We start from the raw sequence: 518761 nt of genomic DNA, 5'->3' as shown, positions 1-518761 counted from the left end.
TTTCCATTTTTGATAAACCATACATATGCCATCAGCAATGCCTCATTATCTCGCACAGTTGTCTCATCCAATTGTATCCCAAATTCTGTTTTTAATAGTCCTGTGCATAGTTGATACTCAATGTCTTTACCCACTTTGTCAATACGACGACCTACAGAGTTATTACTCAGAGGAATTGATTTTTAAATACTAGTATCCATGTTGAGAACAGTGGCGAGTGCTCCTGATACAGCAGGCATTATTAATCTTTCAACAATTGTATGATATTTTCAACATTTTGCTATCATTTTGGAAATGTAAGTAGCAATGAGATCATATTTAGCTTTCTTGGCAAATGACTCAAGTGTGCAACACTTTTCAAATGTTTCTTTCATCTTCTCTAACTGAGTATTACCAGAAGTAGCCTTTTTGGGGAGTTTTTTATGGAAGTACTGTATTCCTGCAATCTTGAAGGTTTCATGACAGTATGGTATTACAGCTAAGACACATGGGGCATTGCTGATCTGATGGGAACTGAATAAAACCATACTCCAGGTATGTAACATTGTATTGGCACACTTTCTGTTTCTTAGCAGGATTAGAATTCAAGGCTTCACCACTTTCAGACACATAGAGATGGCACTGTACATATTTATCCATTATGGGGTCAAATTAAAATAAAAAATTAACTCAAATTGGGAATGCCTATTGGATTTCGATGATGGCTGTGAGTTAACATGGTTGGTCAGGTCTTGTGCCTCAAGTTAGGGTGCCACTTACTGCCCTCCCTTCCCCTTGACAACTTCTATTTCCCTATTGCCCCCTTAGGACATGTAACCGCCCCCTTGGGGCTAGAATATTTCTAGCGCTTGAGCAGTGTGCCTGAAGTGTAGACCATCCACAAAATGCCCAGGCTACTCTGACAGCACCTTTCAAATATGTGACCTCTACCAGGCAAAGGACAAGCTCCTCCTCCATTTGCCTCCATATTGCACAAAATCCTCCTTTAGAAATTCATCATCAGTATTTTATCCTTACTAGATCTAAATCCTGGAACTGGGTGCTCAAAGGCACTGTGGAAGTATCTTCACTGGAGGGAATACAGTGGTTCCAGAAGGTATCTCACTATCCCCCTTCTCAAGGGTAACCAAGAACGTGTAATAAATCCTGGCCTTGTTGACAATACTCAAATTCTGGAAAATAAATAAATATTTATGTTAATGAGTTAAAACATGATTTAGCAATATATCAGACTTATAAGAAATTTAAGTTTATTTCTCTCCTGAAGTCCAGATGGTGTGCAGCTTGTAAGGGAAGTCCCAAGGTGGTGGTTTTGCCATGAACTTGCTGCACTTGTCCTTTTTGATAGTCATGGCCTTGGGAGGTCCTGTCTGTGTAGTCTAGATGTGTATCTATGGTGCATTTTGTAAATAGTACACACGACAGTCACTGTGGCTGTAAATCAACATAGTTGATGGATGCCACTTAAGCAGTCTGATTTGTCCTGAATGGTGGTGAGTTCATTAAGGGTTGCTGGAGTTACACTCATCCAGGCAAATGGAGATTATTCCATCAACAGTCTCACGCACAATGTGGAAAGTCTTTGGCCTCCCATGATATGGGTTACTTGCTGCAAGATTCCTAGATTTTGACCATGAATCTATATGGGTGGCTCAGCTGAGTTTCTGGCCGGTGGTGATCCCATGGATGTTGCTTGTGGAAGGCACTTAATGATATTACTATCACCAGGAATGGGTGCTTGGACTGTCTTTTATCTAGAGAAGGTCATTGCCTGGTATTAATGTGCTGCAGATGTTACTTGCTGCTTACAAGTCCATGCTAGAGTGTTTTAAAACCTTGCCACTCTTTTTCATTTGTTAAGGAACTTCGAATGAAATTGAATGCTGTAATATCAATAAACCTCAGTCCAACTGAAGCCAATGAGCACTAAGAGGAAAACTCTCCAGATGATCATTGGCAATGGATGATCAAGGATTGGTGATAGAGTTCCAACTCACGGAGCATCTTGACTTGCGAATATATCCCAGTCCTGTGTCTTAGCTGGGTATAAATCTGGAATTACCTATATATATGGAATTCAGTTCCAGAAGGATTAATGTGGTTCAGAGAAATGGCTCATCATCACTTTATCAAGCAATTAGGGATGGGCAATAAATGCTAGATATGCTTTCTAGATGTGGGCACTACCATGGCTTTCCGGAGCTTGGGGTTCAATTTTGGCGCTATCTGTAAGGAATTTGTATGTTCTCTTTGTGAACTGTTTGGATTTCCTCCCACAGTCCAAAGATGTACCAGTTGGTTAAATGGTCATTGTAAATTATCTTGTGATTGGGCTAGTTTTATGTCCCCCCTGATTTGCTTTGCCATTTTATTTCTTGCTACTGGATCTTGTTGCTTACCTGTTAAGTTTTCAGCTGTTGTTGATTACTGATTATTATGTTGTTAAGCAATTAACCTTTGACATCAGGTTGACCATTTTTTATATCATTTGTACATTTCATTTAGTTACAATTAGGTAGAAGCACTTTGCTAGGATTCAAAGGAATTTTAATCAATATGTCAATCTATCTTTCATGAGAATGCTTAAAGGTAATGTCCTTTTATTTAGCATCCTGCGTACTGTAACACACTGATGAACTATAAAACCCCCTTGAAACTGCAACTATGTTGGGAATGGAGTCTACCTATCTGTCTAGCTTGAGGAATCGGGGAAACCCTTGAACAAGGGCAGAATAGCTAGTGTTAAGTAGGTATTTGTTGGGTAGTGCAGCTTGTTGGGCTGAAAGGGCCTATTCTGCACTGAACCTCTAAATAAATAGATGATAGATGGATATGCCCATATTGTAAAACTATATAAACAAAAACAATAGACAATTGTTAATGAACATCTGCAGTTCTGTCATTGTTATGGAGGCAGCAAGTGAAGATGATTGAGCCTTAGACTTTTGCCCTGAGGAACACCTAAAATGATGTTCTGAAGCTGAGATGACTGACCTCAAAAAAAAAACACAACAACCGTTTAATAAAAACACAAAATGCTGGCAGAACTCAGCAGACCAGACAGCATCTATGGGAGGAGGTAGTGATGACGTTTCGGGCCGAAACCCTTCATCAGGAGTGACAACCGTTTAACTTTGTGTGACAGATGACTCTACGCTTTGTAGTGTCGTCCGTTTGCAGCTCACAAGGCTCCCTGACACCACACCACGTCAAGCTCTGCCTTGATGTCAAGAATGATCACTTGTACATCACCTCTCGGATTTGGCTCTTTGGTTTATATTTGGACCAAGGACGTCATGAGATCCAGAATCAAATGAACCCTGTGAAATCTGATGTGAGCTTCAGCAAACAAACAGCATTTGGTAATGTCGGCAATACAACCTTTCATCATTTCGCTGACAATGGAAAAAAAAATTACTGGATGGTAATTAGTCAGATGAGAGTTGTCCTGCTTTTTATGAGCAGGAAGTTCTCGGGCAAATTTTTACATTGACAGGAAGACACCAATATTTAATTGTACTGGAACATCTTTGCTGAAGGCATGCATTTTTATAGAGCACAAACATTCAGTACTGCAGCTGGATGTCTTGTGATGCCAAAGCTTTTATTGTATTCAGTTCTGTCAGGCAGCCTTTACTATCATGGGGAGTGAATTAAATTGGCTGAAGGATAACTTCTGTGATGGTGGCGATCCCAAGAGGAGGCTGAGATGAATGATCAGTTTTGAATTTCTGAATAAACATGGCTGCAAATGCTTTGAAGTTGTCTTTAGCACTCATACGCTTGGCCCCATTAACAACGAGAATAGGGATGTTCTCAGAACCTCCTCCTCCCAATAGTTCTTCGCTGCCATTCACAAGTGGGTGTGGGACTGCAGAGCTTCAATCTGACCCGTTGGTTGAGATCACTTTGCTTTTTTTCCCGCTGCATGTTGTCTTGCTTTCGGCAAGTTTGTAATCTGCTGTTGCACCTCACCATTCTCGCAACATGCCCTTTGGAATTTCCCATTGAAGTAAGATTGGTCTCGTCAACTGACAGACACGGTAGAGCAAGGAGGATGAAGTTAAAAATCGTATATTTTTGCCGGGGGTGATGGCCGAGAGCACATCGAGAAATGCTCAATATGAATAACTTGATTAGTCTGAGTCTGTCTCAACACTCTTCCCACAGCCTTCTTAATCCAAGACCTCTCCCACCCCAAGTGACCTCTCTTGTTCCCCCACTCTCACTTTTCCATTAGGTACATGATACAAAAGCTTGAGAATATGTACCACCTGGCTCCAGTCTGCTGTTGTAAGACTCTTGAATGGACCAATTTTCTGGAAAAGATGGACTGCTGATCTCTCAACCTATTGTATCATTGACCTTGCTCCTTATTTGTCTACCTGCATAGAACTTTCTCTCTAACTGTAACACTGTATTCTGTACCCTATACAATTTCCCTTTAGTTACTTATGTATTTATTTATCTGCTTATTTATTTGTTTGCTTGTTTGTTTGGCTGTTTATTTATTCATTCATTTAATTTAGAGATACAGCATAGAATAGGCCCTTCTGCTCGTTCGAGCTGCACCACCCACAACCCACTGAATTAATCTTAGCCTAATCACAGGATAATTTACATTGACCAATTTACCTACAAACAAGTACACTTTTGCACTGTGGGAGGAATCGAAACACCCAGAGGAAACCACACATTCCACAAGGAGGACGTGCAAACTCTTTACAGGGGATGCTGGGATTGAACTCTGAACTCCAATGCCCTGAGCTGTAATAGTGCTATCCACTACGCTACCATGGTACCCTTGCTGTACTACCTTGCTTTACCTAGGTTTGAAATAATGTGTCTGCATGGTACACATTGTATCTCTGTACATCTAACAATAATAAACCAATTACAAAAATACTTTCTCATGTGAATTATGTACAATCCTGAATGTGGCTTCCTCAACCACTTCCTCAGGCAGCTCATTCCATATCCATCTGGGTGATCCCTTCCCTAAGGGAGTTTAAAATAAAGTTTCTCTATTGGGAAGCTTGTACCCAATAAGAACAGGTTTGTCCAGTGTGAGTGACTGAGGGTCGCACTGTGAGGAATGTCAGCCTTGGAGAGGACTCTGATATTGGTTCACTAACCTCTTCAGTAAATTTGAAGGATGCATGGCAACAGCGTTGTTGGAATGTTTTCAGTGCCTTGAGATGTCTGCTGTAGGTAGCCCAGGTCTCACAAGTGTACGGAGAGCAAGGATCACAGGAAGACTGTAAGTTTTGTTGCTAGCTCTCAGGGATTCAGACTGTGGTGAACTATGTGCCTGTCTGGACACGCCCCCTGCTGATTGCTCCTGTGGCTCCTCCCACAGGCCCCTGTATAAAGGCGATCTGAGGCCTGACGCTCGGCCTCAGTCTCCAGGACATAGTATGATGGACACTCACTCCTGGTTCCTTCTTCCAGTCAATAAAAGCCGATATCTCGCCTTACGTCTCAGTGTGAGTTATTGATGGTGCATCACAGACTGTATCAGGTCTATTATCATTGGTATATGATGTGAAATTTGTTGTTTTGTGGCAGCAATGCAAAGCCAGAAAAATATATGAAAATCATTCAGAAGGAGCACATTGTTAGAGGATCTTTATCCTTTAACTTTAGAAGATTTTACTCTGGGTGCTTTTTCCTTATTGTTTTGAACTATACAATTGATATGTTTATTTTGCACTGTATTAATCTTCATTTTGCTGTTGGGTTTTTGCTTGTAGTGGTTGTAGAAATGTATTAAAAATCAATAATAAAAAAGAGGATCTTTATCTTAGGTTGATGTTGAGATATTGCGAATAAAGCTTATGCTCTCATTTTACTTCAGTGAACAAGTTGGTAATGTCTAGGAGTTTGCAAAAGCAAGCATTCTCTGCAAACTGTACCTTCCTCTGCAACCTGTACCTCGACTACTGAATTTCAGGTAACCTTGGGTCTGGTGTGTAGTGTCAAAGAATAGGACCATTTCCCATTAGTTCTGAAGATTAGATCCACACCCATGGGAAGCTTATTGCAGTAAGGTATGAAACTGTAATGAGAAAACCCTTTTTGACACTCATTTTGACTGAGATTAGTTTTGAACCTAGTCCCACTAGATGATTTTTACAGCTTGAAGGCTTGAGGTGACCATGAAATCGAGAAAGCTTTCTGTGTTCAACCAGATTTGAGGAAGATATTCAACAGTCCCTCCCAATTGATGGAAACAAAGGCTTTAGCGGCCAGTGTTGCTTCTTACGTTTCCCACGGAGCTGTCATGTGGTGAAGGTCATGTCTACAATGCTTGTTGATGATTAGTATTGTGCAAGATATATTTAAATACAATAAAAACACTATCTTTCTTTTGCCATCAATGCATTGTACTTCCTTGGGTTGGCGAGCATATCATGTGCCTCGCCTCTGACACTGCTAACTCAGCCATGAGCTGCATGTTAAACCCATGCCCCAGAATAAATTTCCTCCACAACCTGAATCTACCTTCTTATACATTCCTTACATTTCACGGACTGGAGAACAGTGTTGAACCAGTCAAGAACTTAAACACTTAACACAAACAAGCGAAAACCCGCAGATGCTGGAAACCCAAAGCAACACACACAGGAGGAACAGCAGGAGGAACTCAGCAGGCCAGGCAGCACCTCTGGAAAAGAGTATAGTTGATGTTTCAGGTCAAAGGCTTTTTATCAGGATTGGAAAGGAAGAGGAGAAGTCAGTTACTCTCCTCTCCTCTTGTTTTCCAGTCCCGATGAAGGGTCTCAGCACAAAACACTGACTGTTCACTCTTTTCCATAGATACTGCCTAGCTTGCTGAATTCCTCCTGCATTTTGTGTGTGTTGCTTTAAACATTTAACATATAACTTCCTCTGTTTAACTATGAAGAAGTTTCATTTACCTATCATTCTGCCTCAGCAAAATCAGCCAAACTCAATGACAGATTCTTTCCACTCTGGTTTGTTGATTAATTCATCACCAATGCAAAAGGTGGATTAATGAACTTGAAGATGACAAACCTTCAGAGTTGTTGGCACAGGATAATTGAACCTTAGCATGATACACACATAAGTCATTCAACACTTTGCCTGAAATGTGATCTTCCCTGTTTATTACCCTGCCTAACAACAGTCTGCTAATAAATCTACCCATGGACTCACTTCGAACAAGCTGCCAATACATTTTATTCAAAAAAAGCTGTGAAAAGATCCCATTAGCTATGTACCCAAGGCATTTTGGAATGGCTAAAAGCACAATCATAATGAGCCAAAGTTGCAAGATAAAATGTGAAAGTAATGTAAATTTTAAAGATGTGATTGCACTGGAGAGATTGCAGAGAAGATTTACAAGGATATTATCAGGATTAAAAAATTAGTCACGAGGAAAGATTAGATAGAGTTGAAATTGCTTTTTTTGAAGTAGAGGAGGCAGAGGGGAAGTTTCATTGAGAAGAAGAAAATTATAAGGGGTTAAAATAAAGTAATTAAAGAGCAAGAGGGGCCAAGGTTGTCAGACATAATACATAGATGAAATAATCCTTCTATGCCATAAATTTTCTGTGACTCTAAAATGTAGTTTAAAAGAGAATTCTAAAATGGGGTTGGATTTCTACAACAAATTATAATACATTTCTTTCCAATTTTATGCTTTCATTTATAAACTAACAATGGACACTTAATTTTGCAAATGTGGTACTTTATTCCTTCACTCAAATTATAATAAATACAGTGAATAGTTGAGCTCTTGCACAAAACAATTTTGGGACCCAATATTCACATCTCATCAATTAAAGTACTTGTTCATTGTCTCTGCACCTGCCTCAGCCAATTTTCTCATAAGGCTCCAAATTTGTCCTGAATTCTACAAGCTTCAACTTTAGGTAATAGTCTTTTAAGAGGGAATTGAACCGGGCAATCCATACAAGTAAAGAGACATTTCCCTATCTGTTACTGAGCTCAAACAGGGTTATCAAGTATGATTGACCTTTAACGAATCCATCCTGGTTCTCTGAACAGTGTCTGAATGTGTTGAAAGTTTTCAGCCACTGTTGTGAATTGTAAAGAACTCTTTAGCTTGCTGGACAACAATGCAAGGAATTGGCATCGGGTCAATAAGAAACCTAAGTTATTTGGAAGGGAATGTCAATCTTATTAATTGCCCAGGTCCTTATGGTGAGTTCTCCTCTTTGAATATCTTGAATATCAACTCTTTCTTCACCCACCACTTCAATGAAATGTGCTAAAAGCTTTAATTTCTTGGAGTCATAGAGTTAGAGAATCACATTGCTTGAAGACAAGCTCGTCTGCTTACCTGGCCCAAGCCAAACAAGATTCCCATATAATCTTGTCAGGAAATGTAAAGGGACAACTGAGTGAGGTTAGCTGGTTCAATGAGTGGACAAGGGTTGTGGATCAGAGCTGGGCTTAAATAGGCTACAGGTGATGAGTTGGAAATGATTCCTGTTAGCTGGGTGGAGACTGGGAGATGCCTGCCTATGCAGGCTTAACAAATATAGCCCTATTTGCCTGTATTTGGCTCATATCAATCTAAACCTTTCCTATCCATATACCTAACCAAGTACCTTTTAAACGTACTTAGGGTATCTGCTTCAACACTTTCTCTGACAGATCATCCCATAGACTAATCACCTTCTGGCTGACAAAGTTGCCCCTCAGGTTTCTATTAAATCTCTCCCCTTTCACCATAAAGCTATCACTCTATTTCTTGAGATTGTGTCCACTGATGATATCTACGTCCCACAGGATTTTAGATACCTCAATGAGATTGGCTCACGTTTGTCACTGAGTAAGCAATCAACATATTCTTGTGCCTGGACAAAGATCCTGAATGTGGCATCTCACATACTTCAACGTCCAAATCGCAACCTGTATAGTCCTGTTCCATAACTCAGTCCTATGAAAACAGCACCATACCTGCAATTCTACTATGCACTCTGCCCAGTTAAATGACATCTTTCCTATAGTAGTGTGACTAAAATTGAACCCATTTCTCAAACTGTGCCCTCACCAATGTCTTGTTTAACTCCAACATAACACTCCAACTTCTGTGCTCAATATTTTGATGGCTGAAAGCCAGCACGCTAAAGCCTTTCTTCACCATCTCGTCTTCTGTGATGCCACTTTCAGGGACCGTGTATTTGTGTGCCAGGTCCCCCTGTTCCACAGCACTCCCCGTTTACTATGAAAGTTCTACCTTCCCTATGCCTGCATATCCAATTGTCATTGCTGAGTAACACTGACTGGAGCACATCATAATAATGCCCTTGTACTCATTAATAGGTATCAACTGGTGAACACCTCCGACTGTTCTGCCACCATAATATGCTGATTGCTTTCTTGATGACAAATCCACTATTCATATGGTTTCTGATGAGCAAGCGTATGAAAGGTTACAGAGAGAAAGCCGCAGAATGCTGTGCATTAGCCAATGGTGGAGTAGACCTGATGGGACACATTGCCTAATTCTGCCTCTATCTCTTATGTTCTTATAGAACTAGGCCACTCCTGGATTTTAATGATGAAATATCAATAGATCCAAAGATTCGGAAGGTAGAGCACTGCAGAACAGAAACTTATATAAAACTGGTCTGGTGTCAAATGCTGATGGAATAAAAGAGAAATCAGAAAAAACTGGAAAAACCCAGCAGGTCGGGCAGCATCTGCTGAGAGAGAAGCAGAATCAATGTTTCAGGTCAAAGACAACTGGGAAAGGAGGGGGAAGAAATGATAGCTTTAAATTTCAGGGAAGTGTGGAATGTGGAATCAAGTGTGGGACAGGGTGAGGCCAGGGTTGCTATTGGTACGAGTAGTTAATGCATGAGTTCTGTGTGACAAGAAGGGTGATGTACTGCAAGAGGCAGGTCAAGACGTGTTAATGGGGGGGGGGGGCAGGGAATGAACTAATTTCACAGAAACATGATGTTACAACATAACTGGCTGGTCTTGGCTTGGCATAGACAGGGAGAGCGAGATATCAGAAGATGGAGACTTCTGTACCGAATCTTGAAGTCCACGACGTGCCCAGTTGGACGATGAGGTGCCCTTCTTCAAGGTATAATAGTGCAAGAGGACTCAACCTGAGTGGTCCTGGTGATGAAATGACCTGCTTGGGGTAAACAAAAAATCCTGGTTGCTGTGGTCCTGCTTTGCATTGCTGCAGATGGTCGGTTATTGTTACCCGAGGCAGGTGGAGATACAGGCGCTGAGTGTTTGTTCATTCCAGGCATCTCCTCCACAAGCGCCTGGAAGAAATAGTTAACTAGAATATAAAAACTATCATCTAATGTTGAGCCTTTGTAAGGCACTGGTGAGGCCTCACTTGGAGTATTGTGAGCAGTTTTGGGCCCCTTATCTAAGAAAGGATGGAGAGGGTTCAGAAGAGGTTCATGAGAATCCTTCCAGGATTGGAAAGCTTACTATATGAGGTGCGTTTGATGGCTCTGGGCCTTTACTCACTGGAATTCAGAAGAATGTTGGGGGAATGGGGTATCTCATTGAAACAGCGAATGTTGAAAGGCCTCTTTAGAGTGGCCGTGAAGAGGATGATTCCTATGGCGAAGGAGCCTAAAACCAGAGGACGCAGCCTCAAATAGAGGAGCATCCATTTAGAATGGAGATGGGGAGGAATTTCTTTAGCTAGAGAGCAGTGAATCTGTGGAATTCTTTGCCACAGGTGGCTGTGGAGGCTGTCACAGGATACATTTAAGGAAGAGGTTGATAGATTCTTGATTAGTCAGGACATGAAGGGATATGGGGAAATACAGGAGATTGAGGTTGAGAGGGAAAATGGATCGGCCATGATGAAATGGTGGAGCAGACCTGATAGGCCAAATGGCCTAATTCTGCTCCTATGTCTTATGGTCTCATCAGATCGGAGGTTAGAACGTGCCTTGTGGATTTAAGTGGATCTGTTTGGGACATCCTGGACATGTAACTGATAGCTTCAAGAAACAGATGGAAACAAGAATAACTGGGGGAGGGGGTAACTTACTTTCAGGGTCACCTGCAGCAATGGAAACAGATCTTACAAATGGAATCTGCGGGTAAATTCGCCCAGCTAAGATGAGAATACTAATTTCAAATGAGTCGAGCTTCCATCTTTACGTGATGTCTGTAATTCCAGAGCCTCTCTCTTTTACTTCTCTCCCTGCTGATTAGCATCGGTCTCTGCACTACAAACCCATGGTGGATTCTTTGCTCTACAGACTTAAAGTGCTCTGCTGTTGTGTTGGCCGCTTCCAAACTCAGCCGCTCAATGCACGGCAGCTCAGTGACCTTCATCTCAGTGGGAATTTAGAAAGCAGCTGGGATCACTTAATTGATAACATCCGTAAACAAGAACTTTCCATTCATGAATGAGGCACGATGAGTGACTTTTTTTCTTATTGTCTACAAGGTGCAAGTGAGGAGAGTGATGCAACAGCCTCCAATTGGTTGGATTATCTTTATTCATCACATGTACATCGAAATGTAGAGAGAAATGCATTGTTTGTGTCAAGTGTGTCACCCTCACTGCAAGGATTGTGCTGGGCAGTGCAAAGGTCTCACCACACTTCTGGTGCCAACATAACATGCCCACAGCTCACTAACCCTAACTGTACATCTTCGGAATGTGAGAGGAAACTGGAGCACCCGGAAGAAACCCGTACGATCACCGAGAGAATGTACACTCTCCTTACAGGCAACAACAGGAATTGAATCTGATTTTACGCATGGTGCTGTAAAGCGCTGCAGTAACCACCATGTCAAATAGTGTAAGCTGAATCATCTGCAGCTCAGCATCATGGGAGATGGTGATGAACTTTAGGAAGATTAAGCCTGCACTGCTCCCTGTTACTATTGGTGAGGACATGGATGTGGTGAGGACCAACAAGTACCTGGAGGGGGGGGGGGGGCACCTGGTTGAGTGGAGCACCAACACAGAGGCTGAGTAGAAGAAGGGCTGGAGTCACCTCTACTTCCTGCGGGTACTGAGGTCCTTCGGAGTATGCAGGCCTCTCTTTCACATGTTCTACCAGTCTGTTGTCGCCTGTACAATCTTCTATGCGGTGGTGTGCTGGGGCAATGGCATCAACACGGGTGATGCCAACAAGCTCAATAAACTGTTTAGAAAGGCTGGCTCTGTTATAGGAGTCAAACTGGACACACTAGAGGCTGTGGTGGAACAAAGGACCCTACGGAAAATCCTGGCAATCCTGGACAATGTTTCTCAGTCTCTGCATTCCACCTTGGCTGAACAGAGGAGCACTTTTAGTAAAAGACTAAGACAACTGCGCTGCTCCAACGAGTGGTATATGAGGTCATTCTTACCCTCGACCATTAGGCTCTGTAATGAGTCACCCTATAGGCGGGGAAGTGATTACCCCCCTCCAGCTAGACTGTTTGAGGTAACTTATTCTTTCTTTCTTCTCTTCCAATATTTGTATATCTGTGCACTTGAAATGCTGCTTTGATACTGTAATTTCCTTTGGGATCGATAAAGTATCTATCTATGCTACCATGCAAAGTAATATACTATCAAGAAGTTCAACTCTTTGAATGTCATAGCCACCCTAAAATTAATTCCTTCCATCAGTGACTGAAGTGTGTATACCCTCTGCCTCCACAAGCCCACCAAAATCAATCAGACAGGACCGGAGTACCGGTACACAATGGGGAAAGTCAGCCACAGTGGGCTTACCGGTTCTTACTGGGAAAATTCAATGTATTAAAAATAGCTCTTTATTTTTCAGAAGATTAGAAAGGTATTTTGGGTCTCAGCTTTCCTGATTCATTTGTAAGCTGACTGACAACAGAACAACTTGCAAATGAATTTCGAGCGATGGACTTTACTTTTTCTGATATGTTCATGGAGTGTCGTGGATATCACAGGTACTGCCTACATTTGCTGTATGTCATACTGGGATTGTTTATACAGAACACATCTGAGGCTGAGGGACAACTGGTTAGAAGTTTACAAAACGGTGTAAGACAGTCAGAATCTTTCTATCAGGATGGGGATGTCAAATACCTGAGGGCATAGGTTTAACGTGAGAAGGGGAAGTTTAAGGGAGATGTGTGGAGTACAGTTTTATAACAGAGAATGTGGCAGGTACCTGGCACATGCTGCCAGGGAAATGATAAAGCATATATTACAGAAACATTTAAGGGGCATTTAGGCAGAGACAAGAACAGATAGGGAGGAGATCATGCACAGGTGGGATTAGTTAAAGTGGCATCACGGTTGGTTCAGACACAGTGAACTGAAGGTGAAGGGCCTGTTCCTGTGCTGTACTGCTCTGTGTTCCAGTTGTCACTAAACTGAGGAAACAGGAAGCAACCACATCATTGGGCCTGTAATCGTGTCCAGATCAGACCATGTAAGAAGAATGGATTTCCTCATTTGAAGGATGTTAGACTTAAAGAATTTTTAATGACAATTGTACCTTTCAAAAAAAAGACAAAATGTGAGGAACACTGATCAAGTCTGGTAGCATCGGTGGAAAGAATCACCACCACCGTTATCGTCAGTATGTGCTGTGTCATAGAATGTAGGTGATCACGGTCTCGTGACCATGATTGTTCTTGGAAAATTTTTCTGCAGAAATGGTTTGCCATTGCCTTCTTCTGGGCAAGATGAGTGACCCCAGACATTATCAATAATCTTCAGAGATTGTCTGCCTGGGGTCAGTGGACATATAACCAGAACTTGTGATATGCACCAGCTGCTCATGCGACCATCCACCACCTGCTCCCGTGGCTTCACTTGACCCTGATCGGGGGCTAAATAGATGTGGTGGCTACACCTTGCCCAAGGGTCAGAGTGCCTTACACCTCCTTTGATTTAAACATATCTACACCCCCACCCAGAGGAAAGGGTAGCAGAGTTAAATTGTTGGGTAGTGACTTAAAATCAGAAATGAATAAGTGAGAAAGCAAGTTGTACTGCAAAGAGGGCAAGGCTGGGTTGGACTGGACAAAAGGATTGTCTCTGATAGGGTGAGAGCACAGGTACCATAGTGATACGTATTTATGAAGCCTCCATTGACCCTGCCTTACCTGCTGAGTGTTTCGAACATTTTCTGTTAATATTGTAGCCTCCTAAGTTTTAATTCTTTTTCAAAAGAATTGAGTTTCAGTTGAAGTGTTGTTGTAGAATTTCTATTAGCATGCGTGAATCCATGATCTAAAACTGGCTGTTGGTTCAGCAACAATGGCCTTTGTTGTTTCAGTTTAAAATGCATACTGAGCTAGTTGGTGGTGGAAAGAATTCCCACATTGTTCTGATCTCTAATTTGATAGGCAAGGCAGATGCAGAAATCAAAATCAGGATCAGAATCAGGTTTAATATCACCAGCATAAGCTGTGAAATTTGTTAACTTCGTAGGAGCATTAAATGATAAATAAACAAAAAAAGAAAAAATATATAAAATAGTTAAATTAAGATAAGTAGTGCAAAAATAACAGACCTTTAAAAAAATATAGTGAGATACTGTTCATGGGTTCAATGTCCATTTAGAAATTGGATGGCAGAAAGGAAGAAGCTATTTCTGAATTCCTGAGTATGTGCCGTCTGCCTTCTGCAGGGAAGAAGGCATGTATGTCCTGGCTGGTGGGGGTCTCTCCATGGCACCTAATAAATGTTTTAATCCCCACTTTAGCTTCACAGTCACATGTTCATGTCCTAGTTGCTTTTCGAGGTTTGGAATGGGAGGAGATTTATGAATTTTTCTGATAATTCATACTGCAGCACTATTGACTGATGTCCATCTTACACACTTTGAATTGTAGGCCTAATGGTATAATTACATTTGCAGTTAGTCCGTGCCTTGGGAAGATGTGATGGCTATTCTCAACGATTGGGTTGGAACTAAAGCTGAAAGTAACAAAATAATGAACTGCTGTTAGGTGTCCCATTGCTCATTGGCTACAAATGTGATTTTGGTTTACATGTGTAGCGTGATGCAAGGCCAGATCCTGAACAATTGTACTGAAGCTGAACTAGACCCTTCTCACCTTGGACAGCAAGTGCCCGGGGACCGTTCCGATGCCAGCAATGCAAACAGCTATAGTGACTCCATGGAGAGCAATAGAGAGAGCAAAGGAAAGACAAGAGACTGCAGATGCTGGGATCTAGAATAAAGAAACAGGCTGCTGGAGTAACTCAGTGGGTCAAGCAGTGTCTATGGAGGGAAATGGACAGATGATATTTCAAGTCGAAACACTTGGGAGCAGAAGTTGTGAATGACAGGCTATAGGAAATACTTCATAATATATAGCAAGATCGACAGATGAAATGGCTGTTTAGAAATAGTTGCTGAGGATCATTTATGAAACAATAGTGAAATTAATGTCAGGTTGATTGCATTTTGGAAGGGTTGCAACAAATGGAAGAAATGCCACCCATTTCCAATATTACCTTGTGCAATTGGATTTAAAATGGGAGCATTCTGTGGTTTCAATCTGATTGGTTGCTATGGAAATATGAACATAAGAGTTTCTTCCTTTTTAATTGCCTTTTACAGTCTCAAGAGATTATAACGCTCAATGAAAATACCTAGAATTTTATCAATTACACCAACATTAACATTTCTAAATTTACTCCAATCTTGCTAGTGGCAAGTTATACAGAAATTGAAATTTCCTATTAAAGTCATTTGTCAGATTGTAAAAATCAGTGTAGAAAGAACACAAATTCAGTACCACACTTGGGGTCTATAGAAATGTGAAAAAAAATGCTTTATTGCATCTTCAGGTCCATTTTTATCACCGCGAATGACATTAATAGCACGTTTCAAACCAGTGCATGTAATAGAATAGAATGTATTGCTGCAGTCCCATTTATTAAATAAATCAAAATTTCTCAGGCTTCTGCAAAAATTTTCAAGATAATACAAGCTTGAATCTACTTGCTTTAGTTGAGTTTCAGCTCAGTGGAGACATAGTTTACCTATACATTTGTTATGAGTCGATATTTATTCAGAAATGCTATTCTTTTAATTTTAACTGTGAAATCAAGTTTTTGTAATCATGCATTCAGAATTTTCACAAACATAATTCAGGAGTGGTGTACTTTAAAATGCTTTGTGAACGATAAATTATTGATGTAGAATAACCTGTCATCAATTACACAGAAATTATCCTGAGAAATAGTAGTATAAAGTAGCTCTTCAAGACTAAAAATGAGAGAATTCACACCATATTTCAATATACAATGTACCACCGGAGGGCAGCAAATCATCACCAAACACCAGGTTTTAAAATTCACAAAGATGCCCAGTCTATCATTTTCACTCATTTCTTGGGCAGTCTCTTGAGATTAAGGATGACTTCCTTCCACTTTTGTGAGTTCTGAGGTGGTTAGTGAGGTCAACATTGGAACTGCAGATTCTTCCACAGAAAGGCATGTCATTAACGATAGGGTGGGCAAGTATTATGTGCCCCCTTTTGCCTCATTAGTTCCATGTGCTCTTGATACATTGATTCAAAGTTCTCAATGCCATTCCAAAAGCTTCTTCTCCATTTTGAACCATCATGGCCCAGAGATTCCCAGGAATCAACGGAGAATTCGAGCAAATTCTTGAATCTTTTTCTGTCCTCTTCCAAGTGACAGAACTGACTGGTGGATGGTGTTGGGCACATGAATGACATGGCCTACCCAACCTAGTTACACAATGTTATTAGATCGGAATGTGGCCCAGGTAGAGAACAACCTTATTTTTCATGTCAGCAGATCTAAAGAGTTGGTTATTGTTCTAAGAAATTGGAGAAGGGTGGTGTGCGTTTGAGGTGTTTGGTGAACAAAACCCTGTCTTCCTCTATGGAGTTGCTGTAAAGGTGGCTGACAATTTCAAATTCTTTGGCATCCATAACACCAACAACTTTTCCTTATCCTTTCACACAGATGATGCGATCAAGAAAGCGGATCAATGTATTTACTTTCTCAGGCATCTGAGAAAATTCAGTATGCTCATGAGGGTTCTGTCGATCATCCACAGATGTTGCCATGGAAAGGATGCTGATGAGTTGAATCTAGGCCTGGTATAGTAACTGGTCTGCTCTGGACTGATGAAAGTGGTAAACGTTGCCCACTCTAACTTCACCGTGTGTTGCTTCAGAAGAGTTAATTGTATTGTCAAGAATGCCTGCCTCCCTCTTCTATGTTTTGGGAGAAGATCAGGAATTTGTAAACCCCAAAGACTAGACTCAAGAACAGCTTCCTCACACTGCTATCAGACTTCTGAACCAATCACGTCTTTCACTTCTCCTTTCCAGTGACGTGGTCAGATGCTCAGAATCTTAATTCCACCTCTGTCAGTTATTTTATTATTATCACTTTAGTATTTCATTTTGCACTTCTTCAGAATGCATTATGATCTTTGCAACCTTCTGCTATTCTGTCTTATTGTTGTATTTATTACCAGGCACACTGTTAACACCATGATCAATGAATTTAATTGCACCCTAACTAATCTAATTGAACTGATATTGGTCTTCTTGCCCTTCCAGTGAATTTGAAGAATTTAGAGGAGATAATGTTGGTGGAATTCTTTCAGAATCTTGACATCCCTTCTGCTGGGAATCTAGGTCCTAAAAGTACACAGATGGTAAGGGATCACTGCTACCCTGTATACCAGGAGATTTGTGCCAGCTCTGAGGTCTTGATCTTCCAACAAACTTTTTCTCAAATCAACCAAAGGCCACTTCAATGTGCTGAAGGCAATGAGAAACTCACATGTTTGCAGTTTCTCACCTGTGAGCCCTCTGACAGAGGGCAGTGTGGTGCAGCAGTCAGGATCTTTGTCTTGGAGGCTTGTCCACTCGTGAATTTCAGTAAAAATGTTGACAATGGTTTGGAGCTTAGAATCTGGACCAGCGCAAACACATTCTCATCTGCAAACAGTAGATATAGCTTAATATGTCATTTAGTTTGGTGCAAACATTGTGGGTTGTAGGGTTTCTTCCTGTTCTCTACTTTTCTATGTTCTATGTTGTAGATGCCGAGATTTGAGTAATCTTGGTTCTAGAATGTAGTTGCTATAAGTTCAACAGTTTTCCATTAGCTTTGAAGACTTGCTCCAGTACCACCACAAGGTTTGTTGGAGCTGAGCTACAACATTTAACCACAAAGATGGAGAGATGTGTTGGGGCCACAATAAAGCCTTGTCTGATGCCAGTCTGTGAATGATTCTGAGGTAGACCTATTAATAGCACAACCTGCATGTATCAGAGGGCAGTGAATAACCACAAACAGGTTTACTTTAAATTCACATATTGACTGACTTATAAAGCAAAGAAGACTGTCAATAGGCTCTGGAAATGATTGATAGTGGACAGTGATACCATTATTAATGGACACTGTCATTGACTAATTTCTGTGGAAGAACATAACTTATTCTGTGGGATGAATATTCAGTCCCATATCCTATCATTGCACCAGATCATGGCATGTTGCTCTTGTGGGAATTGAACTGGTGTCACAGGACTGATTACTCCCCCTTGAGCAGGACACTTTCAGTCGCACTCACTAAACAGTCTTCACCCTCGAGATGGTTCATCTTAGCATCTCTGTTTCTGGACAGAAGAGACACTTTCTCGGGTTGGATCATCCAATTGGATTGTGAGTAGTACCAGATCTTAAAAAATCAAATGGGGCCTGTTGGGACTTGCTGCTGAGTTTGAGATTGATTGACTTATTAGGCAATTGTCAAGGGCCAATAAAAAGAAGTTAGGTTTAAGCAGAATGACTATTGTGGGAGCAGAGTGGGAGTGGGCAACTGAAGCTTTGACTCAAGAAAATTTGGATCGTGAGGCTTCAGCAAGGAGGTGTGGATGAGTAGCAGGTAAGAACAGGATTTTTAAAAATATATATGTAGCAGTTAACTAAAAATTATGACTAATCAAATAAAGTGAAGGGGGGGGGGTGCAAGATCAGGTTATGTGGGAGCTGGTGGACCTCATTGTGGTAACCGGTGACCACATCTGCAGCAAGTGTTAGTTGCTCCATGAACTCAGACTCAAATTTGCTGACTTGGAATCTGAGTTTCAGACACGGAGATGCAACAGGGAGTTTGTGGGGGGAGGTGCGGTTGGTGGTGGGAGAAGTTACCTGAACACTGTGTTTCAACAGGCGGTCACACCCGTTAGATTAACTACTTCGAATCTGGTCTGTGGCCGCAAGTGAGGCAGGTAGGGTAGGAGAATCCAAGAGGGAGCTAAGAAGGAACCTCAGCCTTTGAGAATGCCTAACAGGTCCAAATTGTTGCTCCCAGTATGATGAGAGTGGAACTGTAGGAGGGATGAGCAATTGAACTGTGGCACAATGTTTAGGGAGCCACTCAAGAGGGGTAAGAGAATAGAAACATTCATAGTTATATTTGGGATAGGGTGGTAGAGTCAGGGGCAGAGGTACAGTTTTCTGTTGGAAAGATCAAGAGTTTCAAAGGGTCCGATGTCTTTCCGATGCCCGGATTCGGAATATTTCATCTGATCTGCAGAGGACTTTGGAGTGGAACATGGACGATCCAGTTGTCGTGGCTCAAGTGGGTATCGATGATGTTGGAAGAAGAATCTGCTGAGGGAATTTAAGCAGCTAGGGACTAAATTAAAGCAAAAAGATCATGTTCTCTGGATTGTTACCTGAGCGATGTTCAGATTGCGACAGGGGTAATAAGATCAAAGAACTAAATGTGTGCCTCAAAGTTTGAGAGAGCTGAGTTTTAGTTTGGGGGACATTGGCAACAGTATTGGGGAAGGAGGAAGCTGTCCTGCTGTGGATAAGGCTTTAAGCTAAATACTAGGGGGATGAGTTCAACAGCTTGGAAAATATGGATAAAATAAAAGGGAAGGAGAGTACGGGAGGGGTTACTGAAGTCTTCAGGATAAAGAATAAGAAGTCTAGAAAGGACTAAAAATTTCACTCCAGGCAACATGGAATCAAAATTGAAAAGAAAGGGGCTGAATACAGGACTGAAGGTGTTTTACTTGAATGCATAGAGTATAATAAGGTAGATTATCTTGTACTACAGTTAGAAATTGGCAGGTATGGCACTCTAGGCATCAGTGAGTCATGGCTGAAAGAAGGTTGTAGTTGGGTGTCTAACATCCAAGGAGACACATTGTGTCAGAAGGACAGACAAGTGGGCAGAAGGGGTGGGGCAGCTCTGTTGGTTAAAAAAACCCCCAAAATCAAATCCTTAGAACAAGGGGACATGGGACTGGACAATGAAGAATCCTTGTGGGTGTACTGAGAACTTGCAAGGGTAAAAAGACCCTGATGGAGCTATATACAAGCCTTCAAACAACAGCCAGGATGTGGAGTACAAATTACAAATGGAGATGGAAAAGGCTTGTAAAAAGGGCAATATTATGACAGTCATGGGGGATTTTAATTTGCTGGTAGATAGGGAAAATCAGGTCAATGCTGGTTCCCAATAGAAAGAATTTGTAGAGTGCCTAGAAGATGGCTTTTTAGAGCAGCTTGTGGTCAATCCCACTAGGGAAAAGACAATTTTGTATTGGGTGTTGTGTAATGAACCTGATATGATTAGGGAGCTTAAGACAAAAGAACTTTTAGGAGACAGAATTCAGCCTGCAGTTTGAGAGGGAGAAGCTAAAATCATATATACCAGTATTACAGTTGAGTAAAAGTAACCATAAAGGCGTGAGAGAGGAGCTGGCCAAAGTTGATCGGAAGGCGACCCTAGCGGCATTGATGGCAGAGCAGCAATGGCTGGAGTTTCTGGGAGTAATTCAGAAAACGCAAGATCAGTTCATCTTTAAGAAGCATGTTTTAAAAGGAGGATGCAGCAACCGTGGCAGACAAGTGAAGTCAAAGACAGCATAAAAGCCAAAGAGAGGGCATACAATCTCACAAAAATTACTGATAAGCAAGAGCATTGGGAAGCTTTTGCAAACCAACAGAAGGCAAATTTTAAAAATTCGGAGAGAAAAAGGGACATATGAAAGTAAGCTTAGTCAAAAGTATCAAAAGGATGTCAAAAGTTATTACAGATACATAGAGAGGCAAGAACGGATACCCCACTGCTGGGAAGTAACTTGGGAGTCCCAGAGCATGATTCGCCAAATGTCATTTTGGAGTCTGAGTCAAATGAAATGTTAGCACTTGTTTTGAGAGGACTAGAGTCTAAAAGCAAGGATTTAATGCTAATACTTTATAAGTCATTTGTTAAACAACTTGGAATATGGTCAGCAGTTTTGGGCCCCATATCTAAGAAAGGATGTGCCTTGGAGAGTGTCCAGGGCAGGTTCATGAGAAACATCCAAGACTGAAAGGGTTAACAAACGAGGTGTGTTTGACGGCTCTGGGCCTGTACTTGCTGGAGTTTAGAGGAACGAGGAGGGATCTCATTGAAACCTGTTGAATTCTGAAAGGTGTAGATAGAGTGGACATACAGAAGATGTTTCTAACAGTGAAAGAGTCTAGAACCAGAGGCACAGCCTCGGAGCAGAAGGAGATCCCTTTAGAACAGAGATGCAGAGGAATTTATTTAGCTAGAGAGTGGAGGATCTGTGGAATCCATTGCCATAGATGATTGTGGAGGCCAAGTGATTTGGTATATTTAAAGTGGAAGTTGGTAAGTTCTTGATCTGTCGGATCAATGGTTACAGGGAGAACCAGGAGAATGGGATTGAGAGAGATAATAAATCAGCCATGATGGAATGGTGGAACAGACTCAATGGGCCGAATGGCCTAATTCTGCTCCTCTATCTTATGATCACTCACTGACTGTGCCCGCAAATCACCCCACTTCATGTGCAAAAACGGACCTGGTGAATTCCTTCCTAATAGAAATGGGGATCAGATAAATTAGATGCTGGAATCTGAACCAAAAACAGAAATGCTGAGAGAACTGAGCCCATCAAACAGCATATCTGAAAAGAGAGATTAGTGTGAGTTCTGTCTCTTCCTTAGAACTGGGTTAAAAAAGGAAGGGTGTCACAATGCAAAGCAGAGCTGGGGACAGAAGTGTTAGCAGACGCTGGAACCTGAAGCAAAAACCAAGCTGCCAGACAGGAACTCGGCTGTGAAGGAAAATGTACTGTCGATGTTGTAGTCGGGACCCTTTACCTGGACAATATGGAGAGTAGTTAAAACAGCTCAGGTGATAACAAGCATGAACATTGACTATTGGCAAAGCATTTGAAAGAAAACGGGTGCGAAAGGGACAGAAGCAAGACGATGGTAAATGACACGAGAGCAGTTAACTTGAAGCTGGAAAATTCATTGCTCATTCTAAAAGGTTGTAAAGTGTTAGGACGGAAGATGAGATGTTATTCTGCTTCATAGGGAGTACTGGAAGGTGACAACTGTCAGACAGATCAGATCGGAGTGAGACTGAGAGTTAATATGTTAGGTAACACAAAGCTCAGGATTACCCAATTAGATTGAGCGAGCTGCTGTGCAAAGCGATCACCTAATTTGCATTTGTTTTTGCCAATGTAGGGGAAGCCGCATTATGAACGTCCTAGACTCAGGCCCTCAGAAAGGGAAAAGAGCAATGCTGCTTCATCTGAAATAATTGTTTGGGTGCCTGGATGGGAGGAAGTGAAGAGGTAAATCAATGGGTGCTGTTTCTCTTCCAGCTGTAGATGAAGATGTTGTGGGCGTTGAGTTCTGTTCATTTGGGCCATGTAGGCATTTAGTTGGCAGGTGCACTTGCCCTGTTATGGGCATGCATGAGGGAGGAAAGGGGAGATTGTGGGTTTAACAATGGTGGCCCTCATATATTGAACTTGGATGGAGAAAGTAAAGTTGCTTAAAGGGAAGAAAAACTTGAGGGGACGTCACGTGATGACGTAGGATCGAGACGCTGGAACCCAGCTCTCCCGTAAAAAATCAATAAATTAATGTTTAAGTGAAGAAAAGTAAGTCAGTACTTTCTAAAAGTTCTTTATAAACTACTCCGGATTGTTTCAAGTTATGCCTCACAAACAGAAGCTGAAGAAAACTACTACCTTGAAGACAAAGCAAGTTGGAACAGAATCAAGGCCCACTTCTGCCAAAGAACCGCGGGCTCAGGTACATTATACCACTGACGATACAGAACAGGAAACTGCGGCAACATCGACTATTTCTAAAGAAAAAGACCAACGAGAACTGCGCAAACGTGAAGGAAGGAGCATGCGCAAACGAGAGCCACCAGAACTACAAATCCCAGTTACGACTGAAACCGAAAATGAAAGTGAATCTGAGAGAGAGTCAGATTCTCTGGAAAAATCAGACGAAGATGGAGGTAAAAGTTTTTCTGGAAATATAGAAAAGACTTTGATGCAAGTAATGCGTAAATTAGAAAAATTAAACGCATTAGAAGTAATAAAAAAGTGATAAATATGGAGATTATATTTGATAAAATGACAAAAAGACAGGAAAAAATGGAAAAGAGAATTATAGATTTGGAAACTACAACGGAAGACATGGTTGAAAGAATGAATAAAATGGAAGAGGATATTACTGCCTGGACATCAGAAAGAAAACAATTTATGGAAAAAATTGATAAGCTTGAATATTTTAGTAGATGAAACAATATTAAAATTGTTGGACTTAAAGAAGATATAGAAGGAGAAGATCCAATAAATTTTTTTCAAAAATGGATCCCTGAAAAATTGGAAATGGAAATGGAAGGAGAAACTCTAATTGAGATTGGAAGGGCTCATAGAGCCTTAAGGTCAAGACCTCAAGCTGATCAAAATCCACGATCAATTTTGATAAAATGCTTAAGATACCAAGATAAAGAAAAGATCCTGACGGATCCTGAAAGCGAAACGGGCCATTGATGATAGCAGGGAAGGCAGTTCTTTTTTATCCTGATATAAGTTATAACCTTTTGAAGAGAAAGAAGGAATTTAACCCAGCGAAAAAAGTATTATGGGAAAAGGGTTATAAATTTATAATGCGTCACCCAGCAACACTGATTAATTTTTTTGGAAGAGGGAAAAAGAAGATTTTTTACCGATTATTGAGAAGTGGAGGAGTTCGCACAAAAACTTCCATCTACTCACTAATTACACATAGAGATTTCCAAGCGTAATGGATTAAAGCTGAAGATAGAGACAGTGAACGGAAGTGATGGACATTTAAGGATGATACAGGGGAGAAAAGCAAAATTGCAGAAATATTAATTGAGAATAGTGTTTTTTTTCTTCTTATATATGTACTTTATGTTGGATCGGTTACTACGGGATTCACGTGTGTAATCATGGCGATTGCCATGACCTGTACAACAGAGGGGGGTAATGTTGTGTTCTTTTTTTCCCACAACATTAGTAGGGGGGTATTTTGTTTTTTTCTTTATACTCTATTTTTTTGTTGCCTGGATGATCGGTGGGGACACACAGAGCAACATGGAGAATTTTAAAAAGATTTCCCAAGATACCACGAAAGTTGAAAGATTAGGTATTATTATAGATTGGAGTAACATAGTTAAAAATAATGACTAATTTACTGAATTTTAAAAGTTTTAATGTTAATGGGCTTAATGGACCGGTGAAAAGAAAAAGAATTTTAACATACCTTAAAAAAATGAAAACAGATATAGCTTTTTCACAAGAAACACATTGAGCATCAGAAATTAAAAAGAGACTGGGTTGGAAATGTTATTGCAGCTTCATTTAATTCAAAGGCGAGAGGAGTTGCAATTTTGGTTATTAAAAATTTACCAATTAAAATACAAAATGTATTAATTGATTCGGCGGGGAGATATCTAATTATACATTGTCAAATTTTTTCAGAACTATGGACTCTTATGAATATTTATGCACCAAATGAAAATGATGTAAAATTTATACAAGAGGTCTTTTTGAATTTGGCCATCGCACATGACAAAGTATTAATAGGTGGAGATTTTAACTTTTGTCTAGATCCAGTTTTAGATAGATCAACAAAGGTTGTCACAAAATCAAAAGTAGTAAAATTAACTTTATCATTGGTGAAAGACTTAAATTTGATTGATATATGGAGAAGAATTAATCCAAAAGAAAGAGATTATTCATTTTATTCAAATAGACATAAAACATATTCAAGGATAGATTTTTTCCTCTTATCAATGAATATTCAAGATAGAGTGAAAAATATGGAATATAAAGTGAGAATATTGTCTGATCATTCTCCTTTGATAATGGCAATGATAATGATAGATAAAGAGGAATCAATTTATAGATGATTTAATTCAATATTACTAAAACGTCAAGATTTTTGTGATTTTATGAAAAAGCAGATTCAGTTCTTTTTAGATACAAATTCACATTCAGTTGATGATAAAGTTATATTATGGGAAGCAATGAAGGCATATTTGAGAGGTCAGATAGTAAGTTATACTTCTAAAATTAAGAAGGAATATATGATAGAAATAGATCAATTGGAAAAAGAGATTACAAAATTTCAAAAAGAATCTCAAAGAAATATGACAGAAGAAAAACGAAGTCAACTTATTAATAAGAAGTTACAATATAATACACTTCAGACATATTGAACAGAAAAAGCAATTATGAGAACTAAACAGAGATATTATGAACTAGGTGAAAGATCACATAAGGTCCTTGCATGGCAATTAAAAACAGACCAGACTTCTAAAACAATAAATGCAATTCAAACAAGAGTAAATAAAATTACTTATAAACCTTTAGAAATTAATGAAATTTTTAAGAATTTTTATTCTGAGTTGAATAAATCAGATTCACAAAATGATAATGTCAAGACAGAAAGGTTTTTATCACAAATAACTCTTCCAAAATTAAATACGGAAGAACAGAAGGGATGAGATATGCCTTCTACATTGAAAGAGGTCGAAGAAGCCCTAGGATCACTTCAAAGTAATAAATCTCCAGGAGAAGATGGTTTTCCGCCTGAATTTTATAAAAAGTTTAAAGATTTATTAATTCCTCCTTTTATGGAATTAATACATCAAGCGGAAAGAACACATAAACTTCCAGAATCTTTTTTGATAGCTATTTTAATAGTATTGCCAAAAAAAGATATAGATCTTTGAAAGCCAGCATCATATAGACCTATTTCTTTATTAAGCACTGATTATAACAAAATAGCAAAAATCTTATCTAACAGATTATCTAAATACTTACCAAAATTAGTACATATGGATAAAACAGGATTTATTAAAAATAGTCAATCGGCAGATAATGTAACTCGGTTATTTAGTATAATTCATTTGGTGCAAAAGAGGGAGGAAATGAGTGTGGCAGTTGCTTTAGATGCAGAAAAAGCATTTGATAGATTGGAATGGGAATTTTTATTTAAGGTATTGGAAAAATATGGACTAGGAACGTCATTTATAAAATGGATTAAAACCTTAAATACTAATCCCAAAGCTCAAGTAGTGACAAATGGTCAAATTTCAACACCATTTCAGTTAACAAGGTCAACTCGGCAAGGTTGTCCATTATCACCTGCTTTATTTGTGTTGGCAATAGAACCATTAGCTGAATTAATTAGAATGGACTCAGATATTAAGGGTTTCAGAGTTAATCAGGAAGAATACAAGATTAACTTGATGTTCTGCTTTATTTAACAAACCCATTATCCTATAGATTAGAAGAATATGGGAAAATATCAGGTTATAAAATAAATTGGGATAAAAGTGAAATTTTACCTCTTACTAAAGGAGATTATAGTCAATGTTGATTAATAACTCAATTTAGATGGCCGGCAAATGGTATAAAATATTTAGGTATAAGAGTTGATAATGATATAAAGAGCTTATATAAATTAAATTACTTACCCTTATTGGAAAAATTCAAGAAGATCTTGATAAATGGATGGTGTTACCAATAACATTAGTAGGTAGAGTAAATACCATAAAAATGAATATATTCCCTAGACTACAATACTTATTTCAATCACTACCAATACAACTACCCCAGAAGTTTTTTCAAGAGTTAAATAAATATGTGAGGAAGTTTCTTTGGAAAGGTAAGATGTCAAGAATATCGTTGGAAAAATTGATATGGAAATTTGATCTAGGAGGGTTACAACTTCCAAATTTTAAGAATTATTATAAAGCAAATCAACTTAGATTTATTGCATCTTTTTTTGAGAGAGATAGACCGGCATGGATTAGAATAGAACTAGATAAAATAGGAGAAAATACACCAGAAGATATTATATATAAATGGGAATCTAAATGGATATGGGAAAAGAAAGAATCTCCTATATTAAAACATTTGATTGACTTATGGAATAAGATAAATGTTGATGATGAGACAAAGAAATCTTTATTAGCAAAGAGATCTTTAATTCAAAATAGACTTATTCTTACAATGGATAACCAACTTTTATATAATTGGTTTCAAAAAGGGATTAGATATATAGGAGATTGTTTTGAAGGAGGTATATTAATGTCATTTGATCAATTAAAGAATAAATATAAAGTATCAAACAACACTTTTTTGTTACTTCCAATTAAGGGCTTATTTAAGAGAAAAATTAGGTCAAACAAAGGTATTGCTGGAATCTAATGAAATAGAAACTTTAATTCAAAAAGGAAAGACTAAAAAATTTATTTCTTGTATGTATAGCTTGATTCAAAAACAGGCAATTAAACAAGGAGTCCATAAGTCAAGACAAAAATGGGAAAGTGACTTGAATATTAAAATTGAAGAAACAAATTGGTCAAGACTATGTCTTGACAGTATGACAAATACAATAAATGTCCGGTTAAGATTAGTGCAATATAATTTTTTACATCAATTATATATTACACCACAAAAACTAAATAAATTAAACCCAAATTTATCCGATCAGTGTTTCCGATGTAACCAAGAAATTGGTACTTTTTTACATTCTACTTGGTCTTGTTCTAAAATTCAACCTTTTTGGACAAATTTAAGAGTTTTATTGGAACAAATTATTGGAACACAACTTCCACATAATCCAATATTATTTTTATTAGGTGATATTGAAGGGATAAAATCAAAACCCAAATTGAATGAATATCAGAAAGAATTTATAAAAATTGCACTGGCAGTAGCCAAAAAGACTATTGCAGTTACTTGGAAATTAGATGCATGCTTAAGTATAGATTGTTGGAAGAATGAAATTTATAGCTGTATTCCACTTGAAAAAATTACTTATAATTTAAGAGATAAATATGAAACATTTTTGAAAATTTGGCACCCTTATTTACAAAAGACAGGATTAAATATATAGGTGCTCTGAAGATAAAATTATTGGTTATTTGGGGAAAGAAATAAATATATATACTAAAGCTATTATGAACTCCATGGAGCATGTGGGGATCTTCTGATATCCAGGCATTCTTTCTTTTTTTCTTACTTTCTTTCTTTCTTTTTTTTCTATAGGGATGTTAGCGGGGAGGGGTTAAGTGGAGGGGGGAAGGGTATATGTTTTTTTACATATTTTCTTTTCCTTTCTGTAATTATTTGAAAACTCAATAAAAAAAGTTTTTAAAAAAAGGGAAGAAAAACTTGTCTTTGTTGTCTGAGCATTAACAGTGGTGGCAGAGGATGGTTCCTAATTATAGGATCCCACCTGCACTCGGCAAGAGCAGGCCTTATGAAAACTGGAAAAGAGAAACTGGAATATGGATTTGTGTTATGGAGCTCAAGAAGGAGAAGCAGGCCCTTCCAGTTGTGCCGTCACTTTTCGGAACAGCTAGAGAGACCACAATAAGAATTTTGGTGGAAGAATTGAATAAAGATGACGGTATGAATATGCTAATAAATGCATGACCCAATTTTTTTTAAGGAAGAAAAGGATCAGATTTATGAGGCATATTCAAACTTCAACAACATTTCTGAGACAGTTCTAGAAATATGGCTTATTATATTATTGATTTTGATCTAAAGTATATTTGCATTTATAAATACAAAATGGAACTTCCTGACACACTATTGGGTTTTAAATTGTAGAATACTGCATGTCTAGACATAAAGGACAGTGTTAACTGCATGTAGAGAACCTACATTTGCATCTATGAAATCAGCACTGAAGAGGATTTTTGGAGGAAAGGCCACCAAGCCAACAGTCAGAACTGGTTTGAGTCAGGAAACGGCATACATCACTGAGCAAAAACAAGAGTATAGCAAGCATAGATCCCAGAGTAACCAGACATTGGTACCATTACCCGGCACAAATCCACTAAACAAGTTCAGCAGGAGATCGAAATGTGCGGTTTGTCAAATTATTTATCATTGGGCAAGAAACTGTCCTCACAGAACCAAACAAGTTGGGCAAATTGAAGTAAATGACAAATCTGAAGATGTAGAGGAGTGCCATATCATATTGTTTACAAAGGAATCACTTACTAATGCAGAGACATCTGAGGCAGAGACTTTGATGGCAGAATCTCTGGGATCTGCTGCTATTGATACTGCATGCATGCATGCAGTGTGTGGAGAAAAATGGCTTGAAAGCCATGTAAGAGAACTAAACCAGAATGAAGTGAACCAGATCTGGTGAACATAGATACACCCAGATACAAAGCATTCAGATTTGAAGATGGAAAGACTGGGCATTCTACCAAAAGCATGAAGATTACTGCAAAAATAGGGCAGACAAAATGTTACATCAAAACGGAGGTGGAACCATTGAACATTCCTTTATTCTTGAGTAAATTTTCCCTAAAGAAAACTGGGTCAGTATTGGACATGGAGAATGACTAAGTAAAGATGTTTCAGCAGCCAGCGACTTTTGAGCTCACCAGCTCTGGTCATTACTTTAGTAAACATTCTAGATAAAGGCATTTCTAAGAGTGAACATGAGAATGAAGTACTAACTGTAACAGAGAACATGACCACAGATGACAAACACAAAGTGTTGCTTAACCTTCACAAGCAGTTTGGACACACTTCAATTGATAGACTTCAGAAATTGCTCAGGAGTTCATGAAACAAAGATGCCAACTGTTTTTCCATTCTAAAGCAGATAATTGATAGTTGTGAGACATGACAAAAGAATGCAAGCCTAATCCCAAGCCTGCAGTTGGTCTGCCACTAACATCTGAATACAATGAAACAGCAGCCGTAAACCCACATGAACTGGAGCAAGGAGTGTGGTATCTCCACATCATTGAGTTCACACGTTTCAGTGTTGGTAGCATTGTAAATACAAAGAGACCCTCAGAGATAGTTAAAAAAACTTCACCCACTCCGGATAAGCTTCCACAGCCCACCTCGGAAAGTATTCAGTGATAATTGTGGTGAATTTAATAATGATGAATTCAGATTTACGGCAGATAAATTTAACATTGAAATAAGGACAACAGCAGCAAGTAGTCCTTGGAGTAATGGACTTCTGGAGTGACCCAATCAAATGCTTATTGAAATAATGCTGAGGTAAAGCAAAGCCGTGGCTATAATGAAGACAGTCCTGGACTGTACCCCTATGATGAAGAATACCATGCACAATGTACACGGCTATATCCTGTAACAACCGGTGGTCAGCCAGAATCCAAACCTTACTTCCGAACTGGATGACAGACCACCTGCTCTGGAGGGCAGTACGAAGAGTGAATGGCTTGTGAAACATACTTCAGCATTGCATGCATCGGGGAGGGCTTTCTCTGAAGTAGAGTGTTCAGAGAGAATTTGAAGAGCACTGAGGGCACAGCTCCATCCTACAGTTGAGCAGTATGAGATAAGGGACAAAGTCTATTACAAAAGAGCAGACTGTACGGAATGGACAGGTCCTGGAGTTATTATTGGTCAGGATGGAGCTGTGGTATTCGTGAGACGTGGTTGTACATATGTGAGAATGCTTCATTCCAGCCTACGTTAAGCACAAACTGAAGACCATCAGAACTCCTTTGAGGATTGCACAAGAAATGAAAAGCACTTACCTGGCACATGGTTACATAACACAGACAGAGATAAGAGTGCAGCTAAGGGCCCTCCAGTGGCACAGACAGTGCTAAAGAGAGTGCAGTTAGGGACTCAACAAACTTACTTGAACAGAAATCATCACTAGTGCAAAGACAACATGGAAGTTTCAGTCTTAAACATGATAAACTGAGACTAGTAGACCAAAACACTGGTATCTCATACAAAACTGAATTCTTAGGATGAGCAGGCAAAGATACAAAAGTTGCTTTTGGTGTAATTCCTATTGGGGTTTCATTCAAGGTGAACCATCTTGTAGACACTGTCTTTTGACCAATGTCTCGGGTTTCCTCAAGCCCTCCATTATTTTTTTTTTTTTTTTTTTTTAATAATTTTTTATTGCATTTTTAAATGATTACAAAGTATGAAAAAACAATGTATATAACCCATACCCCCTCCCCTTAACCCCTCCCCCCTAACTGCCCCTTAGAAAAAAAAGAAAGAAAGAAAGAAAGAATGCCTGGTGGTTGGAAGATCTCCACATGCTCCATGGAGTTCGTAATAATTTTAATATGTATATTTATTTCTTTCCCCTAATAACCAATTGTTTCATCTTAAAAGCATCTATATATTTAATCCTGTCTTTTGTAAATAAGGGCTCCAAATTTTCAAAAATGTTTCATATTTATCTCTTAAATTATAAGTAATTTTTTCTAATGGAATACAACCATAGATTTCTTTCTTCCAAGAATCTATACTTAAATGTGAATCCGATTTCCAAGTAACTGCAATAGCCCTCCATTATTATTTCTCCAACTACTGATTTCACCCTGTTTTGCAGATTTCAATGCCGCCCCCTTAGTTACTAAGTAAGACATCTTCATCTTAGTGTTTCTCAGATGGTCCAGCCTGATCTATACGTGGTTCAATATGAAGTCTGTTTCCATGTGACATGTCAACTGACCCTGCAGCTTCAACGACTGTGGCTGGTTCTAGGTCATTCAAATTGTACCAACTTTATCCGCCGGTTCTTGATGTATGCTTGAAGTTGGTTGAGACCTTCCCTTTCAATATCTGGGGCTTTCTTCCACTGTTTCCTCAGCTGTCTCCTTTCACGACCCAGCTGCTGCCTCCTGGACTTTATTGGTGGTGATGGTGTTTTTCCACTCTTCCTTGCACTGACTCCAAATTGCTCTTCCCTGTAGCAGTAGATGATGTCTCCCATTGCATACAACTCTTTTTCTGCTGTTCCCTTAATAATTTCATACAATAATTTCATCAAGTTGCTGTTGATGGCTTCCCACTCTTTCTTATCAGCAGTTTTGGGGCACTTCACAAGTGGTCTGTGCCCTTTGATCTTTCTCTCCTTAGGAGGTGTTGGTGGTTGGTGGGTCCACCAGCTGGGATTTCTGTGCTAACCTCCTCAGTGACAAAGTGCCAATGTTCTGCAAATTTTGGTTTGTGTCCAGTTGCTGTACTTCACTCAACTCAGGGTGATTGACCAGTACTACTTGCGAAATCAATGTGAGGCCCCAGTCCCTGCTCCCTCGAGCACCCTTTCCTGCCTTGATGGATCTTGAACCCTTCTTCTGATGTTACTTTCCCCCACCTACAGATGCATAACCGATGCAAGATTTTGTTTTGGTGGTTTCTTGAGCAGTGCTCTCTTTATTCATAGCAGATCCCATTCCTAGGTCCGTAGCCATGTTATCAGTCATTCAGCCATCTTGCATCCCTGCTCGCACAGGCTCTAGGGGTATCTTCCTTTGTTGCCTTTTCATAGCATTCTGAAACAGCGTTGAGGACTGCCACTGGATCTGCATAGCGTAGTCTCTTGCGCTCATATGCTGCAGCCACTGAATCCTCCCACAGGACTGAGTTCCGTGATATAGATGATCTGTAATGAATTGGACCAGAGAACCGAGTCTAGCCTAAGGTTGGCGGAAGCAATTTCCTGTGAAAGGTGAATTGTTTATTGACATCCACCAGCATTTTCCTGTCATGTGCTGTATCAACATCAAGGATTAGAACTAATTCCCATATCCAAAAGAACATTTGAATTGTCTTTTTTAAAAATTATAATATCCATAAAAAAGAATTGGAGATGCTTGAGTTCTGTTCATTTGGGCTATGTAAGCGTTTAGTTGACAAGCAATCTTTCCCTGTAATGGGGATGCATGTGAGGGGGAAGGGAGGATAGTGGGTATAAAGATGGTGGCCCTCATGTAGTGAACCCAGACAGAGAAAGTAAAGTTGTTCAAATGAAAGAAACACTTCTCTTTGTTGTTGGTGTGTTAACAGTGGGATCTTGCTCCATCTATCTGTTTGTGGTTTCCTGCTCTGTTATACTATACAAACTTGACGAAAGCACCTCCGGGCAAGTTGCAGGCTTCTGGATGAAGTATCATATTTTACAAATTCAAGGAACTTATTAACTCTGTTGGTATAAGTGTAGATGCTTTTCTTGTAAGTCATCCAACTGTGATAGTCTCTCAGTTTTTGTTTCTCCATTAAAAGGGCATGCTCCATTGAGCATTTTCTATAACATCACATTTCACACCCATGCTCATTCTTCTGTCTATGTTCTCACTCTCTAAATGCCTCATCTTAGAGCTCTTGTTCCATTATATTAAACCATAAGACAAATGAGCTGACTTAGGCCATTCAGCCCATCAAGTCTGCTCTGCTATTCCAAAATGATGATTTATTATCCTTCTCAACCCCATTTTCCTTCCTTCTCTTGTGGTGTATTTAATAATTCAGTAATATTTCAGTAACATTGTAAACATATTGTTTGATTAAGCATTCTTTATTGTTTACACAATTAATTACGAGTTATATGTATGAAGTACGTGAATGGTATACATTACACCACCAGGTGTGCGCACCTCGCTTAAAATAAAACAAAATTAAGCACACACATCTCCCGACTCTGTGTTTTCTTTCAATTACTTTTAAGGTTTAGAGTTAACAAACATAACAGTGATGATGAGGGGGTTTGAAACAGACCTGAGATGACTACCTACCTGTTGAAGAGCAACAAGACATTCAAGTTTTAAAGCAACTGTAACACATTTGTTTCCTTGCAAGGGGTAAAAAAAGATGGGGATTTCAAAAAAGGGCAGAAAATCGAAGAATTTGTTGGTTTATAAACAGTGAGTACTGGGTGATAATAATCATTAATTTAAAAAAGAACAGATATGGCTGGCTATCTCAGAAAAATATTGCACAAAATATTGCACAATATTGCTCGATTGCATAAAAGATAACTGGATAATGTATGCTGAGCAAATTGAGCAATATTTTGAAGTAACTGAAAAGTGAGTTGCAGTTTTGTTGAGTGTAGTAAAGCGTACAGTTTGGTTAGAATTTTAACTGCTCCAAACAAACCAGCTGAAATAAGCTTTGCTGATATTGTAAAAGTAATGTGGGAATAGTCGGAAGCAAAACCATTATTGATTACATATTGCTTTAGGTTTCATAAGTGTAATCACAAGGAAGGGGAGTCCACTTCAGCATAAGTGGCTGAATTGAAGTAGTTGTCTGAGCATTGTCAGTTCAGTGATGGTTTTAATGATGCACTGAGAGATAATTTAGTTTGTGGAATCTTACAAGAAAGCATTCAAAAATGGATCTTAACTGAAGTACAACTTACACTGAAAAGAGCAGTTGAAATTGCTGTATCTATGGAAGTAGCAGATGGAGATGCAATTGAGTTACAATCAGAAAGGAAAGTGAATGTGATCAAAATTGTAACACCAAAATAGAAACATGCCTGGTCGAACAAATTGTGTTACCGTTGTTAGAGTGATTTTTGGGTTTAGGACATATACATTATCAATTAACTTTGGCTACCAGTTTTCACATCTTAAAATGAAATCAAAGTAAGCATTGTCCATACACTGTAAATATGGAGTTGTCCTTTGATGTTTGGCACATAAAATATTGAGCCCCATGTTGGGTCAGCAATACCTATCAACTAAAAGCATCTCCGTATGATGCCTGCTGTATCTTGTTTTGTCGAATAAAGAAGCTGCTTTGCATCTACCGGTAATTTTCTCTGGTGACTTCATTTACGTAACAACAACCATTTTGGCAGGAGCTCACATACACCAGACCATTGCAGGTTTAAATGCAAAAGTAGCAGAAAATGCAACAGACCTGAACATGTACAAAGATTATGCTGGGTAGACAAAAATACATGGACTATGCAAGGAAGAGAAAAACATAAAAAGTCAAGGATCCCCTGGGAAAAGCCAGTGGTCCCAGTAGCCAAGAAGGTGAGTCTGTGGTGATTTTAAGATCACCATCGAACCAGCACTGAACGTAGATAAACACCCTCTGCCCAGGATAGGGGATATCCTTGCAAACCTTTCTGGAGGAAAACATTTCAGCAAAGTGGACTTAGCTGAAGCCTACTTACAGATGGAAATGGAAGAAGAGTCCAAAGTGTTTCTCATCATAAACACTCACAGAAGCTTTATTGATATAACAGGCTTATTTTTGGAGTAACAGTTACACCTTTCTGGCAGAAAGCTATGGACCAGGTGCTGCAATGCTGCCCTGGCACACTGTGTTTCCTAGATGACATCACTGTTACCAGTAATGATGACATCTCCAGAATATCAAGACAGTGTTAAAATGTTTAGAAGGTTATGGGTTCAGAGCATGACGCAACAAGTATGAATTCTTTAAACCAAGTGTAACTTACTGTGGTTACATCATTGATGCTTAAGAATTATACAAATGTGTCGAGAAAATTCAAGCAGTGGTGGATGCACCAAGGCCAAGGTACATGTCACAGATGTAGTTCTTCGTAGGAATTCACAGTTACTATCACACGTTCCTGCTAAACCAGGCTATTGTGTTCCACCATTTGAATTCATGACTACAGATCAGGAAGAAAATGGCAATGGACAAAGCAGTATGAGGTGACTTTCAAAAGAGTAAAGAAAATGTTGACTTCAGACACTGTACTTACACATTATGACCCATAGCGCCCAGTGAAGATTGCCTGTGATACCTCATTTCACAGTATCAATTCATTTTCACATGAAGCTTTCTGTTCCAGGACATCTCAAATGTCCTCTTTCTTTAAGAATCGTGGTTTCCCTTCTGCCGTCATCAATGATGCCCTCATCTGTATCTCCTCCATTTCCTGCACTTCAGCCCTCACCCCATCCTCCCGTAACCACCACAGGGACCGTGTTCCCCTCGTCCTCACCTACCACCCCACCAGCCTCCAGATCCAGCATATTATCCTCTGCAACTTCCGCCACCTTCAGTAGGACCCCACCACTAAGCCCATCTTTCCCTCTCTACCCTTCTCTGCTTTTTGCAGGGATCATTCCCTCCGTGATTGTCTGGTCCACTCGTCCCTCCCCACAGATCTCCCACCTGGTACTTATCCATGCAAGCATAATTTCTACACCTGTCCCTACGCCTCCTCTCTTACCACCATTCAGGGCCCCAAACAGTCCTCCCAGGTGAGGCAACACTTCACTTGTGAGTCTGTTGGGGTCATCTATTGCATCCGGTGCTCCCGGTGCGGCCTCCTCTACATCGGCGGGACCTGACACAGATTGGGGGACCACTTTGTCGAGCACCTCTGCTCCGTCTGCCACAACAGACAGGATCTCCCGGTTGCCACCCACTTCAACTCTGCTTCACATTTCCATTTGGATATGTCCATACATGGTCTCCTCTACTGCCATGATGAGGCCAAACTAAGGTTAGAGGAGCAACACCTCATATACTGTCTGGGTAGTTTCCAGCCCCTTGGTATGAACATCGAATTCTCCAACTTCTGGTAATTCCCTCCCTCTCCCTTCCCCCATCCCACTTTCACTCTGCCTCCTCTTCCAGCTGCCTATCACCTCTCTCATGATTCTGTCTTCTTCTACTACCCATAGTGCTTTCCCTTTACATTCCTTCTTCACCTTTCCTGTCTATCCCCTCCCTACTTCCCCTCCCCCACCCCTTGATCTTTCCTCTGATTGGTTTTTTTCCTGGCACCCACCAGCCTTCTCCTTCCCACCCTCCCCCACCTTCTTTATAGGGCCCCTGCTGCTCCTTCTTCAGTCCTGACGAAGGGTCTCAGCCCAAAACGTTGTCTGCTCATTTCCACGGATGCTGCCCGTCTTGCTGAGTTCCTCCAGCTTGTTTGTACGTGTTGATTTGACCACTGCATCTGCAGTGTACTTTGTGTTCACATTTTCACATTTTTTTGTGATAGAAGTGAACACCTATAGCCTTTGCATCAAATTCCCTAACTGCTGCAGAGAAAATTATCCACAGGTAGAGAGGCCTTGACTTTGGCTTGGGGTGTAAACTATTTCAACCTGTTCTTGTATGAAAGACAACTTACCCTCATTACTGATCATCCACCATTGGCGTCCATTTTCAATCCTCAGAAGTGTGTTCCATTAACAGCATCATAAACGAGCTCTGTTTCTTGGACATAATTACAAGATTGAATAAGAGAATGAGTAATTGTGGATTTGTTGATGGATTGTCCCGGTTACCCTTGGGAAAGGAAGTAACTGAAAAATTTACAAAAGAGGTCACTCCTCTTGATGTACTCTCCCTGATGCAAATTGAAAATCTCCGTATTACAGCAGAGATGATCCAAGGGAAACCAGAAAAGACCTCACATTGTCTCAGGTCTACAGGACAACACAAATTGGCTGGAGTCTGCAGCAGAAATCCCAGTTCTCCCATTTTTACAAGCATCGGGATGCACTTGCCCTTGATGGAAGTTACTTTATACAGGGAATGAGAGCTGTACCATCCAATCAGAGAGCTGAAGTGTTGGTGGAGCTACATGCCAGTCATCTCGGCGTGGTCAAAATGAAACTGTTGGCTCTAAGCTTTGTCTGGTGGCCTGGGGTAAATCAGCATATCGACCAGCTTGCCATGCACTGTTCAGGATACCAAGATGACCAGATGCCAAGAGCAGTGCCTCTCCATTCCTGGGAATGGCCTGCGTTGTCCTACCAAAGGATTCATGTGGATTCTTCCAGAGCACTTATGGAGTCAGATTTGTTGGTAGCAGTTTATGCAGCTACAGAGTGCCCAGAAGTGTTTCCAATAGTGTCCACTACAGCCTCGCACATTGTTGATGTACTGAGAAGTCTCTTCTCAAGGACTGGCATTTCAGAACACATAGTCAGTGACAATGGACAACAGTCTGGAGCATAACAGTTTCAGTCATTTCTGAAAATGAATGGAATAAGACATATTACATCTGCACTGTAGCAACACTTACAAATGGCTTGCTGGGAAGCTGAAAAAATGGCGAACTGGGTCAGGTCACAGATCTGTCAGTGGGTGAGCACCTGGGGGACAGTGACCACCGCTCCCTGGCCTTTAGCATTATCATGGAAAAGGATAGAATCAGAGAGGATAGGAAAATTTTTAGTTGGGGAAGGGCAAATTATGAGGCTATAAGGCTAGAACTTGCGGGTGTGAATTGGGATAATGTTTTTGCAGGGAAATGCACTATGGATATGTGGTCAATGTTTAAGGATCTCTTGCAGGATGTTAGGGATAAATTTGTCCCAGTGAGGAAGATTAAGAATGGTAGGGTGAAGGAACCATGGGTGACAAGTGAAGTGGAAAATCTAGTCAGGTGGAAGAAGGCAGCATACATGAGGTTTAGGAAGCAAGGATCAGATGGGTCTATTGAGGAATATAGGGTAGCAAGAAAGGAGCTTAAGAAGGGGCCGAGAAGAGCAGGAAGGGGGCATGAGAAGGTCTTGGCGAGTAGGGTAAAGGAAAACCCCAAGGGATTCTTCAGTTATGTGAAGAACAAAAGGATGACAGGAGTGAAGGTAGGACCGATTAGAGATAAAAGTGGGAAGATGTGCCTGGAGGCTGTGGAAGTGAGTGAGATCCTCAATGAATACTTCTCTTCGGTATTCACCACTGAGAGGGAACTTGATGACAGTGAGGACAATATAAGTGAAGCTGATGTTCTGGAGCATGTTGATATTAAGAGAGAGGAGGTGTTGGAGTTGTTAAAATACATTAGGATGGATAAGTCCCTGGGCCTTGACGGAATATTCCCCAGGCTGCTCCATGAGGCAAGGGAAGAGATTGCTGAACCTCTGGCTAGGATCTTTATGTCCTCGTTGTCTGCGGGAATGGTACCGGAGGATTGGAGGGAGGCGAATGTTGTCCCCTTGTTCAAAAAAGGTGGTAGGGATAGTCCAGGTAATTATAGACCAGTGAGCCTTACGTCTGTGGTGGGAAAGCTGTTGGAAAAGATTCTTAGAGATAGGATCTATGGGCATTTAGAGAATCATGGTCTGATCAGGGACAGTCAGCATGGCTTTGTGAAGGGCAGATCATGCCTAACAAGCCTGATAGAGTTCTTTGAGGAGGTGACCAGGCATATAGATGAGGGTAGTGCAGTGGATGTGATCTACATGGATTTTAGTAAGGCATTTGACAAGGTTCCACACAGTAGGCTTATTCAGAAAGTCAGAAGGCATGGGATCCAGGGAAGTTTGGCCTGCAGAAGGCAGAGGGTCATGGTGGAGGGAGTACATTCGGATAGGAGGGTTGTGACTAGTGGTGTCCCACAACGATCGGTTCTGGGACCTCTACTTTTTGTGATTTTTATTAACAACCTGGATGTGGGGGTAGAAGTGTGGGTTGGCAAGTTTGCAGACGACACAAAGGTTGGTGGTGTTGTAGATAGTGTAGAGGATTGTCGAAGGTTGCAGAGAGACATTGATAGGATGCAGAAGTGGGCTGAGAAGTGGCAGATGGAGTTCAACCTGCGGAAGTGTGAGGTGGTACACTTTGGAAGGACAAACTCCAAGGCAGAGTATAAAGTAAATGGCAGGATACTTGGTAGTGTGGAGGAGCAGAGGGATCTGGGGATACATGTCCACAGACCTCTGAAAGTTGCCTCATAGGTAGATAGGGTAGTTAAGAAAGCTCATGGGGTGTTAGCTTTCATAAGTCGAGGGACAGAGGTTAAAAGTCCCAGGTTAATGATGCAGCTCTATAAAACTCTGGTTAGGCCAGAGTACTGTGTCCAGTTCTGGTCGCCTCAGTATAGGAAGGATGTGGAAGCATTGGAAAAGGTACAGAGGAGATTTACCAGGATGCTGCCTGGTTTAGAGAGTATGGATTATGATCAGAGATTAAGGGAGCTAGGGCTTTACTCTTTGGAGAGAAGGAGGATGAGAGGAGACATGATAGAGGTGTACAAGATATTAAGAGGATTAGACAGAGTGGACAGCCAGTGCCTCTTCCCCAGGGCACCACTGCTCAGTACAAGAGGACATGGCTTTAAGGTAAGGGGAGGGAAGTTCAAGGGGGATACTAGAGGAAGGTTTTTCACTCAGAGAGTGGTTGGTGCGTGGAATGCACTGCCTGAGTCAGTGGTGGAGGCAGATACACTAGTGAAATGTAAGAGACTACTAGACAGGTATATGGAGGAATTTAAGGTGGGGAGTTATATGGGAGGCAGGGTTTGAGGGTCGGCACAACATTGTGGGCCAAACGGCCTGTAATGTGCTCTACTATTCTATGTTCTATGAAAGGTTTGTCCGGAGTCTAAAGAACACACTGCAAGCAATGTGAGTGGAGCACAAAACACTGGCACAGAATCAGAAGCTTGCTAATTTCCTCATTGCATATCGCAGGCACTCATGCCAGAATCTCCTCAAATCAATCTTAGAAGGAGTATTCTGGACAAACAACTAAGACAAAATGAGGTTTCCTCAAAGGAGCAGTTTTGATATTTCATTCCTGGACAAGCAGTCCTGGTGAGGGACTACAGAGGTGATCAAAAGTGGGTACTTGGAAAGTACATTTCAGGCCGAGACCCTTTGCCAGGACTAACTGAAAGAAAAGATAGCGAGAAATTTGAAAGTAGGAGGGGGAGTGGGAAATCTGAAATGGTAGAAGACAGGAGGGGGTGGGATGAAGCTAAGAGCTGGAAAGGTGATTGGTAAAAGTGATACACAGCTGGAGAAGGGAAAGGATCATGGGATGGGAGGCCTAGGGAGAAAGAAAGGAGGAGGGGAGCACCAGAAGGAGATGGAGAACAGGCAAGGAGTTATTGTGAGAGGGGCAGAGAGAGAAAAAAAAGGAAGAGAGAAAAAAAGGGGAGGAAATAAACAAATACATAAGGGATAGGGTAAGGAGGGGCATTAACAGAAATTAGAGAAATCAATGTTCATGCCATCAGGGTGGAGGCTACCCAGACAGAATATAAGGTGTTGTTCCTCCAACCTGAGTGTGTCTTCATCTTGACAGCGAAGAAGGCCATGGATAGACATATCAGAATGGGACGTGGAATTAAAATGTGTGGCCACTGGGAGATCCTGCTTTCTCTGGCGGAATGAGCGTAAGTGTTCAGCAACACGGTCTCCCAGTCTGCGTCAGGTCTCACCAATAGATAAAAGGCCTCACCGGGAGCACCGGACACAGTATACCACACCAGCTGACTCACAGGTGAAGTGTCGCCTCACCTGGGAGGACTGTCTAGGGCCCTGAATGGTGGTGAGGGAGGAAGTGTAAGGGCAGGTGTAGCGCTTGCTCCGCTTACAAGGATAAGTGTCGGGAGGGAGATCAGTGGGAAGGACGCGGGGGTCGAATGGACAAGGGAGTCACGTAGGGAGCGATCCCTGTGGAAATCAGAAAGAGGGTGTTGTGCTGTGTTGTGTGTTTGATGTTTTAATAACTTTTGAGTAATGTAAATACGTTGCTTGATTCAGTATTCTTCATTGTTTACTAATTCATTATGGGATGTCTGTATGAAGTATGTACTGTCATACGCTATTCTACCACATCACACATGCGCTCCTCACTTAAAGTAAAAAAAAACTAAGCACACGCATCTCCTGGCGATGGGTTTTCTTTCAATTATCTTTAGGCTTTGGAGCTACCAAACATGAAATATAGCCTTTAACACTCTAATCAAGAACCTACTTTAAATATACTCAATGACTTGGACTCCACAGCATCCATAGCAATGAATTCCACAGACACACCACCCCTTGGCTAAAGAACTTCCTCCTCATCTCTGTGCTAAATAGATGTCCCTCTTCTGAGGCCGTGTCCTCTGGAACTAGATTCACCCACAATAGGAAACATCCTCCCCACATCCACTGTATCAGGACTTTCAATATTCACTAGGTTTTCATGAGGTTCCCCTCTTATTCTTCTAAGCTCCAGCAGAACCATCAAATGCTCCTCCCACATTAACCCTTTCATGCTTGGAATAATTCTCGTGAACCTGCTCTGGATCCCTCTCCAAGATCAGCACATTGTTTTTTAGATAAGGGGCACAAAACATTTCACAGTACTCGAAGTGTGATCTCACCAATGCCTTATAAATCCTCAGCATCACATCATTGCTATCATGTTCCTGTCCTCATCTTGAAAAGAATGCTAACGCTGCATTTGCCTTCCTTACCTCTGACTCAACCTGCAAGTTAACATTTTGCGAATCTCGCACAAGGACTCCCAAGTCCCTTTGCATCTCTGATTCTTTAAAACCTTCAGAGACAGCCAAAACTTTAAGAAATTTTATTTCTTTAACTGCTGCCCATTAACCATTAACCATTAACCTCAGCACCTTTTACCAGAATGCTGCTTGGATTAGAGAGCATGTTTTATGAGGAGAGGTTGAGTGACTTAAGGCTTTTCCCTTTGGAGTGAAGGAGAATGAGAGGTGACTTGTTAGAGGTTTGTAAGATGAGTGGGTGTATGAGGAGTCCAGTGAGGGTTAGCAGCTCTGGTGAAGCGATTTGTCATGTCCATTCAGGGCAGCCTACTCACCATTGAGGCCGCACCAATCATAGAGCTCTCACCTGTGACTTGAAGTAGCTCTTTGGATGCAACAACTTTGACTGCTTCAATAGGCAGGCTAAACCAGGTGAGGACAGCCAGCGGGCTTCATACCCCAGTGCAATGGGGACATGTCTGTCTTAGCATGTGAAGTCAGCTCTGGCAGACTGGGAGGGTGAGATCAACAGTGAGATCCAATGGCCAGAAGGGCGTCGCTGCAACGCAGAGTGAAGGGCATTGACGAAGTCAAGGTCATCCACTGCAACCACGGACGACCCCAGTTGCGACAACTACTCGTACCACTGGAGCCAGATTTTCAAGGTTGAGAGAGTGGAACTGCCCCAATGCAATGTCCTTTCCATTAAAAACCGTCCTGCACGTGTCTCCTGTCAGTGTTGGATACGACGCACTACCAACAGAAGATGAAAAAGGTATAGACAGAGTGGTCACCCTGTGACTTTGTCTCAGGGTGGGAATGGCTAATATGTGGGGTCATCATTGCAAGGTGATTGGAGGAAAGTACAGGAGGGAGGTCAGAGGTAGGTCTTTGTAGACAGAGAATGGTGGGTGTGTGGAATGTATTGCCAGGGGTGGAGGTAGAGGCTGATAGATTAGGGGGATTTAAGAGACTCATAGATAGACACATGGTTGAAAGAATAATGGAAGGCTATGTGGGAGGGAAGCGTTAGATTGATTTTGTTGTAGGTTAAAAGGTCAGCACAACATCATGGACCAAAGGACCGTTTTATTTATCCCCAAGGCACTTAGATCTTACTCTGTCAGAAAAATGAGGTACTTGCAGAGTATAAACAATGCAAGGGAACACTTAAGATGTAAATCAGGAAGGCTAAAAGAAGGCATGAGTTTGCTCTAGCAGTCTAGGTGAAGGAGAATTCCAAGGGCTTCTACTTTTACTGTATATTACAAGTAAAATGATAGCAAGGGACTAAATTAGTCCTCTTGAAGAACAGTGTGGTCGTCTATGTATTGGGCAGAAAGAGATAGGGGACGCTTTAAGTAGTTTTTTTTGCATTTGCATTTACTCAGGAAATGGACACAGTGTCTATAGGCATGAGGCAAAACAGCAGGGAGATCATGGACCCTTTACAGATTGCAGAAGAGAAGGTGCTTGCTCTCTTTTTTTAAACTTTTTTTATTGCATTTTTAAATGGTTACAAAGTATGAAAAAACAATGTATATAACCCTTACCCCCTCCCCTTAACCCCTCCCCCCTAACTGACCTATATGCTCTCTTGAGCCAAATTAGAGGGGATAAGTCCCCAGGACCTGACGCGGTGTTCCCTTGGACTGTGTGGGAGACTAGCACAGAAATTGCAGGGGCCCTAGCAGAGATAATTAAAATGTCCTTAGCCAATGGGTAAGGTCGCGGTGAACTGTTAGATAGGTAATGTTGTTCCATTGTTTAAGAAAGGATCTAAGGAAAAGCTTGGAAATTATGGGCCAGTGAGCCTGATGACTAGTGGGTAAATTATTGGGAAGTGTTCTAAGGGACTAGGTATATAAGTATTTGGATAGACCTGGATCCAATTAGTGATAGTCAAAATGACTTTGTGTGTGGTAACTCATATCTAACAAATCTTATACTTGGCATTCAGGATGGGGTAGTAAGTTGGATTTGACTTTGAATCCATGGGAAAAGCCAAAGAGTGGTAGCAGATAGTTTCATCTCTGACTGGAGGCCTGTGACTTGAGGTGTGCTACAGGGATCGGTGCCGGACCTGTTGTTGTTTGTCATCTATATTAACAATCTGGATGATAATGTGATAAACCAGATCAGCATCTTTGAGGATGATACAAAATTTGAGGGCATAGTGGATAGCGAGAAAGTCTGTCAAAGCTTGCAGCAGGATCTGGACCAGTTGGAAATTTGGGCTGCAAAATGGCAGATGTAATTTAATGCAGACAAGTGTATGGTGTTGCACTTTGGGAGGACAAACCAGGGTAGATTGTACACAGTGAATGGTGGGGCACTGAGGAGCACAGTCGACAGAGGGATCTGAGAATACAGACCCATAATTCCTTGAAAGTGGTGTCACAAGTAAACAGGGTCATAAAGAAAGCTTTTGGCACATTGGACTTCATAAATCGAAGTATTGAGTACAGGGGTTAGGATGTTATGTTGAAGTTGTATAAGACATTGGTGAGGCCTAATTTGGAGAATTAAGTGCAGTACTGGTCACCTACCTGCAGGAAAGATATCAAAAGGATTGAAAGAGTACAGAGAAAATTTACAAGGACGTTGCTAAGACTTGAGCATCTGAATTATAGGGAAAGGTTGAATAGGTTAGGACTTTATTCTCTGGAGTGTAGGAGATCGAGGGGATATTTGATAGCAATACATGCAGTAAAATTATGAGTGGTATAAATGGGGAAATGTAAGCAGGCTTTTTCTACCTAGGTTGGGTGAGATTAGATCTAGAGGTCAAGAGTTAAGGTGAAATGCTTAAGGGGAGTATGAGGAGAATCTTCTTCACTCAGAGGGTGGTGAGAGTGTAGAATGAGCTGCCAGCAGAAGTGGTAGTTGCAGGTTTGATTTCAACATTTAAGGTAAGTTTGAATAAATACACGGATAGTTGGGATATGGAGGGCTTTGATCCAGGTGCAGGTCGATGTAGGGAGCAAGAATAATATTTTGGCAAGTACTGGATGGGCAGAAAGTCTTGTTTCAATGCTTTATGACTTTGTAGCCCTGTACTCCCTTTGCCTATCCATCCCTCTGCCACCTTCTCTGCAATTTAAAACTAGTCTGTTTTCTATTTTCTTCAATTCGGCCAGAGGCTCTTTGACCTGCTTGTCTTTCCATGGATGCTGACTGACCTGCTGAGTGCTGCAGCACTTTTTACTTTTATTGCAGATTTCTGGAAACTGCAAATTTTTAATTCTCCTTGGAGACATTTTATCGGCTGTGCCATTTTGTTGCGATGCATGATGACCTGAAACCCATTCCCCATTCAAGATTGGATTCAACTGAGAAATGTCACTGGGGTTTCTGTGAGAAATCTTTAGGAAGATGTGATTTGAAACTTGTATACATTTAATTGTAGCTAGATTTTGTGTTAGTTTAATTACTTTCCCAAATAATTGAGCCAGGGATCAGCTCTGAAAATGAGTGAGCAGTTTTAGAAGGAATTCAGTCCAACAAGTCGTCTCCCACTGTTACCTCCCACCCAGAAACAAAGTAAGAACCAGTGGATCTTTCTGTGTCAAAGTCTAGTGAGATATGACATCTTTTAACCAGCAAACGGCTTTTCTTTGGGTGACGGGAAGTTAAGGACCTCACAAAATAAAGATGTCAGTGGAGTATTTGTGATGTATTACTGGCATCTACAGGTCTAGTAGAATATTGCAAGCAAAGAATAATGGCAGTCAGCTCAATTGATTTCTTGGATGTTCTTGGGAAATTCATCCAGCACCAAACAAGTACAAGAGCTTTAGTGGAGGAATTTTCAACATTTGTTTGAATCAGAACAAGATTTCCTAACTCTGATGCTGAAGGCTACCGTTACCTCATCAGGTAACTGAAGAGAGTACCTCAGTGTATGATGCAAGCAAGTGTGGTGAAATTTGTTGATTTGAGGCAGCTTTGAGTCTTAATTCAATGGTGGGTAAATTATTGCTGGAAGATTCTTAGAGACAGGATTTGTGAGCATTTGAAAAAGTAGGAAGTCAGAATGGCTTTGTGAGGGGCGGGTCATGCCTCAAGAGCCTGATTGAATCCTTTGAGGATCTGACAATGCCCATTGATGAAGACAGCAGTGAGGAAGAGCTGAGATGAACCAGCTTGCTTTGTTTTTCAATGTAGAGTGCATGAAGAAAAGTGAGGTGTGGTGTTGTTGAAATTGGCAGGACTGTTAAAATGTGTTGCCTGGGATTCTTCCTGGGATGAGGGTTTATGTTTATTCTGAAGGACCAGCTGAAGAAGAGGATAGGAGTGCGTTTTCAGGAAATCTTCATGCGGGTGCCATCTTGCTCCTTTATTATTATTGGTTTGGCATGCTTTGGCAAATTAAGCAATAGAAATTGAGGTAGAATGCGGCAGGGGACAGATCTCTTATGATCAAACTCTTCCTGTACGGTAGACTGTTTTCTGTACTGCAGTAAGGATATCTTGCTACAGTTCGACAAGGCTTTGGTGAAACTACATCTGGAAAATTGTGTGTGGTTTTGATATCCATAGGTAAGAATGGGTATATGAGCCATAGAGTGAGTACATGCGGACTGAGGGTGGCAGTACTGCTGTAACAGAGGGTGAGGGCCTTCTGGAGAGGCCCTCTTTTTTCCCCCCACTTCAGCAGGGTCTTTGTAGATCCAGTCCAAGGGCTCAAGGTTCTCAGCTCCTTCCTATATACTCTTTCTCCACGTTGTCAGATGAAGTATCACTGTGCAGGTATCAACAGACTGACTGGTGCTGGACCTTATAAAACTTAGACTACAGAAGTAGTTGCCTGATTAGCTCCCTTTGAGCAGGAGACCTTTCTCTTTCTAAGAACAGGCATTCCCCAGGGCATGGAAGGGTTGCACATACTGTCCATAAGCCTAAATTTCTGTAAAGTTGGAGACACTGTTGGCTAAGGGTGCGATAGTTGGAGTGGTTGGGTAATTGGCTACAGATTAGTACAGATCAGTGATTCCCAATGGGGACAGTCATGTGTTCTTAGGGGGTGTTAGAGGAAACAAAAGTTGTCGGAGGGTGGTGAGCAGCACCCTAACTTGAGGCACAAGACCTGACTGACCGATGGTAGAGCAGGTACTTCCAAAGAAAGGATGAGGCATTGGATCACAGGAGGGACCTCAGCTCTGCAGGAGGTGAGCACTCATCGTCACAACGCACGTGAAACTCAGCAGTCTCATCTGACCTTATCAACTAAATTAGCGACCAGGGTGGCCAGCAGTTCCCCTTGACTCGTGGAATGGAACAGGTTCGTGCAAGTTAACGACTGGTAAGTCAAGTCCACCCCCCTCAACTTTCTCTACAGATCTACGGAAAACAGGTCGTGTAATGATACAACGCTGGCCAATAGAAACAGAGCCAATCAGCAGACCTGCTGACCCCAGAGACTCCTCTTGAGGTGTTCAAAGTGACCTCAGTTGGTCAAGAACCTTATTTGACCAACCTTACATGATTGGTTAATCGCCATATCTGGAAGAGTATAAAGGTAGCTTGCCCAATGCCAACTCTATCCTGACTAATATTCAGATTCCTAATCTGAATCCTTGTCAATATAATTTTCGCTATTGTGTTCGTCTTCGTCTTTGCTTCGCTGTTCCTTTGTGTGCCACTACCGTAGTTCCATCTGTGTCAATCACTGCTGTTGTCAGGATCCCAGAGGCATTTGCAGTTTGTGTTAATTTTTAATTTTAATTTAACTCCATTAATGATGGATAAGTATGTAGATCACTGTGAGCCTGAGGTCAGTGAGTCTTGAATTTTAATCCTGCTAAGAAACAGAAACTACAGGAATTATGTCAATACAATGTTACATACCTGGAGTATGGTTTTATTTCGTTCCTGACTGATTAGCGACGCCCGATGAATCAGAATCAGGTTTATTATCACCGGCATGCATGGTAAAATTTATTAACTTAGCAGCAGCAGTTCAATGCAATATCAAATACAGAAGAAAGAAAATGGAAAAGTAAATCAATTATGGTATACGTATATTGAACAGATTAAAAATTATGCAAAAAACAAAAATAATATATATTTAAAAAATGATACTTTTATATAGCCCTTAACTTAGCAGTGTCGTTATCTGGGCACCGTCATGACAGTGTTTCTGGAGCAAGCTATTCTTGTTTTTACCAGGCCGAGTTGCTAGCTCGATGCTCAACCCGACTTGGATTCAAACTTGGGAACCTTCACTCCGGAGTCTGGCGCTGATATTATTGCACCACCAAGTGGGACAATTTAAAAAGTGAGCTAGTGTTCAAAGGTTTAATGTCCAGTTAGGAATTGGATGGCAGAAGGGTAGAAGCTGTTCCTGAATCGCTGAGTGTGTGCCTTCAGGCTTCTGTACCTCCTACCTGATGGTAACAGTGAGAAATGGGCATATCCTGGGTGCTGGAGGTCCTTAATAATGGATGCTGCCTTTCTGAGACACTGCTCCCTAAATACATCCTGGGTACTTTGTAGGCTAGTACCCAAGATAGAGCTGACTGGATTTACAACCTTCTGCAGCTTCTTTGTGTCTTGTGCAGTAGCCTCTCTTCCCATTCCAGACAGTGATGCAGCCTGTCAGAATGCTCTCCACGGTACATCTATAGAAGTCTTTGAGTGTATTTGTAGACATACCAAATCTCTTCAAACTCCTAATGAAGTATAGTCGCTGTCTTGCCTTCTTTATAGTTGCATCGATGTGTTGGGACCAGGTTAGATTCTCAGAGATATTGACACCCAGGAACTTGAAGCTGCTCACTCTCTGCACTTCTGATCCCTCTATGAGGATTGGTATGTGTTCCTTCATCTTACCCTTCCTGAAGTCCACAATCAGCTCTTTCATCTTACTGATGTTGAGTGCCAGGTTGTTGCTGCGACACCACTCAACTAGTTGGCATATCTTGCTGCTGTATGCCCTCTCGTCACCATCTGAGAATCTACCAACAATGTTGTATCATCAGCAAACTTATAGATGGTATTCAAGCTATGCCAAGCCACACAGTCATGGGTATAGAGAGAGTGGAGCAGAGGGCTAAGCACACACCCCTGAGGTGCACCAGTGCTGATCATCAGTGAGGAGGAGATGTTATCTGCAATCTGCACAGATTGTGGTTTTTCGGTTAGGAAGTCAAGGATCCAATTGCAGAGGGAGGTACAAAGGCCCAGGTTCTGCAACTTCTCAATCAGGATTGTGGGAATGATGGTGTTAAATGCTGAACTATAGTCAATGAACAGCATCATGCCATGGGTGTCTGTGTTGTCCAGGTGGTCTAAAGCTGTGTGAAGAGCCATTGAGAATGCATCTGCCATTGACCTATTGTGGCGATAGGCAAATTGCAGTGGGTCCGTGTCCTTGTTCAGGCAGGAATTCAGTCTAGTCATGGCCAACCTCTCAAAGCATTTCATCACTGTAGATGAGAGTGCTACCGGGCGATAGTCATTAAGGCAGCTCACATTATTTTTCTTAGGCACTGGTATGATTGTTGCCTTTTTGAGGCAAGTGGGAACTTTCACCTGTAGCAGTGAGAAGTTGAAAATGTCCTTGAATACTCCTGCCAGTTGGTTGTCTCAAGTTTTCAGAGTGTAACCAGGTACTCCATTGGGACCTTCTGCCTTGTGAGGGTTCGCTCTCTTTAAAGACAGTCTAACATCAGCTTGTGAGATGGAGATCACAGGGTCATCAGGTACAGCAGGGATCTTCACAGCTGTAGTTGTGTTCTCCCTTTCAAAGTGGGCATAGAAGGTGTTGAATTCATCTGGTAGTGAAGCATCGCTGCCATTCATGCTATTGGGTTTCGCTTTGTAGGAAGTAATATCTTGCAATCCCTGCCAGAGTTATTGTACATCCAATGTCGCCTCCAACCTCCTCCAAAATTGTCTCCTCACACTTGAAATAGCTCTCTGCAAATTATACCTGTTTTTCTGGTACAGGCCTGGGTCACCAGACTTGAATGCCACAGATCTAGCCTTCAGTAGACCAGTAGACGACGTACCTCCTGGTTCATCCATGGCTTTTGGTTTGGGAATGTACAGTAAGTCTTTGTGGGCACACACTCACCCACACAGGTTTTAATGAAGTCGGTAACAACTGCAGCATACTCATCCAGGTTTGAAGATGAATTCCTGAATACAGTCCAGTCCACCGATTCAAAGCAGTTCTGTAAGTGCTCCTGTGCTTCCATTGTCCATACCTTCTTGGTCCTCACTACTGGTTCTGCAGTCTTCAGTCTCTGCCTATACTCACCCAGTAGAAGTACAGCCAGGTGATCAGATTACCTGAAATGAGGGCGTGGAATATCATGGTAGGCATTCTTCATGGTGGTGTAACAATGGTCCAGTGTGTTGTTTCCTCTGGTATTGGAAGTGATGTGTTGATGGTAATTGCTTAGTGATATTTTCAAACTGGCCTGGTGAAGGCATTAGGATGCGCTGTTTCGTGCACATTGATCCCATTGCTCAGATCATCTAAAGCTTAATTGACATTGGCCTGTGGTGGAATGTATACCGCTACCAAAATGATCCCTGAGATCTCCCACGGTGGATATAAAGGATGGCACTTCACTGCTAAATATTCCAGGTCTGGTGAGCAGAATTAGGACAGCGCTGATATATTTGTGCACCAAGAAGAGTTGATCATGAGGCGTACTCCACCACCTCTGCTTTTGAGAGACTCTATAGATCAATCCTGACGGTGTATAGTAAACCCGTCAATCTGAATCACTGCATCTGGTACGTAAGGGGTTAACTAGGATTGCCTGAAACAAATGACACACGCGGTCCTAATGTCCCTCTGATTCAGCACCCTGGCTCTGAGATCATCGATCTAATTCACCAGAGACTGCATGTTTTCCAGCAAGATAGTTGGGATTCGGAGTTTAAAACCCCTTTTCCTTAAATGCACTTGTATTCCTGATCTGCAGCCACGCTTCCTGTGTGGAATCCTATGAGGACACATCCATCCACAATATATAGGTTCCTTCATTTTTAAGCAGTGATAATTCGTTTAAACAGATTAAGACATCTTTGTTGACTGTACTCACCTTAGAAGCAGTTGTGCTTTTTAGCTATATCACTGTGAAAGGAGAATATTTAATTGTATCCTTTGAGAGTTCTGCTGCTACACGAATCGCCCCTAGGCACCCCAGAGGTAATGTGTCTTATTTGTAATACTACTGTCTTAATGAAGCCATCAAGATTGTAGGAACACTTCTGTAAAAGACACCCTGAAAAAGCTACTTATGGAAATGTTTATGAAGAGATTCTTTTCTGTAAAAAGTTAAAAACAAATTATCAACAGAGAATCATTTACATCAAGCTCAGAATGTATATTGAGGATTAAAGTATTCCAATTAAGAACATGATTTCTTGTGCAGCAGATGGAGCACCATATATGACAGGTCGTCATGCTGGTTTAGTTGCATTTATGAAAAAAAAATCCAAGTCTGTTTGTAATCCATTGCAACATCTCGCAGTCAAAAACCCGAGCCTGTGACTTTTTTCAAGCATGACTCTTTCAGTATCTACTATTGACAAAATTAAAGCTTATCTATTAAATAGCAGAATATTTTGCCAGCTATGCCAAGATAACAATGAAGAGTTTAAACACTTGCTTCTACACACTGAAGTGCATTGGCTGCCAAAAGGCTGCTGCTTAAAATGTTTCTCTGACCTTTTTGAAACTTCTTGTCAATCAGAACTTGGGAAACAAGATTCACCTTCTATGTGGAGATGAGGCATACTTAGCCTATCTATATGACAAAATCAACATTCTAAATCTGAAACTGTAGGATGAGAATTTCAATTAATCCAGGCAAACAGTGCAGTGTCCACTTTTATCAGAAAATTGGAGATACATAAGCAAAACTTTGGGAGAAGTATGTTCTCATAGTTTCCCTGTGTGGGAAGTATGGCACTTTCACAGATGGTGTTTTGTGAGAATACTGCTTACACCTGCAGTCACTGAAGAAGGATTTTCAGAATCGATTTAAGGATTTGGATGATTTGGAAATTCCAGACTTGCAAGGTTGAAGAACAGGAAGAGACCTTGCAAGGAATTATCAAAATTCAGAATGATGCAGAAGCAAAAATGTTTTTCAAAAATGTCGACTTTTGCATTATGTGGTTTCACTGTCATACGAAGTTTCCTGATCTTTGGAGAAGAGCCAATCTACTCTTCATTACATTCCTATCCCCCTATCTTGTTGGAGGAGGCTTCGGTGCAGTGAACCACACACTCACAGAAAACAGAGACCATATTGATATTGTTACGCATGGCGATTCAAGGCTTTTGCTGTCACAGCTGGAACTAAGTATTTCAACTCTTGCTAAAAACCATCAAGCTCAACAGTCACATTGATATCAAAGCTGCTCTACAGCTCACAGGTACTGTGTAAGCTATATTTAAATACAAATAAAAATTTAAAGCAGGATCATCCTCCTTATGCTAGCATACGGTAGAAATATGTTTTAAACTATGGGGGTGGCAGGAAGTATATTGTGCGCAAGAAGGGAGTTGGCAAGTATGAAAATGCTTGGGGGGGGGGGTGTTGGGCTAAAAAAAAGTTAGAAAACACTGGTATAGACCCTGAGGACTTCTGGAAACTGAGTGGTGGTTTCTCTCGAACTTAGAGTCTTTTAACATCTTTGGACTATTTTTACTGTGCCCACGGTCTGTTTTTTTTAAATCAATTATGCTATTGTTTGCACTGTTGTAACTATATGTTGTAATTATGTGGTTTTGTGCAGGTCTTGTAGCTTTAGTTTTTGGTCTTGTTTGTCTGGTGGGATTGGAACTTCTTTCCGGGGAACGCGCTAAGACGGTAGCGCGATATTAATACGCAGCAGCCTCTCTGGACTCTGGCTTGGGGATTGCCAAACGTTATGTGGATTTTCTGGTGTAATCTGTTTTGTCATATGCTTTTGTGATATCATTCTGGAGGAACGTCATCTCATTTTTAAAAACTGCATTGTATTTGTGGTTTCCAAATAACAATAAACTGAATCTGAATCTGAGTTAATATTGATCTTACTTAGCATTAATCATTTAGTGTAAATCGCTACCACAGTTTCGGAACACAATGAACCATAGAATGGCAGACCAGCGAGGTTTAACCTGTACTCAACTGGCGGGAAGAATGTAAGTGATATGCTGCCAAGGAATTCATATCCACCAGAAGTGATCTGTTATCTCAGGAGAAATTGTTAAGTAATGAGTGATATTGACATTTTTACTGCACTAATCAAAAGACAAGCTTATCGTCATATGAACTTGTATACATATACACAGGTGCATTGATAAACTTACTTGTACATAGCATCAAATAAGTAACATTCAAAAGAAAAAGATGGATTACGCACAATGTTTAAAAGAAAGAACACAATTAGAACAGAAAAACAAAGTGGTCATAGTATTGCTAAACTGTAGTAATTAGGGTTTTGCCATTTGGTCCAAGAAACAGAACTGAGAAGCTTGGGTAAGACACAAAAGTTAGGGAAGGCTACTGTCACTGCAAGCTGTGATTTTTACCTTACTTTATATGCTTCTCTGGATCTGCGTCAGAGTTTATTGCTCATCACCAACTGCCGCAGAGAAACTGGTGGCGACCCACCTACTTCAACAACTGCAGTCCTTCCAGTGGAGAAAAGAGCTGCTGAATTTAGACTCAGTGACAAAGAAGGGCAGTGGTAGATTTTCAAATCAGGATGAACGTTAACTTGATGGGAACATGGCAAATATTGACCTTGATGCTGGTACAGTCATGTGTTTCACAGGTGCTTGCTAGCAGGCTAACCTAGGTCAGTAACGACATTGCATTTTATAGATAGGTCACGATGTGATACTATCTATAAAAGGTGAAAGGTGGGGTAGTCAATAGAGTTACTTTTACCGGGATGATATCAAAAGTTCTGGAGATGCATTCAACCAATAAAAGGAGAGTATTCCTTTATTCTCCTAAGTTGTGCCCTAAAGATGGTGGAAAGGCCTTGAGGCATGAAGAAATGAGTCATTTGTGAAAGGAGACTCAGCCTCTGACCTGTATGTATGTGAATGCTCCAACAAGAGAGTTTGTTCAATATGATCAGTGGCATTTTGATTCAACTGCATTGTGGCAGTGGAAAACACAGGCAATAGTAATGTCATTGGTGAATGAGCATTTTCTATTCCCAACTGGAAGGAAGTTACATTTGGTTTGATAGGACTATCTTAGAAAAAGAAACACTTATCTATTTCTTTTTACCCACTGGGTTCAATTAAAAGGATTGTGGCAATTCCTTCATCTGCCCTGTGTGGGATTAATATATTGAGGTACCCGCACTCACCCTCCCCTCCCCACCGTACGTCTCCCCTTCCCTCCCCTGCCCTCAAGTCATGCTGTTGCTCTTGCGGCCATCGGATGGCACTGCGGTCCGCGATTTTCCGGTTGACCACACGGCGGCGCTGCGGGCCGCGATTCCGCGACTGCCCAGCTGGCGGCGCTGCGGCCGCGTTGCTGGGGTAACGGTTGCATGGAGCCGCCGCCGTCTACGGGTGAGTATCCGCGGGCGTAGAGGTTTGAGCGCCGGTCTCGAAAACAGCCCCAAACCGTGTGGCAGCTTCAGGTTTGCGGCCGTGAGTTGGCTCAGAGCTGGACTTAAATGGTGGCCGGCGATTAAGCTCAGGAGCTGGAATTCTCCGGCCCGGTGACTGAGAGCCCAGGCCAAGACACACGACGTTAGCCTAAGACGTCAGGCAGAGTGACAGCCCCCTCCCCGGCACCGCCGATCAACCCCATCCACCGATATTCAAACTACTCGGGCACCGGCAATCCGCTATTCTCACGACCCTAAACTTGACCCTTGCGGACCCCAACACCCAAGACCCCTCGGGACCACTTCCGGATAACCCGACCCCTCCCCATACATCCCTCTGATCCCACTGACCCTGAATACCCTTTCTGAACCTGAGACCTCTTCGACCCCTCTCCCCTTTCCGGGCCCATTGACGGCCATTCCATTCCAAACCGTGACACCTCCCCTCCGAACCCGTCTCCCCCCCTGAAGCCGACTCCCCCGAACCCATTTCACCTCTCGAGCTGTCCCGACTCTGATTACCCCCCTTCCCCGAATCTTCTCAACCTGGGCACATTGGGTTCAGAGACTGGTGGTTTGTCGGCCAGCAGAGGACATGGGTGGGAGTCGGGGTAGGCTACCCCCACCCCGTGGTACTGAGGTGAACGATGGGGAGGGGTTTGTTGCCTACCGGGATAATCTGGTCACTTCGGGTGAGATTTGGGGCTTTGCTTCATTTCTGGTGTTAATTTAAGTTTATGTTGACATATGCATTGTCTTTCCCATGTTGCAAAAAGCTAATTTTCATTGCATGGGCTATGACAGTAATAAACTTTAAGAACTTAACCATTGAATAATAGAATTTTAATCTGTTCTTTCTCTTACACGTCACAGTTGCAAGTACCACCTGTGTTTACTAAGGAAAGTCACTTTCATAGCTCTTTTGCTTGTCCTATTGCATGAAGTCAACACTAAATCTGCAGAAGGAATATGAATAATCTTATTTGTAATGTGTATGATCTTTCAGTCAAGCAAACTGGAATCAAAATTATGGGGGGAGGTTACAGACAAGAGGAGAGGACACAGGGGGGCAAGAGACAATACTGGCATATTGCTGCAAATTCACGTGACATGCTGGCAGGAGGTGCTGGCAAGAGTTGTGGAGAATGAAGGAAGTCCCAGAGAAGGAAGAATACACGCAGCTGAACCAGGGGTGACAGATGCTCGGGAATGTTATGAGCTGCAGGGGGTTCCTGTAGGGGCAGAGGAGGCATTGCGGCAAAAGTGGAGCACGGATGCAGGGAGAGAAACTAGATCACTGTGTCATTCCAGAATCTTCTCTGTTTGAACAGACAGAAGACCCCAAATAAACAACTGAGAGATGATCACTGGGCTGATTTTGGGAGAAGTCTTGGAAATGTAGCAATGGGTGCGAGCTGTGAGAGAGACTCTGCAGATAGTTTCCTTGAAATATAAGAGATTTTCCAGTGAATGAATAACTGATGAAAACCCAGAGGACCTACTTGCAAATAAGCCTTTCCTTGTGAATTTGTCTAATCTAGATTCCTTAGCAGGCAGTTACCAGTGATTCCACAAGAAACTACAGAATAGTTATGCCTTGTAACCCACTGCAAGGAATTGCTCCTGGTGAATACCTGAGAGAAATAATGCAGAACAGGCGGGCCTTGTCCATTAAATTAGGAGGGGATATGTTTCTGAATGAAAGCCTCCAATCACTGGAGATCTTGCGTTTCCTGGCAACATTTCCAAGTGACATACAATAGAAAACAAACTCTTTGTTACTGCCTAGAAACTATAGCAGTAAGAAGTTGCTCCTGCTAAAACTTAGTTATAACATAGTGTTACTCTTGAGCAATGTAATGAATCATTTTTGCTGAAGAAAAACAGTATAAAATCAATCTGTTATTAGGTACCCATATACTGATTTCAGGGTCTATTACAGAACTCCTTATTGGCAACTAGACCCTGTATCCATGTCCTCTGGAAGATGGCAGCTTCAGACTCCCTCTGAATCACTTGCTGGCACAAGTAGTAAGGTAAGACTTTCTTGCTCCTTTAGCAGTTCTTGTAGTGCATCTGTTGCCATTGTAATATAGCAAGGCTTTAGAATATTGATTAAAGTTAGAGAAAGCCAGGATGGGTGGGGCACTTTCAAGTGTTGTAAGTAGTTTTAATATCCTTTTTCAAAAACTTTTTTTATTAAGTTTTCAGATGATTACAGAAAGAAAAAAAATAATACCCTTCCCCCCCCCTCCCCTTAGACCCTCCCCCCTAACATCCCTATAGAAAAAAAAAGAAAGAAAGAAGGAAAGAAAGAAAGAGTGCCTGGATATCAGAAGATCCCCACATGCTCCACGGAGTTCATAATAACTTTAGTATATATATTTATTTCTTTCCCCAAATAACCAATTATTTTATCTTCAGAGCACCTATATATTTAATCCTGTCTTTTGTAAATAAGGTCGCCAAATTTTCAAAAATGTTTCGTATTTATCTCTTAAATTATAAGTAATTTTTTCAAGTGGAATACAGCTGGAAATTTCATTCTTCCAACGATCTATACTTAAATATGTATCCGATTTCCAAGTAACTGCAATAGTCTTTTTGGCTACTGCCAGTGCAATTTTTATAAATTCTTTCTGATATTTATTCAATTTGGGTTTCCATTTTATCCCTTCAATTTCGCCTAATAAAAATAATATTGGATTATGTGCAAGTTGTGTTCCAATAATTTGTCCCAATAAAACTCTTAAATTTGTCCAAAAAGGTTGAATTTTAGAACAAGACTAAGTAGAATGTAAAAAAGTACCAATTTCTTGGTTACATCAGAAACACTGATCAGATAAATTTGGATTTAATTAATTTATTTTTTGTGGTGTAATATATAACTGATCTAAAAAATTATATTGCACTAATCTTAACCGGACATTTATTGTATTTGTCATACAATCAAGACATAGTCTTGACCAATTTGTTTCTTCAATTTTAATATTCAAGTCACTTTCCCATATTTGTCTTGACTTATGGACTCCTTGTTCAGTTGCCTGTTTTTGAATCAAGCTATACATACAAGAAACAAATTTTTTAGTTTTTCCTTTTTGAATTAAAGTTTCTATTTCACTAGATTTCGGCAATAACATTGTTTGACCTAATTTTTCTCTTAAATAAGCCCTTAATTGGAAGTAACAAAAGAGAGTGTTGTTTGATACTTTATATTTATTCTTTAATTGATCAAATGACATTAATATTCCTCCTTCAAAACAATCTCCTATATATCTAATCCCTTTTTGAAACCAGTTGTATAAAAGTTGGTTATCCATTGTAAAAGGAATAAATTTATTTTGAAATGAAGATCTCTTTGCTAATAAAGATTTCTTTATCTCATCATCAATATTTATATTATTCCAAAAATCAATCAAGTGTTTTAATATTGGAGATTCTTTCTTTTCCCGTATCCATTTAGATTCCCACTTATATACAAAATCTTCTGGTATATTTTCTCCTACTTTATCTAGTTCTATTCTAATCCATGCCTGTTTATCTTCATCAAAAAAGATGCAATAAATCTAAGTGGATTTGCTTTATAATAATTTTTAAAGTTTTAATATCCTCATGTTTATGCACATACTCCTCCTTTGCTAAGATGCCCTTCTCCTTGAGATGTTTCCAATTCAAGGTTTCTGTACTTGTCACGTTCTGGCCTAACCAATGGCTTTACCATTGACAACCTTCTCTTGGTTCTCAGGCTGAGACATTTGCCCACACTTTCTTGCCTATTGTTAAAGTTCTTGTAAAATCTTCTTAAACCAGGCGGCTAGTTATCAGACCTAAATGTGTATGTGGCTCAATTGAAGTTGGAAACCTATTTCTGTGTTGATGGTTCAAATAAATGCAAGTTATAGTCATTGTGATGGAATGCAATGAGTAATACAGATCAGATAGTCTAATATCCAACTCATTGTCCATAGGCCCTGGGCCATTTCTATCCAACCTATTGTCTGCTATAGCTAATCTCAGTATCTCATGGTTAGTTTCGGCAAAAGCCAGTTAGTTTCTGTTAATTGACTTTAATATGTGGATACCAATTAAATAAAGTGAAGAAGCAGTGTGAACAACTTGGCCCTTTGCATCTGCTTCACCATTCATTAACATCTTTACCTCAGCCACTTTCCTATGCTTTGTCCAATGACAAACTTAATGTCCAGAAATTCAGCCAGTTCTGTTCTGAGTACAGCCATTTTGTTTAAAGAATTTCAAAAGCTGGGTGAAGAAGTTTCTTCACATTTGTATCTGGGCAGCTGGCAGAGTGAACATCCATCAAATAGCTAAACTTGTTCTTGCCAAGACTATATAACTTCAAGAGTACTCTTGTATTTTACCCTCCTATAGTCGAGGCCAACCTACCATTATTTCTCCAATGATTTCCAGTAGCTGCATGTTACCTTTTGTGATTCAACCAAGTATGGTTATAAGATGGTACGTCAGAATGCTGCAGGAATGCTTCCTTAATACAGCCCCTCCTGGGAATAGTACTGAGTCTAATGAGTCTAATAACACAAAGTCTAATGGGCAACAAGTAAGTGTATGGATGTGCACAGTTAGTGATAGACCGGTGTGAGTGTGCACAATTATCAGTCATGGGTGGACCTCTGTACTGCAGGTCCCAGTGTGATTTGGTGTCACTGCTGTGTTCTTAGTTCCTTGTGTTCGTGTTAAGCTTCTGATTGATTTTATTCAGAGTTTAATTGTCTCAGTTTATCAGATCAAACTAAGTAGTACAAACAGTTGAAAATTATTACCACCTAAAATGTGTTGACATTATTGTTCTGCAAATGTTGGATATTCTCCAATTTTCCCAACTCTATTCTACTCCACTCACTTTCTGCCTGACCCTCTGTGGCATCGGTTGGATGTGTTCTGATGTTCAGGCATTTGATAGTTTAGAAGCACCTTCAATACTTCATTTTCTTTTGTATTTCAGGATGAGACTTTTGCAGCTGTTCTGTACTTGTTGGGGTATACTACAGAAAACATGATAAAATGTCTGCAACTCCAGATGGGTTCCGCTTTAAATAGCAGGCAATAATTAAATAGTATTTTAGAACTGAAGATTACTTTGATTCTTTTGGCAGAGCTCTTAATTATCTGTTTCAATGTGTCCCTCAAAATACTGTGTCTGTAGCTTCTATATCATTTGTTGGTAAGTATTGTATTAGATGGTGCTGTTTCATTTCGGGAACTTGAGTTTGGATCTGCTCCAGGTTGGTAGGCTGAAGTTCTAGTTAACTGTGAGAAGAATGGGATTGTTTCAGTTTAGTTGTTGGTGTAAGAAGAGAAAATGCTGTAAACACTTAGCAGATAAGGCAGCATCAATGGAATGCAAAATAGAGTTAATATTTCAGTTTAGGATCACTGGAGCTTAGAATGTTAGGAAACAAATGAGTTTTATGTTGCGGAGAAGTGGGTGGCAGAGGAATAGACAGGACAAAATGAATAGCTCTGATCGGGTGAGGTCAGGTTTGCCCGGGTATTAGGTTTACAAAGCTATCTAGTTCATAAATAAGTGTGGCAATTAGGGAGAGGAAAGGCAAAGGGGCATGGAAAAGCCGTGGAATGCAGGGCTTTGCCGAAAGGTAAAAGGATATAGAAATACGCAGTACACTGTGTTGTGTCTTGAGGAGAGTGTCTGGTGGTCTGGCTGATTTTTGATATAAACAGAAACCAGGTTATCTGAAATAGTTGAATTTGCTATAAACTTCTGAAGATTGCAACATGCAGTGATACGAAACTGGAAAATTTCATTACTTTTGCTGTCCATTTTAGTAAAATCTATGGTAATGTCTGTGATTCAAGTACCATATCTATGGTTGAATTGGGAAGGATGTTTTTAGCCACACACTTAAATTGTGTCCCAGTTACTTGTGCATTCAGTAAATATTGCAGTAATTATCTATTGTAATATTTTCATATCTTCATGCACATTGTTTGTTATTCTCAATGGATTTGTTCCTACTTGCACTGCAATGTATTATTCATTGGTGTGGGACTGAATAGAAGTTTAATATATATATGTGTGTGTGTGTGTGTGTGTGTATATGTATCAGACTGTGAAACTTGTTCTTTGGAATTCACTGATTACTAGATAACATGAGTATTCATGGATTACTGTTGGCTATCCCAAATAACTTAGCCTCTGAATCATTGTATAATTTGGGACCATATGTCACAGTGCATCATGGGTGAAGAGGTCCCAACAGAAGGAAATACTAAAAGGAAGGATGAACTGGAGTGTAAAATTATAGTGTTATAGATTTCTGATCATTTAGAATCAGAGGGGTCAGGGCAAAACTGATTGAGATCAGAGAGGAAGTACAAGGCAGGGAATAATCAGTAAGGAAGAATAAATGGGGAAGTGGGGTGGTAATTTGTAACTATTAAGATGTAGAATGTTGGAAGTAAACACAGACATATGATCTTTGGTTTGATCGAGGGACTACTGCGTTGAGCTGCAGCTCCTTAGGGACTAGGTTAGGGAACTGGAGCTGCAGGTCGATGACCTTCGTCTGGTCAGGGAAAGTAAGGAGGTGATAGAGAGGAGCTATAGGCAAGTAGTCACATCGTGGCCTTTGGAGACAGGTAAGTGGGTAACAATCAGGAGAAGGAAGGGCAAGAGTCAGATACTAGAGAGCACCCCTCTGGCTGTCCCCCTTAACAGTAAGTACTCCTGTTTGAGTACTGTTGGGGGGGTGGATGACCTACCTGGGGAAGCAAATGTGGTTGCACATCTGGCACAGAGTCTGGCCCTGTGGCTCAGAAGGGTAGGGAAAGGATGAAGGCAGCAGTAATAGGGGACTCTATAGTTAGGGGGTCAAACAGGCGATTATGTGGGCGCAGGAAAGAAATGCAGATGGTAGTTTGCCTCCCAGGTGCCAAGGTCTGGGATGTTTGTGATCACGTTCACGATATCTGAAGTGAAAAGATGAACAGCCAGAAGCTGTGGTACATATTGGTACCAACAACATAGGTAGGAAAAGGGAGGAGGTCCAGAAAACAAACTGAGGGGAGTTAGGAAGGAAGTTGTATAACAGAACCTCAAAGATAGTCATCTCAGGTTTGCAGCCTGTGCCATGCGACAGTGAGTAGAGGAGTAGAGCGAGGTGGAGGATAAATGAATGGCTGAGGGATTGGAGCAGGGGACAGGGATTCAGATTTCTGGATTATTAGGATCTCTTTTGGGGCAGGCGTGACCTGTACAAAAAGGATGAGTTGCACTTGAACCCCGGGGGACCAATATTCTGGCAGAGAGGTTTGCTAAGACTATTGAGGAGAGCTTAAACTAAAATCCCCGAAGGGTGGGAACTGAACTGAAGAGACTGAGGAAGGGGTGGTTTGCTCACAAATAGAAAAAGCATGGAGACAGTGTGAAAGGGAGGATAGGCAGGTGATAGAGAAAGAATGCGTTCAAACCAATGGCTTGAGATGTGTCTATTTTACTGCAAGAAACATCGTGAACAAAGTGGATGAGCTTAGAGTGTAGATCTGTAATGGGAGATATGATACTGTGGCCATTACAGAGACTTGGATGGCTCGGGGGCAGGAATGGTTACTTTGAGTGCCAGGATTTAGATGTTTCAGAAATGGCAGGGAGAGTGGCAAAGAGGTGGGGGTGTGGCACTGTTGATCAGAGAAAGTGTCACAGCTGCAGAAAAGGAGGAAGTCATGGAGGGATTCTCTACTGAATCTCTGTGGGTGGAAGTTAGGAACAGGAATGGGTCAATAACTCTACTGGGTGTTCTTTATAGACCACCCAATAGTAATAGGGACATCGAGGAGCAGTTAAGGAGACAGATTCTGAAAAGATATAATAATAACATGGTTGTAGTGGTGGGAGATTTTAAATTCCCAAATATTGATTAGCATCTCTCTAGAGCAGGGGTGTCAAACTCATTTTAGGTCACGGGCTGGATTGAGCAAAATGCAGCTTCATGCGGGCCAGATCAGTCGGACGCGTGCAAATGCAGCTTTCGTTGCCTCCGTTTTTTGAGCCTGCTCTCATGTGTCTCAGTCTTTGCTATAACTACAAAGTGTTTCACTTTACAAATTCCGTTTCTTATGAAGAAGACTGCCGAATAAACACTAAAAACCCTGAAAACCTGGTACCTGAATAAACTCAGCATTAGCCATATCATACGCCATAGGCGCTTCGATTACTGGGGCCAGCTTTAATAGTAATTAGATATTATCTTGCGGGCCAAAGATAATTCCACCGCGGGCCGGATTTGGCCCGCGGGCCTTGAGTTTGACATATATGCCCTAGAGCAAGGGACTTAGGTGAGGTGGAGTTTATTAGGTGTCTTCAAGAAGGTTTCCTGACACAATATGTAGATAACCCTACAAGAGGAGAGGCTGTACTTGATCTGGTATTGGGAAATGAACCTGGTCAGGTGTCAGATCTCTCATTGGGAGAGCATTTTGGAAATAGTGATCACAGTTCTATCTCATTTACCATAAAATTGGAGAGGGAAGGGAACAGACGAGTTAGGAAAGCCTTTAATTGGAGTAAGGGGAAATATGAAGCTATCGGACAGGAACTTGGAAGCATTAATTGGGAACAGATGTTCTCAGGGAAATGTGGCAAATGTTCAGGGGATATTTGCGTGGGATTATGCATAGGTGTGTTCCAATGAGACAGGGAAAGGGTGGTAGGGTACAGGAACCGTGGTGTCTAGTCAAGAAAAGAAAAGCTTATGAAAGGTTCAAAAAACTAGATAATGATAGAGATCTAGAAGATTATAAGGCTAGTAGGAAGGAGCTTAAGAATGAAATTAAGAGAGCCAGAAGGGAACATGAGAAAGCCTTGGCGAGCAGGATTAAGGAAAACCCCAAGGCATTCTACAGGTATGTTAATGGTAAGAGTATAAGATGTGAGAGAATAGGACCAATAAAGTGTGACAGTGGAAAAGTATGTATGGAACCAGAGGAGATAGCAGAAGTACTTAATGAATACTTTGCTCCAGTATTCACAATGGAAAAGGATCTTGGCAATTGTAGGGATGACATACAGCAGATTGAAAAGCTTGAGCATTTAGACATTAAGAAACAGGATGCGCTGAAACTATTGGAAAGCATCAAGTTGGTTAGGTCTCTGGGACTGGACGAGATGTACCCCAGATAACTGTGGGAGGCGAGGGAGGAGATTGCTGAGCCTCTGGCATCATCAATGAGGACAGGAGTAGTTCCAGAGGGTTGGAGGGTTGCAGATGTTGTTCCCTTATTCAAGAAAGGGAGTAGAGATAGCCCAGGAAATTATAGATCAGTGAGTCTTACTTCAGTGGATGGTAAATTGATGGAGAAGATCCTGAGAGGCAGGTTTTATGAACATCTGGAGAGGCATAATATGATTAGGAATATTCAGCATGGCTTTGTCAAAGTCACGTTGTACCTTATGAGTCTGATTGAATTTTCTGATGATGTGACTAAACACATTGATGAAGGTAGACCAATAGATGTAGTGTATATGGATTTCAGTAAGGCATTTGATAAGTTACCCCATGCAAGGCTTATTGAGAAAGTAAGGAGCCATGGGATCCAAGGGGAAATTGCTTTGAGGATCCAGAACTGGCTTTCCCACAGAAGGCAAAGAGTGGTTGTAGACGGGTCATATTCTGCATGGAGTTTGGTCACCAGTGGTGTTCCTCAAGGATCTGTTCTGGGACTCCTTCTCTTTGTGATTTTTATAAATGACCTGGATGAGGAGATAGAGGGATGGGTTAGTAAATTTGCTGATGACACAAAGGTTGGTGGTGTTGTGGAGGGACATCAATAGGATGCAAAACTGGGCTGTGAAATGGCAGATGGAGTTCAACCCTGCTAAGTGTGAGGTGGTTCATTTTAGTAGGTCAAATATGATGGCAGAATATAGTAGCAATGGTAAGATTCTTAGCAGTGTGGAGGATCAGAGAGATGTTTGGATCTGAGTCCATAGGAACCTCAAAGATGCTGCACAGGTTGACTGTGCAGATAAGAAGGCATACAGTGCATTGGTCTTCATAAACAGTGGGATTGAGTTTAAGAGCTGTGAAGTAATGTTGCAGCTTTATAGGACTCTGGTCAGACCCCACTTGGAGGACTGTGCTCAGTTCTGGTCACCTCACTACAGGAAGGATGTGGAAACTATAGAAAAGGTGCAGAGCAGATTTACAAGGATGTTGGCTTGATTGGGGAGTATGCCTTCTGAGAACAGGTTGAGTGAACTCGGCCTTTTCTCTTGGAGTGGCAGAGGATGAGAAGTAACCTGATAGAGGTGCGTAAGATGATGAGAGGCATTGATCATCAGAGGCTTTTGACTATCCACAAAGTGGTTGAGGACCCTCCCAGGTCAGCAAGTTGTCGATGGGTTCTGGAGTTGGAATGTTGTGTGGACAGGAGGAATGAGTTCTGCTGTTCCCTAGGTTTGCAAATCAGTGATACTAGAGTTTGAAGCCTAGTGTTTGGGGTCTGGTAATCATTGAGTCTGGAGTTTGAAGCCTGGTGTTCAGTGATTGGCATGTCCTAGGTTCGACGCCAGGGATTGAGGCCTGAGCGTTGATTCAGAAGTCTGGAAGTCCAGGCTCATTGGTTGGAGCTGAAATGGTGAAACTGTGCGATTCTTCTGCTGGAGAAGTTGAAGTTCAGTGTACGCAAATCTGAGTCCGCTAGAGGTCTGGCGTGGGATGAAGGAAGGGGTCTTGTTTTACTATTGTTGCTTGTTCTGCTGAGCATCATGGGCATACTATGCTGTCGCTAAAATATGTTGCGGCACTTGCAGGATGCCCCCAGCCTTGGGTGTATTAGTTGTTAATATAAATGATACATTTCACTGTACGTTTTGATATGCATGTGAAAAATAAACTTGATTCTTGACTTATGAGGGTCAGTAATTTCAAATTTCTTGGTGTTAACATATCTGAGTATCATCACAAAAAAATTATAACAGCACCTCTACTTTCTTTGAAGTTTGCATAGATTTGGCATGTCACGAAAAACTTTGATTAACTTCTATAAATGTAGAGTACTTCTTCTGGTTGTGTCACTGCCTGGTGTAGAAATGCTATGCCCAGAACAGAAAAGCCTACAGAGAGTGGTGGACACAGCCTAGCAGATTGCTGGCAAAATGCTTCCCACCATTGAATACATTGATTTAAAGCACAGCTACAGGGAAGTAGCATCCATCGTCAAATACCTTCACCACCCAGGCCATGCCTTCTTTGCTACTACCATTGGGTAGACAGAGGGTACAGAAGCTTTAGGACCACCAGTTTCAGGAACAGTTATTACTCTACAACCATCAGGCTCCTGAATCAGTGGGAATAACTACAATCACCACTACTCTGAGCTGATTCTACTCACTTTTAACAACATGTTCCCAGTATTATAATTTTATTTGCAATTTTTATGCAGAGAGTGGTGAGAGCATGGAATGGGCTGCCGGTGACGGTGGTGGAGGCGGATATGATAGGGTCTTTTAAGAGACTCCTGGATGGGAGCTTAGAAAATAGAGGGCTGTGGGTAACCCTAGGTAATTTCTAAAGTAAGTACATGTTTGGCACAGCATCGTGGGCCAAAGGGCCTCTATTGTGCTGTAGGTTTTCAATGTTCCTATTTTGCGGATTAGTTGTTTGTCATTCTTTGTTTATATATAGTTTTTCATAAACTATAATGTATTTTCCCCTTGTAAATGCCTACAAGGAAATGAATCTCAAGGTACTATATGATTACATATACATACTTAGATAATAAATTTACTTTGAGATTTAGATTAAGACATGCAAAAAGCCCTGGAAATGTGTAGAGAAAGTTATGATTATAATGGATGATAAGTGGAGTTTCTGGTGCAGCAAATGGTCCATTAATAATAAAACTTGTACAACCAAGGCTGAAGTAATTTATTGAGCAAGATTACAACATGTATTGATTTAATGGTGTTATACTATAGCAGATTACACAGAATATGAATGACGCATAAATAGTCATAACAAATGACTCCCAAGCCCAATGTCCAATGGTCTGGGGAATTTGAGCTTTCAAAGGGAGAGATAAAACTGTATAGATGTTACTGTTTGACAGCCTTGAACTACAAGCACTCACTTCCTGTTCTTGTTTTATCTAACAATGAGGCTCTGATTTTTCAGACAATGGTTGCCTCATTCTTTATCTTGACTGGGACCAGTCTGTACCTCTCAGGAATGCAAATGACTGATACCAAAATGCCAGTTGTAAGTGAGATGAGCTGCTGATAGTGAATCTCTTATTAACTGACTTTGGTAAAAGCAACCTCGTGTCCAGGGATTTGGAGTTGAAGGGACTTTCTGATGCACCATCAATAACTCACACTGAGACGTAAGGCGAGATATCGGCTTTTATTGACTGGAAGAAGGAACCAGGAGTGAGTGTCTATCATACAAGGTCTTGGAGACTGAGGCCGAGCGTCAGGCCGCAGATCTCCTTTATACAGGGGCCTGTGGGAGGAGTCACAGGAGCAGTCAGCAGGGGCGTGTCCCGACAGGCACATAGTTCACCACACTTTCATTATTGCCCATCTTTGATCTTCATTTTGGAATAAGCACTATGAACAAGTTCAATCAGCATTGTCTTGCCCCACCTTCATCTTTGGCCAAAATGTTAATATGAAACCCACAGGATCACTTGAACATTTTAGTCAGTAAAATATTACGATTTTCCCTTCTTTTGAACTTTTTAAAGTTTTAATTTTGTATTTGCCTTAGATTATTTTGATTTGATTAATATTAGATTTACATAATTCAGTTTAAAAATATTTTATATTTCTAATCTGTACAGAATAAATTTTTTACTTTTATTTCATCTTTCTTTTGCATTAAGTACAAATTTAGGAAATCATAGTTACTTTGTAAGGAAAGCTACAGTACCATGTCTTCATAGTCTTTAAGATTTTTCAGGTCTTTTTGCTGTCGTGTAACATCACATGTTTGAGTCTTAAACACAAAGTACAATGCAGATGCTGTGGTCAAATCAAGACGTATAAAAAAGCTGGATGAACTCAGCAGGTCGGGCAGCGTCCGTTGAAAGAAGCAGTCAACGTTTTGGGCTGAGACCCTTTGTCAGGACTAAAGAAGGAAGGGGCAGGGGCCTTATAAAGAAAGTGGGGGGAGGGTGGAATGTGCCAGGTGAAAAACCAATTAGAAGAAAGATCAAGGGGTGGGGGAGTGGAAGCAGGGAGGGGATAGGCCAGAGAGGTGAAGAAGGAATCTAAGGGGAAAGCACTATGGGTAGTAGAAGAAGGCAGAATCGTGAGAGAGGTGATAGGCAGCTGGAAGAGGAGGCAGAGTGAAAGTGGGATGGGGGAAGTGAGAGGGAGGGAATTACCGGAAGTTGGGGAATTCGATGTTCATACCAAGGGGCTGGAGACTACCAAGACGGTATATGAGGTGTTGTTCCTCCAACATGTTTGAGTCTGTTTCATATTTTTTACCAGGCTTTTATAATGCAGGTTTCCCCCACTATCTGAAGGTATAGCGTTCCTATGAAACCGTTTGTAAGCCAAAATGTCGTAAAGCGAAGAAGTGATTACAATTAATTTATAAGGGAAACATTTTTGAGCATTCCCACCCAAAAAATAACCTACCAAATCATACCAAATAACACATAAAACCTAAAATAACATGAACATATAGTAAAGGCAGGAATGATATGATAAATACACAGCTTATATAAATAGAAATAGTGTATTTACGTTGTAGTTTCACTAATCAGAATCAGGAAGACAGTGAGCCAGAATCGAGTTGGAGAAAAAAATTGGCACGTACACGCATGCGCACATACACGTGTGCGCACAACTGCCTGCAGGACCCTGGCGAAGGGTCTCGGCCTGAAACGTCGACAGCGCTTCTTCCTATAGATGCTGCCTGGCCTGCTGTGTTCCACCTGCATTTTGTGTGTGTTGCTTACATCTCTTAGCAGCCAGCTCAAGTGTCCTTTTAACTTCAAACAAATCACTGCCTGAAATTTCCATTAGGAATTAAAGACTGGTTCTTTTCTACAAGAAGTTAACAAGGAAAATTTGTTAGAAGTTTAACTTTATCATGAACAGTGTTGCTCTAGCTGTTTGAAAAGATCTTGCTGCTGTAGTAGAAAGTTGATGTTAGCAATAAGTCTCTTGGGGCCTGGGAAGTGAAAGTACAAGTGTGAGCTGGTTATATAAACTGGATTGGAAAATATTTGAGAGTTATGAGAGAGATCAGGACATAAGTGACGGGCTAAAAATAATGAACAAATTGGCAACTTAGTGAGTTGCAAAGATGGAATTTTAGGAAGGTTAGTGATCAAGGTGGTTTAAAGGATGAAGATGAACTGAAAATATAGATTGATAATAAGAGCAATCTGGTGATGGCACAAGGAAGGGTGTGTGTGGAAAAGATTGCAGTTTTGTGGTATTATTGTGTCTTGCCAGCTACTCAGTGTCAACAAGAATTTTCTGATGAAATACCACCACTCATACAATTGGAGAAACTTGAAACTTAAATGTTTAAAGCACTGCAAGAATTTCTTTCCACATATATTGAATGTCAATCTAAGAAGGGTTTTGATCAAATTTGTTTTGAGTGTTGGCTCAAAGCATTAGCTTGATTGCTGGAATCTTTATATTGAGTGCACTCTAATTTGCATTTTTACTTTTTTCTGTATAAACATTAATCTAGCGTTGCATCAGTGAGTAGGAACAAAAATCCTGCAAAATCCACTGGGAGATTGTTGTACATACCACAATGAGTGAGGAATACTGCAGTGCACAAGTGACTGTGTATCAGGAGTTTAATTTTATCAATGAGGCCTTCAGGAGAGGTAAGATTTTTTTAACTTGGGAGTTGAATACATGAGCAGGACTACATTATTAATAGAGTCAGTGAGGCAAATGTCCTCTGTCACCTTGATAGGAACTGCCAGAAATAAGCACCTTGCAGAGAAGGGATTATTAATAGGATCTGGTTTCTGAAGGAGGCCCTGATGTGCCTAATCCCTGCCATACTGATCACAGTCCTGCAATCCTCTGGGAATGTTAGCCCTGCTGTGGCAGCTGCTGACAGTGTGACAAGAATGCTAACTCCTATTAGTCTAATTATCCCACATACATGAGCTGTTTGCCAATTCCAACTGTGAATCACCAGTTTCTTTGTGGTCTACAGGACGTCCCTAAAATTAATTTCACTGATTGTACCTTTGCCTGCTGGGTGCATGCTGTCTTTTCAGGATAGTGCCTTTATTTATACCAAGCAAATCAGAAGAGTGATGGCACACTTTCATGGTGTTTTGCTTGCAAAGAAACCTTTCTCCTCCACCTACTTCCTGCACTCTTTATCCCAATTCTGCTCTAGATCTTGAAGGTAACAGTCGAGATTATTTTTAGTTTTACATATCAGTCCTACATGAGACAATATAATGTGTCAATGAAGATTTGATTTTGTTTCTCCAAAATAAGATCATGTTTTAACTGTGGGAACTACCATTTAGATGTGGATTCTGATAGAACTGCTAGAACCTGATGGTGTTTCGTTCAGATTTTTGACTGTTTAGACACCCAATAAACCATTGCAAAATAGTTGTGATTTGACTGATAATACTTTGGAGAAAAAGTAAGGTTTGAAAGAAAAGATAGATAAAAGTGCAAAAGTGATCGACAATTAAAGGGTTTTTACAGTTAGGGGATAAAAGAACTTTATAATTCTATGCAGCTTAATGCTGAAGTAGACATCAAAAGAGCATGTCCAGGCTGGAGTCCTGGATTTTTAGTCTGGAATATTAATTCCTGAATCCAGAAGTTCGCAGAGGTTAGATGTCTCCAGAATTAGATGTTAGATGTTTCCCTATTCTTCGTCTGGTCAGGGAAAGTGAGGAGGTGACGGAGGGGAGCTAAAGGCAAGTAGTCACACTGGAGCCTTGACAGACAGATAAGTGGGTAACAGCCAGCAGAGGGAAGGGGAGGAGTCAGATACTAGAGACTATCCCTGTGGCTGTCCCCCTTAGCAATAAATACGTCTGTTTGAGTACTGTTGGGGGGACAGCCTACCTAGGGGAAGCAACAGTGGCTGCACCTCTGGCTCACAAGGGTAGGGGAAGTAAGAAGGCAGCAATAATAGGGGACTCTATAGTTAGGGGGTCAGACAGGCGATTCTGTGGACGCAGGAAAGAAATGTGGATGGTAGTTTGCGTCCCAGGTGTCAGGGTTTGGGATGTTTCTGATCGCATCCACAATATCCTGAAGTGGGAAGGTGAACAGCCAGAGGTTGTGGTACATATTGGTACCAATGACATAGTTAGAAAAAGGGAGGAGCCCTGAAAACAGACAAAGGGAGTTAGGAAAGAAGTTGAGAAGCAGGACCTCAAAGGTAGTAATCTCAAGATTACTGCCTGTGCCACACAACAGTAGTGAGTATTGGAATAGAATAAGGTGGAGGATAAATGCGTGGCTGAGGGATTGGAGCATGGGGCAGGGATTCAAATTTCTGGATCATTGGGACCTCTTTTGGGGCAGGCTTGACCTGTACAAAAAGGACAGATTGCACTTGAAATGAGGGGAACCGATATCCTGGCAGCGAGGTTTGCTAAGGTTTAAACTAGAATTGTTGGGGTGGGGTGGGAACCGAACTGAAGAGACAGAGGAAGGGGTGGTTGGCTCACAAATAGAGAAAGCTTGGAGACAGTGCGAGAGGGAGGATAGAGAAGGGATACGCTCAGACCGATGGTTTGAGATATGTCTATTTTGATGCAAGAAGCATCATGAACAAAGCAAATGAACTTAGAGCATGGATCAGTACTTGGAGCTGTGATGTTGTGGACATTACAGAGACTTGGATGGCTCAGGGGCAGGAATGGCTACTTAGAATGCCAGGTTTTAGATGTTTCAGAAAGGACAGGGAGGGAGGCAAAAGAGGTGGGGGCATGGCACTGCTTATCAGAGATAATGTCATGGCTGCAGAAAAGGAGTAAGTCATGGAAGGATCGTCTACTGAATATCTGTGGGTGGAAGTTAGGAACAGGAAGGGGTCACCCAGTAGTAACAGGGACATTGAGGAACAGATAGGGAGACAGATTCTGGAAAGGTATAATAATAACAGGGTTGTTGTGTTGGGAGATTTTAAATTTCCAAATATTTATTGGCATCTCCCTAGAACAAGGAGTTTAGATGGGGTGGAATTTGTTAAGTGTGTTCAGGAAGATTTTCTGACACAATATGTTGATAACCCTACAAGAGGAGAGGCTGCACTTGATCTGGTATTGGGAAATGAACTTGGTCAGGTGTCAGATCTCTCAGTGGGAGAGCATTTTGGAAATAGTGATCACTGTTCTATCTCCTTTACCATAACATTGGAGAGGGAAGGGAACAGACGAGTCAGGAAAGCCTTTAATTGGAGTAAAGGGATATATGAAGCTATCGGGCTGGAAGCATTAATTGGGAATGGATGTTCTCAGGGAAATGCATGGCAGAAATGTGGCAAATGTTCCGGGGATATCTGGGTGGCGTTCTGCATAGCCACATTCTAACGAGACAGGGAAAGGATGGTAGGGTACAGGAACTGTGGTGTACAGAGGCTGTTGAAAATCTAGTCAGGAAGAAAAGAAGGGCTTAGGAAAGGTTCAAAAATCTAGGTACTGATAGAGATCTAAAAGATTATAAGGCTAGCAGGAAGGAGCTTAAGAATGAAATTAGGAGAGCTAGAAAGGGCCATGAGAAGGCCTTAGCGAGCAGGATTAAAGAAAACCCCAAAAACATTCTACAAGTATGTGAAGAGCAAGGGGATCAGACGTGACAGAATAGGACCAATCAAGTGTGACAGTGGAAAAGTGTGTACACTGGAGGAGATAGCTGAGGTACTTAATGAATACTTTGCTTCAGTATTCACTACGGAAAAGGATCTTGGCGATTGTAGGGATGACTTACAGTGGATTGAAAAGCTTCAGTATATAGACATTAAGAAAGAGGATATGCTGGAGCTTTTGGAAAGCATCAAGTTGGATACTGGATGAGATGTACCCCAGGCTACTGTGGGAGGCAAGAGAGGAGATTGCTGAGCCTCTGGCAATGATCTTTGCATCATCAATGGGGATGGGGGAGGTTCCAAGGGTTGGGGGGCTGCAGATGTTGTTCTCTTATTCAAGAAAGGTGTAGAAATAGCCCAGGATAGACCAATGAGTCTTACTTCAGTGGTTGGTAAGTTCATGGAAATGATCCTGAGAGGCAGGATTTATGAATATTTGGAGAGACACAGTATGATTAGGAATAGTCAGCATGGCTTTGTCAAAGGCAGGTCATGCCTTACGAGCCTGATTGAATTTTTTTAAGGATGTGATTAAACATGTTGATGAAGGAAGAGCAGTAGATGTAGTGCATATGGATTTCAGCAAGGCATTTGATAAGGTACCCCATGCAAGACTTATTGAGACAGTAAGGAGGCATAGGATCCAAGGGGACTTTGCTTTGTGGATCCAGAATTGGCTTGCCCACAGAAGGCAAAGAGTGGTTGTAAACGGGTCATATTTTGCATGAAGGTTGGTCACCAGTGGTGTGCCTCAGGGATCTGTTCTGGGAGCCTCCTCTCTTCATGATTTTTATAAATGACCTGGATAAGTAAATGGAGGGATGGGTTAGTAAATTTGCTGATGACACAAAGTTTGTGGATGTTGTGGATAATGTGGAGGACTGTCAGAGGTTACAGCGGGTCATTGAAAGGATACAAAACTGGGCTGAGAAGTGGCAGATGGAGTTCAATCCAGATAAGTGTGAGGTGGTTCATTTTGGTAGGTCAAATATGATGGCAGAATGTAATATTAATTGGTAAGACTCTTGGCAGTGTGGAAGATCAGACGGATCTTGGAGTCTGAGTCCATAGGACACTCAAAGCTGCCGCACAGGCTGACAGTGTGGTTAAGAAAGAAGATGCTGCATTGGCCTTCATCAACCATGAACTTGGAGTGCTGTGCTCAGTTCTGGTCACCTTACTACAGGAAGAATGTGGAAGCTATAGAAAGAATGCAGAGGAAATTTACAAGGATGTTGCCTGGATTGGGGAGCATGCCTTATGAGAACAGGTTGAGTGAAATTGGCCTCTTCTCCTTGGAGTGATGGAGGATGAGAGGTGACCTGATAGAGGTGTGATGAGAGGAATTGATTGTGTGGATAGTCAGGCTTTTTCCCAGGGCAGAGATGGCTATCACAAGAGGGCACAGTTTTAAGGTGCTTGGAAATAGGTACAGAAGAGATGTCAGGGTTCAGTTTTTTATGCATAGTGGTGAGTGTGTGTAATGGGCTGATGGTGATGGAGGCAAATACGATAGGGTCTCTTAAGAGACTTCTGGATAGGCAGATGGAGCTTAGAAAAGTAGAGGGCTATGGGTAACGCTAGGTAATTTTTAAAATACGTATATATTCGGCACAGCATTGTGGGCGGAAGGGCCTGTATTGTGCTGTATTTTTTCTATGTTTCTATGATTCTGATGCTTTGATGTCTCCTGATAAAATATAAACTGGGTTTTGATAGTAAACCAAATTTTCCAGTTAAAACAACAGATGGAAAGAATTACATTTAAGTGGCATCTTTCATATCCTGCAGAGACCCCTGAAGTAAATGTATCTGCGACTACCTTCCTGTTGTTCTGATCCATCATCTTCTCATTCTTCCGTATGAGCCGAAAGTCATTGAGCTGCAGCTTGATGATCTTCAGCTCATATGGGAGAATGATGAGGAGATACGTAGGAGTGACAGGGAGGCATTCACTCTTAAGTTGCAGGAGGCAGGTTCCTGGGTGACTGTCAGGAGAGGGAAAGGGAATAGGTAGCCAGTGCAGAGTACCCCTGTGGCCATTCCTCTTATGAATATAGTTTTGAATATAGTTGGGCAGAAGGCCAACCTACTAAGGAGAAGCCACGGTGAACTGGTCTCTGGCAGTGAGTCGGACTCTGTGGCTCAGAAGAAGTGGAGGGGAAGAGGTGTGCAGTAGTGATAAGGGGATTCTATTATTAGAGGAGCCGACAGGAGATTCTGTGGATGTGAAAAAGAAACCCTGATCGTATTTTGCCTCCCAGTTGCCAGGGTCAGGGATGTCTCAGATTGGGTCCATAGCATTCTAAAGAAGGAGGGTGAGCAGCCAGAAATCATAATACATATTGGTACCAATGAGATACGGAAGAAAAGGGATGAGGTTCTGAAGAGAAGAATGTAGGGAGTTTGGTAGAAAGTGGAAAAGCAGGGCCTCCAGGGTAGGAATCTCTGGAGTATTGCTTCTGCTATGTGCCAGAGAGGGCAAGCATAGGATGATTTGGCAGATGAATGTGTGTCTGAGAAATTGCTGCCACAGGTTTTTACATTTCTAGGTCATTGGGATCTCTTCTGGGTAAGAAATGGCTGTACAAAAAGAATGGCTTGCACGTGAACCCGAGGAGGAGCAATATCCTTGAGGGCAGGTTTGTTAGAGCTGTGGAGGAGGGTTTAAATTAATTTGCTAAGTGGATGAGAACTGGAATGATAGGACTGAGAATGGGGCAGTTGGTATAGAAGTAGATAGAGTGTGTAGTGAGACTATAAGAAAGGATAGGCAGATGATAGGGCAAAATTGTAATAAGTGGCATGAATTAAAAGTGTAACATAAGGCATCATTAAAAAGTGTCATTAGTACAGAACTGAAGTTTTCAAATATGTTAGGGATAAAATAGAGGCAAGAGTAGATATCAAACCACTGAAAAATGATGCTGGAGAGGTAGTAATGGGGATAAAGAAATGGCAGACAAACTTAAGAATTTTGCAATGGTCTTCACTGTGGAAGACATTAGCAGTATGCCAGAAATTCGAAAGTTTCAGTGGGCATAAGTGAGCACGGTTGCTAATGCTTAGGAGACGGAACCGGCTTGTGATATGAAAGTAGGTAAGTCACCTGGATAAGGTGGACTTCACGTAAGAGTTTTAAAAGAGGTAACTCAAAAGATTGTGGAGGCGTTAGTAATGATCCTTAAAGAATTATTAGATTCTGGAATGGTTCTGGAGGACTGGAAAATGACAAGTGTCTCTACACACTAAGAAAGGGGGGTGGGGGCAGAAGAAGGGAAATTATAGGCCACTTAGTCTGACTTCAATGGTTGGGAATTTGTTGAAGTCCATTAATAAGGATGAGGCTTTGGGGTTCTTGGTGGCGCGTAATGAAGTAGGCCAAAGTCAACATGATTTCCTTAAGGGGAGATATGCCTGACAAATATATTGCAATTCTTTGAGGAACAGGCAAAACAGACAAAGGAGAGTCAGTGGATGTTGTTTACTCAGATTTTCAGAAGGGCTTCACAAGGTGCCACACATGAGGTTCTTTTTGTGTACTCATGACTGCATGGCTAAACACAGCTCACATGTAATTTATAAATTTGCAGACGACATAGTTCGTAAAATCTCAGATGGAAATAAGGAGGTGTACAGGACTGAGGTATATTAGCTGGCTGAGTATTGTCATAACAACAGCCTCACAATCAGCATCAGCAAGGCAAAAGAATTAATTGCGGACTTAAGGAAAGGGAAGTCAGGAGAACACTTGCCAGTCCTTATTAAGGGTCAGCAGTGAAAAATGTGAGCACCTCTAAGTTCCTGGGTGTCAACATCTCTAAGGATTTGCCCTGGGTTCAACACATTGATGCAATCATGAAGAAGGCATGCAAGTGCCTCTAATAAATTACAATTTTGAGGAGATTTGGTATTTCACCGAAGACTCATACTATAGGTATGGTAGACAGTATTCCAACATGCTGCATCACAGCCTTGTATGGAGACTTCAATTCACTTGATTGTAAGAGCAGCATTAAGTAGTAGACTCAATTAGGTCCACTACGTGCATAGCCTTCCCCACCATTGAGGAGTCTTAAAGAGGCAGTGCCTCAAGAAAGCAGCATCCATCATAAGGACCCTCGTTATTCATGATATGCCCTCTTTTTACTGCCATTGGGGAGGAAGGTTTCCCCCGCTATTCGAAGGTAGAGCATTCCTATGAAATGGTTCATAAGCGGGAATATCGTAAAGTGAAGAAGCAATTGCCATTTATTTATCTGGGAAAAATTTGTGAGTGTTCGCAGACCCAAAAAGTAACCTACCAAATCATGCCAAATAACACATAAAACCTAAAATAACAGTAACATATAGTAAAAGCAGGAATGATTTGATAAATACACAGCCTATATAATGTAGGAATACTTTTCTGCAATTATTGCAGCACTGTCCACCGTAGCGAAAATCTCACACAAGCACTCGCGGCAAAAACACATGGCGCAAGCACTCCCGGCAGAGACATATGGTGCAAGCGCTCTTGGCAGAAACACTCTTTCCAGTAACCTTTAAGCTATGAAGCTACCAAATAACATAAAAATACACAGCATATATAAAGTAGAAATAATGTACATCCAGTGTAGTGTCACTTACCGGAATCGGGAAGACAGTGAGCACACTGATGATGGTGTGTTAGGCTGAGTCATCGGAGGTTGGGGTGGTGGGAGGTAGAGGAGACTGGGGTGTCATCTCATCATCATCTGTTTGCATCAGGGCAGACAGGTCACCTTCTTCTATGTCTGCCTGCCTCAATGTCGAAGGTTGAGTTTCGTTGGCTAATGTAGAAGGCTTGAAAAACGACAGTGTACTTGACTGCTTAGCCTCGCGCATCTTTCTATCATACAGTTCTTTGTAAGCACTCAAACCATCCTGCAAATGTGCCCTAATCTTACGTACCCTTTCAAAATTAAAATCATGCTTTTCTGCAATCATTGCAGCATTGTCAATTGCAGCGAAAATCTCACAGTTGCTTCACGTTCAGTTGCTGGACATCTTCACTTTTGGGCTGTTTGCTACTGTGTTTGGCTTCCATTGTTATCCTTTCCTCTTCATCAGCTCTTCATCTCTCAGTTCTTGGTCATGGGATGCCAAAACCTCTTCAACATCATCTTTGTCAACTTCCACAAACCCTTAGCCAAACTCACTATGTCCTTACTTTGTTCACCACAATCGCAATGCTTAATTATGCCTAGTTTTACGTGTAGTGTATACGCTCCTTTAGGCTTTTCCGATACATTAGAACTCATCTTGCTAACGGATGCACAAAATAAATCGACATAAAGCACAGATGCTCACAGGCACATGCTTAAGCAATGCTGGCTAGAATGCAGTTCCGGGGGAGGAACGTGGCTGCTCGGCACACGTGCTGCCTTTTTTCGTAACAGTGAAAACACCTGTTAGCGAAAACAGGTAACTAATGTAGGTCTTTCTTAACAGCAAGTTGACGTAAAGCGAACGTTTGACAGGGGACCTGAAGCTCCCCACTCAGTGATTCAGGAACAATTTCTTCTCCTCCATAGATTTCTGAATGGTTGGTGAACTCATAAATTTGACCTCATTATTCCTTGTTTCCACTTTTTTTAATCTTCTGATTTATAATGTTTTTATGTCTTTACACTGTACTACTGCTACAAAACAAATTTCATATCATTTAAGACAGTGATAATATTACTGATTCTGATAAAGAAGTATTCTGGCAAAGAAGTAGTTGATGGAAACTAAACCCAAGCAATGCAATTCGAGTGTACTATTAAGGCAGGGCTATACCCATGTTCGTACTTAGGAAAAAAGGGAACAGAGGGCAGCACCACAATTAGGTAAGTAGTTAAGGTATTCAAAATATTTGCCTTCATGAGTCATGGCATAAAATTAATATAAGAGCACGGTGATTAGTGTGCAATTGTTAAGCTACAGCTGGAGTACTGTATGTACTTCTGGTTACCACATTACCGGAGGGACATGATTGCATTGGAGAGGGTGCAGAGAAATATATCAGGATGTTGCCTGTGATGAATTATTTCAGTTTTGGAGAGACTGAATAGTCAGGGTTTGTTTTCCTTGGGGCAGAGAGGCAGATGGGTGACTGAATCGAGATATGCAACATTATGTGGGGAACAGGTAGGGTAGGTATTGAAAAATTACCTTATCAGAAATGCCCTTAATCAGAAAGTGTGGGATACTGTTAAGGGGTAGGGAATTTGCAGCTTTCCTTTTTCATCTGGAGTGCACTGCCTACGGGAGTAGAGTAGGAAGATATTTTTATAATATCTACGATGACTTGTAGCACCATGGTATAGAAACCTACTGGTTGAGTGCCTCTGCACCCTTGATTTTTGAATTTTCTCTCCACTTACAAAATAGTCCATGTTTTACTCCTTCAACCAATGTGCATGACTATGGACTTTCCTACATTATATTCCACCTTCCACTTATTTGCCCATTTCCCCCATTCTGCCTAAGTCCTCTGCTTCCTCAACACTAGTTTCCCTTCAACAAATCTCCGCATTGTCCACAAATTTGGGCACAAAGCCATCAATTCCTTCGTCCAATTCATTTACATACAATGTGAAAAGAATTGGTCTCAACACTGATCCCAGTAGCACACCACTGGTCATTAGGAGCCAACCAGAAAAGGTGCCCTTTATTCCCATTCTTTGCCTCCTGCCAGTTAGCTAAACTTCTATCCATTCTTGTACCTTTATCATAATACCATTGGCTTTTATTTTGTTAACTGGCCTTATGTGGCACCTTGTCAAAGGCCTTTTGAAAATCTAAATAAAAACATCCACTGACTCTCCTTTGTCTATCCTACCTGTTATTTGCTCAAATAATTTTAGCAGATTTGTTAGGCAAGATTTACCCTTTAGAAAACAATGCTGACTCTGGCCTATTTTATCACATGCATCTAAGTACCCCAAAATCTCATCTTTAATAATAGTCTGTAATACCTTTCCAACCACTGAAGTCAGGCTAACTGGCTTATATATCTGCTTCCCTCCTTTCTTAAAGAGTGGAAATCATTTGTAATTTTCCAGTCCTCAGGAGCCATTCCAGAATCTAATGATTCTTGACAGATCATTGTTAATGCCTCCACAGACTCTTCAGCTACCTCATTCAGAACTCTGGGATGTAGTCCATCTGGTCCAGGTGACTTATTTACCTTCAGAATTTATGGCTTCCAAAGCACCTTCTCCTTCGGGATATCAATGACACTCACTTCGGCCCCCTGACATGCTCACATTTCTAGCATTCTGTTATAATCTTCTACAGTGAAGACTAACACAAAATGCTTACTAAGTTCCTCTGTCTTTTCTTTCTCCCCCATTATTATCTCTCCAGTGTCATTTTTCAGAGTTCCAATAATCCACTCTTGTCTCTCTTATTCCTAATTTTCTTGGAAAAAATGTAGTAGCTCTTTTACATTATTGGCTATCGTACCTGCATATTTCTTGTTTTTTCTCTTAATGGCTTTTTAGATACCTTCTGTTGGTTTTAAAAGCTTCTCAATCATTTACCTTCCCACTATTTTTTTTGCTAAATTATATGTCCTCTATTTTGCTTTTATGTTGTCTTTGACTTGTCAGTCACGTTTACCTCATCCTCTCTTAGAATACTTTTCCCATCTTTGGTATGTATGTTTTCTGCACCTCCTGAATTTCCTACAGAAACAGTGGTCATTGCTGTTCTGCTGTCATCCCTGATAGCGTCCTTTTCCAATCATCTTTAGCCACCTCCTCTCTTGTGTCTCTGTAATTCCGTTTACTCCACTCGAATACTGATGCATCCAATTTTAGCTACTTTTCAAACTGTAGAGTGAATTCTATTATATTATGATCATTGCTTCCTAAGGGTTCCTTTACCTTAAGCTTTCTAACCAAATCTGGGTTGTTGTATAACACCCAGTCCAGAATTGCCATTCCCCTAGTGGGCTCAAACACAAGCTGCTCTAAGAAGCCATAGGCATTTTATAAATTTCGTCTTTTGGGATCCAGTACCAACCGGAATTTCCCAATCTACCTGAATTTTGAGATATCCCATGATTATTGCAACATTGCCCTTTTTACTTGCCCTTCCTATCTCTCATTGTAACTTCTGTCACATCCAGGCTATTTTTCGGAGACTTGGATACAGCTCCCTTCTGGGTCTTTTAACCTTGCGGTTTCTAATCTCTATCCACAGGGGTCCTACATCTTCTGATCCTATGTCACCTCTTTGTAAGGATTTGATTTCATTTTTACCAATAAATTCACCCTACCCTCTTTACTTTCCTGCGTGTCCTTTTGTTGCAATGTGCGTCGATGGATGTTAAGCTCCCAACTGTAATCTTTCTTCAGCCACAACTCAGAGATGCCCACGAGATGATACGTACCAATTTCTAACTACGCTACAAGATCATCTACCTTATTCTGTATACTGGGTGCATTCAAGTATAACACTTTCAGTCCTGTGTTCATCACTATTTTTGACTTTAGCCTCCTGTTACACTTAACTCACCTAACTGACTGCAATTTTGCCCCATTATCTGCCTGTGCTACCTCATGGTCTCACTTTGCAATACATCTGCTTGTATTCTAATTGCCCCATCCTCAGCCCTTTCATTCTGGTTCCGATCCCCTTGACAAATTAGTTTAAACCCTCCTCAACAGCTCCAGCAACCCTGCCTGCAAGAATATTGCTCCCCCTCAGGTTCAGATATATTATCCTTTTGTATAGGTCATACCTTTCCCACAAGAGATCTCAGTGATCCAGAAATCTGAAACCTTGCCACCTGCACCAACTCTTCAGCCACATATTCACCTGCCAGATGATCCTATTGTTGCCTTCACTGGTATGTGACACAGGCATCAATCCAGAGATCACTACCCTGGAGGTCCTGCTTTTCAGCTTTCTACCTAACTTCCTGTAATCTGTCTTCAGGACCTGTTCCCTTTTTTTTTACCAATAAATACCATGGCTTCTGGCTGTTCATCATCCCTCTTGAGAATGCTGTGGACTTGATCCAAGGCATCCTTGACCCTGGCAACTGGGAGGCAACATACCATCTGGGTGTCTTTCACATCCACTGGATCTGCTTTCTGCTTGTCTAAATAAGAAATCTCCTTTCATTTCTGCACTCCTCTTCTCCTCCCCTTCCCTTCTGAGCCAGAGATTTGGGCGCTGCTGCTTCTTGATCCCCCAGCAGTATCCAAAGTGGTATACTTATTATTGAAGAGAACAGCCACAAGTTTGTTCTCACAGTAGCCTGTTGAGCCAAAGTCACTCTAACAGTGCCCCACTCCAACAACGGCCCCTCTGCTTCTACTTCCATTCTTTTCATTAGTTCTGCACTGATTGCTGCCTGTCAAGAAAAAAGCTGAAAGCACCTGAGCTCTCATTAAACCTTGCGCTTATTAACCGTAGAATGCCCACAGCTTATTAACCCTAACGTGGGACGAATCCAAAGTACCTGGAGGAAATCCACAATGACACGGGAGAAATACAGACTCCTTACAGATAGTGGTGGAAATTGAACCCCCAAGCTTCTGATAACTGGCGCTGTAACAAGTTTGTGCTAACTGCTGTGGAACCCTAGTGTAGTGCCACATCTCCATTAGCAGAAACCCCAGATGGACCACATTTGCAGGTTGGAGCTGTACCAACTGGAGCTCTGGGCCAGGCCATTGCTGGACTGTGGAGCTTGGAATGGACAGAACTGTATAACTGCAACCCCAGGACAGACCCCTATAAATCCATGGAACCCTTGTTTCAGAAGCCACTGGTGTGAGCCCCAGGGCTGATTGCTTTTCAGCTGGCTAGCTTCTCAGGGCAGCTGCTCACTATCCCCAAAGGGACACTGAATTGCAGTGCAACACTGCCCTGGTCAGCTATCATTTACTTGCAGAATCTTTGCTGCAGTGGAGATTAATTTGTGTCTGACTGAAGGTTTCATCGGATACAGCGAAGAATGGGGAATGCACTTGGATACCATTTTTCAAACATAGGTCTATAAAAACAAGTTACATTTATCAGTGTTTTTGATAGGGTCAATGGGCAAGTGACTGAAATAACAAGCTACTCAAAACAGGGAAAAGAATCTTTGGAGCCCCTGCACTCTTCCATCTGGCCATAATGGCTACTGGATGAATAGCTTGTATGTTTCAGCTTGTCAAAACAAGCAATGCTTTGCTTCTGATTTACTGCATCCTCACAGGGAGGAGATTGCCTAGCTTATGATTTCTTTTCTTATTATCCATGGCAGATGGTATCCCCTGTGACAGTGAAGGGTTTTCTGTATCCTTAATTTTATTTTTACATAACAAAGGCTCCTTTAGCAACCTAACTTCCTCTGACAAAGAGTAGTAGAAGCGTCTCACAAAAAGAGGAAATCTGCAGATGTTGGAAATTCAAGCAACACACACAAACTGCTGAAGGAACTCAACAGACCAAGTCGTCGACATTTTGGGTCGAAATGTTGCTATTATTAGATGCCTAGCTACTGAACCACTAAGTTGAGAACATTTGTAATGCACTAACAACAAATGATGTAGTACTGTTATGTGTTAGATGCCTTTTCCATTTTTCATGGAAACTCTGCTCATCATTACATTGGAGAATTGAGGGTTGATTGCATTGGTAATTTTAAAAGTTCTAGATTTAATGTTTCTTTTTTATTCATTTTGCCTAATCTTCTTTGACTTTTTTTTAACCTATCTATCTGAGCTGCCTGTGAAGATTCCCACCTAAACTTCTGTTACTGAATATACCTTTTGTTTAATGTGAATAATTAGAATGATATCCTGTTGACCTAAGATATCTTACTTCTCTCAGCTGGTTGACATCAGCTGTCAATTTTGTTAATATGTGCACAAAGTGAAATTATCTGATTATCATTTAGTTGATAGTGTGTTTGACTGTCATATTTCTTGTCATGCAACAGTGCTTGCATTTTTATATTCAATTGGCTGAAACCCCCTTTGGAATGATCTGAGGCAAAGAAAGATGTTCTGTAAAGTGCAAGTGTTCATTTATTTTCACCAAGTTAAAGGTAATTCAGAGAGAGGAGAAAACCATTGAAATCACTTAACATGATGAACAAGAAGGGAAATCATGTAGTCAACAATGTAGGGAAAATAGAGATGGAAGAATGGGATGTGGGTCCAATGAACAAGATGACATCGGAGAGGATATCCGGGCCAAAGATTGCTCTTCCAAGAAGATAATGGTAGATTTGAAGGTTAGAAGAAAGGGAAAACTAACTGTAAAGAAAACAATTAAAATCTGTTGGCATATGACCAGGTGGTCACCAAGTTAAGGAGAATGAGACCCAGACTAGGGTCTGCTGGGTAAGATTAGTCAGAGTGTGCTAGAGAAAGAAAAAACTGGCAATTGGGTCTAAAGCTTGGAGGGGACCCTAAATTTTCCTCGGTTGGTCAAAGAAAGAAACGATAGGGCTAGCTGATCATATAGTCTTGATCATATAAAGAAACCTGAAGATTCTTCGAGTTGTTTGAAGTAAAGATTGAAAAGGCAGAGAGGATTTATCACAGAGAGAAGGAGCACTTGTGTGTTCATTTCAGAAGGAACCTGGATTGTGTGAAATTTTAGCATATAGAAAAACATTTTTTAAAATTGTCCACGTGAATGTGGAAGTGCTATTAGTCATTGATATTCAGGCTTGTACATTGCCTATAAAATGTACTCACCCCCCCCCCCCACCCTGGAAGTTTTCATGTTTTTTTTGTTTTGCAACATTGAATCACAATGGATTTAATTTGGCTTTATTGACGCTGATCAACAGCAAAAGACTCTTGTGTAAAAGAGAAAACAGATCTCTACAAAGTGATCTAAATTAATGACAAATATAAAACAAAATAATTGATTGCATAAGTGTTCACCCCCTTCAACTTAATATTTTGTAGATGCACCCTTGGCAACAATTACAGCCTTGAGTTTTGTGGATAGGTCTCGCTCAGCTTTGCACATCTAGACATTGCAGTTTTTCTCCATTCTTTACAAAACTACTCAAGCTCTGTCAGATTGCATGGGGATCATGAGTGAACAGCCATTTTCCAGTTCAGCCACAAATTTTCTATTGGATTGAAGTCTGGACTCTGACTTGGTCAGTCCAGGACATTAACGTTGTTTTTAAGCCATTCCTGTGTAGCTTTGGCTTAATGCTTGGGGTGATTGTCTTGCTGGAAAACACATCTTCAAGTCACAGTTCTCTTGCAAAGGTTTTCATCCAGAATTTCCCTGTATTTTGATGTATTCATTTTACCCTCTACCTTCACAAGCCTTAGGGCCTGCTGTAGTGATCATCCCCACAGCATGATATAGCCACCAATATGCTCCATGGTAGGGATGGTGTGTCTTTGATGATGTGTAGTGGTTGGCTTTCGCTGAACATAGCTTTTACTCTGATGGCCTAAAAGCTCAATTTTGGTTTCATCAGACGATAGAACCTTCTTCCAACTGACTTCAGTCTCCCACATATCTTCTGGCAAACCCTAGCCGAGATTTTATGAGTTCTTTTCAACAGTAATTTTTTCTTTGCCACTCTCCTATAAAGCTGTGACTGGTGAAGCACTCAGGTAACAGTTGTTATATGTGCAGTCTCTCCCACCTCAGTCACTAAAACATGTAACTCCTCTAGAGGTGTCTTAGGTCTCTTGGTGGCCTCCCTCACTAGTCCCCATCTTTCATAGTCACTCAGTTTTTGAGGATGGCCTGCTCCAGGCAGATTTACAGCTGTGCCATTTTCTTTCCATTTCTTGTTGATTGATTTAACTGTATTTTAAAGGATATTCAGTGACTTGGAAATTTTCTTGTATCCGTCTCCTGACTTGTACTTTTTATTGAAATATAACCTCTTTGCAAAGTTGCTTGGAGTATTCTTTTGTCTTCATGGTGTAGTGTTTGCTAGGATACTGACGCACCAGCAGTTGGACCTCCCAGATACAGATGTAGTTGTACTACAATAAATTGAAACATCTTGACTGCACATGGTGATCTCCATTTTACCAATTACGTGACTTCTAAAAAGAAATGGCTTTGGTAATGATTTGGTGTGTCATATTAAAGGTGGTGAATGCTTATGCAATCAATAATTTTGTGTTCTATATTTGTAATTAACTGAGATCACTTTGTAGAGATTTATTTTCACTTTGACACAAAAGAATTTTTTTAATCAAAAAAGCCAAATTAAATCCACTGTGATTAAATGTTGTAAATCAATAAAACATGAAAACTTCCAAAGGACGTGAATACTTTTTATAGGCATTGTATTCTTGGCTTAAAAAGAGTAGAGATCCTTTGAGTGAACTGTGATTGAGATTTTCACTGATTACCCCACTCCAGAACTGGCCATGACAATGGTATCTATCACTTGTCCTATCCCATAGAACCTATGTAAATCTTCAGAAAGCCACAATACTAAACATCACTAGAGTAGTCTGGAAGTTCCCGTCAATTGACAAATGAGTGTGTTTGGCTATGCCCATACTTCATGTCTTACAGCTTGAGCTGAGAAACAATAAAAATACAATAATTACTTATTTATAGAGCACTTTCGATACAAATGACTAGTTAAATACTGCTTTCCTGCAACATTGATGAATGCTGCTTTCCTGCAACATTGTTTCATGTAGATGTGCTCAATGGTGGGGAGGGCTTAACCCCTGATGGACTGGGCCATATCCACTACTACTTGTAATGCTACTGAGTGCTTATTTACCTAAGGTACAAATGGATTTGGAAAATCATACTAGGACTGATTAAGGATAGTCAGCAAGGCTTTGAGCATGGAAAATCATGTCTCACAATTCTGTTAGTTTTATTGAAGAGGTAACCTGGAGGAATAATAAGGGCAGGACAGTAGATGTTAACTCTGTGGGTAGAGCAAGGCCTTTGACAAGGGCCCACATGGAAGACTAGCCTGGAAGTTTGGATTGCATGAGATCCAGGAAGGATCAGTAAAGTGGATGCATAATTGGCTTGATGGTAGAAGGCAGAATGGGTGGAAAGTTGCATTTCTCTCTGAAGGCCTATGACTAATTATGTGCCACAGGAATCTGTGCTGGGCACGTTGTTGTTTCCATTTATATAAACAATGTGTTAAACAATTTGGATGAAAATGTACAAGGCATGGTTAGTAAGTTTGGTATTTTAAATAGTAAAGTAGGTTATCAAAGATACAGGTATATCTTAATCAACTGGACAATTGGGCTGAGGAATAGCAAATGACATCGAATTCATATAAAGTGTGAGATATTACAGTCTGGTAAGGCAAATGGAATAGGATTTTCACAGTAGAACTCTGAAGAATGTTGTAAAACAGAGGGATCCAGGAGTACAAGTACATACCTACTGTACCTAATAAAGTGATACTGGGTGTATGTTCATAGTCTTCTGCTGTGGTAGCCTATCCACGTCAAGGGTCAAAGGGTTGTTTGATCAGAAATGCTCTTTTGCACACCACTTTTTTAAGCATGGTTATTTGATTTACTGTAGCATTCCTGTCAGCCTGGACCAGTCTGGCCTTTCTCCTCTGACTTCTCTCATTAAAAAGGTGTTTTCGCCCACAGAACTTCTGCTCATTGGATATCTTTTTTTTTGCACCATCTCTATAAACTCTAGAGACCATTCTGCATGAAAGTCCCAGAAGATCAGCAGTTACTAAATTATTTAAACCACCTTGTCTGCCACCAATAATCATTCCATGGCCAAAGTCACTTAGATCACATTTTCTCCCCTATTTTTGACCATGTCTGCAGGCTTTTATACATTGAGTTGTCACCACATGATTTGCTGAATAGATATTTGCAATAATGGGTAGGTGTACAGGAGTATCTAATCAAGTGGCCACTGAGTGTAGTTCCCTGAAAGTGATATAGACCAAGTGTTGAAAAAGGTTTGGTATGCTAGTGTTCATGAGTCAGGGCATTACGTAAAGGAGTTGAGACATTATGATGTTGTTGTGCAACACATTAGTAAAACCACACCTTGAGTATTGTTTTCAGCTTTAAGGAAATTGAATTGAATTGACTTTTATTATTTATATCCTTCACATACACGAGGAGTAAAAACCTTTGCACATTTAGACAGAGACGTAATGTGCAATTTATAGTCATTTGTAATAAATAGTATGTAGAACAGGACAGTCAACATAGAACTAGCATAGAAATACAATTGTATCAGTGTGAATTAATCAGTCTGATAGCCTGGTGGAAGAAGCTATCCCCAAACCTGTTGGTCTTGGCTTTTATGCTATAGTGCCGTTTCAGGGATGGTAACAGCTGGAACAGTTTGTGGTTGGGGTGACGCAGGTCCCCAAAGATCCTATGGGCCCTTTTTAAACACCTGTCTTTGTAAAGGTCCTGAATAGTGGGAAGTTCACACCTATAGATGAGCTGGGCTGTCCGCACCACTGTCTGCGGACTCCTGTGATTGAGGGAGTACAGTTCTCATACCAGGCAGTGATGCAGCCAGTCAGAATGCTTGCAATTGTGCCCCTGTAGAAGGTTCTTAGGATTTGGGGGCCCATACCAAACTTCTTCAACCATCTGAGGTGAAAGAGGTACTGTTGTACTTTTTTCACCACTCAGCCAATATGTACAGACCATATGAGATCCTCGGTGCTGTGTATGACGAGGAACTTAAAGCAGTTTACCCTCTCAATCCCAGATCCATTGGTCAATGGGGGTTAGCCTGTCTCCATTCCTTCTGTAGTCCCTAACCAGCTCCTTTGTTTTTGCAACATTGAGGGAGAGGTTGTTTTCTGGACACCACTGTGTCGGGTGTTGACTTCTTCTCTGTAGGATGTGTTACTATTTGAGATGAGGGCAATCAATGTAGTATTGTCATGGGCAAATTTAGACTCTTAGATGAGAAGATTGGCTGGCATGAACAAATTGGATTGAAGGGTTTTTTTCCTGTGCTTAATTACTCTGTGATGTATGATTCATTTAAGTGACTCTTATACATTTTAACACAAGGTACTTTTTTTAAATAAAAGAAGAAGTAATGGGAAGTAGGAAGGAAAACGAAAGATTTTATTATTCAAAATCCTATACCTTGAAAGATAAAAGCAGTAAGTAAAGCAAATAGAGTTAGATCTCACTTAGAGCACAATTGAATTTGAAGTGAAGGCATTCTCTTTCGTCCTTGTACATGACCATGTTCATGCCTCACTTATAGCATTCTGATATTCTACTCTTATTTAGCAGAAGCTTTGGAAGACATGAGAACAATCTTTCCTTTATGAAGCATTGTGGTAATCTGGATGGAAAGGTTGAAATTGTATTTTAGGAATGCTTGAAATTATATCTTAGGAAAGCAGATTCAGATGTAATGTGATTGAATTTTATGAGATAGTAAATAGAATGGTTTGTGTTGTAATTGGTAGTTACAGTGGTTTAGGCAGGACTGAGAATCACAGTTGGAAGCTGTACAGGACCAGATGTAGATTAAATGTCTTTCAGTGTTTCTCCTCTGGAGAGTTGCAGACCTCTGGAATAGACTATCAAATGTACAATAGTTTGCTGAATTCTACAATCCATCAAACATAAGTTTGATAATAAAACCAGAAATGCTGGAAACACTCAGCTGGCAAATAGAACAGAGTTAACATTACAGGTCAAAGCTCCTTAATTCTAACTGAATGGTCTGATGAAAGGTTTTCAGTTTGAAATGCTAGCTTTGTTTTACTATTGCCTGACTTGTGGAGTGCCTCTGGCATTTTCTGTTTTAATTTTAGATCTCTTAACATTTGGACTTCTAAAATTTAAAAATTTTCAATTTGCACTTGATATTTTCTGATTATGCCAGATATCTCCTGTAATGAAAGAAGCTCTTTTTGGATCTGGAGCTGTATAATGGATACTTATAGCTTATTTGGAAACAAGCTTCTTTGCTTTTTAGTGATAATTTGATTTTTAGGGATAGTGACTGATTTATGGGACATAACTGTATGAGAAGATGAACTCTTGATCTCACAATCTACCTTATTATATGCCCTTGCATCTTATTGTCTTCCTGTGCTGCATTTTCTCTGGAACTGTAACACTTTATTCTTCATTGAATTATTGTTTTTCCTTGTACTACTTCAGTGTTCTGTTGTAATGAAATGATCTAATGGATAGCACACAAAAACAAAGATTTAGATTGTACCTTAGAACATGTGACAATAATAAACCAACTTACTATATGAAGATTTATCTTGTTTGGGTCTAACTAAAGTTCGTTGCAGCAGCAGCATGGCCTTGCAAAATATAATTCTTTGCATTTTAGATGGCTGAAAACCTTGGACAGCTGGCAAGGGTAGATGACCAAGATTTGCCAGATGGCAGAGTTGTCAAGAATGTTGAATATTTTGAATCATCTATGAATTTCCTTAACAACCAAAAGCCTTACTTTTGGCCTTGTTGGTGTTGTTATTATCAGAGAATATGATAAAATAAAGGGAGATATTGAATAGAATAAGGAAAATGAAGAATAGTTATGAGCTCAGATCTTAATTCTTTGTGAAAAAGTTTAATGTACTGTATAAGTATTGAAAGAGAAGTGCTAAAATAAGATGAGATCCTAGAGATACAGTGGATCAGTGAAGAGCAGGTCATTCGTTGGGGTATTTATACAGTGCATTGGATCAGTAGCTTTCAAAGAGAAAGACAATGAAATAGATAATAGATTGGCAACATTTACGTGCCATTGGGGCAATTGGGGCACTGCTCCACCCTCAGTCTTCGACATGCCGTGCTCCCTTTTCGCTGTTAATAAAAGCCTATCGTTCACTTCCAGTCTCTTAGAGTTATTAATGGTGCATCAATTTTATTAACAGCAAAAAGGGAGCACGACATGTCGAAGACTGCGGGTGGAGCAGTGCCCCAATCGCTTTTATACAGGGGTCTGTGGAAGGAGCCACAGAAGCAGTCAGCAGAGGGGTATGTCCAGACAGGTATACATAGTTTACCACATTCACCCCTCCTTTGTTTTAAAAGAGAGTCCCCACAGGGCGAAGTCTCTGACAAGTATATTTACAGGTCAAGTCTTATCAGGCAGTCGAGTCCATCGCTGCGCTGTACATAGCACCGGTGGTGATTGCACCAGTGCCGGAGGTGATTGCACCGGTGACGGTGGTTGTGCTATCTCCAGCCTGACTTGAGGTGCCAGCCCGTTAGGCTTCAGTCACCCCTCATGTGTGTGCATGGCACCCAGTATGGGAATGTCGTGAGGAGTCTGTGTAGGGCTTGGCGTGCGTGGTGTCTTGTGGGTACATACATGGGTGGGTACGGGGTTCATAGTCACCGTGGAGTGTTCGGGGTAGGGGTCTGGTGCTCCTGCGGGCGCCAGGTTGCGGATGGAGACTGTGTCCTCCCGCCCATCAGGTAAGACCATATAGGCATACTAAGGGTTCGCATGAAGGAGGTGAATTCTCTCGACCATCAGGGAGTATTTATTGCTCCTTGCATGTTTCCGGAGCAGCACTGGCCCTGGGGATGTCAGCTAAGCCGGTAGCGTGGTCCCAGTGGCAGACTTCCTGGGAAAAGACAGGAGTCGCTCATGAGGGGTTGCATTGGTGGACGTGCATAATAGGGAGCGGATGGAGTGGAGTGCCTCGGGGAGGACCTCCTGCCAGCGAGAGACTGGCAATCCCTTTGACCTAAGGGCTAAGAGTGTGGCCTTCCACACCGTGGCAAAGCTGGAGTTGTCACCGATTAAATGGACTCCAAAAACTTGCTCTTGTTCTTCAATCATTCTTTATTTACTTGTGCACAGAGGGAAGTTTGGACCCTGTTACCACACTGTTCTGAAGTCTGACTGAAAAAGTGTCATTTTATGCAGAATTGAATAGTAGTTATGGATATTGACAATTTGGTAAATTGTATATTTAAATGCCTTCCACAATCAAATTGCCATTCACAGTACAGGTGTTAGAGTCAATAGAAGCTACAAGCTAGCAACAGACAATACTTTGACGTTAGTAAAGCAATTGTCCTTTAGTTGGTGTGTGTTCCTTGAATCTTTCTGTTACATTTTCATCTCCATATGCAAATAGCCCCAATCTCTTGTGCAGAGGGAAGCTATGCTCTCAAAAGACCTTTCTTGCCTTGGATGACTGCACAGTATTTGCATTCTGTGCTCACTTGGACATGATCTGGACTTCCACACTGAAGCTGGAGACATTTGTTGAAGAAAAAAATGTGGTTATGGATGGTCCGACTCTTATCAAAGGTAAGAAAAGAAATTGAAACCATTGAAGATAAATGTAAGGAAGAGACTGATGGAAAAAATGAAGCAGTAGTTTGCATTTGCTTGGAAGCAAATTGAATGGTGTGATAATCTGTGAAAAATAAGACGCAGCAATTAAATCTAAAGGAAAATGCAGTATCTCCCATGACTTGATGGGATATTAGAATCAGAATCAGGTTTATTATCACCAGCATGTGACATGGAATTTGTTAACTTAGCAGCAGCAGTTCAATGCAATACATAATCTAGCAGAGAGAGAGTAAAAAATAATAAATAAAATAAAATAAAACATAATACATAAACAAATAGATCAAATATGTATATTGAATAATTTTTTTTAAAATGTGCAAGAACAGAAGTACTGTATATTAAAAAAAGTGAGGTAGTGTCGAAAGCTTCAATGTCCATTTAGGAATCGGATAGTTAAGGGGAAGAAGCTGTTCCTGAATCGCTGAGTGTGTGCCTTCAGGCTTCTGTATTTCCTACTGGATGGTAGCAGTGAGAAAAGGGCATGCCCTGGGTGCTGGAGGTCCTTAATAATGGATGCTGCCTTTCTGAGACACTGCTTGTTGAAGATGTCTTGGGTGCTTTGTATGCTAGTGCCATAGGCTGACTAGATTTACAACCTTCTGCAGCTTCTTTCAATCTTGTGTGGTAGCCCCTCCATACCAGACAGTGATGCAGCCTGCCAGAATGTTCTCCATGGTACAAATATAGAAGCTTTTGAGTGTATTTGTTGACATGCCATATTTCTTCAAACTCCTAATAAAGTATTGCTGCTGTCTTTATGACTACATCAATATATTGGGACCACGTTAGATCCTCAGATATCTTGACACCCAGGAGCTTGTAGCTGCTCACTCGCTCCACTTCTGATCCCTCTATGAGGATTGGTATGTGTTCCTTTGTCTTACCCTTCCTGAAGTCCACAATCAGCTCTTTCATCTTACTGATGTACAGTGCCAGGTTGTTGTTGCGGCACCATTCCATGAGTTGGCATATTTCACTCCTGTACGCCCCTCTCGTCACCACCTGAGATTCTACCAACAATGGTTGTATCGTCAGCAAATTTGTAGATGGTATTTGAGCTATTTCTAGCTACACAGTCCTGTGCATACAGAGAGTAGAGCAGTGGGCTAAGCACACACCCCGAAGTGTGCCAGTATTGATTGTCAGCGAGGAGGATATGTTATCACCAAACCGCATAGACTGTGGTCTTCTGGTTAGGAAGTCGAGGATCCAATTACAGAAGGAGGTATAGAGGTCCAAGTTCTACAACTTCTCAATCAAGATTGTTGGAATGATAGCATTAAATGCTGAACTATAGTCAATGAACAGCATTATGATGTAGGTGTTTGTGTTGTCTGGGTGGTCTAAATCCATGTGGAGAGCCATTGTAGTTGCATGTGCCATTGAACTATTGTGGCGATAGGCAAATTGTAGTGGGTCCAGGTCCTTGATGAGGCAGGAGTTCAATCTAGTCATAATCAACCTCTCAAAGCATTTCATCACTGTCGATGTGACTGCTACCGGGCGATAGTCATTAAGGCAGCCCACATTATTCTTCTTTGGTACTGGTATAATTGTTGCCTTTTTGAAGCAAGTGGGAACTTCTGCCCGTAGCAGTGAGAGGTTGAATATTTCCATGAATACTCCCACTAGTTGGTTGGCACAAGTTTTCAGAGCCTCACCAGGTTCTCCATCGGGACCTTCTGCCTTATGAGGGTTCAATCTCTTTAAAGACAGTCTAAATCAGCCTCTGAGACAGAGATCACAGAGTCATCATGTGCAGCAGGGACCTTCACAGCCATAGTTGCGTTCTTCCTTTCAAAACATGCATAGAAGGCATTGAGTTCATTTGGTAGTGAAGCACCGCTGCCATTCATACTATTGGGTTTTGCTTTGTAGGAAGTAATGTCTTGCATTCCCTGCCAGAGTTGCTGTGCATCTGATGTCGCCTCCAACCTAATTCGAAATTTTCCCTTCGCCCTCGAAATAGCCCTCTGCAAATCATTCCTGTTTTTTTGGTACAGGCCTGGGTAGCCAGACTTGAATGCCACAGATCTAGCCTTCAGTAGACGATGTACCTCCTGGTTCATCCATGGCTTTTGGTTTGGGAATTGCAGTAAGTCTTTGTAGGCACACACTCATCCACACAGGTTTTAATGAAATCAGTAACAACTGCAGCATACTCATCCAAATTCAGAGATGAATCCCTGAATACAGTCCAGTACACTGATTCAATCCTGTAGACGCTCCTGTGCTTCCCTTGTCCAAACTTTGTTGGTTCTCACTACTGGTGCTGCAGTCTTCAGTCTCTGCCTATACTCAGGGAGTAGAAGTACAGCCAGGTGATCAGACTTCCCGAAGTGAGGGCGTGGAATAGCATGGTAGGCATTCTTCATGGTGGTGTAACAATGGTCCAGTGTGTTGTTTCCTCTGGTATTGGAAGTGATGTGTTGATGGTAATTGCTTAGTGATATTTTCAGACTGGCCTTGTTAAAATCTCCCAAAATGATGGATATGTGCAAGAAATCGATCAAAAATGAAAGAGGAGGAAGTGGCACTGGAATTATAACATAGCTTTTGATTTGAATTAAGATGCATGCTAAAGAATTGGAATTGAATTAAGTTGACTTTATTCCTTACATCCTTCACATACATCAGGAGTAAAAATCTTTATGTTACATCTCCATCTAAATGTGCAATGTGCAATCACAGTAATTTATAATAAATAGAACAGTCAATGTAATATAGGGTACACTCAAATCAGTGTGAGTTCATCAGTCTGATGGCCGGGTGGAAGAAGCTGTCCTGGAGCCTGTTGGTACTGACTTTATGCTGCGGTACTGCTTCCCGGATGGTATCAGCTGGAATAGATTGTGGTTGGGATGGCTTGGATCCCTAGTGATCCTACGGGCCCTTTTTATACATTTGTCCTTATAAATGTCCTGAGTTATGGGAAGTTCACAACTACAGATGCACTGGGCTGTCCAGTCCGCTCTCTGCAGAGTCCAGTGATTAAGGGAGGTACAATTCCTGTACCAGTCAGGATGCTCTCAATTGTGCCCTTGTAGAAAGTTCTTATGATTTGGGGGCCCATACCAAACTTCCTCAACTGATTGAGGTGAAAGAGGCGATGTTGTGCCTTTTTCACCACACAGCTGGTATGCACAGACCACGTGATGTCCTTGGTTATGTGGATGCTGAGGAATTTAAAACTGTTTACTCTCTCAACCCCGGATCCATTGATGTCAATAGGGGCTAGCCCTTCTTCATTCCTCCTGTAATCCACAACCGGCTCCTTTGTTTTTGCGACATTGAGGGAGAGGTTGTTTTCTTGACACCACTGTGTCAGAGAGATGACTTCTTCCCTGTAGGCCACCTCGTTATTGTTTGAGATAAGGCCAATCAATGCAGTGTCATTGACAAATTTACAGTCATGCGTATACAGGGAGTAAAGGAGGGGACTCAGTGTGCAGCCGTGAGAGGCTCCTGTATTTAGAGTGAGAGGGTTGGAGGTTGTTGGCGATCTGACAGGAAGTCCAGGATCTAGCTGCACAAGGCCGGGTCAAGGCTGAGGTCTCTGAGCTTCTTGTCAAGTCTGGATGGAACTATGGTGTTGAATGCTGAACAAGAACAGCATTCTCACATAAGCATCCTTCTTTTCCAGATGTGTAAGAACTGTATGTAGAGCAATGGCTATTGCAACATCCGTTGATCGTTTGTGTCGGTAGGCGAATTGTAGGGGGTCACGATTGGGTGGTAGTAAGCTGCAGATGTAATCCTTGACCAGCCTCTCAATGCACTTCTTTATTATTGAGGTGAGCGCGACAGAATGCCAGTCATTCAGGCATGTTACCTTGGTCTTTTTTGGCATAGGGACAAGGTGGATAATTTGAAGCAGGAGGGCACTCTACACTGGGAGAGGGAGAAATTAAAAATGTCTGTAAACGTATCTGCCAGTTGTGCTGTGCACATTTTGAGTACTCGCCCTGGGATGCTGTCTGGTCCCACAGCCTTGCGACTGTTCACACGTTGAAAACATCTGTGTACCTCAGCCTCAGAGATGACGAGGTTGTAGCAGTGGCTTTCCTCGGAGGCTCGGAGTTAGTGACATTGAACTGAGCGTAAAAGCATTTGAGCTCATCTCGGAGAGAGGCGGCAATGTTGGCAGCACCCCAATGTTTGGCTTTGAAGTCTGTGATGGTATGCAGCCCTCGCCACAAGTCATGTGTGCTATTCGTTGTAAATCTTTACTCAATCTTGTCCCTGCATTGTTGTTTTGCAGCATTGATAGCTTTGTGCAGATCATACCTGGTTTTCTTGAGCTTCAGTTGATAGCCAGCGATGTAAGCTCTATGTCGCACAGTAATTGCTGCTCATACAGAACTATTGCTCTAGGGTTTCTGGTTCAGGAAGACCCTGACCGACTTCTGGGGGACAACATCATCGATGCACTTCCAAATGAAGCACATGACTCCATTAGTGAACTCGGAGACATCCTCATCAGGGCGGACATTCCAGTCGACATCATTGAAACAGTTCTGCAGCATGGAGGCTGATTGGTCTGACCAACTGTGGATGGTTTTAAACATGGCCGCCTCTGCCTTCAACTAGGACCACGTGTATTTACGTAGCAATAAGTTTAACATTGGTGGTTTGGAACATGATGAAATTAAAAGTAACTGGTTAATGCTTAGCCAGATTTTTAGAGCCTTTTTCTGAAAGAGCCTTGAGTTTTGTAGTGGCATACCACCAGAGAATTGCATGTATTCCTGTCCCTTGGTGGTGCCTGTGTGGAGTTTGCAAGTTCTGTGGAGATATGGGTTTCCTCTCATATCGCAAAGACTTTAGGGGTTGGTTGATTAATTAGCCAGTTTAACTTTTCTGTAATTACGTAATACGTAATGACTCCTCCAGGGTCATAGACTCTGGAGGAAGTTGATGGGAATGTGGGGGAGAATAAAACTAGAATTAATGTAGGATTAGTATAAGAGGTTGGTTTATGTTTGGCATGAACTCAGTAGGCAAAAGGGCCTGTTCCAGAGCTTTGTGACTTTATGACTCCTACAATCCACACAGTGACTGTGGATTTCTGGTTTATACCTCTCAATATCACTTGACTACATCCCTGCCCCAGTTTAAGTAATGCTGAAATCTCCATGGTACCTTTGCTGTCCTTTATTTTGATAATCACAGTGTATTCTTGGCTAGACTCCTGGTTTCTGTGAACTATAAGTTACCTAACCATATGCTAACCATCCCCTAAAATTTGCTCCACATTCCACCACCTCTTTGCTTTCAGAGCTACAGTGCTTCCTAGGAAGAGACATATCATTTTTTAAATCCTCATCTTGTATTTAAGACTCTCCTTTGCCTAGCTCTGCCTCCTAAACATAGAAAATTACAGTCGGCTCTCCTTAGCCATGGGGGATTGGTTTCAGGAGGACCTCCCACGGATATCAAAAAACGCGACTGCTCAAGTCAGTGGACTTTAGGACCTGGCAGAGCTTCAGAGCTTATTTAACCTGTCTCAATGCGGTGGACTTTAGGACCCAGCGGAGCACTGGCGCTTATTTAACCTGTCTCAATGTGGAGCTTGAGACCTGCCATCCGCAGTGTATCATCTCCAGATTACTTACAATACCTAATACAATATAGATGCTATGTAAATAGTTATTATACTGTATTGTTTAGGGAAAAATAACGAAAAACAAGTCTGTACATGCTCAAACAACAAGTGCTGGAGAGAGAACTTCTGGGTTTTCCCAATTCGCGGTTGGTTGAATCCGCACATGCGGAACCCACGGATAAGGAGGGCCAACTGTACTTCAGTCCTATAACCTTTGCACTACTGTTTTTGCTGCCTTGATCATTCTTGAATCAAATTGCTCTGCTTTCTACTGTCAAGTCCTCAAATATTGAAATTATCATTCCCAAAATAAGTCTGTGTGTGGTAATGCTACTGGCCGCATGATGTATATCTACAGGTGTTCCCCATTTTTTGAATGTTCGCCTTACGACACCTCACTGTTACAAAAGATCTACATTAGTTTACTGTTTTCGCTAACAGAAGGTGTTTTCACTGTTATGAATAAAGGCAGCGCACGCCCCGAGCAGCCAATCTCCTCCCCCGGAACTGCATTCTAGCCGGCATTGCTTAAACATGTGCCTGTGAGCATCTGTGCTTTATCTCAATTTATTTTGTGCATCCATTAGCAAGATGAGCTCTAAGGTATTGGAAAAGCCTAAAAGAACGCGTAAGGGCGTTACACTTAGCGCAAAACTAGACATAATAAAGCATTTTGATCATGGTGAACGAAGTAAGGATATAGGGAGTTTGGCTAAGGGTTTGTGGAAGTTGACGAAGAGGTGCTGGCATGTGATGACCAAGAGCTGACAGATGAAGAGCTGATGATGAGGAAAGGATAACAACTGAAGCCGAATGCAGTAGCGAACAGTAGTAGAAAGTGAAGACGTCCAGGAGCTGAACGTGAACCAATTGCGTGAGATTTTTGCTGCAACTGACAACGCTGCAATGATTGCAGAAAAGTATGATTTTAATTTTGATAGGGTATTTAGGTTCAGGGCATATTTGCAGGATGGTCTGAGTGCTTACAAAGAACTGTATGATAGAAAAATGCGTGAGGCTAAATAGTCAAGCATACTGTCGTTTTTCAAGCCTTCCACATCAGCCACAGCAGACGCTGAAACTCAATCTTCGACATCGAGGCAGGCAGACATAGAAGAAGGTGACCTTCCTGCCCTGATGGAAACAGACAACGATGAGATGACACCCCAGTGTCCCACCACCCCAACCTCCGACGACTCAGCCTAACACATCATCATCAGTGTGCTCGCTGTCTTCCCGATTCCGGTAAGTGACACTACATTGGACATACATTATTTCTACATTATATAGGCTGTGTATTTTTATGTGTTGTTTGGTATGATTTGGAAGCTTCATAGCCTAAAGGTTACTGGAAAGTGTGCTTCTGCTAAGAGCACTTGCGCCGAGTGTTTTTGCCGAGAGCACTTGGGTGATATTTTTGCTACGGTGGACAGTGCTGCAAAGTATTCCTATTTTATATAGGCTGTGTATTTATCAGATCATTCCTGCTTTTACTATATGTTACTGTTATTTTAGGTTTTATGTGTTATTTGGCATGATTAGGTAGGTTACTTTTTGGGTCTGTGAACGCTCACAAATTTTTCCCAGATAAATAAATGGCAATTGTTTCTTCACTTCACAACATTCTGGCTTACGAACCATTTCATAGGAACATTCTACCTTCAAATAGCAAGGGAAACCTGTATATCAAACTGAGAGCCTGTGCAATGTAGATTTTACAGAGTTTGCAAAAAGAAAATGTATGTTCATAGTACTGGAAGAACTTGAGAAATAATAAAAATCATTAACAACAAATACAATATGGAAGTCAAGAAAACATTGTAGGAATTCTCAACATTTATGTAAATATTGTTATGAATGTACCACAGCTCTGAGGGGCCGAAGGGGCAGGAGCAGCCCCCTCCTTCCGGAGAATAGCAAGAGCACTATTAATTCGGGTCTCGGACCCAGGCAAATGAGAGACAATGTAACGGTTTTGGCCATTGCTCTTAGAGACACCTGTGCTCAGGGCATGACCCTGCTACGTGACAGCTACCACGGATATGGACACCCTTGGGCAATGTGGGGGTGGGGATTGCATCACTCTACTTTGATGGACATCTACAACTCTACAAGTCAAGATAAAAGGGGACTGCAGAAGGCGGTACCCCAGAGAGAAGCACCAGAAGGACTCGATCACTCAACGCTCCCGTGATAGCTGGAAGCCAGTCAAAAGCCACGTGCGCTCCGTAACTTCTCTGCCTGGGGAGCGGGTGGCTGATAATACCGAGAAGGACTTCGAACTAATAACAGGGAAACAACGCTCCCCTGATTCAACGGTGTTGCTTCGTCAAAGACCCGGGCAAGTTTTGTCGTTTCTCCTCACTCTCTCTGAAACACTTGAAACCCAGCGATTCCCCAAAAAGACTGAAGCCTGCAGACTTCTGAGTGACTTTTATATTTCCAACGGACAATATATTATCCCCTAGACAACAGTCGAGATTATTTCTTAATGATGATTATTGCTATACCCGCGCTTTAGATTGAGTTTTGCCGATGTATATGTTCTGAATGTTTGGTTTAACCTTAATTTTGTGCCCCCTTTATGAATAAAACGTTCGAAAATAGTGCCATCAGACTCCAATGGACCTCTCTATCTTTGCTGGTGAGTTATCCAGTTATGGGATACGTAATAACTTGTTAAGAAACTGATGATAGAAAACAATGTGGCTCCATTGATGACAGAGGAAAAATCCAAAGAATTTTCAATTTAGATGAAATCAAAATATTAGCACTTTTAAGAACTAAAAAATAAGTAAGGAAGAGGGGAAAAGGAGAACTATTGGGATACTTGTGTTTTTCTATCTTGTATTGCTATCATAATCTATTTCCTATTGCTATTGTTAAGAACTGTCAATGGAATTGTAGGTGTGAAAACAAAGCTTTATAATGTTCTGTATATTATAGAATTATAGCTTGGGATTGCAAAATTTACTATTTTCCACTTAAAAAGGAATGGAAAGTGAAACTGTGTAGCTATGAAGTTCTCAGATTAACTTTGATTGTAAAGTAATTCCTGGAATTCAACATCAGAGCCTGTCAATGAAAGAGCTGTGGTTTTGGGATGTTAAAGAAAAGCAATTTCAGGTGTAAAATAGGTGGCTGATAAGAAGTTGCCCATTTTTCATAACTATGAAAGGAATGTATATCTGAAAATATATCAGCGTTGATGGTAATCAAATGGTGAGAGATAATTGGCATCCAAAATGGAGACAGAAGTGACCGTGTAAAGGTAAGAATGATTTGAGGTATGTACAGTCGTCCCTCCTTATCCGCAGGTTCTGCATGCGCCGATTCAACCAACTGCGGATCGGGAAAACCCAAAAATTCTCTCTCCAGCATTTGTTATTTGAGCATGTACAGACTATTTTTTCTTGTCATTATTCCTTAAACAATACAGTATAAAAACTATTTATATACAATTACATTGTATTAGGTACTCTAAGTAATCTAGAGATGATTTAAGAGTGTAGGCAATCCCCGGGTTATGAATGAGTTCCGTTCCTGAGTCCGTCTTTAAGTCAGATTTGAAGTTGGAACAGGTACATCTGATATTATATAGCGTCAGTTAGTCAAACGTTTTTCTTAGTGTATAGTATATATTTTACCTATCTATGCATATAAAACACAAGAAAAGTATGTATTTCAATAATTAAACCACTGCGTTACTTAGTAATAATTGTAGCTTTCATCAGGGCAGGGCCTTTCACATGCTCCATTAAAATTGTTCCGATCATTGACCGACTGTAGTCTAACGCTTTTCCAATGACTGATGGCGTTTTACCTCTTTCTGATCATTTTATTACTTCCATTTTATTTACAATCGTGATCGTGATTATTTTCGTGAACAGAAACACTGCGGATTCAGAGCTGCACCTGCTCTTAAAGTCTACCACGCCGAGACAGGTTAAATAAGGTCCGGGGTTCCGCTGGGTCCTAAAGACCACGGCACTGGTCAGGCTAAATAAGCAACTTGAGCATCCGTGTTTTTTGGTATCCGCGGCGGGGGGGTCCTGGAACTAATCCCCTGCAGATAAGGAGGGCCGACTGTATACTCACTCTGTTTGATCAGAATTGAAGAATGTTGTTATGATGAAAAATAAACGAGAAATGTACAAGAGATAGAAGAGTTGACTAAATCCAATTTGCACTGGTTTAGTTTACTGATGATAATAAACCTGATTCTGATTCTGAATCACTCCATTAGAGCTTTATCTAATTTGGCCATGTGTATCTTCTTCAATAAATCATTGACAAATATTGTCTACCTTTTTTAACAATGAAGATGACTTATAGATTTTAAATATTGAAAATTCATACATTGGAGGCAGTGTAGTTAAGCAACTGTGGTCAATGAATGAAGCAGGGAAGTACTTTTACTAACATAAGGAGACAAGTAAATGTAGAGGACTGGGAAATCCTTTCGGACTTGCCAGATGCTACTTGTTATCCCTCAGTTTTGTTCAGAGTGTGTGAAGTGTGTTAGGCATACGTGTTCCTGATATTTATCTTGTGTTATCAGGGGTGGAGCAGTTTCATCTTAACAGAACATTTTTTTGGATTAGTAATGGAAGTTTAACTGGAATGATACCAGAATTGAGAACTTACATAACTCTGAGTACATAAATATCCCAACTATTGATAGGTCAGCTATTTGCTTTGCTAAATGATAATATCAGTCTGGTCTGCAAGCATCTATGAACTTGAAAGCAATGATGGCAAATAATTTAGCCATGTTGCTTGGTTTGATGCAAACCAATTAGCATAACCTCACTATCCTACTCCTGGTTGATGCATATGAGAATGTATTTCACTTTGCAAGCCATATCAAGATGGCGGTGCGACGCAGCTTGCAGCGGCCACTCCAGAACTGATTGTCTGTTATTTGTGAAGTGGGGTGCCATGCACAATTGTAATCAATTGAAAACGGACGTGGGAGCACGGAGGAACATCGGGAAAATTCCAGGAAGACCTTCTTTGTTGCTGCTGCTGTGAGATCCGGGTCTCTGCTGGGAAGAACAGGCCCCCAGTCCTTGGGGTCGCGTTGCCAATGGCTGTTGGCGGGACCGTCTTAATATGCTCAGCAGAGGATGGTGCTTAGAGAAGCTGTGCCGGAGGGGATGGTTGTCAGCTTGGAGATTCGACGGACTCAGAGTCCGCTGCAGTCAGTTCGCTTTCGATATGTTCTACGTCTGCGAGGCTGGGTTCGACGGAGCTTTCATTGTGTGCTGTGTCTGCGAGGCTGAGTCAGGCGGCACCTTGGAAGTCCATAGCGGAAGTATTCCCTTCTGCCGCCAGCGTGGGATGGCGAGTCTGTCGGGATCCTGGGGACTTGTGGAAACTGTGTGGTGATTTCTTTTGAACTTATAGTCCTTTTAACATCTTTGGATTATTTTTACTGTGCCCATGGTCTGTTTTTTTTATCAATTATGTAATTGTTTGCACTGTTGTAACTATATGTTGTAATTATGTGGTTTTGTGCAGGTCTTGTAGCTTTAGTTTTTGCTCTGGTTTGTCTGGTGGATTTGGAGCTCCTTTCCGGGGAACGCGCTAAGACGGTAGCGTGATATTAATACGCAGCAGCCTCTCCGGACTCTGGATTGGGGATTGCCAAACGTTATGTGGATTTTCTGGTGTAGTTTGTTTTGTCATATGCTTTTGTGATATCATTCTGGGGGAAAGTTGTCTCATTTTTTAACTGCATTGCATTTGTGGTTTCTAAATGACAATAATGTGAATCTGAATATTTCCTACCAGTCAGACCTCTGATGTGGACAGTCTGTGTTCCACAACACTGTTGTTTATTTGCAAAGGTGTGCTTTTAATTTTAAATTTACTACTTACAATTTACAATTCACAGTAAGAAATGAAGCTTGGTTCTAGTTAGAATTAATATCTGCTATATTCACATAATTCCAGAATATACTCTTAACAGTTGATATAGAAATTTCCACTTGCCATGTGACCCAACTGAAGGCCAGAAGGTTAGTGCATAGAATGATTGAGACAAATAGCATAGACACAACTCAAGCAAAAATTGTTAAGTAGAAGAGAAAGAAGTGGATAGGTGAATATTTTAATGCAGTTTGATGACATGGCAGAAAGAGGCACGTATTCAGCATGGACCAGTTGAATAATATATGTTTTAGATAAGGTAACAATATGAAATCCCTGAACAGCATTTCTGTATGGTACAGAGTGCGAAAATGATTGTTGCAGGAGTTGTGTATTGATGTTAAAGCAATGATTTGGTTGTCTCCATTATATTGAGCAGACACTCGTATCATGAAGGGAAATGGATCACTTTAGTGTGCTACTTTACTGCATTTAGGGAGAGTTTTATCCAGTAGAAAAAGCAATTTTCAAAGCAGAATTATTTTTGGAGTAGCTTTAATCATAACATGTCATCACAAATACAACTTGAACATACTGTTCTTTCACATCTGGAGAAGAAGGATGCTTATGTGAGAAGGCTTTTCTTGGACTACAGTTCAGTGTTCAACACAATAGTTCCATCCAGGCTTGACAAGAAGCTTAGAGACCTCAGCCTTCACCCTTTCTTGTGCAGTTGGACTTCCTGTCAGATTGCCAGCAGGTTGTAAGAGTGGGTTCCCTCACCTCCAACCCTCTGACTTTCAATACAGGAGCCCTTTAGGGCTGTGTACTGAGTCCCCACCTTTACTCACTGTATACCCATGACAATATCGCCACCCACAGCTCTAATTTGCTAATTAAATTTGCTGACAACGCTACGTTGATTGGCCTTCTCTCAAACAATAAAGAGGTGGCCTACAGGGAAGAAGTCATCTCTCTGACACAGTGGTACCAAGAAAACAACCTCTCCCTCAATGTCGCAAAAACCAAGGAACTGGTTGTGGATTACAGGAGGAATGAAGATGGGCTAGCCCCTATTGACATCAATGGATCTGGGGTTGAGAGAGTAAACAGTTTTAAATTCCTCAGCATCCACATAACCAAGGACAACACATGCTCTGTGCACACTGGCTGTATGGCGAAAAAGGCACAACAGCGCCTCTTTCACCTCAATCAGTTGAGGAAGTTTTGTATGGGCCCCCAAATCATAAGAACTTTCTACAGGGGCACAGTTGAGAGCATCCTGACTGGTACGGGAACTGTACCTCCCTTAATCGCAGGACTGCAGGGAGTGGTGTGGACAGCCCAGTGCATCTGCAGTTGTGAAGTTCCCATGATTCAGGACATTTGCAAGGACAGGTGTGTAAAAAGAACCTGTAGGATCATTGGAGACCTGAGTCACCCCAACCACAATCTATTCCAGCTGCTGCCATATAGGAAACAGTACCGCAGAATAAAAGCCAGGACCAACAGGGGACAGCTACTTCCATGGCCATTAGACTGACGAACTCACACTGATTTGTGTGTACTCTATATTATATTGACTGTTCTATATATTATAAATTATTATAATTTACTATGATTGCACATTTAACATTTAAAGATGTAATATAAAAATTTTTACTCATGTATGTGAAGGATGTAAGGAATAAAGTCAGTTCAATTCAATTAAAGCTGTCATATATGGCTTTTGTACAGAACGTACCATGCTTTATCTATAAATGGAAATACTTGATGATGTCCCAGTGTTTGTTAGCACTACTTGCACACAAACTTTACAGTTTCAGAAAAAGTTGACTCACTGAAGACTTTTGGTATGTTAGTTTATGTTTAACTAGATTGTAACGAGATGTTCACGAGATATCTTCTGAACTAACCACCCAGTGCAGGAAAAAGGAAATGCTGCATGTAGACCTTCCACTTATTTAACTCTATCAACATGTCTTTTCAGTTTTTTCTCTCTCTCATGAGTCTTCTGATCTTTTACTTTATCATGAAACTACTGTGTTAATTTTAGTGAGATTTTTGTCTTTCCATCCTATTTAGGTTCATTTGCACTTTCCTTCCCCCTTCCATTGAAACAACTACTCCTTTTTCTGTAGCCCTTTCCAGTCCAGTCCCCTCCAAAACCTCATTACTCCTGGATTTATGATTCTTGTCTGTCCCTGGCACCAGTTACCCCAGCACTGATTGCATTCATCTGACTGTGCACTAAGCTCTCATTTACCTACCTTAAAGCACTTTATCTACCTATATGTTAAAATGCTCCCTATATCAACAAAGCAACATTTAAAATGAAAAAACAAACAAACAGTTGATCCTGGAAATAATAGAAAATGCTGAAAATATCCTGCCTGTCAGCAGATATGGTGAAGCCCTATCAGACATTAATGAAACCACATCTGGATACTGCATACATTCTAGTCATCACACCATGTGATTGCATTGGAAAACGTGCAGAGCACATGCAGTGACTAGTATGTTGCCTGAAATGGTGTGTTTCAGCAATGAAGATAAACTGGATTATTTTTCTTGGAACAGAGAAAGCTGAAAACTGACATTATTCTTGTATGTAAAATAATGAGACCATAGAGCACAGCATGTGTACTTTCATTAGTGGAGACGTTGAGTACGAGAGTTAGTAAGTCAAGTTGCACTGAGATAAAAGCTTGATTATTGCATGCATTTCCGTTGGTCACACTATAGGAAGAATTGTCAACATTTTGGTGAAGATGCAGAAGAGGTTTACTAAGATGTTGCCAGGATTGGAGTGTATCAGCTATAAGAAGAGTCGTAGAGTCATACAGCATGAAAACAGGCCCACAAGGTTGGACAAATTTGGATCACTTTCTCTGGAGTGTTAGAGGCTGAGGGGTGAAGTAATAAAAGTTTATACAATTTGGAGAGACGTATGTACATAGATAGTGTAGATATTCATAATCGTTTACCCAGGATGGAAATGTCAAATCCTTTATGATTTTCAATGAGGAGGAGAGCTTAAAGAAGAATTTTAGAATTGGCTTATTTATACTGTTTTTATTGAAGAAATTATTCAATGCACACATGTGGTTGTCACTGGACAAAAATTGCGCAGCACAAGATTTTTGCACAGGCTGGTCATTACAAGTTAGTGGGAACATTAGTGTGGAGAAATGGGTTAGCGGGTGGAGCGGTTGATCAGCCTTACTGCTTGGGGAAAGTAACTGTTTTTGAGTCTGGTTGTCTTGGCATGGATTCTACTTAGCATCTTCCCTGATGAGAGTGGGACAGACAGTCCATGGATTGGGTGGGTGGGATAGTTCATGATGTTAGTAGCACGATTCTGACACATTTCTGGTTATATTTAATTGTATCTCAGTGATACTGAGAACATTAACTGAAATTCCTCCTCTGTGCAAGCATTCCTTGCAATGTGGATATTTTTAAATTTGTGATGCATGGAATTTTCAACAAAGCCCCATTTATGTAGAAAATATTCCAAAGTGCTTCTTAGAAATTTATCAAATAGAGTTTCATATCAAGTCATATCAGAAGTTAAAGAGATACACTTCGAGGAATATGTGAAAGGTACAAAATGAGGCAGTGAGGCTGAGAGATTGATAGAGAAATTGTACAGTTTAATGTTTGTATGACTATCAAATGTGGAGTCAATAGAACTTCTTCAAGAGCCCAGAATGAAAAGAATGGAGATATTGAAGGGCTCAGGACATGGCAGAGTGCAATGCCATGGAACAATTTGAAACCGCTTTACCTTGCATAACTTGGTGAACACAGAACTAAGTAATTTTCCCTGAATTAAGACTGGGTAGCAGAATTTTGAAAGCTGTCAGTAATATAGGGTACATCAGTGGTGATCTTTGTGAAAAGTGTCAGGAATGTACACTCGAATTGAGTTCTAGTATTGTATACCATTGCTCCACTTCTCATTTGCTGAATCTCTTTGTATCATATGAAAGAGGAACATGAGCAGCAACAACCTTTCTAATTATAAAAAAAGCTAATCATGAAACTGCTTAAAGTTGTGTTGTACAAAACAAAACAATTCATTTGGCATTAGCATTTATCACACTTATAGCATGTCGATTACATAATTAGCAATGGTGTATCTTTGAGCAAACAATTGAGGTTGTTGATTTAATTTCTCAGTAACAGTGGATAGTACTTTGAATTTCTATTCCCCCAATGTGTATACACTACATGGTTAAGGATGAATAACCTTCAAGATATAGATACATAGTATATATAGATAAAGGAAATCCAGAGGTATATAGTAGTGGCAACATGATTTTCTCAGAACTCCTTACGTATCAGAAGGATCAGGACTGCTACTTTAGCCCTTCAAGTACCATTTTGTAATCACATCTGCAAACTGCTGGATCATGTTCACTATTTCCTCCAAGCTGTGCAGGTGCGCAGGCAAACTGTAACTGAAATGCTCCCGCCATGTATATAGCCTTTGTTGCCATACAGCTGGAATTTTCTCTCATAATGTTATATAATTTTGAAATTATGCAAATATAATTTTGAAATGTATTCTAGTCTAAATGTAAAATATTGTGTAACTGTTATTGAATATAAATCTATAATTTTTCTAAATAATAAATGTACCACAACCTTTGAAACATTTTAGAGCTTCAGCGTATTTATGTTGTCGGTATTTCAAGTTAAAAAACAAATTGTAACAATAAGCACAGAATGGAAGTCAATAGCTCTTTGTTAATAAACTGCTGGCCTGCTGAACACTGCTGTCTAGTTTTACTTTTGCCATTGTGCATGTCAGTTGTTTTGACTGTCTGACATAATTTACTTATGTTGTGAATTGTGATTTGTGTTTGATTTGCATATTACAGAAGAAAACAGTTAAAGTGTTGACCAGTTTTCAGGCCGTGGGGGGATAAACTCTTGTTCAGAGCAATGGTTGGTTCACACAGTTTAAAAAAAAAAGTACAGGGAACATTGATTATACAGACTAGTATTCCATCTCAATCCCTGATGTCTGCTTCCCATACTCCCATGAATTATCCACTTCTAAGACCACCACTCAGTTCCGTGCACATGCTGTTACATTCACTCCCTTGTTCCTTCACACTCTGCTAGTTGTTGCCACAGGCTTTCTAATATCCTCCATTGAAGCAAGCCAGTCTGTCAGACAAGATTTCCAGAGTATTCCTTCTCCCGCACTCTCTTTCTCCCTTTCTTCATGTGACTGTCAGGTTCTTTAAAAGCCAAAAGGCCATAAGACAAAAAAAAGGCTTGTAGCTTTAAGTACTACTCTTGCTTTTATATAATACACATTACATGGCAGAATAATCATTCTAGAATAATATACAGTACCTTCTGATTTATTGTGAGAAACACTATAGAAGATTTACTCTTTTATATAAAATGGGGATGATTTGAAGTATGTTGCATTGGATATAAATATATAGTTTTGTAGTTCATATAACTCGTAGAGCACAGAAAACAGGCCCTCTGGACCACCATGTCCATGAAAACCATTAATTGTCAATCTTTATTAAATCCCTCTTACCCATTATGTTCGATGCCTTGGCAATTCAAGTACTCAAGCAGATACTTAAGTATTGTAGGAGTACCTTACTGCCACCATACTTCACAGTATATTCCAGTTTATTCCTCACATATTCCAGTGAGGAGGTGGAGTGCTCTGATCCCCTAAGACCCTCTTATTTCTCATTTTAAACCGATGCTCTCTGGTTTTGTACATCTCTGTCCTAGTATCTGCCTAACCTATTTCCTTCATAATTTTGAACAGCTTTAATTAGGTTTCCCCTCAGTTATCTCCACTCCAAGATCAACGAAAGTTTAAAAATCTTCTACAGGTTCCCAGCCATCATCTTTATCTCTCCCATATACCAAAATCTGATCAAGCTCTACGGATTTATACATTTTAACTGTGTTGAGACATCTAATACCATCTTTTTAATGATATGATCTAGCACATCCCTATCCTTCCTTTCTGAAATTTCAAACTACCTTGTTTTCCTCCTCAGAGAATGCATATGATAAACACTACTTTTGGACCTGACAGATATCCTCCATGCACAGATTGGAGCATTAGGTCCTGAATGAGCCCTGCTATTTCCCTTGTTACTTTCTTGCTCTTACATACTCTTAAGATGCCTTGGGATTTTCTTTAATCTTGTCTGTGTGTGATATTGCATGACCCCTCTTTGCCTTCTTGAATTCTTTTGATGATATGGTGAGAAGGCAGGTGTATGGGGTTGAGAGGGATCTGGGATAGCCATGATGGAATGCAGGAGCAGACTTGATGAGCTGAATGTCCTAATGCCTTGTGGTCTTATGATGTATTAACCTTAATAGTTCTGTTTAGCCTCAATATATATGGTGTTCATAGTGTTCATTATGTATATTAAAGCAACATTTGGGAGCTTCCTATTCAAACAAAAGGAAGCACCATAAGATCTAAACAAAAGTACCTCTCTACTCACTGCTTTTATAATGAAGGCTTGCCTTCCCTATAAAAATGCAGGTTTAATTTGCAAACTTTTCAGACGTGATCTGGGTGGCAGTTTTTCACACACAATGTACTGTGAGCTAAGTGATCACGTTTCACTCATGTGAATAGGGTACATCTTGTGAGAAGAGTTGGTGAGTTTATACCTATGTCTGCTACTTTCTAATTTGTTCTCTTTTAAGCTTCTGTTTTGAGGTAGCTTGTTTATAACACTTTTCAAGCAAAAAGAATCATCTTGTGAAGAAGGATTATACTTTACCATTGAAAGTATCTGGTATTGTATAATATTTGTAGGAGACATATCATATTGGTACTTTATCATGAGGCCATAGGAAAGATGACCAAATTGATGACAGTAGTTTCTGCATTGGCAATTTAAGTTGAAAGAGCGAAGAGGAGTTATTTGTGATAGGGAAGAGTGTAGCTGACGGTTTGATGCTGTTCTGATGGTATCAGTGTGAGCTCAGAAGACCGTGTTGCCTACCGGGGCACAGATTAAGGACATATCCTTAGGGTTGGAGAAGAATGTGGAAGTGATCCACAAGGGAACTAACGATATAAATGAGACTAAAGTTCTCAATAGCTACCTGAACACTGTGCAAGTTTACATCAGATCGCTGAATGTCAGATTTAAGTGCATGGCTCAAAGATAGGGTTTCAACTGGTATTGATAATGGGGTAAGAGGAAACTTTTCAGCTAGGATGAGTTTTGCTGCCTAGTACTTGGCTGTTGTTCTAGTAAATTGAAGAGGGCTATAAAAAGGCTTTAGAGTAAATAGTGGCATTTGGAGTTGTCAAATGGTGCTGGTAATGTAGGACATTGTGTCAAATCAAAAAATTAGAGAGGACTTAATTTACATACAGACAGGCAAACCAAATTAGCAGTAATGGTTTGGGGGACAAATCCATAGGACCAGGATAGCCCCCCCCCCCCATTTTGGAATGACTGTGGTGAATGCTATGGGTGGCCTGGAAACAGTAGAGAGGACAAACAAGGGGCATTCAAGTTTGGGGAATAAAATTAAATGTAGTGTTGTAAGGGGACAGCATACAGTAGTTGTGTGTTTTCTGTAGCCTTGAGCATGATTCCCATGAGGAACCAACTTAGAACATTTTTGATCCAGAATTCCAGAGTTGTGTGTGAAAGAGTTAAACTGATCATTTGGTATATAAGGGGCTTTTAAGGAAGATCTGTTATGAAGTGCCAGATTTTATATCAAGACTGAAAGCTATTTAGTTCAGTTAAGAACCAAGGACTTGCTTTTTATTAGAGCAAACTATAGAGAGATTCAAGAAGGCGACTTGCTACTTACTCAAGGGCATTTCAGGGTGAATAATAGATAATGATCATACTAGCGTAGCCTGGGTTCTGAAAAATGGATGGATTAATATAACTATATAAAACTTGAGTTGGCTTTGGTAGATTGAAAAATTGCATTAAAAAGATATGATAGGAGATGAAAAATAGCTAATGTTTAAAGAATCAACACATGATTTACAAAGATATACATATATCTTTTAAGGCAATGTTAATGAGAAGAGTTAAAGATGGCTTTAAAGAAAATAATATTAACAGGGAGAGCAGTGAGTTTGAGGATGGCAATGTTTTGCCTTTAAGTAAAGGAAGACTAGGACATTGATAAGGAAATGAAAAATGAGAACAAAAACGAAGCTTCTGTAGATATATGAAAAGGAAAAATTATCATAAATTATTATGGGTCCCTTATTGGCTGAGATTGAAGAAATCATTGGAAAAAAATACATAAAGATTAAACAAATAATTTGTATTTTTTTACAGAAGCAATGAGAAAATTGTAGAACAATAGGTCTGTAGATAATAAGATTTTTAAAAAATGGAAAAGTTAATGGGATTGAAAGCTGCTCAATACTCTTGATATCCTGCATTCCAAAGATTTAAAATCGTTAGCTATGGAGGTAGTATATCACAGGTTGTTACTAATAAACATGAGAAAAGCTGCAGATGTTTGAAATCCAAGCAACACACACTGAATGCTGGAGGAACTCAGCAGGTCAGGCAGCATCTGTGGAAATGAATAAACAGTCAAAGTTTTGTGCTGAGATCCTTCTTCAGGACTGGAAAAGCAGATATTAGAATAAAAAGGTGGGGTGGGGAAGGGAGAGGAGGATAGCTAAAAGGTGATGGGTGAAGCCAGTTGGGTAGGAAAGGTAATGAGTTGAAGAGGAATGAATCTGATAGGAGAGGGAAGTGGACCATAGAGAAAAGGAAGAAGCTGAGGACCTAGGGGAAGTAATGGACAGGTAAGAAGAGGTAAGGAGCCACAGTGGGGAATAGGAGAAGAGAGGAGTGGGAGGTTTTTTTTTTCCCTTTAAACTAGAAAGAGAAATTGATATTTATGCCATCAGATTGGAGGCTACCCAGACGGAACATAAGATGTTGCTTCTCCACCCTGAGAACGGCCTCATCATGACACGAGGCCATGGACTGACATAACAGAAAAGGAATGGAAATTGGAATGAAAATGTTTGACCGTTGTTAAGTTCTGCTTTTGACGGATGGAGTGGAGGTGTCCATGAAGCAACCCTCCAGTTTACGATAGGTTTCGCCAATGTAGAGGAAGCTGCTTTGGGAGCACTGGACATAATAGATGACCCCAGTAGATTCACAGGTGAAGTGTTTCTTCATCTGAAAGGACTCTTCGGGCTCTAAATAGAGGTGAGGGAAGAGGGGAATGGGCTCGTGGAGAACTTGGCCACTTCCAGGGATAAGTGCCAGGAAAAAGATTATTGGTGTGGGACGAATAGGCAAGGAAACCATAGCAAGTACAATCCCTGCAGACGATGGAAAGGTGAGGAGGTGAAGATGTGTTTGGTGGTTATATCCCTTCGAAGATGGTGCAAGTTGCAGAGAATGATCTGTTGAATGCAGAGACTCATGGTGTGGTTGGTAAGGACAAGGAGAACTCCATCACTGCAGGAAGATTGGGTGAGTGCAGTTGTTCAGAAAACGGTGGAGATGTGGGTGAAGGCAGTATCAATGGGGGAAGAAGGGAAACCCAGTCCTTTGAAGAAAGAGAACATCTCTGATTCATCAAGAAAGGAAAGCCTCATTCTAGGAACAGATGTGGTGGAGACAAAGGAACTTAGAGGAGACTGGGTGGGAAGAAATGGACACAAATCGAGAAAGTGGAGGGAAGTGTCAGAAATGGAGCAAATGGATTTCAGGGCAGGGTGGAAGTTGGAGGTAAAGTTGATGAAATTGACAAGCTCAACATGGGTGCATGAAGCAACACCAATGCAGTCATCAGTGTTGTAGAGGAAGAGTTGGGAAGCATTACTAGAGAAGGCTTGGAACATGGATTGTTCTATGTAGCCAACAAAAAGGCAGACATAGCTGGTGCCCATGGCTACCCCTTGAGTTTGGAGAAAGTGGGAGGAGCCGAAGGAAAATGGTTGCGACTGAGGACCAGTCTGCCCGACCAGTTCCAGTTGTCACTTCATAAATTCTGGATCACTTCGGATTGAAAAGAAATGCAGTGTAGAAGAAAGGAAGCAGAGAAAACAAGAAACTACAAACTAATTAATTTAACATCAGTAATAGAAAAATAGTAGATTCCATTATTAAGAAATCACCAAGAGCACTTGGAAAATATAAATGGGATTGCACAATGTCAATATGGAGATTATGAAAGTTTGCCAGATTAGTATTAAATGCAGAGGAATGAGAAATAAACTGTTGAAGCTGACACAATACTTGCAGGATTTGAGTACATAGGTAGATCCAAAGATGATGTTTCTCTTGGCAGGTCTAACTAGAACCAAGAGTGACAGTTGCAAAATTGGTGGTCTAGCATTCAAGGATGAGTTGAGAAATAGTATCTTTGATGTTGGTTAATCTGTGGAAATCTCAATTTAAGAGAGCAGTGAGTGGGAGCATTATTCACTCACTGTATTTAAGAGAATAATAGATTAAAAAAATTGAGTGAATGGAGAGATAATGGCCTCACACAGGAAAGCGATGCTGAGATAAATGATTAGCCAAGATCATCTTGAATAGTGGAATGGGTGATGGATAAGTGGCCTACTCATGATTCTATCTTTTATGCTCTTACCTGAGAAAGCAATTTCTTAGAAATCTCTGCTACAATTTGGCATTGGAAGTTACCAATAGCAATGTACAGATGCTTGTTAATAAAAATGTATGCTGCAATTCTACAATATGCATAACCAAGAGATACATGTGTAGCACTGGGTTAAAGGTGATATATAAACACAGATTTTCATTATTGTAATGGTAAAATACTACATAAAATTAATGCAGCCAATACATCATATTGAAATGTCTCTGTAGATTGATTACTTGGCCAGAATTCAATACTATATATATTTCATTAAATATTTATCTTGTCTCATTACAAGAAATTCCTTTGCGGCTGCTGTTTAAGTATAAATATCGTTTTCTACTCAGAACAAATTATAATGCTACATATTGAGTTGTCACAGTACATGGGGGTTATGCAACATGGTATGTATTGCCTTATTGGAATCAGATACATGGTAAATAAACAGCTTGGCCACTGTGTTACACTGAAACAATTTCACACTTGGTTACAGTCATTTACTGACTTCATTTCATGGAATAATCAGCTTATTTTTTCCACTCTACTGCTCACTTGTAATAACAAATAACTCCCTTTAGTTACAGCAGTTTTCTGGCTCAATTAATGGTTTCATTAGCCTTCTGCTTTTAAAAACTCTAATGAACAATTTGTTCCAAAAAGCTGCTTTGATGCTAAATTAAAGAGTTTAAAATGTAACAGTAACAAAAATGTCTTCACCTTGTAATATATGAACAAATAAATCAGTTCTTTCACTGTCAATGGACAGTCCTCTTTAAGAAATACCTCGTGGTCTACTGTAGCAATTGCATTTTATATATTATTGAAACAATTGCAAAATTTCTGCTGTACACTAGCTAGCTATTCATCTTGTATTATAATCTTTTCACTTGACCCTGTATTCTAATAGTTAACTAGTAATTTTAATTTTTAATTATATTTGTGACCTGAAGTGCAGAGCAATGCTGCGACTCCATCTGGAATTCAAATTCCTGCATATTTTCATTAGAGAACATTATATTTTGAAAAGGGGCTGGAAGGGAAAAATGTGATTATATTTTAGAGGCGTTAAATGTGTTTTAATATAAGTACTGGAGGCAAAGGTTTTGAGTTATTTTTGGGGTGATTGAAGCAGAAGAAAAACTGTGGCAGCAGAGACATGCATAGTGTTAAAATACGAACAAATTTAACACCCTATGTCTTGGGTATTTGGGTAGTTTTGTTTTGGCTTTTTTTAAAATCTAAGTGCTGAGTTATATAGCTATCTCCTTCCTGTGCACTGTATGGTAGATATTTGGAATAATCCCATAATTGACTATAATAGGATACACTGCATTTTATATGAACAAAAAATAGTTTGTTCTAGAGACTGTATTCCCATTTTTCAGGTGGACAATGGTAATCCCACATGATGGCAGTACAGGTTGCTCAGTTTTATAGAACATAAAACAGTACAGCAAAGTACAGACCCTTCAGCCCTTGATTTACAGTCACTTGTGCAATACCAGAGGCACGAAGTGCAAATGGCATGCAGTTCAGAGGATTACAGACTACAAGTCTACCCTGCAAGCCAGTAACCAGGATGCTTCACCCCCGAGAGGCTGAATGTCTTTTGCACCTGGTTTGATGTACAAAACAAAATGCTTGTGAGGAAGATTGCTGATATCAATGGATCTGGGGTTGAGAGGGTAAACAGCTTCAAGTTCCTCAGCATCCACATCATTGAGGACCTCGCGTGGTCTGTACACACCAGCTGTGTGGTGATAAAGGCACAACAGCACCTCTTTTGCCTCAGATGGTTGAAGAAGTTTGGTATGGGCCTCCAAATCCTAAGAACTTCCTACAGTGCACAGTTGAGAGCATCCTGTCTGGCTGCATCACTGCCTGGTATGGGAACTGTACCTCCCTCAATCGCAGGACTCTGCAGAGAGTGCTGTGGACACTCCAGCACATCTGTAGGTGTGAACTACCCATGATTTGGCAAATTTACAAAGACAGGTGTGAAAAAAGGGCTGGAAGGATGATTGGGGTCCTGAATCACCCCAACCACAATCTATTCCAGCTGCTACCATCTGGGAAATGGCACTGCCTCATAAAAGGCAGGACCAATAGGCTCCGGGACAGCTTCTTCCACCAGACCATCAGACTGATTAACTCTCACTGATTTGAGAGTATTTCTATGTTACATTGACTGTTGTATTTATTATAAATTATTATTATTTACTACGATTGCACAATGAACGTTTAGTCGGAGACATAACATAAAGAGTTTCACTCCCTGTTGTATGTGATGTAAGAAATAAAGTCAATTCAATTCCATTCAATTCACCCATCCACCCAGGGGAGCAGACACTCCATCTGTCTGAAGCTGAGGTGCAGAAGACTCTGGGCAGAATCAACCCACGCAAAGCTGCGGGGCCCAATAATATACCAGGTAGCGTTCTGAAAGACATCACAGCCCAGCTGACACAAGTGCTGACAGATACAGTGTACTCAACATCTCCCTGGAGCAATCCATTGTTCCTTCAGCTTTCAAGGTGGCAATCATCATTCCAGTGCCATCATAGGTGACAGTAACCTCCCTGTATGACTATTGTTCATTGGTATTAACGTCAACCATAATGAAATGCTTTGAGCAGCTGGTCAATGAGCACATTAAAGCCTTTTTCCCCAGCTACACTGGACCCTTTCCAGTTCATTTATCACTCAAATCGATCCATTAATGATGCAGTACCCTCTGCCCCTCACTCTGGTCCCACCTGAAAATGGTGTCTCATGTTCCAGACTGTTGTTTATAAACTTCAGTTCAGCATTCAACACAGTCATACCCCAGAAACTGGCAGGGAAACTGTCCTTGCTGGGTCTCAGCACCTCCCTCTGCAGTTGGATACTGGACTTCTTAACAATAAGGCTATAGTCAGTCGATGTGGACAAAAACAACTCTTGTCCCATTACACTGAGCTCTGGCGCTCTCAAAGGCTGTATGTTCAGCTCACTGCTGATGCATGACTATGTCACAGGGTTCAGCTCAAACTGTGTCATCAAGTTTGTGGATGACTCAACAGTGGTTGGCCTTATCAAGAAAATTTGAGAAAACAGAGTTTAGAGAGTAAGTGAAGTGGCTGGTGGATTGGTGTGAGAAGAACAACCTAAACCTGAATGTGGAGAAGACAGGAAATCATTATGGACTTAAGAAGGTGCAGACAAACTATCTCCTGCTATGAATACATGGCTCCTCCGTAGAGAGAGCTAACTGCACCGTTCCTGGGAGTTCACATCATGGATGACCTCATCTGGCCCCTTAATATCATCTGCATGTACAAGAAGGCACAGCAGCACCTCACACGCTAAGAAGATTGAGGCAAGCAAGGCTCTCACCTCCCATCTTAACTGTATAGGAGCACCATTGAGAGCGTCCTGACAAGTTGTATCTCCATCTGGTATGGGAGCAGTTGAACGTCAAACCAGAAGTCCCTACGAAGGACTGTGAGATCAGCTGAGAGAATCGTAGGAGTCTTCCTACCATCCATTGGGGACATTCATCAGGAGTGCTGCATATGCAGGGCCCTTAGTATTATTAAGGATACCACCCATCCATCCATAAAAACAATATCAGCCAAGATGAGAAACGGTTTTCTTCGCTCAGGCCAATAGGCTTCTGAACTCCTGGCCGCATCATATTCGAAGTTTCACTGGTTAATCTGTTACATATCTTACAATATTTAATATTAATTCACTTTAATTTGTTATTTATGTGTGATTCATCTGTAGATTTTATCCTTAGCTTCATAGTTATCATGTATTACAGTATATGTGTTGTGTGCTTTACACAGTGGTTTGAAGTAATGTCTCACTTTTATATACATTATATGGTTATATATATTATATACATGTATGTAGTTGAATGACAATAAACTTCACTTAACGTGATGTTGTGCTGACCTAATCTATTTTGAGATCAATCTAACCCTTCTCTCCAATTTTGTTTTCGTCCATGTGCCCATCTAAGACTCTGTTGTATGTCTCTAATGTATCTGCCTGCACCTCCACCCATGACAGTGCATGACATACGAAATAACTCCCAACAGTGATTTGCCACGGGGTGCCTTTCTTCAGTGAACTGCCCCACCCAGACAAAGGGTAAACACACACGTGGTATTCACAAAGGTTTCCCCTCATCAGAGAACCCACTCCTGTGAATTAACTATGTGACAATCATACTTTTGTATTCGCATGGAATCAAACTCACCCTTACGGGCTACTTAGAGAGAGAGTCCAAACAGTGTTCTCTTTGTTGCTAGGTTTCTTCTGTTTCAAACCTTCCTCTCCCCTCTTCTCTGCAAACTTCTTCTAGTTGCTGCAAACTTGTGAGAGCCATTTATCAATACTCTGGATTGATCTAAACTCGCCCTTTTTGGGCTACTGTAAGTTTAAACCAGCAACTGACTCACTGGTGTCTTCCATTGACCGAATCCATCTTGACTGTAACTGTGTGTGTCTGTGTGTCCTTGTAAAAAGTAAACAAGCTGCAGAGAAACCATAACATTTGTTTGTCCATCAAATAACTCCACCTCTCTCCACCATAGTAACCAAGCAACTCTGCCGTCAGCAGAAATCCAACAGTGTCTATAAGTCAGTCTTATTCACTCGGCGTTTTAAAGTGATAGTCCACAGAAAAAAATGAACCCTAGGGTTATATAACCCCTCCCCCCAAGAAAGCAAAATTTTGATCAAGGAGAATTGCTTTTTAAACTGCAGATTAGAGTATAAAGCAGTACATCTGTGATTATCATGTAGCACATTACAGAAGCATATACAAATGCTAGTTTCTATTTAATTTTTAAACTTGAGCATCCAAACAATCAATCTACCATGTTATTGTCTTTACCTTTTACACGCTTTATTATAAAATCAAATTCCTGCAAAACCAGATCATGTTGTATTCAAAATGGTGTTTTGGTCAACCACTTTCCCTTTTCCACTTCACCCCAGAACAATTAACCATCACGTGATCAACTTGCTTACCAGCTCACATAGGGTCTTCACAGACTGCCTGAACTTTACCCTGCATAGGTGCCAACTCATCACCAATGTTTTCCTTGTAAAAAGTTCCAAACAAGTTATTTGGTCCAATTCCACAACCTTTAGTTGTTTACCTTTAAATTCCAAAATATAGTTAAACAAATCAACAGGCACTGTCTTAGCAGACCACTGTTCCTTCAGCAAGGTCAAAGGTCTTGAAACCAATCCAGACTTCAATATCACCTTATTCAAAGGTTCAGAAACAACATCTTTCCCAATACCTTCAGTAAAATTTCCCCACCAGTTTTCATCTCATCACCAGATTTCAGCGCACTGTCCAATATATGTGACTGAGAATCCTCAATTTCCACTGGTACTGGGGATAACCCTTCATTCACTGACACCAATCCATCTGACACAAAAGGACTGTGTGTGTTTGTGTGTCCTTGTAAAAAGTAAACAAGCTGCAGAGAAACCATAACATTCATTTGTCCATCAAATAACTCCACCATTGTAACCAAGCAACTCTGCAGTCACCAGAAATCCAACAGTGCCTAAAAGTCAATCTCATTCTCTCGGCATTTTAAAGTGACAGTCCACAGAAAAAATGAACTTTAGGGGTATATAACAAGAACGACTCAATGGATAAGATCTTTGGTGACTGTTATTTCGTTTTCCCAGCATGGAACCTGTGGAATTCTTCATGATTGCCTTCTCTCTACATTTTAACGTGGCTTTACAAATCTCTTCCCTCATTTATTCTGTGGATTACTGAACTTTTCTAGTTTGCCATCCCTGATGTTCCAAAATGAACCATAGTAGCCTCACATGATGTAGATGTCAGTGATGCCAAACCTATAAAGCAACATCTGTATCCCTTGAATATTGAAAATTGTAGACCTGCTGAACAAGAGATTGAGTATATGTTAGAAAATGGTATTATTAGGCATTGTATTTCAGATTGGAGCTCAGCTTGTGTTATGGTACCTAAGCCAGATGGTAGTATCAGGTTTTGTACTGATTACAGAAAGGTGAATGCTATAACAAAAACAGATGCTTATCCCATCCCTAGGGTGGATAATTGTGTAGACAGCTAAGTTTCTTACAAAGATTAATCTGTTAAAAGGGTATTGGTTTGTTCCATTAACGGATAGAGGTAGAGAAATTTCTGCATTCGTTACACCTTCTGGGTTGTATGAATACAATGTTCTGCCATTTGGGATGAAAAATGCTCCAGGAACATTCCAGAGAATGATTAATTCTGTAATTCAAGGGTTAGAATACACAGATGCCTATATTGATGATTTGGTCACAGGGAATGACACATGGGAAGCCCATATCTCTGCAGTGGAAAAGCTGTTTGACAGGCTCTCAAAGGCCAGTCTTACAGTTAACCTAGCTAAGAGTGAATTTAGCCATGCTACATATCTTGGTTATGTTGTAAGTCAAGGCAGGTTGGCTCCTGTTCAGGCAAAAGTTCAGGCAATTTCTGAGGTTCCCATTCCAACTGGTAAAAAGCTCTTAGGAAATTCCTGGGAATGGTCAGATATTATCACAAGTTCTGTAAGAATTTTGCTGATGTTGCTGTACCATTGACTAACCTCCTGAAGAAGGGTGAAAAGTTTGTTTGGACAAAGCCTTGTCAGGAGGCATTTGATAAATTGAAAGCCATCTGATGTCATCAACCTGTGCTCAAGTCACCTGACTTTGCAAAGCCTTTTTCCATAGCTGTGGATGCCAGTGATGAAGCTGCAGGAGCAGTGTTACTACAAAGGGATGATTATGATGATGCTGACCATCCTGTGGCTTACTTTTCAAAGAAATTCAATGAGCATCAAAGAAATTATTCCACCATAGAGAAGGAATTATCATTTTGTTTGGCTTCACAGCATTTTGATGTTTATGTTTGCCCAGCTCAGAAATCACTTGTGGTTTATACAGATCATGATCTGTTGGTGTTCTTGAGTAAAATGAAAAACAAAAATAGAAGATTTTTGAATTGGAGTTTGATTTTGCAGGAGTATGATCTCATGATAACTCACATTAAAGGCAAGGATAGTATAACTGCCGATTGTCTTTCCAGATGTTAAGCTTGCAATGCATTCTTTTTTAACAGTGGAGTGGAATTTACTATTTGTATACACTTCTGCAGTATGTTGTATTAGTCTATAGTATGCTATATGATAACAGTAAATGTATTGTCTCACATATTGTAGTTTGCAGTTAAAATTTTGCTTTTGCAGATCAAAACTTTCCCTTTTTGGGGGAGGTGACCACAGTCCTGTTTACTGTGGGTGTCTCTTTAAAACACCTGGATGAGGCAGGACTATGATGTCAGTATAATAAGTTGTGACAGACCGCTGGGGCTTTCAGTAGAGCAGAGAGAGTGTGGAAGTTTTGGATCACAAGCTGTCAGCAGGGGCTTGCTGTGTGTAAAAAAAAAACACACACAAAGTGAGTAAAGTCTGATACTTTCCCATGCCCAAAGGATTGGGTTGATTAATGGCACACCGTGCACATTGGATGTGTGAATATCACTTCATATGATCCATATGTGGATTTTTGTTGGAGTATCCTGCAGCAACCACTTCTGTTAACCCTTAGCTGGATTCGGGTGTGCTATGTGGTAACTACTTGTGCAAAGGGATATTCCGTGACTGTCAACTTTGGGATATTTCTACATGGATTTCGGAATGACTAGATGGATAAGATCTTTGGTGACTGTTACTTCGTTTTCCCAGCATGGAACCTGTGGAATTTTTCATGATCGCCTTCTCTCTACATTGGATTTACAAATCACTCTCCTCATTTATTCTGTGGACTTTTCCTAGTTTGCCATCTTAAGACTTTAAGAACTATTCCTGTGCTTAACAGTTTGGGAGCCACACACTCATAACACAGTTAACTTCTGTTTATTTTGTTTAATTCTGTATATTTTGAGTAGATACTAATAAAGGTAGTGGTTTAACATTAAAACCTGACTCAAATTGTGGTCTATTGTTGCTGGTACATAACACTAGAATGGGATTGAATGTTTCATTCAAGAGAGACTGGATTTGTTTTCCTTGAATCAGTGGAGGCTGAGGGGGAACTTGATAGATTTGTTCAAAATTATATTAGAGATATAGATAAGGGAAGTAGTATGAATCTTTTTCCATGGGAGATATGTTTAAGACCAGAGGGCATCGATTTAAAATGTATAGTAGGAGGTTTAGAGGGGATAGAGTGACCTGCATAGAGAAGGTATGAGGAAGATGTTTCCATTCATAGGAGAATGTAGGATCTGAAGGCACAGCCTTAGAATAAAAAAACACTCTTTAGTACTGAGATGAAGAGGAATTTCTTCAGCCAGAGGGCAGTGAAACTATATAGTTCATTGCCACAGAGGATTGTGGAGGCCTAGTCATTGGATGTATTTAAGAGAGAGATTGATAGATTTTTGAGTAATAAATTACGTTAAGGGTGACAGGGAGAATGAGGTTGAAGGAAAAAAATCATCCAATTGAATAGCAGAGCAGACCTTAATGAGTTAAATGGCCTAATTCTTCTCCCATATCTTATGATCTTTTGGGTTTTGAGAAAGAATATTTTTCACCTGGAGGCTCTGTGCAATCTAGACTTAATTGCCTGAAGTAGTGGTAGAGAAAGATGCTTTCACAATTAGAAGTATCAGGACAAACATATGAACTGTCAAGGTGTGGTAGATAGTGCTATTAAACGGGATTACAAGATGGTTATTTGGTGGTCAACATGGACATGCAGGACCAAAGGGTGTATTTCTATGCTCGTTGTTTCCTTCCTTCTGTGTCACTGGGGAAACAAAAAGTTAAGCCTATTAATGAATGTTTTAGTGATGCAGATTCAGAATGAGGGGAAAACATTTTATATAGTACTGTATTTGGTTATGAACTGGAATGGTTGTGACAGTGGCAAAAAAGTGTCAACTGGGATTTTCAAAGGGGAACTATGTAGCCAAAAGAGAAAATAATGCATGGAAAGGATAAGGCAATGGAATTGATTGGATTGTTCTGCAAGGAGTCAATAAGGACACAAGGAACTGACTATTTGCATCCTTTGCCAATGATTTTATAATTAATTCATTTCAATTATCATCTTTCTGTGGATAAGATTGAGTTAGCAGTTGCATTTTATTATACCTGTACTAGAATAGCAGAAGCATCTAAAGTGCTATTAATAGCAGTTAATTCTTAAAATAGTTGCTCTCCTCAATTGAATGTTCTTCATGTTGAATACTTCAGCCTCTGTTGATCATGTTGATTGTCACTGCTGCATGTGAGTGCACTCTTACTAGATCTTCGGAATCAGCTTTAGTTCAACCTGTCCTGCTTCAGTGTTTTCCATGGACGTATAGATTAACTTGTTGAGGAACATTTTCCTCATACCTCATGTGCTTTATTTGCTGAATGCATGAAATTTAACCTGCCTTTGCTTTTCTGTTTGTTTGCACATTTTTGTCCTGATTTATGGGCATGGTAATTTGGACTCATCGGAGATTGTGAATTCAAATTTAATTCAGTAAGTATATTACCTTATTGTCCTGGACCAGAAACTGCCATCATAAACACGATCGGGAAATTATTTAAAAATCCCACATTCACATAAGTTCTTCAAGTAAGGAAGCGTGGAAGCATACCATCTCACTCAGCTTATGAATTCAGTCCTATGTGAGAGTCTTCAAGAAAACTATCCACAGGCAATAAATACTACTTTGTTAAACCAAAAGCAATTGGAGCAATTCTATTACAAATATAAAGAGAAAAGGAAGAGTTTGTTGGTGTAAGTTGGAGGCAGTGAGAAATTGTAAATGCATTGGGGAGAGAGGCTCTATTAGTCTAACTGGAGAGAGAGGGAGTGTGATAAGATCATTCTAGAAAGAAAGGGAGTGCTGATTTAGTAGTGAAAGAGGTGACCGAGTTAATGGACAAGGGAAAGGAGAAAAAGTTAAAACTGCTGTTCTTTCCATATCTTCGGCAATACTTCAGGTTTGAGGATGACTTGCTCTACTTCACTTTGTGAGTTCTGAGGTTACACATGAGGCTACAGGTAGACAAAAGGTTCAATGGGAACTACCATTTTCACTGGGTTTTTGTTTATTCCCAATGAAGCAGCTCCAGGTTCTCAGTGCCATCCCATATGTTGTCATGACTCATGAGTTCCCATGAAAGTACTGCAATTTTAAGATGAAGGGTCTCAATCCAAAATATCAACTGCCTATTTCCTTCTACAGATGTGACCTGTAGCTCTTCTTTTTTTGCATTTTTCAGGGCAGCCTTGAGAACAGTGTTAAATTTCTTCCTTTGTTTACCTGGTAATTTCTTCCCAAAATGGGCAATGTTTTCAAAAGTCTGGTCTTTGGCATATGCACAAAGCAATCTGCCCTTTGAAGCCAATTTAGAACCTCAATGCTGTGATATTAGTCTAGCACAGGGGTCGGCAACCTTTACCACTGAAAGAGCCATATGGACCCGTTTCCCACAGAAAAGAAAACACTGGGAGCCACAAAACCCGTTTGACATTTAAAATGAAATAACACTGCATACAACGTTTTTTTTTGCCTTTGTGCTATGTATAAACAAACTATAATGTGTTGCATTTATGAAATCAATGAACTCCTGCACAGAAAACGAAATTACATTTCTGCATGCAACAAAAACATTTTGAACTCCGAAAAAAAGACGTTGGATTGAAGGTTACTTTTAAGTAAAATACTCAATGTCTATTTGAGTCCTTCTTGTATTTATGAAAAACGATAACTTAAATTGTCCGCCAGCAGCAAACCAAAAATGTCAGCCAGCTGTCAACCTGAAAAATAAAAGGACTATTTCACTGTACCATGAAAAAATATGAATATACATAAATAATAGGCAATTAAAATATTTATCATACTTGGTTAATGGGATTTCTGCTCTTGGACCTCAGCGCAGAGCGTCTGCACATCAGGGCTGTATGACATCACCTTCATCTTTACACAGGATCGCAGGCTGTCATCTGTGAGGCGTGCGCGATGTTTGTTTTTAATAAAGTTCATGTTGGAGAACACCTGCTCACATACATATGTGGATCCAAAGATCGACAGGACTCCAAGCGCATACTTTTTAATGTTTACATAAATGTCGGGGATAGCATTCCATGTTTCGAACACAAGTTTGTCCGTTTGGGGAGGTTTTCAACATCACTCCATCTGAGCAAGAACGGCCTTCTGACGGGCAACATCTTCAAGGTCTGCTGTCAAGCGTCTAAACTTGGACACCCATATGTCTTTGTCGGCTGTGTCCAGTTCCATGTCAAGATCAGGTTGACTCACACCTGCCAATGCAGTCGTATTGAGTAGGGATGGATCGATGCTTAGGGGAGTGGCGGGTGTCAGGCATTGGCAGTGGTGACATATTAATAGCGATAAAAAACACGTAGCGGTGTGCTACACGCAGCGCTAAAATAACGACACGGAGTCGGTAAACAGTCAAAGATAACTTTATTCGAACTAAACAGCCTTGCTTTTAAGTCTCCCTCAACCCTCCCCCCCCCCCCCCCCCCGTGGGCACGGATGCTCCAAAAGACACGTACTCACAAACCCCCGTAGGCTATCTCCCTTAGCTGGAACGTTGGCTAATTGTGAGCTGGTTCGGATGTGCCAGGAAATGGGTCGACACAAAGTTTTATTTAGATTGTACAAGATCACCATAATCTTCAAATTTAGAATTACATTTCAAAAAGTAACAAACTAACATAAAATACATTTTAATTAAATACTCATCATTTATTTTCCAAAGCCACAGGAAGCCGCAGCACAGAGATGAAAGAGCCGCGGGTTGCCGACCCCTGATCTAGCAGGATACAGTGATGTTGATTGGCTTATTCTGCCAATGTTTGGAAATATTTTGTAGTTGTAGCATTGGTAGTATATCTCCAGTAAGGTTAGATGCTCACTGGAGGTAGTATGGAATACAGGAATTGGGGATTACTACTGCTGTGTGATAGTTTTCTCTGTGTTGAGTTTGATTTCTTGATCTTTGAGTGCACTTCCTCAACAAGTTCACCGGAAGGAGAAAGTGACCTGTACTTTCCAAGATCTTGTATTGGATAATTTTTGGCGGGGGTTGTGTCATACTCTGTTATGTAGCTTAATAGCTAAGATTGGTGTATCTGTGTTCTGGAGTGGGGGTATTGGTGAACAGTTTGCCATAGGTCTTGTAGTTTAGTTCCATCCCAATAGGATTTTTTTTTGAAGATGTGGTGGAATATTGTGACAAGGTGCATAGAGAAAAGTTCTGGAGCAATGATATATTGCTACTGTTACGTATCCTGTAACTGGAGAACTTACCAGCAAAGATAGAGAGATCCGTTGAAGTCTGATGTCACTATTTTTCAAACGTTTTTATTGATAAAGGGACACAAAAGTAGGGTTAATACAAACATTCAGATAGTGCACATCGTCAACACTCAATCTAAAGCGCGGGTATAGTAATAATCATCATTAAGAAGTGAGCTCTGCTGGTGTCTAGGGGTTAATAGATTGTCCGTTGGAAATATAAAAGTCACTCAAAGTCTGCAGGCCTCAGCCCTTTGAAAATCGCTGGGTTTTTCCGTGGGGCGACCGAGAGAGAGAGATTGGGGGAGAAGAGAAAAAACTTGCCGAGTCTCGATGAATCTTCCGTGAAATCGGGGGAGCGTTGGTTTCCTCTCCCTGATGTTAGTTAAAAGCGGATTTCTGTGATTCCAGCCACAGATTCCAATCCCGGAATCTGACGCACGTGGCTTCCTTCAGAATGGCTTCCCGCTGCTGCAGGAACACTCCCTCGTGTCTTCTTGGTGCACCTGAGGGGCTGTCCCCCTGAGACTCTCCTTTATACTTCCTCACAGGGTTGCAGGTGTCAATCAGGTTGGGATGATGCAATCTCTCTCTCAACCAGCCCACCTTGCCCAAGGGCTTTTCACGTGGTCTCCATGAGACAATAGTCGCTGTTGTCTTTATTCTGTATCCCTGGCTTAGGACCTGCAATTTGGCACGTTTCTCTCTCTCTCTCCTACTGGGTCTACTGACCCCCCCCTTTCGACGGGTGCTCTTGTGATTCTCACAAAGGAGGGGGCTGGGATCATAACACTACTTAACTCCAGGATTCATTGGTTTGGTTCTTTGGTAAATCATGTTGGACTTGCATGAAGTATATCCTGTGCAGAAAAGTGATGGATTTCAAAGGGCAGCCATGATTTGGCCGAAAGGTCTCAGCCCAATAGGTTGAAGCCCTCGCTTTATCCATCGATGCCGCCTGGCCTGAGTTCCTCCAGCATTGTGGGTTTTTTTAATACATTTTATTGTATTTTATAGATTTTATTACTATGTATTGCAAAACAGCAAATTTCATGATGTATGCAAGTGATATTAAACCTGATTCTAATTTTACTAAGTGAAATAGTGCTGCCTATTGAGTTGTTTTTCTCTGGAACAAAAAGTTGATTTAGTGTGCTTGGGAGGATCCTTTTTGAATATATTTCTGATGGCCAATGACGGAATGCATTTAGATTTCTAAGGTCTTTTAGCATTGGTTTATTATTATCACAATGACTGGGATACAGAGAAAAACTTAAATACAAGAGATTCTGCAGATGCTGGAAATCCAGAGTAACACACTTAAAATACTGGAGGAACTCAGCAGGTCAAGCAGCATCTATAGAAAGGAATAAGGAGTCAATGTTTTGGGCTGAGGCCCTTCATCAGGACTAGAAAAGAAGGGGGAAGAAGCCACAATAAGAAGGCTCAAGTTCACAGTTCAAGGTTCAAGTGGGGGAGCAGAAGGAGTACAAGTTGGAAGGTGATTGGTAAAGCCAGGTAAGGGAGATGAGGATAAAGTGAGAAACTGAGAGATGAGAGATGTGAGGTAGAAAAGGTAATGGCTGAAGAAGGAATCTGATACAAGAGGAGCGTGGACCATTGGAGAAAGGAGAGGAGGAAGGACACCAGAAGGAATCGATAGGCAGGTGAGGAGAAGAGGGTAGTTAGTGGGGAAATTAAAAAGGTGAGGGAAGGGGAGAAATTACCAGAAGTTTTGATGCTTGTGAAGGCTACTCAGATAGAATACGAGGTGTTGCTCTTCCAACCTGATCGTGGCATTAGAGGAGGTCATGGACCAACATGTCGGAATGGGAATAGGGATTGAAATTAAATTGGTTGGCCACTAGGAAATCTTGCTTATTGCAGACAGAGTGAAGGTGCTCAACAATTCCATCCCCCAATCCGTCAGTTCTCACCCATGTAGATGACAGGTGAACCGTGGCCTCACCTGGAACGACTGCTTGAGGCTCTGAATGGTGTTGAAGGAGGAGATGAATTGGCAGGAGTAGCTCTTGTTTTGTTTGCTGGGACAAGTGCAGGAGAGAGATTAGTGGGGAGGGATGAATGGACAAGGCAGTCACAAAGAGAGCGATTCCTGTGGAAAATGAAGAATGGGGATAGGGGAGGTAGATATGTGCTTGGTGGTAGGATCCCATTGAAGATAGTGAAAGTTGCAGAGAATGATGTGCTAGATGTGGTGGCTGATGGGGTGGTATGAGGAACTCTATCCCCATTAATAAGGCAGAGGGAAAATGGGCTGAAATAGGAAATGGAGGAGATGTGGGTGAGAGCAACATCAATGGTATAGGAAAGGAAATCCAGTTATTTGAAGAAGGAGCTTGTACACCTCCCCTCCCCCCCCCCCCCCCCATCCTCCTATTCTGGCTTCTTTCCCCTTCTTTTTCAGTCCTGATGACAGGTTTTGGCCCAAAATGTTGACTCTTTATTCCTTTCCATAGATACTGCCTGACATGCTGAGTTCCTCCATCATTTTGTGAGTGTTGCAGTGAAAATCTTCTGCTTGCATGCTATCCATACTGACCATATTATGCATAAGTACAACAAATTAGTAAAAATAAAATAAAATGCACAATATTCTGTAGTAGGTACAGATGAAGTACAATGCAGATAAGTAAAGTACAAGATTTATGATGAGGTAGATTGGAATTTCAAGAATTCATCCCTAGTATCAAAAAGTTCAATTTAGGAAACTGATAAATAGCTGTCTTTGAGGCTGGTGGAACTTGCTTTCAAGCTTTGGTGTTTCCTGCCCAAAGGTGGGGGGAGAAGAGTGAATGAATCAGGTGGGATGGATCCTTGATTATATTGGCTGCTTTCCCATAGCAGTAGGAAGTGCAGACAGCATCAGTGGAGGGGGAGGCTGGTTTATGCAATGTAGTTGGCAGTGTTCTTAACTCTGAATGAAGTCTCTTACGGTCTTGGGCAAAGCAGTTACCTGTCCTCAGTGTTGATTGGCTTGTTGGATTTAAGAAGGAGGGAAAGAATGAACAGCATCCTTTGGCTGGAGAAGCTGAGAGTATTAATGTAATGTAATTAGTGTAAATGAACATGGGGCTCCAGAATGGGATGGAGGAAAAAGAATAAAAGTGTGAGAATAGACCAAATGAAGGAAATGGATGGTGGATTATTATTCATTTGTATTAACAGTTCAAAATACATTTAATATCCAAGTATATGTGTTATATACGACCTTGAGATGCATCTTTTTATGGGCAGCCCCAAAACAAGAAACCCTATAGAACCCATTAAACAAGAAGACTATCATATACTCAGTGTGCAAAAAAACAAACTGTGCTAACAATAAAAAGTTAGCACATAACGTTCAGAGCTAAAATTCAACATTCAGAACTAAAAGTGTCCTTAATGACTGTTTATGGTAAAATACATCCCTTTGTCAACATTTTTGTCCAATAAGAGATAACTGCAATACATTGTTTGCTTTGTACTGCACATAATGCAACTTTGAGGAGATTACTATGTGAAAGAAGGCGCATTGTTTCATATTATCAGTAATAGAGCACCAGTTGTCCAATACATAGCTATGGATTTGGTGCTAATAGTTTTATTTTAAACAGTACATGCCACATAATCTATGTGTGAATAGAATTCAAAAAATACTGGAGAGCAGCCAAGTCACTGCATGCAGTCCCGGAACATTATGCTCTTGTTCTTTGTAATATTTTGGTCTGCTTAGCCACTAAAGAGCAAGCAGATCATAGATTATACAGCAGATAGATTTAGACTCCTCTGTTCTTGCAGCATATTTTAAAGAATCTTGACTCGGAAATTGTTGGAGCTGCTTTGTCAGTGCTAGTTGGCAGGTAGTGGATGGAACCCTGCTTTAGCACGTAAGCATGCTTTGTGCTAGATGTACACACAAAAAAAATTACAGGCTATTTGGGTTTCATTTTTACAATGTGTCAGTTTTGTCTATTAAGTTGGAAAATATATAATAATCACTCAATGTGGTGTTACGAATGTGCCACAGCTCTGAGGGGCCGAAGGGTGCGGGGTAGCCCCCTCCTTTTTGAGAATCGCAAGATCACTATTGAGTCAGTTCAGGAGACCCAGGAAATGAGAGAAAGACATGCAGAATCCACACAGAATTTGGAATGTGTCTTGGCCTCCGAAAGGCGGAACCATTGATACCGGCTATTGTCTCTTGGAGACGGAATTGTGTATTGAATCCTGTACGATGCATCGAAGCCCCAGGCAATGAACCGAGGGGGGAGGTTGATGGAGGGATTGCATCATCTCAACCGGATTGACATCTGAGACCCTGTGAGTCAGGATAAAAGAGGGTCTGTGGGAACAGCCCCTCAGACGCACCAGAAGAAACGCTAGCGATCCCGTAATAGCAAAAGCTGGTGGAAAGGCCACGTGCGTCCGTTTCCATTTGCCCCAGAATCGGTGGGCCTTTACCACAGAAGAACGGTTTTTAGCTAACAATGGGGAAATCAACTCCCAATGACTCTCGAAGGATTGACATCATAAAAGGAATGGGCAAGTTTTAACCCGTCTTTCTCTCCAACCAAAAAGCTGCAGCTTGAATGAACTAAAGTGACTTTTATATTTCCATCAGACAATACATTACCCCCTAGACAACAATAGAGCTATTCCTTATCGATTATTATTATACCCGCACTTTTAGATTTAGTATTGATGACGTATATTACCTGTATGTTTGCATTGATATTATTTTTGTGTATTTTTATCAATAAATACTGTTAAAAATAGTACCATCAGACTTCAACGGACCTCTCCATCTTTGCTGGTCAGTGACCCAGTTACGGGGTACGTAACAGTGGTATCTATACTGCTGTGGTATTGTAATGAATGGCTTCAAAAGCACATTAAGACTGATCAGTAAACACAATTACCAAACGTGGGAAGAGAGAGGAAGCTAGCTGTTTCATTTGTAGGGACACATGTATGTACGTACATCAGAATTTTGAATTTAATTTTATTATGGGAGCTTGTTTGTATGTAGAGGTTCTATAAGTTGGGCACTACTGCACTCCAGGGGCAGTATGTACTGGAGAAGGAGAACTTCCGAAGATTTTTCTGGATGTTCTTGTGAAATCCGAGAAGTGAGCTGTGGCAATTTAATGACATGTTTTAAATTAATTCACATTGAAGAACTACATACATTTTATTTTTTTTTGTTCAGGACACAAACACTGCTGGATGGTTAGTGTTTATTGCCTATTCCTGATTGCTCTTGAGTCACTGGTGGCAAGCCACCTACGTGAACTGCAGCAGTCTTTCTGGCCTTCTGGTGAAGGTGCTGTCATGCACTAGGCATCTGGAAGGAGAAACAGAGTTAACATTTTAGGTTAAAGGCCAAATGCCAGAAAAGAGAAGACAAGTTCGGATTGAGCTGCAGAGATGGCAAAGAAGATCTGGATAGGGTAACGATGTAGCTGTGAAAGTGAATTTTGGTCAAAGTTACTGAAGAAAAGAGGCAAAACAGAAACCACTGAGGAAATCCTGTTGGAGAGAAGAGCAGAGCTTTTATTAAATTTAGCATTCCCGGGAAAGAAGTGCAAGTTCAAAGTTCAAAAGCTTGAAGTACATTTATTATCAAAGTATCTACATTACATACAATCTTTAGATTTGTCTCCTTTCAGGCAGTCACACAACAAAGAAACCCAGTAGAACCGATCTTTTTTTAAAAAAAAGAGAAAAAGAAAAAGCAAATCATGCAAAAACAAAAGTAAGTAGCATTCAGAATTGAATTTCATGAAATTGAGTCCACAACTACAAAGCCAGTCATCACAGCAGTGATCCAGGAGCCCATTAGTTTGCAGGCCACACCCTCAGTTCAGTGCAGAGACGAGTTAACCTCACTGAGCAAGTAGCTGTACAACGGCCTGTCCCTCTCCTCTGGCCCCAACACCCTGACCCAGTTTGACTCAGCTCATACCCAATCTTTCCAATTTGGCCCTGCACTAAAATCAGCTATACAGCAGCTGGTTCCTTGCTCTCGGGGCAAGGGCCTTGTTTCGTCCTAGTTCTGCCACTTTGAATCACCTCCAAGTCTGCTCTAGTGATGGCCAAACATTGGCTCATTCTACACTTGAACATGGGCTCTACCGCTTCAATTTGGCCACCATGTTTCAACCGTCCTGCACCTTCGATTCTTCAGTTCGTACAGGCAGTTCAAAGGCCCAACTCCGAAAGGGAAGCTACTGGCTATTGATGGCAATGAAAGCTTCCAAGACAAAGTGTGATTACCAAAGTAGTAAATAGCTTTGTTGCCAGTTGATGACTGACTGCTTCACCAGTGCCACCTTAAACTGGAAGTGAGTTCAGAATCAGAATCAGGTTTAATATCACTGGCATATGTCGTGAAATTAAACCTGAAGTTAAACTTAAAATTAAAAGAACTGCAAATTCTAGAGGTCCCAAATAATCTTTCCATCAGAAGTGAAGTTCTCTTTCATTTCCTCCAATCTAATATCCATCTTTTAAGTCTCACAGTTTGGTTTCCAGCACATAGGTGAAACAAATGCAAATTGGGTCTTGACCTAAAATGTTGACTGATTATTTCCCTGCATAAAAACAGATTAGTATTCGGCAGGAGAGTATTGAGGGAAGAATGAATAGGGAATACCTCTGATCGAGTAAGTACAATTGAGTTAATAGAGGTGGTTAAAAGAACATTGTGCTTTATTCTCTGTAACTGTTAACTGTAGGACATACACAGCGAGCCAGAACATGAACTGAGTAAGAAAAACTGAGCCAAAATGATGAATGGCATGAATGATCAGTTGTGATACAAAAAGGGAATAAGAGTGAGTTATTTAAAGGTGGGAAAACTTGATTGAGATATACGATACAGCAGATGGTATAATCTGGAGCAAAAAGCAAATAGACTGCTAGAGGGATTCAGTGGGTCAAGCAGGAATAGTGGATAATCAACACTTCAGCTTAATACCCTGAATCATGACTGAGAGTTGAGAGGGTAAATGGCCTGTATAAAAAGGTGAGACAGAGGGCTGGCATGTGAAAAGTGGAACCATGTGATGATGGCAGATGGAGCCAGATGGGGAAAGGGAGGGCTGGATTTGGGAGACAGTTGCTAGAAGGTGATAGGTGAAACATGAGAGACTGCAAATGCATGAAGCTGATAAGTAAGGAAGGTGCTTGATGGAACCATATGAGGGAGGGATGCTGGACAGGTGGAATCAGCTTGGAGAAAGGATGGGAGACCCAGTAGGTATAGTGCTTTCATTCTCCTCTCTAGGAGGTGAATGAATCAGGGTGATGGGGATTGGGGAATCAAGAGAGTAAAAAGAGCATGGGGGAATGTGTGTTGTCTGAACTTGGAAAATTAAGTGTTTATATCATAGGATTGTAGATTGTCATGTAGAATGTAAGCTGCTGTTCTTCTAGTTTGTCTCTGGCCCCATTTTGGCAGTGGGGAAAGCCCAGGATGACAAGGTGATTGTGAGAATACAAATGAGAATTGAAATGCCATGCAACTGGCAAGTCATAATGGTCATTGTAAACAGAGCACAAGTGGTCTGTAAGACCATATTGGCTAGTTTACATTTGGTCACTATTTTAGTGGAAGCCACATTGAGAGCACTGAATGTAGTAGACAACTTGGAGGAGGTGAATCTTTGTCTGATCTGGAAGAGCTGTTTGGATCTTGGGATGGTGATGAACAAAGAAGTATCATACCTCCTATGATTGCAGTGGACAGGGAGGGGTGGGTAGGGACGAGGGAACCAGTGAGTCACTAAATGAATGGTCCATGTAGAAACCAGAAAGGGATGGGGAGGGGAAGATATGATTAGTGGTGGGATCCCATTGCAGCTGCTGAATGTGAAGGCTAGGTGAGTGAAAGATGAGGACCAAGAGGACTATATTTTCGTGGTACTAGGATGTCGATGGCGGTGGGGCATTTGGTGCAATGACCAGAAGTCTGAGAAAAGGTGAAAAGGCAAATGCAGAGTCCATCAATCACTACAGAAGGGAACCAACATTTCCTGAAAGAGGTCTTTTGAGATTTCCTGGAGTGGAAAGTTTTATCTTGAGAACAGATATGGTGGGAATGGAGGAACTGAGAAAATGCAATATTATCCTTGCAAGAGACAGTGTAGAAGAAGGTATGGTGAGGTAGCTGTGGAAGTCAGTGGGTTTATTGCAAATGTCAATAGATAGTTTGTCTCATGAGATGGAGATCGAGAGATCCAAATAAGGAAAGAGGTGTCAAGAAGTCGTCCAAGTGACATTGAGTTTGGGGTGAAAATTCAAACTAATGCTAATAAATTGTTGAGTTTCACATGAGTGCAGTAGGCAGCATCGTTGTAGTTGTTAGTGTTTTGGAGAAAGAGTTGGGAGTATGCCAGAGTAGGTTGGGAACTTGACTATTTCACGTAGCCAACAAAAACACAGATGGGGTTCAGAGAAGCAAATGATGTTCAAGTGGTGTAGATATGTGTGATGGCCTTGTTATAAGTTGGATGGAACTGGACCATTCATTTAATCAATTTTGCACCTCCTTATCTGTATATTCCTCTTTGGCTCTACACCCTATCAGTTTTCTGGGTTCTCACATCCATAATGTCGAAGCTTATTAGCTCCACCATTAATAGTGGTGCCTTAGAACTCAAACTATTTAGAAATCTATTTAGTAATAAAATTGAAATATGACCTAAACCCAACTCAACTGCAGGAGACAAAAGAGGTTGAAGATGTTGTAGCATCTTCAACAGCAAACATGTTGTTCGGTTGAACAGCAGAGTCAGTGGCGTGTCAACATCTAGAATTTTCCTGATGGAGTGATGGAGGGTTTCAACCAAAATGTTGAAAATTTCAACCCCCCCCCCCCACAGTAGTTTGTGAAGGGCTGCTTGTTTTGACGTGAATCTGAGGACTAATTCTTTTCATGTTCGATCCAAACTAATCATAACACACTGTTTGGAACCAAATTCAAGTTATTCAAGTTCAAATACAATTGTTATTGTAGGCATTCATACACAGGGTTTTGCATCAGTAGTCCAATAGGCTGCATAACAAGATCAAACAAGTTGACGTCAAATTAAATTAACATCAATTATATATAACTTAAATGTGCGCAAAATAAACATAACAACACCAGTGCTGGATATAGAGAGAGAAGATAGTCCCACCATCAGGATCGGATCTAACAGCCAAGCTCTGGAACTCACTACTTAAATCTCTCCTGCTTCACTTTCCACTTACAGGAAGTTTTATAAAACATACTTCTTTGACCAAGATTTGGCTATTGTTCTAACATTGAAGGTGAATTGGTATCAATCCATTGTATGACATGTCACCTGTGAGGAGTTCTGAACATTGTGTTAAAGCACGTTATACTGTAATGTGCTTTTTTGATAGTGCTAGTGGCAATTGGGAACAGAAGGAGATTGAGGAATATGAAGAAAATGCAAAGAAACATGATTGAATGGATAGAATGCCATGGCTAACAAATGGCAACATAATGGCCTAATTCTGCTCTGATGTCTTATGGTCTTATAACAAATCGACTCATCATTTAATTTAGTTAATGAAGCTTACTTGCATTCCATTTTGAAAACCTCTGACAAAGCCAAATAGATGAATTGGTACTTTATATTTAATCTTTTTGGACCAGGAGAGCTATTTTGCAATTAAAGCCATAAATTCTCAAGTAATTTCTCGTATCTTCATGTATGTTTCATCTGCCCTTCACTATCATTTCTTCTCCTTTGGGAATTTCTATAGCCTGCTTGGTTGATTGGGAGTTAACAGATGAGTGGCTTTCTTCATTGACTGTCAGCAATGCCTGTCTTTAATTGATAGAAGTCATCTTCAAAAAATTTACCTGAGTTTGGCACCACATCCTGCCCTCACTGCATAAAAGTAATTGGAACAGATTAGAAAGTTGGATTTGTATCCTCCTGCTGATGATATCATTTGTGATATATGTTTGTGCCTAAGGTTGACAATGAAGGCTAAAGTTCATGGATGCCTTTGCTGGATATGATCAGCAGCTCAATACTTCCTGTTCATGGTGTGGTTTAGTAGCCTATTTAATAATGTTCAGCATGTCAATACATTACATGGTCTTCAAGGTTCAGTGGCCCATTTATTTCTGGGTTTGAACCTTTCAACCTTGATTTACTCAGTCCAGCTTCTTTTTCTGGATGTGAATAACATGCTCATTATGATATAGGCAATTTAATTTCCCCGAGTGCTTCTTAAGGAACTCTTTATATTTAAAAATGTAAGTGACTGGGCTTCCATTTGTTGAGGTACACTGCCTTGAAAAAATGTTCAGCGCCCAACCCTTTGTTCACATAAATGCACATAAATGAGTATTGTAACCAGTAATGTTGGCCAATTTAATTGAGAATTTTTATTTTTTAATCACATGCTTCTTTTTTCATGAGCCCAAAAAAGGCAGGGAAAATTGTAAAGTGTGAAAAGCTAAAAATTCATAAATGAAATAGCAGCAGTTTAAAAGTATTCATCTCCCTTTGCTCAGTACATAGATGAACCACCTCTTGCAGCTATTATAACCAGTAATCTTTGTATAAATCTCTATTAATTTTGCAGAATGTGATGGATGCCTATAAGGACTTTGTATGTTCTCCCCATGACTGCATGAGTTTACTCCCACAGTCCAGAGATATACCAGTTGGCAGGCTAATTGGTCTTGTAAATTGTCCTGTGATTGCTAGACGGTATGGCTTGAAGTAGCGGAAGGGCGTACTCTACACTGAATCTCAATAAATAAATATATCTTTACAGTATCTTCTAAGTGACGTTTTTCAAAGTTTTATGGGCAAGGATATGCTTTCTTTTTAGTGATATGTGTGGCATAAATTCAATACTGTGTATCAGCTGAGTAACCACCATCCCTACCGTATGTGTATCCTCTCCAAAAGCTTCCCAACCACTGATGTGAGACTCACTGGTCTGTGGTTTTCAGTATTATCCATATTTCCATGTTTAAATAATGGAACAAGACTAGTTAGTTGCCAGTCCTCTGGGGCTTTGCCTGTGGCTAGAGAGTACATAAAGGTATTGGTTGAGACTCCAGCAATCTCATCCCTTGTCTGTCTCAATAAACTGGAATAGATCCCATCAGGTCCTGGGGCTTATCCAACTTAATGCTCTTTAAAAGTCCCAATACTACCTCCTTATTTTATCAAAATGCCTCAGAATATTAGCATTCTCCATGCTGAGCTCACTGTCTCCATGTCCTGCTTGGTAAATGCCAATGCAAATAACTTATTTAGGACCTTGCCCATGCCCTCCATCTCCAAGCCCATGTTGCCTCCTTTATCTTTGAGTGGTATTACCTTCACCCAAGTTAATCTATTGCTCTTGATGTAGGTATAGCTTGCCTTTGGGGTCCTAGAAATCATCAGACTGAGATCTGGATGAAGGAGAGCTCAATAAAGAGAATAAAACTGCATTATGAATTCTGTGTCATAATACTTCATGGTAAAAACTAATAGGTGCCAAAGTCCTAGTGTTTAAGTTTATAGTGTGTGGAAGACTGCTTAAGACAAATAATTTATTACTGATGTTAACCCAAGTTTTAAAATATTAATGTGCCTTTTAAAACCTTTTCATTTTTTTAAAAAAGAGTTGATATTGCAAGTTAAAATCAAATGTGCACTTACCTTGATAAATTACAATTATATGATGGGGAATTAAGAAAACAAAAATGAGATCCATGTGTTAATTTTACTGTAATTTGTGGTGAGCAGCTCCACCGTTATTCAGTCCACTATCTGTATTGAAGTTAGTTAATAACTTTGGACTCAAAGTATGAAATTGAAAAACCAAGTTGTGAGTTTATGGTTAAAGATAGAAGAAGATTCTTCTCAGGATAGAATTACTTTTGCTGTACCATAGCTTGGAGGCAACAAATGTACTGTTATGAGCAAGCTATGGGGTTCAATTCCTGTTGCTGCCTGTAAGGAGTTAAATGTTCTCCCTGTTACTTTGTGAGTTTTCCCTGGGTGCTCTGGTTTCCTCCCACAGTCCAAAGATGTACCAGTTAGTAAGTTCATTGGTCAATGTAAATTGTCTCATGATTAGGCTAGGGTTAAATCAGAGGTTGCTGGACAGCATAGCTAAAATAAATAGAATTAGTATAGGTTTGACCTGAGTGGCACAGAGACTTTGAGCTGAAGGGTGTGCTTCCATGCTGTATGACTGTAGTTATTATTCTCAGTGCTTCACTTTCCTTTGCTGATGAGTGTTAATATTTTAGAAGATGCTTTGTCATTAATGTTCATGCACATTTTGGCATCATCGTTTCTGAGTTGTTGTACATCAGTGTGGCATGTCGCTCTTTGGTTATCCATCTTTATACTGCCCATAAGTGTGATTGCAATTAATTACTGATTAATCCCATAAGTGATAGGATCTGGCCTGCTCAAAGAAATAAACAAAAGGCATTTGGCTCATTAAGTTTGTTTCTTTCATCATGACTTGTATCAGAATAGATTTTCATCTCATCAGTTTGGGCTAGTTTTAAACCCAATAATTTATATTTTCTTTGTGTCTTTCATGTAATTAAACACAATTAAACACAAAGAAGTCTTCAGTGTCCTGCCTAAATGACTACTGTCCTGTTGCACTCACATCCATCATCATGAAGTGTTTCGAGAGGCTCGTCATGAGGCATATCAAGACCCTGCTGCCCCCCTCACTGGACCCCCTGCAGTTTGCGTACCATCCCAACTGCTCAACAGATGACGCCATTGCCACTACTCTCCACCTGGCCCTAACCCACCTGGACAAAAAAGACACATATGTTCGGATGCTGTTCATAGACTTCAGTTCAGTATTCAACACAATCATCTCTCAGAAACGATTGAAAAGCTGAGCCTATTGGGCTTGAACACCTCCCTCTGCAACTGGATCCTAGACTTCCTGACTGGGAGACCTCAGACAGTCCGGATCGGGAGCAGCATCTCCAACACCATCACACTGAGCACGGGGGCTCCCCAGGGTTGCCTGCTCAGTCCACTGCTGTTCACTGTGCTGCAACACACAGCTCAAACCATATCATCAAGTTTGTCGATGACACGACCGTGGTGGGTCTCATCAGCAAGAATGACAAGTCAGCTTACAGAGAGGAGGTGCAGCGGCTAATGGACTGTGCAGAGCCAACAACCTGTCTCTCAATGTGAACAAAACAAAAGAGATGGTTGTTGACTTCAGGAGGGCACGGAGCAACCACTCCCCGCTAAACATCAACAGCTCCTCACTAGAGATCATAAAGAGCACCAAGTTTCTTGGTGTTCACCTGACGGAGAATCTCATCTGGTCCCTTAACACCAGCTCCGTAGCAAAGAAAGCCCAGCAGCGTCTCTACTTTTTGCGAAGGCGGAGGAAAGTCCATCTCCCACACCCCCATCCTCATCACATTCTACAGGGATTATATTGAGGGTATCCTGAGCAGCTGCATCACTGCCTGGTTCGGAAATTGCACCATCTCAGATCGCAAGACCCTGCAGCTGATAGTGAAGTCAGCTGAGAAGGTCATTGGGGTCTCTCTTCCCACCATCACAGACATTTACACTACACGCTGCATGCGCAAAGGAAACAGCATTATGAAGGACCCCATGCACCCCTCATATAATCTCTTCTCCCTCCTGCCATCTGGGAAAAGGCTCCGAAGCATTCGGGCTCTCACGACTAAACTATATAGCAGTTTCTTCCCCCAAGCTATCAGACTCCTCAATACCTGAAGCCTGGACTGACACCTTACCCTACTGTCCTGTTTATTATTTATTGTAATGCCTGCACTGTTTTTGTGTACTTTATGCAGTCCAGTGTAGGTCTGTAGTCTAGTATAGCTTTCTCTGTGTTTTTTTTTATTACGTAGTTCCGTCTAGTTTTTGTACTGTGTCATGTAACACCATGGTCCTGAAAAACGTTGTCTCATTTTTACTATGCATTGTACCAGCAGTTATGGTTGAAATGACAATAAAAGCTGACTTGACTTGACTTGAATACAGCCGCAGGAGAGCTGAGACATGGCTATCGGGTGTCTTAGGGGAAGGGCATAGATTGAAAAATATCAGTTCTATTTAGCGTACCATGGCTGAAAACAATTTGGCTCAGCCTGAGTGGGGGAGCCAGTGAGGAACGATGTAGAGAATGGATTTTGTTTGGGAGGCTATTGACAAAGACATTGGAGCTTCAGTCTTCGCAGTGCTTAATTGCAGGAAATTTATATAAAAGAGAGGATGGCATTTATAATGTTTAGTTAGTTGCATTTCATTACATTCCATGAGTTGAAAGAAACATACAGAAAGATTAATGATGTAGCATTGTAATGATTTGAAGTCTTTTTGAGAAGGGATTGATGATGGAGATGTGAAAGAGCTAGATAATCATATAAACTGTAGCTAATTCTGAGAGCATGACATGAATTTCATGGTTAGCAGTTTATTGGGAACCTTGGAAGACAATGGAACTGAATATTTGTATCTGCTCTGTGTGTTCGAGAAATGAAAGTAAGACCATAAGATATAGGAGCCATTCGGCCCATGGAGTCTGCTCCGCCATTCAATCATGGGCTGATTCAGTTCTTTCAGTCATTCCCATTTCCCTGCCTGCTCTCCATACCCTTTGATGCCCTGGCTAATCAAGAACCGATCTATCTCTGCCTTAAATACACCCAATGGCTCGGCCTCCACAGCCACAGATTTACCACCCCCTGACTGAAGTAATTTCTCTGCATCTCTGTTCTAAATGGACGTCCTTCAATCCTGAAGTCATGCCCTCATGGCCTAGTCTCCCCTACCATGGGAAATAACCTTGCCATATCTAATCTGTTCAGGCCTTTTAATATTTGCATTGTTTCTATGAGATCCTCCCTCCTTCTCCTGAACCAGGGACTACAGCCCAGGAGTTGCCAGATATTCCTCATACCTGGAATCATTCTCGTGAATCTTCCCTGAACCCTCTCTAATGTCAATGTATCCTTTCTAAAATAAGGAGCCCAAAACTGCACACAGTACTCCAAGTGTGGTCTCACAAGTGCCTTATAGAGCCTCAGCATCACATCCCTGCTGTTATATTCTATACCTCTAGAAATGAATGCCAGCATTGCATTCGCCTTCTTCACCACCAACTCAACCTGGAGGTTAACCTTTAGGACATCCTGCACAAGAATTCCCAAGTCCCTTTGCACTTGTGCATTTTGAATTCTCTCCCTATCTAAATAATAGTCTGCCCGTTTATTTCTTCCACCAGAGAGCATGACATACACTTTCCAACTTTGTATTTCATTTGTCACTTCTGATGAAAGTGTTTTGTGCAGGAAAATGAAGAAGAGGTGTTGAACATTTAAATGAGCTTGTGTAAGGGATTAGTATGAGAGAGTAAAGCAAATTGAGATCTTTCTGAAAGAGGCATTGATGGAATGGAATAGTTAAGATAGAAAGGGTAAATATAGTGTGATCAGTTGACAGACTTTCAGTGTAAATGTGATGATTATATATCATAGTTAATTGAAATAGCTGAAGCTGATGAACAAAAGAATTATTCTCAGGAATTCTTGGGGCTGGGGTGATTGACTTTCAACTCTACAACTGTCCTCTAAGATAAAAGGCATGCTTCTAGCCTGTGGAATGTTTTTCCATTTACTTCATTTTTACAAGGCTTCTTGATGTCATACTTTGTTAGATGCTACATTGAATATTTGGCACAGTTGCTATTGGCTCAGCACTGGAATTCAGCTTTTTGCCCAAATCTCTGATGATAACTGGAACCAAGTGGTTTTAGTAGACAAAATCTAGACATTACTGTGCAAGTTATTGTCAAGTAAGGACTACTTGTTTTCACTGTTGGCATTGACACTTTCCATTGCTTTACTGATGCTTGAGACTTAAGATGAGCTACGTTGGATTATTTTTCCTAATTTACTGAAAAGATTGACTTGCAATGATTACCTGCAATGCAGCTAGATAGCACTTCATTAACTTTTGTTACACATCTCTATTTCTCAATAACTGTGTATCTAATATCTAAAAGTACTGGCTGAAAAAGTCATTTTCATAATGGAAATATTAAATTCATCACCTTACTTCTCTTTTTAATGCTCCATTAAACCTGTACTTCTGAATGCCCTCTGGCTTCAAAAGACCATTCACTGGATTTTTTTCTTACCACAGGTAAAGACAACAATTCAATCAAAATCTCACAGTTACTACTCTACAACCTATTGAGTATTTCTGTGAAGGTTAGACACTGTATTTGTTTAGGGAATACAGCAGCTAGTTTATGCACTACGTCTTGTAAATCCCAATGAGATATTGAGCCATTGTGCTCTTTGACATAGATCTAGGCAATCTTTAATATCCATCTGACAGGGCATACAGAATCATTGTTTAATATCTAATTTAAAAATTGATACCCTGACAAGACAGCTCTCTTTCAGAAGAATGTCATTCTGCATTTTATGTTTAAGTTGCTGGAATGGAATCTTTGGACACGCAATTGATTTACCCAGATTAGAATGTAATCACTGAGAAGCCTAGTACAGTCATAATAATTTTTCTGAACCTCCAGCACGAAGACAGGAAATAGTAGATTTTGCAAATAGAAGTATGCCATATTTGATTGTTGGTTGTTAGTCATATCCAACAATGATAGGAGACATGTAAGCAAGAGGTTTTAAGTGGAGCAGCCGTTGCACAGAGGCAGTTCCATTGTCTCGATCTTGGAAGTCTAGGTTCAGTGGTACAATTAATCATCGCAAACTGGGGTTTTCCTTGGTTGTAGCAGATGACCATGACATCTTCTGTGCCTTGTTGTGCCATTCAATCTCCATGAAGCATTGCAGAACTGCCTTCCTGGTCATAGATCTCACTATTGATCATATCCACCTTTTTCCATCAGATCACATGTGAGGACAGGTAAACCTATCTACCCAGGGTTTGAGGCCCTCACATTTTTTAGTTTGCCTGGTGAAGCGATGTACCAGGGTGTGGCCGCTGTTACATACGAACAACTACTAGGAGACACAGATGACGACTGAGTGTTTGGTGGAGCCCAAATGTGAGTGAGCTTCCTCAGAATGGACATGACAAGCCTTTTCATCAGAGGTGCTGCCCCTCCCTGCCCTGGACACCCCATACATGCCATATTTGGTTAATAGTTGCTTAACCATGAACAATTGCACTTCTTTCACAACCATCACAATATGATCAAATTCACTTTTTAAAATTTTAAAGGAGAACATGTTACTTCTCCTTTACGATTTTAACAGTGAATTTGGACTAAAATTTAGACAGGAATGCGTTGCCACACTGGAATTATTTAATATCTATAGTGAAATGATTCTCAGAGAAATAGAAGACCTAGATGGGATAAAAATTGGAGGTTTTATCAACAATAAATCAACAATGTAAGATATGCAGACAATACCACCCTAATAACAAATGCTGCAGAAGACCTACAAATTCTCAAGACAAAGTAGTACAAATAAGTGCAGATTTTGGTCTAACCAACAACTGTAAAAAAAAAACAACCCAAAAGTATGGTAATATCAAAACAGCAGGAAACTCCCAACTGCCAATTGTACATCAGTAACCAAGAGATTGAACAAAAGACCAGCTTTAATTACCTTAGTAGCTTTATATCACAAGATGCTAGAAGTAAAGTAGAAATAAGAAGAATTACCATTGCCAAAACCAACTTCCAAAAAATGAGCAAACATGAGGAAATCTGCAGATGCTGGGAATTCAAACAACAACACACACAAAATGCTGATGGAACACAGCAGGCCAGGCAGCATCTATAGGGAGAAGCCAAAAAATGAAATCCATTTTTACCAATAGACACATTTCTATGACAACAAGGCTTAGGCTACTAAAATGTTACATCTGGTCAATCTTGCTGTATGCTTCCGAAACATGGACTATAACACCAGAACTCCAAAGAAGCAACAAAAATGTGGTTTCTTAGAAGAATGCTGAAAATATCATATAGAGATAGGGTAACTAATGAGACAGTACTCCAACGTGCTCATACAAAAAGATCTTTAATGAGAACATTAAATGAGAGGAAACTTAATTTCCTGGGCCATGTCATCAGAAAGGGAGAATTAGAATTCCTTACATTACAAGGCCGTATGCCTGGGAAATGCTGAAGAAGGCAAAGAAAAAAATATATGGACACCGAAAAAACTAACAAATCTAAATGTGCGAGATACCATTGACGCTGCGAGGGATTGTTCGATGTGGAGAGCCATGATCGCCTAAGTGTGTAACATGCAAGGCACATGAGGAAGAAGAAGATATGCCTCTAATGGGGTTGGGGACTTTAGTTGATAAATAAAGCAAACATGGCTGACAGAGAATTGAGAGAACATAGAATTAAAGGCAAGTTCAAGGACTAGTTTTGATGTGTGGATTTGAAGGGATATCAGAGTTGCAAAAAGCGAGTATAAAAGAAACTAAAATAGATGGCAAAATTATCTCACACTTTGTATAGTAATGTTACAATAAAAAGATACCATGACGGTTTAAAAAAACAAATATGATATGGGAAAACTAATGAATAAATACTTTGTGTTACTATTTGTACTAGAAAAATTTGATACAATCTTGATATTCCTAGTAACTAAGAATGAATCAAGGACTAAGTTTAAGGAAACTGCATTAGATAATGTACTAAATCTTGCGGATCTAATGGTTTCCATCACAGCATTTCAAAGAAAACTAAAGAAATTGTAGATACTTCAACTATAATATTGGGACTACAGAAATGTCCCTTTTAATTCACAATTTCAAACATAATATGTTTAAGACAGATGAAAGAGAGAAGTCAAAAAATTATAGACAGTCTTGATGAACATACATTCAGTGGCCACTTTATTAGGTACATCCGTACACCTGCTTGACACAAGTATCCAATCAGCCAATTATGTGGCAGTAACGCAATGCATAAAAACATGCAGACACAGTAAAGAAGTTCAGCTGTTGTTCAGACCAATTATGAGAATGGGCAATAAATGTGATTGTGACTTTGACTGGGGAATGATTGTTGGTGCTCGATGGGGTGGTTTGAGTATCTTGGAAACTATTGATCTTCTGGGTTTTTCTTGCACAAGTGTCTCTAGATTTTTGAGAGAATGGTGCGAAAAACAAAAAAAAAAACAACCAGTGACTGTCAGTTCTGTGTGTGAAAACGTTTTTTTAATGAAGAGTCAGAAGAGAATGGCCAGATTGTTCCTTCCTGAAAGGAAGGTGACAGTAACTCAGATAACCATGCAATACAACAGTATTTTGCGGATCTTCTCTGAATGCACAACACATCGAACCTTTCAGTGGATAAGCTACAGCAGCAGAAGACCATGACTATGCACTCAGCTGCAGGAGGTCCCTAATAAAGTGGCCACTGAGCGTATGTTGTGAGGACTTTTTTTGGAATCTTTAATCAAAGACAATAACTAAGCACTTGCAAAAATTTGAGCTGATTAGAGAAAGAGCAACATAGATTTATAATAATGTCATTTCTGAAAATCCAAACTGATTTTTCTTTAGAAAATAAATAAATATATGAAAATCATTGTGGATAGTACATAAAATGTCCAGAAGGTATTCAGTAAAGACTGCTTGCTAAATCGTGAATTTCAAAACAAATTAATGACATCATGAAATTAATTAGTAGGTAGACAGCAAAAAGTGGAAATAATAGGAGTGTACTTTAAATGGAAGGAAGCCAGTGGTGCTGACGTGCTGGTATTAAGCTATTCATTATTTTTAATGATTTGGTTAAGTTTAAAAAAAGAAAGGTGGTTGCAGCTGTTGGAGATGGTCATCTCTGATTCAGGATATTATTGCAGGAGTTTCTCAGGTTGGAGTCCTGAGCTGGACTATCTTCAGCTGTTTAATCAATGATTTCCACTCCATCATGGGGCCAAATATGAGGTTATTTGCTGATAATTGCACAATGTTCATTTCCATTTACAGCTTCTCAGCAAATGAACCATTCCAGGCCTGCATACAACAAGAACTAGACAAGATGCAGCCATAGTAAGTAACATTGGCACAGCAAAAATGCTAGGTCCTGACCATCTCTAAGAGAGAGTCAAGCTACTTTCCATTGATATTCAACAAATCTTCCATCATTAAAGAGAAACTCAACCAGATTGGCTACATAAAGTACATAGAGGCAGGGTGAGTGATTCACATCCTGACACCCCAAAACTTTTCCCATTATCTACAAGGTGCACACAATGGAATATTCTCCGCTTTCCTGGAGTGCAATGCGAACAACTCGCAAGAAGCTCAGTGCCGTCCAGGACAAAATAAACCACTTGATTGTTACATTGCTAACCACCCTAAATATTCATTGCCTTCACTGTCACAATGGCTGAAGTCTTAAGCATCTTCAGAATGCACTGGCATTTATTGCCTGGGTCACTCCGACAAACACTTCCCAAACATATGACTTGAAGCAGAGAAAGACGTGGATAGCAGATGCAGGGCACTCCGTCATCAGCCATTGCCCTTGCAAGTTGCACAGTATTTTATTTGGGTATATTTTGCCAGTGTTTCTTTGGCATTGAGAACTTCCAACACATCAGCATTGTACAGGTACTTTTACCAGAAGAATAGCAGTTCAAGAATTCAAAATGAACTTGATAAACAGATTTACTAAAGTAACAAAATTTCTCAAGACCCTCACTAAAAAGATATAACCTACTACCTATATCTCTTATTTGAACTATAGAATGTACGGCATTATAAAGAAATAAAAACATGAACTACTAATGTTTGTGGCTATTTCATGATTGTTTGGTACATGGAAGGCTCCAGAGATTAGGACAACAGAGTTAGGGTTGTTTCGTGTCGGTGGATTGTACTATATTGTACTATGTTTGAGGGCTGATTTGTGGATCTGAACAAATACACCACAGTTGTCACAGACTTTATAAAAACAGTCATAGTCACTACGAAGTCATTCAGCGTCTTCCTCAACCAAAAGCATTGGATGAACCATGAGATCTGCAATCTGCTGAGGACCAGATCAGAAGCCTTCATATCTGGCGACCAAGAAAGTTACAAGATGTCGTAATGCAATCTCTGGAGTGGCAATTCTGGCCTAAACTTGAATCAATGAAGGATGCTTGGCAGCTGTGGGAGGGCTTGAATGCTATTGCCTCTTACCAAGTGAACTCAAATGACATTGGTGACAACAGGGCTTCACCCAGATGAGCTCAATGCTTTCTGTGCTCACTTTGACTGCCAAAATGTGGAAGAAGCATCCTGAACTCCCACAGCCCCTGATGACCCTGTAATTTCAGTCTCTGATCTTGATGTGAGAGCATGCTTCAAGAAGGTCAATCCATGGAAAACATCCAGCCCAGATGGGGTACATGATGGAGTACTACAGATTTGTGTTGATCAACTGGCTGGAGTGGTATCTGAGATCTTTAGTCTCTTGCTGTGGCAGTCTGAGGTACCCAAATATTTCAAGCAGGCTTCAATTACACTGTTGCCTAAGAAGAACATGGTAACTTGCCTCAATGACTATTGTCCAATAGAACTTATATCCATAGTGATGAAGTGTTTTGAGACATGGGTGGTTAACCATATCAACTCCCTGAGAAGTCTCTTGGATCCGCCTACCAACACAACTGGTCCACAGCAGATACCATTTCATTGGCTCTTAACTCAACCATAGAACATCTAGACAGCAAAGGTGCATACATCAGGATGCTCTTTATCAACTACTGCTCCACATTCAATGCCAACATCACCTCAAAAATATTCAGTAAGCTTCAGGTCTCAATACCTCCTTGTGAAATTGAATCCTTTATCTCCTCACTTGCTGACCCCAGCCCGGTTGGTAACAACATCTCCTCCACAGTCTCCATTAGCACAGGTGCTCCACAAGGCAGTGTGTTTACCTCCCTGCTCTACTCACTTTACAGTTAGGACTTTGTGGTTAAGCACAACTCCAGTGCCATATTCAGGATTGCTGATGACTCCACTGTCATAGGCGAATCAAAGGTGATGACAAATCAGCACGTAGGAGGGAAATTGAAAATCTGGCTGAGTGGTTCTAGAACAACAACCTCTTATTCGATGTCAGCAAGACCAAGGAGCTAATTATTGACTTTAGGAGGAAGAAACCAGAGGTCCATGTGCCTGTACTCATCGGGGGATCAGAGGTGGAGAGGATCAGCAACTTAAAATTCTTTCGTGTTACCACTACAGAGGCCCAGCATGTGAGTAATTAATTCCTTAGACGTTTACGAAGATTCAGCATGACACCTAAAATATTCTGTTGGTATATGGTGGAGAGTATATTGACTGGCTTCATCACAGGCTGGTTCAGGAACACCAATGCCCTTGAACAGAATATCTTTAAAAAATAATGGATTCAGACCAGTCCATCATGAGTAAAGCCCTCTCCACTAATGGGTACAATTACACGGAGTGTTGCAGCAGGAAAGTAGCATTCATCATCAGGGACGCCCCATTGCCCAGGATGTGCTTCCTGCTCATTGCTGCCATCAGGAAGAAGGTCCAGGAGCCTCAGGACTTTTACCACCAGGTTCAGGAGCAGTTATTACCCTATCAGGCTCTTGAACAAAAGGGGATAACTTCACTTGCCCCATCATTGAACTGTTCCCACAACCTCTGGACTCACTTTCAAGGACTCTCTATCTCATGTTCGTGATATTTATTCCTTATTTATTAATTATTATTATTCCTTATATTTGCACAGTTTGTTCTCTGCATGCTAGTTGTCTGCTCTGTTGGCTGTGGTCTTTCATTGACTCTACTATGGTTATTAGATTTATCAAATATGCCTGCAGGAAAACGTACCTCAGGGTTGCATATGATGACATACGTGTACTTGAACTTTGAAGTTGTTGAAAAGAAGTTAATTAGGCCAAAAATATACACCTGGATATTCTGAAATGGAGTTGAAAGCTGAGGGATCGGAATGTTCTATAGAACCTTGGTTAAACCACACATGGAATACAGGGAAAGTTCTGCACTCAGAGAGATATTAGCACATGAATTTTGCTACCATATGGTGTACTTAACTTTTCGTGAAGGATATTCTCATTTAAGTAAATAAAAGATTGAGGAATAGTATGATATGCAGATAAAGTTAGCCAAAGCATAGATAATTTGAGACATGTGTCTTGCAGTGAACCTTATGTACTAGAGATTTTGTGATTTAGAAGGGGTGCTGAGAGTTTTCATTGGACATCATTTAAAGATTGTGTTATGCTTGTTATCTTCTTAGTGGAACAGGCACACTTGAAGTATTCTTTCTCTTAGTCCACTATTCTCCTTTCATTGCTGGAGAATTGAGACAGAGCTGGAGCAGCAGCTCAGTGATTGTAGTTCATTGTGTTGATAGCTGCCTGTGGATAAAGCTGCCAACTAAACAGTAGAGAATTTACAGCTGCTGTTACTCAGAACTGAATCAGTTCTATCATATAATGTTAACTTAGGACAGTGATGTAGGAAGAAAAGTGTTTAATTGATAATAACTGTTAGATCATTTAAACCAAATTCTGATCCTATAGCTTAAGTTAATTTTCTTTCTGTGTAGAAGAGGAGTCCCAGCAGTGCAGACCACTGTGGCCGCATTGACGTCTATCTATGCACAGCCTGTAGGACAACTGATAAGTTTCCTATGTTTACTGCAGGCTGTCACTATTTCTCTTCAGAGATTGAAATTGTTTACACATACCCATTTTAGGACTGCAGTTGGAAGCTGTGCTATTCTTTAGGATCTCAGCAGGAGAGATTGCTGTGACTGGGATCATTCCTGAAGTGTTCCAAGGACTGTATTTCTGTATTGCAGTGCGCCTACTCTCTAATCAATAGCAAACACAGCATTCTAATACTGTAACTAGGGCAACGGGACACATTGTCTGCTGATAGGCCAGAATCTGAGAGGAACGCAGGATTGGTGGATTGCAGAAGGTGGCCATAGAGTGTTGGGTTTTAATGTTGATTTGTTCCAAATAGGGGAACAGTAGGAAAGCAGGTACATCTCTGGCACTGCACTGCAGCTTGGGTTAGCTGTTCTCTGTGACTGAAGAGAGAGCAGCGTGTCTAATGATGGATTGGAGGTTGCTGAATAAATAGGCAGATGTGATGCACATTGGCTGCCTGTAAGAAACCTGCTGTTGTGGAGACAATCAAAAACACAGTCCACTGCAGAGACACACTCTCTTACTATAGAAATTGCAGATTACCATCTTTTGTGCTGCTGACCGGAAAGAAATCTGGAGTTGCGTGCTTGATGTGCGACAAATTTCTGTTGATGATGGGATCAGTAGAAGCCGGCAGCTGATGCAGGAACTGTAAGTAGCAGACCTCGAAATGGAAACACGGACAGAAGAGGAGAGCCAGGCATCATCACAGGATCTCTTTGTCACTGTTCAAGGGACACCAGCATATCATTCGTGTGATAAAATTAATGAATGTGAAATGGACGCTTTGCAGCAGGTAAGAGCTGTGTATCACAGATGTATCTGAGAGACAGCTCTACGTCACCTCGTTTAATGTAGATTGAACTGACAGTGACTGACTGTCCCAGCTGCAGCGGACTGCGCAAAGCCCATTTGAGGCAGGCAGGCGTTCAGGTTTTGGAGGTGTAAATTCAGCTCAAGTGATTGCTTACTTTTTTAATGCCTCACCCAGCAGGAGATAATACCCACTATTGGGAAACATTAAGAGTGTTTTTTTACTTCATAATTTTAATATTTTTAAAGTGCATTGGTTTCTTCACAAAATATGGCTGTTTATAACTCTAGTATTCCACAAGTACCACAAAATAATCTTTGTCAAATTATTTTATTTACAGTCAAATTGTAGGCTACCGTACAGAACTCAGTGAAGTATGTACTAATGCTGCAGTATGTCAGTGAAGGCAAGCCATCATCTTAAGAGTTGGCATGAGATGTATACAAACTCAAGATATTTAATGTACTGATATTTACCTTTCATGTTCAGTAGCTTTGCATGTGGTTTTAAATTCTTTCTTTTATTTCTGACATGTTAATCACCAGTTCTACTTAACTAGTGACATTTCTTAATATGAATATATTTTATGCAGCAATTTTGGAGCCTGTGATAATCGAACAATATGGTTTCTGATGTCATAATACTCTTAATTGTAAAATGTAATCATGAAATTATAACAACCATTGCAGTCCAAAATTGATGATGGTGAGCTGTGAAGATAACCCTTTTACTGTCAAACATTGGCCCTGAAAAAATGACTAGTGAGTAACACTGCGCAACATGTTAACCAATTGATTAGCTGCATATCACAATGTCCAATTTCAAAACAGTGTTACCAAGATAACTGGGAAATCTTGGAGAATGATGTCAATATAAGCTAAATGATACATCTTTGTACAATTTTGATAATTAACACCTGATTAAATTTGGTAGTCTCCTCATGGCTATATATGCAATATAATCTTGTGTGGAGTTTATCAAGCACAGTTAGAATATCATTTGGTATCGATATATTCCTATTTTTGTTAATTAAAGGACTAAGGAAATAAAGGTCAATGATATTTATCCAGACATAGAACATACTGTACATCAGCCATGATCTTGTTGAATGATGAAATCGATATTTGAAATAACATTTCCTAGTGTAATTGCTTTGTTTCTAATTCTGTTTTTACACATATGTTTGACATAGCAATGTTCACAAAAATGAATTGAACAAAAATACTCCCCAATAACCTCTTCGTATTTGTTAGACTTCCTATAATACATTGGGGTTTCACTGCAGCGTTTCAAGATGGTATATGAATTCCTTAATTACAATGTCAAGATAATCTACATTTTACTGACACTATACTTGAACATGATTATATTTAGATATATTTTTACTGTGTATCCCTAGGGCTATCTGTTCATTCTTTTTGCTTTAGTCTTGCATTTATATGTGTCCTTAAATTTAATCTAAGCTGTTGGTCAGAATTATGAGACTCATTCAAGGCTAGAGACTTAGAGACAAAAAATAAGACTTCTAGTTGTCAAATAGGAACTTAAATGTTTTATTCCAGTTTTAACAGACATTTGTGATTGCAAAACTCCATGCCACTAATGTGGCATCATAATTTTCATTCCCATAGTGTCCATCAAGTCACATCAGCATTCTTTTGTCATATCTTGCAGTCTTCTGTCCTTACAGTGCACTGCAGTCATGTGCTTTATTACATACATTATGCAGCTTTTTAAACAAGGCAATGCCAATGAATTTATGAGTGGTGATGAGTCTTCTCCATGTGTCTGGTTAGAGCACTCCCTGGGGGAGTGTTTATACTCTATCTGTAGCTGCTGAATGAAATGAGGTAAATCGAACTGACTTAATAGTGCTCCAAGGAAGCATTATGATATAGTTATTAGTCTGAAGGTCTTATTGCTTTTGAAGAGAATATGCATGTGCGTATATGTTTGTGTTTGTGGTGTTTATATATTGCCTGAAGCATTGATGATGTCAAGGTTCACACAGAATTCTTAAGTATGTGGTTCATAGCTAATTATGTCTATATCTGTATCACAGAAATAATTTCAGAACTATCCACTTAAAAGTATCCAGTTCCTCTTCTTCCATACTCTCTCCACCCCTCCAACTCTAACTATGTGAGTCCTTATTCTACACTCAATGAAGGGGAGTTGAAACTAATCTGATATAAAGTTTTAGTGAAATACTGGATAATGAAAAAGTATTACAATCCCTGCACAGTACATTGTTTATCTGTTTACATTGTTATGGATGTAACTTTGTGCTCTGGTTCCATTCTTTAATGTGCATTGGATTAGGAGGCAAAGGTAATTTCCTCTAAGTAATGGAGGTGATGTCATATTTATGTATAAAACCTTGCATTTGCAATCATTTTCAGTTTTTATTTCCCTTAAATAAGGCCATTTTTACTCTTATTGTGTACCCTGACAGTGTAAATGGCTCCTTGTATTGTATTTTGGCACTGGTGGAGCTGTTGCAGTTTGTTTGCTAATAGAAAAATATAATAGCTAAGCAAGTTTACTTAATGCAAAAAATCAGCCTGTTTAGTCTGATACTGTTTCTCTTCCAGTAAAGTCACTACCCATCCGACTTCATCTAACAATACTGCTTAAAATTTATGATATACTTTAGTTTTTGAGATAGTGGTAATAAACATCTTTTGAACACAGTACAACACTCACTCAAGCCTGTGTTACCTTTAGACTTTCCTATTGCACTCTGGATAGCATTGAATATTCTATTCTTCGTGAGATTGAGATCATATAATATTTTTCCACTCGTGTCATTCTGTCCTCAAGTCTTGTCCACCTGCCACTCTGCACTGATTCCCAGTTGAACATGTCATAGCTTTTAAAATTCTGCAATACTTCATTCCATATCCTTTCATTTCCCTACATCTTGAATTCCCTATAATGCTTTGACCCTCTGATAGATCCATTTTCTTCAAATTTTAACTTTGTATATTGGAGGCAAGCTTTCATCTTCATCATCTTAATCTTTGGAATACTTTTCCATAATAACTACATCTTTCTATCTTTCCTTCTTTCACATACTTCTTAAAGCATACCTTTTTGATGAAACTAGATCATTTACACAAATCCTCTTTTGGTCATGTGGTGTAAATTTTATTTAAGGACTCTCCTGAGATTTAAAATCTGAGTGTTTTATATATACAGTTTGTTCCTATTCTACAATACAGAGGCCAATGGTGGGTTCAATGTTCATTCAATTCACAAGAATGACCTCAGGCTTCCAATTGCCTGTCACTTCAATTTGCCATCCCATTTGGATTTTGCCCTCTCTGTCCTTAGCTTCCTACATTTTTCCAATGAAGCTTAATTTGAGTTTAAGCAGCATTATCTCATCTGATTAGTCAGACACTTTGCAGTCTTCAGACTTAATATTTAATTTAAAAAAATTAGTTTGGCTTTACACACCTGCAACTCCTCTAGGCCTATCTTTTGTTTCTTTTTTTTCATTTTATTAATCTTTTTTTCCCTTGATAATCACCAACCATCACTCACATTATTGATTTTAGTCATTTGATCTTTCCTGCATTTCTTTCCTTCCTCTACTACATCTTAAAACTTACTTATTTTGGACTTTTGCTGTTTCTCATTATAGATCATAACTCTTTAAACACAAAGTATGCTGCAGAGGCTGTGGTCAAATCAAGACGTACAAAAAAGCTGGATGAACTCAGCAGGTTGGGCAGCATCCGTTGAAAGGAGCAGTCAATGTTTCGGGTTGAGACCCTTCATCAGGACTAAAGAAGGAGGGGGCAGGGGCCCTATAAAGAAGGTGGGAGGGTGGAAAACCAATCAGAAGAAAGATCAAGGGATGGGGAGGGGAAGCAGGGAGGGTATAGGCAGGAGAGGTGAAGAAAGACTACCACTGCCCCCTCCTCCTTTAGTCCTGACGAAGGGTCTCGACCCGAAACGTTGACTGCTCCTTTCAACTGATGCTGCCCGACCTGCTGAGTTCATCAGGCTTTTTTGTAGATCATAACTCTGGTTTTCTCCTGTTGATCATTCTAGAATTTTCTGCTTTTCACCCTCATCCACACTGTTTTGCTTTAAAATTGTTATTTTTCTACTGTCCAAGTAGCACACTTATTTCATTGGTGAAAGCAGCCAGTTAGCACTGTCCTATTTAAGCAGCTGTAGTAAATGTACCAGGTCCATTAGAAAAAGTTATATGTATAACTCAGTTACTAAGCTAATTAAGCTTCTATCAGCCTTCATTACAATTGCATCATATGTGATATATAGCACAAGTAATCAGTATTGTCAAACAGTTGGATAGTGCATGTTCATTGTGACGTGTATTGTGATGCAAGGAGCAGTTCTGATTCTGTTTAATATTTTTTAAAGTACATTGCCATACCAGAAGTGATAAATTATTGTAGTTCAGACATAAAATTGAAGCAAATACTGATATTCAGAAACAATTGAAGTTTGCTTTAAAAATTAAAATTAAAATATTTAGTTTTCCAATAATGTATATTAAAACATTATTAAAATGCTTATGACTGTTTATCATCATTACAAAATAGAGGACATAGAAAATAAGTAATTGAACTCGTATTTCAAAACAAACAGAAGCAGGTGAAAGCTGTTTGCCTACCATTACAAATAGAAGATATAGAAAATAAGTAACTGAACTCATATTTCAAAACAGAAGCAGGTGAAAGCCATTTGCCCACCACAATCCTCCCCCCCCCCCCACCAAAACTTTGCATGCGCTACCATTTGATAAAATCATGGCAGATCTTTCATCATGCTACTTTCTGGCACTAATCCTCAATCCCTTGATTCTTTTAATATCTAAACATCTTTCAATATCCCTTTCATTGACAAAATCTCTTCAGCCCTCTTGTGAAATGTATTTCAAAAAGTAACCATCTTCAAATTGAAGAAATTTATTCTCTTCTCAGTGCAATCCGAAATGGCAGATCCATTATTTTGAAATTGTGAGCCACTGGTTTAGACACAGTGCCAGAGAAAACTTTTAACCTGCTAGGTTTCTGAAGTCTATTGGAGATAATCAGTAAACCAGTTTCTATTCTTCTAAACCAAAGAGTATCTGCTTAATCTGGCCTCATATGATAAACTCACCCTCAGAAATTAATCTTTACCACAGTTATTCTATTGTATGCAACACAGTATTTTAGATCCTACATCAAATCTGGTAGTCCTATCCTTTTCCAGTGCAGAATCCAAATATTGAGCTTTTAAAACATGACTCCAGGGTTAATAGCTGGTCAGATTATCATTTTTCAAAGTTTAGTATATTCTGAAGTTGTAGATAACTGGTATTCTGGAGTGGAGGATTGATCCCACTCAATAAGAAAGGAGGGGGAGAGAAAATGAGAACTACTGACATGTTGGTCTCCTAGCATTAGAATGGAAAAATGCTGGCATCTATAACATGCGTGTAATAACTGAACTTCTTGAAAAGAATGTTCGGACTGAGTAGAGTCAGTACGAATGTGCATTAGCAAAATCACGTTTAACGGATACGCTGGAGATTTTAGAGGGTGTGACAAATGGGATAAATAAGGGTGAATTAGTGGACGTGGTGTATTTGGCTTTATTGGAGGCTTTGATTAGGTTGCACTCAGAAGATTTGGTCACACTCAGGAGATTGGTTAGCAAGGTTAGAGTACGTAAAACAGAGAGGGGAGGGAAAACACTAATCAGACTCAGAATTGCTTATTGGGCAATAAACAAAAGAGTGAGAATGAAGATTTCCTTCGTAGATTGTCAGGCAAGGATTAATGCCTTTCTCTTGCTATTCATAGTTCACAGCAATGATTCAGCTAAAGGGATAAAATAGCATATTTCTAATTCTAAACTAAATTAGATTGTGAGATTATTAAGAGATTTCTTGAAGATATTAACAAGCTGATTGAGTAGATAGGAATGTTTCAACTGGAATATAGTGTAGAATTCTGTGAAGTATTCTTTCAGTGTACAGGACAAAAATGAGTATTTTCAAATGCTGTCAGATGATATAGGTTGATGTTTAGAGGTATGCTTTGTTACGAACCCCGTAACTGGGTGACTTACCAGCAAAGATAGAGAGGTCCGTTGAAGTCTGATGGTACTATTTTTAACAGTATTTATTAGTAAAAATACACAAAAATAATCTCAATGCAACCATACAGATAATATACGTTGTCAATACTAAATCTAAAAGTGCGGGTATAATAATAATAAATAAGAAATAAGTGCTATCGTTGTCTAGGGGATAAATGTATTGTCCGATGGAAATATAAAAGTCACTCAGTTCATTCAGGCTGCAGCCTTTTGGTTGTCGCTGTGTTGCACTTTGTTGGAGAGAGAGAGAAATAGGAATAGAATGGGAACAGGTACCGCTACGGGTTTTTCAACCTTTATGATTTTGATCCTTAGGGAGTCCTGTTGGTGTGGCCGTTCACTTGTGGCCTCTCCTTTACCTAAAGCCGCTCTTCCGTGGTGAGGCTGCCAATCCCAGGCAAAGGGAAAGGACGCACGCGAGCCCCCCACTGGCTGTCGCTATTAAACGCTGTCACGGGATTTCTAGCGTTTCTCCTGGTGCATCTAAAGGGGTTGTTCCCCAGACCCTCTTTTATCCTTACTCACGGGGTCTTAGATGTCAATCAGGTTGGGATGATGCAATCCCTCAACCAGACCACTCTGGTTGTCCCCCGAGGGGCTTCACTGAATAGTACAGTGCTCAATACACGATTCCGTCTCCAAGAGACAATAGCCATTATCAGGGGTTTTGTTTTTACTGAGGCCAGGACACATTCCAAAGCCTTGTGGATTCTCTCTCATTTCCAGGGTCCCAGACCCGAATTAATAGTGATCTTGTGATTCTCAAAAAGGAGGGGGCGACTTTGTACTCTTCGGCCCCTCAGAATTGTGGCACATTCGTAACAGCTTATAGATGTGTCAGTGAAAGAAAACATGCAGGTACAATAAATGATTTGATATAGTAGTAGTAAATTAACTTTATTAGAAGATGATTATAGAAGTAAGGAAATCTCACTTCTCAATCTCTCAAATCACTTAAGTTCCCTGCCCCCGATTGCCTCACTTTCACTATGGATGTTCAGTCTCAATGCACTTCTATCCTTTATCAGGAAGCTCTTAAAGCTTTCCACTTCTTTCTAGACAATAGACCTAATCAGTTACTCTCCACCACCACCCTTCTCCGTCTGGTGGACCTTGCCCTCACCTTAACAATTTCTCATTTTGCTCTTCCCACTTTGCCCAAATCCATGGGCACCTATGTGGACCCAGCTATGCTTGCCTTTTCATTAGCTATGTGGAACAGCCCCATGTTCCAAGCCTACACCGGGAATGCTCACCAACTCACTGCGCTATATTGACAACTGCATTGATGCTGCTTCCTGCACCTGTGTTGAGCTCCTCAATTTCGTCAATTTTATCTGCAACTTCCACTCCTGCCCTCAAATTTAATTGGCTATCTCAGGCTCCTCTGTCCCATTCTTCAATCTCTGTATCTCCATCTCCGAAGACAGACTGTCTACTGATATCTTTTATAAACATACTGACTCTCCCAATTATCTTGACTATACTTCTTTCCACCCTGTCACTTGTATAAATACTATTCCATTCTCCCAGTTCCTCCATCTCTGTCACATTAGTTCTCATGGTGAGGCTTTCCATTTCAGAACATCTGATGTATCCTCCTTTTTCAAAGAACAAAGTTTCCCTTCCTGTACCAACTATGCTGCACCCACCTGCATTTCCTTCAATTCTCAGACATCTGCCCTCACTCTATCTTCCTGCCACCATAACAGGGTTAGAATTCCCCTTGTCTTTGCCTTCCCCATCAAACTTCTACATCCAACAAGCAAATCATTCTCCATAACTTCTGCCATCTTAAATGGGGATCCTAATAGTAAATACATATTTCCCTCCAGTACAACACGCTGGAGAAACTCAGCTGGTCGGGCAGCATCCGTGGAAATGAGCAGTCGACACTTCGGGCTGAGACCCTTCGTCAGTACTGAAGAGGGAGGGGGCAGGGACCCTCTAAAGAAAGTGGGGGGAGGGTGGGAATGGGAAGTCTGGTAGGTGCCAGGTGAAAAACCAGTAAGGAGAAAGATCAAGGGGTGGGGGAGGGGATAGGCGGGAAAGGTGAAGAAGGAATGTAAGGGGAAAGAAAGCACGATGGGTAGTAGAAGAAGGTGGAACCATGAGGGAGGTGAGAGGCAGCTGGAGGAGGAGGTAGAGTGAAACTGGGATGGGGGAAAGGAGGGGAAGGGAATTACTGGAAGTTGGAGAATTCAATGTTCATGCAAAGGGGCTGGAGACTACCCGGACGGTATATGAGGTGTTGCTCCTCCAACCTGAGTTTGGCTTCATCATGGCAGTAGAGGAGGCCATGAATGGACATATCCGAATGGAAATGTGAAGCAGAGTTGAAGTGGGTGGCAACTGGGAGATCCTGTCTGTTGTGATGGACGGAGCGGAGGTGCTCAACGAAGCGGTTCCCCAATCTGCGTCGGGTCTCGTCGATGTAGAGGAGGCTGCACCGGATGCAATAGATGACTTCAACAGACTCACAGGTGAAGTGTTGCCTCACCTGGAAGGACTGTTTGGGGCCCTGAATGGTGGTAAGAGAGGAGGTGTAGGGACAGGTGTAGCATTTACACTTGCAGGGATAAGTGCCAGGTGGGAGACCTGTGGGGAGGGACGTGTGGACCAGGGAGTCATGGAGGGAACGATCCCTCCGGAAAGTGGAGAGGGGTAGAGAGGGAAAGATGTGTTTAGTGGTGGGGTCCTGTTGAAGATGGTGGAAGTTGCAGAGGATAATGTGTTGGATCCAGAGGCTGGTAGGGTGGTAGATGAGGACAAGGGGAACTCGATCCCTGTTGTGGTGATGGGAGGATGGAGTGAGGGCCGAAGTGTGGGAAATGGAGGAGATGCGGGTGAGGGTATCATTGCTGATGGCAGAAGGGAAACCTCGGTCCTTAAAGAAAGCGGACATTTGAGATATCCTGGAATGGAAAGCCTCATCCTGGGAGCTGATGCAGCCGAGATGGAGGAAGTGGGAATAGGGAATAGCATTTTTGCATGTGGCAGGGTGGGAAGAGGTATAGTTGAGGTAGCTATGAGAGTCAGTCCTGGTTGCCACCCACTTCAGCTCTGCTTCACATTCCCATTCGGATATATCCATACATGGCCTCCTCTACTGCCATGATGAGGCCAAACTCAGGATGCAGGAGCAACACCTCATATACCGTCTGGGTAGTCTCCCTCCCCTTGGCATGAAAATTGAATTCTCCAACTTCTGGTAATTCCCTCCCCCTCCCCTCCTCCATCCCAGTTTCACTCTGCCTCCTCCTTCAGCTGCCTACCACCTCATGGTTCTGCCTTCTTCTACTACCCATCGTGCTTTCCCCTTACATTCCTTCTTCACCTTTCCTGCCTATCCCCTCCCCCACCTCTTGATTTTTCTCCTTACTGGTTTTTCACCTGGCACCTACCAGCCTTCTCCTTCCCACCCTCCCCCCACCTTCTTTATAGGGCCCCTACCCCTCCCTCTTCAGTTCTGATGAAGGGTCTCGGCCCTAACGTTGACTACTTGTTTCCACGGATGCTGCCCAACTTGCTGGGTTCCTCCAGCATGTTGTGCGTGTTGCTTTGACCCCAGCATCTGCAGAGTATCTTGTGTTTACATATTTCGCTCCCTCCCCTTCCACTTCCTGCAGGTATTGCTCTCTATATGACTCCCTTGTTGACTCATCCCTCCCGGCACTTACCCCTGCAAGTGGGACAAGTGCACACCTGCCTCTACACCACCTCCCTTACCACCATTCACAGCTTCAAAACAGTCCTTCCACATGAAGCAACACCTCACCTGAGAGTCTGTTGGGATCATCTACTTTTTTTGGTGCTCCCAGTGTGGCCTCAACATCAGGGAGACCCAACATAGATTGGGGTTTTGTTGGGCACCTGCATTCCATCTGCCACAAAAGGCAGCCTTTCTCAGTGGCTTTCCCACCCATTTTAATTCAACTTCCCATTACCAGTCCAACATGTCGGCCCGTGGTCTCTTCCACATCCATGATGAAGCTGCTCTCAGGTTGGAAGAACAACACCTTGTATCCTGTCTAAGTATTCGTGTACCCTCCAACCTGACAGCATGAATATTGATTTTTCTAATTTCTGGTAATTTCTCTCCCACCCCATTTCTCCCTTTTTCCATTCACTATTCTGACTGTTCTCTTATCCCTTCTCTTCTTCTCACATGCCTATCACCTTCCTCTGATGCCCCTCCTCCTTTCCTTTTTCCCATGTTCCACTGTCCTTTCCTGTTAGATTCCTTCTACTTTAGCCTTTTACCTCTTACACTTATCAACTCCCCAGCTTCCTCACTTCATTCCCCTTCTCACATCTATCTGCTTTCTCCTTCACGTGTTTCACGTATTACTTCCCAGCTTGTCCTCCCTCCGTTCCCCCACCTTCTAATTCTGGCTACTTCACCCTCCATAGATGCTGCCTGACTTGCTGAATTACTCCAACATACTGTGTTTGTAAATTTAGCTTCATTTGTTTAGGTCTTCATGTACACCTCACCTAAAGTATTGTGTGCAGTTTTTGGACATCTGACCTGTAAGATGTGGTTGCCAAAGGGGAAGGGTGGTAAAGAATCTTTAAACTAGTTTCAAAGATTTAAGTTTGCCATATGAGGAAAGATTTGAAGATACTAGACTTCTATTGCTAATACTTTGTCATTGAAGCATAGCAAATTCATACAGAGAATGACAAGCTAGAGAAGCTTGTTTTCTCCAAGCTGAGGAGTTTAGAACAAGAGGTCTGAGAATTTATAAAAAGCCATTAATGGTGAAATTGGGAGAATATTTTTTCTCCGCAGAAGGTGGTAAGTGTTTGGAATTCTTTACTCTGGTGTGCTATGGAGGGCCAGTAAATTAATTTAAGATAGATTTCTGTGTACTAAGAGAATCATGGGGTAAGAGGGTAGTATTTGAAAATCATCCAATAGTAAAAGACTAAGAAGGCCTACTCCTATATTAATTAGAGAACAATACTAGATACCAAAAATCAACTCAGGCAAAAGACAAAGCATATAGACATTAGGATTTCATAGTACATTGAACAATGCAGCACAGGAATGGGCCTTATAGTTCACAAAGTTGCGCTGAACTAATTAAGCTAGTACTTAAAAGTCTAACTAAACTAATGCCATCTGCCTTCACAACATTCATATCCCTCCAGTCACGGCATGTTCACCATAAGACATCCTCCTCAACCTGGATCAACACGTTGATATCGTGTGGAGGCTTACGTGCTTCAAAGACTCCATCAGGCGATGCCAGCTCAGGACCACCCATGCTGGAACAGTTGTGGACAAGATGCCAGACGAAGACTGATTGAATGCCGGCTCCCGAATGGATAGACTTGTGTCTGTCCCTCCCAGGCCACACTTCATGCCATATGAAACAACACCAGCCATAAGACATAGGAACAGAATTGAGCCAATCAGCCAAATGTATCTGTACCGTAATTCCACTCATTATCCCTCCCATTGTCCTGCCTTCTTCCCATAATCTTTGATCCCCTTACTAATTTTGTAGCCTGGGGAAAAATACACTCGCAGGACAGCTGTTTTCAGGTCTTTAATTCCTTTATCTGTTTTAGATGTTTTAATGCAGAAAGAGGATAGTGAAATAAAGTGACAAAATAGATTTTTTAAAAAGTTCCCACTGTTACAGTGTCAGCTTAATTTTGGACCACACCCACGTTACTTATGAAGTATGAAAATAACTAAAACAAAATATACAAAACCAATACAATAGTGCTAATTCTAAAAAAAATACAAACAACATTCAAATCCCACTATTCCTGTACCTTGTACACATCAAAAATATGAATAAATACATCTCATCTTAACTAAGAGATATACTCACATTTGGCACACGTGTGCTTAACTTCCAAACACATATAGGCTAGACCCTGAAACTAGTTCTTCTCGCCCACGCTATGTGAACAGAGATTAACACATTCACATGTTACATTCTGTTACATTTACATTCAGTTATGAAACAATAAAGAAAGACTAAAATAAACTTTTTCAAGAACTTTTACAGTATATTGCCTCATTGTTGAATTACTAAAAAGACTAACTTACTAGGTCAATAAGGGAAGTCACCCAATCATGCAGTCTAGCACTGATTATTTTACTCACGGAAATCTAAAGCATCCACATGTAAAACATATCTGGTTACTGTTATCCTAGATTTACAAACAAGTTTAAACAAATTTACATGGATATTATCAAATATTATTCACCTTTCCTCACCAAACCTGAGAAAAGAACTCAAATGTCACTCTAGAACATGTCAACTCTTCTTTCTGCTCCACATGTGCAAAATGACATCACCATTTTCTCTTAAAGGCACAGGCATTACCAAGGAGAATACATAAGTGCACTTTAACAATAGAAAATGATGCTCAGCAGTCACCTGGTTACACTAATCAAGAGCTTATAAACTTCTGCTTTAAATATACCCAGTGACTTGGCCTCTATAGCCATTTGTGGCTTTGAATTCCTTAGATTCAACACCCCTAGCTAAAGAATTTCCTCCTCAGCTCTGTTCTAAATGGGATGACCTTATATTCTGAGGCAGTACCTTTTCATTCTAGATTCTCCTCTGTTGAAAATGTCCTTTCCACGTTGACTCTGTCTTGACCTTTCAATATTCAATAGATTTCAGAATCAGGTGTATAAATCATGCAAAAATAGACGAGAAAAAACTGGGGTATTGCAGATGTGTTCATTGTCTGTTCAGAAAACTGATTGGGAAGAAAATGTTTCCAAAATGTTGGGTGTTTGTCTTCAAGTACCTCAGAGGTTCCCTATTGTTGTTATGCCGTGGACCCTTATCATTAACCAACGGGTCCATTGTCTCCAGGTTGGGAACCCCTGCTTTACCTCCTCCTTGATAGTACCAATAAGGAGCTCAAGAATGAAATTAGGAGAGCTAGAAGGGGCAATGAGAAGGCTTTGGCAAGCAGGGTTAAGGAAAACCCCCCAGGCTTTCTACAAGTATGTGAAGAGCAAGAGCATTCAGAAAGTAATGAGGCATGGGATTTAAGGAGACCTTGCTTTGCGGATTCAGAATTGGTTTGCCCACAGAAGGCAAAGGGTGGTTGTAGATGGTTCGTATGCTGTATGGAGGACAGTGACCAGTGATGTTCCGCAGGGATCTGTGCTGGGACCCCTCTTCTTTGTGATTTTTTATAAATTACCTGGATGAGGAAGTAGAAGAGTGGGTTAGTAAGTTTGCTGATGACACAAAGGTTGGGGGTGTTGTGGATATTCTGGAGGGTTGTCAGAGGTTACAGTGCAATGTCGATAGAATGCAGAACTGGGCTGAGAAGTTGCAGATGGAGTTCAACCCAGGTGTGTGAAGGGTTCATTTTGGTAGGTCATAATTTGAAGACAGGATATCATATTAATGGTAAGATTCTTGGCAGTGTGGAGGATCTGAGAGATCTTGAGATCCGTGTCCGTAGGACACTCAAAGCTGCTGTGCAAGTTGGCAGTGTTGTTAAGAAGGTGTATGGTATGTTGGCCTTCATCAATCGTGAGATTGAGTTCAAGAGCTGTGAGGTAATGTTACAGCTATATAGGACCGTAGTAGACCCCACTTGGAGTACGGTGCTCAGTTTTGGTCATCTCACTACAGGAAGGATGTGGATACTATTGAGAGTGTAGAAAAGATTTACAAGGACGTTGCATGGATTGGAGAGCGTGCTTTATGAGAATAAGTTGAGTGAACTTGGCCTTATCTCCTTGGAGCGACGGAGAATGAGAGGTGACTTAGAGGTGTATAAGATGATGAGACGCATTGATCATGTGGATAGCCAGAGGCTTTTTCACAGGGCTGAATTGGCTAACCCGAGGGGTCATTGTTTTAAGCTGCTTGGAAGTAGGTACAAGGGGAAGTTGGAAGTAAGTTTTTCCACACAGAGAGCAATCTCATACAAATTCCTTCCCTTGGGAAGCAGCATAAACCTGATTTTCCCAATCTAACTGCATATTGAAGTCCCCAATTATTATTGTAACATTGCCCTTTTTAATGCCTTTTCTATCTCCCATTGTTATTTGTACCCACATCGTGGTATTGTTTGCAAGCTTATATATAATTCTCATCAGAGTTTCTTTTGTTCCCTTGTAATTTCTGAACTCTACTTCTGATCCTATGATACTTCTTTCAAAATATTTAATTTCATTTTATTACATCCAGATCCACCTCGCCCCCTCTACCCACCTGCCTCTCTTTTCATTACAATGATATCCTTGAATGTTAGACTTCCAATTACAATCTTAACAGTAATGCCCACAATATCATACTTGCCATTTTTTAACTGTGCTGCATGCATTCAAATATAACACTTTCAAATCTACATTGTTTACTTTTCAGTTTTGTCCCCATGTTACCAAGTGTTAAATTCATATCACTTTCTAAACTTTTTGTCTTTTTAATTATTCTGGAGAATTGTAAACTCTTCTGCACTCTCCTTTTATTTTATCCTCACTTCTCTTACCTGTTGAACCCTCACCTCTATTTAGTTCAAAGCCCTATCCGTAGTCCTCATTATGTGCTTTTTCCAGGACCTGGTACCACCATGGTATGGGGAGCCAATCCCCTTGGAGCAGTTCTCTCCTCTTCCAATATTAGTATCAATGTCCCACAAATTCAAATCCACTTCACCCACACCAACCTTTGAGCCACATATTTAGCTTTCTGATTCTGATTCTACTAACCAAGTGCCAATCTGTACATTGCATAGGTAACAATCTAGGGATTATTACCTTTCTGATTCTGCATTTTAACTTATTTTAAAAGTGCCACTCTTTGAGGTCTGTGCTCTCTCTTACCTTAAATGCATGTTCTCTAGTATTATATATTTTGACCCTGGAAAAGAAATACCATTTATACCATCTATGCCTCTCATAATCTTACAAACCTTTATTGTATCTCCTTTCAGCCTCTGGCACTCCAAAGAAAACAATCCCAAATTCGTTTAACCTCTCCTGATAGCATTTGCCTTCTAATCCAGGCAGCATCTTGGTAAACCTGTTATGTACAAGTGCTAAAATTAGGTGACCATAATTAATACAATACTCTAGATGTGGCCTTTCTAAAGTTTTAATAAGCTGTAACATAAGTATCTGACTCTTGAACTTAATGCCTTGAGTAATAAAGGCAAGTGTACCATACTGCTGCCTTTGCTACCCTTTTCACCTCTGAAGCAAGACTTAGCAAGCTGTGGACTTGGACCCCAACATTCTTCTGTACATCAACACCTTTAAGGGTCTTGCTGTGAGCAGTGTGTTGTGCCTTTCCATTTGATTTTCCAGTACTAAAAATAATATTCATTCCTGTCTTTAGGTGTGAAGAACATGGCTGTGATGAAGTGAAAATGTTCTGAAAGTACACTGTAAGCAAACATAGGGCACCGGAAGTATTCTGTACTGTACGTGTTACGAATCACAGATGAAATGGGCCTAGTTTTGGGCATTTGGTAGGAATTACCCAATTTACAAAAAAATAAATATTTACTGGGAAAACTTAAGACATTTTGATTCCTGCCATTTTAGATCCAGAGTGTTTCCCAGATGGGAAGAAGTGTTTCTGCAGAAGCCCAAGTCATGAAGAGAATTTTGCTTTGAATAATTAAGATGCAAGTGAGGCCAGGTATTGTAGAAATGTGGAGTTGAATTACAAGAATATGAATGTAACTAGATGTTGTGGAGTAGTATAACAAAGCTAATGGTGTACACAGGTGATGCAGAGATGAGCACCAGAATCATGATGGTTACTAGATATTGTAGATTTGAAGGCTAGAAAGGCATAGTCTGATCAAATGAGTCAGATGTGGGTAATGGGCAGAATTCTAAAACTGATGGTTGATATAGTAAGGTTGCTAGGTTATAATCTTGCTGAACTCAATTGGCTCTTTATTATTCTTCACTTTGATCACTCCCCATTGTTTATCATTAAGTTCTTAAATGGAATGTATTGTGTTGATGGAGTTTATGAAACTTTTGATTTATTGAGTCTTGAAATTGCTGTTGATTTTTCTGCTTTGGTTTGGATTTATGGTCTGGGGCTCACATTAACTATCTATGCAGCTTTCATTTTCATTTTAATGTGAGTTGACAATGGATGAGTTCCAAGGACAATTTACACTGTATCATAAAGGGTCCTGATGAAGAGTCTCTGCCCAAAATGTTGTCCGTTTTTTGTTTTCATAGATGTTGCCCTAGCCTGCTGTGTTCCTCCAGTGTTTTGCTTTGGATTTCCAGCATTTGCAGATCTTCTCATGTTTGTGTTACTCTGTTTCATATTGCAAAAGGGACACAGATTACTTTGAAAATAATCCTGATATCTTGTTCTGAATGTAGCAAAAATAAAACTACTATATATGTTTGGAACACTCTGTTCTGAAGACAATTTGTTAAAATATTCTGCTGAACCTTCAGTCCCCAATACACTAGCTGCTTATTTAGTTTATTCAATTTTCTTGAAAGTAATTTGTCAGTGATTTGAGCTGCTTTGATCTCATAATGTTCACTGAGTTTCTTTTATTCCCTGCTGTGGGCCTGAAATACATTGAACAAGCTAACCTGTTGCAACATATGGAGGCAGTAGTGTGAGGATGTGGCACAGTTCCACTGGAGGTTGTTACATTACACAAGACTGGGGGGAGGGGGTTTAAATGTGCCAGGGTTGTATATTCACACAAAGCAGTGACTGAACACTACAACAGGTGAGGTGACAGCAGGTTTTGTGCTGCACAGTAAGAATTCTATTCTTGGGATCACATTCGTTATCCATGCTTTGTTTATTCGATAATCCTTCCTACAGGCACAAGGTATAATTTAAATACTTATGTTTCACACCTTGCCTGTGATAAATTTCATCAGATAGGTGAGAGACTTTACAGTCTGTATCTACTCCCACAACTCAGCTATTTTCTGTTAGTTCATTATTTCTAATATTTTCATGATGGTCAACAATTTTTTTATGCTGCTTGTGACTGTCTACTAGATTGATATTGCACATTTTTAGCACATGCTCAAATCTGGCTCAACTTTCAGTTCTGTGGGATGCTGCTAAATTGGGCGTTTACAATGCATATTGCACTCAATACACACAATAAAGCTAGAGCAGGAGTAGGGCAGATGGCCTCTCAAACCTGCCCTATCAGTATGATCTTGGCTGATGTACTCCAGGCCTCATCTGTGCTTTTTCCACATAGACCTCACCTTCCAGATCTTTCAGATATTTATTTACCCCCGTCTTTAACCACCTCCACTAGTCCAACCTCTACAATCCTCTACGGTAGAGATTTCCAGGGATTCATTGTCATCTATGTCAAGAAACTCCAAATCATTTGGATTTAAATTACTGCCTTCTTTATAAATTAAAATATATTTGGTCAGTATATCCCTATGATATAACGTGTAAAATCAAGAACTTGCATTGGCATGAATTGAACATGAATTGGCATCTTTTTTGGTCTCTAGACTTCCCAAAGTTTTTTAGACCTTAAGACCATAATACATTGGAGCAGAATTAGGCCATTTCGCTCACTGAGTCTCCTCTGCTATTCCATCATGGCTGATTTATTATCACTCTCAATTCCATTTTCCTGCTGAATCTTTATGCCTCAACAATCAGCATTCACTTTCAATATATTCAATGAGTTGGCATCCACAGCTGCCTGTGGCAATTAATTCCGCAGATTCACCACCCTCTGGCCAAATGTATATTTACTCAGTGTTAGCAAGGCCAAGGAGCTGATTATTGACTTCCTGGAGAAGAAAACCAGAGGTCCATGAGCCAGTCCTCTTTAGAGGATCAGCCGTGGACAGGGTCAGGATCTTAAAATTTCTCAGAGTTATGATTTCAGAGCTCCTGTCTTGGATTCTACACATAAGTGCAATTACAAAGAAAGTGCAGCAGTGCTTTTACTTACTTAGGAATTTGCGAAAATTCAGCATGAGATCTAAATCTTTGACAAACTTTTGTTGGTGTGTAGTGGAGAGTATATGGACTGGCTGCATCACAGCCTGGTATGGAAATGCCAATGCTCTTAAATGGAAAATTCTACAAGAAGTATTGGATACAGCCCAGTCCATCACAGGTAAAGCCTTCGCCACCATTGAGCACAGGTACATGAAATGTTGTCACAGGAAAGTAGCATCCATCATCAGGGACCCCCACTACCCTGTCATGTTCTCTTCTTGCTGCTGCCGTCAGGAAGAAGGTATAGGAGCCTCAGGACTCACACCGCCAGGCTCAGGAATAGTCATTAACCCTCAACCATTAGGCTCTTGAACCAAAGGTAATGACTTAAGTCACCTCAACATTGAATTGTTCCCACAACCTATGGACTCACTTCCAAGGATTCTTCATCTGATGTTCTCGATATTTATTGCTTATTTATTTATTATTGTCATTCATTCCTTTTTGCACTTGCATGGTTTAAGGTTTGCACACTGGTTGAACACCCAAAGTGGTGTAGTCATTCATTGATTCTATTATGGTTTTAATTCTATTATGGATTTATTGAGTATGCCCACAAGAAAATTAATCTCAGGGTTTTATATGATGACATATATGTATCTTACTTTGAACTTCTATATCATGCATCTCCCAGAGAGAAAAGGTACCATACCTAGATGACATGCAGCATTTTGACAGTATTAGAATGAAGTTTGTGATGAATATAATGCACTATGATTACTGGACAATTTTACAGGTATATGAAACTGAAGTTTATTGTAAATAGTAATGTAGTCCTTTAATGACAAAAGCAGGATATAGGTTATTAAATTATGAGTATTTATATTTTGATTAAAATATCTGAAATAGCAAAAATAAATCTAAGTAAAGGCATTGAGCTAACCAAATTGCTGTAAGTGTGTAAAGAAAAAGAAGTGATTAAAGAACAACAGATCTCCAAAATGAGATGTCTTTTGGAGCAAGGTAGAAAAAGAAATAGGAACAGCATTAGTCTGCAATTGCCAAACTTTTGTCAGTTTAGAAATTGTCAACATGACTTGGAACATGACAATTTTAAAATCCAAATCTGAATCAGGTTTATTATCTGTCTTATATTGTAAAACTGATAATAAACCTAGTTTTTATTCTATATTAAATTATATTTGATATAAAACGTATTCTTCATAAATTATTTTCTTTTATAAATGAAATCAGTGTGAGGCTGCATGGATTCATAGCGGTAACAAAAGTCTAACAACATTAACATTTTTGAAATAAAGAAGTCGTTAATAAATTAGTATCTGTGAGTGTTCCTTATATGGATAAAAGGAACAAAATTTCATCATTCTTATCTTGCTTTTCACATATTTTGACCATCATAAAGTGCTTCACAACTGAAATTAAGTTTTGGAGTATGGTCAGTCTAAAAGATCTAGTAAACAAGGTTGTTGATTTGCATTTAGCATGTAAATTGTTCCTCCACATATCTTCAAAATGGCATCATCGGTTCGTTTATGTGCACATTAGTGAACAAATAATTTATTTTCTCATCTGAAAATCAGTGTGTCTAAGAGTATGGATTATCCCTTAGTACTCCAGTGAATGTCAATCTTCTACGGAATTTTAAACTCCCAGGCTTTGGATCTAGAGGCACCAGTGCTACTAAATGGGGCATATGTGATACGAGAATTTCCTGGTATATAGGTGTTATACAAAGTAGACCGCTATCAGAGTCAGTCTTGCTTACATTATGAATTGGTTAGGATCAAGGTACCATGTTTATGTAATAAAATCAGTCACTGCAGGGATGTATAGTGGGTCATCATTTATAAATAACAGATGAAGTAAAAAAGAGCCATATATGTAATTTTGTTAACAGCTCTAATTTAGGTGATACGGTAAGTTGTGTGAATTTGTAAAGACGCTATGATAAATGATGCTACAAATAGAAAAGTGGTTACTACAGAGAGGGAGGATCTTAAATGAAATAAAGGACTTGATAAACTAATGTGACAAAAGACTGATTCAGAGATCCTGATTCTCTGTATTCAAGACCAGTAGTACAGATAATATGGATGATTGGTAGTGATCTGTCAAAACTCCAAGTTTCTGGAAAGGGGCCGTAGCATTTGGTATTGGGGAAATGCTTTGTCAAATATTTCAGGAGTAGAAGAGAATGTTAAGGAGATCAGAAAAAAAATGATAAGGAATATCAACATAGATTTACAAAAGAGAAAATATGTTTGACAAATTTATTAGAGGTCTTTGACAATGTAATTTGCTGGATTGCTAAAGGGGGGAACAAAATATTCTGGTACATTGTGATTTCCAAAAGGCATTTGATGAGGTGGCACATAATTGGTGAAACTATGAGTTGAGGGTTCATGCTTTTGAGGAAAATATATTAAAATAATTGGTGATTTGGAAAACTGATGGAAGAAGATTGAGAATGAGAGCCATTTTCAGATTGTCATTTGTCACTATGATGTTCTGTGGTGATTACTGCTAAGGCCTTAACTATTTACAACTTATAATAATGACTTGTATTAAAGAACAGTGAACAATACAATACAGGAACAGGCCTTTGTGCCAAATATGATGTCAAATTAAACTAAATAATTTCTGTCTGTACATAATCAGTATCCCGCCATCCCTATATATTCAGGTGCTTTTTAAAAAGCATCTTCAAGACTATTATCATATCTACTTTCCACTGTTACCCCAGGCAGTCTGTTCCAGGCATCTGCCTCTCTGTGCATAATAAAAATTAAACTTGCCCTGCACATTTTCTTTAAGCCTTCTCTCTCTTACCCCTAACTGCATTTAACAATGTGTAACATTTCTACACTGGGAAAAAGATTTGGATTGTTCAGCTATGTCACTGATTCCCAAAGGGGGCAGTACCACCCCCCATAAGGGACGGTTACATGTCCTAAGAGGTGTGAGGGGAAATAGAAGTCGTCAGGGGGTATTCAAGGTTCTTGTTGGAAGGGGGTGGGTGGTAAGCAGCACCCTAACTTGAGGCACAAGACCTGCTGACTGTCAACTTGCTGTTGCAGTGAACATCTAATAGGTATTCCCAGTTTGGGTAAGTTTTTTAACATTTTAATTTAGCCCTATTAATGATGAATAAATATGTACAGCATGATCTCTAGGAGTCTGAAGGCGGTGAAGCCTTGAAATCTAATCCTGCTAAGAAACAAACTACAGAAAGTGCATCAATATGATGTTACATACTTGGAGTATTATTTTATTCCATTCCAGTCAGATTAGTGATGCCTTATGTGTCTTATCTGTTATCTGTACTGTCCAATGAAGTCATGAAACTATTAAGATTGCAGCAATACTTCTGTGAGACACCTTGAAAGGCTAGTTCTGGCATTACTCGGTTCCAGAAGATGAAAGAAGCATTTTAAAAGAGTTGCACACTTGAGTCATATAGCAAGAAACCTGAAAATGAACTTGATAGTGCTCTCATTGCTTTTTGTAACATTTCCAAAATGATAGCTAAGTGTTGATAATCTCATACAATTGATGAAGGATTAATAATGCCTGCTGTATCAGAAGTGTTCACCACTGTACTCAAAATGGATACCGTTATTTTTAAATAACTTCCATTGAGTAATAGCTCTGCAGCTGGTTATATTGATGAAATGAGTGAAGGCATTGAATATTAACTATGGACAGAGCTACAAAAAACAGAATTTGGGATACAATTGGATGAGTCAACTGTACAAGACAATGAGGCTTATCTAATGGCAGAGAACTTGGATGAAGAAATTATTGAAATTCAGAGTGATGAAGAAGCAAAACTGTTTTTCATAAATGTTGGCTTTTGTGGTATGTGGCTAAACAGTCATATGAAGTTTCCTGGTTTTTTGATAAGAGCCAAACTGCTCCCTTGCATTTCCATCCACGAACTTTGTTGAAAGAGGCTTCAGTACAGTGAACCACATACTTTAAAAAAACAGCAACCTTGATTATTGTTATGCAAGGGGACTTAAGACTTTGCTGCCATAACTTGAACCAAATATTTCAACTCTTGCTAAAAAGCCTTCAAGCTCAAGGATCACATTTATCTTGTGTAAGCTAGATTGAAAGACAAATACAAATTTAAAGCAGAATCATTTTTCTCATGTTAGCATGTGGTACACATGTTTTTACACTGTGGGGGTGGCAGGAAGTATAGTGTGCCTAAGAGGATCTGTGGCAAGTATGATAGTGCTTTAGGGAGACATTGGCAAATATGAAAGTGCTTTGGGGGGGGGGGCATTGGTCTAAAAAAAGATCGGGAAACTCTAATCTATGTCTTTCATAATTTCATAGATTTATTCTGATACTCCAGAGAAAACAAACCAAGTTTGACTAACTTGTCCATATGGTGCATACTCTCTAATATAGGTAGCAGCTCTTGTGCACCCTTTCCAAAGCTTCCATTCTTCATGCAATGGGGCAACTAGAAATGCACACAATACTTCAAGTGCAGTCTAACCAAAGTTTTACATTGTTGTAACGTGACTTATTCATACTCAGCGCACAGACCAGGATGTGCAAGTATGCTATATGCCTTCTTTTCCATCTTATGTACTTGTGAGCCATCTTCAGGAAGCTATGGACTTGGATCTGAAGAGCCCTCTGCACATTAATGCCGTTATGAGTCCTGCCATTTACTTCCTACCTTCACCTTGGATTTGATTTCCCAAAGTGCGGCACCTCCCACTTGGTCAGAGTAAATTCCATCTGCCATTTCTTTACCTATACCTGTAATTGATATATATCCTCCTGTATGTATTGATAGTCCTGTACACTTTCCACAATTTTACCTAACTTTCTGTGGTCTGCAATTTTACTAACCTACTCATTTCCATTTTCATCTATTTATGTATGAAATGTATATCATAAGCAACAGAGGCCTGAGTACCAAACCTTGTAGAGCACCACTGGTCCCGATCGATCTCTAGTTAGAAAGATATCCTATCACCAGTACCCTTTTATCTTCTCTGGGTAAGCCAAATCTGAATCCACACTGCCAAGTTACCTTGTATCCCATGCACCTTTATTTTATAATCAGTATACCATGAGGTACTTTGTCACATATGGTCCATGTGGACAATATGCACTGCCCTACCTTCATCAATCATCTTTATCAGCTCTTCAAAAGAACACAATCAAGTTTGTAAGACATGATCTCACTCAGAAAGCATTGCTAACGGTCATTAATCACACTGGTTTTCAGAATTGAGTTGGATTGTGCATGGGTATTGTACGTGACTTTTCCTTCAAGGTTGCATTAATTTTTTGCAGTTATTCTGGATCTGTTACACTGGGGGCCTCCTTGGAAAGTGGAATAGTCCTTGAATAGTAACAAAGCATTGGAATTTGCCTCAACTGCAGAAGCACCCTAATGGTCTATTTACTTGCTGCTGACAGATGCATTTTGCATGTTTTTTTAATGGACTTAAAAATTATGTTAACTAAAATCAAAGGATTCAAAGTGCATTTATTATCAAAGTAGCTATGCAGTCTACAACCTGACATTCATCTTCAGCATAGACAGACATGAAGCAAAGAAAGCCATGGAACCCATTCAAAGAAGAACATGAACCCTCTCCACCATATGCAAAAAATAAATCGCACAAAGGGTAACATAAAGATAATGAGTGAAAGCACAGAATATATAAAAAAATGAATAAGCCAGTATTCAGTTCAGCTCAGTATTCATTATATGCAGGCTGCTCTGATTCAAAGTCGTCCAAAGTCACTGCTCGTCTCCCAGAACCCTCAAAGACAACAAAGTGCTAGATTGTTCAAATGACTCAAAAACATACCATCAAACTGTAGATCACAGACTCCAACAGTACCAGAACATGTTTGAAAGAAAAAAAGACATAAAAGAAGCGAAAGAGCTGTTTTGTGGATCATCTTGAGAATGTTGCCTACTGTTGTTTGCTGGTGCCACTTTCTAGAATTGTTGCATAAGTAAATTTTATTAAACATACATAGAACTCCTGTCACTTCATTAAGTGCATATTTATAAAAAAAAACAGGAAGCTTCATTTAAATATATCTTTTTACTGAAGTTTGGTGACCCTATGCAACTGAATGTTTTCAGCCAACCTCTCAGCTCTGCACACTGAGGAATAAACCAGGAGGCATGTTCTCATCAGAATTAAAAGGGTTGCCTTTTTATGACTGAGTTGAGAAATTTGTAGCCAAATTGCATTGAAGAGGTAGTGCACTTTGAGCATTTCTGCCCCAAAGAACTCATAAACATGAGACATTTAGTATACTCAAGCTTGAGAAAGCTTTTGACTGTTGGGAAATTAATAGTTATAAGGATCAGTCAAGACAGTGGAGCTGAGACCAAAGATTCAGCCATTTTCTTACTGATTGTGAAGCAGGTTGGAGGGCTCTGTTCATGCTCTTTTAAGGGGATAAAAATAGAACCGAAAACTGTTGATGCTCAAAATCTGAAATGCAAACAGAAAATGCCAGAAGCACTCAGCAAGTTAAATACGTTTGCATTGGAGCAGATAAATTCACATTTGTAATATCTGGGGTAGAAGAGTGAATCTAAGAGGACAGTTTGCAGTAATTTAGTATGATTCCCCTTAATCAAGGATTGAATTAATTGGAAGTTTAAGATGATCATGGATTTAATAGGGCAGCTGGAGATTATGTTCTCAGAATTAGAATCAGGTTTATTATCACCAGCATGTGACATGAAATTTGTTAACCTCGCAGCAGCAGTTCAATGCAATACATAATCTAGCAGAGAGAGGAAAAAATGATAAATAAAATAAAACATCATAATAAATAAACAAGTAAAATGTGCAAAAACAGAAAGACTGTATATTTAAAAAAAATATGAGGTAGTGTCATAAGCTTCAATGCCCATTTAGGAATCAGACGGCAGAGGGGAAGAAGCTGTTCCTGAGTCACTGAGTGTGTGCCTTCAGGCTCCTGTACGTCCTACCTGAAGGTAACAGTGAGAAAAGGGCATGCTCTGGGTGCTGGAGGTCCTTAATAATGGATGCCGCCTTTCTGAGATACAGCTCCCTAAAGATGTCCAGGGTACTTTGTAGGCTAGTGCCCAAGATGGAGCTGACTAAATTTACAACCTTCTGCAGCTTCTTTTGGTTCTTTGCAGTAGCCCATCCATACCAGACAGTGATGCAGCCTGTCAGAATGCTCTCCACGGTACAACTATAGAAGTTTTTGAGTGTATTTGTTGACATGCTAAAACACCGTAATTAAGAGATTTTGGTAAAATGGAACATAAAATGTGTTTTTACTATGCAATAATAATTTTAGAAAGCAATTTACTTGCAGAAAACATTTGTGATCAGGGTCCTGCTGGTGAGGTTAGGTTTGTTAAAGATTAATGCACTTCTGTTTGATAAGTGGGAATAGTGGTTAAAGAAACAAGGTGAGATGATGGAATTAGGTAAGGAATCAACATTGAACTAACTGGATGACATTAGAGGCTCTATGGACTAATTTGCCATCTTTTTGAGGGAGTAAAATTTCCTGGGACCTGGGCAAGTAGAGAGTGGGAGTTATCACTTGCTATTGTGTGTTGAGTTGGTTATGAATGGAGTTTGTTGCGAGTAGAATCGCAAGCAATAATCAAAGCTCAGGTACAATGGGCCAAACATTTTTTTTAACCATAGACATTGTATGAAATGATGGCAAGTAAGTGAAAGAGGAAAAAGGAAATAATAGATATTATGCTTCCATTACTGAAATAAATATCATTATTAAAACAAACTTTATTTCTTTTATTTTCGCTCGACTAAATCCAGTGTCATTGTTTATAACATTATGTAAGTTTGCCATTTATGTTAATTTAAGTCTTGTTAACATGTGTTTGTCATGCTTATAATGTTCTTTGCTGCTGCTGCAAAAAGCTAATCTTCATGGCATTTGTACCCAGAGAATATATGCCTATGACAATGAAAGAAACATAAAATTTACACTTGAACAATAGCTGTGGAGGCTACCTAAACTGAAGTTAAACAAAGCAGACTGGAACAGGTTTGGGGCAGTGTTACAAGGGGAGGGTGAGAGTGTGAAATGTGGATGGCAGGTAGGGTGACCTTTTTTTTATATATAATGTCAAGGTGAGATTTATAACATCAAAAAGTCCTATCCTATACCTTGTGCATGAATATCGATTTCTCCTTCCAGTAAAAATGTTTCTCTTTCCTACCCCCTTTTTCTCTTCCCCACTTGACCTCTTACCTCTTCTCACCTGCCCAAATTCACCCTTTGCCCCCCTTTCCGTTTCTCCTATGGTCTACTCCCTCTCCTATCAGATTCCTTCCTCTCTAGCCCTTTACCTTTTTTACCCATTCACCTAGCTTCATCTGTTAGCTTCTAGCTATCCTCCTTTCCCTCCTCTCACCTTTTCATTCTGGCATTTTTTCCCTTCCTCTCCAGTCCTGAAGAAGGGTCTCAGTCCTTAACATTGACTATATTCATTTCCATTGATGCTGCCTGACCTGCTTAGTTCCTCCAGCATTTTGTGTGTATTCCTTTGTATTTCCAGCATCTGCAGAATTTCCCTTGTTTCTAACTTAGATGGCTTTTGTGATTAGGTCTTATTTTATGGAATACAAGGCCCTTTTACTACAAGGAAATGAGGTGGCACCTTATTATAAACTCCAGTTTAGGCAGCACTACCTTATGTTTGTTATTTTCCTACTACTTTTGGTAGCAACTTATGAACAGGTACTCATGATGCAAGATGATATGTGGGCTTTAAGTGATCTCTGTCCTGTGCCACCCTGTCAGGGTCCAGTTTTAAATGATTCCTGACTGTGTGGCTATAATGTTATTTCAGAAAATAACATACCAACTTTCTCCAGTCGGAATCACAGTAAGTAGGTGAGCTCTTAACTGCCTCTTCAGTTCTGAACAGATTGGGATAGGAGCCAGATGAACTATTACACGAAGGAAAGTGGACTAAGATATTTGAAATAGCCAGTGTTAGCTCACATGGATTAAATTTACCAATACAATTTTTACTTGGCTGGACTTCCTTTTCATCTAACTGTAGAAGAAAGTGAGCTATGAAATGCAATAACAGGAATGTATTTTGCTGTGTTCATTAATTAACAAAAATGAAATTCAAATTCTTCAGGAGAACTGAGAGGCTGTACCCTGGTCTGACTTATGCTGCTGTTTCCTTAAGCAGCAGGTTCCTGCAAGAGCACTAAAAAAGCTGCTGACAGTAATAGCTGATAATAGTCAAAGGCAGCCAACATGCGTGTGAAAAAAAGTAATTCAACTTTAAAATAAAAAATGATATTAGAAGAATGAGCTGTTCTATATATAAATTACTTCCTCCTATCCAGGCATTACCATAATTCCATAAGACATAGGAGTAGAATTAAGCTATTTGGCCTGTTGAGTCTGCTCCGCCATTCAATTATGCTGATCCTTATTTCCTCTTCTTAACCCCACTCTCTGGCCTTCTCCCCATAATCTTTGATGCTGTGTTCAATCAAGAACCTATCATTCTCTGCCTTAAATACACTCATCAACCTGGCCTCCACAGCTGCCTGTGGTAACAAATCCCACAAATTCACCACCCTCTGGGTAAAGAAATTTACATAATTTCACCACCCTCTGGCTAAAGAAATTTCTCTACATTTCTGTTTTAAATGGATGCCACTCTATCCTGAGACTGTGCCCTCTTGTCCTAGACTCCTTTCCACATCTACTCCGTCTAGGCCTTCCTACATTCAAAAGATTTCAATGAGATCCCCCATTATCCTTCTAAATTCCAGTGAGTAGAAACCCAGGGCCATCAAGAGTTCCTCATATGATAACACTTCAATTCCCAGAATCATCCTTGTATACCTCCTCTGAACCTTTTCCAATGCCAGCATATCTTTTCTTTGATAAGGAGCCCAAAACTGTTCACAATACTCAAGGTGAGTTCTCACCAGTGCCTTATAAACCCTCAGCATCACATCCCTGCTCTCGTATTATAGACCACATGTAATCAATGTAATAACCTTCTTCACCACCGACTCAACTTGGAAGTTAACCTTTAGGCTGTGCTGTACAAGGACTCTCAAGTCCCTTTGCATAGCAGGTTTTTAGATTTTCTCCCCGTTTAGAAATTAGTCTGCACATTTATTTCTACTACCAAAGTGCATGACATGCATTTTCTAATATTGTATTTCATTTGCCATTTTCTTGCCCATTCTTCTAATCTTTCTAAGCAGCCTACCTGTTTCCTCAACACTACCTACCCCTCCACCAATCTTCATATTATCTGAAAAATTGACAACAAAGTAATCTATTCCATCATCTAAATCATTGATATACAGCATTAAAAAAAGCAGTCTTAACACCGACCCCTGCAGGACACCACAATTCACTGGCAGCCAATCAGAAAAGGGTCCATTTTTTTTCTCACTTGCTGCCTCCTACCAATCAGCCAATGCTCTAACCATACCAGTGACTTTCATGTAATACCATGGGCTCTTAACTTGGTAAGCAGCCTTATGTGTCCCACCTTGTCAAAGGCCTTCTGAAATTCCAAATATACAATGCCCACTGCATTCCTTTTAACTATCGTACTTGTAATCTCCTCAAAGAAATTCAAAAGGTTCGTCAGGCAAGATGTTCCCTTGAAGAAACATAGAAACATAGAAAATCTACAGCACAATACAGGCCTTTCTGCCCTCAAAATTGTGCCAAACATGTCCCTGCCCTAGAAATTACTAGGCTTATCCATAGCCCTCTATTTCTCCATGTACCTACCAAAGGTCTCTTAAAAGACCCTATCGTATCCACCTCCTCCACCGTTGCCGGCAGCCCATTCCATGCATTCACCACTCTCTGAGTAAAAAACTTACCCCTGATATTTCCTCTGTACCTACTCCTCAGCGCCTTAAACCTATGCCCTCTTGTGGCAACCATTTCAGCCCTGGGAAAAAGCCTCTGACTATCCACACAATCAATACCTCTGATCGTCTTATACACCTCTATCAGGTCACCTCTCATCCTCCATCGCTCCAAGGAGAAAAGGCCGAGTTCACTCAACCTGTTTTCATAAGGCATGCTCCCTAATCAAAACAACATCCTTGTAAATCTCCTCTGCACCGTTTCTATGGCTTCCACATCCTTCCTGTAGTGAGACAACCAGAACTGAGCACATTACTCCAAGTGGGGTCTGACCAGGGTCCTATATAGCTGCAACATTAACTCTCGGCTCCTAAATTCAATTCCACGATTGATGAAGGCCAATACACCGTAAGCCTTATTAACCACAGAGTCAACCTGCGCAGCTGCTTTGAGCATCCTGTGGACTCAGACCCTAAGATCCCTCTGATCCTCCACACTGCCAACAGTCTTACCTTTAATACTATATTCTGCCATCATATCTGACCTACCAAAACAAACCACTTTGCACTTATCTGGGTTGAATGCCATCTGCCACTTCTCAGCCCAGTTTTGTATCCTATCAATGTCCCGCTGTTACTCCTGACAGCCCTCAAAACACTACCCACAACACCTCCAGCCTTTATGCCATCAGCAAACTTACTAACCCATCCCTCCACTTCCTCATCCAGGTCATTTATAAAAATCATGAGGAGAACAGATCCCTGATGCATGGTGATCTGACTGGTGACCACTGGTGACTGACATCCATGCAGAATATGACCTGTCTACAACCATTCTTTGCCTTCTGTGGGCAAGCCAGTTCTGGATCCACAAAGCAATGTCCCCTTGGATTCCATGCCTACTTACTTTCTCAATAAGCCTTGCATGGGGTACCTTATTAAATGCCTTGCTGAAATCCATATACACTACATCTACTGCTCTGTCTTCATCAATGTGTTTAGTCACATCCTCAAAAAATTCAATCAGGTTCGTAAGGCATGACCAGCCCTTGACGAAGCCATGATGACTATCCCTAATCATATTATTCCTCTCCAAATGTTGATAAATCCTGCCTCTGAGGATCTTCTCCATCAACTTCCCAACCACTGAGTTAAGACTCACTAGTCTATAATTTCCTGGTCAATCTCTACTCTCTTTCTTGAATAAAGGGATGACATCTGCAACCCTCCAATCCTCGGGAATCTCTCCCGTCCCCATTGATGATGCAAAGATCATCGCCAGAGACTCAGCAATGTCCTCCCTCGCCTCCCACAGTAGTCTAGGGTACATCTCATCCAGTCCTGATGACTTATTCAACTTGCTGATTTCCCAAAGCTTCAGCACATCCTCTCTCTTAATATCTACATGCTCAAGCTTTTCAGTCTGCTGCAAGTCATTACTACTATCACCAAGATCCTTTTCCATAGTGAATACTGAAGCAAAGTATTCATTAAGCACCTCTGCTATTTCCTCCGGTTCCGTACACACTTTCCCACTGTCACACTTGATAGGTCCTATTCTTTCACGTCTTATCCTCTTGCTCTTCACATGAATACTTGTTAGAATGCCTTGGTGTTTTCCTTAATCCTGCCCGCCAAGGCCTTCTCATGGCCCCTTCTGGCTCTCCTAATTTCCTTCTTAAGCTCCTTCCTGTTAGCCTTATAATCTTCTAGATCTCTAACATTACCTAGCTCTCTGAACCTTTTGTAAGCTTTTCTTTTCTTCTTGGAACGTACCTATGCAGAAATATCCCCTGAACATTTGCCACATTTCTTCCATACTTTCCCTGAGAACATCTGTTTCCAATTTAAGCTTACAATTTCCTGCCTGATTGCCTCATAATTCCCCTTACTGTAATTAAACGCTTTTCTAACTTGTCTGTTCCTATCTCTCTCCAATGCTGTTGTAAAGGAGATAGAATTATGATCACTGTCTCCAAAATGCTGGCCCACTGAGAGATCTGACACCTGACCAGGTTCATTTCCCAATACCAAATCAAGTACAGCCTCTTCTCTTGTAGGTTGACATTGCTGACTTTGTCCTATATTGTCCTGTGTCACCAAGTACTCCATAACATCATCCTTAATAATTGACTCCAAGTTCTCCCCAACCACTGAGGTCAGGCCATATGGTCTATAATTTACTTTTTGGTACCTTCCTCCTTTCTTGAAGAATGGAGTGACATTTGTAATTTTCCAGTCCTCTGGCACCAAGCCAGAGTCCAGTAACTTTTGAAAGATCATTACTAATGCTTCCATAATCTCTATAATGCTGATAATTATAATGCTCATAATGCTGCCTTTTTCAGAACCCTAGGGTGCGGTTCATCTGGCCCGGGTGACTTGTGTATCCTCATGTCTTTAAGCTTCTTGAACACCTTCTCCCTTGTAATATTAACTGCACTCATTTTGCTTCCCACACATTTCAATATCTGGCACATTGCTAGTGTCTTCCACAGTGAAGACGAATGCAAAATACTCATTTATTTCATCTGCCATCTCCTAATCACTCTGTTTCTCACTCCCTGCAAATTTGTTCATACCCTCCCCAACTGCTCTGACAAATCTGTCCACGAAAATATTTGTCACCTTTGGGTTCAACTGCAACCTGTCACTTTTGTTCAGGTTGTACTTCTTCCAGAAGAGATCCAAATGATCCAGGAACCCGAAGCCCTGCCCCCTGTAACAGCTTCTTAGCCACACATTAATCTGCCAAATCATCCTGTTTGTACCCTCAGTGACACGTGGCAAAGGCAGCAGTCCAAAAATTATTACCCTGTAGGTCCTGCTTCTTAGCTTTCTGTTGAGCTCTCTAAGTTCTCTCTTTAGGACCGCTTTGCTTTTCCTTCCTATGTCATTGTTACCAATATGCACCAAGATGCAATCCGAAATGTCCCTGACCTTGGCACCTGGGAGGCAACATACCATTCAGTGTCCTGTTCATGTCCACAGAATCTCCTGTCTGTTCCTCTTACTATTGAGTCCCCTATCACTACCACTTCCCTCTTCTCCCTCTTTCCCTTCTGTATCATGGATTTGCGCTCAATGCCAATAACCTGGTCTTGGTGGCATTCCCCTGGGAGGTCATCCCCCACAACATTCTCCAAAAAGGTATACTTATTATTGAGGGGAAAGGCCACAGAGGTGCTCTGTGCTAACTGCCTATTCACATTTCCATTTTTCCTGACAGTCACCCAGCTTCTCGCTTCCTGCAACTTAGGGTGACTACTTCCCTGTAACTCTGATCGATTAACTCCACACTCTCCCATACAAGCCAAAGGTCATCCAGCTGCTGCTCCAGATTCCTAACATGGTCTTCAAGGAGCTGCAGCTGATTGCAAGTCACACAGATGTAGTTCTCTGGGAGACTCTGGGTACTCTAGGATTCCAACATCCATCATCGCACAGTGGCCATTTACTACATTAGGTACAGTAAGAGAAAGAAAAAGTAACCTTAACAGAAATTCACCTTTCAAGCCAAAGCCTAGCACTCCTAATCTCTCTACTGACCTACTCCCCTATTAAGGCATTTGGCTGGTAAAGTGTGGCATTATAATTCCATTTTAGAAGGAGGAGATTCAGCTGAATTAAAAGTGGTCTTAAGCTTGCATTACATTTATTGAAAATTTGTCTTTTGATCCCCACCCCCGGAGTGGTAATGAGGTTTGCAAAGTACTGGTGTTCTGTGACTGCTAACAGGATAATCATAGAATCAATACCAGTTGCATGTGACAGTATTATGCATAGTGGATTGAATTTCATTGCTTGGTCAAAGACACTCTGAGATGCTGTTTGCAATCTTTTCATCAGTCCAGCTGGCAGGTTAAGACTAAGGCAAAATGGTGAGTCTCCAGAGAGGGAAGATAACAGATAAATCAATGTCATCTCTTAAACATGCCAGATATAAACTGGCATTCTTCATTGCTGGGTTATTTTACACAAATGTGAATTCAGGGAACAATAAAGACTGCACGGTGGCAATTACTTTCAAGTAATTTTGAGTACTGCAACATCTTTTCATTATCAGTCCATTAGCGTTCTCTGGGGTTCTTTGTGAGTTTGGAATTAGACTTGGCAACCACAGTGTGTTGGTAAAGATGCAAAACAAGATCAGCTGCAACATTAACCAGGCTGTTCCATTATTGTTACAAGGGATTTTACCTGATTAAATGAAAAATTTATTTTTGACAATAAACATGCAACAAAGATGATTTACAAAGAACACAGAACAGTACAGCATGAACTCTTCAGCCTACAATGTTGTGCCCTCCTTTTGACTTACTTCAAGATTAATCCAACCCTTCCGCTTCATTTTCATTCTTCATGTACCTATCTTAAGAGTCTCTTAAATGTCTCTAATGTGTCTGTCTCTACCATCACTCCTGGCAGCACATTCCATACGCTTATCATGCTTTGTTTTTTTTTAAAAAAAGGAACCTACTTCTGACAATTCCCTCTATACTTTTCTCCAGTCACCTTAAGGCAATGTCATATCTTATGAGCAATTGCTGCCCTGGGAAAAAGGCAGTAGCTCTCCACCTTATCTATGCCCTTTATCAATTAATACACTATGTTTGCTCCAAAGGGAAAAGCTTTCGGTTGCTCAACCTTTCCTCATAATACATAATTAAATCCCATTTTATTATTCCCAGGATAATCTCTGTAATGTTTCTTGAATAAAGCAATGAAATTTGTCATCCTCCAATCTTCTGGCACTTTCCTGTGGGCAGTGAGGAGACAAGGATTTTCGCCAACAGTGCAGGAGTCTCTTCCACACTTGCCATAGTAACCTGGGTACACACCCTCTGTCCCCAGGGACTTATCTATCGTAATGTTTTTCAAAAGTTACAGTGTACCCTCTTTCTTAACTTTGACATGTCCAGCATATTAGCCTGTTCTATGCTGATCTCACATTCATCAAGGTTTTTCTCACTGATGAATACTGAAGTATCATCAAGGTTGTCTCCAACTTCCCTCATTTACAGGTACATGTTTCTTTTTATCCTTGCGCAGGCCTACCCTGACTTGAGCTATCCTCCTTTTCTTCAAGTCTGTGTAGAACTTTTTAGGCTTTTCCTTAATCCTACTCTCCAATGTCTTCTCATGTCCTCTTCTAGCTCTCCTAAGTCCTTTTTTTAAGCTCCTTCCAGGCAGTTGTAGATAAATTATTGGGAAGTATTTTATGATATATGTCAATTATTTGGACTATGGTATTAATGGATCTGTGGCTAAATTTGCTGATGATACAAAGATAGGTGGAGGAGCGGGTAGTGTTGAGGAAACCGAGAGTTTGCAGAGAAACTTAGATAGTTTAGGGGAATGGGCAAAGAAGTGGCAAATGAAATACAATGTTGGGAAGTGTATGGTCATGCACTTTGGTGGAAAAAATAAACGGGCAGACTATTATTTAGATGGGGAGAGAATTCAAAATGCAGAGATGCAAAGGGACTTGGGGGTCCTTGTGACAGATACCCTAAAGGTTAAACTCTAGGTTGAGTCAGTTGTGAAGAAGGCAAATGCAATGTTGGCATTCATTTCTAGAGGTATAGAATATAATATAAGAATATAAGATGTGCTGTTGAGGCTGTATAAAGCACTTGTGAACCACAGTTGGAGTATTGTGTGCATTTCTGGGCTCCTCATTTTAGAAAGGATATACTGACATTGAAGAGGGTTAGAGAAAATTCAGGAGAATGATTCCAGGAATGAAAGTGTTACCGTATGAGGAACATCTGGCAGCTTTCAGACTGTATTCCCTGGAGTTCAGGAGAATGAGGGGGGAATCTCATAGAAGCATTCTGAATGTTAAAAGGCCTGAACAGTTTAGATATGGCAAAGTTATTTACCGTGGTAGGGGATTCTAGGACAAGAGGGCATGACTTCAGGATTAAAGGACATCCTTTTAGAACTGAGATGCGGAGAAATTACTTTAGTCAGAGGGTGGTAAATCTGTGGAATTTGTTGCCACAAGCAGCTGTGGAGGCCAAGTCATTGGGTGTATTTAAGGTAGAGATGGATAGGTTCTTGATTAGCCAGGGCATCAAAGGGTATGGGGTTAAAGCAGAGGAGTAGGGATGACTGGCAGAATTGGATCAGCCCAAATTTGAATGGTGGAGCAGACATAATGGGCTCAATGGCCTACTTCTGCTGCTTTATCTTATGATCTTATAAGAGATGGGATTTTCAATCGAAGCAAGAGGCTGAGAGTGAAAGACTGAAGCATCGCGGAGGGAAGGTCATTTTTCTTTTCTTTAACTGATCGGGGAAAAGAGGCTTTACTGCACAGGCGCGTGATGTAGCGTGCCAAGGTTTAAAAGGGAGACCACCATATACAGCAGCCATCGTTGTAGTGGCCATCATTGGAGTGGGACGGCTTTGGCTCAATAAGGCTTCGGCAAGAAACAGGCAGAGGCTAGGGTAGGTTCCTGTAAGTTTCTGTTTTTCTTCTTTTTTTTTTGTTCAGACTAGAGAATATGCCAGGCAGGATGTTGGAATGCTCCTCTTGCAGGATGTGGGAAGTCAGGGAGACCTCCGGTGTCCTTGACAATGATACCTGCAAGAAGTGCATCCAGCTGCAGCTCCTAATAAACCGCGTTAGGGAACTGGAGCTGGAGCTGGATGACCTCCGGATCATTCAGGAGACTGAGCAGTTTACAGATAGTAGCTTCCAGGAGGTAGTTACACCTCAGGTACAGGGCATAGGTAATTGCGTTACCATCAGGCAAGGGAAGGAGAAAGGGCAGGTAGTGCAGGGCTCCCCTGTGGCCATTCCCCTCCAGAACAGGTATACCGATTTGGATACTGTTGGGTGGGGGGGGGGGGGAACGGCTTACCTGGGACAAGTTGTGGCAGCCGGATCTCTGGCACTGAGTCTGGTTCTGCAGTGCAGAAGGGAGGGAAGAAGAGGCGAGTGGTAGTGATAGGGGACTCCATAGTCGGGTACAGACAGGAGATTCTGTGGTCGTGACAGAGACTCCCAGATGGTTTGTTGCCTCCTGGGTGCCAGGGTCAGGGATGTCCCTGATCGCATGCACAGCATTCTGAAGTGGGAGGGTGATCAGCCAGATGTTGTGGTACACATTGGTACCAATGAAATAGGTAGAAAGAGTCAAGAAGTCCTGAAGAGTGAGTACAGAGAGCTTGGTAGGAAATTGAAAAACAGGACCTCAAGGGTAGTAATCTCCGGATTGCTGCCTGTGCCACGTGCCAGTGAGGGTAACAATTGGATGCTCTGGCAGATGAACATGTGGCTAAGAAACTGGTATAGGGGACAGTGTTTCAGATTTCTAGATCATTGGGACCTTTTCTGGGGCAGGTGGGACCTGTACAAAAGAGACGTGTTACGCCTGAACTACAAGGGGACCAATATACTTGCAGGGAGGTTTGCTAGTGTTATTGGGGAGGGTTTAAACTAGATTTGCAGGGGGATTGGAACCAGAGTGCCAGAGTAGATAGTGGAACAGGGGTAAAAATAAATGATGTTTAGTAGTTCATGTAAAATCATAAATAGTAAGGTTGTGTGTGGTGGTAACAATCTTCTGAGGTGTGTGTATTTCAATGTGAGGAGTATTGTGGGAAAGGCAGATGAGCTGAGGGCCTGGATTGACACGTGGAATTATGACATCATAGCCATTACTGAAACTTGTCTACAGGAGGGGCAGGACTGGCAGCTCAATGTTCCAGGGTTCCGATGTTTCAGATGTGATAGAGGCAGAGGTATGAAGGGTGGGGGTGGGTGGGATGTTGGCTTTGCTAGTCAGGGAAAATATTACAGCAGTGCTTCGGCAGGAAAGATTAAAGGGCTTGTCTACTGAGGCCATATGGGTGGAGCTGAGAACCAGGAAAGGTATAATCACATTAATAGGGTTGTATTATAGACCACCCAAAAGTCAGCGAGAATTGGAAGAGCAAATCTGCACAGAGATAACAGACAACTGCAGGAGACAGAAAGTTGTGATTGTAGGGGATTTTAATTTTCCACATATTGATTGGGACTCCCATACTGTTAAAGGTCTAGATGGGTTAGAGTTTGTGAAATGTGTTCAGGAAAGTTTTCTAAGTCAATATATAGATGTACCAACTAGGGAGGATGCAATATTAGATCTCCTATTAGGAAATGAGTTAGGGCAGGTGACGGAAGTGTGAGAGGGGAACACTTTAGTTCCAGTGATAATAATGTCATTAGTTTCAACTTGATCATGGATAAAGATATATCTGGTTGAGGTTCTAAACTGGAAAAAGGCCAATTTTGAAGAATGAGGAAGGATCTAAAGTGTAGATTGGGACAGGTTGTTCTCTGGCAAGGATGTGATTGGTAAGTGGGAGGCCTTCAAAGGAGAAATTCTGAGAGTGCAGAGTTTGTCTGTTCCTGTCAGGGTTAAAGGCAAAATGAATAAGAATAAGGAACCTTGGTTCTCGAGGGATATTGGAACTCTGATAAAGAAGAAGAGAGAGATGTATAACATGTATAGGCAACAGGGAGGAAATAAGATGCTTGAGGAGTATAAAAAGAGTAAGAAAATACTTAAAGAAATCAGGAGGGCTAAAAGAAGACTTGAGGTTGCTTTGGCAGTCAGGGTGAAGGATAATCCTGAGAGCTTCTACAGGTATGTTAAGAGCAAAAGGATAGTAAGGGATAAAATTGGACCTCTTGAAGATCAGAGTGGTCGGCTATGTCTGGAACCAAAAGAAATGGGAGAGCTATTAAATGGGCTTTTTTGCATCTGTATTTACTAAGGAAACTGGAATGGAGTCTATGGAAACAAGGCAAACAAATAGGGAGGTCATGAAACTTATACAGATTAAAGAGGAGGAAGTGCTTGCTGTCTTCAGGCAAATCAGAGTAGATAATTCCCCAGGACCTGACAGGGTATTCCCTTGGACCTTGAGGGAGACTAGTGTTGAAATTGCAGGGACCCTGGGAGAAATATTTAAAATGTCGATATCCATAGGTCAGGTGCCGGAGGATTGGAGGATAGCTCATATAGTTCTGTTGTTTAAAAAAGGCTCAAAAAGTAAGCTGGGAAATTATAGGCCGGTAAGTTTGACATTGGTATTAGGTAAATTTTTGGAAGGGATACTAAGAGATAGGATCTACAAGTATTTGGATAGACAGGGACTTATTAGAAACAGTTAGCATGTCTTTGTGAGTAGTAGGTCATATTTAACCGATCTTTTAGAGTTTTTCGAGGAAGTTACCAGGAAAGTGGATGAAGGGGTGTTGTATACATGGACTTCAGTAAGGCCTTTGACAAGGTCCCGCATGGGAGGTTAGTTAGGAAGATTCAGTTGCTAGGTATACATGGTGAGGTAGTAAATTGGATTTGACATTGGCTCAATGGAAGAAGCCAGCGAGTGGTAGTGGACGATTGCTACTCTGAGTGGAGGCCTGTGACTAGTGGTGTGCCACAGTGATCAATGCTGGGTCCATTGTTATTTGTCATCTATATCAATGATCTGGATGATAATGTGGCAAATTGGATCAGCAAACTTGCTGATAATACAAAGATTGGAGATGTAGTGGACAGTGAGGAAAGTTTTCAAAGCTTGCAGAGGGATTTGGACCAATTGGAGGAATGGGCAGAAAAATGGCAGATGGAGTTTAATGCGGACAAGTGTGAGGTATTGCACTTTGGAAGGTCAAACCAAGGTAGAACACACAAGGTAAATAGTAGGACACTGAGGAGTGTAGTAGAACAGAGGGATCTGGGAGTACAGATACATAATTCCCTAAAAGTGGCGTCACAAGTAGATAGGGTTATAAAGAGAGTTTTTGGTACATTGGCCTTTATAAATCAAAGTATTGAGTATAAGAGTTGGAACGTAATGGTGAGGTTGTATCAGACATTGATGAGACTGAATTTGGAGTATTGTGTGCAGTTTTGGTAACCTAATTACAGCAAGGATATTAATAAGGTTGAAAGAGTGCAGAGAAGGTTTACAAGGATGTTGCTGGGACTTGAGAAACTGAGTTACAGAGAAAGGTTGAATATTAGTGAACTACTTTATAGATACACATTTATAATTATATATAAACATAATTGTATATAGAACATGGAACAGCACAGCACTGTATGGGTCCTTTAGCCCACTATGTTATGCTGACCTGTATAACCTTCTCAGAGATCAACCTTACAATTCCTCCAACATAGCCTGAGACCCTCAATTTTCCCAACATCTATTTGCAATTCTAAGAGTCTCTTAAGTGTTTCATATTGTATTAGCCTTGATCTCCGCCCCAGGCGGTACATTCCAGGTGCCTACCACTCTGACATTTCCCATTAACTATCCTCCACTTATCTTAAACTGATGTACTCTGGTATCGTCCATTGCTGCGGTGGCTGTACAATCAATAAATGGCTATTATTATTTTATACACCGCTGTCAAGTTGTCTATCATCCTCTGAATTGAATTAACTTTATTTCTTACATCTTTCACATACAGGAGGAGTAAAAGTCTTTACGTTATGTCTCCATCTAAATGTGCAATGTGCAATCATAGTAATTTATAATAAATAGAACAGTCAATGTAATATAGAGTACACTCAAAGCAGCTTTGCTGTAGTATTTGCACACTAATGCTATTATTCTCCTTGTAATTATTTATATAAGTGAATGATAGATTTTCCTGTTGTGGATATTTTATTTTCCTCATCTTCTTTGGAAAGATGTATTTACAGACTCTGTCTTTATTCACTTGACCTTTGGGTTCATAGGTCAAGGAAGGTGAAAAAAAATCAGATTTTTGACTACTGATTGCTGTCCAGTGCCTTTAGGTTCTGCTGTTATTCTCATGATAGCACAGGCTAAAATGAAGGGATTGGAGTCAATGAGAAGGGTAAGAAAGAAATCAAAGTTAAATTGCGACCTCAGGAAATACTTAAGGACATGAATTCATTAGTTTTGTGTTTTGCTTGGTGTCTTTCACGTAGAGAAATATCCAATCTTTTTAAATTTTAGGATATTCCTCCCACTAATTGAGCATGTTGAAAAAGTATGCCATACCTTAAAGTTGGTTTTAGCTCATCTTCTGTGTTCTCTGCCTGATTACTCCAAGTACTGACATAGGCAGAGTTTATATGATGCTTTATTACCTTCTGTTTCCTTGCAGTCCTATTTTTAATTTGATATTTGCTTTATTCTAACTCATGTAAAAATAGTCCCTGTAGTGATAAATGTTTTGTCCCTTGTACCCATTGGAGCTTTAGCAGTTTCACTTGAAATCTTCTAATTTTATACTTCTGTCCTACTTTCTTGCTTTTGCGATCCAATACCCAGTGGATATTTTTTTTAGATTTTTCTGGGCGTGGTTGAGATGAATAGGGCTGAGAGATCTTTCGTCTCTCTGCTTATATGTCATTGGCCCTTCATAATATCTTTGATTTTTATTGAGATGTAGTGTCACTGATAATGTTGGCCATGAAAGGATTAAAATATAGAAGAAAACATCTAATTCAATGAGTCAAGGACAGTGGAAGTCAACAAACCAATTGTCTTTGTTGTTGCCATGCGATTGAAAGAATGGAGGATGCTATTTTGTGATTTGCTATTTCATTTGCTAGAAAGTCGGCGGACGAGCATCAATGCTCTTCCTCCCCCTCCCGCTGGCATTTGTCCGGGAAGGTGAGGGTCAGCCACATTGGGTGGCTAGGCGGGGCACGTGGTTGGAAGATGGTGGCAGACTTAGGCCAGAGACTCTGCTTCCCAATTGAAACTGCGGAAACCAACCTCAGACCAGACCTTGTGCTATGGTCAACCTCACTCCATTTCGTTTACACCATCAAACTTACAGTGTCCTGGGAGGATGCAGTGGAGGAGACCTATGAGCACAGGAAGCTGAGGTACGCTGAGCTTGCAGCTGATGTGCAGCAACATGGCTGGAAAGCAAGGGTGCGACCGGTCGAAGTAGGCTGCAGAGGATTTGTAGCCACATCAACATCAAGGCTACTCCGGGAGTTGGGAGTGCGAGGGAAGACACACCGACAAGCAGTCAAAGACCTCTCCAGAGCTGCTGAAAAGGGTAATCAGTGACTCTGGATGAAGTGAAAGGATTCCATCTGGGCCCCCAAGTGAGTGAATGGCATCTAGGGGATGAGGCCAGGATGCCGGGATTCACTGCCGAACCCTCTGGAGGTGTCATGGGCCTATCAGCGAAACACTGAGGAAAGAGGGCACCTACTTGATAACCCAGAAGATGCCACCACTCACTTGGCCACCCTGCAGAGTCTAGGCAGCATGTCTCAGAAGGGCAAAAACGGGATATTAACATCTAGTCCTACATAACATACCTGTCTTGTGAACTGGTTTTGATCATGAATAGGTGTAGGAAAGTACTTTAAAGTGGACACAAGGATGCTCCTGATAATCTACTGAACTAGAAATAATTTCCAAATAAGAAGTTGTTTGTGAGGTGTCCTTTGGTATGATAGAGCATGCAGTTTAACGAGTAGGGGAGCCTGTGTCTGATCTGAGTAATGCGAGTCTAGTAACTGGCTGGGCTGCTCTGATTCATAACAAAGATATAATAATTACAAGTCGTTATTTCTGAAAAGGGAAATGAGTTATGCTGGCTTGGACCAGAGCCAATGGGATGGTGACATACATTAGCCAGATAGAGCAGAGCCAAAGAGATCAAAACACAACATTTGAAATGAGTCGTAAGGAAAGAGTAATAAGAATGAGGGGCTTCTAGTGCAAAATGGCGAGAACTCTGGAAGCTAACTATTGCAAGGAAACCCCCATGCCAGGAACTGGGAGAAGAAGGATCAATTGTTTGGCCAATGGTAGATCCTTAGTTCAGTGTTATAAATGGGAGAAGTGGTCTGAGTGAGTATTGGCACAGAGGGAACAGCAGAATTCATGTTTTAAGTTGTTTAATTAATTTAATTAGTTGATTAATTTAAAACTGTGTGATGAATTGCATTGATCAGTTGATGATAGGTCAACTTATTGCCCATGAATGGTTCACGAATGTTTGTTGGTGAATCACCTTTTCAAAACTGTTGCAATCTTTCTCACAGAATGGGGAGTTCTCAGCATTAAAAGCTAGCTACAATGAAGAAAAGGTAATATACTGCTAAGCCAGGATGATATGTGACTCAGAAATCTGCCTGCAAATGTGATTATCCCAACTGCCTGTTATCTTTAAGGCTACTGAAATTATTTTTGTTAATGTAGTGGAATTCTTGTGAATATTCAAAGTTACATTGAATTGAAAGTTGAATGGAAAGGGGATGAAGGAATGCACGAACAGAGTGTATAAATGTGAATAATAAGATATGATAACATGTACCCAGACTAGACTGACCAGTGTGTTCCACTGTTGTAACATACTGTAGATTTGATGTACCACACACAAAGTGCTGGCTGTATAGGAGGAAGCTGGAGACTCTGATTGAAGGGGAAACGATGGTCAGAGGGAGCTTGAAAAACCAGGGTTGGGTAGGGAGCAGTGTTTGCGAAAGAGGAGCAGTGTAATCGGAGTGCTGTGAGAGTGTATTGGTTTTAATTTTTTAAATTCTTATTGAAATAATGCCTTATTAAAATAGAAAATGCATATGGAAGTGCGAAGAGCCAGTGATAAACTTTCAGAAAGTAATGATGATGTCAAAGTTATTTAATTTAATGATGTGATGACATAATTTTTTTGAGCTTTTTAAAAATATGGAGAGTTGCTGGGGTTGGGAAGGATAGGGATTTGGAGTAGTGCATTCCAATTAGTTATTTAAAATGATGGATGGATTTGAAAGTACTGTAAGTAAAGGGGGTTATTTCCATGATCAATAAAAGGAAGTAAGGAGAATAGCCTCATCATTATTACCAGAAGTGTAAAGGTACAAATTAGGTTTTTTTCCCTACACAAGGACTGTTTCACAATATATAAGGTATATAAGGTATGACAATATATGACTGTTATATTTATATACAAGAAAACAATTACACAGTCGTGAAAAAATATATTGAGGTGTCAGGTAACAAGAAATTGGATTTGAGTGAGTAACTTAAATATGGAACTAGCATTGCCTTAACGATCTGTTTCTGTGCTCATACATTTATTTGGCTGCATCTGAAATACGTTTCAAAGGTTCATTTTACTATCAGAGTATACAACTGAAATTCTTCAGTGCTCCAGGTAGCCATAAAACCGAGAAAGAAAAGAAAGGCAGCATGATCAACAATGCCCCCCCATCCCGCCTCCCCGCAAAAAAAACCCTGACAAAAATGGAATAGGCTCATCACCACCAAATCCCACCTCTTGCACAAAAAAAACCACAAGATGGATCAGGCACATCAACCCCTAATCCCACCTCTTGCACAGAAAGACCCTGAGAAGATTGGACAAAAAAACACAATATAAAAGATATAAAAATGAGAAAAAAACTTATAGTCCAAGTCCACATCAAAAATGCAGACAACCTGGGCAACACTCTCCACAATAGCAGGCTTTCCTCTCTCTGGTAGCGTAGTAGAACGATCAAAAGATGGGCAACCGGTGCTCACTCAGCCTGCCTGCTATGAGGTTTGCGCACACTGCCTCTGCATTTTAAAATCATCTTAGAGACTGCAGAGTGCTTGAACACCCAAACAACCGCACTGCCTTGATGTTTCAATTGCCCTCGTCGCTTTAATCGCTGAACAATGAAAACTAGAATATAGTATTTAATGTAGTATAGTTTAATATACTATAATTTAAAGTTTAATATAGTATTTCTTACTCTAGCTATTCAATTTATGAGCAGTTCATTGTGGAGTCACTGAGTAATGTGCAATGAATTTTTGTACAGCAATCTAGGGCTAACATGGGGTTATAAACTGCAGTCATGCCTGACCCAGGATATTGTTTCTGTTTGCAGAATATTTTCCAGTTTACAGCTGTTTTTATCTCTTGCTGTTCAAAATTGCTTCTTCAGTCCATAGTTATGCCTGAAACATACTTTCAGTATTCTATGTGTGTATAAGTGATTTGCTGGTCATTTAGTATGCAATGGAACAGAGTGCTACTTAAGGATGAAAAGATGTAAGAGTAAATTCTCTGTTTTGCCCCTGGCATATTCAACCTCTTTTGTTCATTTAGTATATACAGATTTGTGACTTTACTCCATTTGATGAATAATTTCCATACTGCAGCATGTGCAAGTTTCATATGATGTAACCTTGTAATTGGGAACAGGGGTTGTCTCCGAGGTATTGTTTTCAGATTTAAAAATAACTTTGTGTCAGTAGGGTGTTTAAAAACTTATATAGCGTAACAGCAGAAGAAATAAAAGTAAGAATAGGTCATGTGTTACTTCACGTTTGTTCCATCATGCGTCAAGAGCACTATTGATCTACTAAAGTGATTTTTTTCATGCCCTGCCTCCAATTTCCTTCATTCCTTTATTGTCTCTATTTTGAATGAATTCAGTGACTGAAATTCCATATTCATGCAAGGTAGAGAATTAAATAACTTCACCACCATCTGAATGAAGAAATTTCTCCTCAAATCAAACTGACCTGCCTTTTATTCTGAGGCTGAAGACACAAATTCAAGATCTGCCAAACAAGAGAAGGATCCTCCTTACAACTAGCCTATCAAACCTCACAGGAATTTTGTAAATTTCACTAAAATCCTCTTTCATTATTTGAAAAAGAATGTAGGCTTAGTTTACTTAAACTTTCCTTTCTTTATACAATAATGTGCCATCTTGAGGTGAAACCTTATGCACTTCCCTCTAGGGAAGTGCATGTATTTTAGGCAATGAGACCAAAACTTTGTAAGGCACTTAAAATGTCAAATCATCAAGGTCCAATTAATTAAACTAAGACACTTGTGTTTTCTATTTCTTTCCATTAAAGGGTGAGTACCCAAATGGACGTATTGCAGCATTAAAGGCTGCATTGTGTCCACTTGGACATGTTGCTTCTTCAGACAATTTAAAACTGATTATAAGAATATCAAGTTGTAGAGCTATAGCTATTTATCAGACAGAATGAGGTAGAATGACTGAATGTGTTGCTACTAACTGAAGAATATGTCTCCCCCCGTATTCCCTTTTCTAGATCTTAGTCCTGTAGCATTGCAGGTTGCAGCATATCAAGTGCATATTCAACTACTTATTCAGTTCAATAAGGATTTCTACTTCCTTTAGACCCTACTACCTCTGGTTGAAAATATTCCTGCACTCCTCTAATTCATCATTCAATTATTTTAAATATTTGACCCCTGTTTTTGATTTCTTTGCTAAGGAAAATTGGTCTTTCTTACCTCCTCTTTTTGGAACTTTAATAATTTAATGTACCTCAATTTAAGTCTTCTCTTTGTTCTTGTATTTCATTTCCTTATAAACTTGAGAACATATCCCAATTCTGAAGCAGAGTGGTGAAATAGACAGAGTTGTGTTTCATTTGGTGAATTATGTCCAGATCTGGTTGTCACATTACAGGTAGCACCTGGAGGTTTTGGAAAAGGTGCAGAAGTAGTTCAGCGGGATGTTGCCTGGATTAGAGAACTGTAAGAAAGGGCTGGGCAAACTTGGATTGTTTCTCTGGAGTACGGAAAGTTGAGGGGCAACCTGGTAGCTCTCTATCGAGTGATGAGAGGTTTAGGTAAGGTAGACAATCAAAGTCTTTCCTTGGATGAAAATGTTAAGTTACACAGAGCATTAACTACTTGGAATATGCTGCCAAGGGATGTATTGCATGCAGTAGCAGTGTTTAAGATGCATATAAGCAGCTCCATAAATAGATATAAAATGGAGGGATATACACTATGTGCAGGCAGATGGAATCAGATTTGATTTCATCACGTCACACATACATCATGGACTAAAGGGTTTGAAACGTGCAGGACTGTTCCATGTTGTCTTCTGACAAAACTGCTAGAAATAAAATTATATCTATGAGGGATACAATCTAAGAGATGCACAATAAGCACTCAGTAAACTGGTTCGATGCAGTGATGCATAAAACTTGTATACAGTAAAAGGGTTCATAGTAGCTTAGGTTTATGAATACTTTTCTGCGGTATCCTACACTGATGTGCAGTATGATGATGCAAATGACTAGTATAGCGTTCAGAAGTAAATTGTTGTATAATTAATCTGATGATTCACTGGTTCTATGTCTCAGACTTCAGAATCCTACTTTCACACTTAGCACTGCCTTCATAGTTGGATTTTGAGGGAACAAGGACTGTAGCTTCTCTCCTTAGCCTCTGAGTTATTCCTACAGTTCAACACTCTAGCTGACTACTGTTACAATGAACACCAGAGAACCAACAGGAATGTCCGAATGTCAGATCCACACTCCCTGGCAAGTTGAAGCTCTGGAGTATGCAATTCGGGCTCCTTCCAGGCCTCATGTGGCCACTAACCCTGTATGAAGTTCCAATCTCAAAGGTGGAAAAGCTGGAGTAACTAATCAGCTCATTCGTAAGGAAGTGGCTTGGTCTTCCCAGGTGCCTCAGCAGTTTAGGGCTGTATGGCAAAGGAGTCCTAGAGCTACCCATTTCCAGTCTTTCAGAGGAGTACAAGTGCAGCAAAGTAAGACTGGAGATGATGTTAACAGAGGTGACTGATCTATTTGTAGCACAAGCTGCCCTCATCCTAGATACTGGGAGTAAATGGACCCATCAGAAGCGACCATGCAAGCAAAGGCAGCACTCAAGCACAGGGACATTGTGGGCCAAGTGCAGCAAGGGAGAAGTGGTCTTGGCCTTGGGGACAGTACACCAGCCTGGAACAAGGCTGCTCCGTCTCAGAGGCGCAGGAGATACGTTGGTAGGAGGAGGCGGCAAGATACGCAAAGGCCGTCCCTCAGGCAAGGCAAGGGCAATGGATGAGATGGGAGGGAGTGAAGAAAGAAAGATGATCTGGAAAGAGCTGTGGGAGATGGAGACATTCAGAGTGAGTTTTACCATTAGGGCTGCCTACAGTGCCTTGCCGTCTCCCATGAATCTCAGCGAATGGTATGGAGAGGACCCCTCATACTCCCTCTGCCCGACTTCAGCAACACTAAAACACATTCTGGTGGGCTGCAAGACCAGCCTCACTCAAGGCCAATACACCTGGCAGCACAACCAGGTGTTACGGTGTCTTGCAGCAGTGCTGGAAAGTTGGCTGACAAGCATCAACACTCTCCCTCCCCCTTCATCCCACTGGCTGTTAACAGCATCTGTCCAGGAAGGTGAGGGTCAAGCCAGATTTGACACATTAAGACCAGACACCGGGCGGCTAGGTGGGGCACGTGATTGGAAGACAGTGGCAGACTTAGGCCAGAGCTCTGCTTCCCAACTGAAATCGCGGAAACCAACCTCAGACCAGACCTTGTGCTATGGTCAGCCTCACTCCATCTTGTTTACATCTTTTAGCTTACGGTGCCCTGGGAGGATGCAGTGGAGGAAGCCTACAAGCTGAGGTACACTGAGTTCGCAGCCGATGTCCAGCATTGTGGCTGGAAAGCAAGCGTCCAACTGGTCGAAGTAGGCTGCAGAGGATTTGTAGCCACATCAACATCAAGGCTACTCCGGGAGTTGGGTGTGCGAGGGAAGACACACCGACAAGCAGTCAAAAACCTCTCCAGAGCTGCTGAAAAGTGTAATCAATGGCTTTGGACGAAGAGAAAGGATTCCATCTGGGTCCCCAAGTGAGTGAATGGCATCTAGGGGGGTGAGCCCGGGACACCGGGATTCACTGCTAACCCTCTGGAGGTGTCATGGACCTATCAGTGAAACACTAAGAAAAGAGGGCACCCATTTGATAACCCAGAAGATGCCACCACTCACTTTGCTACCCTGCAGAGTCTAGGCAGCATGTCTCAGGAGTGCAAAAAAGGGATATTAAGATCTACTCCTACATAACATACCTATTATGTGTACCACTTCAGAGGACTTCTCCCGTATTTGCCAAAATGTATTTCATATTGTTGTATCGGTACAGTCAAATGAGCAGGAGAGCTGAGCGCATGCCTGAAGCTTTCCAGCATGAGTAGAGAAGCAACATGTGCAGTTGCAACCATAACAAAGGAAGTGGCAAATGGATAGCTATGTAGGAAAGAAGACTCTCTCAAAGTTACTTCAGTGTTTACAGATTTCATAGCCAGTCATGCATACCAACCGATGTGGAACTAATAGGTAGTATATTATATATAGGTAGTATAACTAATAGGTAGTATATATGGTTATCTCATCATTATGTAGTTAAGAACAGAGCAAATGTACAGCCTGGTATGATCACTCCTCCCCCTTCAACTACAAAGAACTTTTCAAGCAGAAAATATTGTATTCTTTTCTGGTGAGGTCTTCAGAAGAAAGCATGAGGCTAGAAAAGAATGTGCAGAGCTTCTACTGACATGTGGCATCACTGCACAGTTCAGAAAACATAGTGTGAATAGCTATGGAACCAAACCAAGCAGGACCAATCATTTGCATTGATATGTTGGTACTTGTAATTTGTATTACTTTGTGAATGTCAGTAAGATAGGTCATGAGAACTGTTTTGAGTTGAAGCTTGAAGTACAATTGACTTTCCCTGGAATAGCTAACTGCTCAGGTATTTAATTTGACATCACTTATGATGTCTGATTCAATCACTGGATTGAACTGCAAACTGAAAATTTGATACCTAGTTACAATTTTATATTTCTAAAAAGGCATTATGATACACTTCTCATTTGATACCTCAGCTTTAGGTCAACCATGGCTGTTATATCTAGTCTAGCAACCCTCATTCAAACTGGTAGCAAATGTTTCAATTAAGAATTATGAGGAAAAGGCTGGTAGGTGGAGATGAGTCCATGGCCAAATCGGCCATGATCTTATTGAATGGTGGAGCAGGCTCGACAGGGTAGATGTCCTACTCCTGCTCCTATTTCGTATGTTCTTATGTTTAGTTTTCTATAACATTTACAGGAAATCAATGACCGGAGCATGGTGACTCTTGCAAGCTGCTCTCTCCTGATCTACTCATTACTTCTTTTACAATTGTTCTACTCTTTTAAATCTAAATTCTGTTACTCTAAGATGGCCTTTCACATTTCATCATCCACAGTCTGTTGTCTCTCCTAGGAGGTAACTTTGGTAGGAAAGACATTAGAATGGATATCATGCCCTCAATGTCACAGAAACAAACGAGCTGGTTGCGGACTGCAGGAGGAATGGAGACTGGCTAACCCTTATAGACGTCAATGGATCTGGGGTTGAGAGAGTGAACAGCTTTAGGTTCTTCGGCATACATATCACCGAGGATCTCACGTGATCTGTACATACCAGCTATGTGGTGAAAAAGGCACAGCAGCACCTCTTTCACATCAGACGGTTGAAGAAGTTTGATATGGCCCCCCAAATTCTAAGAACTTTCTATAGGGGCACGACTGAGAGCATCCTGACTTGGCAGCATCACTGCCTGGTATGGGAACTGTACTTCCCTCAATCGCAGGACTCTGCAGAGAGTGGTGCAGACAGCCCAGTATATCTGTAGATATGAACTTCCCACTGTTCAGGACATTTACAAAGACAGGTGTGTAAAAAGGATCATTGGAGACCCAAGTCATGCCAACCACAAACCGTTTCAGCTGCTACCATCCAAGGAATAGCATTGCAGCATAAAAATCAGGACCAACAGGCTCTGGTACAGCTTCTTCTACCAGGCAATCAGACTGCTTAATTTATGCTGACACAACTGTATTTCTATGTTATATTGACTATCCTGTTGTACACTATTTATTATAAATTACTGTAGTTGCACATTGCACATTCAGACAGAGATGTAACGTAAAGATTTTTACTCATGTATATGAGGAAGTAAGTAAGTAATAAAGTCAGTTCAGGTCAATTCAATTCAATTCAAATCACAATCAATCCACTTTTTTAGCATGAAAAGAATGTGAAGGTCTTTGAAAAATCTGGCAGAAATTGTCGACAAACAAGGCTATGGGGTTCAATATCTGTGATGACAATTCTCTGTCATTAGTTTCAATGTGATTCAGCATCAATACTGCAGAGTCAGGATGAATGAGAGTAACTATGTATTTCTTGAGAATGGTGTCAGGAAACTTGATCCTTGAAACATTGAGAGATGAATGTGCATCCCCCTATCAGAAAATGTCTGCCTCTTTAAACCTGGAGCAATAGGTTCTGTTTGACAGAGGGAAGCAGAAGTTTGTCTTAGCTGCTTATTCATCAAGCTTTAACTTGTCTTAAGTGTCTCTGTGAAGGACAGAGGCTATGTATAAGTGATGGCATAACAGAAATTCTCATGAGCTACAATGTCTTGCTGTTTGAGTGATTGAGAGAAGGTGGAAGTTTCATGAATGAATAAGAAATGTTTTTATGTGTAACAAACATATTAGTGTTTAATTATCATCATGATCTTCCTGCTGGAATTTTAGTTACAAGTGACACAAAGTTCCCTTTGGCTGGTGCCAGACTGCTGAAAGACCAGTCTCTTTAATTTCTACAGACTCTTTCATTTGTGCAGGCTGGGGTCAGAGGTGAAAACACTTCCGAGAACTTGTGGTGGGAGGAGAAATATTGACATCCTGTTGGAGGAGTGGTACATTGCCAGCCTAATTCTCTCAGTACCCGGCAGGCCTCAAAGTGGCTGTTTACTGTGAACAAAGTTCACAATTGCCATTAAAGCCTCGAGATCTGTGCCATCCCTAAAAGCTACTTCCCATAATAAAGTTGCTTGCTCTTCAGGGACTATTGTTTTCTCTTGGTAGAAAGTTTTCTGTATGTATTGAGCAGCAATCTCCTATTAACAGAGACCAATTTATGCTTGGGTGGCATCTTTTTGACATTGGATCAGAATGATCTGCTTCTAGGTAACTTCAGAATTCTGATGGGATCAGCCAATGACATGTAATGACACAAAGAGATTGAATGCTGATTTGTCAATACGAAATTATCCCAAAGTACAGATTTTTTCCAGTAAGAATCCAGCCTAACTTCTGTGCAAGGTTGAGATGGACTACTTGATGATTGTGATCTATCAGAAAGTCCTAACAGTATTTCAAGCATTTTGCAATCTAGTAGTGCAATTTCAATAAAGATCAGTCCAAATATGCAGATGTTGGGAATCTGAAAGGCCACAAGTTATTTGCAAGATTCAGGGCTTGCTCAGTTGTTCCAATACACTTCAGTTGGAGATCCTTTCCTCCAGCATAGATGAATTCAGAAGCTGAGAGGATTTTTCTTCTTTTTTCTGGGCTCATTAATGGTTTGTTGAAAAGATAAAGTGGAAGCTTTATAAAGTGGTGCGTTAACCTGCATTTCTGGCTACATGTCTCTGAGAATGGATATGTGTGTTTCTCTCATATAATCATCCACAAAGCCATTACATTCTTAAACTAGGATAACAATCTAAGATCACGATCTCACTGCATGTGAGGTGCATGGCAATGGGCTAATGTTGCAAATATTGAACTAATTAGAATTTGATGCATACTTAGCTTCTATTTCAGGCTAGTAATTTACATTGCTGTATTGCATATAAGTAATTTATACTTCTACATTATAGAGAAGCTTTTTGTGTTCTGCTCTACAATGGTAATTTTTAACTTTATTGTAGTACTAGAAAATATGCAAAACCTGTTCATAATATAAAGGCATGTTAAAAATGTAAAAGTATAAATGACCTGGCTTGCAAGAATTTGACAGTAATATCGTGTTATTGAAATAATGATTCTCCAGTCTTCTTCTTACATCCTGTTATGGAACCTGACCATGAAGAAGTGGTTTTGTATGAAAGTATTTTTCTTACATTTTGAGGTTTAATTCATAGTACAGTAACTGAGCTAAGAATAAATATTACTTTCACACAATTAACCCAAATATTAAATTGCAGAAAGTAGAATTTTGCTGCAGGATATTTTTAGAATTCAAATTGATACATTATGAAAAGTTCACAAACCTTAGGTTATACATTATAGGGATTCCAGTGACAGTAATACATTTTGTTACAGCTATGACTACATTTTAGTTACACTTTGTCATTCCTGAATTGACTACTTTCAATTTTTTCTTTCTGAGAGCCCCCAATCAATCTGGTTGAGCACCAGGTCTATTTTAGCCCTCCCACCTTCAAGGACGTATATAAAGAAAGATGTCGAAAAAGGGCCAGTAACATCATGAACAATCTCACGGACATGCTACATAATATCCATGCTATGACCATCAGACTCATAAAACCCTTGCTGCTTTTTCTCAAGCAGTAAGGCTGATCAACACCTCCACCCACCAACTTATGCCTCTATACCCCCCCACCACTATTTTATCACCTGTCAGAGTTAGCTTTTATACAGAAACTCCTGTGCCTGATGTCAGTTTGTGGATATACAATCTATGTATATAGACTAACTTAGGTATTGATATTTATTGTTATTTTTAAATTTTTGTGTTCTTTATTCTTACTGTTTTTTTGTCTGTTGCATCAGATCTGAAGTAACAATGATTTTGTTTTCCTTTAGGCTTGAGTACTGGAAGAGACTAAGTGGCACTTAGAGTGACATACTGATTAGAAATACATCTAAGAATGCATAGAGGAATATTTCAGAAATTTTGTTAGTATTTAAATGTGTAATGTTTCTGCAAACCTCAACATGGCACTTCATTGAAAAGCATCCTTATCGTTTATGGTTGATAGTTTATTCAGCTTGACCAGTCAGATTTAGCCTTTGGATTAGTTGCTTTAATGCACTTCATCTAATACAGTGTGTTCTGAATCTTAACATCATTGTGTGTGTGTCCTTGAATGCTGTAATGTGCCCTGACTCTTAGGTTATTAAATGCCTTGATTCTATTTTATTATTTTCTACTGGCTCAGATGTGACTTGTGTTGTAAATTTTTATCAGTCCAGATTCTCTGACACACTCATTACTGTTTACAAGCTGATTTGCAGCATAAAATCAGTAGCTAAAATAAGATCTAGCAAAACTTGAAAGAAATCTGTTGATCAGGTATTGGGTATTCTGTCTGTGTCTTTTGTATACTTCAGCCACTATACTTCAGAGGAAACTAAAGTATTCTGATCTTTAACTTCTCCAGCTCTGTTGGAGAAGTACTCTTTCTCAATCTTAGTAGTTTTTCTTCCATCTCTTGCATGATCACATGTAAGGAAAATACTTTGGAGCCCTGGCTTTGTAACCAGAATTGTTGCTGATTTTTCATGGAGACTTTTATTTGGAATTCTGTTTGGTTAAACTTTGCTGCAGCTGATTTCAATCTAAACATAGTTGCTTTCCAGCTATAGCCCCCTGAGCATCGAGGAAAAGTACTGGAGTGAGATATAGGAGCAGGTTGAGCAGTGTCGCAGTAACGGTGGTTCAATTTAATATCAGAAAATGTACATAGTATATACCTGAAATCCTTACTCATTGCAGACATCCATGAAGCGGGGAACAATACCCAAAGAATGAATGACAGAAAACTGTTAGAATCCCAAACCGCTCTCCCCGTCCCATACACAAGTGGCAGCAAAAGCAACAGCCCCTCTCCCCACATACTTCAACAGCATCAACCCACCCCCACCATGCTGTAGCAAGCTCCCAGAGAGCATGATTAAGAATCCATCAAAAGCTATTGCCCATCCTAACACTTTGACATGTTAACCCATTCCCACTCCTACTCCCCTACTCCCACTCCTGCTCCCCCCCTCAACTCAAGTGTCGAGGCCTCTGACAGCCACGCCTACTGTCTCAATGTTTTGGTCTCCCTCAATGCTTCAGTTGGCAACATTAGTGAGGAAGTGCATTGCCCTCAAGGCCAAACCCTGAAGGTGCACATCTTCCAAATTGCTCAGTGAGTTTCGAAGAGTGAGAGCCCACCATCCGTCAAGAATGTACTTTGAGCGCAGCTGTAGATCATGGACTCCAACAGGACCCCAGCCATCTTGAAAAGGAAGAAGAAACATGAGAACAGGAAATTTAAACTGTTTTACAGATGAACTGGAAGAAGTCACCCAGCTTTGCAAAAACCTCTGACACCATCTTTAGCTCCTCCCATTCAAGATATTCATTGTCAGTAAGACCATTGCATTGATTGTGGTCTTCAGGAAGGGGAAGTGAGAGAACACACAAGTTCTCACTGAGAAATCGGTAATGGAAAGGGTGAACAGTGTCTGAGTGTCAACATCTCCAAGGATGTATCCTGGACCTAACATATTGATGCAATTACAAAGAAGGAATGACAGCGGCTATGTTTCATTCAGAGTTTGCGGAGAATTAGTACATCCCCAAAACCACTAAAATTTCGACAGATGTATTATGGACAGCATTCTAGCAGGTTGCATCACCATCTCAAAGATTAAAAGGTTCATTTATTATCATTATCATTTATTATCATTCATTTATTCATTTATTAGTATGTATGTAATATACAGCTTTGAGATTTGTCTTCTCTAAATAATCACGAAACCAAGAAGACCATGGAGGTCATTAAAAAAAAATCAATCCCTCCCAGCACAAAAACATTTACAAATCACCTCAAATTTAAATCACAACAGCAATAAGAGCACCAAACCTCCCCTGGCAGAAAAACAAATCAGATGAACTGTGAGAACATTAAACCCTATATTATAAGTTTTTGTTATGTATTGCTGCCACAAAACAACACATTTCATGACACATGCCAATGCTTCTGATTCTGATTTTGATTTCAGTTAACTTGTTACACAGAAATTAACTGCTGGATTACGTTAACCAAAATAGAAAACCATAATTCACTTGTAATTTTTTCCCTGTACCCATATACACTTCCAAATGAAAGGACAACAATAAAATGCAGAATTTTATGGTTCATTTCTGATGAGAAGCCACAGTCTAATCATTGTGTCATTGTCAACTTTATTTCTTGGATGTATCTATTATTTGTTGTTGAATCCACGACTGTGTAGAGAGAGCTAGTCGTTACCTGACATAGTACAGGGCAGGCATGAAGTACAGTATACTGCAGGCATGATGCATGCTGCTTCATTTGAGACGACTCAAGATCTCTTGTGAAGCATTCAACATTGATTAATCACTCGAGCAATGCAATAGTTAATAATGTTAAATAAATTCTGATCTTGTCTGCCTTTAAATGCAAACTGTAGTTATGGACATAATTTAATAGCAGAAAGATAACTGGAGCAGAAAATTAATGAACTAGGTTAAGTTTTCTGATCATATATAATTATATTCAACCTGGAGACTATTCAGACTGTTAGCTGTAAAAGGCAGTTCCTACTGGGGTCAGATACTGGTAAAAAAAAAATCCAACCTGTCAATTTCCAGGTTCTGAGGGTAAAACCTGTCTAAAAAATGTACAATATCATTCAGCCGTTTTCCCCACAGTGACTTCTGTGGATATATTTAAACAAGGAACTGTAATTATAAGGATCCCTTCAGAAAGATGTCAACTGACATCAGTGAGAAGTGGGTTTGGAAGTTGATTAGAATGAATGGTGCCAACTTGACATCTTGGAAAACTATCTCCAAACCCTAGCATTGGTTTGCATTGAAAAGCATCACATTTCAGACGTGACTGATATTGACAAGGCCAGTTTAATCACCCATCCTTGAGAATATTCCACAGAAATCTTCATGCTAGTACTGAGAGAGTAGCCATGATAAACAACACAGTTAGATTTCCTTAATAAGCCAGATGCAATTTTACTAGCAGAAAAAGATCTTGGTTTTCATTTGATGAGGTGCTTAGAATTACAATTGAAAGTAACAATTAAAATTCACATCTGCCAAGGTGAAATTTGAACTGGTAACTTCTGAAAATTAGTCTGTCCGCATGGATTAATCAGGTAACACACCACTATTCCCTTAATTTCACCCTTATCACTGTCTCCACCATCTGCAGATATTTAATGTTTGAGTCATCAGGTGAATATTAAAATGTCTTTACTAGACCTATCACGGTAGAGTGCTTGAGTTGACATATAGTAGACATTAGCATTACGACAGTGTGTCCTCAAAGTGAGTGACATTCTCTGAAGAGGTGTATTCATCTTGGGGCACATATTGCAGGATGGCTGAATGTCCTGTGGGAGGCTAAATATGAGTCATAATATTAGGGAAGATAATTACATGCTAATTGTACTGTGTTCAGATCCATATGAGTGTACATAGTGGCTAAATGAGATTTGAATTCTGTCATCACGTAGATGTGAGGACTCCATCTGGCCTTTAGGTTACTTGTATGGTTACAATATGGTTAGAGACTGCTGCTCCATACTGCATCCCCCTGAGTTTTTGTGCTCTCCCTGGAAAGAGTAAAAGAAGAGTTCTGTGAGGGGAATATTTTTGTTGAAACAATGGACGAGGAGCAGTTATCAACAGTTGTGCACGAGAGGCATTTCATTGCATCAAAGTGAAGATTACTGACCGTAGCGGCTGCACAAACAGGGAGGCATGAATGAGGTAGAGTGGAGATTCGTGTACTGGATTAAATTTAAGCAGAGAGATTGGGAGGATTGGAGTGAAAAGCACAACAAGATGTAGCTTACCTTTACTGAAAGATAAAGCAATTAAACTACAGCTCCATGAATTCTAGAGTGTGCAACCATGTTTCTGCTTGTCAGTAATGTAACTTGCTCTTTCATTTCCTCTTAGTTTCTTCTACTTGGCAAGGGATTTGATGATGGTCCAGCAGATCATTATAGCTCCTTTTGGCACTAATGACAGGGTCACTAGATTTAAAGACAATCTTAGTTCATTTGTACCTGTTTCTACATGCACCCAGCTCCATTATCTATCAGATGTGATGTTTGCTAATCCTTCAAGACAAAAGCATACAGTGTAACATATAAATTGAGTGAAGAGAGTGAATTTACTGCACATAGTCAGTGATCAGTTGGAAAATACTGTAATATCATTAAAAAGCTACCACTAAAACTTTGAAACTTCCAGGGTGTCCCATAAGTTACCATCCTGGCTGCTCGAACCTTTCATGAAAGCTTAAATTCAGTCTGAAACGTCTAAAGACTAGGCTATCCATTTGTGTTTGCTTATCCATTGAATAAATTTAATACCAAAATCTGCAAGTTAAAGAAAATAAAAGAAGTTGGTTATAGAGGCAGATATATAAAGGATCCTGGGGCAGTTGTAAGTCCAATATATTCAGTATATCAAGCAGTATTCATTGAAGAAAACTCCCATTGATTCTGCCTGACATGAGTGTTTCCTGCATTTTTTGTTTACATTTCTGTCAATGCAGATCTTCTGACTTACAACTTAAGTTCATGTAGTTTCATTATCACTTTGGTAATATTATGGAGCAAGAATCTACGTGTTGCTCTATTAGACTGGATGCTGCAGTGCATGATGGCTGCAGCTGTTCCAATTCTTTCACCTGTGAAAACCTATATTTAGTTTTAAGCAAATTGCCTCCTGAGCAGCTTTAACCTAGTTTTTCTCATCCATTACTAACTGGTTCTCTTCCTTTACACTCTGTGCCAGTTACATGCTTACTGTGGAGTACATTATGGCTTCCTACTGGTCAGAATCAAGTTATGGAATTAATCCATTTTGTAACTCTGGTTTTCATGAAACAATTTGGGGATTTCTTATTAAAGGCATCACAAGATAAATATGTATTGTATACCTTAGCAGAAGGAGGATTAGTCATCTGAATTAATAGTTTAAAGAGTACTTTTAAAATTACTGCCTCGGTGAGATTTGGCAGCTTATTTGAGGATTTGTGATTACTCTATTTGCTCTGAAGCATGTTATCAACATTTCCTTAACTTTAATCCTTCAAGATAAAAAGCATACAGTCTAACAGTACTCTTCTTAAACAGTCTGATTCAACTAAATTACCAGGGTAAATTTAAAAAAATTTAGAGGCTGAAATGTGAAACAATGTTGGAAAACATGCATCATTTTGTGTTGTGTTTCAACTTAAAAGGAATTTTCTTCATCTCTGTCCATACACTGAAGATACATATTACCTTCTCTCATGGTGAATATATTCCAATGTATGATACTGTGGACAAAGAGGATCAGTTAGCACTACATGGTGAAGACTTGTTTAGGCTTTCTTCAAATTCCAGGGTGAGAGAGAGATTTCAAGCAGATATTTAAGATTTGTTTACTGTCCTATAGAAGTTCATATCGTATTTAGTATTTGTTTACTTTAAGCTCATTGTAATTAACTATGTAATTAATTGGAAAGTGGCACTATGATCTTAAGATATCCATGCTTGCCTTAATAGATCAAGAGCAAAGTGACCTAACTTGCTGTGGATGTGATCCAACAATGAAATAAGTAAACTTCATTTTATATCAAATAAATGATGGCAGATATAGTACATGAAGCAGTATTGACATTAACTCTTAAGCACACATGTGTGGTCAACTTGAATCACACTGACAGATAATAACCTATTTCTACTTAGCTGAAATAAGTGAAAGTACAGGAAATATGTGTAAAGGTTTAGAGTACTTTTAAATAAGTGACATTATTGCTGGATGAAAAACACAGTTATACTTTCTGAAATTAATCTCAAATTCAGCAGTTTAGTTTTGAAGCATTTCCTTTAGGATGTTGTTCTCCTTTCCAAAACTGCTGCATGAAGATCTGTGAAGCTGTTACTGACTTCTATTAACTATGTGCTCTTGTGAACTAATGCATAAATATATTCCTCAGACATAATTATCAATGTATTGTTGTTCCATGTATGACTAAATTTTCATCCATGATGTCCCTATGTGGATCACTCATGTTTCAGTGATTTCCCCATGTACTTTGAGGTATTTGTGATTATTCATTATCACTGACTACTTGTGTACCTTTATCTCCATGATTCACTAATAGACTTCCACACATTGATTATAATTTTGTATGCCATATGTTTCAACAATTTCCCATGTGATTCCCTCATTATGATTATATGCCTGCATCCGCATCACATTGATAATATGTGTAGTCCTTGTGCCAATGGCAATGTATGTATATCCCTCTCAGCTACTTCTTGTCTACCCTTCAAAAACATGTATATTGCCAGAATCTTTTGGATTTAAGATTTGCCAGCATCTTTTTAGCATGAAGAATGAGAGGAGTATAATAAGTGGGTTAAAAATGTGTCTGTCATTAGTGTGAAGTTTGGCCTTCAGGTGATGGGATTGGTAAGAAACAAAGGGAAATTTACACACTATTCAATGCATTCTATGTTTTACCACCCTGTATCATGCATTCACAGTGCAGGTATTTTCGATTAGATGAGTTTTTCTTAATATTATATCAAGCCTTCTATGTTTCCTCCTAAAAAAAAATTGAGTCCAATGGCATTAATTACTATTGAAGATAGCAACCATTTTATATAGTGCAGTAAAAGCCATTGTATGGCCATGTTATTAGTATGTTATTAACTGGAAAGCATGATTTGGTTAAATCAATATAATACTGAACTCATTGAGAGTAATGCAGCCAGATTCTGAAGGATATGGATATTTTAAAATATAAGCCCAAGTAAATAGCTTGGGAGCAATAACCAAGAAAGGAATCCTGCTTAACGTTGGACAGTCTGACAGGACATTGATCAGAAAAGAAACTCATGTTAAATGTTTCTTAAATAGAAAATAACTGTGGAATAACCCAGAGGCAGTAAAATGAAGGGAGTCTCTTCAAAAGGAAAAACATGTACATGAATATTGTGAATATGGGAAAAATAATAAACAGCTTGTTGCTGTGGAGAGGAAGTTGATTATTTAATCAAACTTGTAAAGTTGGAAATTCATGCGCTAAAGGTGCAGGAAAGGAGAGGAGAAAGTTCTGTAGAAGTTGAGATTTAATTACAAAATGCTTGGTGAGACAGGGCACAAATGTATGGTAATCAGACAAGTACAGGATTAAAAAATGTAAATAGAAAATCATTATCGAACTTACTGATTACAGGACAAGAGTGAGTCAGTAAACTAGGAACTTGTCAATAGAGAACAATCAGACAGTACCAGTATGTATTTCTATACTTTCTTTGTGCATCTGGCACTATAAAATTGAATCAAAAGTTTTTTCCCACAAGGTACTGAACTGATACACATCATATATGACTCTTCACTTTTTATTCTAAACATAGGTTGTCACAGTAGCGAAGTGGCTAACACGATGCTATTACAGCTTGGGGTGCCAGAGTTCGGAGTTCAATTCTGTTGTCCTCTAAAAACAAATTTCCTTTCAGTGTTTGTGTAGGTTTCCTCCAGATGTGCTGGATTCCTCCCACAGTTGAAAGACGTACCAGTTGGTAGGTTTATTGGTCAGTCTAAATTGTGCTATAACTAGGCAATTGGTAGGTTGCTGGGTGGTGCAGCTTGAAGGTCCAGAAGGGCCTGTTTTATGCTGTATCTCTAAATAAATAGCTGTTGCAACTAACATACTTTAGGTGCATTCGTCTGAATGCAGTTGGTAATTTGTATAGAAAAGGCAATTGAGGCTAAGGTTATCTTGATGAATTTAAGATGGAGTGTCCAAACCTGTGCTGGTTTTTGCATTGTTAAAATCAAATAAGTTCAGGCAGATGCCGAAGAATAGTGATGGATGAGGAATAGTTTATCCTCGATTTAAGAAGTAAGTGATGACTTCACAGGCACCTCTTATGGTGGATGGATGTGTTTAAAATTGGACATCATTAATGAAGATGAGGCACTTAAGACCAGGAATGTAGAAATCATTGATTTGGTTAAGAGCATTGAATTACAGATATCTTAAGAGTCTGGACAAGGAGAGAAAAAGTAAAATCAGTAATCAAAGAAAAGTCCTGTGGCCTGTAATCAATTTCAGTTATTCTACAAAAGTTTTTCTTTGAAAGATCTGTGCTCTGTAGGATTGAAGAAAATATGAGGTTGCAGGTCATAGAGGGAAGTCATTCAGAAGTCAATGGCAGTCTGGTAAATGTGGGTTTGACGTTCAGTATCAGAGACCTCAAATCTACCTTTCATGTAGTAGAAATCAGTTTGTGCCATCCTTTTTAACAGGATAGGTAGCACTATTCTGGATAATAGATAGCTGCAAGTTGGGACCAAGGTAGATTAGGGAGAGAAGAGTAGTAAAAGGTGGTTGTCATGCCAGCAGTACACAATGAAAATATTCCAAAAAAATTAATACATTAAAATGAAAACTGCCAACCGGAATTGTTTCAGCTGCTAAGTCTACAGTCTCTTGTCTTCAAAAGGAAATCATATTGGGAAAAATATGAATTTGTTTTGTTGGTATTTTTGGAAGAGAAATGGCAACATTGACCAACAATGCAAGGCTTTCTACTGAGTTGACATGCATAGTCTATTCAATTTAATAGCCAAGATCCTGGTTTTAATAGCCAAGGAACAAAATACAAATTTGAAAATACAGTTTTGTTTTCACCTGGAGATCTGGAGCAAAATCATTGGAACAAAGACGCTTCTAGGTTGCTTCTGAATATTAAACATACAAATAATAATGATTTTGGAGTTATCATTTGTTCTGCTTGGGAGAGAGGATCCTTCACAATGGCCTGAATAAATGTTTTTGCTTTTATAAACGTAACAGAATTAATCCAGAAATGTGCATTTGGAGATATTATTTACAAATATGGAATGGGTTGAAGTATTTAATAGAATGGGTAAAGGAAATATAATAAATTGGTTTTAAAAGGATATTTAAATAATTGAGGTGGCTTCCGTAGATACTTTAGTTTCTAAGAAAAAAAGGTGTACAAATGTGAAGAGAAAGAAAGAAAATTTTGCTGATAAAAGGGTTAAGTATAGGAGGAACAGGCTTTGCAGATTGTTTTAAGGGTTCTAAGCTATAGAATCAGTATCAAAAGGATAGGAAATATTTAAGATGAAAACAGAAGATGCTGGGAGTATACAGTATGTCAGGTTACATCTGTAGGAAGATAAATAAATTTTATATTTCAGTTCAAAGTTCCTTCATCGCTGTCTTGATGAAGGGTCTTCACCCTGAAACATTAACTCTTTTTATCCCACAGATGCAGCCTGACCTATTTTCAGGATTTTCTGTTTTTATTTTAGATTTCCAGCATCTGCAGGTTTTTTTTTTGATTTTCAAAGCATAACCCAAGTTGAGCTATCATGGCAAAACATTTCTAAATTAAAGATAAGGGATTGACTGTCCTTTTGTTCATTTGCAAGAAGTTCTAATGATATACATTTGCAGTTCTAGTTCTGGATGAGAATTTGATCACTATTATTGCTTTGATCTTCCAAGTTAGTCAGTTCACCTTTAGCCTCCTAAGAAACTGTTTCTCCAAAACTAAATTAATTTTGTGTGTTTTTTTTTCCACCAGAATGGCAGTAGTTATGGATCACTGATGAGACGCAACACAGAACTGTTGAAAGCTGTTCAAGAATTAGAGCGCACATGCATAACACTCAGAGAGGAGAACACTTTACTGGTAAGGGCAAACAATTATTTGAAATCTTTTTTGTTATCCCTTGTGTATCTCTGGAAACTATTCAAAATCTTCATTCAGTATTTTTGCTCCACCCTGTCTTTTCCTTTGCCACTTAATCATTCTCTCCCCACTCATTCCCTCATTTCTTATCTATGTTCTTTAAGTTTTTACCTCAATGTCTTTACCTATATTGGCATTCTCACTCTTTATTCTTAGTACTTAACCTTATGACTGATAGCCCTATTAATATTATAGTTCAATATGGTGTCATTTTCACTTAGCCTGTACATTAGGAATAAATGAGAGTTAAAGTGATAATTGACTTATTATTGTCACAGGTAACAAAATATAGTGAAAAGCTTAATATTTAATGACATATTATTCCAAAGATAATTACATCAATGCAGTGCAAAGGGAGGAAAGAAAACACAATGCAGAATTTAACATTACTTTCAAAGTGCAATGCAGGAAGACAAAGTACAAGGACTATCATGATGTAGACTGATAGGTCAAGAGTTTATCTTTAATATACAAGTGAGTCTGTTTAAGAATTTTGTAGCAGCAGGGTAGGAGCTGTCCTTTTGTCTGGTGGTGCACATTCTCAAGCTTATTTTATCTTCTCTCTTATGGGAGCAAGGAATGGTGACAATGATTGAGGTTGGACAGATCCTTCCTTATGTTCGCTACTTTACCAAGACAGTAAGAAGTGGAGATAGAGTTATTACAGAGGAGACTGGATTTCATGATGGACTGGGCCGTGTTCACAGTTCTTTGCAATTTCTTACAGCCTTTGGTAGGGTAGCTGCTTTACCAAGCTTGGAGCATCCAGTTGCTGAAGGAGAAGTTCTGTTTTGTTTAGCTTGTACTAGTGGCTGGGAGGATATCGAGGTAGAGAGCAATTGTTCTAAAGTGTGTTTTGCTTGTTCAGCGGAAAAGCAGCTGTCCAGAAACGGAAGAAAAAGTAAAGAGACTGAAAAGGAAGAATGCTGAACTGGCAAACATTGCCCGGCGCTTGGAGGAGAGAGCCCGTAAACTGCAAGAAGCAAATCTTAGAGTGGTGAGTCTCTCAGCAGCAACTGATGAGTTTGTACTGGCTCCTCAGTAATGCTGTACATCAAAATTAATAGATTACTTCCATAGCATCCTTTTTCTGCTACCAAAATTTGATATTTTGAAGTACAACATACTGCACCCTAAAAGCAACATAGTTTTTACAACTTAATTTCTGCAGCCTTGCACACATTCAGTTTACAGGTTATCTCAGCAATAAAAGATCTCAGTGCAAATATAAAAATTATATGTAATTATACATTTATATAATTATATGTAGAGTCAAAGAGCTGTGCAGAACAGAAACGGGCCTTTCAGATCACCATGACCATCTACATCTCATTTGGCCAAATTAGTTTTGTATCCTTTTATGCCTCCATCTTCTCATAATAAACCTCTTGTCTTTGATAAAAATACTATCAAATCTGTCTATGCCCTTTACAATACCTCCATCAGGTCAACCATCAGTCGCCTTATCTCCAGGAAAAGCAAACTCAGCCAGTCCATACTCTTTATAACTAAGTCCTCCAAATCAGGCAACATCCTGGAGCATCTCCACATTCCTTCCATAGTGTGGCGATCAAACCTGCACAAAAAACTCTTCAAGTGTGGGCTAACCAGTGTTCTGTAAAATTGAGGCATATCATCTCCTGACCTTCGTCATCACCCTTTTACCCTGTGTTGATAGTTTCAAAGAGCTATGGAACAGGTCCCTGCTATGACTCTATAATTAATGAAAGAACAGAGACTTTGGGGTCCCTGTGGAATGCTGCAAGTCATGAATAGCTGTCTTTTTATAATTATGTGTTGCTTTCCCTTGTTCTTTAGTGAGAGAAACAAAGAGGAATGTATTTCAATGAGAATCAATCTTATTGCCTTTGTACCACTTTGTGAAGCTGGTTCTGTTCTAATGACATCACAATTGAGAAACTGTTTTCACTAAAAATAATAAACAAATAGAAATAGTAGCAGGACTCAATGTCAGGAATGAAAAAAGTTCTTTCAGATCTGTGGTACTTGACCAACATGTAATTTAATTTTGCTCTTCTTTACACTGTTCCTTTGCATTTTTGGAAGAGTAACCCAGAGGTTCACCAGATGTGTTTAAGTACCAGTACCATGTACAGTTCAATGGTTTCATGCTTCCATTCATTTTTCAGTCTAGTTACCCGAAGTCACTCAATCAGAATGATTTAAATAATGCCTTAGCTAGACCAGCTGCTTCAGCAGGAATAGAGCAACACACTTAACTTTCAGAACAGAGTGCACTGAGCACATCTGTTTGATATTAATAGGATTGTGCTCACATGAATGGTTTTCCTGTTCACCACACAATTGAAGAGGTTACCATTCAATCAGTGATATGGTCTTTTTATTTTGACAGCTCATACTGGTAGCTGCTTCTTTAAACCTCTTCAAATCATTTCCCTTTCATTCTCAATCTCAAAATCCATCGTTTGGACCAATATTTTATTAGCTCTTGTTTCTACACGTTTTCCATGCAAGGTGTGGTGATCTGTATAAAATGTAGTTAAAAATACAACTAGTGGTCTACACCTGAAAGCTATATATCTGGGATACTTCTTAACTCTTCAATTTTTGATATCTACCAGTTTGTAATACAGTGTACTGAACTCAACAATTATTTGATCCACCTGAGAATCTTCATCACCATTTTTTTAAACTTCAGTTGCTTGAAATTTGGAGGCAGAGATCAATTTGCTGATGTTATTACAGAGTACCACTAATACATTTCTAGGCTAATGTATAAGTCAGGCTGGTTGGAAGAACCATGCTAATTTGGTTGAGAAGAACTACAATGTGAAAAAATGTAGAAGAGCTTTAAATATGTCATGCTATGGGACAGGCTTTTTTTTAAACCTGTAATCAACAAAGATGCTCCAAATACATGACTTTAAATACTAAGCATAATTGAATATTAAAAGCAACTGTTACAATTTGTGCAGGAAACAGGAAAGGATTCTCAGAGAGAAATAAAGCAAGGAAACAGGCCATTTTGCTCACTGAGTTCACGCCAAGCAGTAGACAACATCCATATCAATCCCATTTTCTACAATTTGTCCTACCGCCTTCTGTGCCTAGGTGATTCAAGTGCTCATCTACACATTTAAGTATATTGGTTAAGGCAGCATCAAAGGTTTCAATAGCCTTGTATAAGAAATACATTCAGTATTTCTTGAAGTGTGATCTTTCAAGGAACCATGAAAGATGTGATAAAATAGTTGATAAATACAGTACTGTGGCGACCCATTTCCTGGCACATCCGAACCGACTCACAATTAGATAGCCTACGGGGGTTTGCGAGCACAGAGCTTTGGAGCCTCTGCGCCATGGGGGGCAGGTTGAGGGAGGCTTAAAAGTGAGGCTGAAGATTTCAAATAAAGTTTTTTTCCTTCGACTGCAGTTACCGACTCCGTGTCGTAATTTTAGCGCTGTGTGTAGCACACCGCTACAGTATACTAAATTTCTGAATGGGCCATTTCAGGAATTGTAAATGCAATTACCCAAAATTAAAATGTTAAAGTCAAACAAGGGAATGTGTGTTTAAGTTAATAAAAGGCAAGATGAGATCCAAAAGCTGTAAGTTAATCACTGTAGGAAAATATTAGCTCATGGAATGGACTTGAGCATTAAAAACACTGGATTTACTGAAAAAAAGAGGATGCTGAAAAAAAATCATGGTGATTTTGTGAATTGGGAATGGAAAAGGTTACTTAGTGTTGAAAGAGTGAGTAACCTCCAATGTAAAAGAGATCTTAAAAGACTCACTTACTGGTGACATTTGTGTGGTGAATGTAAGCAAAGATGGTGTTGGAAGTATGGTGTTAGATGATGTTTTACTGACAGGCAGAGTGCTGTGATTTCTCACATTGGTCCAAATATGCACTGAAAGAGGATCTATCGAATATTAACAGGAAAGGGGTTCAAAGTACTACTCAGTCAGAAGTATGCATGCGACAGAGCACACATACTGCTGGAGTCTGACTTGGAGAATAAAATAATAAAACATTTGAGTGTGTGTGTCTCTATATATATATATATAGAGCAACTTGACCTCGTTTTTAAAAAAACAGTTAAATGCTATGGAAACAACAAAAATACCATACATATAGTTCCTTTCCGCACCTTGTATATACAGTATTACAGTATATATCTATTGTATGCATGTGTGTGTATATCTGTACAGGCACACACTCACATTCAAAGCCTTGACCTGTATGGCATGGACTAGGTACCTGAGGATGGCATGAAAAATTACAGAGGACATTAATATTAATTGAGCAATGTTTTTTTCTTTCAATGATTGCTTTAATTTGTTACTAAAAATAGAGAATGTTAATCATGTATGAGATGTTAAAAGAGCACAATGTAGTTATTCTGAATGGTCCACTCCTTCAAAATTATAAATGGAATTTCTGAATGAATAGTTAATTAAATTGTAAGTATAACCCAAGTTGATGCATGCCCAAATAAGCCAAATGCTATTAAGATTTCCAGAATCCATAGGTGTTTCCTTTTGCATTTATGTGGTGTCTTTATGTTCCTTCTGTTAATTCTATGTAGATTGAGCTTAATTTTATACAACTCAATTAAATTTCCTCTTGCTTTATCAATCTTTCTTCATAACTTCTAAATTTTGCATCCTCTGAAAACTTCTCATTGTTATCTATATTTGAGCCTAAACCAGGTACAGTTGGCCCTCCTTATCCGCAACGGATTGGTTCTGGAACCCCTCGTGCATACCAAAATTCACGGATGCTCAAGTCCCTATTTCAACCTGTTTGAATGAGGTGGATCTTAGGACCCAGCAGGACCCCAGAACTTATTTAACATGTCTCAGTGCGGTGGACATTAGAACCTGGCGGTAGAACTCTGAATCCGCAGTGTTTCTGTTCACGAAAATAATCACGATCACGATTGAAAATAAAGTGGAAGTAATAAAGTGATCGGAAAGAGGTGAAACACTATCAGTCATTGGAAAAGCGTTAGGCTATGTTGGTCAATGATCGGAACAATTTTAAAGGATAAAGTGAGAAAGGCTCTGCCCCAATGTAAGCTACAATTATTACTAAGCAACGCAGCAGTTTAATTTTGGGGTTTTGGGTTTTTGATCCTCCACATCAACTTGGCATGGTGGAGAGCGCACTCAGAAGTGGTCTATCACTGGATCGAACTGGGAAACTTCCTGAGCCCAGCGCTGAAACATACGTTCTCAAGTGTTTTATATGCATAGAAAGATAAAATATATACTATATACTAAGAGAAACGTTTGACTAACTGACGCTAAATAATATCGGATGTACCTGTTCCGACTTACATAGTAAGAGAACTTACATTTTTTTTTCAATCCCGATCCACGATAACCCACACACATCCTCCCGTATACTTTAAATCATCTCTAGATTACTTATAATACCTAATACAACGTAAATGCTATGTAAAATAGTTGTTATACTGCATTGTTTAGGGAATAATGACAAGAAAAAAAAGTCTGTACATGCTCAAATAAGAAGTGCTGGAAGAGCACTTACGGGTTTTCGCGATTTGTGGTTGGTTGAATTCACGCATGCAGAATTTGCAGATAAGGAGGGCCAACTGTATATATTACACAAAGCAACAGACAGAGTAAAGAACTTTATGGAACCTCAAGCCTCACTAATCTAAGCTTTACAGTCTGTACTTCATACTGTACTTCACTTTGCCTCCAAATTAATTTCAGATTTAAATTGACACTTTCTTGATTGGCCTGCTATGTCAGATCTTGTCAAAAGCTTTGCTGAAATCCATGTAGGCTGAATTAATTAGCATTACCCATGTCAACCTGTATTACCCCTCAAAAATCAGTTTAATTGGACAGGGCATACCCTAACAATTTCTCTTTCTTTCTTAGCATTGTATCTTCATAATTTCTATTATAAATGTTTTCAATGAGGGATTACACTAATTTCCAATTGATGGCAAATCTGCTTGTAATCAGCATTATGGATTAGATTGGTTTCAATTTTCTTATTTCAGGATCATGAATTTGCTAAATACTATCCACATTAATAAGCGTTCAATGGAATGAACTCTCGAGGCTTTTGTGATAATGGAACAGACGGTGGGCAATACGGCCGTGGATTTTGAGTTGGCATTGACTGTCGGTAATAAGGGCGTGGATATGGACTGCGCATTGACTGTGGGTAATACGGTGTTAGATTTGGAGTGCGAATTCACTGCAGACAACCAGATTCCAATTCATCAATGTGCACAATATGCAGCATGTAGCATTTAATTTTATTTTAAAGTTGTTCACTTTTTGGGACATGGGTATTTTTGGTCCTTCCTATTTGTTTTATTTTTCTGTATAGGGATGGTGTATAGCTTGGAAGGAAACCTGCAGGTGGCAGTATTCTTTTGTGCCTGCTACTCACTCTTGGTGATGGGAGTTGCAGGATAGGGATCTACTATTGAAGTAGTCAGGGCAAGTAAATGCAGTGTGTTTTGTAAACAGCAAATCAGACAGCAGAAAGAGTTTGGTGGTAGAGGCCACAACAACATAAAATGGTATATGGGGGTGTTGCTTTGACCAGATATCACTGAGCTTCTAGACATCACTGGGCTTGCACTTATGCAGGCACAATGATGTGCTGGAAGGTGGCAGATTTTGTCCCCACAAGGATTGCATGATGCTCAGTTCAGTTGCTACCACAGTCAATGAGAATAAGGTGAAGTAGGCTTATCCCTTCTGTTAGTTCCCTCACTTTTTTCTGTCACAGCTATGTCCTTTGGGATGAAGGTAGTTTATTGAGTGTTCCCTTCAGATTTGTGATACCATCGGTGTCTTTGAAAGGACAATTCTGCTTCATGTTAAATTAATTTGAAGCTGAGCAGCAGCAGATTGAAGGGCACCTGGTTCTTTGGAAGGCCAGCCTTCAACTTTTAAAGCATTAATGAATGAAGGAGAGGTGTATACAATGTTGAATGGAGAGACTGTAAAGCTTAGATTAATGAGGCTTGAGGTTCCATAAAGTTCTTTACTCTGTCTGTTGCTTTGTGTAATATATACAGTTGGCCCTCCTTATCTGCAAATTCTGCATGCGTGAATTCAACCAACCACAAATCGCGAAAACCCGTAAGTGCTCTTCCAGCACTTCTTATTTGAGCATGTACAGACTTTTTTTTCTTGTCATTATTCCCTAAACAATGCAGTATAACAACTATTTTACATAGCATTTACGTTGTATTAGGTATTATAAGTAATCTAGAGATGATTTAAAGTATACGGGAGGATGTGTATGGGAAGTAATTGTTTGCCAGTGTTTATGTTGATCTTTGTTGCAGTGCAGTGTTGCACATTAATAAGCAGGCTGAACAATTTCCCATCTTTCTTGTAAATTAACTTTTTTCCAACAGAAAAATTGTGAGTTAAATGCAATAGTTTATGAATGAGGTAATGACACAGCCCTAAATGACAGCAGTGTGCATTGAAATTTGGTCTTTGAGAGGCCATCAATTAAGATTGTGGATTGCAGCTGTAAAATGGATAATTTCTCTGGATTGCCAAATTGATGATACTACATAGCCCCTAACTCTGGAGTCAAAGGCTTTTCTATGATTAAAAAAAAGTATTGCATAATAAAACCAGAATCAATAGATTTTTGGCATATTAGTGGAATCAAAATATTGAGGCAGAACAGGAGAATGATACTAAGATGGAAGACCAACCATAATGTCAGAGCAGGCACAGAGTGCTGTTTGGCTTATTCCTCCTCCTGTTTGTTTTCTATTATGCTTACTGGTGGAAATATATTACATCAACATGCATTTTTCTTGTGGCATCTCTTGTGTTGCTATTATTGATTTGGAGCCACATCAGTGGAAGTTATAATGTGAATGGTGACATGTGAGATTAAGTGTTTGGCACGGACTAGGAGGACCGAGATGGCCTGTTTCCGTGCTGTGATTGTTATGTGGTTATATGTTATATGGATGATACAGATATCCTTGTGATCTTCCAATGAGGTGATTATGCAGTCAAAAAGCGCCTGTGCTTGTAAAGGGGTGTTTTCATGAGGCCCTCTTTCCGTCCTTCTAGCAAAACAAAGAGTTGATTACTGCCAGTCCATAATCAGCTCATTATTCTAGAGGTGAACTGCTAAAAGTGGCTATGCCTGCCTTTTCTTGCCAGTCTCTCCATGTCAAAGGACTATACTATTCCCGACCCTGGCATTGAAGTTACTGGAGGATCAGTTTGTCTCCCAAGGCTACGTTTTCATGGTCAGAGGAGAAGTCCTCTTTGACCCTTTCTGTAACTTTCAGGGTCAGGAGTAAATGTAAATCTCTTGACCCTTGACAACAGCAAAGGCAGTATATGTTGTACCTAACTTACAAATAAATCAGACTTACATACAGGTCCAGATAGATCTACAGTCTGACTGTTGAAACTATAATCAGAGTCAAAATTTAGTGTACCTACTCTTATCGATTAGCAAATAAATCTGACTGAGGTGTCATGATGATTGTTGTTGTTCTGTATGGTGTTACGAATTCCTGTAACTGGATCACTTACCAGCAAAGATAGAGAGGTCCGTTGAAGTCTGATGGTACTATTTTTAAAAGTACTTATTGATAAAGAGCACAAAAAGATTAATGCAAACATACAGATAATATACGTTGTCAATACTAAATCTAAGCGCGGGTATAATAATAACCGATAAGAAATAACTATCATTGTCTAGGGGTTACTGTATTGTCCGATGGAAAGATAAGTCACTATCAGTTCGTTCAAGCTGCAGCGTTGTTGGGTTTAAAAGTGATGCGGTTTAAACTTGCCCAAGTCTTTTATGATGTCAATCTGTTGAGTCAGGGGAGCAGGTTTCCCCGTTGTTAGCTAAAAAGCCGTTTTCTGTGGTTCCAGCCACCGATTCCAGCCACAGAATCGAACGCACATGGCTTCCTTCAGATGACTTCCTGCTGTTACGTGGACGCTTAACGTTTCTTCTGGTGCGTCTGAGGGGCTGTTCCCCAGACCCTCTTTTATCCTGACTCGCAGGGTCTCAGATGTCAATCAGGTTGAGATGATGCAATCTCTCCACCAACCTCCCCCTTGGTTCATTGCCTGGGGCTTCGATGCATCGCACAGGATGCAATACACAAGGCCTGCTCCAAGAGACAATAGCTGGTATCAATGGGTCCGCCTCTCGGAGGCCAGGACACTTTCCACTCTTTGTGAATTCTGCATGTCTTTCTCTCATTTCCTGGGTCTCCTGAAAGGGCTCAATAGTGATATTGCGATTCTCACAAAGGAGGGGGCTACCCCGCACCCTTCGGCCCCTCAGAGCTGTGGTACATTCATAACAATGGCAAGGGCTGGGAGTGGCAGACGCAAGTCTGTTCGGACCCACTGGAGTTGGACATGACGATAAATAGCACCAGAAGATAAATGTTTCAGCGATGGGCTTTTTTTTATAACAGGTTTAGTGTATTTTTGTGAAGTATTAATACTGCTTCCTAGCATCATGCTGGCTCATGTACATTTAAATTAACTCAACTGTGTATTATTGTGTTGCAGAGAAGCTGCAATTTTAATATTTATTTGGATTTAATCACTACTCAGTATCTCTGGCACATGGATTACAGTGTGCCCTTTACATCATAGCAGCTCCCAGTGTTGAAGTCCCAAGATGTGTCATTCAGTCACCAGCTTTGTCTTGATCTATTTTGGGTAGTGCTCAGCTTGTGTAATTTTTTTCTCTAAGAAGCACAAGTCTACTTTTGATTTTTTTTCCAAGCAATGCGCATAAGGTTAAATGAGTATGTGTATGGCAATAATACAAGCCATATCATTAAAAGGCTAAAGGTGTAGTGACTAAATACACCTCTTGTACAGGATATAGGTTTGTAACGTATCTTTATGTTGGTTCAGAGTAAATGATCTTCTGAACTTTGTTTAGGAAGTACAAATGTCCTTAGTAACTCAAGTCAAGAGAAGATGAAATCAACTAGTGCCTCTTCTGATCCAATATCCATTTCTGAAAGTTATTGATTCTGACCATTTAGATAACATTATCATAAAAATAATCAGATTGTTTGGTAACTCAAGAGGTGATACTTTATTGCCTTCTTACTAGTTCTCTGGAGATACTGGAGTCTTGTACAGTGCCTGGAAAAAATATTCAGCCTCCACAACTATTTTCACATTTTACTGTTTCATTTTCTAAATTTAAAACAGGATTTTGAGCTAATCTACAAAACATGGTGCATCATATCAAATCAAAAGAAAAATTCCAAAACCTGTCAACAATTCACTAAAAATTAAAAAATCTAAATTGTGAGGCTGAAAAATGGATTCATCCCTTTGTAATTGTGCTAACTTTTTCCAGTGGCAGTATATTAACTGACCAGCCCACCCAATTTGTTGATGTAGATTATTGCAGGTTCACCTGTTTTCAATGAATTCATAAGAAAACTGTAAATATTCCCTCTGTATAAGGTCCAACAGTATGGTAGATTTTCAGCAGACAAAACCAAAATGAAGATAAAAGAGCATTCAAGGCAAGTCAGGGAAACGATAATAGAGAAACACAAATCTGGGCAAGGGTGCAAGACCATTTCAAAGGCACAGAACACACCTTGGAGCTCAGTGCAGTCCATCGTGAAAAAGTGGAAAAGATATGAAACCACAGCCACACTGCCTTGGTCAGCCCTCCTCTCTAACTTAGTCACCGGAGAGAAATAGTAAGAGAGGCTACTATGACAGTCACAATCACTCTGATTGAGCTGCAGAAGTCAGCAGCTGCAAATGGAGCTGAAGTTCATGGCTCCACCATCTCTAAAACCTTGCACAAAATGAGTATTTATGGAAGGGTGGCAAGGAAGAACCCCGGCTAAAAAAAGTATATCCTTGCCCATAAAGACTTTGCAAAGCGTCACTTAGAAGATAATGTAAAGATGTGGAAGAAGGTCTTGTAGTTGGATGAGACTAAAGTGGAACTTCCTGACCTCAACATTAAGCAGTACATGTGGTGTAAATCAGCCATTTAACACCATTCTAACTGTAAAGTATAGAGGAGATAGTCTCGTGCTATGGGGCTGCTTTTAGCAGTTGGGGTTGGAAATATGGTCAGGATTGATAGGAAGATGAATGTTGTTAAACACAAAGTGTTTCTGGGTAAAAACCTCCTACTCTCTGCCAAAAAGCTTAAACTGGGGAGGATGTTAGTATTTCAGCAGGATAACGACCCAAAGCACACTGGCAGAGCAACCATGGAGTAGCTTCAAATGAAGAAAATTGATGTCCCTGAGTGGCCCAGTCAGAGTCCTGACTTTAACCTGATCAAACATAGAAAAACTACAGCACAATACAGGCCCTTCGGCCCACAATGCTATGCTGAACATGTACTTACTTTAGAAATTACCAAGGGTTACCCATAGCCCTCTATTTTTCTAAGCTCCATGTACCCATCCAGGAGTCTCTTAAAATACCCTATCGTATCCGCCTCCACCACCGTTGCTGGCAACCCATTCCACGCACTCACCACTCTCTGTGTAAAAAAACTTAACCCTGACATCTCCTCCATACCTACTCCCAAGCACCTTAAGACTGTGCCCTCTCGTGTTAGCCATTTCAGCCCTGGGAAAAAGCCTCTGACTGTCCACACGATCAATGCCTCTCATCATCTTATATACCTCAATCAGGTCATCTCTTACCCTGCATTGCCCCAAGGAAAAAAGGCCAAGTTCACTCAACCTATTCTCATAAGGCATGCTCCACAATCCAGGCAATGTCCTTGTAATTCTCCTCTGCACCTTTTCTATAGTTTCCACATCCTTCCTGCAGTGAGGTGACCAGAACTGAGTTTCAGTACTCCAAGTGGGGTCTGACCAGAGTCCTAAAAAGCTGTAACAATACCTCTCGGCTCTTAAACTCAATCCCATGGTTGATGAAGGCCAATGCATCGTATGCCTTCTTAACCACACAGTCAACCTACGCAGCAGTTTTAAGTTTCCTATGGGCTCAGACCCTGATCCTCCACACTGCCAAGAGTCTTACCATTAATACTATATTCTACCATCATATTTGTTCATCCAAATGTTCATAAATCTTAAATTAGTAACTTACCAAAGTAAGTAAAACTCACTGGTCTATAATTTCCTGGACTATCTCTACTTCCTTGAATAAGAAAACAACATCTGCAACATTCCAATCTTCTGGAACCTCTCCTGTCCCCATTAATGATGCAAAGATCACTGCCAGAGGCTCAGCAATCTCCTCCCTCGTCTCCCACAGTAGCCTGGGGTACATCCTGTCCCGTCCTGTCCTAGAGACTTATCCAACTAATGCTTTCCAAAAGCTCCAGCACATCCTCTTTCTTAATGTCTATATGCTCAAGCTTTTCAATCTGCTGTAAGTCATCCCTACAATCGCCAAGATCCTTTTCCGTAGTGAGTACTGAAGCAAAGTATTCATTAAGTACCTCAGCTATCTCCTCTTGTTCCATACACACTTTTCCACTGTCACACTTGATTGGTCCTATTATCTCATGTCTTATCCTCTTGCTCTTCACATGTAGAATGCCCTGGGGTTTTCTTTCATCCTGCTCGCCAAGGCTTTCTCATGGTCTCTTCTGGATCTCCTAATTTAATTCTTAAGCTCCTTCCTGCTAGCCTTATAATCTTCTAGATTTCTATCATTACTTAGTTTTTTGAACCTTTCATAAGCTTTTCTTTTTGACTAGATTTTCAACAGCTTCTGTACACCACAATTCTTGCACTATACTATCCTTTCCCTATCTCATTGGAACGTACCTATGCAGAACGCCACGCAAATATCCCCTGAACATTTGCCAGATTTCTGTCATACACTTCCCTGAGAACATCTGTTCCAAATATATGCTTCCAAATTCCTTCTTGATAGCTTCATTATTTCCCCTTACTCCAGTTAAAGGCTTTCCTAACTTGTCTCTTCCTATCCCTCTCCAATGCTATGGTAAAGGAGATAGAACTGTGATCACTATCTTCAAAGTGCTCTCCCACTGAGAGACCTGACACCCGACCAGGTTCATATCCAAATACCAGATCAAGTACAGACTCTGCTTTTGTAGGCTTATCCACATATTGTGTCAGGAAACCTTCCTGAATACACCTAACAAACTCCACCCCATCTAAACCCCTTGCTCTAGGCAGATGCCAATCAATATTTGGGAAATTAAAATCTCCCACCATGAGAACCCTGTTATTATTACACCTTTATAGAATCTGTCTCCCTATCTGCTCCTTAATGTCCCTGTTACTATTGGGTGATCTATAAAAAACACCCAGTAGAGTTATTGACCCCTTCCTGTTTCTAACTTCCACCCACAGAGAATCAGTAGATAATCTCTCCATGTCTTCCTCTTTTTCTGCAGCCGTGACACTATCTCTGATCAGCAGTGTCACACACCCACCTCTTTTGCCTCCCTCCTTGTCCTTTCTGAAAAATCTAAAGCCTGGCACTAGAAGTAACCATTCCTGCCCCTGAGCCATCCAAGTCTCTGTAATGGCCACAACATTGTAGCTCCAAGTACTGATCCACGCTCTGAGCTCATCCGCTTTGTTCATGATGCTTCTTGCATTAAAATAGACACATCTCAAACCATCGGTCTGAGCGTATCCCTTCTCTATCCTCCCTCTCGCACTGTCTCCAAGCTTTCTCTATTTGTGAGCCAACCACCCTTACCTCCATCTCTTCAGGTCGTTTCCCACCCACCAACAATTCTATTTAAACTCTTCCCCAATAGTCAGGATATTGGTCCCCCTCGGATTCAAGTGCATTCCTTCCTTTTTGTAGGACCCAGAACGTCTGTCCAAAAGAGGTCCCAATGATCCAGAATGTACCAATGTGTACCACGACCTCTAGCTGTTCACTTTCCCACTGCAGGATATCATGGACACGATCAGAAACATCCCAGGCCCTGGCACCTGGGAGGCAAACTACCATCTGTGTTTCTTTCCTGCGTCCACAAAATTTCCTGCCTGACCCCCTAACTATAGAGTCCCCTATTACTGCTGTCTTTTTCCTTTCCCTATCCTTTTGAGCCACAGGGCCAGACACTGTGCCAGAGGCGTGGCCATTGTTGCTTCCCCCGGGTAGGCTGTCACCCCCCCCAATAGTACTCAAACAGGAGTACTTACTGTTAAGGGAGACAGCCAGAGGGGTACTCTCCAGTATCTGACTCCTGCCCTTCCTTCTCCTGATTGTTACCCATTTATCTGTCTCCTGAGGCCCAGGTGTGACTACTTGCCTATAGCTCCTGTAGCTCCTATAGCTTGCCTATATATCGAGCTGCATTTCCAGTTCCCTAACTTGGCCCCTGAGGAGCTGCAGCTAGACACACTTGGTGCAGATGTGGTCATCTGGGAGGCTGAGAGTCTCTTGGACTTCCCACATCTGACACCCAGGACAGAACACCGGCCTCACAGACATTCTTCCTCTTTCTATTCCTCACAAGTTACTTACCTCACCTCAACCCGTTATCGCTGATTCCTGAATGAGCTAAAACCCTACCACTCTGCCTCAGATCACTCCAATTGATGACCGTTCCGCTAGGTGTGTCATCCTTTTGTGCTTGAACCTTCCTGCTGTTTAACTCATGATTGGTGCTCTGGTTATGGCCATTGATAGGCCACGTACAATGGACAAATACTCTTGAAGCTTGCTTTTAAATAACTGTCACCAGCCTGCGAGAAATCCCTCTTGGTAAAGCTCTGTTGACACTACTGATAGGCCATGAACATTTTTGGCAAGACCTCAAGATTGCTGTTCACTGTCATTTACTAACTAACCTGGCACAGCTTGAGCAATTTTGCAAGAAGGGGGGGGGGGCAAATCTTGCTCCATCATGTCATGCAAAGCTAATACAGACTTGCCCCAAAAGACTACTGGTTGTAATAGCTGTGAGAGGTGGTTCACTTAAGTATCAAACAAAGGGGGATGAATACTTTTGAAATGCTGATATTTCACTTTTTGAATTTTTAGATTCTCATGCTGAACTTTTTTCGGTTTTTTGGCCTCTACTGTGGAAAAGGAGCATGTGATTCACAAATAAAAATTCTCAGTTAAATTCATTAAAATCTCTAGTTGTAGTACTCATTTATGTGAACAAAGGGTTGGGGACTGAATACTTTTTTAATGCACTGTATTTTAGTGTGCACCAGTTTTTTAGAGTACAGTCAGACCTCTTTATCCGTGGGTTCCACATGCGCAGATTCAACCAACCGCGTATTGGCAAAACCTGGAAGTTCTCTCTCCAGCACGTTGTTTGAGCATGTACAGACTTTTTTTCTTGTCATTATTCCCTAAACAATGCAGTATAACAACTATTTACAATGCATTTACATTGTATTAGGTATTATAAGTAATCTAGAGATGATTTAAAGTATACGTGAGGATGAATGAAGATTACAATAGCTCAGGATCCAAAATAAAATGGATGTTCTCTTACTAAGTAAGTCAGATTTATGAACATTTGGAACTTACCAAAGTTCCATGTAAGTACAAAAATCTTGCTAATGATATCATTTAGCGTCAGTTAGTCAGACGTTTGTCTTACAAACACACACACACACACACACACACACACACACATATATATTTTACCTTTCTATGCATATAGAACACTTAAGAAATGTATGTATTTCAATAATTAAACCACTGCGTTGCTCAGTAATAATTGTAGCTTTCATTGGGGCAGGGCCTTTCAAATGCTCCATTATTCTCACTTTATCCTTTAAATTGTTCCAATCATTGACCGATGTAGCCCAACGCTTTTCCAATGACCCATGGCATTTCACCTCTTTCCGGTCGCTTTATTATTTCCACTTTATCTTCAATTGTGATCGTGAACAGAAACACTGCAGATTTTGAGCCCTGCTGGATCCTAAAGTCCACCGCACTGTGACAGGTTAAATAAGGGACTTGAGCATCATTGTTTTTTGGTATCCACGGTGGGGGGGGGGGGGGGGGGCGGTCCTAAAACCAATCCCATGTGGATAAGGAGGGCCGACTGTAATTTCTTCCAGTTTCTACTGAGGTATATTCATTTGAGAATTCTAGTAATAAATTGGTTGTAGAAATAGATGTTGCACAGAGATGCAAAGATCTGAACCAAAACATTAAGGAGTGAGCACAAGGGATTCTGCAGATGTTGGAAATCCACAGCAACACAAAACGCTAAGTAAATCAGCAGGCGACGCAGTATCTGTGAAGAGTTTTGGGTTGAGACTCTTCATCAGTCATGTTAAAGAAGAATCTGAAGACAGTGAGCAGGACTGTGTGAAATGAGATGTCACAAGCAAACAGATCAGAGGAATGCAGATGCTGGGAGTTTCTGGCACTGGCAAAAGTTACATTAATTGGGAGGATCCACATGGTAGGAGAACTTGGCAAGAAGAACAAGTGTTTAAAACATGAGAATTTAGTTAACTATGAGTGAACACAGGCAATGGAGTATTGCTGTTACAGGTATTGATGTGTATAAAATCAGGTACCATGAAATTTGTTAAGTTTAAATTTATAAAAGATGAAAGATGTGAGGCTGTCCAAAAGAATGCTGGAGTAATTGGGTCTTTAAATGATATTGTGATGAGTTTCACCGCCAAAGAGAATGAGCAGAAATTGGTGCAGTCATTGTTATGCAGGTTATTTTGTTTTAGTGACAAGATTGAATGAGACACTGATTGTGCAAAGAGCCTAGTTCAGAATGAAACAATTCTTCAAAAGGTAGTAGAATTATTAGCATTTGTAGTATAGATGAACTGTTATGGTTTAATTCTTCGCATAATGTATTTAGAGAGGGTAATGATACATCAAAAGTTTGAGATTAGAAAGCTGATTGTCTGATTGTTGCAAATTAAAGTAGAAAATTGCAGGAGAGATTGGGAGTATTTAGAATGGCAGTGGTGGAGAGAGTAGTCTGGTCTGATAGCCTGTTGACTACATAGGTTTATATATTCTCAGCTGGAGAACATGGCAGCTTCTGGTGACTCTAGAAGCAACAAGTCTGCATGGTGCACCCACAAACCAAATTTCAATTAAAATCAGACTGATAAATGCATTCAATTATGAAATTTGTGCCAGTGACGCAAATCATTTAATACTTACCTATCTTCATTATGCAACCAATTCCACCATGGTACATGGAGCTTAGAAAAATAGGGGGCTATGGGTAACCCTAGGTAATTTCTAAAGTATGGCACAGAATTGTGGGCCAAAGGGCCTGTATTGTGCTGTAGGTTTTCTAGTTTCTATTTCAGTGTCTTTTAACTATAGTATTTATCTCTATATTCAGGTAAACTCTCCTGTCCTGGCCAAGGGCTCCAGTTTGGAACACTACAAGAAAGCCTTTGCCAGGCAGCGTGCCAAAGATCTCTCTGAACATGCTGATGTCATCCTTGCCAAAGATAAGGAGATAGAAGAGTTAAGGCAAGAATGTTGTGACCTTCATGCAAAACTGGGACCATCAAAGGTAAACAGAAATCTTTTTGTTTTGGAATGTCACTTATTCATGATAAAAACTTTTCAGCTGCATTGAAGGCGAAATCATCTTCAGTCATATTTTTAATAAACAAGCGACAAATGCCAGGTACATTAGTTATTTTTGAAAAAGAAGAACATGATTCACCTCTTTGCTTTAAAAGTATAATAAACACAATGATGGTATTCAATGTTGAAGGAAAGACAATATGAAACATTTTAACCAAACAGTAAAGTGCTGAAGCATTTCGGGTGAAAAAAAATTGATATTTCAATCTCATTTTATTATTATTTGATGTGGAGAAAATAGGGATTTAGGAATAATGTCCCAATACCATGTGCACAGAAGAAAGTCGCAAGGATATATCGTGTAAGTTAAAAATAACAGAAAATTAAAATTAAAATTTTGAAGTTTTGATAGCTTTTAAAGTTTCTGAGTTTTTCTTGAAATTGTATGCTGTCCTGTTCTTTCTGGGTTTTTTTTTCAAGCAGCCGCATCTTTCCTTTGAAAAAGTATACTGCAGGAGGAACTTACCAGGTCTGATAGCATCTGTGGAGGCAAAGAGATAATCAGTGTGTCAGGTTGAGACTTTAGCTGAGGGCTTAGTGAGGACTGCCAGTACAAAGAGATGAGATGGTTGGAGGAGATGGGAGTTGGTACATAATCGATGGAATCTGGTGGGGCTGAAGATGATGGACAGATGCAGCCAAATTGGGGAGGGAATTTTAAGGGTAGCCTGAGAGAGAAAAAAACTCATGTGGGTAGTTTGATGGGCAGATAGAGTATGGTGGGGAGGATGGTACGTCCTGGTGGAGATGCAAAACATGAATAAAGGGAGAGAGACCCTGGATGAATTGGTGGGAATAGGAAAGGACCATGGGGTGTGGGTTATCTGAAATTGGAAAATTCAGTGTTTGTGTCAATGGACTAAGCTTGTAAGAACAATAGTACAATAGGCGGATTGTACCTCTGGGCACATCATGGGAAGAAACAGCTCCCTGGAAAAGGATATCTTGCTCAACAAGGTGGAAGGACAACAGAAAAGAGGAAAGATGCCAATCAGATGAATGGACACAATAAGGGTAGCTATGAAAGCAGTGTTATCAACAATGCGTCGCCTTTGCAAGGATCGAAACTCATTTGGGGCAACTATCCATAGGCTGACCATGAGTCACCGATGACTCAATGGCACTTAACAACAACAGCAGCAGCTTATCTCATATTCCTTTTGGGTAGTCTGCTACCCAACGGTATGAACATTAACATGCAGAATTTCTGTAAATCCAGTGGAAATCACACTCTGCTGTTCACACTCCTGTAGTCTGTCTCGAAGTTTTCTCACTTTGTTCACCTTTATCATTTCCGTGGATCCTTTCCCCCATCCTTACCTAAATTAGTTTCTTGCCTCATCTGACCCACTGACTTCCTCTAGCAGTTTGTTTAAAGCTCCAAATCCCAGCATCTAGTGTCTATTGTCAACATAATTTCTTCATGTTTTCCACAGTGTAATGATCAGTGTTTATAAATTGCCCTCTGCTGGGCAGTGGCATTATTGCAGAAAGGCACTCAAAGGGCACAAAGTAATGACGTACAATTTGTTAAATAGTTAAGTGCTTGCGTTCCACCAGCATTTTCGCCTATCTCACTTTATTTTACACTACTAGAATATTCTTATTTGTTCAACATGTATCTACTGAAACACTCAATAAATGCCATTTGCCTCAAATGTTGCAAAAATAAATTGTCACATTCAAATCATTGCAAATCTAGAAGTTTTTCCTGAATTCTGTATCAGATTATTGAATTCCATATTTCTGAATTTTATATTAGCTGGTCCTGTACATCAGCAACACCGATGTCTATTTGACAAAGTGGAAAAATGCCCAAATATGTCCTGTTAATAAAAAGGACAAATTCAATCTAGCTAGACCAAAAGACGTGGGAGTAGAATTGAGGCCATTTGGCCCAACGAGTCGGCTCCACCATTTAATCATGGCTGATCCTTTTCTTTCCTCTCTCAGCCTCACTCCCCACCTTCTCCCCATAAGTTTTGATGCCGTGTCCAATCAGGAATTGATCAAGCTCTGGCTTAAGTCACCCAACGACCTGACCTCCACAGCTGCCTGTGCAAATAAATTTCACAAATTCGCCACGCTCTGGCTAAAGAAATTTCTCTGCATCTCTGTTTTGAATGGATGCCCCTTTGTCCTAAGGCTGTGCCCTCTTGTCCTAGGCTCCCCCACCATGAAAAACATCCTCTCCACATCTACTCTGTCTAGGCCTTTCAACATTTGAAAGATTTCAATGAGATCTCCCCTCTTCTTTTTAAATTCCAGCGAGTGTAGATCCAGAGCCGTCAAGCAGTCCTCATATGATAACCTTTCATTCCCAGAATCATCCTTGTGAACCTCCTCTGAACCCACTCCAATGCCAGCACATCTTTTCTTAGATGTGGAACCCAAAACTGTTCATAATACTCAAGGTGAGGCCTCACCAGTGTCTTATAAGGCCTTAGCATCACTTCCCTGCTCTTGTAATGTAACCCTCTTGAAATGAATGCTAACATTGAATTTTCCTTCCTCACCTTTGACTCTACTGCAACATAACCTTTAGGGTGTTCTGCACAAGGACTCCCAAGTCCCTTTGCATCTCAGACTTTTGGATTTTCTCCCCATCTAGAAAATGGTCTGCACATTTATTTCTACTACTGAAGAGCATGACCATGCATTTCTAACATTGTATTTCATTTATCACTTTCTTGCCCATTCTCTGAGTCTGTCTAAGCCCTTCTGCAGCCTACCTGTTTCCTCCACACTGCCTGTTCCTCCACCAATCTTCGTATCATCTACAAAATTAGCAAAAAAGCCATTTATTCCATCACCTACATTATTGACATACAGCATAAAAATAGCAGTCCCACCACCGACTCCTACGGAATACCACTAGTCACTGGCAGCCAACCAGAAAAGGATCGTTTTATTCCCACTTGCTGCCTCCTGCCAATCAGCCAATAGCTTTCCTGAAATACCATGGATTCTTAACCTGCTATGGAACCTCTTGTGTGCTATTATGTTAAAGTCCTTCTGAAAGTCCAAGTATATAACATCTACTGTGTCCCCTTTATCTATCCTACTTGTAATCTCCTCAAATAATTCCAACAGGTTCATCAGGCATGATTTTCCCGTAAGGAAAAGTTGCTGACTTTGCCCTATCTTGCCCTGTTTCAGCACGTACTCCATAACCTCATTCTTAACAATTAACTCCAAGATCTTCCTAGCCACTGAGGTCAGGCTGATTAGTTTGTAATTCCTTTCTGCTGCCTTCCTCCTTTCCTAAAGAGTGGAGTGACATTTGCAATTTTCCAGTCCTCTGGCAACATGTCAGAGTCCAATGATTTTTGAAAGATCATTCCTAATGCCTCCACATTCTCTACTATTACCTCTTTCATAACCCTAGGGTGCAGTTCATCTGGTCTGAGTGACTTATGTACCCTTAGGTCTGTCAACTTTTTGAGCACCTTGTAACTGCATTTCTCTTCCCTTGCACCTTTCAACATCTGGCACATTGCTTCATGCAGCGTATTCCACAGTGAAGACTGATACAAAATACTCATTTAGTTCATCTGCCATCTCCTTGTCCCTTGTTAATATTTCTCCGGCCTCATTTTCTAGCGGTCCTATATCCACTCTCATTCTCTTTTATTTTTTACATACTTGAAAAAGCTTTTACTATTCACCTTGATATTGTTTGTTAGCTTCTTTTCATATTTCATCTTTTCCCTCCTAATGCTTCTTTTGGTTGCTCTTTGAAGGTTTATAAATGCTTCACAATCCTGTCTTGCCAATAATTTTTGTGTTGTATGCCCTTTCTTTTGTTTTTATATTATCTTTGACTTCCTTTGTCAGTCACGGTTGTACTATTTTGCCATTTGAATATTTCTTTGTTTCTGGAATACATCTATCCTGCATCTTCCTCATTTTTCCTGAAACTCACACCATTGCTACTCCGTTGTCATCCCTGACAGCAGCTCCTTCCAATTTACTTTGGCTATTTCCTCTCTCATACCACTGTAATTTCCTTTACTCCACTGAAATACTGTTACATCAGACTTTATGTTCTCCCTATCAAATTTCAAGTTGAACTCAATCATATTGTGATCACTGCCTCCTAAGGGTTCTTTTACCTTAAGCTCCCTAATCACCTCTGGTTCATTCCGTAACATGCAATCCAATATAGTTGATCCCCAAACAGGCTCAACAACAAACTGCTCTAAAAAGCCACCTTGTAGGCATTCAACAAACTCACTCTCTTGAGATCTATTACCAACCTTATTTTTCCAGTTAGCCTGCATATTGAAATCTCCCATCACTATCATAACATTGCTCTTTTGATACACTTCTTCTATTTCCCATTGTAATCTGTGGTCCACATCCCAGCTGCTGTTGGAAGGCTTGTACTGTCTATAACTGCCATCATGGTCCTTTTACCTTTGTAGTGTCTTAATTCAACCCACAAGGATTCAACATCTTCCAATCCTATGTCACATCTTTCTACAGATTTCATACCATTCTTAACCAGAAGAGGCAGACCACCCCCTCTGCCTACCTTCCTATACCTTTGATACAATGTGCGACCATGGACATTGAGCTCCCAACTACAACCATCCTTCAGCCACAGTTCAGTTATGACTGCAACATCATGCCTGACAATCTGTACCAGTGCAATAAGAACATCCATCTTATTTCTTATACTCTGTGTATTGAGATATAACACTTTGAGTACTGTATTTGCTATCATTTTTGATTCTGCATCCCTAATGCACTGATATTCACCCTGCTAGCTGCAATTTTGTCCTATCCCCTGCCTGCCCTTCCTGACAGTCTGACTGCATGCTATCTTTTTTTAACCATCCATCCTATTCCAAGTCCCTTCACTCGTTTTCCCTCTCCCCTGCCAAGTTCGTTTAAACTCTCCCCAACAGCTCTAACAACCAGCCCTCGAGAATATTGGACCCTATTGGGTTCAGGTTCAACCTGTCAACTTTTGAATCTGTCATACCTCCCCAGAAGAAGTTCCCCATCACTCCCACTTCCCTCTTCCTCCTCTTGCACAACATCCAAGAATACACAACATCCATTTACCACTCTAGGTACAAAAAAGAGAGAGGGTAAAAATAGGGAGTCTTAACAGAAGCTTACCCAGAGCCAGAGCCTCTTTCACCTGAATCCTCCTTTGACCCAAAGCCTGACACTCATACTCTCGCCACTGGCCTACTCCCAACAATGGCTGCTCCGCTTGTCCCTTCTGTACTTCTAATCAAGCATCGCTGATCTGCAAAAGAACCTCATCACTGTGGCCTGCTCCTGCCACTGATTGGACTACTGGAATAAGCCTGAACGCCCATGAAGCTCTCCTTTTAAACAAGCACCACTGACCTGCGAGAAACCTCGTCACTGTGGCCTGCACCTGCTGCTGATTGGGCCGCTAGCTAATTACCATCCAGCCTGTCTGCTCTGTCATCAACGACGTAACAGAGGCTGTTATTGTCAATAATGTTAAAGGGCATTCACCTTCCATAATCTACTCACAGATCTCCAGTTTACATTTTCCTGGGTTTAAATGGCTCCTGACCTTTTTAAAATCTTCTTTATCATGTAGAAGGACATGGGCTGTGACCAGTGGTATGCTGCAAGGATCAGTGCTGGGTCTTCTGTCTCAGATTTTTTGGATTAGTATGTAGGTGGCATGATTAGAAAATTGGTAATGCAGTAGACAGTGAAGAAAGTTAACTAAGGTGACAACAGGTTATATATCAAATAGGAAAGTGGGCAAGGGAATGACAGATGACATTTACCCTAGATAATTGTGATGGTGAATTTTGGAAGGTTCAATCAGGCAGGACAGGGTCCTGGCAAGTGTTGGAACAAAGTGACCTTGAGGAGCAGGTATATAGTTTCCTGAAAGTGACAACATAATGTCAGTAGACAATGTAGTGACAAGGGCATATGGGAGCTTGTCATCATGTGCTAAGACTTTGAGTGCAAGATTTGGGATGTCATGTTAGAAAAAGGGTATAAAATAGATTCACAAGGATTGAAGGGTTTCGGCCCCAAATGTCAACTGCTTTTTTCTATAGAAGCTGCCTGGCCTGCTTAGTTTCTCCAGAAATGTTTTGCTCAGATTTCCAGCATCTGCAGATTTTCTCTTGTTTTCCAAGAATGTTGCTTGGATAGGAGGCTTGAGTTATAAGGAGTTTGGATAACTTGGTCTCTTCCCAAGAGTAAAGAAAGGGTCATGTAATAGAAGTATATAAAATTAGGGGAGATATGGAAATAATAGATAGCCAGAGCACCCCTGCTGCTCTTAGAGGTTTTCCTTGGTGGATGTGTCAAAAACCAGAGAGCATTGACTTAAGGTGAGAGGAAGGAATTTTAGTGGGGATCTAAGGGGTATTTTTTCCCACACAGAGTAGTTGGAATAAGACCATATGACATACAGTAGGAGCAGAATTAGGCCATTCGGCCCAGTGATTCTGCTCGGCTGTTCAATCAGGGCTGATTTATTTTCACTGTTAACCCCATTCTCCAGCCTTTTCTCTATAAACCTTGAATATCCTTACTAATTTTTTTATTTAGCAATACAGTGTGATGTATGCCCCCTGGCCCTTTGAGCCATGCCACACTGGTAATCTCCAACAAACCCGATTACCCCTAACCTAATCATAGGACAGTTTACATTGGGCAACTAACTTGCCCAGTACATCTTTCGAATATGGGAGGAAACTGGAGGTCTCCGAAAACCCACGTATTCCACTTAGAAGAGGTTCAGTGACTCCTTACAGACAATGCCAGAATTGTTCTCCTGAACACCCCAAACTATAATAGCATCATGCCTAATCAAGAACCTATCAATCTCCGCTTTAAATGTTCCCAATGACATGGCCTCCACAACCATCAATGAATTGAACAAATTCACCACTGTCTGGCTAAAGAAACTCATCATCTCTGTACTAAAGGGACATCCTTCTGTTCTGAGGATGTGCTCTATGGTACTGGACTCAAGGACTATTGGAAATATCCTCTCCACACCCTCTTTTCCTGGCCTTTTTAATATTCAGTGGGTTTATCCACCCCTCATATCCTAAATTCGAGTGAATACAGGCCCAGAAGCATCAAATACTTCTCGTACATTAACCCTTTCATTCCATAAAACCATAAGACATAGGAGCCATCTGGTCCATTGAGTCAGCTTCACCATTCAATCATGAGTGCTCAGTGGTTGCAGTGTGCACTAGCTCCAAAATGCTCAGTAGTTACTCACCCAGGTTGCCTGAACCTGTGGTCTCCATTACCAAGAAAAGTAAGTGCTATAGACTCAAAGTTCAAAATAAATTTATTATCAAAGTACAAATATGTCACCATGTGCAATCCTGAGTTTCATTTTCTTGGGGGAATTCACAGTAAGTACAAGAAACACAATAGAATCAGTAAATGATCACACCCAACAGAATGGACAAACAACCTATGTTGAGGGATAGATATAAAAAGGAATAATAATAATAATAAATAAGCAATAAATATCTAGTACAATACAAATACTTTATTGTCACCAAACAATTGATACTAGAGCGTACAATCATCACAGTGATAGTGATATTTGTTTCTGCGCTTCACACTCCCTGAAGTACGAATCGAAATACATGAAATGAAGAGTCCTTGAAAGTGAATCTGTATGTGGTGGGAACAGTGCATTGATAGGATGAGTGAAGTTATCCCCTCTGGTTCAAGAGCCTGATGGCTGAGGGAAAATAACTGTTCCTGAAACTGCTGGCATGGGTTGTGAGGCTCCTGTAGTTTTTTCCTGATGGTGGCAGCAAGAAGAGAACATGGTTTGGGCGATGTGGGTCCTTGATGGATGCTGCTTTCATGAGACAGCGCTCTGCGTAATGTATTAGGTGGCAGGGAGGTCTTTACTTGTGATGGACTGAACTGTACCTACTACTTTTTGTAGGATTTTCCTTTCAAGGGCACTGGTGTTTCCATAATAGGCCATGATGTCCATGTACCCTCCACCATACATCTATAGACGTTAGTCAGAGTTTCAGATTTCATGACAATCTTGGAAAACTCCGAAAGAAGTGGAGGTGCTGCCGTGCTTTCTTTGTAATTACACTTACATGCTGGGCCTAGGACAAATCCTCCGAAATAATAAGAGTAAGTAATAAGAATAATAATAAATAATAATAAAAATAGTAATTGAGGAATTTAAAGTTACTGACCCTCTCTACCTCTGATTCAACAATGAGGACTGGCTCAAGGAACTCTGGTTTCCTTTATTTGAAGTCAATGATCACTGCCCTGGTCTTGATGACTTTGAGTAAGAGGTTGCTGTTATAGGATCACTCAGCCAAACTTTCAGTCTCCTTCCTATATGCTGATTCGTCACCACCTTTGATTTTGATGTCATTGGTGTCACCAGCAAACTTAATTGAATTGAATTGACTTTGTTTCTTACATCCTTTACAGACATGAGGGGTAAAAATGTGCAATGTGCAATCACAGTAATTTACAATAATTTATAATAAATAGAACAGTCAAGGTAACATAGAAATACACTCAAATCAGCATGAGTTAATCAGACTGATGGCCTGGTGGAAGAAGCTGTCCCAGAGCCTGTTGGTCCTGACTAATATGCTGTGGTACCATTTCACGGATGGTAGCAGCTGGAATAGATTGTGGTTGGGGTGGCTTGGGTCCCCAATAATCCTTCTCTGTAAATGTCTTCTCTAATCCTTCTCTATAAATCTCTCTGTGAATGTCCTGAATAGGGGGAAGTTCACAACTACAGACACACTGGGCCGTCCACACCACGCTCTGCAGAATCCTGCAGTTAAGGGAGGTACAGTTTCCACACCAGGCAGCAAGGCAGATAGTCAGGATGCTCTCAATAGTGCCTCTGTAGAAAGTTTTTAGGATTTGAGGGCCCATACCAAACTTTCTCAACTGTCTGAGGTGAAAGAGGCACTGTTGTGCATTTTTCACCACACAGCTAGTGTGTACAGACCTTGTGAGGTAGGTGCCGAGGAACTTAAAGCTGTTTACCCTCTCAACCCCAGATCCATTGATGTCAATAAGGGTTAGCCTGTCTCCATTCCTCCTGTAGTCCACAACTAGCTCCTTAGATTTTGCAACATTGAGTGAGAGGTTATTTTCTTGATACCATTGTGTCAGGGAGATGACTTCTTCCCTGTAGGCCACATCATTATTGCTTGAGATTCAGGTAATCAATGTAGTATTGTCAGCAAATTTAATTAGCAGATTAGAGATGTGGGTACTGACACAGTCATGGGTATACAGAAAGTAAAGGAGGGGACTTAGTACATAGTCCAGAGGGCTCCTGTGTTGAGAGTAAGAGGGGTGGAAAAGAGGGAAACCACCCTTACCACCTGCCAGCAATCTGGCAGGGTCAAGACTGAGGTCTTTGAGCTTCCTGTCGAGCCTGGATGGAATTATGGTGTTGATTACTGAACTGTAGTCCAAGAACAGCATTCTCACATAAGCATCCTTCTTCTCCAGATATGGAAGGACGGTATGTAGAGCAGTGATTATTTTGTCGTCTGTTGATCGGTTGTGTAGGGGGTCCATTTGCAAGCTGCAAATGTAATCCTTGGCCAGCCTCTCACAGCATTTGCTTATTATTGAGGTGAGTGCGACAGGATGCCAGTCAGTCAGGCATATTACCTTGGTCTTTTTTGGTACAGGGATAATAGTGGATGATTTGAAGCAGGAGGGCACTCTACACTGGGAGAGAGAGAGGTTAAAAATGTCTGTAAACACCTGTCAGTTGTGCTGCGCATATCTGTAGCACTTGCTTTGGGATGCCGTCCGGTCCCGCAGCCTTGTGACTGTCTACTCGTTGGAAACATCTGCGTGCCTCAGCGGTGGCAAGGTTGCAGGTTGTAGCGGTGGCTTTCCTTGGAGGCTCAGAGTTAGTGACATTGAACCAAGCGTAAAAGCAGTTGAGGTTATCTGGGAGAGAGGCCGCAATGTTGGTGCCACCACAATGTTTGGCTTTGAAGTCTGTGATGGTATGCATCCCTCACCAAAAGTCACATGTGCTATTCGTTGTGAATCTCGACTCAATCTTGTCCCTGTATTGTTTCACGGCCTTGATAGCTTTGCACAGATTGTAGCTGCTTTTCTTGAGCTCCAGCTGATTGCCAGTATGTAGATTGCCTCTATGCTGTGCAGTAAGTGCTGCTTGCATGGAACTATTGATCCAGGGTTTCTGGTCTGGGAAGACCCTTACCGACTTCAGGGGGACAACATCATCGATGCACTTCTGGATGAAGCACGTGACTCCATCTGTGAACTCAGAGACATCCTCATCATGGAAGACATTCCATTCAGTGTCCTTGAAGCAGTCCTGCAGCATGAAGGCCAATTGGTCGGACCAACAGTGGATGGTTTTAACTATGCTTGCGTCTTGTTTCAGCTTCTGCCTATATGTAAGCAAAAGCAGGATTGAAGAGTGATTTGATTTTCCAAAAGTTGGGCGAAGGGAAAACTTTGGAGAGACTTTTGTCAGTGATGCTCAATTAAAGTCACCGGCAACAATGAAGGCAGCCTCTGGGTGTGCAGTCTCCAGTGTGTTGATGGTCTTGTCCAGTTCCTTGAGAACCAGGTCAGTATCAGCCTGCAGCGGAATGTACACCGCTGTGATGATTACAGCCATGAATTCCCTAAGCAGCCAGGGTCTGCACACCAGTACTGGGTATTGCAGGTCTGGGGAACAAAAAGATTTGAGGGCATGTACATTCTGGCGGTCGCACCAAGGATTATTGTCCATGAAGCATACCCCTCCTCCTTTACTCTCCCTGAAGAGGTTTTTTGACCTGTTCACTTGGAACAGGGAGAACCCAGAGGGCTGGTATCTCCTCCGTCAGCCAGGTCCCATGAAGCACAAAATGTTACATTCCTTTGTTTCTCACTGGTAGGAGATTCTGGCTCTCAGTTCACACAGCTTGTTATCCAGGGACTGAATGTTAGCCAGGTGTATCCTGGGGAGGTGTGACGTTGGAGCTGTGCTTCGCCTCACAGTCAAAAATATAAAGTGAGTAGGGCAGGGAGCTGAACACACAGCCTTGTGGTGCACCTGTGCTGATGGATATTGTGGAGAAGATGTTGTTTGCCAATCCAAACTGACTGGGGTTTGCAAGTGATGAAATCGAATATCCAATTGCACAAGGAGATATTGAGGCCAAGGTCTTGAAACTTATTGATTAGCTTTGAGGGGATAATAGTACTGAATGCCAAGCTGTAGTGCAAAAAGAGCATCCTGATATATGCACCTTTGCTGTTGAGATGTTCCAGGGTTGAGTGAAGAGCCAGTGAAATGGCATTTGTGTGTTCCTGTTGTGCCATTAGGCAAAATGCAGCAGATCCAAGTTGATTCTCAGGCAGGAGTTGATATATTTAATCACCAAACTCTCAAAGCACTTCATCGCAATGGACTTAAGTGCTACAGGTCGATGGTCTTCGAGGCAGATTACCATGTTCTTCTTAGGCACTGGTGTAATGCTTGAAGCAGTTGAGTACCTCAGAGTGCCGAAGCGAGAGGTTAAAGATATCAGTGAACACTCCAGCCATTTGATTAGGATAGATCTTTTGTACAAACATACTTGGCCATGTACCCCATCTGGGCCAGATGCTTTCTGTTGGTTCACCCTCCTGAAGGATGCGCTCACATCAGACTCAGACCAAATTCACAGGGTCTTCAGGGACTGTGGGAGTTTATGAAGATTCCTCTATGTTTGACAGTCAAAGCAGGCATAAAGGCATTGAGCTCATCAGGGAGCGAAGTCTTGTTGTCACCTCTGTTGCTTGGTTTCACTTTATAAGAAGTGATTGCATTCAAGCCCTGCTGCAGCTGTTGTGCATATGATTCAGTGATTCAAGTTTCATGTGGAATTGCCACTCCTCGCAAGAGATGGCTTTCTAGAGATTGTGTCTGGACCTCTTGTATGTTACTTGATCCAGACCTGAAAGTTCTGCCAGCACTTTGTGTTTGTTATTTATTTCCAGCATCTGCAGATTCACTCGTGTTGCCTCTGAATGCCACTGATGTGGCCCTCAGCAGATTGTGGATTTCAAGATTCATCCAAGGTTTCTGGATTGGGAAAACACTGAATAATTTTGTGGGGACACACTCATCTATGATTGTTTTTATAAAGTCCAGGACAACCATGATGTATTCATTCATATCCTTTTTGTCCTTGAACATGGCACAGTCCACTGACTCAAAGTAATCCTCTGCTTCCTGCAACTGTCCTTACCTCTGGAGCCTTGCTCTTTATCCTCTACTTGTGTGCAGGTAGGAGAAGGGCAGGCAAGTGATCAGATTAACAGAAATGTGGTCTAGGCCTGGAATGGTAGGAATTCTTTATCATGATATAGCAGTAGTCAAGAGTGTTGGGACCCTGGTGCTGCAGATTAAATGTTGACAATAACTGGGCAGAGATTTCTTCAAACAAGCCTGAGTAAAGTCCCTAACTATAATTTGAAATGCATCAAAGTGGGCTATTTTTGTTTCATGATGGCAGCATTCAATATCTTGAGTGCCTGAGACTAGCTTTTGGCAGTAAGTAAGTTGCGGTTAGGATCATGGAGGAGAGCTCTCTTGGTAAGTAGAATCATAGGACTTAATCGTTAGATATACCAGGCCAGAACAACAAGAGTATGGCAAAATGGCCACGTCCAAACACCATACTGCCAAGTCCGAGCTCCACAAGCAGGAACAGTATCCGGTTTCTGTCCGTGTCACACATCACTGCGACTCAGAAATATAATGCCAGTCATTTTCATAGCTGGATTTAAATCCATGAACAATCTACTCAAAGGTCCTGTGGAGATACCTTCATTAAAACAATGGCCATGATCCACTACCTTCTCAGTGGCAATGAAGGCTGAGCACCAAATGATGTTCTTGTCAACTGCACCAGATCTCAAAAAAGTATCATAAGGAATTGATTCTTTTACATTCATTATTCTAGGCTGAAGCAAATTAAACATGAATGGAGAAAAGGTATAACCCTAATGCATCTGCAAAATAGATTGTTGTTTTCAAACCTACAGCAATCATATCTCATGCACTTTACTAAACAATGATCTCAGGGAAATTGGAGGCAAGGCAATACTGGAGGATGCAGAGTGAGTACAATGCTGACAGGCATTATGGTTAATAATTTTCAGAAGAGTTTAAGGATCATTTTGTTTACTAATTTTCTTTAACATATCAGAACTATTCCCTGTGACAAATAATTCTGCATTCAGGCAAGTTGCCATATAAAGTAACTTATTCCAAACACACTTTGTTCTTGTAGTTACTTGTATATTCTGTTTATTATGTGGTGCCTGCATTATGTTGTCTTTTCCTCATCTTAAGTTTCTTTTTGGAAGTATTAGTCACCTTGAGGCTGCAGTTTTTCTATAACCTGCACATTCTCTCTTTATATGCTATTGACATTCTCCCTCCTTATCATTGAACTGTACTGAGTCTGCCAGGTCTTCCAATTCAGCAGGAAGGTCAATGTTAATTCTATTTCCCTTTCCAGAGATGTGGCCCAAGCTGCTCAGTAATTCCAGCATTTTCCTTTTTTTAATGTATTTGAATTTCATTATACATAAATTTTATTTTTGTGTGAGTCAATGTTCTGAGTCATCGGGCAGAGTCAAGTTCCAAGTTTAATTGTCATTCAGCCATCATGACACCCATGAACACAACCAAATGAAACATCACTCCTTCAAGGCCAAGGTGCAAAACATAGTACCAACATTCATATACAGCACAAGGCACATACAGCACATAGGAGTAAACATATTACAATTACAGAAATAAATAATATTCCCCACGTCTCTGAATCCATGAATGTTGTTGGCAAGAGCAAGCCCGCAGAGTCTGCAGACGAACATATCCAGCTTTTCTTTCACCGAGTGCATGTAGGACGGCAACACAGACACACGCCATACTGACTCTCAATGCTTTTCTCCTGTGTGAGGGCAAACAGGTGACACTGCAGCACCAGGTCTCGTCCATGCTACAACTGAGGTCACACAGCTCCCCCACTGTTGGTCCTGCTCATAAACCAACGAAACAGACTTGTCTCTTTCCATGTTATCAATATCCAATAGGGTCTTACAATCACAAGAAAAATGTCTAAGATAATTACTCCTGTTGGATTAAACACAGCCTTCCTTCAACCTGGCTGCAAAGCCTCTCTGTAGCAGCCAGCAACATAGTCCACACCAAGTCCAGCTCCCTGCCAACAGATGACTCATTGAGGGGAGACCTCCAGTACTTGAAGTTCTTAATGTTCAGCAGTGTCTTGTGATTTAAAAAAAAAAGACAAAAACATTTTTTGAAGCTACTGAGTCTGAACATGCCTCCAACTTACCGGAAAATAGAGTTTGATAAACATTAATACTTCTCTAACTCTATCAGTCTTCCACTGAATCTGACCAATTCCCTATATTAGTAAATGAGGGTTTCCAATGAAAAATCTTATAAACAACATGTTCCAAAAATGTGTGTTCTCATTGATCAGTCTTTTGAATTCCTATTTCAAGGCATAAATTTCTAGAATAAATCTGAGCACATATTCTCTTCTTATGTCTTCACAGGAGACTCCAGATCAGTTAAAACAGAGTGACTTTGAGCGAGTGCTGAGAGAATCTCAAAAGGAAGTACTGCGGCTGCAGAGACAGTTAGCTGTTGTGTCTCTCCAAGGGTCCTCTCACTTGAATGGTCCAGGGACTGTGAGTAAAAAGCACATAGATCAAGATATTTACCTCTTGCATTAGTACTTCTTTCAATTTTGCCTGTATTAACAGTACCTCACCCATTCTCTTTTCTGTCCTGAAAAAAAATTGTTCTCCATTCTTTTTTCTATCTTGTGTACCTGTACTCTCGCACTCATCATTCCATATATCACCTCCCCACCCAAAATTTTTGATCAAGAAACCAGAGAAAACTGTAGTGGGAGCATTCTTCCACAGTAGCCAAAGTAACCATTCCACACAAAACATAGTAACATAGAGAATATCCAAATCAAAGAAAATGTGAAACAAGATAGAGCAGGTAATACAATTTGCAAAGATTAAAAGACCGATGTACACATCTGGTGCTGGAGAATTCAGGGTGGATGCTATGGGCCTTGAGCAGCACCTGGTGAAATTTGCATCCATTGAACATTTAAAGCATGAAGGCAAACTTCATTTAGATTTGTCAAATAAGACCAGAAAAACATTAGCAGTAACTGTGACAATTGTCAGAATGTTAACATTGGCAATGTGTTATATATAAGACAAGTAGCATCGGACAATGATTTAGAGAGGTCTTCTCATGTCTGCCAGATCTGGTGGAGGTAAAATATACTCAGTGGCCACATTATTAGGTACCTCCTGTACATAATAAAGTGACCACTGAATGTATGCTTATTGTCTTCTGCTGCTGTAGCCCATATATTTCAAGGTTCATTGTGTTGTGTGCTCAAAGATGCTCTTCTGCACACAGCTGCTATAATGCACAGTTATTGTCACTTTCCCATCAGCTTGAATCAGTCTGGCCATTCTTCTCTAGCCTTTCTCCTTAACAAGGCATTTTTGCCCACTGAACTGCCACTCATTGTATGAATTTTGTTTTTCACACCATTCTCTGTAAACTCTAGAGACTACTGTGCATGAAATTCACAGGAGATCAGCAGTTTCTGAGATACTCCAACCACTCCATCTGGCACAGCAATCATTCCACAGTCAAAGTCACTTGGATTACATTTCTTCTCCATTCTCATAATTTGGTTTGAACAACTGAAACTATTGACCTTGTCTGCATGCTTTTATGCATTGAGTTGGCCACATGATTGGCTAATTAGATATTTGCATTAATGAGCAGGTGTACCTAATAAAGCATAGGTGTCAAACTCAAGGCCCACAGGCCATATCCGGCCCGGCGTACAATTATATCCGGCCCGCAAGATCATTTTAGATAGATCTATTATTTTAATTATTAATGGCCCGGCGATATGAAGCCTATGATTGTAAGTTAATACCAATCATAAAAATAATGCTTGCTCAGCAGTCTTCTTCATAAGAAACGGAATTTGTGAAGTGAAACACTTTGTAGTTATAGCAGAGACTGAGACACATGAGAACAGGCCGAAAAAAAGGAGGCAATGAAAGCTGCGTTCGCACGCGCCCGACTGATCCGGCCCGCATGAAGCTGCGTTTTGCCCAATCCGGCCCGTGACCTAAAATGAGTTACACCCCTGTAATAAAGTGTCCACTGACTGTATACCTTGTTAATGAGAGAAGTTAGAGGAGGACGGTTCAAGCTGACAGGATAGTAATTCAAAAAACCCTGTATTACAACAGTGGTGTGCAGAAGAGCATCTCTGAACTCACAACATGTCAAGCCTTTGAAGTGGATTGGCTATGGCAACAAAAGTCCATGAATGTACATTCAGTGGCCACTTTATTACGTGCAGGAGGTACCTAATAAAGTAGCCACTGAGTGTTTATTCTGCTAGAGACTTCCTACATTCTCATAGTTTGCTTTCCCTGTTAGCCTTGGATAGACAACAAATTTGTCTATGTTTTATTCAAATATCAACACCAAAGTCACTAATATTAATTGTAAGTGGCTGAGGCCACAAACCTTCTGTGAATCCTATCCACTGAGCTTGCACCACTCAAGAGCAACGACATCTGCATCAGGGATGTCAGTAATATTGATGTTCATTGTGCAACACACCTTCTGGACACTGCAGGGGAGTTTTAACCAAGTAGTATCTCTAAAGGAATGTTGTCTTAAAAGCAGCAAGAGTTTAAGAAAAATACTTATAATATTTTATTCTCTTTCACCTGCCACTATTTTATAACTGGCCAAGCTGCAGACCTTGAACTGTTTGTTGGAAGTGTACAGAATTACCAAAATTTTAGTAATTACTGTAATTCCAACATCTGCAACTATAGCTAATCTACCAATAAGTACAGTAAATCCATCTTAAAGTAGATGTTGTTCTGTGTTGATTTTCTGTGACTGCAGTCTAATTTAGACCCCAATTATGCTTCCATTCCATTACCACAATGCAACACTGAGTCCATTTCCTACTTTGAGTTTGACAAAGGCATCTGTAAATTACCTAGGGTATAACCCAGAGCGAACCAGTTATCTAAAATTAAACGTGGAGTTCATTATCAATTAACTCAATCTAACGCATAACCCTGACCCACTTTCTCCACTCTTCTCCTGCCCTACCACTCCCACTGTCATTGCTGGAACTCTGGTACTCAGCTGCTCCTTCATTGTAGTGTTTCGAACTCAGCTGTGATGGTGAGACTGTTCGATTGAGCTTCCTTCCTGAACTCTGGTCCACCCCTCTCTGCTTTCTTTGATTTAAGGCCCTCCTTAAAATCTACTTCTGTGACTCAGTATTCACGGACTCCTTGATAACTTCCTGTTTTTGCCCTGTATAATTTTTTTTTGAGAGACTACCTTTGTGAAGTGCCTTGGACAGAATTGATTTTTTGAGATATTTTAATGTGATAAGCTCGATTCTTGAATTCACCGTTTCTATTGAAGTACTAATTTGAACTGATTAATTAGAATTTACAATTTACACTAGTTCTCCCTCCCAGTCAGTAAATGCAGGAGAGGTTGCAGCTGAGCTAGAAGCAATCATGATACCTGATAAGACAGTTACATGGATTTAGGCACTACCATGATGTGCAAAAATGGAAGGGGAGGTTTGGATCAATCTATTCACAACTGCTACAGTATCTACCCCACTTGCTGATCTCATATTTGCCTTTCTGCTGCAAGGTATAATATTAAATGTAATGCTCATTTCTTCTGAAGAAATTTAATGAGTTGGATTTTCCTGTTGAATGCTTAGATGTTGCCTCACTCTCCATCTGTGACAGTGAGTCTGCCCTATAAATCCTTTGGCTGTTGCTTGGTAGCAGCAGGGGCTTTGTCTGGTTGGGTACAGCATCGTCAGCATAGGCTCTACATTCTTTCTGCTTGAATTACTAAGAAAAAGAAGGTAATATTCAAGACGTTTTTTTTTCAATTGTATTAAAATTTCAACATTATTTTATCATGGTGTTTCCCAAGAGCTTGCTTCGAATGTTCTTAACTTTTGGCTTGCTGCCTCTCCATTACAGAACTGGAGCATTTTAATATTTAATATGCTTCTGATTGATTGCATTACTTGCTCTTACATTTATAACTCCAAGAAAGAGTTCATATAAAACAGGTCATGACTGTGCTACATTGTAACTGTAATGCATGTGTTCCCAAGGCAGTGTTATATGGAGGTTTATTATTTATTTACTTAAATGTCATCAGGTTTTGTTTTAGTAGTGTTGATCTTACCTGCAGCAATTCAGTATAGATAGAAATTGAATGTAAGGTTATATTGCTGTTGGTGTAAGAAGGTAAAGACCACAGATCTCACCATAAGAGAATGACAAAAGAGAGTAGGATGCTGAAATAAAACTTCTGGTTGATTTATTTATACTATTTATTTTCTATTATTCTGACTTTGTGCAAAGATAGGTAGCTATAGAAGAGGATTTTTTGTCGTAGTCCTGTGTTATCTGATGTTCAAAGAAGTGTGAATTTGAGCTAATGTTAATTGTTATTGGGAGCATTCAGTATCTGAAGATAGATTATTCACTGGAAGCATCTTATGTCTGAAGTTTTATTATACATTAGGTTCATTGTATGTGTGAAGTTTGGTTATTTATTGGAACAATTTATGTCGGAGTTTTGGGCCTGGGCAGCCACTGCCCAGGCTATGTATCTAACCCAGGTCAAGTTTCTATTGAGAGCAGATTTTGCCAGACAACTGGAATCAGATATCTACAGGGACAAATTCAATAAATCCTTTGAAGGTTCATAACTAATCTCAAAATTTATTGAATGAAAATCATTAAAGTATTACCGAGTTCTTATTATTTATAATAACTAAACTACAATTTAATAAAATAACTGTTTGTGGTTTGTCTGGAAATTTTAATACAGAATGCTGTTCTTCATCTGCAGATCTGCCTGAGAAATTCATCGTAACTTTAGTTTAATGTTAATCTTTAAATTGCACCTATGTTCTGGGTTAAATACTCTCCCTTACTTTGTATCTGAAGTTTCTTGTTGATTTACATAGACCACAGTGTCTGATTATTATGTAGCTCTGAGTGAGCAGAATGCTCAGATACAAATACACTATCTAAAATTAATAACTGCATTAATATTTCATGAAACAGTTGGATTTTAAGCAAACATGGTTATGTACCTATTACTGTAATTGAGAAACAAGTTGAAAGTTCCAGACGTATTGTGGTTAAGCTTTTCCTCTATAAGCATCAATAAAGTAAAGATGATTTTAACAGGTCGCAATTAGAACCGTTCTGTAACAGAAGCAATTGAATCAATGTTCGTATGTATATACATACATTGTGTGCAAAATATTTATACTTATTACAAGGATCAATAATAGTTAAAAGGGTATTTAAAATGTAAGCAAAACATTAGTATTTGTTTCTGAAGGAATAGAATTGAAAAGCACAGAAATCACATAACAAATATTATTACGTAGCTTGGCCATTCTTTCTGTTCTCTGCTACTTTGGCCTCTGTATAAATAAGGAACTATAAACGCACTAACAAAGGTATAAAAAAACACATTCATGTTCTATATCATGTTCTGGGTCTTCAGCAATCAGCATGTGCAGTGTAGCACTGAAACGGGAGTGGACTTATTTTTATCATCATGACATTGGTGGTTGGTCACAGCTAGGCAAAGGCTGTGGCTGATTTGTTATTGGTACCCCACCAATGAATAGATAGAACAGTTTGAGCAAAATAAATAACTGCAGAAACATTTCAGCAGTTGGAAAACTGAAATGCTGGATGTTTGGTGGATACAGAGGAAAAAAAAAAACAAAGAAACAAATAGGAAAATATGTATAGCCACATCTGTGGTGAGGGATCATTAAAACTAGAGTGAATAAACTCTTCTCTGGCTTATGGCTGGGTATCCATTCTAACCAATTATTTAAATACCTGTACCCAGTTGAAAGTCCGAAAGGAGTTTATTTGCCATGTGCACCAGGAAAGCACAAGATCCTTTTACAACTAGAGTGTTTATATGAAATTGTTAAATTTAGTATTAAGCTCTGAGGGCTTCCATGTGCCCAGTCAAAAGATGAACTGTTTTCCCTCAAGCTTACAATGAGCAGCGTTGGAGCAATGTAGGAGGCTGAGGTAGATTAGTAGGAAGGTAAATTAAGTTACAGTCAGCTAAGTGGAGGTGATTCACTAATTGGTTACCCAATCTGCATTTGACCTCTTCAATTTAGAGGAGATCACACCATGAGCGGCAAATGTAATGCACATAATCAGAAGAAGTACAAATTAATTGCTTCACCTGGAGAGAAAGTTTAGTTCACTGGATCGTGGAAAGAGGTAAAAGTTCAAATATTGCACTTCCAGTTGCTTGGGAGAGTGGTATGGGAATAAAAATGATGGGTGTTTTAAGAGGACACCTTAAAGGTAAGTGTAGAAAGTCTTGTCAGCAGAGCAGATTAAAAAGATATACAGTATATAGGAAAATGGAATGTTGTTCCTAGAAGAAGCTCAATGAGAGATGTGTCAAGATAGCTGAGTACATTTCGCAGTTTCTCTTTTTCTAATGGATGTAATGACGTGATTAACGAAGTAAAACTTTTTGATGCCAGGTACATTTTATCAACAATGCAGATCTGTAAAGAACCTTGCATTCCCAATTGTATAAGCCATGTATCTATTTTCTGGTCATTTGGAGCCATGTACACTATCTATTTTCTGTCAGTGTGGTCGGGGCATGGTAGAAGCCAATTAGTATAGTTACGCTTTCTCATTTTGTTAGTTGTTTAGTGTAGTTGTGAGGGGTTAAGCCACAGAGAATGATTTTTTTTTTGTTGACTGCTATTAGTACACTTATATATCCCAGCTTAGTATCAGTAAAACACTAATTTAGTTTGACTACTTAGTTACACTAGTTGCAACATTATTAGAATACTAACTGGATCGCTAACTTACTTTGCTAATATGAAAGTTATATTGCTAATTTAGTTTTTTTAGTATTTCATCACTAAAAGATAACTTCATAGTATAACATAGTCAGCTGTATGAAAGCAGGTAGAGAACATTCATTTGGTACTTCAGCTATGCCCTATACCTCATGCTTTCCTTTATGACCTCCAGAAAACCCAATCTTATTTGCTTTATCCTCATTTGAGTTTTCAATTGTCTATATGAACCTGCTATTTGCTATTTCATTTTAATCTCTATTTCTTTTGTCATCTGAGATCCAGCTTTGAATTCCTTGATTTCACAATAGAAGGTTACTCATCTATACCTCAAACTATCTCCTCCTCTGTGAATGATAGATTGAAATTGTGGTTCGTTGAGCATTCATGCATTTTAATTCTGTCATTGATTCTACTTGCCAAGTTGTTTTATCAGTATTTCTTTCCTTGGAAATTAACCATCAGAGTGAAGTATGCAGATGCAGATATGTGGGCACTAGTAAATAAGGATGTAGTAACTGCTGACCAATCTAGTCTCTCTACCAACTTCCATTATATCTTGTTTCCCTAAATACATCAAATGAGATGATTATCATTGCAATGTTGCTGACAGAAATCATAGTTATATTGACCTACAGGTACCGGTGTCCCCCCCACCCCTTTACAAAGGTAGAGTGTCTTATGAAACCTTTCTTAAGCTGAAATGGCGTAAAGGGAAGAACCGTTAATTTATATGGGAAAAATTTTTGTAAAAGCGGAAATCCTCCTTGTAATGCGAAAACAGGTTACTAATGTAGGTCTTTTGTAAATGCGAAGTGGTGGAAAGCGAACATTCTAAAACAGGGGACACCTGTAAGCCATATTTTGAGTATTCTGCACCATTTTTGCCTCTGTGGAAAGAAAAGAATATAAGGAGACTGGAAGACACATGTAGAAGACTTGTATCTGGTTAATTTTATTTAGCGTTTTCGGATCTTATCAGCAACTAGAGGAGTGAAGATTTAAGTGGAGACCGCCAGTCTCTGCAGATGGAAGACAATGGAAATGATCCTAAGGCAGCTGAATAATTTTTCATTTTGATAAAAGGTCATCTGTTTTGAATTTTCATTTCTACCTATGTTATTTAACCTGGATACCTCCAAGATCTTCAGTGCTTTGCTTTTGATTAATTTTTAATCTGAGAGTCTCTTGACTTATTATCTTATACAGCTCATTATCTGGCACTTTTGGATGCATTCTATGTAAAACAGGATTCTGAGTAATGCAATTACATCCTCAGGATTACTGAGCTTGTAACCCTAAAGATGTAATTGAATTACTCATAATAAAGTCATACCAAGTTATTTGGAAGTGCAAGGAAGGTTTTTATTCCTTTACAGGGAGTATGCCTGTGCTTTAAATCATGTATCTCTCAGAGATTCATGTAGACTGACTATAGTTAGTGTAGCCACAGAAGAAGACTGAGATTATTACTCTTTACTTCTCAGTATTTGCTGAGGAGAATATCATGGATGCCAAAGAAATTAGTGTAATGAGCTCTTGTGTCATATACATATTACAAAGAAGCTGATATTTGCAGCCTTGAAGTGCATCATGTTGGTCTAATCCCCTGGGTCTGACTAAGTGGACCCAGAACTTAGAGGAGACCAGGGAAGAATTGCAAAGGCCCTTGTAGAGATACTTGCTTTGTTGTTAGCCTCTGGTGAAGATATATTAGACTGGAGGGTGACTAATGTTATCCCATTGTTCTAGAGAGCAGCAGGGACAGAAGGGAACCTGTCCTCAGTTGCAGGGAAGTTACTGGAAAGAATTCTGAGGAACAAGATCTGACATCACTTGGCTAGTCAAGGCTTGATCAGGAATATATATGCAGCATGGTTTTGTGCACAAGAGGTCATGTCTGACAAATCTTTTCAAGATCGTTGAAGAGATAACTAAGGGGTTTGATGAAGGTGGGGTAGTGAATATTGTCTCTGAACTTTAGTAAGCTATTTGACACAGTTCTGCATGGAAGGCTGACTTGGAAGGTTAAATCACATGGGAATTGGGGAGCCATCACGATAGATTCAGAATTGGCTCATTGATAGGAAGCCGGTGGTGATGGTTGAAGGTTAATTCTTTGACTGGAGGCCTGTGACTGTGGGCTACCCCAGGGATCAGTGTTGGGACCTCTATTCACTGTTTATGTAAATGATTTGGATATGAACGTACATGGCACCGTTAACAAGTTTGTTGATGATACTAAATTAGGAGGTTATTTGATAGTGAAGCAGGTTACAATGAATTACTGAGAAATTACCAAGAGACCTTGATCAGTTTAAGATATGGGATCAAGAATGACAAATGGATTTCAACCTAGATAAGTGTGAGGTGATAAATTTTGGACAGTAAAACCAGGGTAGGACTTGCAGAGTGAGTGACAGGGCAGTGATGAATGTTGTGGAAGAGAGAGACCTGGCAGTACAAGTAAGCAAGAAGACAGGGTGGTGACAAAGATGGTTAGCATGCTGGCCTTCACTAGTCAGGGCACTAAGTTTAGAAACTGGGACATTATCTTGTAGTTTTACAAGTTATTGGTGGCGCTGTACTTGGGATATTGTATACAATAGTGGTTGCCAACCCATCGATCGTGATTGACTCGTCGATCTTCGAGACTTTCCCAGTAGATCCCGAAAAAAAAAAAGAAAAATAAATACACAAATACTGTTGAGAGATTGTTTCCAGGTTGCGGGGGTTTAGTTCCATTCTTTCTGCCCAGCGCGCATGCGTGTATCTCCCCCGCACTACACAGTGTAATTCAGTGGTCCCCAACCACCAGGCCACGAGGAAACGATATGAGTCAGCTGCATCTTTCCTCATTCCCTGTCACACCCGCTGTTGAACTTGAACCCACACGAGGTCATCAGTCACCTAACCGCAGTGATACCCTCGCGCGGCCAGCGGGAAATGCCGTTGCTACCGGCCTGGAGCGCAGATAGATGGGCGCCGCCTCTAAAGCTGTTTCGCACACCGAATGTTCGTGGAGAATCCAGTGCTAAAGTATTCACAGATGACCTAATTTGGGCTCAGCATTTTGTAAGTATCAGAGCAGCTACCGCGCTGCGTTCTACTGAAACAAACTTTTGTCGGCTGATAAATCCTACCAGGGTGGGGGGGGGGGGGGGGTGGGCGTGCGCCCTGTCACACTCATCGTTCGATTGCTCTCTGCGGAATGTGACCGCCGCGGCCCTGGCACGGGGACCTCCTGACCTTATCCTCTCACCCGACCCACGACCAACCACACCTGGCCAAGGCGTCTGGCAGTGGGTGGGTGGGAGGCTGGAGCTTGGACCCGGAGGCTGTCTAATGAGACAATGAAGCCCTCAAAACTGCTTCAGTACCCTGAGTCTATACACCCTTCACTTAGGGACAAACCCACTGAGTTTTCTCAGCAGGAAAAAACATGAGCAGCACGGGACAGAAGCTAAGTGCCGAGAGCCGTGAAAACTTAATTGCAGAATAGACTGGACATAAGGAACCTGCTTCGAGTATCGCTGAATTCCCGTCGTGTTTAACACCCCCCCCCCCCCCCAACCAGTCGGCCGGTCTGCAAGAATATTGTCAATATTAAACCGGTCCGCGGTGCAAAAAAAGGGTGGGTACCCCTGGTATTTATACATTATTCCTACTTCCCGGTTGCGGGGTTTTACTTCTGGTCTTTTCTGCCCTGGTGCGCATGCGTGTAACCAATTGATCTGGGGTCGATCTTGCCTTTTACTAAGGCCGAGGTAGAGGATCTTAGACTGAAAAAGGTTGGTGACCACTAGTGTACAGTTTTGGTCACCCTATTAAAGGTAAGACATTGTCTGACCTCTCTCATTAACAAGGCATTTAAGCCCACAGAACTGCAGTTAATTGGATTTTTTTTGTTTTTCGCACCATTGTCTGTAAACTCTAGAGACTGTTATGCATGATAATTTCTGAGATACTCAAACCACCCCTTCTAGGGGCAGGAATCATTCCACAGTCAAAGTCACTTAGATCACATTTCTTCCCCTTTCTCTTGTTTGGTCTGAACAACAACTGAATTTCTTGACCATGGCTATATTTTTTATGCTTTGAGTTGCTGTTACATTGGCTGATTAGTTATTTGCATTAACGAGCAGGTGTACCAAAAAAGTGGCCACTGATTGTATATTTTGCTATCATTGGGTGCTCCAAAGCAGTGTGGAGAAACAGGGTATGGATATGGAAAAGCTGTTCTTTTAATTTCAGGTTTACTGTTGCTTGAAAATTACTTTAAGAACTGAAGACTGGTTCTTGCTTATGACAGGGAGCTGAGCAAGGAATATTGGTTGGAAGTTTAACTTGCGCAAAAGCTACTCTTCGATCCCTGGAAATGGCAGCTATTCTTAGAAAACTGAAATTGGTAAAGACCACCCCCCCCCCCCTTCCAAGCTCTGGGCAATGAATATCGAGATGCACCAATTTTCCAGCAGGCTCCAAACCTATTTCAAGGCTATCATTACGTAATTTACTCGTGAGAGGGTGAAGTAATTTAAGTTCCATGATAAACACTTCCATCATGGAAGCATAACAGTCACTCATCTCAAAAGAATAGTTTTGCTATAGAATGGCTCACTCTTCAAGTTCATCAAGTATTTGTACATTAAGACTTGGAGTGTGCTGAGGTCATCTAATATCTAATATTCCTCTAATAACAGAATAATGGTGTGTTCTTTTGGATAAATTGGTTACTCCATTCATCAAACCAATGCAAATTGGTTTAATTGATCTGCTTAAGAGCAAATTGCTACTTTAAAACAATTCATTGTGAAAATCCAAGAGAAATTTAAGTCAAAGTGCATGTCTCTTATGTCATGTTACTGAGGGGTGATAGATACTGATTTTATTAATGTGCATATTTAACCAAGTTGTCTTCTGCACTATTATATTTTTTCTCCAAAAAATGTTAACTTTTCCTTTTAAATTTATGTATTTTCTAGAAGAAACAGTTGTTTGTTGAGATGAAAGTACTGAAAAGTATGCTTCTTTAGTCTTTTATAATGTTACTTGAGGGAAAGAAAAAAGATATCCTTTTGGAGTCTATTTTGAAGTGCAGAGAATTGACAAGAAAAAGGTTACTAAACACTGTATATTAAAAAAAATCAAATCAAATCAGGTTTAATTATCATTCAACTATACATAGATACAGCTGAATGAGACAACATGCTCTGGGGCTAAGCTGTTCTTTTAATTTACACATTTTCAAGAAACTATTTATAAATACTTTAAGGAAAAACTCAGTTGTTTTACTTGGTGTAGGTGGCAATGGATACTTAAAAGTACACTGGATAAAGGAGCTGGAAAAATAAAGTACTGATTCTTTTAGGACAACAGATATATACATTTACCTCAGAAGGAAGAACATAAAATCATAATTTCTGTATTTCTGTAAAGTCTGAAAATGACTTTGTTCTTCTTGTTAATTCTCTTAATAATCTGTGTGCTTTCACCAGTAGATGGATTAGCTTCTGTCCAGTTATTTCTAGGGAACTAACTCGTGTGAATTTTTTCATAGCTGGAACGTCATTGAAGATTTTGGAAAATAGGGCAACATTAAAGGGACCAATGCAGGCAGGCTGAGATGACTTAGGCACTGTGCTTATGTCTTTTAAACTCGATGTTTGTAATAATCATAATCATAAATGAGAATTAGATGATCTGTTATAATCCAGAAAGAGCATTTTTATTTCTGACCATCCTTCATCTCAGCAACCATGAACAGTACTTTACAGAGTGGTCAACTTCTAACATTAGTTCTTGAACTTTCCGGTTGGTATTAGTTGAAGCTTTGAAAAGATTTGAAAAGCATTCTTCTTGCTTTTTTTTAACCAAGTCAATTCAAGATACAAATATTGACTGCAGGATGTTCTAAGTTGTATACTGGGCTAATTTATAGTTTAATCCATGAATCTTTTGTCATATTTTCTTTATGACAGAAGAAGGCTATAGCTATAAATTATGCTGGCTTCTGCTGCGATCCTATCATTGCCATTCCCCCACTTATTTCCCTGTAACCTTTTTTCTCATACATGTCCTTCAGCTTCCTAAAGTATTAAATTTTCTTTTGGAATTTACAAGACGCATTCTTGGAGTGTTTAACTTTTGTTTATTTCTTTCAAATGCCAAACATCCTGTGCTGCACTTTTAGCTTGTTTGCTTTAATTTCAAACTTCTAGTGTTCATGATTTATTTTTCCTAGATTCTCAGTCTTGATGAACTTTGATATCAGCTAATATTTGTCGATCATTTACAAATATGACACACAGTTATGAAGAAGCTACTTCCCCATTAGCACGAGGTTCAGAGGACCAACTTGTGAAATTTACTTACAGAGCTTCCTGGTTGCAGAAACTGTTGTACCAAAGAAAATATTATTTTTGTAGTGTCAAATAACCACTGTTAGTTGAATGGAAAATGCCATCTTTCAGGTGCTAGGTGTTGCAGAGATGGTAGCAGTCTTGCCTCTAAGTAATAAGGATCCGAGTCTGTTCAGTTTTAAACACTTCATCTATTGACAAATATCCAGACTGAGAGTCCAGTGCAATACTATGGGACTGCTACACTATCGTAGATGCTAACTTTTAGATTATTTTAATCTGATTAGAAGTTAAGGAAGAATGTGTAATGCTGGATCTCTTGGTCACTATTTACTGTTCACTCAACTTCATTAACGTAGGTCATTTGATCATTTTCACATTGTTTGTTGGGCATGTTTGTTGTGCATTTTGTTCATAACAATGATTACTATGTTCCTGAGGCTTGACTAATATGAAATAATTGTAATACTTGCTTTAAGCTTTCATCTTGAGTGGTTCACTTAATTAAGATTTTTGTGTATCCTCTGGGCTTGCCACAGTTGGCTTCCTTTGTTGTAAAATAGTTACTTAGAATTTCTTTTTCCCTTATTGGGAATTTATACTTTGTAAAAAAAAAATCAGTTTCAGAAATGACTGAAGTTGTTTTACACCTTGAGTTTTCAAGCTTTTATTTTGTGTAAGTATACTTTGGTGAGCCTATATAATTTGTTCAGAAAGCAAGTTACAAGCACATGCCAAATTACAGAATCGGGTCTATTACACCGTTATTCCTGAGGATTTAGACTTTGCTTTGCATTAATGTGTTAACATAGCAAGTGTCAGCTGTGGCTCAGTTGGTCTTAGTCAGATGATTCTTGGTTTAAGTCCCACTTCATGAACATTCACATAGACATTGGAGTTAATACTTCAGTTCAATATCTGAGAGTGTGCTGCACTGTCAGAAGGGGAGCTAAACCAGATGATCTCTCAGATGGACTCAGGATACAATGACATTAATTTAAAGAAAAAGGAAATTACTTCCACTCCATCATCACAAATCCCCACTATGTTCTGGCCAATATTTATCCTTGGGTTAATACTTATGATTTTGGTCATTCATCATATTGCAATATATGAGAGCTTGCCACATGCAAAACACAAGCTTTTCTCTCAAGTTTTTGTCCTGACTCATTGCTACTTTCTACTGGTGTTCTACGTGTGCGATGCCCCCTAAAGTGTACACGTTTTCAAGAAACTTAAAACAAAAACTCTGGATCCTGGAAGTTAAAATAAAAACGAAATGCTGATCTGATCAGAAAATGCTTTGCAGGTCAGGTGGCATCTGTGGGAAGAGAAACAGTGAACTCTGGCAAATGGTCACAGATGCAGCCTGACCCACAAAATATTTGCAGGATTTGATGATACAAGTTTTGAGGTTTAACTAGCATAGAATTGAAGTAGGGTAGATGTAATGTTGGGGAAACCTGTTGATAAGGAGTTAAACCATAGAGCAGAGGGCAAGGTGCATCGCACATAGTTATCTGCAAGTAGCTGAATGCAGATGGTTCTCTTTGAAACTACTGGGAACAATCAGCATGATTTCTCCTGGATTTTTAAAATACTAGTCTACTGTTCATGAGTGGATACCGAGGACATATCTTACTAGCAGTAAACATCTGAGTCTAGTGATAAAGATTTAATTGCTACAGTACATTCTCCAGAGAGCTAGCAATGCCTTACATTCATCTTTGCTGGCTATCAAAATTATTAGGATTTCTAAATAATTATGAATGTGTGATTTTTAATAATAATAAAGTAAATCTTGAAATATTTATGTTTTAATAATAGAATAAAATCAGCGATCTCCTTAAGTGCTTTTAGATAATTAAAAACCCTAAAAACATAAATTGTATATCTAAAAGAATGAACTTACCTTCTTACCTTCCTGCGTCTACAATCATTGACGTTAATGGGATCACTGATCCTGCCTCAGGAAGTAACTTGGCATAAGATCAGAGAAGTGTTTCCCAAACATTTATGATTGGGGATATCCAGGGTAGATTGATCTGAGCGAATGCAGCAGAGGATATTGAAACCCACTGATGGTAAGCTCAGGATTTCAAAATAGATTGCACATGCATGACAGCCCTGGACTTGTTGGAATAAATGCCATTGTTTCTGTTTGGAACCACCTGTATTTTTCAGCAAAATATAAACCAATTATATCTTGTATAAGCAAGGATATCATAGTTTGAATATCATTAAAAGATGTGAGGAATGTACGGTAGAGTATAAAGAAAATCTTTAACATCTGGGAATGAATATTAAAAGTATGTACTTATTCTTTTTGAGCTTATTTGCTGAATATTGGAGAAGTAGAAAAATGAATTCGGTCATGTGGCATTGCATAGTTTAAACACAAAATTTTGCCGCAATATAGTAATACTGGTGTGGTATACTGCGTCCGGTGCTCCTGGTGTGGCCTTTTATATATTGGTGAGACCCGACGCAGACTGGGAGACTGTTTCACAGAACACCTACGCTCGGTCCGCCAGAAAAAGCAGGATCTCCCAGTGGCCACACATTTTAATTTCACATCCCATTCCCATTCTGATATGTCTATCCATGGCCTCCTCTATTGTCAAAATGAATCCGAACTCAGGTTGGAGGAACAACACCTTATATACCAGCTGGGTAGCCTCCAACATGATGGCATGAACATTGACTTTTCTAACTTAAGTTAATGCCCCTCCTTACCCCATCCCTGACATATTTAGTTGTTTGCCTGTTCTCCATCTCCCTCTGGTGCTTCCCCCCCCCCCCCCCACTTTCTTTCTCCTGAGGCCTCCCGTCCCATGATCCTTTCCCTTCTCCTGCTCTGTATCACTTTCGCCAATCACCTTTCCAGCTCTTAGCTTCATCCCACCCCCTCCAGTCTTCTCCTATCATTTCGCATTTCCCCCTGCCCCCACTACTTTCAAATCTCTTACTAAATTTCCTTTCAGTTAGTCCTGACGAAGGGTCTCGTCCAAAACGTCGACAGCACTTCTTCCTATAGATGCTGCCTGGCCTGCTGTGTTCCACCAGCATTTTGTGTGTGTTGTTGTTTGAATTTCCAGCATCTGCAGATTTCCTCGTGTTTGCTAACTAAAGTTATTGATAGGTTGTTAACCAGTGTAAAAATCAGATTGTAATATTCTATAATCCATCTGAAAGCTGCTTGTTTAACTTTGGCTTGTAACAAATGTGCGATAGGAATTGTTTCTAGGCCAGTTATTTTGGCATCTTTGATAGATTTAAGATTTAGGAATCCTCAGACTAGTCTAATGATATGGCTGATGTTTGGTTAACTAAAGCTATGTAATTAACAAGTTCATAACTTTAGTAAGCTTCTTGTTGTTTATTGTCAGAATCACCTAAATATATTGGTCCAATTTATACTTGACATGGCTTTTGCTTCAAGTACATTCCTGCTGTAGACCTGTGATCCTTCATATCTTTTGCAACTTTGCAGCTCTATAATTCCTTGATGCCTCATTGCTGCAGCTTTCCTTCAAATGGAGTGTCCACAAACAGCGACCAGTGAAATCCATCCCATCCCATATGACTCTCATGGTCTCTGCTTTTTAAGACTTCTTAACCTGTCCTAAATGTTGCTGATGAGATATCTTTTATCAGTTAAAAGTATTCATAAAATATTTTCAAAAATGAAAAATAAACATTTGGGACATAAATATGTAATGAAATGCAAATCCTAACCATAATGTACCATCAGTCTAGAAGCAAGTCAGGACAATTCAGAACTGCCACTTGAAATCTTTCAGTATTTCTGTCTTGCAATGCATAGGAAATTAAATGTATGGACCCATGGTGAGGAGGTAGCTTGTTGTTCTCTTACAAACAAAACACTTAAAAACACTCCACCCCACTAACTTGGAAATTAGTCCCAAATTGAGTAGAGAGGAACCCCAGCCCAGTGCAGGATCACCCTTCTCATTCCTTTTAATGAATCATTATGACTAATCACTTATGAACTGTGTTTAATAAACACAGGAAGCTACTTGGCTAATGAATGTTGATACTGAGCCTGTCACATCAGCGTGGAATGATATCTTCATTTGATAGCCAACCTATAAAGAACCTGATTTATCTCCTCCATAATCATTGCTTGATCTTTCAAGAAACAAATTGCTGATCCAAGAAAACATCAAGTTCAAGTTTAATTATCATTCGACCATACAACACAGTTGCAAGAAAAAGTTTGTGAACCTTTTGCAATTATCTGGTTTTCTGCATTAATTACTCATAAAATATGGTCTAATCTTTATCTAAGTCACAATAATTTAGAAACATAATCTGCCGAAACTAATAAAACACAAACATTTCATGTCTTTATTGAACACATTGTTTAATCATTCACTGTCCAGGCTGGCAAAAGTACGTGAACCCTTGTATTTAATAACTAGTACAAGCTCCTTTAACAGCAATAACCTCTACCAGACGTTTCATGTAGCTGCTGATCAGACTTGAATGATGGCAAGGAGGAATTTTAGACCACTCCTCCACATGAAACTCTTTTAGTTCATTTTATTTCTGGGATATCTTGATGAACAGCCCTCTTCATGTCATGCCACAACTTTTCAATTGGGTTAACGTCTGGACCGCTACCATAGCATTCTCCTGTAAAATGGCTTGATACAATTTTGAATTCATTGTTGCCTCAGCAAAGTAGCCCCAAACCATGATGCTGCTTCCACCATGCTTCACAGATGGGATGAGGTTTTAGTGTTGGTGTGCTGTGCCCTTTTTCTGAAACATAGTGATGTGCAATTTTGCCAAAAAGCTCAACTTCTGTTTCATCTGTCCACAGAACATTGCCCCAGAAACATTGTGGAACATCCAGGTTGTCTTTTGCAAACTTGAAACATGCAGCAATGTTTTTTTCAGAGCAGTGCTTTCCTCCAATGTGTCCTTCCATGAACACAGTTTTTCTTCAATGTTTTTCTTATAGTGGACACATGAGCAGAGACTTTAGCAAGTTCAAGAGATTCTGCAGGTCTTTTGCTGTTACCCTTGGGTTCTTTTTCACTTTTTCACCTCCTTCAGCATTGCACATTTGGTGTGATCTTTGCAGGAAGCCCACTCTTAGGGAGAGTAGCAACAATATTGAATTTCCTCCATTTGCAGACTATTTCTTTTGCTGTGGACTGATGAACACTCAGGCCTTTAGAAATGCTTTTGTAGCCTTTTCCAGCTGCATGTATCTCAACAGTTCTTCCTCTAAAATGTTTTGATCGAGGCATGGTGCACATGAACAGATCTTATTGACCTGCGTGTCTTTTTTATAGGGCAGGGCACCTCTACAACCCACATTTCCAATCTCAACTCATTGATCGGAACACCTGACATCAAACAGCTTTTGCAGAAGGCATTAACCCAGAGTTTCACATACTTTTTTGAACCTAGATTTTGATTGTTTAAATAGTGTACTCAATTTTGATGAGAGAAAGTACAATTTTTGTGCGTTATTAGTTTAAGCAGATTGTACTTGCCTATTATTGTGACTTAGATAAAGATCAGACCTTATTTTATGAGTCATTAATACAGAAAACCAGGTAATTGCAAAAGGTTTGCAAACTTTCCTGCAACTGTAAATGCTCATGAATACATCCAAATGAGACTGATATTCCAGAGTGAAGGTGCAAAACACAGTACCAACAGTCACACACAGAACAGGGCACATATAGCACAGATAAGATAGCAAGCACAGATACCAGTGAAACAGAGCCACAAAAAAAGTAGTCCATGAATGTTGCAGCAGTCTGCAGTTGAACACAATACAGCTTGTCTTCTGCTGAATGAATACTGACTGGCGTATCTCTCCTGGTTAGCTAAAACAGGCGGTACTGTGACCTGCCTGGATTTTTGACTAGCCCTGGTTGTGAGGTAGTTCTTACTAGATCTAATTTACTTTCCACAGGGAACAGAATTATGTAAAAAACGGAAAGAATGTGAAAGCCATGAACAAGAAATAAAAAAACGCCAGCGGATATGCCAGGATCTGGTATGTGAGCTCCTAATTATATTAATGTATGAGTATGAAGGAGTATGAGGGTAAACATGTCTCTTCAGAGTCACACTCTGTATTGTTGTTTTTTCACTGTATTAACAGAACATGTAAAAAATATGAACCTCCTGTGGGATACCATGTATAATTTAGTCAGTTTATATGCAGCATATGTGTAGTTCAGAGAAGTGTTTGTAAAGCAAATATGATATTATAAGTAATACATTGATAGTAATTGCAATTTTAAGCAATATTATTTGTTATTCAAAGCTTATTAGTGTTAAAGTTTTGCTCGGACCACTTGGTAATTCATTTTCAATGATTTCCTGTCCCTGTATATGGAATTAGCTTATCCATGCAGTTTACATCTCTGAAGTTTCAGAATTTGGAAGTTATGAAAGTTGATGACCCAAAGCATTAACTCTGTTTCCACTTCCATATTATTTTCTATTATCCTGCCGGCTCGCTGAAAGCTTCCAGCTTTTCCTGATTTTGTTTTTCAGCATCTGTTTTCTCTTATCTTCAATTGAGTTATGCTGTCTGCACAATAGGTGATTTTGATGTCAGAAGTGAGCTGTTGCTGAATTCTACTTTGCACTATCACTTTAATGAAAAAATCACTTCTATGGCTTGGGCTCTAGTACAGAACAAATTCTTCTTTTGGCTTGGATCTGAATTTGTCTGTGCCCGAAAGGCTAGTGAGTAAACTTGCATCCATCTAGAGTTTAGATTCAGTAGTGTCCAGAATTTCTAGAATCGGTAATACTTTGTTTTTAATGCCAAAGTTTTTCTGACAATATCCCTTTGAAGTGTGGTACCGGTATGTTGTTTTTCGGGGTTGAGATATATTGGCTCATTGGTAAGGTCAGATGGATTTTATGCACCAAACATGCCTCCTCAAACTTATTTTATGTATATGTAGAAAAATGCTTGAATTGTTTCCAATGTGCTGATTAATGTCACTGGCAGCAGTGTGCTCCAGTTTGTGCAGAAACACTGACAATACCTACAGTTTCTGACGCTGTGTTACAGTAGCAGTCCTGTAGCTGCATTCACTCTAGTCACACTGTGTACCTGATGCCACTCTGCCAGCTTTCCACATAACTACAGGATTGTTTGAGAAAAGCAAGATTTATTGGCAGTAAAAAAAAAAATTACTACCTGCTAGAACCAGAACCTGCTAAGACCAGGTGCAACTTGAACTCTTCCTGTGAGATCCTCATTGTTGACTTCACCTCCTACACAGTTAAACCATCACAAGGGAGGGTCCATAACAAATCCTGCCCTGAATCAGGTAAGGCTCCTATATTTTTTAACTGACTTGTTTCCCATTCTATTATTATGAACAGGTGAGCTCTCTAGAAATAATGTCATCCTTATGTTGAACAACATCAAGAGATGCCCCTGGAATTTTGTTCCTTGATTGTTAGTTGTTGGAACTAGCAATACTGTCATACGCCTGAGTCCTGTTTCTCACAGGTACTAATTTAATTCTTTAAATAATACGTCTTTCTCAAACAAATCTGTTTTTGTTGAAAGCTGATGGTAAGGCATCAGCTACATACAATAGCTACCCACTGCAAAGGTTATCTCTTATTCCTTCGCTTTGTACTCCAAGTTCACTAACATATTTTTAGAACAAAAAGGTAGGATGGGCTTTATATGATCTGGAGCCATTAGAGAGTCAGTGGAAGGAAGCTTACTAAAGGTTTGTAGTGGTGCAAAATGATATGCTTTGTATTGTCTTTGTCTTTGTTAAAATGTTTGTGTTTATACTTCAGGAGAATGAGCTGAAGCAAGTCTGGAGTGAGAATGCACGGTTAACTGAAGAGACCATTAGACTCAGCCAAGAGGCACAGGAGACTGATAAGGTGACAATCTCTGCTCAATGCATTGAATATACAGTGTCCTGCCGATTTATCTGATTGTGCAGATTGTGTTTAGTAGGGTTTATCTTATAAGCCTGCATTATGCATGTGCCAGAATGTTACCTCTTTCACAATCATATTGATTAATTCAGTGTCTTATTTCTGCCAATTGCAGTACTGTACAAAAGTCTCAGGAACATACATATAGTGAGGGTGCTTAAGACTTTTGCACAGTACTGTATTTGTCACCGTGGAGTGGAAAGTGTGTTTGTATATTTGGCAGGAGCAAAGGATGTGGAGTGCCGTGGGAGGGGTGTGGAACAGGTGGCAGAGGAGTGCCAGGAGCGTTGGGGGAAGGTGGCACAGGCAAGGTGTTTCCAAACAGTTGGCTTATTGATCATCACAGAATATTTCTCTGGTGCTTCCTGCTTCCACCCCTCTCCCTGCCCACTTCAGTCCACAATCCACGATAGAGAGCCATTTCAGAATCAGGTTTTATCATCATTCATATACTGTATGTCACAAACTTTGTTTATTTTGTGGTAGCAGTACAGTGCAATACATAAAATTGCTACGTAACTCTGCAAATGTCTGAAGCACCCTAACTCTATATATGTGTCTAAGACTTTTGCACAGTACTGTTCATTGGAGTGCCACAGGGATCAGTGCTGAGTCAGTTGTTGTTTGTCATCTACATCAGGGGGAGGGATGAAGCTAAGAGCTGGGAGGCTGATTGACAAAAGGGATACAAGGCTAGAGAAGGGGGAGTATCATAGGACAGAAGACCTTGGAAGAAAGAAAGGGGGAGCACCAGAGGGAGGAAATAAATAAATAGGGATGAGGTAAGAAGGAGAGGAGAGGCATTAATGGAAGTTAGAGAAATCAATGTTCATGCATCAGGTTGGAGGCTACCCAGACAGAATATAATGTGTTGTTCCTCCAACCTGAGTGTGGTTTCATCTTGACAGTAGAGGAGGCCATGGATTGACATATCAGAATGGGAATGGGTCATGGAATTAAAATGTGTGGCCACCGGGAGATCCTGCTTCCTCTGGCAGACAGAGCGTAGGTGTTCAGCAAAATGGTCTCCCAGTCTGCGTCAGGTGTCACCAATATATAAAAGGCCACACCGGGAGCACTGGACACAGTATATCAAACCAGCAGACTCACAGGTGAAGTGTCGCCACACCTGGAAGGACTGTTTGGGGCCCTGAATGGTGGTGAGGGAGGATGTGTAAGGGCAGGTGTTGCACTTGTTCCGCTTGCAAGGATAAATGCTAGGAGGGAGATCGGTGGGAAGGGATGGGGGGACAAATGGACAAGGGAGTCACATAGGTAGCAATCCCTGTGGAAAGCAGAAAGTGGGGGGGGAGGGAAAGATGTGCTTGATGGTGGGATCTCTTGGAGATGGTGGAAGTTATGGAGAATCATATGTTGGACACAGAGGCTGGTGGGGTAGTAGGTGAGGACAAGAGGAACCCTATCCTTAGTGAGGTGGCAGGAGGATGGGGTGAGAGCAGATGTGAGTGAAATGGGACCGATGCATTTGAGGGCAGAGTTGATGGTGGAGGAAGGGAAGCCCATTTCTTTAAAAAAGGAAGAGATCTCTTTCATCCTGGAATGAAAAACCTCATTCTGAAAGCAGATGCGGCAGAGACGAAGGAGTTGAGAGAAGGGGATGGCATTTTTACAAGTAACAGGGTGGGAAGAGGAATAGTCCAGATAGTTGTGAGAGTCTGTGGGCTTATAGTAGACTTCCGTAGATAAGCTGTCTCCAGAGACAGAGAGATCAAGGAAGGGGAGGGAGGTGTCGGAAATGGACCAGGTCAACTTGAGGGCAGGGTGGAAGTTGGACACAAAGTTGATGAGATCAACGAGCTCAGCGTGCGTGCAGGAAGCAGAGCCAATGTAATTGTCAATATAGCAAAGGAAAAGTGGGGGATGGATACCAATATAGGCTTGCAACATGGACTGTTCCGCTTAGCCAACAAAAAGGCAGTCATAGCTGGGACCCATATGGGTGCCCATAGCTACGCCTTTAGTTTGAAGGAAGTGGGAGGAGCCGAAGGTGAAATTATTAAGAGTAAGGACCAGTTCCGCTAGATGGAGGAGAGTGGTGGTAGAGGGGAACTGGTTGAGTCTGGAATCCAAAAAGAAACGGAGAGCATTGAGACCTTCCTGGTGGGTGATGGAGGTACAGAGTGACTGGACATCCACGGTGAAAATAAGACGATGGGGGCCAGGGAACTTGAAATCATTGAAAAAATCCAGCGCATCAGAAGTGTCACAAACATAGGTGGGAAGGAATTGAACAAGGGAGATAAAATAGTGTTGAGGTATGCAGAAATGAGTTTGGTGGGGCAGGAGCAAGCTGAAACAATGGGTCTACCTGGACTGGCAGGGTAGGAGGTAGAAATGGGAAGTACAGGAGATGGGAGGTGATATCGAAGTTGCAAATGTGTACAGCTTGTTCTGAGTCACGAACGTCCGACTTACAAACAACTCATACTTCGAGCAGCCTGCCATAAAGCCTATTAAAAATTTGTCAGCTCGAGGAAGGAGAACGCCATCCACTATTTTAAGTCAGATCACATTGCTGTTAACACTGTGTTGAGTGTGTTACTTTGTATTTGGGTTAAATTTTTCTTGGCAAGTTTCACCCTAACCCCTCTTTTCCAGTCAGCACCGCCCCCACTTGTCCCATTAAACCTGTCTCAATGCGGGTGGACTTTAGGACCCGGGAGAGCTCAGGACCCACCGCCCACAGCTGCTTCTGAATCCGCATAGTTTCTGTTCTGTTGATGGAAAACGATTATGATTGTAAATAAAGTGGAAATAATAAAGTGATCGGAAAGAGGTGAAACACCATCGGTCATTGGAAAAGCGTTAGGCTACAGTCGGTCAATGATCGGAACAATTTTAAAGGATAAAGTGAGAATAATGGAGCATGTGAAAGCCCTGTACCAATTAAAGCTACAATTATTACTAAGCAACGCAGTAGTTTATTATTGAAATACATACATTTCTTAAGTGTTTTACGTGCATAGAAAGGTAAAATATATACTATAACTAAGACAAACGTTTGACTAACTGACGTTAAATAATACCGGATGTACCTGTTCCGACTTACGTACAAATCCGACTTAAAGGCGGTCTTAAGAATGGAACTTGTTCATAATCTGGGGACACCCTGTACTGGTGAGGCCAAATCTGGAGCATTATGTGCAGGAAAGATGTAAATAAAGTTGAAAGAGTACAGACAAAACTTACAAGAATGTTGCCAGGTCTTGAGGACCTGAGTTACAAGGAAAGATTCATTAGGTTAGGACTTTATTCTTTGGAACGTAGAAGATTGAGAGGAGATGTGATAGAGGAATACAAAATTATGAGGGGTATAGATAGGGTAAATGCAAACATGCTTTTTCCTGAGGTTGGAGTAACCCAAACAAAGGTCATGGGTTAAGGATGAAATGTGAGAATTTAAAGGGAAACATAAGGGAAATTTCTTCAATCAAGAGCTGTGAGAGTGTGGAATGAGCTGCCAGCACATCTGGTGCATGCAAGCTTGATTTCAATATTTAAGAGAAGTTTGGATAGGTACATGGATGGTCAGGGTATGAAGGACTATGACCCTCTGCAGGTTGATGGGAGTAGTTTCAATGGTTCAGCAATGACTAGATGGGCCAAAGGGTCGGTTTCTGTGCTGAACTCTTTTATAACAATTACTTTATTTCATATTGGGCGGTTCCCCCATCATCCACTGTGTACTTCCTCTGCTAGCCTCATGACGTGCTGCTCTCTCCTCGCTCCTTCACACACTTTTGTTCACTCGCCCCTTCACTTCCCTCTGTTCACTTGCACAGGTATTGATTACCTGACTGGCAGACCACAGTAAACGCGCTTGCAACACTGTGTCAGACAGAGTGGTCAGCAGCACAGGGGACTGTCCTGTCTTCCTTTCTCTTCACCATCTACACCTCGGACTTCAACTACAACACAGAGTCTTACCATCTTCAGAAGTTTTCTGATGACTCTGCCATAGTTGCATGCAACAGCAAGGGAGATGAGGCTGAGTACAGGGCTACGGTGGGAAACTTTGTCACATGGTGTGAGCAGAATCATCTGCAGCTTAATGTGAAAAAGACTAAGGAGCTGGTGGTGGACCTGAGGAGGGCTAAGGCACCGGTGACCCCTGTTTCCATCCAAGGAGTCAGTGTGGACATGATGGAGGATTATAAATACCTGGGGATATGAACTGACAATAAACTGGACTGGTCAAAGAACACTGAGACTGTTCACAAGAAGGGTTGGAGTGATCTCTACTTCCTGAGGAGACTGAGTTCCTTTAACATCTGCCGGACAATGCTGAGGATGTTCTACAAATCTGTGGTGGCCAGTACTATCATGTTTGCTGTTGTGTGCTGGGGCAGCAGGCTGAGGGTAGCAGACACCAATGGAATCAACAAACTCATTTGTAAGGCCAGTGATGCTGTGGGGGTGGAACTGGAGTCTCTGACGGTGGTGTCTGAAAAGAGGGTCCTGTCCAAGTTGCGTGCTATCTTGGACAATGTCTCCCATCCACTCAATAATGTACTGGTTGGGCACAGGAGTACATTCAGCCAGAGACTCATTCCACCGAGATGCAACACTGAGCGTCATAGGAAGTCATTCCTGCCTGTGGCCATCAAACTTTACAATTCCTCCCTCCGAGTGTCAGACACTCTGAGCCAATAGGCTGGTCCTGGATTTATTTCCACTTGGCATAATTTACCTATTATTATTTAATTATTTATGGTTTTATGTTGCTATATTTCTACACTATTCTTGATTGGTGCGACTATAACAAAACCCATTTTCCATTGGGATCAATGAAGTATGTCTGTTCAACTTCCCTCTGTTCACTCGTCCCTTCACTTCCCTCTGTTCACTCGTCCCTTCACTTCCCTCTGTTCACTCGTCGCTTCATCGCTTGCCCCTTCACTTGCCTTTGTTCACTCATCAGTTGCTCACTGTTGCTCATTTACCATACTGCTTGCTTCCTCCTCATCCTCTCAATACTGTTGCATGTTGTCTCTCACAACCCATTGCGTGATGTCCACCCCTCACCCTGCTGAGAGTTGCCGCCCCATCATTATGTTGCTTGCTGTTGTCCACTAACCCCATTGTTCTTTCCTTCCTTCATACATCCAGGATATTCCATCCCCAGAATTTGTTGCCCCTCCCATCCTGCATTTTACTGTACTCCTCGCGTGACATCCTTTTTGTACAAATCCCAAATGCTTTGTTCCCTACCACCATTTTGTTCCTCGGAATATCTTATTCTATGATTAATGTTTTCTTTAAACATACTTTGTGAATTTGTAGATTTCTGCTTGAGTGTCAATATGGGTACATATATGTAGCTAGGGTGCCTAAGATTTTTGCTCAGTATGTATTGCACTGTGCTGCTGCAAAAAAAAAACAAACTTCTTGATGTATTAGTTATGATAACTTGATTTTTATATGGGTTGCTGTTGTGGTCTGAGAGAGGGGGAGTCATGGTTGGTATAGGAGCCATGCATTTGTTCTCTATCTGCATTGCATTTTATGTTGCAGGGTTTATTATGTTTATTGTAGCTAGTAACATGAGTGGTAGCATGGTAAAGTGAAAGGAATAAATCCTGTATTAGTACTTCGCTCATCACAATTTGTAGTAGCTGGGGGCTGATGGAAGTCATATATTTGCTGACCACTTAATAAAGTTCAATGACACTTAATTATGCTTGGCTTACACTTTCATCATTTCAAAATTGTGTGTTTGCTAATTACTAATAAGGAATCACAATGCATATACTTGACTTTTGGAACAATCATTTTTGGAGTGAGGGCAAGTCAAGCAAATATAACAAATCCGTAGGGTTGCTAGCAGCGGCAATTACTTTGGATTGGTTTGGCCACTACATTTGGGAAAAGGTGAAGGGAGAGGGGACGGAGTGAGAAGCAGCAGAGAAACATTCTAGAATGATCAGTGAACCAATTATTTGGAATCAAATGACCTTGCCTATTGTCTCAAGGATGCGTGTGTCTGCCCCGTGCGAAGCCCTGCCCCAGCACTCCCTCTCTGCCATCTGTTTCACACCCTTCCCATAGTGCTCCACCCTTGGCATTCCTAATATCATTTGCTCGTGCCATTTTTACAATCTTGTTCTCCATTCTACGTTGATAAATACAGTACTGTACAAAAGTTTAGGTACCCTCGCTATATATATATGTGGCTAGGACTTTTGCACAGTACTGTACATTCTAAATAAAGAAGTTTTTTTTTAAATTCTGTCCAACAGTTTCCATCCTGTCCTTAAGAATGGCATTGAAGGATACTGCTTCCAGGCAGTCATTCATCAGCAATGATTAATGCCATTTTCCAATTTTCATATGCATGCAGTTTCCTGCAAAGGACACAAAATAGTATTAGGCAATAAAAACTCTGGCTGATATTGCTCTATTTTCCCTTGATAACTGAGAGAAACTAATATCACCCTTACTGCTCCACTGAGATGGACAAAGTGATTACATCAAAACATCATGAGAGCATTTATCTTATTGTTGTATTTATTTAGCTAATTGTGTGACGAGCAATGAAGGAGGTCAGAGATAAGGCATTGTGAGGAAAGGAGGGGTGGTGGGTGGAAAGCGTTATCAATTATTTTCTAATAATTTAGAATGTCAGCCAAATTTGATGCCAGCAAGTCCCTATCCTGCACTCAGAAGCTACTTGCACCAAAGCAAGCGGACACTTATCATTGACAATTGTCATCAAGTTCATTATACTTGCATACAGTAATGAGGCAACACCTTTGTTCCTCTTGCCCTTCTAAAATGTTTATATTTACTGCAGATTAAAGCCCAGAACAATGACCTGAGAGGAAGACTCTCAGTGGTTACAGCAGAACGAGATTCAGTTCTGAAGGAGAATCAGCGACTCCAAGCCAAACTGGAGAATCTAGAGCAAGTCCTGAAGGTGAGATCTCCTTTGGAGTGAGACGTTGTGATCTTGGGTATCCATCTAGTATGGGTGTTGCAGATCATAGATAACTTCCAGGATATTTTGTTTCTTTAAGTATGGAATTTTAGGTCTTACTGAGTTCTGCATTATTTCCTTCCCTGTAAAAAGAAAGAAACATAGAAGTAAAACAAAGTGACCCAAGAAACTCCCAGGTTCATCTGGTGAGGAGGACCTGCATTTGCACCAGAGCTTTGGTCAGAAAATTTAATGATCAGAAATGGATCTGGAATTGTAGACCTTGGCTATAAATGTTATAAAACAGAAAGAGTTGATTGATCATTGTGAGAAAAATTTAGAATTCACTAAATAGACCTCTGTAAAATTGGCATAGGTAGGAAACTTCAGTACCAAAAAGAGAGTGTAGAGATAATTTTCCCATTTTGTCCTGGTATGGGGCTATGAGATTTCAGCAAATCACTAATAGAAGCTGATGTATTTCTAGCAGCACCTCAGTAAATGACTGGAAGTATTTTTAGCAAGAATAATCTTGCTTTCAGAAACCTGTCTTTCTGAACGAAACTGCCGACTATCCTGCACTTTCAGTGGGCAGGTTGATTTCAGAAAGCAGAGAAGCACTTGCATAATCAAATTGGATGTAATTGATTTATCACTGTATAGCATATGCGAGAGGTGGCAGAACGTAGGCACCAGTTGCAGTTGGAACATGAAGAAGCACTGACGATTCTTCAAGCCAAGCAGCATGAGGTTGAACGACTGCAACAGGTAGGAAAAGTGTTCTTTTTTCCTTTCCTTTAAGTCGCATCCTTCATAATGTGTGCTTAGAATTTCAGGAGGCCGTTGACAAAGTGCCACATATGAGGCTGCTTAATAAGCTATGAGCCCACAACAGGAAATATTCTAGCATGGATAAAACAGTGGCTGATTGGGAGGAGGCAAAGAGTGGGAATAAAGGGAGCCTTTCTGGTTGGCTTCCTGTGACTAGTGACGTTCCACAGGGGTCTATGTTGCGACCAGTTCTTTTTACGCTATATGTCAATGATTTAGATGATGGAATTGATGGCTTTGTTGCAAAGTTTGCAGACAATATCTCTGGAGGAGCAGGTAGTTTTGAGGAAGTAGAGAGGCTACAGGAGGACTTAGATTAGGAGAATGGGCAAAGAAATAGCAGATGGCATACAGTGTCGGGAAGTGAAAGGTCATGCACTTTGGTAAAAGAAATGAAAGGGTTGACTTTTCTAAGTGGAGAGAAAATGCAAAAAACTGAGACGCAAAGTGACTTGGGAGTCCTTGTGCAGGATTTCCTAAAGGTTAATTTTAAGGTTGAGTCTGTGGTGTGGAAGGCAAATGCAATGTTCGTATTTATTTCAAGAGGACTAGAATATAAAAGGAAGGATGTAATGTTGAGTCTTTATAAAGCACTGGCAAGGCCTCACTTGGAGCATTCTGAGCAGTTTTGGGCCCCTTATCTTGCAAAGGATGTGCTGAAGCTGGACAGGCTTCAAAAGAGGTTCACAAAAATAATTCCAGAATTGAATGGCTTATCATATGAAGAGTGTTTGTTGGCTCTGGGCCTGTATTCATTAGAATTTAGAAGAATGAGGGGTGACCTCATTGAAACCTGTCAAATGATGACTTGCAGGCCTTGGTAGAGTGGATGTGGAGAAGATGATTTCTATGGTGGGAGAGTTTAAGACCAGAGGACACAGCTTCAGAATAGAGAGGCATCCTAGAAAAGAGATGAGGAGGAATTTCTTTAGCCATAGAGTGGTGAACTTGTAGAATTCTTTGCCAGTTGTGGAGACCAAATCTTTAGGTATATTTAAGGCAGAGTTTGATTCTTTCTTGATTGTTCAGGGCATGAAGAGATATGGAGAGAAGACAGGAGATTGGGACTGAGAGGAAGTTTGATCAGCTATGATGAAATGGTGGAGCAGACTTGATGGGCCAAATGGCCTAATTCTACTTCTATGTCTTATGGTCTTAAATGGATTTGTGTAATTCACAGAATCACAGTCATCTACACTTTGCCTAAATCTTTTGCATAGTCATTGATTATGAATATCATCACATAGAAATCATCACAGTTGACTCAGTTCTGTCCTTAGCTGGTGTACAACTGGATGTCTTTATGGACAACAACTTAGAGAACTAGAATCATTTGCAGTTTATTTTCCTTTGTATACTCGAAACACACAAAGGTGTACCCCTCTGGGAACAAAGAACAAATAATGAGTATTTCATGGCAAGTAAACAGTCGGCAATCCCTTGAAGGAACACATTGGAAAAACCCCTCAACTATAGCTCTTTGCTTGACATGATCATCATTGACTCCATTACACTGCTTACAGACTACAGGAAATTTACATTTTACCATTGCTCTCAATCAAAGTAGACCTTATCACCTTCAATCATTGCAACTGCAGATAGAATAAAATGTTCAAAATGGGTGGATATTACACTAATGGAATTGAAGAAAAGGGTCACTTGATAGAAAATTTGTTGAGTAATGAGATGATCACCATAGCAGAAAGCCACATAAGTAATAAAGCACCTTGTTAACATATTGGTTATGTTTGAATATTCTTACTTAAACTAAGAATCTAAGGGATTGCTTAATTCGTATTACAAGTGCCAGAATTACTTGCCTTTTTGTGAATCTCTGCAATTTGATACTTATGTGATAGACATGATTATACTTGGTTACCTATCATTTTGTGTTGGAACATGCAATGAGCCTGTAACTGTGCTTGAAAGATCAAGGTTGCAGATCATAGTTAAACAAGACTCCAAGTAAACATGGAGTAAAGCCAGATCTAACATATAAAGAGGCTTTGAGGTAAGAGAAGCAGAATAAAGGGTGTAAAGGTAGTAAGGTAGAAGAGCTGAAGTGCATGTACTTCAATGCAAGAAGCATCAGGAACAAAGGTGATGAACATGGATACATACATGGAATTATGATGTAATGGCCATTACAGAGACTTTGCTGGCACCAGGGCAGGAATGGATTCTCAATATTCCTGGATTTCAGTGCTTTAAAAGGGATAGAGAGGGGTGAAAAGGGGAGGAGGGATGGCATTACTGGTCAGGGATACTATTACAGCTACAGAAAGGGTGGGTAATGCAGCAGGTTCCTCTTTTGAATCAGTATTGATGGAAGTCAGGAACAGGAAAGGAGCAGTTACTCGATTGGGAGTATTCTACAGGCCCCCTGGTAGCAGCAGAGACACCGAGGAGCAGATTGGGAGGCAGATTTTGGAAACGTGCAAAAATAACAGGGTTGTTATCATGGGTGACTTTAACTTCCCTAATATTGATTGGCACCTGATTAGTTCGAATGGTTTAGATGGGGGAGAGTTTGTTGAGTGTGTCCAGGATGGATTCCTGTCACAGTATGTTGACAGGCCGACTAGGGGGAATGCCATATTGGATCTAATGTTAAGTAACGAACCAGGTCAGGTCACAGATCTCTCAGTGGGTTAGCATCTGGGGGACAGTGACCACCGCTCCCTGACCTTTAGCATTATCATGGAAAAGGATAGAATCAGAGAGGACAGGAAAATTTTTAATTGGGGAAGGGCAAGTTATGAGGCTATAAGGCTAGAACTTGCGGGTGTGAATTGTGATGATGTGTTTGCAGGGATATGCACTATGGGCATGTGTTCAATGTTTAGGAATCTGTTGCAGGATGTTAGAGATAAATTTGTCCCGGTGAGGAAGATTAAGAATGGTAGGGTGAAGGAACCATGGGTGACAAGTGAGGTGGAAAATCTAGTCAGGTGGAAGAAGGCAGCATACATGAGGTTTAGGAAGCAAGGATCAGATGGGTCTATTGAGGAATATAGGGTAGCAAGAAAGGAGCTTAAGAAGGGGCTGAGAAGAGCAAGAAGGGGACACGAGAAAGTCTTGCTGAATAGGGTAAAGGAAACTTCCAAGGCAGTCTTCAATTATGTGAAGAACAAAAGGATGACACGAGTGAAGGTAGGACCGAATAGAGATAATGGTGGGAATATGTGTCTGGAGGCTGTGGAAGTGAGTAAGGTCCTCAATGAATACTTCTCTTTGGTATTCACCAATGAGAGAGAACTTGATGATGGTGTGGATAATATGAGTGAGGTTGAAGTTCTGGAGCATGTTGATATTAAAGGAGAGGATGTGTTGGAGTTGTTAAAATAGATTAGGACAGATAAGTCCCTGGGGCCTGACGCAATATTCCCCAGGTTGCTCCACGAGGCGAGGGAAGAGATTGCTGAGCCTCTGGCTAGGATCTTTATGTCCTTGTTGTCCACGGGAATGGTACCGGAGGATTGTAGGGAGGCGAATGTTGTCCCCTTGTTCAAAAAAGTTAGTATGGATAGTCCGGGTAATTATAGACCAGTGAGCCTTACATCTGTGGTGGGAAAGCTGTTGGAAAAGATTCTTAGAGATAGGATCTGTGGGCATTTAGAGAATCATGGTCTGATCAGGGACAGTCAGCAGGGCTTTGTGAGGGGCAGATCATGTCTAACAAGCCTGATAGAGTTCTTTGAGGAGATGACCAGGCATATAGATGAGGGTAGTGCAGTGGATGTGATCTACATGGATTTTAGTAAGGCATTTGACAAGGTTCCACACGGTAGGCTTATTCAGAAAGTCAGAAGGCATGGGATCCAGGAAAGATTGGCTAGGTGGATTCAGAATTGGCTTGCCTGCAGAAAGCAGAGGTTCGTGGTGGAGGGAGTACATTTGGATTGGAGGGTTGTGACAAGTGGTGTCCCACAAGGATTGGTTCTGGGACCTTTTCATGATTTTTATTAACGACCTGTATGTGGGGGTAGAAGAGTGGGTTGGCAAGTTTGCAGACGACACAAAGATTGGTGGTGTTGTGGATAGTGTAGAAGATTGTCGAAGATTGCAGGGAGACATTGATAGGATGCAGAAGTGGACTAAGAAGTGGTAGATGGAGTTCAACCCAGAGAAGTGTGAGGTGGTGCACTTTGGAAGGACAAATTTCAAGGCAGAGTACAAAGTGAATGGCAGGATACTTGGTAGTGTGGAGGAGCAGAGAGATCTGGGGGTACATGTCCACAGATCCCTGAAAGTTACCTCATAGGTAGATAGGGTAGTTAAGAAAGCTTATGGGGTGTTAGCTTTCATAATTCGAGGGATAGAGTTTAAGAGTCGTGAGGTAATGATCCAGCTGTATAAAACTTTGGTTAGGCCACACTTGGAGTACTGTGTCCAGTTCTGGTCACCTCAGTATAGGAAGGATGTGGAAGCATTGGAAAGGGTACAGAGGAGATTTACCAGGATGCTGCCTGGTTTAGAGAGCATGCATTATGATCAGAGATTAAGGGAGCTAGGGCTTTACTCTTTGGAGAGAAGAAGGATGAGAGGAGACATGATAGAGGTATACAAGATATTAAGAGGAATACATAGAGTGGACAGCCAGCACCTGCTCAATCAAGAGAACATGGCTTCAAGGTAAAGGGTGGGAAGTTCAAGGGGGATATTAGAGGGTTTTTTACTCCGAGAGTGGTTGGTGCGTGGAATGTGCTGCCTGAGTCTGTGGTGGAGGCAGATACACTAGTGAAATTTAAGAGACTACTAGACAGGTACATTGAGGAATTTAAGATGGGGGGAATATATGGGAGGCAGGGTTTGAGGGTCGGCACAACATTGTGGGCCGAAGAGTCTGCACTGTGCTGTATTGTTCTATGTTCTATGTAAGTCTGCATAACAGATTACTTGGCCCATCGAGTCTGACATGTTATCTGGAGCTACACAGAGTAATCTCAGTCTCTTGTGTTTTTTCTGTGGTTTTATGTTCTACCCTAACAAAGGAATTTTCAAGCTACCTTTGAAGCAATTAAAGGCTCTATTTAAAAATAGCAACCGCACAATTTCACAAAGCAATTTCCCTCTGTGAAATTAGTTTTTAGACAGGTGCGTGAAACAGTTCCTGAAGAGACACTGACTTGCGTAGAGGGAAAGAGAGTTTAAAAGAAGCAAGCAGGAACAGTCAGCATTGATAATGCAGCACAGTTCCTGAGGAGACATTGGATTGCGCATAATTTGGCACTTGACAAGATTCTGTAAAAAGAAATCGGGTTTAAGCAGAGTGGCCATTGTGTGAGTGGGCCAATGTTAGAGCAGGAAGTTTTTGCTTTGGGTCACCAAGGCTTCGGCAAGGAGAGACAGTTACAGGAGGTAGATATTTTTTCTCTATTTATTCTTTTTCTTTTTTATTGTACATTTAGAGCAGTGAGGATGCTAGACAGGATAGTGGATTGTTCTGCTTGCAGGATGTGGGAAGGCAGAGAACTTCAGTGTCCCTCACGGCTACTCCTGCAAGAAGTGCACCTGCTAATAGACTGTACTAAGGAATTGGAGCTCAAAGTGGATGAACTCAGGATTAGGAGCCTGAGGGGTTGATAGGATACACAGGGTTGCAGGACACAGGTTGCAGGGTTAAGAGGTGAGCTGTAGGTGATACATTGGTTAGGGAAACAGAAAGGAGGTTCTGTGGCCAAGAACGAGATTCTTGGATGGTACATTGCTTCTTGGGTACTAGGGTTAGAGATATCTTTGATCGAGTTTGCAGCATTCTGAAGTGGGAGGATGAGCAGCCAGAGGTTGTGGTCCACATCGATACCAATGGCATGGGTAGAAGGGATGACAGGGTCTTGAAGAGTGACTTCACGGAGTTAGGTGCTAAGTTAAAGTACAGTACCTCCAAGGCTATGATCTCAGGATTGCTGCCCATGCCACGTGCTAGTGAGGCCAGAAATAGCAAGGTCATACAGTTTAACACGTGGCTCAGGATATAGTACAGGAGGGAGGACTTTAGAATTTTGGATCATTGGGTCCCTTCCCGAGAAGGTGAGACGTGTACAGAAAGGACGATTTGCATCTGAACTGGAGGCAGACTACCGTAGATTCCGGACTACAGAGCGCACCTGATTAAAAGCCGCACGCTCTAATTTTAGAAAGAAAATCAATTTTGTACTTGTACAAGCCGCACCGGATTTTAAGCCGCAGGTGTCCCACGTTGTAATATGAGATATTTACACAGAAAGATATTACACGTGAGGATTTTTTAACTTTTAATTAAATCCATATGGTATCATAACCAAATATATATTGCAAATGCTTTTTTTCGAACAGTGCCTGTAACACAGCTACTTTTAAATATACATACGTATCAGTAACACACAAATTACGTTGCGTATACTTTTTTACTGAACAGTGCACGAACAACATTCCAATATCTCCTAACGACTGGTAAAAAAAATATATATACTGCAGCCTACCAGGAAAAGTTATTGATCGCCTTCTTCATCTTCCTCCTGTGCACTAAAACCATCAAAGTCCTTCAGTGTCCGAATTGAATAAAACCTCAGGATCTCGTCACTCACTTCAGTCTCTTCGTTGTCGCTCTCACTTGAGCACACGCTGCAGTCCAGCCTTTCGAAACCCGCTGGTGATGGTGGAAGTTGTGACACCGCTCCACGCATTTAGGATCCACTGGCAGACTTGAGTTAAAGATGCTCTTCGCATGCGTCCTGTTTTGGTAAAAGATTTCTCACCGCTCGTCATCCAAGCCTCCCACTCAACGCACAGCGCCACTTTAAATGCCCGGTTCACGCTGATGTCCAGTGGCTGCAAATACTTCGTGGTGCCCCCAGGAATCACAGCTGGAATTGAGTTTGTACTCTTGATGGCAGCTTTCACTGAACTTTCATTGTCAGCCGCTTAAAAAATCACCATCAGTGGAAGCTTTAGTCCGGATGCTGTGCAGCTCAGAACACAAGTAAAATGCGTTCTCTCATGGTCACTTGTTTTCAGTGTGATGGACGAGTCACCTTTTTTATTAACAGTCCGAGTGAGAGGCAGGTCAAACGTCAAAGGTACTTCATCCATATTTATGATATCATCTGGCCCGATGGAATTCTCCGCTATCTTTGAGTGAACGTTAGCAAGTTGTTCCTCGTGGTCGGGAGGGAGCTGCTGACACAGAGTCGTGCGTACCCTGACGGACAGGCCTTTTCGTCTCATAAATCTAAAACACCACAATGGCCCACCTCTAAAATCTTCGATTTTCATTTTGGTGGCGATTGCTTTAGCCTTCAGTCTGATCTGCACGGTGGAAACACCGCGGCCGCCTGCTCTCTGTGTGTTAACCCAGTCTTCAAGAAAGTTTTCAAGTTCGGGCCATCTGCTATGATTACCTCTGAAAGCTTTTGTCGTCTTTTTGCATTGATTCAGTTCTTTACGCTGGCGTCTCCACTGTCTCAACATCGATTTATTTATGCCAAGATTATGTGCAGCAGCTCGATTTCCTTCTTCAACCGCCAGATTGATCGCCTTTAACTTAAAAGCTGCATCATATGCTTTTCTTCGAGTGTTTTCCATGTTGATGAGGGTGAGTACAAATGACTGATTTACAATAATTTAATTGTGAAAGTGCGCTTGATTTATCGTACAATTTCATTGGACCTCTGTGAACTACTCATCAATTTTATTGGTCTACTGTTATGAGGCAAAATGTTTTTGGTGGCATGAAAAAAAAACATGCATTAGCTGCACAGTAGTATAGGCCGCAGTGTTGCCGCAGTGTTCAAAGCGTGGGAAAAAAGTAGCGGCTTATAGTCCGGAATTTACGGTAATATCTTAGCAGGAAGATTTGCTAGTACTGCACAGGGTTGGTGGGAGGCGGGGTTTAAACTGGAGTTGCAAGAGTGTAGGTATCAGAATGCCAGAACAAATAGTGAAGTTGTTGTGGAGAAAAACATTGTTAACCCTGTATACAAGGCAGGAATCAAAAAGTTGAGCATGATGAGACTAATGTTCTGAGCTATGTATATTTTAATGCAAGGAATATTAAAGGCTGTTCAGCTTAGGGTGTAGATCAGCATGTGAAATTATGACATTGTTGCCATTAGTGAGGCTTGGTTGCAGGAGAGACAGAACTGGCAGCTCAATGTTCCAGGGTTCTGTGGTTTATGGCATAATAGAGCAGGAGGGATTAAAGGGAGAGGGGTGGAACTACTAGTTAAGGAAAATGTCACAGCATTGCTCAGACATTGTCACAGATTGCAGAGCTTGTCTATTGAGGCTTTATTGATGGAATTGAGGAATAAGTAATGCATGACCGCATTAATGGAAATATAGACCATCCAACAGTCCATGGGATTTAGAGGAGGAAATTTGTAGAGAGAGCGCAGACTGTTGCAAGAAACAAGGTTGTGATAGTGGGTAATTTTAACTTTCTGCATATTGGCGGGGACGTCCATACTGTTAAAGGGCTGGATGGGAAAAAGTTTGTTAAGTGTGTTAAGGAAATTTTCCTTAATCGTTACGTTGAAGTCCCAACTAGCGAGTATGATACTAGATCTCCCGTTAGGAGATGAGACAGGGAAGGTGACAGTAGCTTGTGCAGTGAAATACTGTATCTAGTGATCATAATGCCATTAGTTTCAAGGTAATTATGGAAAAGGATATGTCTGGTCCTCAAGTTGAGGTTCTAAATTGGAGAAAAGCCAATTTAATAGTATCATAAAGGATCTGGCAAGTGTGAAATGAGACAGGCCTTCTGGGAGGCCTTCAGAAGTGAAATCTTGAGAGTACAGTATTTGTAGGTTCTTGTCAGAATAAAGGGCAAAACTGACAGGTTTAGTGAACCCTGAATTTTGAGAGATAGTGAAGTCTTGGTTATTGTTCCGCATGGTTGGTTGCCAAGAAGATTCAGTCTCTTGGCATTCAAAGTGAGTTTGTGAATTACATTAGACATTGGCTTCATGAGAGAAGCCAGAAAGTAGTAGTAGATGGTTGCCTCTTTGATTGGAGGCATGTGACTAGTGGTGTGCTGCAGGAATCAATGCTGGATCTGTTGTTTGTCATCTACGGCATGTCAACAATCTGGTTAACAATGTGATTAAATAGATCAGCACATTAGCAGATAGCATCAAGATTAGGGGTGTAGTGGACAGTGAGGAAAACTATCAAGGTTTGCAGTGGGATCTGGGCCAACAAGGTAGGTCTTACACGGTGAGCAGTGGCACACTGAGGAAAGTGGTAAGACAAGTGGGATTTGGAAATAGAGATCTATAATTCCTTGAAAGTGGCATCACAGATTGTAGGGTTGGCACATTGGCCTTCATAAATCTATGTATTGAGTACAGAAGTTGGGATGTTATGTTGAAATTGTATAAGACATTCGTGAGGCCTAATTTGGAAAATTATGTTCAATTTTCATCACCTACCTACAGGAAAGATGTAAATAAAATTGAAAAAATACGGAGAAAATGTGCAAGGATACTGCCAGGGCTTGAGGATCAGAGTTATAGGGAAAGTTTGAATAGGTCTGGACTTTATTCTCTAGAATGTGGAAGATTGAGGGGTGATTTGATCGAGGTATACAAAATTATGAGCAGTATAGATAGGGTAAATGAAAGTAGGCTTTTTTTTCCATTGAGGTTTGGTGAGACTATATGTAGAGGTCAAAGATTAAGGATAAATGGTGGCATGTTTAAGGTGAACATGAGGGGGAGCTTCTTCACTCACAGCAGTGAGAGTCTGGAATGAGCTGCCAGTGCAGGTGGTGTATATGGGTTTTATTTCAACATTTAAGAGAAATTTGGGTAGATTCATGGTTGAGAGGGGTATGGAGAGCTGTAGTCCAGATGCAGATCGATGATTCAGTATGGACTTGATGGACAGAAAGGCATGTTTCTGTGCTATAATGTCTGTGACACTATTGCACAATTTAATTAATCTTTTTTTTTACATTAAGGCCCAGTTTGAAGCAAAGAAGGAACATGAAGGTGTGGTTCAGTTGTTGGAGGTAAGTGACCAATCATTTCTTTTTTTCGTATTAATCTCAATCCTGAACATGCCCTCAAAATCGGCATTGGAAAGATAAATCCCGACTTGGACTCTTGATTATCCTCCATAGGATTGTCAACTCTTTCATGCTCTCTTCAGTAGTTTTGTTATTGCATTTGGGATCAGGAGTGATCAGTGGTCCTGCCAGCACCATTATATAAATAATTTTGCTGTTTGCCGGCCTAGACACCCAAATGACAGCCATAGCATGTTGCTTTAGTGTTAATGTGAGGTGCAGATTCATGACATTTACTGATTCTGCGGTGAAGCTACTGAGACACCAGACTGGTTCATTCTCAGTGATGAATTTTATTCTATGTAGATGGTGTTCCTCTTCTAATCTGCCCTTCAGAAAGCAATGTCCTGCTTTCTGGCAATGTCCTGCAACAGGCCATGCCCTGCTTCTCATACCTCACTCAGGACACCAATGGCAATGTTAAAGCATCTGAGTTTCTCGTCTATGAAATCAAAGTGTCATTGAAGTCTGTCACTGCTGGAACTGTCCATGAGGGTTGTAGTGTTCCACACCTAAACTTCATCATGTAGAGCAAAAATAGCCATACATGGTTTCTTTTAAAGTGGGGTAACTATTCCACATTATTACATTACGGTCAACCGTGCTTAACCCCAAACTTGGCAGCATTCAAAAAGGCAAAGAGGACTTCTGTTTTGACCTTTGAAAATACCCTGGGATAGAGGGAGGCAAGCTGATCTTTGTGGACAAGTTCAACACCAGTCTGAGAGAAGATGGAGTCCGTTCAGAAGGTGTGGTCAACAAGGAAAGAGTGGTGAACCCTAGCTTCTACCAGATCTTTCAGGAATAAATGCTTGGAAACTGTTTTGTCATAACTAAGATTTTTTTCAACATGCACAGGTTGCATGACAATACTCTGGTCCAAGTACAGATGACTCCTAGTTTGTCCAATGCATAATCCACTGTATAATCTCCTTCATACTGGTCCGAAAATCCAAAATTAGCTGTAATATTGCCACCAGAAGAACAATGTTACTGTCAAGGACCCCATAAGGGTTTCTCTTTTTAGAAAGTACCTCTCTGCTAGCCAACAGGAACAACAAGTCAAGTCACTTTTATTGTCATTTTGACCATAACTGCTGGTAAAGTACATAGTGAAAATGAGACAATGTTTTTTCAGGAGCATGGTGTTACATGACACAGTACAAAAACTAGACTGAACTACGTAAAAAAACAACACAGAAAAGAAACTACACTAGACTACAGACCTACCCAGGACTGCATAAAGTGCACAAAACAGTGCAGGCATTACAATAAATAATAAACAGGACAATAGGGCAGTAAGGTGTCAGTCCAGGCTCTGGGTATTGAGGAGTCTGGTAGCTTGGGGGAAGAAACTGTTACATAGTCTGGTCGTGAGAGCCCGAATGCTTTGGTGCCTTTTCCCAGACGGCAAGAGGCAGAAGTGTATGGACTACCCTGAGATCCACAATAATTGACTTCGCTAAAGAGATTCTTGGCTTTTTCATTTAGAACAACTGGTGCTGCTATGAGATAAAACAAATTACTGGAAACACTCAGCTTGCCAGGCAACATGATAGATTTATCATTTCAGGTTGAAGGCTCTTCTTCAGAAGTGGCCAAAATGTCAATGAACAAAATAACCTCAAAAAATGTTGTGTTCCTGGACTAGCAGCTTTACCATTCTTCAAGTGTAGAGTAGAAGAATAGAGGAAGGAAAGAGTGCAAAAGATTCAACAGTTTACTGATGTATGTACAAAAAGGCTGGATGAACTCAGCAGGTCGAGCAGCATCCGTTGAAAGAAACAGTCAAAGTTTCGGGTTGAAACCCTTCTTCAGGACTAAAGAAGGAGGGGACAGGGGCCCTATAAAGAAGGTGGGGAGAGGGTAGAAAACCAATCAGAGGAAAGATCAAGGGGTGGGGGAGGGGAAGCAGGGAGGGGATAGGCAGGAAAGGTGAAGAAGGAATCAAAGGGAAAAGCACTGTGGGTAGTAGAGGAAGGCAGAGTCATGAGAGGTGATAGGCAGCTAGAAAAGGAGACAGAGTAGAGGTGGGATGGGGGAAGAGAGAGGGAGGGAATTACCGGAAGTTGGAGAATTCGATGTTCATACCAAGGGGCTGGAGACTACCCAGATGGTATATGAGATGTTGTTCCTCCAAACGAAGTTTGGCCCCATCATGGCAGTAGAGGAAGCCATGTATGAACATATCTGAAAGGGAATGAGAGGGAGAGTTGAAGTGAGTGGCAACTGGGAGATCCTGTCTGTTGTGGCGGATGGAGTGGAGGTGCTCGACGAAGCGGTCCCCCAATCTGCGTCGGGTCTCGCTGATGTAGAGGAGGCCGCACCGGGAGCACCAGGTGCAATAGATTACCCCAAAAAGACTCTCAAGTGAAGGGTTGCCTCACCTGGAAGGACTGTTTGGGGCCCTGAATGGTGGTAAGAGATGAAGTGTAGGGACAGGTGATGTATGTGTTTTTAGCAGCATCAAGCCATGTAGAAAATAAATACCCAAAAAACTATCTGCAACCCAAACACCCAAAGCCCAACACCTGAGAACAAAAAAAAAACATGAAGATACTGAAAATAGGCAGTCAGTATCTACTGGAAAGAACACTTTTAAGATGTCCTGGACTGCAACTGTGTCCATGATATATGTGTCCTTTGCTTTATACCATAGCACCATGTTTGGTCTACCTCACTGCCACTCCTGACATATGGGAACTGAAAGGCCTTAGTCTAATTTTTTAAAAAAAACAGAGCTGCTGGAGCAGATAATACTGTTGCTGAAACTATTAAACTTAGCACTAAAGAGATTGAGTCTTGAATCCACAATACTGTCTCCATGTCTTAGAAGAGAATTTATCAGGGTGAACACAGATGCAGTAAGCATGTTCACCTTCAAGAAGGGAGGCAACCATTCAGGCATGTCACTCTTTTGCTTGCACCAGGAAAGTCTTTGTGAAGTCCCTCCTCAGACAGCTCTTCCTAAAGGCTGAGCAGTTGCTCCCCGAATTGCAATGTTGGTTCCATTCATCGATAGAACCATAAACATAATTTAATTGAAAAGCCTCTAGAGGAGAAGCGCATGGAGCAGCTTCAGCCACAGCATTGTGTGAAAATGTGTTACCTCTCAAATGCTCCACTTGAGGCATTTCTTAGTTTTTGCCAAAGTTCACCAGATTGCCAAGGCAAAGTGAATGTTGAATTCAGGTCATTTGAGTACAACCAACAGTCAATTTTGAATTTTATGTACCAAGGAGAAATACTTTCTTTCCACTAAGTGCATCATTACTGATGGCACAACTGCTAATCTACAAATACAAGACATAACTTCACAACCGCACATTGTGCATCAATAAAAATCATGCAGTTCTTCCAAACAAGGTATTTTGTAACTACGGATACCATTTTATTGGAGAGAATAGTGGTGTAGCTAGCAGAGCTGCTGAGTCACAGCTCCATCGATGTACATTCAATACTGACCTGCAGACTTGCTGTCTGTGAGGAGCTTGCACATTTTCTGTTCAACTGAGTAGGTTTCTCTGGTTGCATTGGTTTCCTCCCATATCTCAAAAACTTGCAGGTTGGTAAGTTAACGGGCTGCAGTAAATTCCCCCAATATGTACAGTAGATAAGAGGCATAATCTGGGGGTATTTGATGAGTATATGTGGAGAATTGTCATAGGACAAATTAGTGCATAGACATTGACTTGATGGGCTGAAATGATGTTTATTCATGCTGTAAGGAAATATAGAAATACCTTTCAAACAACACAGACTTTTATAAACATTTCACTGTCAGCTTCCTTACAGAGAGGTTGTATTCAGAACATTTTTAGCACATTCTGATCTGTTTACCTTCAAGTCTACTGCATCTTGGGTACATCATAACCTATCCATGTCCTACACTGGCAAAATGTAGCAGTACAATTTTTAGCAAGAATGGAAATGATTGATCACAGCAATCCCAGCAATGTTTTACCTGCACAATTTGAATTATCTTCCACTCTTTGTATCACAGTAAAGAATTGACCTTAATCCTAAAATGGAGTGTTTCAGTAGGCTCTGCACAATCTAAGCAGGTCTTGCAGATTGTTGGCTCTGGTGTGCTGTTTAAATAGATTGTCTAATACATACTGAATAACTACACTTAATTTTTTTTTAAACTGTTTGGTAGGAGTCCTCATTCAAACCTTGTTCCCAATCCCAACATGCTGGGTGATAGAGTGGTGTCATCAGACAATCTGACATTGCTTGCCAGCCATCTATTGCTAACAGTTCATTTGATTTGGCTCTAGATTCCTTATTAATTAATTCAGTTAGCTTGTGATAATGTGGAGAGTTGTAGTTTCACCTGCTGCAGAATGCTGTACAATGAAGTACAATTTTGATCACCATAAGGATTTGGAAAGAATCTGAAAAGATGCACAAGGCATTTACAAGGATGTTGCCCTGGCTGAAAAAATTGAGCATGATGGTCAGAGCTGAGGTTTTTCCTTTGAAACAAAGGAAACTGAGGAAAGATTTAATTGAAGTGAATAAAATTATGAGAAGTATAGGTGAACAGCAATTACCTATTTAATAGAAAGTTTATGGAATAGAGTGCACAGACTTAAGATAATCAAACAAATATGAAAGAAAAATTGAAGAAATTCACAGCCTGAAAGGAAAATGGCAGGTAAAACCCTCACTACGTTTTAAAAAATACCTGGGTACTTTTAACGAATGATGACTTGCAGGGCAAATGAATCAAGATCTTGTGTATTCGGGTTTACCTTAAATACATTTTTTTGCACCAGAGACGTTATGGAATAAGGAATGGAACTGACAACTTTTTACCTGAAGTTCAGAATTAGAGTTTAGGGAGTGTTAATATCTTCCTTTCATTCACTCACATCTTGAATGTTTAATTTTTGTGAAATGTGAGTACCTGTGAATGTATGAAAGCAAACTGTGCTGACAGCTACAAATGATCTCTGGGCAGACTTGGTTAAGATAGAAATGGTTTATGGATAGTTATTTTAAAGATGTATTAGAGGTAAATTTGTTTAACTGAACAGTTAAATTTTTAGCATTCTTTACAATACTGATCATTGATTTCTGTTAAATTGTAGCGGTTGATCTGACTAGTTTTGCAGCAAGAGTTGGTATATTTCTAGTTATAGTTTTGTAAAAATTATTGGAGGTTTAAGAATGCTTTGAAGCATGTTTTTATTTAATGTTATTTCATTTTCTCCTGTTAAAGGATACATTGGACTGCATGCAGGTATTCATACAACCACCAATCCCTTTTCTTTAGCATGTAGACCTGTGTGTTTGTGTTTGAAAAATCTATGGTGCTTTCTCTGCAATATATGCAAGTACATATATTGCTTACCTGAATGTGAACCTTCCAGTTTTAATCACTGCACATACAAAATGAAAAGCAACTGTTATGATTTCCAGCATCTGCAAATTTCCTCGTGTTATGTTATTCTGTTTAGTTTATCAGTGTTTGCACGGCTTTATGATGTTATGACTTAATTATTTTGAAAACAGTAATTTAGAATTTTGAATGTAACTCGTTTTCTTTTGCCAGAGGGAGGTGAATGTGTGGAATTCATTTCCACAGATAGCTGTGGAAGCCAAGTCATTGGGTATGTTTAAAGCAGAGGTTGATAGGTTGTTGATTAGTAGGGGTGTCGAGGGTTACGGGAAAAGGCCGAACAATGGAGTTGAAAGGGATCATAAATCAGCCATGATTAACTGGTGGGAGCAGACTCAATGGGTCGAATGGCCTAATTCTGCACCTGTGTTCTATGGTCTTTCCTTTTCTAATATTTTTTTCAGCTAAACCAATACATTTTGTGGTGAAAACCAAAACAACAAAGGATTATTATATTGATTAGTTTCTTCATGTTACCTTTATTAAAAGTAGTAGGACCCCTCTGTGCCTTTGATGTAACTGGCAGACTTCAGCATATCTTGAGCCACATATCTCCTAGTGCACCATAGCACTATCTTTTGAGTGGTTTGTCAGCTTGATCCAATCGGCATAATGCTTTACTCAAAGTCAGAATGTTGCAGACCTGTATATCACTTCAGAAGTTTAGAAAATAACATAGGTTGACAAGCTGCGCTGTACCAGAAGAATACTGCATTGTCAGTGACATTGCTTTTCAGATGAGATAAAGCAAGGACTCAAGCCTGTTTAATGACTGAGACAGATTTATTGTAAAATTTCATTGATACTGTTAAAAGCTGAGGGAATACATTCAGCACCCTTGTCATCATTCTTTTCTCAACCAACCCTAACAAAACTAGACAAATTAGTTTTGTAATTGCCGCTGTTCGCAGTGTCTTGTCAAAATGGCTATTACTATTCCATATAACTATTGTATACACCCCTGTAATTAACTGTATGTGATTCACTTAGCAATGCTTTGTGAGACGTGATGAGTCACCAGAGGAATGCTTTTTAATGCAAGAGAGTGCTACAATGTTTTACTTTTCAAAAATTAAAGTGTTTCCTATTTGTGATATAAATGGATAATTCCTTAATGATATAAATTGTAACTTAGCTGGTCAAACTGAGGCAGTGCGTTGTAATCAAATCATTATAAAATCAGAATTCTGTTATTTAATTTTACATAAAATTTACGCCTTTATCATGGTCTCTTGTCTGCGTAATCTGAGAAATGCAGCATCAAGATATTGACAACATAAGATTAGAGGATTGAAGTTCAAGTAAACAATTTAGGGATTATACTTCTGTAATATGAATTGAAACACAACTTAGGCAGATTTTGGTATGCAAATCAGAAAGATCTGTTTAAGACAATATTAAATTGAAGTTAAATGAAGAAAATATTTTCTGTATTTACTGTACTTGGTAAATTTAGATTAGTTACAGTAAGTAAAAGATTCAAAAGAATCTTCTTATTACCAAAGTAAACAACTCTAAAATTCTTAAGTTTTCTGGGTAGCCATGAAACCATGAAAGAAAGGCAGCACAATCATCAACACCCAAATCTCACCTTCCTGCAAAAAAAAACAAAAATGTCCCTCTTGTGCATCTCATTTCTGCCCCAGAAGAGGTTCCAGTGATTCAAGAACCTGATACTCTTCCCCCCTGCCTCAGCCACTTGTACTGCCATGCTATTCCTGCCTTGACTAGTATGCAGCACTGGGAGTAATTCAGAAATGACTACCTTCAAAGTCCTGCTCTTCAACCTCTTTCCTAACTCCCTATACTCAGCCTGGACCCTATATGGTTATTTATCACATTGCAGTTTATTGGATCTTATTGTTCCCATATTGAGTGTTTTTGCCTTCTTTATAACAGCAACTCCTTAAATGGCAAGTAAAAAATTTGAGAGTACTCTAAGGTCATGAAAGATAATGTGTAAAGGTACTTTATATGTTAATTTCTTTTTGAAAATTCCAGGTGTTCATTTAAAAATGAGATGTAACTCTAACAAGGCCTGTTTATTTTCAGCTTCTCCATTTATGTTCAAGGTGCAATATATGTACTATACCTCTGTGAAACATCATACCTACTTTACAAGTAGTGTTGAGGACCAAGTGAGACAAATCCCAGACTTTAGATTATAGTGATTAAGCATTGTACCAGATTGGAAATTGATATGCTGCAGCTTAGAATTTCCATACATTGAACATAATCATTTCATCTTTTCCACTAGGCAAAGGTACGAGATCTCGAAGAGAAATGTAGGAGTCAAAGCACGCAGTTTAGCCTTCTCTCCCAGGAATTGGAGCACTTTCGTCTGCAAGCTGGAAACATTGATCTACTAACCAGCACCCTTGTCAACTCAGATACACCTGGATTACTCTCCCGCAGTCAGCCCCAACTACTTAATGGAGTTGAATCACCGGTGGAAAAAGGTAACAGAATTAGAGAGCCATGAGCCTTACAAAACACATGATAGAGATTATATAAGATGTTAAAAGTTCAACTGTCGAAATTTTGTTAGAAAATCAGAATGATGAACTGATGCCTGAGATCAGATCATCATTCTGATTTTCAAAAAACAAAATTCTGCAAATGAACTTCCAATATCTTAACAAGTCTCACTTGATCTTGTCTGACAGCAATGTTCTTCAAGTTGTATTGAAAGCTTCCTGCTTGAATTTTAACATTTTTCTTTGAAGATTTCTTGGCCAGTCATGATTTCAATCTGATTAAACCTTTCTGGCCTTCTTAGTTTCCCATCACCTAATCCGGAGACTTGACATGCAATACCTACAGTGCTGCACTGATGGAAGTGTGGTCCCTTAGATGAGGTGGAACTGATGCTCTGCACTCTGAAATAACTGTAAAAACCTCATACAGATCAGGAAGTTGTGTAGGGGAATTATTCCTTGCGTTTTGGACAATACCAACCAATATTATAACAATGAGCTGTCTGTTTATTACCATGTTGTAGTTATTGGGAGTTTGGACTTGCTGTATACCAGTTGATGATCAGTTGCATAGTAGGTGTTTGATGGAGTGAGCAAGTGAGTAGTTTGTGAAGTTGTGTATTATTCCTTTCTCTATTTCCAAAGGATTTCAATATCCTTCTAATGCATGTCCTTGAAGTTCTCAGTTCTGTTTTAACTGTTCCTTCTATCTTTGAAATGGTAATGGACCAGAGGTTCCTCAGAAGCATTGAGGTTATTGTACTTTTTCAAGCTCGAGTCTTTTTTCTCCATAGACCAGCAGTCTCCTCCTACAGAAGATAAATGTTGTAACACTCACACTTGTATGCTGCTTTGTTTATTTTTGTAGTTATAAGTATCTAATAGGTTTATTGAGATGATTGCAACTTTAAATTGGAATACTTGCAATGAAAGAATAAGTTGATTGTCATTATCATGGTAAAGATCAATTGCATTGCATCTTTTATTTGATATTACTGAACTGTGTTACCTATAACATTCATTAATGCATCACTAATGCAGCAGGGAAAATAAGTAGCTAAAATTGCATGGCCAGCTAAGAACATATTGAAAACCTCCAAGGGTGAATTCAAGCAAACATGAGGAAATCTGCAGATGCTGGAAATTCAAGCAACACACGCAAAATGCTGGTGGAATGCAGCAGGCCAAGCAGCATCTATAGGGAGAAGCACTGTTGATATTTTGGGCCGAGACCCTTTGTCAGGACTAACTGAAAGGAAAGATAGTAAGAGATTTGAAAGTAGGAGGGGGAGGGGGAAATGCGAAATGATAGGAGAAGACCAGAGGGGGTGGAGTGAAGCTGAGAGCCAGAAAGGTGATTGGTAAAAGGGATACAAAGCTGGTGAAGGGAAAGGATCATGGGACGGGAGACCTAGGGAGAAAGAAAGAGGGAGGGGAGCACCAGAGGGAGATGGAGAACAGGCAGAGTGATGGGCAGAAAGAGAGAAAAAAAGGAGGGGGGAAAAACTAAATATATCAGGGATGGGTTCAGAAGGGGAGGAGGGGCATTAACAGAAGTTAGAGAAGTCAATATTCATGCCATCAGGTTGGAGGCTACCCGGCTGGTATATAAGGTGTTGTTCCTCCAACCTGAGTGTGGTTTCATCTTGACAGTAGAGGAGGCCATGGATAGACATATCAGAATGGGAATGGGACATGGAATTAAAATGTGTGGCCACTGGGAGATCCTGTTTTCTCTGGCGGACAGAGAGTAGGTGTTCAGCGAAACGGTCTCCCAGTCTGCATCAGGTCTCACCAATATATCTTGATATATATCAATATATCTTGATCGTTCTGTCTCCACCTCTGGAGACGCCTTATCTACTGATATCTACTATAAGCCTACAGACTCTCACAGCTACCTGGTCTATTCCTCTTCCCACCTTGTCTCTTGCAATTCCTGCAGAGAAGGGTTTTGGCCCGAAACATCGACAGTGCTTCTCCCTACAGACACTGTCTGGCCTGCTGTGTTCCACCAGCATTTTGTGTGTGAAGGGTGAATTCAAGTCAGGTCATCTGAGGCCAAGGTTATTGACACTATTAACAACACCCTATCCATACTGATTGTGTACCCCTTTGAAATATGAATGGTTTAATAGCTGATGTTCTCAAAATATCTGTGATCTTTCAAAATCATGTCAAAATTTAGCCCTTGATTGTCATCAGCAAGTTGCTAATTTTTTAATATTTGAACACTTTTTTTCAGAATTGGGCATAATATCACCGGCATTGTCATGAAATTTGTTAACTTAGTGGCATCAGTACAATTCAATACATGATAACATAGAAATAAATGTACATATATATCAATTACATTAAGTATGTATATTAAATAGTAAAATTAAAAGTAGTACAAAAACAGAAATAATTTAAAAAGTGAGCTGTTCATGGGTTCAATGTTCATTTTGGAATCGGATGACAGAGGGGAAGAAACTGTTCCTAAATCACTGAGTGTGTGCCATCAGGTTTCTGTACCTGCTTCCTGACAGTAACAATGAGAAGAAGGCATGTCCTGGGTGATGGGAGTCCTTAATAATGAATGCCATTTTTCTGAGGCACTGCTCCTTGAAGATGTCTTGGATACTACAAAGGCTAGTACCCAAGATGGAGCTGACTAATTTTACAACTTTCTGTAGCTTCTTTCAATCCTGCTCAGTAGTACCCCACCCCCCCCCATACCAGACAGTGATGCAGTTTGTCAGAATGTTCTCTGCGGTACATCTGTAGAAGTTTTTGGGTGTTTTAAGTGACAGATCAGATCTTCTCAAACTCCTAATGAAATAAAACTGCTGTATTTCCTTCTTTTTAGCAGCATTTATATATTGAGACCAGGTTAGATCCTCAGATCTTGACACCAAAGAACTTGAAATTGCTTGCTCTCTCTAGTCACCTGTCCAATCAAAAATGTCTTTTATTCCTTGTTTTGTACACTTGGCCTGAATATACTATGATTTTCACTAAGATCATAAGACTATAAAGCTTTGGAACAGAATTAGGCCGTTCGACCCATTGAGTCTGCTTCACCATTCCATAATGGCTAATTTATTATCCCTCTCAACCCCATTCTCTGCCTTCTCTCTGTAACCTTTGATGGCCTGATTAAACAAGATTAATTATGTGATCAATTTCCACCTTAAACATGGGCAATGACTTGGCCTGCTCAGCCATTTGTGGCAATGAATTGCACAGATTGACCACCCTCTGGCTAAATTTTTCTTCATTTCTATCCTAAATGGACATCCCTCAATTCTGACACTGTGCCTTTTGGTCCTAGACTCCTCCACTCGAGGAAGCATCCGCTCCTCATCTACTTCATCCAGACCTTTCAATATTCAATAGGTTGCAATGTATCTTCCCTCGTTCTTCTAAACTCCAGTGAGTACAGGCACAGAGCTATCAATCACTCCTCATATGTTAAACCTTTCTTTCCTAGGATCATTCTCCTGAGCCTCCTGGACCATCTCCAATGCCAACTCATCTTTTCTTAGATAAGGGTCACAGGTAGATAGGGTCGTTAAGAAAGCTTATGGGGTGTTAGCTTTCATAAGTCGAGGGATAGAGTTTAAGAGACGCGATGTAATGATACAGCTCCATAAAACTCTAGTTAGGCCACACTTGGAGTACTGTGTCCTGTTCTGGTCACCTCACTATAGGAAGGATATGGAAGCATTGGAAAGGGTACAGAGGAGATTTACCAGGATGCTGCCTGGTTTAGAGAGTATGGATTATGATCAGAGATTAAGGGAGCTAGGGCTTTACTCTTTGGAGAGGAGGAGGAGGATAAGAGGAGACATGATAGAGGTGTACAAGATATTAAGAGGATAAGACAGAGTGGACAGCCAGCACCTCTTCCCCAGGGCACCACTGCTCAGTACAAGAGGACATGGCTTTAAGGTAAGGGGAGGGAAGTTCAAGGGGGATATTAAAGGAAGGTTTTTCACTCAGAGAGTGGTTGGTGCGTGGAATGCACTGCCTGAGTCAGTGGTGGAGGCAGATACACTAGTGAAGTTTAAGAGATTACTAGACAGGTATATGGAGGAATTTAAGGTGGGGGGTTATATGGGAGGCAGTGTTTGAGGGTCTGCACAACATTGTGGGCCGAAGGGCCTGTAATGTGCTGTACTATTCTATGTTCTATGTTCTAAGGGGCCCAAGCCTGCAGTCTGACCATTGCCTGATAAAGCCTTCGCTTTACATCCTTGCTTTTGTATTATAATTCTCTCAAAATCAATGCTAACATTGCATTTGCCTTCCTTACCAACGACGCAATCTGCAAGTTAACCTTTAGGGAATCCTGCATGAGTCCCTTTGCATCTGATTTTTGAATTTTCTCCCCAATTAAAATATAGTCTGTACCTGTATTCCTTGTGCCTTAGTGCATGACAATATACTTCCCTACGTTATATTCCTTCTGCCACTTCTTTGCCCATTCCCCCAATCTATCTAAGTCCTTCTGTGGACACCCAGCTTCTTCAACATTACCTGCCCCTCCACGTGACCACAAAGCCATCAGTTCTTTCACCCAAATCGTTGACATACTACGTGAAAAGATGTGGTCTGAAGACTGACCACTGAGGCATACCATTATTCACTGACAGCCAAAAGGCCCTCTTTATTCCCAGTCTTTGCTTCTTGCTGGTCAGCCAAGCTTTTGTCCAAGCTGGTATCTTTCCTGTAATATCATGGGCTCATAACTTGTTAAGCAGCCTCATATGTGCAAGGCCTTCTGAAAATCCAACTAAACAATATCCACTGACTCTCGTGTCTGTTATTTCCTCAAAGATTTCCAAAAGACTTGTCAGCCAAGATTCTCCCTTTAGAAAACCATGCTGACTTTGGCCCTTTTATCATGTGCCTCTAAGTACCCTGAAACCTCATCCTTAATAATAGACTCCAACATCTTTTCAACCACTGAAGTTGGGCTACCTGGCCAATAATTCCCTTTCTTCTGCCCCCTTTCCTTCATAAAGAGTTGAGTGACATTTGCAATTTTCCAGTCTTCAGGAACCATTACATAATCTAGTGATTCTTGAAAGATCACTACTAATGCCTCCACGGTCTCTTCAGCTACTTCTTTCTGGTGTAACACACACATAATGCTGGAGGAACTCAGCAGGCCAGGCAGCATCAATGGAAAAGAGTAGACAGTTGGCGTTTTTGACTGAGACCCTTGAGCAGTCCTGCTTGAAGGATCTCAGCCCAAAACGTCAACTGCACTCTTTTCCATAGATGTTGCCTGAACTGCTGAGTATCTCCAGCATTTTGTGTGTGTTGCTTGGTTTTCCAGGATCTGCAGATTTTCTCTTTCGAGTGTAGATATTTTGATGTCTGCCAACAGTTACATCAGTTTCCTTCCTCTACATAGAACCTTTCCCATTTGAGTAGCAACACATTGACTGAGAAAACAGCCCCAAAACCACTAAAATAAAGCCCTGTACTCTCTCATGAAAAGCTTATCTTACCATTTATCAGCACTTTTTTTTTGCATTAAAAATCTCCCACTGGAATAAGATGTGCAATTCTTTATTTGGTACTTTTAAATATAATAATTTGATTGTATATGGTATACAATCTGACTGCTCAGCTGCTGTTAATGAGTCTAAACCAGAATGCTCCCATCATCTTACCATTGACAGCTCATGCTTTTGAACTGCAGTATGGTCCGAATTCCAGAAAAGATTTAAGGCACTTATTTCCTCAAAAATGTCACCCAGGCATAAATTCCAACATAAGTTTGAGGAGTAGCATCTTATTTTACATCTGGATACATCAAAGCCTGCAGGATTCAACTTTGAATTCTGCAACTGTAAGTCATAGGAGTGGAATTAGGCCCATCGGCCCATCAAGTCTGCTCCTCAATTCAATCATGGCTGATTTAATTTCCCTCGCAACCCCATTGTCCTGCCTTCTCCCCATAACCTTTGACACCCTTACTAATCAAGAATCAGTCAACCTACACTTTAAATATGCCTTGTGACTTGGTTTCCACACTGGCAATAAATTCCATTGATTCACTACCCTTTAGCTTTCTTTTTACAATATTTTTATTCAGAAGAAAAAAAAGATTTACAGAGTGCAACACATAGATACAACTCAACATAACTTGTGTACATTCATATATTGTAATAAAATTGATCAAAATGTTATAGCATAACACATAAAGGTATACCACTCTGTAATCAAAAATTTAAAGATAGGTCATACATCATAAAATAAATTTTTTATATATATAAAAAAAGTCAACCCCCTACCAACTACCAAAGAAAAAAGCTGATGGATGACAATGGATAATTAGGGGAAAAAAACATATTCACTTAAGAAGAGAAGTTAAAAATATACATAAAAGTCTGCACTGTTAAACTTTATAAATTGGAAAAGTAATTTAGGAAAGGTCCCCAAATATCATAAAAAGATTGTTTCGAATTTAAGACTGAGCAGCGGATCTTTTCTAAATTTAAATATGACATAATATCACATAGCCATTGAAGATGTGTAGGAGGGATAGACTCCTTCCATTTAAGCAAGATTGCTCTTCTTGCTAAAAGAGAGGTAAAAACTAAAACCTGTAGGTTAGGAGTATTTAAAGTTATATCTTCATTTGCAATAATACCAAACAAGGCAGTAAGAGGATTTGGGTCAAATTGGACCCTAAAAAGTTGAGAGAAGGTATGAAATACTTCCCGCCAAAACTTTTCAATTGTAGGGCAAAACCAAAACATATGAATTAAAGAGGCATCAGCAGAGTTGCATTTATTACAAAGTGGAGAAACATTCAGGTAAAAACTGGAGAGCTTCTGTTTAGAAATGTAAGCCCTATGAGCCACTTTAAATTGTAGAAGAGAATGACGAGCACAGAAAGATGATTTATTAACCCGTTTAAGAATTTTATTCCATCTATCATCTGAAATCTGACAACTTAGGTCATCCTCCCAAGCTTTTTTTATTTTATCTAAAAAGTCTTGTCTAGAATCAATCAATAAGTTATAGATGCCGGTAATAGAACCATTAGCAAAAGGTTTTAAATTTAAAAGATCGTCACTACCCTTTAGCTGAAGAAATTTCTCCTCATCTCTGTTCCAAAGGGACATCCCTCTGTTCTGAAACTCTGCACTCTAGTCCTAGAATCTACCACAACAGGAAATATTCTCTCGATGTCCACTCTGTCAGGCCTTTTAATATTCACTAGGTTTCAATGAGATTGCCCCTCGTCCTTCTAAACTTCAGCAAGTATAAAACTAAGCCATCAAACACTCCTCATATGTTAGCCCTTTCCTTGCCAGGATTTTTATAAGCCTCATCTCGACCCTCTCCAATGCCAGCACATCCTTTTCGATATGGCACCCAAAACTGTCTGCAATGCTCCAAATGTGGGCTGACCAGCACCTTACAAATCCTCAGTATTGCAGGCTTACATTTACTGTATATTCTAATCCTCTAGAAATTAATCCTGACATTGCACTTGCCTTCCTTGCCACTAACTCAATTTGCATGTTAACCTTTTATGAATCAGCAAAGATGCGGACTGAAAAGCTTGAGCATGAAGTTATTAAGAAAGAGGATGTGCAGGAGCTTTTGAAAAATATCGAGTTGGATAAGTCACCGGGACCAGACGAGATGTACCCCAGGCTACTGTGGGAGGTGAGGAAGGAGATTGCTGAGCCACTGGCGATGATCTTTCTATCATCAATGGGGACGGGAGAGGTTCTGGAGAATTGGAGGGTTGCGACTGTTGTTCCGTTATTCAAGAAAGGAGCAGAGATAGCCCAGGAAACTGTAGGCCAGTGAATCTTACTTCAGTGGTTGGTAACTTGATGGAAAAGATCCTGAGAGGCAAGGTTTATGAACATTTGGAGAGGTATAATATAATTAGGAATAGTCAGCATGGCTTTGTGAAAGGAAGGTCATGCCTTACAAGCCTGATTGAATTTTTTGAGGATGTGACTAATTTTTTTCATTGATGTGACATTGATGATGGTAGGGCAGTAGATGTAGTGTATTTGACAAGGTACCTCATGCAAGGCTTATTGAGAAAGTAAAGAGGCATGGGATACAATGGGAAATTGCTTTGTGGATCCAGAACTGGCTTGCCCACAGAAGGCAAAGAATGGTTGTAGACGGATCCTATTCTGCATGGAGGTTGGTCACCAGTGGTGTGCCTCCGGGATCTGTTCTGGGACCCTACTATTCATGATTTTTATAAATGACCTGGATGAAAAAGTGGAGGGATGGGTTAGAAAATTTGCTGATGACACAGAGGTTGGAGGTGTTGTTGATAGTGTGGAGGGCTGTCAGAAGTTACAGTGGGACATTGATAGGATGCAAAACTGGGCTGAGAAGTGGCAGATGGAATTCAAACCAGATAAGTGTGAGGCAGTTCAGTTTGGTAGGTCAAATATGCTGACAGAATATAGTATTAATAGTAAGACTCTTGGCAGTGTGGAGGAACAGAAGGATCTTGGGGTCCGAGTCCATAGGACTTTCAAGGCTGCTGTGCAGGTTGACCCTGTGGTTACGAAAGCATATGGTGCATTTGCCTTCATCAATAGTAGGACTGGGTTTAGGAGCCGAGAGGTAATGTTGCAGCTATATAGGACCCTGGTCAGACTCCACTTGGAGTACTGTGCTCAGTTCTGGTCATCTCACTACAGGAAGGATGTGGAAGCCATAGAAAGGGTGCAGAGGAGATTTACAAGGATGTTGCCTGGATTGGGGAGCATGCCTTATGAGAATAGGTTGAGTGAACTCAGCCTTTTTTCCTTGGAGCGATGGAGGATTAGAGGTGACCTGATAGAGGTGTATAAGGTGATGAGAGGCATTGATCGTGTGAATAGTCAGATGCTTTTGGCTAACATGAGAGGACACAGTTTTAACGTTCTTGGAAGTAGGTACAGAGATATCGGGTAAGTTTTTTACGCAGGGAGTGTTGAGTGTGTGGAATGGGCTGCTGGCAACAGTGGTGGAGGCGGATACGATAGCGCCTTTAAAGAGACTGCTGGATGGGTAATGGAGCTCAGAAAAATAGAGGGCTATGGGTAACCCTAGGTAATTTCTCAGGTAAGGACATGTTCGGCACAGCTTTGTGGGCCGAAGGGCCTGTATTGTGTTGTAGGTTTTCTATGTTCCTTACATCAGGTTTATCAATTACAGCTCAGCATTCAATACTATCATCCCCTGAAAACTAATCAATAAGCTTTAAGGACTAGGCTTCAGTATCTTCTTGTGTAATTGAATCCTCTGTTTCCTCACTTGCAGACTCCAGACAGTTTGGATTAGCAAAAACATCTCCTCCATGATTTCCATCAGTTTGGGTGACCACAAGGCTATGTACTTAGCCCCCTGTTCTACTCACTTTGCACTTCTGACTATGTGGCTAACACAGCTCCAATGCCATATTCAAGTTTAATGATGACATTACTGAAGTAAGCAGAATCAAAGGTGGTGATGATCAGCATATTGGAGGGAGATTGAAAATTTTGCTGAGTGGTGTCACAACAACAACTTCTTCATCAAGACCAATGAGCTAATTATTGGCCAGGAGGAGGAAACCAGAGGTCCATAAGCCAGTCCTCTTCAGGAGATCAGAGGTGGAGAGGGTCAGCAACTTTAAATTCCTCTGTGTTACCATTTTGGAGGACCTGTCCTTGACCCAGTATAGAAGTGTAATTATGAAGAAAGCACTTCCATTTCCTTAGGAGTTAGCACAGTTTTGGCTTGAAATCTAAAACTTTGACAAATTTCTATAGATGTGTGGTGCAGAATATATTGACTGATAGCATTTATAGCCTGGTATAGAAATCCCAGTGCCCGAGAACGGAAATTCTATGGATATGGCCCAGTCTATCATGGTTAAAGTCCTCTCCACATCTACACAGGAAAGCAGTGTCTATTATCAGGGACCCCTACAACCCATGTCATGCCCTCTTCTCACTGCTGCCAGCCAGGAAGAAGTTATAGGAGACTCAGGACTACCCACACTGCCAGATTCCATGTAGTTATTACCCCTCAACCATCAGGCCCTTGAACCAAAGTGGATAACTTCACTCTACTTCAATCGCCCCATCACTAAAATGTTCCCACAACCCATGGATTCACTTTCAAGGGCTCTTAATCTCATGCTCTTGATATTTATTGCTTATTTACTTAATATTGTGTATTTTTTTGTATTTGAACAGCATGTTGCCTTTTGCACATTGGTTGAACGCCCAAGTTGGTGTGGGTTTTCATTGATTCTATTATGGTTATTTTTCTATAATGAATTTATTGAGTAGGCCCGCAAGAAAATGAATCTCAGGGTTTTATATGGTGACATATATGTACTTTGATAATAAATTTACTTACAAGATTTTTTAACATTGAACCTTACATTAGGATGCCCAAGTGCCTCTGATTCCTGAAAATGCTTTCCCTCTGGTCCCTTCCTCCTTCCCTTGGTCCTATTGTCTACTCTCCTCTCATTTCAGATTCCTTCTTCTCCGTCCTTGGACCTTTCCCACCCACCTTTCTTCATCTATTACCTTCCATCTAGTCTCTTTCCTCACCACCCCCCCCCCCCCGCCTTTTAATTCAGGCATCTCCCTTCTTAGTGCTGAAGAAGGGTCTCGGCCCAAAACATCGACTGTTTACTCTTTTCCATATATTCTGCCTAACATGTTGAGTTCCTCCGGCATTTTGTGTGTGCTGCTTTGGATTTCCAGCATCTGCACATTTTCCTCTGTTTCTGAATGTAATGGAATGTTGTGTCAGCCAATGAGGATTGTGGGATGTAGAGAGCTCGGTGGGAAGAGATTTCTGAAGGAAATTTGGTAAATATACTTTCTTTATAATTTTATGTGCTGAATGATCTGTCATTTCTGGGCTACCAATAACTGTGTATTGGTAGTATTTAAAACGGCATTCGCTCAAATCAAGATTCTTTTAATCAGAATATCCCAACATTCCTGTTTGGTTGAACCCCAAATCCTACTGACTCTCGATGTATATTGTTTCTGAAAGGTGGCCTTCTCACTGCTGAGTCATGTGACTGGTAGCAGACATAGCTAACCAGCCAAGTTGGTGTACAAGCCCTGGTGAGAGGGTTACACTTCCTTTTTAGAAAACAGTCTTTGCCTTTATTCCTTCTATCAAAGTGCATGACCATACACTTACCTGCGCTATGTTCCATGTGCCGCTTCTTCACCTATTGTCGTAATCTTTCCAAGTCCTTCTGCAGAATCACTGCTTTTCTACACTATCTACCTCTCTACCTATGTTTAGATCAACTCCAGATAACTTGTTCGTACCTCCTTTTTGTATCACAACTGGTCATTTGTGCTTGCTGTTCCTTTACACCCTCCCTTTTCTTTCTCCCTTGTTTTCGTTTCTATATTCTGGCCTGCTCAGCACGTCTTAGGCCATTACCCAGATTTTGTATTAGTTGCATGTTCAAAGACAAAAGAGCTTAACTGCTATTCAATGGCTACATCATTTCAACTTATTACAGGTATTGCCTATTTTTCCATCCATTGCCCTCTCACATCTTCCTTCAGATGTAGTTTCTCTCTTTCTTAGTTTTGAGGAGGATCTTCAACCCAAAACTGTTTCTCTATCTGCAGATGCTATCTGTCCTGCTCAATTTTTCAACATAGAGTCATGGAGCAACACCATATGGTTACAGACCCTTTGATCACCAAGACCATGGGAACCCAGTGCTCATCGTGCTAGTCCCAGTTTTCTGTGTTTGGACTATATCTTTCTAAGCCCTGCCCTCTTATGTACTTATTCAAGTGCTTCTTAAATGATATGATAGTTCCTCACTCACCCATTTAAATAGCTCATTCCATGCTCTGACAACCCTCTGCTTGAAAACATTTCTCCCGAGGCCTTTTTAAATCTTTCCCCTCTACCATTAATCTATGCCCCTATGGTTTTGAACACCCCTACCATGGGGAAAGCCTATTGCAATCTATATTATCTAGGCCTCTCATCATTTAAAATATTTCTATAACATTGCCACTCATTCTCCTACTTTCCAAGGAGTAAAGATCTAGCTGGACTACATCACCCTATTACTCAGGCCCTCTAGTCCTGGCAATATCCTTATAAATCTTTTCTGTACTCTTTCCTGTTTAAGTACAACTTTCCTATAACAGACTAGCCAAAGCTGTATACACGACACCAAGTGCAGTTCACCGACAAATTGTACAATGCAACATAATATCCCAACTCCTGTACTCCGTACCCTAACTGTTGAAGGCCAGCATGCTAAATAGATTTTTCACTCCCTTATCTACCTGTAATGCTATTTTCAGCAAACTGAATTCAGCAAACTGTGTTCCTACGTCCCTCTTTCAACACTCACAAATGCTGGAGGAACTCAACAGGTCCTGATGAAAGGTCCCAGCTGAAAACATCAACTACTCATTTCTCTCCACTGATGTTGCCTGACATGTTGAATTTATCCAATATTTTGTGTGTGTTGCTCTAGATTTCCAGCATCTACAGTTTCTCTTGAATATCAGTATCATCTCCATCACTTGTTGGATTATACATTTCCTGGATTACAGGATATTTATTATTAATCCCAAAAAGGATTATGTTCTTTATCATGAGAATTCTGTTTTCCTTTAGATGCAGAAAGCCTTCCCCAGCCAGTTTCTCAGTCACCTTGTCCAGCGCAGAATGAGAAGGAACAGGAAGAACAAATACCCAATAAGCCACAGACTCAAGAAGTCAGTGTCTCCCAGGAGTCAGAGGAGATAGCAACAGAAGTTGGTTCTGTTAGCAGCAAAATACAACCAGAATCAAAGGAGAGCTCTAGCAAAGAATCTCCAAAAACGGAATTGTCACAATGTACCCCAAAATCTTGTACAACTCCAGAGGTAAGCCCAAGTAAAATAAAGTGATAGGTTTAACTATTTCTCAAACCACATTGTGGTTTCCCTAGTTTGATGACCAGTACTCTGTCTTAAAAATGTCAAGTCTGTTAACTGCCTGCATCTGTGGTAATCCTTTATCAAACCTCCTTAAACTTGTTCTTTGTTGTTAGGCCACATGAACACTGTTGAATTTTAAATGGTTCATTATTTATAATTGTAAAAATTGGAAGATCTTCCACAGACTTAATACATGGTAATAATGTTTCCATCTCTGCCACTATGTCTGGTGGAACTAGACAGTGTGGACATTCAGTCATGTTTGATGTTGGACAGAAATTTATAAGTGTCCTTTCAATCAGATACCATCTTTCTAACTCAAGAATATCATCTGCTATTCACTTAATGCATCAGCCATTGAAATATGTCATATGTGTCACAATTCCAGTGTAATTTACATCAACCCCCCCCCCCCATTTCTCATTCTTTGTTTCTGAAATAACAGAGGACTTCTGAATAAATTTAAACAGAACTGTACCCCCAGAGAAATGCAGCTTTGATTTTCTTTATGGGCATTTAATTATTGTAATAATTAAAGAGTAGTAAGTTAACTGCAGATAAAGCCATTTGAATGTGTAGAGGTTGATGTAAACATATAGCATTTTTTTAGCCATAAAAAGGTCACTTAAAACATATGCAGAATATAACTCAGAGATTCGTCTTCTCCAGATAGCCATAAAATACAGAAAAAACCTGGAAATCATTGAAATAAAAGACAGCAATCCACAACACCCTGAATGATACGAAAAATGAAACTCACAAACCCTCAATCCCTCCCTTGCACAATAAGTGACATATCGTCCACAAGGGGAAAAAACAGCGTCAATAATATCTAACATCAAACCCCCAACATACTCCCTCGCACACAAAAAACTAACAGATCACCCTCACAGAAAAACACCAACAAGAATATCAGACTCCAAATCCCCAACCCATCCATTGCACAAAAACTAACCAATCACCCACCTGGAAAACGACAAGACGACTGAAAACAGAAGAAACTGAAGGAGACCATATAAACTAAAGTCCACACCAATAATCACATAAGTCTCAGAATTTCGAAAACATCTTCCGTCAGCATCAAAACTCAAACTCACTCCTTCCATGGGGAGCGACCATCAACCTAATGGCCTCCAATCACTAAGCCACTCTTGGAGATACCAAAGCGCAAGCCAGTCGGTGAGTTACAAAGAGCGAGAACCCACCACCCGTGAAGAATGTAGTTTGAGTGCAGCTGTAGATCATGGGCTCTGATAAGACCCCAGACACCTCAAAAAGGAAAAGAAGAGACATGAATAAGAGATCATTTGGAGATCATCATGGAGATCTTTAACACATTCAATAATGGCATTATATGAAAGTTTAAATAAATTAGGTAAACTCAGATCCTCAAACATAAAACTAATTACAGAGACTAGGCTAGCTGCTGAATAGGAGATACATCCCAACAAAGGATGAATCATATTTTATCATTCATGAGTGGTAATTTCTGAACAGTATTTGACTTCAGATACTGTGTACTTGGTCAGGGATTAATGAGCTGATAAACAGTTTGTGAAACTGATTCTAAAGAAGACCACAAATAACTATTTGTGTCATAACTAATTCAGAATCATAACCATAATATATTAATTTTATTGAAAAATTACCTGATGCCTTAAGATAAAGAACCTATACTAGTCATTCTTTATGCTGGTCATTGTAAAGCTGCCTTTTTGTGATTGATTGTTATTTATGAGTTACAGGTCGATACAGCCAGTGAAATGGAAGAGTTGGATATTGATAATATCTCCTCCATTCCAGAGCCTGAGAACAGAGTAACTGCAAAATTGAAGGTTTTCATTGCTCGTTACAGGTAAATTGCTGTAAATTTTGCTCCATTCTAATTGTTGCAATTTATCAGACCCTGTAGAAATGAATATTAAATCTATTGTACAGGTCTGATCTGATCATATTACATTGATTAGAGAGTCTATCATCAATGTAATGTAACCTTGGCGAGAAGACATTTAAGACAAGCAAAAAGTATATTGTTGCTCACAAAAGTGGAGCCAAATCATCTGGCCTACTACTTTTGTAACTGCCAATATTTAACTTCTTTTATCGTTGAAGGGTGGTCATCCATCATCTTGGCTGGTTACCAAGCTTGACCACCTTCCTATTGGTGATGAAACGGACCCATGTCAGCTGCTGGCAGGTAGAATCTCACAGTATTTGTGTGGTCAAGGAAACTGCCATTCAGTGATCCACCTCCAGCTAAGTAAGTCTCTGTCCATTCCCAGGGTCTCCAACTCATTCTGAAATTCACAGAGTGGCATAGGTAGGTAGGTAGAGAGAGAAGGTGAACATCTTCCATGTAATTGTTTTCCCAGAAAATACCAGCCAACATGGCAGAGGTACAGTATTTGGGCAACCAGCAAAATAACAACTGAAGATGGCTATAGTTTTTAAACCATTTTTTCTAAGTAGTTTTAATAATTTTAAACTTCTTCCTCCCTAATGATTGATGTAGTAACCCTGCAATATTACTTGGCTGTGTGTTGGGTTGAGAGCTCATATTGGACAGTACTCATCCCCAAAAATAAATCATGACTGATCAGTGTCATCCAGGATTTCAGTGTTTATCACCTTCAAGTAAAAGAACTGAGATTATCAGCACAGATGAGGTTTGGTCATGTTTTCTATTCATGGAGTAATATGTTCTGAGCCAACTAAGGAAGTGTTTAATTTTTGACCCAAAGTTGTATGTATATCTCAGTGGACATCTAGGAAAGGCAGTTGTACCCCTTATTTTTTTTTTCTTTTTTTCTTCTTTTCTTTCTTTCTGCCCATCACTCTGCCTGTTCTCCATCTCCCTCTGGTGCTCCCCTCCCCCTTTCTTTCTCCCTCAGCCTCCTGTCCCATGATCCTTTCCCTTCTCCAGCTCTGTATCCCTTTTGCCAATCACCTTTCTGGCTCTCAGCTCCACCCCAACCCCTCTGGTCTTCTCCTATCATTTCGCATTTCCCCCTTCCCCTCTTACTTTCAAATCTCTTACTATCTTTCCTTTCAGTTAGTCCTGACGAAGGGTCTCAGCCCGAAACGTCAACAGTGCTTCTCCCTATCGATGCTGCCTGGCCTACTGTGTTCCACCAGCATTTTGTGTGTGTTGCTTGAATTTCCAGCATCTGCAGATTTCCTCGTGCTTGCTTATTGTACCCATATGTATTTTTCAGTGGTTAATTTGTTGGGGCGAAATTTACCTGCGGCATGAAACAGAATACTGTTTCATACAGGAGGTCCTAGTGGTACATTCATGTTCATGGAATTACTGAGTCAAGTCTATTAGGTTGACATGAATTTTTCTTGAATACTCCATCTCTCTTCCAGTTACAATCCCTTCGAAGGGCCCAATGAAAACCCAGAGGCAGAACTACCACTGACGGCAGGAGAGTATATCTACGTATATGGAGACATGGATGAAGATGGATTTTATGAAGGTGTGACAGGGACAAAGGCTATGCAAGTGCATTTTTTCAGGGGTTGAGATGCCTTTTGTCAGTGTGAATGATTAGAATGATTGAAGTTTGGCTATTGAAACTGAATTAAAAATCAAAATTCACTAAAATATACTCTGGATTCATTTTCAGGAGAGCTAATGGATGGGAGAAGGGGATTAGTACCTTCAAACTTCATTGAGCGTGTATCTGATGAGGACATGTTGACACTTCATCCTCCAGAAGCCAATGATTTGTCTCACAGTTCATTCCAGGAAGTCAGTTTCCACAGTGGTAGTGAGCAAAGCCTTCCAGTGCGGAAGAACAGCATTGAAAAGTTGGAGGCGTCCAGCCCCAATGAAGATCTTTCTCTGCACAGCTCACTGATAAATCCAGAGAACCATGTAAGCAATGGCTTTGATCTCAATGCAGAAGAAGTGGCTGAATATAATGAGGATGTGGTGCCTTACCCCAGGAAACTGAAATTGATTAAACAGCTTGCCAAAAGTATCATTGTTAGCTGGGAGTCCCCTCTTGTTCCAGGTGGCTGGGGTACAATATTCAGTTATAATATCTACGTGGATAAAGAATTGCGGATGAATATAAAGTTTGGTGCACAGACCAAAGCTGTAATAGAGAGACTTGAACTTAATGCTAAAACTTACAGAATTTCTGTGCAGTGTGTAACAGACAAAGGAAACTCAGATGAAATATACAGCAGCATGCTTGTGGGGAAAGATGTCTGTGTTGCTGCTATGCACTTGAAAGTCCATTGTATTACCGCAACCTCAGCGGACATTTCTTGGTTGCCAAGCAACAGTAATTACAGCCATGTGATTTCCCTCAATGAGGAGGAATACGAGGTGGTAAAGGCAGGGTGCTACTCATGCTCATTATTGAACTTGAGGCCGAAAATGAAATACAAAGTGAAAGTGGAAGCCAGACCACATCAGATACCCTGGGAGCTGCCAGCAGACCGAAGACAACTCAAATGTGTGTATACACAGTTTACAACTTTGGCAGGAGGTCAGTAACATGCAAGTTTGTGAATTTAAATATAAATATCTTATTGTACATATGACTGTGTTAATAATTTGAGTTAAAAGTGGAGGGGGTGTTGAATTTCAACTTAAGTTTGGAGGGAGGGTGGTTGAAGCTATTATTAAAGATTTAGGATTTGGTGGATGTTTTGAAATGGAGTTCCAGAAGATCTGAAGTGTCTGCAACAGAGAGAAATGTCAAACAATTAATTCCATTAGGGAAAAAAAACAAATGAATGAAGCTAATGAATGGCCTGGACTAGATAGCCTTCACCCTAGGATTCTAAGAGGGGTTGCTGCAGCAATATTGGATATATTTTTGGTATCTTTACAAATCCTGTAAATTCTGAAAAAGTTTCGGCAGATTGGAAAACAACAAATGTAGCACAAGTATTGAGGCAAGGACAGAGAAAGAAAATGGTACTGAGGCCATGGAACTTGTGAATAATTGTCACTAAAGTGCTGAAATCCATTAAGGAAGTGATAAAACACTTCCAGCATTTTGTGTGTGTTACTTGAAAAAGCATGATATAATTAGGCTGAGTCACGACAATATTATGAAAAGGATGATTTGCTTAGCAGAATTATAATTCTTTCAGGGTGTAATGAACAGGTAAAGGAGACCCGGTTGATATACACTCAGTGGCCACTTTATTAGGTATAATGGGTACCTAATAAAGTAGCCACGGAGTGTAGTGTATTTCAATTTTAAATCAGCTGGATTGTGGTGTATGATACAAATGCGTGCTTGTTCCTGCAAATTAGTACAGAATTAACATATCTGTGTCAATCACTGCAGTTTTAGATGTGTACCCATGTTCATACTCCAATCCAACTGACCTGACTTGTTGGTACAGGCCCTCCTGATGCCCCATTGGATGTTCAGATAGAAGCAGGTCCCACTCCTGGTGCTGTGCTGATCAGTTGGCTACCAGTGACCATAGATGCTGCAGGGACCTCAAATGGTGTGCGAGTCACTGGATATGCTGTCTACGCTGATGGACAGAAGGTAAACTTAGTATTTTCCATGTCTAATTCTGGTTGCCAATGTACAGGTAAATATATTAACACTGGATTCACGTTGTTGCACTTCTGCTTGCCTTTCTCAGGGTTCCATAATTCTCTGGGCTGTTTTTCTGCACTGTACAATAGAATTAAATATTTGTAGGAAAAAGATAGTGTTACTGTCTTAGGGGTGTAGCTCCTCATTGTATTATTATGTCACGGTGCACAGTAGCTGAGAACTAGCAGATAATGTTGAAAGGACAATTTCAGTCAGTGAACTTAATTCTGCACAGTATTTTGCCAGGTGAATTGTGGAGTAAAAGTTTCAACATAGCCAATTAAAGAGCTGACAGCAAGGAAAACAATAAAAGGTTGTTCAATCACATTCAATCTGTTTGTCATAGAAACATAGAAAACCTACAGAACAGTACAGGCCATTTGGCCAACAAAGTTGTGCCGAACATGTCCCTACCTTAGAAATTACTAGGCTTACCTATAGCCCTCTATTTTACTAAGCTCCATGTACCTATCTTAAAGCCTCTTAAAAGACCCTATTGTATCCGCCTCCACCACCGTTGCCAGCAGCCCATTCCACGCACTCATCACTCTGAGTAAAAAATGTACCCCTGACATCTCCTGTGTACCTACTCCCCAGCACCTTAAACCTGTGTCCTCTTGTGGCAACCATTTCAACCCTGAGAAAAAGCCTCTGACTACCCACACGATCAATGCCTCTCATCATCTTGTACACCTCTATCAGGTCACCTCTCATCCTCCTTTGCTCCAAGGAAAAAAGGCAGAGTTCACTCAACCTATTCTCATAAGGCATGCTCCCCAATCCAGGCAACATCTTGTAAATCTCCTCTGCACTCTTTCTATGACTTCCACATCCTTCCTGTAGTTAGGCGACCAGAACTGAATACATTACTCCAAGTGGGGTCTGACCAGGATCCTTTATGGCTGCAACATTACCTCTCGGTTCCTAAATCCAATTCCACGATTGATAAAGGCCAATACACCGTACACCTTCTTAACCACAGAGTCAACCTGCACAGCTGCTTTGAGTGTCCTATGGACTCGGACCCCAAGATCCCTCTGATCCTCCACACTGCCAAGAGTCTTACCATTAATACTATATTCTGCCATCATATTTGACCTACCAAAATGAACCACTTCACATTTATCTGGGTTGAACTCCATCTGCCACTTCTCAGCCCAGTTTTGCATCCTATCAATGTCCCGATGTAACCTCTGACAGCCCTCCACACTATGCACAACACCTCCAACCTTTGTGTCATCAGCAAACTTACTAACCAATCCCTCCACTTCCTCATCCAGGTTATTTATAAAAATTGCGAAGATTAAGGGTCCCAGAACAGACCCCTGAGGCAGTCCTCCATGAAGAATATGACCCATCTACAACCACTCTTTGCTTTCTGTCTTCTCTTCAAATTTCACAATTGCCCTCACACTCATTACACTGCTTATCTATGACTGTGACTATGACGACTACAGTTTGAAGCACACTTCAAACTGAAAATGACTCATTTCTATGGATTGCCCATATAGTATCATAATATATTTCTTAGTATGTTGCATTATTTAACACTAATTTTGTAATATAGAGGTTGTGCTTACTCTGCATGTTGTAAATCCAGCAGAAAGGTCATCCAGGAAGCTGAGAAGCATCTGATCAATAAATGTTTCAGTTCTATGAATATTATCATTACTTGTCGAAGTCTTGGGTAGTAGTACCACTCATTGAAAATTTGTTATATAACTTAGTGACCATAACGAATTGAACCATTGTGAACTTTTGGTATAACTTAACCTCAGTTTCTCAGGGCAATATAACTTCTTCTTTGTTTTCTTCTCAGATTATTGAAGTGACATCTCCCACAGCTGGTAGTGTGCTAGCGAGATCAAGTCAGATTCAGCTTCTGCAGGTGTCTAAGGAACTCACTGTTCGTACTATGTCTCCTTACGGTGAATCAGCAGACTCCAACCCCATTAAAATTACTCGAGCACTGTTTACATTTCCTTTACACCCAATGCCATTACAGACTGCACCTGAACAATGTCTCCATCCTGAAAACAGTGTTCCTCTCAATCATGAATTACCCAATGTAGATTTCAAGGATGAGGCTCTGCCTGGGTTAACCTGTGACAAGATTCTCAATAATGACTGTGCCACAAGCTACAATGCAGACAAGCAGGGAAACTATCCACCTGCTTTTGAAACCTTGAGTCAAGTGGCTGATGCAAAGCCAAACTTTGAAGAGCCATCAAGTATTCTAAAGGAAGATACCAACAATTTGAAGGTAAGTGCCACATGATGGGGGAGGGGTGCATTATATATCTCAACTAATAACTTCATTGAACTAATATGTGCAGTTGTTAAAGTTTTAGTGTTTTGTTGACAGAAAGTACTAAAAATGAATATATGAACAGTTACGTTATCTGTAATTGTTTTGGTTTTCAGTTGTCTAATGTGGGGCAGAAGTTATTTTCAGTCAACTGATCAGGGGGCTGGTTTATTTTAAGGTGCTGATTTGGAGGATAGAATACTTCATGCAAATCCTGGTCTTAGTACATGTCCCTGGTGTGGGGAAAGGCCATATGATTTCATACAGACTTCATTTTCTGGAGTAAGGTTGCTAATCTGGTTGAGTGTTGGGTTTCGCTAACAGGTTTAGAAAGCAAGTTGGTCTTGCTTTCTGGCTTGGCAAGAAGCTTATCTCAGTATGTTTCTTTGTGAAGATTAGAATTCTACAATATAAGAGTTTTAACATTTTAAAGGATTTTTGTTAATTAAAGTATATAATGAAAGACAGTACAAAGAACTATATATATAATATCTAAAGAGTGAATATATCATGTCATTGATATTCAAGCTTTATTCAGTCTTTTTTTACACCTGAGTTTTGATCTACACTCTGTGAGTAAATTACTTTGATACTGATGGTAAAGTCTTTCTTTATCCATGAAATTTTCATATTTCAACTGGTATTATTTATTTAAGCATCATCTAATGAGTCTTAGAAACAAATACAAGTTAACATAATCAATTGGTTATTTTATAGGACGGTGAAGCAAGTTTGTTGGATTCTTCTAATGAGAACAATGTTGAAGAACAGCCAAAAGAAAATACAGACCATTTGGAAAATGCTCAGCTAAAGAGGACGGTTGGATTTCTTGAAGAATTCCTTGTGGACTTGGAGCAGAAGGAACATCTGGACATTATGGAAGATTCTGAAGTGAAAAACCTGAAAAGTGATCCTGATAACCAGATAATGGAGAGAACCATAGAAACACCAATCAATGGAATTCAAGAATCCAAGGAGGACGTAGAATATGATGTTTCCCTGACTAATATTCGGGTTCCCTCTATTGAGGAATTTCTGACAGAATCAGAATTAAAGCAGGAAAAAATACTTATTGCAGTGGATGGAGAGATGACTGAAGGGGGCCAGCTTCGATCTGAAAATAACCATCAGGTATGTAAAGAATGAAATTAGAAGCCTTTTGGTGCATTCTTCAAATATAGCAGCAATGTCATTTAGCTGACTGTAAAAAGATGGGGGAGATAAAAGAGGAAAATAAAGCATTCATGTTGCACATTTACTTCATGCTGCGAATTTTTATTCAAATCCAGGCCCAGCAGATAGAAGGAAATCTTTAACTCGTGAGGTAAAACAATGAAATTAGTTTATGAAGTTGTCATCCAACATAGATTGCATAGGGCAATGTTCTCCACCTGTGATTCATTCTGTAATGAAGTAGACATATTTCTAGAACAACTGAAAATCAATTAGAGTTGGACCTAAAAGCCAGAAACATATTCAAACATGACCAGGTAATAAGATATAAAATGTTGTGTTTAGCTTAGCTATTTACCATCAAAATAAATTACAATGTGCTCTACTTCAATGAACATTAAAAATATTTAAAGTGCAGATGATGACAAACCGGAAGGCAAAGTACCCAGGACTTCTTCAAGGAGCAGTGTCCATTCTTAAGGACCTCTAGCATCCAGGGCATGCCCTTTTCTCACTGTTACCATTAGGTAGGAGGTACAGAAGCCTGAAGGCACACACTCAGTGATTCAGGAACAGCTTCTCCCCCTCTGCCATCTGATTCCTGAAAGGACATTGAACCCGTGAACACTACCTCACTTTTTAATAGATATTATTTGTTTTTTGTATGATTTTAATGTATTCTATATACATATACTGTAATTGATCTATTTATTATTATTTTTCTTTTATATTATGTATTACATTGAACTGCTGCTGCTAAGTTAACAGCTTTCACGACATGTGCCAATGATAATAAACCTGATTCTGATTCTGAATATGTAGTGTGTCGATGTATTGGTAAGCTGCATCTTAAAATGAAATGGCAAATATTATCTTTCACTGTATGATGAATTTAAGATCTCAGTTTTACAGTCCACGAAGCAGAAAGAAGTATTCACTAGAGTAAAAATATGTCAGACACAGGAGTGTGGTTTAAAAGCAGAAAAAAAGATTGATTGTATGTTCAGTATTTTGCACAAGAAATAAGGACTAAAGTGCTATCAGGATTTCTCATTATGTTACATGATTAATAATGTCTTCACTTTGGAATTATATACACGAAGAATAGCATATGTTCATGTGGTATGAGATGGAAGTAATGATGTTGAGATTGATAAGAGGTTCCTTTTAGTAGAGGTTCAATATAATTGTTCTATCCTTTCAAATTTAAGCTAATTTTTTTCTTGGCTCTCAAAGACACAAGAAAATTCCTTTCTTAAAAAACTTGAAAATAGAAGACTTTACCATGTGTGAATGCCTGGTGTGACCCTTGGAACGTGCTTGCCCTCAAATCCTTTTGTTCCCCACATCTGGAGTACCTTGTACTGCTGTGTAGACCTTTCTGGCTGCCTAGGGGATTCATGGCTGTTATTATTACACCTGTGTATACTCCGCCATAGGCTTATACTGACATAGCTCTCAAGGAACTGTACGAGACCATCAGCACCCTGGAGACTGCACACCCAAGAGGGTACCTTCGTCATCGCCGGTGACTTTAATAGAGTGTCGCAGACTAAAGTCTCTCTGAAGTTTTGTCAACATATCCAGGTGAGCATACGGGGAGATAGCATACTCGACCATGGCTACTCTCCCTTTCACAGTACTTACAACTCACTCCTCCGACCACCCCCCTCCCACTCCATTTGGAAAATCTGATCACTCCTTCATCTTGTTGCTGCCAAAGTTGAAACAAGAGGTGGCCATTGTTAAAACAGTCCATTATTGGTCTGATCAATCAGTCTCCATGTTGCAGGACTACTTTGACGTTGACTGGAATGTTTTCCATGAAGGGGATATCTCCGAATTCACAGATGGGTTCACAAATTTCATCTGGAAGTGCATTGAGGATGTTGTCCCCAGAAATTGGTCTGGATCTATCCAAACCGGAAACCCTGGATCAACAGTTCTGTATGAGCAGCACTTAACACGCAACAGAGAGCTTACATTGCCAGTAATCAGCAGGAACTCAAGAGATGCAGCTACGATCTGCGAAAGTCAACAAGGCAGTGAAACAACAATACGGGACAAGATCCATGTTCAACTCTCCACCAACAATACATGCAGCATATGGCAAGGTCTGCACACCATCACAGACTTCAAAGCTAAACGCAGTGGAATTTCTTACATCGCTGCCTCTCTTCCAGATGAGCTAAATCTTTTTTATACTCGATTCAATGTCACCAACACTAACTCCTTGAGGAGAGCCACCAAAGCAACGTGCACCTTGGTCATCTTGGAGGCTGAAGTACGCAGGTGTTTCCAAAGAGTGGACAGTCACAAGGCTGCGGGACCAGACAGCATCCCAGGGCAGGTACTCAGGATGAGCGCAGCACAGCTGGCAGGTGTGTTTACAGACATTTTTAATCTCTCCCTCTCCCAGGGTAGAGTGCCTTCCTGTTTCAAAACATCCACCATTGTTCTGGTACCTAAAAATACTGGCATCCTGTTGTACTCACCTTAATAATAAGCAAATGTTTTGAGAGGGTGGTGAAGGACTACATCTGCAGCATGCTACCACCCACACTGAAGCCCCTACAATTCACCTGCCAACACAACCGATCGACAGATGACACAACAGCCACAGCTCTATACACTGTCCTTGTACACATGGAGAAAAGGGATGCTAATGTGAGAACGCTGTTCTTGGACTGCAGTTCAGCATTCAGCACCACAATTCCTTCCAGGCTCGACAAGAAGCTCAGAGACCTCTGCCTTTACCCAACCTTGTATACCTGGATCCTGGACTTCCTGTCAGATCGCCGGCAGGTGATAAGAGTGGGCTCCCTCACCTCTGTCTCTCTAACCCTCAACACAGATGCCCTTCAGGACTGTGTACTAAGCCCCTTCCTTTACGTTCTGTATACCCATGACTGTGGTGCTACAGCTCCAATCTGATAATTAAGTTTGCTGATGACACCGTACTGATTGGCCTAAACTCAAATAATAATGAGGCAGCCTACGGAGAAGAAGTCATCACCCTGACAACCTCTCCCTCAATGTCGCAAAAACAAAGGTGCTGGTTGTGGCCTACAGGAGGAATGGACACAGGCTAGCCCCTATTGACATCAATGGATCTGGGGTTGAGAGGGTGAAGTGCTTTAAACACAACAGCGCCTCTTTCAGCTCAGATGGTTGAAGAAGGTTGGTATGTGTCCCCAAATCCTAAGAACTTTCTATAGGGGCACAATTGAGAGCATCCTGACTGTCTGTATCATTGCCTGGTATGGGAACTGTACTTCCCTCAATCGCAGGACTCTGCAGAGAGAGTGCAGACAGCCCAGCACATCTGTAGATATGAGTGAACTTCCCACCATTCAGGACATTTACAAAGACAGGTGTGTAAAAAGGGCCCAAAGGATCATTGGGCATCCGAGTCTCCCCAACCATAAATTGTTCCAGCTGCTACCAACTGGAAAATGGTACTGCACCATAAAAGCCAGGACTGACAGGCTCCGGGACACTACCAGGCCAGCAGACTGCTTAATTCATGCTGACACAACTGTCTTTCTATGTTACATTGACTATTCTGTTGTACATAATATTTATTATAAATTACTCTAAATTGCACATTTAAATGGAGATGTAACATAAAGATTTTTCCTCATGGATGTGAAGGATGTAAGTAATAAAGTCAACGCAATTCAAACTCACCTTTGAAAGGCTGCCCTTTCCATGTGTTTGTATTGATGCAGATTTTCAGTTTTCAGTGATGATGATCTCCAAACAATTGTCTTTTGATATTAGTTTTCTTTCCTGTGGAAAGTGAGAAGACAAGTATATTGGTGTAATGGAACTTTTGTTTCCCATGCGTAAGAAGCCATGCTTTGACAAGAACAATATAGCCAGTGCCTTACACCTTGTAAGCTGTTAGGAAAAGCACACATAATACTGGAGGTACTCAGCAGTTCGAGCAGCAACATGGAGAGGAATAAACAGTTGATGTTTCAGGCCTAGATCCTTCACCCAGGCTATTAGTAACCTTTCTTGCATTAAAAGGATATTTAAAGTGGTTCTGAGAAAAGGATGTGCATGACTTTGCAGGTTGTTCCTTGTAGAAGTAATTTCCCTAATATTTGAATGCCAAGAAATGTAGGTACAGGCAGAGATTGAGTGAAATTGCATAAATAATGGAAAATATAAATTAGCACCAGAGGTTTGTTTTACTGTGCATTGCATCAAAATTCTTAAAGTAATGAAAGTTTAACCTCATATATTCAATCAATGCTGTGCTGCTTTTGGGTCTCATGTCCTTCGTCCTCATCAAGTGACTCTAGCTAGATTTCACTTCTACCATAATACTTCCTCCTTGCAACATTGAAAATTTGATAAATTATTTGGCTCCTATACACTCCAAGGCCCCCAGTCCTCCCACTATTATATTGAAAAGTATTAATATCCTTGTTCTGGACAAATTGTATGTCATTGGGTAGTGTATTTCCTGCAGTCAAATGACCCTTCATGGGTGCAGCGGTTTTACATCAGCTGTTGTTAAGACATTCCTACCATCAGTCTGGGAAAAGAAAGAAAATATTGGTCCAGTATTAATGAATATTGCCCTTTCTTTAACTGACATGCAATGTGACAAAGGGAAGCTGGCAGTGGGAAATGAGTTGTCTGCCCCCAAAGCCAAGCCCCAAACACACTTATCTCGGTGAATTTCTTAGCTAAATGCAGCTTGCTACATGTTGTGTATTGATATTTCTTTATTTCTTAACTTCCAGCATATTGGTAAAGCTGAGGATCATGAAAGTGAGGATTACCCCCCTGACAGTAGTCGCGGCTCAGATCTTTCGGATATTATGGAAGAAGATGAAGAAGAACTGGGGTCGGACTCACAAGCTAATGAAGAGCTGCAGAAACAAGAATGCAGCTTGAACAGTGAGAACTCACTGAAGGTAACATCTGTGTGGACATGAATTTATTGTTTTTACTGCTCTTTGAGAAAAGCCCGTGCAAAGATAATTAATAGATCTCAGATGAAATGTGTAATGTGTTTTTATCCTGAGTAATATGTTGTTATTTTTCTCTCTTTCCTTTTCTGACATCTCTTCTAAGATTGGTATAAATAAATCTGAGTTCAAGACCATTGGGATGTAGCAAGATGTATGAATCATCCTGTCCTGAAGTAATTATCCTCACCCAAACTCATGGTTACACATACAGTACATAGAAATATCTTTAAATATTGCAATCACATTCAGAGTCTCTCTGATTGAAACCTATACAAACAGTGGTGTTCATTGGCTCTTTAAATTTAACTCACAGCACTAATAGTGTTCACTTATGCTGTGGATTAAATCTGCAGCAGTGTTTACTGGCCCTGAGGATTAAATGGACAGAAATAATGGTGTTCACTCTCCCTACAGATCAGTCTTCAGCAATTCAAACTGGAAAGAATAGTGCTGTATATTAATTCTGTGAAATTGATTGGTCTTGCAGATGAAATCCAGTAGATTTGTTAGGCTAGAAATCTAACTTATGAGAACTTGATCTTGATTGCAGCTCACAGTCTCATTCATGTTACTTGTTTTTGAAACAACTTCACTCAACTTGGGTTCAATTTCATTACTGCTGAGCTCTCTTTATAGGACAAATGTGTGACTAGCTGTGTTTCTATCTCTTGTGGATAACATTAATTTATTTGTTGAAATTTGGGTTAAAACTAATCCAGGTATTCTAGAAATGTGGTGTACTGCATCCTATGCTCAAAGCAAATTACAGTGATAGGAGGAGAAAAGATGAGAGAAAATTGAAGAAGCAGTAGGTAACAATTATTATGTGATATTAACTTTCCAAATGAAGGAATTGATGGAGATTGGAGAATTTACCAGGGTAGTGTGTTTAACAGTAATATGAATAGATGTATTTTGGCCCTATGTAGTAGGTTGTTGCTTTGCACACATTTCAATAACCTGTGCATTTTGTTCAAATCACAATATCAAGTTTTGTAGCCAACAGTAAGGTTCCTTGTATGGTGACAATAACAATAGACAGTGTACCTAACCATTGATTTTCCTGTGATTTTACTAATTAATTAACCAAGACTGGCTTTATGTTGAGTTATGGAGAGTTTGTATAATGCAGCAAAACCAGTACATATTCACAGAAGTAATGAGAAGAAATACTTCGTATAACTAGTTAGAGCAGGGTTCTATTTCAACCCCTTACCACATATTTGGCTTTGTATCAGTTGTGTGATTAAAGTGAAGAAGGAGACAGATGGGAATAGCTCCATGAGAGACAAATTTGAGAACAGTTTGTAATGATCCACAAGCCTATAAAGCTATGGAGTTCCACAACATAGAGAAATAAGCCCTACAGCTCACATGTCATGTCTGCCGTAGGGCCGGCCTGACTATACCAGTCTCACTTGCCTTACACGTTTAAGTGTGTAATGTATAAACTTAAGATTCCCTTTGAACCTCTTCCCTCTTACTTTAAGCATGAGTCCTCTAGTTTTAGACACCACTATAGACAATAGACAAGAGACAATAGGTGCAGAAGTAGACCATTCGGCCCCTCGAGTCTGCACCGCCATTCTGAGATCATGGCTGATCATTCACTATCAATACTCAGTCCCTGCCTTGTCCCCATATCCCTTGATTCCCCTATCCATCAGATATCTATCTAGCTCCTTCTTGAAAGCATCCAGAGAATTGGCCACCACCGTCTTCCAAGGCAGTGCATTCCACACCTCCACAACTCTCTGGGAGAAGAAGTTTTTCCTCAACTCTGTTTTAAATAACTGACCTCTTATTCTCAATCCATGCCCTCTGGTACTGGACTCTCCCAACATCTGGAATATATTTCCTGCTTCAATCCTATCAAATCCTTTAATTATCTTAAACGTTTCAATCAGATCCCCTCTCAATCTCCTCAATTCCAGTGTGTACAAGCCCAATCTCTCCAATTTCTCTGCGTAAGACAGCCCTGCCATCCCAGGAATCAACCTAGTGAATCTACGCTGCACTTCCTCAATTGCCAGAATGTCCTTCCTTAAACCTGGAGACCAAAACTGTACACAATATTCCAGGTGTGGTCTCACCAGGGCCCTGTACAAATGCAAAAGGACATCCTTGCTCTTGTACTCAATTCCCCTTGTAATAAAGGCCAACATTCCATTTGCCCTCTTCACTGCCTGGTGCACTTGCTCATTCACCTTCATTGACTGATGAACTAGGACTCCTAGGTCTCTTTGCATTTCTCCCTTACCTAACTCTACACCGTTCAGACAATACTCTGCCCTCTTGTTCCTGCTTCCAAAGTGGATAACTTCACATTTATTCACATTGAATGACATCTGCCAAGTATCTGCCCACTCACCCAGCCTATCCAAGTCTCCCTGTATTCTCCTAACGTCCTCTTCGCATGTCACACTGCCACCCAGTTTAGTATCGTCAGCAAACTTGCTGATATAGTTTTCAATGCCCTCATCTAAATCGTTGACATAAATCGTAAAGAGCTGTGGTCCCAATACAGAGCCCTGTGGTACCCCACTAGTCACTTCCAGCCAGTCCGAGAAACACCCATTCACTGCTACCCTTTGCTTTCTATCTGCCAAACAGTTTTCTATCCATGTTGAAACCCTGCCCCCAATGCCATGAGCTCTGATTTTACTCACCAATCTCCTATGTGGCACCTTATCGAATGCCTTCTGAAAATCTAGGTACACTACATCCACTGGCTTACCCTCGTCTAACATCCTTGTTACACCCTCAAAAAACTCCAACAGATTAGTCAAGCATGATTTGCCCTTGGTAAATCCATGCTGGCTCGGCCTAATCCTATTACTGCCATCAAGATATGCCACTATTTTGGCCTTAATAATGGACTCAAGCATCTTCCCCACGACTGACGTTAGGCTAACAGGGCGATAGTTCTCCGTTTTCTCCTTCCCTCCCTTCTTGAAAAGTGGGATAACATTAGCCACTCTCCAATCCTCAGGAACTGATCCTGAATCTAAGGAACATTGGAAAATGATTACCAATGCATCCGCAATTTCCTGAGCCACCTCTTTTAGAACCCTGGGATGCAGACCATCTGGACCCGGGGATTTATTAGCCTTCAGTCCTATCAGTCTACTCATCACAGTTTCTTTCCTAATGTCAATCTGTTTCAATTCCTCTGATATCTTATGACCCTTGCCCATCCATACATCTGGGAGATTGCTTGTGTCCTCCCTGGTGAAGACAGATCTAAAGTACGCATTAAATTCTGTTGCCATTTCCCTGTTTCCCATAACAATTTCTTCCAATTCATTCTTCAAGGGGCCAACATTGTTCTTAACTATCTTCTTTCTCTTCACATAGCTAAAAAAGCTTTTGCTATCCCCTTTTATATTCCTGGCTAGACTGAGCTCATACCTGATTTTTTCTCTCCGTATTGCTTTTTTAGTTAAGATCTGCTGTTCCTTAAAACTTTCCCAATCATCTGTATTCCCACTCATCTTAGCCCTGTCATATTTCTTTTTCTTTAATGCTATACAATCTCTGACTTCCTTTGTCAACCACTGTGGCCCCTTCCCCCTCTTTGAATCCTTCCTTCTCATTGGAATGAACTGCTTTTGCATCCTTTGTATTAGCCCCAAGAATATCTGCCACTGCTGATCCACTGTCTTTCCTGCCAGGGCATCCGCCCATTTAACTTTGGCCAGCTCTTCCCTCATGGCTCTGTAGTCTCCTTTATTTAATTACAACACTGACACCTCTGATCTGCCCTTATCCCTCTCAAATTGTAGATAAAAACTTATCATGTTATGATCACTACTTCCTAATGGCTCCTTTACTTCAAGATCACTTATCAATTCCTGTTCATTACACATCACCAAGTCCAAAATAACCGCGTTCCTGGTTGGCTCAAGCACAAGCTGTTCCAAAAATACATCCCTTAGACACTCCACAAACTCCCTATCCTGGGGTCCAGCACCTATCTGATTCTTCCAGTTCACCTGCATGTTGAAATCTCCCATAACGACTGCATTACCTTTAGCATATGCCAATGTTAACTCCCTAATCAACTTGTACCCAAAATCCATGCTACTGTTTGGGGGCCTGTACACAACACCCATTAGGGTCTTTTTACCCTTTCTGTTCCTCAGCTCAATCCACACAGACTCTACTTCCCCTGTTCCTAAGTCACCCCTTGCTAAGGACTGAATCTCATTCCTCACCAGCAAGGCCCCCCCACCCCCTCTTCCCATATTTCTGTCTCTACGATAGCACGTATACCCTGGTTCACTCAATTCCCAGGCCTGATCCCCTTGCAGCCATGTCTCCGTTATCCCAACAATATCGTAGTTCCCCATTTTCATCTGAGCTTCAAGCTCATCTGTCTTATTTCTGACACTACGCGCATTCAAGTATAGAATTCTTAGCCCATTCCTCCTCTCTTTGCTTAAAACACTGTCTATTGTACCTAACCCAGCTCCTTGAACTTCCATCGGGCTAATTGCACCTTGAATTTTGATGACCTTCTCAAGATCAACCAAACCTTCTACACATTTAACCCCATGCTCCTTCTGACCAACCCTCTGTACATGTAACTTTTCCAACACATGTTCTGTCTCACCTTTCTCCTTTACACAATTAATATTTGGGAAACGTGTATTCCCCACCTGTCCCTTATCCTTCATCATATCATCTTCTCTCGTACTCGATCCCTGCCCCCTGCACATCTAGTTTAAACCCCCCCAAGCAGCACTGGCAAACATTCCTGCAAGAATGTTAGTACCCCTCCAGTTCAGAAGTAGACCGTCCCTTCGAAACAGATCCCAACGTCCCTGGAACAAAGACCAATTATCCAAAAACCTGAACCCTTCCTTCCTGCACCATGCTCTCAGCCTCGTATTAATGTGCATAATCATTCTATTCTTCGCCTCACTTGCACGTGGCACAGGTAGCAATCCCGAGATTGTCACCCTGGAGGTCCTGCCTTTCAGCTTCACTCCTAACTCCCTGAACTCTCTAAGCAGGACCCCCTCACTCACCTTACCTACATCATTGGTCCCTACATGGACCACTACATCTGGGTTCATGCCCTCGTTCTCAAGAATAGCCTGCACCCGATCTGAGATGTTCCGGACCCTGGCACCCTCCCGATCTGCCCCACAAAATCTCCTATCTGCCCCCCTGACTATAGAATCTCCTAAAACTATTGCTCTCTTCTCTTCCCTCCTCCCCTTCCTAGTTGTGGGTTCAACCTCTGTGCCAGAGGCAGGACCACTACAACTCATTCCTGGTAGGTCATCCCTATCAACAGTATCCAGTACGGTATACTTATTGTTAATGGGAATGGCCGCAGGTGTGCTCTGCTCTCTCTGCCTGCTCCCCCTGCCTCTCTGGACCGTCACTCATCTGCCTACTTCTTGGATTTTTGGTGTGACTACCTCCTGATAACTCCTATCTATCTCTGCCTCTGCCTCCCGAATGATCCGTAGTTCATCCAGCTCCCGCTCCAACTCCCTAACTCGGGCTGATAGGAGCTGCAGCTGGATGCACCTTTTGCAGGTGTGGTCATCAGGGACAACTGTGTTGACCCTGACTTCCCACATACTGCATACGGAGCACACCACTGCTCTGACTGTCTCCCCCATACCTGAACTGGATTGATAGAATAAGTCTAAAAAGCACCTAGCGACTATGGGAAACAGACTCTAAGTATCTTATGTATTCCTCTCATAACTTTTTATATTTTATATATCCTGTATATCAAGATAATTCAGCTTAAATAAACCCATTAGCTGCGGGTGTGTTTAGTTAGTAATTATTAAGTTTCACTTCTATGGTTGATCTATTACAATTGATGTAAGGACTAATATTGCAGTTGTAACTATCATTGATCTGCTGGTTTTGTAAAATTTTCACAAAATACAAAATTTTAATAAATTTTGAAAGCAGATATGAAGATAGAAACAGTATACAAGTGGGATATTGAATCTCTTGTGCTTTTATGAATGGAATTTCCCTTTACAAGCATTCATTTGGTCCTACAAGTAGATCCTGACCAGGCCTTGTTTATCCACTTATAATACAAAAGATTTCCAAATAATTGAGCAGTATTTTTTCCTTATTATGTGAGATTGTTAGCTGCTGTCCCGAAGGTGATGCTTTAAATCAGTGTATGCTGTATCAATGGGTCACTTTTAGCAATAATTGTTCGTGATTGCATTCTGAGAGTCACTCCAATGCTGCCATTTCTGAAGATCTTTTGTCAGTTTTTTACCTAAAGTATTAAGAACCAGAGATGTTTTAAATTTAGTATTTTATATCATACTGTACTAAAGGAAATTCGTAAAAGCTGCGTATAGATAGAGTTAAAATATTAAGCAGGTTGTCCTCACTTTATTTGCTGATGGCATAAAATAATGAGAATCGTTGAACATCTCACAGTGATTCAATATAAGTACTGTAATCTAGTGATTGGAAATTATTCAGAACAGTTTGAGCAAATGTACTGAAGGATACTCCCCACGGCTGAGACACAGTAGTACATGGTAGCTTTCCAGGACTAGCAAGCAAGGTTCAATTCCCACCTCTGCCTGTAAGAAGTTTGTACATTATCCCCATGACCACGTGGGTTTCCGCCCACAATCCAAGGGCCGGAAGGGTCCTTCCATGCTGTATCTCAACCAATCAATTAATCAATAAATGAATGAATAAATAAATAAATAAATAAATACTGCAGTTTTGGTAGGCTGCCACCTTATCATTTTCAGGCTGCTCCTTCTGCACTCCACAATGGATTAGAGTTGGTACTCTTGGTTTAAAAAAAAATAACAGGATAAGGGCTATGCCAGGCAAAAAGTTAGACTGTGGTGTATATTTCTGATGATGTCTTACGGTATGACATGGATGCCCAGTTTTTAACAGCTAGCTGTGTCTGAGATTGTTCCGTAGAGCCCTTTGGAATACCACACATTACAATGAACGGTATCCCAGAGTTAGGACGAAACTTCGTCTCCACAAGAACCGGGCAGTGGTTATTCTACTAATATGGTTATGGACATGTGCATCTGTCACAGATAGATAGGTGAGGGCAATGCCAATTAAGTATATCCCTGATGTTAGTTCACCCACTATCTGCTGCAAACCTAGCCTGGTACCTATGTCCTTCAGTATTCTCGCATCTCTGTCTGCAGTGGTTCTACCAAGTCAGTCTTTATGATGGAATACAGCCAAAGCTAAACCCAATACACCAGGTTCCAGCAAGGCCATATACAATTGTACTTTGACTTCCTCACCTCTCAGAAAGCTTGACATCATCTAGTACAATGCAGCCTGCTTGATCAGCACCCATCCACATACATTCATCACCAATGCACAGTGGGTACAACGATCAAGACACACTGTATTTAGTCATTCCTACTACAGCAGCTGTAAAACTTGTGAACTTTACCATCAAAAAGGACAGGGGCAACCGGTGCCCATAACACCACCACCCGCAAGTTCCCCTTCTTTTCCAAGTCACTCTGCAACTTAACTTAGAAGAATGGCAGCTGCCATTTGTTGTCATTCGGTGTAAACCCTATTACTCTATTCAGCTGTACTGTCTTCTCAAGAGCATTTGGGGATGGGCAATGCTGGCCTTTCTAGTGACAACCTGAAACTGAATCCTAAGAAAGGACTGGAAACAAATTATTTAACAACTTATTTTATTTTGCATGAACTTCCACAATTAAAGAATGCTTTGAAATTTAAAAATAACTCTTCAAATATTTGTAAACCAAAAGGTTTAAAGTTTTGAAAATTACAAGCACTTAATCATCAGCAATTCAGTTCAATTTCACTGCCTGTAGTGAAGAAATCATTCTCTAAACCACTCAGATGCTGGAGGAACTCCACAGGTCAGGCTACAGCTGTGGAAGGAAATGGACAATTGATTCTTCAGGTCAAGACCAGAAAGGTGTTGAACTAAAATGACTTTTGCCCATTTCCCCTCTTACAGATACTACCTGACACGCTGAATTCCTCCAGTATTTACAGCCTTTTTTGTCATCATTATTGAAGTCGCTGACTATTTTAGATTATGATTATATGAGGTATGCAAGTGCTTGTATTCGAGGCTATTTCTTACATTGTTATAATTTTGGGTGCTTTACCTTGAGCTGCTCTTTGCATTTCTGTTGCTTTGCTGTGCTTTAAGTTGATCTTGTTTCAATTTTCACCTTTACTTTTTTCTTTCTTTCTCCCTCCCCTCCCCTTCCTCGCATGCACTCAACCACTGTACGTGTTAACCATGTCTCAACAGCCTGAACAGTATGAAACTGATAGCGATGAGGAGTTTATGGAGAAAATTCTAGAACTTCCTTTGCAGAAACATTGCAGTAAGAAACTATTCAGCATTCCTGAGCTAACAGAGGAGGAAGAGGAGGAGGAGGACAAAGACAAAGAGACCATTTACAGCAGAAAGCAAGACAGCACTAGAAATCAAGAACAAGGAAGAGAGGTCTCTAACCACCAGGAGGAAGTACAGGTAGAGGATCAGATATTTAACTGTATGCAAACAAGTTCTCATGACAACAAATTAAGAGACCAAAACTCAACTGTTGATACCAAAAGTCAAGAAGTGAAAGAAAAACAAGTCTCCAAAATCAATCTGTGTAACAGCAAAAATCTAGTGCAGGATGCCAAAGGTTATAATGTTGCTCAAAATGACCTAAAGTTCATGGACTTGGAGAAAAGCTTAATGTATACATGTGATCAGAGCAACAGGCGAGAGCCAGGTGAAAAGCACACCCACCACACTAAGAGCAACTTCAGAAGGAAAGAATGTTGCGAAGAGGCCAGTTCCAGATTTCATCATAGATATTCCAAAGGATGTATTAGGTCCCACAGTTTGAAAAGGAAGACTTCAGAATGCACACACAAAAGCATTGTCGATGACTGTGACTTTGAAACCACTGTAGAGAAATCACAATCAGAGGAAAGCCACAGAGATATCTTAGCTGTGACAGTAGATGATCCAACAACCATATTACAAAGGCAACCTCGGACGCAGATTAGGTCTACAACTCCTGAAGGGCTGAATGTACCAGATACTGGAAGCCCTCGTTACAACAGGAGGTACCAAGTGTCACACAAACAACTAGAAATAGACATAGAATATGATACTGAGGAGGAAGAAGAAATATTATCTCCTAACTTACATTTCTGTTCAAATGTTATTCACCTGGACCAAAGGAGATCAGATTGGTTACATGGTGGCTTGAAACACAATGAAAATGAGAATAGGCATTGCAGCCAGTGTGACTCTACTCAGTCAAATGGACAAAGACACGTATCAGATGAAGCTAATGTTTTTGATTCAAACTCTGGTGGCACTAAATGTCCTCATCGTCATAAAAGAAAAGATAAAGCTGTTTTTCCTAGGTGTCTGCTACATCATGACCGAGGGAGACTAAAAGGAAAAATTAAAGATGAGAAAAAGTTGGAGGCTTGGAATATGGAGTCTCATGAATTGGGCAGAACGAGGGCAAGGGCAAAGACAGAGTTTGTGGATTCAGCATTTACATGGGTGTGTGTTTATCTCACTGTTTATTTACTACGTGGTTTTTGTTCTTGTGCCTGTCAGTGTGCCTCATGCTTTATATCAGTGATGTACATCTTCATTTTTAGTTGGCAGTTGGAAACAGCACACATGTTCTCTTAGTCATTAACTGATAAGCTAAACTAAAAGTTAAAACAAAACTTAGCCCTTCAGTCAAGCTGAGAGTGTTGCCAAATTATTAATCATTGATTATTTTGACCTTGGATGCAGTGCGTCTTTTGAATTTATCAGAACACGAAGCAAAATCTCAAGGTACTCATTCAAATCATTGCATGATTTTATACTGTAAAACCTTTGTAATGATGAAAAGCAGAAATTGAATTCAAATTTAAGTGGCATTTCATAGCTGTCTTATGAAATATCAGTCCCTTTGCACCATCCTTACAGACAACGTGGTTCTCCTCTATTGGTTCTCCTCACTGTTGGAAACCTGATTCTCTGTACTATATCTGTATGGTATGGAATCGGAGCATTTGTAACCTTACTTTTTTATATTTCACACTGACATGAGTACATACAATGAAGGGTTCCACACCTGGAATATTAGCTATTTTGCTTTCCAAAAACTGCCTGACATACCATTGTTTCCCTTTTTTTTTGTTTTATTGCATATCTGAGCTGCTACACAAGTTGGTCTTTCGTGAATTTAATCCCTGTAGATTTGGCTAATCTAAAGCACTTCTCATCAGTTACGTTAGTTCTATTCCTCGTCTTCCTCACAACTTGACTATAAAATATTTAATCTTTTCTTCTTCTATGTTATTTGTGTAGATTGTAAGTAGCTGAAATCCAATCTTGATGCCCTTCTTGTGTCCATAGTTATACCTTGACATTCTGAAAATCCCAACTCTCTTTTCTACTAGTAAGCTTCCATCCATGTGAATTAACTACTCCCAGTCCTCTAACTTTCTACCTGATGTGATAACCTTTTGTCAAACACCTGCTGGAAAAACAATTGATGCCCCATCTTCAGGCAAGAGCAGATGTTTATGTAGGCATAGAATGTAATGTTGTCCATGGAACTGATTCCTTCTGATATCAGTTATTTTAATAGTCATGTGATCTGACCCTTTAAGCTGAATTGAGTATTGTTCATGGAGATTTTTAAATGTTTTTGAAAATTCTGAATTGTACTCCTATTACTATAAGTTTACAACTACAACAACAAGAAGCCATTTTTTTCAAGAACGGGAGATTCTGCAGATGCTGAAAATCTTGGGCCATGCGCATAAAATATTGGGGACTCAAGATATGAGGCAGCATCTACGGAGGGGAGTTAAAAGGTCAACATTTCGGCCTTAAATATCTACTGCTTACTCCTGTCCATAGATGCTGCCTGACTTGCTAAGATCCTCCAGCATTTTGTGTGTGTTGCACATTTTTTCAATGTCCAGTAGATAATGATCTTACTTCATATACAAATCCTCACTGAAAATCAAACCATTTGAAAGTTAATGAACTCTTTTACAATTTTGATGCATGTTGGTATTCAGTTTTTTTTCCACTGAAAATTATCTATCACAAGCAAAGTGCAAAATCACCTTTTATATTTTAATTGTTCATTTTTTTACAGTGAGAATGTATTAATTAAATATTTTTAATGTTTGTGTCTTTTTCTTCAGTTTTCTTTTTACAACAGATTTTGATTGAGTTCAACCACTTAAATTCATTCATATTTTGCACTTTTCATGTAGTCTAATTAAATTAGAGCTCTTTTATTCATTCAGATCCTGGGTGCTCTGCAAGGTGTGGAGCTGTTCTCATCTCAGTTCAATAATGTACAACTCTTAAGGGGAAATAGACAAAAGCATCTCATGACTAGAAGATTCATTAAATATTTTTGAGAGGTCTGGTATATAAGAGGTAGTCTTCTACACTTTAGTATTATAGCGTTCATTGGCTGGTGGTGTCAATTTTTTGTGCCAATAAAAAGTAATTTCATCAGATGCTTTTTGATAAGTTGGTCATTTATAGTCTAGTAACAGCTGTCCTGGGAATCATGAAGTACTAAGGAGATCCTCATAAACCATAACTTTTTGCATGTAAATAGTTTGACATTGATTTAAGTTCTAATATTAACTGTATCAAGTTTAATATACCAGTTTTAGTTCCCAATCATAGAAAAAAGTGAATGATTAAATATTCCAAGAAATAAGAGAAAATTTTAACTAACAAATTCACAATTCATGAAATAATTTCTTCTGAGAGACATAGATGAACAGCCTGATAAATGTACATTCTTCTGTGAGGCCATGCTGCAAATTATCCTGATTTTTTTCCACTATCTGTAACATTGGCCAACACCAATGTTAAATTATTCTGTATGATTTTCCTGATCTCCTTGAAAAAAAGTACACTTTTTGCAAATAGTTGCAAATGTTCTAATATACCGGATAACCTTTAGAAATCTGCACCGCCAAGTTTAAATGAAATGTTGGGATATACCATCGTGTTGCCTATTGCTGTCTATAGGATTATTTTGCACATCACACAATCACTGCGAACAACTCCACTTTAGAGTTATTCATCGAGATGCATTAAGTATTTTTACAAGGTAAAGATAATTTTTTTACACTTTGCGTAGATGCTGGCCATTTATAAGAATGATGGCTTTTGTCTGCATTATCCTTGATTTCTGAAATAGTTCTGTAGCCTGTATTGGAATCTAGATTATGCTGGTCACAAACAATTTTATATGTGGCATGTTTAACATGCATTGAGCACCAAATTCAAAGCCCAAGTCAGTTAGCTAGTTTATTTTGTTGGAGGTCATGGCTCCTCCTGCTGGTCCAATTGGTTAAAACAGAGGAAAAATTAACTACACAAATGAATTTTAATTCACAGGTTATACACCCTGGTAAACCCAGGATGATTTTTGATGCACTGACTATCATTGGATTGAGGAAGGGAAAATTATGGTGGTCCAAGCATCCAAAAACTATTCAGGTATCATTGTAAGAGTGAAATCAGGGTCAAACTTGGCATTGTTTATTTATTTTTTATTTAGCAATGCAGCATGGAGTAGGCTATTCTGGCTCTTTGAGTCATGCTGCCCCAGCAACCCCCAACAATGCCAATTAACCCTAACTTAATCACAGGACAATTTACTATGACCAACTAACTTGACCGCTATGTCCTTGGATTCTGGGATGAAAATGGAGCACCCCGGGAAGCATATACAGTAATTTCCTACAGATTGTGCCAGAATTGAACTGCGATTCCACACCCCAAGTTGTAATAGTATTGCGCTAACCACTAAACTACAAGGGTATTAATACCCCCTCGAGCAGTGGCCAAAAATGACTTAGCAGAAAATGGCAGATACCATGCAACAGTTGTCCTTCTTTCAGGAGGGAGAATTAATGCAAAATATAAAATCTTCTTTGATTGATTTAACTAAATGTACTAATCCTTGGAACCATGTGCTGGCTTCTCATGTATTCACAGGTGAAAATGCTTCATACATTAAAATTTGTAGACCAAATTGAAAGTGAAACATCAGCTGAATTCCACTGCTGTGCCAATGTAGTTTGTAACCATGAAGTTTATAAATCTCATCCTCTCTAATGGTTTGAGTACAAGGAAGTTTGATTGGATCAAACCCCACTTTTAATTTGTTATTCATTTGATGCTTCCTACAGTTTGGGCTGACTAAATGTTTTTTTTGCTACTCAGTATGTAAGACAGCCTGCTTTAGGATAGATATTTTGTTTTTATTAAATACATTATGCAGGTGTAAGATAGATATCAAAAGAGACAAGTTTGAGATCATTTGAAGCATGTTTAAATATGATAGGGTCTTTTTCGGATACGATAGGGTCTTTTAAGAGACCTTCGGATAGGTACATGGAGCTTAGAAAAATAGAGAACTATGGGTAAGCCTAGTAATTTCTAAGGTTGGGACATGTTTGGCACAACTTTGTGGGCTGAAGGGCCTGTAATGTGCTGTAGGTTTTCTATGTTTCTAAATGCCTGATTCCATGTTGGCTGGAACTATTTTTGAAGGTTTTCCTGTTATCTACTAAATCAGATACACATACATGAAAGGACTAACCATTATTATAGAGCTTTACTGGGTAATTGGTCCAGGTAGAGTTATCATCCAAAGAAAGTTAAGTAAAATGCACTGTGCATGCCAGTTAAATGGGCCATCAAAGTTAATCAGGGCAGCCACTTGGGATAACTCTTTTTAAAAAAAACTTTGCTTTCATTCATTTGGGACACTGTTGCTTAATTGGAGCAGGAGATTGTTGCTGAACAGGTTCTAATTATGTAGTGTAAGTTGTGTGTGCTTGTGTGGCCATTAGACGCTACACCTTGCTTTGAGCAAATAGTTTTTAAACAGCGTCAGTTGTGTGTGTTTGTTCAAAAAAACAGAGATTTTTGTCTCTGATGATTGGTGAGAAATAAGCAGTAAAACAATTTTGAAATGTTTTGCTTACTGCGGTTTCAAGCGTTCAAGCTTGGAGATGTCAGAAATGGCCAGGAGTGAAAATGAAATTATTTCACTGCTGTAACAAGTTAGAAACTATGAAGAATTTGACGGTATCAGCAATCATTTTGAATGTTCCAATGAAAATGAAAATTTGGAGGATGCAGTTGTTGAAAGTATTGTATGAAGGCAAACCATTATCTGCTCTAGGTGTTTGCACTGATTTTGTTCATTACATACACTGGATGAATTCCTCTGTCGATAACTATTAGGCACTAACACACAGTTTTATAGTACTGTTAGTAATGTTTTAATTTGTTCTGTATTTCATTTAAATACATTTTTTAACTAATTTTCTCTTTTTATATCTTTTTCAAATATTTCCATGAAACCAGCTAATTTGGGCAGCCGTGTTTTGGACTAAAATGTACTGGTCCTGTTGTGTCCCAGAATCCACTGTAACTGAAAGTATGGCGCAACTCATTTTCATAATATCTTGAGTGACCCTTTTATCGCTGGTCCACCTGCTTCTGGGCTCCAGACCTGTGTCTGTGGGCTTGAAATTCTTCTTTACATAATGAATGAGATGTGTAAAATTATGATGTTAAGGCATTATACATAGTTTTTATGTATAATGAGACCACTGAAATGGTCTGTTGACCATCCGTCACAGAGACCCAAGCATGCCTCATAAGCTACGCCCAAATGTTACCATTTTTATCTGGCTCGAGGACTTAGCAGTTACATAATGAGTGACAGTGGTATGCTCACTAGAATATGAAGCTTGCTTGAAGTGTAATGTCATGAAGCAGATAAATGTAGAAGATGTTCTGAAGATCTGTCTTCAGATTCTTTTGTGTCCACTCATAAGCCACTGATTCTCATTCACAGAAACTTCCAAATTCTCCTACCATTCTTGATTGCAGGGGTCATTTGGTTTGTTCATTGAGGTCACTGCTGAATTATTTGATCCTTCTGGTAAACCCTGTGTATTGGCTTTGGACTGGTTGCTGTTCTTGCAGTGTTTATGTAGTTTAGCTGCACTGACTTGGGCTTTGCCATTTCAAATGCTGATCTCTACCATGAGGGGCATAGCAGTTTAATTGTAGCTGTATATTGCTCCAATCTCACAGTATCCCAGGAAAGGAATGGATTTCAGTTCCTTTATTATTACTAATTACTGATTGAATAGATTCTTGAACATTTTAGAAAATAATCCTAAGCTAGTAAAAAAAAGAGCTTCTTCATAAAGGCAAACAAATGGCAGTTCCTTTAATAATAGATCTGCTAGAACAAGCAAATTGTGGTGAAAACCGATTGAATCTGTACTTTCATCCATGGCGGCTAACATTTTACCCAAACCTCTTAATATAAAAGTGTAATATACTTAATGGCTTCAGTTCAAATCCATATTAGTCCAATTGAAAAAAATAACTGGCTCAAATTTATGATCTATACCACAATGGAAGGTAATCATATGGAAATTATTATCATGAATTGAAGTGACTATATAGAACCATTGATCATATAAATACATGACCATGCATGAGCCTAATCAGAATAGAGCTTGATATACCTTACCTGTGATGGTGATAGTGTTTGAATTACAGTGCAAGAGAGGGTGTAGGGGCTATTGACGTGAGTCATGAAAAACGTATGCTTGTGATCAAAGTATTTGTAACACAGGAAATTATGGAAGGCAGGGATTGCTCTGAAAGGCCAAACCTATGTTGTGAGAAAAGGCTATAAAATTTAATATATGAGTATATGGATCTTAGGTGGCATGTTTGTACAGCAGTTAGTGTTGTTGCCTCACAGCTTCAAAGGCTGGCTGTCAATCTTGACCTTGTCATTCTGGAGTTTGTATGTTTTTCTGGTCTTTGATTGGGGTTCCAATGGGGCCTTAACAAAAGGGCTAGATTTTCTCCCACATCTCAAAGTGTGCTGACAAGTTAATTCACTACCTAACTTACCCCTTAGTGTACATCAGTGGTATGTAAATCAAAAGTGACATGAGGGAGAATAGGTTGTAGGGCTACAGGGACATGAGGAGAGAAGCTGTTGGACTTGTGGGATCGCTTTGCAAACATGGCAAGGCCTTGATGACTAGTTCAACTATGAATTATTATAGTTTTCTAGAAAATAAACTCAACCTTTGTGAAAGACTACCCTTTTATGGTTGTGTATCTTTTTAAGTAAACTTTTAATTTAGTAATGTATGAAATAACCAATCTTGGTTAAGCAGAAATTCATTTAATCAAGCACTAATATTGGCTCACATGTAGGAAAAGAGTACCCAGAAAATAAACTCAACCTTTGTGAAAGACTACCCTTTTATGGTTGTGTATCTTTTTAAGTAAACTTTTAATTTAGTAATGTATGAAATAACCAATCTTGGTTAAGCAGAAATTCATTTAATCAAGCACTAATATTGGCTCACATGTAGGAAAAGAGTACCCAATGACTGGTATCCATTTCCAGAACTTCCATCAGCATAAACAGTTTACCAAGCATAATATGTTGACAGTCATGAAGCATTTTAAATGGAAACCAGTACCTTTAGACAAACATAAAGTATGTGTGAAAATTTCACTAGTCCATGGCTAAGGACAGAGAATATGTGTGCAAGCAATCATCAGTCGTTGGATAATTAACATAAATGTACAGTATGTATTGGTCTCTGAATAACTGGAGTTTTCTAGTGTGCAGTTGAGGTGAGCTTTTTGGGATGACTGCTTGACTTACTGCTGTGTGAGGTTGTAGAACTTTGAACAGGTGACTGCAAGAGAGTCAGTAATTCTTTTTGAAATGCAAGAGCCTGTGAGTTTATTGGTGTATGACAAATTGATTTTTCTGGTACTAGAATGTTAGATTAGAATAGCCACACTGATTTGTGTACAAGTAGATCAAAGTCTGATTATGTATAAGCTAGAAAATAAACGTATGTGTAATACTCTATTTTTCACATTCTATTGTTTTGCTCTTTCTTTGTTGATTGTTTGCAGGGGTTTGCAGTAGATATAGATTCAGGCTCTCCCTGTGCTCCTGACTCACCTGCGGTACGATCTTTAAATCCCAATAACAGCACACCGCTTGGCCTCGGTAGAGGGGAGTTGTTCACTTCAAAGGGTATGTATTGGTCCTCCTTTACAACAGCCTTCATCTTCTCAAAATTACATCAAAAGCCTTGTGGTTTGCATCTCCCACATAAAAATAAGTCTTAAATGCTGCCCTAGTTTTTAAGAGCTATCTGTTGGGGGATATTTCAAAGAATTAAAAAGTCAGTTGCTTGGAAGATGGAGTCCACTGAATTAAATAGGGTAAGCGTAAATATGGATCTTGAGGATTCATTTGTAGTAACAACATCACAGTTATATTGATTAAAGTAGCACTAACTAGTAGATTCAGACACAATAGAAAGGACATTGAATATATCAGCAAGCGAATGAATTTATTTAATACCTTAGTATAACTACAAGTGAATTACTGGATCCAGTATTTTTGCTTCTTAACTACAGGAATGATAGAGAAAGTGCAGACAACACATTCACCATATGATGTGACAAAAAAATAAACCTAGTATCTCTTATATGTGTACAGGCTGATATGGTTAGAGCAGAGGAGAATTATAGTGTTTTAATGGAGGATGTTTTAAAATAAAATATAGATTTTATAGGGTACAGAGAAATAGTTGGTTTCTGATATTTTTATTTGGTCTCAAGATATTGATTCCACTGATAAGACTACTTCTGTCCTTGAACCTATTTAACTAGTATACTTGTATGGGCACTAGGTCTTGGAAATTGATGTAGCATATACTGAAATGAGCATACTATGCTACCTAGGACGCTGGTCCTCCAGTGACATTATTGGTCTTGTGATGGAGATCACAGAGGAGAAAAGCAATATAAAAATAATCTTATGGAGATGTTGAAGTGCATCCTTGTATATCAAACTTGCACATACATGATAGAGCTCACCTGCATCACAGCAATATCTGGTCTCAATGGCTACAGATTTTCTATTCTGACAAAGCATAGGGTTACTATTTCAGAACAATGTCCCTGTTTCCCTGATTACATCACCCTATCAGGAAATAATAGTTTTGCTCTCATTTCCATAAACACATGAGATATAGTCTGGCACCATTGACAAAGAACATTTTTGTAACCAGTATGGCTGATGGTGCATTTCAGAGCATGTAATACCTTATCTTCAGCTTTGAGCAAGGAATAGTAATAAGATGTTGGAGAAAGTATTGGCAGTATAGGTATCTTGAGTGTGCCTCTCTGTCATACTTGCTGTCCGTAGAGAAATTACATAATGTGTGTTAAGAGTGAATCCTAAGAAATTTGAACAATGTTGATCATTTTCAACCCGTTCATTTCAATTTCACATGCAGATGTGTACATAAGTCAAGAGAGTTCAATTCTCGATGGACACAAGGAGATAGAGTCAAAAGGGAGAGTGGATGATGTCCTTGTTCGCATCTTTGTGGCTTTGTTTGATTATGATCCTGCAACCATGTCACCGAACCCAGATGCTGCTGAGGAAGAGTTGGCATTTAAGGAAAGCCAGATCCTAAAGGTGAGAGCATTGCATCCATATGTCACTTCCAAACCTACTTCCTTCAGAGAATAGATACAGTCGGTTTAGACTGCAATATTAGAGGCTTTTACTCACTGTTGGTGAATTAATAAACTTCTTTTGATTATCAACTGTAATCTAACCACTGCAGTTATTTCTATATCAAGCAATTGTAATTAGAATTCTGCTTGATATGTCTTGACAAACATCTCTGTTTTAAATTGTGGTCGTTACAATTTAATTATTTATTGAAGAGCTCTTCTACATTAAACACATCAATTTCAGCCAGCTTCAAAAATATTTAATCACCAGACATATCTTACAGCTTCCCCTCATTTCTGCATTTCACAGGGACTTGTCTTTCACAATTCCCTGGCCCACCTTTCCCATCATTTACCCCCTACTTAAAGCACTTTCCTTCACAACCACCAGTGATGCAGCAACTATTTTTTCACCCCAATGAAGTGTTACTAAAAACTTCAAAGAAAACTTAAACCCCTTATTGAATTATGTGAAAAAGACGCTTTCTAAATGGTCCCCTCTTTCTTTATCCCTAATTGACCGAATTAATTCAATTAAAATGAAGGTTCTTCCTAAATTTTTATATCTTTTTCAGGCCTTACCTATTTTTATTCCTAAGACGTACTTTGATTCTTTAGATTCAGTTTTAACCTCTTATATTTGGAATAATAAACAAGCTCGTTTATGTAAAGTTTACTTTGAAAGAAATAAAGAGATGGGTGGACTAGCCCTACCTAATTTTAGGTTTTACTATTGGGCTGCCAATATAAGGAATATTACTTTCTGGTCCTATTATATTTATCATAAAGATTGCCCATCATGGGTCTCCTTAGATGTTAATTCTGTAAAAAATTCCTCTATTGTCTCTCTTCTTGGATCATACTCTTTTTCAGCAAGTAAAACAACAGATAACATAATTGTTAAGCAAACTTTAAGGATCTGGTCTCAATTTAGAAAATTTTTTGGTTTAACAAATTTTTCATTATCATCTCCCATTCTCCTTAATTATTTTTTTATCCCTTCCATGACTGACAAAGTCTTTAAAGATTGGGATGAATTTGGTATTTAAGTGTTTTTGGGACCTGTTTATCTCAGGACCTCTTGCTTCATTTGACCAATTGTCAAATAAATTTGCACTCCCAAAATCACATTTTTACAGATATCTTCAAATTAGAGATTTTCTACGTTTCCAATTAGCTACTTTTCCTATAGGTCCTGATAAAAATTTACTGGACGATCTTTTAAATTTAAAACCTTTTGCTAATGGTTCTATTACCGGTATCTATAACTTGATAATTGATTCTAGACAATACTTCTTCGATAAAATAAAAAAAGCTTGGGAGGATGACCTAATTTGTCAGATTTCTGATGATAGATGGAATAAAATTCTTAAAAGGGTTAATAAATCATCTTTCTGTGCTCGTCATTCTCTTCTACAATTTAAAGTGGTTCATAGAGCTTACATTTCTAAACAGAAGCTCTCCAGTTTTTACCTGAATGTTTTTCCACTTTGTAATAAAAGCAACTCTGCTGATGCCTCTTTAATTCATATGTTTTGGTTTTGCCCTACAATTGAAAAGTTTTGGCGGGAAGTATTTCATACCTTCTCTCAACTTCTTAGGGTCCAATTTGACCCAAATCCCCTTACTGCCTTGTTTGGTATTATTGCAAATGAAGATATAACTTTAAATACTCCTAACCTACAGGTTTTAGTTTTTACCTCTCTTTTAGCAAGAAGAGCAATCTTGCTTAAATGGAAGGAGTCTACCCCTCCTACACATCTTCAATGGCTATGTGATATTATGTCATATTTAAATTTAGAAAAGATCCGCTGCTCAGTCTTAAATTCGAAACAATCTTTTTATGATATTTGGGGACCTTTCCTAAATTACTTTTTCTTTGGTAGTTGGTAGGGGGTTGACTTTTTTTATATATAAAAAATTTATTTTATGATGTATGACCTATCTTTAAATTTTTGATTACAGAGTGGTATACCTTTGTGTTATGCTATAACATTTTGATCAATTTTATTACAATATATGAATGTACACAAGTTATGTTGAGATGTATCTATGTGTTGCACTTTGTAAATCTTTTCTTTTCTTTTGAATAAAAATACTGTAAAAAGAAAAGAAAGAAATTCGCCACAATCATCCCTGTACCAATTAACTCTGCACCTTCAGAACTAAACAACTACCATCCAGTGGCACAGATACAGATCATCATGAAGTGCTTTGAACTAGCACATATCAAAAATTCCATTCCTGCCACATTGGACACTCAACAATAGAACTGCTGTACAGCAGATGCCATAGCATTTGTCGTGCACCTGGCCCTGACGCACTGAGAAAACAAAGACACTTATGTCAGAATGCTGTTTCTGCTGTTTCAGTTCATCATTCAACACTATTGTCTCACATAACTTGGTAAACTAACTCTTCAGTCTTCAGTCTACATTTTGTACTTAATATACAGCTGTTTGTTAGTTTGCTAGACCTCAGATAGTTAGGATGCACAAACACTCCTCTCTCCCCATCATCCTCAATGTGGGTGGCCCCCAGAATCATCCTACCCATAGCTTAACTCTATGATAACCCTGGTTTGTACTGTGTCAGAGACAACCCCATGCAGCTCACTGAGTTTCACTTTTCTCTTTCCCTGTTCTGATGAAGGTTCATCAGTCTGAGCTGTTGACTCTGTTTCTCTTCCTGGAGATGTATACTAACTTGTTGAGTATTTCCTATCATCTTATGTCTTTTGTTAGATTTTGCTCATTTTTTTCTTTTCATCTTCTGTTAAGGTATTTATGCCATGAATAGTTAATACCCAGCACAGATCTTTAAATGTTGCTTCCTTCTTATTGAAGTGCATACTCATTATCTTTATTTTCTGTCATTTATTTGCTGCCTAACCAATCTCCTGGCCAGGCCATGATTTACTTAATATTACACGAGACTTAATCTTTGTGAACCGTCTCTTATGTGGGTTATAGAATGCTTGCTAGCAGTTCATTTAACCATTTTCATGGACATAGCCCTGACTCCTATTTTAATTACTTTAAAAAATGTTGAAACCATCTTGACTCTCCCCATCAGCATAAATATCTTTTTAAGTGCTGAGTGATTCTGTTTCTGTCTCTTACCATAAATTATGTAACATCATATAATTTCCTAGTTTGTCTCGCTTGCCTTTCTCAAACAAAGGAGTTACAGATAAAAAATTGCAGTGTAAAGTACTTATCATTGAATCAAGTGAACTTTGAAAGATCATGATTAAAATCTATAATTCCCTCACCCACTTTCTTTGAAACTCTGAGGTTTAAACAATTAGCTCTCAGAATGTGCTACTTTTTGGCGGAATTATTTTTTTAACTGCTTTCCACTTTATATTTCATTTAGTGTGTTCCAGTCTTTGTTTCAAAATGTTTGGCAAATATAAAAACAAATAAAGTAAAACATTATCAAAAATCTGTAATCTTCATCTATTCCAAATTGCAAAATTCTCTTAGCTGATTGAATTTCTGCTTCCACATCAAGTAACCCTTGTGTCATTGGATGTAAACACTGGGTATTACTTTAAGAGAGGTTGTTTGAGAGAGCAGATGCATAGATGAAGGATGCTATTCTATAATAATGTATTTTCTACAAAACAACATTAATAGTAATTGTGGAAATATCCTGTCTGGTTAACTCTCCTTCCTTATAAGAAATTGAATCCTGGATGATGGAAGAACAGAAAGGTGGAAATGAAATACAAAAGTGCTAAAACTGAGGGTGAAACTGCGAGAGGGATCTCCATTCTGAATAATTTCTTTGCAGGTATATGGTGATAAGGATGCTGATGGGTTTTACCGTGGAGAGGCAAATGGCCAGACTGGTTTTGTGCCATGTAACATGGTCTCAGAAATCCAAGTGGATGATGATGATGTGATGGAGCAGCTGTTACAACGGGGTTACCTGGTTCCCAGTAGCACGATGGAGGAGCTGGGTGAGTAATGCACTGCAGTGATGATGATTCTTCATCTTATTATATTCAGTTTTCAAGCTGACAGAAAGTAAGATTAACTTTAAAATGATTGGCGCAGAATTTAACAGAGTAGATACAGGAATGATATTTCCTTTGACTGGGTTTCTATGTATTACAGTTTAAAAAAAAATCTTTCGGGAACTTTCTTCGCCCTGAAAATAATACTCTCGTATAACTAGGCTAAGGTAATCAGATATTTCTCAGTATATGAAAAGGTGTTCTTGAAAAAGCTTTCATGAAACAAAATGCCATAAATCACAAAGGCTAGACAAAATGATTCTTGATATTTTGTATTCCTCTGGGCAGTAGCTTGATGTTCATGAGAGTGAAAAATACATATAAAAATCTATATTTAGCAAAAAGATATAATGAACCAGTCATAAATCAAGGGATAACTGCATTATGATTACTTAATAAGAATTAAAAGCTTTAAGTGGATTAGGAGTTTCAAGCTGAACTTAGCTGAATGTTTAATTTTTTGATAGCAGTTGCATCTTGATTGCATAAGTGGATGTTTCATTTTCTAAACACAGCAAAGAATTCCAAAAGAATTCAGCTTATGGTAACTGCTCTTTTAAACGATGTGTGCCCTAATTGGACTTGCTCAAGTTATGTCCATCTGTGCTGTCCAAAATATCAATGACTATTCCAGAGGATACAGAGACACCATTATTTTCAATAACCAAGATCCAGTACATGCTCAGTTCAATCAGTGACTGCATGCAGTCACATTGAATGCCCTGTAAAAGTATTCAGGCCCAACACTTTGTTCAGATAAATGAGTATTACAGCCAGGGACTTTGATCAATTTAATTGAAAAACATTATTTGTGAATTATGTACTCCTTTTTTCATGGTAGAGCCTCAAAAATCATGGAAAATTGTAAAGCATGAAAAAATAAATATTCAAAAACTGAAATATCAGCACTTCAGAAGTTTTCATCCCCCTTGGCTCAGTACATGTTTAACTACCTTTCGCAAATGTAACAGCCAGTAGTCTTTTTGAATAAGTCTCTCTTAGGTTTACACAATGAAATGGAGCAATACTTGCTATTCCTCCTTGCAAAATTGCTCCCCTCCCCCCCCTTCTTATTCTGATTTCTCATCCCTTCTTTTCAGTCTTGATGAAGGGTCTCAGCCTCTTATCTATAAATGCTGCCTGGCCTGCTGAACTCCAGCATTTTGTGTGTGTTGCTTGGATTTCCAACATCTGTGGATTTTCTCATGTTTGTTGTTCACACTATGCCAGGTTCATTGGGGAGCTTAAATGGACAGCACTCTTAAAGTCTTGCCAGAAATTTTCGATTGAGTTAAGGTGAGGACTCTGACTTGGACACTCAATGACATCAATTTTCTTCATTTGAAGCCACTCCATGTTTGCTTTGGCAGTGCATTTAGGTCAATGTCCTGCTTGAAGAACAAAATACCTCACCAGTTCAAGCTTTCTGGCAGAGCTAGCAGGTTTTTATCTAGGATCTCTCTATATTTAATAACATTCATCTTCCCATCAATTCTGACCAGATTTCCAGTCCCTGCTACTGAACAGTATCCTCATAGCATGATGCTACTTCTATCATACTTTACAATAGGAATGGTTCTACCTGGATGATGCAAGATTTTAGATTTACCACACATGTACTGCTTAGTGTTGTGGCCAGAAAGTTCCACTTTAGTCTCATCCAACCACAAGATCTTCTACATCTTTACAGTATCTTCTAAGTGACACTTTGCAGAGTCCTTATGGGCAAGAATATACTTTTCTTTTAGCCAGGAGTTCTTCCTTGCCACTCTTCCATAGATTCCCTTTTTGTGCAAGGTCTTAGAGATTGTGGAGTCATGAACATCATCTCCATTTGCAGCCACTAACTTCTTGGGTACTATGTTTAGAGGAGTGCCTGACCTAGTAAGTATAGTTGTGGTTTCATATTTTTTTTCCATGATGGACAATACTGAGCTCTAAGGCATGTTCAGTGCCTTTGAGATGGCCTTGTCCAGTTCTCCAGATTTGTGCTTCTTTGTAATCATTTCCTTGACTTGTCTTGAATGCTCTTGTTTTCATTTTGGTTTGCTCTGTTGAACATCTACCATACTGTTAGACCTTGCAGAGAGAGGGAGTATTTATTCTTATGAATTCACTGTAATCAATTTTCTACAACAACAAATTGGATGAGTTGCTCAGGTAATAGATGTATTGCACCTGAGGAAAGTTAGCATAGAGGATGGATACTTTTTCAGGCTCACTATTTATGTTTTTAATTTTTTAGTAAATTGTTAACAGCTTTTGGAATTTTTCTTCCTGCACTTAATAAAGTGGAGACTCGGTAAATGTTTGTGGTCTTCTGCTGCTGTAGCTCATCCATTTCAAGGTTTGCACAACACTATTGTAACAGGTGGTTCTTTGAGTTACTATTGCCTTCTTGTCAGCTTGAACCAGTCTGTCCATTCTTCTCAAACCTCTCTCATTAACAAGGTATTTTTATTCGCACAATATCGCTTACTGGACGTTTTTTATGTTTCTCACAACATTCTCTGTAAACTGCAGAGATTGTGTGACCGAAAATCCCAGGAGATCAGAGTTTCTGAGATACTCTAACAATCTTGCCTGGTGCCAACAATCATTCCAAGGTCACCTAGATCACATTTCTTTTCCTTTCTGTTGTTTGCTCTGAACAGCAACTGAACCTCTTGACCATGTCTGTGTACTTTTCTGTATTGAGCTGTTGCCACCCATATGATTGACTGATTAGCTATCTGCATTAATGAGTAGGTGTACTTAATAAAGTGACCACAGAGTGTAGACAAGAGGACTAAACAGTATAAGTGTTTGTGAGATTTCCATACTGCCATTGAGCATGGATCAAGGAGCTCTGTACAAACCAAAAACAACAGGAACCTGGAAATACTCTTCATTGCACAAAAGAAGATTGAAGTGGAGGACAATCATCTGAACTCCAAGTCATAACCAAGGGACTGTCTGACAGTGATGGCTTAGACCCAGCTACCTAGTTCATTAATAAACTCAAACACATTTGGGTTACAAATAGGAGTGTTCTCTGATAATTTCAATATGTTTAGCTCCATTTTTTTAACTTCTCAGATAAAGAAGCATCTGTGCCAATGTGAAATAAGACATGTTCAGTATTCATAGTGTACATGGGCTGATAAATAGCACATCAGAATCAGGTTTAATATTATCAGCATATCTTGTAAAATTTGTTAACTTTGTGACAGCAATACAATACAGTAATAGAGGAAAAACTGATTTACAGTAAATATATATATATATAACAGTTAAGTTAAATAAGTAGTGCAAAAATAGAAATAAAGAAGTAGTGTAGTAACGTTCATGGGTTCAATGCCCATTCCGAAATCGGATGGCAGAGGGGAGGAACCTGTTCTTAAATCGTTGAGTATGTGCCTTCAGGCTTCTGTACCTCCTTCCTGATGGTAGCATGAGAAGAGAGCAGATCCTGGGTGATGGATATTTGCAGGTCCTTAATAATGGATGCCCCCTTTTGGAAGCACAGCTCCTGGAAGATGTCCTGGATATTTCGGAGGCTAGTGCTCATGATGGAGCTGACTAATTTTACAACTCTCTGAAGATGATTTTGATCCTGTTTAGTAGCTTCCCCCATATCACATGATGATGAAGCCAGTCAGAATGCTCTCCATGGTATATCTGTAGAAATTTGCGAATGTCTTCGATAACATACCAAATCTTGATATGGCATGGAAAAGGATCTAGATAATTGCATGTGGAGAGGATGTCTCTTATAGTGGGGGAGTCTAGGAACAGAGGACACAGTCTTCGAGTAGAGGGACGTTCATTTGGACAGAGATGAGGAAGAATTTCTTTAGCCAAAGGGTAGTGAATCTAGAATTACTTGCCACAGACAGCTGTGGAGGCAGTGTCATTGGGCATATTTAAAGTGGAATTTGATAGTAAGGGCATCAAAGGTTATGAGAGAAGGCAGGAGAATAGGGGTGAGAGAGATAATAAATAAGCTATGATGGAAGGTGGCGCACATTCGATTGGCTGAATGGCCTAATTCTGCTCCTACGTCTTATAGTCTTACCAGACGCAGGGTATTTGCACCAGGTAAAAGTTCTCTTCCAAAAAAATTAATATCATTCATTATCAATCTTTTACTGCTCTAACAGATGGTGCTAAGCTACTTTTTTATACTGCTACATTCTTCTGTTGATTCTATTGACACAATTTTGTTTAGATGAGTAATTCCAAGATTTAGATTCAGCAGGATTGAAGTAGTGAAGATAAATTTACAGAATTATCAATCCATCTGCTACACTTGGCTTTGGTGATGGAGGTTGGCGATATTCATTGTAGTATCTAAATAGTTTGACAAAAGCGGCACAATGGCAGAGTTTCTAGAGTCATTGCTTCCCATTCCAGAGATACTGTTTTGCTTCTGACTTTGAGTGCTTTCTGCATGACGTGTCTTTGTTTTTCTTATGACCACGTGGGTTATTTACACAGTTCTGGCTTCCTTGGCCATACGTTGCTAGTTCATTTCAGTGGTTTTGAACAAAAGTGCTGGTATTTCGGCAGATAAGCTACAGTATTTTCCATATTTCAAACATAAATATCAAATTAACTCACAGTAATATTAAATATATTACTTTGATCCAAGACACAACTGATTTTATTGCTTTTTAAATTATTTGTAGTAATTCCCTTTCCAATATTTTTATTAGTTTCTACATAGAATACAAAGTACAAGAAAGTGTATATAAAAGGTCAAAAAGCTTTTAAAAAACTACTAATTACATTATATCTATTCATAATAAGAAACACATTACCCCATATTCATGTAAGTTAATCAATAGTTATATTGAACTATATTAATTTATTACAAAAAATAGAATCTAACCCCTACCAAGACTGAAGCTGTTTATTAAGGAGAAAAGATGGTAAAATATCTTCTCATATAATAAAAATTAATAATAGCCAACATCTAAGTTTAAACAACAAATTGAAGGTTTTGAAAATAATTCAGAAAAGGTCTCCACAATGTTTGAAAGTCTTGACAAGATTCAGAAATTGAACAATGAATCTTCTCTAAATCTAAGCATGACATAACGTCACATAACCATTGAGCATGAGTAGGAAGAAAAACATCTTTCCATTTAAACAAAAGCGTCCTCCTAGCCATAAGAGAGCTAAAGGCCAAAATATGTAAATCAGATGCCTTCAGCTTAATATCTTGTCCTGCAACAATACAAAATAGGGCCCGTCAGAGGGTTAGGCTTAAAATTGACTTTAAAATGTAAGGAAAAAGTTCGAAAAACTTCCTTCCAATATTTTTCAAGATTCGAAAAAGTCCAAAACATATGAATTAATGAAGCTTCTCCATTATTACATCTGTCACAGTAGGGAGATATATCCGAATAAAAACGAGATAGCTTATCCTTAGTCATATGAGCTCTATGTACTACCTTAAATTGTATGAGGGAATGATGAGCACATAGCGATGAAGTATTAACCAGTTTACAAATTTCATTCCAAGTTTCCTCAGATATTGATTTCTGTAAATCATGTTCCCAGAGATTCTTAATTTTGTCTGAAGGAACATTCCTTGTCTCCAGTAATATACCATAAATATTAGATATTGAACCATTATGAAAAGGTGTCAAACTAAAAATTACATCTAGTAAGTTCTTATCTGAGCTTATAGTGAATGTACATAATTGAGATCTTAAAAAGTCTCTGATTTGTAAATAGCTAAAAAAGTGAGTTTTGGGTAAACTATATTTAGCTGACAATTGCTCAGATGAAAAAAGGTTTCCTCCAACAAACAGATCCCAAACACATTTAATACCTAACCTGTCCCATTCCTTAAAAACTAAATCAGTCATGGAGGGTTTAAAAAAATTAGAATAAATGGGACTTGAAAGGGAAAATCTCAATAAACCAAAGTGTTTTCTAAATTCTATCCAGATCCTCAGAGTATATTTAACTATTAAATTATCAGTTAGTTTACTTACAGATAAAGGAAGTGAGGATCCAAGAAGAGAAATAATAGAAAATTTATTAACAGAGTTAGCTTCTAAAGAAACCCATAGTGGACAATCTATGCAATTAATATAATATAATATAATATAATATAATATAAGCCAAAACGTAAGATATCGTATGTTAACTGCCCAGTAATAAAACCTAAGATTAGGTAAAGCTAAACCTCCAGACTTTTTAGATTTTAGATTACTCTCATAATTCTTATGAGAGTAATGACCAGAAATACCTGGGCAGCAAAATCTGATCCAATATTCTTGTAGTTTATTCAGTTGAGGTTCTGGTCAGTGGTTATTTCCTGGATTTAACAAGGCAATACTATTGAATATCTGGAGTAGTTGGTTTGGCTTATTCTTTCTGAGAGTGTTCATTGCCTGGACCTGTGTAAGTGTTACTAGTTAACAGCTCTCAAGTAAATTTTGTTAGTGTCTTGCATGAATTACTTCATTTTCTATAGAGTTGCAATGGGATAGAATAGAATGTTACCATCGGTGAATGTACCTGCTACTAGTCTTGGGATGAAAAGTGATTGAAGAAGTAACTGAAGGTGGTTGAGTACAAGCTTCTATCTGAAAAACTAAACAAGAATGTCCTGGATATGAGATGATTAACTTTCAACCAGAGTCATCTATTTTTTTGTGCAAGTTATGATTTCAGCTGTTGGAGTGTTTTCCCCTTGGTGCTATTGACCCCATTTTTATCAGTGCTCCTTGATGCCACACTCAAATACTCACATGAGTCAAAGGCAATCACTCACATCTTGCCTTTAGAAGTCAGGACTTAAAATAATGTTAAAACTATGAGGGCAGAAGCCAAGTGAAACCCCAAATGAGCTTTCTTAACAAGTGATTGGTAAGTAGGTACTGGACCTAAATACTGGAAAGGCCAAGAACTGCAGTTGTCAAGTAACCAACAATCAACTTCTCAAGAACAATTGAATACTGGCTTTTCCAGCAGTACTCAGATCCTGGAAATGAAAGAACAATGTGGTTAGAAGGACTGAAACACACTGTTAAAAAGTGAAGGCTGTCATGACAAATATGAACTGACATTAATAAATTAGATCAAATGGCCTATCTGTGCTTTAAATTCTGTGGTGGTCAATGCAATGGAAAACAGAGCTGTAGAATAATACACATGGTTGAACAGGGTTATAAGTGGGATGGGACAAATGACAGGTATTGATGTTCATGAAAACTTAACTACAAAACTACTAAAAATTCAGTAACTGAAGAAAGTATATTTCTGTTTTTGAAAAGACTTTAAATGTTCTGCTTATAATGTTTGAAGTTTGCGTGGGCCCTACTGAGGACTTGCAGAGAGTAATGTGACCTAGTATGAAAAAACACAGGAGTGCAGTACTGTTTGGGTGGTTATACACCTAGTGGCATAAGAAATGGTACTCTTTGTCATTGGGATGTATGGTTACCCAACCTGCAAACATCACTGTGCTCCATTATTCCTTTGTCTCCACAGGGCTCAGTGGTGCAGTACATGTACACCTATCTACACTCTGCTAAGCTTGCCTCAGCCGATGGGAATTGCTCAAACCCAACAATGCTGCATGCTAGACCCACTGGACTCTGATTTACTAACCTGATGTGATTTTGCTCTGTCTGTCTTAGCTTCCTTTGTGCTGCTTTATTTCCTCTTTTTTTTTCTCTCGTATTTTGCTGTATGAAGGCAGCCATATGCTCTCTCAACCGCCACGCCGCACTGCACCTCCTTTGAAGCCAAGGCGATCCAAGAAAGGTCTGTCTCGCATCATGCTTAACTTTTGTTGCTTCTTCCATTTAAAGTGTTTCTGTGTCAGTGTTGTACAGTAACTGCTTCTTTCTTTTTGCTGTCTAGTACACTTGGCACTGAATATGTGAATGTATTTTAAGAATTTGGAGCTTTATGAAAATAAGAATATTAACTAATTACCTTCTGCTGTTTCAGTGCATTCCAACACATGGAAGGAAACTCAACAGCGAGGTCAGTACAATCATCATATAAATTACCAATTTGAATGACAGTGTTGGTGGCATGATTATTAAGTTGGTAGATTGCATCAGAATTGGTGGCATGTGACCACTGAAGCACTTGTCAGATCCTGAGAAATTAAACCAGGTCAGGACATACACAGTGACTAACAGAGCCCTGAGGAATTTTATAGAATTGAGACACAGCTAAGATGAATGATGAAGGTATAAGGCACACTTGACTTTGTCAGTTGGAGTCCTAAGTACTAGAGATGAGATGTCATGATACAGATGTGCCAAACATCGGTGAGAGCACACTTAGAACATTGTTTGCATTTCTAATCGTCTTTCTTAGGACAGATGTGGTTAAGCTATAGAAGGCACAGAAAATATTCACAAGGATGTTGACAGGACTGGAAGGTTTGAGTTTTAAGGAGAGAGTGAATAGGATGGGACTGTTTTTCCTGGAGCAAAAGAGGCCAAGGGGTGACCTTATAAAGTTTTATATAATCATGAGGGCCATAGATAAGATGGATGGTCACAGTCTTTATTTGGTTGGGGAGTCTAAAACTAGAGGGTGTAGATTAAAGGTGAGAGAGGAAAGATTTAAAGGGAAGCTAAGAGCAACTTTTTTGGTACAGAGGTTTGTGGTATTTGGAAGTGACGTAGTGTGTAGGCAGCCATCGATCCGAGGATCATGGGTTTGCGGCTCTGGTGGACTGTGTCCTCTCCAGGGCGCAAGCCTGGGTGGGAAGATTTGAATAACCTGCTGTTGCCCACGCAGCGGGTTCCCCCTCTCCATGTCACTGATGTAGTTCAAGGGAAGGGCAAGCGCTGATACAATTTGGCACCAGTGTCGTCGCAGAGGTTGCCAGAGTGTAATTGTAAACAACATCAAACTGCTTTAGGGACCCTGGCTCCAGATTTCTGCCTTGGGATTTACTCTCAAAGCCTTTCTCATGGGTGGGTATGGCCACAAGGCAGTGGAGGTTTAAAATCAGAGTTTTCCTTCTCCTAGGCGGGCTGCCGCCCAAGGCTGACAAGCCCCACCTACCTGAAGCAACTGGTTTTGAGGTGCCAGTGGTCTGTCTTTGCCCCTTCTCTTGTCAGTAAACAGTACCGTTCTGCCTAGTAGCTAAGCCTTATGTGAAAGCCAAGAGTTGGACTTGGTTGTCAAAGGCTGTTTGAGACGCGCGCCTTTTGGAGCATTTTATAGGTAATAGGAGGTTATCCCAACTACCACCCCCAGCTATGACAACCTTAGGAAGTGATAGAGGCAGGAATAATTATAATGTTTAAATGATTTTTAGATGGGTACATTGATAGCAAATGTTTAGGGGGATATGGGGCAGATGCAGGCAAATTGGATCAGCTCAGGGAGGCACTTTGGGTTCGTATGGACGAGTTGGGCCAAAGGGCCTTTTTTCATGCTGTATAACTTTGATTCTATAATTGAAGTTTCTGTCATGTAAGTAAAGAGATTTTAGTTGTGCTAATGCATGTCAAAAGCTAATTTCAATTTTAGTAGTTTTTTAAATAATAGTGACTGTCTAGAATATGATGTTAATAAAATTGCAATTCAGTTATCCAGGGTGATCCAGTCAGGATATATGAAAATTAAAAAAAAACAAAATGCAGATAGAAACATAGAAAACCTATAGCACAATACAGTCCCTTCGGCCCATAATGCTGTGCGGAACATGTACTTACTTAGAAATTACCAGACGTTGGATCCTGTCAAGATGTGAACTGAATTTATGTAGTATAATTGCAGAGAGGTTGTTAGAATATTTCACAATGTTTTCGTACTATATAATTAGAAGGATTTTCATAGTGCTTTGAGCTACTATATTAACAATCTTCATCATCAAACCCAAACGTTATTAGGCAGTTGACTGATGCGAGCAATTTATAGCGTGATTTTTTCATTTTCTGTTCATTTTTCTGTAGTAATTTCGTAGATGCAGCTTCATTTGTCTAATATAATCTTGACATTTGATACATTTTCTGTGTGGAAGGTTTTAAACCACACTTATTAAACTCCCATTTTTATTTTGTTTTAGGATTTGTATTTTATTGGCAAGGCCTGCATTTATTGCTTATTACTATTGCTCTATACTACCTGCATTGGTGCAGAGGTAGAAAGAACTCTACATAAAGAAGTCTTGTTCCCCTTATTTAACATTCTTTTGTTTACTAACTGTAGTTGCATCATTTATTTGATCTACTGTATGGATGTTAATCAACACTAAACACACTTTTTATTACAGAATGGAATCGATCCAGCAGTGCACTACAGAACTTGCCTATGAAGAGAATGATGGCTGTTTTTGATTATGATCCCAGGGAAAGCTCGCCTAATGTGGATATTGAGGTGATAAACATCTTCTAAGCTCTTGTTGTTCTTTATTCAAGGGATAGACATTTTATTATATTAAGATCATGCAAACATAAGTGGCCTTGTTTGCTCATGTCCCTAAACTTTATCCCTGAAGGAACAGATTTAGTTGTTTCTGGGACATAGACGATGGCAATATTGTTCAACTCATCCATTGGGAGTATTTTACACAACATTTAATATACATAGGAAGGAAAGCAAACTTGTAATAAAATAACTATGCATCAGTATCAGCTCTGGTCTGATTTAATCTATTAACTCCAGTTTGGTGACTTTTCTGTTGGAGATTTGGCTATTCAAGGGAGACCACATGTTCACTTGCAATTCCTGGTTACAGACGACCAGAGAATTTGGGTGCAAATCATCTCAAATATCTCCTCACCATCATAAAACATCCTGTTGACACTGTTGCCTAAATTGCACACCTATTTATTTATTTTGCAGAAATGGAACTCTTTCTGCACCAAAATTTCTCTTGAATTTCTCAAAAACATAGAAGACAAAGGAGACGGATTTGATTTAGTTTTGGAAATTTCACAATATTGAAAATCACTCTGCTCACCACAAACAGATTCTTCTAATTCCAACACTGGCTATCTGCAGACATCTTTCCCCTTCATTTTGTACTGAAAAGAAAACATATCTTCTGGGTAACCTCCTCTACAACAGTTGCTGATCTATGTGTGTTGGTGGGTCTTCAATCCACTCCCTCTCCTTTGCATTTTTTCACTCTTGCACAAGGGACCAGATAACAAACCCACAAAGAAAGAAGAAAATGAGGTACTTGACAGAAAGTTGCTGCTTTTGTGCTGATACTGTGAGGCATAGTGAGATTCAGCAGTTCTTTTGATAAAACCATGAAGTCAATAGAAAGTAACAATTTGCTGCTGCTGAAAATAGAATGTATATGAATAAAAATGTGAATCAGAACAGTGAACTTAATGTTAGGAGCAGAATGCAGTCAGCTAAAAGCACAAGATGTATTTGATTCAAAAGAGGTGTCTCTTAAACCAATTTCTATACTGTATCAGTGAACTAGGTGTAATGAATCTGCTGATTACTCCCACTTCAAACTGCACTGGAAGATGCCAACATAATGAGTGGATATCTTTCTCCCATTACGGGTGAACTGATTATTTTATTCATCCCATTAACTGTACTCAGCAGTGTTTTCACTGAGCTTATTACACTTAGCCTCTGCTTGATATTTAAAATGCATTCTGAACACTTTCATTCTTGTGAATTAGGTCAGAAAATATTATTCAAAACACATCATCCATGTAAATAATCACCTTTTTGTGCACCAGGGTGACACAAAATCTCTAATCCTAAATTATAATTTGGTTCAATTTGAAAACTTGCGTCTGGCTTTTCTCCAAGCAATTCTATTCCTATTTCCTTACTGTCCCTCACCCCCTCACTGTCAACATCCTCCTAGAAAGCTGCCATCAGATAAATATCTTCCTGTCCCTCATTTATCAGTGATACTTTGCCGCTACCATTGCTGTCCCAGAGTCATGACCTCTTTAAATTAATTTGTCAATATAATTTTTCACAATCTGTTTGACATGTCCTCATGTTACAGCTAATATTCAACTCATTGGTGCTACAAAACACATATAATCCTCCCTAAATTAATTGCAAGCTTAAAGGCCAGGATTCTTAGGAGTAATCATCAGGGAACTATAGATTCTCAACATCTCAGTCTCAACTTTGAACACTAAAACGAGAACACGATAACTGATACTTTTGAGGAAGATATGGCTGACTGTACACATACCTTACATAAAACATTTGAGACCATCTTAATCCCAATAGTATAAAGTGAACATGATAGATCAGTTGGTTAAGTGCTATTGCAACAAAAGCCTTACACTCAACGTCAGTAAGACCGGAAGATTGATTGCGAACTTCAGAAAGAGTAAGATGAGGGAACACACACCAGTCCTTATCGAGGGATCAGAAGTGGAAAGTGTGAGCAATTTCAAGTTCCTGGGGGGGTCAACACCTCTGTGGATCTATCCTGGGCCCAACATAGCGATACAGGCACGACAGCGTCTATATTTCATTAGAAGTTTGAGGAAATTTGGTATGTCACCAAAGATACAAATTTCTACGGTGGAGAGCATTCTAACTGGCTGCATCACTGTTTGGGATGGGGTGATACTACGCAGGATCAAAATAAGCTGCAGAAAGTTGTAAATTCAGTCAGCTCCATCATGGGCACTAGCTTCCTTGCATCCAGGACATCTTCATGAATGATGCCTCAAAAGGTAGCATCCATTATTAAGGATCCTCATTGTCCAGGACATGCCCTCTTCTCATTGCTGCCATCAGGGAGTAGCTGAAGCCTGAAGGCACACAATGATTCAGGATCAGCTTGTTCCCCTCTGCCATCAGAATTCTGAATGGATATTGAACCCATAAACACTAGACCTCTACTTTTTTTCTCTTTACACACTACTTATTTAATTTAATGTTTTTAATGTACTGTATATTCTGGCCAGTGGTGTAGTGGAATCTGCACTGAACTTCGAAGCAGATGGTCCTGGGTTCGAATTCACCCAGCTCTTTGCATGCTTTCCATATGTGCTGAGTTGGTGTCAAATCCGCAACTCGGTCTTGGGAAAAAAAAACCAGATGAATGCCAAAGAAACTGCAAGGTTGCCACTGCAGTGTACTGCTGTCACAAAACAACAAATGTCACGACACACACAAAATGCTGGTGGAACACAGCAGGCCAGGCAGCATCTATAGAGAGAAGCACTGTCACAAAAAATGCTGGTGGAACACAGCACAACATATGTCAATGATATTAACCCTGATTCTGATACACTTCTTGTCCTTTATGATTGAAGGTTGGTTAATCAATTAGCTTCCAGCCTATTTTTGTCAACAATGTAGACTGAATGGTAGAATAGCATTTAGTATTTTGTGCAAAGTTGGTGAATAAATATCTACAGGGAATGTTTTGTACATTGACACCAACTTAACCTATTATCACTTACAAGCATGTGGGCCAACAATATTGAAGCTAGACGAAGAAATGACCAAATCTTCAAATTAACCTTTCCCTTTCTTTTGTGACAGGCTGAGTTGACTTTCAGTGCTGGTGATATCATTACTGTTTACGGGGACATGGACGAAGACGGTTTCTATTATGTGAGTTTGTCAAAGTGTGCTCGTCAAAAAAAACTCTGACCTAAAAAATTCCTGTATATTTGAATGGGTACACTAGATTGGTGTTGCAGTGGGATGCTAACAATCACTTTAGGATTTGTAATTAACTAAGCCACGTCGAAGACAGATGAATATGCCAGTGGATGGGTGGAGAGACTTGGGTACCTTACACTATGAAAAAAGAAGAATCAGATGTCTGTTGTGGCACGAGGCAGAAGTGCCGCAGAGCTGTGCTTTGAGGTGCAATGTGCCATAATAAGGGTTGTCAAAATGTTGTGATTGGAGATAGTGGAGAGGATCTGAGGCCAGTGTTCTAGTTTGTGTAGGGGTGGAGAGCAAGGAATAAAGGTAAATGAGTTGGAGAGGGAAGTACAAAAAGTGGTGGTTAAGAAGGCTCCCACAGATTAAATGAAGGATCAGAGGTTATGCCTTATTAAATGAAGGATCGGATCGGAGGTTATCGGAAGCGGGGGGTGATGGAGACTGAGAGAAACAGAGGAGCAAGAGAGTGGTGTGGGGGGGGGGGGAGAGGAAGGAAGAGATGGGAAAAGATAGCTGTGAAGCTGTGACCTGAGTTGGAGTGACAGGTATTGATGTGTATGCCTTTTCAGCAATGTGAGTTGGGCCAAATTCAGAGAAATGGATGAGGAATCCTGTTAAGGATCCCTCTGCCTAATAGGCGATAATGGTGGGGTAGAATTTGATTATCGTGGTCATTGGGGAATTGTGCTTCCGTGAAGAACAGGGAAGTCAGTGTCAAAGACTGATGGGAATGCAGGGCCAGAATGGAGATTGGGCAGCGGTGACTACGCGGATGTCAGTGCATTGAAGGCTGGGTGATATTGCATTGAAGGACTATTGCACAGAAAAGTGTGTAGAAAAAAAGTAATAGGAGTAAGCCTTTTGGCCCTCCAAGCTTGCTTTGCCATTCAGTGTGAGCTAGGATGATCATCCAGATTCAATACCCTGTTCCTGCTTTCTCCCCTTCAGCCATCAGAAATACATCTCATTCCTTAAGTACACCCAATGATCTGGCCTCCACAACTGCCTGTGGTAATAAATTCCACAAATTCACCACCCTCTGGTTAAAGAAATTTCTCTGTATCTCTGTATTAAATGGATGCCCCCTATCCTGAAGTTGTGCCCTCTTGTCCTAGACTCACCCACTATGGGGAATATCATTTCCACATTTACTCTGTTTAGGCCTTTCAACTTTCAAAAGGTTTCAATAAGATTCCCCCTTTCATCTTTCTAAATTTCAGTGAGTGCAGACCCAGAACCATCAAACGTTCCTCATATGATAACCCTTTCATTCCTGGAATCATCCTTGTGAACCTCCTCTGAACCCTCTCCAATGCCAGGACATCTTTTCTTAGATGAGGATCCCAGGATATCACATCCCTGCTCTTGTATTTTTGACCTCTTGAAATGAATGCTGACATTGCATTTGCCTTGAGTCTAACTGCAAGTTAACCTTTAGGGTGTTCTGTACAAGGGCTCCCAAGTCCCTTTACATCTCAGATTTTTGGATTTTCACCCCATTTAGAAAATAGTCTGCACATTTATTTCTTCTCTCAAAGTGCATGACCATGCATTTTCCAACATTGTAATTCATTTGCCCCTTTCTTGCTCATTCTCCTAATCTGTTTAAATCCTTCTGCAGCCTACCTGTTTCCTCAACACTACCTGCCCCACCACTAATCTTCGTATCATCTGCAAACTTGACAACAGAGTTATCTATTCCATTATCTAAATCGTTGATGTACAGCATAAAAAGAAGTGTTCCAGCACTGACCCTTGTGGAATGCCATTAGACAATGACAGCCAGCCAGAAAAGGATCCTTTTATTCCCACTCGCTCCCCTCTACCAATCAGCCAATGCTCTCACCATGTCAGTAACTTACCTATAATACCATGGGCTCTTAACTTGGTAAGCAGCTTCATGTGTGGCATCTTGTTAAAGGCTTTCTGGAAGTCCAAATATACAACATCCACTGCATCCCCTACTTGTAATCTCAAAGACTTCCAACTGGTTCGTCATGCAAGACTTTCCCTTAAGGAAAACTTGCTGACTTTGCCCCATCTTGTCCTGTGTCACAAAGTATTCCATAACCTCATCCTTAACAATTGACTCCAACATCTTCCAGCCACTGAGGTCAGGCTAATTGGTCTATAATTCCTTTCTGCTGCCTTCCCCCTTTCTTAAAGTGTGGAGTGACATTTGCAATTTTCTAGTCCTCTGACACTGTGCAAGATCCAGTGACTTTTGAAAGATCATTACTAATGCCTCAACAATCTACCACTATTTCTTCCAGAACCCTAGGGTGCAGTTCACCTGGTCTGTGTGACTTATGTACCCTTGGGCCTTTCAGCTTTCCAAGCACCTTCTCCCTTGTAATAGTAACTACACTCACCTCTCTTCTCTCGCTCCCTTCAACATCTGGCACACTGCTTCACACAGTGCCTTCCACAGTGAAGGCTGATGTATAATACTCATTTAGTTCATCTGCCATCTACTTGTACGCTGTTATTATTTCTCCAGCCTCATTTTTTAGCGGCCCTATATCCACTCTCATCTCTTTTATTTTTCACATACTTGAAAAAGCATTTTCTATCCACTTTGATAACGTTTGCTAGCTTGCTTTCGTATTTCATCTTTTCCCTCCTAATGTTACTTTTAGTTGCTCTCTGAAAGTTTTTAAAAGCTTCCCTATCCTCTGTCTAACCACTAATTATTGTTTTTGCATTTGCTTTTACATTAGCTTTGATTTTCCTTGTCAGCCATGGTTGCTATTTTACCATTTGAGTATTTCTTTGTTTTTGGAATACATCTATCCTTTTCTCCAAAACTCACACCATTGCTGTTCTGCTGTCATCCCTGACGAAAGATCCTTCCAATTTACTTTGGCCAACAACTCTTTCATACCACTAATTTCCTTTACTCCACCGAAATACTGCTGCATCAGACTTTATGTTCTCCCTTTCAAATTTTAAGTTGAACTCAATCATATTGTGATCACTGCCTCCTTTTCCTTTAAGCCCCCTAAACACCTCTGCTTCATTACATAACACCCAATCCAGTATAGCTGGTAGGCTCAACGAGAAACTGCTCTAAAAAGCCATCGTGTAGGCATTCACCTAACTTAATCTCTTGAGATCTATTACCAATCTGATTTTCCCAGTTGACCTTCATGTTGAAATCTCCCATCACTATCATAACTTTGCCCTTTCAATTTGCCTTTTCTATTTCCTGTTGTACTCTGTGGTCCACATACCAGCTTCTGTTGGGAGGCCTGTATATAACTGCCATCGGGATCCTTTTACCCTTGCAATTTCCTAACTCAACCCACAAGAACTCAGCATCTTCCCTTCCTATGTCACATCTTTCTACTAATTTCATGCCATTCTTTTATTATGTTCTTTTCCTCAGTTCCTCTCACATTAACAAACTTATGGCAATGCCACTATCACTCACTGTTACCAGCAGAATATCAATTCTCAATACCTATTTCAATATCAATACCTATTTTCTTGTTAAAAAACTTTCACACCTTTGTGGTTCAGGATACCATATTAATTGGAAAATTCAGTAATATATACGAATAAGAAGTAATTGAGACTAACCACAAAGTACTCCTGGTCTTATCAATGGGGAATGTTCTTGACAAATTAGGATCCTAATGTTTACTTCAAGTAAATGGTCAAAAAGACCTATCTTCAAAAAGAACATTCTCTAAAATATCAATAATTTTGTCTTCTTTCACCATTTATGGTTGGCTTCATTGGCTGCATAGAGATATGTCCCAAATTACAAGAACCACTACATCTTGTATTTCAATTTATTAATCCATCAGTAGAGTAATATACCTAAACAAACCTTACAAAACTCTTGAGGTCACAACATTGTGAAACTTAAAAGATTAAGCAAGCAACAAAAATTGAAGTAGAATTGAGTATTGTTAGCAGATGGTTTGTACCAACATTGGATTTTTAAATTTTAATCCTTAAGTTCCCAGCTGCGATCATTTACAATTTTCATTATACAGTCATGTAGTGATTTAGTTGGCGGAACAAAGTACAACAAGTTTCTGTGTTTTTAACATTAGGGCAATTTGAATGGAATATATGGGCTAGCCCCATCCAATTTCCTGGAGATGATCAGTACAGAGGAGGCAGTGGGAACAGGTGATGGTGATGCTGTGCCAAGGCTTCCTCAGACTGCCGTTCACAAGGAAAAACAGGTGAGACAAAGAGATCCTCTGTTGTCTAAAATGCATTACATACTTCTGTTGTGAAATACTGGATTGTATGTATAATATTTAAATCAACCTTGCAGATATTGCACAGCAAGTTGAGACTAGGGTACTTTCCAAGGGAAACAGGTTTAATGACAAAAAGGTTGTTGAAAAGTTCAAGAGAGAGAGTGAGAGAAAGAGTGGAAGTATCGGGCAAGTGAAAAGGAGCAGCCAGAGAGAGGCAAAGCTTATGTTGGGAATTACTTGAAGGGATGTGAAAATGCAATTAGAGGAAAAAAGGAGAATGTGAAAAAGAAAGTTCATGCTGTGATGGACAGCAGATAAATGAAGGGATAGGAAAAATATTTATCAAGGGAGGAAGGAGAACTAGCTGTCTGAAAGGTTTAGTAGGGATTGTGTGGGACTTCATTGACTATTAAGTGTGTGTAGCTTTTTACTCCCTTTTTGTATGTTGTGAGTATCATTTAATTGAAATTATTAATCTTTGTAATCTAACCATGGGTTTTCGAACATAATCTAATTATATCCTAGTTGAATATCTTCCTTACATTAACAACTGTCTTTGGACCTTTTTTACTCGTGACATTTTCGTTGAAAGTTTTTCTTCCCCTCTTATCTGATTCTAAGAGTGAGTTATCTTTCTTTGTTTTAGTTGTCCTTATTACATTAAGTCAAGTATAATTTTATTCCAACATTGATGCCCACAAATGCTTTGTCTTTGGAACCTTATTATCATACTCCATTTTATTATGTAATGGATATACAGTATAGGATATACCTTTCCTTTTATTTGTCATTTAAATAATTCCTAATTATAAATCTGTATTTTTAAAGGGTTTAATATAAAGAACCCTAGAAATTGAACCTTACCATTAATATTCACGTACTGCAGGTGTGTAGTGCATTGTAGCAGACAGTAAACTGTGTTTTGCTGAGCTGCATACCTGTTTGAGGCTGATTAGAACAGCTTGTTACTATTCAAACCTTTGTTTTCATTTTTCATTTACTCTCTCTTGTATGAGTTGTTGAGCTTTCTTTTATTATAATTCTTTTTCTCTACCTTTTTCCATGGCAACAGAGGAAGACTGTTCATTTCAAGCGGTAATTAGCGGCCAGAAGGCTTGTAAGTGTGTGTTACTGAGTCAAAAACTGTCATTTGCATTGCAGTATGCACACTGGATGGATATGCATTTCTGCAGGCAGCACATCAGTGCAAAGGACAGAGTTACAGGATGCAAACTGTATCTTAGAAAATACACATAAATATTAAAGCAGTTGTGCTCCTTTATGATTGTGATATCAGCATTTCATAACATAAACACGCAATTGGGGGACAGTGGCCATCCACTATAGAATATATGCAACAATGCAGCACAGGAACAGGCTCTTCAGCCCATGATGTTGTGTCAAACTAAACTAATCCCTTCTACCTGCACAATGTCTCTATCCCTCCATTCCCTGCACGTTCATGTACCTATCTAAAGCTGCTGTTATATTTGCCTCCACTACCACCCTTGTCAGTGCATTCCAAGAATCCACTGCTCTTTATCTAAAAAATACTTGGCACTTATCTCTCTCTTGAACTTATACCCTCTGACCTTAAATGCATGTGCTCTAGTATTAGAAATTTCAAAGATGGAAGAAAGATATCAACTCTATCTATGGCTGTTATAAACTCCCTCACCTCAGCCTCCGCTAGTCCAGAGAAAACAACCCAAGTTTGTCCAATATCTCCTTATAGCACATGCTCTCAAATCCAGGCAGTATCCTGGGGGATCTATTCTGCACCCTCTCCAAAGCCTCCATACTCTTTCTATAATGGGACACATGGAAGAGAATGCAATTCTCCAGGTGCAGACAAATCAGAGTTTTATAAAGCTGCAACATAACTCCATGACCTTTGAATTCCATACCTCAACTGTGATATGCCCTAGTCTCCCATCCTACTTCTCATTTCTATTTTAGTTATGTAAACTGGGCAAGATGGATGCCAGTGAGCTGAAGGAAGTTTTTCCCTGATTGGGTAATATTACTTACAGCTTTCTTTAGATAAAAATATCTCCTTGTGAATATTTGGTTAAAAACTAAAGAAGGCACAATCAGTAGAGATGTACAGAAATGCAGTTAAACACCTATCTGGTGCAATGGTGTACTTAATTGCCAAGAGGTGATGTTTGCAGGCATAGCTGACAGTTCAAGAACAGTGTAAATCCTGGAGATGTAATTAGGTTGCCAGGGTGAATGGATGTGCTAGATTCCCAAGATTTCAGTGATATATTTAAATTCCTGGAATAGCTGAGCTATGGTTGAACATGTAAGAAATATGCAACAGACTCTATTTCAAATTGGCAGAAGTTCACTTCCCTCCTCCCAACAATATCATAATTGTTATATCATATACCACAATATATCATTTCCCACTGCCAGAGAAAAGTTAAGTGATGGTGTTGCTCAACAAATGCCTGATATTTATATGAGGCGCAAAGGCCCCCGAAGGCAAAAGGCTGTCCAAGATCAGAGTGTTGCCAGTTACAAAACTGAAAACAAATTAAATTTCAAATTATGGGGAATGAACAAAAAGATTTTGATTCCATTTGCAGTTCACAGAAAAATAAATCAAAATATTGTCAGCAGATTACAGGTGACACACGGCAGGTTTGCCTATTAGCATGCTCTTCTAGCTTTGTCCTTTGCACAGTTTGTAAATGTAGGTCTTCATGGGTGCACTCACCTATAGTGATGTTGTATAACTAATAGCATAGTAGATGTGCTTGCTATATCACCATGCTTGATTTAACTACAACAGGATTTGCCCTTAAATTAGGTTTACCTGAATTTCCATCTCCAATAACTAATTCTTTGTATTCTCTTTTATTCTTGCAATGTAGATATAGCTGACTATGTCAATCTTTATTGTCCATTCTTATTTGTCCATAAATTGGGAGACAGTAAAGAATCAATCCCTTTGATATAACTAGAATCACCTATAGGCTAGATCAGGTAAGGATAGCAGATCTAATTTGTTACAGGATATTAGTGATGCAGATGAATTTTCAGGGCAATCCAACAGTTCATGATAACTGTTAGTGAGTCAAACTTTTTAAATGAATATTAATCCTTGTGTTACTTCCAATGTGTAGCTTAGTAGACAAGCAGAGCTGGATTATCCATTAGTGTTGATTAGGAGAACAAATTCTTAATTCAAATTAATTAATACTTACAACTTCATCTTCCTAATGGTGCATAGATATAGCTGTGCACGTACTTGGCATTTAGACATAATTTATTAAGTTTACCCCTTTGCCAGTGAGTCATCCAGAGATATAGGAAAGGTGCTGTCGGCTGAAGGAGAGCTAGTTACACTGTGACAAAAGGTAGAGCACAAGTCTTGGAAGGTCTGATAGCCAAGGTGTTTTTATGCTGCTCATAGTAGATATTTCCAGTTGATAAAAATTAGAAGTTGATTTTACTAGCACATGCTTCCTTGTTTGCTTAGCATGCTCCTACCACCATTGCTTAACAATATTCAGCCTTGAGCTTTTGAATAATAAATACTGTTAATTGATTACTCTGACCCACAGTTGTCAATCTATTGGATAAACTAGTCTGTGCTTCAGGATCATGCATGTTTAATCATAAATATTGGGAAAAAAGTCAAGTATTTAATTCTAAAAGGTTTCTCAAGTCTATTGAAAAGAAAAAAAAATGCATCATAGAATGCACAATGGTATCTGCTTTCCTATTAAGAAGAGCACAAATAACTACAGTTGAACTCCAAGAATATGTATCCAATTGTTTTGGAAATTCTGAATGGATCAGTACCCAGCCTCATCAGGTTTGGTTTTCCACATTTCCTTTCAACAGGCCAGTCACCTTATACCCACATGCCCTTTAAAACCACCTGATGTAATTTCCCATTCTACCTTTCATCTCAAATAGATCATTTTCTCACACTTGCTTTAAACAGACACAGTTCACTGAAACATTTATTACATTTTTGTACATCCTCTTAAAAAGCAGAGTTGCAAGTGTGCTGGGCTATTAATAGAAGCAATATCATTAGTGCAGAAAATCTGCCAACTCAGCACCACAAAATTCACAAGAGTGCTGAACTAACGGAGTTTTACTGGACAGTATCTGGTTCACCTCTTATCAACTTGTGAAGTTGCATATATTTATATTAATGAAGTGGTTAGCTCAATATTGAGATGTAATCTCATCGTCTGGAGTGTATTTTGTCAGTCAGTTGATTGGTGAAATCTCTATAATCTTCCTTCTGGAGTATTTGTGCTGTTTATAATGTCATGCTTTTGATGAACACAGTAGCAGACAGCTCTCACATTAGGGTTATATGGTCATCTCTTATCAAAATATGGCATTTGTGCCTAATACTCTACTGTGCCTTCCTGCAAGTTTGGCCCATTGTTTGCCCTTAAACCATGACAAGTGAGCTGCAGGTAAGAATCAGAAAAAAGGGCATGATCAGTAAATAATGTGCTGCTCAGTTTTATCCGGTACATCAAAGTGATACAATCCCAAGGGTCTATTTCTTCAGTAATGGCAGCTTTAAAATGTCATTATTTTGACTTCAGTGAATTCATGTCAATGGATTATTTTTTTGTTTGCTCAAATGCATATGTCACAAATGTGTAAATGACATTGAGAGATTGATACAAAGCAGTTCTCATTTCACAGTAACAGAGGTAAAGACAGACACCAGCAGACTGGGTGTGATTAAGGAGGAAGATGCACGAAGCCCCATTCAAGAGTGAGATACCTTCTCACTACAGGGATAAATGTAAAAAATACTTACATTTAGGTAAATTTTCATAAATAAAATATTTAGTGCAATAGAATATGAAATCTAAATATGCCATAGGTGTTTTCCAAGGCTTATTTGCATATTCCTATCTTAATTTATGGCCACTATAGACATAGGGGCAGAATTATCCTATTCAGCCTATTGAGTCTATTCCACCATTTGATCATAACTGATTTATTATCCCTCTCAGCCTCATTTTCCTGCCTTTTCCATGTAACCTGTGATGCCCTTACTAATCAAGAACCTATCAACCTCCAACTTAAATTTATGCAATGACTTGACCTCCACAACCATTTGTAGCAATGGATTCCACAGATTCACCAGCCTCTGGTTAAAGAAATTCCTCTTCAGCTCTGTTCTAAAAGAACATTATTCTATTCTGAGGCTGTGCCCTCTGGTCTTAGATTCCCCCACCATTGGAAACACCCACTCTAACTAGGACTTTCAATATTTGATATATTTCAGTGAGTTCCCACTCATTCTATTAAACTCCAGCAAGTACATGTCCAGAGCCATCAAAAGCTGTTCATACATTAACTTTTTAATGCCTAGGATCATTCTCATGAAATTCATCTGGATCTTCTCCAAAGCCAGCACATAATTTCTTAGATAAGGGGCCCAAAAATCTGGTCATAATACTCTAAATGTGGCCTGATAAGTGTCTTAAAAAGCCTCAACATGCACTCCGTGCTTTTATATTCTCATCCTTTTGAAATGAATGTTTACATTGCATTTGGTTTCTTTACTACTGGCTCAACCTGCAAGATAATCTTTAGGGAATCCTGCTCTAGGTCTCTTGAGTCCCTTTGTACCTCCGATTTCTGAATTTGCTCTCCATTTAGAAAATAGCCTACCCCTTTATTCCTTCTACCTAAATGCATGGCCATCCACTTCCCTACACTGTCCTCATCTGCCACTTCTTTGCCCATTTTCCTTATCTGTTCAAGTCTTTCTGCAGACTCCCTGCTTCCTCAACACTGCCTGTCCCTCCATCTATCTTCGTACGCTCTGCAAACTTGACCACAAAGCCATCAATTCCATCATCCAGATCATTAACATAAAATGTGAATGGCAGCAGTTCCAAAACCAACTCCTGTGGAACACCACTAGTCACTGGCTGCCAACCAGAAGAGTCCTCCTTTATTCCCACCCTTTGCCAGTCAGCTAATCTTCTGTCCATGTTAGTACCTTTCCTATAATACCATGGGCTCTTATTCCTGTATATGAAGTGTGCTCAGCTATGAAATTTGCCAGTTTCTGTACTACTTGTGATAATGTTCATATGATTCAACTACATGTCAGGACAAACAAGAGACTGCAGATGCTAAAAATCTTGAGCAACACACACAAAATACTGGAGGATTCTGATGAAGGGTCTTGGCCTGAAACTTCAACTGTTCTCTTTCCTCCATAGATGCTGCCTGACCTGATGAATTGCTGCAGCATTTTGTGTACGTTGCTTAATAATAATGTCAGGTTCAGTTTGAGGAAGTGTGGAGATCCTCTGCTATCATATGCAGGTCAATTATTCAGGAATCTCTTTGCTTTGCATAGAATATTGCTGTATTTGATCTAGTAGCAATGTTTGCTAAGGTAAGAATTAATTTTTGATTAAGAAACCCTTTGTTATTCTGAGAAGTGTGATTAAAAATCTGTGAAATGCCAATTAGCTATTCTTTGAGAAAAATGAAACTTTGAAAGAACAGTCGTGGATGACATGACGGTGACTGGTAAGATCTGCAGAATTTGAACATTTAACTAGTGGTGTGACATGCTATATTTTAGCATTGGTGCATTCATGCACACCACGTGCATTAATTGTTTTACTGACATTTGATCTGAACTCAGTGAAATGGTTCTACAGTATGTTCTTTCCTGTACTATATCAATGACTTTTGTTCTAATTTCCTCCCATCAGCTAAACTTGGATGAGGCAGAAGTTTCAAATCCTGTTGTACCAATGAACATTCAATCCACTATTACAGCAGGGTGTTTGGATAATCACGGATGCAATGAGAATTCAAATAGCAAGAAGAAAAAGGGATTTTTTTCAAAAGGAAAGAAACTATTCAAAAGATTGGGATCAAGTAAACGAGAATAACTCTCTTCAAATCCATCAAAAAAGAGAAGCTGCCAGTCGAGATTCAGTAAACTTTGAATAACTCATCTAGAATCTTGAAGAGAATAAATAGAGATTCACCAAAAAGAATTAAGGAATACAATCAAAATAGCAGGGAGGATCCAATCCCACTGGAAGAATATATCCAATCTGGGATAAATTGAATGAGTGTTTCCCAAATGGAGTCCACCAAAAGAAACAGGTCACACCTGGATCCAGCAAAAAGTGTTTGCTATTTCCACCCAACTTTTCAGTAAATGGCAAACTCACTTGAGACCAGTAAATCAGGATGAATCTCACCTGGAAGGTGGTAGGCTTTGGATATGCACAAAATCTCAACAGACTGAGATCTCAGCAGATCTCAAAATCTCAAATCTCAACCTTTGAAGAGAGATTGTATTCTAAAATGCAGAATATTTTCTGCTGCGAACAATGGAGAAACCTCCATCTTTTATTCATTTCACAATTATTAATATTGTAATTCACTGATATCTTGGTCAACACACTTAGTTCTTACTGAACAGTAATCACATCTACTGATAAAGAGAATGCCTTTCACCAGACTGTAATAACTGCAATCCAAAAATTATGTAGCCTGCTGGAAATATACACATCATCTCATCTGTAACTGTTAAAAGACAAGTGACAAATTACATTCATGCATTAATATAGCTGTGACAGGTTATCAACCCAGAAAATTGTTTTTTTCCCCAAGTAACTATGTAGCAGCATTGTTTATGCTTTGAAGTGGTATAAATCTCTCAGTTTCATATAATTCAAAGTCAGGCAGGCTGTGGAATCTTGAGCACATAAACAGTGATGTACCAGGGCCCGGCTGACTAGTTGTGTTAACAGTGACAAGAAGAATGTACTTGAGTGGTAAACTCGTGTTGGTTACCAGACAAGTCCTGCTACTTAGTATCTCTCTGAATTTCATGCAGTGGTAAATTCATCACCTTTTATCAGTAGGGTTTTTCTTGCATTGCTCTTATTTACCAAAGCCAGAATGGAACAAGTAGAGTTTATAATCTGGACCCCACTTCTGATGTTTGCTTTGTCACTAAAGAAAATACACTAAAAGATTCCTCTATATAATGAGATGGAAAAGTAAAATGGAACCTTGGTATTCTTCATCTGAAACCAGATGCTGAAATTCTATGAGCATTGCAGAGATTTCTAAGTAATCAGCTGGGTGTAAAGCTGGTAGATGACAACTTTTGAGGAAACTATCCATCTCTGATCCACCTCTGCCTATGCATGGGTAACCAGAAGGTTATCCTCTGCCTTATTCAAGAAAGACATCTCAATGAATTACAAAATGTGAAAATAAAATTCACTTGCCAATTGCAATACCCTGCCAGTATTCAGCCTACACCCTGAGTTGGCAGCACTCCTGCTTTGTGTTCCAGGCTCCTGACCAGCTGTCAGACATAAAATAGAACTTATTTTCATATGTTAAAGATAAGCCATCATGTTTGAATTCTAGCACGTGGCTTTATAATATACAATCAAAATGTTTTGTAAAAAAAGAGTTTATATGATTGATTTTGACATTTGTAAATAGTTCTACTTCTTGTTTTGCATGTATCGTTGGGACTGTATCCAGCTACTCTGCATGGAGTGGTATGGTGAGCAGATCCCTAGCCCTTACAGTCAAACCTATTTCTTTATTTCTACATAGAAATGTTTTTACTGAAATAAAGTCTATTTTCACAGAAAATGCCCTGTATAATGAATTATTTTAAATTTCAGAGGCTTCTATTAGGCAGGGATAATGAGAATAGACAGGAGCACAGACAGACAAACTGTAGAAAACTCTGGAACAATGACCCAAGGCCAAGGGAAGCATGAGGTACTGGGTTGACACCACAAGCAGTCCAGACATAACTGCTGCAAGATCATTTGGAAGGATAACAGGAGTGGAAGTGTGACAACAGGAAGTGGTGATAGGTAAGTGATGAGATTTCAAGAGGAACAGCAAATACAAGAATGCTGGCAACATAGGATTGGAAACAGTAGGAAGTAGCTACAGCAATGTGAACAGAACAACACTGTACCAGTTGATACTGCTTGGATTTGCCTCTGTTGAGCAGTAGAATTTATTTAATCAGTTTAAATGGGACAGGTAGTCGTGTGTCTGATCAATGTTCAACAGCAGGATGCACTAAGCAAAGCAAATACCTTGAACCTGGAAGGGAACTTTGACAGCATGTCTGTCCTATTCTGTCATTTATTTATCTTCCTTGACCTAACTGCCTGTGACTTACTTCTCACCTCAGGACTACTAGCTTATGACTTGTTTTATCACTTTGTTCAAAGTTCTATTCAACCAGTTCTATTTTTCTACTGAGCGCCAACTCTCTTCCTTACAGAAATGCCCATTGGATTTTCTAGTCTTGTAAGAATAGTTAGTATGCTATTTCACAACCCTTTACGGAAATATTACAACCACTTAGCACTGAGCAGCATCACAGAGTGACAGTGAGCTTTATGTAATTGGTGATAAAATTTAATAAAAGTTGCAATTAATTAGAGAAGCTTTAATTGTTATATGTAGTGTACATTGAAACATGCAGCAAAACGCATTGCTTGCATCAATGACCAGCACAATTGGAGGATTGTGCTGGGGGCAGCCCACAGACATTGCCACACTTCCAGCAGCAACATAGCATGCCCACTACTCACTAACATAGCATGCCCCTAACTACACCTTTGGAATGTGTGAAAAACCAGAGGAAACCCATGCGGGCACAGGGATATAGTGTGCCATGCCATAGCTCCTTACAGACAGTGGCAGGAATCAAAACCCAATCAGTGATCGCTGGAACAACGAAGCATTGCACTAACCGGTTAACATGGCTCTTTAGCGTTCCCTCTGCTGAAAAATCTCTACATTTCACCAACACTATTGCTGACAACTTCCTTCAGAAGACATTGGTTGAAACCCTTGGCATTTTGGGTTGGTTGGGTGATGGACCCATAGACCAGTGATTTTATTTTTCTCTATGAATTTTTTATATCTTCCTATGTTCCAAATTATCCACTATTCTCGGTTGGATGGAATACTTAAAAGAGTTCATGCACTGATTACTGGATGTATATTAAAGAACCGCAGCTGGAATATGAAAGATCTCATTGTCTGTATTTGACTCAGGCTGCAGGATGAGATCTGCCACAATGACTAAGCAACTATTTTGCATTTCACAGGATTTCCCCCCCTTTTTGCTTCCTCTCCTGCTGATAACTCTAATTACAAACCACATTTTTCTCATATTTTTAAAGAAATGGCTCCAAACTTCCTTAATTAAAACAAATCCTGTAAAGTTTCAAACAGAAAATTGCTAGACGCACTCAACAGGTCAAGCAGTATCTATAGAAAGAACACACACAAAATGCTGGATGACTCGGCTAGCCTGACGATATCTATGGAAGGAAGTGAACAGTCGACAGTTTGAACTGAGATGCTTCAACAGGACTAGAAATGAAGGAGGCAGAAGCCAGAATAAAAAGGTAAAGTGGTAGAGGTGAGTCCAGCTGAGGTGGATGGGAGGAAGCTAGTGGGGATGAAAGAGAATGATGTGGGAAGCTAGAAGATGATAGGTTGAAGAGATAAAGGACTGATGAAGGGGGAGTTTGATAGCATAGGACCGTAGGCAATGGAATCAAGGGTAGAAGATGGGGAACCAGAAGGAGGTAATGGGCAGGGACCTGGGGGTGGGGAGAAAGGAAGAAGGGATGAGAGCCATGAGAATTGGGGTAAAAAGGTGGGCAGGATAAGGAAAACAGATGTTACTGGAAATTAGAAAAAATAAAATTCATGTCTCAATTGGACAAGCAGCTTTGGGTGCGTAAAAAGAGCTAGCTTTCAGTTTTGTCGGTGATTGAGATTTTAAAGGCAGAGCCTCATGGCGGTTTCTCTAAGCTGAGGAGTGACCAATCAGCAAAGGGGATTTATTAGAAAGGGCCAATAAAAATAGCACAGCTGTGAGCTGAACAGTCATTCATTAAGGGTATCATTGCTTAAGAGTGCCTCTGGCTCATCAGGCTCAGGTGAGGTTAAGTATTTGAAGGGCTACTCTCTTTCTGTTCTTAATTGTTCATCCTTATCTGTTAGGGCATAAGAGTGTCATGAGAATGGCTCCGGCGGCAGTGGTTTGTACTATGTTGGGGATGTGGGAAGTCCAGGAGACCACCAGTTTCCCAGATAAACACATCTACACTAGGTGCACCGAGCTGCAGCTCCTGGGAGAATGAATTAAGGAACTGAAGCTGCTGCTCAATAACCTTCAATTCATACGGGAGAATGAGAAAGTGATAGATGGGAGCTACAGAGTGGGTAGTCACCCTTAGATTGCAGGAAACAGGTAACTGGGTTATTGTCAGGAGAAGGAGGTGAATGCACAGCCAGTGCAGTGTTCAGCTAAGGGTGTTCCCCTCAATAATAAGTATACAACTTTAGATACCATTGAGGGGGCAACCTACTTGGGGGGGGGGGGGGCTGGCCACAGTGACTGGGTCTCTGGTACTGAATCTGGTGCTGTGGATCAGAAGAGCAGAGAGGTGAAGAGGATTGCAGTGTTGATAGGAGATTCCTTCATCAGAGGAACGGAGATGAGTTTCTGTGGGCACAACAGAGACACCCAGATGGTGTGTTGCTTCCCTGGTGCCAGGATCAAAGATGACTTGGATTGGGTCCATGGCATTCTCAAGGGAGAGGGGGAGCAGCCAGAAATCTTGGTACATATTGGCACCAATGATAGAGGCAGACAAGGTGAGGAGGCCCCAAAGAGAGATTTTAGGGAGCCGGGTAGGAAGCTGAGTAACAGGACCTCCAGGGTAGCAATCTCTAGATTGATGCCTGTGGCATATGCTAGTGAGGGTAAGAATAGGATGATTTTGGCAAATGAATGCATGACTAGGAACTGGTATAGGGGGCAAGAATTCAGACTTATGGAACATTGGGATCTCTTCTTGGGAAGGTACAAAAGGGACAAGATACACCTGAACCAGAAGGGGTCCAATATCCTTGCGGGTAGGTTGGCTAGAGTTGTTTGGGAGGGTTTAAACTACTTTGGCAGGTGGATGGGAGCCAGAGTGAGAGTGCTGAAGATGACATAGCTGGTTTACAAACAGAGGCAATGTGTAATGACGAGAGGCAAAGCTAGTCAATAGGCTGAGTTGCAATGTAAAAGGTGGACAAAATTGAAAAGGGTGAATACAGGACTGAAGGTGTTATATTTGAATGCACACAGTAAATGGAATAATGTAGATGAGCTTGTAGCACAGTTACAGTTTGGCATATATGATCTTGTTGGCATCACTGAATCAAGGCTGAAAGAAGATTATCCTGGGAGCTTAATGTCCAAGGATACACATTGTATGGAAAGGACAGGCATGAAGGCAAAGAGGATGGCATTGCTCTGTTGGTAAAAAAAAATAAAATCAATTCATTAGAAAGAGGTGACAAAGGATCAGAAGGTATTGAATCATTGTGGATAGAGTTAAGGAACTGCAAGGGGTCGTGTAGAAATTGCAAAAGGAGATAGAAAATGCATACCAAAAGGGCAATGTAACAATATCATGGGGGATCTCAATATGCAGGTTGATTGGGGAGAAACAGGTTGGTGCTGGATTCCAAGAGGGGGATTTTCTAGCATGCCTATGAGATGGCTTTTTAGACCAGCTCATGGTTGAGTGCATGAGGGAATCAACTGTTCTGATTGGGTGTTGTGCAATGAACTGGAATTGATTAGAGAGCTTAAGATAAAATAACTGTTGGGGAAGTGGTCATAATATGATCATATTCACTCTGACATTTGAGAAGCTAAAGTCAGATGTATCAGCATTACAGTGGAGTAAAGGGAATTACAGAGGCATGAGAAAGGAGTTGGCCAGAATTGATTGGAAAAGAGTACTGGCAGGGATGATGGTGTGGCAGCAATGGCTGGAATTTCTGGAACCAATTCAGAAGGCACAGGATATATACTTCCCAAAAAGGAAGAAGTATTCTAAAGGGAAGATGACACAACCGTGACTAACAAAATACCTGAAAGCCAACATAAAAGCCAAAGAGAAGGCATATAATAGAACAAAAATGAGTGGGAAGTTAGAGGATTGGGAAACATTTAAAAACAAACAACAGATAACTAAAAAAAAGAAGGTAAAGATGGAATACAGAAGTAAGCTACCCAATAATATTAAAGAGGATTCCAAAAGTTTCTTCAGATACATAAAGAGTAAAAGAGAGGTGAGAGTCAGTATCAGACCACTGGGAGATGATCCTAGAGAGGTAGTAATGTGGGACAAGGAGATGACAGACAAACTGAATTTGTATTTTACATCAGTCTTTACTGTGTAAGACACTAGCAGTATGGTGGAAGGTCAAGATGTCAGGGGTCATGAAGTGTGTGAAGTTACCAATACTAGAGAGAAAGTTCTTGGGAAACTGAAAGTACATAAGTCACCTGGACCAGATGGTGATTACCCCAAGGTTCTGAAGGAGATGGCTGAAGAGATTGTGGAGGCATTAGTAATGATCTTTCAAGAATGACTAGATTCTAGAATGGTTCTGGAAGACTGGAAAATTGTAAATGTCACTCCAAGAAGGGAGAGAGGCAGAAGAAAGGAAACTACAGGTCAGTTAGTCTGACTTCAGTGGTTGGGAAGATGGTGGAGTTGATTCTCAAGGATGAGGTCTCAGAGTACCTGAAGCCAATGATAATATAGGCCGTAGTGAACATGGTTTCCTCAAGGGAAAATCTTGCCTGAAAAATCTGTTGGAATTCTTTGAAAAAATAACATGAAGGATAGACAAAGGAGAATCAGTTGATGTTGTGTACTTGGATTTTTAAAGGGCCTTTGACAAGGTGCCGCACATGAGGCTGCTTAACAAGCTATGACCCATGGTATTACAGGAAAGATTCTAGCATAGATAAAGCTGTGGCTGATTGGCAGGAGGCAAAAAGTGGGAAAAAAGAGAGACTTTTCTGGTTGGCTGCTGGTGACTAGTGGTGTTCCACAGGGGTCTGTGATGGGACTGAGTCTTTTTATGTTATATGTTAGTGACTTGGATGATGGAATTCATGAAATTTAAGTTTGCAGGCAATATGAAGATGGATGGAGGGCAGGTAAATTTGTGGAAGTAGGGAGGCTACAGAAGGACTTGAACAGATTAGGAGGATGGGAAAAGAAATGGCTGATTGAATACAGTATCAGAAAGTGTATGGTCATGCACTTTGGTAGAAGAAATAAAAAGGTTGACTAATTGCTAAATGGAGAGAAAATACAAAAACTGGAGGTACAAAGGGATGGGAGTCCTTGTGCAGGATTCCCTAAAGGTTAATTTGCAGGTTGAGCCTGTGGTAAGGAAGGCAAATGCAATGTTTATATTCATTTCAAGAGGGGTATAATATAAAATGACGGATGTAATGTTAAGGCTCTATAAACCACTGGTGAGGCCTCACTTGGAGTATTCTGAGCAGTTTTAGGCCCCTTAACTTAGAAAGAATGTGCTGAAACTGGAGAAGTTTCAAAGGAAGTTTACGGAAATGATTCCGGATTGAACAGCTTGTCATATGAAGAGCGTTTGATGGCTCTGGGACTGTATACACTAGAATACAGAAGAATGAAAGTTTACCTCATTGAAATCTATTGAATGGTGAAAGGGCTTAATAGATTAATGGCGATGAAGTCTTCTATGTTGCTATGTTGGGAGAGTCTAAAACCAGTTTCAGAACAGAGGAACCATCCTTTTAGAATGAAGATGAGGAGGAAATTCTTTAGCTAGAGAATGGTAAATCTATGCAATTCTTTGCCAAAGGCAGCTGTGGAGTCCAAGCCTTTTTGTATATTTAAGGCAGAGACTGATAGATTCTTGATTGGTCGGGGTATGAAGGGATATGGGGGAAGGCAGGAGATCTGGGCTGAGAGGAAAATTAGATCAACCATGATGAAATGGTGGAGCAGACTTAATGGGCGGTGTGGCCTAATTCTGCTCTTATATATGGAGGTCTTAAATTGATGACTACCAAGGTGGAATATGAGGTTTTGCTCCTCTAATCTGTGTCTGGCCTCACTATGGCAGTAATGAATGAATGGGAGAATGTGAAATAGAATTGAAATAGGTAGCTACTAGTAGATCCTGGTTGGTGAGGTGGACAGAGCAAAGGCGCTTGACGAAGCGGTCCCCCATCTGCATTGGGTTTCACTGACGTAGAGGGGCTATACTGGGAGTACCGGATGCAATAAATAACTTTGACAGACTTTAAGGTGAAGTGTCACCTCACCTGGAAGAACTGTTTAGGGACCTTGAATGCTGGTTAAAGAGAAGGTGTAGGGGCAGGTGTAGAACTTAAAAGGATTATTGGGATTAGTGGCAGGAGGAGGATAAGTGAAGAGGTGTGAATGGACAGTGGAGTCATGGAGAGACCAACCTCTGTAGAAACTCCGTATGGTGGAGGTACAGAGTGCAAAGTAAAAGATGTGCCTAGTAGTGGGATTCCACTGGAGATGGTGGAGGATATGGAGAATAATGTGTTGGATGCAGAGGCCCATAGGGTTGTAAGTGAGGACAAGGGAAACCCTGTCCTTATGATGTCATCAGTGAGGCAGATGTGCAGGATTTTCCAACACAGTTCAACCAATTTATTTAATATCTGTTTTGAGACCTTTCTTTGCATTCACCTTCATTGCTTTCTTTTGCAGTTGCGGTAACCAAGCATGCAGTTGGGCTTTGCAGGGTTGCTGTTTGATGTTTAACTTTGTGCCTTTGAAACCCACTTTCCTCACTACTTTTTCATATCTATTAAAAGTCTGGTTCTTCCTTGGATAAACGCATTTCTGTGCTAACAGCTGTGGTGCTGGGAGTTTGTCAAGAAATATTCTAAGAAGGTTCACATCATTGGAAAGACATTGATATCCTATCCATTTGTTTCCCCTGATGCCGCAATAGACTTCCTTCTAACAAGGTGGTTAATGTGTACCCCAAGTGCTTTCAAGATTTTTGACCAACATCAATGGAAAAATGATATTTCCAGTTGCAGTGACCACATATAGAATTTTTCTCAATGTACTTGCTTTCACCTTACCCACTGCACAACTATCTAACACTGTCTTTTGCAAAGCCTCCCATATCTTTTCATGCACCTTTGCTCTTTAACTCATTCCGGTCTGAAACCAACACTTGTTAGTTTCCCTCTTGGAAACACTAACTGGGAGCATACACCAAAACTTGTATATGATGGACCTTTGTTGTTTTTCATTGTCTTTTTTATATTATTCTTGGATCCCTTGTACATGCAATTAACCACATTCCTCATAATCTAATAAATCATTACATCACTGCATAATTGCAACTCTTGTCTGATATTAGTCAAATTCAAAGCAGTAGAACAACTAACTGTAATATGTGTATCATATATCCATTCTAATTTTACTTGGTTATAATCTGCTTGACCTGATTCAGATACATTTAGATTAATTTATTTTCGGACCGTTCATCTCAGTTGTATTAAAGGTGAAACCAAAGTCTTGTTTAAATACGTGCCGTAAAGATTCAACAGGATTGACCTTGTTTCTCCATGAGTGTATTCTAAGGACAACAACACTACAGAGAGTATGTATTGGAGTATTCCCTGCATTATATCCAGAGTGTATTTTGAAAATAAACATTTCATACTTAATTTACATTCATAGTTTTCCATTATTAGAAATCTTATTGTTAAGTATTACATTTATCTAAAATAGTTGGATCAGGCTGAGATCTCCAGCTGTAAAAGACTATCTGTGATATTGGGTTACCTATTGCCCTTTCACCTAGAGACATCACAGTAAAGGATGAGAAGGTGGCTGTAAGGTTAGTCAGGCCATCTCTACAGAATTACTAAATACATCTGAAACACTGAAATAATTTTCACCATTTTCATGAGCACTTTGATATTTAATCAAAATTATTCTCCAAGTTCACTTTTCATGAAAAAAAAATAGTAGGTTAAAAAAATGTGTTTTTTGTGAACTTTAATACCAGACTGATTAATGCTTATAGTTTAAATTATATTATTTTCAAATGGCCAAGTTTCTGTAGTTTCAGATTAACCTGTTAATTAAAATCCATTTGTTAGTTTCAAAATTCGCTGCCACAGGGTACTGATTATTTTGTTCAGACGTTGAAGCTAATAATTTTATCTTGAGTAAGAATACTCTGTTATTAGCACAGTAACAGGCCCTTCCCTTTGACATTGTGCTAGTGCCAGCCTTCCAAAGCTTCTTTTTAAAATGTATTTCTTTCTGACATTTCTCAATGCTTATGGTTAATGAACTTACTGGCCATGGCAAGCAGCCAGTATTAAAAGTCATTGTGCATACATGTCGTAGTTAGACAGAATCTGATTGGGAGTACTTACTATTTAAGCTAATACCTGAAGAGTACACGGAATATTTTAGTAAAATGCTCCAGGGAATTAGGGGTCATAAAACAAGATACAAAAAATCATCAACTTGGGAAAGCAGTAAATATTCTGATCAAATATCGTAAAATATATGGAATGCCAAAGGGCAAAAGTGCTTGTTCTAAATGACATGCTAGCAGTTGCTCAAGAGTAGGCTCTGGGAAGCTCTCATTATCCTTCAGTGGGCATTCTTGAGGTGGCATAACATTATTCCATGAGAATATTCTAGGTCCCATTGCTTTATCCATTGCTTTATTTCACTTAAAGATTTGATGCCCTGTCAGGGTTGTAGAATGAAAAGGGAAATAGTACAATGATTCAGGGAATAACATCAGTGCTTTATAACATGTACAGCTGCAGGCTGCCAACACTAACAACTGTTCCTCAGAAGAGAAGGCATCTCACTGGATAGTGGTGTGTCTTGAATAATATAAGAGTTCCTCTGTTCATTCAGGTGAAAATCCCCTTCTTCCTTTCTAAACATTCAGATTTTTATTTCACCTCCTCCACCCTCTCTATCTTCCCATCACCAACATATTCCTCCCTTTGGTTCCCTCTCCCACTACTTCCATCTGCCCTCTCTACTCCCCCCCCCCCCCCCCGCCACATAATTCAATGCCCCACCTTCCTCTCTCCAACTTCAGCCCTTTGTCACTTCTAGTGTTATTCCCACTGTCCTCGCCAAGTGCCTATCACACCCTTATCCTGAATCCACCTACTGCCTGCCAGCCCTTGCTCCACCCCCTTTATCCACCTTTTTATACAGGCTACCTAACTTCTATCTCTCAGTCTAAGTGAAGGGTCTTGACCCGAAGCATCCATTTCCCTTCATAGATTCTGTCTGACCCATTGGGTTCCTCCAGCCTTTGCAAACACATTGCAGCTATTTAGTCCTGAAAATACATTATTCATCAGAGAGGTCGAGATAGGATGTTGTGCCAGTGGAAGTAGACACAAATCTGTGCCTCCTGGTAAAAGCAGGAGTCATAATATTTAAGAAGCGGCTGAATGTATACTTAGGAAATCATGATCTGAAGAGCTATGGTCCCACTGCTGGAGTAGTAGTTTTACAACTTGGTGTTTACAAGTGGCACAGATGATATGTGCTGAATGGAAGCATAGAAAAACTACAGCACATTAAAATTAAATGGGGAATTAAAATCTACCACCATGACAACCTTGTTATTATTACATCTTTCCACAATCTGTCTCTTTCTATCTGCTCCTTGACCAGGCAGTTGACATTTAACATTACATTTCAGCAGCAATTACCAGGGAAAACAATAAAGGGTATCGTTCTAAATGAAAGCAGGAAGAGAAAGCTGGGAATATACACTCAATTGCCACTTTATTAGGAACCTCCTGTACCTAACAAAGAGGTTTCTGAGTATATATTTATTTGTGAATAGGAGAAAATGGAGCAGAGATGGATGAGAGATAACTTCAATACACATGTTCAAAATCATAAAGGGCCTAAAAAGAGTGTTGATGGAGAAACTGAACCAGTTAGCAGAAAGGTTGAAAATCTAGAGGAAGTGGACTTAACGTTGTCAAAAGCATCCAAAGGCTATGTCCTTCACTGCAGTCATGGTCTGGAATTCAATGCCTGGAAGTGAAGTTGCGGCAGAATCAAATGGGAACTTCAAAGATTTAAAGTACATTTATCATCTCAGGATGTATACAGTATACATCCTCCCACAGGCAGCTATGAATCAAAGAACTTCAAAGAAAGCATCAAATAGGAAATATGTAAAAAAAAAAGAACGAATCATGCAAATAGCAAAAACGAAAACAAATAGCGTGCAGAATATCAAATATCTAAATAATTATCAAATGGTGTATGACTGTTCAGTTTAGCATTTTGTTCATTACTGCAGGCCACAAAGCCAGCCCCAAACTGCACAAGCAGCAAAAAAAAGCTACTGGAAGCCAGAAACACCTGCAATGCAAACTACAGAGTCCTCCAAAATGACTCCAAAGATGCAAACGCTGAACATCAAACTGTCCTTCAAAAGAGTCATGAGTTGTGCTGAGCAATCCTTGCACCCAAGAATCCTGAACCTTCCTCTGGCAGCAGCGTGTGAGAAGGAGAGGGAGAATGGTCAAACACAGGCAGATGGCATGAACACCTGCTTGCCTTCTGCTCTCGTCCTCCTTGATTTCAATCTTGCTCGACGCTTTGGTAGGCGATCAGTAATGGAGTCAATCATGAGTTCATGCTCTTCCATTAGGCTGCACACTCTGCTCTCAACCTTACCTAACTTCTGCAGAGACAGCAAAAGTGCCTGATCGCTTATCAGCCCAGAAACACACCATCAAAATGTAAACCACAGGCTCCACTTGTGTGCAGTTCAGTAGAAGAAGCATATTTAAAAGCAGGAAAAGATGTAATTTTGTGGATTTTCTGCAAGGCGTCACCTTTGGTCATGTTCATCGTTGACAACATCATTGAAAACATTGTTGAGGAAGAAAAGAATTGCAACAGAATGAGAAAATTGCTGGGGAACAATACCGAAAAGGTTGTTATTGAGGTCAACATTGCTTGTTAGGCAATACTGATTCTGCTGTAAAACTTCAGTGATTGCTTGCATGAAAGTTCTGTGTGTAGCAATGCCCCAAGTGAGTATTCAGAAAAATGTTCTATTGTGAAGATATCAAGAAGATCATTTGTGGTTATTGCTGTTTTAGTGCATGACATCACATGCTGAGGCATGTGCTTTTATAGATGTTAGTAAACTAGACACAAATTCCCACTGGTCTGAATTTAGCAGCATTTAAATTGCCAGAGTTGGAATAATAAGGCACAGTCCTAAGCTGAATTCCACAGCAGCTATGGAATTTAAATTTTGTTAATAATCTGGTATGTGGAATAAGAATAATTAGTCTTATTAGTAATGATATGAAAAACTATCAGACTATTGTTAAAAAAGTCCCTCTAGTTCCGTAATGTCCTTCAGAAGAGGAAATGTGGTATCATAAATAGTCTGGCCTATGTGGTTGACTCATAAATGCCTTTGAAATGTTCATGCAAACCAGTCAGTGAGACCATTACAATTACAGTATGTTCAGATCTGTCCCACAGACTAGTCAAGCAAGTCATCTCTTACAGACAATGTATCAGACATCCAAATATAGCTTGTAATGGACAGAGCTAAGCTCAGATTAAAGCTCTGCAATCTACCACATCTAGTCATAAACTATATTGAGCAATTACACACCATCCGGAAAATATCCTATCATGGTGAGACCCAGGAGGTGAGTGCTGAAACAATCACAACTGTGTTGAACCAGAAGTGCCAAACAACTAATATGTTTTGTCTTCTTTCTGCAATCCCAATCATCACTGAAGCCAATATCCAGCAAGTTCAATTGCTTCCATTCCTGAATGCAACGGAAAAAGCAATGGGACTATAAAACATCCCGTATATAGTATTGAAGATCTGCACTCTAGAACTAGCTGTACCCTAGCCAAGATATTCTAGTATGCTTACGAAACTACATCTACCCAGCCAAAGAGAATTGTCTTATTCACAAAAAGCAGGACAATCAAATGTGGCTAATTACTGCCTGACCATTCCTTTGCTAATCAACAACAAATTGATAGCCGTGTCAACAACAACTTCTATCAGGTGGCATCTACTAATTAATAATATCCTATGAATGTCCAACTTTGGTTTCACCAAGTCCATCTGGCTTCAGATCTCGTCACAGCTTTGATCAGCACATGGAGCAAGGGACTGACTTCTAAAGGTAAGGTGAAAGTAATTGCCCTTGACACCAAGACAGCATTTGATGAAGTATGGAAGTTAGGATCCTTGATGTCAATGGACATCAAAAGGGGCATACTTCAATGGCAGATTCATCCTTCTCACAAGGGCTTTTGGATGTTATACCATTCCATCCCTGGACTTCACTGCAAATATTCTTCGGCGAAGTGAAGTGTCCTAGACACAACCACCTTCAGCTTAATCGCCAATGACTTTCCTTTCAACGTAAGATCAGTCAAGAGGATATTTGCTGCAAATTGCACAATTTTCACTGTTATTTAGCAGATTAAGTGGTACTGTAAAATCTAGACATTAAATTGGCTGAGCTAATAAATATTAAGTAACATTCATGCTACGAAATTGTCAAATAATTACCATCTCCACTAGGTCTTTCCACTTAGCCTTGATATTCAATACCATTACCATTGCTAGGTCTTGCAAGTTCATCATTGAGTAGAAACTCCAATGGTAATACATGCTACGTAATCACCTCAGCCTAAGGATCCTGCAGTGACTCTCATCCTGGCATCTCAAGAACTTCTAACATCTACAAACCACAAGTCAGGAGCATAATGGAATACTCTGTTCTTGCTTGAGTATAATGCCAACAGTTCTTTTTTTGTAATTTATTTTTTTATTGAAGTTCTTTATCAAACATTTCCATAAGATGTATTTCAGACATTGTATGTATATATATATATCATATAATCATATATATCACAAATCTCCACAAAGTATTTATCTGAGGTATACACTTATAGAAAAGAGTGGAAAGAAAAAACAAGCAAAAGGAAAGAACTATGTACAAGTAGGGAGTGATCTTTTTTTATACAACAGATTCAATGATTTGTGAGAATAAAATCAGGCCTATGAAGTATTATGTAGTTAAACCATTTTTCCCAGTAGGAATCAAATTGTTCCAGCTTATGATTAACAGATGCTGTTATCTTCTCCATTTTGTAAATATCCATTGTAATTTCCATCCATGTATTTAAAGTTGGGCTCTCCTGTGATAACCATTTCCTAGTAAGAGTCTTTTTACCAGCCACCAACAGTATATTCATTAAATATTTATCTCTTTTCAACCGTTCTTGAGGTATATATCCAAAATATATGGTCTTACTCTCAAAGGGTATTTCACATTTAAAGATGTCTTGTAGGGCATTGTGTATCCCCCTCCAATAGTCTTTGATAACAGGGCAGTCCCAAAATATATGATAATGATTTGCATTTTGATTTCCACAATTTCTCCAGCAAACAGGGAGGTTACTGTCTTAATGGGATTTCTGAGAGGGTGTAATGAAATATCTTATCAAGTTTTTCCACCCGAACTCCCTCCATTTCTGTGAACTGGTACACTTCCATTGATACCTCCATATTTGATGCACCATCAATAACTCACTCTGAGACGCAAAAGTGAGATATCGGCTTTTATTGACTGGAAGAAGGAACAAGCAGCGAGTGACCACCATACTACATCCTGGAGACTGAGAGGCCGGGTTCAGGCCTCGATCGCCTTTATACAGGGGCCTATGGGAGGAGCCACAGGAGCAGTCAACAGGGGGCGTGTTCAGACAGGTATATGTAGTTCACCACATTCACCCCCCCCCCCTTGTTTTAAAAAGAGTCCCCAGGTGGCGAAGTTTCTTACAGCTTAAGTCTATCAGGTGGTCGAATCTGTCGCTGCGATCTACGTAGCACCAGCTGTGATTGCACAGGTGCCGGTGGTGCTTGCACCGGAGACGGAGGTTGTGCTGGTTCCGGCCTAACTGGAGGTGTCAGCCCATTAGGCGTCAGTGATCCCTCATGCATGTGCGAGGCGCCTGGTATATACGTGTACAAAACGCCCGGTATATGAGTGTCGTGAGGAGTCTGTGTAGGGCCTGGTGTGCGCAGTGTCACCTCGGGTACAGGGTTCATAGTTACCGGGGAGTGTTCGGGGTAGTGGTCTGTTGTTCCTGCGGGCGCCAGGTCGCGGACGGAGACCGCATCCTCCTGCCCATCAGGTAAGACCACATAGGCATACTGGGGGTTCGCATGTAGAAGGTGAACCCTCTCAACCAGCGGGGAGTATTTATTACTCCTCACATGTTTCTGGAGCAGCACTGGCCCTGGGGACGTCAGCCAAACTGGTAGGGTGGTCCCAGTGACAGACTTCCTGGGAAAAGAGAATAGGTGCTTGTGAGGGGTGGCATTGGTGGACGTACATAACAGGGAGCGGTTAGAGTGGAGTGCCTCAGGGAGGACCTCCTGCCATCGAGAGACCAGCAACCCTTTTGACTTAAGGGCTAAAAGTGTGGCCTTCCACACTGTGGCATTCTCCCTCTCCACCTGTCCATTCCCCCGGGGATTATAACTCGTGGTCCGACTAGTAGCAATGCCCCTAGCTAGCAGGTACCGGTGCAGCTCGTCACTCATAAAGGAGGACCCTCTATCACTGTGGATATAGCAGGGGTATCTGAACAGAGTGAAGAGCTGGCGCAGGGCTTTTATGACAGACGTGGTAGTGGTGTCGGGGCAGGGAATGTCAAAGGAGAACTGTGAGTACTTGTCAATAATATTGAGAAAATAGACATTGCGGTTGGTGGAGGGAAGGGAGCCCTTAAAGTCAACACTCAGTCACTCAAAAGGGCGGGTGGCCTTGACAAGTTGCACTGTTTCAGGACGGTAGAAGTGCGGTTTGCGCTCAGCGCAGATTTGGCAGTCCCTGGTCATCGTCCTGATGTCCTCCAGGGAGTACGGCAGGTTCCGGGCTTTCAAAAATGGTAAAATTGAGTGACCCCCAGATGGCAAAGATGTGCATGAAGCCGGTCGAGCTGTGCACTAGCACACATTCCCCGGGATAGGGTATCAGGGGGCTCATTGAGTCTGCCAGGCCGGTACAGGATATCATAGTTGTAGGTGGAGAGTTCTATTCTGCACCGCAAAATCTTATCATTTTGATTTTGCCCCGCTGTTGGTTGCTGAACATGAACGCAACCGAGCGCTGGTCGGTCAGCAAGGTGAACCTTTTGCCAGCGAGATAGTGCCTCCAGTGCCTAATAGCTTCCACCATGGCCTGGGCTTCTTTCTCCACAGCGGAGTGCCGAATTTCAGAGCCTTGAAGGGTACGAGAAAAGAATGCTACTGGCCTGCCTGCCTGATTGAGGGTAGCAGCAAGTGCGAAATCGGAGGCGTCACACTCTACTTGGAAGGGAATTGTCTCATCCAACGCATGCATCGTTGCTTTGGCAATGTCCCCTTTAATGCAGCTGAAGGCCGCGTGGGCCTCAGCAGAGAGGGGAAAACGTGGTAGACTTGACCAGGGGGCGGGCCTGGTCTGCATAATGGGGGACCCATTGGGCGTAATAGGAAAAAAAGCCCAGGCACCGTCTGAGGGCTTTGAGAGTGGTGGGAAGAGGGAGTTCTACGCATATGGTCGGGATCAGGGCCAATGACCCCGTTTTCCACGACATACCCAAGGATAGCGAGTTGGGTGGTTCTGAACACACACTTGTCCCTGTTATATGTAAGGTTCAGAGCTGCGGCCACTTGGAGAAATCGTTGGAGGTTGGCGTCGTGATCTGGCCAGTCGTGACCACAGATGGTGATGTTATCCAGATAGGGAAAAGTGGCCTTCAGTTGGCACTGGTCCACCATCCGGTCCATTTCCCTCTGGAAGACAGAGACACCATTCGTGACACCGAAGGGGACGCGCAGGAAGTGATAGAGCCTGCCGCTCGCCTCGAAGGCGGTGTAGGGGCGGTCCTCTGGGCGAATGGGGAGCTGGTGATAAGCGGATTTCAGATCTATTGTCGAGTACACCTTGTACTGAGCTATCTGGTTGACCATATCCGCGATGCGAGGTAGGGGGTACGTGTCAAGCTGCGTGAACCTATTGATGGTTTGACTATAGTCCACGACCATCCTATCTTTCTGCCCAGTCCGAACAACAACCACCTGGGCCCTCCAAGGGCTTGAGCTTGGCTCAATGATCCCCTCCCCGAGCAGCCGCTGCACCTTCGACTGAATGAAGGCCCTGTCCCCCGCGCTGTACCTCCTGCTTTTAGTTGCCACAGGTTTACAGTCAGGGGTCAGGTTGGCGAACAGCGATGGGGGAGGGATCTTGAGGGTGGAGAGGCTGCAAGTGGTGTCGGTAGCGCAGCTGTCGGCATGGCGCTGGGCGGGACATGTGGTTCAGTGTGTGCATGTGTGCAGTAACGGGGTATAAGGCGAAGTCCCACCAAACTGAGGATTCCTGACAGTGAGTGGTGGTAGGGGTCCGTCATATGCCATAGTCACACTTTTGAGGTGGCTCTGGAAGTCCAGCCCCAATAGCACAGGTGCGCACAGTTGAGGCATGACCAGTAGTGCCCTGCACCACCAATGTCGCTACACAACCCACCCAGATGTCTGTGGAATATGACCCAGAAGCCAAGGTGACCCTCTGGCTTACTGGCCGCGTCACGAGTCCACAGTGTTGCACTGTGTCCGGGTCAATAAAACTCTCAGTGCTGCCCATGTCAAACAGGCAGCTACTCCTGTGCCCCTCCACCAGGATGTCCATCATTGACCTTGCAAGCTGGTGTGGGGTGCTTTGGTCGAGGGTAACGGTGACCAGAGTTGAACTGCCGTCTTGGTACCCGGTAAGCATTGGGTCGGGGGGGGGAAATTGATGCCGACAAAGATGGCCGCCCACATACGGGCATGCAAGATGGCGGCCCCCATGTCTCACACGCAGCGCTGCCCGACCCCGCTCGTAGTTTAGACTTACAGACCTTGGCGAAGTGGCCCTTCTTCCTGCAGCTGGAGCAGGTCGCTTCTCGAACCAGGCAGCATTTTCGGGGGTGCTTTTCGAGTCCACAGAAATAACACAGCTCGGGCTTTCGCCTGGTCGCCGCCGTGGTCGGGTTCAGGGAGTTTGTGGAATCATGACTGCAGCGGCATTGGCGAATTCGCTCGCGGGAATCCGGGACGGTGGGGTCTGAGGTGTCCACAGAACCAGCGGGGAATCGCGTGGCTGGACAGTGTCAGCGTCATGCAGAGCAGCTTCCAGCATGTCGGCCGTCTCGATCGCCAAGCGTAAGATAAGATCGGCATTTTCCAGCAAACGCTGGTGCACGTACACTGACCGAATTCCTGTCACAAAGGCGTCTCGTACTAGCAGCTCCGCATGCTGTTCCGCCGTGAGCGTTTTGCAGTCGCAAGTTCCGACGAGCGTCTGTAGAGCTCGGAGAAACTGGGCGCACGACTCTGCAGGCCGCTGTTGGCGCGTAGCTAAACGATGTGTTGCGTAGACGGTGTTCACCGGCCACAGGTACTGTCTTTTGAGGGCGTCCAGTGCCCCTTCGTAGGTCGGCAGGTCTCTGATAAATGAATAAACTTTTGGGGTGACTCTCAAGAGGAGAATTCTGTGCATAACAGCAGGGTCAGTTGCACTAACCTCCTCCAAGTATGATTGGAAGCATGCAAGCCAGAGTTCAAAGGCAAGAGCTGCCTCAGGGTCTTGGGGGTCCAAATCCAATCTTTCCTGATGTAAAACGGTTTCCATGTTCAAAAACTTCCAGTCAATAAAATTGATGCACCATCAATAACTCACTCTGAGATGTAAAGGCGAGATATCGGCTTTTATTGACTGGAAGAAGGAACAAGCAGTGAGTGACCACCACACTACATCCTGGAGACTGAGAGGCCGGGCTCCGGCCTCAATCTCCTTTATACCGGGGTCCGTGGGAGGAGCCACAGGAGCAGTCAGCAGGGGGCGTGTCCAGACAGGTATATGTAGTTCACCACAATATTGTTGTCCATTCTTCCTCAGATATAATTATCCCTCCTTCCTTCTCCCTTTTTTTTTAATGTATGAAGTTGAATGTGTTTTAAGATTTGACAGCCCCTTATACATGCTTGAAATGATTCTATTCTTAGGAAGTTTGATGTAATTCAAGATGAAACTGCCTATTTGATTGACCACCATTAACATTCATCTGCTGAGCAATGTCACATATTGGCCGAATGTGTAAAAGCTACATAAGCTACAACAGGCCATTTCAATAGTACATCCCAAACCATCAACCCATGCTAGCATGAAGAACATGGATGGGAAGCACATGGAAATTCCACCACTTAAAAGTTTTCAGACAACTTGCATATCATTCAGCTTTGGAAATAGATTAGTGCTCCATCTTTATTGTTAGTTCTAATTACTGGAACTTCCTACCCAAAAGAACTATGGGATTGCCTTCGCCTGAAGGAGTTCAGCAATTCTACAAAATGGCTCACAATCACCTGAAGGAAAATTAGAGATAGATAGTTGCTGGCCATTGCTATGATACCCAGTTCCTAGAATAAATTAAAAAAACTGAGATATGATCGCAAACTTTACCAATGCATGGGTGAACTTTAAATTGAGTTATTTAAAATAACTATTATATTGTCACATAAAAATCACCTGGTCTGTTTATGTTTTACAGAAAGGACTTTTAACTTTGTTACCATGTGACTTCAAACGCATACGGACTGAGCAACTCAGCCAATGTACCAAATCATTCTCATTGGAACCACCCTGTAGTGATCTAAATGTTGGTTTCAGAATGATAAGGGTAGATATTCGGTCAGTAAAGTCTTTCTGAAATACAGAATTGGGACTACTACGCAAGAATGCAAGAATGCTGTAAGAAGAGCCATATTTAGTGTATCTCTTACATGACCAGTATAGATCCTCAACACACATTTGGAGTACTGGATCTCTTTCTGCCCACCATATCTCTGTTGACCATGATGTTTATCTCTGCTAATCCCACTTGCCTGCATGAGCCCATAACCTCTTTGTTCTTTCTATCCAAGGATCTGTTCAAATATTTTTAAAAATATTGCTCTAGGCTTGTTCACCTGTTACTTAATCAATTATTTTACCACCATCAGAAGATCAGAATTGGGAAGTTTACTAAAAATTATAGACATAGAAACATAGACATCTACAGCACATTACAGGCCCTTCGGCCCACAATGTTGTGCCGACCATTCAACCTACTCTAGAAACTGCCTAGAATTTCCCTACCGCATAGCCCTTTATTTTTCTAAGCTCCATGTACCTATCTAAGAGTCTTTTAAAAGGCCTTATTGTATCTGCCTCCAGCCCCGTCACCAGCAGTCCAGCACTGTTTCCTAGGTGGTTCCAAAGAGAATGGTTTGGTACCTTCGAGGACTTGCTAAGTTATTTCATTTGTGTCTATATGAGTTTGACGTCACATGGTAACAAATTAAAAAGTGCTCCACACGCACCCACCACTCTCTGAGTAAAAAAACTTACCCCTGACATCCCCTCTGTACCTACGTCCAAGTACAACCTTAAAACTATCCCCCCTCTTGTTAGGCATTTCAGCCCTGGGAAAAAGTCTTCAGCTCTCCAAATGATCACATGACTATGGAGAATTTAGTTTGATTTACAATTCCAAAGGTGATGAAACAACACGTGACAAGATTTACTAAGATCAAGACAACATTCATTCATGGGTTAGCAAGAAGCAAATAGTATGCATACCACACAAGCTCCTGGCTATAATTATTGTCAGAATGAAAGAAGCCAGTTAGTGCTTCTTGACATTTAATTTCATACTACATAGAATAGCTCAATATAAGAATCACTATGGTTTACACAAATGATTCCAAAGCAGATCTGAACTAAATATTCCATGGCAAATAATATACTTGACTGAGTGAATGCATCTTTAACAACAGGAAGTTTGACACCATCCAGGACAAAGAATGTTCTCTGATCCCCATGCCATTCACCATCCAAACATCCACCCTCTCTTTTATTTCTCATAAACGCCATGGCTACAAGTGTGGATTAGTGCCTGGGTATCCTGCAGAGAAAGACTTACTCCCTAACAGCCCAAGGTCTTTTCACCATCTATAAGGCATTAATCTGGACTGTGAGGGAATACTCACAACTCTCAAGAGACTCAAGACAAAGTAAATTGCTTGATCAGCATCCAACAGCACCTCCCAAACTCATCAACCTTACCAACAAGTGCATGGAAACGTTGTCAACTGTGAGTTCCCATCCAAGTCTTATTCCATTCTGTAAATATGTCATTGGTGATCCAAAGTCTCTGGGTCTAAATCTTGGAACTCTCTACTCAGCAGTACTACCAGAGTACCTTCATCAGAAGGATTTCAGCAATTCAAGAAGGCAACTCACTCAATAGGTTTCTAATGGCAATTAGAGATAGTCAATAAAAGCTAGCTATATCTCAAAGCCGAAAATTAAAAAGAGGACTAGAAAATATTCCTACCAATCAGGGAGCAAATATAGCTTTCAGTGTCTATCGATCTCATAGAGTCATAGAACATGACAGAACAGAAACAGGTCCTTTGGTTCACCTCGTCCATGCCAAACGATTATTCTGTCTACTCCCATTGATCTGCATCCAGACCATAGCCCTTAATTCCCCTCCCATTCATGTACCTATCCAAACTTCTCTTAAATGTTGAAATTGAACCTGTATCCATGGCTTCTGCTGGCAGCTTGTTCCGAACACTCACCACCCTCTGAGCGAAAAAGATCCCCTCACAGTCTTTTTAAACATTTTATCTTTCAGAACCTATGACCTCTAGTTCAAGTCTCACCCAGCCTCAGTGGAAAAAGCCTGCTTGCATTTGTCCTATCTAAACCCCTCATAATTCTGTATATCTCAGTCAAATCTCCCCTCATCCTCCTATGCTCCAAGGAACAAAGTCCTACCCTATGCACCCTTTCCTGATGCTCCTGGTTTTGAGCTTAGTGGTATGTGCTTTCAGGTTTTTGTACCTTCTGCCCAACAGAAGAGGGGAGAAAAGAGAACATCCAGGGTGAGCTGGTCCATGGTTATGCTGGCTGTTTTCCTGAAGCAGTAATTAGAATGGGCAGAGTCCATGCAGGAAGGCTAGCTTCCATGATGGGCAGAGCTGTGTCTATAACTCACTGCAATGTCCTGCAGTAATACTAGACAGTTGTCATACCAAGCGGTTATGCATCCGGATAGAATGCTTCTTTGGAGCATCGATAAAAATTGGTAAGGACATGCCATATTGCTTTTGCTTCCTGGCAAAATAAAGGCATTGGTGAGATTTTCTGACCACAGAGTTGAACCAGTGACTCATTGTTATTTAAGATATGGCCCACTACAATGGTGTCATCTGGAAGTTTGTTGATGGTGTTAGAACAGAATCTGGACACGCAGTTGTGATTGTATTAGTATAATTATTGGTTTATTATTGTCATATGTACCAAGATAGAGTGAAAAGCTTGTCTTGCATACTATTAACTGTATATAGAACAAATCATTGCACAATGCATTGAGCTGGAATAAGGTAAAATAATAACAATGCAGAATAAAGTGGAAAAGCTACTGAAAATTGCAGTGCAGATAAACGATAAAGTGCAAGATCATAATGAGGTAGATTGTGATGTCAAGAATACATCTTTTCATAAAGGAGGTCCATCAGAGGTTTGATATCAGTGAGATAGAAGCTGTCCTTCAGCATGTTGTACAGGGAATAGAGCAGAGGGCTGAGGTCACAACATTGTGGAGCACCAGTGTTGAGAATAATGATGACCAAGGTATCACTACTATCCTTACTGATTGCAGTTTGTTGGTCAGGAAATCAAGGATCCAGTTCCCAGAATGTTCCACTGCATGTTTTAGAAATTTGCAGTCACTGGATAGGATGTCAATAAATTCTTTTCACAATGGCTTATTTTGTCATTCATAGTCCTTCAGAGGTTATAACAACAAATTTTCCATCAAATAGGATTGAAGAGTTTTGGCACTGTGTAAGGTGTAATGACCTGTTGGGTTTTGAGGTAGGTGTGTTTTGCTTTGAATGTCAGAGTAGATTGTTAACAAGGAATGTAAAGGTCAGGTAAAACTGTCATTTCAGGAGTCTCAATTGTCTTAAAGCAGCAATTTAGATTCCCATCAATTATTTGTGCTCAGGAAAATCCAACAGACTCTGCAGTTACAAAGCAGGAAGATGCTCAACTAAATATAATCACCAAATGAGAAATACAAGCTTCTTTGACTGGATTGCGAAGTAATAAACAGTTAGGATTTAAGTTGATGAATTTTCTGTGCAATTAATTGTATCAGAGCCTCTTCGGACCTTGTCAGGTGAGACTACATTTCTATCATGATACATATCAACTAACATTACAAATGTTTATGGAATGCTGCAAATCTCTCATGCCATACAATTAGGGGAGGACAGAATACTGAACTTACACTATTATTTCGTGAACCTGCTTCATTGGCTGATTTCCCATTATTAAAGAAATACATCTTGACAGTTAGACCTACTTGAATGATTGCTTGACTTGCGTCTTTTGTGTAGCTGGAAATATATTCGAAAGGGAAAAATAAAAACTAAGAACTAATCCACAAAATCTAACAAATGTACATACAGCTGAGCTTCTGGGTCTGGTTATAAAGCTCCCCCTCCTGATGGGCTGGAGTTATAGATTTGGCTCTTCTTATATGCATGTTATTGCCATTTGTCTCTGAACTAGTGCACAGTTAGAACTTCAGTTTTCACCTCTCTTGAACATGGATGTACATTTTCCAGTCTGTCAGAGATTTCCTGAAAATTAAAAAAAGTACAACTCCTATATAGATATGCACAGCATAGTAAATTTTAAATTCTCCTATTCAGGCCTAACGATTTAATCACCATGGATAATTTCTTACTGTTGTGGGATTACATCTTTCCTGACAAGGGGATCACTCTGCTTTGCAGGTGAGACTGTGACTTGTGACAGGTTCTGGGGCCTCCATGGTGGTTATAGGAGTTGACTCTGGGACGGCAGGAAGTGGTTCTGACAGCTCTGGACACCTTTCTTCTCTAACAATTGACTCTGTTCCCCTCAATTGATCAATGAGCTGTCTCCAGATGGTATCAGACACAACCTTCACTGTGTAGGAGAGTGGTCCAGAATTGCCCCTAATCTTTCTGAGGACCCACTTTTTGATCACCTCTGCTGTCCCTTGCCAGGACTGTTTGTCCAAGAATGAAACATTGAACCTGCTTGTTTGAGGAGTGTTCAATGAGATTAGGTTTGAGGAGATCTAGGCGTGAGTGTAAGTGATGACCCAGAAACAACATAGCTGGTGTTGACTGTACTGCATTGTGATATGCACGGAGGAAATTGATGAACTTCTGATTCAGTGTCAGTGTAGTGATTTCAGCTGATATTGCTCACAGTATGTTCCTTAGACTGTGGACAAATCTTCCCACCATGCCATTTGTAGCTGGGTGGTAGAGTGTAGATGTAATAAGACATATTCCATTCATTTTCAGGAACAACTTAAACCTCCACAACAAACTGTGGTCCATTGTCACTGACTAAATGCTCTGGAACTCCAATCCCCGAGAAGAGACTTCTCAACATATCAACAGTGTGTGAGGCTCTCGTAGAAGATATTGGGCACACTATGGCCACTTTGTGGCTGCATTCAGTACTACCAAGAAATTTGTGCCCATGAATGGTCTGGCAAAATCTACATGACCCCTTTGCCAGGGCAATGAAGGCCATTCTCAAGGGTGTAGTGGCATCATCTGGATGTGGTGCCATCCCAAAAAGTACATGGCAAGCTGGTAGATATCCCGTGCCACCAGACAAAACTTCAAGCCAACACCTTCATTTTGATGGTGCCTAGATGACCAGCATGTAACTCCTCCAAAACTTTAGCTCTTAGCTTAGATGGTACAAAGCCCTCAATTCTCAGATAAGGCCAACTTCATCAAGTTCCTCCTGGCACTGGTAAAAATAGGAGAACGAGAATTTCTGCTACTCATTCTAGCCAGTTTAAGTGACCATGTAGACCTGAGACAGTGTGGGGTCTTTTCTGGTTTCCCTTTCAATCATCTCTGCCATAATAGGGAGACTTCCAATTTAGAAATAGGAGGATAATTAATTAGGTGTATTTTGCTGTTACAAATGTCATTTCCACAGGAGTTATCTTTTCTGTAGTCTAAATTCTTAGTTGGATATCTGAAAGCGTCAGTTCAATATCTTTGGAATGCTGTGGAGTGACTGAAACAGTCGAGCCAGTGTCTAATTCCATTTTAGTTAATTTCCCATTCACTTCAGGTCTATTTTTAGTTTTCACAATTTAAGTCGCAAAGCTACTCAGTCCTGAGTCACTTTCATCATTCTCAGATTTTCCATCAACAGCATGCAGGTTAGTGTTCTTTTTGAAACAACAGCTTGACTTTTTATGTTCCCTGTGCAGCTAATTTATTTTAGTCTGCCCAACATGCTCTTTGTGCGTGTCCTACTTTTTTGTATTTTCCAAGGCACCAATGTTGCATTTGACCAAATGAAGCCATGTGGACTGGTAACCATTATGTTCATTATTAAATTAACTGCAGGTCACATACCATCTGATCTGGGAAAATATACTGTATAAGCATTTCTTCATGAGTGCGGCCTACGACCACTTTCTCCTGAGCAATCAGCAATGAACAATTAATGATAACTTTGCCAGAAATTGCCCTGACCCCACATGTATTCCAGCTTGAGAAAGACGCTGATTCGTCCAGTTGAGTTCCTCCAGCAGACGGTTTTTGCTCGTTGTGACAGAATCATGCAATAATCTATCCCACAATGACTCATGTCTATTTATCAATACAGAACTGATTAGTTTGTAATGAATCTCATACTATAACATGCACAAATACCCCTTGCACAATCTCTCTTTCTCTCTCTCTCTCATGCGCACGCACGCACACAGACACACACACATTTTAACATGAATTAAGCTACACAGAATGATCTGAAAGTGCACATACTACAGCCATCATTACGTTGTTTGAACTAAAAAGGCAAGTACTGTTCCAACGACTAAGGAAACAAATGCGTAATAACCTTTTGTCAATTATCCAGTCCAATAACTTGACGTTGGTAGAGTTAAGTCATCACTTCAAATTGGTAGCTAAATTACTTTTGGGTTGGATTTCATTCTGTTGTTGTCACTTTTATTTCTTTTGTTACCATAATAAGCATTTTTATACACAGCAGGACATCGTCATTTTGTAGCAGAGCACAGGGTATAATTACAAAGATGTGGTGAAGTGTTTGACTTTGCAAGTCTTCTCATAAAAGATGAGGGATTGTGTTAGAGTACGGTAGATGTTGAATTTGTGCAACAGCAACGAGTGAATGAGCAGCCCATATGAAGCCAGTCACAATGCTAAATAAGCCACTTGATTTACCATTCCTATCATATATTATTATATATTCTTTTCCAATATTATGATTTGAACACATAATGCCTGATTGGGCTGTGACTGCTGGTGGACCAGGGGAAAGTACAGGGCCATGGAATCCATTCAATAATCATAGGCTTCAGCACTGGTACCACCTTCACCTTTTGGCATTCATCCTTGATACTGTTAATCTTTTAATTTATTCACTCAATGTTATTACAATGTTCACATTGTTCACACTTACACAAAGTAGATGAAACAAAAGAAACCTAAGTAGCTGGAAAAGGGATATCAATCTATGCTTTTTCAGGAAGTGACTCTCCCATTAAATAGAAGGATGTTTGATAGCAGAACTGTAAGAGTGTGAAATTTGTATAAGGTGAGTGCTAACAGTATATTTACTTCTGTGAGTGCTGCATCTGAACTTTAAAAATTTCAGGTTGGTTCGTACCCCTTAGAAAAAAATAAATTTTATATCTGTTCTTTCGGTGGAAGCAAAATGTAATGTTCTTTAGTATAATTGAAAAGAATGGGTCGACTGTTGAAGTCAGCCACAGGATGTTAGATATAAAAGGAAATTGGTTGAATTTCCCTTTATCCATTGTTCCACAACTCTAAAAAGGTATGCGGGTAAGTACAGTGATTGACAGGTAATAAGACAGTCTCTGAAGTGCTGTCGTGGTCAGCTTTGCTTTATATTTGTTCTTTTTAGTGCAGTGTTGTTTTAAATCCATTTTAATGGCTGTGTCAGAGCAGTTCAGTAGTAGCTGCATTCTTACATTGCCACACATGGCAGCTAAAAATCTTCCAGCAGGTATCTATATTAACCCTGCATTTTATTTAACTGGAATCTGACAAAAGCAATGTGATTGAGAGAAGTGTATTGGGATTGCAATGTGATTCGATACTATGATGATGCAGAATGAGTACAATGATAGTCTCCTGTATGCTAATGAGTTTGAAATCCAAATAATTGTTTTGAATCAGTACTGAAATTGGTATTCTGTGCCTAGGTGATGCATGGCTGTTGCAGTGGAAGCTGGTGTGTCATTGCTATAAGGAGCTGGATGGATTCTGACTGGGTGCTGGGTAATTGATTTACAAGCAGTGGGTTATTAACCCAAATGGGCATTGAGGCACTGAGTTAGAAAAGGATTACTAATGTGATTGTGTTATTGTGTACACAGTGAATTACTAATATTGTTGGGTGGTGAGATTTTAATGTGACCAGACTAAATGGGGTTATGGATTATTCATATAGGTGGGCACTATATTATTAATGTGGCATTGATGTAATTAGACTGTGCTATGAGTATGATAGTGCTGTATTATTAATAAGATAGGCATCTTGTTCTTGATATAACTAGGCACTCAATTGTTAATGTAACTATTTTCTGATTATGTGACCAGAATCTAGACTATTTTTGTTGTTATTGGATTCTGGATTATTGATGTGACTAGCTGATGATCCAGAGCTATGAACTGAGTGTGTGTTTGATGTGATTCAGTCTGGGTTGATGCTGTAATTAGGTAACCCCTTCCTTTCTCTTTTTGCAGTAAAATAGATCACATGCATCTTCTCCCATCACTGCATTGACAGCCCGACTCATGTATTGAATGTCTTTAAAATGGTACCTATGTGGATTCTGCACATGTTCCTTGCTGCATCTTTTGTGCTTCAGACTGACAGAGTAAGTGCAGGTGAGAAACTGAACCTGACCCCTTAATTGTCCCTGGTAATTTCATAGAGGGATAAACACATGATGTTACTTCTTGAAGCAGACTTGTTGGGTTTACTCGAGATGAAAATATTAGCTTTGTTCAGAAATGAAATCTGAGAAAACAGCAATATTAAATTTACAAATCAGCATTCATAAGACATAGGAGCAGAATTAGTCCATCTGGCCCCTTGAGTCTGCTCCATTTCATCATGGCTGATTAATTTCGTTCTCAATGGCTTCTTCCCATAATTTTTTGTGCCCTGACTAATCAAGAACCTATCAACCTCTTCCTTAAATGCACCCAATGACTTGGCCTCCACAGCCACCTGTGGTAACAAATTCCACAAATTCACTTCTCTCTTTTCTAAATGGATATCCCACTATTCTGAAGTCGTGCCCTTAGGCCCTAGACTCCCCCACCATCGGAAACCTCCTCTCCACATCCACTCTATCTAGGCCGTTAACGTTTGATAGGTTTCAAAGAGATTCACCACCACCCATCATTCTTCTAAATTCCAGTGAGTATTCCCAGAGCCATCAATTGTTCCTCATACCATCCATCCAGGAATCATTCTCATGGACCTCTTCTGAACCCTCTCTAATGTCAGCACATCTTTTCTGAAATAAGTGGCCCAAAACTGCTCACAATACTCCAAGTGAGGCCTCACCAGTGCCTTATAAATCCTCAGCATTACATCCTTACTTTTAAATTTTAGTCCGCTCAAAATGAATGCAAACATTGTATTTCACTTCCTCACCACAGACTCAACCTGCAGGAGGACTCCCCTCAGAGTTTTGAACTTACTCCCCATTTAGAAAATTGTGTATGCTTTTATTTGTTCTACCAACACTGGGAGGCTGCAGAAGGCGTTGGACAGATTAAGAGAATTGGCCAAGAAGTGGCAAATGTAATACCATATCCATACATTTATCACTTCTTTATCAATTCTCCTAATCTGTCTTAGGCCTTCTGCCACCTCCCTGCTTCCTCAACACTACCTGCCCCTCCACCTATTTTTGTATCATCCACAGTCTTGGCCACAAAGTAATCAATTCCATTATTCAAATCATCAGCATACGAAGTAAAGAGAAGCAGCCCCAACACCGCCAGTCATTTGCAGCCAATCAGAAAAGGCCACCTTTATTCCCACAATTTGTCTCTTGCCAATCAGCAAATGCTCTATCTATGCCAGTATCTTGCATGTAATATCATAAGCTCTTATCTTATTAAGCAGCCTCATATGTGGCACCTTGTCAAAGGCCTTCTGAAAATCCAGGTACTCAACATCCAACAATTCTCCTTTATCTATCCTGCAGATTTCTCTGGCAAAATTCTCCCTTAAGGAAAAAGTGCTAACTTTGTTTATTTTATCATGTGCCTCCAAGTACCCCGAAACTACATCCTTAACAATTGACTCCTATATCTTCCCAATCACTGAGGTCGGGTGAACTGGCCTAAAGTTTCCTTTATTCTGCCTTCCACCCTTCTTGAAGGGTGAAGTGACATTTGCAATTTTCCTATCATTTGGAACCATGCCAGAACCTAGTGATTGTTGAAAGATCATTACTTATGCCTCCACAATCTCTTCAGCTAGCTCTGGGATGGCTGAAGTGATTCATAAACTTGGGGTGTGGTCCACCTAGTCCAGGTGACTTATCTACCTTCTGACCTTTCATTTGTCCAAGCACTTACTTCCTAGTAATAGCAAATGCACTCACTTCTACCCCCTGACACTCTTGAACTTCCAACACACTGCCAATGTCTTCCACAGTGAATGCTGAAGCAAAATACTTATTCAGTTTGTCTGCCATTTCCTCAACCCTCCATTACTACCTCTCAAGCATTATTTTTTCAGCAGTCCAATATCTACTCTTGACTCTCGTTTACTCTTTATATATCTTGAAAAAAACATTTGGTATCCTCTTTGATTTTGTTGGCCAGCTTACCTTCATATTTCAACTCCCCCCTCCATGGCTTCTTTAGTTGCCTCCCGTCAGTTTTTATAAGTTTCCCAATTCTCCAACTTTTCACAAATTTTTGCTCTATTTTATGCCCTCTCTTTTGCTTTGATGTTGGCTTTGAATCCACTTGTCAGCCATTGTTGCTTCATCCTGCCTCTAGAATAGTTCTTCTTTGGAATGTACCTATCTGCACCTTCCACATTGTTCCCAGAAACTCCAGCCATTGTTGCTCTGTCATCGTCCGGGCTAGTGTCTCCTTCCAATCAGTTTTGGCCAGCTCTTCTCTTATGCCTCTGTAATTACCTTTACTCCACTGGAATACTGATATATCTGACCTTAGCTTCTCCCTTTCAAATTACATGGTGAAATTTAACATGTTATGATCACTGTCTCCTAAGGGTTCTTTTACCTTAAGCTCCTCAATCAAATCCACTTCATTTTACAAGACCCAGTCCAGAATTGCTGATTCCCTAGTGAGGTCAAATGCAAGCTTCTCTAAAAAACACCTTGTTGGTATTCTAGAAATACTCTCTCTTGTGATCCAGTATGAACTTGATTTTCCCAATTTACTGCACATGCATATTGAAATTCCCCATGACTATTATAACATTGCCCTTTTGACATGCCTTTTCTATCTCCCGTTGTAATTTGTAGACCAACATCTTGGCTACAATTTGGAGGCCTGTATATAACTCCCTTCAGGGTCTTTTTACCCTTGTAGTTTCTTAACTTGAGCCACAGAATTCTATATCTTCCAATCTTATGTCAGCTTTTTCTTTTAATTTGATTTCATTGTTTACTAAGAGCCACACCACCCCCTCAGCCTACCTGCCTGTCCTTCTGATATAACGTGTATCCTTCAATGGTTCAATTTAATATCAGAGAAAGTAAACAAAACACTCAGACCCCGCTTAACGCTGAGGATGTGTTCCTCAGAGGTGGAGCACGATGTAAATCAGTGCCATTCGGGGTCAGAATTACATTATGGAAATCGACAAACGTGCCTGATAAAAAATAATCAATCCCAAGATACATTATGTACTATTTGATGTATGCACAGTAATTTGTGGAGTAACAAACACGCAAACAGGCCTAACCTGTACATCAGCGGAGCAGCAACACGTCACAGCAGCAGCGGAGGGAAGTGGGTGGTGGTTGCATCTTTGAGGGGGGGGGGGGGCTCCAGGCTGTGTGTCCTCTTCTCACTTTGGCTTCTTCTTCAAGTAGGCCTTGAGATTTGACTGCCTTTTCTTATGTTTGCTGTAATGAAACAGTTCTTGGTAAAAGGAAGTCATGCTGAGAACACCTCTCTCTGCCTTATTCCTTCGCTCCCAGTCAGGGTCATTATCGATGAACTGGTCCACGATGTGTGCGATTGTGGTGATGCTAGTGCTGAGGTTTCCTCCGTGTCCTCAGGTTCAGGCTGTACTATGAGTGATAAAAATGGAATAAATTGGAGAGTGAGCGAGAAAGTTTACACACATGGGGGTGGCAGAGCATGAACTAATACTTAATTGGTTGTGAGTGGCTCAGAGTTTATATAAAGCGATCTCTTTGGCTGATTGAATGTTTACTGTAATGGTGGCCACTCTTGAGGAGTTTTAGAAAGAATTATTGTCATTTAAAAAAATTTCAATAAAGAATTGAATAACCCCTTTGCAACAATTCAGTGCTATGCAGTGTAGCATTATGTGGGGTCTGAATGTATATAAACTGACATTCTGACTCTTTGCAGACTCCCACAAAATAGAAAAAAGCCCAAAGCATGAATGACAGAAACATCAGAACCCCAAAAGCCCCCCTCCCTCTCCCATGCACAAGCACCAGCAAAAGCTCCGTCTCCCCTCCCATCACCAAGCAAAAAAATAGTAAAGTCCCAAAAGAGACCTTGATCTAGAGCTCAATAAAATCTACAGTCCATCCCAACACTTCGGTATCTCCGACGGGCTCTCTCTCACTACTGAGAGAGAGAAGGAGATCACTCCTGCAACAATGAGAGGGTGAGACCAGCAGCTTGCTATTTTGACGTTACGATCTTTCCTGTCACTTCTCTGAGTCTGCTGACTCGAGGACTAGCAGGCTCTCACTCAGCATCACAAATAGAGAGAAAGGATTGCTTGAGCACAGCGGCCTTCTTCTGAGAGCAGCGCACACCACTCCTGTCTCAACGTCTCTGTCTTCCGCAATGCTAAAGTCCGTGCCATCGGCAAGGAATCGGGTCATCTGTGCGGTTGAACCCCAAGAGCACATGTCTTCCAGACCACAACCTGGAGATATCGAAATGACAGGCCAAATGGCGAGACCAAGAACCCAGCACTTGTGAAGAACCATAGTTTGAGCTGCAACTGTAGATCATGGACTCAAACAGGATGCCAGCCACCTTGAAAAGAAATGAAAGACATGAGAAAAGAATGTTGTTTCCAACTATAATCTTCTTTCAGCCATGACTCAGTGATGCCCACAATGTCATATTTGCCTATCTCTAACTGCACTGCAAGACCATCTACTTTATTCCGTATACTGTCTGCATTCTAATATAACACCTTCAGTCCTGTATCTGTCACCCTTTTCAAATTGGTCTCCCTTTTACACTGCAGCTCATTGCATCGAGTGCAATTTTGCCCTATTATCTGCCTGTCCTTCCTGACAGTCTCATGACACACTGCCTCTCCAACAGCCCCATCACTTCGGTTCACAACCGCTGCTAAATTAGTTCAAACCCTCTTCAACAGCAAACCTGACTGCAAGATTATTGGTCCTTTTTGGGTTCAGGTGTGACAAGTCCCTATTGTACAGGTCATACCTTCCCCAGAAGAAAGTCCAATGATTCGGAAATATGAACCCCTGCCCCCGTACCAGTTTCTCAGCCACGCATTCATCTGCCAAATTATCCTCTTCTTATCTGCATTAGTGTGTGGCACAAGCAACGATCCAGAGATTGCTACCCTGGAGGTCCTCCTTTTCAGCTTTCTACCTAGTTCCTTGAATTCTCTTCTCAAGACCGCCTCCCTTTTCCTACATTGGTGCCAATATGTACCAAGACTTCCGGCTCCTCACCCTCCCCGTTAGAATGTTGTGAACCTGATCTGAGCTATCCCTGACCCTGGCAACCGGGAGGCAATATACAATCCAGGTGTCTCTGTTATGACCACAGACTCTTGTGACTACTCCTCTAACTACAGAATTCCCTCTCACTACTGCAGTCCCGGGTCCAACACAGAGTGCCATTATAAAGCAGACACAGCAGTGCCTCTACTTTCTTCGAAGTTTGTAAAGATTTGGTATGTCATCTTTGGATGAGGAAGCGGAGGGGTGGGTTAGTAAGTTTGCTGATGACACAAAGGTTGGAGGTGTTGTGGATAGTGTGGAGGGTTGTCAGAGGTTACAGCGGGACACTGAAAGGATGCAAAACTGGGCTGAGAAGTGGCAGATGGAGTTCAACCCAGGTAAGTGTGAAGTGGTTCATTTTGGTAGGTCAAATATGATGGCAGAATATAGTATTAATGGTAAGACTGTTGGCAGTGTGGAGGAGCAGAGGGATCTTGGGGTCCAAGTCCATAGGATGCTCAAAGCAGCTGCGCAGGTTGACTCTGTGATTAAGAAGTCGTATAGGTGTATTAGCCTTCATCAATCGTGGAATTGAATTTAGGAGCCGAGAGGTAATGTTGCAGCTATATAGGACCCTGGTCAGACCCCACTTGGAGTACTGTGCTCAGTTCTGGTCATTACAGTAATATAAATGCAAATATAATGAACAGGTTAGCAATGATATATAGATATATATGTGTGGAAATAGGAACAAAACTAGGCTCTTTCAAACGTAGGGGTAAATGGGTATAGTCTTAGGATGTGTTGAAGAGAGCTCAGTTCAGTTCGAGGTAGTTAGTTGAGTAATGTTGGAGAGAGAGAGAGGTGAGAGGTGATGCTGTCGATCTTCCCGTTGTCTTCCCAACGTCTTGTTGATGGTCACCGACTAGCACCATGATACGTACGACCGTTCTTCAGTGGTGGAATTATCACCCAGGCAAGGATGGACACACAGATGATTCCCCACCTTTTCACTCTGTGAACCACTGATCGATTTCCCCGAATCGATCCTCCAAAAACCCACCTTCCTGTGGGCACAACATGCCCATCCAGTGTCCAAAACCTTGTGCATCCGGGTCCAGCAGCTGACCTGGTATTTATTTCAGCACGCTGAACACCAGTTGTCCATTAAACTGCTCCGTCCTCCTCTTTCTGCAGGAACTTTAACAAGCAGGCAAGTGACCTCGGGGAAAGTAAACAAGCTGGTAGAGAAACCACAGCATCAATCTTTCGAGCAGTTTCTGTCTCTCCCTCTCTCTCTCTTAATAGCAGCACAAACAGTATTCAAAAGCCAGTCTCATTCTCCTGACATTTTAAAGTAATTGTCCACAGAAAATATGAACCCTGGGGGTACATAACAGTTAAGAAATTTACTTTGATCTTTGAACAGGCAGTAGGTGTGAACTACACTGGAACATTTCAGTGGATGCCAGATAATGGGAGAAGGGTGGATGGAATCAGATACAAAGATATTGCTTGCTGCAAGAACTGTGTGTGACATGAACTGTTTTAGATTCAGCCCAGGAATATTCTCACTCCCAAGCTCTGCTTCAGAAATGACTCCACTGGTGATCCTAACCTCCAGATGAATAAAACAGTGTTAACTAGTCTCTGTTCCTGAAGCAGTTTAATCCTTGTCAGTATTCTAGGAATGATTTCACTCTTGGTCTTCATTTCTGTTTAACACCCTACACCAGGGGTTGGCAACGTTTACCACTGAAAGAGCCATATGGACCCATTTCCCACAGAAAAGAAAACACTGGGAGCCACAAAACCCGTTTGACATTTAGAATGAAATAACACTGCATACTACGGTTTTTTTTTTGCCTTTATGCTATGTATAAACAAACTATAATGTGTTGCATTTATGAAATTGATGAACTCCTGCAGAGAAAACAAAATTACATTTCTGCATGCAACAAAAACATTTTGAACTCCGAAAAAAAGACGTTGGGTTGAAGGTTACTCCATAGTTAGCCTACCTTGGATCGAAGAATTAAAAGAAAGCGCGCACTGGCGGGTGTCAGGCATTGGCAGTGGTGATGTATATTAATAGCGATAAAAAACACGTTGTAGTGGTGTGCTATACGCAGCGCTAAAATAAAGACTGCAGTCAAAGGTAACTTTATTTGAACTAAACAGCCTTGCTTTAAAGCCTCCCTCAACCCGTCCCCGTGGGCGCGGATGCTCCAAAAGACACGTACTCACAAACCCCCGTAGGCTATCTCCCTTAGCCGGAACGGTGGCTAATTGTGAGCCGGTTCGGATGTGCCAGGAAATGGGGTCTCCACAAAGTTTTTAGATTGTACAAGATCAACATAATCTTCAAATTTCGAATTACATTTCAAAAGCTAACAAACCACGGGGAGCCGCATCACAGAGATGAAAGAGCCGCATGTGGCTCCGGAGCCGCAGGTTGCCGACCTCTGCCCTACACTGATCATCATATTTGTCAAATGCAAGGAAGGAGTTCCTACTCTGATTGCTGTGTTATTTCTGTTGCTCCCTACTTGACCTTTCAATTCATGCAGCTGCTCTGGTACATTCCTGTACTCCGCTCCTTACTCCTCTACAATAGGAGGCCTGTGAGAGTTTAGATAATTACATCCCTTTGTTCTTCTGGAAAGAGAATCCAAATCTAGAGGTGAGAGGTAAAGAATTAAAGGGGACTGGAAGGGCAACTTTTTTCAAGCGGTGCGTAGTGGCTATACGTTACAAGCTGCCAGGGAAGGTACTATACCAACAGTTAAAAGTCTCATTATCAGTTACATGAATGGAAAAGTTTTGGGGGGATAGGGGCAAAACTCAGTTAAGAAGGCCTCCTGGTCAGTATGGACAAGTTGACTGAAGGGCTTGCTTCCATGGTGAATGGTTCCATCACTCGATGACATCACCTGTGTGGCTAAGGTGCTGTATTCTTACTGTGCGTGCAGGTTTTGTGAAAGCCGTGGGTGGGTGGTTTGTTTGTACACAGTACTGTACACAAAGCTATCAAAATGGTGGACAGAGCATATAAGGAAAGCAGAGATGGTTGAGTAATTACCTCAACTGTAAACTTCAGACAGAAGGCTGTTACACCGTGAACTCTAGTTTACTATTTACACACTTCAGATAAATCCAATGGCTCTGGACGCAGATGAACAAAAAATAAATCTTAGTAACAAGAATGAAGTGTCACCAGTGCACTTAACTTTCAGGTTTGATGCTTTGTAGGTATATTTCATTCCAGCATTAAGCTAACTTTGAATACTGTGTAGGTGGAGTAGTATATGCTTACTTAGACTCAGAGCATCAAGAGAAACACTAAAGTTCAAAATAAATTTATTATCAAAGTATATTTATGACACCATATACTATCTTGAGATTTATTTTCATGCAGGCATTCACAGTAGAACAAGGAAACACAATAGAATCAATGAGAAACTACTCACAAAGACCAACAAACAACCAATGTGCAAAATAAAACAGATTGTACTAATTAAGTAAACAAGCAAACAAACAAATAAATACCTAATACTGAGAATGTGAGTGGTAGAGTCCCAGAAGTCTATCATATCTCTGATACGATAATGCCAAGGAATTTAAAGTTTCTGGACCTCTCCACCTCTGAATCCCTAATAAGAACTGGCTCATGATCCTCTTGTTTCTTCCGCCTGTAGTTAAAGATCAGATCTCTGGTTTTGCTGATGTTGAGTGAGAGCTGGTTGTTGTTGGCCCATTCAACCAGACTTTCAATCTCTCTCCTCTGTGCCAATTTGTCACCACCATTGATTCGGCTAACAATACGGTGGTGTGATCAGCAAATTTAAATTTGGCATTGGAGCTGCACTTAGGCACACATTCATAAGTATAAAGTGAGTACAGCAGGGGACTAAGCACACAACTTTGTGGTGCACCTGACTGTGGTGGAGAAGCTTTTGCTGGTCCATATTGACTGTGAGAAAATTGAGGATCCAGTTGCACAAGGAGGCATCGAGGCCCAGGTCTTCGAGCTTAGTGATTAGTTTTGAGGGGATGATAGTATTGAGTGCTGAGCTTTAGTCAATCAAAAGCATCCTTATACAAGCATCTTCATTGCAATAGACCTGAGTGAGGAGCCAATGAGATGGCATTCGCTGTTGACCGGTTATGATGGCTGGCACACTGAAGCAGATCTAAGTCATTCTTTTTTGTGCCAAACATTAAGGACTGTTTGCAGATCTGATAGAAATAAGCCTTGCACACACAACGCTGCACACAAAACACTTTATTGCTAAGTTACAACAGGTGGTACTTACCTCAGAAGCAGGCCTGAGCCCGTTTAATTCAGCACCCCATTCCAATTGGTCTGCAACATCAGTCACAACCTAACCTGAAGGATCTGAAGGTGTAGGATCTTTCTCAATGATGGGCTGAATGGCTTTTCAATTTGCCCACTGATTGTCCACTTATTATGATATCTTTCAAGTTCTTCTTTCTGCCTTTTCCAAATACCAAAAATGTTACTCTTCATTAGAAATTAAAATATATTTTTACCTTTTGTATAATATTTTTATCTGAAAATAATTGCACAACATGCGAAATAATACTAGAAACACTCAGCTGTTCAGGTCAAGTGAGGCAGAGTTAACTTTATTGGTTGCTGTTTCTTCTTCATCATGACTGTGTTGCCTTTAAGGCATTTGTTTAGTTTATTATATTTTCGCTTTAGTAATTCGTTTGTAATCGTTTTCTAGTTAAAGTTAAAACTGTTTAAAGTAAATTCGTTGTCTGTGATATATCGCGGCATGCAATGACGTCACACCCGGTTTCGCCGCGTTTTGTGGGAGAATACCGGTTTGGAGAAACAGGAAGGAGGGGGCTTATGTGTGCAGGATCAGCGCGAGAAAAGTTTTCTTTCTACGCACTAGAAACATCAGAGAAGCAATGCCGTAAGTTCATAAGATAATCGATATGTTGAATTAAAAATGTTAATGCTGATTCTGTTAAAAGTAATGATGGTTGATAAGTTTATGTTTTTTGTTATTTAAAGAGTTGCGGATAGTTTGTGTTGATGTATTTAAAGCCAGTCGATGGCGTAGGTAGATTCTGACTGTATGTTGCACTTTAATGTAATATAGTTGTTGTAGTTTTACTTTTGCAAGTATTTATGATGTAAATGTGATGTCAAGAAGGAAACAAATACTGTATATATTTTGTATTGTTTTATCAACAGTTTTCACCATGCGTTAATGTGGAAGAGTGAACAGTAAATGGTTAATCTTACTGGGACCGCCTCATTGACTGGTTTATGCTTGGTGTTTAGTTCAGAGTTCTTTTACACCTATGCAAGAACACTACAATGATATTTGATTATTGTTCCTTTGCTCAGTCAAAAGCTTAAACTCGCTAAAAGGTCAGTGACCTCAGCTGATCTCCTAGCCTATTTCAAGCAGCCCGTGGCAGAGACGAGAACTGTAGTGCAATCTGCAGAGTACATGGAAACTGCACTGAGACTCGTCCAACGTAATGACTTCAGCATCCACAAATGCTGGCTCAGTATAACAGATCAGTTTGAAAAGAACGAGGGCCACATGTGAGCACTGCATGGGCTTGAACCCATCATTCGTCAGGGTGTTAGTTGAGAGCAGCAGTATTCCTAGACCTTACCTGAACTGCAGTTGCACTATCTCCTCATTAGGAGGGCTACCTTCTCTTTTAAGATTTTTTAAGGAATTACCTCAGAAAATACCTTCAATTTGAAAAAGACACTGGGAGTGCCGGACAAGTGAGTCCAGTTTCGTGAAAGACATTCTGGCACAATAGCTCTACCTAGCATTAGACCAAAAGCATCATGTGTCCTGTAGAAGAGAATGTGTCATTCCCCCACTCGCTCTGCGTCAGGGAAGAGACGGCACCACAGGAAGTGAAGCTGAGGGATGAGTGATTCGCTCTCAGGAGCCTGAATGCAATGGGGTTTGGAAGAGCAATAAGGCACGCCATGGTGTTGTGCTGAGGGTATGAGGGACATGCAGTTGGTCTGGATGGTAGAGCATTACAGAGGAGGTCTAAAAGCCAGCACCAGTAGTGCACAGTGTGTGGCAGCGAATATAGAACATAGAACAGTACAGCACAGGAGCATGCTCTTCGGCTGGCAATTTTGTGTCACACGAATTAAATTAATAATCAAATATCCAACCAGTTTCTGCATTGTTCTATTTCCTGCACATCCATGTGCCTATCTAAGAGTTTTTGAAGACATTTATCCTATTTGCCTCCACTATAACCCCTGAAAGCACCTTCTCGACACCCATCATTCTCTATTTACAAACGCTTGCCACACTTTTCTTGAATTCCAATAAAAAAGGATTTATCTACGAGTGAAATGATATATTGCATCCTGAGCAGAGGAATTTGTAAGCTCAGTCCCCCTTGACTGATGGCAAAGCAGGCTTCTCTTACCAGTTAAAGTTTCATTCAATCTGTGACTTGACATTTTGTGAGTTTTTAAATTGGTACTTGTGTTTCCGAAAACATTTATTTTGTAATATTTAAAAATGTTTTACTGATAGAGTTTGAATCCTCTAATCTTCCTACTGACAAAAGCCAATCCCAAAACCAGCCTGATAATGATCTCAACAGTAATGATCCTTTAAGTGGTTAAAACTTGAGCTGCAGTATACATTTTTGTTTGGAACTAAATTTGCTATCTTATATAGGGCAGACAAAATGAAACTACACCAGTTAGCACAGTAGGACCTTGATATGGAGCATTCTTTGGAGGTTATAATTTTCTCCCGTGTGTATTGTTCAGATCTATTAACAGAGAATGATATGGACACCATTTCAAGGGTCTCGGGCTGTTCAGTCGCATTTCTGCCCCCAGTTTGTGAGGATGACTGCTGGTCAAACAGGTACAGGACCATCAACTCAGAGTGCAACAACAGGTAGGCAGTGAAAGAGCTTGTAAGGTACATGAGTTCAGTATGTTCTCATCCACTGACAAAGTCACTTTCTGAATGTACAGAAATGTACATCTGAACCATAAGGAGAAAGATCTGTGGGTAAGAAAACATGTGGTTAATTTTAGGGCATTTTGTACACTATTTCTGGAATCTTCTATAAACATCGCCATCACACAACATAGAAAATCGAGAGCATATTACTTCGACACGCAATGTTGTGCCGACCGTATAACCTACTCTAGAAGCTGCCTAGAATTTCCCTACTGCATAGACCTCTATTTTTCTAAGCTCCAAGTACCTAAGAGTGTCTTAAAAGACCCTATTGTATCTGTCTCTACCACCTTCGCTGGCAGTGCATTCCATGCACCCACTGCTCTCTGTGTGAAAAACTGACCTCTGACAAAACCCTTAAACTAGTGACCGTCTTGGAGTATGAACTGTTATTTACAACTATTACTTAAAATACAACATTAATGAAGTTCCCTTTAGAAATGAAATTCAAAGCCAAACTTATTAATCCATGAAATATCAAAACTTTAGTTGAATAATGTAATGATTGCATTTGAAGATGAAACCTCTCTGTGAGAATTAATTTCAGAATGGAAATATTGTCTATCAATTATAGCGATAAGTAGTAAAATAAGTGATCTGGAAATGGACTACAATCAGCTAGCATTCAAGCATACTCCCAGTATTGGCTGTACATCTGCTTAGCACTGGAGGGCACTCCCTTCCAGTACAGAAGAGAATTCAAAGTACCATTGGCCAAGCTCCAAAATCAAGCACAATGTAATGTGGTAGTGGACAGGATTTTCACATAGTACTGTACTACATTCTCGCCTGGTACAGAGTTTCTCTGATGGGGAGTGACAAGAATCTTGAATCCATGCCAATATGATGAAGAAGCAGCTATGTTTTGAACTCTTCAGGTATTTGGTAAAAGCTGGATTCTACACAACTGTGGTACTGTCCACATGTGTAATGCTTCCAGATACAATGAGCTTTCTGCTAGTGGAACCCTGTTGCTCAATATCAGTCTGGTTCAATGCCGAGGATTGAGGCCCAAGGGTCAGATCAGAAGTCCGGAAGACGAGGACATTGGCCAGAGCCCTGAGTCTGCAAGTTCGTGGGGGTAGGCAAAGGCCCGATGTTTGCTGGAGGATGGTGCTGTTTTCTTTACACATACCATGGGTTACTAAGAACAAATCACATTCTGGAAGAATTAAAACTAGAATTTTCATTTACAGCAACCAAAACCAAACACGTTTTCACCATAAAGTTTCTAGATCATTCTTCATTTCTGCGCATGCTCCTGACTCTGTCCAATCACGTTCTTACACGTGATATCACCACGTCTTTCTTTCCTTAAAAAGAAAAACAATTAGCAATGTTAACCCGAGCAAATGCATAATTTAACATGTCTCTATCAGTCTCTCTGGGGGTTTATGAACATGAGTCGACCTTCTAAGTGGTTCACACAGTTCTTGTGTTTCGTTGTTATTTTCATGTTTTGTCTGGTCTGCATCAGTTAATGTAAATTCTGAAGTTGGCTCTTTCTTGAGGTCTTTGGGATTTCTTCTTAACATTGCGCCTTCTTCTGTTTGTGTTACACGAGTGTGGCAGTGGACGAACCCAAGTGCAGAACACGGGTGCGGAGACAGAGTTGGGAGGCGAGTGTAGCAAGTGTGGAATTGGTATCCAGGAGCGATGCTAGACTTAGAACTGGCAGTCCTAAGAACCATGGAACAACGTTACTCACACCAGAGTCAACCAACGAACTGGCAGCTCCTTGTTGTGATCACAGGGACTTTATCCTGCATTTGCTGATGGAAAGCAGGTGCGTGTAGTTAGTGGAACCTGGAAATGATTGGAAACTAAATGAGGGGATTGAGGCCCAATTCCTGAGGTAAGTAGCCAGGTAGGGGATTGCCAGAAGGGACCATGACAGTACCCCTCCCTCAACGGGAGACTCCAGGTGATCCTCCAGGCCAGGAGAGTCCCAATGAAAATTCTGGATGAGGGAAGGGCCTAGGATGAAGGAGCTGGGATCCAGGAATGCTCTTCTGAACTGTACCCTTCCCAATCTACCAGGTATTGGAAACCCCTGCCCCTACAACACACATCCAGTAGTCTTCGGACGGTGTATGCTGGATGGTTGTTGATGATATGGGCAGGTGGGGGAGTCTCAGCCAGGGGACACAAGGGGCTGACGGAAACTGGCTTTAACTGGGAAACATGAAAAGTCAGGTGGATGTGCATAGATCTTGGCAACTTTAGGTGGGCCGCTGTGGGATTAATAACACTGTCGACTTTGAATGGTCCCAGGAAGTGAGGGGCGAGTTTCCTTTGCCCATTCTTGAGCGGGATGTCCTTGGATGAAAGCCACACCATCCGCTCCGGTTGGTACTCAGGTGCTGGAGTCCAGTGTCGGTTGGCTGTCTTCTTATTGTACTTTGCTGATCTGAGTAGGGCCTTGTGTGTCTCCTCCCAAGCCTTAAGGTACTGATCGATATGGTCCTGAACCAATGGTACCGCAATCTCCTCTTCTTGCGCGGAGAACAGCGGGGGTTGGTACCCCAGGGAACACTCGAATGGTGATCTTCCAATGGCAGAGTTCACCAGAGAGTTTTGAGCGTACTCAACCCACGGGAGGTGGTCGCTCTAGGTTGACGGGTTGTTTGCTGTTACACAACGTAGCGTCGCCTCCAAGTCTTGGTTGACTTGTTCCGTCTGCCTGTTCGTCTGGGGGTGAAAGCCTGATGACAGGCTGACCGATGCACCTAAGGCTTGACAGAAGGCCTTCCACACCTGTGAGACGAACTGGCGATCTCGATCAGAGACGATGTCTGCTGGGATTCCATGCAGGCGGAAGACGTGGCGGACGAGAAGAGCTGCGGTTTCTTGAGAGGAAGGGAGTTTAGGGAGGGCTATGAAGTGCACTGCCTTGGAGAACCGGTCTACCACAGTGAGTACGGTGGTGTTCCCATGTGAAGGGGGTAGACCAGTGACAAAGTCTAGGGCGATGTGCGACCAGGGACAGGTAGAGGACGAAGTAAACCCGCAGGTGGCTGATGAGAGGCTTTTTCCCAAGCACAGATGGAACAAGCCAAGACATAGGAATGGGTATCTGCATCCATGGTCGGCCCTCAAGTGTTTTTTCAGGACCGCAGGGTCCAATCACTCCCGGGGTGGCAGGTGAATTGAGACGTGTGCCCCCATTGGAGAACCTGAGGCCTGATGGAAACGGGCACATACAGGCAATCGCCAGGTCCATTACTGGGGTCGGGGTCATCCCATTGAGCTTCTTTTACTTTGGACTCAATCTCCCAAGTGAGGGTGGCGACCACGCAGGATGGTGAGAGGATGGTCCCTGGGCCGGAAGTGTCCTCCTTGGAGTCATATTGACGGGAGAGTGCGCTCGGCTTCCTGTTCTTGGACCCCAGGATGGTATGTGAGGGAAAACTTGAACCGTCTAAAAAATAACATCCAACGGGCCTGGCGGGAGTTCAAACATTTGGTGGTCTGAATATACCCCAGGTTTTTATGATCAGTCCAAACCACAAATGGTTGTTCTGCCCCCTCCAGCCAGTGCCTCCATTCTTCCAATGCTAGTTTGACTCCCAGGAGTTCCCAATTCCCCACTTCGTAATTCCACTTGCGGTGGACGGTTGGCGTGATTAGAAGGTGCAGGGATGAAGCTTTTCATCCGAACTTGATTGTTGGGACAGGACTGCTCCTATCCCGGAGTCAGAGGCGTCCACCTCGACAATGAATTGAGGGGCTGGGTCTGGACAGACCAAGGTGGGAGCAGTGGTGAAACGCCTCTTCAGGTTGGTGAACGCCGAGTCAGCTTTGGAGTCCCAACAGAAGGGGGTGGTAGGCAAGGTAAGCCAGGTCAGGGGGGCCGCCACTCGACTGTAGTCTCTGAGAAATCGGCGGTAGAAGTTTGCACACCCCAGGAATTGTTGAAGTTGTTTGTGGGTCGTGGGCCTAGGCCATTCCTCCACTGCCCGGATCTTCTCGGGGTCTGCTCTCACCTGCCGGCTCTCGATGATATAACCCAGGAAGCTGACCGAAGGAATGTGGAACTCACATTTCTCTGCCTGTAATCAATAGAAGGACGAAGCAACCCATCCTTCTTTTCTACAAAGAAGAAACCGGTGCCTACCAGGGAAGATGAAGGTCTGATAATGCCCATTGTGAGGGACTCGCTGATGTACTTCTCCATGATCTGTCTCTCCAGTCTGGATAGGTTAAAAAGGTGACTGGTGGGTAGCGAGGGCCCAGGTAGAAGCTTGATGGCACAATCATATGGGCGGTGCAGAGGCAGGCCTGTTGTTTACAGAATACCAGTCCCAGGTCATGGGATTCTGTGGGACTCAAGACAAATTGAGGGGTTCTGGGACAGGCAGGGTCATGGTAGCTTCCCTAGGAGATGGGGCTGACCACAGACAATTGGCGTGGCAAGACTGGCTCCATTTGGCTATCCTCCCGTTAGACCAGTTGATGTGGCAATTGTGTTGGGTCAGCCATGGGTACCCTAGAACTACCAGGGCTTGAGGTGAACGAATGAGACTGAACCGTACTTCCTCCCGATGGTTGCCGGTAGGATCAAGGTCAGGGTCAAGGTACAGTGAGTCACCCAAACCAGCAGCTTTCTGTCCAGGGCCCGGGCCTCCAGGGGGGTTGTTAGTGACTCGCAAGATATTCCAGACTGGGAGGTTATGTCTTCATCCAGCAGATTGCCCTCTGCACTGGAATCCAGCAAAACAGATTGGGACAGAGACCGTCGTTGGCAATTCACGGTAGCTGGGATCTGCATCCAAATCTGGGGGGCTGAAGCGAGTATCGTTCGGCTGACCAGGATCCCTTTTCTCACCGGTGAGCCCTCCCTTTTGGCTGCTGAGGGCAGGTATTCCGGACATGTCCTGGCTGGCCACAATAGAAACAATCCCCAGCTCTCCACCTCCGAAGTCATTCGGCTGGGGAGAGCCGGTTCCGTCCCAGCTGCATCGGTTCCTCCCCCAGGGTGGTGGGGACGGTCGGAGCAGGAGCTACACTTGGAGCAGCTAGGGAAGGAAGGCTGGTTGGGACTGGTAAGGTGGACCATGGGCTTCCCCAAGGAGACTGCTTCTTTCTCTCAGCTGCTCTTGAAGTCGATCATCTAATCTAGTGGTTAGTGAGATCAGAGAGTCCAGACAGTCCGTGTCGTTCCTTGCTGCCAGTTCATCCCTTATCTTGTCCAAGAGGCCCTGTCAAAACACCTCCCATAGGGCCTCGTCATTCCACCCGAGTCTGTGGCTAAGGTTCGGAACCCAATGGATACCTTGCTAAGCTCCGTGAACCCTGACAACGAGTCAGCAAACATTTAGCAGCGTCCTTACCGTGAATGGGTTCTTCGAAGACCTTCCTCAGTTCAACACAAAGGAGGGGAAGGAGGAATAAACCTCTGGTCGGTTATTCTATATTACGGTTGCCCAAGTCAAGGCATCCCCTCGTAACAGCCCCATGATGTACGCAATCTTGGATTTATCTGAAGTGTAGGTACTTGGCTGTAGCTCAAAGAACAGAGAGCATTGTAACAGGAGGGCCTGGCAGCTCTCTAGGTCCCCAGCGTAGGTTTCGGGCTTGGGTACGTATGGCTCTCAAGGGGACTGTGTTGCTGATCCCAGGGGCGATGGCATCCCGAGCGGTGCGGTTTGGGTAGTTGGGATTCTTGGAGGGGACAGAGAAAGGGAAGCAGAAACTCGGTCCACCTGCTCACTGACCTTCTGTATATTTGTGGACAGTGTCTGAAGGTTTTCCGTGACCTTCCTAAGTAGTTGGTTGTGGGTGCCCAGTAGGTAGCCCTGACTGGCGAGGGCCTGTTGTATGGGATCTATGACCGGTGGGTTTATTATGGCCAGTTAGTTCTGTTACACAAGTGTGGCAGTGGACGAACCCAAGTGCAGAACACCGGCGTGGAGACAGAGTTGGGAGGCGACCTTGATGTAGCGAGTGTAGAATCGGTATCCAAGAATGATGCTGGACTTAGAACTGGCAGTCCTAAGAACCATGAAACGAGGTTACTCACACCAGAGTCGACCAACGAACTGGCAGCGCTTTGTTGTGATCACAGGGTCTTTATCCTGGTTTTTCCGATGGAAAACAGGTGTTTGTAGTTAGTGGAACCTGGGAATGATTAGAAACTAAATGAGGGGATTGAGGCCCAATTCCTGAGGTAAATAGCAAGGTGGGGGATTGCCAGAGAGGACCATGACAGTTTTCACCATGTATGATCTGGGTTGTACTTCTTCAAGTACTGTAGCTTTCTGTGTCCATGTGTTCATTATGTCTTGTATCCTTACTTCATCTCCTTGGTGCAGTTCAGGTAATGGATGAGAACATCTGTCAAGGTATGTTTTCTGCTTTGCTTTGTGTTCAGCTATCCATCTTTTCACTTGTTCACCTTCCTTTGTTCTCAGAAGGCTCTCTCATTTATTGGCAGATTGGATCTCAAATGGTGTCCCGTCAGGAGCTGAGCAAGTGAAAATCCACATTCAAGTGGTGTACTATGATAAGCTAACAAAGCTTTATAAAAATCACCTCCACTATCTTTTGCTTTGTGCATCGGTTTCTTGATAATTCCTACCGACTTCTCAACTAATCCATTGGACTGAGGGGAAAATGGACTGGATGTTGTATGAACAAAGCTCCATTCATGAGCAAAACGTCTCATGCATTCACCACTGAATTATGAACCATTGTCTGTGAAAACTTCATCAGGTACACCATGTCTGTAAAAAACTGATTTCATGCATGTGGTTACATTTTCTGCTGTTGTTCTGCTCAGACCACACTCTTCAGGATACAATGAGTAGTAATCTGCTATTAATAGATGATCTTTGTTGTCAGTGACAAACAGATCAACGCCAACCTTCTGCTAAGGTCTCTGAGGACTAGGATGTGGATGCAATGGCTCCTTAGGGTTGTTAGGTTGGTATTTAAAGCATATTCAACAAGAGGACACCAATTCTGCAATTTCTGTCAAGCTCTGTTTTCAGTTGATCACGTAAGTCAAAGGCACTTTTCTACATGGATGTACTATGGGTGGCCCTGTGTTGTCAATTTTAATCGTGTGCTCTCCTGGAAGACAACTAATCCCTTTGAACAAGTCCTCATACACTTTCATCAAGTGACTGTATTCTGACTCTGTGTCACTGTCCAGGACTAAGACTCTTTTCAGCATAGTCAGTCTCTCACAGGCAGATAAACCCGATATTCACTGTACATTCTTAGGCATGACCACAAATGAAAGCATGTGCTCAATATTTTTGTGTGATACTTTTGCCACATATTCCTTTAACTGGAATGTCTGCACCTGAATATCCAGTCACTTTTATATTTCTCTGATGTAACTTTGGTCTTGGCTTTAATGCATTAAACTCTGATTCTGCAAGAACATTTACTTGTGCTCCAGTATCCATTTCAAACAGATTAATGTTTTCGTTCACTGGCAATGGCATGGTCCAGTCATTCTTACTTTGTTTGTTTTCACAAAGCACATCTATATAAAGCTCCTCGCGTTCATTTTCAAGCGCTGCATTTACGTGTTTTATTTCCTTTCTACTTCTGCAACAGTGTAAAAAATGATTACTCTTACCACAGTTGTTGCATATTTTCTGATACGCTGAACACTTTTTAGGTCAGTGCTGCTGCCCAGAGCGATCACAAAGTTTTTTTTTCAGATAACTTCTTGGTCTCCATCAGTTTCATTGTCACTTAGTTATTTTTTCTAATATGTTCGCGCTTAACAGCCTCTACGCTGCTGTTCTTGCTAAAAAACTCTTTAGCCTGTGACATCACGGTCTCCAAAGCTTTGCAGAGTGCCACAGCTTTTTCCAAATTCAAATCTTATTCTAACAGTCTTTCTCTCAGACCATTATCCAGAATCCCGCAAAACAATTCTGTTTTTAATGAGAAAGTCTGTAAGCTCTGCAAACTTGCAAGGTTTACTGCGATTTCTCAATTCTGTAACAAATTGATCAATCGTTTGACCAGCTTTCTGTTTGCATGTAAAGCATTTACATATGTCCATATGTCACATTGCGCTCCAGTATACAAAGTGCTTCAAACATGTCGATTATCAATTTTAGATTCAAATTATCTCCATTCTCAAAAGTAAAATGGTTATATACCTCAACTGCATCGTCCCCAATCATGTGAAATAGAATTGCAACTTTTGTTTATTCCGATTTATTTTCTGCTCCAATCACCAACAAATAAACTGCATGTCTGTGTTGTATCTCGGTTGTACAGCAGCTGAAAGGAAAGCACTTCAGTGGGTCGTCTCTAGCACATCGGGACGCAGCTCCCAGCCCTGGAGGACACCTACAGCTCACGCTGCCTAAGCAAAGCTACAAGCATCTGTAAGGACAATACACACCCATGCAATCATCTGTTTGAACTTTTTCCATCTGGCAGATGTTATAGATTTTCTATGCCCACACTTCCTGACTGAAAAATAGCTTTTTCCTGGAGCTATAATTGCTCTGAACCAATCGATCAAGCATCATCCATAAATCTGTTCTATTGCTACTTTTAATACTGGTTTAATGGCTGTCACACATCTGAGTTGTACTTTTGTACTGCTAGACATTGCTCGTACTGGCTGGTTACTTGATTTTATTTATTGTTTACTGTATTTATTTTATTTGTTGTTTTATAGCATTGAGTATGAGAGTTGCAAACACATTTTTGCTGTATTGGTGCATGACAAATTGTACAATGCAATGACAAAAAAGATATTTTGATTTCGATAAATTTCAAAACGCTGTTTAAATCTTTTCCAGTTTTTAGCAACGTTTCCAGTCAGCTGAAGCATTGATGGGGGTTGCAAAACTTCCATTTTTAAAACAGTTAGCCCACCCAAAACAGTTCGCGCTCTTTTTTCTATTATCCTTGCTTCTCCTGTATTAGCGAAACATATTATTCTTCCAGACTGACTTCTGACACCATGTTGTGTTCTTTACACATACCGTGGGTTACTAAGATCAAACCATATTCTGAAAGAATTAAAACTAGAATTTTTTTTTACAGCAACCAAAACCAAACACGCTTTCACCATACAGTTTCTAGATCATTCCTCATTCCTGCACATGCTCCCGACCCTGTCCAATCATGTTCTTACACGGGACACACATGTGGTAAACCATGTATATCTGTCTGGACACACCCCTCTGCTGACTGCTGCTGTGGCTCCTCCCACGGTCATCCAGCGTGGACGTGCTCCATTTTACTGCTAATAAAAGCCTTTCAGTATTTACTCTACTTCCAGTCTTTTGGAGTTATTGATAGTACATCAAAATGATATCACCACAGATGGGGGTCAAAGAGGACAGCCTGGCCTATGGTTAGAGAACTGTATATGTGTGTGGATGGGAGGGAAGGACAGGGCCTGTTTTTGCTGTTGTGTTCTGTGCAGTTCCTGAATCTTGAATATTCAATTTAGTGAGCAATTGCAAACTTGCCGGACTTCCAGTTGCAATCCGTTTTGATTCCTGTTCCCATTCTCACTCTGACCTAAATGTCCTTGGCCATCTCCACCACTAGGGAGAGGCTAAGTATGAGCAGCAGCTCAAAATTTGCCTGGGCAGTCTGTAACCCAATGGCACATTCATTGAATTCTGCAATTTCAGATAACCAGCTCGCTGTCTTTTTTTTTAAATCTTTCTTCCTGTTCTACCCAGTTCCTTGTACACCCTCTGCAGTCCCTCTACCACCCAGTTTCTTTCTCTTCCTCCATCCATTACCCACACAGTCCTCTCTCTACTGCTCCTATCTTTCCACCCCACCTTTCTTTCCTATCTAATTACATCATATTCATGGCTCCACCTATCATCTTCCATCTGCTCATCACCCCATTGTATTCTAGATCCATTTATTACTTACCAGCTCTTGCTCCATCCTTTCCCCTCACCTCATTATACTGGTTATCTCCCCTCTATCTTTCATTCCAGGTCTAGAACTTCTACTGATCCTCTCCTTCCATTGATGCTGCCTGACCTGTTAAATTTCTCCAGTCATATTGTGATCATGTGATCTCTTTGTATTGTCTGTTTTCTGCTCTAACTGAAAAAGAAGTACATTGTGGGAGACAGGAATGAGTAGAATTGTATCTGAAAGAATCAGCTTCAGATGATTCAGGTATGTGGGCGTGGTGGTCTCTTGTTGGTCCTGGTGGTCAGTGGGAATTAAAAGGATATTCCTGGAAGAAAAGTATTGGATCATTAACAGATCTTGATCCTGTCACAGGGGCAGAGGACAGTGGAATGGAGATTGGTAGTGGGTTGGAAAGGCAGCCCTGAGGGATTCTAGAGCTTTTAATATAGTCTTATTAGACCAATAGTAAAAGATTGGAAAGTCAGTCCTGAAGACAGGAAGAACTTAGTGAAAGAAAATTTTGAAAATTCACTCTGTTTTATTTTATCAATTTTTCAGGAAGAAGCCCCACCTGGGAGCAGTTAATGTTGCATTTGCCCGCTGGCTCCCAGCTCAATATGAGGATGGATTTTCACTTCCAAAAGGTTGGAGTAGGAGGAAATTTTATTCAGGATTTCGTTTGCCACCAGTAAGCAAAAAGTTATTTGTATGGATGAAAGGGAGCAAAACAGATTTATTTGAAGGTTAAAATTTTTTAAAGGTTGGCTTTATTTGTCACATGTATATCAAAACATTGAAGTATGCAGTGAAATGCATCATTTGTGTCAAAGCAAATCAGCGAGGGTTGTGTTAGGGGCTGTCTGCAAATCCAGTGCTAACTTTACATACCCACAACTCACTAACCCCAAATGTATGGTATGAAACCAGAACACCTGGAGAAACCCGTGTCCTCACAGAAAGAGGATACTAACTCCTTACAGACAGCGGTGGGAATTGAATTGGTGATGCAAAGCGGCTGCACTAACTACTACACTAACATACCGCCCCCATGGTAGCTCTCTCTCAATGTCATTCTCAGCTAAAGCACTTCCCACATTTCTAGTTCTCCAACTTTGAAGAGTCTTATTCCATTATATACAAAGAGACTGAAGTTAAGGAATTGTTGAAAATAGCATTTCCTTCTGAATGAAACCTCTATCTCTTCAGCTTTCGGTACCGTCACTACAGCACCCTTTCCTGATGAACATATACCTGGAAAATTGTTACAGCAGGAATAATAGAGCCGATTTTTGTGATAATGAGAAAAAACACCAAGCATTGACATGTATCTTGTGGATAATGCAAAATTGTGTACACAATGGTGTTGTCTAACCAGATATTCTGTATTTGCTAAGCATTCTCAATAACCCTGTGCATACCCATTCTTCAGCAGAAGGCACGTTCAGTATAATTGAAAATCTCAGCACTCTTAAAACACATTCATTAGTTTGTTACTCTCACGTGTACAGAGATACAATGAAAAATTTCTCTTTATGTGGCATCCAGGAAGATCACACCTATTATAAGTACATCTAAGTAATAAAAACAGATGCAGAATTTATTATAGAGTCAACAGAGGAAATGCAGTACAAGTAAGCAAATAAAGTGCTAAGCTTTGACAAAGTAATTGGGAAGATTAAGAATACATTTTTTAAAGAAAGCAATGTGTTCTTTAACATTATTAACAAAAAATATTGCATCGTGCAATCTTTTCCTGATATGCAGGATGATATGTGGATTGCACTTAATTCTATGCAATCTTTCAAGTAGAAGCATGCATGACCTAGAGTAGTAAAGCAACATTACAAAGTTACAATTCTAGTCTGGACAAAGTCTCTGGATCAGCAGTATAAGGTGAGGAGGCTCCTCCCAACAACTAGCTTTAACATTGTGCTTGGACCCACTGAGGTGGAATAGTCCTTCAATTCTAGGTGCCTAGTTTTCTTTATCTCTAATGACAATGAATACTGAAAAATACTGGCAGAGTTTGGTGTTCTTTATTGATTTCCAGAGCCAATAATTATGTTTCCAAGGAATAAGGCCTACATTGTTTTATGCTTTATTCCTATTTTTTTCAGTTGCGAAGTGTTTCAAACAAGATTCTACAGGTGGCCAATCAGATTAACAATAGTTAATCTTCCAATTCTTTATACTCCTGGATTTGTTGTCGGACTGCACCTCTACCTAACTTACATCTCTCAAGTTCCAAAGCTTTCATCCTTTCTAAAAATATCCTACCAAGCTTGTTGTCAAATACTTTCTTCTTTGAATATATATCTATTTAGTTCTGGTCTACTGTATTCTCGAGCTTATCAAAGCTCTGTATAACTGAGTTGTTTTTGTGGACATCCAGTCTTTGGTAGCATGCAGGATCACATGGGATCGCTATTAACCCAAAAGGTCTCTTTTGGTAACTGAAATACATACATTGCAAACCTTTAGCCATGTGGTCATATGCTTGATATTAACATTTAGTTTAATGACTAGAAGACAATTGTTTATTTGGTGTTTCTGAAAGGACCAGTGACTGGTTATTGCAGAGAGGAATGCACTTTAAGACTATATTAGCCAGTTCTTTCAATGATGAATGTCAGCTGGAATAACCCCTTGGCTTTTTTAGTGTCATTTTGTGTTACTTGATGAATCAGAGCCAAACTGAATGTAAATAACCTGGCAGATCGCACTTAGTTACTGACTACTTGCCCATTACTGTCCATGATTTATATGTCTGTAGACAATTCAGATCAATGCTAACTGAATTTATTATCTAAAGTGATTGCATTGTTATTGATAATGGCAGAGGGGCATTCAATACCAGTCCAATGACTTTGGTTAACAGAATCAGAATCAGGTTTATTATCTCTGGCATGTGTTCTGAAATTTGTTAACTTAGCAATAGAAGTTCAATGCATTACATGATATAGAAGGATAAATAAATAAACAAACAAGTAAATCAATTACAATATATGTATATTAAATAGATTAAAAATCATGCAGAAACAGAAATAATATATATTAAGAAAGTGAGGTATTGTTTACAGATCCAATGTCCATTTAGGAATTGGATGGCAGAGGGGAAGAAGCTGTTCCTGAATTGTTGAGTGTGTGCCTTCAGGTTTCTGTACCTCCTTCCTGATGGTAACAATGAGAAAAAGGCATGCCTTGGGTACTGGAGGTCCTTAATAATGGATGCTGCCTTTCTGAGACACCGCTTCTTAAAGATATCCTGGGCATTTTGTAGGCCATAACTAATATATAACTACCTCAGTACAGTATCTTAGTGGCAATTGACAATAGAGTTTTCCATAGATACTATTAGTGCATTAGGACTGTATTATGCTTCGCACTCAATTTAACCAGCTTAATTTTAGACAGCTTTCCTGAAGTTTACCACAAATCTTCTCTAATCTATTTATTTGGATCCTTGAAGAACTAAGCATGTAAACCTTCTAAAGCTGCTTCCACCTCCTTCCCTATCATCTGTCTTTCATTCAGCTTTTCTCCCTGTCACCTATATCTTTATAGCTAATAAACTAAATCGATTCAAAAAAGGGACTTTTAAAATTCATTGTTCTGTTTGTCCAGCTAGCTTCTCCACAGGTTTTGAGCGGTTAATCCTAAATTCCCATATGCTCTGATAGGTTAACTGTCTACTGATAGCAATATCTTATTCTTGGAAAGGTATTTATTTCAGCTGAAGTGTGTGTACTTATGAGTGAGGAAGATTTATCTGCGAGGAATGCCGGTTTATCTCATGAATTAGCATGGGCACACACAAATGCCTGAAATTGGTTTTATTATTCTCGTTATTAGATACCTCACAATGCCCGCAGCTTCAATAACAGTGTAGCCTGCATGCCTTTCTTGTGATCTGCTCCTATACGTGGTACTGGTGAGACAGTCTCATTCTACGGACACGGTAGCATTCGGGAACAGCTAAACGCTGTAACATCCTTTATCGATGCTAATATAGGATATGGAAGTGCCAAGTCGATTACAAATCGAATCCGAAACCATATGTCTGATCTGGGACTGCTGAAAGTTAACCAGAACTACTCTGACAATGGGCTGGAGTACTTACCATTTAGCAATAGTGAACAAGAAAGCCCTTGTACAATGAATCCCAACAACACTGGAGTTCCATGTTTCTTAGCAGGTGAGAGTTCCAGTACAATACAAATAGAAATATCCGTCGTGGTGGATCATTTTATCTTTTCAATTAAGATGATCAGTTCACCTGATAACTCAATGAAATTATGAGTGAGGTTCTGCTCCAAAAATGTGATTTTGAGAAATTGTGGATTCTCTAATATCAGACATCCAACAGAATAGGCCAGGTTATCTCCCGTGCTCCCAAGCCAGAAACCCACTGTTTCTGAACCAACCCACCATAGTTCATGAAGGAGCAATAAAATATAGCGTATCAAGGAATGTATATCATTAAAAGAAAACATAGTAACTAACTTAAAATCCTCTTTAACCTGTTTTCACAACAGAAAAGAAGACATTCAAGTTACTTCCATTAATAAAATTACTTCTTTACATTTCAATTGGCCTTGGCTGCAACTCAGCAAGAACACTCTGATCTTTAAAAGTCATTTACTCAATGTCTTTTAAGTCTACTTTTTAATTCTCTGAACTTTGAGTAGTTAGCTCTAACCTCAAGAATAAGACGTGAAGCCCTAATCCACTTCTTTCCATTCAGGGTATGGGAGAAGACCTTCATGTCTGTCTTCAACAGGTAAGAACACTATACCCCGTGCTTTCTCTCCACCACTGAGATTCACCCCACAGCCTCTGTTCTCCCTCCATAATCAGAATTGGAATCAGATAACCTTGGAATCTGAACCAAAATCCGGTTTATTAACCCTGACACATGTCTTGAAATACGTTGTTCTTGTAGCAGTAGTACAGTGCAGGAAGTAAAATAAAATTTACTGTAAGTAACAATAAAAAACTAAAATAACAAATAATGTGAAAGAGGAATAATGTGGTAGTGTTCATGAGTTCATGGACCATTTAGAGCTCTGATGGTGGGGGGGGGGAGATGATGTTCCTAAAACATTGAGTGTATTTCTTCAAGCTCTTGTACCACCTCCCTGATTAGAAGAGGACATGCCTGGAAGATGAGGGTCCTTGATTCCTTGATGAAGGATGCTGCCTTCTTGAGACATACGTTTTAAAGATGTTCTCAATTGTGGGAAGGCTTCTGCCTCTCTCTTTGACATTCAAGTTTACCTGTCAGGAGTGTTCCCTGTTGCGCATGGTCACTGCTCACCCAGTGAGGTTCAGAGGAGTAAATATTGATCCTGAAACATTCTCAGCAGGAAATGACTAAACTGTGAGACGGTCAGTGACTGCTCAATGCAGGATCAGTATGCCTTCTGAATTTTAGTTCCTTCTGGCCACAAAGTAAAAGCAGAATTAAAAGGCGTTGAGTAAATGAATTGAAAGAAAGGGTGAATATTTAAAGGCTGGTCACATTTGAAATAAAAAAAAGATTGCACTGGTTCAGCTGCAATGTGACCTTGGTTGTGAAGGTAGGAAATGTGGAAGTTTTGGCCATAATCTTCCTATCTCCCTTAAGTTCTGCAGGATTGATAACTGTGGATATGTCAAAAGAGGTAAATTCAGCAACTGTTTGCTAATTAACCTGATGTTAGAGGTGGGCAGGAAACCCTTGTAGATATAATCCAAGAAAGATATTAATTATCACTTGAAAAAATATGAATTAGTAAGTAAAAGCACTACATATTATACCAGAGCTTTATATTAAGAGCTTAGAAGAGAAACTTGAAGGAATTGTGAAAGTCTGATGAAACTGAATTTGTTCTTATAGCAGCAAAAATGAAAAGGCAACCTGATAAAAGCATTTAAAATCATGAAGGGATTTCTAGAGATTGATTTCTATGACAGAGGCTCAGTAACTAAAGGAGACAGATGAAATGCAATTGGTGAATGAATCAGAGACAACATGTGGAAAAAGTATTGATAAAACAAGTTATTACATTCTGGAATCCACTAAACTGTACTGAATGGAAGGATGGAGAAGCAGATTTACTAACATGTTTCAAGAGAATTGGCTTAATAATGTTGAAAGCTGGGTTAAGAGCAGGTTAAAGGGACAAATTGGAAAACCTTTTTTGAAGAACTGATAGAGATCAAAGGAGTTGATGGGCTTCTTTCCGTGTATTTTCATTGTACAAATTTGTAATTATATCAAGTTAATTACATCAATGCAGCCAAAAGAAGTACAACAATAAGCAGATTTAACATGAGAAATTTTCCATCAATAAAGCATTAGGTCTTTCATGTACTTGTAAGTGTGTAAGTGAGTGACTTGCAGGGCTGAAATAAAAATAACCCAAGCAAAATTAATGTATTTAATATAAATTGATATGATACTCTGCAGAAGCAGAAATCAAATACATTGCACAATAGAAGTGAGTTATCATTCATTATATTGGGAGAGGAAGGTAAAGCGATAAGTCTGGGATTGATGAACAGTACAGGGAAAATGTTGGTTTCTGGGGAACTCTCAGTAAGTTGGAAACAGGTAAATATGAATCCTATTTGCAAAACAAGCTTTATTCAATGAGACATGGACCAAAGGTTTATCTTAGCTCTCTGTAAAATCAACAGAATGAATTATCAGGAATTTTAAAAAAAAGCATTATCTTCATTTAAACAATTTGAGAGATCAGTTGAAATTCTTGGGGACATAGCCATCAGTGTCCTATCTGGATGTTGACAACTGACCAGTCTGTTCTTTTCAGCAAATGGAGGCAGGATCAATGACATTATTGCAATACTAACTTGTGGCCTGAGTGACCAATGTTTTTCTTCAGGGCTGACGTGTGACTAAGATGTGATAAGGCCATAAAAGCTCATTACTAAACTGTTTTGTATTAGGAGTAGTTATGTTCCTGTATGCCCCACAGGAAAATTTACACATTCTCTAAAGTGAACTCTCACTCCTTTCGTCTAATGAGGCTCTTCCTCAGAGATCACTCCTCAACATTTAGTCAAGTTACGGCAATTGTGTAAAATCATTGATTCTCATCCACTTCGTTTTCATTTCAGTCAAGAAATAGTTTAAGAAACCTCTGCTTAAAATTTTTATCTCTTGCTGCTAACAGATAGAACAGGAGCAAATTAACATCTGTAAATTACTACTGGAAATTTTTTTTTTAAATGGCTCCTGTCTTTTTCATTAACTCTCTTTATTGTAAATGGCTTGTCATGAATTGGAAAATCTTTCCTGTTTGGCTATCTCATCTAATGAAGCTCATTCAACACTCTGTATATAAATGCTTAGCTACGTGTGTGTTGGGCATGGTCAATATGCATAACTCTGATATGATGCCCTGATGAAAGATCTCGACCCAAAACGTCGACTGTCCACTTCCCTCTATAGATGTTGCCTGATCCTTTGAGCTCCTCCAGTGTTTTGTGTATAACACTGATATTGCTGTTTTGTTGACCAAATGGAATTGGTTTATCTCACTGAAACTACTAGAAAGTCTTTAATCTATTTTAGATAAAAGAGAGGGAAATGGGATTGAAAAATTATGCAAAAAAAGATAAGAAATGATTTCAAACCAAGACTGAAATATAACTAATAAAAGGCTGATATTTTCTTCAGTGATGCAAAATTGTTGTCAATGTAATATTTATCTTGGATCAGCAGGAGATGGATGTGTGAATGAGCACCTGGGGCTCTTGTCCTTTCATGTGTTGTTTCTACGAGAACACAACCATCTAGCAAGAGAACTGAAGATGCTGAATCCACACTGGAGTGGTGAAACAATCTATCAGGAAGTGAGAAAAATCATGGGAGCATTTCATCAAGTAATTTATAATAGGATGCATCCAAATGTGAGATGGATTTAGTAAGAATAGAATCACATTCATAGAAAGATACAACTCAAAACGAACCCTTCAGTCTATTGGGTCTGCACTGACCATCAACTGTCCATTTACACTCATCTTGAATTTTAATCCTTTCTTGTCTTGTCCTCCCTACATTCCCATCAAATGTCTCCAGATATTACCACTTACATTGGCCAACCACACTACCAACTAAAATATCTTTGGGATCTCAGAGGAAATAGAGTGCTTAAAGGAACCCCAGGGCTGTAGTGTGAATATCTAACTCCAGACAGATGGTGCTCAATATCAAAATTGAACCAGGTACTGTGATGTAGGTCTCCACCAGCTGCACCATTGTGTTGCTCCAATTGGGCAGTGATTGAAAATAGAGTGGGTATTTCTTCCTTAGTATCTTAATTCAATTTTGCATTTGCCCAGTTTTCTACCTCGTTTCTATCGACTAGTAGGATATATTAAAATGGACATGCATTGTACAAACGTCTGTACATTAAAATGGCAATGGTATAGTGGTAATATATTTTCTATTGTAGGTTCCTCTTTTATTTTTGACAACAATTATATCATTGTTTATTCACCATTCCTGACCTTACTGATTCTAAATCCATGACCTCCATACCCAACAAATCTATGGTAGAATTTACACCCCAGTCATTGCTATTGTTCAGATGTGTGTCTCATCTTACTTTCTTAAGAACAGGAATGATCAATAATTGGTTCTGATAGCATGGCAGTCAAGCAACTGAACTAGTAACTATAGACTTGAACATTATTCCAGAGACAAGAGCAATTGCATCTAAAATTCCATCCTTTCACCGGTAACTCTCACTGATGGATATCTCTGACCTGTAGTTGAAACTGAGTAACCTCTATTCATCTCTTGTTAACACTAACAAGAGACAGACATCAAGCTTGCCTGCAACATCCACATCTTGGGAATGAATAAAAGAATTACATTGTAGCATGTTGCTGAAGAAGATCACTATGTCCATAAAAATATAGTATTTAGTAAAAGCATCACATCAATCCCAATCATTAACTTTCTTTCCAAAGCTTGAAAACTATTCTTTCACAAGTCACTATCCAATTCTCATGACCAAGGAGCACAGGTTGACAGGTGAATCCAATTCATTGCCAGCTTGTACTTCTTCTCCTCCCTCATCCCCTGTCTGCCTCCCCCTTCTTTTCCAGTTATGATGAAACATCTCAGTCCAGAATATTGACTGTTTATTTTCCTCCATATATGCTGCATGTCCTGGTGAGTTCTTTCAGCATTTTGTGTGTTGCTGTGGAATTTCAGCACCTGCAGAATTTCTTGTGTTTACTTTTCAATTCCTTCTGATTGATTCTATTTCCATCACCCTTAAGTCAGCAAATTTCAGAACATCAATATTTTGTGTAGAAAGCTTTTCTTCACATCACTCTTTTATATACCTATAGTGGACTAAAATGCTTGAGCATGTAGACAATAAGAAAGAGGATATGCTGAAGATTTTGAAAAGCATTAAGTTAGATAAGTCACCGGGTCTGGATGAGATATGCCCCAGGCCACTGTGGAAAGAGAGGGAGGAGATGCTGAGCCTCTGCAATGATCTTTGCATCATCAATAAGGATGGGAGAAGTACCAGAGGATTGGAGGATTGTAAATGTTGTTCCAGCAATGTTGTTCCCTTGTTCAAGAAAAGGAATAGAGATAATCCAGGAAATTATAGACTAGTGGGTCTTATTTTAGTGGTGGGCAAGATGTTGGAGAAGATCCTGAGAGACAGGATTTATGAGCATTTGGAGAGACATAACCTGATTAGGGATAGTCACCATGGCATTGTCACAGGCAGGTCATGCGTTATGAGCCTGACTAAATTCTTTGAGGATGTAACAAAACACATTGATGAAGGTAGAGCAGTGAATGTAGTGTACATGGATTTCAGTAAGGCATTTGATAAGGTTCTCCATGCAAGACTCATTCAGAAAATAAGGAGGCATGGGATCCAAAGAGACCCTGCTTTCTGGATCCATAATTGGCTTGCAACAGAAGGCGAAGTGTGCTTGTAGATGGTTTATAATCTACATGAAGTCAGTGACCAGTGGTGTTCTGCAGTAATCTGTTCTGGGACCCCTCCTCTTTGTGATTTTTATAAATGATATGGATGAAGAGTAGAAGGGTGGTAGTAAGTTTGCTGATATCACAAAGGTTGGGGTGTTGCGAATAGTCTGGTGGGTTGTCAGAGGTTACAGTGAGACATCAGGAGGACACAGAACTGATTGGAGAAGTGGTAGATGGAGTTCAAACAGGTAAGTGTGAAGTGGTTCATTTCTCTAAGTTATATTTGAGGGCAGAATATAGTATCAGTGGTAAGATTCTTGGAAGTGTGGAGGATCAGAGAGATCTTGTGGTCCTTGTACATAGAACACTCAAAGCTGCTGCGTAAGTTGACAGTGTTATTAAGAGGGCTTATGGTGTATTGGTATTCATCATCCATGGGACTGAGTTCAAGAGCTGTGATGTATTGTTACAGCTATATGAGACCGTTGTCAGACCCCACTTGGAGTACTGTATTCAGTTCTGGTCACCTTACTACAGGAAGGATATGAATACTATAGAAGGAGTGCACAGGAGACTTACAAGATGTTGCCTGGATTGGAGAGCATGCCTTATGAGAATAGATTGAGTGAGCTTGGCCTTTTCTCCTTGGAGCAACGGAGGATGAGAGGTGACCTGATAGAGGTGTATAAAGTGATGAGAGGCATTGATCATGTGGATAGCCAGAGGCTTTTTCCCAGGGCTGAAATGGCTAACACAAGGGGACATCATTTTGAGGTGCTTGGAAGAAAGTACAGAGGCGATGTCAGGGGTAAGTTTTTCCACATAGAGAGTGGTGGGTGCATGCCGTGCACTGCTGGCAATGGTGGTGGAGGTGGATACAATAGAGTCTTTTAAGAGACTCTTAGATAGGTACAAGAGCTTAGAAAAATAGAGGGCTATGCTGTAGGGTAATTTTAGGCAGCTTCTAGAATAAGTTGCATAGTCGGCACAACTTTGTGGGCCGAAGGGCCTATAATGTGCTGTAGATTTCTACCTTCTATGTTCTATGTTCTGACTCCAAGTGCTACAAGTCTGAAATACAAACAGTAAATACCAGCTCGTCAGGTGGCACTTATGGAGAGAGCAACAGAGTTCACACCTCAGGTAGAAAACTTTTCATTTGAACTGAGATGACTGATTGTAATATAAACTACAATAAATTAGCATTTAGTTTGCAAAAGATGTAGTGTTTTGCGACTGTCTGGGAGCCCAGACACCTCTGAATTTTCTTTCCATTTCTCTCCATGGCTCATCTCTGGCAGATTATAACCTTTAGAGACTATATCCCTCGTCTCATTGGTCCAGCAGCAATGGAGAGATTTCTCCTACAGTGGTTTTACAATGAATCCATTGATCCCGGAATAGCCAATGTTTTTGCCACTGCTTGTTTCCGGTAATCACACGTCACCATTCAGTCACTGGTCCATCGTTTCAATGAAAGCTACCAGGAACACCCACAATATCCAAACCTTTCCTTGCATAATTCTTTCTTCTCTCCCTGGAGAATTGTAGATCAGGGTAAGTAATACATCTCAAAAAATCACAGTATTTTAAATTTGCCACATAGTTTTGCACTTGTGCTTTGATTTGTTAGTTTAAAAATATGATATTCTGTTCAAACACTACACTTATTACAGCACGTCAAAGAATGTCAATATATATGAAACAGTTGAAGATGTTTTTTGTGGTGTGATGAACCCTACACAAATGCAAAATTTTTAATCACAGCATTGGTGAGTTAGCAAACTGACAACTAAGAGCCCGGTCCCAAATATAGATCAGGTTAATCAAAAAAGTTTTTGCTAGGTCTTGCATCCACAGTATGTTGATGTTGGGCTGCTTTATCGAATTCCCAGTAATATGATGCTTCAGTAAATAGCTACAAGGATTAGAAGAAATATAATTCCAATGAATTAGAATGGGTGATGGGGTGGAGATGCGTCTCCACCGAAGGAGGTGTAGGATGCTCCTTCCCATCACTAGCCTGCAGGTCACCCTTGGGCAAGATGTAGCACCTGTTTAGCCCCCAATCAGGGTCACACAAAGCCATGTGAGCAGATGCTGGATGGTCATATGATCAGCTGGTGCATATCACAAATCCTGGTTATGCGACCACTGACGCCAGGCAGAGGACCTCTAAAAAGTATTGATATTGGCTGGGATCACCCGTCTTGTGAAGACACTGCCTGGAAGAAGGCAATGGAAAACCACTTCTGCAGAAAAGTTTGTCAAGAACAAGAACAAGAACATATGACACAGCACATGATGATGATGTTCTTAACGGAGAGAGAAATCAAGCAATAACGATGGGAAAGTATAACACAAGCTTTATTCTAATTCTTATGAAAGTTGCAACAAAACTAGGTATTTGTTTTGAGATCAATGCAAAGGGAAAGTTTCATTTTACATCTAATCCCATTTGTGTTAAATCAGATAAAACAAATGAAACTTTATTGGTCAGTGCAAAGCTTGCCTTACAGATATTTAATGTAGTAGGTGTGAAGTGAAACAATAATCATTTAGTTATGGCACACAGAAACTCTGCACAAATGACATACATGCACTGTTCACATTCCGGCATGGTACACGTGCACAAAAGTATATCAAGCAGGGAGCATGTACACCTGGGGCCTTAGATAGCATGCTCATTCAAACATTGTACAGATATAATTACAATGCATGGACATGCACACACAATGCACCTACAGGAACTGCAGGTGAAAGGGCAAGCAGATACCACAGATATCCAGACACCAGACATACAATAGCCTCACATATGGACAGACAGCTATCATGCAAATAAGCAGAGAAATTCAATATACGTATGTATTAATCAAGGTATCATACATATAAATGTACGATTGGCCAAATGGCAAAAAAATCTAAAAAATTTTATGTAGCCACCCAAATACAATAGTTAAGTGCAGAAAGTTATGGAGGAAAGGATAGAAGACGAACATGGGCAAATGGGATTAGCTTAGATGGGCATCATGGTTGGCATGGATGAGCTGAGATGAATAATCTGTTTCCATGCTGCATCATTCTGTGACTCCATAAGCTCATGGCATGTAGGCAGTATACAAATATTATGCATATGTCAGTTCAACTTTATATCTGACAGAAGGCCCTGTTGCCAGCCACCTTACCTTTCAAACTATTCAAAACTATTGATTGAAATAAATTATTAGGATATGAATGTCATTTTGACACTGACAGTTTTGAGCTGTTGGGTTTTGCTGGCTGTGCTGTGAAAGGGGACGGTCTGAGATAAAATCATTAAAAAGGTTTAACCAAAAGATGGATGCCGATGGCTGTCTGTTGCTTTCTGGACTTCTTCAATGATGGATGGTAATGGTCAAAAATACACACACACAATATCGAGGAGAGGAAGTAGGAATTAATTTCCAGAAGGCCTATGATATAGTTGTTGCAGAAAATAAAAGCTCATGATGTTTGATGTTGGCATGAATAAAGTATAGTCTGGCGAACAAAAAACTGAATAGATGTAATTGGGTGCTTATCTGCTTGGCAAGATGTAATGAGTGGTGTGTCACAGGGAGCTGGGACCTTTGCTTCTTACAATTTTTAAGCATCTTGAATGAACACACCAAAGGTATGCTTGCAAAGATAGTTGATGACATAAAGGCATTTAGGAAGGTAAGTAACAAAAGATCATAGAGAGTTTACAAAAGGATTTGGCTGGGTTAAATAACTGGACAAAGATCTGGTAAACTTAATATAATATAAGAAGATAGTCTATTTTGACAAGGGAAAAAGCATTTTACCTAAATAGTGAGAAATTGTAAAGCTCTCAGATGTAGAAAGTTCTGGACACGACTCACATGCTATTGTGCAGGAAAGCAAGTGGTTAGATGATAATAGAATATTATTATTAATTTCTATGGAAATTGATTCCATACATAGGAAGGTTGTGCTTCCCTTTTAAAATATTTCAGATGAGACTACAACTAGCTTGCTATTGAATTTAAACAAGGATATTAATGCACGGGGAACAGGTTGTTAGATTGAAATCTGGGATTGGTGAGTTGGCTTACGAGGAAAGGAAAGACTGGCTTGACTCTGCCGAAGTTTATCAGAGTGAGAGGGGATGATTGAAACAACTGTGATCATGTTGAGTTTTGATAATGTGGGTATGGATCAGATGCTAAAAACACAAGAGATTCTGCAGATGCTGGAAATCCAGAGAAACACACACAAAATTATGGAAGGATTCAACAGATCAGGAAGGATCTATGGAGAAGAATAAACAGTCACTATTTTGTGCCGAGATGTTGATTGGTTATTCTTGTCCATGGATAAGATGTTTCTTTTTATTTGAGTATTTAGAATAAGGGCCATTGTTAAAAATAAAAGGGTCACATCTATAAGAGAGAAATGAACCAACAGCTTTCTTGTGAATCTTTGGAACTTTCTTCCTTAATGGGAGGTAGAATAATTGAGCACTTTTAGGCAAAGTTAGATATATTCTTGATAAACTTAGGGATGAAGGTGATCACAGATGGGTGGCAATGCTGAGCTGGGTGACAATCTCACTGAATCGTAAATTAGTTTATCATTTTCACATGTACCAAGGTGAGTGAAAAACTTTGGTTTTGCAAGCCACCCATACAAATCATTCCATTACAACAGTGCATTGGGGTAGGACAAGGAAAACAAGGGCTTCAAGAGCACAGAAACCAATGACAGCTTTTAACTTGTTCATATGTTCAGACACATTCTTTATTCTGTCAGGTGGGATTGAACCAATTCTTCGAGGATTACTGGCTAATCCAGCCAAAAGGCAGAAACCAAATCAGATGATAGTGGATGAACTGCGCCAACACTTGTTTGAGTTGACAAATCAGCTGCCACTGGACCTTGCCTCATTAAACTTGCAACGATCCAGGGACCATGGGCTCCCAGGTATTGCAAATTAGTAGAACTAGAAATCTGGCCTCACGGCAGCTTCATACACCGTACAGATATATGTGGATAATCATTTACTGTCACAACAGCTTTACAGCTCCAGTGACCCAGCAATCCTAACATCTGGCCCAGTCAGTGTGAAGTACTCACTCCCTTTCCCCTCACACTCACCTCCACATTTTCCCCATCTCCCCCCTACCCTCTCTCCTCTCCCCATCTCCCTCCTCTCCCTCTCCCTCTCTCATATGTGTTCATTGCGTAGACTCACTCATCTGCATGGACTCTCAACATACTGCATGACATTGAAAGTTAAACATGATTAATGTTCATTAGCATAATTAGAATACAATCTAAGCATGAAAAAATACAACGGAAAAATACAACAGAAAATACTGGAAACACTAAGTCAGGCAGTATCTGTGGAAAGAGTAAACAGAGTTAATATTTCAGATTGCAGACTCTGACAATGTTTCCCAGTTGTTGCCTGACATACTGACAGTACCCAGCACATGCTAAATTTATTTCAGATTTCCAGCATTTGCAATTTGTTGATGATCACTTACTAAGTACAGGCGTGAGTTTATATAGAGGAAGTGATGGAGTAAAAGTACCTGATCACCTTCTCGACACTGAAGCTGAAATAATGCTTCATGAGGTGCTGGGCTGAAAAACCTCTCTGAATGAACTTCTAGATAAGAACGGTTACATACCTTCATTATTCAGATAAAGAATTATGAACCCACACATGTACATTTCTACTATACCCTTATTGGAGGAAATGGTTGAGACAGGAACAATAACCAAATTTGAAAAGGCAGTTGGGCATGTACATGGATTGGAAAGGTTTAAAGTTCAAAGTACATCTATTGTCGAAGTATGTATACAATAAACAACTTCGAGATTCAATCCCTTATAGGCAGCTACAACACAAAGACACTCACTGTTACCCATCAAAACAAAAGTTCATCAAATGTGCAGAGAAAAAAATTGACCAAGCAATAAAAGTGAGGAAGTAGCATTCAGAGCTGAAGTTCACAAACGTGAGCCCACAGACACAAAGCCAGCAGCCAGTCAATTCAACAGCCCATGAACTGCAGGCCACAGCCTCAGTTCAAAGCAGAGATGAGTAAACCTTGCTGGGGAATGAGCTGAACCAGCCAGTCCTGCGCCCCCAGCCCCGACACCCCAACCTTCTGGCCCGGCACATAAATCATTGAGACCTTGGTTCATTCCTTGCTCTCGGACCAGGGCTCTGCCGCTTCAATATGTTCTCCAGCCTGTGCCTCAGCCCTGCTGCCTTAATTCAACTCATACTCAACCATTCCAATTTGATCCAGCATTTAAATCAAACCTTGCATCTTTCCTCGCTCTCGGGCACAGGCTCCACCTCAATCTGCCTTGCCTTCACTTGCCATGCCTTGGTTCTGCCACATTGAATGGCCTCCATGTCCTCTCTGGCAATCCCGAACTTTGGTTCATTCCCCATTATTGTGCCCAGGCCAAGCCTCCTCGATTCAGCCTGTACCCACCATGCCACAACTTCAGTTCACACTGCAAAAATGGCAGGTCGTACAGGAGGTTGAAAAGGTCAACTCCGAAAGGGAAGTTACAGGCTGTTGCATGCAGTGGCCATTTACCAGAAAAAGGTTTAGAGGGTTATGGACCAAACACTGACAAATGGCATTAGTTTAGATGGGGCACCTTGCTCCAATTGTGCCAAAAGATCTGTTCCTGTGCTGTATGACTTTATGGTTTTTGCAATGTTACCAAGACTTCCAGCAGAAAGATAAGACAGACATTTTTAACCCATTGAGATAGTATGATTTGTATTCCTTCACTGGTCCCTTTTCACTTTGAATATCAAGTGGCATAAAATCTAAAGCAATCTGGGGAAAGCCCGCAAGCCCGTAGCCAGACCTTGCTAGAGTTTCTTGTGGATTAATCATGGAAGTATTTGAAGAGGAAGAAAATAGTCTTTACTTAGTGGCTAATGGCAGAGGTGGGGAACTTATTGTTTTTTTTGCCATTTGTTTATTGTTCTGTTGCAGATTGTTGGACCTCTGACATCCTGTAAACTCTGTATAATTCATTGCTTTGTATTTTATTTCAAACACCAAATAATTTACATTAACATCACAGCTAATGCAAGCTTTGTACATCAGAATATATGGAAGAGTAGAGGACTATATCACCAGACCTCTCAAGTCAATTCCATCATTCAATAACACCATTCTAATCTTAACTCTGTACTCCCATCTATCTTCAGTACACTTTCATTCTAGACTTCCTATTGGATCACTGACAGGTGGTAAGGATGGGCTCCCTCACCTCTGCCCCTCTGCCTCGCTGCCTCTCAGCACAGGTGGCCCCCAGGTTTCTGTCCTGAGTCCCCTCCTCTACTCCCTTTACAAGCATGTCTGTGCTGCCACACACAGCTCCAATCTGCTGATCAAATTAGCAGATGACTTGACATTGATCGGCCTTATTTCTAGTGGTGATGAGACTGCCTACAGAGGAGAGGTTGACACCCTGACACAGCGGTGCCAGGATAACAACCTCTCCCTCAATGTCCAAAAAACAAAACAGCTGGTTGTGGATTACAGGAGGAACAGAGATAGGCTCACCCTGATCAACATCAATGGGATTGCAGTTGAGTGGGTGAGTAGTTTCAAGTTCCTTGGTATACATATCATTGAAGATCTCACTTGGACTGTAGACACCGGCTGTGTGGCAAAAAAAGAACAACAACATCTCTTCCGCCTCAGGCAGCTGAAGGAGTTTGGCATGATCCCCCAAATTCTCAAGGCCTTCTACAGGGGCACCATTGAGAGCATCCTGACTAGCTGTATCATCACGTGGTGTGGGAACTGCACAAATCTTGATCGCTGGGCACTGCAGAGAGTGGTACAGGCAGCCCAGTGCATCTGTGGATGTGAACTTCCCTCCATTGAGGACATTTACAGCTGCAGGTGTGTAAAGGAGACCTGGAAGATGATCGGGGATACCAGTCACCCCAACTATAAACTGTTTCAGCTGCTTCCAACTAACAAACTGTACTGCAGCATTAAAGCCAGGACCAACAGCCTATGGGACGGCTTCTTTCTACAAGTCATTAGACATTTAAATTCACATGTCTGTACATTGCAATGGAGTCATAACACAAAGATTTTTACTTCCAAACTTCGTGGGATGGGTGTAACATTTAAATAAACTCAAATCAATTCAATCCCCTTGCTTATGAAGAGGCTTCCTACTCTTATTTGAAGAAGAAAATTCTGAATACAATGGATTCGGGTTAATAGGACCATTGGTTAATCGGAGTAGCCACTTAGTTGGGACAATTCTAAAAGGACAAAAACTAATTGAGAAAATACCCAGGATTCCCTTCAGTTACTTGGGACACCATGCCACTTAAATGGGACAGGAGACTGTTGCCGAACAGTTTTTAGCTAGTGTTAGTCATGTACAAGGAAATAAGAAGGTGAATATGATTGCCATTTTAGGTTGAGATCCAGCTTGGACTTGATGGGCCGAATAGCCTTCCTCAATGCCATAAGTGAATACAAGAAAGTAATTGAAGGAGCCAGAGCCCTGGGTCTGATGCACACATAGAACATCAGCACATATAGAGGGATCAAGTGCCTAGAAATATGCTATGGTAAATCAACCTCAAAGTGAGTCACTCCAAAGTCTGGATCAAGTGGTGGTTCTGAGGAAAGTCAATGTAATAATGTGGGTCCATCTTGTCACTGCTTGTGGCAAGAATATTTGAAATGTGTTAATGATTTCAGGAAAAGATCAAATGAGGGAATTGTTTATTGGCTATCTGCATCACCTCTCCTGCAAAAAGTGCACATTTACATTTTATTCTATCTTGTTTTAAATCATTTTATCCTGCAGGCACCTTGGCAAATGAAAGATAATGCTTCAAAAGAATACATTGCTGAATAGGAATAACGGCAGCTCCAGTCTCCTTTCCCTTTGAACAACTATATCCCACGGAAACATCTGACCTCTCTTATGAGGGTTCAGTACAACTTCAATTTAACATTGCTGATGCAAATGGACTGAAATGATGAATTATATTAACAGACAGTAAAATTCTATGGTATATTAATGTTCTCACATGTACCAAGATAAGAATGGAACAAATCAGTTACTGTCAAATATACTAATTATATCTGATTATGCTTCTGGGATGTATTGTAACCCTGTTGTAGAATTAACCAATAAAGACACTAACTTCACTAATTATGTTAAATTTTTGAATTGACTAAGTGCTATCTGAATGGGTTACCTGGAATGGAGAAGGATGGGGTCAGAGTTGGGGGTCAGGAGTCAAAGATAGATTAAGGATAAGAGCAGGGCACGACAGGAGAACTTACACAATTCTGTAATTGCACAATAAAGCATGGAGACAACGATTAAAACAGAGGAATTAAATATTGCCATATCAGTTAATACCAGCAGTTCTGTAAAGGACTGCCAGACCACTATTAATCGGTTTTCTGTGGACAGCACTCCATCACATCCTCTGCCTAGCAGATACCATTTCAAAGCTAAATGGAACTCAAGTTTGTGCTGGGAAAAATGACCTGCAGAATTGCTTAAATACATTGTCATTTCCCTTAGCTAGATCAAGAAATCTTGATCCTGTCTTTCAACAGAATACCTAGCTTCTGTAGTCAGGGTGTTTGTGAGGCTTGTGCAGTTGAACGTTTGGTTGTTAGTGATCTCCCAGATATTGATGAAAGGGACAATGAAGAGACTTTGAAAGAAATGAGCAGCAGCAGAATGGACATCCTGGGTGCCACAGATTGCAAGGTAATTAGGCACCAGACTAGGGCCAATAAAAAAGTTAATTTTAGGCGGAGTGGCCGTTGTGTGAGTGGACCACTGTTAGAGTGGGGAGTTGAGGCTTTGGCAAGGAGAGGTGGAGGCTGTAGGCAGATTTCGGGTAATTCCTTTCTTTCTTATTGTACAGTTAGAGCATTGGGAATGCCTGCCAGGATAGTGGAATGCTCCTCTTGTCGGATGTGAGAAGTCAGGAAGACCTCCATTGTCCCTGACAACTATAGCTGGAGGGAATGCATCCTGCTGCATGTTAAGGAGTTGGAGCTGGAACTGGATGACCTCTGGATTATTAAAGAGGCTGAAGGACTGATTAACAGACAATACAGGAACGTAGTTAAACCTAAGGTGTAGGACACAAGTAACTGGGCGACCACCAGGAAGGGGAAAAGGGATAAGCAACCAATGCAGGTTACCCAGTGGTCATTCCCCTCCATAGCAGGTTTATTGCCTTGGATACTGTTGGAGGGGATGACCTACAGGAGGAAAGCCACAGCGGTCAGTTCTCTCATATTGAGTCTGGCTCTGTGTCTCAAAAGGGGGAAGAGGCAAGTTATAGTGATCATTGTATCATTGAATCCCCTATCACTACAGCTCACAGCTGCCAGGGTCAGGGACTTCTAGGTGACCCAAAGGTTGTAGTCCATGTTGGTACCAATGACATGGGTAGAAAGAGTGGCAATGTATTGCAGAGTGAGTTCAGCGAGTTAAGTTTTATACTAAAGGACAGGACCTCCAGTGTGGTGATCTCAGGATTACTACTCATGCCATGGGCTGGTGAAGCTAGAAGTAGAAAACTAATTCAGTTTTTACAAGTGACTAAAGGGATGAAGCAAGAGGGAAGGTTTCAGATTTTTGGATAATTGGCTCCTGTCCAGGAACTTGTATAGATGAGATGGTTTGCACCTGAACTGGAGTGGGGGGCCGGGACTAATGTCCTTGCAGGAAGGTTTGCTAGTACTGCGCTGGATGGGAGAGGGAGCTGAACTTACATTACAGGGAATAGAAACCAGAGCATCAGAACAGTTGTGGAGAAAAATGTTCTGAAGCTTACATAAAAAGTCAGAGATCAAAAGGTTGAGTGCAGTGGGACTAATGTTCTGAGTTGTGTATGTTTCAATGCAGGAAATATTGTAGGAAAAGCAGGTGAGCATAGAGCACAGATCAGCACATGGGGCTATGATATTGTAGCATTAGCAGGACTTAGTTGCAGGAGAGACAGGACTCTCAGTGCACTGTGGTTCTGTTGTTTTAGACATGATAGAGTGGGGGGAGTAAAGGGGAATGTTGGCATTATTAGCCAGGGAAAAAACATAACAGTGCTCAGAACAGATTGGAGAGACTGTCTGTTAAAGCTGTATGAGTGAAACTGAGTGATGCACCATCAATAACTGAGATGTAAAGGCAAGATATCGGCTTTTATTGACTGGAAGAAGGAACCAGCAGTGAGTGACCACCATACTACATCCTGGAGACTGAGAGGCCGGGCTCAGGCCTTGATCGCCTTTATACAGGGGTCTGTGGGAGGAGCCACAGGAGCAGTCATGGCTCATCCATGGCTAAGGACATCCAGGGTGTGTCCAGACAGGCACACGTAGTTCACCACACTGAGGAATATGAAATGGATGACCATATTAATGCCCACCTAATATTATAGACCGCCTAATAGTCATGGGATTTAGAGGAGCACATTTATAGAGAGATCACAGACAGTTGCAAGAAACCAAAAGGCTGTGATGGTAGGAGATTTTAACTGTCTGCATATTGACAGAGAATCTCATACTGTAAAAGCTGTGGATGGGATAGAGTTTGTCAAATGTGTTCAGAGAAGTTTCCTTAGTCAATATATAGATGTTCCAACTAAGGAGAGTGTGATACTAGACCTCCTATTAGGAATGGGACAGGGTAAGGAACACTTTGGATCTCGTGATCACAATGTCATTAGTTACAAGATAATTATGCGAAAGGATACGTCTGGTACACGGGCTGTGATTCTACATTGGAGAAAGGCTAATTTTGATGGTATCTGAAAAGATCTGGCAGGATTGGGACAGGTTATTTTCTGTGAAAGGTGTGCTTGGTAAGTGAGAGGCCTTCAAAAGTGAAATTTTGACGCTACAGAGTTTGTATATAACAGGTTTATCAAACCTTGGTTTTCAGAGATATTGAGACCCAGGTTAAGAAGAAAGAAGTGTGTAACAGGTATAGGCACAAATGAGGCATTTGAGGATTATAAGAAATGCAAGAGGACACAAAGGAATCTGAGAGCTAAAAGAAGGCATGAGATTTCTGCAGTAGATAAGGTGATGGAGAATCCCGAGGACTTCTACAGATATATTTAAGAGCAAGAAGAATGGCAAGAGACAAAATTGGTTCCCTGCAAGATCAGAGTGTTCATCTATGTATGGAGCCAAAAGAGAGGAGGGAGATCTTAAATGTCTTTACATAGGAGACAGAGACAGAGTCTATAGAAGTGAGGCAGGAGGCTATGGACGTGAGGCACAACAGCAGTGAGCTCATGGACCATATGCAGATTACAGAGCTGAAGCTATTTGCTATCATGAGGCAAATCAGGGTTGATAAATTCCCAGGGCCTGACAAGGTGTTCCCCTGAACCTTGTGGATGGTTAGTGTAGAAGGCAGAGATGTTTAAATGTCCTTAGCCATGGATGATGTATCGAAAGTTTGGAGGATAGCTTAATGATCTTTCATTGTTTAAGAAAGGCTCTAAGAATAAGTTTGGGAATTCATAGGCCAATGAGCCTGACATCAGTAGTGGGTCAGTTATTTAAAGGTAATCTGAGGGATCAGATATATGAATATTTGGATAGATGGGGACTGATTAGGGATAGTTAACATTACACTGAGCATGTGGGTCATGTCTAACCAATTATACAGTGTTTTTCAAGGATATTACCAGGAACTTTGATGAATATAAGGCGGTGGATGTTGTCTGCAAGGCCTTTCGCAGGGTCCTGCATGGGAGTTGGTCAAGAAGGTTCAGTTGCTTGGCATTCAGGATGAAGTTGTAAATGGATTAGGCGCTGGCTTTGTGGGAGAAGCCAGAGAGTGATAGTAAATAGTTGCCTCTCTAACCGAAGGCCTGCGACTAGTAGTGTGCTGCAGGGATTTGTGCTGGGAGCATTGTTGTTTATCATCCATATCATCAATCTGGATGATAATGTGGCAAACTGGGTCAGCACATTTGCAGTTAACACCAAGATTGGGAGAGCCGTGGACAGGGAGGAAGACTATCAAAGACTATCCAGACCACCTGGTAAAATGGGCTGAAAAATGGCAGATGGAATTTAATGCAGACAATTGTGAGGTGTTGCATTTTGGGAGGAGAAACCAGGGTAGGACTTGCATGGAGAGTGGTAGGGCACTGATGTGAGTGGTAGAACAGAGGAATCTGTGAATACAGATCCATAATTCCTTGAAAGTGATGTCACAGATTGATTAGGTCATAAAGCAAACTTTTGACACATTGGCCTTCATAAATTAAAGTACTGAGTACAAAAGTTGGGGTGTTATGTTGAGGTTGTACAAGACATTGTTGAGGCCTAATGTAGAGGATTGTATGCAATTCCATTCAGCAACCTAGAGGAAACATATCAATAAGATTGAAATAGCGCAGAGAAAATTTACAAAGATGTTGTCAGGACATGAGTTATAGAGAAAGGTTGTAAAGGATACGACTTTATTCTCTAGAGCATAGGAGAACAAGGGGAGATTTGACAGATGTATACAAAGTTATGAAGGGTATAGATAGGGTAAATGCAAGCAGGCTTTTTCCTGAGGTTGGGTGAAACTGGAATGGTCATGGATTAAGGACGAAAGGCGAAATAGTTAAAGGGAACATGAGGTGGAACTTCATTCAGAGGGTGGTGAGAGTATGGAACAAATTGTCAGCAGAAGTGGTGGATGTGTGCTCAATTTCAATTTGGCCAATGGTATTTGACTTCCAGACTTACAATCAACTTTCAGGCTTCAATCTTTGGTCTCGACCCCTGACCTAGCCAGTGATGGGATCCCAAACTCTGGGCTCGTCAGACAATTGTGTAATCATCAGTGTTCCCTGTTGCTGACCTTAAGGTGAAGCAACTGAAGATGGCTGAGCCTAAATTCACTGTCATACAATGTGTTCCAGGGCTGGGATGACCACCCTTCATCAAATATACTATTTTGTATGAGGTATGACTCCAAACAGCGGAGAGTTTTCTTCTGTTGCTCATTAAGCTGAATTGTAGCAGGGTACTTTTGCACCAGAGAATGTCACATTTTAACTCAAAAGGGCAATCACCCTCACCTCACCTTCGGAATTCACTTCTTTAGTCCATGTTGGGATCAGGACTGAGATGATGTCTGGATCTCAGTAGTCTGGTGAAACCTAAAATGGGCATCAGAGAGCAAGCTATTTATGACTGCAATATTGTTGATACCTTTCATCAATTTGCTGATGATAGAAGGCCAATTGTTTGGGGATGGCATTATTCTGCAATGAATTGTAATTGTTGTTTCTGTTGAGCAGGTTTCCAGATGTGGGATGATCTGTTTTTGTGGAACTTGTATGTTAGTGTTAAATAAAATTAAAATTCCATTTGTGCGGTGACGCACTCAGATATCTTCCAAACATTGATACTAAATTTGAAAAGGTTTCCGCATTGATTCAAAGACAATAAAAGTGATCTTTCATAATCTATATAGCACAATTTCTTAGAAACACAAGCAATGGTTTTGACTTCCATTGAAGAAGTTTTATTGTAAATATTGTGTTAACATTTCCACTGAGGCAAATAGAATTTAATCCTAGCCTTTGCTATTCACAAGGTGTCACATTCCCTTTCAGATCTTCTCAGGAAATTTTCAGGAGAGGCATCTTAAACTTTGTGAACTCTAGAAAGGAATGTGAAGGAGGAAGCTGCTTCATCTATCAGAAGGAGTAAAAAGTAATCTCTGTCACGAAACAACATTTCACTCAGGACATAATTCAGCACTATACTGTTAGTTTATTTTGCAGCTTCTACAGACAAAGATAGTCAGCACTGAATCTCATTGTCATGTCTAGAAAGGCAAAGCATTAGGTTAGAACATTATTGACACAAAGTAACAGGAGTTTAATCTATGGAATACAAGATATGTTCACATACATTAGACAGCAACAGCTAATATTCAGTTGAACTTATGATGAAGGTAAGTGAAGCACACAAATCCCACCGAGCTAGTTCTCACAGAGAAAGTAGGAATTTCATTGGTTGAAGAAGCAGGCGCAGGAGAACGGAATTCAGCTTTTATTTAGAAAGGTGTTAACACTGGGCAGATTGATTTGATCAACTGAAAATGTTGTATCTCTGATTCTGTAGAAGTCCATTGTACATGAGCTCCAAATCCTCCTCTGTGGTACTCTAACTGAGTTTGATGTCTGAACAAACACAAAATACCTCTTTTTTTGAACAGTGTTCTTGGTGATCATGAGGGTTGGATGAATTAATTTCCTGTAGGATAAAGCCAGCTTCAGAGAAGATACTCTGCAGTGGTACTGGAGATGTTTGGAATCAGGCTGGTGGAAGAAGCAGAACAGAATCTCTGATTTTGGACCTTTTAAAGAAGCGAGATTACATGAAACATCTGACTAGCATGCTTGATAAAGCTAAAAACAATGCCTTGGGATCAACATAATTATATATTACCCTGGCTTGGACAGTCTCTTCAACATTACTGAAGGAAAATCATGAGATTGAATCCTACTATAGTTGGGAGATCAACAGCACATTATGGATGGTTGTGGTTCTCGAAAGAAGAAACATTCAGTTCAAGCAGCTACGGTAGATAATGGTGACCACCTAGTCAGTGTTGCTGACATTGCTGGTTCAAATGAACATAAAATACTAGAGCTGGAACCAAAGGATTTTGAACACATGGCATTGCTAATGATCAACATTTTACAGAGGGAACATAGGAAGTCTTTCTTGATAAACACTCTTCCTGCACCTTCACAGACAGCAAGCAGTAGCTGTGTTTATATTTTCAATATTTACATGTCACATCCATCCAGAAATCCTCAGCTTTAATCCAGAGTCCATCGCCCTTATTGCATTTCCGCAGGCTGAAAACATTTGGCCTTAGACTGCAGCCCAAAGACCTTCTTCTAAACCATTGACAAAATCTATATTCTTTTTCAATTCTGCTGACTTAGGTTCACATTCACCTTCCTCTGTAACCCTATCTAAACTTCCAGGCAGTTCTGTAAATTAATTTTAATATGTCATAGTTTATGCCCTTCAAATTTGGTACATACTAAAGAATCAACTTGTTAAATTAGAATATTTTACAGAATGCTCTGAATATTAACAGTGATAGTAATAAATACGAACAAGAGAAAATCTGCAGATGCTAGAAATCCAAGCAACATGCACAAATTGCTGGAGGAACTCAGCAGGCCAGGCAACATCTGTTGTAAAGAGTAGAGTTGACATTTCAGGCCGAGACCTTTCATGAGGACGGGAGAAAAGAAGATGAGGGGTCAGAGTTAGAAGGTGGGAGGAGAGAAGGAAGAAACACAAGGTGATAGGTGGAACTGAGGATGAGGGAGGGAGGGGGTGAAGTAAAGAGATGGGAAATTGAGTGGTGAAAGAGATACAGGGCTAGAGAAGGGGGAATCTGATAGGAAAGGATAGAAGGTCATGGAAGAAAGAAAAGGGGGAGGAGCACAGAGGGAAATAATATGCAGGTAAGGGGATGAGGTGAGAGAGGGAAATGGGAATGGGGAATGGTGTTGTGGGGGGGGGGGGTATTACCAGAAATTCGGGAAATCGATGTTCATGCCATCAGGCTGGAGTCTACCCAGATGGAATATAAGGCGTTGCTCCTCCAATCTGAGTCTGGCCTTATTGTGACAGTAGGGGAGGCAATGGACTGACATGTTGGAATGGAAATTGGAAGCGGAATTAAAATGAGCGGCCACTGGGAGATCCCACTTTTTCAGGCAGAAGGAGCTTAGGTGCTTGGCAAAAACAGTCTCCCAATCTACGTTGGGTCTCACTGATATACAGGAGGCCACACTGGGAGCATCGGATACAGCAGATGGCCCCAACAGGCTCACAGGTGAAGTGTCGCATTACCTAGAAGGACTGTTTGAGACCCTGAACGGTAAATTAATAAATAATTTATTTTCAGCATTGTCTGTAGTATTCAATTGAAGTCCTGAAGTTACTTTGCAAATGCTAGAAAAGAGTAAGGTACTAGGCTTAGGTTTCAGGATGTTTTAATAAAGTACAGGTAGAGTCCAAGCAGTAGAGTACAAATATGCATTACACAGACATACTTGGAATTTAACAGCATATCAGAACATTAAAGTGGAGAAGTCCCCAGAGCCTGATGAGATTTGTTCCAGGTCATTGAGAGTAGATTGTTGAGATCTTGACAAAGATCTTTGTATTCTCGCTGGCCATAGGCAAGGTACCAGAGAACTGGAGAGTAGCCTATCTGTTTTTATCATTTAAAAAGGATAATAGGAAATTATAGGGGGATGATTCTCACTTCATGGTAGGGAAGCTATTGGAAAGGAACTTCAGAGATAGCATTTACTCATATCAAAAAAAGCATTGTGATTATTAGTAATAGACAACATTGTTTTTATTTTGAGAAGGTGACAAATGTGATTGATGAGAGCAGGATAGTGGATATAATCTGCATGGGCCATAGTAAAGCATTTGACAAGGTTCCTCATGTAGGGTGATCCAAAAGATTAAGATACACAGGATTTATGGTGAGTTGGCGGTAGAAGACCGGGAAAGTGGCTGGGTGGTGGGGGGGGGGGGGGGGGGTGTTAATCTGACTGAAGGTCCATAACCATTGGTGCTGGGATCTATTCATTTATGATACATATAAATTATTTTCATGAAAAGTGTAGGAGGGTTGATAAGTGTATCTGCACCAACACAAAAAAATGGCTGTGGTAATGCGAAAGGTTGACTGAGGATTCAGCAGCGTATGAATAGATTAGAAATGTGAGCAGAGAAATGGAAAATGGAGTCGGGCTACTGAGAAACGTTGCATTTTGGGAGATCAAATGCAAGAGAATACCATAATAACAACATTAAAGAGGCATTTAGCCAGATGGAGGGACAAGGTGCAGGTAAATGGAATTAGTTTGATTTGGCTTCACAGGCAGCATGTGGATCTTCGCTGAAGGGTCTGTCCCTTTGCCTGTTGTATGTTCTATCATGCCTGGTTCAGAACTGAATCTTCATAATTTAACAATGTACAATGCTTGTGGGAATCTAACTGTGTATACTAGAGAATATCCTCCAGGGGGACTGCAACCTTGTCATGGTTTGGAAGCTTGTATAACTCAATAACCTGGAGAGCTTTGTTGGCTGGAGTCAGGGTTTTGTGCTTTGGCTCTTGGTAGGGTCACCATGGCAAACAGGTCAAAGGGTAGAGGCCAGACTAAGAGTGACCCTCTGGTCCTCCAAGTATAGGGGTTAAGCTCAGTGCTAACAAACCTGACTGGTAAAACTAGACTGTTATGGAAACAACAAAGAAGAATCCTTCTACATCAGAATGTGACAGTATTCCTGAGTCTCTACCTGGGGCTTGAATGTTTGACAGAAGTGAAAACCAAGAGGAAGCTACTGGCATGATGGAGGAAACCCTGAACGTAATTAGAGATGAGGGACCTTCATTGCTGTCCTGAACACCAATGGTGTAACGGCCAATAGGTAACTAAATATTTCAGAGCTGTAGTCTGTATACATACTTTGATACCAAAATGAACCTTTGGAAAAAGTGAATAAGAAGTAATACATTGTAAATCAGAGAATACAAATCAAACTGTTGCGTTCCTGAATGGAAAGTTAATCTTGTGTAAGTGTGCAAACTGAATCTGTTTTAGAATGGTGTTCTCTGTACACCAATACACTAGTGAATTTGGTTTTGACATATTCTAACAGAGGAGTATAGTGCTATAATGGCATCTGGTCCGAGCTTTAGACACTGAATTAGAGACACAAGCTTTTTTTCCCTCACCAAAGAGGCCATGGAATTTAAATGTAGGTAATTAAATAAATCTAGAATTTAAAAAAACAGAAATATTAATTGTGCAACTAACATTTTGTTGCAGAAACACATCTGGTTCTATAACGCTCTTCAAGGAAGAAATCCTGCCATGCTTATCCCATCTGTCTACATGCAAGTCAAGACCCAGCAATGTGTTTGATTCTTAACTGCATACTCAAAGACAATAAATAACAGCCTTTTCCATATCCTGGGAACGTCTAAACATGTTTGAAGTCTCTATTGATACAAGCTTTAGTGGTTTAAAAAATTACAAATTTTAAAATACATGAAATTGTAATCGTTTTTGGGTGTACTATTAAAAGTAAGGTCCATAATCAATCTGAAACTCACTTTCTGCTCAATACTTTGCTGAACACTTTGGACTTCCATCCTTAAACTAATTCCGTTTTCTAGTCTCTCCTATTTAACTTGCTCTATATCTGTGACTGAGCAATGCATGAAGAATTTTCCAAACATCCATATGCCTTGACATATTTTATTACCCAAGAAGAAATCTGATTATTGACTGGTGGGGCCACTAAATTTCTCACTTCATTCAATACTAATTAACATAATAAAAATTAAATCAGCCAAAGCTTGCTCTAACTGATTTCATTATAGGCTTCAAAGTGTGCACACAATTTAGGAAGATCTATGGACGGTTTACATTTAAACTCATTGTTCAAATGTGTTTTCTTCCCCATTGGATTTTGGCTCTTACCTGTACAAGTAGGTGGTGCGGAATTCCAGAGTCCATTACTCAGGCATGTTATTGTGTCCTCTCCTATCAGTTTCAATCCAGAACGGCAGGTGTATCTGACTGATGATCCACAGACTGAGAAAAAGGCATGGCAGACTAGAGGGATGGGTCCACAGGTTGCTATTAAAAAAAAAGGAACCAAAACTGTCATTAAAGGGAGTTTTAGAGTTACAGGGAATATCTGAGGAAAACTTTTGTCAAATTGTAAGCTGTGTCCACATAGTGTCATATTGAACCGATGCAGCCATAAGTAACCTTAAATAATTTGTAGCTCATTTCTTTAACCATCTTTAAGACTTACTGAAATAAAATAGTTGACTCTTGCAGTCTGGGTAGTAATTCTGAAACATGGGATTAGGTGATTGTCAGTTCAAAGAGAAGAAAGGCAGACATTGATAACAAATTTCAGTGTTCAGTGCCTTATAACTGAGAGAAAATATGTGTGAAGATTAGTGCTTCTGACATAATAGAAGGGTCACGACCTGCTCAGCAGCTGCTATCTCTGCAGTCCTCCATCCTTCTGAGACATAGGTAAACCACAGTAGGTGCTTCAAAGCACTTGAAAAATATTACCAATACTGCAAAATCCTTCAAATCAATTGTCAGGCCATGTGAACCAAGGTTTGTGTCTTCTATGTGCTCAACACCCTTGACACTTAGGTCCTAATTAAGCTCGGTGACTGACTCGCACATGTTGCATTGTTTGGTTGCTCCTGAAATACATTTTATTTCAAGTTCTAATATTGCAAAGATTATGAAGTACACAGAAGGAATGATTTAAATGTGTTCCCATATCTTCCTTGAATGAGTGTGACATTGTCTTGGCCTATGACTAGAAAGGAGAAGGAGCATTCTGGATAGTACTCAGAACCTCAAGGCCCTTCACTAAGAACATACAGTATTTAGCATTCAGCATAGATGGCCGAAGCAGTTCACCATCTCCCAGTCACACCTCCCGCTCACTCTATAAGATATTTGCTGCACCACAGAGTGAGTGGGAGAGTGACTAAGCAAAAAAGCCTCATCAGTGACTTCAGAACACAGGGCATAAGAGTAGATATCTATAGTCCCCGAGGGGGCAAAATGATGAAAAAGCAGACAAGTAAAATTGTTTTGTGGCCCTTGAATGAATAACCTTAGACTTGAGAGGATCTTTACATATAGAGTGAAAGAGGAACAGAATTAAAGTCAAATGGAATAGAGATTTTATAGAGTAGTTTAAAATGTCGAAGTTCTGGACAACATCCTTGAATCTGAATAATTTAACTGAGTTTTCCAGTGTTTATTTGATGGTATTTGAAGTACTTAAGTTAAATATCAATCAATTCATTTTCTTGGAAGTGATCTAGAATGCATAGAATATTTTAAATGTTAGAAATAAGGCTTCTGAGAGGTGTGTAAATATTAAAGTTGAACAAATAAGCTCAACAAAGTGCAGAAGATTACCAAAATAAATAATTGGATGGATAAACAAAAACTTGGTCATAGAGAGAGCTTTAAAGGAGTGTTTGCAGCAAAAACAAGAGGACAATTAGGGAAGCAATTTTAAAGCTAAATCAATGGTAGTGCTTACAAAATTGGTGATAATCAAGAGGCACGAATTATAATTTACTTCAAAGGTAATTGTCAAATATTTTAGGGATACAATAATTTGTTTAGTTTTTGGGCAAAAATGACTTTGTTTGCTTCGAATTCCTGTTTGGAATTGCTGCCTATGGTCACTACACAACTGCAAGTACCCTGGGCTGGTGTAGTAGGCCATTCATATTGGTCTACTGTATGCTGCTGCAGTCTAGTGTTATGGACCAGACGATAGATGGGCCTTGAATAGAATATTGAGAAAGTCTTGTCATTGAGAGAATATAATGCTGGTGGTGTGCCTTGCCTTCATAATAAAGTACGTTTAAAAAGTTTATCAAGTCAAGTCAAGTAACTTTTTATCTCCTTCTACCTTGTAGTATTTTTTCCTACAATCCCCATTTAAGTCAATGCCTTAAGGTCTGACCTGGCCTGGAATCTGTGTGAAGTACTTGAACCAACACAACACTGGGCCTGCCATTGGACTCCAGTGGCTCAACAAACTGACAGAATAATCACGGCAAATCGTTCCGCAAACCCTAGGCACGGTGCACATGCAGTTGTAAATCAGGGTAAACAAGAGTTCCACAAAGAGTATGATTCAAACCAATAAATCCAAACATCTAAACTAAGTGAAGGCTTAGTAGGGCCATACCATTAAACCGTTCTTTCCAGGCACTCAGATTTATCCGTGGTATGCGATTACATCTCTCATATGAATTTGGGTTTGCTTTGAATGCAAATACATCCCTTGGAAGTTTCTCAATGCCGGTGTTATCACAGATGGCGGCAGCTAATGAGACATGTTGAAGAGCCTGCCGTTGGTTAGCAGTAAAAACTCCTTCATTTTCCCACCAGAATCTGAAACACAAAGAAATAGGGGAAAGAATATTAGGAAGGATAAGAATATTTAGACCAATTTATGGAATCCCAACGAAACTGATTTCTGTTTGCATGGAATCTTATCAACTGTGTCTGTCTATGTAACACAACCGAGCAATAGTACTCATATAAGTAAAACTTTAGAGACGTTATTGAGATACCAGAGAAAATATCAAATTCTTTCTCTACTGGTGGACATTAAACACTGGTCTTCACTGTCCCCTCAAAGGAAACTGGTGCAGGGACACAACAGGTATCTACGGAGGAAAAATAAATATATTGTGTGTAGACATGATGATAGAACATCTTATGGTTAAAATATTCCAAAATATCCAGTCATCATGCTACAAATTTTCAGAAGCTGTGGGGCAACATCGAACTTAATTGAAACTGGGTGTAGGCTTCATGACAGATGGTCTTCCAACTACCTATGACTGAAGGGATGGGATGATAGGAGGAAAAAATCCTAGAGTCACTTCATGTGCTCCAGCTGTCAGATAGGACTGAAATAGAATCAATGGAGACATAGAAAGTCAAAATAACTGCAAATGATGGAAATCTGAAATAAAAATAGTAAAATCACTGAAATACTCAACAGAACGGGCAGCATCTGTGGAGAAAGAAACAGAGATAATGTTTCAGGTCAAAGATTTTTCATCATAAAATAAATCAAAGTTTTGTAATTAATCAGTTGTGATGAAAAGTCATTAATCCGAAGCGCGAACTCCATTCATGTTACTTAACCTGCTGACTATTTACAGCATGTTCCATTTTTTTTTTGGTGTAGATACGTTTATTCTGCCTCTTCAAAAACCAATGAAATTACGTCTATTGGTGACTCCGAGCTCCTCTCCAGGCTTGAGCCTCTCTCAGAATGCTTGGGAATAAAATTTAACAGTAATTGTTTAAAGCAACTCCTCAATGCAACTTTCAGATTTGAAAGGGACCAGGAATGGAAAGAGATCTGGCATTTTTCTCAGTTTAACAAGTTTCTGTTTGTATTTCTGGCATCCTCTGTAGGGTCTGTCACAACATAAACACCACAAGGCTTGTGACTTGAATATCAAATGATAGTTGGATAGTCTCATCAAATGAGACTCAGGTGGAGTTGGATATTGATTCTGGAGGCCAAATATGAGTCTGTTTGAAAATGACAGTGTTTATGATAATCGGAAGTTATTTGTGGTGAAGGTTGAAATGCCAGTGATAGAGGCGAGGGTGCCAGTCTTACTAACTTCTTTCCTATTTTTTCACTAATAGTTAAGATGCAAAATTTCATATTCTTGAAGGGTGAAATATTCCATATGCATGCTTGGAGAGTGGTATAGAACTGTTGAAGAAAATACATTGTAAAAGGAAACCGCTAGCAAAATGATACTACAACAAAAGGGCTGCATATTCAGAAGAAACTTAGGAAGTTTCAGAATGAAAACTAAGGTATAAGAATGTTGAAACAGCAAGAAATAGTTTAACAGAAGCAATAAAGCAGGAAGAGAGTTCTTATATACCTCAGTGTCAGCTACTAAACTGGTATGAACTGATACAAGAGAACAGGAGAAGGGCATTCAGCTTTCTGAGGCTGTTCCATCTCTCAATAAGATCATAGCTGATTTTCTAACTCAATATTTTCCTGATCTTTCCCCATATACTTTGATTTTTCTTATATTTATAAATTTACTGGTCTCAGTTTTGAATGCATTTGATAATTATGCCTGAGGTAGGGAATACAAAAGATTCACTATTCTTTGAGTAAAGTGACTTCAAGTTCTTTATTTGTCAAAGGCATGCACACACAGTGTATAAATACCATAAAAAATATTTTTTTTGCATTTTCTGCACAGCACATTTCAAACAAGATGTATAATTAACATGATCTTAAACTAATGTAAATTATATCTAACTTACATGACAAACTACACAGAAGAACGTTAGCACAAGCTGGTAAGAGAGGGAAAGAAAAGTAATCCAAAGTAGTGTTTGGGTTTTTCAGGTCATTTCAGGAATCTGATGTCAATGGGGAATAAACTGTTGTTGAACCTTAAGTGTGGGTTATTAGGCTTCTGCACTGCCTACTTGATGACATTTTGGAGAAGGGTGCATGGTCCAGTTGCTAGGGGTCGTGGACAATGCTCTTTATTTCAATCCAAACGTGGCTGACTTATTTTGTGAATGTGGTCAGGTGAAACATCCTCCTCATATCTGCAATGACTATGAAATTTCTCTATGTTTCAATGAGATCATTACTCATTCTTTTAGATTATAAAGAGTAGATGCCTAGCTTACACAAATCCACTCAAATCACTGGATTAGGTTAGAAACATAGTAACGTAGAAAACCTATAGCACGATACAGGCACTTCGGCCCATAAAGCTGTGCCAAACTGTAAGGGTCCAGTCTGGAGCCTGCCTTCCGGGTCTTGCTCCAGTTCACAGACTCCGGACTCCGGGCCTTGCAGCCAGCCCTCCTGTCACCCAGAGCCATTGGATCATCCTGGCTTAAGGAGATACACCTGTCACCTATTAGGGGGCAGGTGTTTATAAGGGGCTCGGGGACGGAGCCTTGTTGGGTGGTTGTCCTGCTCTGTACCTAGTCAGCCGGCTCTGAACTGGTTGCTGCCCTGTTCTGTCTTGTTGTCCTGCTTCTCTTGTGTGCACTGGTCCTGCTGTTCCGCCATATTTGCCTTGCCTGTGCTGTCACGCTGTCGGTTGCCTTTCCTAATTTACTGGTGTATCACGGTAGTTCTGCTGCTCGCCCTGGACCCAGCACCTTTCTGTTCCCTCGCCTCCATCGGGTAAGCCAGGCCATTGCCGTTACCCCTCAGGCGGTTCTGTCCCTTCCTGCCCCTTGCCTCTGTCAGGGAAGCCAGGCTGTCCGCTGTTGCCTGGCGGAGGGACTCTGTTCCCTTCCTACCCCTCACCTCTGATCGGTTGTACCCCGCACCTGCCCAGGTGTCTGCGCCTTGCCTAGGCCTCTGTGTCTCTGCCTGGGAGGCGGCCCTGCCCGGGATCCATGTGGCCCGTCCTGAGGACTCCTACCCTTTCCTCCCTTCACTTCCGATGGGTTGTGCCCCGCACCTGCCCAGGTGTCCACGCCTTGCTTGGGCATCCGTGTCTCTGCCTGGGAGGCGGCCCTGCCCAGGGTCCATGCGGTCTGCCCTGAGGACTCCTACCCTTTCCATCCATTGCTCCCTACAGGTTGTGCCGGTACCTGCCCAGGGTTCCGCATCTGCCTGGGAGGCGGCCCTGCTCTGGAGTTATGTGCCCGCCCCGGGGGCCCTCCTGTCCTGCCTGAACACTGGGATCCTCCTGTCTGCCATGAACTTTGGGATCCTCCTGCCTCGCCTGACCTCCGGGATCCAGCCCTGCCTGCATTACCCCTTGCATGCCATGGTATCCCCATCCTGCCCTACCCCTAGTACTTCAGTGCCTGTGTCCTGCATTTGGGTCAATTCCATGTCTGCTCATGACACAAACATGTCCTTACAAATAACCTAGGGTTGCCCATATCCTCTATTTTTCTGAGCTCCATGTGCTTGTCCAGGAGTCTCTTAAGAAAACCCTATCGTCTCTGTCTCCACCAACATCGCCAGCAGCCCATTCCACACACTCACCACTCTCTGTGTTTATATTTAAAAAAAAACAAAAAATACTTACTGCTGACATCTCCTCTGCACCTACTTCCAAGCACCTTAAAACTGTGCCCTCTCGTGCTAGCCATTTCAACCCTGAGAAAAAGCCTCTGGCTATCCACACGATCAATGCCTCTCATCATCATGTACACCTCTATCAGGTCACCTCTCATCCTCCGTCGCTCCAAGGAAAAAAGGCTGAGTTCACTCAACCTGTTCTGACAAGGCATGCTCCCCAATCCAGGAAACATCCTTGTAAATCTCCTCTGCACCCTTTCTATGGCTTCCACATCCTTCCTATAGTAAGGTGACCAGAACTGAGCACAGTATTCCAAGTGGGGTCTGACCAGGGTTCTATATAGCTGCAACATTACCTCTCGGCTCCTAAATTCAATCCCATGATTGATGAAGGCCAATGCACCATATGCTTTCTTAACCACAGAGTCAAAGTTTTAGTGAGCAAGCTTCTTTATCAATTAGTGAGGCAGTAGCCAGGAATTCATTTATGATGTGCCGTTGGCAAGATAGCTCTAGGCCCTCTAAGATAGCTCTTGTTGATTTGGGGAGAAAACTGAAAGCGAGGAGATAGCCACGTTGATGTTATAAAAGGTGCATAAAAATGGTGCAGGTATCAAAAGATAAGTTCTAGAATCTAGATTTCCTGGAGTTTTACTGGAGGATTGCATGACTGGTGATGGTCCATTGTAGGAAAGGAAATTCAAACAATGTACAAAAAACAAAGTAACAGGAAGTTCCAGTCTTGTATAGGCGATTGATATTTGAAACATTTTTGTGCTCATCAAGATGAAAAGGTTAGATAATTGTTACAAGTAGGCAGGCATCAAACAGAGCAAATGATCCAGAACATGAAACCAAAACTATGCTTTACTGCTAGTGCTGAAACTATCTTTGGAACTAAGAGCTCAGAACACAGCTGTTGAAGTATTTGTTCTACAGAAAAATCAAAAGGATGTCAGAGCTGCCAAGCAGGAGATGATAGATTTGGGTAACAAATAGAAATGGAAACAAAAAGCCTAGAGCTTTTAGGTGATTTGGCAAAGACTGTCGTGACAAGCAAACAACAATTATGCTGTAAATTCAGATGACTTGGTCAGGAAGTTGGTTTGTAATAATCCAGCCTGTGACAATAATGTGCCTTGCCAAAACAGAAAAGAAATGTTGGCAAAACTTTCTCATCGAGACCCAGAGATTTTCTTTTAGCGTGTCGCACCAGAAAGTCAGCCATTCTTGTCTGGCGCGTAGTGTCAGGATTGGTTTCCTTTCTGATTAACCGGGTCACGATATGAATGTTCCTGACTCGGCCCTTTGTTTTATGAGGCTGAGTGGCTAGCCCAATGCTCAACCCAGCACGGATGGATATCGTGCTTGGGGGGAGGGGGGTGGCCCGACTTGGATTCGAACTCAGGAGCCTTCGCTCTGGAGTCTGGCGCTGTTCCCATTGACCCAGGGATAAAATCTTAGGTTGAAAATACAAGCACTAATATATACTCAGTGGCCACTTTATTAGGTAGAGGAGGTATCAAATAAAATAGCCACTGAGTTCACTTCTGTACGTTCATGGTCCTCTGCTGCTGTAGCCCATCCACATCAAGGTTCGATGTGTTGTGCATTCAGAAATGCTCTTCTGCACACCACTGTTGTAAAGGGTGGTTATTTGAATTACAATCACCTTCCTTTCAGCTTGAACCAGTCAGGCTACTCTTCTGACCTCTCTCATAAACAAGGCATTTTTGTTGAACCACCACCTGCTGGATGCTTTTTTCAGTTTCTCGCACCATTCTCTGTAAACTCTGGAGACTGTTGTGCATGAAAATCCCAGGGGATCAGTAGCTTCTAAGATACTCAAACCACCCTGTCTGGCAACAACCATTATTCTGCACTCGAAGTCACTTAGATCACATTTCTTTCCCATTCGGATATTTGGCCCGAGCAGTAACTGAACCTTGACCATGTTTGCATGCGTCTCTGCACAGAGCTGCTGCCACATGCTTGGCTGATTAGACATTTGTACTAACAAGCAGGTGTTGAGGTGAACATTATTAAGTGCCTGCTGCGAGTTGATCAGGCATGTTCATACATCAAATTTATCATTTGATCTGTAAAGAAACCAGATGATACTTGCTCATTGACTATCAACCTTTGCAGGCTATACTCCCCATACGTGAGAAATCCTAGCAGCTCAGTCCAACTCAGCTCCCATTCCTTCAACAGCTTTGAAACTTGCAAAGCATTCTGAGGCTTCCTTGTTGAGAAGTCAGTACCAACTTGCCTCTACATTCAACCACCAGATCTATATCTGGAACCTCTTGCACATTGGTTGGTACAAATGAATTAGGCTGAAGACCTGTGTCCCTGCTGTATAGTTCTGACTCTACAAAAGATAAGGTCCTAATGTGAACACATAGGATGAATGTGGATATGTAAAAAGATTTGACATGGTTGACAAGGGCTAAGGAGCCCATTTCTATGTTGTACGACTCTGTGACTGATTTAACCAACAGGGTTGGCCACCAAAGAAGTGGTCAGATAGGGTGTCCAGTCCGAATCCATTAAAATGCAAACAAAAGTTACTGAGGCTTTCTGGGTGTTCATGGAATTGCATACCCCTGAACAACCAGGTTAGGAGGAAAGTATTGAGATAGAAAGAATAGAAAAACAGTGTGAAAAGGAGAAAAAAGTACCTTGCATATTTTCTGCCTACTGCTGCATGAGTAGTGTGTATCTTGTTTAATGCTATTTAAAACACTGTTATCTGTCATCCTTTACTGTAAGTGAAGTGGGTGAATTACAATTGTAACCGATCAGCTAGTTCCTGGATCAGCTCAATTCTGGTGATCTAGTTTCCAATAAAAGGACTGTATTAAAAGTTTTAATGATTCTGTTACCTGTCTCCATCTCGGAGGTTCTTGTATTGTTGTCCTATCAAGCAGGTGAACAATGGTCCCACCCTGCCACCTTCCACAAAGGGTTCAGAGATTCCGCCAACCCACACATCAATGTTCTCTGGGGTTCCATACAGTTTGAGAAGATTAAATGCAAGTTTCTTATTCTTGAGGACAAGTGAAAGAGCAGAGAGATTTGGTGGTGCAGATAATCCACAGAACCTTCGCCAAGCATTGTAACCTGGATTCAGGGTGGAGAAATGGAAGTTAATCATTGTGTTCATGAGTTAAGATAATCAGAACCTATTTTAACAAATATAGAGTGCAAAGTCACAGATTTAGTAGAGTTGCAGTAAAGTCACAGGCAACTAGCTACAGGTTGGATTGAAAGAGCTGAATTAACAACTCAGGCCTTTCACTGAAATCAGTATCTTCTATTACCTTGAAGACCATGGTCCCTGGAACGCTGGATATTAATGGATGATAGGTCCTGATTCATCCCATGTTGTGATACAACCAGCTTCTCCCTCAGCTCATCTGGCATCATTGCAGTCTGGGTCTGCAGCTTGGTTGGGCTACCACACAACCCTCGCACGATTGGATCAATTCCTCCTAAATAACAACTCAGTTATTTTCACTTGTATTTAGTCCCTGCTTATATTTAAATGAAAGTGGATTTTGAACCAGATACATTAAAATATAAAAGCATAAAATTGGCTGAACATGATGTAGTTAAATTGTAACAGGACCATAAGGAATAGGAGCAATGTTAGGCCATTCAGCCCATCATGTCTGCTCTACCATTTAGACATGGCTGATTTGTTTTACTTCTGTCCCATTCTCCTGCCTTCTTCCTGTAACCTTTGATACCCCTAATAATTAAGAAGTTATCAACCCCTACTTTAAATGTACCTAAAGACTTGACCTCTACAGCTGTCTGTGGCAATGAATTCCACAGATTCATTACATTCTGGCCAAAGTAATTCCTCTTCATCACTGTTTTCAAGGGTTGTTCTTCCAATCTGAAGTTGTGTCTTCTAGTCCTAGACTCTCCCAAGAATGGAACATGTCCTCCACGTCCATTCTAACTGGGCCCTCCAATATTTGATAGGTTTTCTGAGGTCCCCCCTCATTCTTCTAAACTTCAGTGTGCACAGTCCCAGAGCCATCAAATGCTCCTCACATGTTAACCCTTTCATTTCTAGAATTATTGTCATGATCTGCTTTTGGACCATCTCAATGCATTCCTTTCTTAAATAAAGGTCTAAAACTGCTCACAATGCTCCAAATGCAGTATGACCAATGACTTATACAGCCTCAGCTTTACATCCTTGCTTTTATATACTAGTCATTTGGAAATGAATGCTAACATTGCATTTACCTTTCTTACCACTGACTCAATCTGCAAGTTAACCTTCAGGGAATCCTGCAAGAGAATTCCCAAGTCCCCTTGCACCTCTGATATCTGAGTTCACTTCTGATTTAGAAAGCCTAAGCAGGAGAGGGCGGAATGTATTCCAGGACATTGAGGAAATTGTGGGGTACTGATCGTATCTTTGTATGACTTTTGGATAGCTAGTGATGCCAAAGGTAGCAGAATAGCAAGTGAAACTCCCTTGTTCAAACAAAGGGACTAAGGAAGGGTCAAGCACTACAGGTTGGCCAATTTGAACTCATGGGTAGAAAAGATTCAAGAATCATTGATTAGACAGGATTAATAGTCACCAGGAGGAAAATGGATTAGTTAAGGCAAGTAAGTATGGGTATTTTATGGGCAATTTCATTGAAATATTTGATGAGGACGCACTTAGAATTGTTGAGGAGGACACAGTGTGGGTAATGTACACTGACATTCAGAAGCTTTTGATAAGGAGTCATATCATAGGCTTAGCAGGAAAATCAGAGCACAAATCATAAAAGAGACGCTTACAGTATAGTTAGATATCGGCAAAGTGACAGAGAACAGAGGGTCATGATAATTCTTGTTTTTGTTCTGGAGGCAATTTCCAGGGAGCATCATTGGGGCCTTTCCTTTGTATGAACATTATTAATGAGCTGGACTTGACTGGTAACAGACAGACAGACAGACATACTTTATTGATCCCGAGGGAAATTGGGTTTCGTTACAGTCGCACCAACCAAGAATAGTGTAGAAATATAGCAATATAAAACCATAAATAATTAGATAATAATAAGTAAATTATTCCAAGTGGAAATAAGTCCAGGACCAACCTATTGGCTCAGGGTGTCTGACACTTCGAGGGAGGAGTTATAAAGTTTGATGGCCACAGGCAGGAATGACTTCCTATGATGCTCAGTGTTGCATCTCGGTGGAATGAGTCTCTGGCTGAATGTACTCCTGTGCCTAACCAGTACATTATGGAGTGGATGGGAGACATTGTCCAAGATGGCATGCAACTTGGACAGCATCCTCTTTTCTAATACCAGTGTCAGAGAGTCCAGTTCCACCCTCACAACATCACCGGCCTTACGAATGACTTTGTTGATTCTGTTGGTGTCTGTTACCCTCAGCCTGCTGCCCCAGCACACAACAGTAAACATGATAGCACTGGCCACCACAGCCTCGTAGACCATCCTCAGCATTGTCCGGCAGATGTTAAAGGACGTCAGTCTCCACAAGAAGTAGGAGTCACAATTTCTAAACTTAGTAGATTGCAAACTGCAGAGAGTTTAGTGACAGATTGAAACCAGATATGGAACAGATCATGGAATGAGCTTACATTTAGAAGATAAAGTTTAATGCAGATATATGTGAGGTTTTGTATATTTTTTAAGGAAGAATAATGAGAACAATGTAGAATAAAGGATATGTTCAATAAAGGTTGCAGGTTTGTGATATCTGCCAGGGGTAGTGGTGGTAGCAGGTATAATAAAAACTTTCATGAGGTTCTTAGATAGACATGTGAAGATGAAGAGAGTGGAGAGATACGGACTATGTCAGCAGAAGGGATCAGGCTTAATTCATTTGGCACAAGCTTTGGCAGGGGAATGGGGATCAGAGTGATAGTGCTGAGGATGAGGTAGTTGGTTTACAAACAAAGGCGATGTGTACTGAGACTTCTACCAAGGAGAGGTTGATGACAGGGTAAAATTACAGTCAACAGGATGAGCTGCGATGTAACAGGCAGACAAAATTGAAAAGAGTGAAATCAGGACTGAAGGTGTTACGTTTGAATGCACCCAGTATATGGAATAAGATAGATGAACTTGTAGCGCAGTTACAGATTGGCATGCATGATGTTGTAGGCATCACCGAATCATGGCTGAAAGAAGATTACAGATGGGAACTTAATGTCCAAGGGTACACATTGTATTGATAGGCTGGAAGGCATTGGTCTGTCAGTAAAAAATGAAATCAAATCATTAGAAAAAGGTGACATAGGGTTGGAAGGTGCTGAATCATTATGGACAGAGCCAAGGAACTGCAAAGGTAAAAAGATCCTGATACAGTTGTATACAGACCCTCAAGCAGTAGTAAGGATGTGGTCTGCAATTTACAATAGGGAACAGAAAATGCATGATAAAAGGGCAATGTAACAACAGTCATGGGGTATTGCGTTATGCATATAGCTTGGAAAAATCAGGAAGGTGTTGGATCCCCAGAGGGGGAGCTTCTGGAATGCTAATGAGATGCCTTTTTAGTGCAACCATTGGTCGAACCCGCTCAGGGGCTCACCTGTTCTGGATTGGGTGCTGTGCAGTGAACTGGAATTGATTAGAGAATCTAAGGTACAAGAACCCTTAGGGTCAAGTGGTCATAATATGATCAAATTCACCCTGACAGCTGAGAAGAAGCTAAAGTCAGATGTATCAGTATTTCAGTGGAGTAAAGGGAATTACAGAGGCATGAAAGAGGAGCTGGCCAGAATTAATTCGAAAAGAACCTTGGCAGGGATGACAGCAAAGCAGCATGGCTGGAATTTCCGGAAGCAATTTGGAAGGTTTCAGCAGTTACATTTAACGTCAGAGAAATGTGCACAATATGCCTCCTGAAATGCTTTTTCTTAGTCAACAACCACGAGCCCATGGTATTACAGGAAAGATTTGAGCATGGATAAACATGCCCCAAAGAATGAATGACAGTTAAAATATTAGTACCCCAAAGCACCCCCCCCGCTTGCCCCTCCCATGCACAAGCAGCAGCAAGGCAATGGCCACCTGCCCCTGCCCCCACCACCCCAGGATATTCTGAAGGCAAGATGATGCAACTGTGGCTAGCAAGAGAAGTCAAAGCCAATATAAAAGCCAAAGAGGGGGCATATAATAAATCAAAATTAGAGAGAAGTTAGAGGATTGGGAAGCTTTTCAAAAAACCAATAGGAGGCAACTAAAGAGTCATGAAGACGGTAAAGATGGAATACAAAAGTAAGCAAGCCAATAATATTAAAGAGAATTCCAAAAGTTTCTTCGGATACATGAAGTGTAAAAGAGTGGCAAGAGTGGATATTGTGTTGCTGGAAATGGAGTAATGGGGAGAAGGAAATGGCGGATGAACAGAATAAGTATTTTGCATCAGTCTTGACTGTGGAAGACACTAGCAGTATGGTGGATATTCCAGGTGTCAGAGGTCATGAAGTGTGTGAAGTTACCATTACTAGGGAAAAGGCTTTTGGGAAACTGAATGGTCTGAAGGTAGATAAGTCACCTGGATCAAATGCTGTAGACCCCAGGGTTCTGAGAAAGGTACCTGAAGGGATTGTGAGGCATTTGTAATGAGCTTTCAAGAAACACTAGATTTTGGAATGGTTTAGGAAGACTGGAAAATTTCAAATGTCACTCCACTCTTCAAGAAGGGAGAGAGATAGAAGAAAGAATACTTCAGGCCAGTTAGTGGTTGGGAAGATGTTGGAATCGATTGTCAATGATGTGGTCTCAGGGTACTTGAAGGCATGTGATAAAATAGACTGTAATCAGCATGGTCTCCTCAAGAGAAAATCTTGCCTGAAAAATCTGTTGGAATTCTTTGAAGAAATAACAAATAGGATAGACAAAAGACTAATTGGCTAATATTGTGTACTTGGATATTCAGAAGGCCATTGACATGAGGCCCCTTAACAAGCTGTGAGCCTATGGTATTACAGGAAAGATTCTAGCATGAATAAAACAGTGGTTGATAGGCAGAAGGCAAGGAATGGGAATAAAGGGAGCCTTCTGTGGTTGGCTCCCAGTAACTTGTGGTGTTCCACAGCGGTCTGCATTGGGACCAATTTTTTTAATGTTATATGTCAATGATTTGGATGATGGAATTCATGACTTTCTTGCAAAGTTTTCAGATGATACAAAGATTGGTGAGGGGCAGATAGTTTTGAGGAAGTAAAAAGGCTATAGAAGGACTTAGACAGATTCAGAGAACGGGCAAAGAAATGGCAGATGGAATACAGTATTGGGAAGTGTATCATTGTGTACTTTGTTAGAAAAAAATGACAGTGTAGACTATTTCCTAAATGGAGAGAAAATACAAAAATATGAGGTACAAAGGGACTTTGGAGTCCTTGTGCAGGATTCCCTAAATAAAGGTTATTTTCAGGTTGAGTCTGTGATGAGGAAGGAAACTGTGATGTTAGCATTCGCTTCAAGAGGACTAGAATATAAAAGCAGGTATGTAATGTTGATACTTTACAAAGCACTGGTGATGCTTCACTTGGAGTATTGTGAGCAGTTTTGGGCCCCTTATCTGAGAAAAGATGTGCTGAAACTGGAATACGAGGAAATCTGCAGATGCTGGAAATTCAAGCAACACACACAAAATGCTGGTGGAACGCAGCAGGCCAGGAAGCATCTATAGGGAGAAGTACAGTCAACATTTCGGCTGAGACCCTTTGCCAGGACTAACTGAAAGCAAAGATAGTCAGAGATTTGAAAGTGGGAGGAGGAGGGGGAGATCTGAAATGATAGGAGGAGGGCTGAAGCTAAGAGCTGGGAAGTTGATTGGCAAAAGAGATACACAGCTGGAGAAGGGAAAGGATCATGAGTGTGTGATATACTGCATCCAGTGCCCCCTGTGCGGCCTTCTATATATTGGTGAGACCTGATGCAGACTGGGAGACCATTTCGCTGAACACCGATGCTCTGTCCGCCAGAGAAAGCAGGATCTCCCAGTGGCCACACATTTTAATTCCATGACCCATCCCCATTCTGATATGTCTATCCATGGCTTCCTCTACTGTCAAGATGAGGCCACATTCAGGTTGAAGGAACAACACCTTATAATCTGTCTGGGTAGCCTCCAAACTGACAGGCATGAACATTGATTTCTCTAACTTTCATTAATGCCCCCCTCCCATTCTTACCCCATCCTTTATTTATTTATCTATCTATCTATCTATTTATTACTTTTCCCCTTTATTTCCTTCTTTTTTCTCTCTCTGTCCCTCTCACAATCACTCCTTGCCTGCTCTCCGTCTCCCTCTGGTGCTCCCCTCCCCCTTTCTTTCTCTCTAGGCCTCCCATCCCATGATCCTTTACCTTCTCCAGCTCTGTATCTCTTTTGCCAATCACCTTTCCAACTCTTAGCTTCATCCCACCCCCTCCTGTCTTCTCCTATCATTTCAGATCTCCCCCTCCCCCTCCTACTTTCAAACCTCTTACTATCTCTTCTTTCAGTTAGTCCTACAAAGGGTCTTGGCCCGAAACGTTGAGTGTACTTCTTCCTATAGATGCTGCCTGGCCTGCTGCGTTCCACCAGCATTTTGTGTGTGTTGCTGAAACTGGAGAGGGTTCAAAGGAGGTACATGAAAATTATTCCAGGATTGAATGGTTTTTCATATGAAGAGCTTTTGATGGCTCTGGGCCTGTATTCAGTAGGATTCAGAAGAATGAGGGGTGACTTAATTGAAACCTATTGAATGGTGAAAGGCTTTGATAGAGCGGGTGTGGGCAGGATGTTTCTGATGATGGGGGAGTCTAAGACCAGAGGACACAGCTTCAGGAGTGAGGGGCATCCTTTTAGAATGGAGATGAGGAGGAATTCCTCTATATCTGTGGAAGTCATTGCCACAGGCAGCTGTTGAGGCCAAGTCTTTATTTATATTTAAGGCAGAGGCTGATAGATGCGTGATTGGTCAGGGCATGAAGGGATATGGGGGAAGACAGGAGATTAGGGCTGAGAGGAAAAATGGATCAGATGGTGGATCAGACTCAATGGGCCAGGTGAGCTACTGCTGCTCCTATAGGTTATGGTCTTAAAATCACACGTGGACGAGCCTGTTTATGTTCTGTTCTATTGTATGCTCTCACTTAGAAATTGTTCTGTGAACCCTTTTGACACAATCACTAAACACAAAGATGCAGTAACATTTTAAACTGATTGTAACATTGACTACTGATAATATGTATGTGGAATAATAATGTTAAAGACCTTCTTTAATTAATTTCTTTGGAGTGAACAAAGTGTTGTGTAGGAGCTTGCTGGGATAGCTTGAATCCTCCTGGTAATTTTCATTGTAACGTTTCACAACTGGTTGGATGGTGACATGGCCAAAGCGCATGGCAGCTGTGGCAAAAACATTAGAAAGGCTAGGATCGGCAGATTCATCATAGCCTTGGTATTGGGAGAGGTACTTCTCTGTCGCATGCTTGCCAATTACCCGAGGAATATAATCCCTGTAGGTAATAATCTATCATAGAAAAAGCAGAAAGACATTGTTAAACATTTGTAATAAATTGTTTTAGTCATCTCTTCCAGTACTTATTTTAATTCAGTTTTGAATTGTCATTCTGAAATAAGTCTCCTCTCTAGTGAGCATGGACCAATAAAGTGAGGGAGGGGGAGGGTAGGGGCTAACATTACTAGCTTTATTTTTCAGTCATTCCTGCTTCATTTATTTTTCCAGCTAAAACCAAACATTCTTCTTTGAATTAGTCAGAAAGTTAAGATTCCATTCTCCAGCCTAGTTTGCTGGTTTAGTCTGCAGGAAATTCAGCAAACAGGATGGCCTGAGCTGGCTTTCTGATTCTGTATTCTGTCAACTGCAAGGGCAGTTTATTTTTCCTACAGCTTACCACTGACCCTGCCTCAGCTGTTCAGCTGGTAAAATCAACTTTCGTGCTCAAATCACCTCCAGCCCAAATTATTCCAGTGCTCTCCAGATTAATTTTTATATCTCTGTCCCACCTTCCAGTCTCTTAACTCACTCATTCAGGCATTCTCCTACCTGCACCCTGCCCTCAACACAAGTGCTCCCACATGTCGTTCATATCTTAAACTGATTTAATTTGACACCTGGGCCCAGAGTTAATTAATAATTTTAAAATGATTAACTTTGTGATTAAAGTATTTTATGGGTTTGCTAATTACTGTCTATACATTATAACCTTTTTCAGTCTTACAATCCATCAATCATTACAATGATCTGTCTCTGAGTGGTACCTAACCCTTCTTTTGGCTTCATCTGTGGAAACTGTGTTTTCAGCTGTCTCTTTTCTAGATTGCAGAAGTACCTTCTGCCAGCTCAGCTCCTTCTCACTTTTTAAGCCCTTCTTTAAAAACAACACAGGACAAAGGTTCAAAGGTTAAAGACAACAGGAGCATGAATAGGCCCTCAAGCTCCCAGGGCAACCCTCCCCCTCTCCCCACCCAACCAATATGGTTTGCCCAAGGACCTATCTCCTCATGTCAAGACCCTCAAATTTACTGATCGTTTGAAAAAATGTATCTACCTCCCCTCAAATACTCTCAATGATCTGTCCTCCATGGATTCCAATGATTCACTAACCTCTGCAAGAAGAAATTCCAATGTACCACTGTTTTAAATGACTTTGTAACCATGTCTCTGCCTTCAAGACTCTCTTCTTCTCAACACTTTATCATGTCACCTTGTTTCATTAAGTCATCTGTCATTCTTCTAAACTACAAATAATACAGATCCTAAGGTGTTCATGAAACAATAATTACCACATCCCAGGACAAGTCTCTCATTCCAACACTCACTTTACTTACCCCCCTTCATTCCAGCCCTTCAGATATCTCATTTCCTTTAGCATTACTTATTTTTTGCTAGTCTTATAAAACACCTGGATACATTTGTGATCTGGTAAAGTTGTGCTTAAAGTGATATACTCTTTCCAAAAAAACACTCTAGGTGGAATGATCCTCAGTTCTCTGAATGCACTGGCGTCCTTAAAAAGATGTGCAGTACAATCATGCTGAAGAGAGAACTTAAACATTTTATCACTCCAGAGTTAGAACTTGGAGCTGAAACATTAACTCTGCTTCTCTCTTCACCTTTGGGTATTGGCAGTATTTTCTGTTTTATTTCAGATTTACACAATCTGTTGTATGTTACTTCTGGATTATTGCTTATTCTCCTGCCACTACTCTTCCAGAAAGGGCAAGCTTGAAGAAGCTCTAATCTTCTTTCCAATGGGATTTCAATTTGTTTCTTTTATCTCAATCGACATCTCTTATTTCCGCTTCCCTTTTTTTGCTTTTGATAAGGTGTTTACCAGAACTTCTCCCTGCCCCTCACCACTGAGTTCTCTTTATGGATCGTTGACCTGAGACGTCAGCTTTGCTTCCCTCTCAGATACTGTTTGATCTGTGGGATAGTTTGAGCATTCTCTGCTTACGTCCCTTAATTTTTAAAGAGTTCACCCATGAAAACTGCTTCACATTTTAAGTGTTAGAAACTCTGTGGGAAAGTCCAGTCAAAACAATATGAAGATGGCCTGGACAAGTCATTAAACAAGAATAACAGAATTGGATAATTCTCACCTTCACCACAAGCCAGAACAGGATATGCCAAATCTCTGGTATAGAACCAAGCAAGCAATGCCTTATTTCCACTGTGTGTGGGCCATCTGTATTATCAATTCCCTGCCCAAGAGCTGGAGATGAAAGTCCCTCACCCAAACACAAACTTAAAATATTGCATCCTTACAATGCAAAGTAACCAAGATGAGGAACATGGTCAAATACATAAAGTTGGAGGCAGGCACAGGTATACAGTCTCACACTTGCAGTACAAACACACCAAAATAGATTAATATAGTAAAAACAAGATGGAAAATAAGGTGTTTTGACCTCTTTCTGCATCTTGGAGGTTGCACAATACAATCAATATGAAATTGCTGAACGATCCTAGAAATCAATCTTTATCAATTATTCTACAATAGCTCCAGATATATAGGGATAAAAAGATACAGTATTGACAAGCTGTGGAAACATAATTGTAAACCCCCCCCCCCCATCAGTGTCCAGCATTTTGTCCTTACCTGTTGAAATGCTCCAATAATTTTCCTTGTTTCTTGATAGATAGTTTCTCCACTCCAGTGTGGGTTCAGTCTCTTCAACTTCCTAGCTAAACGATTGTGCTCCCGTAGAAATATCGTATGGAATGACAACAGCCCCATGTTTTCATCTGCACGGGCATCACCTACAGGAATGAGAATTGTCTATTATTTTCACAAGGAGAGAAACATGAAGAGAATAACACATGTACAGACACGATTGAATTTATGCCATGGGTATTATCCTTAGAACCTAAAATAACTAAATAAGCAATTGATAGCATACATAATGTAGTATATTGTGTTAATATCATTTGATGTACTATATGAGGTAAATGTACTCTCTTTTGCGCCTTTGTCCCTGAGGAACAATGTTTCATTTAGCTATATACACTTATACAGTTGAATGACGATAAACTTGAACTTGAACGTTGAGGAGATTGCTGTGGCCCTAACAGAGACTTCTAAGTCTTGATGGTCACAGTTGAATGGATGAAGGCAAAAGTGGTACCCTCATTCAAGAAGGGTAACAGGGATAAGCCAGTTAAACACAACCTTGTGATAGTGGTAAGGAAAGCATCAGAAAAAAAATCTGATCAATAGGGTAAATCTGCAATTGGAAAGGCTGTGATTAGTTTAAAATGGCCAGAAGTGTTCTGTTCGGAGGAGATCCTGTTTGAACATTTAAAGAGGTAATAAAATATGCTAATGAGGGCAGAGTGCTTGGTGTAATCCATATCGCCCCCACTCAGTAAGTCCTTTTACAAGGTCCCACATGAAAGAACATACTGAAAGGCAAGCACTCATTTTTACTGATAGGTAACTGAGGGTTGTTTACCTGATTGCAAGCCTCTGATCAGTGGTGTCAAACAGGGATTTGTACTAGGAACCTTATTCTTTATTAAGTGCATTAACAATTCAAATATGAATGTAATGGCTTAAAGATCCAAAAATCATCTCATTGGCGTGAACGTGGTGGGTGGAAGGATTTTCACCAGTACTGAAAGTATATTCACTTGAGTTTTAGGATAATTGGGACACAGATGAAGAAGCTTTGGCTTTTCCTCTAAGTAGTCTGAGTAGAGGTGGTTATAATGATGTATAATAGGAGAATGGCCTGATTGATCAGAAAGTTTAATCTTCTCAGATTTGATCCGTAGCCACAAAACAAAGAAACCCATTAAAAAAGACCATCACACACCCAATGTGCAGAGAAAAGAAAACAAACCAAGGAGACAATAAAAGTAAGTAAGTAGCATTCAGAACAAAAGTGAGCCCACAAACTTGAAGCCCACAGCAGCCGGAGCATGCCGCAGCTTCTGTTCAGCACAGAGCCAAATAAACATCACGAAGCAGCAAGCAGGACCGACCTGACCCTTGCCTCTGGTCCCAACACCCTGCCTTTTCAATCTGGCATGACATTTAAATCATCCAAATATCAGAACCGGGCCCTGTTGCTTCAATATGCTCTGGGCCTGGACCCTGCTGCCACATTTCAGATGTTACCCACCCAACCGACCCAAACAGGCCCAGCGCTTCGATCAATCAAACCTCGGGCCTTCCCTTGTTCTGAGTTTTGGAGGACAGGCCTCACTCTGTCTCGCTTCGATTCACCCCGACTCCGCCCTGCCTCTGCTCGTCTCAACTCTGCTTCCACCCCACTCGTTTCAACCCTCGACTCTGCCTCACCTCTGCTCTCCTCACCATTGTTTACAGTAATTGTTTACCAGAAAAGTGTTATTAATAAAGTATTTAGGTGCATTCTTTGTTCTGTTTGCTGTCAATAAAATTGCTTCACCAGCGCCATCTTAAACCAGAATTGCATGGTTTTGGATGATGTGGCCTAAATTCTGATACACTGAGCTAGTACGTGTTTTATACTACAACAGCGTCAATAATTTCTTACCGGCCTCCGTGCTGAGACTAAAGGAGCTGCTGTTGGCCGCTGTACAAGCATCCATCCAGTTACAGTTTCTGAAAGGCAGGAAATGCAAGCCGTGGTCTGAAAAAGTAGGATTGACTTTCAACAAGCCCATTTCATTGGTGAAATCCCGGAGCTTCTTTGCTTGGTTTTCTGTGGTGCCATAGACATTGCTGGCATCAAGGTAAGACGTCTGTGTATTAATCTGCTCACAAGTGTTCACTTTCTCAAAGGCCGAGAGGCATACAAAAGCTGAACGGGTGAATGGGATGCACGGCCCAGTGCCTGTGATACGTGGGTCATCAGGAGGTACCTGCCAATGAAAAACAGGTGGAATGATGATTGACCCGGACAGAAGGAGCAGTTTAATGAATAGACGGGCTGGTTGATATCGGTGTGTCTCTGGAATATTTCTGAGATAGATTTAAGACAATGAAGTGTTGCTAATCAGCAGGTCAGGCACATCCGCGGGAAGAGAATCAGAGTTAACATTTCAGATCACAAGCCCAGCATCCGAACCTTGGACCCCGTTTCTCTTCCCACTGCTTCAGCCTAAAGCATTCCCAGCATTTTCTCTTTTTGTTTTAGATTTCTGGCATCTGTCATTCATTCTGATTTTGATACACACCCCGTGGCCATTTAACAAGTTACACCTGCTCGTAAATGTAACTATCTAACCAGCCGATCTTATCAGACACAAATCTGAACACGCCTGCATTCATTTCCAATTCTTCTGCTTTGTGAGATCCTGAGATGATCACCCTCTGCATATCGAATTACCTTTGGCAGCGTGTGATAGATCGATAGCACGGTCTTGCCATGGGGCAGTGAGTTCATTGGAACTCCAGAGATTTGTTTATGTTTGAGGGGGCAGCAGTGAAGGGAATGAATGTAGAGGGAAGGAGAATAGCCTGCTGAATCTTGTCAGATGCTGCTGGCTCAATGCCAACAAAACATTAAAAGAAGGGTATTATTACATACTCTAGATAAAGGAAAACTTTTCACTTTAAGTACTGCTATATATAACAATCACAGCACGGAAACAGGCCATCTCGGCCCTCCTAGTCTGTGCCGAACTCTTAATCTCACCTAGTCCCACCTACCCACACTCAGCCCATAACCCTCCACTCCTTTCCTGTCCATATACCTATCCAATTTTACTTTAAATGACACAACTGAACTGGCCTCTACTACTTCTACAGGAAGCTCGTTCCACACTCTTAAGAACATTCTTTATCTTACATTGTTATTCATTCCTTCCATTGTCATTATCAAGAACTACTGAGGCAAATCATCATAGCATAACATAAACATGAGAAATTCTGCAGATGCCGGAAATCCAAAGCAACGCACACAAAATGCTGGAGGAACTCAGCAGGTCAGGCAGCAACAATGGAAATGAATAAGCGGTCGACATTTTGGGCCGAGACTCTTCATCGGGTCCACAGCAATTGGTTTTACAATGAAAGCACCAAGTGCTAGGGCTACCTAGGGAGGGGCCCTCTCCTCGTTACTGTGTTGTGGTTCATTAAATTTTGTTAAAATATTAGATGATAGTCTGAATCATTCCAAGTGACACTTTAAATCTTTGTAAGCACACAGCATGTGAGGGGTCTGTACCAGTAGGTTTGTTAAACGTTTGCTAGTAATGGCTGGATTCTTACACTCTAGTTTTGTTCAGTGTCTGCTTATAGTGGCTGGATTCTTTCTTGGCCTCAAAATCCCAGTGGTATGAGAACAAAAGATCAAATAGTTTGCCTTTCTTTGTGTGTCTTGCTGTTCTTGGGGACTGAATCCCTACTTATTGATCACCTTTCACTCGGTTCTTGGGACTTCACCTAGAACAAGGATTCGCAATCGATTGGCGCCTAGGATGGACTCATGGTAATTTCATGAGTTAGAATTTGGAGATCCCCAAACAACAGCGACAATTGCACCCCCGACAACAGCAACAATCAAGTGGAGACCAAGAATTGTGGGCCCTGAAATCTTTGTGGAAATCTTTGAAGCTAATAACCACATTTCCTGGACACTTGAATTGTTTGAGTCTTTTGTGTCTGATCGACTCAGCCCATTACAGTCACCCAAAACAGCTTCATCACTAAGTCTTCTGACTTTTTCCAAACAATTTCACTGTGCATACATTTCTACCAACACTTTCAGTGTGGGAGTCTGGACTTAAATGTTTTGGATGCCCCAGATGATGTATACATTGCATTCTCATTCCCTGAAAAGAGCATGTTATGAGATTTCTATTTCAGAATAAATTGGAGTCTGACATATACTAGGAAAGAACACAAGCACTGGTTTAATTTTATCCATGAGAACGTGTGTCAGCTGCAAAATTTTTCACACAGAGGCAGATCTTCCACTGCCCTCTGCCCCTAAGCTTTTTTTAAGAAGTTCTGGAGCAGACAGATGGGGCAGTGGTGCAAGGACACACATTTGCCTGACTCCTGAGCAATGTCCCACTGTTGCCTTGAGCTCTCAGTGTCACAGTGGTTACTCCCCACACTGCTATCCTGGTGACATCCTGCGCAGCTCTGAAGTTAGAATGCTGAACAGCAGAGGGCACCTTGTACCATCAGCCCCAGATTAACCAAGGCAACGCCACCACTCCCTAGGCTCTGTAATGCAGTTGAATTATTTTTTAATTGCTTGCAAATTTATAAAAAATATTGCAGATTAGGTTGCATGCAAGGCAAAGCTCACGGTCAATATTTCAGTTAATGACTGACTATTAAGTATTTCTATGATAGTTAATACTTTGTACATAAAATACTTTGAGGCATGTACTTCAAGGACAAATACACAAGCTCAGCAAGAATCGGTGTGCCAAATTAAATGCAAAAATTAATTGCTTAATTCCCAAGCTTATGTAATGCACTTGCTGGGCTCGCTGTCTATGAGGGACGCAATGAAGCAGAGAAACCGGTTAGAATGGCTGTGCGCAGGGCATTAGGCAATATTTCACCTGGCCACCTCCTGAGCGTCTGGGAACATGTGAGCAGGGAGATCGAGAAACCCATCAATTGTTGGAGGGTACGGTAAGATAAAGCAGAATTTAGCTGTAGTAGACACTGCAGAGATTTGAACTCAGGATCTCCTGTTTACTAGACAGGCACTTTAAACAACCAAGCCACAGTGCCAGCTTAAGAAACTTTAAGGAATGGTTCCTTAAGGTTGTTTTATGTAGCGAAGGGTGGTAGTAGGGATACGCTCCTTGTGGTGTGCATCTCAAGTAGCCTCTGATAACTAAGACCAGCTCCTGGCCTTCATGTAACACACACAAAACACTGGTGGAACGCAGTAGGTCAGGCAGCATCAGTGGCTTTAGCTACTAAGCCCAGAGGAACCAGTTCTATTGACAGAAGAAGGGGCAAAAGTGGGTTATGCCTTAAAACCAGTCGCTTTGGGTAAATGGGGCTCATCAGCCAAGGTTGGCAGCTCATCTAGGAGAAGGAAAACTCTGATCCCAGACCTCCGCTGCCTTGACGCTATACTCAGTCACGGGGAAGGCTTGGGGAAAACTTTCCTGAGGAAAAAATCTAAGGCTGGAGACCCTAAAACAGTGCTCTGTTGAGTTCAACACTGACTGACACCTTCTGCAATGCCCCTGGTGCAAAAGTGTATCCAACTCTGCTGTTCCTTTGGATGTATCAGCTGAGTGGAGAAGCGGATCTTGCTACATGGGCAACAGTTTGCTCTCCATATTGTACCACCTTGGCTTGACAGCTGGCAATGGTCGACCCCAACCAAAGAATGTACAATACTCATCTGCTGTGGAATTTGACTTGCACTGTACTCAGGAGTAGAACCCAACTTTGCCTTGCTGAATATGCAGTAGGTGTTAACTACTCGTGTTGCTGTGGTGTTAAAATTCTCAGATTAAGTTTCTTTGCCAGTTGAAATTCTCACTTGTTCTCTCCCAACTGTCCCTACCCTCTCCATCTGTCCATTATTCCTTCTTTATCGTGTCCCTCCCCACTTCTGTCTCTCCTCTCCCCACCTGGTTTTATTTGCCTATTTCTTTGCCATCCCCCAGTTCTATTTGCATATTCACCATCCCCGCCCCATTTGCTTCCACCTATCTCCAAGAAGCCTGTGTCTCAAAACTCCCACTGCCCTCCACCTCCCATCTGTTCTCACCTCTCACCTACCAGTGCTGCCTCACCCCCTCTCCTCACTTCCACAGAGGGGATATCTACATTCTCAGTCCCGATACAGTGTCTTGACCCAAAGCATCCACTGCCTCTCTATCTTCACAGATGCGGCTTCACCCACTGATTTTTTTCAGCGGTCTATATTTTTGCCTCAGATTCTAGCACCTGCTGCTTTCTGTCAACATTCCCATGCCTTCAACATAAAGAAGCAGCTGGGGGAGAAAGCAAGAAAATAGTTATCAGAGATCAAAGTGTGGCTTGCCTGAGGCTAGGCTTCAGATCTGCTCTCGGAGCTACCAGGATGTTTCCCAGAGTCTTTTCAGCGTTGAGTATCATACCAAAGTGTGGTTGATGGGAATAACAAGCCAGCAATATAAACTAGATGGTTTATTTTTTAAATGGTTGTCTGACACTTAAATCTTCTAAGTTCAAGGATCTAAGTAAAGTTACTATCAAAGTGCTTAATCGTCACTATATATGTCACTGAGATTAACTTTCTTGTGGGTATACTCAACAAATCTATAGAACCTTAACTATAACGTCAATGAATAACTGCCAATCTAGGGTTCCTAGATTCCTAGGGTTGACAAACTGTGCAAATGCAAAAAGAAGAAACAATAATAAAAATAAATAAGCAATAAGTATTGAGAAGGTGAGATGAAGAGTCCTTGAAAATGAGTGCATTGCTTGTGGGAACATTTCAATGATGGGGCAAGTGAAGTTATCCCCTTTTGATCAAGGGCCTCATGGTTGAGGGGTAGTAACTATTCCTGAACCTGACTGTTGCCAATACTTATTTGGCCATAATGCCATAGTCTCATGTTTGTAAGACTTAAATCAGATGACTGCAGTTAAGGCTGGAAATACATGTCTTACCAGTATTGGTACTAAATGAAATTCTACAGATCTCATATTGGCACACAGCCAGTTCAAGCAGAGTGAAGGCTGAAAAAGGATCTAGTGCTTTCCCAATGTATCTGATGAAGAAACTCTTCTCAGCTTTCTGGCCGGGTACATGAATCAATTTTAACCTAAAATTATACCTTTACCCGCAGGAAGCCGGAAAAGAATTTATTCATTATAGTCAAAGCTGTCTAGAAGTAAGAAAACGACTTTGTACCTTAATGGGGAAACAAGGAGGTTTCTTCACGCAAGATGTTTCACAGTTGATTTCATTGAAGAAGGTCTGCTGACTGCTGGATGATTGAGTGAAGCTTATTTCATGACTAATCCACTGACCCCACTGTGTAAAAAATTGACTTCTTCCTGAATCTGAAACAATACTTTTCATAGGTGCTTTCAGGATTTTGTTTGAAATATCTCTGACCTGAAGATGAATAAGGATAATTAGTAATTAATTTTCAATATGCAGTTTATTATTCCTCCTACTTAGTAGGCTGACATTGAGGGACACAGAGCAGTCTGGGCCGAGCAGGTCTCCATATGGAATGGCAAATTGCATCAGTTGCATTCTTCGACAAATGCCTGCAAATTTTAGCATATCATTATTTTTGGGAATTAACTTGCATTAAACGTTTTTAGTGTTTTCCTATGTTTTTAGCTTAATAGCTCTGTTCTTGTTCTTAACTACTTCCCAGTTTCTCCAACATATAAGACCAAATAGGAACAGAACTTGGCCATTTGGCTCATTGAGCCTGCTCTGCCATTTCATCATGGCTCATCCATTTCCCTCTCAGCCCCAATCTCCTGCCTTCTCTCCGTATTCCTTCATGCCTGACTAATCAATCTTTGCCTTAAATATACCCAATGATCTGGCCTCCTCAGCCATCTGTGGCAACATATTCACCACTCAACACACACAAAATGCTGGTGGAGTTCAGCAGGCCAGGCAGCATCTATAGGAAGAAGCACAGTCGACATTTTGGGCTGAGACGCTTCGACAGGACTAACTGAAGGAAGAGATAGTAAGGGATTTGAAAGTGGGAGGAGGAGGGGGAGATCCGAAATAATAGAAGACAGGAGGGGGAGGGGTGAAGCTAAGAGCTGGAAAGTTGTTTGGCAAAAGGGATGCACAGCTGGAGAAGGGTAAGGATCATGGGACGAGAGGCCTCAGGAGAAAGAAAGGGGGAGGGGAGCACCAGAGGGAGATGGAGAGCAGGGAAGGAGTGATTGTGAGAGGGAGAGAGAGAGAAAAAAAGAGAGAAGAAAAAAAGAATAAAAGAATAAATAAATAGATAGACAGGCAAATAATAAATAAATGAATGAATGAATGAATAAGGGATGGGGTAAGAGGGGAGGGGGGGCATTAACAGAAGTTAGAGAAATCAATGTTCATGCCATCAGCTTGGAGGCTACCCAGACGAAATATAAGGTGTTGTTCCTTCAACCTGAATGTGGCCTCATCTTGACAGTAGAGGAGGCCATGGGTAGACATACCAGAATGGGGAAGGGACGTGGAATTAAAATGTGTGGCCACTGGGAGATCCTGCTTTCTCTGGCAGACAGAGTGTAGGTGTTCAGCAAAATGGTCTCCCAGTCTGCGTTGGGTCTCACCAATATATAAAAGGCCACACCGGGAGCACCGAACACAGTACACCACACCAGCCGACTCACAGGTGAAGTGTCGCCTCACCTGGAAGGACTGGCTGGGGCCCTGAATGGTGGTGAGGGAGGAAGTGTAAGGGCAGGTGTAGCGCTTGTTCCGCCTACAAGGGTAAGTGCCAGGAGGGAGATCGGTGGGAAGGAATGGGGGTGGACGAATGGACAAGGGAGTTGCGTAGGGAGCGATCCCTGCGGAAAGCAGAAAGGGGAGGAGGGAAAGATGTGCTTGGTGGTGAGATCCTGTTGGAGGTGGTGAAAGTTGCAGAGTTATGTTGGACCTGGAGGCTGATGGGGTGGTAGGTGAGGACAAGGGGAACCCTATCCCTAGTGGGTTGGAGGGAGGACGGGGTGAGGGCAAATGTGCGGGAAATGGGAGAGATGTGTTTGAGAGCAGAGTTGATGGTGGAGGAAGGGAAGCCCCTTTCTTTAAAAAAAGACATCTCCTTTGTCCTGGAATGAAAAGCCTCATCCTGAGAGCAGATGCAGCAGAGACGGAGGAATTGTGAGAAGGGGATGGCATTTTTGCAAGAGACAGGGTGGGAAGAGGAATAGTCCAGGTAGCTGTGAGAGTCCGTAGGCTTATAGTAGATATCAGTAGATAAGCCATCTCCAGTATCTCTTGTAAGGGGGTGGGGACACCTGTAGAGGGAAAAGCCAGTGGAATTGTGATCCATATGCCCCCCATCCCCCTCAATGTATGCTCATGGTGGATCCATCACATATATCCTTTTGCCATTAATTTGCATAAAGTTCCCATTTTTACACTCAGTGGCCACACTATTAAGTCCCCCCTGTACCTAGCAGAGTGGCCAAAGAGTGTGTGTTTGTGGTCATCTGCTTTTGTAGCCCATCCACGTCAAGGTTGAGATGCTCTTCTGCACACCAATGTCATAATGCAAAGTTACTTGAGTTATTGTAACCTTCCTATCAGCTTAAACCATTCTGGCCATTATCTCCGACCTCTTTTTTGAACAAGGTGGTTTTGCCCACAGAACTTCTACTCACTGGATGTTTTTGATTTCTCCCAGTGTTCTCTGTAAACTCGACAGACTAGTTGTGTGTGAAAATCCCAGGAGATCAGCAGATTCTGAGATACCACCCTGCTTGGCACCAACAATCATTTCATGGTCCAAGTCATTTGGATTCCATTTCTTCCCCCAGTCTGACATTTGGTCTAAACAACAACTGAACCTCTTGACAACGTCTGCATGCTTTCAGCATTAAGTTGCTGCCACATGTTTGTCTGATTAGATACTTGCATTGAAGAGCAGGTGTACCTAATATGGTGGCCACTGTTTGTACGTTATGCTTCTTGACAAATCCTCACCTTTATTTTGTTTGTGAAGCTGCTGGAACATTGTTCTTCTGTTTGGTCTAGTCACTGCTGAAATTTGCATTATGCTGCTCTGAATTTTACATGTTTTTCTTTAAATTTCTTTGACCAAGGTTCAAATGTAAACTTCCCATGGAGACCCGTCATGTTCAAAGTTCAATGGAAATTTATGATCAAGTACATACATGTCACCATATACTATTCTGAAATTCATTTCCCTTTGGGCATTCACAGTAGATATAAAGCAACACAAAAGAATCAATGAAAGAAGCACATGACAAAAATAGACAAATGGGCACAGTGAAAAAGACAACAAACTGTGCAAATACAATCAATCAATAAACAAGCAAGCTGTAAATATTGAGAACATGACTTTAGAGTCCTCAAGAGTAAATCCATAGACTAAACCTATTGAAACACCTCCCCAGGTTCCAATAGGGTTCTGTTCCTATGAATTGTTTGCACACAAGCAGTGAGCACATTGGAAATGTGGCTGTGCTCCAGGCTCCTGCACAGCAGCAGAAGATTTCTGCAGCCATGCTTATCCATCCTGCTGCTCTCCCAAACACTTGTTGGGGGTTTACAAGCCGGGGAGGACCTTTATATCTTTTTGCAATTGGTGCCTTTACAACGTCCCCTCCTCTCCCCACAGTGCTGTAATTACTGATCACGCCACAATCAGTTTATAGGTACAAAGGGCTTGGGAAATCAGAGATGTGATGTCTGAGCCCACGTGACCTCTGGAGGCCAGGCGTGGAGTTGAAGGGTTGTCTATGTGTGTGAGTAGTTGGGTGGGTGGATGCACATAGGGGTTTTGCTGTTGTTGTTTTGTTGCTGTTTGCGTTGTTCTGTTGAACATTGTGAACATGCTATGTTGGTGTCAGAATGTGTGACAAAACTTACAGGTTGTCCCCAGCGCATCCTTCGGTTGTGTTGGTTGTTAATGTATACAATCACTATATGTTTCAATGATCATGTGATGAGTAAATGAATCTGACTCTAGTGATGACTAAGTTAATTATAGATCTGAATAAACGGTTTTACATGAAGATCAATCACCACTTGAAATTGATCTTAAAAAATAATCACTGTTAAGGATAATTGCAGATTACTGTTCACAGCACGGCAGTGTAGTGGTTAACACAATGTTTTACAGTACAGGAGACTGGGGTTCAATTCCTGCCACTGCCTGTAAGAAGTTTGCATGTTCTCCCTGTGACCATGTGGGTTTCCTGTGGGTGCTCCGGTTTCCTCCCACAGTCCAAAGACGTACTAGTTGGTAGATTAATTGGTCATTGTAAGTTGCCGCAAGATTTGGCTAGGATTAAGTCAGGGGTTTCTGGGCAGTGCAGCTCAAAAGGCAAGAAGGGCCTATTCCATGCTGTATCTCAGTAAACAAATAAATTAAATAAAAACGATTACTTTCCTTTTACAGACACAATCAGATCTTTGACCTTGCAGCTGCAGTGGCACTAACCTGAATTTCAACAATGATTTAGAATCCTCTTTGTAGCTATGGCCTTTTGCAGAGAGCGAGCAAAATTGTGGGAATGAAATATCTGGACTTAGTTTGACAAGTGATTGAAAAGCCCAGCTTCAGGTGCACAGGTATTATGATTGGAGTTCCACAACAGTCCCTCCGTTGCTGCATAAATTAAATTCTATGTGAAACCTACAATCATAATTGATCACTGACTGAGAATTTTGATCTTAAAATGATGCCTTTTTATATTTAGCTTAGTTTTTGACATAAATTTTACCAAATGAGAATAGATTGATTCAGAAATTATTGAGCTATCTATTCTAATTGATTCAAATTTTCTCGATGGAAACATTTTCATTAAATGTTGTTATAAAGTAATCTGAAATTAAGAGGAGTTCAGAAGTGACATCTGCTCAATTGCCAGCTGTGATGTTTTGTATATTTGCATATTAATAATTTAACATTGCAGGCAACATCCAAAGCAACCCAGACAGAAATATCCACCATCCCTCACCATCTTGTTTGTACTCATAAACTGTTTACATTCTGTTGCCAAAATCTACTGTTTTCCAGGTCATGTGTACCACAAGACTGTGTGCTTAGCCCCCTGGAGGCTAAGCATATAGGAGGGAGATTGAAAATCGGGTTGAGTGGTGCTGCAGCAACAGCCTCCCACTCAACTTCAGCAAAACCAAAGAGATAATTATGGATTATAGGAGGAAGAGGCCGGAGGTCCATGGGACAGTCCTTAGTCAGGGATCAGAGGTGGAGAGGGATTAAAAGCCTTAGTGTTATGGTATCAGAGGATTTGTCCTGAGACCAACATATTAGTGCCATCATCAGAATCATAATCAGGTTTATTATCACCAGCATGTGTCATGAAATTTGGTAACTTAGCAGCAGCAGGTCAACGCAATACATAATACAGAAGAAAATAAATAAACAAACAAACAAACAAATAAATAATAGCATATGCATAGTGAATAGATTAAAATTTGTGCAAAAGCAGAAATAATATTTATAAAAAAGTGAGGTAGTGTTCAAGGGTTTAATGTCCACTTCAGAATCAGATGGCAGAGAGGAAGAAGCTGTTCCTGAATCGCTGAGTGTGTGCCTTTAGGCTTCTGTATCCCCCACCTGATGGTAACAGTGAGAAAGGGGCATGCCCTGGGTGCTGGAGGTCCTTAATAATGGACGTTACCTTTCTAAGACACTGCTCTTTGAAGATGTCCTGGATACTTTGTAGGCTAGTGCCCAAGATGGAGCTGACTAAATTTACAACCTTCTGCAGCTTCTTACAGTTCTGTGCAGTAGCCCCCACTCCCATACCAGACAGTGATGCAGCCTGTCAGAATGCTCTGCATGGTACACCTATAGAAGTTTTTGAGTGTTTCTGTTAGCATACCAAATCTCTTCAAACTCCTAATGAAGTATAATTGCTGTCTTGCCTTTCTTATTGTTGCATCGATATGTTGGGACCAGGTAGGACCTTAGAGACCTTGAAACACAGGAACTTGAAACTGTTCACTCTCTCCACTTCTGATCCCTCTATGAGGATTGGTACGTGTTTCTTCATTTTACCCTTTCTGAATGTCCACAATCATAAACAAGGCATGATTTATTACAATACATGCTTGAAGTATTACTTGTTCTTATTTGCAGTTTATCTTCTTGTGTCCATTGGTTGTTTGTCAGTCTTTATTTGTATACAATTTCTTGTAAATTCAATTATATTTATTTTACTGTAAATAACTAAAATATAATGAATCTCAATGAAGTTAATGGCAACATATATGTACTTAGATAATAAACTTTACATTGAACTTTGAGGACTGTTTGGTCAATACCAGCCAACATACCCAGGTGTTTGGTCTCTTTCCCTCTGCAAATTGGATATTAATAGGATTAGACTGCACCGACTTCAAATCCCTTTTCTCCTTTAGATCAACAGTTCATGGAATTTAAAGTCTAAACAACGTCATTCAAATTGGTCTTTCTTTCTCCACTTTCACCCTCACTGATTCCAGCAAAGTGTCCCCTACGTCCTCACACAACATCCTGATGGAAATAAGTCATTACCTGAGGTACAATCATCTTCTCTAATACAATTGATTAAGTGCTATCTGATTGATAGAATGGCTACTATATTTACCAGAGGCAGAGGGAATCCATTGTAACATTTCCCATCTGTCCAGCCTTTTGGGAGGGAAAATCCATCCTCATATTCAGCTGGGAGCCAGCGAATATAAGGCATGTTGGATGCTCCCAGATGGGGAATCTTCCTGGAAGTGAATAAAAGGAAAATATAAACATTGCCTCCAGTTTCTATATTTGTCAACATATAAATGTAAAATTGAAATGGACAATAGTTGCATGTCGCATAAAATTGGGCAGGGAGTATGTTACTGGGAGTTCTTAATCACTGCATTTTTTTCTCCTGCCGTACATACAGTATAATCAAATAGGAAACAACATCCCCAGGGAAATGACAAATTTGCATATTTAAGTACCAACAGAAAATATTGAGCATGAATCTGAATTTACTGTCGGTATTTGCTTAAAGTACCCAGTACAGACATGAAAAATATGTCTGGAAATGTTTGCATTCTTTCAGAATATGCATGTGCTTTGGTTACATCTAAAAATTGAACACATCCTCCCCAGTGTATCAGAATCAGAATCAGTTTAATATCAATGACACAATGTCAATACGTTTGTTGTTTGGCAGCAGCAGTACATTGCAATACATAGCAATAAAAACTATAAATTACAATAAGAAATACATATACTGTGTGTGTGTGTATATATATATATATACATAATATAAATAGTGCAAAACAAAAATAATAATATACTGGGAAAAAAAAGTGCGGTGATGTTCATGGGTTCAATGTCCATTTAGGAGGCAGAGAGGAAGAAGCTGTTCCTGAATCACAGAGTGAGTGCCTTCAGACTTCTGTACCTTCTTCCTGATGGTTACAATGAGAAGAGCGCATGCCCTGCATGATGGGGGTCCTTAATAATGTATGTCTCCTTTCTGATGCTTCACTCCTTGAAGATGTCTTGGGACTATGGAGGCTAGTACCAACGATGGAGCTGACTAATTTTATGACTTTCTGTAGCTTCTTTTGGTCCTGTGCAGTAGTTCCCTCTCCTCCCCATACCAGATGGTGATGCCATCTGTCAGAATACTCTCAAGGGTATGTCTATAGAAGTTTTCAAGTGTTTTAGTTGACAAACCAGATATCTTCAACCTCCTAATAAGTTTATATGGCCGCTGACTTTCCTTCTCCATAGCTGTATCAATATGGTTGAGACCAGGTTAGATTCTAAGAGAACTTGACACTTAGGAACTTGAAATTGCTACTCTCTCCACTTGTAATCCTTCTATGAGGAATGGTTGGTGTTCCCTCATCTTACCCTTTCTGAAGTCCTCAATCAGCTCTTTCTTCTCACTGACACTGAGTGCAAGGTTTTTGCTGTGACACCACTCCACTAGCTGGTATACCTCCTTCCTATACGCCCTCTCATCTCCATCTGAGATTTGACCAACAATGGTTGTATCATCAGGAAATTTATAAATGCTATTTCAGCTCTTCCTAGCCACCCAGTCATGGGTATAGAGTGAGTAGAACAGTGGGCTAAGCTCACACCCTTGAGGTGCGCCGGAGTTGATTGTCATTGAGGAGGAGATAATATCACAAATCCGCACAGTCGAGAATCAAATTGTAGAGGAAAGTGCAGAGGCCCAATTTCTGTAACATATTGATCAAGATTGTGGGAATGATGATGTTAAATGCTGAGCTGTAGTCAATGAACTGCATCCTGTTTGTATTGTCCAGGTGATCTAAGACCAAGTGAAGAGCCATTGAGATTGCACCTGATGTTGACCTATTGTGGTGACAGGCAAATTGCAATGGGTCCAGGTCCTTGCTGAGGCAGGAGTTCATTCTAGCCATGACCAACCTTTCCAAGCATTTCATCAGCATAGATGTGAGTACTACTGGGTGATAATCATTGAAGCAGCTAACACTACTCTTCTTAGGAACTGGTATAATTGTACTTTTGAAGCAGGTGGGAACTTCTGAACACAGCAGCGAGAGGTTGAAAATGTCCTTAAATACTCCCGCCAGTTGGTTGGAACAAGTTTTCAGAGCCTTACCAGATTCTCCACTGGGGCCTGCCAGCTTGCAAGAGTTCACCCTCCTTAACGACAGCCTGACATCAGCCTCTGAGACAGACATCATAAGGTCACCAAGTGCAGAGTGTTGTTTCCTCCGACACTACAAGTGATTCATTGATGGTAATTATTTAGTGATTTTTTTTCAGGCTGGCCTGGTTAAAATCCCCCAAAATGATGATGAAGGCGTTAGGGTGCACTATTTTGTGCATGTCGATTCCATTGCTCAGATCATCCAGAACCTGTCTGACATTAACTTGAGGTGGAATGTATACCGCTACCAACATGCTCACAGAAATCTCATGCGGCGGGTAACACAGACGGCACTTAATTCCAAGATATTCCAGATCTGGTGAACAGAACTGGGACATCACCGATACATTTGTGCACCAAGGGGAGTTGATCATGAGGCGTACACCTTCACCTCTGCTTTTGTGTGAGTCGAAAGTAGATTATGTTATTAAAGGATTATGAAAAGTCTATTTCAGTTGTCCATTTTATGTACTGCCCACATATTTGTCTTTTTCATATAAGTAGTGGTATTCCTTATTTTTAAGGTATAATTTACACTGATCAATAGTTGAATGAAACTTGTGCTAAAGTTACCTGTTGTTGCACACGGAATTGATGGCTCTGTATCGGTTGGACCAACAGTCATTCTTACAGACAACCGTTGAACAGTTTATGGTATTTGACATATTGTCCAGGTCACTTTGACTTGAATAATCTATGGAATAAGTTCTGATAAGTGGAAGCATCTGGAAACACAAATGTTTTTCTAGACCAATAATAGTTTATATTGATGCTGCTGGGTAGATCTAGTGAATTAGACAGAGTTATTACATTTCTCAAAGTGTACAGTCACAGTCTGGTTCTGGATCAGCCAGGATAAACAAAGGAGAGTCAATAGATGTTGTTTACTTGGATTTTCAAAAGGCTTTTGACAAAGTGCTACTTGTGAGGCTGCTAAACAAGAAAAGAGCCCATGGTATGACAGGAAAAATACTGGAGTGGACAGAAAATGAGCTGGCAGGCACGAGGTAAAAAGTGGGAAAAAGGGGGTCTTTATACATCAGTGATCTGGATGAGGGAATTGATGCCTCTATGGCTAAGTTTGTGGACAATACAAGGATAGGTGGAGGTGTAAGTAAACAGGGAGTCTACAGAAGATCTTGGACAGATTGGGAGAATGGGTAAAGAAGTGGCAGGTGGAATATAGTGTAGGGAAGTGCATGGTCATGCACTTTGGTAGAAAGAATAAAGACATAGTCTATTTTCTAAACAGGAAGCAAATTCAGAAATCAGAGGTGCAAAGGGACTTGGGAGTCCAAGTGCAGGTTTCCATAAAGGATACCTTGCAGGTTGAGTTAGTAGTAAGGAAGCAAATACAATGTTAGCATTCATTTCAAGAGGACTAGAATATGAAAGTAAGGATGTAAAGCTAAGGCTTTACAAGGCACTGGTCAGACTGGACTTGGAATATGATGAACAGTTTTGGCATCTTATTGAAGCAAGAATGTGCTGGCTTTAGAGAGTGTCCAGAGCAGGTTCTTGAAAATGATCCTGAGAATGAAAGGGTTAACTTATGAAGAGCATTTGATAGATCCTGGCCTCTAATTGCTGGAGTTTAGAAAAATCAGGAGGGACCTCATTGAAACCTATTGTATATTGAAAGGCATAGGTAGAGTGAACATGTAGAGGATGTTTCCTATGGTGGGGGAACTTAGGACCAGAGGGCACGGACTTAGAATAGAAGTACGTCATTTAGAATGAAATGAGGAGAAATTTCTTTAACCAGAGCTGATGAATCTGTGGAGTTCATTGCTATGAATGGCTGTGGAAGCAAAATCATTGGTTATTTCTAAAGCAGAAGTTGATAGGTTCTTGTTTAGTAAGGGTGATAATGGTTATGGGGAGAAGACAGGAGAAGGGTTAAGGAGATAATAAATTAGCAATGATAGAATGGTGGAGTAGACTCAGGAAGCCAAATGGCCTAATTCTATTCCTATGTCTTACAGAAATTATAAATATTATTTTACTGCTTGTGCATCTTAGCACTGGTGAATGTACTTAAAATTTTAATTGACATTGATGGCTTTCATCCTGAAATATATCCTTTGCTGAGATCATTTACAATATTTTGAAATTTGTTCTGGGATTTAAGCACCCAATCCACATAATCCAAATTATTTCTTCATTTAATCCTCATTCTATCACTTTTGTTTCGAAGCCTAATATATAGATTTTGAACCAGGACAACAATATTAAATACAAAAATTTTAAATTAGCCTAGAAAGGAAAGGTTTTCCTGGCTCCATTGGACAGGTAGTTCAGAATTAACTAGGAATAAATTTTAGAAAACAGGAATACCTGCTTTTCAAGAAGTTTCATCAAAGCATAGTACAGGTGTGTCCAAACTCTTTGAGACATGTGCTGTTTGATTTGTACACAGTGGTCCTGGGAGTGCAGCAGTCCTCAGAGTGTGGGACACCACTGAAAACCAGGCAGATTGTGGTGAGTCTTTTCTGATGCATTGAAATTGTATAGGTTAGTAGTGAGGGTGAGAAAGATGGGGTAAATGACTGAAAGGAATATACCTCCTGCACCATGTGGGAGGTCCTGGATCTGTCCAGTGATCCTGACAAATATATCCGCAGGTAGTCACTCCAGCTGAGATCCACGTTTTGATCTGAAGTTACTTGGATGAACTCACATGAGTTGAGAGTTAGGGGGCAAAAGTTTAGGGGTAACAGGAGGGGAAACTTCTTTACTCAGATCTGTGTGGAACGAGCTTCCAGTAGAAGTGGTAGAGGCAGGTTCGATATTGTCATTAAAAAAAAAAATTGGTTAGGTATATGGACAGGAAAGGAATGGAGGGTTATGGGCTGAGAGCAGGCCAGTGGGACTAGGTGAGAGTAAGTGTTCGGCACGGACTAGAAGGGCCGAGATGGCCTGTTTCCATGCTGTAATTGTTATTTGGTTATATGGTTATATGGATACTCTGTGAGGCTGTGGACATCATGCATTGAATGCTTAGGGAAGCTGTCACATCACTGTTTAAGCATGAGCAGGCAGTGAGAGTATGGATGACCGTCAGACCGACCGAGAGCAGCAGGTCAGTAGTGCTGGAGTTATCTGTATCAATCTCATACTGAAAGCAGGATGAATCCTTGGAGGAGCCAGGTCTGATCCAGGTTCATGCCAATGCAAGTGGAACAATTCCATAGTTTTGAGGGAGGAGCGAGACATCAATAGTCATTGGGGGCTCAATAGTTAAGGGGACAGGTGTGTGTTTTTTTTCAGTAGTAGATGAAATCCCATGTTGTTGCCTGCCTGCTGCTGGGGTTGAGAATGTTGATGAATGATTACAGATCATTTTGATAGGAAGGTGGGAACTGCTCCATATTCACATCAGCAATTATTTACCTTATTGTAGCCATGAACTTCCTGTCTACCTGCACTGTACTTTATCTGTCCTGTAACACTTTAGTCTGCTTTCTGTTACTTATGTACCTTGTTCTGCCTCAATGCACTGTTGTAACTAATTGATCTCTGGATAGCATGCATGTTAAGTTTTCCACTGTAATTCAGTACATGTGACATTAATAATAAACACATTTACCAAGTTACAAAAATAGGTAAAAATGGGAATGAAGTCCTGCAGGCAGAGTTTAAAAATCTGAGAAAAAAACATTTTAAAAAACTGCACTTCAGGACTACTCCGTATGTTAATATGGACAGAAAAAACAGGGTTGTGCTGGTCCTATTGGAAAATGGATATCTCCTTTCTTTCCCATCCTGACGAGCGGTCTCAACCCCAAACATTCACTGTCTAATTCCAAGACCAATTCTAAGACCAATTTTGATGGTGTCAGAAAGGATCTGGCAAGTGCAGAATGAGACAGGCTGTCTCCCAGCAAAGTAAGTGGGAGGCTTTAAAAAGTAAAATTTTGAGAGTACAGAGCTTGTGTGCACCTGTCAGAATAAAAGGGAAGTATAACAGGTTTAGAGAACCTTGGTTTTCAAGAGATATTGAAGTCCTGATTAAGACAAAAAGGAAGTGCATAGCGGGGATAGGCAGGGAGGAACAAATAAGGTACTTGCAGAACATAAGAACTGCAAGAGAACACCTAAGAAAGAAATCAGGAAGGCTAAAAGAAGCCATGACGTTGTCCTAGCAGACAAGGTGAAGGAGAGTCCCAAGGGATTATACAGACATATACAGAGCAGAAGGAATGCAAGGGCCAAAACTAGTCCTCTGGAAGATCAGAATTGTAATCTATTCATAGAGCCAAAAGAGATGGGGAGATCTTAAATGAATTTTTTGCATCTGCATTTACTGAGGAGATGGCCATAGAATCTATAGTAGTTAGGCAAAGTGGCTGCGAGGTCATGGACCCCATACCGATTACAGAGGAGGAGGTGTTTGCTGTCTTGATGCAAATTAGAGTGGATAAATCTCCAGGGCCTGACAAGGTGCTCCCCAGACCTTATGGGAGGCAAGTGCAGAAATTACAGGGGCCCTAGCAGAGGTCATCCTTAACGACAAGTGAGGTCCGGGGGCATTAGAGGATGGTTAATGGTGTTCTGCTCTTTAAGAAAGGCTCTTAAAAAATTTAAGAAATTATAAGCTGGTGATCAGTGGCATCAGTGCTGGAAAAGTTATTGAAAGGTATTCTAAGGGATTGATTTGGATAAACGGGAATTGATAAGGATTGTCTTGGTCACGACTAGCCAATCTTATAGAGATTTTTGAGCAAGTTACCAGGAAGGTTAATGAAGGCAAGGCAATGGATGTTATCTACCTGGACTTTAACAAGGCACTTGACAAGGTGTCATGTGGGAGGTTGGTTAGGAAGGTTCAGTCACTTGGTATTCAAGATGAGGTAGTAAATTGGATTAGACATCGGTTTTGTGGGGATAAAGCAGAGTTGTAGTCGATGATTGCCTCTCTGACTGGAGGCCTGTGACTACTAGAGTGCCACAAGGATTGGTGTTGGGTCCATTGTTGTTTGTCATCTATAATAATGAACTACAAGATAACGTGGTAACTGATTCAACAAATTTGCAGATGACACCAAGATGGGGGGAAGGGTGTAGTGGACAGTGAAGAAGACAATCAGAGCTTGCAGCAGGATCTGGACCAGCTGGAAAATAGGTTTAAAAATGGCAGATGGAATTTAATGCAGACGAGTACAAGGTATTGCACTTCGGTAGGACCAACAAATGAATGGTAGGGCACTGAGAAGTGCGGTAGAATAAAGACATCTGTGAATGCGGGTACATAATTCATTGAAAGTGCTGACACAGATAGATAAGGTCATAAAGAAAGCTTTCATAATTCAAAGTATTGAGTGCAGGGAATGTGATGTTACGTAAAGGTTGTATAAGGCTTAATTTGGAGTATTGTGTCCATTTTTGGTCACCTACCTACAAGAAAGAAGTAAATAAAGTTGAAGGAGTACAGCGAAAATTTACATGGATGTTGCCAGGACTGGCGGACCTGAGTTACAAGGAAAGATCGAATAAGTTAGGACTTCATTCCTTCGAACATAGAAGTTCGCAGATAGATTTGATAGAGGTATACAAAATTATAAGAGTTATAGATAGGGTAAATGCAAGCAGGCTTTTCCACTGAGGTTGGGTGGGACTACAACTAGAGGTCATGAGTTAAGGGTGAAAGGTGAAAAGTTTAAGGGGAACATGAGGAAAAATTTCTTTACTCAGAGATTGGTGAAAATGTGGAATGAACAGCCAGTGCAAGTAGTGCATGCAAGCTCGATTTCAATGTTTAAGAGAAGTTTGGATAGGTACATGATAGTAGGGGTATGGATGGCTGTGGTCCAGATGCAGGTTGATGACACTAGGCAGCTTGAATGGTTCGGCTAGATTAGATAGACCAAAGGGTCTGTTTCAATGCTGTACTTTTCTATGGCTCTATTAATAAGTAGAGTGAAGGCTATTTTAGATCTTGTTTTGTGAAATGAGAAATGGTTGATTGATAGTATTGTCAACAAGCAGAGCACCCATAACATGATAGAAGCTTACAATCCGTTTGAAAGTGATATATTTCAACCTGCATATAGAACCATAAATCTAATTGATGGGAACTATGAAGGAATACGTGGAGGGGCCAATAGGATCACCCGGGTCTCCCTCCTCACCCCATTGAGTGCTGTATACAAAGGCCCTGCAGCATTGGTGTGGACCCCTACCACCCATCCCACAATCTTTGACCCATTACCATTAGAAAGGGGATAGGAGTATCAAGACTAGGCCTGCCAGACTGGTAAGCAGCTTCCTCCCTCTGGCCGAGTCTAATGAATACCCTGCCACCACTGAAATCTCATCACTAGGACTCTGAGATCTTTACTGTCTACATGCACTTTGAATTATATTTTTTTTATGCACTGTGCCTGATACGTAATTTGTGGGTGCATTGTGGGCCGGAGGGACATTGTTTCATTTGCTTGTAGATATGTAGTCAGATGAAAATAAACTTGAAATTGAACTTGAACTTCAGAGACAAGAGATGGCATATATTTAAAAAAAGGTTTTGGTGCTGATACAAAAAGAATGGCATTTTTAAATGGTGAGAAACTGGGCACTGTTGAAATTAAATAGTACCTGGTTGTGCTTGTTAGTTACAGAAGGTCAATGTGTAGGTGAAATAATTCATTAAAAGGGCAAATTATATCTTAGCTTTTATAACGTGAGAATTCAAACACCAGAATAGGTAAGTCTTATTGCATTGTACATAATCACGGTGAGTACACATTTGCAGTATTGTGTATATTTTTAATATCCTTTTCCAAGAAATGACATACTTGCATTTCCACAGATGGTGGGTTTTCATATGTTAAATTGAGAGGACTGGGATTGTATTTTGTAGGGTTTAGAGGAACTTGAGGAGATCTCATCAAAGTTTATGAAGTTCTTAAAAAGATCGAAGGGCCAGATGCATTGAGATTACTTCTCCAGACTGAGGAGTGGACACTGATTGAAAATATGAATATAAGAGATTTGGCAGATGCCAGAAATCTAGAGTATGACAGGCAAGATGCTAAGGGAACTCACCAGGTTAGACAACATCTATGGAGAGGAATAAACAGTCGATGTTTTAGGCTGAGACCCTTCATCAGGACTGTTGAGTTCTGGTGAATGGTCTCAGCCTGAAATATCAATTGTTCATTCCTCTCCATGATGCTGCATGATTTGCTGAGTTCATTGAAAATCAGAAGTAGGCCATATTGAGGAAACATTTCTTCACTGAGAAGATGTTGAATCTTTGACATTCTCTACCCTGGGTGCCTATGGAGGCTTAGTCATTATGTTGATTGCAAGTGCAGATTGACAGATTTCTGTTCTTTGAGGAAATCAAAGGGTAAAACTGGAAAATTATGTTTATACAAAAGAACAACAATGCTGATGAACAGCATAACAGGCTTGAGAGGACAGATGACCTCCTATTTGTTATGTGCCTGAAGCAGTTTTAAACTGACCTGTTATATTGATTGTCCATTTCTCCTCCACATGAAGCTCGTGTGTCAGTGAAGCCCTGCTCATTGCTGACAGCTGCTTGAAGAAAGCCAGGTCAAGTAAAGATGCCAGGGTTGTGTTATCACCATTTTTTCTACCATTAACACAGGAAAGAACAACAATCTGATGGGTTTCATGACAGACACAAATTAATCTGAAAAAAATAGTGATTTGTGATGACTCATAAGAAATAAGAGCAGGAGGCCATAAGCCCATTGAGCCTGCTCCACCATTCAATCAGATCATGGCTGCTCTGGCCGTGGACTCATCTCCACCTACCTGCCTTTTCCTCATAACCCTTAATTCCCCTACTATGCAAAAATCTATCCCACCTTATCTTAAATATATTTACTGAAGTAGCCTCCACTGCTTCATTGGGCAGAGAATTCCACAGATTCACCACTCTCTGAGAAAAGCAGTTCTTCCTCATCTCCATCCTAAATCTACTCTCTTGAATCTTGAGGCTATGTCCCCAGTTCTAGCCTCACCTACCAGAAAAACAACTTCCCTGCCTCTATCTATCCCTTTCATAATTTTATATGTTTCTATAAGATCTCCTCTCATTTTTTTGAACTTCCAGGCAGTACAGTCCCAGGCAACTCAATCTCTCATCATAGTCTAACTCCCTCATCTATACAATCAACCTGGTGAACCTCCTCTGCACCGTCTCCAAAGTCAGTATATCCTTCCTCAAGTAAGGAGACCAGAACTGCATGCAATACTCCAAGTGTGGCCTCACAAGTACACTGCACAGTTGCAGCATAACCTCCCTGCTCTTAAATTCAATTCCTCTAGCAATGCAGGCCAACATACCATTTGCTGCATTGAGAGCCTGCTACACCTGCAAACCAACCTTTTGTGATTCATACACAAGCACTCCCAAGTCCCTCTGCATAGCAGCATGCTGCAGTTTTTTACCATTTAAATAATAATCTGCTCTTTTGGTTTTTCTTCCAAAGTGGATGACCTCGCACTTACCAACATTGTACTCATCTGCCAGCCCTTGCCCATTCACTTAACCTATCTATAACTTCTGCACAAATTGCTTTTCCACTCAATTTAGTACCATCAGCAAACTTAGATACACTACACTTGGTCTTCTCTCCCAGATCGTTAATGTATATTGTGAACAGTGGCGGGCCCAGCTCAGACCCCTGCGGCATACCGCTCACCACTGATTGCCACCCAGAGTAACGTCCATGTATCCCAACTCTCTGCTTTCTATTAGTTAACCAATCCTCTGTCTGCAGCTAATACATCATCCGCAACTCTATGCATCCTTATTTTATGGATAAGAATTTCATGTAGCACCTTATCAAATGCCTTCTGGAAATCCAAGTAAATAACATCCATCTGTTCTTCTCTATCCACTGCACTCATTATATCTTCAAAGAATTCAAGTAAGTTTCTCAAACCGGACCTGTCTTTGCTGAATTCATGACGCATCTGTCTGATGGATCCATTTCTTTCCAGATGCCTCGCTATTTCTTTTTTAATGATAATGTCAAGCATTTTCCCAAATAATGGTAGCTTCAAGACTCATACATTTTGAACATATGTTTCTACAAGATTATTATGATGAATGAATGAATGAATTATCAGAATGAACTATATAGTTTTGCAGCAATCTGAATATACAAATTATATCAAGTTCAATAATGTGGTATGTTTGGGACTTTCATAGTTCTGAAGAGCCAGAATTTCTGGACGATTGGTCGGTCTTTGGTCTCTCCCCACTTTTTACTGATAGGTACGTTGACAAGTTGAGGCCAAGCTCCTTTGGATATCTATAGAAGCTCCACAGCTCACTTGTTGCACGTTTTCATTAATGTCCACCATTCAAGGTGTTAGACTTTCAACCCATGATGTGTGGACAAGTTTCTGTCAACTATATTATTGCCTTTTGATGCTCTGTACACTGAGAATTTCAAACTCTCTGAGACTTCACAATAATATGAAGTTTCTTAAAAGGTATACCAACACCTACAAAAGTAGGCAGTCAGCAAAGTAGCTTTCAGACAAAAGAACGTCAATGTGGGCCGTTACGGAAATTACTACTGAAGAGGTTCAGGTCTATTCAAAAATGATTTAATTCAAAGTTTGATTGCATTATTTCTGATATGCAGAGAGGTACATGCACAAACCTGGAACTACTGATTGGATTTTGTGGAATATAAATCTAATCTTATTTGTCAGATTATAAATATTATTATCTGACAATTATTTTTTTAAATCCTATTTACAGATGAGTAGTGAACACTTTGGAAAAGTGCAGATTTCAGGGCTATCTCATTAATGGTCAATAAATAAAAATAAATCTGCTGAGAGAAATCACGGGGGACTTTATTTGAAGTTTCATGTTTTTCAGGTCTTTTACAAAACATGCAAAGCACCTTAAGCCTTATAACTTTAATAAATGTGCCCAACGCTTCCAGATAAGTTTCACGTAATTAATCCAGTGGAGAATGAAAGTGCCTAGATGGATGAAACTAATGAAGCAAATGAACCAGAAAATGGTACTTTTCTTGCAAGTAAGAGTAGATTAAAGAAAGGAAAGCACATTGAATTATACTTTAATAACCTTAACGATTCATTTGCAAAGCTGAAGATGGGTATGGTTTGGTTCAGGTAATTAACAGTTTACTTGCAGATGAATCAGCATAAAACTATCATCAGTAATTCTAAATCTAAACTGGTTCCATCATCAAGTTACTGAAAGCACATATATAGTTGATTAGCCTGTAAAGGGTATTGTTTTCAAGGTTATTACTCACCTTCCTCTTGTATCTTTGAGCACTTCATCCAATTGTTCAGTAGTTTCCTGTGCAGCATTTTGCTTGATCAGATTGCTCTGAACATCGTCAGAATCTGCATATGGAAGTAGGGCACTTACTAAAGTCATGTAAAGTCCCGGAGAAGCTTGATTATTCATTTCATTGGATCATGTAGAGAACCTGTCTACATCCTTAATACAAGGTGTGTTGCAGGATAGTAACTTGGCTGCGTAGGATTGTTCAGATCATTTAACTGATAGCAACTGAACATTCAGACAGAAGTAGATTTTTATCTGGGGGGGGGTAAGGAATAAGACACTTCTGATGCATTGTGGAGGGGGGTTTAAATTTGCATGTTCTTGATGGGAGGGCTAATTCTTGCTGAATGACCATTCCTGACGTTTTATATACAGATCCATGTAGGAGTGAGGGCTCTGTGGCCTTACATTACTGCCACGATCACACCAACAATGTTGGCAAAGGTTATAAATACAGCCAACTGTATCCCTCTGTTAATCTTCAGCTCTCTCATCTTGTCCATTCTTTTAAAAAAAGAATAACACCTCATGTAGCTTCCTAAACCCCCATTAACTGCAGGATCCTGATACTTGAGGTGTGTAATAAAAGCAGAAGTTTTTGGAAACAATCATTGGGGGTCATCTGGAGAGAAAATTTTAAGTTTTTGACCTATTGTCATGATCTGTTAATAGTTTCCTGCATTTTCTATTTTTATTTCAGATTTCCTGGAATTAACTCCCTCATGATGACTCTACCATTGCTCTGCTCCATATGCATTTGTTTTGTAACACCCTGGTTCACGTTTTTACTGCTATGCAATAGATATTTCATTTTCGCAGTTCTGTAAGAGCAGGTTCTAAGTCCCAGTTATTGTAGGTTCAGCATGTTCTCGGGAATAACACCTACCCACGATGGAGCAGAGGAGTATGAGACTCGGGAAGAGCGGATTTCTCAGATGCTGTATTAGTGGCAGTGCTATGATGAAGTGAAAAGACAGCGACTGGTAGAGAATCTGAGGCGGCTGGCTGCTAACATATTGAGATTCTTAAAGACACAGAACCCCTTTGCTACTTCTGCAGGCTACATGCAAGTGCTAGAAAATGTTTTTGGCATGACGGAAGCCCAATGGAGCTTATGACGGGGTTTCGGAACATTTGTCAGGAGAAGAGGGAGAATCTTCCTACCTACATTTTTCGGCTAGAGAGGCAGCTGAGTTGCTTGTGGCCTAGGGGGCCCATTCAAACGGCTGAGGTGAATCAGTTAAGATTTAACCAAGTGGTGAAAGGCCCACAATTGCTGGACATGATTGCTTGGGGTCCGCGAATGTCTCATAAGACGTACCCCCCCTCGTTTGTCGAACTGATCAGAGAAGTAAGAGAGGAGGAGAATGTGATGGAGGCACAGGAAGCCTCTGTCAGCAGGGTACAGTCCTCTGCAGTAATCCCCTTGGCTGAAGTGACTGCTGATTGCCCATCCTGGGGAGTGGTAAAGGAGCTTGTGGCAGAGTTTAAGACTGAGATGTCCTGGTTGTTTTCAGTGGGTGCATGACAAAGCTGACAGGGAGTTGGACCCACTAAGCAGAGGGCTGCTAGTGAAGGGGGTCCTTTGAGAAGGGGAGTGACCAGTATTGTCTGTAATAACTGTGGTGAACAGGGACACTTCAGATGGGAATGTGAAGGACGGAAAAACCCTTGGAAAGTGAGCCCCAGGTACCAAAGCGATGAGGGATATTGGGAAGACCTAGTGAAGGAACGGCCTGGCATCTTGGGGGGGGGGGGAGGGAACACATTCCCAGCAATATATCAAGGAACACCCTAGAGGAGAAAACCCTATTCCTGAAGCCTTAGTGGGGCCAAACTCCAATGTATTGCTATGGATTGAGGATATTTATGCTGGAGCCATACTTGAGACAGGCTCTCAAGTTACTCTGCTGTACCATGTGTTTTACAACTGGTATTTGATGCATCTACCATCGATGCCACTCAGTGCACAAGAGATCTGGGATGATTATCCGTATGATGGTTACTTGTTGTTGAAGCTGGAGTTTACGGAGGCAGATGTGGGGGTAGCTGAGGTCCTTGATACATCAATGCTGGTTTGTCTGGACCAGTTGAGAATGGCAAAGCTTCAATTCTTGTGGGGACAAATACTCCTATTGTGAGGAAGTTAGTGGGAACCTGCAAGGTGAAAGCTGGAGAGAGCTTTCTGAAAACATTATCCATTCACCCTGTGTTCTGAGCTGCTTTTGAGGAAGTGCGTGGCCGCACTGGGCTGAATGAAGATCATATATGAGGGACTGTGTGGTACATCTAGTTCAAAGCAGTCATGTTACAGCCTGAGGAAGTAGATAGACTGCCAGGAAACCCCAAATTTCCCAGAATGCCTAATGCCGGGCTCTGGAAGACTATGGAGGAGTCATGCTTATCTGTTGGGGTTCTGGTGAGGCCCAAACTACATAAGCCATCAGTTGTACAGGTGAAGAGGATAACAGTGAGTGTCGGGAACACCTCAGAGAAGGAGGTTACCCTCAGGCGGGCGATGCCACTGGTGCACCTCTTCCCGGTGACAGTAATGTCTGGTGTTCCTGTAAGACAAGCTGGGAGAAACTTACTCCGAAAAGGGGGAAGTTGATAGCCAAGTCATTCAATTTTGGGGTCTCTTTGGTACCCGGAGGTTAGAAGAGAAGGTTGACAGAGATGATGGTGAAGATGTCTTTTCAACTGATGAGTTTGATGCGGGTTGTTCCAAGAGCACTTGCCGCACCACCTGCGTGCCAGAGGACACCCCATTCAGAGAAAGGTCATGGTGATTGGCACCTGCAGATGGGGAAGATCTTTGGCAGCATCTGTGGAAGCTTGGATGATCACTGAGTCCAGAAGCCCCTGTGCATTTCCAATAGTGGTGGCCAGGAAGAAGTATGGGAAAGTACAGATGTGTGTGGACTACTGGACTCCGTACAGACGTACAGTCCCTGACCAGTATATGGTCCCAAGAATCAGGAACACGTTGGCCTGTCTGAGTGTTGCGAAGTGGTTCAATGTGCTGGACTTGAGGAGTGGGTATTATCAGATTCCCATGAGTGAGGCTGACAAAGAGAAGACAGCATTCATATGTCCATTGGGATTCTTCCATTCAAAAGGATGCCCCAGGGCATATCAGGAGCCCCAGCCAACTTCCAGCATGTCATGGAGAAAACAGTGGGGGATATGAACTTACTTGAGGTATTGGTGCATCCAGATGTCTTCATAGTGTATGGGTCCACCTTGGAGAAAGTCATAGAGAAGCTACTGAAGGTGCCGGGCTGAAGGGTTAAAACTTTCTCTGGACAAGTACCAGTTCTGCAAGACATCTGGTGTCTATGTGGGGCACATAGTCTCATGGAATGGAGTAGATATGCATGCATCTAAGACAGAAGCAGTGACCACATGGCCAAGGCCCCAGACTGTGAGCGCCCTGCACTTGTTCCTTGGATTCCGTGGGTACTATTGGAGCTCCATGGAGGACTTCTCTAAAGTGAGTCACCCTTTAAATCAACTTCTGTGCAGTTACCCTCCCTTGGGGAAGAAAGGGAGAAGCACAGAACAAGAAGGTGGCAAAGATGATCTTAGCCCTTTGGAGCCTTTTAAGTGAGATGAGATGCAAAATGTGAAAAGGTCTTTCAGCTGCTGATGGAGCTGCTGACTAAAGCACCTGTGCTGGTTTTTGCAGACCCCCGATTGCAGTATGTACTGCATATGGATGCCAGCAGAGAGGGCTCAGGGAGTGTTCTGTATTAGGATTAGGGCACAGGGTCAAGACCTGTCAGGTTTGTTAGCTGGAGTCTGCCACCCTCTGAGCGAAACTACCCAACACACAAGTTGGAGCTCTTGGCTTTGAGGTGGGTATGGTGGGTGAGTTAAATGACTGTCTATACAGAACCAAATTTGAGGTGAAGTCAGACATCCCATTAACTTATATCCTGACCTCAGCGAGATTGGATGCTATAGGCCATTGGTGGTTGGCAGTCTTGTCTGCCTATGATTTCAGCCTGAATTAATGGCTGGGAGTTGGAACATTGATGCTAATGCATAGTCCCGATGTGTGCATGAAGCACTGGTCTGGGACAGAGAGTGGAAGAACATTGATGCCCCTAGAATGAAAGCCAATTGCCAGTTTTCCATCACGGGGGAAAAGCAAGGGCAGAATCGAGCAATAGATCATTTGGGAGCTTCTGATGGTGCCCTTCCACAAGCTTACTCCAACCTGGCTTCTCCAGGTGGATACATGGCGATCAGGGATGTGATTTCAAGAGTAGGCTCATGCATGAGTTACTGAGCATGTTTGGAGTTGAGAGTTGATGTCAATGTCTTATCACCTGCAGGATGATCCCCAGCCCCAGTGGTTCAATCAGACCTTGTAGACATGCTTGCTACCTTGGAGATCAGTAAAAAAACAAGTGGAGTCAACATATTGGACATCTGGTCCACTGCTACAACTAAACACAGAATGAAGCTACCGGGTACTCGTCATATTATCTGATGTTTGGGTGCAAAGTGAGGTTGTCCGTCGACCTCTGTTCTTGGACTGGCAAGGAGGATCTATCAGAGAAAACTTATTGGAAGTAAGTGTCTGATATGAGAAGGGAGCTGAAAAAGGATTATGAGCCAGCTGAGGTCTTGGCTACTAAGCAGAATCAAGGAGATAAAAGAAGGTTATGATCAAAAGATTAGATTCTCCCAACTAATGCCTGGAGACCAAGTCCTCATAAAGGATTAGTGGCTATCTGAGAAGCATAAGCTGGCTGACTGCTGGGTGGCTGTGCCCTATGCAGTGGAGAGTCAGATGCCAAATGTACCAGCTTTCCGGGTGAAACCAGAGGATGGGAGTGAGCCTGTCAAAATTCACCATCAGAACCACCTCTACCCTTGGGTCGAGGTACATGTTGACCCAGAGCCTGACCTGGGCCCTACACCTAGTCTGTGATGACATGGGGGATCCAAAGTACCAGCAGCGGGAAGGATTAGACCAGATCCCAGCCCTGAATGTGATATGGACTCAGATGAGGAAATGGGGTGTGGTATATGCTGCCCTTCGCAAACTCCCCTATAGCTGATGAAGAGGTTGCTGAGGCGGGTGAAATGGAGGGCACTAGCAGTGGAAAAGCAGGCTTGCAGCTGGACGATGAAGGGAGACTGGGCCCTAAAGTAACTGGGAATTAAGCTGAGCTCTGCCTAGTGACAGGGGGATCTGAGTTGCTGGAGGCACGAGTAATGGGCAGGGGGAAGCCTCACCAAGTAGACAAGAAGGATCCTAAGGAGTGCCTGAAACTGTAGATGATGGGATAAGGAGGTCTCAAGGAGTCAGGAGACCCAGATAGGCTGGCCTATGTCACATCAGGGAAACGGAGTGTTGCGTCTATCCCCCTAGTGGGATACATCACTACCACTTACAATTGGACTGGTGGTCCTAATATCACAAAGTCCCTTTGACAATTGTGTTATTAATGAAGGGATGGTAATGTATTTCAAAGCCATGAGGACATGTCTATTTTTGGTGGGGGGAGAGTGTTCACATTTTTATTGCTGTGCTGAAGGTATTTCATTTTAGTATTTCTGTAAGAGCAGTCTGTTCTGCTCCCAGTCTGTCTGGGTTATCGCTGAAGATAAGGGTTCTGTGGAATGTGGGTCATCTAATTAGGATAGTGAACTGGGAGAAGGTTCGAGAGAATGGGGGAGAGGTTTTGTGAGGGACTCTAAGGTTGGTCTTGATTTTATTGTTTTGCGGGAGATGAAGAGAGAAGATGCTGGAGAGAACCAGTTGTAGGACTTGACACAGTGGGGGGCTGTGATTTGATAGAGCCAGGTACCGATCTTGATGAGGATAGGTGAGTATGAAGAGCTGAGCTCCAAATTGTGCACACTTGACTGTTTAATTATTATGGTCCCTTTTTGTTTTTTTTTTCTTTCTTTTCTTTACTAACTCTTTAGTTAAGATTCATAAATATAATTCCTTTAATTATATGCAGTGCTCTCTCTGTTGTTTCTTGGCATTGAGTTGGAACAGGGTAGCAAATTACACAGCATCCCACACAAACCAGGGTATGGGGTGGGAGAGCTGTCTTATTCTCTTGGGTTTGAAGGGACCGGAGTGTGGATTCCCTAGACTTTTGCAGACAAGGAAACCAGCAGGGTTTCAGTTTTAAACTAGCTTCATAAAGCACAAATCCAGTCAGAAACCAGTCTTGTAAAATCAAAAAGCCCCATCCTTTTTCAAGTAATTATCCTGCTCTTGCAACCCCTCTCTGTTCCATCCACTCCATCTCCATTTTCGTCAATCCCCAGTGCACTTAAGATTTTGCAGAAGTACAAATCTAATCTTAGTTATAAGATTACAAACATTATTACCTGACACTGAATTTTAAAAAAATGCAATTTACTTTATTTCCTCATACGTAAATGAGTAGTGAACACTTTAGAAAAAAGAAGATGACACAATTGATGAGGGACAATTCTCCCAACACTGGATTCAGGCAGGCCTTAGGCTACAACTGTAAAGTACTAAAATTAATTCCCCTCATGAAGAAGAGTCATCTGATTGGAAGCAGAGAAGGGCTAGTTATGATTTAAAAGAACAAAACACAACGCTTAATCTGATCAACATACACAAGAGGTTATTTTATGACATTGGATTATCTAATGTATTTTTTTTTCGGTTCCCAAATTACACTTGGCAGCCTAATGTTAATGGCCCCCAAAGCTCAAGAAATCCATTGGGATTATGGAGACAGGGGCCAACTGGCTGTAGAAAGGAAGCACATTCAGAGCATTGTTTGTGCAGCAGAATAAAAATGGGGCAGAAGTTTCTCAATTGGTCAGATGCATGGGTTGTGTGTGTAGTTCAATATAATATCCCTGCTTTCAGTTCATTCAAATCAATCTCGAACATTAACACTGCTTTCCTTCAACAAAAGCTGTTTGACATGTTCAGTACACATTTGTAACATTTTCTATTTTTATTTCAGATTTACAGTCTCTTCAGTTTTGGTTTTGATTTCCATTTTTCAGTTTTTACTTGTTTCCTAAATACTGCTTTGGAAAGTCCCAGGCCAATCTCTTCCTCAAGCTATGAAGCTATTAAATGTTTGAGGCATTTACTCAGTCCTCCCTGCATTTTCTTGGTGAGGTGAAGCAAGGTGTTTATTTCAGTTACTGGTGTCAGGTATGCGTTTGACTGGCATGGCCTTTAGAGATGTCTGGGCAGAATGCCGGGATATTCTCAAGAGGGAGTATAATGTTGTTAGTTTGTTTAAGCTAACAGTGGAGTTGGAGGATTTTGCAGCAAAAAGTTTCTCTCCCATAATTTGAAGTTGCCATTGCTGAGAGATAGCTCCAGAGAGATAACAAGGGAGTGATATTTCCAGGGTCTGTATGATGGTTAATTATTGTCAGATGTAACATTGTGCAGTGGGGACAGGCTGGTAAATGATCTTTGTTCTACACATGTTTAGTGTGGAACATCAAGAATGAGTCAATGATAATTATGAGCTTACCCTGAGTGCACAAGTTTTGCCTCTTGCAACTTAATGAAGGATTTTTCTTTGACCTTGCTTCCAGAATAGAGGCAGTCGACAACACACTTTTTATAAAAGCATTGTCCCTCTCTTTTCCTCCTCCTGCTGAATTTAATGGAGGTTCTGAACCAATGTCCTGTGCATGTTTCATAATGTATTTGTTATTTGAGGTCTGGTTGTTACCAAAAAAAAACAGCATTTATTGGTAATCTCTCATTGCTAGTTGTTCAGCTATTTAAAGAGTCATCAATATGCATCATATGTAGATATGAACAGGTAAGAAAGGCAGATTTTCATCCTGAGAGCAGCATAATCACAAGCAAGGGAAAATCTACAGATGCTGGAAATCCAAGCAACGCATGCAAGATGTTGGAGGAACAGAGCAGTCCAGGCAGGATCTATGGAAAAAAAGTACATGTGAAAGGTGAAGCCAGGAGGGGGAGGGATGAGATAAAGAGCTGGGAAGTTGATTAGTGAAAGAAATATAGGGCTGGCGAAGAGGGAATATGATAGGAGAGAAGAGAAGGCCACGGAAAAGAAAAGGGTGGAAGAACACCAGAAGGAGGCGATAGGCAGGCAATGAGATGATGTGAGAGAGGGAAAAGGGGACGGGAAATGGTGAAGGGGAGAGGGGCATTACCGGAAGTTCGAGAAATCGATGTTCATTCCATCAGGTTGGAGCCTACCCAAATGGAATATAAGGTGTTGTTCCTCGAACCTGAGTATGGCCTCATTGCAACAGTAAAAGGAGGCCATGGATTGACATATCAGAATAGGAATGCAAAGTGGAATTAAAATGGGTGGCCACCTGGGAGATCACGTTTCTTCTGGTAAATAGAACCTAGGTGCTCGGTGAAGCAGTCTCCCAGTCTGCGTCGGGTCTCACTGATATACGGGAGCCCACACTGGGAGCATTGGGCACAGTCTATGACCCCAACAGACTGACAGGTGAAGTGTCACCTCCCCTGGAAGGACTATTTGTGACCTAAATGGTACTGAGGGAGGAAGTGTAGGGGCAGGTGTAGCATCTGTTCCACTTGCAAGGATAAGTGCCAGGAGGGAGATCAGTGGGGAGGGGCGAATAGACATGGGAGTCGCATAGGGAGCTATCCCTGTGGAAAGCAGAACATGGGGGTGAGGAAAAGATGGGCTTGGTGGTGGGATCCCATTGGAGATGGCAAAAGTTCTGGAGAATTATGTACTGGATACGGAGGCTGGTAGGGTGGGAGGTGAAAACAAGAGGAACCCTATAGCTGGTAGGGTGGCGGGAGGATGGGGTGAGAGCTTGTGTTTCTCTCTCCCCTCCCCCACCTTTAAAATCTACTCCTCATCTTTTTCTCTCCAGTCCTGCTGAAGGGTCTTGGACCAAAACGTCTACTGTATTTTCTCCATAGATGCTGCTTGACTTGCTGAGTTCCTCCAGCATTTTGTGTGGGTTGCTTTAACAGCATAATAATACTTCGTAGTCATCATTGCTATACTTACCTAAATTTCAGATTATTAACTGAATTTAAGTGCCAAAGCTGCCATGGTGGGATTTGAATTTGGATCCCCGATTGTTAATCCAGATTCTGGGTTGTGCATGCCATAATTTAGTAATTGCACAATACTGCTCAGTGGTTTGATAAGGTCATGCCGTTCCATGAACAGAACTTATTCAAAAATAACTGCAGGACATTCCTTTTCTTATATTGTTGCTAGGTGTTTGTGTGTTGACAAATCCCCTTACTGAATCAATGCCAAATTTATAATGAATGTCACAAACCAGGAAGACAAGCATCAATCAGCCTTAGCATGGGGTGAATGTTACTATTCAGTGCTAGCATCTTGTATCTCCACTTCTGTTCACTCTACCCTTCACCTAGTCCAAATGCAGAGGGCCCAGCTTGTTTTCTTAAAGCACTCTGAGCTCCATGCCTAGAGAGGAAACCAATGGCCAAAATGCTCTTCCTCACCCTGCTCTGCAACCATTGTCATACACCTAGTACTAAGGCCTGAACCTTAATGGCTACAATGTTTTGGAGCATATAGCATGTTGCTACAAATCTTGAAATCATTCTGTTGAGGTCTGCAATGTCTCTCTGAGCCGCCTAGGTGGCAAAATAGTTCAAGCACATCAGATATCTGTGTTATATCTGTGCCATCTATTTGTACACTCACTGGCTGGTCTGTGTGGGCCATATGGCAGAACTAAGTCCCATTGTTTATGGACACAAGTTTCTCATCCAGTTTTAACTCTCTCATCTCCCATAGAGCATCAAATGCAGATGTCACAACAGACTCCTGGAGATTGAGGGCATTATGTCCGCTGTCAGAATTTTGGGTCTGTTCAGTCTTTTGTGGCACAAAAGGCTGCCAGACCAAATGGACACTGAGGATTTTATTGAAGCTACCTCTGAGTTTGATGCCTGAGCCTTCTTAATTCAACAGCGTCTGGGAATCTCTGGTAAGCAGAAGACATTATAAACCATTCCCAAGACATCTTGATGCAGAGGAGCTCATTATTCTCAATGTCTGCAGACCTTGGTGAATCTCATTCACAAAATTGCTACTGAGTTCTGCCAAGTTAATGGTTCTGTAAAATTTCTGGACAGATATGGCATCCATCCCATCCCCCTCCCTTCTGTTCTACCAGGACGTTCTGTTCTTCTTGCCTTATGTTCACTCAATCATGTTGCAATCCAGGAAGAATGATTTCTAAAGTATTTACTGGACACCTAGGAGCAATTGTTTCCTACTGTGGTTTTGAATTCAAGCCAAAGTTAACGCTCCCTGTAAATTTCAGCAACGCAAAAGAAGCTCCAAGCAATTCAAAGCAAAACACCCAGAAGAAATGAATTAAGAACTCAGCTGAATGCATTAAATGATTTTAAATAGTGGAGGTAAAGTGAATGAGTGGTCATTTCTGTTACTTAATGACTGATCCCTCATGCATCTTTAGCATTTAGCTTTAACCGCAGAGCTGGGCTTCAGTTCGGCAGTATCAGAAATTTGCTTGTGGTGAGAATCACTGGCATGTGATGGCATTATACACACTATACACACAAAATGCTGGAGGGGGTTACGGGTCAGGCAGCATCTATGGAAGTGAATAAGCAGTCTACGTTTCTAGCCAAGGCCCTTCTTCAGGACCGAAAAGGCAAGGGGATGACACCATAATGAAAAGGTAGGGGGAGGGGAGGAAGGCTGGCTGGAAGATGATAGGTGAAGCCAAGTGGGTGAGAAAGGTAAAGGGCTGGATAGTATGGAATCTGATAGGAGAGGAGAGTGGACCAGATGAGAAAGGGAAGGAGGAGGAGACCCTGGGAAAAGTGATAGGTAGGTGAGAAGAGGTAAAACACCAGAGTATGGAATAAAGGAGGAGGGGAGGAGGAGGCAATATTTTTACTGGAAGGAGAAATTGATATTTATGCCATCAGGTTGGGGGCTACCCGGATGGAATTTCAGGTGTTGCTCCTCCACACTGAGGGTGACCTCTTCAAGGCACAAGTGGAGGTCATGGACGGAGGTCAGAATGAGAATGGGAATTGGAATTAAAATGTTTGGCCACATTGAAGTTCCGCTTTTGGTAGATGGAGCAGAGGTGCTCAATGAAATGGTCCCCTAGTTTATGATGGGTCTCACCAATGTAGAAGAGGCCATATTGGGAGCACCGGACACAATAGACACCACCAGATTTGCTGGTGAAGTGCTACCTCACCTGGAAGGACAGTTTGGGGCCATGAATGGAGGTGGATGGGCAGGTGTAGTACTTAGACAACTGCAGGGGTAAGTGCCAGGAAGGCGGTTAGTGGTGAGGGATGAATGGACAAGGGAATTATGGAGGGAGCACTTCCTGCGGAAAGTAGAGAAGGTGGTGGAGTTAAAGATATGTTCAGTTGTAGGATCCCTTTGGAGATGGCAGAAAAAGCAGAGAATGATGTGGTGGATGCAGAGACTCATGGGGTGGTAGGTAAGGTCAAGAGGAACTCTATCACTGTTAAGGCAGTGGGAAGATGGGGTGAGCACGGATGTTCGGAAAATGGAGGAGATGCAGATGAGGGCAGCATCAATATTGGAAGGTGAGAAACCCTGTTCTTTGAAGAAGGAGGACATCTCTGATGTCCTGAAAAGGAAATCCACATCTTGGAAACAGAGGCAAAGGAACTGAGAACAGGGAATAGCATTTTTACAGGAACTAGAGTGGTAAGAGCTATACTCAAGATAACAGTGGAAATTGATAGGTTTATAAAAGATATCTGCAGACAGTTCATCTCCTGAAATGGAGACAGAGAGGTCAGGAAAAGGGAGGGAGGTGTCAGAAACAGCCTTCTGGGTGTGGATGTCTGATACAAATTAGGTGAGAGTAAGGGTTTGGCATGGACTAGAAGGACCAAGATGGCCTGTTTCCGTGCTGTAATTGTCACTATTCACTGCAGCATTGTCTTGAATACTTTGATGTGAACTGGTCAGATGTGGAACTCACAAACATAAGTTCTATCACATGACATTAGGTGTGATCTTCCTTTACTGAAATGAGCCTTGATCAAATAAATAAAATGAAGATTCCAGTACATTTTTGAACATCTGAATCACCTTGCACTTTGATCACTGGTGTTTCTCAAAGGCTAAAGTAGACATAGCAATTGAGGTATAAACTGACCAGCGCATGGTGTCATTTAACTTTGATTTCCATTGATGTGATGAGGGGAATCTTACCTTGGTCGAGCTACAACAGGATAGATTGCATAACCATTACAACATCTACTACTGCAGAATAATATTCTTTGGTATTTGTGCTTCTGCATTGGTTGAGTATGAATCTAACAGTCCAAGAGTCTTTTAACAATATCTTGACAATATTCGTGGTTATATTGTCTGGTAGAATATTGTCTGTGTTTCTTCTCTTCATGCAGTACCTTTCAAACCCAGTGGCCACATACTTAACCTGTACACCTACTGGTTAATGCAAATATGTAATCATCCAATCATGTGGCAGCAAGTCAATACTTAAAGGCATGGGGATGTGGTAAGAGATTCAGTTGTTCTTTTGACCAAATATCAGAATGGGGAAGAAATGTGATCTAAGTGACTTTGACTGTGGAATGACTGTTCGTGCCAAACAGGGTGGTTTGAATATCTCAGAAACTGCTGATCTGCTGATTTTCATGCTGTGGTGAACTACATACACCTGTCTAGACATGCCCCCCCCCCTCCCCCGCTGACTGCTCCTGTGGCTCATACCACATACCCGGTATAAAGGCGATTGGAGGCACTGCTCCTCCCTCAGTCTCCAGGATGTTGTGTTGTGGTCACTTGCTGCTTGTGCTTTCTTCCAGCCAATAAAAGCCTACCTTAACTCACGTCTCCGAGAGTTATTGATGGTGCATCACATGCACAACAGTATCTAGAGTTTAGCGAGGATAGTGCAAAAACAAAAAAAATAATCAGTGAGTGGCAGATATGTGGGCAAAAACGCCTTGTTAACGAAAGAGGGCGGAGGAGAATATTCAAGCCGACAAGAAGGCAACTCTAACTCAAGTAACCACGTATTACATCAGTGGTGTGCAGAAGAACCTTGAAGTGGCTACAGCTGCAGAAAACAATGAGCACACACTCAGTGGCCAGACACTGAGTGTACTTATCAGAATTTACCACTGCCACTGTTTTTCAAACACATTATATGATATTTGTGCTGTCACTTCAGCTTAGCTGTTTCTTCAAACGTTGAAATATGATAATGTTAATGGATGTCTGAAATCACGTCTTTGCTATAAATTGGAAACAATTTGGACTGGGGAATTTTGAATCAATATTTCCTCTTCATTGAAGAAATTTATAGAATGCTCTTAATGTTGAAAAATACCCTGGGGCTTTTCAAGGAAAATACCATGGGGTTATTCCTTTCTTTTCTTTTTCAATCTTTTTATTGGTTTTTAAAAAAAGTGTGCATACAAATAGGAGCAGAATATCTCTGGTATATTTGTCAATAGCAGTACACAAAAAATGTACAATAAACAATATCAGAATCATACATTGTGTTGATCTACAAAGTATAAATTTGATATTGAATGTATTATTCTCCTCTTATCAATTTATGAAGAAAGGAAGGACTATTAGAAATTTTTATATAAAAGAAAAGAGAGAAAAAAAGCCCGACTATTCTAAACAGGAAAAAAAGGACTGGGCAGTCCATCCTGAAAGAAAAACCAAGACCTGGGGCTGTTCTAGTCAGGTCAAGGCCTTGCCTTGCTACTGGTACCACATAGCCCAGTACTACCTGTCTTGGGTCGGATTGACGGCAACTTAACCGACACACCCCCTGGTGCACTTCAGTTAACCAGGGAGGAGGGTGTGTAGGCACCCAGCAGGACTAAACTCAAAACCTGTTAAAGGGCGGACGAATTCCTTGTGAGTCAACGGCCACCTACTGTCTGTGTGAGGAATGGCGCACCACAGTCTTTCGCTTTGCGCCTTGTAAGGCAAAATGCCCGATGCCGGCCTCCTAGGCCTGAGTCAACATAGTAGTAGTATTCAAGGAAGAATTATAAAATATAACTTTTGATACTGATTCAGGGAAGGAGATATTAAAGTTTCTACCCAGAAGCGTTAGCAAAAGAGCTAGATTTTAAGGAAGGTAAAGGTTTAGAGAGGGGAAGAGATTTAGGAAGAGCAATTCTGCCATAAATGGAGTGTTGGGAGATTAAAATTGGAAGTGCACAAGAGGACGAAACTGGAGGAGCACCTGGCCACTAGTGGTGACATATCAGGAATAATAAAACACAGAACACCTCGCATTGACATTGCAGAGGACTGTAAAATTGACTTATAAAGGTAAGCAGAGACAAGGATAGAATAAAAATGAGGCATTGCTGAACTGCAAGCCATTGTAGGTCCGGAATAACAGAGATCTTGTGCAACACGTACAACTCGCTGGAAGAACTCAGCAGGTCGGGCAGCATCCATGGAAATGAACAGTCAATGTTTTGGGCCAAGACCCTTCGTCAGGACTGAAGACGGAGACTGAACAGGGACCCTATAAAGAAGGTAGGAAGGAGAAGGCTGGTAGGTGCCAGATGAAAAACCAGTAAGAGAAAGTTCAAGGAGTGAAGGAGGGGAAGCAGGGAGGGGATAGGCAAGACAGGTGAAGAAGGAATGTAAAGGGAAAGCACTATGGGTAGTAGAAGATGGCAGAATTATGAGAGCGGTGATAGGCAGCTGGAGGAGGAGGCAGAGTGAAACGGATGGGGGAGGGAGAGGAAGGGAGATTTTGTGCAATTCGGACATGCGGTAAAAAGGAGGAAAAGGTCAGGGGAGGAATACAGGACAGCTTGTTCTGGAAGATCTCTTCTTTGTGTCTACACAACTGAAGGCATAACTATCACTGACCGGCAAATAGATTGGACTATATAGGACTGAACTGGATGTTCATTTCACCCACAAATTTTGAATGATTTAATTTTGCTGAGTTATTATGGAGAAGTGAAATTTATTCACCGGTATTCCTGTCCTCAGCTAACTTCATTATCTGTTTACTGAGAAAACTTCCATTTTTCATGTGTTCACCTGATAGTATGAATCATTCACTCACTTTAGTTTCAGTAATTGTAATGCAAAACCAAGTCAGTTTACTTTTGAGGTTTTTTCAGATTGAATAAATTATATTTATCTTCCAGATAAACCAAATTATTGATCACATGAACCATTAATCTGTGGATGTGGTAATTATGAAGAATCAAAGAGTCACTGGGAGGAGGTATACATGCTGACTGGGGTGGCAACAACACAGCAGATAGAATTGAATTAAGAAAAACAGGAGATTAGAAAAACAAATACAGAATAATTTTTAAAAGGTGAGAGATTGAAAAGCATTGAGTTTCAAACGGACTTGGGACCATGCAATACACAAAGCATTGAAAGCTAACCTGCAGTTGCAGCAGGCAGTTGTCAAGATCAATGGTATAATCCCCTTTATTTTCAGGTGATTTCAGCATAAGAGTAAATCTTAGTGCAGTTATAAAATAACGGAAAGTCATGCAATACAGAAACATGCCCCCCAGCTAACCTGCACACACCTCTATTTCCAGCCTCTACCTCTCAGCAACATACCAGGAGTAATTTACAATGGCCAATTGATCCACTAATCTGCACATCCTTGGGACCTGGGTGGAAACTGGAGTGCCCAGTACGGTCATGGGAAGAACATGCAAAACTCCACAGTCAGCTGAGATCAGGATCAAATCCAGCTCACCAGCACTGTGAGGCAACAGTTCTATGAGCCTACAGCGTCAACACCATGCTGCCTATAGGGTGAACACTGGGCTCCCTGTAGAAACATAGAAAATAGGAGCGAGCCTGCACCGCCATTCAGTATGATCATGGCTGATCATCCAACTCAGAACCCTGTACCTGCTTTCTCTCCATTCCCCCTGATCCCTTTAGCCACAAGGGCCATATCTAACTTCCTCTTAAATATAGCCAATGAACCGGCCTCAACTGTTTCCTGTGGCAGAGAATTCCACAGATTCACCACTCTCTGTGTGAAGAAGTTTTTCCTCATCTCGGTCCTAAAAGGCTTCCCCTTTATCCTTAAACTGTGACCCCTCGCTCTGGACTTCCCAACACCGGAAACAATCTTCCTGCATCTAGCCTGTCCAATCCCTTTAGAATTTTATATGTTTCAATAAGATCTCCCCCTCAATCTTCTAAATTCCAGTGAGTATAAGCCTAGTCGATCCAGTCTTTCTTCATATGAAAGTCCTGCCATCCCAGGAATCAATCTGGTGAACCTTCTCTGTACTCCCTCTATGGCAAGAATGTCTTTCCTCAGATTAGGGGACCAAAACTGCACACAATATTCTAGGTGCGGTCTCACCAAGGCCTTGTACAACTGCAGTAGAACCTCCCTGCTCCTGTACTCAAATCCTTTTGCTATGAATGCCAACATACCTTTTGCCTTTTTCACCACCTGCTGTACCTGCATGCCCACCTTCAATGACTGGTGTACAATGACACCCAGGTCTCGTTGCTTCTCCCCTTTTCCTAATCTGCCACCATTCTGATAATAACCTGTTTTCCTGTTCTTGCAACCAAAGTGGATAACCTCACATTTATCCACATTAAATTGCATCTGCCATGAATTTGCCCACTCACCTAACCTATCCAAGTCACCATGCATCTTCTTAGCATCCTCCTCACAGCTAACACCGCCGCCCAGCTTTGTGTCATCCGCAAACTTGAAGATGCTGCATTTAATTCCCTCATCTAAATCATTAATATATATTGTAAACAACTGTAGTCCCAGCACTAAGTTTTGTGGTACCCCACTAGTCACTGCCTGCCATTCTGAAAAGGTCCTGTTTACTCCCACTCTTTGCTTCCTGTTTGCCAACCAATTCTCTATCCACATCAATACCATACCCCCAATACCGTGTGCTTTAAGTTTGCACACTAATCTCCTGTGTGGGACCTTGTCAAAAGCCTTTTGAAAATCTAAATATACCACATCCACTGGCTCTCTCCTATCCACTCTACTAGTTACATCTTCAAAAAATTCTATAAGATTCGTCAGACATGATTTTCCTTTCACAAATCCACGTTGACTTTGTCCGATGATTTCACCTCTTTCCAAATGAGCTGTTATCACATCTTTGATAAACGACTCTAGCATTTTCCCCACCACTGATGTCAGACTAACCGGTCTATAATTCCCCGGTTTTTCTCTCCCTCCTTTTTTAGAAAGTGGGGTTACATTAGCCACCCTCCAATCCTCAGGAACTAATCCAGAATCTAAGGAGTTTTGAAAAATTATCACTAATGCAACCACTATTTCTTGGGCTACTTCCTTAAGCACTGTGGGATGCAGACCATTTTGCCCTGGGGATTTATCTGCCTTTAATCCCTTCAATTTACCTAACACCACTTCCCTACTAACATGTATTTCCCTCAGTTCCTGAATCTCACTAGACCCTCGGTCTCCTACTATTTCCGGAAGATTATTTATGTCGTCTTTAGTGAAGACAGAACCAAAGTAGTTATTCAATTGGTCTGCCATGTCCTTGTTCCCTATGATCAATTCACCTGTTTCTGACTGTAAGGGGGTCAACACCATCCTGCCCATAGGGTCAACACCGCGCTGCCTATAGGGTCAATGCTGTGCTGAATATTAGGATATTCTAATAGAATATTGTGAATAGTTTTGATTTCTATTCTTAGAATAGAACAGGCTTGATTTGAAGGAAGTACATTGAAGGTTAAAAAGGTTGGTCCCTGGGATGGAAGGTCTGTCATTTGATAAGACTTTGAGTAGGTCTCTGTTCTGAGAATTTAGGATGAAGTATCTTCAGGAAATATCGAAAATCATTAAATTGGTCGATGGGGTATAGAGCAAAAGTAATGATGAAGAATTTATTCTGCAAGTTCAGGGGAGAATATTATTCCTAAATGAGGAGACTGGAAAGTTCAGTTCAAGGTAAATTTATTATCAAGGTACCATGGTGCCACCATGTACATCATGTATCAAGGTGTCACCATGTAAAACTTCTGAGACTGCTTTTTTTACAGGCATATTCAATAAATCCAAAAACGATAATAGAATCCATGAGAGAGCACACCCAACAGGGTAGGCAACTGGTGTGCATTAGACAAAAAACTGTGTAAATACAAAAAGAAAAGAAATTATAATAATAACTAAATAAGCAATAAATATTGAGAATGTAAGATGAAGCCCATAGGTTGCAGGAACATTTTAATGATGGGGCAAATGGAGTGAAGTTATCCTCTCTGGTTCAGGAGCCTGATGGTTGAGGGGTATTAACAGTTCCTGAACCTGGTGGTGTGAGCCATGAGGCTCCTGTACTTTCCTCCTGATGGCCGCAGCGAGAAGAGAGCACAGCCTGGGTGGAAGTAGTTCCTGATGATGGGTGCTGCTTTCCTGCAACAACGCTCGATGTGTATATGAGCTCACTGGTGTGGAACTAGAAGTAACAAATTCAAAATAGGGATAGGCAGCTTAAGACAAAAATTACGATTTTTTTTCTCACTCAGAAGGTTGTGAACATTTGGTCTTCTCTACACCAAAGGGTTGAGCTCGGTTACTGTTTGAGTTCAGACTGAGATAAATAGACTTTGAATGAATAAAGGATTTGAGGGGAGGACAGGAGAATTAAGGCTGATGAACAGTGGAGCTAGATGCCCAATTTTCTATGTAAAAATTAAACCATAAGTTCCTCATGGAGCTTTCTATACTTGTCGACTTTGTGAAGAGAATCTGTTTCAGATCACTAATTCAATACATGGATCTCATCTCACTACTTCCCATTTATCCCAGCACCATTCCCTGCTCATCAACTAATGCCTTATTTAAAAATTTATTTTGTAATACCTGCCTGATTTTTATTTCTAACAACTTAATTAAGAATTTCCATATGATGAATTCAAACCACGTACTTGTTGCATTCTTTTACTCACACATATTCAAAGAACTTGACTGCCTTTAATATTTTCTTGTTCAGTTGTTCAGTTTCTTACCTGTTGGAAGTCCATCCATTACAGTAAGGATGAACACAACAAAGTACACCCGCAGGACGCAAAGAGACATCATTCTGAAAGGAATAAAGTATTCTTAATAGGGTACAATCTTAATTGGATGAACAATCAAATTGATTAATAATTTAAAATATTGCAATAAATTTTTGAATTCTGAATGGTCATTGAACCGATGAACACCACCTCATGATTTTTTGTTTCTGTTTTTACACCACTTATTTAGTTTTATATATATATATATATACAAATATTTACTGTAACTCAGTTTTACAAATTTCAAGACATATACCGGTGATAATAAACCTGATTCTGATAATTCTGATTCTTAATTCATAGTCTGTCATAGCATGTAGAGAATAGACTGACTGTACATTTCTTCATTAATGGAATAGTCCATAATTAAGCTATACAGTAATATGTGTGTCCCAACTTTTTCTTAAAACCTGGTTGCTTGCCCACATATGCTGAAACCTAATGTCTATGCTATTTCACAATAAAGCATAATCTGACTTGCCAAACAGTTGCTTCTGAAACAAAAGTGCAGTGTTCTTGGGTAGCTAGTTCTGCAATGCACCTAAGAAGGAATCTATTTGCACTTTCAATAGTGGCAGACAATGTTACATTGTGCATTTACATGTATATTGTCTGTTTCCCTCCATAGATGCTGCCTAACTTGCTGAGTTCCTCCAGTAGTTTGTTTTTCGTTTCACAGTCCAGCATCTGCAGTTTCCAATATACATATCGTACTTGACACCAGTTAAAGATGACCACTGCAAACAGGTATCGATGCACTGCAAATGTTTGTTGAATGTACGGAAGCGACTTATCAACTTTTCATGGTAGTGGATGTGATATAGCTAAACTAAATATGTGTGGAACTCACTATTCTTTATAAAACAAAAATCATTCACTATCTTTTTATTACGCAGAGAGTGGTGAGTGCATGGAATGTGCTCCCGGCGGCGGTGATGGAGGTGGAAATGATAGGGTCTTTTAAGAGACTCCTGGATGGCTACATGGAGCTTAGAAAAATAGAGAGCTATGGGTAAAGCCTAGGTAGTTCTAAGGTAGGGACGTGTTCGGTACAGCTTTGTGGGCCGAAGAGCCTGTATTGTGCTGTATGTTTTCTATGTTTCTAGCATTATGCAAACTGGAAACAGTTTGCTTATAAGCCAGTGTGCCATGACACAGTTTTAGATCTAGTGATCATGCACCAAAGTTGATTAAAAAATACATTAATGAATTTTCAAATGAGAGACAGTTATTTACAGCAAAAGGCACCATTGCCAAATGAGGAGCTGCTGAGTGTTTATATGGTGCATTTAATATCTTATTTAGCTCGGATAAATCAAACAAAATTGTTTCTATTTCTGACGCTTTATTTTCTTGTGATGACACTCCTCATAAACTTCAACCCAATATAGAATTCATCTCAACCATATACAAAGTATACAATATAATACAACTACTTATACAGATATCCTCAGTAATTTTAAATTGTCCTATTCATGCCTAAAGATTTAATCGCAATGGAGGCTTTCTTACTCTTGTAGGATAATGAATTTCCTGAAAAAGGGTGTCACTCGTCTGGCAGGTGAGATTTGAGGATGTGAAACAATCTTAGGTTCTGGGGCAAGGTTTAATTAATGTGGTTTGTGGATCAGACCTTAATCCACATTATGATGTGTTTCCAGTTTTCTGATCACTCCCTTTTTTGTTGCTAACTTGGGCGATTTTGAATCAGAGCAACCTACGGATAATGAATACTGAGCTGAACTGAAATATGCCTTTTGACTTCGTGTGTTTTGCTCTTTTATTGTTGTTGTTGCTATTTGCATGACTTGTTTTCTTTTGCACATGGGAGGGGGTGGGGTGTTAGGTGATTTTTTTCTTTGAACGGGTTCCATGGTTCTTTGTTTCACTGCTGTCTGTGGGAAGACAAACCTCAGGGTCATATGCTGCAAACATATTTTGATAATAAATGTACTTTGAATCCTTGGTAATTGATGAATATTAAAAAGGTCCACAACGGTGGCATGTTCTTTGGCCTTGGAGCATCCACTACTGCTTGAATTTTCTCAGTACGCTTGTGTAATCCTTGTGTTTTATGGTGTGACCACAGTAAGTGATGCTTGGTTTAAAGAATACACTGTTGACACATTGTGCTCTGAACTAATCTTCTAATCTTTCTAACTCTGCCTCGAGCTCTTGGAGATGACTGAGTGCCTGTGTAGCCTTCCAGCACCTGGTCCAAAGTGTTCTGCCAGAGTGCAGATGCAGAATGGCCTTGTCATGTGGATAGAGCGGAGGGCTGTCAGAGGTTACAGCGGGACATTGATAGGATGCAAAACTGGGCTGAGAAGTGGCAGATGGAGTTCAACCCAGATAAGTGTAAAGTGGTTCATTTTGGTAGGTCAAATATGATGGCAGAATGTAATATTAATTGGTAAGACTCTTGGCAGTGTGGAAGATCAGACGGATCTTGGAGTCGGAGTCCATAGGACACTCAAAGCTGCTGTGCAGGTTGACTCTGTGGTTAAGAAGGCATTTGGTACATTGATCTTCATCTACCATGGGATTGAGTATAAGAGCTGTGAGATATAAAGGACCCTGATCAGACCCCATTTTGAGTACTGTGCTCTGTTATGGTCGCCTCACTACAGGAAGGATGTGGAAAAATGGAAAGGGTGCAGAGGAGATTTACAAGGATGTTGCCTAAATTGGGGAGCATGTCTTACAAGAATAGATTAAGTGAACTTGGCCTTTTCTCCTTGGAGTGACAGAAGATGAGAGATGACCTGATAGAGGTGTATAAGATGATGAGAGGCATTGATCATGTGGATAGTCAAAGGCTTTTTTCCCAGGGCTGAAGTGGCTAGCATGATAGGGCACAGCTTTAAGGTGCTTGGAAGCAGGTACAGAGGAGATGTCAGGGGTAAGTTTTTTACGCAGAGTGGTGAGTGCGTGGAATGGGCTGCCGGCGATGGTAGTGCAGGTGGATACAATAGGGTCTTTTAACAGACTCCTGGACAGTTATATGGAGCTCAGATAAATAGAGGGCAATGGGTAACCCTAGGTAATTTCTAAAGTAGCTGTAAGTACATATTCAGCACAGCATTCTGGGCTGAAGGTCCTGTATTGTGCTATAGTTTTTTTTATGTTTCTATTTTTCTATCTTCCTTAATTCACCCTCAGTTGACTCTGTTGCAGGGGATGCGGCTGTCAGGGTCCGGTGCGGTCCGTAATCCGTGTTCCGGGTCTCGATCCGGTCCGAGGGCTCCGGATTCCGGGTCCTGCAGTTGTCCCTCCCGTCATCTGTGAACTAGTTAGGACCCTCCTGGCTCAAGAAGGCACACCTGTGACTCATTGAGCTGCAGGTGTTTATAAGGGCCTTGGGACTGGGACCAGGCAGGTGGTCATTTTGTTCTGTTTCTCCACCTGCTCCGAACTCTTCTCTGCATTCTGTTATCCTGCCTGGGCTCAGATCTACTCCTCATCATGCTTCTCTGCCCCGTACCAGTACTGCCAGGTTGGTGCTCTCCCTGACCGTTCTTCTCTGCTCGTTTGTTTTGTTTGCGTGGTTTGTGTGCTGGCTTTTCCTGATTTTCCTGCTATCATGGCTGTTGTGTTGGTTACCCTGGACCTATGTCTGTTCCTACCCCTTGCCTCCATCGGGTGGATCCGGCCCACCTGCCGCTGCCCGGTGGTGGTTCTGCCCGTTCCTATCCCTTGCCTCCGTCGGGCAGGCCCGGCCGGTCTGCTGCTGCCCAGCGGGGGTTCTGCCCCATCCTCCTCTTCCGCCCGAACTCTGGGATTGTGCCCCGCACCCGCTTAGGGGTTTGCGTCGTGCCCTGGCCTCCGGTGTTTCCACCTGGGAGGCGGCCCTACCCGGGACATACGCGGCCCGCCCAGGGAGGGTTCCCCGCCAGCCTATCTAGCCACCTAGACCTGCCTGCCTGCCTGAAACCTGAGGACCTGCCTGCCTGCCTGAACCCCGGGGACCTGCCTGCCTGAACCCCGGGGACCTGCCTGCCTGAACCCCGGGGACCTGCCTGCCTGAACCCCGGGGACCTGTCTGCCTGAACCCCGGGGACCTGTCTGTCTGCCTGAACCCCGGGGACCTGTCTGTCTGCCTGAACCCCGGGGGCTTGCCTGCCTGAACCCCGGGGACTTGCCTGCCTGAACCCTGGGGACCTGTCCACCTGAACTCGAACTCTGGGAGCCACTCCGCTCTGCCTGCCGGAACTCCGGGAGCCCGCCCCGCTCTGCCGGCCTGGACTCCGGGAGCCCGCCCCGCTCTGCCGGCCTGGACTCCGGGAGCCCGCCCCGCTCTGCCGGCCTGGACTCCGGGAGCCCGCCCCGCTCTGCCGGCCTGGACTCCGGGAGCCCGCCCCGCTCTGCCGGCCGGAACTCCGGGAGCCCGCTCCGCTCTGCCGGCCGGAACTCCGGGAGCCCGCTCCGCTCTGCCGGCCGGAACTCCGGGAGCCCGCTCCGCTCTGCCGGCCGGAACTCCGGGAGCCCGCTCCGCTCTGCCTGCCGGAACTCCGGGAGCCCGCTCTGCTCTGCTTGCCTGACACTCTATCTACCTGAACCCCAGCTCTACCCTTAAATGCCATGGCATCACCATCCTGTCCTCCCCCAGTACTTCAGTGTCTGTGTCCTGTGTTTGGGTCCATCCGGCCGCGTTCCTGACAGTGGCATGCAAATGGTGGATGCATCTCCAATCAAGCTTGAGTTGTTTCAGCCATTCATGACTACACAAAGTGGGCCATTTTGTTTTTACTACATACAAGCCCAATGTGGCTTGTTGGTTGTTTTACTTCACTGTTACAAATGTCATTCCCATAGGAGTTAATTTTTCTCCAGTATAAGTACTTAGCTGGATATCTGCAAGATTCATTCAGTATCTTTGAAGTGCTATTCAAGCTCATTTGGCAGATTAGTTCACTCTTTGAAACTGCAACTCAACTTTTTATCTTTTTCTCTTCCTTGTGCAGTCCATTTATTTTGTCTGCCTGACACGCTCTTTGGTTGCGTTCTTTGTTGCTTTTACTGCAATTTTCATATTTTAATCTGCATTGGTCTGGTGTATGTGATCCCTTGCCACAAAAGTAATACAATTTGTTTGGTCAGACCAGCTTCTATGTAGATGTTGCAATTTTGTTCACATTCTCTTTTATTCCTGAGCAATTCAATTATGTCTCTCTCTGCTGTTTCCATTGATACACCTATTCGAACTGTTCTTTTAAATGTAAGTTGTGCGTGAGTTAGGAGACATTTTTGAATGCTTTCTTGTAAGATTTCACAAACCAAATGATTCTCAGTGTATCACTTAGCCCACTATTGAAATGACAAAGCTCAATTTCTTCAATTCAGCCACATGCACTGAAATGTTCCCTTCCTTTTGAGTTTTTGAAACCTAAAGCATTCTGCAATCAACAATACTTTCAGTTCTAAATGTTCCTGCTTTACTTTCAAGATATCAGCAAACCACATTTTGACTGGTTTGGTCGGAGCAGTAAAACTTCTATGCAAATTTTAACTCTAATGCACTCAGCAAAATTGGCACTCGCTTCTTGTTGGCGATTTCATTTGCTTCAAAATACTGCTCAATTTGTACAATATACGTATTTCAGTTACCTTTTATGTGATTAAATGTGTCTATCTTTATAACATAGCCACCCATTTCTGTTTTTTTCGTTATGATTATCATCACACAGTACTTGCTGTTTATGAATCAGTGATTTTGTCTGTTTTCTGCTTTTTAAAAAAAACAATTCTCTCTCTCTCTCCTTTTCTAAATACTCATGAGCTATGCTGCTTTTTTATTTGACTGTTTCTTGCTGCAACTTTTTAAAAACTCAAATGTCTCACTGTTCTTCAACAGACAGGTAGCTGTTTTGGGTTCATTTGAAACTTACTTGTCACTACTGTTATGTTTTGCAACTTCAAAACATAAAAGCCAATTGAAAGGAAGACAAGGGAACTGGGAGATGACTTGTGTCTGGTTGTTTTTACTTTAAGTGATTCTTGCAAGTATGGCATGGTACTGTTATTTGCAATTCACTTATTTTTTAACATAAAACCCATAATTAATTTTTAAACAATCAATAATGCTTAATCAAACAATATATTTACAACATTAATCAAATTCTACTGAAATACTAGATATACAACAGTAAGAAAACAAAAATTTCAGTTTACTTCTCTACCAAATAAAACATCTAACTTGCAAAGCAAATTTCATAGATTCACAGGGTGAAATACAACAAAACAGGTCCTTTAGCCATTGTCAGCATTGGCTTTCAACCACCCTTTTACACTAATCCTGTGCTGATTCTGTCCCATATTCCCACTAACCACCCCCCACCGCTCCGCCGCCCCACACACCCGAAGTTTACTACTTTCTCCTTACTCGAGCGGCAATTTGGAGTGTTCCATTAATTCACCAACATGCAGCGATATGGGAGGAAACTGGTGAACCCTAGCAACCTGGGACAGAACACACAAACCCCTCACAGATAGTACCAGAGTTCAGGACTGAACCCCGGCTGCTAGGTTTACTTGCTGTGCCACAGAGCTGACCCTTCAGTTGTTAAAGAAAGATTTTCTCAGCGAAAAGCTTGTTGGATTTTGTTCAAACAAAATCAGTATTAATTTTGGTCATGAGAAATGTGTTATAAAAATAATGTACTACGAATTTTGTGGATCAAGCTAAGAAATAATTGATGTTGGTTATGATAATAACATTACATTACATTATATTACAAACCAAGCAATTCAGTACTAAGATCAGGATTAAGGGTTCAGATAGATAGCAGCTTTTCATGGAAATTTTAATAATATAACTTGTTGAAACTAATTTACCTACCTTTGACCACCATCAAGTCACTCCCACAACCTTCCTGATCTGGAGGCTCAAACAGTTGGGAATTCTGATCTTAATTTATATGGTATTGAGTCAGTGTGTGTGAAAATTGACCTTTTGAACCAAGGTATCAGTAAAGAATTTCCTCCGTAGGGTGCAAAGATAAGTAAAACACTTGGGCTGGTGGGCAGCAACTTGTATTGCGTAAGTACAACATTTTTCACACCAGAAGAGTTGGAATCCAGCCATGAATTGCTCACAGGTTGAGAAGCAATAAATACAAATGCCTTTGTATTGGAAGTGAAGTATCAACACTGAGAGCTGGGTGCAGGGTATTCAAACCCTCAAACCTGTTAGTCTATTGTGCCTAATCTGTTTGTATGCTCTACTTTCCTGCCTATCATTTGTAACCATTCACTCCTTT

At 40.6% G+C, this 518761-nt stretch overlaps 2 protein-coding genes and 1 pseudogene across 7 annotated transcripts; 2 read left to right on the top strand and 1 right to left on the bottom strand.

The window, feature by feature from the left end:
* The first annotated feature begins 54792 nt into the window (after window positions 1–54792).
* LOC132395942 (peripheral-type benzodiazepine receptor-associated protein 1) lies at window positions 54793–367129 on the top strand. Of its 6 annotated transcripts, none has more exons than XR_009512792.1 (30): window positions 54793–54845; window positions 56829–56922; window positions 213246–213353; window positions 214282–214410; window positions 230735–230911; window positions 245599–245733; window positions 264369–264452; window positions 266237–266326; window positions 273198–273320; window positions 273984–274088; window positions 284098–284148; window positions 291870–292071; window positions 304735–304985; window positions 306785–306894; window positions 308409–308518; window positions 308669–309541; window positions 310413–310564; window positions 312438–312881; window positions 313644–314057; window positions 318860–319033; window positions 327384–328649; window positions 336120–336243; window positions 337517–337701; window positions 341541–341709; window positions 349723–349758; window positions 352016–352119; window positions 355234–355305; window positions 359430–359564; window positions 364275–364398; window positions 366320–366427. XR_009512792.1 is itself a non-coding variant. In XM_059973162.1 (30 exons), the coding sequence occupies exons 2-29, from the start codon at window positions 56860–56862 to the stop codon at window positions 360682–360684; spliced, it is 5913 nt and encodes a 1970-aa protein (XP_059829145.1). In that variant the 5' UTR covers window positions 54793–54845; window positions 56829–56859; the 3' UTR covers window positions 360685–360702; window positions 366320–366433. The 6 variants fall into 6 exon arrangements, 5 of the variants coding, with proteins under 5 accessions (XP_059829145.1, XP_059829142.1, XP_059829146.1 ...); XM_059973162.1 differs by lacking the exon at window positions 364275–364398 and adding an exon at window positions 360658–360702 and having other exon boundaries at window positions 366320–366433; XM_059973159.1 differs by lacking the exon at window positions 364275–364398 and having other exon boundaries at window positions 366320–367129.
* Window positions 367130–394583: 27454 nt separating this feature from the next.
* LOC132395201 (myeloperoxidase-like) lies at window positions 394584–434585 on the top strand (annotated as a pseudogene).
* Window positions 434586–442158: 7573 nt separating this feature from the next.
* LOC132395094 (eosinophil peroxidase-like) lies at window positions 442159–518411 on the bottom strand. Its single transcript, XM_059971400.1, has 15 exons — window positions 518341–518411; window positions 511452–511525; window positions 492377–492470; window positions 489566–489696; window positions 482670–482790; window positions 480036–480165; window positions 473626–473832; window positions 468328–468655; window positions 466407–466567; window positions 463552–463810; window positions 456615–456785; window positions 456177–456414; window positions 449416–449621; window positions 447144–447302; window positions 442159–442922 (listed from the first exon to the last, which is right to left on the bottom strand). Exons 2-15 carry the CDS (start codon window positions 511522–511524, stop codon window positions 442918–442920), a joined length of 2283 nt encoding a protein of 760 aa, XP_059827383.1. The 5' UTR covers window position 511525; window positions 518341–518411; the 3' UTR covers window positions 442159–442917.
* Window positions 518412–518761: the final 350 nt, after the last annotated feature.

Source organism: Hypanus sabinus, chromosome 6 (assembly GCF_030144855.1).
Source record: "Hypanus sabinus isolate sHypSab1 chromosome 6, sHypSab1.hap1, whole genome shotgun sequence".
Classification (NCBI taxonomy): domain Eukaryota; kingdom Metazoa; phylum Chordata; class Chondrichthyes; order Myliobatiformes; family Dasyatidae; genus Hypanus; species Hypanus sabinus.
The sequence above is the reverse complement of the archived record's forward strand: the minus strand, read 5'-3'. Positions and strand labels throughout refer to the sequence as shown.

Excerpts from the sequence above, each read along its gene's own strand:
- LOC132395942 (XM_059973159.1), top strand. The coding sequence starts at position 56,860 with ATGTCCTCTGGAAGATGGCAGCTTCAGACTCCCTCTGAATCACTTGCT. Across the intron at positions 292,072-304,734 it reads TGAATCACCGGTGGAAAAAG|ATGCAGAAAGCCTTCCCCAG; the intron begins GTAACAGAATTA and ends GTTTTCCTTTAG. Across the intron at positions 359,565-366,319 it reads CCGTTCACAAGGAAAAACAG|CTAAACTTGGATGAGGCAGA; the intron begins GTGAGACAAAGA and ends TCCTCCCATCAG.
- LOC132395094 (XM_059971400.1), bottom strand. The coding sequence starts at position 511,524 with ATGATGTCTCTTTGCGTCCTGCGGGTGTACTTTGTTGTGTTCATCCTT. Across the intron at positions 466,568-468,327 it reads TAGTCTCAGCACGGAGGCCG|GTGATGCCCGTGCAGATGAA; the intron begins GTAAGAAATTAT and ends TCATTCCTGTAG. Across the intron at positions 447,303-449,415 it reads CTGGAAAGAACGGTTTAATG|CAACCTGTGGACCCATCCCT; the intron begins GTATGGCCCTAC and ends TTTTTTTAATAG.